This window comes from Dermacentor variabilis, chromosome 5, assembly GCF_050947875.1.
Source record: "Dermacentor variabilis isolate Ectoservices chromosome 5, ASM5094787v1, whole genome shotgun sequence".
NCBI classification, from domain to species: Eukaryota; Metazoa; Arthropoda; class Arachnida; order Ixodida; family Ixodidae; genus Dermacentor; species Dermacentor variabilis.
The window spans coordinates 151,755,155-152,316,750 of NC_134572.1; the positions used below are offsets into that span (position 1 = coordinate 151,755,155).

General features: G+C 46.0%; 3 protein-coding genes across 5 annotated transcripts; 1 reads left to right on the forward strand and 2 right to left on the reverse strand.

Annotated features, from left to right (window-relative positions):
• Positions 1–62,578: 62,578 nt before the first annotated feature.
• LOC142583251 (acetylcholine receptor subunit alpha-like) lies at positions 62,579–400,876 on the forward strand. The gene is made up of 7 exons (XM_075693642.1): positions 62,579–62,735; positions 285,400–285,539; positions 371,323–371,367; positions 372,055–372,164; positions 374,863–375,043; positions 397,292–398,203; positions 399,824–400,876. The coding sequence occupies exons 1-7, from the start codon at positions 62,675–62,677 to the stop codon at positions 400,010–400,012; spliced, it is 1,638 nt and encodes a 545-aa protein (XP_075549757.1). The 5' UTR covers positions 62,579–62,674; the 3' UTR covers positions 400,013–400,876.
• Positions 400,877–459,466: 58,590 nt separating this feature from the next.
• Positions 459,467–461,304, reverse strand: LOC142583670 (uncharacterized). The gene is made up of 3 exons (XM_075694160.1): positions 461,190–461,304; positions 460,919–461,081; positions 459,467–459,869 (listed from the first exon to the last, which is right to left on the reverse strand). Exons 2-3 carry the CDS (start codon positions 460,951–460,953, stop codon positions 459,467–459,469), a joined length of 438 nt encoding a protein of 145 aa, XP_075550275.1. The 5' UTR covers positions 460,954–461,081; positions 461,190–461,304.
• Positions 461,305–474,310: 13,006 nt separating this feature from the next.
• On the reverse strand, positions 474,311–544,441 carry BEAF-32 (Boundary element-associated factor of 32kD). 3 transcript variants are annotated; one of them, XM_075693644.1, is made up of 2 exons: positions 544,162–544,441; positions 474,311–481,359 (listed from the first exon to the last, which is right to left on the reverse strand). In XM_075693644.1, the coding sequence occupies exons 1-2, from the start codon at positions 544,439–544,441 to the stop codon at positions 480,692–480,694; spliced, it is 948 nt and encodes a 315-aa protein (XP_075549759.1). In that variant the 3' UTR covers positions 474,311–480,691. The 3 variants fall into 3 exon arrangements, with proteins under 3 accessions (XP_075549759.1, XP_075549758.1, XP_075549760.1); XM_075693643.1 differs by having other exon boundaries at positions 474,311–481,362; XM_075693645.1 differs by lacking the exon at positions 544,162–544,441 and adding an exon at positions 487,875–488,304.
• Positions 544,442–561,596: the final 17,155 nt, after the last annotated feature.

Consider the following 561,596-nt stretch of genomic DNA (forward strand, 5'->3'; position numbering starts at 1 on the left):
TAGCGACGACTTTAGCTACCATGCAACAAAATTTTAAAAATTAAGTGCCATTTCTGTCTCACTTTAGCGACGTGCTTCAAGAAATTATTAGCAACACTGCATGGAACACAACTTACTGTGGGTTGGTTGCACGTAGCCTGAAGGATTTCGTACGTTCTTATCATGCATAGTAGGCTTTGTGAAATTCTACTCTTAATCATAACTTCCAGGATGAAAACATAAAGTCCTGTCATTCCTCCGGCCTCTCAACACGTAACTACACCTTTCTAGTGCGCGTCCTGGAGTAAGCATTTAATTTCCAATGCCTAGAGATTTCGCGTCGTAATGGCCAACAGCAGCCTGCAGTTATTTTTGAAGGTGATACAAAAAAATCGCCCACCTTCTTTGTGAGCGCCCTCGTTTGAACAAGTAAGGAACAGAGCTGTCCTCCCTACAAGCTGAACAGCGTGACACTCTGAAAAAATCAGTAATCTCAGATACAGGCCTAAAGGGCCATTAAAGGAGCACTTCTAAAAGAGCTGCTGATACATAAAATAGATAGCATTGTCCAAAAGAGTGTTACTTTGTTACATGGTTCACTGACGCTGTATATTGCTGTATGCAAAACTAACACTGTTCGTGACTATGTGGTGCTTTGACAATGACAAAGAATAGACTAACAAGGAATGTCAATGTTTCGGCAACATAACGTTAGCTTTACCGACTTTCCTTGTTTGACCATCCTCTTAAGCTTGCATATTTCTGCGAACTTCTGTCCCGTGTTCGGCGACGCATATCTACTAAAACTGTGCGTGACGGCATTCACACAGTCTTCGTTCTTCGTTTCGTTATCGTCCCCTTTGCCCTTTTCTTTTTTAACACGAAAGCGCTCTCTGCAGAGCTCGAGAAAAAATATGTGCCATGTATGTACGCCACGCAATCATCATCCCCTAAATTTCCTGACATTCTCAATAGCAATGCTTTGCTGGTTTGTGCCTACATCATTTTCAGAAGAGTAGGCATATAAAGCTTTGAAAATATTGCTGTATTAGAGGAGTTGTGGCGCTTGATGATGTATATTTGTTTAATTGAGTATATTAACGTACAATTACGCATCCGTGCGTCATTTAATAAATAGGCAAGGCCAGCAGCCTGGACATCTAAGGGCGATAAAGATGATAGTGCTCTCCTGAGTACGAACCATTAGGGAAGATGGCTGCAGCCACCAAGTAGCCATGATCAGAAAAGTCCGGCAGCGTTCGTAAAGGCAGCTTCGCTTTAAAAGCAGGGACGAGAAGGGCAGTACTGGTTTTGTTACAGGAAGAGGTAACTTGGATGGGCAGGACACGTAATGAGGAGACAACCGATGGTCATTAAGAGTTACGAAATGGATTCCAAGGGAAGGGAAGCGTAGCAGAGGGCGGGAGAAAGTTAGATGGGCGGATGAGATTAAGAAGTTTGCAGAGACAACATGGCCACAATTAGTACATGACCGAGGTAGTTAGGGAAGTATGGGAGAGGCCTTTGCCCTGCAGTGGGCGTAACCAGGCTGATGATGATGAGGTAACTTCATAAGGTAGACACAGAGGCTTTTGAGGAACACAGCAACTATTAAAAATATATTGGTAAAATGGGAAACCGATACGCTTGTGTGGATTACCTGATTAGCTCAAGCAGGCTAGGGGGCAATTTTTTTTTACCGCCCCGATGTGAAGCTGAAGCAAATAAATCATCATCATAGGACGGTGCGAGCTTAAAGGGGGGACGGTCGAAGAAGGGTAGTAGGGCACGGAGGGGTGGGAGGGGTCTCCTGTAGAAGGATATTGGGGACGGGCGAGCGGTCGGCAAAGGGAGGGCTGAGTACAACGGCACGCCCGCCCTGCCAAGGCCGCTTGCTCATCACCGCATGCTCGCCTTCAGCTGAGGCGCGCCACTCGATATATGCATTCGCCGAAAGCACAGTCAGCTCACCATGGAACAGGGGTGTGGGCGTGTGCGTGCGATGCCACCGGGGCTCTAATGACACAGTTTCACCACATACGCACTCACCGTCGCGTCCGATGTACCTGTGACAACTGGCAGCCTCCGGAGAACTGTCTACGCTGCGGGCCAGCTCAGACCTCACGTGCTTGCCGCCACTATCATTCCTTCGTGCTTCGAGTGAAACTGCAATTAATAAAGATACTGTGCACATTTATCGACTTGCATTTGTGAATTTGTGACAAAGCTGTAACTGCTTCTTCCAATAGACGGTTCGCTTTCGTGCTACGATCAATTCCTCACCCAAAGGGTTCAACAATTTTTTTTCTTCAATATATTGTAGCGACTCTAATCTTATGGTTAGCTTGGCTTGTTCGTGTTGTCATTCTTCTGTTTAACCATAGCTGATCTTCTGGTTAATATCTTTGTTTTTCACTCGTTCGGTTTTTTTCTACTTGTTCGTATAGCTTGTCCTGGGCAAAGCAGCGTATTTAAATAAAAACCTGGAAGTCCCCCTTATGTTGAACTTCCAGTAGAGGCTGAAGGAACTCGTCGTCCATGAGCCAACATTTATAACTCCCTGTTCGATTCATTCGTAGTTGCCAGCTCTTGGAATCTTTTCTCTAGTAGCTCTCGTTTCTGAGCGGAGCCAGAACTTTCAAATTTAAGCTACCTTAACGTCGTTTTCTAACGAGTTTTCACGATGCACCTATTAGAGAAGAGGAGGCGTTGGTTGCGTGACTACTTCTTCAAGAGGCACGAGGTCGCGGGATCGAATCCCGGCCACGGCGGCCCCATTTCGATGGGGGCGAAATGCGAAAACACCCGTGTACTTAGGTTTAGGTGCACGTTAAAGAACCCCAGGTGGTCGAAATTTCCGGAGTCCTCCACTACGGCGTGCCTCATAATCAGAAAGTGGTTTTGGCACGTAAAACCCCATAATTTAATTTTTAATTTGCTTCTTCAAGAGAAAATTAGGTTTATGTCAGTTTAAGACTGATTACCTCATTCGTTTATCCGCACAGTAAGCTTTCAGGCCTCTACACTCGCACGAAAACCCGAAGTCACAAATTTGCTTTATGTCATAGTTAAGCATCGTCCATGATTGATATTCCTTCAGCTCCAAACGAAGGATAAATGTATTAAGAAGATGTACTTTGGTCCTCATGCTGAAACGCGTTTCTGTCTTTCATGAGCTTCAAAAGTGCCTACAATAATTCTTATTATTTTTCAATAAATTTACTTTGTACAACTTTCCTCTCTATTAGAACTTGTTCCAAGAAAAGCGTATAGTTTTCTTTTATGATTGTGGCCCAGCGGTAATTTTAATCATGCTTTGGAGACATGTTGTATTCACATTTCTTTAATATTTCGAAGGTTAACCCACGGAAATTTCGGTGGGTTAATAAACTGCAGAAATGACTGCTGCGCGATGACACGCCAGGAGCAGTTGTCTCCTGCGGCTAGCATTTCACGAAGTTCTCGTTGTGGTAGGCCTAACAATCGAAGTCGTCCCTTGCGGTGTTGCGCGGTTGTCGGCGAGGCTGTACACTGGACATTCGACTCTTCGGCTTCCACCTAACCATGTTTGCATTTGGGGGTGAAGGGCGCTTTATTTTTGCGTAGCCTACAACGGGCGTTCGAGCGCTGTTCATGTGACAGCAGCCCCGAGATTCCCAACGTCCCAATGGTGCCGTCTGCCACTTTACCACACATTCTCCTGGTTTGTCAGCGAAGAATTCTCCAGTTGTTAAACTTTTCAGCCCCTTGCAACATGTTTGGGGTGTTTTCTCGCGTGAAACGCAAAGTTTACTCCACTTTAGTTTCTGTAAGCGCTGTCAAGTATCTTAACTGTCGTCGTTCATTTGGCCGTCTGGTAAAGTTTTGCATGTCTCCGGCTGCATTCAGAGGAATCCTTGACGTCTTGTTTCGTTTCTTTTTTTATTCTTATTTTTTTTTGAGCTGGTTGGCAGAGGCGGAATATTCGCATGCACTCTGCCACGCAGCGACTTTAATCCGCTGTCCCGTGCTCCGCTGAGCACGTCGGAAGCGAGCTTCTTCTGCCGGCCGTGCCTTCTATCGCAAGCAGCCTCTTGTTCGGCGTCAGAGAGCGTACGCCATGGAGTTGCTGTTGTTGTTGCTACGTTTCTTGATACCGCTGCCGCTCTTAGACAATAACGCACAGTGAAGTCCGGTACAGGCAACGAATATCAGGTAATAAAAATAAAGAAAAGAATGAAGTGCTACCTGCAAAATAAAGCGAAAATTAGAAAGTAGGAGATTTCGTGCAAGAGTCTTTCTATGACTTATTTCTTCGCTTGAGTAGTGCAGCGGGTCTCGTGTCACTTACTCCTGTATACCCGCTTTTATTTGGCAGCTCCTCGCACATGGTGTTTTCATGTTAGTGGATGTAACTTGTGCGCAACCATTCAAACCCGCTATGGGGTCATGGCAGTACGAACAAAAACAAGCACGCGAAAAAGAGACGCACGGGGACAAGCGCTATGTCTATTTCCTTGTGTATATATGTTTTAGTTCGCGCTGCTATTACTTCGCGATGCAGAACCAACTGGCCCAATTTGTCACCTTACCGAGTTACACTTGCAACCATGGCAGGAACAGACGCTTATAAACTTTGCAGTTTCGCACTTAGTGAGGAGCAGGGACAGCGCTAGCTTGCGATACATTACGTGCATAGTGACTTGAACGGTACTGAACTCAAGTGTCACGTTTTCTCTTGACTTATCACAGCGTCGCATTTTGATGTCTTTATATGCTACTGAGGGTGCTGCTTCCAAATAGTCCTTGCGTGGTACGCCGTTGTGACGTTTTACATGAAACGTAATTAAAGGCCCAACCGTGGTTCACCTTGTCTTTTCCAGGACCATGGCTACGGGCCGGTGCCTTTGATAGCTTTTCTCTTGAGTTGAATTCTAGTGGTTTGCGTGCCGAAACCCCCATCTCATGGTGAGTCACGCCGTAGTGGGGGAATCCGGATTAGTTTTGATCACCACGTGGTCTTTAACGTGCCTCCCATGCACGAGACACAGTCATTTTTGCATTTCGCCCCCATCGACATGCGGCCACTGCGGTCGGGATTTGATCCCGCGACCTTGTGCTTAGCAGCGCAACACCATAGCCCCTAAGCTACCGCTGCGGGTCGTTTTGCTATTCAGCATGGTGTGAGCACATAGCGACCGTATCTCCGGCGGGCTTATGAGACCCTAATATTGCAATGAATGTCCTTATGTCTGCGCAGTAGTGCACCGTCCCGGAAAACCACAGCTCTTTTTCTTGGTATTGCGAGTTTCATTTTGCGTAGCCATGGTCGCCTAAATTTGTTCACCTCAGCGGTCGCTCCTGGCAGTATAGTGTGCTGTATCGCGCAAATAAATGTATCTCGTACTCTTGCGTTTCGCCACGAGAATGCCTCTACGAGATGCGGGCAAACATGTTTCTTCAAGTTTCTAATGGGGCACATTTACCGTAAAAGCCACGTTAGATGTGAATAGGATCTTTTTTACAGCGTGGAACTCATGCCTATGCCTGCAAGCCTACATTATTCACAAGCTCAGTCAAATGAAAACAAAAACGCGTACTTTTTTAGGGGCATGGAGGGGGGGGTGGAAGTGCGTACATCCCACATCACAAAGAATCCCATCATCAGCCATAAAAGCGAACTCAAAATATACTCTGCCGAGCTCTGCAGAATAATACATTTCCCCACCCAACAAAAAATCACGTCCTAGCGGGTGCTGTTCTGTGGACAACGTCATAGATCTTGTCTCGTCAGTTCAGCACGAAAAAACCTAAGGAGACTATCAGCGGCGATTTTCCTGGACGTTAAAGGCGCTTATCACAACGTAACACATCGAGCCGTCCTGGACTCCTTGGGCGACGTCGGCCTAGGTGGCCTTGTGTTTCGATGGACATTCAGCTACTTGAAGGACATGTCATTCTTTGTGCAAACAGAGGATGGTGCATTATCACAACACAAGACCTATCGTAGAGTGCTACAAGGCGGAGTCTTGAGCCTCACTCTATTTAACCTCGTGCTCATCGATCTGGTTCATATCCTTCCACAATCCGTCCATGTGTCGATATATGCAGACGATATATGCATTTGGTCATCAGGAGCGACCCGTCCACAGGTGCGCGCCAGACTCCAAAAAAACAGCCACACTAACATCAAGCTATCTTCGAGCACAAGGTTTGGAGGTGTCCCCCGAGAAGTGCTCTGTGGTCGCTTTCACGCACAAAGCAATGAGACCATACGTTGTTAGAATGAATGGATGCATGAATTATTGAATTATTGAATGAATTATTGCGTACGAGAAGACGCACCGTTTACTAGGAGTGATAATAGGTCGAGACCTCTTCTGGAGTCCTCACTTCTCTTACCTAAAAAGGAAACTAGTGATGATAACAGACGTGCTCAGATTTCTTGCAGGAAAGTCATGGGGTGCGTCTGTGAATGCGGTGCTCCAACGCATCGTTCCTGGGTCTCCTACGCTACAGCTTACCTGTAGAGGGTGGGACCGGTAAAACCAACATCCGATCCCTCCAGTCTGTACAAGCTCAAGGTCTGCGAATTTGTTTAGGCCTTCCCAGGTGTGCATCCACGGCAGCAACAATAGCCATCGCGCATGACCACCCTACCAATACGTATATTCATGTCGACTCTTCAAGGATGCACATGAGGCACTTCGCCCGACTTCCATCGCATCATCTCGCCTCCCTTCCTGCCGCTCGATCTCGTTCAGCATTTAGCAGAATTATTGCTGCCAACTATGGAAGTTTACCGTCAAACTTCACACCTGCAGTACGACCATCTCTACCACTGGGTTGCCTGCATCCACTCCAGGTGCTTCTTGTCATTCCCGGCATCAAAACGAAAACGGGGATGTGATCTTTCGCCCTCAAACAAACCGTGCTGTCATTCCTGCATGACAAACACAACGAACGCACCCACGTATACACGGACGGTTCTGTCTCCTGTAAAAGTTCAGCTGGAGCAGTGGTACTTACCACTCAATATGTCTCCATCAAATTCAAGATGTCTCATGTTACATCATCGATGGCTGCAGAACTCGCAGCTATCCGTGCTGCTCTGGAGTTTATTGGTCCCAAATCACCACATTTATCGTCCATCTTTTGTGATTCAAAGGCAGTTCTCCAGTGTCTGCTGTCTCCTTTCAACCACGGACCTAATGCGCAATTAGTCGGAGACATCCGACTACTCCACCATTACCCAATCGACAAGGGACACGTCATCATCTACCAGTGAATACCCGGTCACTGCAGAATTTCGAGAAACCACAGTGCGGATGACGCTGCCCGGTCGGCCCACGATGGTCCCCAGATTATACCCATACCGCTGTCATGAACAGATGCAGCCTCAAGTGTTCGATCTCTCGCACGCGAGCTTACGCAAACTCTTTAACACCAGTGAATTCACGAACGCACGTCTTCGCAGATTGGATCCAAGTTTGCAACTCCTTCTCCACCAGGGTTGCCACGAGCGGAAGCAACACTTCTGTGCCACCTATGCGTGGCATTCACGAACTCCTATTCCTTCCGCATTGGAATGGCCGACAGCCCTGCTTGCGGCACCTGCGGCTTCGAGGAGACGATCGCGCACCTTCTCTGTTACTGTCCACGTTACATTGTGCCAAGAAAAGTGCTCGAGACCGTGCTCGAAAAACTGGACAGTCGCCCCTTCACAGAAGAGAAAGTTCTACGACACTTGTCCAGGCAGGTTTCGGCACTCAAGGCCTTAAGGGCTTTGCTGCAGTTTTTAAGGACCTGTGAATTGTGCGACCGCCTTTGTTGTTGCGCGTAACATCGCGTTACTGCGTGAATTTTTCTCGTTTTTTTCGCTTCTTTCTCCTTTTATTCCCTTTACCCCTTTCCGCAGCACAGGGTAGCCAGCCGGTATTTACAGTGGCTAACCTCCCTATCTTTCCTTTTCTTTTGTCTCTCTCTCTCTCTCTCTCCGCAATGCCACTTCTGCGCAGAGCCCGGGTCCCTCAGGCACATAGTAGTGGGTTGCAGAGCGGCACCATTAAATCCTCCGAACCCTTACCACATCAAGGAGCTTTGGGAGAGAGCCTTGGCCAACCCCGACGTCAAGGATCAGCAACGGCTGATTGTGAGGGCCCAGGACGCTGCCCGAGCTCAAGGCATTCTGGAATGAGGACGCCTCTCCAAAGCTGCATTTACCCAATAAAAAGGTTTATTCTCTCTCTCTCCACTTGGCCGTCAGAATACACGTGGCGAAGACACAGAAACTGCTATTTAGAAGCGTGGTCCAGTCTTTGATATGATCAATCATAAAAATACGCAGTGATACTTTGGAGTGACAGAGTATACCCAAAGCTTTGCTGAGGTCACAGGAAATTGTCTCGACTTTCCCCCTCTGAAGTTCCGGCGCAGAGAGCTGCGCTCTGTAATTTGTGATATTTCCGATGGTGCAGCGGTCATGGAGAAATCCATGACCATTTGGAATCGATGAGTTCTTCACAGGTGTATACAATATGTTCTGAAGAGCAAGCACAAGAACCTTAGACGGGGCAGGGCGAAGGCAAATCGGGCGATAATTCGAGACGTCAGTTTTACAGGCAGTTCTAATACCGGAAGAACACGAGCAGTTTCCTCCGTATGAGGGACAGTAGAATTATTCAGAGTTAAGACGAAAGCCTTAAGTGCCTCATGGGTCGAAAAGTCTGTTGTCCGTGGCACCAAAATTCAATGGCACCGAAATTGATGGTGCCGCCCACAATCATTGGTGGGGCTCGAACCCACGACCTTTGGTGCTAACTGAGGCAGAGTTAATGAACACGCTCGGGCTCACGATCTTTGGTGAGAGTCCAACTCTGGACCTTTGGGGGACTAAAAGTCAAAGACACCAAAGTTGATGGTGTCACAATTTATTTACGAAACCACGACCTTTGGTGTTAATTAGGGTACCGTTCATTAATATAGCTCCAATTAAGGCAGCCAAACCCATACATTTTGGTAGGAGAAAAAAAGTAATGGGAAGTACCAACACATTCGAATGAGAATGTAAAGTAATCTAATTGATGCCTCGTGAGAGCGTAGGCTTTCATCTTGACCCCCTTTAGCGAGAGTTAAAGCAACTATCAATATTTTTAAAATATGAACGTCAACACGGAAGCAAATATACTGCCGCAAGCATTTAGAATTGCGTTAGGAAATCAGGGCTGCAGGACAGGGAAGGGTTCAAGCCCTTAAGGCATTCGCTGATCGACTTTTCTTCAAACAATGCAGCACTAGATGTAGGAACCGTTGTGTGCTGCTGACTGACACGGCGTCGAAACCAGAAGCTTTATATATTAATGAGAAATGGGCATGAAAACAGTCCTTGACTACTTGGATTTCTGCTCCGATAGAGTTGAGCAGGCGTAGACAGTAACCCAAATATGTAATAAATGTTTTTCCTGTCTGTCTCTCTGTCTCTTTCCACAATTAGTAGAGAGCTTGTGGATATACTTGAAAAATTCCGCTGGCCAGTAGGATCTTTTCGATAAATACAATATATGTGTCGTCACCACTTTTAGAAAGTTGTTTACAGAGAGCCTCCTAATGCGGAATTCATCTCTTCACTCGTTAGGCACACGAAATCTATATTTTCAGTGCGCGCGATATCTATGCTTTAGGGCAGATTTAAGTTCAGATGAAAACCAGTGGGGATATTTAGAGTTTTTAAGTCTGTACTGAGGATTGTACTCGTATTATTAGCGCATGCTGCTCAAAACAAACTCTGTAGATTAATCTACTTGGGGATGAAGACTGTCTTTGGGTTCTTTTTTTCAGTAACCAGTGAACAATCGGTGGCGGACAATGAATCATATAAACCAACATAATCACTACGCATAGAAACAAGGCAGGAGTATTCGTTCATGCCAATGGAGGTGCCATGCTTCGGGGCTGACAATAAGGTAGTTATTTTTAGTGAATGTTGGAACTTATCAGCACGCGCAAGAAAAATTGCAGAGCAACAGACATGTAATACTTTGAGCACTCGAGAGGCAGAGGTCTAAGACGTCACCAGAGCAATTGGCGATAAAGTCATGCGGCGGAAGGGAACAGAAGCCAAGAAAGTCCAACAACAGACTGCATTTCTTTTCTGCGTAATGATTGTAACGAGAATATCTTGTCGTGTTGCAATCAATTCCTGGTGTAATGAAGTCACCACGAATGACTACTGTGTGCTCGCTTTCGCGAGATATTAGACTTTCAATAAAAGAGATGACCTCATGAAAAATACAGGGTAAATATTCGGCATTACATGAAAAGATACAATTAACCATTGTTTCACAACGCGCTAGGCTGACTTGTAGCAAAATTTACTCTTAATAATAATAATAATAATAATAATAATAATAATAATAATAATAATAATAATAATAATAATAATAATAATACTTTAATACTTTATCACCACCTTGCAAAGCGGCACGCTACGTATCGGGACTGCCAAAGTCAGCAAATGGGCGTCCGTGACTAGGCCCGCTGACATCAGAGAGAGAAAAGAAAATGGCGGCAATATATTGGCTGTATTCGCAAACGATAATCACGTTGTATAAGAAATCACAGGAATTCAGCTCACAGCATCAGCAAGCACGCGAGGAGACATGGCAAAGAAAAAGACAACGAACATATTGTTACGAAATATATTCATTTCCAGAGTGAAACGAGGTCCAGGAGGAAGCCACAGGGAATTACGAGCCGGCGCGGAGTGCAGCCCGGGTTCCCGCACGCCCCAATCTACTTCCGTCTTTCTCTCGCTCATTCGCGCAGCGCTGCGTATTCTCTTTTTACCTACGGCTGCCCGATTCGTGGTCAATTCCCGGTAGTGAATATTGGCGCATCTATAGCCGCCAAGGCAAACGAAACCAAACCAAAATTTCTAGATTTTCCCCGGAGACAGGCGAAGCTCGCGCTTCAGTCTGGCTACGTGAACCACTTGAGTCGCGCGTGAACGCTGATTACTTGCCGTCACTTTGGCGACGCCGTAATTCCCATCACTCAAGCGAGTGATCATAACCAATGCTACAGTGTAAGTGGCGAGAAACTTACGGTACAATTCCTTATTTTGCGAACAGTCGTCCACAAGCAAACATAGTCACTGGGAGTAAAGCTGACGGGAATATGGCGGGCATAGTAGCGGCTCTTAATGCGACCTTGTGAGGACAACGTCCTAAGATGCGTCGGTCAACGTGCTTCTTCGGCAAGACACAGGGTTTGGGCGATTGAAGGATCCTCTTGACACGGTAAAAGTGGAATAATGTCCGGAAAGCTATGAGAAGCGCGAGCGTACAGAAAAAAGGAGGACGCATATCTTGTAACTTCATGCTTGGCATTATTGTATGCTTGCGTTGAAAAGGGTGAGACGGCGTCCCAGTCTGCCTTTATTTTCTATAGCGCGTCGGCGCATGCGCCCTGCCCTAGCGGATTAGTCGCGAAACGTCATGGAAGGGTGGCGCGCGTAGGCGCGCACTGGAAAGTCTCCCGAACAAGAAAAAGGGGGCCCCCGGGCTCGTGCTGCTGCAGAGACTCGTACTGTCTACCACGTTGAAACTCGACTGATAGCTCAACGTCGGTACAGTGCCAATAACATGCGTAGCCCTAAGACTGCAATTCCACTTTAAAACAGGAAGTGGCCAGGGCTTCGTCCGAGTGGTCCGTACTGCATGGTCAGTCAGGTATGCCGCTTTTCATTGATGGGTAGCGAATTTAACGGAAAATATGTGCGTTACACTTGAGTGACACTTAAAAACATCACGTTGCTATGAAGTCTTCTTGCAGCATCGGCCCTCACTTGCTTGTGGTAGCAGCGCGTGCCTGACTTCAAGTACAGTCGAGCGCCTCTAGAACGAACGCCGCTACAACGAAATTACCTTTATACCGAAGGTATAATTCTGTCCTGGTCATCTTGAGTGCTGTGCTGTGCGTGACCTGAACAACAATGCAACCTGTATAACGAATATTTTTGGAGGCCCAAAAGATTTCTTTGAAACTGCATGTAGCTGTACCCGTTTAAGGCGCGGTAGCCCTGAGTCGATACGAGACCGACAAGACGCTAACGCCAACAACGGACCGACTATTTTGCGTCACTAAAGCCATTTTGTCATATCAGGCCCACAACGACGCAACCAACGAGCGCCAGGTTTCGTACAGCGACCGGCTTTCTTCTCAGACCTACCGGCTTTCTTGTTTCGTACTGCGACCGGCTTTCTACTCGGTTCCAGTTCGATTACCAACTGGAACCCAGCAGACCTTGTGTGCTATAGCACACAAGGTCGCTGATGAGTGCCCTGGAGAACCAATGCGGCCGATACTCCACGGGAAGCTAGTGGAGAGGCCAGATCCCATTATCAGGACTTCACGGGTCTTTCTTTAAACTCGAGTCGTCTTGGTCGGAACTCTGGGCGCCGTATACCCTGCTTTCAAAAGTGGGGGGGAGGGTAGTGGATTAATTTTGCCCCTTCTCTGAGAGCGTGGGACCAATGTCCACCCTACCCCGCATGCCCCCCATTACCGGTAGGTACGCATATGTTCGATTTGTCCGCTCCGTTAAGCCATTGGTTTGCCGGTGGTAAGGAGTGGAATGGCAATATGCAGAACCACAGAAACGTAAAAGTTTTTCCACAACGTGGGCGGTGAATTGCCGTCCACGGTCACTGACGGCAACCCTTGGAGCACCGTGACGAAGTACGACGTGATGCCACAAAGAAGAGATATCTGCTGTATGGCAGATGGAAGCGCCACCGTTTCCCTGTTGCGAGTTAGATAATCGACGCATACTATAATGCAGCGGTAGCCAGTTGGCCCCTTTTGAGCGGGCCGAGCAAGTCGATGCTGACTTTTGCAAAAGGCAAGGTCGGTGGCCTAACTGTTTGCAAATAGCCTGCTGGAGCCGTTGTCGTTGGCTTGTGGCGCTTGCAAACGGTACAGCTGGCCACATGCTAATCCGGTGTTGTCCAGAGCTTCGGCCAGAAATTTCTCTGGCGAAGTCATTGTAGTGTGCCTGTGAAGTTGAGATGCCCGGGCATGATATCGTCGTGAATGGAACGAAGGAAAACAAGGCGCAGGTTTTCGGGCACAACTAGAAGCAATGGAGGGCCATCAGCTGAGTAACTTATTTGATACAGCAAACCGTTAGGAAAAATAAAGGTGTTTTCCCTGCTGACTCACGAGCCGCTTCCCGTAGGGTTTTCAAGGTAGGGTCGCAACGTTGCTCGCTCTCCAAGGTACTGAGGTATGGAAACTCGGAGGACATGGAAACTAGGTATTCATCGAAGACATCATGGTCAGCCTTAGTGTGTGGGGAAGGGATACGAGATAGGCAGTGAGTATCCGTTTCACATCGTCCGCTCCTTCGGGTGTCGAAAAAGCTGTACTCTTGAAGGGGCAACGCCCAGCGAATCAAACAGCCAGACGGGTCGCGCAGTCCTACGAGCCAACGTAGTGAAGGATGGTCACTCATTATCGTGAATGCGCGGCTCCGCAGGTACGGACGGAACTTCTGAATGGCGAAGATGACTGCTAGAAAATCGAGTTCAGTAACAGTGTAGTTTCTGTCTGCATTTTTAAGTGTCCGACTAGCATAAGCAGTGACATGCTGTTGACCGCCGCTGATTTCAACAAGCACAGCGCCAACATCCACACTGCTGGAGTCAGTATTCTGCTCAGTTGAAGCCTCGGGATGAAATTGCCTCAGAACCGGTCCAGAAGTGAACGAAATATCAGCTGTTGAAACGCAGACTCGCAGTCAGCAGCCCGGCAATATGGAGGTATCTTTGGGAAGGAAAGACGCGAGGGAAGAGGCCAGCTGTGCGAAATTCTTGATAAACTGCTGGAAATAAGAGCAAAGGCCCAAAAAGCTTCGCAGGCCTTTCACCGTGTGTGGCTGCCGGAAGTCGCGAAGCGCAGCTATCTTTTCGGCGTCTGGTCGTATGCCGTGTTTGTCGACCAGAAATCCTAGCACGAGGGCTTGACACTCACCGAAGTGAAATTTCTTGGACTTTAAAGCAAGGCCCACTATTTAGATGCAGTCAAGAACGACTGATAGGCGGTGATTTTGCTGAAGAAGTGTCCGGTCGTATATAATGACGTCATCTAAATAGCACATGAATATTTCTCATTTGAGTCCATGGATCACCGTATCCATAAATTGCTAGAATGTCGCTGGAACGTTGCAGAAGTTAAAGGCCATAACGTTGAACTCAGAGGACGTGAGGTGTCACAAAGGCTTTCTTCTCATTGTCTAAGGAGTGCATTAAAATTGGTCAATGCCCGGACCCTACATCAACAGAAGATAAATGCGACATGGAGTAGAACCAGTCGACAGCGTCGCCTATTCGTAGTAGGGAGTACACGTCTTCCTTTGTGATGGTGTTTAGGCGGCGATAGTCCACACAGAATCACTGCGAATTGTCTTTTTTCTTGACTAGGATCACAGAAGCAACGCATGGGGCTACATGGTTCCTGGATCACTCCCTTCCGTAACATTTCCTCGACCTGCTCGGCAATGACTGTTGTCTGTGAAGTAGAAACGCGACAAGGCTTCTCAAGAATTGGCGTCGCTTGCCGTGTATGGATGCGGTGTTGCATACGAGACGCCGGTGTTGCAGGGGACGCTCGTTGGTCTTGAGCAAAATCTAACACTGTGGCGTAGCGAGCGAGCAGTCATTGAAGCGGACACTACTTACTGGAAGATAGCGCTTTATTAATCATGCATTTAAAGTAAGCAGGATAACCATGGCTGGAATCAGGGTTCGATTTCTTTCCGGCAGCTGACATATCAACCATTCCGGTGCTGCCACTGGCTTGTTCGTCAAAACTAGCCAGTTGAAATACTGGTGGCGGAGTTTTGAATTGGGTTGAAACGCTCAGTGTCCACAAACGCGTGCAGCCATCGGTGGGGACAACGAGGGAGCGAGAGACTATCACATTTTTTAGCGCGTTGTTATAATCGGACTTGGCTAAATTACAGCAGGAACTCGTACGGGGGCGGGAAGAGTTCACAAGTACCAATATTGCAGTTTGAGGAGTCAAACACAGATATTGCGACACAAAGAGAATGTCCTCGGAGTCATTGGTGTTATCTGTCACTGTAGTTCGCGCGTTGCGGCAAAGAGAAATCGCGCCGGTGCCACAATCCAAAATTGCCCCCTCCCGCTTACGTAATAAATCAATTGCTAACATAATGTCATGCGTTGCGTGTGCAAGCAAATGCATTACGAAATGTCTGGTCCCCTACCTTAAGTGAAACAGAAGAAACCACAAGCGGGCATAACGTTTTCCCGCCAACTCCGCTAAAGGTAGCATTCCAATCCCATGAAAACATAACTTTTTTCCAAGACGTATTTTGAAAGACAGGCTCATAACAGAAACTGCAGCCCCAGTATCAATTAAAGCAAAAGCACTCGTATTGACCACTGAAACACGCAGTTTGCTTTTATACATTTTTGGACAAGGGTTAATGAAGATGAATATATTGCGGCCTCTCTCCCATCGGTCGTACCACCTAGTTTTCCACTGGTGGCGCTGACAAGGAGCGACGACGAGGAGACGGTGAGTGCGGCTGTTTTGTCGGTGGTGGTGTGAGGTAGCGCTCGGAGATAGGAGAGTCACTTCGGTTCGCGCGTCCCTGCAGCAGCCGCTGGAAGGAAGCGAAAAACGGCCAAGGGTCGTCAGCGGGCATACGGGGTGTACTGGCCATAAATTGTGGAGAACGCTGCTGGCAGCAGCGGCAATATCTAACAATCTGTCCAGGCACGCCATAATTGTAGCAAATGCGATGGTCGCGGATTAGCACGGCTGACGCGGGTGACACAGGTGTCAGGGGTAAAAACGAACTCGCAGGTTGGTTTTAGGAGGGAGGAACCCGGGGAACAAATCCTTGTCGTGCATCTTGCCGGCGTCCCAGACTTGTGGGTTGCGGTCGCAAGTTGCTGCTTTCCGGACGATCAGCATGGGCCCTGCTAGGCTCTCGGTAGCTTTCACGTGCCCAGGTGGCCGGTGCTACACGAGAGAGCGCATCAAATGCACACTGATGGCACACATGAGCGTCGTCAACAACAAAGATGTGTGTGCTCTTTTTTTGACCAAATACTGCACCGACGAAGAGATGTCGTCATGGGCTGCGAGGAACATACTTGCAATAGAGGTGACAGTGTCCAAGCGTCACAACTTTGGTACAATCGTTCTCATCTTTAGCGCTTCAAACACCCAACGGTGTTTCTTCAAATGAGATGAACTACTAAGACCTTCCTTCCTCATAAGAAAATAATGAATAATAATAATAATATTTGGGGTTTTACGTGCCAAAACCACTTTCTGATTATGAGGCACGCCGTAGTGGAGGACTCCGGAAATTTTGACCACCTGGGGTTCTTTAACGTGCACCTATATTTAAGCACACGGGTGTTTTCGCATTTCGCCCCCATCTAAATGCGGCCGCCGTGGCCGGAATTCGATCCCGCAACCTCGTGCTCAGCAGCCCAACACCATAACCACTGAGCAACCACGGCGGGTAAAATAATGAATATCTTCAGCGATTTCTTTAAAAAAATATTCTACTATGACTTCGTCGGCCATTGTGGCGCTAACAATTCTGCGTAGCTTCAAAAGTGACTCTATGTAGGTTGTACAAGTTCCACCAGGTAACTGAGCTCTTCGGGAAAGCGTCTGCACAGCGTTTTTTTTTTTCTTAGATATCGGTCCCCGAAGCACTTTGTGAATTCTTCTACAAGCTGTTTACAGCTTCCCAGCACGTTCTCATGATTTTCAAACCAGGGGAGCGCGGTTACATCGAGAAAAACAACCACGTTATCTAGCTGTTTCACAGTGCTCCAGTGCTTGTAGCGACTCATTCTTTTTCAATTGTTCACCCAGTCGTTGACGTCTTTGTTCGCCTTTCCCAAAAATGTGGGTGGCTCTCGCCACGGTGTCCACTAGCCAGCCTGTCCTGCGTGATTGCTGCCTGGTTCGACGCCGGTGAGGTCGCCATTGCCTTCCCCGGAATCGGTCATGTCCGCTGCACGTGGTTTTAAACTGGCCAAGCGTCTACTCCGTCGCGCAGTCGGTAGGCTTGGGTCGTCCAGGTTCGTCCAGGATTTACCCCGCACTTCCAAAAAAGATGCTACGAAAGATCTTTATTTACAGAGTGAAACGAGGAAATGAGGACAACGCAAGGAGCTATGGAAAGAAGAATGATAGGTGTAACGTTAAGGGATAAGAAAAGAGCAGATTGGGCGAGGGAACCAACGCGAGTTAGTGACATCTTAGTTGAAATCAAGAAAAATAAATGGGCATGGGCAGGACATGTAATGAGGAGGGAAGATAACCGATCGTCATTAAGGGTTACGGACTCGATTCCAAGGGAATGGAAGCGTAGCATGGGGCGGCAGAAAGTTAGGTGGACGGATGAGATTAAGAATTTTGCAGGGGCAACATGGCCACAATTAGCACATGACCGCGGTAGTTGAAGTATGCGAGAGGCCTTTGCCCTGCAGTGGGCGTAGCCAGAATGATGATGATGATGGTGATGATGATGATAATGATGACGACGACGACGAAGACGATGAAACGAGGTCCGGGAGGAAGCCACAGGGAAGTACAAGCAGGCGCCGAGTGCAGCCGAGCTCACGTGCGCCGACACTTGTGCTTGTTCCTCTCGCTCAGTCACGTGGTGATGCGACAATGTGATCGTCACAATAACTTCAGTATACTTCTTTAAGCTACGTTTTCTGTTTGCGCCACAAAATCATCAGATATATTGAAGATTTGTGCAACATAAGGACATATTGTGGCTCTCTTATCTCTTATTGTATCACGGGGCACCTTGTAGCACGGGGCTTGTCGTAATGCTCTAGAAGCAATATATTCAAGTTTGCACTCGGAGGTCTGGAGCTTTGTACGAGTAAATAAAAATTTAGGTAAGGGGGGACCAACAGATAGACATGTATTAGCATCGTCACCCACGGACAAATTGTACGCAACATATTTTAGCATACTACTCAAGATGTCATCACTCAGGCAATGCCAATGAAAAAATGGAAGTAATATAATTCTGCACCTAAGCATGCAATATACAAGTGCATATGAAAAATTGTTATCTTTACAGGTGTCAGTAGAAAACACTAATTTTAAACAGCAAGCAGGCGACGCTCCAGGGTTGAGTACGAATGTATACTAGGTGACTGTGTCACGTTAAATCATGGTCAAAGAGCTCTAAATTTGCGTGAACAATAGTTATGACAGTGTACCGAAGTTACCATAGCCTCGAGTGAACTTCTAAAACAGATTAATTGTTTTGCTCGTTTTCAGGCAGATAGTAATTAGCTAACCGAGTCAACGCATCGCATACATCCTGTAGTGTAGTAATGGCTTTCAAGTATCAGATATGGTTTGTTCATAACACAGTGTCATCGGCAAACTTAAAAACGAGGCAAGTAGGAACCGTTGATGTTCAATCGTTTATGAATATCTTAATAAGGAGCGGTGATGAACTGGAAGCTTGCGGTATGCCTGCTGTCAGTTTCTAGGCTATCGATAAATGACGATTGGTCTTCTAAGCGTACTATACTTGTGAGTTATTACTGAGACATCTGTTTGAAAAAAATCAAACAATGGTCCTCTGAAATCGAGCAAGTAGAAATTTTTGAGCAGAATCTCCTCGCTCACCGTGTCGAATACCTTGGGCAAATGGAAGACTAAGGCACATGCAAAATTGTTTTCCTCGAAAGATGAATGAAACTCGCCAGAAAATCCTTCGAGGGCAATCGTGCCTCGACCTCATGTGAACCAAACTGGCGATCTGAAATAACTGAAAAGTTATCTAAGAAGAAGGGTACGCTCTCTAATAGAATTTTTTTAGTATTTGAGGAAACACAGGCAGTGTATAATTTGGTCTATAACTTTCCACGTTGACTTTTACAGTGAAAGCTGTATATGACTAACGTTCCGTAGTTTTTTCCGCGTCCGGCAGCAAAAACGGACTAAGCGGTTTCTAACGAACCCATACACAATGGGTTTGATTGTTTGCTTTGTATGTGATTATATACGGGTGCAGTGTGGCGGCGCAGGTGTCAAAATGTGGAACAGATTAGAACGTTCGCCGTGAGAAATAGCGCGCCGTCAAGGTTATCGCAATATATGAGCAGGAGAGGCACCGGCACTGAAAACAGCTGCGTTATCGATGGGGTGGACACGTATAGTTCGTACACCCGAAGAACAGCATGCGTACGAGGAGCGCCGGAGGGAACAGCAACGAGAATGTAAATGGCGCCGGCGCGAAACGACCACCGACGAAGAACGTCCCCGCTATGCTGAAGGAACAAATGACAAGTACTCCACTCTGTGAAAGTGGAATGGTATCGAAAGCACTTCGCTTTTCGTTTGCAAACTTGACTGTCGTCAGCTTTCCCTGCCATTCCATCTTGACGGAGTGCAATAGTTGTCAATTTTTTTTTCTTTCAGCTTTAAATAGCGGCCATACAATTGTCTTCTGTCGCGTGCGAGGCACCGGGAGGAGGGGAAGGCCGCGGGGAGAGGTGGAGATTCAACTCCAGCGGCTGCTGCATGCGACGTGACGTAGTCGCGCGGGCGCCCTTATCTTGAAAGGGATGTGGACATAGCGCGCCGAGCGCTGACAGCTTCGTATGCACTGTGCCTTCAACGTTTAGTCCATGTTGAACCGAGACACAGCACGGATGTCACTTCGCTCGCTGCTGCTGCCGTGCTTTCTCACTCCAGCATTTTGATAGCGAGTTTCCGCAGTCACCGAGTGAGATGTGTACCTGTTGACCTGTGCGCGCGTGACCCCATGCTTGTTAATTTAATTAGTAAGCGAATGTTTACAAGTTCATACAGCCGGTAAAACTAATATCTTCGTATAACTTTCTGCTTATTTGCTATCGCAATCGATGCTCCGTCTTTCGGGTGAAACTGCTACATTTTTTTTCTACGCGCATCATTGATCAGCGAGCGACCATGTCCTTGCCAGGCTCGTAGCAGATAACTTGAACTGCTATTTGAAGTACCGCTTTCTTCCCTTAAAATAAGGGCAACTCACCGCCAGTTGCGCCCATATCACATAATTTTTTTCAATTTGCTGTCCCGTTTTTATGCGCGTTTGTACGTAGTTATGTACGTTTGATAGACACGAGAACGCACGAATTAAGCACCTTCAATCAAACAACAGCTTCACCGTAAAAAGGGGCGCATTTCTGCTGGTCCTCCCGGTCTGAACTTAGTTACTACGACAGCCACGAAATTTTCCTAAAATTGTCTAAAATAAGTGCGTTCAGCCACTGCGGCTGAAGGGCGAACAAGCACGTGTAAATTCCCGCGCAACGTTTATAAAATCAGATGCCCTAGCACAGATGACATACGCTATCTTGAATAATTTAACTGCTGGCTCAGGTTGCTTGGCAGATCTCGTGTGCCCATCCAATTAGCTGTATTAACAAACCTAACATGAATATCACACACACACACACACACACACACACACACACACACACACACACACACACACACACACACACACACACACACACACACACACACACACACACACACACACACACACACACACACACACACGCGCGCACACACACGCACGCACGCACGCACGCACGCACACACGCACACACGCACACGCACACACGCACGCACGCACGCACGCACGCACACACGCACGCACACACGCGCGCACACACGCACACACGCACGCATGCACGCACGCACGCACACACACACACACACACACACACTGAAAGCGCCGTCTCGTTTTTCTAGACCGAACTGCTTGCTCACTTTACCCTATCGAGTGCAAGTCATATCTGCGTAAAAGAAAGAAACAAAAACTACAATGGTGGGGATCGTTTTTTGAAATGTCGATGGACAGCTGATTTCAAGAGTTTATACGAGTACAGCGCTAAAACACACCAAAGCTTTTTTTGCTCTTCCCGTTCTTTTTTTTTTGGATGGGGCGAATCCCGTCGTATCGTAATCTGTGGATGGAATGAATAATTGTTTCATAAATCAGGTTAATTACTTACCTATCGACTGGTTGACCGAGAAATCGGAGAAACAACAGAATAACTACATTTTGCAAGGAACGGCGTCGCTAGAGGAATGTCCTGGAGATTTCATACGCCAGTGGGCCCCCATGCAAGGTTTCAGCCAGTACTCCCATTCATCTAAAATAAGACGCCCTCTCCCGGCTTGATCCTTCGTCGAACAACTTACCCAATTGCAGGCACCAGTACATCACGTTAGTCACTTGTGCGTCGGTCGATGTCGGCGTAGGCCGAGCCTTTGTCGCTATGTGTGTGCGATGGTTACGTTAGCAAAAGATAAAACGCCGGGAAAATCCTGGAGACTACGGGGCGCGGTGAATTGTACTGTGCAATTTTCATGAGCTCTCCCTCGAAATGACGCAAGGGTGGTTGGTAATCTAATCCTAAGGTTCGTGCGTGATGTGGACATAATGCGATGCTTTTTAAGGACAAATCCCTACGCTGAGCCTTTGGTAAGATACCAGTTATGGGCACGCTACGGTGAATGTGGTGTTCAAGTGAGCTTTGCCGTATCTTGCGCAAAGTGGATCGCGGTTTCCTGCTTTCCGCAGGCCGCTTACGCTGTGGCCGTTTGTTTGTGTGTTTTCCGAAAAACAGTGCGTACTTGGCAATTGATCTAGCAAGCGCGCTTCTTAGAAACCGTATCGCAGAACACCGGGAAATGAAGCGACGTTATTTTTGTTTGTTGTTTACATAATGCGGTTTGCGTCGAAGCTCAGTGGCGACTGAACTCGGGAGGTTGGGGGTCATAAAGATGTTGACTCCATAATGGGCCCATTTTACGAGATCGTCAACTAGAACTCCCTTTTATTACAAGCTGAGGGCTGAGAAACGTATTTCAGCACAAGTCTGTGAGCTTAAGCTTCATTTTTCGAAGATTACTGCGATGTTCTGTTTGACTGCGAATCGCGGGTTCATTGACTATAGCGGAGAATGCGCGGCGTGTCCTTTTGTAGTCTACTTTTTTCTAGTATAGGTACAGCTACACAGGCGCAGCAAGCACCTGAGACAACACACAGCTCTCTGTGTTGTCTCGGGTGACTGCTTCTGCACGTGTCGCAGTGCCTCCACTACAACAAATTCCACGACGGCCTGCCAATAAAGCAATCTAGCCACCGTCCGCCTCCTCTCATGCAGTCTCTGAGCATAGATTGTGTTCTCTGCTGGTGGCAGAGACCACAATCTTGTTGGGTTTAGTAATTACGGCTACTCTGAATCGGCGTGATGAGTGTAAGTGCTTATTCCTCTTGGCCTGATCAAATTCGCTACCTTTCGAATTGCAGCAATGAGCATTGAGGGAGGCTGTGAAACATTTCAACACCGAAGGCGGCCCTTGCTCTTTGCAGTTCGGCGCGGTTTCGCATCTAGCGTCCCTCTATTCGGTGCTCATCATCACCCGTCCCCTCTTCCCTTACTTTCTTCTTAGTGCATGTGCATTGTAGCAGGCTGGAGCCCACCTGGCACAGCCGATCTCTCTGCCCTTGATGACATCTCTCTGCCTATCTCCGTCCAGACTTGTTTTATGCACATCAATATGTATGTGCATGCATTGTATGGAACACTTTATTCTGTTCCGAATAGATTGACATCCATGAATGTCTTGTACCAAGCACCCCTAACAAAGCGTTACGGGGATAACAATTACGTCGAAAGGATATGCGTGTGTATTTTAAGTACACAAGGCTGTAAAAGCAGTATGGTCGACCGACAGCTCGCGCCAGCGTTCTCTTCTCTGCAAAATACTCCTGCGCTGCCAGGTAGCACTGCATTTCTGGCGCGTTCATGCACAAACACCACGTAAAATCACTGTAGCTGGAATACAGGACGTGTGTAAGCCATTTATTTACAGTCTATGTATGCCTCCTCCACCACACTCAACCCGCGCACACTTTAAGCGCCTTTTCATTCTTCCTGCGAATTATCTAGATGCATTTTCCTTGTTAGGCCTTACAAATGCAACTTTATGCGCCTTGCTTGCAAAACGTTCAATATCCGCTCCTTGCAGTCGGCATTTGTTAGGCATAAGGTACCCACCGTGGTTGCTCAGTGGCTATGGTGTTGGGCTGCTGAGCACGAGGTCGCGGGATCGAATCCCGGCCATGGCGGCCACATTTCGATGGGGGCGAAATGCGAAAACACCCGTGTACTTAGATTTAGGTGCACGTTAAAGATCCCCAGGTGGTCGAAATTTCCGGAGTCCTCCACTACGGCGTGCCTCATAATCAGAAAGTGGTTTTGGCACGTATAACCCCATAATTTCATTTTTTTAAGCATAAGGTGATAGTGATGTGTCATGATTTGTTTGGTTTAAGTTTGACGGCTACGGCACAGTCGTCAGAAATATGGGTGAGAACACCGAATTCAATTTCAAGCAACAATTACTTGCTCTGTACAGATTTGATGATGATGATGATGATGATGATGATGATGACGACGAAAGCAAACTTTATTTATCTATCTTTGAAGGGAAGGGGGCAACGGAATAGAGGGTGGGGGGAACTACTTGAGAGGATACTGGAGGCCTACAGATTTGAAAGCTCGTACAGACTCTGCTATGTATACTTCTTCGAAGGCATACGTCGTGGAGTTCATGCATCCTCAAGTTCCGGAGCTTTGTGACTGGTACTTCCAACATCGTCAAGACAAGATTGCAAGAATGTGGGGTACAATTACCATATGTGTTCGGAGGAACATTCTCGGTCACTTTGTAGAGCGTGAAAGGATGGGTATGTTATAGCCATCGGTAAACACCACAGTTTCTGGCAATAAATATTGTTCCTAAGTTTGTATGGTTGCAATCCTACGTTACTTTTTGAAATAACCCGATCTTACGCATCACGTCCTACGAAGTACACTCCGGATGCTAAGGGTAGGGCGCACAAGTCTCGCCACATCACCCGATATCATCTCAACAGGTCGCACGGATTCTGGAGTGTCCACTATTCACGGGTATCGAGACGTTCGCTTTTGCCCAGGCACCTTGGCTATCACGTGATTACCAAGTCACAGTATAAGTTTCTCCAAGAAACGGATGCCACAAAACGGGGCGCTACTAAGTCTTACGTCACATTGTAACATGGATTACCAGGGGCGGCATTCTTGAGTGATCACTTTCGAGATATTCTCCAGGAGTCGGGTCTCGACTTGTCCGTGTCACAGCCATCAACGTTTCTGGCACTGTGTCGAGCCTCTTACCTTTGCATTGAACCAAGAGAGCTTTAGGGCGTCTAAATCTGGCGGAAGCTAAACCATATCCGAAAATGACAGCTAGAAGATACCGCCCCAGATGGCATAGGCTGCCTCATGGTGCGTCCCAGAGTCACGATTGGCGTGTATCTAGAATGCGTTGCCCAACACAATTGTGACAGAAGCGAGCATCAGGTCTTTTTGTGATCCCATTGTCTTACTGTGATACATGATGAACTTATCAGTGAAGCTACAGCTTGTGGTGGCCTTCGAGGTCCGGCGGCTACCACGCTGTCTTGATTAAGGAGAGACGGTACGTCCGAAACGCATTCTCTTCCTTTAATGGAACAACAAAATAACAAAAAATGACTCATGCCCTCGAGCGAGCGGAGCTCGTCAGAAGCAAAACGATGATGATGAACGATCGTCGGCTACATGGATGAAAGATGAAGTCCTAACATATTCCACGCCCACCAGATGGCGTTATTCAACCATTAATGAGTAGAGTAGCTGGACAGGATGTTTGGCTTCGCGTCCGCCCTGCAAACCGAGTGAACAGGGCGGACCTTTCTGTCGCGTTTGTTATGTAGTTCTCTTATTCCCTGCAATCAACCAAACTTGTCGGGGACGTTGTCACCGACGAGAACTAAATTTCCTTTCTTCAGTAAGTCGGTGCACCTCGCTTTCTTAAAAGCAATGTTTCTCAATTCACCTAGGTATTATTTGTGCCAGCGATCCCAAAAGGTTTTCATGCTTTCTCATTTTTGCAATAGCCTGTTCAGCTGTACTTTGCTGTTATAATCCAACAATATTTCTTGTGGTGGCAGAGATGTAATTCTTCGAACTACTAGAAAACTTGCTGCGTAAAGCAGGTAGGGTTCATGGACGTCATTGTAGACGAAGGTTAAATGATGTAAATTCAGCGCTGCCTCTACTTCAGTTAGAAGCTTATTGAGCTCGGTATAACCCACGAGTCTTCCGAAAATTTTTCACAAGCAGTTCTTCACACAGCGCTCTAGTCTCTGGTACAACCCTCCCCACCAAGAAGCACTTGGGTACAGAAACTTCCACTGTATTTCTGATGCTGCCAAAACGTGATTGGGTTTCCAACTGTTTTCCACAACTCCCCCAGTACTTTGGACGTCTTCACAAAAGTGCAGGCATTGTTGCTGTACATGATTTTACATATTTGTCTTCGTCAAGTAAATATCATCAATGCACACAGGGAAGTTTCAGCAGTTATGTCTTCGACCAACTCCAAATGTATGGCCAAAGTGAGAGCGCATGTAAATAGTGCAGTATAAGCACATTGATGACCACACTTCTTGACGTATAATGGTCCAGCAAGGTCAACTCTTGTCCTCTCGTAAAGGAGGTGTGTCTTGTGGTACTAGCTTCGCGTGTATCCGCTGACATGCCAAGCATGAATATGTGGTTTTTTCTCTAGTTGTCTGGCCTGTGGAAATCAAAATCGTTCACAGATATGACTCAGGATGTCTCGGACGCCGCCATGGAGAACTTTTGCGTGGGCTTGTTGGATAGTTTAGGAACAGACTATCGATCACGCGCGAGATAAAGATAAAAGTGGAAAAAGCCGAAATCTCCGAGTTGTGAAAACGTCAGAAGATGTTTCCAGTATTTAGCCAGAACTGGTATGCATTGGGCCGTACCCTCTCGCAACGTCGTTTATTCAAGTGCCATTTAAATTAAGCGATACAGCTGTTGTCCGTAAGAAACCTGACAGTCTATGACATGAGCAAAATATGTGCTTGACAAAAGAACCACAGCAGATGCCTGCAGTGGCAATTGTAAGACCATCAACGTCAGCATATACTTCTCCCATTTCAATAGTGCCAAAGGAAATTGGATTATTCAGGCTTTGTGCCGATGATCGTATGATAAGACCTGTTTCCTATGCCCGCATTGATAACATTATTAATGAAACAGGAGGCTATCACTCGTTTTCAAGAATTGACCTTTGTAAAACATGTTGGCAGGCACCATTATTATTTGTTTTGAACACATATACACAGTTAACAGGAAAGGGAAAGCGAGGAGCAGGCTGGCAACTGCCACCGGAAGGGGCACAACGCCTGCCTACTCTTCTGAAGGGAGGTGACAGCAACACAGAAATGAAAGATAGGAAAGAGGGGAGGAAAGAGGAAAGGAAGAGCAACCGGACAAATCTAAAGACTCAAGTAGAACACAGTACAGATCACACACAGTAGGACCGGTCACTGAAGGTCACGCTACTACAGAATGTCGAATAGAATAATTTCGACGCTACAAACGTGAACCTAAGTTAGTTAACTCTAGAAAGGTAGGTAGGGCGCGATGGGCCTGATCATGTTTAGACGCACAACTACTGGGGTATAAAAATTCCTCGAGTGTCGCAAACCGCAGGCCAAGAAGATGATAGTTTCTCACTAGCGACATGCGCTACGCACTGAAAGCGGGACACTCAAATATAAGGTGCTGAAGTGTCTCGCAGCGGTCACAACACGTACACAAAGGACTTGCCACACGTCCTTGTCTGTATAAGCGTTCGTGCACGTTCACGCAACCAACCCTCAGCTTGAGTAGTTGTGCCCTAGCGCGACGAGGCAAGCCTCGGCCGCGAACACGGGGCGGGAACGTTCTATTTGTGACACGCTGGTCTGGATGCTGCTTGAATAGGTGGTGACGAATCAGCAGCCGAGCCTCATCAAGCTTGCACAACATTTCTGGCCAGTCACAGTTCTGAGAAGCGCAAGTTGAAGCGAGCCGATCAGGCTCTTCATTTGCGGCGATTCCTACGTGTGAAGGTATCCACTGAGGAACGAGAAATACCCCACGTGATCTAATTTTGCAGGCAGAGTCAGTAATGCTGCGCACAAGTGGACAATCACTTTCACTGCTTTGTAACCTGCCAAGAGCAGCACGGGAGTCCGTAAAGATGGCAACCTTCGATGTAGTTAATTCTTCTTGCACGTATTTCAGTGCAACATTAATCGCTGCTAGGTCCGCAGTTATTGAAGAAGTTGGATGAGGTATTTGAAAGATACGCCATACTTGAGTTGAAGGTCAGAAAAAAGCTGCAGAGGCGCCTGGACCGTCGTTGTGTACAGATGTATCTGTGAATACTTGAAGATATTGTGGAAACTTTTCGAACATGTGACACTGAGCCAATTGGAATATTGCCGAAACAGGCATATCAAACTTTTTGTGCATGTCAGAGATTGTGAGGTAAACGGGGAATACGTGTTTCGTGGTATCTTTTGGAGGCAGAGACGAATATGAAGCAGCGTGTTCAGAAATGGTAGTGAAATAATGCCGCCATTTTTCCCATTCGAGATAACGGGTGGTGAATGAGACGATGAACGAGCGATTGAAAATTAGATGCACGGTGTAGACGCTCAATATGGTACAGAGCTCTCTGATCTGCTTGCAGCCTCAGGGGTAACTGATGCGCTTCAGTTAGTAATGCAATAGATTGCGCCTCACGATGTAATCCAACCACTAGTCGAAGAGCAACGCGATGATCTCGCTCCAGTTGGGCCATCAAACTAGGTGGTATGTTCAAAATTGGTAATGCGTACATCATGCCTGAGAGTAGATACGACTGGTGCACCTGGAGAGCCGTTGTTTGGTCGCAGCCAGCACCTCTAGCAGTCAAGGTGGCCACACAATTGAGGAGGGAGTGCGATTTGGGTCGTATAGATTTAACAGCAGGACGCCAAGAGATGCGATCATTCACAATTAACCCAAAATAACGGTGTTGTCGCACCCTGTTTATAGGCGTTTCGTCAAGATACAGTCGGCTCATTGTTCGGCGAGCGCGTTGTTTCGGGTGATATGCTATTGCAGCCGACTTAGCAGGTGAAATGAACAGGCCAACTTCACCCAAATACTCCGAAGTAGCGTTTATAGCTCTTTGCAAGCTTGCACGAAGCCGCGGATCAAGGTTTGAAGGGCCGCTTATCCACAGAGCAATGACATCTGCGTAGGCAGCTAGGCTCACAGGGAAGTCAGTGTCCCGAGGCAAACGACTTGGAAGCGCAGCGAGTACGGTGTTAAACAAAAGCGGCGATAATACGCTGCCCTGTGGCACACCGCACTTCACATTTCGGTATTCACTGGTTACTTCTCCGACACGCACTTTCATTTGGTGCTCGGACAGAAAGTTATGCACAAAGTGGAGCAGACGACCCGAAATTCCCGCGGTTGCAAGGGCGAAAATAATCGCCTTATGCGGAACTGAATCGAAATCTTGCTGTATGTCTAGGAAGAGAATGTAGGCGGAATGCTTGTTTCCTTTAGCAAATTCGAGTGCTGAGACAAGGTCTGATATGCTGTCCAGAGCTGAACGGCGGCGAAGAAAGCCACTCAAAAGGTACCACCCCAGGAAGAGTACAAAAAATGCACCACCTTTGTGAACCCATTTGATCTATATGAATATAACAGTCTCTCATTTGGCTGCAAACTTGTGGAGCTTGGTTCCAGAAAATGATGAACAGCGTGTTGGAACCTCTGACTGGTAAATGCTGAAACTTGCACGTAGACGACATTATTGTCTACTATCGAACGAAAGACGAACATGAGCTGCATTTATCGAAAGTTTTGAATGCTTTGGCAAAAGCACAGTTGAAGATCAATTTTAGAAAGAGTTAGTTTTTCACGAGATCAGTGGTTTTTCTAGGAAGGACATTTGACGGTCACACAGAAAGTACGAAGGGCGAGTCAGGGCAGAGCATTAGAACTTTGACGAAACGTCGTGACGCACTCTTTGAGGGTTTTTCTCGGCCTAGCTGGACATTTCAGGGCGTTCATAAAAAACTTTGCCACAAAAATAAGGTGTTTCACAGAACTAAAACAAAATACGGCCCTTTCATTTGGTCCGAAGAGTGCGAACACATTTATCGTGAACTAGTGAAGACAATATCGTCGGATCCTGCCTTAGTACTCCGAGACATCAATAAACGTTTTGAGTTGTGTGCTGACGCATCCCTCTATGGAACCGGCGCAGTCCTCCATCAATAACTGGTCCTCTATTACTATCCTCTATAACTAACTGGACGCCAGCTGAATGCAATTGGATATTACTCATACACCTTCACCAAATCGCAAAGAAGCTACAATACCACGAAAAAAGAGGCATTGGCCTTCATCATGACATTGCGGTACTTTCACCCTCAAACCGAAAGTCAACACTTTAACTTGTTTACGAACAATCAAGCTTCAACTCATTTGCTGAACATTACTCAACCGAAGGGAAGAATCGCTCGTTGGGTCAGCGAAACCCAGCAGTTCGCCTTCGACGTTGTTCACCGTCCTGGAAGGAAGCTCCCCGACGCGGATGCATTATCACGATTGCACATTCCGGAGACTGAAATAACTGAAAATATGCATGTCGCAAATATTTCGGAAGCCACAGAAGAGATTGTATTGAAGGATGGAAAGTTCGAGGCACCAGAAAGAAGTCGCTAGAAGATTTTGAAGCTTTATCATGACAACCCTGACTCGGGAGGGCACGACGGCTTTTGGAGGACATATATAAAAGTTGTGCAGTGGCTCACGTGGGAAAATATGAAAATGATGTACACGATTATGCAAAGACTTGCAATAATTGCCAAGGGAGAAAAGCAAAATTTAGGTCTAAAGGGAAAAAAATGACCGTACCTGCAGTGTACCCCAATGTGCCATTTGAAGTGCACCTAGACTTTGCCGAGCCTAATAAGATAATGGAATGAGCACATCAGACGTAAGACTTTTTTGTTGCTATTGACCAACGTACAAGAATGGCGGCTGCGAAACCAGGAAACGAAGACTCCAACGCTGTCATTTCGCTTATGCAAAGGAAATGCTTGAGAACACTAAAGTCATTGTCACCGAGAATGGTCCAGCATTCAGAAGCGAAAGGCTAAGAGCTTGGGCACCGGAAAAAGAGATCACCGTGTGATGCAGTACACCGTACCATCCTGAGGATAGCACTCTGGCCGAGCGATTGAGCCGTGATTTCAAGGCATACGTAAGATTATATCCAAGCTTTCCTGGCGGATGAACAGGCGCTCTGGAAGCTGCTCTCCAGCACCCCAACCACACCTATATGGCTGGCCTTGGTTGCACACCTCACTTTGCTGCCTGTGTAACCTGCCTATGGCTACCGGCGGATCATCTCCTGGGAATAGTGGCCAAGGTAATTCTACAAGAACGTGCCAAGACAAAAGAACGACGGCATCAGTACAAACTATCAATGAACAGGTTACGACTCTAAACTTCGGTATAAAATTCTAGACTTCCAACATGGGCACTTAGTTCTTGTACGCACATGACTGAACGACTCGAAGTCTCCATTCACTGGCCCCTACATGGTGATCAAAACAGTGAAGCAACTAGGCACTCTGAAGGCCATTTATTACAAAGCAAAAGGGGAGGAGATTGAATCCAATGCCATCAGCTGCGCGATCCCATATTACCCAGGAGGGGAGAGAATCAAAGCCGTGGAGAGTGTTAAGTGCCTGAAGCGGAACCTCCGTCAAGATAATAAAAACGACGATCGACACTGGAGCTGCGGAAAGAGAAGAAAAAGTTCAATAAAATGGCAGACTGAAAAGGCCGTCTCACTGTTATTACCTTACAAAGAATATTTTTAATAAAATCATGTTTATTTAACGCGCCAAGCAATAACCTTAAGGTATGTATTCTGGCGCACACATACATTTAAAACCAAAAACAAGAAACTGCAGGGTAATATAATTTTAAAGCACGTACATACAATGAATAAGAACAATCGCCAAGAGTATACCTAAAACAAAACGCAATGTAAGTAATACAAACGGGAAAGGAAGAGAAAGGTAGTCGAAAATTTCGCGAAGCTATGAAAAAACAAGGCAATTCTTGGCCGAAAAGAACAATAACAGCGATTAAGGATAAATATAATAATATGTATTTTCAATATTATATTGAAAAAGAAATCAAACAAGCCAACTCGCCGGTTTCGTCTCGCACACTCAAATTTCAGGAGCAGGACACTGAGATCCAAGCTTTGAGAGCAGAAATGAACAAACAGGAGGATGAGTCGTCGCTCAAACCTTGAAACTCACGGCCCTGCTGCTACGCGGGATGAAAACTTGCGCGGAAGTGCGGCGAATCTTCTCAAAGAATTGAGCGTCAAAGACTTCGACACCTAAGGCATTCTTCCATCGATTACTGAATAAAAAAGACAAAATTGCAGTCAATCTCGTTAAGTTCGTCTCTGTACTCGTGAAGGAAACTTCTATGGCTTGTCGTCATGAACTGAATAACTTATGCAAATCAGATCAGCATTCCAGGCTTTTTTTCAACGCTAACCTAGCAGCAGGAAACACGGAACTGTTCTGGCTTGCCAGGAAGAACGGAAAAGAGAAGAATTATAGATATAGCCGGACCAAACATGGAAACGCGTTTGCATAGAAGGAGGAGGGTGCTTCTTTGATCCCCGCGAAACCACGTCCATGATCTTGTGCGCTTCACGTAACCGTTCATAGCGCCGTATCATTCATTGCCAACATCAAAAATTTTAAATGGTGTTCCACAGGCATCACTTTTGGGACCTTTAATATTTGATCTATATATTAATGATCTTCCTTCTATACCTTCCACACCCCAAATCACTATGTCTGCAGACGATACAAACAGATTTTTCTCAAATACGTCATTACCGGTCTTAGAAGAAAACATTAAAAATTACCTCTGATTGGTTGCACATAAATAGGCTGCGACTGAACGTCAATAAAATCAAGTATGCTACATTTAAACCAATAAACAAACCACTCATTGGTGATATCACAATAATGTTTCGCAGTAAAATATTACAAGACGTGAAAACGCAAAATATCTCGGGCGTTTGGTTTCAGAATGACATGGCATGGAATACACATGTTTATAAGTTAGCTGGACAATTAGGTAAAACTGTTGCATGCATGTAAAGAATTAGAGAACTTATTCCTGTATGGTCAAAGGAAACTTTGCACAACATACTTTTTTTCTAACAATCATACGGTGCACTTGTATGGGGAACAACTTCTGTTAAAAATTATAACCTGTTGTTAGTGTTACAAAAGAAGGTATTAAGAATATTTGAGAACTACCGAAGTAAACCACGCGATCTTCCTACAGGCAATTTATTTATTAAACATACAATGCTTCCAGCCACACAGATGTGCTATACTGCAACATATAAAATACAGTAAGCTACACCTCACTACTTCCAGTCACAATATATCAAAGTACTCCCTGCGTCAAGAGCAAAGAAGGATAGCCCTGACTAGAACAAGCTACGGGCCGACGGAGCTTAAATTTCCAAATACCACATTTGTTAAATAACATACCAGACAAAATTGATTTTCAACATTCCAGATTTAAACAATCCGTCAAGTCATCTTTGTCGCAAAATCCCATTTCTTTCCCTAACAGTGACTGACCAACATGGCTGGCTTTGTATCATAACGTGTATATATAATTTTTTTTTCTGTGCTACATGTGATGCTATGTTGTATATGTGTATATGTATATACGTCTGTAAGGCATGTACATATATGTTAAGAAATGGTGATATGTACATGAGAATGTGTGAAAATATTATAGATAGATGTGTTGTGTATTGTTCTTTCGTATATGCATAATTCGGTTATATGAAACTGCATGCTGAACATGTTTGCTGGCGCAGGAGCCTCTGTCAGGCCTTGAGCCTTGAGCTTCTGCTCCACTTTCGCTGTAGAAAGAAATTAAATGAAGAAAGAAAAAAAAGAAAATAAAGCTGCCTCATAGCTCTGTGTGAAAGTTTGGTTTAGGTTCAAATATTTGATCGTCATTTTTTTCTTTAAATAGGCAGTTACCACAGCTCATTTTATTTTCCACAGCTTACGAAAGACTTGGGACACCTCTTGCTCTTACATTCACAAAGTTTTCTTTTTTTCAAAAGTGTGACTTTTTGTTCCTACCGAAATAAATATATATTCAGCTGAGACTGATCTGTTCACTGCTTCGAGATTTTTTTCCCTTCGGTTCACTCAACGCACTCAAACAGGCGTGGGGATTGCAATTTTTGTACAAGTCATTTGGAGTATGGAACAGGTAGCGACTAATTTTTCTAGCGCAGAATCTGAGGCATGGAAGCTTTCAAACTAGTTTAGTCATATTTCACGCTTGGCAACATACGGACTACCTTCAAGTAAGCGCACCTCTTTCCTAACGAGCTGGAGACCCATTTACACAGGACGCCGTTACATCCTAACATGTCATGTTAAAATGTGCTAACATGTTACAATGTCAATAATGTTTTCAAGGCCGTATTTTGCAACTATATCCAAATAATCACATGCCGAGGGTACTGAGGTTACTTTGGAATTTTCCCTGTGTGATTTAGGATATCAATGTTAAGATCGCCTAACAAACATGTGATTATTTGGATATAGTTGCAAAATACGGCCTTGAAAACATTATTGACATTGTAACTAAGGAAGAATTACTTCTTTTAATTAGGCAAAATCTTTCGTTGATCACTTCAACATCCGCACGGAGATTCCATCAGTTTACGGTGCAGTGTTAACGCAAACCGTTACTCATCCTTACTTTAGAGTTTGTCAGTTGCGCTTTCATTTTTCGTAAATGTCATGTTCTAGACCCAACACTTGTCATTATGTTATTGATACTGCTAGTTTTGATGCACTAGTCGGCTTGTTGTACTGTTCATATTTGCTTTAAACCACGGATACGTCCGAATTATGCACTCAATTTTCGCGTTAGCTGAACATTATTTACAAATCCCCTGAAAGTTAAATTTACGTTCACCAACGCTGCTCGAATCAACCCTGGATGAACAGTAGGATATTATCCGCTATCAAAAGGAAAAAAAGAAGAAAAAAAGGCCTACTATGACAACGCTGCAGAGATACGCCCAGCCACAGCATTCTACGTTCGAAACTGAACCAAAAATTCTTGAGGTAATGTAAATGTCCTCATTCGCGCGGCCAAGCGTTCGTATTAGTGAAACCCCTTTTATCAATTTCGTAATCATGTTAAGAAAATGGGGTGTGATAAATGAATTGAGACGTTTGTCTTCAAATCGGGCTAACGATATTGAGATGTATTTTGATTCAGATTTATCAGCAATCATTAACAACTTTAACCAAACCTTTGCCCAGCGTCTAAGCGATCGTGCTACGCCGCCAGCATTATTACTCCGCTAATCGAGTCCGCTTTCCTTCTCACTATCACCGAAGAAGAGCTTTACTGTTTACTAGTCAGTTTCGGCTGACATCAATCACCAGGAGTCGACCAAATTTGTATGTTCGATCTTTACAGGAACTTCGGGCTGCTGATGAATATCTTGTGAGAAATCCTAAACGACATAATTACGAGTTGAAGCATTCGTACGCAGTTAAAAGCAGTCGCGGTTCGGCTGCTTCTTAAAGGTGGTGATAATGAACGTGTGAATAATTATCGCCTCATTTTCATCTTGGCTAGTTTAGCAGAAGTTCTAGAAAACATATATTCTTTGTGTTGAATAGCTTTATTTTACATCACCAGGGTATTCCTAATGCCAATATGGTTTTATTGAAAAACAAGGGGTCTCTTGCGTCGTTAGAAGAAATCAGTGACCATTTTTTCTCTTCATTTGAAAGCAATCTGGTACCTTGTGCACTTCTTTTATATGTCGCAACAGCGTTCGACATGGAGTGCTAGACTATAGTACTACATAATCTTTACAATTTAGGTTGTCGTGCTTCTTCTTTTTCGGCTGTTCCACATCCTTACGGACCGTTCCCAGGTTGTTTAAATTTCAAACATTTCCAGCTTCCACGTTTTTCTGAAGGTCGGCGTGCCACAAGGTTCCATATTTTCTCCCTGACTTTTTTTAATGTGTACTTTAATGCCATGTGCAACGCGCTGTCCACTTGCAAATTGTTTCAATATGCGGATGATACTGCACTTCTACCCACAAACGTGAATATTTCAAATGCATCCTCAGTGCTTCAGAGTGACATTGGAAGAGTAGCTGACTGGTTTGATATGAATGTAGCTGACATTACCCATTCTAAATCAAGGTTGGTTTGCTTTGATATCCAACTCTATAGTGTCTCACTTATTTACTTGAGAACGCTCAAGTATACTGTTGACTGCTTGAACTCCCGGCCCTTTTTGGAAGAAAAGCTTTTGGGCGCGTGGAGAAGGGTTGAGTGTGCCTAACGTGCCATAAAGCCATAAAGACTGGTTTAAACGATTGCCTCTAGAACTTGTGAGACGTGCAGTCATTGCGATATGTGTTTGCGCGATAACTTTTGTGTGGACAAGATTACTCTTGCGTGTACTGCGTCTACAGTGCGCATCCGCATATTGGACAACGTGTATATAGTAGCTCATTGTACCACAACATAATCATCCGCCACCTACCATTCCCCGTATTTCCCACTTCCCTTTCTTCAGTTAAGAGTAGCAGGCTGGAGACACGCTTTCCAGGCCGGCCTCTCCTCTTCTACTTTTCATTGAAATCTACTCCTCCTGCTACTGTATTTGCACACGTCTCGATGCGTGGATTGTTCCTGTCCTCCAATAAATTCTTCTGACACAGTAAAGTATTTGAGCATATAGTTTCGTTGCGGCCTTTTTTTTCGAATTGAGTATTTTACAAATGGGCCAAACTCCGTAAATTGTTTTTTGTATTGCATCGAAATATTTTTACCTCTGTCTATTAGAGAACCTTTGGCTCAATGTTTAGCCTGCGGTATACGTACACACGTATGGAATTACATTTGCTTACTTTTCTGGTATTTGGCATCAACATGTACAGAGGATATTAAAAAAGCTTAAAAGCGGTTATTTATAGCGTATGTGACCCATAATGTGTAAACCTTTCCAGATGCTAGGATTGCCGAATTTACAAGAACTTTTTATTCAAACAATCGTGCTGAAACATTTCTGGAGCAAAACAGTTAAAGTCTCTACTGTGCTTTGCCGTCTTTTAGGTCATACAACCGCTTTTTCAATTCCTCACACACGTGCCAGATTTGGTAGATATACTCATGCCTGTCATGTTCCCGACATATTCAATGGACTTTCCTCCGAAATTATTTCTTGGGATTCTATATGTGATATTCGCAAAAATTAAACGAATTATCAATGCAACGATTATGGCTCTCATATTTTCTTATCTACGTCATTATGAAACGTGTCTTTGGTTTCTACCCGTTTTTCGTGCCCTGTATTTTTATCGTCCGCAAATAGCATTCAGTGTCACCCTTATTTTGTTTTATTAAATAGTGAGTTTTTTGCAGTTGAGTCTTGCTGCTGGCTGTCGGGTTCCGTGTGACAAGCCACCCTGCAGGCTTAGGCGAATCTTATTTCTGTATTTGTGGTTTGCAAGAGTTGTTGATGAAATTATTATTATTATTATTATTATTATTATTATTATTATTTTAATGAAGAAAGGAAGATAATGACATCCCGATCATCATCAAGAGCGGAGGGCACGAGATCGGCGCTCGAACACCACCATCTTGTTCTCCCTGCGTACTGTTCCGAGCTACCGCCTGTTTGTTCGACTCGTCCAATAAACCTCCTTACATTTGGTGGAGCTGCTGGGTACGCACATCACCGGCACCCTGGAACTCCGATCTCGAACGTTGCACTCGACCATGCAAGCTGACGCTGGCCAACCGCCGCCATCTCTCCCGACCGCCGTTTGCCGCGGCCCGGTTCGCCAGCAAGCCCCCCGGTATTTTCGAGTACGGAAAATCAGGACGTCGAGGACTGGCTGTCGGCCTACGAAAAAGTTAGTAGACCCAACAAGTGGGATGACGCTGCTAAACTGAGTACCGCGAACTTTTACCTGGCTGGCGTGGCGAAGCATTGGTATACGAACCACGAATCGGAATTTGAGAACTGGTCCGCTTTTAAAGAGGCAATATCTAGCGTTTTCGGTCGCCCTGCCCTGCGGAAGTTACGCGTCGAGCAACGGCTGCGCACACGGGCACAAGAACCAAACGAAACTTTTACCGCCTATATTGAGGACATAATCGATCTCTGCAGGCGCGCCGATGCTTCAATGAGCGAAAGTGCCAAAATACAGCATAATATGAAGGGCGTCGACGACGATATCTTTCAAATGCTTCTTGCGAAGTCTCCTGGCACAGTGTCTGAAGTGGTAACTCTGTGCCACAGCTATGACGAATTCAGAAGGCAGCGGGCTCTCACCCGACGTTAACCTCACACGTACAGTCAACCACTCGCTGCACTGGACATCGTGTCTGACCAGTCACACCTTCTCGCACAAATGGAAGAATTTGTGCGTGAGGAGGTGGCCCGCCAGTTGTCTTTCCTGCCGTTTGCTCAGCGTCAGGAGCTCCCACAGCAGCAGCAACTGCAGCGACCAATCCCGTTGGCTCCTGTGCTTCGACACGTCATCCAAGAACAGATTTCCGAGGCCATGCCGGTGCCCATTCAGCAGCAACCTGTCCCCGTGCCTCTTAGTTACGCTGACGTAGTAAAGCGGCTGCAGCTTCAACAGCCCTCACCGTCCCATGGTGTGTCGTATGCTGCAGCCCCGATTCAGCCGTCTGTGACATGGGCTGCTCCCTTCACTGCGAATACCTGGCGAACGCGCGACAACCGGCCGATCTATTTTGCATGCGGTGCCCCTGATCATATCGCCCGATTCTGCCGCCGTCGCGCGCCAGGATACTCAGACGCCCGTTCGCAGAACTACATGGATCGTCCACCCTCTCGTCTTCACGTGATTATCCGCAACCCACGTCTCGTCGCTCACCTTCACCCCGTCACCAATCCTTGTCGCCCATGCGTCATCGACCAGCCCCTGAAAATGAGGGAAACTAGCCCCCGCAGTTCGTGAGGCAAGAACTGCGCTGTCGAAATGCTCAAGTCCTCGAACTTTGCCGTCGAATATCGTCGAAGTTTTTGTAGAAGGCACCCGTGCATATGCTCTTGTCGATACCGGTGCTGCCGTTTGTGTTATAGACGCCACATTTTGCCGCAAGCTTCGGAAGGTGACCACGCCTCTTGAGATCATGCCCTTACGTACAGCGAATGGAGACCCTGTTCGGCCTATAGCTGCCTGCACTGCTCGACTTATTATCGCTAACGAGCACTACATTGTTAATTTTATTGTCATTTCATCCCGCTCGCACGACATCATACTTGGCTGGGACTTTCTATCCCATAATCACGCCGTTATTTATTGTGCTAGATCTGAACTTGAGCTCTTCCCGTTGTGTGACCAGTCCTACAACCCCGTCCATCAAGCCGCACACAAACTAGTCGTAACAGAAGACAGAAATTCCGCCGACAGCAGCTGTTTTGCTCCTCGTTTTCTGCAACAGCATATGTGATGAAGCTGCATTCTTTGAACCATCACGCCTCCTTCTAAGTCGGAAGCCACTTCTTCTGCCTTATTCGACCCTCTCTATTTCGAATGGAACAAGCGCTCTGTGCCTCACAAATCCTCTTCCGTATCCCGTCAAACTGCTTAAAGGTGAATCCCTTGGATGCGTGCAACCCATTGATATCGGCCAAATTTTTTCCGTGCAGAAGATTCAGCTCGACGCGACCTCGACGTCGTCAGTGCTCTTAATCCTCTGATGTACCAGCTGCCGACCTATTCAATTCGTCGATCGCAGACGGACTGTCACCATTTGAACGCTCTGCTCTTCTCCAGCTGCTCTACCAGTTCCGCGACTCTTTCGATGTTGCCCAACGCGCCCTTGGCCGAACTTCTACCATTGTTCACTACATCGACACCGGCTCCAATTCGCCAGTGCGACAACGCCCTTACCATGTCTCCATCGCGGAACGTCAAGTTATTACCGACCAGGTTGACGACATGCTTAAACGCGACGTCATTCGCCCTTCACAAAGTCCGTGGGCATCACCTGTGGTTCTCGTTAAAAAAACGATGGATCAATTCGCTTCTGCGTGGATTACCGGCGCCTAAACAAGGTCACTCGAAAAGACGTGTACGTGTTACCCAGAATTGACGATTCCCTTGATTGCCTAATAGGTGCCGACTTTTTTTCATCGTTAGATTTGTGTTCCGGTTATTGGCAGGTGCCTTTAGCAGAGGCCGACCGTTCAAAGACAGCCTTCGTCACGCCTGACGGTATATATGAATTCAATGTCATGCCCTTCGGCCTCTGCAATGCGCCTGCCACCTTCGAGCGCATGATGTACTCGGTTCTGCGGGGTTTGAAGTGGCACATGTGTCTCTGCTATCTCGACGACATTGTTGTCTTTGCGCCAGATTTCGCAACCCATCTGGAACGCCTTAACCATGTCCTGACGTGTCTGAAGGCCGCTCAGCTGCAACTAAATCTCAAGAAGTGCCGCTTTGCTGCGCGAAAACTTACAATTCTCGGTCACGTCGTATCTCAAGACGGTGTGCTTCCAGACCCGGCTAAACTACGTGCCGTGACCGACTTCCCCAAACCGACCACTCTAAAGCAGTTACGAAGCTTCATAGGGTTGTGCTCCTACTTTCGTCGGTTTGTGCGCAACTTCGCCTCTATAATTGCGCCGTTGACCCAACTTTTAAGCAGCGCCTCCAATCTTTCGTCATGGTCTTCGGAGTGTGACCAAGCCTTCTCCACCCTTCGCCGTCTTCTGACGCCACCATCTATACTGCGCCACTACGATCCTACGGCCGCAACTGAGGTGCACACAGACGCCAGTGGTGTCGGCCTCGGGGCTGTTCTCGCGCAACGAAAGCCCGGGTTCGCAGAGTATGTCGTCGCATACGCCAGCAGAACGCTCACCAAGGCTGAGTCAAACTATAGCGTCACCGAGAAAGAATGCTTGGCAATAGTTTGGGCGCTTGCCAAGTTCCGCCCATACTTATATGGCCGGCTTATATGGATGGCATCCTGATCGTCATCAAGAGCGGAGGGCACGAGGTCGGCGCTCGAACACCACCATCTTGTTCTCCTGACCTACTGTTCTGAGCTACCGCCCGTTTGTTGGACTCGTCCAATAAACCTCCTTACATTATTATTATTATTATTATTATTATTATTATTATTATTATTATTATTATTATTATTATTATTATTATTATTATTATTTCTGTCCTCTCCTGCACAATATCACAAAATATCAGTCGTATTCCCTTCATGTAGCCATCAATGATGAAGCACCTAAGCGCCTAAATAGGACCACTGGGTCTGTTCAAGCCGTTCCCTCGGGTGCTACATTACGACTTGCTTCATCCTTCCGAAATAAACACCAAGAATCAAAGTTGTCTGTAATTTGGACATCTTATCCTACCTTATTTTTTTGATTCCGAAGCTTCACTTTGCAATGAAATCTCCCCTTCATACATTTTTCCACCGCACTACAACGTCATTCGCAGAGACCGGGGCTTTTGTGGATCTGCAAAAAAAAGCATGGTGGCGTACTAACTGCTGTTCAAACTCACTGATATGTGTTCAGCGCAACAGCATAAGCTTTCTACAGCAGTCAATTTGGCTAGAAATCAGCCTAACGTGCTGTTACAAATCGTTAATTGGATATCTCTATGTGCCACCGAATATTTACCCTGTTTGTTTCATGAGGACACATCTTGCACTGAAAGTGTGAAATGTTCTCTTAGTCAGCACAAAGTAATCCTTTTTGGTGCTTTTACTACACCTGAAATTGATTGACACAATCTTAGGTGACCTCATTACCATAATTAAATGGAGAAGAAATGAAGCCTTTTATTGGACTTTCTAGGCTTCAGCTGATCACTTGATCGCCAATTCTTTTCGTAACTTCTTTGACGTTTACCTTTTGAGTGCTCTAATTATAGATATCTCCCGTTCTGATATTTCCCTTGAGCGTCCCGATAAGTTTCGTGCATCACCAAAGATAACCACCGCTCTGTCAGCTCTGAGGGATTGTCTCCTCCGGTGGCATAAATGAATCCTCTCGCTCTGCTTACAAGAGTGTTGATTAGCTGGTTTCTAAGATTTCTTGTCCACCACTGACTGGTCACTGGTCACAGAATAAAAAGCTAAGTTGATGACCAGATAGATCAGTTGACGGAGCTTGCTTTGAGCAGTATGCGCTTATACATTCCTCAGTACAGACCTAAACGCTATAAATGTCCTCATTGGTTCCTTTCTGAACTTATGACTGCCGTTAAGCATAAAGGTTGCGAACATCGATAATCCAGAAGTCCTGTGCCTAGTAAGTGGAGAGAATTATGCTTTTTTTTAGGGCTCTAGGCAAACTCCTCCATAAGCGGAATCAGGACTCAGGTACTGCGTTCTTAGAAAAGAGAGGCACCGATCGGCAGGCGCAATTTTGGAAGTATATCCGCAAGGGCCCTAGTAAACAAGGGCAGTTTTTTCGCCTGCGCGACTCTAGCAGAGCAGAAGTCCAAACAGTCACGTAATGTTTAGCTGCCCATTGCTTTAACTCCTCAGTTGCATCATGTTTTGTATTCCACGCAACATCACCAGAGAACGTAGACCTTTCCCTCCTCCTCCCTATGATCATTAAGACTGTAGCGTCCACAGAATAGAGTGATTATGCCGCTTACTTCCGCGATCTTCATATTTTTCATAACACGCTTTCATTGATCCTTTTCGAGCTTTGCAATGGGGGTGAAATGCGAATACGCCCGTGTACATAGATTCGCCCACACGTCTAAGAACCCCAGGTAGTCCAAATTTCCGGAGATCCCCACGGCGGGCCATATAATCAGGTCGTGGTTTTAGCCCGTAAAACCCCATAATTTCATTTTTTCGAGCTTTGCGTTTTTTTCTCATAGTTTCACATATTGTTCAACTGCCCTGCCACTCGTTTTCCTTTTGTATTCACCCTGCGCCTTGTTTTCTGGACACCCTTCGTCCTCAGATTTTTCCTTTTATTCATTGTTTATTTTCACTTAAACTTTCCTGCCGTTTGTTTTCTTTTCATTGTATGGCTGCGCCAGCACCTCAATGTTATGGTTATTCCTGGGCACGGTAGTTAAATTCTTATTATTATTATTCTTGTTGTTGTTTTTCTTGTTGTTAACTATACTCAGCTACTCATATCAAAGCATCATTGCATTGTGTTATAAGATGGAAGAGAAATGCTACTTTCCCAGTTCTACTCGATATCTTAGAGAAGGAAAAAGGACGTCATTGACGCAGCCCTTGAAGACGACACGGGCGGACGAAAACTTCCATTTTCTTTTGACCCAGCGCCGCCAACGCTTTCGCGTTTTGGTAGTTTCTTATCGCGTAGTGCTGCGCTGATTTTGCTGGCTCTCGAAACTCACACAGACAGCGAGTAGCAGAGAATGCCACGCTCAAGTGATGTCACCGCACTCCCGAACAATCCGCGTTACTTCCCCTTGAGCAGCTGCAGTGGCGAACCAAGCGCTGTCTTGGCCGGGTTTCTCTAGCCTGCGCGTTTGCGCTTTGTGAAAATGAACGTACCGTGCCATGTCAGCACCAATTGCATACGTGCTCACCAGGGCGGTGATGACGTATGCAGAGACCCACTGTCTGCCCTTTGGCGGTAGACTTGAATTGCGTCTAAGGCACGAGGACCTTTAAGACTCTTGAACTACTATAAAGATAACAAAAATGTGAAGCATAACATAATGGTTGCGCGCGCCGAAAATCCAGAAGTCCTGTGCCTAATGAGTGGAGAGAAGTATTGTGCTTTTTTTAGGACTCTCTGCAAGCTCCTCTATAAGCGATGTCACCGCTCACATACTGCATTCTTGGAAAATAGCGCCTCCAACCCGCAGGTGCAATTTTTGAAGTATATCCGAATGTGCTCTACTAAACCTGGTGAGTGATTTCGCCTGCTCGACTCTCGTGGAGTAGAAGCTCAAGTAGACGCGGAATGTTTTGCTGCCCATTTCTCAACCTCATATAAAGCTTCAGGTTTGAACACTTGTGTCAGTCAGGAGCACACGGCGCTTGCTAGATCTGTTGCTGTGTTTGATGAAAAGCTCATCAGCGAATGACTTAAACACTTGAAGCCTTCCCGAATATCCTGCGACCCTGATGGCCTCCGCTCCGCAATTTTAAATACTTACGTACGTGCAATTGCGCTGGTGTTGGCATCTACATTTAAGAAGTATGAATATTTGCACCTTCCCTCACATGAGGAGCATTGATCGTGTTTTTCGTGCAAAACTGATGTCTGTAGCAACTGCCCTATTTCCCTTCTCTTTCCCGCGTCTAAGATTATGGATCTTGCTCCTCACAACATATTTTCTTTTACTATGAAGAACTCATTTGTTCAGAATGAGCGTGGGTTTCTAACCAAACGTTCCACTGTCATCTCGCAAGTTTCAGGACCTGCGGGCTTACTTCAAAGAGGGCAAGGTGATGCCATTTACTGTCTCTTGAGCAAAGCTTTTGATGTAGTCAGGCACTCACTGCTTCTGATTAAGCTTTCGCACTGTAGTTTTGGCGCGTGATTAAATCTCTTGCGCAGTTACCTTCTGGATAGCTCAAGCTATACTAAAGTTAATGGTTAAGCGCCTTACTTTGATATGAGAATTAGCAGTGTTCCTCAAGGATCAGTATTATGGTGACTCCTTCATTAATAGGTACTAATAAATAAATAAATTTATTTATTTATTCATATATATATTTATTTATTTATTTATTTGGTTGTTTGAAATACTTCAGCCCTATTAAACGCTATTGGAGGAGTGGAGCACACGAAATGCAAGAAACAGACAAAAAGTAGTTGAACATAACAGACAAAGAAAGGACAGCAATCTTATCACACCTGTGCTTCTACAGTCTCACAGTGCGAATTCACGAACAGAACCACGTAGCTCGCTCCAAGTTTCGACAACTGCCGGGAAATAACTGTGTTTGAACATTTTAGTGCACGCAAAGAAAGACTTTAGGTTGAGGCTGTGACAACATCTAGTTGGAAAAGCACTGGCATGCGTGATGTAATCATCTGCGGATAGTCGACAAGACGAGTGAACAATCAAATGTAATAGCTTCAAAGAATCGAGATGTAGCCGTGTGCATAGAGGAGATAAATTCAAAAGAATTGATTGTGGACAATGGTGCAAACTCATGATCGTAGCGATAACAAATGAAACGAACAGCCTTCCTTTGTACCGGTTCAGTTTTGTTAATGTAGCACACTTGATATGGGTTCCTGACGCATGAAGAGTAGTCGAATGCACTGCGAACGAATGGGCTATATATTGGTAATTTAGTGTATTTTGGCGACTTAGATAACGTTCTTAAGAAGCCTCATTTTCGTAGTGCCTTAAATGTAATGTGGTGCACATATGACCACTGCATGCTGTGTGCGAAGATAATTCCAAGGTATTTGTACACCTGTGCGTGGGGAACTATTGTGGCATTTAAAACGCATGCATGCTGGGATGAAAAATTACCGTTCGCAAATGACACTGCTACGGTTATTTCAAAGTTAATGCGCGTCTGCCAATCCGCACACCAGATGCAAGATCTGGTAAAGGAATTTTGAAATAAGGTGCGATCTCTAGTAGAAGAAATTGGCTGTTATGGGGCTCGGCCCACGGTATAAAGACGATGTTTTGACTTAATATTGTAGGCACATCATTTAAAAATATTTAAAATAATAAAGGTCCTAGAACACATCCCCGCGGAACACCTGATGTTACATTTACAGTTGAGGACGAAGTGTAAATAAATGAAACGAATATAGTGCGAGAGTTAAGAAAGCTAGCTATCCAGTTGATCAGTCGTGGATTATTTAAAATTACGTTTAGTTTATTTAGTAGCTTGTTGTGTATAACCGCGACGAAAGCTTTGGAAATGTATATATATAACGGACGAATTTCATTACCAGTATCAACATTGATAGTAAAGTCAGGGTGAACATTCCAGCAGTTGTGCTTTTATGCTGAAATAACGACGAAGTTGATGCTTTTGTCAGAGGGAAGGTTATTCGATTCAATGTATTCTTTTATATGCTTGTGTATGATATGTTCCAGGAGCTTACAGGAATCAGAGGTAAGCGATATATGTCTATAGCTCGAAAAAAAATTCTTGTCACCATATTTATGCAGAGGCAGGCCTTTAGCTTCCAGGACTAGGGGATGGTGCCTGAGGTCAAAAATGTGTAAAAAAAAATGCCGCCAAGTAAAGCGAACATCAGAGACAGCATCTTTCCAGAAGTCTGTTTGATATATTGTCAGAGCCAGTGCACTTCGTTGTGTCTAACTTGAGTATGAAGTTTAGGTTACCGTTTTCACTGATTACCACTTTGCCGATAGACAGCTCAGGATTAGTACTTGTGAATAGTGGGAAAGACTTGTTGCCATGCGTGAACACTGTTTGGAAGTAGAGAATAAACGCATTAGCTGTTTCAGTGGGGTCTAAAATAGCCGTGCCATCTAATGTTGTAACGGTGGAAAAAAAGGACAAGGTCGTCGACGGTGAAGAGGGCGAAGTGGCAAGAGCCTCTCCGCATTCTCGGCACCACCAAAATGTCACGAGTATAAAACTATTGGCACGTTGTATTTACAAAGCGTATATACACAGCTGCCGAGGATCCCGAGACGCTCTTGCCACTTCGTTCTCTTCACCGTCGACGACCTTGTACTCTTTTTCCACCGTAACACGTCAGAGGTCATGGGCATTATCTCGTAAGTGACATTGGTCACTTGACGCAGAACACGTTAAGGGCCTTTGTAGCACGGAAGAAGTTTCTCGGGGAGCCCCACTCGGCGGCAAGGGGACCCAACTAGCACGAGAGAGCCTGGTAAAAAATATGTGTCACGATGGCGGCGATTGTAAGCGTACCGTTGAGATTCCTGCGACGTCAACAGACGAGCACGGGCAAGCTGGCGCGCATGGTCAGCGTGGGCGATGGCTTCGCGGGCATACTCGGTCCTCGAATCCTGTATCAAGGGGAGTGAAGCGTCCAATGGTAAGACAGGGTAACGACCTAAGAGTAAGTAAAAGGAGGAATACCCAGCAGTATCGCGGCATGATGAATTAAAGGCGAACGTGACATAAGGGAGAGCCACATCCCAGTCCTTGTGGTCGGGTGAAACGTATTTCGAGAGCGTGTCTGTAATGGTCTGATTCAGTCACTCAGTAAGGCCGTTGGTCTGGGGGTGATAGGAGGTAGCCAGTTTGTGCTTGGTAGAGCATGAGCGTAGTATATCGGCGATGACTTGGGAGAGGAAAGTGTGGCCGCGGTCAGTAAGGACCTGTCGTGGGGCGCCATGTACTAAAATGATATCGTGGAGAAGGAAATCTGCGACGTCAGTTGCGCAGCTCGTGGGAAGTGCTCGAGTGATGAAATAGTGCGTCGCATATTCAGTAGCGACAGCGATCAACCTGTTGCCAGAGCTGGACTTGGGCAAAGGGCCAAGGAGACCTAAACCCAAACGAAAGAAAGGCTCAGGTGGAATGTCAATCGGCTGTAAGTACCGGCAGGAGGCGTTGCTGGCTTTTTGCGATGTTGATAGGGCTTGCAAGCAGATACATAGCGCAGTAAGGAGCGAGCGAGGCCGGGCCAGTTGAAGCGGTGGCGCACGTGGTCGTAAGCGCGAGCTAACCCAAGGTGTCCAGCAGTTTGGGCGTCATGAAGCTTCTAAAGCACGGTGGAGCGGAGGTATTGAGGAAAGACAATGAGAAGCGGAGGACCGTCAGGATAAAACTGCGTCGGTACAATATCCCGTCGTTGAGGACGAAGCGCCGTAATGATGGATAAGTAGGAGCAGATTCCATTCGGTCAATGAGGGCCCTCAAAGTAGCTTAATGGCGTTACTCGTTGACCATGCCCAAAAGCTGGAAAACGGAAAGAAGGTTTGCGGAAGCGTCTATGTCGGTGTTGGCAGGCGTGTGTACATGGTAGCGGGACAAGCAATCGGTGTCCTTGTGTAGGCGACGAGACCACCGAATAGGAATACTCCTGCAGCCGAAGAGCCCATCGTCCAAGCCTCCTTGTGGGATCTTTTAAGGACGAAAGCCAACAGAGGGCGTGGTGGTCCGTTACAATAGAAAAGGGCCTGCCGTATAAATAGGGGCGGAATTTCACCACTGCCCACACAATGGTCAAGCATTCGCCCTCGGTAATAGAGTAGCTCCGCTCCGCAGGTGACAAAAGACGGCTAGGGTACGCGATGACACGTTCACGGCCCTGTTGAACTTGTGCCAAGATGGCAGCGATTCCGTGGCCACTGGCATCGGTGCGCACCTCTGTAGGGGCTGAAGTAGCGAAGTGTCCTAAAATCGGTGGGATGGTGAACATGGTGGTAAGACGAGAAAAGGTGAGGGCCTGAGGGGGTCCCCATAAAAACAACACACTTTTCTTCAGGAGATCTATGAGAGCGCGTGCTATGGTGTCAAAATCTTTAACAAAGCGGCGGAAGTAAGAGAAAAGGCCCACGAATCTTCCGACATCTGTTGCGGACCGTGGACCAGGGAACTCTTTCACGGCGTGAATTTTCTCTGGGTCCGGTCGGATGCCAGTCTTATTGACGACATGTCCAAGAACAGTAATCTCATGGTGGTCGAAGTTACATTTCTTGGAGTTGAGCTGTAGACCGGCCTTGCGAAAAACGGCAAGTAAGCTGAAAGGCGCTCAATGTGTATGCTGAATGAGGGTGAGAACACAATACCATCATCTAGGTAGCACAGACAAGTCGACCACTTGAATCCTTGGTGTAATGAGTCCATATTATACGCTCAAAGGTGGCCAGAGCGTTGCATAGCCCAAAAGGCATAACTTTGAAGTGGTAAAGACCATCAGGCGTTATAAAGGCGGTCTTTTCGCGATAGAGATCCTCGACAGTGACTTGCCAATGTCCGGACCGCAGGTCGATAGACGAAAAATTCGGTGCCCCGTATAGGCAATCGAGGGCGTCATCGATACGAGGTAATGGGTAGACGTCAGTCTTTGTGATGCGGTTGAGGTGGCGGTAATCGACGCAAAATCGCCATGAGCAGTCCTTCTTTTTGACCAGCACGACAGGAGACGCCCAGGGACTTGACGATGGTTGAATGATTTCTTTCTCTAGCATCTTGTCTAATTCCGTTTTGATGACGTGACGCTCTGAAGCTGAGACTCGGTAGGGTCACCGGTAGATGGGTGGATTATCGCCTGTATGGATACGATGTTTGACAAGTGACGTCTGTCCTAAGGGTCGGTTGTTCAAGTCGAATATATCCTTGTAGGAAAGCAATAGACTGTAGAGCTGTTCAGTCTCCGTAGGAGTGAGATTCGGGGCAACCATTTTCCTAATGTCGTTGTCAGTACACTTGTTAGACCGGAAAGGCTCACAGGAAGTGTCGACGGCAGAAGTCTCAACGCAACTAACTACTAAAGCAGTGATTGTAGCCAGGCTGATATGTTTAGGAAGAATTTGCTTAGCGACCCCACAGGGAGATACGTGCGATTGTTTGTGACCCTCAGGATTGTATGCGGGACAGTAACGTTGTGGGTGAGAACGATGGCAGTTATGCGAGCGGAGATGTAATCATCATCGGGCACTGGCGTAGAAGGCGACATTACGATGTATGTCTACACTTGTGGTGGAACGTGAACAAAATCAGTCGGTCTTAGGCGAATTTCGTGTAATGTCGGAGGAACGTGCAGAAGAGGGAGGTCAAGACGCACAGTACTTGAGGAACAGTCGATGAGCGCTGAATGGGCAGAGAGAAAGTCTAGGCCTAGTATGAGGTCATGGGGGCATTGGTCAAGCACAGTGAAAAGGGCGACATTATCGCGGCTGGAAATGCTCACACGTGCAGTACACATTCCAACCACCGTCACCATGCTACCACCGGCTATTCGTACGAACCGAGTAATGGCAGGTGTAACAATTTTCTTTAAATAGCAGCGTAGGCGAGTGGTCATAATCGATATGTGTGCTCCTGTATCTATGAGTGCTGTGACGGGTGTGCCATCAACTTGGACGTCAAGAAGGTTATGTCCTGTAAACAGCGTCAAAGGAAGATTTTGCGGCGAATCCGTCATTGCGGCACCACCTCGAGGGGCCGCATTGCCTAGTCTCCCTGCTGGGACGGTCCTGGGTAAGTCGGCGAGGGCGAGCGGTGAAGCTGGGGCGGACGTGGCTGGTGACGTTGAGGTGAAGGCGAGCGAACATAGCGGCGAGTCGAGGTAGTGGCGTCGGAAGCGTCGTAGAAGCGACGGGGTGAGGAACTACGGGGCGAACTTGAATTCCGGAAGGTGTTGCGAGGAGGGGACGGCCGACGGCTCCGGCAGTGGTGGGAAACGTGACCGATTCGGCCGCAGTAGCAACAGATCGGCCAGTAGTCAGGTGTATGCCAGTCCGATGGATTCCTGGTAGGGTAGGGATAACGGACACTGTGAGGTGGACTGCGATAGGACCGACGCATAGGAGTAGGGCGGGTGTCAGTGCGACTCAAGGAGCAGGCGCTGGGAAGACCCATATTAGCGATTTCCTAGGGAACCACAGACTGGCTCAGCGATATCGTCCCAGCAATGCTGTTCCAAGACATCTGTTGAAACGAGGCAGCAAAAGCTGCTTCGAATTCGCGGCGTACAATTCGGGTCACGTGCTCGCTTGGAGGTGGCGAGCTAGATTGGTAGATAGACCTTGTTGACGCGCTCATACATCTTCAACCGTTCTTTCACGTCAACACCATCGAGGCCGGTGAACTTGCCGGAGTCTTGCGGCTGAGGTAGAGAAATGTACTGGGTACGCGAAGTCGGCATTGCAGCTTCAGAGGCACAGTGCCTTCCACGGGAAGCATCGTCCCAGGCTGGGTGAGACGTCCGCTGCGGAGCTCCGGGGCGAAGACGCGTACCCCGCACCTCCACGAAAATGCCACGAGTATAAAACTATTTACAAGTTGTACTTACAGAGCGTATATATACAGCTGCCGAGAATACCGAGAGGCTCTTGCACACTTGGTCCTCTTCACCGTCGACAACCTTGTCCTCTTTTTCCACCGTAACAATATAAAGGAAACTGTAGCAGTTATAGGTGGCATGATAGGAGCCCAGAATTTGCCAGAACTAGAACTGATAGGAGCCCAGAACTAGTTGAACTAGTTCAACTTGAAAACAAGACTTTTTAGCTGTTTGACTTTTCATACGCAGTTCTTCCTTAGCAGTGTTAAAGTGAAGGACACTGCCTGTATTACGTGCCTGTTTCAGTCGGCGCAGACGGCGAACACGACGTGACGTTTGCAATATGCTGCGATTCATCCATGAAATTTTAGGATTTCTCTTCTTAGTTTCGAGCAGAACAATATTACCAATGCATAGTTTTACGACGTGCTCAAGTGCTTCGACAAATGTATCAACGTTATCATGTAGACCAAATGTTTGGAAGGAATCAATGTTAGAAACTAAAGTATCTGTTATAGAAATGTCATCAGCATTAATGAAGTCAAATAACTGAATAATAATATACTGCAGTTTAATCAATGAATAGGGAATAGAAATGTGCGAATCGTTGTGGTCTTTGTGGCTTTGTAGCACTAAAAACCAATTTGGACGAGCTCAGAACTTAGAGAAATCAGGTCTTGGAGAGAATTATCACGGGCTGCAGCTTGTAAATTTTTAGTAAGACCAATTGGTAACTAAAAAGAAAAAAGTTCTTACAAATAGAAAAATCACAACTAGTACTACTCATGGCTCGCTAGTCAAAACCCGGTGCACTCAAATACCCAAATTAACACAAAGTCCGAGGTGCCGAAGTCTTGTTTGTGCATAAATATACTAAGCCTCGGCAAACTTCTAATGAGGAACTAGGCGCGCCATAGCATACACCAACAGTTACAGGCAGTTTGTTTAAGTAGAGCTTACAGTAAGCTACTTCAATGTTAGGTGTGTCAGGAAGCGCAGAAAATTTCAGGTCTTAGCAAATGAGCAGTGCGACGCTACCACTTTTGCCACTGGATCAGCCATTCCGTATTGCTACACAGCCGGGTGGGGGTAAGTTCGGAGCCAAACACGTCATTATGCAGCCAGATCTCTGTTATGGCCACTACATGGGGAGAGTAGGACGTAACAAGAACAAATAAATACGCGAACTTTGTTAACAATACTTTTTGCATTTAGATTGAAGATACTCAGATTAGTTCTTGGCGGTAGTTAACGAGAAGTTCCGCCGATTTTAGAAACAGAAGTTGTTTTACGAACATGAGCAGAATAGCGCTTTAGACTGTACTAGTGTCCCCATATGCAGCGCGTCATCAATGTAGGCATGATAGTAGCGTAGTTTCGTTCGGGATCCATTGTCACGAAAACTTGCCATTCCATCCCACGGTTTCTTTCGTGAGGCCCGCACATTCGGTGATCAGTCTTCAGCGATGTCGAAATGGGACCGTTTCAGCTTCGTTACATTTTTCATAATCCGGATTTTTTTCCCTAATGTAAAAAAAAAAATTCATTATCACAGGACGTGGTCGCCCTTCGCGCGATCTGCGTACACAATGACAGCGCTGAATATCTGGACGCTTTATCGGCAGATGCTTTCATAGCTCCTCTATTACAGCATGCAGTAAAAAGTCAGTATTTTCTTCGCGTGTCTCCGGTAAACCATGCAAAATGGTGTTGTTCCTGCGCGAACGGTTTTCTAAATCTATTGGATATTGAAGTGAGTTTAGTGATCGATTCCCTAATCGAGACAATTTCGGTTAAGCTTGGCATACGCTGCAATACAATCAAAAGCTGCTGTAGAAGATCCGAGCGAAGATACCCGTGTTCCAAAGGCTTCGAAACTCGAATTAAAATGTTCCGTGATATGTGCAATATCACTTGCAGTTTGTTTGTGAACAACCAACAAGTCAGCGAGAGGATTACAGTCTTTGAAAGGCAACTAGTTGAGCAGTGACTGCTATTGTAGTAGTGGTATTAGCATCGCTCGTGTTTAATGATGTACTTTCCACTATTCGTAATTCTTCATTCATTGTATATACCGATGGCTTCACAATTTTGCAGGACCTGCCGTGACTGCCTATTGGCTATGGTGTTGGGCTGCTAAGCACGAGGTCGCGGGACAGAATCCTGGCCATCGCGGCCGCATTTCCATGGGGGTGAAATGTGTAAAGACCCGTGTACTTAGATTGAGGAGCACATTAAAGAACCTTAGGTGGTCCAAATTTCTGTAGTGCCAAACTACGGCATGCCTCTTAATCAGATCGTGGTTTGGGCACGTAAACCCCAAAATTTCATTTTTATTGAGATTTCGCAGGAAATTCATACTGTTGATGACTGTCGCAACCTCTATTCTCGCCTATTTTGTTTTCTAAATGTTGCAAAAATAATAATGTCATTTTGAATGTTGCTAAGTTCAAAATCATGAATTTCACAAGCAAAATATCCAGCATTTGTTTCTCTTATTCTGTACACTCTGTTATACCCCTGTTACTACCCTCTGTTACTACCCTCATCTAGGGAGAAGTTGGAAGAATATTTTGCCTTCCTTCCAGAACGCAAACCTTCATTTATTGAGGGTCGACGATTCTACAATTTCTTAATTATGCTTACATTGAAAGAAACTAGGGCTAGATTCACAGTCCTTTTTCTTTTCTTAAGTGTTTTTTGCCAGCGGCGTGCTTTAATCGCTTATATTACGTCCAACATCGCCATTGGATAGTATATGCTCATAGGAACAAGTTTTGCGTAAGAACGTTTTTGTGCGTGCGTTGGGGCGGGCGTGTGTGTGTGGGTGAAGGGGGAAAGGGGAGCGGGCGGTCGGGCCCTAACCTGCATTCACGCAACTACATTCAATTAATTTCTCCGCAATCAGGCTGCAGGCGACTACCTGCCTTAGTGGGCATAACTCGTTTAATAATCTTTAATAGCTCTGCAGGAAAGTCATTACCAGCACGGTTAGGGTGTGCTGTCCGAAGTTGCGGGCACTATTAGAACAAAAAAAAAATGCCACCCGTCTTCGAGCTTGTGTTTCTCTTATATCTGACCACGAATCGGTTGCTCTTTCATCCTAGGCCCTTGCGCCAGAGATAGATATCGCGTCTGAGCGCCATGGATTTCTAGATAAAGAATCGAGGCAATCAATCAACTACGCCGAGCCTGGGTTCCTTTGCCTCGGGCGCTCGATGTGGCTGCAGGTAAAACGACTGACTCCCGGAGCGAAGCGCCTGCCTCGTTTTTCTTTTTCGCACACTGAGTTTCGCACAAAGATCAAAGTCACTCTGGCGCCTGCAATCGTTCTTCCACGCGCTAAACCACAGGCCATGGCTCTTCTGTTTTTTTCTATTCTTGACCGTGGAGTTGGGATGGCCTCGATTTTATATAACCTCGGTGCGGGGATAGTGTGCTCAGTTTGCTTTCTGTGGCGGTCGGAGTGTTACTTCGAAGCAATAGATGTTTCATACTGTTGCCACATGCGAACTTTCGAGCATACTTCAGTCAGACAGGATCGAGCCCCCGATCCAGACGGCCGAAATTTCCTACAAAGAACATTGTGCTTTTTTTTTCTGCAGAAATTGTGCAGGCACCATTGTGCAGGTCGCAGTATGAGCGTACAGTGTACAGACTTTATGTCGCCCTCCGTCATTCATTCTGCAGAAATAATGCAGAACCTAGAGTCAAAGACGAGCGAGAATGAAGAGAAATCGCTTATTCTATGCTCTTGAGAGTTACAAATAGATATTTTTGACGTCTTTCAGAGTGAGGATTTGAATTCTTTTATGTGGAACCTTTAGCCAGTTTTTTCGTTTCTTACTTCGATTGCTTAGCTGCTCCGGTCGCCCGAGTGCACGATATAATAGCCCACTTCATCGAACTTCGCATTGATTTTGTATAAGTAGCGGTAATTGGCTTGTGTTGAAAGCGCGTCTTTTGTGCAAGCATAAAAATAACTGCCAGATTTATGCATCACGGCAGCGGTGCGCCTGTCAGGGATGCCTTTAAAGCTTGTTCTAAAGTTCGCTGGAGCGCGTAATTTTAATCTGAGAAAGCTCTAATACTACTCTCCATGAAAGAAAGCTACAACTTGTTCACCAATATTATGACCATGGAGAGTGCGTTCCTGTAAAAAAGCTCTAAAACTGTATTTGAAAAACAAAAATCAGTATAGTAGTTATCTAATTAGTTATTGGCCTCCTGATATATCTACAGCTGGTAATTCTTGATAGAGCGTGCTAAAACTATGGTGCGGTCGCTGTGTAAGCTTTATCGCATTTGAATACGAATTTGGGATATCGAACTCGGCGTACGAGAAGTGATAGGTTGAGCTCTGAGGCGTTTGGTAGGATTCGCCTTCATTCTACTCTGTTCAATGACGATTAGTGCTTCAATAGCGCTAAATATGCACACTGTAGATAAGCTTCCCAATCGATCTAGGCTACCCGTGTGCCCTACCCATGTACTCGGAAGTTGTTCACACGATGACGAAATTATCAACTAAAGTAAGAAGTATGACTAGTTAGTCGGCTTTTGCTGCCAACTCTATGTACGGTTGGACGCTTTAACCAGATAACTATGTTTTTCGTTATATGAAAAGCATTGCCTTCTCAGAAACCTATAGCGCAGTAACTTAAATGGAAATAAAATCACCTTCAACGAGGCTAGTGTAGAAACCAGTAGAGCAGTTCTTCGTTGTGATTCTAGTTTTGCTTTATTTTGTTCGAATAACCGAAACTTCCATACAAGGTGCAGAGTATTTGTGTGCGCTCGTTGAAGATTCATAGTCACTGTCTACGTGTGTGGCTTAGTACAGCGAACACAAAATGAAGAGAAGATGTTGTTTATGTTCTTTTTTTCACGTCGTTCTGCACTGCTTCCTCGAAGACGTGCAAGTGTACAGAGACTGGCACAAGGGGTGCTAATATCTGTTGCTAATAGAAGTTGACCCCGTGCTTCAGGATACAGCACGCGTTCGTAAAGCCACACAAATTATGACATGCCCGCTGCTAATATATATAAAGTGGGTCGTAAACTTTCTTTTTGAAAAAAAAAAAAACTGTGAAGGCACGCTTTCAAAGTGTCGCTGTAAAGCACAATGTTGCGGGTGCGTTGCTGTCGCCCGAATTTGGTGGGAGCCGAGGCTGCCGAGGATATGCCAGTAAAAACAACCTTTTTTTTCGTTTATTTCAACATGTGAATGACCTAAAGGGTAAACAAGAAAGTTTTCGAGAAGAATGGCAGCAAAAACTTCTTTTTTTGTTTCATTTAACTTGTGGATGGCCCAAAGGGTAAAAAAAAAGAACAACTATACGAGTAAGCATGGTGTCACTCGATCAGCTGGCCTCGACAAGCCAACCATTTTTTTAAGCTATACCTCTTTCTACCGGCGCACCTCGTCACGTGGACTCTCGGAAGATCGGCGCTCCGTATACCTTCCGGGCTCCTCGAGGAAGTGTTCGGCTGTTAGTAGACTGCGAACACGATAGCACTTATAAGGGAGCACGTTTTCACATAATCAAGGTAACCGGGGCTCTCTGCTTTAAGTTGCCGTAATATCCGCTCCAGTTCTGAAAATTCGCTCGTTTCCAGGCCTCCAGGCCAGGTGGGTGAGGAGGTCTTGTCCATCCGGTACCCGCTCAAAACGCTCGATATAGCATACCGCTCAGTAGTCTGTGTGGATGCTCAGGAACATCTACTGAGCTTCGATGATGATTGGTGATGATTTCTTATCATCCCCTTTGAAACGGGGCGGTGAGAAAAAGTATTCTAGCATGCCTGATTTATTCAGATATATTGTAGATGTTTCTTTTTATTCTATCATTTTTGTGTACGTCTCCAAAACTTTCTTTTTGTCTTCATAAAAGCTTCTCTATATACCGTATATCGCTACCTATGCCTGTAACGGATCCGACCGTATCAATTCCTTTCTTGGCTTTCTTTGCACCAATACTTTAGGCGTCTCTTGCTTATCTAGACGACTGACATGTTGAGGCTTCCGTCCACTTTAAATCCAAGCGTTTCTGGAAGGTGTACGTTACCTCCAGGTCTCACTGGGTGAATGTCCTCGCATTCCATTGAATCCCTTCGCATTCCATTGGGATGAGTTGAGTTGTTTCCGGATTTTGGCTGCAGCATACACATACATCATCTTGTTGCGAATATTTATTCCGGCATGCTTTTGTCCTAAGGCAACTAGCTCGAGCCTCAAATAGCAAGTCACTGCCGTTTGTGTTATCGTACAGATTTTCCCGTCTAATTTCTTCCTATTCTTGTAAATCTCCATGGTTTTTCTTTGTTTCCATTCTTTGCATCCAATCCGCTGTCTCTGTTTCTCCCACTTTCTTTCTGATGACTCCTGGTTGCCAACTTACATTTTCAATTACCCTGTACTTGTTTGCCAACTTTCTCGACCTCTTCCTCCATCCCTGGTTCATGCTTTTAAGGTGCACTGCAGATACTTGTGCACTTTAGCCGCCTATTTATATTGATACATGCTCTTGAGTCTTTCCTCGAAACTAATTTTGTTTTGCGCTTCTTTGACTTCAAAAGAGGTCCAGCCCATGTCACCCGGCATTTGCTTATTTGTGGTTTTACTGTGGGCTCCCAAACCCAACCAGCCTACCGATATTTGGTTAACTTCCAACCCCAAAGAGATATCCCATTTGAAGCAGAGTATAGCATTTGCAAACGTTAGCGCTGGCACCATTACTCTTTTCTAGATTCGACGCACCACCTCAGAATTGTTGTGGCCCGAAAGCGAACTACGTTTGATTAATGCTGCATTCCGCTTCCCCTTCATATTCAGATGATCTTGAAGGGTACTTGAGTAAGCCTTTCCATCGTTTATTAATACACCGAGGAATTTTTATTGTTTCACTATTGGTACGACTTGCTGTTGAGTTGAGACCACGTAATTATTCGTCTCTTCGTTAAAGGTCATAATTCCCGATTTCTCTGTGCTAAACTTAATGTCTGGATTTGTCGTTGCGTTGCCACGGATATTCGCAAGGGCCTGCAAATCTCTTGCATTGTCCGTTAGGAGCACTATATCGTCTACATACATCAGTCCCGCCACCATTTCTCCATTACGCACGTAGGGTAAATGAAACCATAATTCTCTGTTTTCCAGCCGTCTTTCTACACATTGAAGAGAAAGCGCGAACAAAAGTGGAGACAGAGGGCATCCTTACTATAATCCTTGGTAAATTTCCGCCACTTCATTACATTTTCCGCCTTCCCATACAATCTGTACTCGGCTGTCTCTATACAAGGTGCCCCCTTTCGCCAGGCTAAACCCGCCTGTTGCTACACTTCACCACCACCACCACCACCACCAAGGTGTTATCCTGTGTGCTATCCTTATCATGTGCCAAGATTTAACAATATGCAAATGACACGTAGCTGGGCAGAACCAAGCTGATGTTCTTCGAAGTCGCTTGGAGATACTCAGACTATTTTTGAATTAGCTTTAATCACATAATAATTCTGAATTAATCGAAGAAATTCTCAAATATCATCATCATCATCATCATCAGCCTGGTTACGCCCACTGCGGGGCAAAGGCCTCTCCCATACTTCTCCAACAACCCCGGTCATGTACTAATTGTGGCCATGCCATGCCTGCAAACTTCTTAATCTCATCCGCCCACCTAACTTTCGGCCGCCCCCTGCTACGCTTCCCTTCCCTTGAGATCCAGTCCGTAACCCTTAATGACCATCGGTTATCTTCCCTCCTCATTACATGTCCTGCCCATGCCCATTTCTTTTTCTTGATTTCAACTGAGATGTCATTTACTCGCGTTTGTTCCCTCACCCAATATGCTCTTTTCTTATCCTATAACGTTACACCTATCATTCTTCTTTCCATAGCTCGTTGCGTCGTCCTCAATTTGAGTAGAACCCTTTTCGTAAGCCTCCAGGTTTCTGCCCCGTAGGTGAGTACTGGTAAGACACAGCTATTATATACTTTTCTCTTGAGGGATAATGGCAACCTGCTGTTCATGATCTGAGAATGCCTGCCAAACGCACCCCAGCCCATTCTTATTCTTCTGATTATTTCCGTCTCATGATCCGGATACGCCGTCACTACCTGCCCTAAGTAGATGTATTCCCTTACAACTTCCAGTGCCTCGCTGCCTATTGTAAATTGCTGTTCTCTTCCGAGACTGTTAAGCATTACTTTAGTTTTCTGCAGATTAATTTTTAGACCCACTCTTCTGCTTTGCCTCTCCAGGTCAGTGAGCATGTATTGCAATTGGTCCCCTGAGTTACTAAGCAAGGCAATATCATCAGCGAATCGCAAGTTACTAAGGTATTCTCCATTAACTTATATCCCCAATTCTTCCCAATCTAGGTCTCTGAATACCTCCTGTAAACACGCTGTGAATAGCATTGGAGATATCGTATCTGCCTGCCTGACGCCTTTCTTTATTTGGATTTTGTTGTTTGCTTTATGGAGGACTACGGTGGCTGTGGAGCCGCTATAGATATCTTTCAGTATTTTTACATACGGCTCGTCTACACCCTGATTCCGTAATGCCTCTATGACTGCTGAGGTTTCGACAGAATCAAACGTTTTCTCGTAATCATTGAAAGCTATATATAAGGGTTGGTTATATTCCGCACATTTCTCTATCACATGATTGATAGTGTTAATATGATCTATTGTTGAGTAGCCTTTACGGAATCCTGCCTGGTCCTTTGCTGGACAGACGTCTAAGGTGTTCCTGATTCTATTTGCGATTACCTTAGTAAATAGTTTGTAGGCAACGGACAGTAAGCTGATCGGTCTATAATTTTTCAAGTCTTTGGCGTCCCCTTTCTTATGGATTAGGATTATGTTAGCGTTCTTCCAAGATTCCGGTACGCTCGAGGTCATGAGGCATTGCGTATACAGGGTAGCCAGTTTCTCTAGAACAATCTGTCCACCACCCTAAAAGCTTCTCTATATACCGTACCTCAAATAATATAATTAGACGGAAAGGGTCAAGGAGAAAATTGTAGAGCAATATGGAAAACTTCTGATACAGCTTTCTCTTGCTGAGTGAGTGAGTGAAAAGTTTTTTATTGAGTCTTTCAAGAGTTTCTCTTGCTGAACAAGTGCTACGTACAAGTGTTCTTCCGAGCGTGAAAAAATCCAGGCAATAAACGCAACGCAGTCGCGCGGCAATCTTGCGTGTATTCGCTGGCTTTTTCACGCTCAGAAAAAACACTTTAATGTAGCACCTTTTGAACAACAGCAAGCTGTATCGGGAGTTTTCTTTTATTTTGCCCTACAATTTTCTCATTGACACTGTTCATCTAAATGTATTATTTGACAAGCTTATAAAATAATTAAGACTAATTATGTAATTAGGCATAATGCAAAAATAAAGAAATCTCCACGCGACGGCAAACAGCATTACCTTGGTTCTGTCCAGTTATGCGGCATTAGCGAATTTTTAAATCTTGGTGCACGATAGTTGGTACGCGCTGTACACTGCAATTGCTTGCAAGAAGGTGAAAGGACCCGCTCAGATCGCTTGGCGGCGGAGCGGGAATGCACTTGATAAGAAGAGACGGTGAGAGTAATTGTTCGTGGTTCACAGCCCGTCACAGGTCGGATGCTTGTGGTTACGCCACTAACCCTCCATGTCGTGAAGCGGCGATAGAAGAATTTCCGCAGACAAGTTGGCAGGAGACCTCCAATCCGGGCACTCAAGATGCCAGAAACAATCACTACATGAGGCAGAGGAATAAAATGTTATCAGACGACTAGTAACAGTAGGCAAGTAGCGTACTTGCTGGTTTGACCGAAATTGATCGACGATGCAAAAATCCGCGACCCTTTTGATGGCTAAACGGCGTCATCGAAAACTGCTCGTAACGACCGCGAATGAGTGCAAACAAAAGAAAAAAAGAAACAAAGTAAGTGTCGGTTTTCTTACGTGCCAGAACCACGATCTGATTAGGCGCCACGTCCCAGTGGGAGCTTCGGACTAATTTTTGACCACCTAGGGTACACTTAAGAGCACCCAATGCACGATAGAACGAGCGTGATTGCATGCCAGCACGATCGCAAAGTGGCCGTCTTGTGTCGGAATCGCACCCGCGACCTCCCGCTCAACAGCAGAACGCCATAGCACACGATGTAAGGAAGCTACAGGTGAAATCTATAGTGATTTGGCTTCGCACGCTGCATTCAAGAGGCGCGATATCGACTGAGTTGTCGCAAGTATGTTTTGCTAAGGAAAAACTGACTCTCACGCCGCCTCTATCTTGAGTCACTGTTCGTGCAGACTGCATCACACACGTGCAGTGGAAGTGTCGGCAGTACCTCATCTTAACGCTTACTGCCTACGCCAGGCGTTCATGCCTAGTTTAGGCAAATCGCACGAGCGTTTTATTGAACAAGCCGACGTTTCGCTTCCTTTCGTTAAAAATTATCTTAATGCACTCAGCGTTTTGTACGTTTCACACAAGTTTTGTCCCGACAAGACAAGCTGTTGTAAGTGGCACGGGGTTTTTCGGACTTCTCAATCCACAGTCGTAATTCAGTGAAGTATGGCGGCATATTATTTGAAGACAATTTTTTTTTGTTGGTGCCATCCAAGGCAGGTTGCTGATATGCGTTAGGAAACAGGCTCCGAAGATTTCAACGAATAGCTTTTAGACTATTGGTCCAAACAGCCTTTTGTACGTTTCTTTTGGTAAAGTCGATGTCCCTGTCTTTACTACCAATAAAATATATTTCCGTCTCCTTTGGTTCCTTCCATAAAGTATGTATTCCTGTAAAAAAAATAAAATGTCGCAGTTTCGCCCGAAAGCGAGGAACTCATTGCGACAGCAGGAGAGAGGGAGAGAGAGAGAGAGCAAATGATAAATGAAAGGTAAGGAGGTTAACCAGGACTGAGCCCGGTTGGCTACCCTACACTGTGCGCGTGACATTGTGCTTGTTGATATAGTTAAAATGCGTTGGCGGGCTAGCTGGTTTCAATCCACGATAGAATATGTAAGCGCAACTGAACGAGGACGCAGAAATTTTCACGCTTACAGTCACGCTTGCATATTATATCATTGTTAATTTAGTTAGTGAGCGAATGTTTACAACTTTATACGGTTGATAAAACTACTATGCTTACTTCGTATAGCTGCCTAATAATTGGCTGTCGCAATATTATTAGGCAGCTATACGAAGTAAGCATAGTAGTTTTATCAACCGTATAAAGTTGTAAACATTCCCTTACTAACTAAAGCGTGACTGAACGAGGGCCCAGAAAGAAACAGGCACACAGAGCTGTATCTGCGTGAAAATTTCTGCGTCCTCGTTCAGTCGCGCTTACACATTCTATCGTGGATTCAAACCAGCTAGCCCGCCAACGCATTTTAACTAAATCAACAAGCACAATGTCACGCGCACACAGCTAGACATGATGGCGTCTCGCTCGATAAACGCGGAAACTCGGTGTCAAAATGCAGGAGGGAGATATCGCGGCAGCAGCAGCGATCCAATTGACCTTCGTTCATCTCTCGCTTCAACGCGAGCGAAACGTCGAAAGCACAGCGCATACGAAGCTGTCGGCATTACACGCACTCTGCAAACATCGCAGATCTCTTTGAAGGCGAGGCCCGCACGTGTGTGCACTTTAGTCTACGTCGCAGATCCCTTTCAAGATAAGGCGCCGGCACGGCCGTGCCATAAGCAGCAGCCACCGGAGAAGAACGCCCCCCCCCATCCCCCCCATCCCCACATCTCCCCGCACTCACCTCACTCTCGTGCCTTGCGCGCGACAGGAGAGCGCGCTTCCGTTCCTCGCTCGCACATGCGAGATTGAGCTGCGCTCGCCGGCTCACCCTCTCACACTTTCGCTCGCACATACAGCATACGGCGCGCGGCGACAATTTTATCGCCCTTGGACTTTATAGGAACCTCACGGCGACGGCGACGGCAGAAGTGCGCCTGTAGTGTCCATACAATTACTATCGCAATGAAAGAAATGTGGCGAAGAGCTACACCTCCGCATGGTGCTGGGCATTTTCTAAGAATTAGTCAGAGCCGTATTTATCTGGTATACAACAAATTGACGCGTCAATTAATTAGCATTGCACGCGCTCACACATTCTCTTTCTTGTTTTTTTAGAATACCCTCGTTTAGTTGTCTCGAGGTCGCATATACCGTGCTAAACATTGATTCACACACCAATCGCGGGCCCAGAAAGGGTAAACGCTCACTTCAGGCACGCGCGCGGGCGCGCGCGCAGTTGGTTTGTGAGCAGCGCCGCCATGGACCGGCGGCGCGCGCCAGACCCGCATGTCGCGACGGAGGAGGAACGGCTCAGACCGGCGCCGGCTGCGATGGCGTGCGCTCCGATGCGCTCCACCTCTTCCGCCGGCGGCAGCGCCGACCGGGCACGCCGCGAGCGCCCGTCTTCAATCCGGACGCGTCTTCTTGCGGACGGCCAGTGGATGTGGCTGCGACGTTCCGCGCCGAACCCCACCGCTGCCCGCTCGATCGTCTCGGTTGTCACCTTGTGAAGTGCGAGACCTTCTTCGCACGCTCCATCCTGGTGTTCCTGGAGCCATGGATTTGCAACCTCCGGGCATTCGACTCGTCAGGCTACTCTTGCTCGCACTTGCTATCGGTGAGTAGCACAGTGAGGACAAGCTTCGTCATTTCCATGTTTAATGGGTTCGTAACTAGTAGAAGTACAATAATGTTCCCATAAAGCAACAATAAAAAAAAGCTGTCTAGCGTTGGAATGATCAGATGATTGTTTTTGGATGCTATCAGTTCCAGTTGACACTAGTGTGTATTTGCTGGTCAGTTTCGCCTCGCCCTTTGTTAAATTATTCAGTCGCTTTTTGTCACTGTTACCTTGACTCCTTAGCGCGCATGTTGTCTTGCTCAAAAAATAACAGTAATGATGACGCGTATCTTCACGCCTTCTTGAATTTTTTATGCATTAACAAATTTGGACTCATCTAAACTACTTCATTCACCCATGCAGGCTAGTCACATCGGGAATAAGGTTAACGTAATAGCTATCAGCAGTACTGCTCGGCCTAGGTTAGTGCTTCATACAATGATGACGACTAGTTCTTGACAGTTTTTGACCGGGATTTATTGACACGTGTACTTGTATATCTTTCCGCCGTGACTGCTTTTCACCGGCTAACAAGTGTTAAACGTAATTGCTCGGCGCAGGGCACACTTGCATGTACCAGAAATTTCTCGAATGTTATCAGCAGTTCTTTCCGGTGTCACCGAACCTTGTGTGATTTGATTTCATTCGCCACGCGATTTGTGAAGTACTTTTGGCAAACCACGCGGGCATTGGAATCTTCAACGAGCCATGTATAAAAGCCGACGCGCTTGACCCCCTGATGAGATTTTCGACGATCGCCGACTGGTGTTCGCCGCTATCGTTGTGCTTTGAGTGTAACCTGCTTTTCCGGGAACAGATTCGCCCAATAAAGAGTTAGGCCGAAACAATGAAACGTTTTGTTCCCTCGACCGTTTCCTAACCTTACGTGAGGCCTCCCAACAGCGAAGGACCAATGGACGAAACAACCGTACTCTGAAAGCTCGTTTCAGCCGTCGTTCGCCGCGTAATGAACAGTTGCCGCATGCCTGGGTTCGATAGCATCTCTTAAAAGCTTTACGCGAACAACATTATTCAAAAAAAAAAAGTGGTATCGTCGCATAATTTTTTATTTGAAGTGGTAATATAGAGACGTGGGGACGCTTTCTTCTAGTTTCACAAAAGCTCCAAATTCTAGCGCAAAACTTGATGTGTTCCAGCAACACTGGCACGCCAGCGTCGTGCAATGCATGGACGCATGGAGGAAGAAAAAGAAATATAGGAGGGAACATTACGTCATTCAGCCAGCCTTGGCAAGCAAACGCTCCGTGAAGCCACAGTGGTTGCCCAACACGTGACTTCTTGTGTCGAGATGACGGAGCAACAATCGAGGTTTGCTGAGACGTTTGTTCCCCAGTAGCTAAGCAAGTAGTTTTTATTCGGTGCGCGCTTGTACGGCTGCTCTGCCGTCGTTCTGCCTGCAGAGTGGGAACACTAAAGCCATCCACGCACTTTGACGTGCGGTCACCAGGTTGGGTCATCAGATTTGGCTCAAATCACGTTGCGGTATGCTCCCTATTATCTTTTTCCTTCCTCCATGGTGCAACGCCATTCATCATAGAGTTTTTCACTATAGTACCTAGTGAGAAATCTGGCCACACCGTCTATTGGAGTTTCCTAAGCGGCCCTGTGCCGTCATGAGAATGAGAGTATGTGTGTCTGCGAGGCTTTTGTTGGCTGGTGTTGTGAGAGGCTTCGTCTACAACGTAGATATGGCTACACAAATAACGCACTGTTAAAGTAAATATTCATTAAAGGTGTTTATTCACCCATATTTCATCTTCCTATGAAATTCACTCGCCTACAATGCGTAACCAAGTGAGAAAAAAAAAGCAGGCTGCAGACTGTTCCAAAGCGACCGAAACTCTTGAGGTCTGCCCTCCTAATTTAGTCGTCCCCTGACACTTTTTTACGTTTCACATAATTGTACACGCAATAACAAGTTCTCATCATTAAACAGAAATTTTCTTGTGTAATAATAAAGATAGAACAGCTTTTTAGTTGCTGTTTTAGTGGGCAACGATTCATTGCGATAGACGGAACGGTACTAGCCAGGCGCGTCTTCAAGTCGTCTTAGCGCTCCGAGAACGGTGCCGATCCGAGATCACAATATACCGGCCTTGCCATAAATGCCACAGAGCAGCAGCGCCAGATTTCCCTCTAGGCAATATAGCGAGAAACTCTAGGCCATTCACTATGCCTTAAATACTGCGTAGAATCTGCTGAAAATGACACCTGGCACCGTACTCGGGCTTCTCCGCAGGCAGCGCGCATGCGCGAGCAAACACCACGTGGCCAAGCAGTGACGTGAAGCGCTCGTTCAAGGGCCCCTCACCAGGTCTGGCCATTTTGAACTGACAAGCGAAGAGCATACAATGCGGGCTATTGATCGTATTTGCAAAGTATTACATCGCTACGCTCCACGGAAAGATATGAAATTTCAAACCGAACGCAGTTTTTCCTTTCCCTCACCGCGACCGCGCTCCAAGGCGAACGGTGACGTACTCGTGTCCCTGCGCCTACGTACTCGTGTCCGCCGTGCGACGTCAATCATCAAGACACGTGACTTCAAGAATTATTTAAGACAACGTCTGTTATTTGTGTAATCTAATGCTTAAATTGACGAATTGAAGTTTAGACAAATAATAAAACATGCAAACCGTATGTCTGCATGTTTTTTTTTTTTACTTCGCACCGAAGCAAGAGAGCTGTACTTCCACTTCGTCTGCTTGTTCCCACGGTCGTTCAGTCACGTGCGCAGGTGCCGAACCTATGTCATTTTTTACCGTGTTCGAGCGCGTGATCATGCTGTGCGATCCACTTGTGTCTCTCTCAGTACTCGTGTAGCACTGAATTATACCGCTTCTCATGTGTCCTTGTGCACAGTGTGCAAAATCTTGCGCGAGGCCATCAGCAAAAGTGCGCAGCGCCGAAAGAAAAAGCAAGAAAGAAAACGAAGGCTGGGCCCGCGACGTATGCGTCACCCAATTCTCGAACTGTGGTATGGGAGAACGCAGGGAAGGAATTTCGCTTGCGGAGGCTAGATGAGGCAAGTGGAGATAGCGTCTATATTTGAGGTGAAGCTTGCCGTCTGAGATCATGGATTCGCGACATTGAAATATTTCTATCTCGTTTATTAATGAGCCGATTTGAAAAAAATTTCGCTGCAAAACGCTCCCTAGAGAAAACGTATCAACTTCCAGCGTATAACAAAAATTTGCTAGGGGCGTGGTGAGGGGCCCTCTAAGGGCCAGAAGCTGCATAAGGACGCATGAAGCTTGCTTCGGAGCTACCTTACGCTGTGGAAGCATCAAGGAAGCCTTCACTGAGGTCCCTCAGTAAGTAAGCTTGCAGAGTCACATAAGGTGGCCTCAACGCCATGGACGGCTCCTTACCGAGCTAACTTCAGGATGTTTTCATTGTTTGGCGCTTAATTTTATGATAGACAGTTTTTGCTTCTGTTTTTCAGCGTCACAACAACGTGACATTGTTACAAATTTGACCAGTTCTGCAAGCGTGTGCAGATTGAAAGTACTAATGAGGGGCCCTCTTTTCAAATTCTTTTCATGAACGAGATATTCATCATTCTTCATTGACCTGGCTGAATAAGTAGACAGCACGAAAATGGCGCGGAACACCCTCCTTCACAAGAGAAGCACAGAAAAATTACGCCACAGAAACATCACGAAAGCCAAAAAATACATAACAAAATATTATTATCTATGCGGAGTTAAGACAACGAGGTTATATGCCGTAATAAGCGCATGAATCACGGTTTAATATGTCGAAATACTTTCATCATCACCAGCAGCAACCTATTTTATGTCCATTGAAGGACGAACGCTTCTCCCTGCGACCTCCAGTTACCCCTGTCCTGCGCTAGCCGATTCCAGTTAGCGCCTGCGAATTTCTTAATGTCGTCCCCACACCTAGTGTTCTGCCGTCCTTGACTTCGCTTTCCTTCGCATGGCACCCATTCTGTAACTCTAATGGCCCACCAGTTATCAGACCTATGTATTACATGAACTGTCCAGCTCCGTTTCTTCCTCTAAATGTAAATAAGAATATCGGGTATCCCTGTTTGCTCTCTGACCCACATCAATCTCTTCCTGGCTCTTAACGTTACGCCTAACATTATTCGTTCCATCACTCTTTGCAAGGTCCTTAAGTTGTTTTCGAGCTTATTTGTGAGTCTCCAAGTTTCTGCGCCATATCTCAGCACCGGTAGAATGCATTGATTGCACATCTTTCTTTTTAATGATAATGACAAGCTTCTAGTCAGGACCTGACAATGTCTGCCGAATGCTCTCCAAACCAATCTTATTCTGTGAATTTCCTCCTCATGAACAGGGCCCCCTGTTTAGTAACTGACCTAGGTAAACGTACTCCAGAGGTAAACCTACTCTAGACTCTAGAGGCTGACTGGCGATCCTGAACTCTTGTTGTCTTGCCAGGATATTGATCATTAACTTTGTCTTCTGCATATTAATCTTAAACCCCACCCCACTCTAATAGTCTCTCTGTTAAGTTTCTCAGTCATTTGTTGTAACTCCTCCCAGTGTTGCTGAACAGGACAATATCATCTGCAAGTCGAAGTTTCGTGAGATATTCGCTGTTGATCGCTACTCCTAAGCCTTCCTAGTTTAATAACTGGAATGCTTCTTCCAAGCACGCAGTGAATAGCATTGGAGAGATTGTGTTTCGTTGTCTGATCCCTTGCTTTATAGGTATCTTCCTACATGTGGAGAATCAAGGTAGCTGTGGAATCAATGCACATAGTTTCCAAGATATTTAGGTAAGCATCCAGTACTCCTTGATTACGTAATGCTTATGTGACTGCTGATATTCCTAGCGAATCAAATGCCTTTTCGTAATCTATGAAAGCAATATAAAGAGGCTGATTGTACTCTGCGGCTTTCTCGATTACCTGATTGACGACATGGACGTGATCCATTGCAGAGTATCCTTCCAGAAAACTGCCTGTTCCCTTGGTTGACTAAAGTCCACTGTCGCCCTTATTGTAATGGAGATTATCTTGGTGAATGTTTTATATAATACGGGAAGTAAGCTAATCGGCGTATAATTTTGCAATTCTTCAACGTCTCCCTTTTTGTGGATTGATATAATGCTGGCATTCTTCCACTTCTCTGGCACCCTTGAAGTAGGTAGACAGTTCGTACAGAGGGCCGCTAGTTTTCCAAGCATTATGCCTCCTCCATTTTTGATTAAATCGACTGTTATTCCTTCTTCTCCTGCCACTCTTCCCTGTTTCTTGTCTTGCAAGGCCCTTCTGACCTCATCGCTAGCTACAGAAGGAGCCACTGTAACGTGTTCACTACTACTTCGAATGGAGATATTCTGGCTGCTTTGGGTTCTGTACAGCTCATTACAGAATTCTTCCACTGCTTTTGCTAAATCTTCGAGATTGCTGATGATATTACCATGCTTATTGTTCAGCGCATATCGCTTAGTTCGTCCGATGCCAAGTTTTTTTCTCACTAATTTCAGGCCGCATCCATTTTTTACTGCGTCCTCAGATCTTCTTACGTTATAATTTCGGATGGCCCTTATTTTCTCCTTGTTGATTATTTTTGACAGTACCGCGCATTCTATCTGATCTCTTGAGTTGGGCACTTTTATTCTTTGTCATTCCTTTATAAATTCCTTTGTTACTTGGGAGACTTTACCTACTGGTTGCCGTGGTGCTTTACCTCCCGCTTTAATTGCTACTTCTGAAGCCAGCCTAGTTACGGTTTCATTCATTACCTCTGTGTCATCTGCATCTCTCTGTTCTAAGGCTGCATATATGTTTGCAAGTGCCAACGTGAATTGGTCTGCTTTTACCCTTACGGCTTCTAGGTTGGCCTGTTTCTTCCTAACCAATTTTAATCTTTCTTATTTGTATTTAAAACACGAAATTTCAGCAGAGAGAAATTCCGACAGATATCCATGCATCAAAACAAAAATTAGACGCAGCACGCAATGCCACTGTGACAAGGCTAGAACATCACGTTCACTTCCTATCAAAGCAATGGGAAACTACGCGTATGTGACTTGCCTTTCAGAACTACGTTAGAGCAATAAGTGCACGTTTCCAAAGAGTACCTGTTTAGCGCGAGCCCAGCAGCTCCTTTACTATCATTAGTCTTCAATTAAACACATTTAATCTGGAGGCCAGTCGGTGCTTGGTTCAGTGTTTTGTGTTATTTTCAAGCAAGAATTTATATTATTATTATTTTTTCTGTTTTTTGCATGGAATTCGCCCGATAGCCCGGCACAAAGTGATGCAACCCTTACTGTACATACAAGCGCTTGAACCATTCGTTACAAACGTTTTCTTTCTTAAATGCGTAAGGATTCCTATGCCTACCCAACGAAGAAAACCATCCGTCCGCCCCTTTGTCCACCCATCACGTAAGACGAATCGCTGTTAAGAAATTCATGTGTAAAACAAAATCAATTCGAAAGGGAAAACGTTGGCGGTGGGGATTTGTCAACCTACGACAACATGCTCAGAAGCGGACTGTCTTACCCACTCGGCGAAACACCCACGTTTGCAGAAGATACATATACCGAGTGTTTCAGCGAAAACTTTCAATTTTTTTACAGCGAAGCTACACTATGGCTAGGATCTGGCGGATCGCGTCCACGCGTAGGCAAACAATTTTTCATACGTGGGCAGATCCCGAAGATAGTGCAGTGCCGGGCCGGCCGCGGCTGAGGTGAAGTAGGCGTTAATCGCTCCCCATGCGTGGTCCGATCCCGAAGATAGTGAAATGCTTGGCCGACCTTCGATGCAGGTGAAGTAGGCGTTAAGCACTCCCCATACGTGGGACGATCCCGAAGATTGCGCAGTGCCGTGCCGACCCGCGGCGGAGGTGCAGTTCGTCATTAAGGGGCCCACATACGCAGCTTCGCCGATTATCCTTCTTCACTTGAGTGGAAGGACAGTGATTGTTTTTTCAGAGAAGCTGTTTATGCGGACCCTGTGTCGTCGCTGTCGGAGTTCGCTAAGGCTACCATCCACAGCGCTTCCACAGCGCTACCGGGCGAACGCGCTCGTGCGTTCCTCGCCGTGTCTTCTTCCACAGTTGGCTACGTTGCCGCTCGTCATTCTAGCGTAGAATTTTACTTCCGTCGTCGCAATGAGGAGACCGCGTTTACGAAGGCATGAGCCATTGCTTAAGGGGCTATAAGGAAGGAAGGAAATCAACTTTATTCAGGTCCTGCAGGCCACGAGAGCTTTGGGCTCTCATGTAGTGGGCGTCTCCCACGACGGAACCGGGATGTTGAGTTTCCTGGCGGCGTCGTGGACCTGCTGGATGGCCCAGAGTTGGGGAGCGAGTTCTTCGCTTCGGATTGCTTCTTAAAACTTGCGCTTGTCCTGTTCGTAGTATACGTGAGCTTGCGAGCACGGCCAGAGTATAAGCCATTCGTTGTCTTACGTCACGGATGGATTTAATTTTGAGTCAATCTATATTGAATAATCGCAAGCGGCAAACACGAGACGTCGAACGCAAGTGACAACAGCGTACTGCGGTCATACCGTCACTGACCTTGCAGCCTATATACGGAGCTTTGGATTAGTGGTTCCGCACGTTCCATCTCAGCTACAAATAGTGCAAGACCACGAGCAATGCATACTCCTGAGGAAGGAGCTGCCTACCGCGGGCGTCAGCGTGAGTTGGCTCGTGAATGGGCTCGTCATCGTAGGGCCGACCCCGAGCTGTGCGCCACGAAAACTGCATGCGCAAAAAAAAAGAAGAAAAAGGCACATCGGAAGAATAGCAAAAAAAGCACTCCTAAAGCGCTGTTTTGTTAAGAAAGTAAGTGGAATGGAAATGCATTTTTAACACAACCTTGACGAAGCATATCTCGTGAATGGTGTCATCCACACAAATATTTTAAAGTGAACATGCTTTGCAGTCTCACCCGCTAGAATTTGTAAATCGCAATATGGAGCCCTAAGGTCACAAGCTAAAATCTAATTAATGCACTTTTGTTAACTAGTAGATTCTGCACTTCAATTTTTTGTGCAAGTAATGTTCTCCTCTTCGAGCAGACCAGTTCATGGACTAGAATTGTGCTATCTGGCACAGGCAGTTTAACAAAAAATTTGAAAATGTTCGCTGAAAGAACCCGCATCTAAACCATATGAATGGGCTGTACCGGCTTTACAAAACAAATGTCAAAGGATAACATTTTCTATGAAGGTTTTCTTGAAAGATTTGATGATTGTGGAGTAAAAGCAATCTCTAGGACCACCATGTACATGCGCCTTCAAGAAATAAAGACAGGAAAATTCCGGTTTTTGCAAAATTTAATGCCAAACACGCCAAACTCCTTATGCATTTCGGATTGGCGCGGTTGGATAAGGTGGTGAAGAACGATTAGGGCTTATACTGGTGGGAGCAATTCTAATAAGTCTAATAAGCACCGATAAAGTTTGTTAATGGTGAAATTAAGTCCAATAAGGCTGATAAGAGACGATAAGGGTCGGATAATGTCCGATCAGGACAGATAAGGACTGCTAGGCATTGGATCGATTGCGATAAGGTTGATACGAACCTAAAAGGGTTGATAAGGCTCGGATATAGTCCGACAAAGTTGATAACGACCTATATGGTTTGATGCATAGTAAGGGTTTAAACTGGTCAGATCACTTTTCGTAACATTGATAAGGACACCAGGTTGCGTGGAGATGGGCAAGCGGCGCAATGCTTACGCTTACTTGGACATGCATATCATAAGGACCGCTGAAAAAGACGAGGACACGGGAAGAGAGTACAAAACGATGCGACGGGCGGTAACTATAAACTGATTTATTCACGGCAACACGTGGTAATATATACACAAATATAACATGCGCAGAACGCAGCAACACGACCCCTCATGAGCCTAGCGGGGCAACCACTTATAAAAAAAATCTATCTCCGATTCAAATAGCCTAATGAAAATATCACTACAACAGTCTTGGCCGTTCTTTCGTATATGACATGCCTCCACAAGTTCGCGTGCAGGCTGGTCCTGGCTTCCCTCCGGATTCTTCATCTGCTTGAAACATGGTTTACAGGAGCAGGCATTGCAGTATGCAGGCAAGTGCGCCAATTCGTCCTTAGTTAACTTTTGTTCATGTTCCCTGGCTCGATCATTCAGGCACCGTCCGTCTGCCTTAAGTAAGACTTGCCACACGCCAGGGGGATTTCGTACGTAACTCCTACATTGAATTTGGCATACGGCTTAGCATACTTCTTGCCACGGCCTTGCCACAACTTCGAGAGGAATTTCTGCGTGAACATTTTTTGTTGTTTTTTTTGTTTTTGACTGGGAGTTAGCGCTGAATGACCGTATTTAATAGTGAATAGTTAAATAGCTGAGCCGCTATGAAATTTTGAGTGCCAACGCCGCAGTAATACCGGTACTGTTGCTGAGTAAAGCGGGTTTGTTACTATTGGATACTATCAAAGAGAACGCTTCTATAAAAGTTCTGCTTTTGGGCCAGTGTCAACAGCGTACCAAAAAACTCAGAAGGGCAGGTATTTCTTCTTGGCACAACACTTTCAACTTTCAACTTTATTTCGCATTTTACTTTTTGCAGCAAAAGAAAATGCAAGGGCAGGAACAAAAAGCTGCACAATCGCAGCTTGACGAGATTCCTGTTCCCTGTCTTTGACGAACAGTTGCAGCATATTCAGAAAGAGAATCTGTTACATATGTACAAAATAATTTCATATTGTACAGACATTGATATTCACATCAGAACATTTATAACATCTATGTACATGTATTCACATGTGTATCTACACCAACCCAGCATCTACACATATTTGCATCTGTACATGCGTATCCAGAAAAAGGGGAGATCATGAACAAATGATAAGCAACACCTGAAAGAGTACACTTTACAAATAACAACAATTATACTCAGAATGTAATGGCAATATTCAGCGGAACAAAAAGAAGAAATGCGGAACGATGGAAAAGCGATATTTGGAACATGCTAAAAAAATAACATGAATAAAAAATAAATAAAAAGAAAAAAATTTTAAAACTTGCAATGTGATCATTTATAAAATTTGACCATTAATAATTAAATTTAATTTCAGCGCCTTTCTTGTAATAACATTTAGTTCGGTATGGGTAGCATGTATCACGTTTAATATTCCCGGCATCTGGTACTGCAATCGCTTGAAACCATAATTAGTTCTTGTGAAAGGTAACACCCACTGGCTCTGTTTTCTTATTTGATATACCGCTTCCCTTGATTTGACTAAGTTGCACAAGTTTATGAAAACGTTATTGTTACAGCGAAAATATTTTTTTTAATTTTTAAGACTAGGTTATAATCATAAAAATATTCAATAGGAAGCACATTAAGAGCACGAAATATCTCGAGTGTATGTGTATCAAACGATGCGTTAACAACATGTCGGACCGAGTTTTCTTTCGTAGTATTTTTAAGCTTCGTATGTTTGCTTGAGATGTCGTACCCCGCAATAGATTACAATAGCTAACATGTGAAAGGAAGAGACTGTTATATAGCATCAGTTTTACCTTAGGGGGCAGTATGTGTCGTAATCGACAGATTATTCCACATGCTCTCGCCAAAGTGGACATAATACGCTCAACGTGTGTATCCCAAATTAAATGTTTGTTAAAAATTACACCTAACGTTTTGACATCATCAACTAATTCTATCCTTTCTGTGCCGAGGTAACGAACAGTATTACAGTTTACTTGTTTTTGTGGTGGCGTAAACAACACAGCCTTAGTTTTATTCGCATTAATTGCTAATGAGTTCAGATTACTCCACTTTTGCAATAAGCTTAAAGTTTTATTTGCCACATTTGTAAGTTGTGCAATATCAAGTGATCTGAAAGAAAGGCTAGTATCATCCGCATAGACTATGAATTGTGCATGTTCACTAATATTCGTTATGTCATTATTATAAACGTTAAATAGCATCGGTCCGAGTACACTTCCTTGTGGAACGCCTTGTGTTAGTTCTCTTGCTGACGAAAGTTTTGATCCAATTGCGACGCACTGCCTTCTGTGATAAAGATACGATATGAAAAGTTTAAGGGGAATCCCGCGAAAGCCATATTGGTTTAATTTTGAAGATAGGGTTTTATAGTTAACCGAATCGAAAGCCTTGGAAAAGTCAACCAATACAGATAGAGTTAACGTTTTGTTCTCAAAATTATTTAAAATTAGTTCTTTTTGCGTCAGCAAGGCAAGCTCTGTAGACATTCCCTGCCCGACACCAAACTGCATATCTGTTAGGATGCTTATTTATCACAAGATGACTTAATTCTCGCGAAAATGATCTTTACGAGACCCTTCGAAATTACGGGAAGTATAGAAATTGGCCTATAATTTGTTAACTCGTTTTTGTTTCCGGACTTCAATATGACAATCACTTTCGCTTGTTGCATTTTCTCAGGGAAGACGCCGTTTAATAAGGAAATGTTAAAAATGTGAGTACGCACATGTAACAAAACATATGCTCAGAGTATGGTTGTGAGCTTCTTTTCCATGACCCTACAGTTATTGCTAGGCACGCACATGACCTGACCAGACTCATAATAGCAGCAGCGGCATTTCAAGAGAGCAATGCAGTAAGCAAGCCTTCAATAGCCCTATAGACCAAGGAGCTTTCAAATTTGGGATGCGCGAAAAAAAAAGATGCTCCCGTTCCTTGACAATGACTTGTGCCGGGCACTTCTGTTTTGTCATTTAACATGAGCCAGCGCCACTGTGCAATCATGCATGTGCATCTCATATATATATATATATATATATATATATATATATATATATATATATATATATATATATAAATGAGAAGAAAGGGGGTCAACCGAGGGGCCCGATTTTTATTAGTCGTATCATGAGAAACCAACAAGCACTGACACTAAGGACAACATAGGGGAAACTAATTACTTGTGCCTAATAAAGGAAGTGAAGAAACGATACATTAATGGAAATTAAGGTGGATGAAAAAACAACTCGCCGCAGGTGGGAGCCGAACCCACAACAGTGAGGCACCAACTAGATATGTTATTTAAATCAGATTGAAGGGTAGCTATATCAGAGGCATTAGTTATTTTCCGATATATAACACAGTCGTCAGCGAATAAACAAATTTGTGAGGAAATGTTAATATATAATAAATGGTAGAGCATCGCACGCGAAATGCGAAGGTTGTGGGTTCGGCTCCCACCTGCGGCAAGTTGTTTTTTCATCCACCTTAATTTTCATTATAGCATTGTTTCTTTACTTCATTCATTAGGCACAAGTTATTTCCCCTATGTTGTCCTTGGTGTCAGTGCTTGTTGGCTTCTCATGTTATATATATATATATATACATTATCTGCTTGCTTCTCCCAAATTAAAATCACTTGGAAGTATTACAGTTTATTTCCAGGAGGCGATTGGTCTCCGCTTGTCGCCTCTTTCGCCGTCCTTTGTCCCAATTTCGCGCTGTCAGGGATCATCGGTCCGTACCAACATGAAGCGAGTGTTTTCATTACATTTGGTTTGCGCACGTGTCCATACTTCGCTCTATGCCACAGAGCGTCGCCTGCTGAAGGTGCGACTTTGGCTTGTCCTTCCAGTGGGACACGCATTGCAGGAGATCGACTGTTTTTTTGGTGCTGCCTATATTGAGAAAAGGGTGTTCATATCCGACAAAAATACTAGTCAGTATTCCTCTATCATCTTAGAGAGCATTTTTTCACACTCGTACATCTCTTCAAATTTTCGTAATGATTGGAAAACAGCAAAGATTATTCGGATCCACAAACCTGGCGAAACTCAAGATCCTTTTAACTACAGGCCCATATCGATTACCTCAGTACCGTGCAAAATAATGGAGCACATGGTATTTTCTAACCTTGTCAACTTTCTTGAAAAAAAATAATTTTTTCTCTAACAGTCAACACGGCTTTCGCAAATTCTTTTCTGATGTGACTCAGCTGCTAACTTTCACTAATGACTTACATGTATATCTTGATAGCGGTTTTTTGACTGATTGCCTATTTTTTTTTTTCGAAAGCTTTTTACAAGGTCAAACATGTATTGCTACTGCAGAAACTAAGGGCACTCAACATTGACCCGGGAGTACTTAGCTGGATCCGATCGTTCCTTTCGTCTCGTTTCCAATTTGTTGTAACTAATGACTCCACATCTAACGCGGCTCCAGTTGAATACGGTGTTCCACAAGAGTCTGTTCTTGGTCCTGTTTTATTTTTATGTATAATAACATTTCCTTACACATTTCTTTATTCGCTGACGACTGTGTTATATATCGAAAAATAACTAATGCCTCTGATATAGCTACCCTTCAATTTGATTTAAATAACATATCTAATTGGTGCCTCTCGTGGTGCATGGAACTTAACATTATTAATGCAAATATATGCGGATTTCTTATTCTAACACAACTTGCCCCACCTACGCCCTCAATGACTGCCCCCTTCAATCCGTTACATGCTACCGTTATGTTGGCATTCATATAACTAGCGATCTTTTTTGCAAGCAGCATGGACAATATGTAATATCTAAAGCTAACCGCTCCTTAGGATACTTGAAGAGGAATCTTTCGCTTGCGCCTGTTTTATTAAAACGACTGTTGTGCACAACATACGTCCGCCCCCAATTAAAATATGCCTCATCCGTTTGAGATCCTCTTCAGATCACATTAATTAATGAAATCGAATCAGTGCAAAATCATTTCGTTCGTTTCATCTTAGCTAACTACCATCGCACTGCTAGTGTTACATTAATGAAGAGTACCCTTCCAACCCCATTATTATCTCCTCGCAGAAAGGAATCAGGCATTTCTCTATTTCATAAAATTTAGTACCACAACGCATCTCTTCGCCCTGTTTCGATCCAACCTGCGCCTTATTATTCGGCTTGTCGTGATCACGTACATAAAGTTAACGTACCACCCGCCGTGGTTGCTCAGTGGCTATGGTGTTGGGCTGCTGAGCACGAGGTCGCGGGATCGAATCCCGGCCATGGCGGCCGCATTTCGATGGGGGCGAAATGCGAAAACACCCGTGTGTTTAGATTTAGGTGCACGTTAAACAACTTCAGGTGGTCAAAATTTCCGGAGTCCTCCACTACGGCGTGCCTCATAATCAGAAAGTGGTTTTGGCACGTAAAACCCCAAAAGAAAAGTTAACGTACCCCGTCATAACACCGTCGCGTGCTCACAATCATTCCTTCCTAAAACTTCAATCGACTGCAATAATCTACCTACATCATTAGTAAGCATCAGGGACACCACTCTTTTTAAGAATGCACTAATCAAGATAAAATAATTTATGGTGGCAAATGGCATAACTGCGTACTTATTGGTGAACATTTTCTGCGTGCTAAAAAATGAACTCTTTCTGTATTTTCATATTATGTAAGTATGTGTTTTTGTCGTTATGAATGCATTAATAATTTTTTCATGTCGTTTTTGTTCCCTGCACTGTGAATTCCTCGAACTAATCGTGTATTTTTTTACTCTTGGAATGTATTCTCGCTCCTCCCCTCTGCAGTGTACAATTACGTACCTTGAGAGTATGACAAATAAATAAATAAACCTTGGTATGGTCGCCTTACGAGGTGACACATATGACACTATCCTGCTCCACGCCACCTTGACGGGTCGTATCCGGTTCGTATACATTTACTATTTCAGGTGATACTTCCCAATTCACGCTGAACAATGCACAAATCATGTGAGCAGGGTTCTTCCAATGAGTGAGCCTAGCCACACATCTGAGGATCAACTCACTGTTTGGTTCCCTTAACTCAAGTATTGCGAAGACTAGACTTGAACCTCTTACAATGAGGCGTTGCGGAGAGTACCATCGTTAACAATGCCTGGTATAGAGGCGCGATGTCCTCAGCGCCATTCATTGGCGGACACAGCAAGCAAGCGTGGTTTTCTTGCCGAGCAGTAAACACGGCTTCGTGGAAAGCCGTCCCTTTCAATGGCTTCGCAGTACAAAAATTTTGGCTAGGTATTGGTTGGAGAGGACGTACTATGAAGCGATGGACGTGACACGAGGCCAATGTAACAGACAGAAGAAGCGTGTTACCTTCGTCTGTGTGGACTCGCTAAAGGAGTGTAAGTAGACGAGACACTGGTTGGGCTCTGTCACGTCTATTGCACAACAGCACATCATGTCTTTCTTTGACCTTCACTGAGATTCCCTTCACTGCTGGTGCGTGTTTAAATTAAATTTATTGTTTTGTTTTGCGCAATTACTTCGTGAATCTAGCACTCTTCGGGCAGCTTAAGCTGCGCAATACGCGAACACCGGTAGTGCGAAGACCGCGTTGCGTGGACGCTTGCAACAAACGTTGGAGACACCTCGTCTGTATGAACGCTATTGTGCGGCGTGCTAATATGCTCGATGGAATACTGCTTGAATTTCTCGGGGCGAGTGTAAGTAATTACTTGTGGGCTTACGGAGAGTGGCTTTGACTCGGTAGTTGCCGGTAGTTGCCACCATTTTACACAGGCTGGAAATCGCATGATTACTCGCTGGACGGCACATACGTTCGTTCGCTTGCTGCTCGTTCGTTAAGTACTCAAGCTAATGGTGGTGCTTGTGGATTATGGCTACAGGCGAGTTTAGTCTGGCGATCGAGGCAGCCAATAAATTCGCCTCAGCGTCTCTTGCAGAGCGTCTCGGGTACATTGTGTGTTTTCCTGCTTGAATTGAACGATCAAATAAATATGCCATTTTACGTGCCAAAACCCCGATCTGATTATGAAGCGTGCCGTACTAGTGGTGGTGGTGGTGGGGGGGGGGGGGGGGGTAGTCGTCTGGAAATATGGATCACCTGGGGTTCTTTAACGTGCACCTAAATCTAAGTGCACGGGTGTTTTCGCATTTCGCCCCCAACCGAACGATAACGTGTGACGAACAAACGAACACGGTCGGAACTCGAACGCGTTGTCGCATACCGTACCACAAAGTTGTTGGAGACGCAGCTTGCCTCCAGCCCTTGCGCATGCGCATTGCGGTGCGCTATTTCTTCCCTGTACCGAGTTTGAAAGTTTAAAAGTTTATCGCTTCAAAGTGGTCGCATGTTTTGACAGATGAGAAACACAAAAGGAAATCCCGTAGTGAAAAGCTGTGTTGGGGTTCGGTCCCAATATAGTTGCATGTGAAAGGTGCGGTACTCATGCTTCCTTAGGGGATTCGCGTGGCTACAAGTTTTGTCACCCCGTCAGTTCAGTTTGCAACGGTGGTGGCACGAACAAAATGAAATAAATTCTCAGCGTCCTGTTTAACAGACGGCGTTTTAACTGTCCGGCTACCGTTGTCAGCCGGCCAACTGCCGGTAGCTTCTTAGCTTGTTGCCAACGGTGCTGCAAGGGTAAAGCAGCCACTGGATAGCGGTGCTACTTCTTTAGTCGAGAGCACGATATTGAGCGCGCTTCGTTAATTCGGGTGGTCTGTCCAGCATGGGGTATTCACGCTGGCGACGATCTCGTGGCCGTGAATGGTCGCGCACATCCCTAAAGCTTAAAGGCACGTGTGGTCCGCTTCAGGTAGTGAGAGCGGTTGGCTTTATAGACTACTTGGAGTGTACTGCCGTTTGCTGTGCGTCATGCGGACCCACGTGGGATGCTATGCTATTCTTTCTCTTCGTTCTCTTACATGTTATTGCCCTTTTGCACGTGGTAGCAAATTCTCGATAACCTACACCTCCTCGTCGTCGTCATCGTCGTCGTCGTCCTCCTCCTCCTCCTCCTCCTCCTCCTCCTCATTATCATTATCATAATTATCATCATCATCATCATCATCATCCTAATCTACACCATTATATGTCTCGCCTGCATATGTCTGCAAGTGTTATATTCTTTCTCGGCGCGCCTTCTTCAATTGCAGCTTGCGAGCGAAGCCATGTGGGTGGTATGCAAGCGAGAGGCAATTCCAGTGGGTGAAAAGTGTGTGGCCATTCTTTTTTTTTTTTCTTGTTGCTCTTCGTAGCAAGGGGTACAAGGTATTTTGGCCTGCACACTGTGAGCTGCCATATGCTATCGCTTTGAATGAAAAAATCGTAGCCATTAAGATGTCACATTTGACACGCACTGGCTTGACAGCCGCTATACAGAGAATGAAATTTCTCCCTAGTTGAAATACACAAACTGAACGCGCGACACTGCATATTTGATGAATAAAAGGTCGCGTTAGTACCATACTACTGAAGCGCATGTTAAGCTTCGAGCCACAACTTACTCGTTTCTTCTATCGCACTTTTCGAACCATTTACGTGCTCCATATCTGTGCTTCTGTCTACATTCCAATAATGTAGACACCGGTGAATGACGTGAAAACTTTTTTCGAGTTACTGCTCATTGACAACCATTAAGCGATACAGCTTGTCACTTTACTTCATTTATTCGCCACGCGCTATATATTCGTGCTTTGTTGTGTACGAGGTTCTCCTAATACGTAGAGTTTCTGGGGTTGAAGTGCACTTTTCGAAACGCGTACACTCATTTCTGTGGTGTTGGCGCACACTATGGTGCTGCTGGTGATTTACAATCCTCCCTCATCTTCAAGTTAAGCGATACTCAGAAATGTTTTATCCTGGAAGCTGTTATATAGCACAAACGCGCGATGACGCTGGTTAGATGATGCTGGGGATGATGATGATGACAATGCGTCTTCAGAACTTGGCTCTTTCCCACTATGGGGATGAGCCAATAATTGGTATATTTGGTAGTTAACCTCACAAAGATTCACTTGAAAAGGTAAAATTTTGAATTAGAGTAATTTGCAAGTGAAAAGTAACACTAAACTAAAGGACAATTATGTTTGACGAAAAATATAAGATTCATTAAACAATTTAGAACTAAATTAGGTTAAAAAGATGGCAAGACCACAAGGGAAAATAAGAATTAGCGCGGTACGTGTTATGTTCAGCTGGCACTACTTCGTCTTCGTTGCTACGATGTGCTTTACTTTTTATTTTATGACGTACATTTTTGAACAACTACGCGTCTCCCATTTCTACAATTGTCCTCGCATGGATAAAAATAATTTTATCCTCATGGTCACCCGCTTACAGAATTCAGGAAAAGCACAGTGCAACTACATCCCGATCTTCGTGCGCTTTTCCTTCCATATTATTATTATTATTATTATTATTATTATTATTATTATTATTATTATTATTATTATTATTATTATTATTATTATTATTATTATTATTATTGCAAAAAAGTCGTCGCCCCGCCGCAACTGGCATATCCGGTAAAACCGTTTAGGCTACGGAATCGGATGCATTTTGATCATAAATATGCAAATATTCTTACGGCGTCATTGCAGATGAGAGAGGAATTAGGAAGTAAATGAGAGGAAGAGAGAACAACGAAGCCCTAAATGTTCAACTGCTACAGAATTGCTCACGTTACTTTGAAGTGTGTGGGTAGCCAACCGGACGTGCGCGGTAATTTCGGCAAGACTTCCATTAGAAAAAGACTGCAATTTCAGCAAAACACCTTTTCACATGAGTGATTTACTTCTCAAAACAACCATTTTCTATGATTGTAAACGAATGAAATATAGACAAAGGAAAACACGGTGATGAGTGCGAATTTGCTCTATGTGTAGAGGCTCGCTGCTTTCTGCTCTCGCTCTCTCTGGACATAGTAGTCACGGGTTCACTAGTTTGCCCAATTGATTGTTTGTTGACAAGAATAGATCGAGTGATCGAATGATTAGTTTGGATAGATTGAATAAATAATTATTTGGTTCTTGCGTTTCAAAGCAATTTGGGTCTATGAAAGAGGCCGGCCGTATAGGGGGGGGCTCCGGAGTTATTTTGATCACACAGAAATGTGCTATAATGTAACATTATATCACTCTGATTTCAATCCCATCTCTTGACACGAAATTCAGGTAACCGATGACGCAAGCATCGGGTGATGAGTTGCAGAGCAGTTTGAACAGCCCTGTCATACGTTCTCCTGTTCTATAGGGGTAACTTTTGTTTGGTTTCAAAACAATTAGGATTGCCTACCTTTACATGCTTGCCCTGTGCATTTGGTTCACGAGAGACAAGGATCGCGTGGAAGGAGAAACAGATTCGGTGGTGCCGAGCTAGCGCACTGAAAATAGATAACAAAAAGAGGTGGGCGGTGCCGGCGTTAGTGATTGGTCCATTTCCCCTTGCTTAGCTTGCGGTGGCTGGCCAAATATGGAGGTATAGTGCGACAGGGAATAAAAGATGGCGCTAAAACGAATCCTCAGCGCAGAATTCGCAGAGCGATGTCGTATACGTGCATCAAGGGCTCGACAACGTTGTACCAGCACACATTTTTTTTTTATTATTATACACAAAACAATTTATTCTTGCAGACGACAGCACAAACTAACTAGTGGCAGAGCAATCAGCAGGCAGCCATCTTCCGTTCCTTTAAATAAGGAGCAGTCTCCAGCTATCTGAATAAATCAGACTGATTCAGTATAATAATATGCCTTCTGTACGTACACGTCACTGTGATGGGGTGAGCGTTCACGATTCTTTGACGTCGCGTGACAGGCAGGCGAAGTTGGCGATGCACGAAAAGCTTTGACCAGGAGCGAGTTGCTAATGGCAAAAAATGAAGAAGGCGGAGAATCGCTAATCACTTACTTTCTTTTGTACGGCCTGATCATGCATAATCAGTGTGTGCACTTCGTGTCAGATGGGGAGTCCTCGCAATTTCTGTGACCTCGCGTGACACACAGGCTAAATGGACGTGGCTCGAAAGTTTTTGACGAATCGTGTGGGGCTAATGAAAGAATTGGAACGGAAACACGTTGGATTAGCTTTAATTTATATAAGTTTACTTCTCTATCGTGTACCTAAGGTATGGAACGCGAGCGTGTTTACATTACGCCTCCACTGAGTTGCGCATGTCACGGCACGAGGGCGTTCAGAACCAGAATGGCGTCGGCACTGAGTCACGGCATCCTTTATTTTTTCAATCGGGATTCACACGTATTGACAGAAACAGCTAAGCGTGTAGGGTTAAAGAAGGATTACTTTATTACCAGTACCTTCCCTCTAGAGTAATGGTAATACTAGAGAAAGTCTGCACCCTCTACAATTAGCACAAGTGAGAAATGATCAGTTTGAAAGGCAGAAAATTGAAGAAAGGAAGCGACGGTAGAACCATGGCAGAAATACGATGAAATGCCGCTGCAGTGTTCCTTTCGCTAATACACGCAGTTAAGTTTTCTCCCGACTTGACAGTGAAAAGTGGTCGCCAACAAAGTTTTTTTTCTTTCACCAAGCAGCTACTATAGATGGTTAGAATCACTTCTTCTTTTCGCCACAAAAGATCTCTAGCTTTAGAAGCTTTATGGCGTAAATGTCTAAAGCTTCAAATAATTTAATTATATCGTCAACAACAAAATCCATGTAGATTTATTTGCTAAAATGTTATCACGCAGCAATATCCGAATAACAGACGAAGACGGCTCCCGGAAGTAAGAGAAGCGATTGCTGAAACAACGTTATCTTACATTATTAAAGAGACAGCAGAGAAACATTATTTGAGCTATGTTCGTAAATTATTCTTCAAAACTAGCAAAATACCACTCTTACCGCGAGGAGGAGCTCGGCACGGCAGAAATGACGAAAAATGTCGTAGGTTAGCCCGAAAGGCGAATGATTTATTACGATAGCAAATTATGGCACAGCTATACGCAGAAAGGTTAGCACTTTTATCAGCTGTAAAACTGCTGCAAACATTCGCTTAATGACTAAATTAAAGAAGCACGGTGTCACGCACGCACAGGCAAGCGTGAACACATCTCACTCGATGAGCACGCTCACCCGCTCCGAAACGTTGGAATGTTGAAGAACGGCAGCAGCGACGAGCGAATTCCCTTTCGTGCTGCCTGTTGCTTGAACGCGAACTAGGAGCTCGAGAACAGGGCGCACACGAAGCCATGAGAAAGCCTTGGTTCCTTCGAACACACCTCAGATTACCTCCAAGATAGACGGGCGTAAAATTGGGCTTGTTGATAAAACATGCTTAAGTAAAACAGTGCAAGGACATCAGAAGGGACAGAACAGAGAACAGAGCGCTGAACTTCCAACAATTTCTTTTGTGAAAGCATCGCGTCGTCACGCAGAAGCAAAGCAGCCATGCGGGGAACGACATTAAAATAAAACCACATGCCATCAATATCGGGATAGCTCGAGATATCTCAACTCTTTCAAAGAGTTGAATGTTGGGCTACTTTGTATTTTGACACGAGAACCAGCCTGATATAGCGCGCAACAGAACACAACGGGACGGCACAACAGAAAGGAAGACAAACACGTCTTTGTTCCGCCTTTGTCTTCTTTTCTGTTGTGCCGTCCGGTTGCGCGCTAAATCAATGTGGTACTCATATATCAACTCCTTGTCAGTGAGGGCGACCGAAGGGGTACTGCCGCAAACATCCTTTAAACGTAAACATTTTCCCACTTCGAATATTCGAAATTCCGTGTTTTGCGATGATACTCGTCTGTGAATCTTGGGTTGCTTCTACACGTGCTGCTGCGCGCAGAAAGCCAGCGCTGTTTTACACAGTTTACATTGCACATATATTCTTTCAGCCTTTCATTCACGCATTGGCCTGTCTGCCCGATGTAATATTTACCAAACGACAAGGAAATTAGATACAATGCGTTATTTGGGCAGTCTCTCAACTTATTTTGGTCTTTCACAAGGCACCTTCGCTTGGGCCTAGATACGGGGAAAGTAATTTTGCCGGTTCCTTTTGCATGAGAGGCCGATCATGCCCGATGCTTGGCCCACGTGGCAATAAGCCACTCCGTCCATTTAACTCCGCGCACTCTAAACCTATGAAACGTGGGATTATTAGCTCATGCTCAATAAATTCCCAGAGAGCATTCCTGCTAACAGGCGATTATCCACAGCTTCAATGAGTAGTTGGAAAGGTTAACTACGGCATGTTACCCAGTTTACTGTTTATGTCTTTGTTTCCGAAGGCCTGATACGCAGATTTTGTGTTTTGAGAATGTAAGTCCAAATGGACCTACTCGGAATGGACAAAAGAAATGCAGTAATTCCGTGTATGCGCAGAATCGCGCACAATTCAGAAAAAGCACCGCAACCTGTAAACGTCAAAAATTTTTCTCTGTCCCTTAAAAATATTAGGCAACGTGTGCAAAACAATTATCCATTTCAATTGAACTTACACAGCATTGCGTGTTTTCTATCATGCCTCTTGAGCGAGACTTGTCATTGCGCTCTTTTTTTCTTTTTTTTGTCCCTTTTCTCCTATATTCCATTTCTATGTTTCTGTCTCCTCTTTCTGAAGAGTCAGCAGGCGTTGTGCCCCTTCCGGTGGCCGCGGTTCTTAGCTTTCCCTTTCGTGTCAAGTGCATATACGTTTTCAAACCACGTAATAATAATAATAATAATAATAATAATAATAATAATAATAAAGTATTATTATTATTATTATTATTATTATTATTATTATTATTATTATTATTATTATTATTATTATTATTATTAAACTTCAGTGTTACAACCACCTGCGACTTCTGGACCTTCAGCCGCTGTCCTTGACGGTTCTGGCGGAACACCGTACCCATCGTTCGGCGGCGCACAAGGCGGTGAAGGTACTTTTGTGCTTCCTCAGGGCGACTGGCTTCTGCCAGCGTAAATCACTGGGTGATGCCGTTCTGGCGTACGCATGCGTTCCTCGCATCGTTCCTCCCTCTCTCTCAACTCTTCTATCTCATTTTTTTCCCTTCCCCCATGCTAGGGTGTCCAACCACACGCCTTTAAGATTACCAACCCTGTTTTCTACCATTATTTCACTTATTTTCTTTCTCTGTATTCATGCTCATCCACAAGTAGTTTTCCTGCGCGTGTCACTGCTCGCGTTGATTTTCGCACCTTCGAGGTCTGTGGTTAAGGGGTCGCGTGTGGCAGCGGCCGTGGCTGATCAGCTGCGAAAAGAAGTATAAGAATTAAAATTACCATTCCTACCCCTACCGGAAAATGGGGGTAAGCGAAGCTTGTCCTGCGTGCACCTCATCTTCGTCACGGTTAAGTAACCCGCAGGTAACGATGGCCGATTAATTCAGGCTTCCCCTCCTTCAGCTCGGGATAATCTCGTTGCTGTCGGATTGCCTAGCCTCGGGTGACTCTAACGGCTGGATCGGCGCGCCGACGGCGAGTCCTTTCACGGGCGAGTTGACGAATCCTTTCTCGAACCCTTTCCTGCCTTTTCCATCCCCGGTGGAAGCGAAACGACTCTGATTGGTGGCGCGCGTGGCTTGGGTGCGCGCCTATGCAGCTGGAATCCTGGCTAATGACTCACGCTCCGGCGCCGGCGCAGCTGTCAACTCCTGAAACTATCCTTTCCCACAGCTACTCTTTTCTGGGAGCGATTCTTCTTTTTTTTTTTGCGGGACTACATGGCCACTGAAAATTGTGAGCCAATACAAGCTTCGCTTGAAAAGCCCCGTTGAGTGCGCGGTTGTCAGCACGTTTATCAGCTTATTAGGATGGAATAAATGTGCCCTCTTTTGAAGACAAGCTCAGTTCACACGGGTTTGGTGTATCTGGGATCTGGAAATCTTGTAACCACTTCCAGAAAAACAAAGGCCCTTCCCCGTCTCCAGAGCGTGGTAGCGAGTCGCAAGAGGCATGGGAATGTACACCGCAACGACACAAGAAGCGAAAAATCAGTCGCACAGTAGGTAAAATACTGGTATGGGCCTAATCAACGCCAATATAATCGAAAGTTGCCCGGTAATGCAAAGTGTATCATCTAAGGTACATAGAGTTTTAAGCCTTAAAACTATGATTTAAGCATGGAAAATCAAGGCACACATTTAAAAGCATCATTGATATGCAGGAGAGAATTATGGGTTATGCAGAGTTCACCAAACGAATTGCTAATAATTTAATTTCAAAAATTATGAAGTTCCAACTCAAACATCGCTTGGGTACTTATATACTCTCCGTGGCCAGAAATAAAGGTGAACAAGTTGGTTTAATTTTCATTGACACGGGACTGTGTTCCGTCATACGGGGTTAAACACATTGCCGTATACTCCTGTAAAGAGTACACCGCCGTAGATATATACCTATTGAGGCAAAGCCATCGTAGAAAATACTTTGGGGAAATTGAGTGAGCGTGAATTAAGCAACACCGCATGAGGCGACGATGTCTCGAAGCCTGCTTTGACCTGACCTATACAAGAAAGGAGAATCAGTCGCAGAGTAGGTAACAAACGGTACGGGCATCATTAGCGTCAATATAGCAGAAAATTAACCATATTTCACCATAGACTGCACTAACTCCGGGATCGAACCACCTGGCATCTTGGTGAGAAAAAAAAAAAGAAAGAACGAAAGGATCAGTCAAGTGCCCACGCCACAGAAGACAAGGTCGACATAATTGCGAGTGAAATATGATCTGAATAAGAAACTAAATGAGTGAATGAAGAGCATTTAATAAAAAAAATATTTATTATTATTGAATCACGCTAGTTTAGCGTCAACACTTGGTTGACCCTTTCGTTTTTATTTCTTCCACACCGGTTTGTGAGTAGCTGGGTTCATTCATTAGTCGTTTTTGTTTCACACTATACGCGGGCATAGTTTTTTAATAGATTTCATAAATTCCGACCCAAAAGAAGAAAATGGCAATAACGACTAAATTGTCTCGCCAATAAGTATGCACAAAGTAAGAAGGGATCATAGGTATTTTTACTGTTTTCTAAATCTATTTTCGCGCTTACAAAATATTTGCTTAGGTTTGTTCTATCGTCCTTATTGTTCTGTATAAATAATAAGCGAAAATGTTTAAGACTAACAATTTATATACTTATCTAATGAGATTTTATCACACATATTGTTTGCATTGCATTGTGTATTTCGAGTTCTGGTGTCTCAACCGTTTGACGCTGATCTTCTTCATTCCTCTAGTTACAAATATAACCACCAGCATGAGTAACATTTAAATGACGCACACGTCTCGCCAAGTGCATGACTTTTGCGTGTTTCATTTTTAAAGATAGCCGACCAAGTCTATCTTACTGGTTATGAAACTCCCCCCCCCCCTCCTCGGTGTTTTTTTAAGGAAACATATTTCAGGTATTTTGGTTGTTTAGAACGCGATTCCACATGACATTGAATATTGCAATAATACATTACAGCCAACCTGCCGGCAAAATGCACCCTTGCGAAGGCATGCCGCGTATTTTTGACAATCCATTTCACCAGACTTAGCACAAGGAGTCACGTTGCAAAGCACAGGCTCCTGATTTTTCAACAATTCCATATTCCTCCTCATTATTGTTACGAAATCTAAATGTGAAAGAATATATTTCTAAGCTGAATAGCTTTTCTGGCATTGTCAGAGTAGTTTTCTTTCCTTTCGTTTAACCGTTTTCGTGAAGCACCCAGAACTGATGGGATTACCAGCGTTCTGTGAATCTACGCGATCAGATCGTCAGTTTTCAAAATAACCTTAAAAAGAGGACCCGTAGGCACTGATCGTTTGTTCGGTAGGTTGAAATAAGAGTCCTCATTTCAGCTTACATAATGAATGATTTGCGTCGAAAAAGAAAAGAGCTAAACTTGTGAAATGCCAGCATCCACTCGAGTTGAGTCTGCCTCTGCACGGGCTGCTTCTAGCACGCTCTGTAGTGAGCCACAACGTAAGAATTATAGGTTATTTGTATGCTGTTAAACTAAAGCTAAATAAATTTGCGTAGGTGCCGCCGGTGTACGAAATATGCGCATTCACCTAAAGTCAAGCGGGGATGCGTGCTTGAAAAAGAGCTTTCTTCTTCGTACAGATCGGTCGGTCGTTGTTTCGATGATTTCAGCATGAAACCTGAGCGTCTAGGCATACCTTAGAGGCCATCCTCATGTCACGTTCAGCCAGATGTAATATTTTAGCTTGAAACAGTTAGCTTTCATTTTATAATTCATCCTAGCATTTACATTAGGCGACCAAAGCCATTAAGCTGGGAGCGTACTCCAGATGGCTTCGCTCTCTTTCAAAGGTGAAGAGCACGTACGCTACGTTCTCATGGGCGGAGCTTCTTTGTAGTTCCTCGGTTGTCACCGACTAATTGACACACTTATTTCACACGCTCCGCCCTGGGTGTGTGGGGTTTACTGGCAACGTACATCGATGTGCGTGTGAATTGACAAGCTCGTCTGGCGTTAATTATACGCCGCTTTATGGTGTCAGTTGCCACCGAAAGCTTCATGCCCTCCTGTAATGCCGCAAGATGCAGACGCTTTGCAATAAGATGGCGAATCTCGGCCTGAGTCACTGCGTCTACCACTCGACGCAGCCGAAATGCTCGTACACAACAGCTAGAGAGGTTAGAATTGGCCACGTTATCTGTACGTTAGGCGGATCGGCGACTTCCCATCAATTCACTTACACTCTCGTACTTCTCCGTAGACCAATCCCTTCTCGCTGCCATCGCCAGCGGCTTCGAAGTCGTGGATGACGTTACCAGCGGCGAAGAACCACCCACCAGTGGAAGTGCAAGACATTTTACAATAATAGAAATGTGGTGAACGTCTGCCAATGCCTGCACCTGCTTAGATAAAGCCCTGTTTCAAGCGAGAACCTTCAGCAGGGAACAACTTTGGGCGTGTTGGTAGTTCAATCGTAAACTTCGCTTTGTACTAATTTGTTTTGTAACTGAACTGTACCTTCGCTTTATAACTAATCACGTAAGGGGGCTTACAGGCTGTTGCACTAAAGATTTAGCCTCCACGCATCTCCTCGTTCCCTCCACTCCAAGCGACAACTGTTTAAGAAATCCCTGTTTTGGATCTATCGTTCAGCGGTGATAAGGTCACCGAGTTACCATCCGCAAGCGCACTGTGTTAAAAGTCTAAATTTCTGTTTGGTTATGGTTGTTCATATTGGAATTGGGTATCCGAACAATAACGGTAATTTTATCGAATCGTGTCGATTCCATTTCTTTTGCCTAAACATTAAAAGCCCCCTCCCCCTTCCATTTTGGTCAGCTCAGAAGTGAGAACAAGCAATGCCTTGATTCAAGGAAACGATGCACAACGACGCGTTAAGGGAATGTTTATGGCTTAAAGGAGCCGAATAATGCGGAGCGATACTGAGAATCGTCGACGTTAAGCAAAGAATGAAATGCTATTAGAAATACTGGAGAGTATTTTGCTTTGTCAGGCTGATTAATCGGCCCAAAAAGTTTCAGTTTACATAAGCAACGGCCGATATTTCCATGTTTGAGTTAAAGCTTATTGCGTCTTTGCAGAGCGGGATGCGTCGCTTTAAAGCGAAACGCAAAGAACGACGCGTCGAATTCAAAGCCGTGAAACATTCAATGCGCATGAAAATTACGAAGGTGAAAGTTAAAAAAGAAAGAATCCGTCCCCAACAGCCGGAAGTGGAAAAACATTCTAAACTTTTAAGGTTGTGCACAGATCATACCTCCAAACGATTCAAACATATTATCGAAACAAACTTCGCGAATGCCGCTTGCTCGTCTCACAAGTAGACGCCAAGTTTCGTGCTATCTCAGTTTACCGCAGATAAGACAGCTAAGCTCTTCGCTAAAATTCGTCTAGACGATGCGCATGCTAAGACGTCGCGCGGTGAGCAGCGCACCGTAGGCTGGCTTACCCACTATGCGAGGAAGCATTGTGAGGCAATGCAAATTAGCCGGCAATTTTCCTTGCAGCCATAGTTATCGAAACTTCTTCCAACCTGCTGGCCCACCCCTGGAACGCGCCCTATTACCTAACGGATATTTTAGGCCTAAAACTTTGTCTGCACCTTTTTGTTTTTTTATGAAAGGCACGAAACTTCAGAACTGATCGCCAGTATTGGTCCTTTGCTGAAGTCGAGTAATATTTCACTCCATTCCTGTACGATAGTTCCGATAAGTGCTATTCCTATAGGGCTTCCAATTACACAATTGCAGAATGCCGGATGCTGAGTACTGTCTTTTCCTCGAAGCTATTTACCCTAAATGAGTCACGTTTTTCGTTCCCTGGCTAACGCGGCTGTTTGCCATCTATTAAGCGTATTCGCAAGTAGATCGATATCACTGTGAGATTAGAAGGTGCCCCGTGTTTTTTTCTTTTGACGAATGCACTTAACTAGATTTGCCGAGATTTTAGCATGGCAAATTGCAGGCTCTTATAGCGTGTAAAATTAGCATTGCAGATTAGCCGTCGGAAAGCGCAAGCCATCGGCGCGAAGATTTCCGGGAAGTAATATAATCATCGCAAATCCAAGATATGTTTGCTCACGAGCAATGGGTAAGGGTAGCGGAGCTCTGACTCCACCACTTCGCCGAGGTTCAAAGGGCCTTGCTGTCTCTCTGTAAAAGAATAACAAGGAAGAAACGCTTTCGGAAAGCCCGAGAGGTTCGGTCCGCTTCCTCCCTTAACCGTGTGGCACAGCTAATGCATACACAAGGTAGCGGGTGTCAAAGTAAAAGCAGCAGCCCACCTTTCAGCGCGAGGCAGGTAAACGTACGTCCTTGCTGAGGCAGCAGATGGCGTTCGTGTCGCGAGGACACCTTTTCGCTGGGCATAATAGAAGGATTTATGTATGCAGGGGTGAAAACGCCTTAAGCCATCCTCTCAAGAACAATTTCCCGTTGGCCCCTAATCGTGGGGAGGACACTCAGTGACACACCTCTTTCTTTTCGTTTTCTTTTTTGTCTCTTCTGCCACGCATTTAATGGGCCTTCGTAGGATGTTTATCTCTCTTTGGAAGAATGGGCTGCTTGCTTGTACGGGCTTGTTGGGATCTTGTTACTGGCCTGCACGTATCGATACTGCACCGCAAGCATGTTTAGAAAAATCATACGGAGGAGAAAAAACTTGTTTAGTCATGCAGAGGGTGTAATCGAAGGCTTATCTGTGCAACGTAATGAGCTATGGCTTTTCACATTCATGCCTCCTCTCAAACTGTCTCTATGTAATCATATAATTGCTTATGTTATTATAAAGTGACATTGCAGTGAGAAAGGAAACAAGTGTGGAAATGCCTGTGGTACTTCACTTCTCAGACGCACTTTCCCACAACCCCAAAAGGTTTGTTGGGGAACTGAAAAAAAAAAACATTTGCAAGTGTGAACTACAAAGACACGTGGTTGAATTGGGTCGTCGAATACGAAAGTACAGTCGGCCACATAGGTTTTCGGGACATCTATTCCAAGACAATCTGAATCATCTGTTCAGTTAGGGCACATCGGTTTTCATACAATGGACCACTATGAAGTTTATAGAAAATAAAGCAGGTTGAAGGAGCCAAACTGGCAATCGTTGGTGCTGCTGTTTGAACACTACTGATAAACTTATATCAGCGCAATGCAGATTGAAAGTTTTAATTCAAGGTTATCTGTCCAGATTTCTCGGCAATTCAGCTGTTTTCGCAGATACCCTATCTCGTAAACTTTTAAGGGCGGCTATTCAAATTGTGTCCTTAGCAGCGAACGTTATCGTTTACGAAGATTATGACGATGACCACTGCAATTGGCTTAGTCGTCATGATGAGTGTGTTTGGCAATAAAAAGTACAAGGAAGAAATATGAGGTTGTGCTCTTGCTTGCTGTACGTATTGCTTTGTTTGAACTTCACCAGAAGCATGCTGGCCGAAAAGAAATTCAAGATAGCCGAGTGTGCGCCATTGTTTTTTCGGCCTTAGGCGAACAACTTCCGTTCAAGATTCCTCGCTCGAACTCACAAAATAGAGCTAAGCCGCATACTCGAATTAGCGAAGTTCATTGCAATAAAGCGTGCGCCTAAAAGCTATGCATCATTATTTTACTCAAAGACAGCGCTTTAACTTAGGTGCTGAACCTGCATGCACTCAGTGATTTAAAATAGTTGTCTGAGGGCCTAAGTTGAGCATAGTCGGCATAGTATGGAAAAAAGTACGGGCAAAACCCCCTTAAGAGGAATTATTTTGGTGCGAATCATTATAGAGTCACTCCTTATTTGCGCTTTCCAAGGTAAACTTTCTTGCTCCTCTTCTTCCGGTATATTAAGGTTGCGTTTCCTATCCCTGGCTGTTCTGGCGCATGACGTAGAAGCAATGCTCAACTTTGGTCGAGGCATGTTAGTAGAACGAGAACAGCAGCTACTGTGGAAATAGGCTACTGAATGTCGACGTCCCGTCATTGCACCAACGAGCTCGCGCCTCCGCGTCAATTGAGTCGTAGCTGTGCCGCTAGCGCGTGCAGGGAGTGGAGCTTCGTATTTAGTAGCGGTTTCTTGCCCAGAGGATACAGGGCCCCCAATTATTGCATGGTCCCGTGACTCAGCCTGGATGAACCATTACTGCACAGATAATACACATAGGCTACCTTGAGTGCTAAGTTAGCTTATAACTTCACACTGTTGGCAATGCTAGTAAATTGAGTTTAATGTCAAATTTCATGATTTACGATTGCATAAATCCTCATAAGTATTGGATATTTTAGACATTACTTGATCTAGTTTAAGTTTGTAGGATTATTGTGCCGGATTTGTAAGCGAAAAATTTAACCTTAAAGGTGAACCAAAAAAATTAATAATGGCCTTGCGTAACCTTGCTCTGACAGCTCCCTATGAAATGCTTCGCTATAAAGTAGTTGCGAATAGCATCTGTACTAGGTACATTTCTTTTATTCTCGTGCGTGTGTGTGTGTGCGTGCGTGCGGCGTGTGTGTGTGTGTGTGTGTGTGTGTGTGTGTGTGTGTGTGTGTGTGTGTGTGTGTGTGTGTGTGTGTGTGTGTGTGTGTGTGTGTGTGTGTGTGTGTGTGTGTGTGTGTGTGTGTGTGTGTGTGTGTGTGCGTGCGTGCGTGTGTGCGTGCGTGCGCGCGCGCTCATGTGTGTGTGTGTGTGCGTGCGTGTGTGTGTGTGTGTGTGTGTGTGTCCGAAACAACGGGTACAAACCTCATGGCCTCATGGGTGACTTTCGTTTGTCAGTGGATTTGCCTATTCGCTGACACGTGTCGCATGAAAGAACGAACTCATCCACATCCGTCCAACAGCCGGACCAGTAGTACTCCTGAGCTAGCTTACCTTTGGTCTTCTTGATCCCGAGGTGGCCGGCCAATGAATTGCCGTAGGCGAGATCCAGGAGTTGCCGGCGATACCTTTCCGCTACCGGGAACTGTTGCATACCCTTGGCATCGGTATACCTTCGATACCTAATATCAGAATCCTCATGGAACGAAATGTTCTTTTTCGCTATCCCCTCTTTAACAGGCCCCTGCAGGCGAATTTAGGGATAAATGTGCCCTCTGTTCAGCGACCAATTTCGCATTATAAACTTCAGTAAGATGCCGCCAGGTGTTTGAAGTAGAAGCTAAAAGTGAGCCTTTCACATGTTCGGAGCACTCAGCGTGCCGGCTTGTGGTCCTACCTCTTCCGCCATGCGTGTCCAGATCAACAGATAGATGGACTAGTTGGTTGCTGGTTTGATGAAAAATGGTCATAACGGCGCGTTTTGAGGACAGGACACAGAAAGAATGCACATAGGAGAGTTGCCGACCTTGATCAGTCACTTGATCGGTGACTGTCCTGTGTGCGTTCTTTCTGTCTCCTGTCCTCAAAACGCGCCGTTACAACCACGTGTCCTGATCAGCATCAGTCTACATGAGCGACTTTTCACTGTCCTCTATGGATTTAACTCCTGTGTTTACAGCCAGTGGCAGGGGTGACTCCTTTGGTCGCGTGAACTCTAGTTTTTCTGAAAGTTCACGCCCCTTTGAGCGTTATGCGAACGGCTTCGTCTGAAAACGACTGGCATCGTTCGTGAAAAATTTCGGTAGACCTTTTTTTATAATAGGTAGCCGAAATACTCTGACAAGTTTTCCGACACCGCTAGCTCGGTGTGAAGTTGGCCGAAAAGATCTTCGAGAACTACTTTAGCTATTGGCAGGTGGACACTCTTCTCCTCAGCTACGTGTCGGGTCCAAGCTCACTCTCTGGTAAATTCCCGACGAGAAACGAAACTTGGGTACGCGACATCCATCGCTGCGGCTGAGTCGCGGAGCACTCTCTCCCTTCTGCCGTTTACAAGAATTTCCTGCGTGCACGGCTGCAAAAGTCGCGCACCCTCGTCCAATTCTCGTACGCTTGCAAAAGCCATTTTTCTTATTGCAACTCCGGGCCACGTGACCGTTCTCTTTGCAATTGTAACATACAACTTGTCTCTGCGCATCAAACTTGCAGTTCACGTTAGCAGACGGCTTTGAAATTCACGCTGTTTTATACTCCTCGCCGGACCCTTTCTTTCGGCTGCACGCGTTGTTCTTCTCAAGAGTTTACGCGGAGGGAATCATCTTTCTTCGGCCATTTTAGGCCGAGAATTCTTCTTTCTGGCATTTCGCAGGCTGCGCCACCCTTCCGCTAAAATTTCTACGCGTTTCGTCTTCCTTCGGAAGCTCAGCAGCTTTGCACAAGCTCACCTTTGTGAGCCTGTCTTGCAGCCACAACCTCGTCTCCTCTGAAATGCCCTTGAAATGTAGTTCGATCGCGCTACGTTCTATCACATTATCGTGTTCACCATAGACTTCGGCACTCTTAACCCATTCTTCGAGGTTAGGTTTATTCTGATCGGCGAAGTCTTGATGCGATTCACTAGCTTTTCGCGCATGCCTAAAACGCTGTAGGAATGCCTCTGTTGACAAGGGGTACTTGCACAGCAGTGCCCCTTTGACCTTGTCATATGCTTCAGCATCCTCTTTACTGAGTCAAGCTATTACATCGGCGGCCTCTCCGAGAATAAGTGCTATTTTTCCGGCCAGCTTTCGGGAGAGTATAGCCAGCCTTCTCGCACGTCCGCTTAAAAATTGCCAAGAAAGACCTCGATGTCCTCGCGAACTCTGAACGGCTGCAAAAGGTCTCTCATCTTTATGTTACAGACTCCCTCGAAGTGGGAGCGTCGCATTCGGCGGACATCCGAAGTTCCAGCTTTTTTAGCTTCCATCGTAACAAAAAAGTGCGCGAAAAAGACGTAGACGAGAAAGAGAGTAATGACAAACACGGGCGTTTCTCTCTTTCTTGTCTACGTCTTTCTCGCACACTTTTTCGTTAAGATGGAACCACACCAACTCGCCCAGCTCTCAGCTTTGATGAATTTCATTATTAAGGTTCAACTGATGTTGTCTCTTGGCAGCTCTCTTCCTTTCCTCACGTTCGGCCTTCTCCTTTCCAAGCTCCTGCTCAGCGGCTTTGTTATCTTGAATAGCCTCGTGAGCTTCCTGGGCCGATAAATTAGTTATTAATTAGGTCAGTAATTAAATTATTAAAACCATTCATAATTTTAAAAACACGATGCAAAATACAAATATGAGGCCTACGGTGTTTGGTCGTCAGAGATCTGACGACCAAATACCGTTACGCCGCTTCGTCGCGAGAGATGGCGCTGCGAGTTGCGTGAAACTCATCGGTGGGGCTGAACAGAAACTAGCCATTTTGCTCGTGCGTTACATTTAAACGTGTCTCCTGTGTGATTGTCATTGATCGTATAGTAGTCATTTTGGGGAGTCGAAAATTACGTTACAGTGAACGTAACATGTGAGTGAGAAGAGCCTTTAGGGTAATAGGGAACGGAAGTGGCTGAAATAGTTTGACAGGTTCGTAATGGAGCAAGGAACGCACCAGAAAAGCGTCGGTGCGAAGCCATTACCGATTAGGAGGGAAAGCTTCTGACACTTCATTGCTGACCATGTTTATGCGAGTAAAAACAAATGCTACATGAATTAAAGAATTTATGCAAGCTGCTCAGAATGCGGAAAAATTTGGAAGTGGCCTTCGACGTATTGCAAGTATAACCGGGAAACTTACAGATAATAAATTACTGTTCAAATAGAAAAAAAGAATAAGCAAGAATGTGTGCTGAAAATAACATAAATCACTCTGTACGAAGACTCATTGATCCAGTACGGAATGCCAGACACTCCATGAAGTTGTTTCACTTGGCTATTTTCATCGTGAAGACAGCGCCCTGTGGCGAAGAAAGCATCGATGGAAGCAAGAACACGAAACCTCGAACCGCAGTAGAATCGACAACGACCAGCAATTTGTTAGTCACACGTATTCGAATGATTGATAGATGCAGCAGCCGCATTTTTTTACCGAAACAATGGGGTAGAGAGCTATTGCGCGGCGCGAGAGTTTTAACGTTTGCAATTCCTGCATTCCGTTGAAGGACCCGTGAAACAAAGTCGCTTACGAAAAGAGCGCCCTCTCTGGGGAGCAGAAGCAACTCGATGGTTCCACAAGGCTGAGCAAAATAATATACAGACGCGGGAATCCTCGGATCTTCGCAGGAGCGTTGCGAGGCAGACCAACACCGGACAGCTCCGAGCTCATACTCCGAACAATCAGTTTCCCTTTTCCGACGAAGCGCACTTCCACGTCAAAACACGCTCTGCGAGTCCGGAAATAGATGCCGCGCAAGTGTATATTGGCGGCCGGAGGAACCAGCAAGGTAAAAATTTTCACACTTGGAAAAGTCGATCGAGAGATCCGCTTCGTCGGTGGAAGGAAAACAGAGCAGTCCCCGCAGCGAGCCCATAATAAAGTGGAGGTCCACGTGAGGGTCTTGAAGCGGCGAAAGCACTGCCGGAGTTTTCTCAGAAAAAAACAACAATTGCATCAACGCAAGCTTTGCTCAGCTCAGTGTAAAGATACGACGAAATCGTGAAAGCGGCCTTCTCTGTCGGTCATCCTAATTTCCGATGGTAGCAACGAACAAGACGGTGTAAGAGGCTGCGGCAGGCGCCGATGAGATCAAGATCAACAAATAGGCGATGGTTATGTTTACCTGCGCACCATCTAATAAAGTCCGCCTCGTAAAGGTTGTCTTGCAGATACAGAGAAAGGGTAACGTATCCAGTGGTTCCCTGTTATGCATTTTTAACATGGCGCGGTAAATTTATTTATATCAACCTATACCACATCAACTTCTGCTTTCCTGTTTCTCTTGTAACTATTTCACGGGAACTTTCCCTTTCGCTTCTCTATCTCTCTCTCTCTCAATTTCGAAGGCTACTTTTAAAGCGAATACCTCAGCAAACACTGAAAATACAGTACGCGCGTGATACATACTAAGCATTGTGCCTTCAGGAACACTGTTCAGAATGTATCCTTCGGCAAAAATATCAAGAATTATATTCGAGCTTAAACAGAGTGCAATAAAGAAAAAGAGGACATTTTCGAGCTATGCATTCTTCGCCCCAGCATGGGGAAATTGCTGACTCATTTACGTTCTTTAATTAATTACTCTATGGACCACATTGCCATTGCGGAAGGCTAGTCAGCGTTTCACTTAGTTTCGATCGACTAACAAGCACCACTTTTCTAATATCTGTCGTCAATTTCTCCACTGGAATGTTTTTGACGATCCACGTAATTGAGTATCGCAGTGTGCGAGGACGACTCTCCGCAAAAGTAGGTGTACCTTCGAGGAATTTCACTCGTTTAGCGGATGGAAGCCTGTAAACTGGAATGAGGTGGTACGATAAAATTATGAAATTCGTAGGCATCAACTGCAATAAGCAAACTGCAAAACAGGGGTAATATAAAGTCGCCGGGAGAGGCCTCCATCCTGGGATGGGCATAGATAGGTTGAATATGATGTCGATGATGATATGCGTTAAAGAATTTAAATCAATTGTAATTCGAGTTTCAGAGAAAAGTTTGCTTATTGAAGATAAAGTTCAATGTAATTTTTTCTGCTTTACTCATTCAAATGCTCACATTTTTACTATCCTTGTAAGGTTGCGCCGCGTAGCGGTTGCTTCCTGAAGTACACTTCCGCTATAGATTTTCTATAATTAAAAGATTCTGTCATTTTATTTCACTACAAAAAAAGTTAGCATAACTTTACCAGGCACATTACACGTATTCAGCATCTTGTTGGTGGCATAAAGATTATTGCGCGCTAATGCTATTCTCAGCCGATAAACGATTAATCTATTCAGCACAAGCTTCTTTTCTACGCAAAGTAGCATGCGCAGACGTATGTGTCATGTGAGGAAAGGCAGGAACATGCTGTACACTCATGTTTCGGTAAAGCCAAAGATACAAGGTACTGAGCGCCAACTTTGAGCACATCACCACTGCACCTCTCGTATCCAAGGTGCGATATTAGATGATGGACTTCTCGGTTAACATCGATATCCATACATTATTTTGTGGTTAGGCAACGTCTCGTTAGAGAGCATGTGGAACGCACAGTACATTTCACTGTGCTTAAAGGACCCCTCGCCAGGTATGGCCATTTCAAGCTAAGAAGCGCATTGCGCACAAAGCGCGCTAACGAGCGTGCGTGCAAAGTATTGCAACGCTACGTGCCGCGAAAAGAGATGAGGTTTCAAAGCAAACGCTCCACGCCCTTCTCCTCCAGGGAGCCGCGCTCCCAGCTCGAGAGTCGATGTCAATCGCGCAAGAGCGCCTACGTGACGCACTATGCCACGCCTACGTGGCAGGGCTGTGACGTTGCTCATAGTGACACGTGACTTCCAGAATTATTCATGGCTGCGTGGGTTATTTACTTATTCTGTTGCTTCTATACACGAATTAAAGTTTCGAGAAATACTACAACCTACAATTCGAATGTCTGCGTGCCTTTGTCTATTTCGTAACATAGCAAGAGAGATGTACGTCCGTTTCATCTGCTTGTTTCCATGTTGTGCGGTCACGCACAGAGAACGAAACTATGTCGTTTTCTACCTTGTTCCAGCGCACGATCATGCTCTGTGGTCCTCAGTGTTCGTCTAGCACTGACTAATACCACTATAAAAACCACTATACCACTGTAGTCAGGTGTTATCGTGTGCAGCGTGCAAAATCGTGGGTTGCGCGAAACGAGACAAACGCGACAGCTCGCGCGCGAGGCCATCAGCAGAAGAAAAAAAATTCGACGGAAAAAGGAAGGCGGGGCCCGTGACATATGCGTCGTGCAATCCCCCAGCTCCGGTACGCGAAAACGAGGGGCAGGAATTGCGCTTAGGGAGACTAGGCGGGGGTAAATGGAGATAGTGTCTATGTTGTAGGTGACGCTTGCCTCATGAAATCTTGGGTTCGCGGCACTGAATTATTGACCCGTAGCGCTAAGGACCCCGTGTCGCAAGAAATCCAATGTCGGCGTCGGACGTCATTCTGCGAAAAGTCATTGCGAGCCACCACTACGTAGGCCCCCTGCATGGCACAGAGGTGTTACTGAACTAACTGAATTCCTCAAAGTAAGATGCCTCAGAAAAATCATAAAGCACAACCAAAACACCACTACACATGGGATTGTAATTTTTATATATCAAATATCAATCGCTCTGTAACGCGCAAACTCAAACATAAACCCTTTTCCACCGTTTCTTCCATTGATAGACCGGCGCATTGCGCTGGGTTCCTTGCGACAACACCACACAGAAGGCGCTTGGCTCGGCGCTAGCGGCCGCTTTTCTACCAGAAAGCTCGCCTGCTCGCCTTCGTGCATACCATTCGCCGCCAGCGTTTCCCGGTAAACATCACAGTTACATAAGCTGCAGCTGCCGGGAAGTGTGAGAAGCAGTCAGGGATATTACAGCGAAGCTATATATGGTGCATGTGGTCTATATGGGCTATGTCTAGGGCCCCGCGCATTCTTGTTCTCTGTGAACAAAAACTATCATTATCAACGGCTCAAATTCCCGTAAGCATTCATGCTCCCTTAAGCAAGCAAAAATGGAATGGCTCATAGCTCTGTAAGGCAGAGGCTACAGTCACTGAGTAAAGTTAATCGAACAGTGCTTAAATTCTTTCTGAACACGCAAACAACATATAGAACAGCATGACGATACCATCAATGGCCCATAGGCCCGTGAGAAATGGCTCATACCCTCGTAAGCAAGCAAAAAATGCACTCACTCATAGTCCCATAAGGTCCATGGTTACTCACAATGCGTGAGGCATTTTCAAAGGTTCCCACCTTACAAAACCACCGGGCCACCAAATCTTTTGGCAAGATCGACGAAGATAAGCATCAAGACCACGAGGACACCGAATTCAGCCCGGTAGGCCCACTTTTTTAGCTTTTATAGGGTTTGGAAGTCACGACCTCGTGGCTGGGGAGCTAAGGATAACGCGAGGCTTAGCGGACCCCGCGCCGAGCGGGTGCCCTGTCAAGCCGAAGGCCTTCGGGGAAGACAGGAACGGCATCTCGGGCACCAAACAAACTTGCTGCAAATAATTTTGGAGCTGGTCCAGCCCAGGATCAGGCGGAAACTCAAGAGATGGAGGCCGCGCCGGCGACCACGAGTTGCGGCACGCAGGGAGCGGGGAACGGCCCCGAAGGAGCCATGGAAGACGCAAGCATGGAAGAGGACTCAGCGACGACGAGAGCCGGGTGCGAGACGAAGAAAGAAATTGGCAGATATACCATACCAGACGATACAAGAAAGGAATGAAGCACGTTGCCAAGGGCGACGCCATTTTGAAGCCAGAGGGGCCCCACGAGATGAAGAACAATGGCAAGATGGCGCCGGCAGACACAGCTGCCGGCGGGCTGACGCAATCCGGTGGAGGGCGTACGCCGGCTCAAGGACTTAAAGCAGGAGCGCAGCGGCCGCCGAGGAAGAAGCTACCGCCGCTCCCGATGGACTCAAAGTTCAGGCAATGAAGCCGTATCAAGCCACATGTGCCATCGCGGAAACATGTGGAGGAAGAATCAAGGAGGAGGATTTTCTGGTCAGGCTCCGACCGGGCTCGAACATAGTGATCGCGAGCACCTCCGAAGAAGAAGCATCAAACGAAATACGCAAGATCAACCACTTTCCCTTTGGAGGAACGATCTACCCAGTACAGGCATATGTGGCCATGCCAGGCGACGTCAAGCGCGCGGTAATTCACGGATTGCCAGTGGGCATGCCATCGGATGTACTGGAATTGAAGCTAAGACTACGTACGCAAGGGCTCGAGATCTTAGCAGCACGAATGCATAGGCAAGACCGAGACAGCACTGATCACCTTGGACGGTCCAAGCATTCCGAAGTGGGTCACCTTCAGCGCCGGCGCGTACAAGACCTACCCATACAGGCCAACGAGACAATGCTGTTATGTATGCGGCCTGCAAGGACACCGATCGGACGTATGCCCAACGCCCGAGGCGAGAACCTGCAGACGCTGCGGCATCAGCAATACCATCGACGGACACCAATGCCAACCGAAATGCATGGAATGCGGAGGCGAACACGTGACCGGCACCAGAGATTGCAGGATGCGGCACAAGACCGCTGAGGAGCTACGCGGGGGCCCGCCGCCGGGTAACCATAGTCATCAGCAGCAGCAGCGACGGAGCCGGAGCCGGAGTCACCGACCGAGATGCTTCAGCTCAGAGGGTGACGAGAGTCAGTCCCGGAGTCGGGTTGGCAGCCAGGCCGGGGGCTGGAACCAGTCACGGAACGGAAGCAGGAGCCGGAGCCGGGGACGGAGTCGCAGCCAAGGAGGAGGCAGACCCAGGGACGAGTCCTTTCCGCCCCTAGGAAAGCAAAACAACCAAGGGCCGCCGAAACAGCAACAGCAAAGAAAGGCGGAGTAAAGGTGAGCTGGGGAACGGGCTCTTCCAAATCACTGTTTCCGCACTTGGGACAATCGAGCAATGACACAAAACTAATAGAGGGAAATCAAGGCGCTCAAAAGGGAGCTAGAGCTAAGCCGAGAGGAAACCAGGCAACTAAAGAAAAGAATCGATGATTTAATAAGAGAGTTAGAGGCACAAAAAAGGACAGCCCACCCATATCGCCACTCAGTCGCATGCCCGAACAACAGATACAACAAACACAGTCAGGGGAAAAGGGCCTAGAAGAAAAGATGGAAAGCTTTATGCACACCATGCAGGAGCAGATTACACAGATGCAACAAAAAATGGCGCTGCGGGAACAGATTTTTCGCAGCTACATAAAAAGTCAAAACACACAGACAATCACGAGCGAAGCCAGGGACAGGCTATATCACGAAAGAAGATTTGCATCCGAAAACCAAAACAACAACAATAACAATACAACATGGCCGGACAAAACACACTAAGCGTATGGCAATGGAACATCACGGGATACCGGCGCAAGCAGGGACTCCTGCAGCAGTACATAAACACACAAACCGCACCCCCAGACATCATCATGTTGCAAGAGACAAATGTCACGCCAACACGCAGGGAATATACATGCCAGGAGAAGGGCCGCACGGCGACACTAATTAGCAACAAACTAGTAACCATAGCACACTGCGAAATATCGGATACCGGGATAGAACACCTGATAACTGAGGTGATACCTAAGAAAAAGCATAATGCAAAAAGAACATTCATAGTAAACTTACACAGCCCGCCCAGACAAAAAAATAATTAGTCAAGGAGTGAGGCCTCGCGTGCTCAACCGAGAAATCTGAAATTCTGAGGATTGGAAGGAACACAACCAAGGAAAAGATAGAAGTGTATCTGGAAGGTCAAGTAATACAAGAGAAGGACATAATACGCATCCTCAGCCCGTGGACCCAGAGCAGCAAACGGTGCGGACACACGCTAGGCCTGCTCAAGCAAGCGACGGAGCAAGTCAGCAGAATGATCACGAGAGTGTCGCAAAGACAGAGCGGCATGAAAGAAGGGGACACGATCAAGCTGGTCAGGAGCCTGATGGTCAGCAGGGTCACGTACTCACTCCCGTACCACAACATGACACAGCAAGAGAGAGAACAAGCCGAGACTCTCGTCAGGAAAGCATACAAGACGGCATTGCATCTACCAGAAACACGTCAAACGACAAGCTACTCAAGCTAGGTATTCACAACACATTTCAGGAGCTCAAGGAGGCACAACTGGGTGCGCAGCTGTACAGGCTCCAGCAGTAAACCACCGGCAGGGCGCTCCTTAAAAGATTAGGCCACACAAATATAGAAGCAACGAAGGATAGAATGGCTAAAATACCAGGCTCTTTTCGCCAGACACTCAAAGCTAGCCCCCTACCGAAGAATATGCACCCGAATCTGCATGCGGCCTGAAGACAGGCGCGAGCAGATTACGTAGAGAAACACCTGCCCACTAAAGACAATGTGGTATACACGAATGCAGCCCTATACACGTGGGACCACAATACCAAAGAACATAGAGTTGCGGCAGTGACCGTGGATCACATGGGAGAGCTGATAAGCAGCGCAACCCTAATGAGCTGCAGAGTAACAGAGGGGGAAGAAGCAGCTGTGGCTCTAGCAGCGGCGAGGGGTTACCGTAGAAACAGATCTTTGATAGCACTCACAGACTCCAAAGAAGCATGCAGAAGCTACATGGCAGGTAGAATCAACAAAGGGGCGCTGCGATTCCTCCTCGAGGCAGGGCTTCCGAACGAAAAGATACTGCATACGATTTTCTGGGTGCCGGGTCACACCGCAATAGAGGGTAACCAGATGGCCGACAGTCTAGCTCGCGAACTTACATACCAAGTGGGACAGTCAATGGGCCCGGATATCACTATGACGGTGGAACCAGCGTACGCGGAAATACTAAAGCATCACAGAGGCAAAATGATAATATATCCACCACCCCACCCATCTTTAACACAACACGAAGCAGTCGGCTGGCGAAGGCTGCAGACATGAACATTCTGCAATCTAGACAACCTACACAAAATGTTTCCCAGTCGATACAAGGACACATGCCCATGGTGTGGGGCCATCCCAACACTATATTACATCACATGGGAGTGCAGAAATAACTTCTCTTTCCACAGAGAAAAAAAACCCAGTGCGGAAGAGTGGCAGGGCCTGCTCACCAGCGGCGTGCTCACAGTCGAAAAAGGATTGGTGCAACACGCTGTCAAAGTGGCCAGGTTCAGCGGTGCTCTGGAATAGGGGTGCCGACCACTCAAGACGACGGAGACTTCAGTAAAACATGAAGACCTCTGTTAGCCGCTGAAAGCTGTAAAGAGAGCAACAAAATTTTTCCTTCCTTCCTTCCTTCACATTGCGTGAATTAGCTGCGATGACACTACCCCTGTTATCGCTGTCGGTGATTTCAATGTGGATGTGTCGGTTTACGGGAGCGGTTTGCGCGTTCCGTGTTGCAGACATGTCCCTCGAGATGCCACACCAATCCGGACCGACCAACCGCCCAGCGGTGCACGTGCATTGATTTCACATTATTAAAGAATGTGATTTCAGTTGCCAGTGAAATAATGGCCTTTGATTAAGACAATAAGTGAGTGTGCGTACCTTTCGTCGCAATGTAACCTTTGTTCAAAATTATGTGTCATCTCCGTGTCGTCTGCTAAGAAGCGTCGCTAGTCAACCACCTTGACAGAGTGTAATGGCTCATGATTTTTCTAAATGCTATCGCATTCAGCTCTTAGAGGCGAAACATAAGCGTCCTCCAAATTTTTGTTAATGCATCTTCCACCGTCTGTTTGCAATCTTTTTTTGTAGAAAAGCTTTGCTTATGTTAGCTAGGATACACAGTGTAGGTAGTATATATATATATATATATATATATATATATATATATATATATATATATATATATATATATATATATATATATATATATACCGTTAATCTACACCGAGCCCCCTCGGTTCCCTCTCTTCTAGTCTGTATATATTGTGGCAACGACGCAGTCCCTCAGTGTACGCCAGCAGGCCCCAGCCGTGGCCGGCCGCACCCAAGAGTGCTCAGCCGTGCCTCGAAATATATATGTAGCCACGAAGCCATCCTTGCGATCGCCTCCTTTACTTTCACTTTTCTGTCAGGTCTCCTCGCGCTCGCTTGCTAGCGCCTTAGGCCAAATGCACTTCATCACCAGAATATATTTATTGTGATGATGTTATTCCTCGTTATCAACCTTATCGGACATGATCCGACCTTTATCACTGCTTATCAACCTAATCAGAATTGTTCCGACCATTATAAGCCCTTATCGCTCTTTAGCACCTTATCCGTCCTCATGGAACCATTATTAACTGTGATGAGACCTATATAACTCCTCATCATTCTTTACGATCCTTATCCATGCAATAATTGCTTATTGGTATGTAGCGAGACGTAAAGCGAATGAGCCCCCTCAGATCGGGGGCATTTTCGTCGGTGAAGGAATGCCTCAATGGAAGGTGCATCCTATGGCCACCGAAACGTATCTGGGATGTGGCGTTATTCGCAAATCGAAATTTTTCTTATGTCTACAATCTTCCAAGTCCGCTCTACCTGTGTTAATAGAGTTGAAGACCACTAGCCCCTAAGCCTAGCGATGGCTTTTGTACCACCATCACCAAATCTTTCGACAAAGCCTTCATAAGACTGTTCTCCTTATAAATTTCTTTTGTACCGCCACTACAACACATTCATACGGTTCAGATATATTTACCTTCTGCAAGCGCAGCTGTTTAGCTCAATCGATAAGACCGCTTCTGAGCGCGTGGTCGTATGTTGGAAACTATCATCGCTCCAAGCGTATCATTTCGGAAACATCGGAAGCCATGGCTGAGGGGTTTAATCGTATGTGCCCATCGTGCCCGTCACCCTGGCAGCGGTTCAATACCGGGCTCCGCGATATTTCTTTTAGGCTCCATAGGACTTAGTTCCACCTTCTCCCTCTAGATGGCAGCAACAGAAACTCAAGATTTGGTTTTGGATTTTCAATGCTGCTTCTCAAATGTACTTTCTATTTTTCCTTCCTAAAAGGTAACAATGTGTTGCTCATTTGTTAAGTCACCACTTCTATAAATAGATCTTATTCCTTGGACAACATAACAACAAGCATGTGCATGTCTTTGTGTTACCTTAAAGAAAAAGAAAGAAGAACTATCGGGCCTCGTAGGATGGATATACTCAGGAATTCTGGAGATTGCACCTTCAACATTCTGCGGAACTTCACGGCAATGCAGATGAGTCACGGAATGGGCAAAATGCTAGATTTTTCTTTTCTCAGTATATCGGCCGAGCGCCAACAAGTTTCAACTGAATGCGCCCATAGGGTAGTCCCTTCTCACGACATATGCATTTATGGCACTTAATCGAGACATTGGTGGTGCGTTAAAACAATGTTGTGGTCAAAGATCGGTGGTTGTGTCACATGACAGGAACAAATGGTTTTCTACCCTCTCGGCAGCGAGCGCATTGACTTGAAGAAACGCCAAATTTAAACCGTAAAGTGATTTATTACAGATGGAGTTTGAACGGTAATTGCAGAACGAGTGCCATTCAGTGTGTGTGCACGCGCATGTTCTTGTGAGGCAGCAGGGAAGGAGAGGGGGTGTATGTGCGTGTGCACGCCTTGAGCGTGCGAGCGTGTGTACTTCCATTTGCGCATGCGCGCGCGTTTGTGTATCTCCGCATTTTAATCTTCTAGCGCATGAGTACGTGTATGCGCTTGCCAACATACGCGCGCTTGTGTGTGCGTGCATTTCCGTGCGTATGCGTGCGTGCATTTGTGGGAGTGCGTGCATGCGTGGGTGCGTGTAAATGTGTATGCGGGCGAACAAGTGTAGTATCTGTGTGTGTGTGTGTGTGTGTGTGTGTGTGTGTGTGTGTGTGTGTGTGTGTGTGTGTGTGTGTGTGTGTGTGTGTGTGTGTGTGTGTGTGTGTGTGTGTGTGTGTGTGTGTGTGTGTGTGTGTGTGTGTGTGTGTGTGTGTGTGTGTGTGTGTGTGTTTGAGCAAGCAAACGAGCGAGCATTTCCTTGCAAAGACCTACTCTCGGGGACCAATGGGATGTAGAGTTTACTTAAACCCATATTTAATTGGGTTTGTTAAGTCACCACATCTATAAATCGATCTTATTCCTTGGACAACATAACAACAAGCATGTGCATGTCTTTGTGTTACCTTAAAGAAAAAGAAAGAAGAACTATCGGGCCTCGTAGGATGGATATACTCAGGAATTCTGGAGATTGCACCTTCAACATTCTGTGGAACTTCGCGGCAACGCAGATGAGTCACGGAATGGGCAAAATGCTAGATTTTTTTTTTCTCAGTATATCGGCCGGGTGCCAACAAGTTTCAACTGACTGTCTTGTCTCGTATATTTAAATATACGAGACAAGCGCGAATGACATTGCATTCCCAGCATTATCTCTTTCTGAAAGCGAACTCAACGCACAAGAAAAGTGCCTGAGCCGTCAATATCACCGCCCCAGATTTTGTCACTACGGCACCGTCATCACTGACGCGGCTCCGTGAGCGACTACCTAGCTGTTCGTGTTCGTTATTTTTCTTGCCTCAGCGTAGCGCATTGTCTTCATGCCAGCGACGCACTGACTCTGACCCACCATTGCGTCAGCGCTTCAGCGACCAAGCAAACATTCGGCGGCCCGCGTTCACTGCTATATCGACATTAAAGTTTTAAGCTTATAATATAATATTTGGGGTTTTACGTGCCAAAACCACTTTCTGATTATGAGGCACGCCGTAGTGGAAGACCCCGGAAATTTTGACCACCTGGGGTTCTTTAACGTGCACCTAAATCTAAGCACACGGGTGTTTTCGCATTTCACCCCCATCGAAATGCGGCCGCCGTGACCGGGATTCGATCCCGCGATCTCGTGCTCAGCAGCCCAACACCATAGCCACTGAGCAACCACGGCGACTACAAGTTTTAAGCTTCTTACGTTCGAAAAAAAAATGTGAATAATAATGGAAAGCAGACTAGACGCGAGGAACATGCTCTCGGAGCCATAGAATTGATGGCAATATCACAAAAGGCTAAGCGAAGTCAGGTTGAGCATACAGATGTCCTTTTTATGCGTCAGTTGCGCTTTCAGAGAGCGTTTCATTGCAAAATATTTTGCTCTGATAGCTCTTACAGAAGCATGTTTAATTAAAATTTCATCACTCGGCTAGATAATCTCGAGGACGGGCTCCAAACTACCTATTTGCTTTAGCCAACCAAGAGGAATTATTAAAAAGTTAATTAACGTAGCTGCGTTAACTACGCATACAAATTCTTAACTTATACTCTGTATATAGAGGTTACCAGTTTGAAAGATGAAATTATTTAACCATTATTTGTATTGGCTTATTAGTTTTATTTGGTTCAGTTAAAAGGAGCCGGCATATTGACGGTGCAGTAGGCTTCTTATGAAGCAAGTATGCAAGCTTGGACAGGTATTCTTGGCGCAAATGAAGTTCATAAGCGTAAACACACGTGCCAAACCGTGCACTTCTACATTTGCGATCGATTCTCCTGCATTATACACGCACCTCAGCTCTTCGGTATATCACACAAGGTGTGCGAGAGCATTATGCATGCTCCCGATTAGATTTCTGAGCGTTGCTGACAGCAGGCTTTGTTTTTTGGTGTCATTAGAAATAAAAACTGCTGCCTGGGGGAAAGCTTAGGATATATTATGCGTTGCATATTGCAATCACTCAGTTCAGCCCTTGGGCGCGGCCGGGCAGCCGCCATTGACGTTTAGCGCAACCACGTGACCTGACGTCACGACAGCCGGAGGAAAAGCTGGGACCCAACTCGCGCGTTAGCGCGTGGCCGCAGCCACCCCCTGACTCCCGCTCCTCCCGCTAGGGGCGCTGCGCCGGCGCGTGACGTCACGGAGGAAAAGCTGGGCCCCAACTGGCGCGGTCGCGCGCAGCCGTAGCCACCACCTGACCGCGCAGTATGCAACGCATTCTTGGCTTAACCAAGCTAAGCCTGGCCATTTTTTTTCAGTGCTTTGTAACATATGGAGCAGTGCAGACGTACGTTAGAACAAAAAGTACTGAAGTATTAGGATAAGCGGTTTGTTGCATTTATTTTGGCTGTGTAATCTTAAGACTTACAGAAGAAATTACTGTGATTTTGTAAAAATTATTGCTGACGTACGTACAGTAACGCGAAATATGAGCTCCGACGCAGCGCCCGCGGTGTAACTGGCCCCGGAACTACAGGGCTACATCGACACACGAAATGCTGGTTTGATAAATACCAGTAATCGGGAAATCTTTAGCTCTTGAATAATTTGGTATGTCTGCACCGCTGCGCTTCATTAGGCGCCCTTTTTACGCCGAGCACTTTGTTGCAGCTAATATTTAAAGCAACTGTGCATTATTTTCTCTTTTGTGGGTGAGCTTTCTTTAGTGTCTAACCACTGTTCCAAAGTTATCGGTTAGCTCAAGAGGCGCTTGAATGTATTTCTAATATTCAGAATGCTGTCACAAATTCAATAGATAAAGAGCGTTATCTAATCAGATTGCACGCGTGAAGCGAATACTGGCGTGCAGTCTCGATCACATCTGAGCGCCCAAGATTGCGCTGCAATGTACGGGCATTCCAATCTGATGAATCGGTGCTTTGATCCCTAGATCAAATTCAGAGGAAGCGCTACTTTACGCGCACCCATCGTTGTGCTCAGAGTGTTTTTTTCAGTGCAAGTTCGCCTTATAATGAGTTAGCGTCGTGACTCATTCTTTTAGAACTACCGTATTCTTCACGTCAATTCAGCGTCACAGTATAGATAGTACTCCATTTTTATTGAGTGAAAAGTGGGAAATGGACTAGGACTTTTTTTTTCATGTGCATTTAACGCACTACATTTCACGCAATAATTTCTTATTCATAACTCGCTTTTTTTTTAATTTAGGAGGTTTTATAAGAGAGCAACCGTACATTAGCGAAAGGTATTAAGAATAATTAAATTTAAATGCTCATTATTCAGCTTTCACCCCATGGCAGGGAAAGAAATTTCGATAAAAACATCCTTATTATATATAAAAGCCTCTCAGCTTCAAGACGTTTCATCTTAGTTCCCAGTTTGTAAGCTGATACCGACTTGAAGGTTGTTCGTATCATGGGCCCTTGACATAATATGTTCAACCTTCGAACAAAGAGTTATTCCGAATGTTTCATTTGGGAAGGCGTGTTACCCTGCTGCCCTTCACTCCGGTTCACAGCCACGCATGAGACGTAAGTGTTGCCTAAAAAAGCGTAGTGAGCACGAGGTCGCGGGATCGAATCCCGGCCACGGCGGCCGCGTTTCGATGGGGGCGAAGTGCGAAAACACCAGTCTACTTAGATTTAACTGCATGTTAGAGATCCCCAGGTAGCCAAAATTTCCGGAGTCCGCTACTAAGACGTGCCTCATAATTCCATTGTGGTTTGGGCGCGTACAGCCCCATAATTCTGTCAACAGTTCTGCCGCAATGCGATGTGCCATGTGAGGCAATGAAAATGCTCAAGCTTCACATAGTTTATAAGCAATGGCGCACAACAAGACATCAAGCAAACAGGTCTCCCTGTATGTTCTGTGCACGGCACAGACAAACAGCAGTGGTACACGTAAGGTAACATTTACGTAAACTCACTACTCGGGTATTGTACCGAACGCTGAAGAAATTAAACATTTTCAGTCCCCATCACCGCTAAATATCGTCAATCAAAGCGGACAGCACAGACAGCTTCGCTTACATCGATTCGCACAGGGCGTATAATCCGCATAATTTTTCAGACTGTGAAGTTATATGATCAAGTATTGCGCTCATTAACATACTAGTTATATTCCAAGTGGGAAGAAGCGGTTGTCGTGTCCACGGTAAATTTGATTTAAACGGCTTCAATCGAATGACCATTGCGTGACTGACGACTTGGGTAGGAATTTACTCGTCAAGATGGGCTACTATTGATAGCGAATTCAGGAAGTTGATGAATGGCAAGACGGCCGAAGCTTGCAAGAAGTCTCAGCAAAATAAATTTACTTTTTGAGCAGCATGGTTAGGGGGCCTTGCTATGCCTTCAATGTCTATCAAAAATCCCCAAAATATCAACAAAGGTCGACAAAATGCCGACATCTCTCGAAAAGTGAAACCGATGGAAATGTCAGGACAGCACTAAGTTAAATATAAATATAACTTAAGGATAAAAAGCCATAGCGTACGTTGGAGGGTGGCCAAATTTCGGGACAAAAATATTGGCTGTTGAAAGAATTCAGCCGAAATCCGATGGTACGGAAGAAGGCGAGAATGTCGGCAAGGGTTGAAGAGAGGTCCAGTAGGTCCAACTATCGCATGACTACACATATAAGCTAGATGCTTAGTCGTCAGTCTTACAAGGTGCGTCCTTACAGGGTGAGGCATGGGTTTGAAATTTGGGACACGTGCCCCATCATTAAGTTCAGTGCACTATACGCTGTCATTTCTCGAAGGCTGATACCGATTTTCGCGCAATAACGATGTGAACAAATTGTCTCATGTGCTGACTGCCACCTTCCTCGAACTGCCAACATTGCTTAGTGATGTTTTCAACAGCCGCACAACTCTTGAATGCAAGTAAGTGTGAGAAGTTGTGCGCGAAGCCCTTGAGTACGTGGGCAGCAAAGAAGCTTCACGTCCCCTTATCGTATATTTAAGAAAGACTGGCCCAATGAACATGGGGTGAAACACCACAGTGATGCTATAGCATCACCACAGAAAAGGTGGAGCGATGGTCGGCCTTGACCGCCAGGCTAAGCCCGCCTGTTGCTACAACTCGCCACCACCGCCACCACATACGTGGACAGCCTTTAAGGTGTTCGATGCCTGCTAGTCTGCATTGCGACTATATTATAAAGGCAGAACTGCAACATGGTAGACAATATGGAGGATAGACAAATTCTACATGTATTACTGCACAATAATCTCAAATTCAATAGTGGTCATCTTTCACGCATGTGAATAACCGTGACAGGGCGATGCTTTGACAACTAAATCAAGTACTGTATATGTCAAAAGCGCATCTTTACTTAAGCAAATATTTTCTCGATCTGCAGCTGCTGCAGCTGCGATCTGTGTGGAAAGCGAAATTGCTAGGGAAATAATAGGGAGTACCGTGACGAAACCGAAAGGTGAAAATCAAGTGCCATCCACGATGGCGTCTCTGCTACGTGACGTTGAGAAAGCGTTAGCTACGGTCTTCTATCTAAATACATGAAAGTTGAGAAATCGTTTTTCTCGGCAAGCACAACTCCAAATTTGCTGAGGTTCGTTTCATTTAAAAGAAAAACAACTAAATATATTTACTGTTTGTGGCAAATTATTTATTTAGGTCATAAAATCGCATGTTTTGAGAAAGCTAAACCGCCTGTAACTCAGCAATTAAACCGGATATTACAATTGTCAACTGCACCTAAAAGTACATCTAAAGCGGCCAAAATAATATATTACATATGACTCTCAAAAATACCACTAATTTGTGAGTAGACCGTTTCCGAAACCGTTGTAAACCAGATAACCAATTCACGTAGCCGTAAATCCTCATATCAAATTTGTCCGCCTTGGATGCTCTCATGGATGCAGCTCACAGAACTGCGGTATCTATTCTAGATGCAGAGCTGCGAATTTGTAAGCTTCGTGCTTCTATTTTTTTCAAGCTTACCAATTTAGAAATTTCTTTTCAGAACACCCAGAACTAATTTTAAATTCTGCTTCCAGCATTCACGAGAAGTTAACATGCTCTTTCAAATGCAACAAACTTCATTAAAATCGGCCCAGACGTTATCTCAGAAAAGCGTTTCTGCGTTTTACATGTATTTGTATACGCGACATCGGAGTTAGGCCCGAGCTAAAGCTGCCGCGAAGTGATCCTAGCCCCTTCACACCGAAGCATTAAAAAAAAGAAAAAAAGACCGTGGTTGCCTTTCGAGAACCCTTTGAAAAAGCCCGGAATCAATTATAGCTGGGTTTGCTTCGTCGCGACTAAAGATTCTCAGGATGGCAATAATTTTCAGCCGGCGTGCGTCCACTCTTTATCAAGACAGAGAGAGAAAATGATAAATGAAAGGTAGGGAGGTTAACCAGGACTGACCCCGGTTGGCTACCCTACATTGGGGAAAGGGAAAGGGGGACGGCAAGAGTAAAAGAAGAGAAGGTCCACTGGGGATATCAGTCGGTCACTCAGTCCTGATCACAGACGCTGACTCAATCCGCTATCTTTCAAATATCGCAGCAGCGCATTTGTGGCCTTTTGTAGCTGCGATATGCGAGGCCATGTTCCCAAGGTTTTGTTGAAGGTGAACGGCTTTCCATCTAGCTGATTGAGAGCTGTGCAGAGGTCTCAATCGTTTTCAAAAAATGGGCAGTAGCACAGTAGGTGTTCTGTGGTTTCCTCGACACCGCAGGCATTGCACTCGGCGCTATCAGCCATTACAATCAAAAATGCATATGCATTGGTGAATGCGACGCCCAAACGTAAGCGGCACAGCACTGTTTCCTCATTTCGCGGAAGACCTGGTACCAGCCGCAGTTGCATAGAGGGATCGAGGGAATGCAATCGATGTTGAGTGGATTCAGTTGTGTGCCACTTCTCCAATGTCAAACAGTGCGCTAGCTTGCCTAAGTGTTGGGCTGCATCGGTCCTCGAAAAGGTATAGAAACAAGGGTTGCTCCTTGGTGTGCTTTCCTAGGAGCTTCGTCAGCGAGGTCGTTGCCGGAGATACCGCAATGACCAGGCAGCCACTGAAACACGACGTCCTGTCCTTTCGTGATCATGTGATGGTGCATTTCTCGTATCTCCGACACGAGTTGTTCACATGACCCGCGACGAAGAGATGACAGAAGAAATTGTAAGGCCGCCTTCGTATCGCAGAATATTGCCCACTGATTAGCCTGTTGGTTATTAATATAATCAACGGCCCCTCGGAGGGCAACAAGCTCCGAACCGGTCGATGTTGTCAAGTGAGAAATCTTGTATTGGATGCTTAGTGATCGTGATGGTATAACCACTGCACTGGTAGAGCTGGTCTGAGTGGAAGAGCCATCCGTATATATGTGGACTCGATCAAGGTATAAAGTGTGCAAGCAATCAAGAGCTGCTTGCTTCAAGGCCAAGGTAGGCAGGTCGGTCTTCTTTCTTATCCCTGGAACCGTAAGACGCACTTAAGGTTGTTTTAAACACCACAAAGCTGAGGTTGAACGTGCTGAGGTTGTGAAGCCGGATGGTAAGGAGGCACGATGGATGCTGACCTTGCTGGAGAAGGACGCCTGTGGTCGTCGTTCTGGCAGGCACGCAAGAGAGCTTGACTGCATCCGTGAAACATGAAGAACATGGGCTCTAAGCGTTTCGCTGCTAATGTAAGTCGCGATCGGATGGTCTTGAGCCATTATAATGGTTCCTGCAGTTGTGGCGCTCCACGGAAGGCCTAGACAAACACGTAGTGCCTGCGCCTGCACGCTCTAAAGTTCTCGAAGATTTGACTTCCATGTTTTAGCAAGCACGGGAGAGCTACAGCGTAGGAATCCGATGAAAAGTGCTCGATATAACTGTAGCATGGAGCCCACTGACGATCCCCATGTTTTGCCGGCGATGAACTCGAAGACGTGAACAATAGATGTGTGTTTCTTTAAATGGGCAACCTGAGGGCTCCAAGTGAGGTCGCGGTCTACAATGACGCCCAAAAAGAGGTAATTTCTCTGGTAGGAGATAGGCTGACCATTGATGCATACTGGATAACGAGTCATCGCTTTTCGCGTAAAAGCGACTAACGCACATTTTTGTGTTGAGACGGTAAGGCCTTGTGTGTGAAGGTAGTCAGATGCCTGTGTTGCTGCTTTCTGTAACCATGCGCGAACTTGCAGGCGAGTGACCGCTGATGTCCAGATGCAGATGTCGTCGGCGTAGATTGAGACACTCACTGTTTCCGGTAGGGATTCGGCCAGCCGAAGAAGCGCGATGTTGAAAAGAATAGGGCTCAGAGCACCGCCTTGAGGAACGCCTCGGCACGTGTAGTCGTCGGTAGTCGGACCATCTTCCGTACTTACGAACAAGGACCTTTGTGTCTAGTGGTTTCTGATCCATTGTATACTCGCCCTCCTAGTTCAATTGTCAAAAGTGCGTCTAGAATGGTCTGATGGGAAACGTTGTCGTAAGCGCCTTTCACGTCCAGAAAGAGTGCTACTGATAATCGCTTCCAAGATTTTTTCTGTTCTACAGATGATACTAGATCGATGACACTGTCAATCCATGAACGACCGCGTCGAAATCCCGCCATAGAGTCAGGGTAAATTTTGTGATGCTCAAGGTACCATTCGAGACGCGTGAGGATCTTACGTTCCATGAGCTTCCCGACGCAGCTGGCAAGAGCTATACGCCGACCCGATGCCAGTTCGAGCGGTGACTTTCCTGCTTCGTTCCGGCTGCGTTTCCGTTCTTGTGGGACGACACCATCTTGCCACGAACTATTAAATATGCTGAGGAGTTCTCGTCGTGCTTCTCGGACTAGCTGGCGCAAAGCAGTATATGTTATGCCATCGGGCCCTGGTGAAGACGAACACCTGCAGAGCGCCAAAGCAGCTTCTAACTCTTCCATAGAGAATGAAGCGTCCATACTTGTATCTCGTGGGCCGGATATGTTGCCTAAAGGCATGTCAGGGACTAAAACTGTGCCGCCGGCGACTTTCGCACAAAATTCTTCTGCGACGTCTATCTCACGGCGGTTTTGATAGAGAGCTAAAGCGTTGAAAGGGTGCCGTTGCTGGGGACTTGAGCAAACACCCCGTAGGGTCTTTGCTCAAGGTACGTAGGTACGGAACAAACGGGACAATGGTTTGCGGGGGTCCAGTGAGTCGCAAAAGCGTTTCCATCTTTGATCCGCTAGCTTGTCCATTCAGCGTTTGATCTTCTTTTGCATGCGCCGAGCCTCTTTGAGGTCAAGCATTGACTTCGTGTGCCTGTACCTCCTTTCAGCTCGGCGACGCAGTGCACGAAGCCTTTCCAATTCAAGGTCATTCTCTGTAAGCTTTGATGAATGTGTGAAGTATCGTGTACAATCTTGCATAGGGTCTTCAATTATGTCTTCTAATCTGCGTGCGATATGTGTCTTGCATGTGTCTTCTACACGATCTTGAAAGACCGACCAGTCGATATGGCGAGAGACAACTGGTAATGCGGCGTCTAGTCCATCGATTCTCACATAGGTTGGAATATGATCACTTCCATGGGTTTCAATATCAGTGAACTACTGCACGCTCAAAGTCAGGCGACGTGACACCAAAGTCAAGTCAAGGCAGCTGCTGTACGTAGTTCCTCGCAGAAATGTCGGGCTTCCGTCATTTAGAAAACACAAGTTGTGGCTTGATGCAAAGGATATTAGTGACCTGCCCCTCGAATTTATCCTGGAGCTTCCCCATATATGGTGGTGAGCGTTGAAGTCCCCTGTTATTATCCAAGGACTGGGAGTAGCAGCCATAATATCTTCCAGTCTTTTTCTATCAAACTTACTTGTTGGGGAAAGGTAGACGCCAATAAGAGTAAAAGACAGCTTCTTCTTTTTCACAGTAACACAGACGTATTGGTTACCATCGTGTGGCGCTACGTGTTGGGAAAAATACGTAAGGTCCTTGCGAATGTCAACCAGAACCTTACTACTACGGACACACGTCTTTGAAACAAAAGATTCATATCCTGATAGTCTTATGGAGGCTGATAAGTTCGGTTCACAGATGACCAGTATAGGCAAATGGTTTTCATATACGAACTGTCGAAAATCCGAAATACGTGACCTCAGGCCTCTCGCCTTCCATTGGAATATGGAGGCACTTCTGACATCCTCCCTGAACGATCGTTGTTGTTGTCGATGAACCATGGTTCTGCTGTAGAAGTTCTCAAGCACTGGACTTCTGAAGGCTCGCCAGCAACGGACTGATGGCATCCAGCACTTGCACTGCACTTCGAGCTGTCGGTGTCTGTAGCTTGCGCAGAAGAAAACGAATAGCACTCACCAGAGAGCTGATCATAACAACAATTTGTTGATCTTGTTCCGCCAATTTATCAGGAACAGACGAAGTGTCCCCTGCTGTAGAAGCATCATTTTGCTGAGTAGGGGCATGTAGCCTCGGGAGTGCAGGCCATGCGTCAGCAGCCGTGCTGTTCGGTGCACCTTTGTCCTTTGAGCTGACTCAAAGAGTGGGTGGTAATATACGTGTGTGGCGTACTGCAGAGGCTTTGGATGCTCTTGATCGACATCGGCGACGTGATCGTCGTCGCTTAATAGATGTTGCTGATTCTCGGTGGGTCGAGTCGTCTCTAACCATTTTCTTCAACATTTGCATTTCCTTTCGAATCAAAGGGCATTCCTTCGAAGATGCATCGTGAGGGCCGCTGCAGTTTGTGCACTTCAGCGCACTGGCCTCGCACGTGTTTGTGGTGTGGGGCCCAGTGCAGCGAGAATAGACGGTAGTGTTATTGCACACAATACTCACATGGCCAAGATTCACGCACTTCCAGCACTGCAGCGGTTTTGGTATAAAGGGGCGAACTGCGTGTCGGAAGTGGCCTACTTGTACATGCGATGGGAGGGATTCGCCCTTAAATATCATCTTCACACGCAGTGACGTGCCGAGACGAAATGCGTTTGTAATGATGGTGTTTTCCGTAGCTGGCTTGATTAAGATTGACAGATCGGAGTCGACAATGGTCTCGTCAACATCGTAAATTACCCCAGTACGGACTTGTTTGCCCAGCGGAATATGAGGGCGGACTTTCATCCCGCCAAGTTCCGTGACCTTGCGCAAAGAATCCGACGCAGCCGCGTGTTCTACGTGAATCGCTAGCACGTTCTTACGGGTGTTCACTCTGATGTCTTTGATCTCGTTTGGAACCAGCGCCTCTAGATGTGAAGATACGGCTTGCCTCTTGAGGCGCCTCAGGTTGTCAGTGGCGAGAACTGGCGAGAACAGGATGGTGAGCTCCTCGCTATCCCGCGAAGATCTCACGGTAGACTCACTCGATTTCGATGATGCGCTGAGAAATCTTCGCTTTGCTTTACGACTCCGCACCAGCTCGAAGGTGTCGTCACAAGAATCTTCACTGCTGACATAGTACTGCATGGTGTCGTCGCTGTCAGTGTCGCTCTCGGTGCCGTTGCGCTTCCTGGAGGCAGCCGCCGCGGGCACTGCCGAGTCCGGAGGACGCGCGTGAGACTCCATCTCCATCGCAGTTAAGAAGGAAATAGCAGTTCACTGGCAAAGTTTAAGAAATTCACAAAATGAGTAGAGCTGAAAGACCCGGCGTTCTGCATGAATGACACTTCGTCTTCCTCCTCCAAGAAAACCACTCTTTATCAAGGATATTAATGGAATACTAATGGAATGGAAGACACTTCGTCCTCTTGTTCCAATAAAACCACTCTTTATCAAGAATACTAATAACGCCTGCCGGACAAGCTTTGTGCTGAAGTTCAAAGCGCCGGGATAGCTTTCAATTATTTTATTTTTGTTTTGTTAGCGTTATCACTACGTCACCACGGGAAGTTTCACTGGACTAGACTGGTGTCCTGGTGTCCCTGGTGTCCTGAAATAATAAAAAAAAGTGTGCAATGTCGCCGGTGACGCGCATCTGTCGAGCCGCCACGATCATCTTAATCGAAGTACGCTACCTTAGGGAGCCAGCAGCGCTAAGTTCTGGCGTTTTTCTTTTGAACACAATTAGCACTCTCAGCTAACTTTTCCAACTTTGACGTCTCTATCGGTTTCTTAGCCTCTTGACTTCGGCGGTGTTTCGAATAAAAAAATATGTCTGGAGAACTTCTGTACTTGTCCTTACTGAACCTGAGTCACCGAGCATGTATTATTCCCTATGCTGTATCCGCTCGGCCGCAATCACAGGTTGGGCAACGAAGCATTAATGACGCATCGACTCGCCACTGGCATCAGCCCCCCCCCCCCCCTGTTCCACCACGTAAAAAGAGGGGCACTTCGTACGCGCAACGCTAGATGGCGCAGCGTGTACAGAGGGACGTGTGAGAGAGTAGCCTGGTTGCAGTGCTATCGACATTGAAGTTGGACCACGCTATAAGAAAATGATGGTTAGATGTGATCAATCCCAGCTACTAAATACTCGCCCGCGCCTGCAGTTTCCATTGAGTTCGACGTCGCAAGCTTCTAGATAAAGCACGTGCCTGAACTTAATGCACCACCACTGGCAGACTGATCGCATTACCGACTACAAACGTCCCGAAATGATGGCTTCTGCATGACTTCTTTTTATTCTGCTCGTATTTGAATATACCTACTGCTATGCGCTTTCATAGTAAGTGCCTGATCCTGCAACTTCACACCGTTATTTTCTACACAAACTTATAAACAAAAAAGCATTTTTGTATTGTTTATTTCATGGAACTGCAAGATACGCTCCAGGAAGGATATACTGTTGTGGTGTTTTAATTAGTGTGTAACAGAGAAGAAGCGCCGGTTAGCCCGGCGCATCTCCAGCATACGAAATGTCACAAAGAAGTGTTGGTCAATCAGGCACATCACCAGCGCTTTACGCATGGGGCTGGTTCTGACTGCTCGCAGGGTTCTGACTACCGCGCCGAGTTCAATCTCTCCCTCCTTGTGTACCCTGTCAAACACCTTGACAATTGGTATTCCTTGCACGTAACGAAGAATTATTTTGGCAGAAATTGCGCATGTAGCTTGAGAAACTTTTAATGTTCGGAAATAGGTCGCCCTTAGCAAACACGCTCCTGTTTTACCGCGTCGCATCTTTACGACAAAATAAGAGTAAAAGTCGCGCAGAAACTCCTCTAGGAGTTGTCTACTATAAATACGGGTAAACATTGTACCATTTGGTCATCTCCACGCAGCCCGTTGTCATTATCAATGTTATGATCATTTATCCGATCAGCATAAACACTTTTCAACACTTTTCGGTCGTTATCAACCTTATCAGACTAGATACAACCCTTATGTGTTGTTAACCTCATCAGACTTTATCCGTGCCTTGCCAACCATTATCGGTCGGCATCAACTTTATCGCAATCTATCAGAACCTTATCAATCATGATCTGTCGTTATCAAACTTAGCGGACATGATATGACCCTTGTCAGTGCTTATCAACCTTATCAGAATTGTTCTGACCATTAAAACCCTTATCGCTTTTTAGCACCTCATCCATCCGCTTCGAACCATCATCAACTGTGGTGAGACCTACATAACTCCTCATCCCTCCTTATCAACGTTATAAATTCATTGACTGCTTATTTGTATGTTGAGAGATATGAAGCGCATGAGTCCTCGCAGATCGGTGGCATTTCCTTTAGTGAAGGAATGCCCCAATAGAAGGTGCATCCTACGACCACCGAAACGCATCAGGGATGTGGCGTACTTAGCAATAAACTTTCTCCAAATCGGAATTTTTCTTACCTCCACAATGCTTCGGGTCACCTCTACACGTGGTCCTAGAGATGAAATCTACTAGCCCACAAGCCTAGCGTTGGCTTTTATTCCACCATCACTGAATCTTTCTGCAAAACCTTCATAAAGCTGTTCTCCTTTGACATTTGCTTTGTACCGCCGCTACGACACATTCATATGGTTCAGATATACTTATCTTATGCAAGCGCAGGTGTTTAGCAGAGTGGATAAGACACTCAGCTTCTGAGCGAGATACATCGATTTCTTTCTAGCAATTCGTCAAACTGATGGTTTTCCTGGTTGGGTCGGCAGAAATGCTTGCGCATTCAAAATGCCGCAGATCCGACGAGTTGCAATCTATATACAGCGAAGCTTAGTGTTAGTGCATAAAGATTCAAAGTAGGATTTTGCGTTTCTTTTTTTTATGTCTGCACAAAGTCGCACGGAAGGCTTTATTCAGGTATTGTAGCTAGAGTATTGCAAGACCGCCGCCACTGTCATGGACGCGCGAAAGCGGGCTTTCGGTTTTGTTTTGTTTTTCTCTTTCCACCGCACGGCCGGCGCCGCCGTGGATGGATGGATGCTATGAGCGCCCCCTCTGAAACGGGGCGGTGTGTAGTGCCACTAAGCTCTTGTTCTTATTTGGCCTTATGTCCTACTTATTGTGAAAAAAAAAGAATACACACATAGAATTTGCGGCAGCAAACTTTCTCACGTACAATGGGAGCTTTGTTCTTGTAGGCCTCCGCTGTCTGTGGTCTCCCTGCTTTTATGCCAACAAACCTCGAATTGCCTCTTACTAACCTCTGTTGCCGACATGTTTACTTTCTCCCAGCTATCCCTGAATCCAAGGGCTTCAAGGAGGCCAGAGGAGCGTAAGCCGACAGCTGAGCAGATATCTCGACTGCTTAATAAAGGATGTTCTATCGTACCCCAAGCTTTACCACAGCAAGCACATGTTTCTTTTTCGTCATTGGTTCTACGTGTAACTACGGGTAACTACGCGTTCTGAGGCATCCTGATCTGGCTTCTAAAAGAAAGGAGCTTCCAATTGAGTTATCATAAATTATTTCTGTCCTGATTTTTTTTAAATCTTACGTAGTTACTTATAGCAACATTCTCTTCCATTGCCACCACTCAGGAGATTGTCTGAGCCTCTTTGATTTTGCGTTTGACGTTCTTTTTTGCCATGTTGCTTACCATATGCCGATTGCATATTCGCTGGTAAAAGTAGCGCAAAAATAAAGGCAACAAAAAACATAAAAATGCACAGAACAGGCTCCTACTAACCTCTATTGCGGACATGTTTACTTTCCCTCTGCTATCCCTGAATCCAAGGGCTTCAAGGAGGCCAAAGGAGCCTAAAACCGACAGCTGAGTAGCTATCTTGACTGCTTAATAAACCATGTTCCATCGTATCCCTAGCTTTACCGCAGCAAGCACATGCTTCTTTTGTGACTGGTTTATTGCACACAGGAAGGAATAAATACAAAAAATCCGTTTGCTCGCGCACCATTTTTGCGTTGCTTTTACTGTGAATATCAACCACGTACCCAGTTCTACACTTCATTTGCTGGTAAGCTTGGTAGTTCTTTCTTCCACTCTAAGTAAATGTTCTTTTTTCTGTGCAAATACCTGAACGCTCTCGCAACCATTAAATTTGTTTCATATCTATCAGTCACTTTTCATTATCAAGTCTACTGTGAGCTTCTCTCACTTCAAAATTTGTCCAGCCCATATCACGCGACACAGCTTTATTTGTAGTCTTCACATGAGCACCCAATGCGAGGCCTCCCCCTGACCTTTGGTTGCCATCGACTCCTGTTTGCACCCCTGATTTCACGCAAGCTGCAATTTTCAAATGTAAGTCCTGGAACCATTACATCATTCCACAAACCCCAAAACACCTCATACCTATTGTGTCACCATAACGCTTTGTGTTTGATTATGGTCGCGTTACTCTACCCCTGTATTTTTTTTACTCATATACCAATGTATTTGTGTTCTTCGAGGTATTTCCTTGCCCTGTATTGACACTTCTGTGTACTGTTTCCGCGAATACTATCAAACTGATTTTGAATGCTAAAATTTACTTCTAAATTCTGACATGCCTGTCCACAGATATTAGCCAGACGGTGCTTGTCACTCTGCTTGGCAGATAGCAACACAACGTCGTCCGAGTAAAACAAACCTTGAAGCTTCTGTTCTACAGTAGTGGTGGCATGTTTGTATGAGAGATTAAACCTGATATTACGTCTCTCTAGCATCTTTACCATCCTTACCATGCACATCATAAACAGCAGCAGAGATGTAGGGCACCCCTGTCTCAGTCCCTTGGGGATGTCAACTTTCTCTTTGTTGCTCATCTCTTTGCATTCCAGGCAAATGGTATTCTCTAGGTAAATATACCTCAAAAGCTGTGTATAGTCGTTGCATAAGCCTTTCTCTTCCGCTATATCCCGCAAAATGTGGTGCTCTACGTTGTCATGCGCTCCGTATTGTCTAAAACAGCCGCACTTATTATCTGAATAAAGGTATACACTAAGTAAGAAAGAAAAGATATTATTCAGACGTCCACTGATTCTGAAGCTATTGTGAGGTTCTTCCAATATACAGTTGTGTGCTCCCCATGCCTGCAGTTCCAACTAAATTGCCTGCATAGCTAACCAGTACATGACAGATGTAAAGGTCAACGCATATATATATATATATATATATATATATATATAGTTGAATAAACGAAGGAGCACACTTACGAAAGTTACATTTTTAATTAATGTTGTAACGTTTTGGCCGTGGCAGGGCCGAAACGTTAAAACATTAAAAATGCAATATTCGTAAGTGTGGTCCTTCGTTTATTTAACTACCTATTCACCGGACCTACACAACTTCTCCTTGAAAAATGTGTGTATGTGGGGGGGGGGTGCGTGCGCGTGTGTTCGTGCGCGTGTGTTCGTGCGCGTGTGTGTGTGCGTGCGTGTGTGCGTGCGTGTGTGTGTGTGTGTGTGTGTGTGTGTGTGTGTGTGTGTGTGTGTGTGTGTGTGTGTGTGTGTGTGTGTGTGTGTGTGTGTGTGTGTGTGTGTGTGAGAGAGAGAGAGAGAGAGCGAATTCTAACTGTTGCCCCTTGCATTTATAAATTAAATTTACTCTACTTTCTCACCAAGTGTCGGGCATTCACCTATCTTGTAAGCTTTTTTGCTAGTCCTTTCAACTGAGCTTCCTTAACTATTGGCCCTAGTTAATTAATCAGCCAAACGGGAACCTTGTTTGAACCTGTGGTTGTGCCCTGAAGAATTTTCTCTTCAGTTTCCTTCGAGTTGGAATTTCTCAGCACGAGTTCATTTTCCATCTGGTTCTCGTTAATGCTCTATTTCGTTCTCAAAAACCACCTTTACATTGTCTTGAAATGATTCCGCTGTTATTTTTCGAATCTAATTTAAGCCCGCATCCCATTTCAGCTTCTTTCCATCTTCGTCTAAGATATAGTGTATTGTTAGCCTTCCTGTCTAATAAATTAATGCGGTTCTAACATATTCTAGGTGCAGTCTTCTTTTTCTGGCTTATTTATGAGAACCAACGATTCCTTTCACCCTTATTCTTTGATTTAACCAGTATTTTAACCATAGTTCTTTTTTGGGATATTTCCCATTTTCTCTCAGCTCTATCCGGCGCCAACTGCGCTCTTTTTGCATGCCTATGCTCTCGCGAGGCTTACTGTTGTTCATCGATCGCTTCTCGAATGTCCCTGTTCCATCAGCTTTTCGGTTCCCTTTCTCCTATCCAACAAACGTGTTGCTTGTCTTTCATTTCTCTCGTCATTGCACGTAGAAGCTCACCATAATTCCACTTTAATTGGCCATTCACCAAGTTCTTTCTCGACGCTTCTGAGTATATTTCTTATTTGTTCAGCGTTCATATTTGCACGGGTCATTCTTCTTTCCTTGCTCTATTTTCCAACTTCATATTCCATTTTCAAAACAATGCGTTTATGATCGCTCCCTTTGTTGTTATGCCCTTCCTCGTCAATGACCATTTCTCTCAACTTAACATAAATTCCTCTTGTCTTAAGACAGTAATCAATGGTCTATTGTCTGTGTCCGACTTCCCATGTGATCGGACGTCGCAATTAGGCCCTCTATTCACGTTAACGAGGTTACGTTGCTCACAGAGATCTAGTATTATCTTCCCGTTGCTGTCGGTATAACCGTACAGATCCTGTATGCGGGCATTGGTTTCACCTGAAAGGATAATATCGGCATCACTCCCGAAACCCCTAATGCCAGCACTTAGGCATTCCACTAACTATTGTTTCTTCTCATCGCAATTTCTCCCAGTCATAAATACCTTACCCCCGAACCAAATTTTCTTTCCTTTCACCGTGCCCGATAACCAAAATGCTCGTGACACTTTGAATATCCTCTTGCTGATTTGGCTCGATGATGCATGTGCATTCCAGCTCCTTCTCTCTTTCTTTTCCATTTAGTTCTGTTGCATCTTTTCCAAACGTAATTCTCATTTATTAGTGTCTCTTCTAATCCTCTAGAGTGCGTTTCTCTAATCGCATACACACGTATTTGTTCTCTGTTACAGTAAAGCTGTTAGAACCTAGATGGGTTTCTCTTGACGTCCGCAGCTTTGCCGAGCTGGGGAGAGAGATCTGAGAGAAAGTGAAAGCAGAGTATCAAAATGGCATCGCCTAGCATAGTGACGCGGCGAGGGTGGTTGGAGCCAGAGGAGGAGAAAAAGCGGCGCGGCCGCGACACAGGTTGTGTGATGTCATTGCTCTCCGATAAAAACCCGCGCGCTCGCTTCAGCGGTCCTCTTTCTCTCAGTGTCAAAAAGTGACATGGGGTTTGCTTAGCAATGGCGACGACTACCGTCAGGACTCCCATGCAAGAAGCCGCTCGACTGGAGCGCCATTGTGAAGCTGATCGTGAACGGCACCGTGGACAAAGATCCGATCCTGAAGCGAGAGCTAGGGAAGTTGAATCAAGGCTTCGCCAGAGTGAAGACGATTCTGAAGCTCGCGAACGTGGCCCAGCTCCCCTGGTCTCTGGTATTTGCAATATTAGAGCGAAGCATAGTTTCAAAGCGAAAGCTTTACTATGCCCTTCCGTCGCTTCTTCGCAGACCGAGTAATGTTGACTTTTTTTTAACTAATGCCCTTTTGTCTGTCTTCTACCGCCCCGCATGTTTATGAGCCTATTGCACGGCTACGCTGTGATGATGATGGTTATTTATTGCCGTCCCCATTACAACGGTGCCGCGACAAATCCTCACGTAACCTGCTTGAGTTACTCAGCTATGCTATCAATGCTTTTTCTTCTAGCGTTCCTGTATAGATTCCGTTAACCATCTCTACCTTGTTCAGCTGCCTATGCCTGGAATAGATTCGATCGCATCAGTCCCTGTCCTGCCTTTTTCCACCATTACTCATAACGCGTCTCGCTTATCTCGACTACTGACAGGTTGATACTTCCGTCTACTTTAAATCCAAGCGCTTCTGGAAATTGTACGTTACGTATTGGTCTCGCTGGGTGGATCCGTTCGCATTCTATCAGGATTTGCTGCGTGGTCTCCTGATTTTTGCTGCAGCATACACATGCCGGATCTAATTGCGAATGTTTGCTCCGGTATGCTTTTTCTCCTTAGGCAACCAGCTCGAGCCCCGAATAGCAAGGCACTTCTTTTCGTGTCCTCGTACAGATTTTCCCTTCTAATTTGCTTTTCTATAATTTTTGTAAATCTTCATGGCCTTTTTCGTTTCCATTCTTTGCATCCAATTAGCTGTCTCTGTTTCTTTCGCTTTGTTTTTTATTACCCCTGGCTGTCTTCTACGCATTCAATCACCACGTGTTTGGCTGCAAACTTTTTTTGGCCTCTTCTTCCATTGCGCGGACGCTCAATCGAAGAAGCGTGTAGGCGAGCGCCATCTCGTAGTGGCGCAAGGAACCCAGCGGCACACGCGGCGGGCGTCCTCCGCTGCGTTTGGGTGGCCTGTTCGTTTAGAAATTAGGCAGGCCGCAGCACCCGCGGTCACGAAGCTCGGCGTGGTTCGCAAAGCAAAGCTTCGCATAAAAAAAAAAGAAGTGGTGATTCAGCCGTAAATAACATTACTTCGTACGTCATTGAGGTCCTGGATTTTTGAGGTAAACTACGTTTACCACATTGCGAAGTGTGTTTCGGGAACTCACTCAACACGCCTCCTGCCTCTTCACGGTTCGAAGAGCAACTGACAGTGCTTCGGGGCAGACCAGCATCAGCTATACCGTAGACATATACGCAATATTATATCTCCCATTCCCTCTCTACCATTACCACGTGACTGGCTTCCCACACGTCACACATGCACACGCATATTTCCACTTTGACTCTCCTAATGCTAATCGCATTAAATACTGAGGCACACCCTCACGTCACTTTTATTGAAACCTCAATGAGACGGCGCCCCCCAAATTATGCGTCATAACCTGTAGACCCCGCATTGGGGCAGCTAACCATGCAGCCTGCTCCCTTTCTTTTTCTGCATTCGCTTCTCATTTCGGAACCAAGGCACTTGCTGTATTTCGCACACAGCAGCGGAAGCTACGCAAGTACTACGCTCATGCATGTGTCGGTCCGCGAGTTTCGCAATGCAGTCGTTCTTGATCTGCAGCGTTGTCTACGAAATAACTGCGTAATATATTCCAACGACCATTTGAGGATCGAATTTTGCGTCAAATCGCACAATGCCTCTGCACGTTGTTTCTAGTGGTAGGCGATGCGCCATGTTTTTGTCGCAGCACAAGCGATGCGCTGCTGCTGATGGACCCAGAAACGTGTTAGTCCGCCCCGTATGCTGAAAAATAGGTTTACACCTCCGACGCTTTTCCTGCGCTAAATACGTCATGCTATGCGACGTGGAAGGACGATAGTTAATTTTACTTCTAATAACAAGGCGTGTTCATAATATATTTTCTTTCATGCGTGAACTGCGCTGCATATAAAATGCTCGCCAGTGGTTGAGTTGATAACGTTTTGCAGAAAGGCGTTCTGTTCACTTATTCTTTGAGGAAAGGACGATTAACGATGTGGCGGTTCTTCAGGCCTGAGGCAATAACGTTGTTTTATAAAGTTTACCTCTTGTCGGTCGCGATATATTAAACTGCACGCGCGTGTGAAATTTAATTTTTGTTTCTTTGTTAACGGTGTTAAACGACATTTGTAAGGGGCGTAATTTGCTTCGAGATTCTTGTGTCTGGAGCCCAGATTGCAATCTGCGATCTGTTCCTGAGGCGCGCCTTTCCCATACATTATAAATAAACCTAAGTTCATCTCTTTCTTTTCACGCTGTACACATTCTCTTGTATTGATACTTGTATTCTACTTCGTCTGCTAGTTTTCTTGTTGTACGTATTTTGGCATTGTTGTTATTTTTTATTTCTTTTGTTTTCTCGCGTTTCTGCAGCTTGATCCTTACGCAGTGCTCGACTCATGAAAATACAAACAAAGAAGACGGCTCGACTCGCGGAGCCTGAAGGTAAACAGCCACCACTTCTTTGCCCTCAGTCGTCTCACATTGCCTGGCGGTAAAACATGCCGCTTAGGCAACAACGCCTCCTAGCATTGATTACGAAGCACGCGCGCAGGAAAACTGATCTCGCCACGCACGCAATACCTAAAGGCCTCAGCTTTCGCGGTAATGCGCTACGTCACGCTGATAGTATCGATTACCACTGGGCTCTCACGTTCACCGTTATGCTGGTCAGTGTATCCCGATCCCGACGCGCTAACCTGTGTAACCACAGCTGACGCCAGACGCCATAAGTGTGCTGACAGTCTCACGCGTACATCCTCCTCAACGGCGCGGCACCTGTGGGATAAGTCCGTGGCGCTACATCGTTTCTGACTGGTAGCGACACCTCACGTTGACTGGCAGCATTCTGTTCGCAGCCTCTCCCTCCCACTTTGTGCTCTTTCAGGTGAGTCTTATTCCGCAGGTTGCGAGGCAACATTGAAAGATTGAAAGGCGATAGTTCGACGGAGACGTTTCGCGGCTTTCCCCGGATTTCAATGGCGAGTAGTTTGCTGCTGTGCTGCGAGGGTTGTCCGCTTTCAGGCAACGTTGCGGGCGAACGCACCTGCCCTAGACGTGCTGCTCTACGCACAAAAGCGGTCGCTAATGCGCGGTCGCTTGGGACAGGAGTACGCGCCGTAAATTCGCAGTCCTGAAAATGAACCCCGCACGCCGCTGCGAGGGGACGCTCCCTTTGTATTCGCGCGCGTCCTACATCTACCTTTGATAAAGTTGTCCTTCTCCGTCTCCCTTTAGAACAGTGCGGCGGAGCTGCCGTGCTACTCCTACGCGTCCTCCCGCTGATTAGGCCACGCATAGAAGTCATTAGGCGCTCCATACCGTTTCAGTTTTATTGCGTTTTTTTTTCTCTTTTTTTCAGCAGCGAAAGTGGAAAGCGCGGCTGAAATGTAGCTGTCCGAACGTTACATCTGTGAAACGCGCAGTGGAATGGAAAAATTGTGACTATTCAGCTTGGGCAGAAAAGGTGCTTATCGTGTTTTCTTTTCTTATTGTCTTTTTTCCTTTTTCTTTCTTTCTTTCTTTTTCGTTCGTGCAAAAGTGCTAAGGCTCAGGACGACCTCAGTGAAGCGGTGGCGGAACGCACTAAGCGGCTTCAACGTTGGTTGATTGTTTGCTATTTGTTGTTTTGTGATTAAGCTTTTACATAGCTGTGTTAAATTTAGAGGACTCGCGATACGAGACCGCGTAGAACATACGGCCGCGGATTACGTTACATCACACTTACAAATTAAACTGTAATTTTCCGCGACATTCTGTTGGTTGATCGGTGTCCGACTGGTTCCTTGAGTCGTGCAGGGCAAGATATTCTAGAATTTAAGTTGGTGCTTAGTCGCGCATCGAAGATTTCAGTTTTCCGAGATGATTTAAACAGTGCACGACTCTATTTAACAAAACCTGCGTGAAAAAACAAGCCAGTCGGGTCCTTTTCTTTTTACTGACGAACCAGTTCAGTCGATATTAAATGTTATTATAGTCAGTGACAGCCTGGAAAATACAGCTCCGCCCACAAAAACGCAGAGCATCTGCCCTTCACTTCTGAAAGATAGCTGAGCCAGCTGGAGTCCACTCACAGCTTAATGACTAAGCACTGCTAACGTAAAGGTTATTCTAATCGAAAAATAAAAGATAGTTATTTCGAGTTGAAATGTTACGTTTAAGTGGAGCCTGGTATCGGGATTCCTGTAAAATTTGTTCTAGATGTTCATATTTAATTCTGAAACCAGTTACACAAAGGACGATCGGTACGGGGAGAAAAATGGTGGGGGGGGAAATAAAAACGCATAAAACCACTGATGTCTGGTACGTAAGGGAACCTAATTGGCTAATGGTGTGCAGTTACCTCGAAAAGCAGCTGGAAGAACACGGAACGAAGCATTGTAATGCGCATGCATTCTTCGACGACTCACCCACGAAATCTGTCCGTCGATCTGGCGGTCCGTCCTTAATGGGCAAAGCCCATTTCACATGATGCGATTTTCGTCACACCAAAAGTGTCATTTCCGCAGTAGCAGTGCAGAACTCCGCCCCCCCCCCCCCCTTCATGGCTGCTACCAACTGGTTCGTCAAAATGTCGCAGCAATCGCTGAGATTTTCCATCAAAATTGCACCTAGAGATATTTGACGGTTTGTTTTGGCAAAAGGGTTGTCGCTCAACAAGTGCGGTACGCGGAGACGAGGATTGCCGAATCTGGTTCGTACGCGAAGGGAGAATAAATATCTACTACCACTGATTCCAGCCGCCCGAAATTTCTATGGGTTTGCTTACACGCTACGTAGCAAATGAAGGGCATTTTCACGTTTGCTTCGCATGCTGTAGGTACACCTTGTAGAGTTGTCGTACGAAGAAGTGTTCGATTCCCACGAGACGACATGGCCTTTTAGGGTCGCCACAGTTTTCTTTTGTTGAATAGCATACAAAATTCGTGCGTACAGAGTAGTTTAACTAAGAGAAACCTCTGCAAAGGCAATTGACAGGACAGAAAAGAGCCCGAAGTTTGAAGGTTACGCTAACCGCGCGACCACTTAGTTGCATTCTTTTTCTGTCCCTTTATTTTTCACGCGTCAATTTCCCGATGCATGCAACGTTATGTAAACATTGTGCAACAATATGATAATCAGGCAAACATCCTGTTCTTAAGTACGGGAACCAAAACGAAGTCATAACTGTGCACTGGAGTCGGCCAGTTGCATTCCTTCCTGTGAATATTGCCTCCTTTGAGTATAAACAGATATTTCGCGTCCACAGCTAATCAGGTGGGCAGAAATACCCACGCCTAACAAGTTTCTGACAGTTTATAATAGATTTGTGATCACATTTCTTATGTGAACTCGTATAACTATATCCTCTGTCATTACTACCTTTATGAAATACGGTGCTACTTGCAAGGATATTTCACCGTGGGGACATAAAAATAATTTATGTTTTTCAGCTTTACATAATATGCAGTTTATCCAATGAAGAGCCACAAACGGCCTTTTTGCAATGACACACTCATTTATTGCAAGTTTTGCCTGCCAAAAGGTAAGAAAAAACACATCTTTTGACAACAAAATTGTTCTTCAATTAATTCACCTGCCTCGGCGGCTGTGGCATTCTGCTGCTAACATTAGGTAAGCCATCGAATTGCCAGCCGTGACAATCACATTTTGATGGGAGTCAAGTATTAAAAAAATCTTCTTCCCCTTAGATTTCGTTCATCTTTGATTGAACCTTTACACTTCCAAAGGCTATTTCATAAGGGGGACATGCATATGCAAGATCTAACAAGCAATACTAGCACCAACCAAAAGTAAACGGCAAAATTGTAAAACAGGCATCTTTCCAATACTGCGAATGGGGAAAACATTCATTGCGTCAATATGTACTCTTCAACAACGCTGCAGAAATAACCATGATCACGCATAATAAGTATTCTATCAGGTAGCTGGTTCTACAGGTGTATAACCGACAAAAGACATGAACGCTCATACTACATCATGCGCACCGTAGAAAGAAAACCTTGTTCAAGAGCTGTCCCTTGTTGCAGATATCAGTGGGGGTAAACAGCCGAAACTTTATAAGAGGGCATTGTGTAATACGGCTTATTAAAGACTGAAGGAAGTGAAGATTATTTCATTTGCAGTACCTTATGATACTCTAAAAGGAGGAATGATGAGCAAGAAATTTCGTGGTAGAGCACTTGAGTTCAGCCACAGCTTTTTTGAAAGACAAAATATTCTAGGTGGGAGTTGTAGGTACGTTAGACTCGCCCACACCAACAATACATGCGTGATGCTAGAAATACTACACTCTGTGGAGTATTGCAGTCTATAGGAAAGCTATCTTATCCAGAAATGGAGAATGATGCAAGAAGCTCTCGGCAACATTGCAGCCTTTCTTAGCCTGTTTGGCCTCCAGCTGTTGGCTTACATTGACGTCGTAACTAAAAGTAGAATCAAGAACTATGTTACACGTTGTGCTTCGCATAGCAGGACAAATACACCTGTGAGTCAACATCTCCGAATCCTCAGCCACTTTAAGACCAAGGCGGCAGAGCACCATGTGGGTGAAACAGTTGTGCCACGTTTGGACACCTATTTTAAACAGGATTAAAAGAATAATCTCAAAATCTCGGAGGGTGGAGGAGCAGATAATATAGAAAATCGCAGATGCTGTGCTTGTGTCCAAGGTATTGTACGACATAAATTACCAGTAGCGCACGAAAAAGGCAACTTCTCGAAAACAGGCGTCGGTAACTGACAGGTCTTTCCAATTTTACTTTTCTTGAAAACGAGAAAGAGCAAACGAAGAAGCACCTAGACAAAGTAGAGGTGCTGCCTGCGGCAGAAATTCTTTGCCTCAAGGGCTCGGAACCTGGTCACAAGGTTCTATGCCAGCTAGCATAGGAGCTACGGAGACAACTACCCCTTCCTTCAGTAACACAACCTCAGGATCACCTGAACTCGAACCACAACAGGCCAATACCGTGCAACATGGGGGTAAACAATTAGGCCGGAAGGCTATGCAACTGCCAAACACACAGACGAGTTTGCTGATCATGAAGATAGAAACAAACGTCAGGCATACTTAGCATGCTATTCTGGCAGTAAAAATGAAGCAGTAGTATTACACTACATAAAAATAAGTACTATACAAGTGGTGACCATTCCAGGACATCCTACGCCCAGGGATGTTGAACTGAAAGCAATCAAAGCAGCACTGGCAGTGCAAATTTGCAGACTACAACATCAAGCATGCCTGCATGGATTAACCAGAAATTGTCGGGGCCTACACATTGCTCAAGATATCCAGCAACGTCAGGAGACTCTCACGCGACTTGCAAGCACATGGCCAATAAATTAAATTGCAGCATACACAGCCACGCAGATATTCCAGAACACAAGGGGACCTATGATCCCGACATATGAACTGAAAACTGGACGAGTTGGTGTGGATTCATTATTAACCACAGCGCAACAGATAGACAACAGACAAGAACGAAGCACTCTGTGTGCTCACTTCGTTCTTGTCCATTGTCTTTTCGTTGCGCTGTAATAATGAATTCATGAGGCTGCACAGGAGAGAGAGAGAGACAGACGAACTTTATTTTGATGAGGCAAGCAGAAGGTTCCATCTTCGTTGTGAGTGGAACCTTCAGTCTAAGGCCCCATCCGCGGTGGCAGCACTTACGGCTCTGGCGATCAGCTTTCCCTGATCCTCCAATGTTAAACTGGTCAGCACCATCTCCCACTCCTCGTGCGTTCCGGTCCGGCAGGGAGAGTTATGAATTTTTTGGCAGACCCATGTGGTGTGGTATACTGTAGCTCGCCCTATACAGAAAGGACAAAGGGTCGATAAAAGCTGGGGTACATCGGATGGCGGAGCATGAGATGAGGAAAAGTGTTGCACAAGAGAAGTACGATGCGCCCGCACAAGGACTCGATTTCACATCCAAGTCTATGCACGCCCGCACACACATCAACGTTGCAACGGCGCATAGCATGAAACACTATAAACAGAATGACGCCCGACAGGGATAAAGGCTAGCGTCCGATTAAAGTTTATTGTGAAAACGAGGCGATTTATACAGTTTACCAGAAAAGACAGGCAGCAAGAAGGCCAAGTAAAAGTTGGTACTTGATGCCACCAAACATGAATAAAAACGTGACAGAAAGAAAATACGCATAAAAATCCGAGTGAAGGAAGGAAAAAAATCATTACAATAGCCAATCGTGAATACCAGCAATTTTCAAGAAGCAAAGTCCTTTTTCCAATAGACAGACGGACAGCTTGCTTGTCCAACCGCACTCTTCTACTTTCATGTCATTAGAAAAAAACTGAGTTTCTTGGAAGCAAGCCGCATGCGCAGCTAGTGATAAGATTTTTTTTCCTCTGTACTTGTTATATATTTATTTGTATGTTCTCTCTTTCCTGGTTTGGTTTCATCAAGCACTGGCATTTATCAGGCTTTCTTGCTGCCCTGCTTTTCTAATAACCTCTATAAATCACCGCACCGTCACAATAAGCCCTTTATTATTTAGAATTTAACGTAGCTTGTTGTTATTGATCCACACTATGCACCATTGCAACATCGCCCAATAAAAAATTTTACAAGGCACACAGAAGCCTCCTATGAGGGGGGGGGGATAAAATTTTATTGGAGAACCAGCACTTTATGATGGCCAGGTCTAAGCCTCTCATGCGGGGACGTCGAGGGCTTGCCTCGCCGCTGCCTCACGGGCGTGCTGGGTCGCCTGGGTTTGGTCGTCGAGGGCGGAGCTCCGCAGAGCCTCACGCAACCTCGACGAGAGGGTCGTGGTGTTAATGCGTTTGTACTGTGCTGGGCACTCCCACAGCATATGCGGAAGCGTAGTCGGGTGAATGCTACATCACCGGCAGTTGGGGGTAATGTAAACGTCTGGGAATATAAGGTGGAGGCGGGTGGGTTAAGAGTACGTGTTTGTTTGTAGCAGACGCAGGGTGTTAGCCTGCGCCCGGCTGAACTTCGAGTGAGGTGGAGGGAAGCTTCGGCGACTGAGGCAAAATGCTTTAACGAGCTCGTTATAAGTAGTCAGATTGTCCCTGGTGTCCAACCCGTCTCTGGTGTCCAACCCGGCTCCAGCTTGGTTGACTAGGCCTCGCGCAATGGAGTGGGTGATCTCGTTGAGATTGGGGAGGTGTGAGTGGACAGGGCCCGCATGGGCCGGGATTAATGTCAGGGAGATCATGCTGTCTTTAGAGTTTGGTGCCTGGCAGAGAATGCGAAGAGCTTGCAGAGGAATACGGCCTTTCCTGAACTTAATGACGGCTGAGCGAGAGCCAAGCTCGGGCCGGAGCTATGATAAAAGCCTTTGTTCACGTACCTGGCGTCACATTTGTTGATGCAGCCCAATATTCTCATGGCACCCAATTTGTGGTCATGGCCACACGCGATGAAGTCCTACACCACGCCTCCAGCGTCGCTACCGCAACTGCCGAGACGGCTGAAGAAGTGGCCATCCCCTTGCCACTCTAGATCCCACCAGCCTCCTAAGGGCCTTTATTTTTTTATTTGAATATACTACAGGCCCGTCATGACCCGTGCAGGAGTGGGCACATAAATGGGTTAGCAGTAGAAGGAACATGAAAGCGGTAAATATTCGTGGTGAAAATTCAAAACAATGTATTATGTTCATAAAAGCGTCAACGTTGTTGCAACACACAATATTGTTAGGCAAATTGTTCCAGTAGAAGATAGCCGACGGAAAAGGGAAATATTTGTGAGCGTTAGTGGTTGGTGGATTGTTATAGAATGATTTAGTTTTCATGAGTGTTTGTAATGGTCCCGCAGGTAATCCAAACATGTTATATAAAGATGGTCACGGTCTAATTAATAAACAAACTTTAGTCGTGAAATTTTTCTTGTCTGCGAAAGTGATTTGAGGTTTTCTCTTGCGAGCAAACCTGAAGCACTACAGTGCCTTGAGTAATCACAGTACATAAATCTTGAGTTCTAGTTTTTGTATTCGCTTTATTTTATTCATGAGCTGTTTTCGATGTGGATTCCAGAGAAATCGGCGTACTCTAAGCATGGCCTTATTAGGGTTTTGTAAGCGTTTAGTTTGACATGTGATGGCGTACTACGTATTTTCCTTTCAAGAGTGATAGCTTTCGCTCAGATTTCTGACGTATGGCTGAGATATGAGGCTCCCAATCGTGGTTAGGTGTGATTTCCATACACAGTAATTTTACCTTATTATTTTGTTGATTTTAGTGCTTTCAAGCGTATATTTAATTTTATGTATTTGTATTGTGTGTATTTATATGTATTTGTTAATGAGATGCAATCAGTTTTTAATGTGTTTAATTTTATGCTCCAGGTGTCACACCAAGAGTTCATTATCCGCAGTGCAATTTGATCAACTGATTTTGTACAGCTGTACACGCAACACAGTCATCAGTGAACAGTCGTATCTGGACGGGGTTCTTAACGGTAAACAAATTAAAATAGCTTGTCTCAGTATAAAAAACAACGAATATCGTGGCTGCAAACGGCACCAGAGAACAAATAGGACGAACACGAGAACCTTGATGATCTAACAACCGAAAGTTTAATGAACATCCGGAGTAAATGCTGGCTTTCAAGCAATAAACCGAACATACACAAAAAGGACAATCGAAAACCAATGTGTTTCCTGATAGGAAACTCATAATTTCGCTAGGTAGTTGATGAGCAGATTTGCACAGAATGCTACCTTCTTCCTCTACAATGCACGCTCGGATGTCGAGACATCTAAGGGTCGACATCGAGGAAGAAGCTAGAACTTTGTGCAGATCGGCTTCCTAGAGAACTTATGGAAGCTGTAGATCTAAATACGCTAGGCGACTCTAGAGTCAGCATGGCCTGTGTTACGCTTTCAGAGATGAATGCGTTCCCTATTGGGATCTGTACAGACTCACACCAGTTTTACGGCGAAGCTGTTTTTATTTTATTTTTATTTACAATACTGCTAGCCTCATATCGAGACCATAGCAGGTGGGCATATGATTATACATACAATTCATGTTTTATATACCGAATGGTAACAACATGAAAACTAGTAAATGGAAATACATCAAACAGGTTCAATGCACAATTTTAGAACACTAATGATGTGAATAACAAGAGAAACTCACAGAAATAGTACACTTCAGGGGACATGTACGTAAGGATTATTACAGTGTTATGAAAACAAAGAAAGAAACAAAGGGGATAAATGTTTAGCTATAGTTCATAAAATGGGAGTTCTGACGATTATATATGCATAAGAAGTATTCTTTCTTAACTAATTATTTCATCTTCTAATAACTTAATAAAATCAGATTGCGATACTGTGTTAGTTACAGATGCATCTAGGTTATTCCACTCGCAAACAACACGGGGAAAAAGGAAGACTGATAAGTATCGTTATTACTAAGGAACTCGTTTAGCGTATAGGCATGATTATGGCGAAGTACCCGGGATTTAGAAAAGGTAACGTATGCAGAGGCATTTATTTTTAGTCGGCTGTGTAATATTTGATGCAGAAATTTTGGACGAGCTCGTTTTGCTCGTACATGCAAAGTTTAAAGCCCCGACTGTGTTAGAAGAAGAGTAGAGGAATCACTGTGCCGGTATTTTCGGTGTATAAACCTAATTGCGTTTCTCTGGATCCTTTCCAGTTTAGATATGTTTGTTTTAGTGTACGGGAACCAAACGACATTAGCATACTGAAGGACAGGTCTCACAAATGTAATGTAAGTTAAAAGTTTGACGTTAGTTGGTGCCAACCGCAGGTACCTTTTGAGAAAGAAGAGCTTTCGTAATGCACAAGAAGTAATGTTGGGAATGCGTGCTGTCCAGTTAAGGTCAGACTTTATTGTTTAACCAGGATACTTATGCTTTTGAACTCTAGTTACTAGGCTGCCGTTAAGTGTGTAGTGGAAAAACGATGGGTGCTTTTTTCTCGTTACTGTCATGCAAACCGTTTTGTTCGTATTAATGGTCATTTGCCAGTTATCACACCATTCGGTTATTTTTGCTAGTGCATTATTGAGCAGAACTTGATCTTGGTGATTGCGTATTTCTCTGTATATTATGCAGTCGTCTGCAAACAGTTTGATTTTACAATCAATGTTATTTGTAATGTCATTCATAAAAATTAAAAATAACCGCGGACCTATTACTGAGCCCTGTGGGACCCCTGAAGTGACAGGCACCGGAGTAGATGGGGATGTTTTCGATGACGACAAATTGGAATCGGCGAGATAAAAAGTTTTTTTTTATCCATGCAGTAATGGGTCCATGGCCAATCGCAGCTGTAATTTTGGCAGTTAGTTTAGTATGGCGCACACAATCAAAAGCTTTACTGAAATCTAGTAAAAGTAGGTCAGTTTGATTATGATTATTAATACTTAAAGCAAGATTGTGTGCGACCTCTGTTAGCAGAGTGACTGTCGATAAGCCTCTTCTAAAACCGTGTTAAACATCTACTAGAATATGTTCTTCGAAATATGCGGTTAAGTGTTTGAAAATAATGTGTTCCAAAATTTTACATGATGTGCTGGTAAGCGAAATTGGTCTGTAGTTAGATGGCAGGTTATTATCGCCTGACTTATGAATCGGTACAATTTTGGCAATTTTCCAATCTTCAGGTAGCTCTGACGTCGAAAGTGACTTGCGGTAAATAAGGCCAAGATATTTACTGTTACATTCAGCATATCTTTTGAAGAACTCGTTGCGAATGTTATCGGGACAGTTTCATTTCTTCACGTCTAACTCAATTAACTGCTTAAATATTCTGGAGTCGTTCATTGTTAATGTGTCAATAGTGTGAAACGATGACGGTGGCAAATATGGAATGGTGTCGTTATCTTTAGTAAAGACTGATTGAAAGTTTTGGTTAAATTTATCAGCGAGTGCCAGTCTTTCCTCGCGTGGACGATCTGGTGTCGTTGCGGGGCGTGCGCGAAAAAAGTTCCAAAAGCGATTAGGGCTGTGATTGATAAGGTTAGGCAATGTTTCATTGAAATATATATGCTTCGCAAGCTTGGTCTTTAACTTGAGTTCGTCGGCAGCGCGGTAGAGTTGCGATTTTGTTTGTGTACTTGCACCGTTCGTTTTCATCTTACTCCGCGAACGTTTTATTCTGCGCTTGACGTGAATTATATCGCGTGTTATCCAATGATTCTTTTTGTTTGATTTTTTACTTTTTTTGGGATGTAATGACACATGCAGTGCAATACTATACGCTTGAAATGAAGCCACATATCATTAACGGGAACAGAACTTTCATTGGCAGTTTCGTAAAATTCTTGGCATTCATGAGCTAAATAGGTTAGTATAGCGGAATCATCTGCTTTTTCAAAATGAGGGACAATTATTTCAGTAGTTTCGGCTGCTGCAAAGCATCCGATGGGCAGCTGGCATTTCGGTATGTTGTGGTCTGAGATACCGTTTATGATCTCCGAGTTGAGTAGATCAAGGGGGAAGTTGTCACTAATTAATATTAAGTCTAGGATGTTAGCGCTTGTTCCTTGTGTTCGCGTAGGAGAGGTTACAACTTGATGAAGCCCGAAATTTAGCATCAAATCAATAAGCGAATTTGATGAGAGTGAAGTGTGGTGCATGGTATTCCAGTCAATATCAGGTAAATTGAGGTCTCCCATAAGAATAACTCGGTTGCTAAAATGCTTCTGCATAAACTCCTGTACAGCAATAACATTTTCGTGACCAGAAAGAGGACTTCTGTAAAACCAACCAGTAAGTATAGCAAAATTATCGCACATAATCCTGCAGAACACAGCCTCGACATATGGAACGTCGGGCATCAATACAAAGGGTAAGTGCTTCTTAATAAGCAGAGCTACGCCACCGTCTCGAGTTGGTCGATCTTTACGGATAGCTGAGTAATTTGGGGTGCCATTTCGTGGCTGTATGTTTCTGGTGAAAGCCATGTTTCAGTAATAGCAACACTGTCAGGGCTGTGCTTGAGTAACAGGTTTTCCAATGCTTCAGTTTTATTTACAATACTTCTCGCGTTCCCATTTAGCAGTGTTATTTCTGTGAATGTTTGTGGCTTCGAGTTACTCGTCAACTTATTTCGGCGTTTTTTTTGAACTGCGACTCTCACATTTCTTTCGTCATCCCAGACAAACATGCTGTCGTTTATGTACAGTTTATAGAAGAATAGGGATACTTTTTAGCCTTTCTCATGGTCTGACTTGGCGCTTTCCCAGAGTTTTCTTCTCATTTCCCGCACTCTACGACTGAAGTCTTTACCTATTGAGTACTTAGTGTTCTTGAATTTATAGCCTTTCTTCAGTATCGCTGCTTTGTTACTTGAGTCAAGTAGCTTTAAGATTACAGGTCTGTTTTTGTCTTTATTCGGCCTGCCTAAGCGATGTAATCGTTCGATGGCAACTGGCTCCAAGCCAAGGATATCCTTGATAATTGTTTGATTAACACTGTGTTCCAATGTAGAGCTGTTTTCGCCCTCATCCTCTGGAAGTCCATAAACAATAAGATTTGATCTTCTGCTGTGGTTTTCTAGATCATCAACCCTGCTTTCTAATCTTTTAAAAGCTTTTTCCAACTGCAATATGTTCTTTTGTATGAGATTACTTTTTCTTCAAGTTTGGAGAGGGCGTCTATTTTCCTTGCAATTTCGGTTAGCCGATGTTCTTTGACATCTTTTATATCGGTTGCGATATCCTTTAGTTGTTTGGCAATCTGGCTTAACTCGGGGCCTGGATTCTCTTCTACATCCCGAGCTACTAAAAGAAGTTTCCATAGAAACAATACAACATTGGCAACTGCAACAATAAGCCGCGGGCATGGCAGCACCTACAAGAAGGGGTTACTAGATCCAAAACACTTATCGTGACGCCTCCTCACCTGCATGAAGAAGGACAGTGGGTTAGATGTCTGCATTCTTGTGGTACTTCCAGGCCCAATGGCTCCCAGCAGCGAAGAAAGACCTTATATAGACGGTTGTATAGATGGCGCTCGATGCTGGTCATGTGTCCAGCAGGGCGCGTCGGTCGTCGAACCACGTGGCCAGTTGTTCCAGCACGGATGGTAGGAGCAATCTGGCACGTGGAAACCGGTGTTGTTGATATGCGTTCCGCTGATCACCTCCACCAGCAGCCCGGTGTGCGCATCCCCACCGATAAGGAGTATGCTGACCGCAAACTGCATGAAGAAGCACAGCGGGTTAGACGTCTGCATTCTTGTGGTACTGCCGTGTTCAATGGCCACGGCAGTACCACAAAGGTTCCGTGGTTAGTTAGTTAGTTCCGTGCTGGTTGGTTAGGGTTCCGTGAAATGATCATGCGTGCGAGAAAAACTATCGTCATCAACAATGGCTCATCCCCCCTAAGCAAGCAAAAAATGGAATGGCTCATATATATAGTCGTCCACGCGAATGTATATAAATAACTGTGTGCGCGCACCTTTCGTCGCGATGACCACCGATCAAAACAGTCAATGTGTTCGTACCTTCGTTCCAAATATGCGTCACCTCTGTATCGTGTGCTAAACAGCTTCAATGTCATCCACCTTCACAGAGTGGTATGGCTCATAAATTTTGCTTCTCCTTCTGTGTAACTTCGATTTATTGCTTGTCACCCAGCATTTAGTCGGCATATTCAATAAACTTTCATTTGTTAATGCGTCTTATGATGGTCTTTGTGTCTAGCAGAAAGGTGTTCATTTTTCTATCTGCTACTGCTTGTAAGCATTGTATGGGGTTAAGACCTTCTTTTTTTGTAACTACTTTTTTATTCCCCCCTGACCTAATACTCCAACCCTACAGTCTTAGAGGTATATAAAGGACTAACTAAATAAATACATAAGGACGTGTTCTTCAACTGTCTATATAGACCTATCTCCATGCCTCCCCCAACAAACATCACGGTGTTGATCTCTCGCAGTGCGCATCCACATCAAACTGCCGTTATTGGCATATTTTGTGAACAGTGACATTAAGTTACATTGCATAGCATTAAGGTTGTGACATATGCGGTGCATAAACAAACCTTGCAGCAGGTCACATGTTCGATTGTTTGAAGTGAGGACAATTGTATATGTTGCAATTACATTAACAGCATGTAATTGACCACCTAAAAGAGAAACTTCACTTAGCATAGATTCCAACATGTTCACTGTACCTGCAGTTTTTTCTTACTAAACGGGTCGTTATTGCGGGGCCACATCTCGTACATTTGAAAACAAAGTTAAATAAATTTCTTCGTTGCAACGTCTGTTTAAAAATCTGTACACCAATCTATTGCAACTGCACAACATGATACACACATGCACACTATAGGATGCGGATAAATGCTCAGAAGAAAGGCCACAATGTTTTGATCCTGAAACTTAGGAAAGTGAACAGTTTCATTCCATTGCTGTTCATGAGATGGAAAAAGAAAATTTTGTTCATGAAACAAAACTGCATTGATAAGCTTGAGTATTTATAACACAAAATCGAATCGATAAGCTTAGAGACATAGTCGTTGAGTAACACCTTCGAAATGAATAGTTATAGTTTGCTATCGACATTATCGACCGTCGAAGACGCCTACCAGGGCCTTCCGAAAGAGCAGAAAGATAACATCATCATATCGCCCGCCCCGCGCAATATGCACCCCCAGCGCAACGTAGAAAGAAGCAAAGCCAGAGCGGTGGCGCTCCTACACCGCACGACAGCTGCTTCGTTGATGCGGCACAGTATGGCAACAGCATCAATTTCGCGGTAGTGTCAATCAACCACAGGGGTTCGACCGTTAACGCCGCTTCGGTACGAAGCACGCCGTCGCGTGTGGCCGAGCAAGTGGCCATTGCCTTGGCCCTCCTGGACGACAAACATGCCAATATCTTCAGCGACTCCAGGGCAGCCATCCGGACCTTCAGTGTTGGCGCCGTGTGTAAGGAAGCCTGTCGCATCCTCGACGGCAAAAGCATCGCTGCCCACACTCTCAGGTGGTTCCCCGCTCACATGGGATCCATAATGGGACGCGCCACAAGCCTCAACGAGCTGGTACACTCCAAGGCGCGAGGTCTCGCTTCCCGCGAGCATGGAGAACTCCAACGCCGGCCTACAGTGGTGGAGAACAGAGATCGACCGACACCATACAATGAAATAGCGCAGCACTTTTATCTCGGCAGGAGAGACTTTCCCCTTCCACACAAGAAGTTAAATAGAGCGCAGGCATTCACCCTCTGATAATTGCAAACAGGCTCGTATCCCAGCCCGGCTTTATTCCAGAAGCTTTATCCCAACACCAATGCCACTAGTTCTTGCAGGCACTGTAATGACATGGCTAGCCTAGACCATATGCTCTGGCGTTGCCCCTCGTTACGAGGCACAAAACAAATAAATGAGGACAAGTGGCTCTCCGCTATCAAGAGCCCCGATGCCGGGGCGCAACTATGGGCTCTCCAGAGGGCCCACGATGCGGTGGTCGGGCATTGCCTGACTGTTCCAACGTGGGAATGGCCCGCAACGTGCTGAGTCGCGTACCTCAGGACATTCATTAAAGTTTTGCATCCATCCACCCATCCATCGACATTGAAGCAGCCTTTCCACAGCAAGAAAAGGAGTCCGTTTATCCAGCTTTCAGCACTGAATTGCAGGCAATTCAAGCGGACATAAAGTTCTGCAGATAGAATCTGTTTGGGAATACTTGCTTACTTTGGCAGAGCGATCAAGTTTGAAATTATACCACTCAGCATGACGTAACAATGCCGATCTAATAACGGTGAAATACGTGACTGGCTTCAGAAATCTAGATCATTGCTATAAATTATAGTGAAAGAACTATAACATCGAATAACAATAATAATAATGTAATAATGTGAACAAGGAGACGTGCCTCCATCCAGCAGCATCGCCAACGCTAGTCTCACTCTGCTCGCGCTGCTGGTCGCTGGTGTCTTTCGAGACGGTGCTTCACGCTGCCTCGCCGTTCCTTGAACTCATAGCATCCTCAAACGCCCAATAAACCTTTTATCGATTGGTGGAGGTGGCTGGAATTGCCTTGTCGCTTGCACCCTGGAGCTTCGAACCCGAACGCTTCTGCCCATCATGACCGGCGACACAGGCCCACCGGGGCCTTTGCCCCAGTCTGTTATCTCCACCCAGGTTCCTCGGCAACGTGATCCGAAGTTCTTCAGCGGTACAGATGACACCGACGCGGAGGACTGGTTTGCGTCTTACAAACGGTCGAGCGCACATAACAAGTGGGCCGACGCTGCGAATTTGACCAATGTCATATGTTATCTTACTGGTGTTTAGTGGTTGGTACAACAATCATGAAACCAACATCCCGACATAGTCAACTTTCAAGATGTCATTCAAGTATTTGGTCGGCCTGCTGTCTGCAAACTACGCACTGAACAGCGCTTGCGAGCTCGTGTGCACCAGACTGGTGAAATGTTGACGAGCTACATTGAAGAAGTCGTCGACCTTTGTGAACGTGTCAACGCCGCCATGCCCGAAACTGATGAAACTTATCACATTCTCAGAGGCACCGATAACGGCGCATTCCAGATGCTCCTGGCCAGGAATCCGTGCGCCGTTTCAGAAATCGTCGCTTGATGTCGGAGCTACCATGAGTTGAACAAGCAACGCACCTTTACTCGGCATCCTCAGTCGACCGCCCACTTGCTATCGAGTCTCGCTAACGTTTCCGAACACTCTGCTCTCATTCAGCAGATTACCGACTTCGTGCCCGAGTAAGTTGCTCGTCAACTTTCAGTAGTCCCCTTCAGTCAGGAGCCGTCCTGTCGCCTGCCTCCAGCGCTCCGTACTGTCATTGCCGATGAGATCGCTCAAGCTGTTCTCATCGCTCATCACCAGCCACCTGTGATCGCGCCTCTTACCTATGCGTAGGCAGTGCAGCTTGCAGCCGCGCGTCACCTCTTTGCGGAGTTAATGCGTAGGCCTCCTCAGCACCTATCTCGAACCTGCAACAGTCTGCTCCAACCACCGCTCCTGCTGCATCTTAGGCGAAGCCGAGAATCAGAAATCCTTGGCGGATGCCTCACAATTGTCTTATTTGTTACGCCTGCCGCACTTCAGGACACATCGCTCGCTATTGCCGCCATCACCTTCCAACTTCCAGCGACGCTGTCCGGCCGTTCCAGTATGGTATTCAGCCCATGCGCCAATCAACGCCGAGTCCCTCCCAGCCGTATGTTTATGCTGACGTCCTGAGTTTCTGTCGCACCGCTCACCATCTCCTCGTCATCGATCGCTGCCTCCAGTGCATCGCCGACCCGCACCCTCCGACCAGGACAACTAAGCACCGCAGTTCAAGAGGCAAGAACTGCACCATCTTTGAACTGCCCGAGTCCTCGCTCCTCTCCTGCTATATGGTCACAATATCTTTCGAAGGTGTTGCTACTTTCGTGCTCGTGGACAGCGGCGCCCCCATTTCTGCTATAGCCGCCAAACTATGCCGATCGCTGTGCAAGGTTCGGACGCCGATGCCTGGACTGCTGCTTCACACGGCAAACGCGCAGCTCGTTCATCATTTTACAGCTTACAATGCCCGTGTGCTAATGCAGGTCGTCACATACATAATCGAGGTTATTGTTCTTTCTGCCTGCGCACATGACGTCATCCTTGGGTAGGACTTCTTTCTATCCTGTCGTTGTGCCATCATCGACTGCGCACGAGCGGAAATTTTATTCTCGCCGCTGTGTAACCCACCATTCCATGACGCTGTTGATCAGCCGCCTAAAATGGTCGTACGCAAGTAAACTTACATTATAGCTGGCTCTTTTGCCCTTGTTCTAGTCTTCTGCGGTTCCCTCGTCGACGTTATGGCCTTCTTTACACCTTCTGACATCTTTGAGTCCCCGAACCTTTCCACTGCCTTTTGGAAATCTTGACATCGCCACCGGCCTCAGCAATACTTGTATCTGAAATCCCCTTTCTCCGCCTGTTAAGTTGCTTTCTGGCGCATGTCTCGGTCGCGTGGAACACCTTGACTCGTCGTTCTGTGTTGCCGTGCCAGACGAATATTGTCTGGCATGGTACTGTGGCGTCAATATTGAATCCACCGAACTAGATTCCCTTTCGAAGCTTGAAGAATTGTCGAGTGATAAGTTTTCGAGTTCCATCGCCACTATACTAACTTCTGCCTAACACTCCGAGCTTCTTCAGTTTCTGTGGTCCCTTAATAAGTTTTTCGATGTTTCTCAGCCCCATCTGAGACGAAGGTTGGTAGTGCAGCGCTGCATTGCCACCGTTTTACACCAGCCGTTGAGTCAAATACTGTATTGCGTCTCTGCCGGAAAGCACCGTGTCATTAACGACCAAGTCGAAGATATGCTACGCTGTGGTTTTATTCAACCATCTCACAACCCCGGGGCATCGTCTGTTGTTATCGTTTGCAATAAAGGCTGGTCTATTCGCTTTTGTGTTAACTACCATCGATTAAAGGAGGTAACGCGTGAAGACGTCTGTCATTTGCCGTGCATCGACGACCTCCTTGACAGCCTTCAAGGAGCAGATTTCTTTTCGTTCCTAGGTTTCCATTCTGGCTAATGACAGGTCCCGATGGCTGAAGCCGATCGCCAGAAAACTGGACTGGTTACACCTCACGGACTATATGAATTCAGCGTGACGCGCTTTGGACGCGCCTGCTACGTTTGAACAACTCATAGGGAATACGCTGCGTGATCTCAAGTAGTCTATGTATTTATTTTACCTCGACGATGCGGTGGTTTTCTCTTCTCATTTTCCGACCCACCTTGTTTCATTTTGAACAAGACTCCCGTGGCGGGGAGATGGGCAGAAGAAGAGGCAGCGCATGGTTGCACCGCATGTCGGTTCCGCCTTTACATCGCTAAACCTGGATAATTGACGTCAGCGCCGCCACAGCCAGCCTCAATCGACTCCGTACATCGAGCGGAACATGTGGACACCCAAATCTATACTTTGAGTCGCTTGCTCCACGAATTACCGGACTCTGAACTACGCAAGAGGTGCCCGCCCAGCTAAACCCAACGACGGGTACGGTCTAGCGGAAGACCTTGACCCAGTTCGGCACACCAATGGCCAATAATGATGGCACCTAGAGGAATCTCGAGCACGTACAAATCCCACTTCCTGATGAACCTGCGGGCGGAGACTGGCTCACTGTTAAGTACGGTCTGAAGAAAGCATCGACTCCCTCCGATCCACCCCTCCAACCCCGACACCCATCGTTTCCGCGACAACCCCCACTCCCACCGCTGCCCCGAAACAAAGTCAAGGTAATCATCCGTCCCCACGAGGGATTCTACCTTTCCACCTGGACCACGCCACAGGTTGCTGAAGGCATCAAGCTGGCATGTTAACACCCCACTGCTGAGCACGTACGGACCGTTACTGTAAGAATTGACTCAGTACAAAGCATTGCTATTGCTAGCACACCAAACGAAGAGCTAGCTATGAGCATCCGTCAAATCAATACAATTCACCTGGGTGGTCGAGAATTTACAGTCACGGCATACGTGGCGGCACCCGGCAGCTCCATCAAAGAGGTCATTCACGGCATTCCCGCAGGAACTCCCACAAAAGTCCTCCTTAACGGGCTCTATGCACCTGACCGAGAAATATTACATGCCCGTATGCTCGGACAAACCGCTGCGGCAGTGATCACATTCACTGGCGAGGCTGTACCCTTGTACGTGCGATAGTACAGCGCTGAAGTACGATGCAAACCATACCGACCAACCACGCATTTTTGCCGCATCTGCCACCAAGTCGGCCACCGGACCGATGTATGCCCAACTACAGAAGCAAGCGTATGCGGAACCCCACTCAAGACCACTCCTGTCACCCTCGGTGCGCCTTATGCTAGGGGCCTCATCCTACGGCTTCCAAGGAGTGCCCTGTTCGATTGAAGAAGGCATCCTCATCATCCCAAAGGGTCAGCCGCTGGGACTACTCCCGGTCGAAGTCTCGGCCGCGTACAGACCAGCAGCCGAAGCGTTCCCGCTCCAGGTCTCGCTCCTGCTCGCGGAACCAACTAGGACCCACCTGGAACCTCAGCTGACCTGTTGTGCCGGGATCACAAGCGCTGAGCTGGTCAGCACGGCTTTTCCCCTCTCACACAGTCCACCAAGACACCTCACGTCTACACACAGTACCCACCCCACACAATTCTTTACCCATACATAATACTGATGTTCAACTGCAAGTTCTAGCTGAACTAAAGGCTATCAGAGAAGAAAACAAACGCCTTCATGAAGAAAACAACAAACTTCGCACGCACATTGCAGAAATATACGCCACTCATTCTGCCACTGAGCCTTCCACACCAATAACCGCACCCTCAATGCCATCATCTTCGGAACGTTCTGAACCCTTGATTCTCGCGGAATCATCAAAACCGACAGGAATCGCACAAGTCGAGGAGAAACTTGATGTACTGCAACGGCAGTTTCTAGCAATGCAACAAAGCATCCAGCAACTGGCAAGTGTTATTGAAGAAACACGGCTCCCAAAAGATCAGCGACGCAAGAAAATGAGAACACTGGTACAACAGGAAGTAGAGCATGAATACCCTGCCGATCCAACCGTCAGCCAGGACGAATAGCAAAACCAACCACAGGAACCAAAACCCACTAATAATCTGGCAATGGAATTGTCGCAGCTACAAACGCAAGCAAGGATCACTGAGACAGTACATAAGTAACGCCTAAACGACACCAAGCGTAATCGCACTGCAGGAAACAGGCACAAACCCAGCTCAAACTGGCTACAACACACATACCACCACGTCTGAAAGCCGCGTGGCCACACTTACAGCTAAAATGCTCACAACAACACAACATACAATAGACGGCAGTGACGTCGATCATAACCTAATTGAGATCTGCCGCTCCAATGAGGCCGAAAGAGCCTTTTCATACCGAATATATACAGCCCGCCAGAGCAGAAGCAGGCCAATTTCGACTACTTGATCACTAAAGCGATTGGCATAGCTAAAAATAATAGTCCGCTGATTGTAGGCGATTTCAACGTGGCTCACCAGGCATGGGGCTACACGACAGCCACATCAAAATGTACTGCACTCCAGTACACGATACAGCAGCACCATCTCACCATCCTCACAGACCCCGCATACCCCACACGTCTAGGAAACAGCGTCTCCCGATATACATGCCCTGGCCTCACCCTCACTAACGGGACACAACAAGCTTCCTGGCACAACACGGAGGAAACTCTGGGCAGTGACCACTGCATACTTGCCAGCACATTGAACGTTACGCATGCACGCCACCCGATAAAAAAGGCAACACTCACAGATTGGGCAGCTTTTCGCAAAGAGCGAGCGGATGACTCCTCAACGGGTATTACGGATCTCGAGCAGTGGGTGCGCGAGCTCCAACAAGACGTAACCAGACATTAAAAACAGATTACACTCACCACAGACATACCGGTCATAGGCACTCACCTTCTTCATCTCTGGGAAGCACGTCGAGGCGTTGTTAGGAGATGGAAGCACCAAAAATGTAATCGTAAATTGAAACTACGTATAGCGAAGCTGACGGCAACCGCGCAATGTTATGCTGGGGAGCTCACCCGTCGAAACTGGCGACAACTATGCAACAAGTTGCAGGGCAATCTTAGCATGACCAAAACATGGTGGCTGCTACGCCATCTTCTGGACTCCACACAAAGCAAGGCAATTAGCCAGCAAACAATCCAACGTATCCTCCACAACCATCCGGGTTCTGATGACGAAATCCTGGAAGAGTTGCGGGCGCGGTACATAGGCGATTTGGAACCCGCACAAGGACACCTCCAACCTACAGCGGCAGCAACAATTACGACCTCGACAAGCCGATCACTATCACTGAGGTGCAACAAGCACTCTATGCACTCATACGAAACACGACCCCAGGCAAGGACAAAATAAATATCAAGCTGATGGCACCATTCAATCTTTTACTGACCTCTTTAATCATCACTGGGTAGCGGGTATGCTACCAGCAGACTCGAAGCACGCGGACATCATACTCATTCCGGAGTCAGGCAAACTCTCCAGCTTAGAAAATGTCCACGCCTTCCTTCTACTAGAAACTTCCACGCCTTCTATTAGCGATGAGAAAAAGCAACTGCCCCGTCGCCCCCTTCCTTGCAAGAGTAGCAACTGCCCCTTGGCCTTCGGCTGTCTTTGGAGCCGCTCTTCGAGCAGCTCTTTGAGCCGCTCTTTCAACGCGATAGCGTTGAGGAGCCCGTGTCGCAACAAACCCGGCGTACCGTGTCGGCGTCCAGCGCCCGGCGGCTCGAAGATTTTCGAACCACACATATAGCCAGGCCATTCATATAGCCAGGTCATTCACTGAAATAATTGAGTTTTTCAAGATAAATTCGAGAAAAAATCGTAAACTACGACGAGCACACAACCTACAGACATGATAGCTCCCGAATTGTAATTTGAATATACGAGTAAACATAATTCTGTTACGCGAAAACTCAAACAAACCACGTTTCCAGTGTTTCTACAATTCACAGACCGGAGACAGCATCCGCCATTTGCGCTCGGCGGCGCATAAATATCTAAATATCTCGGAGTCCACAGAGCGGCGCGCCCGCTTCCTTGAAACACTTCCAGATGGTGCTCACCACCACCACATCGCGGCCCATGCAAGAGGCCGCGTTACGACCAGAAAGCCCGCATTCGTGCATAGCGTTCTCCGCGAGCGTTTCCCGGTAAACATTACGCGTACATGCGCTGCAGTTACCGGTAAGCGTGAGAAGCAGTCAGGGGTCGTTGAATGCTATCGCGGTTCCGCTGTTAAGGGCGAAACTTAAGTGTCCTCCAAATTTTTAAAGAACGAGTGAGCCGTGGTTCTATACAAGTGAGCAGCGGTTCTTTTGGAGACAGAAAGCCGGCTGCCTCGTTCACTGAGCCGTGCCGAACCGTTTCGTCCGAGCCGCGTCTTCTGCTGGGTTTCGTGGTTTCGTTTTCTGGCCGGCGAGCGGTGGCCGGCGTGGGCAGACTCGCGCTACGCGTACTCGCTCGCTGTATGCGGTGTGGTCGGCAGTCCCTTTGGTTTTGTGTGCGTTATAGTGTGGCACCCGATGCATCCGCAATGAGAAGTGAAGAAGCCTTAATTGGCAAAAGATGGCGCCGTTCGTTGCCTCCTACTGCTCGAACGATGTCGCACGACTGTCACCGATCGCACATCTTGCGCTAGTGCAACAACACACCGAAGACGAAGTCTTCCATGTCTTTAAGGACATCAGGTGAACGTACAGTTTACGTCCTCGTCTTTATTTGTGCTGATTTTTTCTGTAGTCATGACCACGTCGCCGATGTCATCCACTTTTGTGCATTTTCTCAACGTGTATCATCAGCACTTCAATAAAACGAGACCAATGATATGTTGTGTTGCGCGTAATTCGGCTCTTTTTTGTGTCCTGGCACATGATGGCATGATCGCCAGTATCGCGCGCGAGCTCAAGAAGAAAAAAATGAAATCTACGCGTGGCAGGAAGGGTAGGTGGACAAGCCGGCATGAAAAGAAAGGAAAACAAGACTGTCTGGATGCGCCGCGCGGCCTGACAAAGGCTACAGATTTAAGTGAACTGGTGAGCTGCTCAAATGAACCGGCTCGTTTCAGTGAGCTGAGCCGTTCCGAGCCGCTCACTTAAGTAAACCGTTTTGGCCATCTCCAGGATGTGGATTTTGGCTCAAGGTCATCTGAAAGTCACTGACAAAGGGAGCTAAAAGTATTTCAGGCTTACAAGAACAAGAAAGCGCACCTTCGTGCATAGCGTTCGCCGTCAGCGTTTCCAGGAAGGCACTACGGTTGCATAAGCTGCAGTTGCCGCTAAGCGTAGCAAGTTATTAGATAGTAAATTAGTAGGTAGCCGTAGCAATGAACTTTAGTAGCTTTATAGGCCGGGTAAACATGTGAACATTCGCTTACTTACTAAATTAACAATGATAGGATATGTAAGCGTGACTCAACGAGGACGTAGAAAGAAACAGACACACACAGAGACAGCGCTGTCTTGGTGTGTCTGCTTCTTTCTACATCCTTGTTCAGTCCCGCTTGCACATTCTGTCATGAATTCAAACCAACTAGCCTGTCAACGTGTTTTATCTAAATTAACCAGCACGGTGCCACGCGCGCACAGGCAAACATTAACAGATCTCGCTCGATGAAAGCGGAAACTGTCTGAAAACACTGGCGTTAGGAACCGCAGCATAAGCCGCGAGCCAATTGACCTCCGTGCATCTGTGACCTCCATGCATCTGTCGCTTTAACGCGAACGAAACGTCGAAAGCACAGCGCATACGAAGATACCGGCACTACGCGTACTATGCAAACTCAAAGTTTGCTTTCAAGATGAAGTCCGCGCGGGCGCGCATTTTGTCCACGTCGCAGATCGCCCACCGGCAGCGTATCCAGGGAGGCACTACGGTTACATAAGCTAGTTGCCGGTAAGCGCCCCTACGGCGTCCACCAAAGGCATCTACTGCGGCGTCCGCTATTCGCGTTGCCAACGCTGTAGTAGACGCCGCGTTTGTCTCCCCTCATTACGGAGCGGCGGCGAGGAGGACTGTGATGTTATTGGGGCCGGATCACTCCAGTAAGAGGCAGACGCAGCGAGGAGAAGCACAAACACACATCACACATGTATTGACCTACAGATAACGGCACACACACGTGACAGTTCCCCAAATACCTCATAGATGACATGCACTATATCTATGTATCGGTGACTTATAATTGGCCTACAGTTCAGGCGGAAGCGCGTGTCGCCGTGTCGGAGACCGCGTGGAGCAGATGTCGGCCAGCAGGGTCGGATAGCAGTGTCGGCCGGCGGGTCGGACAGCCGTGTAGGACGGCCGGGTTGGACAGCCGGGTCGGACAGCCGAGTCGGACGGCCGGGTTGGACGGCCGGGTCGGACGGCCGGGTCGGACCGCCTCGCGGTGCTCCGGTGGCCGGCTGCAGTCACCGGGTCGCGTCCACAGCTGGCGGGGTAGCCCTGTGGCCGCTCACCCGAACGCTCGACCACCCTGGTTCAGGACCGCCAACCCTCCTGGACCAGTGCCCAGCGGAAGAGCGGGGCGAGGTAACCTCTCATCGGGCGACAGCGTTAACTCGGGTGTGGCGTAGTGACGCGGGAGGTGATAGCTCCTACGGGCCAGACGCCCAGCGAGGAAGCTCTTTGCCGTCGAACGCCGAACCTCGCGCACTGCTCACGCCACGGGCGACACTCTCTCGCGCCACGCTTTTCGAGGCACCACTGTCGATGCTCCCAAATCGGCGTCGATGATGATGATGGCTCTCTCGCGGGTATGTGCAAAGTGTCGGTGTCCTCTTGGCCCCCGTACGGCGCACTGCCTTCCTATGTTTATACTTTCCACTCCCGCGTACCATATATTATGACAAGGACATCAAGGCACCATAGCAGCCGCCGGAGTAGAACGCCCCTCCTCTCACTATTCAGCACCCTCTTAATATTCTTCAGGCCTCTCCTGACCCTCCTTTCCACACTCGCTACGTCACACCCATGTGTCCGGCTGCTAGACCGACATGACGATTCCCGCAAGAGACAGCACAAAGGCCAATGCCGACGCCGTCCCTGTTCCCGTGTTCGCCACGAACGCGTGTGGAGCGCGCGCAAGTGAACTTGAGCGCAGCCGGCGTCTCATCCGGCGTCTAATTCAGTTGACTCGCTAGCAGCGTCAGCGGCGTCAGTCAGTCGCTGCCACCTCTTCGCCTTGTACGGTCCTAATGCAATACACGTTCCTGTCTTTGTAGAACAGTGTTTTATTGGGTTTACTTGTCTTTACTTAGACAACCCCTGCAACGTCTACAGTATCTTTTCCGTGTGGCTGTTCCTTTTGTGGCGTGCATACGTGTACTATCGTAGGAATGAAAAGTTGACCCGGAGTTCATCGCTGAATGCCTGCCTTGTTGCGGCGAGTGTAACTTTGTGAAATATGCGCCGGTGCTGTGTTTCCGGGTGCCGTGCAAACTATGTCAATGGCCCAAGAGTGCGTGTTTATTGCTTTCCAAGAGAGGAAGCACTGAAGAAAGCATGGTTGCGAGCCATTCCACTCAAGGATTTCACACCTTCAGCGCATTCGAGTTTAAGGCACTGAAGCTTTGCTTCAGGGAAATTTTTTAGTCATGAGCTGTTGCTATTGTTATGGGCTGTGACTCCAACAATGGCAATTACCCTTCGTAGGCAGTGACAGCATATTAAATAAAGTACGGATTGGACAGCAGGCATTTATTTCCGCGGATGAGCACTAGACTGTGCGTACATCTGTACAGGAATAAGAACGTCATTACGGACGCTTGAACGAACTTCATTCTCACATTTTGGCTCGTATACCTAGATTATCGCCCTTAGTAGAAATTGCGCCACTTCTGCGTGCTACAATTTTTGTCTGTTTGCGTGGCAAATGTGGAAAACGCCCACACTCTTAAGATGCTTTTTACTTATCGTTTTATGCAATAGACAGCTCTGACGAATGGCCTTCCCTCATTTCATTTTCTCACGCAGGTATGTGAACTGCACTTCCGTGCAAATGATGACTTCATCATGACGTTGTTTCATCAAGATGAACCTACAGGAAGATTGATAGAGGTGAAGCGTGATAGACTGCAGTTGAAGAAGGATGTTGTGCCTCCTCTCTTCCCAAACTGTCCAATATACCTTTCCGCAACGCCAGCGCGCAGTGAATCGCCAGACACCAAAAAGCAAGAATGAAAAATGCTGCTCTGCAGGAGGCTATGAGAAGATCCCTTGAATCTAACGAACTTGAACACGAAAGAAACAAAATTTCATCATACGAGGAACTGAAATCTAAGCTTTCTGGAATTTCCAACACAACATTTTGGACTGTGTCTGTCGTTGAACAGTGCGTTAGGTTTCTTCCCATTGAGAACGATCCTTCACCTAATGTGAAATGCGCCTTGCTAGTTCTCCCAGATCTATCACTTTCCCTTTTCCTGAACGGAGTGAAGCTTCAGTCGCTTCCTTGGGGTAGCACTGTGCCAATTCAAGTATATGACACCTCCAGTCTGTACTTGTTGCTAGAGGAGATCGAGAAACACTTCCATGATATACCTGGAGTGATGAAAGGCTCTAAGTAAACTAAAGTATTGCACTTAGTCAGTTCACTTCTTGTAGACGTCACTGAGGACAGTGATGCGCCGAAAGAACAATCTGTTTAAATTTCTGGGTGAGCGGGTAGAACTTCTTATTGCGAAGCAGTGTGTGTATAGTCCAGAATTATTAGTATTCGCAAGTATTATGAATTCAAGTTCTCCTCACACCTATCACTTCACAAGAGCTGCATCAAGAATGAACTTGCCCTATCCTTCCACACTCCGGCGTGTTTGCTCAAATTACAAAGCTGACCCTCTTCTAGAGCAAAATAAAACGCACTACCTTTCCTACATCCTAAAACAAGTGAAGTCAATGCAAGACCATGAAAAGACCGTCACACTAATGATTGATGAGATCCACATGAAACCATACTTCGACTACAAAGGGGCCACAATAGTAGGATCATCGGTTCATTCCACAGAACCCTTCTCAACAGCTCATGTGTTCGTGGTACTGTCGCTTCTTTCTGCAAATAAGGACGTCATTCACATACTGCCTGTGAGCAAAATGAGCGCAGAAATGTTGCACGAGCATGCCAAGAACATAATCCTAAATGTTGAGAAAATGGGCCTTAAAGTTATCGGTGTAGTAACAGACAAAAATGCTCTGAACCGCAAGATGATGTCCTTATTTGCTGCAAGCCCTCAAGTGAGCATTGTCTATCCCCATCCAGCAGACAACGCTCGTCCTCTTTTCTACGTTGTAGATCCTGTGCATATGCTGAAGTGCGTCCGGAACAATTGGATCAACCAGAAAAACGACGGAACATGTCTCTAGTTCCCTGAAATGGACTTGAGTGGAACAATGCCTGAAGGGCCTCCTCGTATGAAAGCTACTTCATTTGCAGCTGTGCTTCATCGCTTGTGAAGGCTCGCTAAAGATTGAACGCAAAAGCCGTGAATCCAACCTCTTTTGAGCGGTAAAATGTGAAACTCGTCCTGGATGTCATGAATGAGTTCTTGTCAAATGCACTTAGACCACATGGTTCCGCGTTAAAGATTGCTCAAGCTGAGTCGACTGCTCTTTTGGTTGACATTATCCTCACATGGTGGCGAATAGTCAATGTTAAAGACCCTTGCAAAAGGCCAGAGGCTTAGGGACAGCATGCAGTATACTGTAAGGTCTGTTTACGACAAACAGTTAACTTTGCTGAGTGCAGTTGTCGACTGGCTGGACTCTTCGATACGAATTGGCGCCAGCAGTGGCTCGATGTCGAAAGAGACGCACACTGCTTTGCGACTGACGTGCTGTTGCCTGGTTAAACTCTCGCGGTACTGCGTGGAGGAACTTCACTTTAAGTACGTCTTGCTGAGAAAGTTTCAGGCAGACGCGCTAGAAGACCGGTTTGGCCGTTACCGCCAACTAGCGGGAGCACAGTACCACATTTCGGTGCGTCAACTCTACGAATGTGAGAAAAGCTTCGTCTTTAAAAACTTTTGACATTTCCACGCGACGAAACAGAGTGTGAAGGCATCAGTGAAGAACTTGTGTGATGCAATTTTTCCGTGGCTCTCAGTGACGACGATATTGCACGCGCCCACTCCGATATGGACGTCATTGTTTACATTGCAGGATAGGGTGCTCATGCTGCTTTAGAGAAGCTTTCATGCTCCATTTGCTTCAGCACAATGGTTATTGAAAACCGTGAGATTGAAGCGGAAAACACAGCCACGACAGTTAACCTATCAAGAGGAGGGCTGAAATTTTCACAGCCATGCACAGTGCATGTGGTACTGATGACTAAATCGGTTGCAGAGAAATTGTCTTTCGGAGCTAACGCGAGATTTTCTCTCCTGTGGTAGTCAGCGTGGGGTTGTGAGTTCGCAGACGATTTCTCTCCCGGAAGAACCAGACATTGAGACATGCGAGAATGGTCATACTGCACTAACTCTCTTGCGTTTGGTAGTTAGTGCTGCAACCAATGTAGTTTTAGGCAACTTTTGCAAAGTAAGAAATGACACTATACAAGACAATGCGCAGCAGAAGGCGGTAGCCCGCAAAGCAACAACGCTGAAGAAAAAGTGAACTCAACGAAAGTGGATGCAAGTTCCTTCTAACACAATGAAAATGCTTTTACGAACACTTCACTGCTGGCGTCTCATGGTTTCTTACTACAGTTGTTGGACTATAGTACACAATGCTTCACTTAAATTGTGCACGCAAAGATGACTTATATGGCGCGCCGTAATAGCATTTTGCCCGCATTAACACATATGGTTGAACTCTGACACCTCAACGTTCCTGTGAGTGCACGCCATTATATCTGACTGTAAAATGTGAACAGCGAAGCAGAAGACATTTTACAAACTTCCAGAATGTGCCGCAGAGTATCGTCGCAGAGTATGTGAAAATGTTTAAATTAATTAGGGAAAAAACTGCATTAGGAGCCCAAAGCGGGAATATTTTTGAGTATATAAGGTGCCCTGTCATAAAGAAACCAATTATAAACAAAGCAGATAAAAACAGTATTAGGTATGCACAAACTACTCCGCTGTATTTTTTTGCGGTAACCGCGGAAGAAAAATTGAACAAATCACTGTATCAGACAGTTTGGAACTTCTTGGCAGCTAAGTGCGGCAGTACCCTAACTGCAATGCAAACGGGCGCAACGCTTTTAAATAGCGAAGTGCAGCGCCGGCACGGTCTCTTGGCGTGACGTCATGCGACCAATGGAGAAGCCTTGAAGAATATTGAGAGGGTGTTGCCTGCACCCCCTGCCTCGCGCGCCACAGGGGACACGCATTTGGCCAGCGTTCCTTGCTTGTGCACGCGAGAACGAACCGCGTTCGCCGGCTCACCCTCACACGCTTTCACTCATACGGAACCTCACGGCGACGGCGCCGGCAGAAATTCGCCTGTAGTATCCATATAATTGCTGTCACAATAAAAAGCTTCTGGAGTGGAGATGATATCCTGAAGGTGAAGCCGGCCACCTCCATCTTACCAGGAGAATCAATGACAAAGAGAATTCCTTGCGTCTCCACTCCGTGAAAACGCACAGAACAGCTCCACTGTTCTAACAGTTTTCGCAGAGTGGAACTGGCTGTAATTTTTATAACATCCTTGATGAAGAGCCAGCCATCCTGCCTCAGTATGCGTCGGTGGCCAGAAGAATTAATTAGGTCACGGACGCTTGCGTCAACAAGTGTCATAGAACACCCTTTCCCGAGGGCAAGCCAGCGTGTTAATACGCTTGGCGCGTTTCCATCCACCAGTTGCACTATGCTCGCGGCCAACTATGCTCGCGGACAACACACGTGCAGCAGCCACGCGCCCGTAGCTTGCCACTGAAAGTTGTCCGCCAGTATAGAACAAATCGACACAACGGAAACGCCACGAGTGGAACACGACACTATGGACCCCACTTAAATTTAAACAGATAATCGATATTTGATGTAATGAATTTAAACATGTCTTTATAATATCCATCCTGTCTATAATTCACTGCAAATAAAATCGCTTCTTCGTATAACATGCTGCTCTTTCTTACTAATATATGTAGCTCAAAACAACACTTCATATACACGCAAACTGAGTCCATGAGCCAGTCACACCAAGCATGCTTCGCTTGAAGTAGATGCCAACTGGAGCTGAGTCTGCCAATTTTTTTTTCAGTTTCTGTGAAACACGTTCTGTTCATAGTAAACATCCCCTATTGACCCTATTGCTGGCACAGCTGTGGTAATTATGTTTAAGTTGGACAGCGCCCATAAATCTTTCAATTCTTAGGTCTTCACCGAATATGCACGCCTTGATAGCAATTTCCTCCTGAGGTTCCGCAGAACGAGCAATCGTATTTCAAATATACACTTTATAGTGAAACTCCCGCAGGTCTAACAATTCAGATGATCAGTTTTTTGTAGAACTGCAATCAAAGCTAGCAAGTAAAGAAATGTGCAGAACACATCCTTGATGTCTCTCTATACAAGCACATCTTTCTTAGCTTTGGAGAACGGCGCACTGAAACACAGCAAGCGTTATGTACAATGCGCAGGTCCCTTTATTTATGTATTTCGGTACTGTGGTGCTTTGACGTGAATGTACCCCTGCACATCAGACAGCAATTAAATAGATGATAGATACCTGCGAACCACAGGAAGAGGATAAAGAAAGCTTGGCGTTAAACGTGGTTGTAGGTAATTATATTATGGCACATTATTTGCTGTACCGTGACAGATAGTGCAATTATAGCCCTACCGGAGCTACGACGTGCTAACCGGGCAGCGCGCCATCGTGAAAAAAAAACAGTGCAAAATCTGGACGAGGAACAAGATGTGTACATAGTGTATCACGAATTTTTAAGAACTTTGACCTTACCACACACTTCCTGTGGCATGCATACACACTCTTAATAAAAACGAGTTAGCTTTAAACGCAACACAAAAGCAGTATAATATTTCGCATAGCAGAGGCTGACAACAAGCAACGTACTGTTTTACAGCGAAGCTGTTAGCCTTTAGTTGGTATGGATTTTTCGTGTCCTTCAGCAAAAAATAAATAAATAACTAAATAAACCGAAAGAAGTGCATATCTTGTTTGTAATGAGGCATATTTTTAATAGTTATTTATTGCCTAAGGTAAATACTAATTACCGTTGCTGTACACTGCAGTTTACAGGCACCTCAGTTTGGAATAAGCTTGATAGTGACCTAACCACTCTAAGAACATTGCATACAATTCTCAAAGAATTAAAACACTCACTTATTAACAATGCGTAACACTGCGCATGCTTGCACATGTCCTCACTTTTCTTTTTTTTTTCTTTTCTTTCCCTGTGCCGGTGTTTTCAATGACGTAACAAAGAAAATTGTTAGAAAAGGGTATCTCATTTGTGAAATTTTCTCCACTACTGTATTTTCTTGTTTTACTTATTCAGCTGTTTCAGTTTTATGTGATTTACAGTATAAAAGAAATAGCTGTCATAGAAGTCTTTTTTTCCTAATAACAATCGGTAGAGACCGTTTAACAAGTTCGTTGGGTCCCAGAAGTGTGTACTTTGCCATTGTATGCGTTCGTTACGTTAAATAAACTTTCAAACACACCAGTTCAGTATTCATTTGAATAAAACAAAACACCAAACAAGCGTCAAAAGCCCATGATGGGTTGTAAGGCGTCTGCGAACAATGCGAGGCATGTTCCTCCTTCCCGCGCGTGTTTCCCTGTAGAGATTACTGCTGCATAAACTTCTCCGGAGGGAAAAGGGAAACAGCAGCATAGGAATCAGTGAGTGGCGTCACCAAACTTCATATATAAAAGGGAGACCTGCCTAGCGACTCATTCAGTCCATTGCTAGACCGCTATGTGTAGACCACGCAAAGTTAAGACTCCCGAAGAGCAGCGTGAATACGACGAGTATCGAAGAGTGCAAAAACGTAATGCTCAAGAACGATGTCCTGCTAAGGCTAGACAGAAGAATAAAGCATTTCATATCCCTATCGACGACATTTGAATAGTTTTCTAGCAGCTTTCGTGGTCATCTACTTTCGCAGGGTCGGGATGGAGAGCCAATTTTTTTTTTTTAGATTAAAGTGCCTTTTTAAGCGACTCCGCTGACGCCGATTTTGCCTGTTTCATAAACTTCCTTAAATAAGTTTGCTCGAACCAATTAAACAGCTTTCTGTAGTATGGCGTATTGCGCTGTCACTAGAATGCAACGCAAGCGCCGTCACAATTTCTTTCTTGCACGGATCTCTTGCAATAAGGCACCGGCCTATCTTTCAACACCTTTAAAACTTTTTTTTTTTGCGAATTGAATCTGTTTTCCTAAAATACTACATAACATTCGCAAAATCGTAGAATGGTCCCAAATTTGTAATATTTACGAAAAATTTACGACAGCTGGCTGGTACGCACTTGGAACCATCTACCAGCGCCAACTAAGTTTCTTAATGAACTTGGAGTTTTACGTACGGCCCGATTTGCTAGCTTGTCATATGCAAGGTCTTTCTTTCGTATCTGTTAATACGGTGCTTTAGATGCAAAGAAAAACCATCTGATTGTCCCGCGTGTATACCTTTATGCGAGTCTGTTTCCAGTTGCCTTAGCCGACAAGGTGCACACGTATGGCCAGTTGGAACGTCATCCTATAGCGCTTTGACATTGCGCAGCTGACCCAAGACACAACAGCGACACCCAACACAGTCAAGAGTGAGTGAATGAGTGAGTGAATGAGTGAGTGAGTGAGTGAGTGAGTGAGTGAGTGAGTGAGTGAGTGAGTGAGTGAGTGAGTGAGTGAGTGAGTGAGTGAGTGAGTGAGTGAGTGAGTGAGTGAGTGAGTGAGCGAGCAGATTAATGGGAACTACCAATCAGCACCAAACATGTTTACTGATGATCGGTCGTTGTCCTTGAGTTCCAAAAGTAGCGCGTTCGAGTACATGCCGATTAGTGAGGACTGGATCCTTTTTTTCTCATGTGGTGAGGCCAGGAACTAATCTTCAATTGCAAATTGCAACTGACTATAAGAAGACGTTAAAAGCACAATTCCTCCAATGCTCACAAATGCATAATTCTACTACTTTTCCAGCTGTGCGGCAGTACTCGAGGGACATTACTGCCTGCATCAGATGACCGTCATCATTCTCGTGCATAACATGAAGCCACTTTAAGGTCTCTCGTGTTTGTCGTTACAGACACTTATTGTTTTTTGGGATACGGGTTTGAATAAATAACATCAATCAATATTGTGCTACATTTTCTTCTTACCAAACTGCATTTGCAGCGTGAAAATGAAGATAAAGGCTTTGGTTTCCGCTGTCTTCGTTGATGGTAGATATCGATCCAAATTATTTCATTGCGCAGGACGTTTCTTCTGTTATTTGGCTCTCTCAACCTTTGAAATGCTTCGTATGGCATTTGTCGTGTCGAGGAGTGGTACATTGCTTTTTCAGAAAATTTGATTGTCGGTGTTAGGCCGAAGAGGGTTAGGGTAGCTGCTACACTTGGAGGGTCGATTCTTATGTGTATTGTCGAAGGCTCGTTCTTCTAAGAATGGGATGTGGTCGATACATCGGTGCCTTGTCTTGGGTCGATACTTCTTTCTGTCGTCGGGGTTGCACTGCAAGTAGGCATAGCGCCGTATGCGCTGTACCTACTTGCAGCGCGAGGAATGGCAGAAGATTCTTGCTAAAAGAATTTCTTTCGTTCGTCTCGTAGTGTACTAGCTTCTCAGCTCGCTGCTATCTGTCTGTGTATTTTGCAGTAAATTGTCTAATTGTGAAGGAAGGAATGCCGCCACTTACGGACCGTTTATCCGGAGTGCCGGCACACGATCTCCTGTCGCTTTGAGTTGGCGTGGTCATATGTCATGTGCCATGTAAGAGTCAAGGGCACGTTAATTTCTCCACTCATAATAATTTTAGACATCATTAGTCATTTTGGAAGTCCCATTTGTGTGCTCGGGTGTGGTCACGGTTGCGCCAGATAAGCAGTTATGAGCCGATGCCTTATGACAGTTTTGTAGATATCTTCCCGCGTTTTTGTGAGGACGGGCAAATCCTCTGAGTAAGCGGAGCCTTTTCCTGCTCCCGACATGCGTTAATCCCAGGAGATATGTGAAAAGCTTCCAAAGTCGAAGCGGTCTACGTTGCGAAAGGCATCGTCTTAGTGCAGTCGCAATGAACAAGTTGCAAAAGTAGGATCAACGGCTATGTTCAAAAGGTCATGGCCATATTAAGAAACCGGGTATCCCAGGGCTAATAGCGTCTACACGGTTCCACTTCACGTACTTTAAGGCGTGGAATCTTGACGTCTTGATTGAAATGGAAGCTTTTAACGCACCAGTCCTGACAGAAGCAGCTCCATACTCCACTACCATATTTGCGTCCAACCAAAGACAATAGCTGTCAGTTCATTCACTGCATTTTTTATTTTCGTAGGCACCGAATGTCGACGACGACATCAGGTTCTTCTCACTTCTATATTAGGCAGAGCCTAATGCAGTATAGAGGTAAAGAGAGCATGTTGTTTTAAAATATAACTGCAACATGCTTTATTATATCGCAAGCGGTCTGAAGTTCGGTGCTACACAGCTAACTTCTGTGGGAACACTATGGCCCGTCTCCATATCTGTGTGCATGAAATATGGGCTTCGTAAGAAAGAAAATTTAAGAAAGTGCTCGAATGCGGTAAATGAAGGCAGGGCTTCACATGAGCGAGTGATATGCGGGCACGTCTTTAAAGAAGGTGGTATAACTTTAAGCAGCGCAAACCATTAATGCAATTTCTCGAAAGAAACAGCTTCCTCTAAAAATGGGGTTGTGATTGTGAAAGGTCGCTCAGGTCTGTTTTTCTTTTCATTTCAATTTTCACGTGAGCTTGTTAACATTACTACGGTGGCTATTTTTCGCTAATTTCTCACAGCAGTCTTGCGGTTATGCTTCTCCCTTTTTAGTGCGAGAAACATGAATGTATAATTAGTTAAGTAGCTAATTAATAACTGAATAATAAGTAATTATTAATCAATCAATCAATTTGGAGGGTGCTAACCCCACAATCAAGAAGAGGGTCCAGTTTCAACCAAAAAGCAGCGGCGTTTTTATTCGTTCAATTTTTTATAGCGATACTTACGCTCGCTATGGTAAGCCGGCGCCTAAGACAAATGGCCTGACTACCTTGACTTTGTAGCGCATGAAAAACGAAGACAACTAAGAGAGACGAAGACACATGTAGCGCTGGTATCGAAGCGCAGATCAGCGCTACGTTTAAACTCAAATTCAAAGTAATCGCTACGTTGAAACTCAAGCACAAAGTCAGCGCTACGCTGAAACTCCAATATAAAGCAATCTCGATGTTGAAACCCAAGTTCAGAATCAGCGCTTGTTAAAACTAAATCTCAAAATCAGCGTTTCGTTGAAACTCGAGTTGAAAGGCTGCGCTACGCTGAAACACAAGCTGAAAGTCAGCGCTACGTTTGTCTTGTTTTTTCTATACTGCCCTCGTTCTTTCTTTGTATGTTTTTTTTAACGCTCGGTATACACAATCAAAGTCTACCAGCTCTCTCAAACAGCTACACTTGTGTAGGACCAGTCGACTCATCTAAACATCCTGTATACAGGACGCTGGGGCCTGCAAAGGAATGTATGTAATCAAAGTCAACAAACCTTGTGCTCGTGTTTGGAGTGTCCAGCTGAGTTGCATAGGAGGGATCTTCCGACAGCCTGCCGTATAATGAAGCAGATTGACGTCATTGTCTTTAATTGGTCACATCTGTTAAAGCTATTTAACCACATCCCCGAAGGTACTTCCGGTGGTATTCAAATCCAGCGCTCTTGCAGAGAGCACTTCCCCGAATAATCAAAAACAGATCGCTAAGCCTGTGCTCTTGCGGGCTGTAAGGGCCGGAAGCAACTGTGGAACTTGGCATACGTAATAGCCACAACGTCTTGAGCACCACTTATTAGCCAATCAGTTTCATAAAGAAATTCACGGAAATGTCGAATAAAGGTGCTTGGAAACTTTATATTGTTGGTCCTAAAGCGGTACAATGCACTGTGGGGGAGACGCAGGAGTGGAAAGCTCCGCCTTAATCTCATTACAGGTTAACGACCATGGATTCTCTAGCGCAGCACTTTTGGAGGGGTTCTTTCACGATGTATGTAATCAAGCTTGCGTAAGTGAGAGCTTTCCAGACTGCAGTCGACAAAGTTTAACTGTGATCAGTCAAGGACCGAGGGCTCTTCTCAGAAGTGCCCACCATCACCAAGGCTATGAAAGCTGAGTGGGCTGGATCTCGGGCGTTTATGACGAGCCTAGACGACGCAAAGAGGTCGCTAGTTGTATTTGGACTCTTCGCTAGCTCAATTGTGAATGTCGGAATGAATATTTTAAAGAACTGCGCAGCAATACAGGCTCATACTGAGCATACTATTTGTACCCCCAATTTTCTTGGTCTTTCTTATTCCTGAAAAAAAAGAAAAGGTGTTCCAGCAGAAACGTCGCAAACGTCCACAGTGCTGATACTTGTAATAAGTTGCCGCAACTGCTAGCCCGTGAAAATTCCCACCTGTTGCCTTCGTTCACGCGTATAGTATCTACGATTCATACTGTAGAAAAAAAGGGGGGGTTGACATTTTCAAGAATAACTTGGTAATATTAACATATGGATCACAACTGATTCCTTGAGCCAAAAGAAAAAGTAGGCACTCATTATCTCAATTCCACGTTTTCTCTCAAGCATGGTTGGTTGGCCTAAGGAACTACTCTCGAAGGTCGTCGCCATTTGTTCCGACGTCTTCGAAGCCTTTAAACTTTGGGCAGACTTTCGCACATGTGAAACCGTACGCGCGCATTTTTATTAGTTTGCCTATATTATATGCACAACGAAATACCTGAACGACAACGTCACAGGAACAATATTTTCAAAAAAGCAAACGTCGTGCTTTATTTTTTTCTCGGACAGTGTCACTGTTAAGAACAGATACGAAGCTGAAAAGTTGTAATTGCCATCCCAGCTCCTAATAGCCATTAGACGACGAGGGAAAAGGAAACATTTCCGCGAGCCTCCCAGATTATTGCCTGGAAGCGCGAAAATTGCCCTTCGTACGACTCGCTGCATAAATGCAAGGTCTGGGCAGAAAGCTCTGGCACGAGCTGTGCTGTTCACTATAACGCACCTCACATATCGCAGAAAAAATTTCGAAATTTTCCTACCGCTTTATCAGCAGAATTCTTACGCAACAAAGACTATTTAGTGCCATTTTCCCGCGTGTTACGCGTGTTTGTGGTTTCCGCACTAGGCCTCCCATCGCTCCCCTCTCACCCACCACACACAAGGCAAACTGCCCCTGTACTTAACTCGCGACGAAGCTAACAAGCACAGAAAGCTCACCAAGTTGGCCATCTAAGATCGCCGGGAAAAAAAAAACAGCGCAATATATTCCTGACGGTACACAGAGACAAGTACGCTTACGGCAGGAGAAGGGGGGACAATTTAGGAACAGTATGCCCTTTCCATCGTGCATCACCTGACATCTCGCGCGGTGGTTTGTAACGCACTGTGTTACACTCGGAGACCGGGCAGCCTTCGCTGCTGCATCAGGCTCCGTTGGACGATGAAGCACAGAGTTTCCAGCCAGAGAGCTATGGCTGCAGGGTGGGCGGAACTGCGCAGGCGGGGGAATGTCCTCGCAAAACTAAAGGGTAGCGTCGCAGAAGGAAGCACAAACAGCAGAAGAAGCACAAGGAAGCAAGCGCAGCGAGTCGGAGGTTGCTCGGCTCTTCTATACGACCGCTTAGGGGCCTCGAGTGCTTCACAATAGCTCTTATATCGAGCTACGCGGCTGAAACAGTAATCGGCTCATCCTTCAGTGAACAGCACGCGCAGTTATTTGAAACGCTTTGCGGTGGTCACTTGCGCTAATATCTCACAGCGCGCATTTCTTTAGTTACTAAATATATTCATGCTGCCTCCCCTATTATGCAGTGCTCCAGCGGGATCATTAAGGAAAAATAAGTGGTGATGATGACGATGATTTATGTGAGCTGCTTTTACTTTTGCGTACGTTTTATATTTCGTCATTGCAGCTATAAGTTTTTCATTCTTGTGACCCTTCTTTTGTTCAATATCAACTGGCATGGTTCCTTCATTTTTAGTAGACATCAAGCCAACGTCAAAAGCGTCCAACAGCGCTTGAAAGCGACAACATATACAAATTATTAACGCGATAGCGTTAAGGAGCTCGTGTCGCAGAAAAGCCGGTGTCGTCGACGTCGGGTGTCGGCGTCCGCGGCGTTGGCCGTGAGCGATAAATCATGGCAGGTACTTCATAAATAAAAAGCAACTTCCAAGATGGTCTGGGTGGGAATCGAACCAGGGTCTCCGGAGTGTGAGACGGAGACGCTACCACTCAGCCACGAGTTCGATGCTTGAAATCGGTACAAACGCGCTTTTAGTGAACGCGGTGTTGCCTTAAAAACGTGCCGTAGAATGTTATACTGCAGTGTATATCGGTAATTATGAGCACGTAACTTACAGAAGTCGCATTTACACGAATAGCGAAGTACATTTCCGCTACATTTCTTCTGCGCTTACCACACACGCAGAGCCTTCTTGCGGCAAACACAGAAGACCCCTCCTCTCAATGTACGGCGCTGCCCCGAGAGGTGGCTCGCCATGCGCGCATTGGGGCTGTGCTGTGCGCGGACCGGTGCCAGGCGCGTTGCGGCCCCGACTCCCTCTCCCCTGGCGACGCTTCGCCGTGCTCCCACGCGGGTTGCAGAATCAAGCGCCGTTCCTTTCTTTAGATTACTATCTGTCTATCTCTCTGCCCGTGCCGATCACGACGTTTGGCTGGCGTAGATCGTTTCCCCCTCCGAGACACCGAGTTCTTTGGTTCGTTCCGTTTGCTCAGGCGCACGTTTCGTTGCTGCGCAGAACGCTGCGTTGCTCGACGCTCTCCGTGTGATAGGTGGGCGCAAAGTCCGATGCGGGGCGCCTCGTAAGTGATCCCTGCGCCGTAGCGCTTTGTCTTACACCCCTTGGCGGGTCGATGGGAACGCTGTCGCGTTCCACTCTTGAAGGCGAAGCTTAAGCGTCCTCCAATTTTTATTATTATTATTATTATTATTATTATTATTATTATTATTATTATTATTATTATTATTATTATTATTATTATTATTATTATTATTATTATTATTATTGTATGTTCTTGTATGTATCTTGTTGAGTGTTATTATGGACAATTGTATTGTTTGCAACAAACTGCTACCCGATGATGGTCATTTCATTACTTGTTCGGAGTGCGGCAGCCCTCATCATTTCGGTCAACAATGCTCAGGTCTAGCTCAAAATACTTTCGCAGCGAAGAGTCAAAGTAAACGAGAATCATGGGTGTGCAAAACGTGTCGCGCGGTAAAGCAACGAGGGTGGGGATGGGGGGGTGGGGGCGGGCTCGCAGTCTACGACTACGACTCCACCAGAAGGCATTTCAGAAGCCACGTTAATGTCAGGGTTGGCAGGTGTTAAGCAAACTTTGACCTCTTTGCTGACTTTACGTGGCAAAGTAGATTCTCTGCTCCTACTGAAAGCAGAATTCACAAACTTCAGCATAGCAATGAAAGACCTAGAAGAAACAGTCTCCTTTATGTCTAAACAATGCAACATGGTGTTAGCACAGCTTTCCGCCAGTAAAGAACGGGAAGCTGCGCGTGAAGCACAAATTGCTGACAGGAAAACGCAACTGGAAACACAGGCGGAACAGCTGCAGCAGCTGCAACAGGATCTAAATGAAAGCGAACAGTAGGGCAGAAAAGTGAATATGGAAATTGAAAGGCTACCTGTCAAACACGAGGAAAATCTAAAAGAAGTCTTATCGAACATAGCCAGTAAACTGGAGCTATCCGAATTCTGTAGCTATGATATCGAGGCGGCGCATCAGTTTCCAAACAAACATGAGACGAACCCAACAGTACTATTACGTTTTTCTTCCGTGACCGCAAGGGATTGTCATTGTCTGTTAACCGGTAATACTACAATCATTCTTCTGAAAGTTGAAAAAGAAAACGTGTTATTATGTAAATGTCTACCTTTTCACCTTTTATGTAAGTATGTAACCACATATTTCCACATAACCACATCGCTGTACCGACTCTGCCGGGCCTAGTCGCACAAGTACTCGTGAGACAGGCCCGTTTCTTTGTTTTGCTTTTGGATGTGTGTCAATAATAATAATAATAATAATAATAATAATAATAATAATAATAATAATAATAATAATAATAATAATAATAATAATAATAATAATAATAATAATAATAATTATTATTATTATTATTATTATTATTATTATTATTATTATTATTATTATTATTATTATTATTATTATTATTATAGAAACATACAGGCATAGAAAGGAAACAGGGAGAGAGCAAGCTGACAACTGCCAGCGAGAAGGGCAACACGCCTGCCTACTGTTTTGGGAGGAGGGAATGAAAAGAGGAGAAGAAAATAGGAAATAAACAAATTACAGAGACACGGACGAAATAAAGTAGCAACACGGAAGAAATGCCTAAAAACGAGAGTCCAAAACAGTTTTCTGCATGAAAGTTAGCAAGGCTGTATGGGCCAGGTCGCGTTGAATAGCATTCCCTCTGGCAGTGGTCAAGGGTCGTACATTTGACTCCAATCAGTCCATATTCCTTGATTAGCAGTACACGCTGTGTGACGAATGCCATCCAATATAAGGCGTTCAAGTGATTCACAGGAGCCACAAGACGTACACGACGGACTGTCATCACGTGCTTGACGATACAAGCGTTCGCGCAACAACACAGAGCCAACTCTTAATTTCACTGAGAGTGTTCTAGCACTACGAGGCAAGCCACGAACAAAGGGAGGGAACGAGCCGTTTGCAACACGGTGGTTCGGGATGCATTAAGAAAAAAAAATCAAAGCCGTAATGACGAGCTCCATGACCTGTACGAGGTGGCTTGTGACCTGAGCAGTAGCATAGCCAAAGCGCCTTTATTTTTTTTTTCAGGAAGAAGGGAGGGGGCGGGCCATATGTCCGCACACTAAACGAATTTTCTGGGAGTGGGGAGGGGGGAGGGTCGCATGTGCTCAGTGTCACTGGACTTACAGGCTGCGTCACTGGACTTGAGGTATGCTAAGCGTTTGATTTGAAGGTGCGTCTGTAGGTGGCGCCAAAACATGTGGCTACTAGAACGCGATACGTGACTATGAAATCTTGTATATGACAAACGCTTTTCTTGGTCTCGTCAAAAACACAAAAGAAAGGGGGCTGCAACAAAAGGCATTCGGGACACTACAGTACGATTTCATGTGAAGCACATTTGGATTAAGTCGGCCGTCGGTGGTCACAGTCGAGGCAACACAATAGATCGAAAGAACGAGGAATCAGAAATTCGATATCGCGTCAGGCAGTGAAATAAATTCATGTTTTTGTAGGAGACAACCCTCACAAAATTTTGATAGAAAGTCTATAAACAGTCGAAAGACATTTGTCTATGAAGTCTATAGAAAGTCTATAGACATATGGCCATACAGTTTTTATAAACTAGTTTAAAAAGTGTGAGTCTATAGACTGTCTATAAACTGTCTATAGATTAATGAAAATTCATGTTTGTAGACAATTGCCCGCATAATGTCTAAGACAAGTGATTAGGCTTATAGTTCTACTTTTGTAGACTGAAGTCTATAGACAAATGTATATAGACTATCTATAGACTTATGACCATACACCTTTTATGGACTAGTCTATAAAAAGTATGAGTCTATAGACTGTCTATAAATTAATGAAAATTCAACTTTGTAGACGAATATCCGCAGAATGTTTATAGACGAAAGTGTATCGGGTCATACAGTTGTATTTTTGTAGACTCAAGTATATAGAATGTCTATAGACTACCTATAGACATTTTTCTTTAGACATTCTATAGACTTCAGTCTACAAGAACAGAACTATATATTCCTATACACTTTTCTCTATGACATTCTGCGGAAATTTGTCATCAAACATGATTTTCATTAATCTATAGACAGTCTATAGACACAGATATTTTACAGACAAGTCTACAAAGAGTGTATAAGGCCATAAGTCCATAGCTATCTGCTATCTACGAGTTTACATCTTTGTTTACATATGGCAGCAAACAAAAAATGTATGTGTTTATGCATGTGCGCCTGTTGCTTTTCATCTGCCCTTATGCATTAACGTTAGTTGATTAATAAAGCTCCCGAAGCAGCTGTACTCTCATATATGTTGCATAAACAGAAAGAATTGAAGTGCTGAATTATGCAGTGCAAAAAAGAAAACAAATGCACCGGCAATGAATTAGCTGTTCTTATTGCACGATATAATGGATGAATTTCTTAAAATACATGTCTTATGCTGTTATGGAAAGAGACTAAATATTTACACTGCTTCCCCTTGGCAACCATGGTCGTCAGGCTGGCCTTGACCTTTGTGTCATTAGTCCCAAAGGTGCTGCAGGTGTATGCTGCAAATAAGTAGATGCAGCAATATGAGGCTAAAATAACAAGTGTCTGTTCTTTGTATGTTGATTAAGCAGCCTAATATATTGGCTCAAAGAAGCTAAGTCAAAACTTAATGCGGTTTAACTATGACTAATGGCTGCTTGTCAATACAAATCAGTACCATTATACAATGTTTTATTTTATGTTATGGTGAACAATTAAACAGTCACAAGTGCTGCTCGTGCCAGCAACAGTATGTTCCATTTTATTACAAGTTCATATATGATGCATTAATATACTTATCTCAAATGATCTCTATATTTATTGCTGAAACGTTACCCAGTTGGACTGTCTGTATATTTTTTTGACTGTTAGTTAATTATGCCCGTGCAGAGGGGTATGCTTAGAAGACGTGACGGGAATATTCAGAGTATCTTGCGAAAGATAGTAATTTATTTTGCTTAATACACATTAATGTTTTTCTCATACTCTTCAATGAATGGGTCATTGGCCATAACTTCAAAAGAAGGCAGATGGATTGATTTTATTGATGTGGTCACTTAGTTTCCTACAGGTAATGAGGCCTCTTGGGTATGCTAACAGGTTTCCAAGTTAGGTGTACCACATGAGCATCCGAAATACCACGCGAGCACTTTGTGTCATGGCACGACAGATATGCACATCCCAGGAAACTGGTACTATAGTTCGAATGAATGCTACCACAGTAAATTATTTAGGTGCTCTCAAAGATGAAAAAAAGAATTTCTAGGGTTTCGAGTTTCGGGACTTTCAGCTAACGCAAAAAAAACAAATTGAGTAATAAATGCAATGTCAGTATGCTTGAATTCCATTTTTCATTCAAGAAATTGGACCAATTTCCCTCAACCTTTTATGAGGTGAAACATTTTAAAAAGAAATTTAACAGAGAGGTTCTCTGGAAACTTGGTATGACATATAACAAGAGAGCATACCTATGTGGTTGTTTCAAGATTCCCCAATCTTCTTCCAAGCCTTCCCTGGCTGTTTTCATTAATATTTTCTGGAAATTTATGACGCCTGCAGCTTAAGTGCAATAAAAGAATATTGTGGTTTAATGCTTGCCAAGTACTGCCAGTCCATAATATTGCCACTACCTTGACAGAACTGACAGCTACTCGGTGCGATTCGGCGCGACACGCTAGGCATGTTTTGTGGCTCCCAGAAGACAACGACGAAGGTGCCAGGACAGCTTTATAAAAGATGTATAGTGTCAACCGAAGTCTTTTGTGGCTTTGTCTGTGACAAACTGATGGAGATGCTGGGTGCGCGTCTATGTTCCCTGACCCCCAGGAACTGGAAGCAGACAACTGTTTACTGCACTTCGCAAGGTGACGACACCGTGGTCAGGACCTAAGCTCCGTACAGCCGATGGTCATGTTCTCACGCCGATCGGCAAATGCACTGCGAGGGTGCAAATTCGTGAGGCCACATTTGTTGGTTCACTTATTATACTGGCAGAGTGCTTTAGGCAGGTCATACTCGGCATGGACTTTCTTCGGGAGTACGGCGCAATCATAAACCTTAGCGAGTTGCTTGTCACTTTTTCCAGCGAAGTACGCAACTCATTTGGACGACTATCACCCACAGTCCACGGTGTTACGCGTTTCGGGTGACTGCGCTACTTTACTACCCCAGAGTACTGCGTTGATCGCCGTAGAAACATACGATGATCCTCCCCATCTCGGTATCGCTGAAGGCAATCTCTCAGTTTTGCTGGCTCGAAAGGTTTGCGTAGCCCGCGGCATCTTGCAGCTGTCGTCACGGACTGCGCAGATTTTAGTGACCATTTTCAGTCGTGAATGATGGCAGTTCAGCCCCACGAACTGCCATCGCCTATTTGAAGCCAGTCAGTGACTCTCCTGCTTGTTTACCTGTAGGGAATAATGATGGACATTCTATCTGCGGCGTACCAGCGAACAGCAAAATTGATGTGAATTCTAAATTGTCAGGTGAACAACAAGCTAGCATTCGAAGGCTTTTACAGGCTTTTGCGTACTGTTTCGCTTCAACAACGAAGGTCAACCAAACGCCTATTGCGAAACACAGAATTATTAGAAATCCCAATGAAAGACCCGCGCGCCAACATGCCTACCATGTTTCTCGTAAAGAGCAAGACGCTCTCCGAAATCAAGTCCAACAAATGCTTACCGACGACATCCTACAGCCCTCCACCAGTTCATGGGCGTCACCTGTTGTTCTGGTGAAAAAGAAAGACGGTACACTGCGTTTTTGCGTTGACTATCGCAAGCTTAACAACGTTACGAAGACGGACGTTTATCCTCTAACTCCACATCGACAACTCTTTGGACCGCCTTCGACGTGCTCGATATTTCTTATCGATGGACCTTCGCAGCGGCTACTGGCAAATAGAGGTTGATGACCGTGACCGTGAGAAAACCGCATTTATCACGCCTGACGGACTGTACGAATTCGAGGTCCTTCCTTTCGGATTGTGCTCTTCGCCTGCTACTTTTCAGCGCATGATGGACATGGTTCTATCAGGTCTCAAGTGACAGTCATGCCTTGTCTATTTAGATGATATCGTTGTGTTTTGGGAAACTTTTAAGCAGCACCTCCAGCGCTTACAAGCACTTCCTGACGTAATTCGTACTGCTGACCTGTCTTTAAAGCCTGAAATATGTCATTTCGGGTATGACGAACTCAAATCTTTAGGCCATGTCGTCAGCTACGAAGGCATTCAACCAGACCCCGACAGAACCATTCCTGTTGCTTCGTTTCCAACACCTTCGAACAAATGCGAACTCCGCCGTTTTCTAGGGCTTTGCACATATTATCGACGCTTCGTGGCTACCGTTTCACGGATAGCCGAACCATTGCAAAGGTTAAGAAAGGATAATGTTTCGTTTGTTTGAGAGCAGGACTAACAAGAGGCCTTCTGTGAACTCCAGAAACTTCTGCACATACCTCCAGTTCTAGGACACTTTGACGAAGACAGTGACCCCGAGTTGCACACGGATGCCAGCAACGTTGGCCTTGGTGCCGTCCTCGTACAGTGGCAAGATGCAGCCGAGCGCGTCGTTGCGTACGCAAGCCGCACTTCATCTCCAGCTTGCTATTCCACTACGGAGAATGAATTATTGGCCGTTGTATGGGCAATCGCTTAGTTCCGACCATATTTGTACGGCCGATCGTTTCGACTTGTGACAGATCACCATTCATTGTGCTGGCTCGCCAATCTGAAGGATCCATCTGGCTGTCTTGCACGCTGGAGTCTTCGTTTGCAAGAATGCGATGCGACAATAGTCTTCAAGTCCGGGCGTGAACACACCGACGCCGGCTGTCTGTCACATGCTCCACGTCAACCGTCGCCATTCGGCGTTGATGAAGCGGACGCATTTTTTTTTCCATTATCACAGTATCACACATCAGCAAGCAACAGCGCGATGATTCAGAACTCCGGCCTCTTATCGACTACCTTGAGAACCGTTTACCAGAGCCGCCTCGTATGTTCGTCCGCAAGTTAGCATCGTTTTTTCTCCGCGATGGCGTCCTCTACAAATTGGTTTTTCACTCGACCGCAACTGCCTGCCTCCTTGTGGTGCCGTCTTCAGTACGTGACGACATCCTGCGGGTCTCTCACGACGAGCCATCTTCGAGCCAATTGGGACTCGCGCCGACGTTTTCAAGCATACGCCAAAAGTACTGCTGGCCTAACGTTCGCAATGACGTAAAGCAATGCGTGAATGCATGCCGCGACTGCCAAAGATGCAAGGCACCACCTGTGCGTCCCGCTGGAATTCTCCATCCCATGGATCCTCCGCGGATACCTTTTCAGCAGGTTGGCATATATTTTCTTGGACCATTCTCCATGTCCAGGGCTAGTTTGCTGTTCGATTGCTGTTGCCACAGAGTACCTTACACCTTACATTGAAACCCGAGCTCTCCCACGAGGCACTGCTAATGATATTGCGACCTTCTTTGTACATGGTATCGTACTCCGCCACGGTGCTCCAACAGTGGTTACAACCGACCGGGGCACAGCATTTACAGCACAGCCCACAGAAGATATCATGCTTCTCAGTGGTACAGTTCACCGCAAAGCCACTTCTTACCACGCCCAGACGAATGGGCTCACAGAAAGGCTAAACAAAACGATCGCAGATATGATTTCAATGTATGTTAACGTCGACCACAAGAACTGGGACGACGTCCTCCCATATGTTACGTATGCACATAATACGGCGTTCAAGAAACTACCGGCTTCACCCCTTTTCGCTTGGTGCATGGCCGGGAACCGGTCACAACGGTAGACGAAATGTTTTTACCCACCCACTGTACTAATGTTGTCACTGATTCTGCTGAATTCACTCGATGCGCCGAAGAGGCGCGCCAGCTCGCACGAATCCGCTACCAACAACACAACGACGCCGACTGATACAATCTTCGTCACCGCGACGTCACTTATCAACCCGGTGACAAAGTGTGGGTGTGGACACTGATCCGCCAGTGTGGTCGTTCGGAGAAACTTTTGCACGGCTACTTTGGGCCTTATAGGATCCCTCGAAAGCCCGAGTCTTTACCGGTCAGCATGGTCGCTCATCGTCACAAATGCTTAAACGCAAATTGCACCAGAAAATGCGTAAAGGACGACTTACAAACAAGCTGTACTTGTGATAGCTTCGCATTGTCATTTGAATACACTAGCAAACATAAATCTGTTACGCCGAAACTGAAAGACAAAGCCCTTTTGCTGCTGCCGTTTCAGGTATGTCTGAGTAGCCGCGGCCGCTAGGTGACTCTACTGTTGGTACAGCATAAATCCTCAGTCTTGTAGGCCCCCCACCGTAAGTGCCTTTTTGAAGTAATTGAATTTCCCAGAGTAAAATGTGCCAGAAAATCCGTAAAGTACGATTTAAACACAACCTACAGACATGATAGCATTGGATTGTAATTCGAATATACGCGAAAATATAATTCTGTTACGCGGAAACTCAAACGCAAGCCTGTTTGCCAGCTGCCGTTGTTTGGGTGAGCACGCCACGAAAATTTTCGACCAACTAGAGGCTAACAGCTTCATTGTAAAACTAGTGCGTCACGTATGAATGAAGGATACGTGAACACATGCTATAATCTGGCATAATCTTAGGTATCGCGTACTGTCGTGATCAAAAATGGGACGTAGTTATTGGGCGGAAGGCGCGTTGTAGATACGAGCCCACTTACCATCTAACGAGCAGAATAACCCGTTTTCTGCGTGCGCTGCTCGCGCTTTCGACGAAATCGTAGTACGTTGTTTGCTTGAAGCATCAATGTGCAGAAATAACACGTGATATAACGTAACCTTACGTCCACAACATTCACTTGTGACATGTAAAGTACAGAAATAGCGCAGAAAGCGTCGTACGATAAAAGCAATACTGCACTTCGAAGCCCGCGGAGTGACATTTCAGTGAACGCGCACTACTGGCGTAGTTGCCACAGCATCGCCTGCGATAACTCGCGGACGTCTTTTTGTGGCTATGGAGGGAAAACTACGCGCGCGTGGCTGCTGCACATGTGTTACCACGCCAAGTAGTCCAGCAGCGTTGAAAGCTATTTTTGTTGCTCGGAACAGACGCTCAATCGAAGTAGCTTCCACGTGCGACGGTTTCGCGTTTGCTCAGACGCGGAAGGGAAAAGGCACAAGATAAGTCAACTTTTGCGCACAGTGGTGTGTTCTGTCTTAATTAACTGTTCCTAGTAAGGCGCTTATGTTTTCTCTTCCCTAGCAAGATAAGTGAACTTTTACACACAGTGGTGTGTTCTGTCCTATTTAACTGTTCCTAGTAAGGTGCTTATGTTTTCTCTTCCCTAACCTAACCTAACGTGGATTAAAATGCGGGACGCTTTTCAGAAGCACTCTCACTTGTGCGCGTTTTATCTCCGTAGCTCCCCGTTCATAGGCACAGAAAGCTGTCCGCGAGTATAACTACGTACGAAATAACTTAAAAAGCTTCAGCCCAGAAATTGCCAAGAGATGTTATTCGAGTAATGAAACAACTTCAGTCGAACCGCGGCATTGTCGTACACCTGCCAGTATCTAGGAAGAGTTGGGAATGGAGCAGCGATTTGGGAATACGACGTTTAAGTTCCGTCCTCACCAAAACCAGAGACGAAGCAACCTATTTTAATTGAGCTCTGTTCTGCCCGGCATCATGATTAAAAGAATTAAAATAGCCGTCACCATCAGCTGCATTTTAGCAGCCGCGGATGTCCTCGCGGTCTGGTCCTGCAAAGTGGGCGCGAACACCGAAATTGTAAACGGTCGATCGCAGCACAGCGACGTTACACGTTTCAGATTTATACTCGCGGCATTCAGAAAGTGATTATCGTTAATGCTTAACAATCAATCACTGCGCGATTCGCCCACCTTCTCGCCTAATTGTCGGGTGCGTCGACTCAAAAACGCGTTTTTTTCCGGATAACGCACGCACCAGTACGCACCGCTTTCATGGATGCTTAAACCCGCCGGATGCGGCGTGAAGTACCGCTTGCCGCTCGTTTCTGTCCTGTACATTTAACGCGTCTAATCTATGCGTCCGCCCTCATTTTGCCGGACGAAGCCAGCGTTGTCACCCAACCTCATTAGCATCCGAATAAAGCGAGGGCCTGGTTATTGCGGAAGTCAATCGTTGTTCTCGATTCCTTGTCGTGGAGAAAGTAAGGAACTGAGCGTGAAACGTAAGCGGCGGAAGCGACTAAGCTTTAACGTTTAAACCGCCCGTCCCTGGAAAGAGAGTCTCGGACTTCGCAATTTATTCAAAGTGAAGGCAACACCGAAGAAGCTGCAAATTGCGCCTTCGAAAAGTGTCGGAAATAAAACTGTCTGCGGCTCAGTTCTAAAGACGCACATCAGATAAAAATGCAAGAAGGGAGCTTTGGGACACTTTTTTTCTAGACCCCCACGTGTGTGCTACGGTCGCAGTGATTGCCTTCGCATATTCAGGAACTTTGCGCCTGCAATGTTTTGTATCTCCCACGTCCTTATTTGTACCATCCCTCAAGTACGCTGTTCGAAAAAAAAAAAAGAAGAAAGACGTTGGAAAGTGACTTCTGTTTTTTCTTGCTCTCTTTATTTTTCGTTTTTTCTATATTCCCACGTCGCTAAACTGCGGGAACAGCCTGAAAACAATTATCTGGAGAACGAGAAACTACTTCAGCACTCTGCCATTTCCTGACAACTCTTATTCAATGATGAAGAACGTGCTGTATGTATCTAGGTTATATTTATGTAGCTTAGCCGTGTTTATATGCATCAGCGACCGTATGTTTAAAAGAGTAAGCAGCTCGCTTATCCCAACTTTGGGTTCGCATTAACGCTCTCACGGTTTCCAAGTTATGCCCGATGTCGATCGGCAGTCTTGGTAACGTGTGTGGCAGGTCCTTAAACCATATTTCTTTTATTGCTTTCGGAAAAAAAGAAAGCTATAAAAAGAAAACAAAACGTTTAAGCAGATTTGATGTATTTCATAATATTTGAAATTTTGTGAACTTTCGTCGCTTTTTCTTTTCCCCCAGCAGGTGATGGTCTGGTGACCTTACAAAATATTAAAACAAAGCATTGAGCAAATATAAATGCTGGTGCACATATACGGGGCATTGACGAGCACTTTGCGTCACTGTGTCTGAACATATTACCAATGTAGCGGGCCCGACAATACATTTTCTATGATATGCAAATAAGTGCGTATCATTTAAGGGCGATAGGCACCTAATGCCCCTGTCACACTGGATGTTTACATCTCGTTCTAATGGAATGGCATTAGCATCGAATCAAATTATTCAACTGATACACAGCGACATTCAATGCCATCAGAAGCGCATGACTTCCGCAATCGAATGCGTTCGAGAAACTCATTCGGTTTCGCACTCAAAGTGAATGTATACTTTGTGCCCCAGAGACAAGGCAAAATATGAGATTAAGCGTTCGTAATTTTAGAAGCATTCATATAAAGATGTAATAAATTTTTCCGGGTTTAAGGCACCTGTCATTTTAACTAGAGGAAAGCTGTACGGCAGGCTGCCACAAAATGTTTTTACTCTCCACATCAGTGACGTCTGATGGCCGTCGCTTTGCTAGTAGGCCATACTAAACAATAGGGCGCTTATATACAGATATTTTCGGTGTCTCAAATGGCATCTGCATCTATTTGATGATCGAGCCTCTTCCTCTTATTTTTACGCTTCACCAACCGCTTTTATTACTGCAAATGAGTGACATTGTTCAGCGCTGCCATGTCAGTCATACTGTTTGTCTTCAATTCGTCTATGGTTACAAGGCTGGCTAAGCCCTGTTTTGGCCCATAGTGGCCAGACATACTTGAATTATAAATTTTGTATATGTGTTATTTCAGCGAAACGACGCCCCATATTTATATTGAAATAAATTGACTTTTCCGGACATTCTACACACACCTTGTTCTACTTTTCTGACCAATTTTTTTGCAATGATTGCCATTGATATTATGGCCAAATGACATTACTTTTTTCTGTTTATCACCACCACGGCTCGAATGGCTTCTGTTGCACCGAATGTCATTTGAATCTAATGACATTAAAATGTCCAGTGTGACAAGGATATAAGGCTTTAAAGCAAGCAAATGGGATATACAATGTCAGAATGAATCACAAATGTAGGTACACTTGCTCAATGAATACAGAAATTGTGAGCAAATACAAATGATACATACTATAAGTTACGCATGAATAAATAAATAAAGCAAACTGACAAAACACCGAATATAACTATTCGGGAAGAAAACGAAAATAAATTTGACCTGCTCGATCTTTGAACAAAAGTAGGCTACTGCAGAAGCGGCGAGGTCCGTTGAATGCGGCCATTGCTCTTTGTGGAGGCATACAAGGTGTTAATAGACATAAGTGAAGCATAAAGTGAAGTTTAGCAACGGGAAGCTTACGCACGCCACATGCGTAAAGGAATCATGACATATTTATAAAGTAAACTTTCCCTCGTCGTGACGTCCATGCAGGATCGAAGGCAGCATGTTTTCTGGCGTATGCTGCCTGGTCCAATGCGAATCAAAGGCAATGGCAAATACTTTGTGCTCTGCAGTGAAGCGCCTCAAAAGGTGCCCATTTCTCTGCGAGATAATGGTGGCGCCATCTGTCACCACGCGGCATGATCTGTCTTTCTTTTCTTTTTGTTTTTGCTGTCGAGGTACAAGTGGTGCAATCGTTCTGTTGCGGCGACATCACGAGCTGTGCGTGGGCACCTTCGGCTGGATATTCTTGCCTCGATATTGAAATCCAATTTCAAGACCTCCGAGATAATGCGCGAGCTTAGCTGGCAAGGTGAAATAAAGCGTCGCAAATGTCCACAACGCCACTGACTGTCTGTGAACGGGGCGTACAGGTTAAAAATGACTACCTGTTCTCCCTGAATCAAGAAGGCCTATAACCAGGCCTATAGCAGGCCACGCATCACATTGTCAGGCGATGATGTATTTTTCGTTGCAACGGAAGTCGGGGGGGACACCTCGACAAAAAGTTCTGCGGTAAAAGTAAAATAGGTGACAATGGTCAGAAGCAATGCCACTGCCTGCCAAAGAGCAAGAAATTTATCGATGGTTTAACCTATTTGCTCAGGAAGTATGCAATAGGCGGACTTCTTTAGGCATACCACAAACACGCTAAAAACACATGCCCAAGATTACTTTCATGAGACGAATACACCCATCTATTTTCAATTTTCCTTTTGAACGTTTCTATCGGCGCACTAAAAACGAACAAGAAACTATTTAAAGCTAGGAACGTATTTTTTAGAACACTATCGTTATTCATCTGACCGACTTAATGCTTATCATCAGGGAGGAATATTAAAGACAGACATGCTTTTCCTGAATTTCACACCGGTAACTCAGTGCCGGTATGCAATGGAATGGCGTCATGAATTTCGAAGTATTTCTTTTTTTCTCTTTATTTGAGCCATTTGCAAGAGGGAAAAATTTCTCGAAATGAACGAGGTCAATGCTTCTGACCCTTGAGAACGCAGTGTATTCCTTCTTTATTGATAAACGATTAACTAGCTCTCCTGCTCCCCGAGTCAAGATTTACAAATGCACGGCGAGCTGGTCTGAGAAATCAAGTTAGGTCGCTAGCTCTCTGTAGTTTTTGCGTATTTTCTGCATTTTGAGGCTCCGGTGTTGGTACGAATGGGTGGTTTGCTTTCACAGGAGCGCGTTTTGCGAATAAAGCTTAACGTTTCTTTTTATTTGCCCACGCCCTGTCTTTTTTTCGATAAAAGAACAGAAAGAAAAAGGAGAGTGAAAGACAGGGGGGTTAGCCCACGTAAATACCATTTGGCTACTCTGTGCCGTGCAAAATACTAAAAGAAATGAAAGTTGATAGAAGTATAGATGACCTAAATAAACGCACAGAAAAAAAGGTGCGTGGTAGAAATCAGTTTGTCGAAAGTTGGGCTAGTTGGTGATTAATCATCAATTCATTCGCTCGCCAGAATCCACCGAATCGGTAGGACTGGAAAAAACCGACCTTTCATGCTGTTCTTTCAGGATTTTAATGAAAAACAAGAAGTTATGCGGAATGTTCAGAAGCTGAAAGGAACCGATTACTCTGTCCAAAATGATTATTCACGCGACACCCTTAGAATAAGAAAGCTGTTATGGGACAGCACTAAAGACGATAGAGATCCAGGCAAGAAACCCCTTCTGCTGCACGATAAACTGAAAATCGATGGGCATATCTTTGCGTGGGATGAGGCCAACGCTTACCTAGTCAAAATACGCGATGAACAGAATAAAGAGCGACTTCTAAACATAAATGTACGCAGCGTCGTAAATGTGAGTGACCGTCTTGAAGCCACAATTCTGGGATATCAGCCTCATATCGTTGTTGTCACTCAGTCTTGGTTGCGCGAAGAAATTGACGATGAGAATGTTTTCCCCCCTCTGTACCGGCTTTTCCGTCGCAGTAGAGCTTCTGGAGGAGGTAGAGCTGCCGTATTAATAAAGGAAGGCATCGACGCGTTTTCGCTTCCGGAAATGAAAAACCATGAAAGCCTCGCAATCAAACTTTGCTGCTGGGAACGGTCCTTCCGCAGTTTACAGAGCACCTCATCTGTCGCCTGAGCACCTAAGCTATCAGATTTCGTGAACTGCTTTCATTACGACAAAATTTTATTTATCGGAGATTTTAATCTACCTGCAAATAACTGAGACAGACCTTTTTCCAGTTCTGATCATGATATCCATGAAGAACGCGTCTTTAATATTATGCTGCGTATCACTTGCAGCAAATAGTGAAAGAGCCTACACGAGTACATAGTAATTCTTCTTCTGTACTTGACCTTGTTCTCGTAAGCAGATCAATCACAAACTTCCACGTTTCAGTCGATCAAGGAATATGTGATCATAATATGGTATGTTGTTCATTCCCTACTAATTCTGTTTGTCACTATTGTAAAGTATTGTATTGACTTCTCGCGTGCAAAAAATGAGAGCGTGCTCGACTATTTCGGGTTTTTGTCTCAGCAGCTTCCAAGGCAATAATGTTAATGAGTTATGGAATAGATTTAGATCTATGGGCATTCACTTCCGTGATAATTTTGTCCCCAACATGATTACAAAATCATGCAAAGCCTCTGCCTGGGTCACTCATGAATTCCTGCAGTTAACGGGAAAACTAAACCGCTAGGAAACGAGGAGGTGGCACTCATTCTCTATTATTCAGTCTCTCTAGCGATCTCTTAATGTAGCTGTTAGCTCCGCTAAACGCCATTATCTTGAGTACACGCTGCCTAATTTCATTTGAACATCACCGGAAAAATTTTGAAACCACTTATGTCAGAAGAAAAAGAATATTGAGAGAATAATTCACGACCAGCACGCCCCTCACAGATAAACACGATATGGCTACTCAATTCAAACACTATTTCCACAGCATCTTTGCTAATACAAGTGTTATACCTCGTCGCTTTCAAACTCTATGGTGTACGCGTCCTGTTATGATATCAAGATCTGGCGTTATCGAACTGGTCTTAAACTTGAAAACAAAACCATCGCCAGATCCTGATAAAGTTGGAAATGCTTTCTTGCGCCGGTATGCCGAAAAGCTTTCTGAGTTTCTAGTTGTTTGTCGCGCATCACATTCTTCGGCTGTTATTCCTTCAGGTTGGAGAATTACACGTGTCGTTCCTGTTTTTTAGGAAAGTAGATGCCTCACTGACATCAAATTATCGCCCCGTATCACTCACTTCAACCTGTTGCAACCTACAAGAACACATCATCACTAACTATATCATTTGTTTTATTAATGACAACTTAATACTTTCTGATGTGCAACATGGGTTTAGGAAGGGCTATTTTACAATCGCACAGCTAAGATCAGCTGCTCGTAGTTTCGCATCTGTTCTTGATAAATCTGGTCAGGTTGATATTATTTTTATGGATTTCAGTAAAGCATTTGATATCGTCTCTCATTCTCAGCTAATGTACAAGCTTTATCAAGTCGGTCTTCCTAACTGCATAGTTAAATGAGTTTCAGCTTACTTATCTAGCCGAATGCAATTTGTTAGTATTGATGACCATTATTCAAATAACCTTGCTGTCTCATCTGGTGTCCCCCAAAAAAGCGTTCTGGGCCCTCTCCTGTTTTTAATATATGTGAACGACATTGTTAACGTAATCACTCATCCCGTGCAAATCAGGCTACTTTCAGATTACTGTGTTTTGTTTATTATGATAAGTTGTCGTCAGTGGCGTAGCCAGAAGTTTCGTTCGGGGGGGGGGGGGGGGGAGGGGGCTCCTGTTGCAGCTCGGCCTCCTCCTTAAGAGGAAGCTTTAGCTCGGGTGTTGCTATTTAAATACATGTAGAAGGGTAATTCGTTTTTCCTCGCAACAACTGCACCAAATTTGACAATGTTTGTTGAATTTAAAAGAAAAACTTAAATTCTAGTGACTGTTGGTCTCGCATTTTTCATTTAGGCGGTCAATTCTTTTTTTTAAATATTCGCCAAAATCACAAATTTTCAGAAAACGGAACTATCAAGTTTAACACTCAGTAACTCAACAATGAAAAATGATAGCACAATTCTGCGAATTGCATCTAATAGTACATCTACAGCGGACAAAATAGCTATGTTAAACATGAATCTTAAAAAAATTGTATTATGGAAATACGACTTTTGCAGAACCCTTGTACACAACGTAACCAATTCACACAAGATACATATTGACACACCAAAGTTGTCCGCATTGACTTTCCTAATAGTTGCCGATTTCAGAACCGAGATATCTGTTCTTGGTACATAGCTATTATTTTGTAAACGTCGTGCTTCTATTTTTTCGAAATTTCAAATTTTGCAAGATATTTATACAAAATTCAGGTCGTCAATCGAAATTCCGTTTCCAACAGACACTATAATTTACATTCTTTCTCAAATGCAACAAATTTCATTAAAATCGATTAGCAGGTTTATCTCAGAAAAGCGTTTCTGCGTTTTACGTGTATTTGAATAGCCTGCGCCGGATTGGGCCCCAGCTAAAGCTTCCTCTTAAACAAAATGTCGAGGGATCGAATACGTGAATAATAACTGCATTACCATTGTAAAAAATGCTGTAAACGAATTCTTGAACGCTACGCACTGTCCAAACAAGTAAAATGTGTATTTTTTCATAAAAGAATATTCTCGTATGTGCCAAAAATTGGGCCCAAAGTAACTGATATCAATGCTTCCATGTTTTTGTCTATTTAATAAGTAAAGAAAATATCACATGAACTTTAGAACTATATCAGTTCGAAACCAGGAAAGCAGCGCATACCGCTGATATGAAAAATGAAAAGGCCATGAAATGAACAAGTTGAGGACAAATATGTTAATGAAACTTAGTCATTCAAGAACCGCGTTTACATTCTTGTATATATGCAATGACCAGTGAAAAATCTCCATGACGCTGTCAATTGTTCCAACGTATTACGCAGGAACAGCTGTCACCGGTCGTGAATCGTGAGTAATTGCACCGAAATTATAGTCGAAACCGAGAGCACGTATAAAAAGCAGGAGTTCTGCAAGCTATACGAGGGCGAGTCAAATGAATGTAAGCCAATGCGAATATATAACCATCGGGGTTCTTTATTAAATAGTAGTCTTCATGAGAATTTAGACATTTGCCCCATTTACTAACGAGTCGCGTGATTCCCATCTCATGAAACTCCTTAGGTTGCTGCTTCAAAAAGTCTGTAACTGACTCTTTCACGTCATCGTCCGGCACGAATCCAGTTTCGTTGAGCTGTTTTTCGGTTGCCCCAAAATGTGGAAGTCGCAAGGGGACAGGTCTGAGCTGTATGACGGATGTTGCAGGGATTCCCACTTGAACTTTGCCAGTTTTGTATTAACCACATCAGCGACGTGGGGACGGGCATTATCGTGGGACAAGATGACCCAATTCGTCAATTTTCCACGTAGTTTGTTCTTGAATGCGACACGCAGTGGTTCCGGCGTTTCACAATATATGAAACAATTGATAGTCTATCAAGATTGAGCAAATTCTATCAGTAATGGCCCCTGATGATCAAAAAAGAAAGCCAACAACACCTTTCCGACGAAAATGACGGCCTTTGCGTTCTATGGCCGTAGTAAATTCGAATGTTTCCACTGTGAGCTTTGCCATCGTATTTCAGACTCGTAGTAGTGGCACCATGCTTCGCTTCCGATCACAACAGCAAACAAGAAATCGTCATTCTCATTCTGATACCGGATCAGATTAGTCAAAGCAGCGCCAAACTTCTCCGTCTTCTGGCGGTGGATCAAAATCTTGGGCATCAATTGCGCACACAAGAGCCGTTAACCGAGGTGCTCATGAATTATGGCTTGAACCGAGCCGTGACTGATTTTCACACGCTCTGCCAGTTCATCGATGCTTGTCCTCCATTCTTGTCTCATCAGCTCATCAACCTTTGAAATTTTGCGGGATGTGATTGCACGATGGCTTTGGCCCAGTCTTGGAATGTCTTTGCAAATTTTCCATTCTTCTTTGAACCGTTTGCTCCCACGCTTTACAGTGGCCAATGAAATGCAATGTTCAACGTACACGGCAGCCATACGGCGATTAATTTCTTTTTGGGAAACACCTTTAGCTGTCAAAAACTTCGCGACACCACGCTGTTCAGCTTTTGGGGTGTCCAATATCTCAGGCAACCATGTTCAACCCAGTGTATGAGAGCATTAAAGTACATTTATCCTCACACATGCGTACTACTTTTGTAAATGAGAGATGCCACTCTGCTACGCGCATGCCTCGCAGATAATGAAACGAACCATTATTGCGACTCGCACTCGTGCATTAGAAATGCAAAGATACAATGGGATATACAAATGCGAAGATACAGCTTGATAAAGGGCAAAAAGTGCGGCTGGAAACAAAGTTCACTGCACGTACACACGAAACCTCGCAACAAGATATTTAAATATACGTATAAGTCTCCAACGAATCTACGTATCTAAGAAAACGTGGCTGTATATAATGCGTCAAACACGTGAAATAAACATGTTGCGCGATCACAGATTCACAGAATCCTAGATTCCGCCCCAATTCCATCTACTCCCCCCGATGTATCAAGCGCAACGGAAGGTGGCGCGCTTGCTCACCGCTTTTCTCTTTTGCGCACAGCCACCATCGTCGGCTCAGCCATTCCACCCCGACCCCTACGCTTTCACTCGCACATACAGCATGCGGCACGCGGTCACGATGTTATCACCCTTGGACTTTATACGAAACATGAGGGCGACGGCGACGGCAGGAATGCGCTTGGAGTGTCCATATAATTGCTATCGCAATAATATAATAAGAGTATCTGGCAACTGAAGCGTCCCGTGGCTCATCACTTTCCACAAAAGAAGAAGTAACAAAATCGAACTTTTACCATGCGACAATTCGCTGCGCCGCAACAATGCATTTTTTTTCCTTCTGTGGGGCAGGGGCACCGAAATGAAGAAACGCATAGGAAAGTATGTTGGCCACAATCGAATGCCTACTTTGGGCACCTAATGTGGCTACGGAAAGAATATTGAAGAAAACAGGAGACGCTTGGTCCACTGAGAACCAACCATACGCATACTGCCCGGTATCCTACACCGGCGAGACAAGACTTTATGGAGAAGTTCTGCAAAAGCGAACGCGGTGCAATCCGTCCAGTCCCCACAGTGATGGCGGCGAGCGACCATTGTTTCTTTTTCTCGTCTACTAGCCAGAAAGTGTACAAAACTCTGCCAGGCGAAAATCCACTCGGCCGGAGAAAACCGAACGCGCACCGAAGTGCGCCGCGCGGTGGTCGGGGCAACACGAGAAAAACGTATGCGCTCTGGCTGGCTCTGGCCGCCCGCGGGTATGGTAGCGACAAATAAAAGAGGCTCAATGTGTTCACGCGAATAAAAGTCAGAGTAGAAAAATAAATAAGAACGTAGTTTCCTTGACTGGCTTTAGTGTCTTGACATGGATGTCTTGGCGTATATTAAAAAAAGATGTTGATATATATTTTTTGTGACATGGCGTCACAAATGAACCACCACAACGCTTCGTCTCATTTAACCTCGCTGCGTGCTTTGTCAACTTGTCTGCCAGTGTGTTGATTTGACTTGGCTCGTTGTATGTTCCGATGTAAGACATTAGAAAAGTCAATGGACCTTTGGCGTCAAATGTTTATCACAACATTAAACCCACAAAGTGCCGCAATTGAAAAGCTAAAGCACAACTTTGGAAATGTCAATGCACCTTTCACATCAAGAGTTTATGAGACTTATACCCATAAATTTTCGGAATTGACATCCATGCGCTCCATAGATTCCGCGGCCTCAGCGAGATGCCGCGGCAAGCACACTCACCATCAAAACGCCCTTGAAACTCTGAGGTCGGATGGGGCTGCTTGGCGTTATGTGACTCTTGGTGCATGGGTGTTGCCGCGAAATCCAGCCCGAGTTCGCTATCTTCGCGGTTAAATGTCTTTTCGACCGTCAAAAAGACATTCTAGACAAAATCCATAGTGATTTCCGGCGCCGGGGGTTGCTTTCTTCGGCAGTGCATGGACAGCACGAAAAAATTTCGGGGGGGGGGGCTGAAGTCCCATAAGCCCCCCCCCCTGGCTACGCCCCTGGTTGTCGTGAAGACCAGGTCTCACTCCAACGCTTGCCTAAAGAACATTTCCGATTGGTGTAATCAATGAGACATGAAACTTAACGCACAAAGAACTGTATTTATGAGACTAACCAGCGAAAAATAGTCTATGTACCTTTACGCTTTGCCATAATTCCCGATTTCTGAGGTAACCGAATATCAATATCATGGCAAGACGTTAACTAACAATCTATGCTGGAATAACCGTATAACTAGCGTTTGCGTATCAAGCTTCCGTAAGCTCTGTGTCCTCCAATATAAACTCAGGGATGCTCCTACCTACCTAAAATATTTAGCCTTTTCATCAGTAATCAGACCCAAGTTAGAATACGCATGCGTTGTCTGGAACCTATTTACTAAAACTAAAATTCAAGGACTTGAAATGATCCAGCGCAAGGCCAGCCGATGAACCTTTTCGAAATACCGCTCAACAGGCTCACCTTCTGCAATAATGCGGGAACACGAGATTCCAACCTTACGGCTAAGACGAAAAATGCTGAGATTAAAATTTCTTTTTCTTCTCAAACATAAGACACTGTCACTGAGCCCAGATCCTTATATTAAACCATTTCCCGCAATGCAGTAAACGAGACGTCGTCACTGTGATTCAATAATCCCGTTTACCGCCAGAACAAATGTTTTTAAATATTCCTTGTTTACTCGCACGATTCCTGACGGGAATTCCTTACCCATTGCAGCACTAACAGATGTAAACACCATTGAAAAAATTGAACATTGACGTTCATAAACTTGTGCATTTTGTGCTTTTTGTATTGTTTTGCATTGTTTTACCCCTCCTGCAAGGGCCAAGAAGGACCTGCAGTGTCCTGTAAACACATAAAACAAATAAAATACCTTGGTGGTGAAGCCGCGAACTGAGTCGCTGCAGCGAGTGCCGAGTATTCGTGTGTCTTTGCCTTCTCCTTAGTGCACTGTTCCACCACCTGGGTGTGGTGATGGAAATCGTCACCACGCGAATCTATCACACATTCCGAATCTGTTTGAGGCCTTCTGTGTTCAACTCGGTCTAAACCAATATACCAGGATCCTCTGCTCCCACAAAGGGGCATTCTAAGAATCGCCTATGTCAGTTGTAGCTATAGCAACTTGGTAACACCGGGTCATGAGGGAAATTTTGCCTGCCGCGCTTTTTTTTGTCACTTTTGTTCTTTTTACGAGCGCAGATGGAAGCTCTTGTGAAGTACGCTCAAATTCAAGGGACCACATTTCTCATCTACTCAGTTCCATCCCACTTTAAGGGGAAAGAAGCAAAAGCCGAAGGGCATTCGACCTGGGTCGTACGCTCACGTGACCTCCGCCTTTACGTCTCCGCTATTGCACCCGCATCGGCCGGGAGGTCCAAATGTGTCCTTGGATCGACTTCCAAGGAGGACTCTGTGTCGAACGTTAATCTTACGTGTTGAAAAGAGCGCAAAGTAGCCCCCGTAAGACGTCGCTTAGCCTACTTTGGTGAGGGATAAGCGACGTTCCGTGGGTGGGGTAGTGGGTGCAGCGCAGAGGTGAGGCCGAGATCGATGACAGGGGAGACCAGCAAAATACGAAATCCAGTGTAATGTGTTCTGTTTCGGTTTTCTCGCGTCGCGTGCCTGAGCCGCTTTGCGTCAGCTGCGTATAGCAACCGACCCTATCGAGCACGATTACAGTCGGCCCAAACAAGTTACCGCCTGCTCACTGGCGGGCGACATAAATTGCACTGTTCCCGTTCGCAGACATCTTAATCGGCTAAGTTACGTAAATCCGGTATCACGGGACGCCTAAATGGTCGTAATGCATGACGCGGTCTTGCAACGCTCATCCCCGGTAGCGTTGCAGGTGTCGCTTGTTTCTCCGTGTTGACATTCGGATCAGCAGTCTCGAGTTTCCGAAGAATAATCCTGCATTCTCGCTTGGGCAACAGGTTAAAGGCGTGTATGAATTCGTTAATTGCGATGACGGAATGAGCGTACACCTCGACGCGATGAGGACTTGTGACGAATGAAATGGAGCTGATTAACAATGCTCCGCAATTCGCGATTACGCGTCGCTAGTCGACCTCAATTCGTGCCTACCGCTGCGCATAAACTTCGAAGCGCGAATGAGTTCTAGAACCGCTTGGAGTAATTTCGTAATCACGAGGCAGCTGTCGCTCTTGTAGAATTTCTCTGTCGAAAGCCACGTGTAGCTCTCCCATGGCCATTATGATGATTAACAGGCTTAGCCAGAGAAAAAAACCTGCAACCAACGTTTTGACAGGGGAACCTGTTGGACGGAGACGCAGAGCTATGTGACCATGAAGACAGCGTCGTGACCGAACTGAGGCTGGCATAGTTCGACCACAGTCGATCACTTGTCAAGCCAGTATCTTCCTGTTGACATCTGTCTTTGAGGGCTGTTATAATTTTAGATGTACGCTTTCCACGCAGCCATGCTAGCACTCGGTCAGTCGCTATTAGAAATGAAAAAAGGAAACGGTCATCCAGCTAACTGTAAGGTAGAGCCCCCCTAGCGAAAATAAAAGAAAGGAACAGTGCGTGTCCCTCGCAAACAAAGCTGCGCAGGTGGAGAGAACGTGGTACGTCTCCGGACGGACGCATTTTTCACTCACGCAGACATCCACGCACACATCCACGCACACACACGCATACACGCCCACACACACGCACATACATGTACACATGAACAACCCGCCGTGGTTGCTCAGTGGCTATGGTGTTGGGCTGCTGAGCACGAGGTCGCGGGATCGAATCCCGGCCACGGCGGCCGCATTTCGATGGGGGCGAAATGCGAAAACACCCGTGTGCTTAGATTTAGGCGCACGTTAAAGAACCCCAGGTGGTCAAAATTTCCGGAGTCCTCCACTACGGCGTGCCTCATAATCAGAAAGTGGTTTTGGCACGTAAAACCCCAAATATTATTATTATTACACATGAACACTCATGTACACATGAACACACAAGTGCACATGCACACATACGCATATGCATGTACACATGCACACACATAAATGCGCGCGCCTGCACAGTGCACACATGCACACACCTATCTAAATTCGTTTGTGCGAGCTCACCTCTATTTTGACGCCGCCCCCCTCCCTACATGCTGGCCGGCAATCGAACTTTGGCCGTGTTCCCTCTCGTGTCAAGTAGCAAAACAGAATGCCCAATTCACAGCGTAAAATATAAAAATAGCTGGCCACTACAAATCAGTTACTGTTCACGCATGCTGAAACGTCTCAAGCGCACCTTCATTACCATGTACCATGACTACTTTTGTTATATGTTCTTGTAATTACCGTTTAATCAGATTCGCTGGTACACTTTCGAAGCACTTTGTTTTACAGTCTCGAATTAGTTCCTGTTTTTAAGCTCTCAAGTACTTGCCCTGCTTTTCAGCTCTTCACACATGGCACTGATTAATTCCGAACTTCGAGTGGCATTTCCTTGTTCCGCCTTTTTATATCTCTCACGTCGTGTCTAAGAACGCTTTCTTTTTTACGCCTAGAAATGCCTCCAGTTGAATGTGCAGGTTTGAACACGTCCGATTACGTCACCGCTCGTCTATTTGTTCTTTTCAATTTAACGCTTACGTGGCTACGCCGTGGCGTGCGTGCAACTGCGTAAGCGTGGAGTTCGTTAAATTTTTGAGACGCCGGGGCGCCCTCCCCGCACCATGCAATATTTATCCCGCGACTTTAAATAGGCATTCTAGCAGCCGTTTAAGGCAGTGGCAAATTCAGCTGCAGATGGCTGCTTTTTTGCAGTCTAAACGCTTTAACAATTCAAATTATGACTCAACTCACGAGGCAACGGCTGATAGCACCCTCTGTCGCTGAAACTATCGTCGCTATGAACGCGCATAAGAACTTGGATGGTTGTGGACTAAGCAGTATAAATGACGAGAGGATTTCTTCGGTTCTTTTTTTTCTTCGAGACCAGTCCACAAGATATGATAAGTTGCTGTGTGATCTTTTCTTAATGGAGACGTGTTTCAGCCTCGGTAATTGGTTTACAAAGCCGAATATAAGGTTACATAAAATAGGGCCCTATGCACACAGCACACGACTGTCTGAAATGAGCGTTCCAGCTGCATTCGAATGTTTCTGTTCTATCGCCCAACTCCATTTCGTTTCATTCTGTTTCATTTCGTTTCATTTGACTATTTCTGAAAACGCCCAAGAACAAATATATACGCCTCTCAGTATTGCTCCAATTGCGTTACTCAAATAACGTAAAAGAGAAAACAAAACAGAAAACCTGAAAGAACAGTGGCCTAAGGTGCCACAAGAAGTTTTATTAAACCAAAGACAGAAGTCCGATAAACAGCAAATACAAGAGCTGGAAACATCAAGATCATTACGCAAGGTATTTTGTTGTATTACAAGACGTCTTAAGACGTTGGAGGTGCAAGGTAAATTCACGCAGAAAATGCTGGGATTATGCAAATTCGGGCAAGGCACGCCGAACGTTACAGCTGACAGTAACTGCGGACAGGAGAAGTGGTTGCGAATTCGCCCTATGCAAGAATAAGTACGAATCTCAATATTTTCGCCTCAATTCTACGGGGTCTAATATTAAAACATGCGCTGTACACGTTCACAAGCATAAAATACATGCGGTGTCCCAGAAATGTATAGTGCGGGATACGAATGGATTGTGGCTGACCACATGAAATGTTTACAAGATTGGCCTAATACGCGCACACACACACGCCGTATAAACGCACTGCCAGTATTGCCGTCGGAGCCAAAGAGTTTCATAACAATAATCGATGGAGCGAAGTCTGGCGTTGCGGTCGTTCAGCCACCATGAGAATGATGCGCAGTACATGGATTTGTCTGAGCTTTTCGATTCAGAGGTTTCTGTGGCTTTATTTATTACGCTTTATCTGTCTTCATTCTACTAAACTTCAAATCCATCTATACTTTTCTAAGCGCAGAATACTCTGCGAACACGCACAATCGCTCCTAATTGCAGTGGCTCAACCTGTCGAGGCGGCCGAATCAAAACGCGCCAAGCGTCTCAACATGCTGGCTTGCCCACATGAAATTCGTCAGGGCGTTGTTTGCCGCTTGTTGACGCATGCATCCGTGGTGTAATCGTTTCAGTACCGGGCCTCTGTGCTAGAGTTCCATGGGTCGAATATTCTAATTGGAGAAGCTTATTAGTGTTTATTTAATTATTTATTAATCAGTGCTTTCTTGAAAATGGCTAAAGTCGCGGAGCCGTTTGAATCCAGAAGGACGAAGCTTAGGCAAATCCGTGTAGTACGTCCTGCGATTCTCATGCTGGCCGAACTGCCCCAATTGCAGCTCCCGCAAACACAAGCGGCAGAGTTCCCTCTAGTAATTATTGCATGAAAGTGCATGGTTGGGTCAGCCAAGAAATCTACTCAGTTTCCGGTCACGTGACTTCGCCCTTTCCCATGGCTGCGCTGGCGAAGGGGGACTCTAGCTCTGTTAACCTTGACGACGAGTAGGCACCACCGGTGGCTGGGCAGGCCGTGTCGTCGGTATTTCCACACAGACGAGGAACTATAACGACGCCCTCCGCAAAATTTGTAAGCAAAAAGGTACGCTAAACCATATAATATGGGAGTGTGCTGATTCCCCAGGGGCCAAGGAAAACGTTGTCAGTAGAGAAGTATGAGAGGCCTTGCTCCAGAGAGAGGCTGAAGACGACCAGCGTCGAGCAATCCGCCTGGCCGTTGAGGCCGTGAAGACTCACCGTCCTCAAAGCGCGGGGACTGCTTCTTCCTTCCCCACTACCTACGTGTAGGTTGAGAGGCAGGCACCCCAGCTGGGTGGAATAATAACGTTTTCAATGAATCAATTAACCCCTCGGCTGTTGCCTGCTGCCCTCTCACTGCTTCGAAAAGCAGCCTGCTTTCAAAGCATAACTGCGAGTCGACCTAGTTGGAACAGATTCATCTTAAAACTTATTGTGCGCAAATGAACAGGGACGAAGAATAGGGGCAAGATGAATCTGTTCCAACTAGGCCTACTCGCAGTTATGCTTCAGTTCATTTCTAGTTCAAAGCGCTCGTTATTGTGTTGCCCCTATTCTTCGTCCCTCTTTGTTTGCGCACAAAAAGTTTTAAGATGAATCTACTTTCAAATCTACTTTCAATGGGTCAACTATACTAACGTAATAATAATAATAATGATGATGATGACGGTAGTAAACACGTCAGAACGACTCGCCGTGGTCGCTTAGTGGCTATGACGTTGCGCTGATAAGCACGAGCTCGGGCGAACGAATCCAGCCCGATTGAGGCGAACTCCAAAAACGCCTGTGTACCGAGCTTTGGTTGGCTGGTTGCTTCCTCCTCACCTGTGGCGCTTACCCACTACCTGGACTGGCCGAGACATCGGCGGCCAGAGGCTAAAGAGAAGGGGAGGGAGGAAAGCCTAAACGGAAAAGTAAATCAGGGTGAACTTAACGCTCATGTTAATTACCAATAGACTTAGGGGGCAGATGAAGAAATAAAAATATCTGCAACTATATATAAACAGGAATTTCTGTGTTCTGGTACGGGTGGTATTACAATAATTTCGGACATACAATCGGCGATTTAACAATCTATCCAATTATGATTTCGAGAATTATCATGGTAACCTTCTTGTGCCACAGGGATAGTCGCAAATTGCCACACATATGTCCCAGTGGCTAAACCCCAATGAAGAAGCCCCGAAGGAGAGGATATCTTAAAGAGTCAAAGAAATACCCAATTTCCGGAATCAAAATTCTACTTTTTGCTCAGATTTCTAGATCGACTTCTAGTAGAAAGTGATCAATGTTTTGGAGTTCCTGGCAGGTTGGACACAGAGAGGATGGTGCCAAACCAGACCTGCATAGGTAAAAATTTAATGGTGGGACGCGGCATTGTAATTTTGCTATCGAGATATCTAATTTTCGTGTCGGACACCATTTATTGTCCCATGAAAAGAACAAATAATTAAATTCCGATGTTTGGATTTTCCCTTTTTTAGAATCTTGGAAAAGAGAAAATTGCCTAAACCTAGCCGCAGTGATTAAGCCGAAGAAGGCATAATGGACATAGCTGGTCCATCAAGAGATATGCGCCCAAGTGTGCCTGCCATTTATTTAAGAATATACCACGATAGTCTGGAACCCATAACAACCGCGCCAGGCTTAAGTTTGGGGAGTTTAGTGTAGCCAATCGGAAGTTGAATGAAGTTTTCGAAGAGCTAAGATAACGACTCATAGTTCAGCCAGAAATATGGGTGTGAAATCCAGAAGGCGTAGTGCATATGACCAGGATAATGACTCGGAGAAAATACCCACACCCGCTTTCTCCGCACTCACTGACGCATCAGTCGCGATCACATAATCTATTCCCAATTCCGTTATATGACCTTGTAACATGCCATTTAAATATGTAGTGGGCAGGCGTTTGGCATTTGAGGGCAATATGCCATCAAATTCAATCTTTATATTAGGCTAGGGCTCGCCTGGGCAAATGATCTGGCGTACTTTAACATTTAGTGGATGTAGCTCAGCTTGTACAAACAAAACCTGAGGTTTATGTAACTGGGACCAAGGTTCATCGAAAAATGCCTTCATTTCACTAACAAATACAAATTGTGAACGTCTCAAAGAATATTCGTACATGTTCGAATACGATTTTACTTTTAGAATGCGGATCCTGCAGGGAAGAGTAGGAAGTCGTGCTTCTTGATATAAGTCATTGTTAGCTACAAATTTTCGTAAAACAAGACGATTCCGGAGGGCCTCCTGCTCTAGAAGAACTATGGGGTAAATCTTGTATGCTGGCTCAAAAGAGAATAAATAGCACGCACCTAAATTACAGTATCGGTCGAACGTACATGTGATAAATCATTGAGAGTTTCCACTGCGTAGTCGAGAGTATTATCGGCCATGTTTACTTATTATGCGAACAGCGCTTGCTGCCTAAGATTTAACACTATCAATGTGATCTCGCCAGTTAATTTTTGCGTCTTATATTGCACGTAGATATCGGATAAAGCCAACGTGCAGAATTATTTCCTGTTGGTATTCGGGAGAGCTATTAACCAGTACGTTTAATGGAAACAATCAATGAACTTTTCTTGACATTAAACGACATTCGAATATCTGCAAACCAGGCTTCGAGCATTCCTAAGTGTGACTGCAATGTTCTTTGTAATGAGTGAATATCACTCGCAGACGCAAAGAATGATATGTCGTGAGCATAGACACGTACTTGCAAGATATCGCACGATCGAATTGAGCCTAATAAAACGTTAAACAACATAGGAGTAAGGACAGATGCATAGGAGTAAGGACAGATTCCTGGAGAACTCCCCTTGATTGATTATATTTTAGCGTCAACAAGCCAAATTGGGAACAAGAAAATTTCCTATCGTTTAAAAATGCATATACGCCACTTGTAATATACCCAGGAAAACTCGTACCATTTAAAACGTTAAGCAGTACAGCCTACTCTAGGCTACCGTATGCCTTAGTTGAATCAAGGGTCACTGAAGGTGCATACTGTCGCCGGTGCAGAGCAAGCTTAATGCATCCCTCTAAACCGACATGTGCACACCATATCGAGCATTCATGTCAAAATCCAATCTGGCATGTATTATGATTTAAAATTTTCATTATGCGAATATGCAACATCCTTTCTATTTCAGATTTTTTAATCTGCCTTCCAATATTTAACAAAGGCTCATCGTTTTAATATCTCTTTCCATACCTGTCCTGGTAGACAAAGTTGACTAAATTATTTTTAAATTTTGAATAGTCCACAAATGTCTAAACATGCGCAGACATTTGTGGACTATTCAAAATTTTTAAAAATTTTAAGAAGAAATCAAGGGGATTGTTAATATCAGTGACAATCGGGCGGTGGTCAATACTAGTGGCGGCATCGACGATGGCGGCATCGACGACGACAAAGAGAGATGGAGACGCCTAAGGTAGCAAATGTCAAATCTAAGACAGATTACTTTAGCATTTAAGCATGCGACATTGTTAACATTAATGCAATCACATAAACGTTTTCCAGATGATTCAGTGCGAAATCTCCATGAAACATTATGTGAGTTTTAGTCTCCCGCAAGCAATACATTCTTTTTGCAATAAGCCAATGGATATGGCCGTTATACAACCCCCGGTGGTCAAAGTTACTCTGCAATCGCCCCACTTTGGCGTGCCCTGTTATCATATCGTGGTTTTGGCGCGCAAAACCCTAGAATGCAACTTTAGTTTTAAACTAGGAGTAAATTGATTCTGCGTGACAAAATATGAGCGCTTGAGGGCCACATTGTAATTGCATAAAAGTGTTGCTAATATACCTGCACCCCTGTCTCAGTATTTGGCGAAATTCAGTTATCGCCTTCGATAGCTGCCACATTTAGTAGAAGAGGACAGATGCGCGTTTGTTTGCAGCGTGCGTCATTCGTTAGCTTTCGTACGTGAGTCTGTTTTGATTTCTTCTGATTTTACTTTTAGCGCTATATTCCAATGTGCAAGTATTTCGCGAGTAAAGCCTTGGTCGGCCACGTGTCTAACCTACGTACGTTAAGGGGGTAGAAAAGACGCTTGACAGTATATTTACTATATATATACAACGGGCAGAAGACAAGCATACAAGATGGGGCCCATACGCACGACTATCGGCGATCGTCGTCTTCGTCGGTCCTCTCGGCATCGTTCGCTCCTGCAGCGCCTCGTAGCAATATTTACTTTCGTGGCTTCTTACTGCGAAGCTGTTTATGGCAAGGGCTCCGTGCTTTTTTGTTTTATGTGTGCAAAAAAAATCAGGTCCCGAATTTAATGTAAAATCGTTTGATTCTGTGTAAAAGCTTATGTAAAAGCTTGTGCATTTTGATTAGATTAGTTATCAATAGGCACCATTATCAAGTTGAGTAGACTATCAGGTAAATACTAAAGGTTCCTCAATGATTTGCCGCTCTGCTGCTGTGGTGTCTGGTCATGTATACGTTCGCACCGCCTTCTCTTTGCCGGCGTTCCAAGCGCTTGCGTATCTAGTTTTCTTCCACTTTCCTGTGCTGGCGGTGACGTAAAAAACGTGGTCCCGTTGTTCACACGAACGTATTAGAAAAAAAAAACACCTATGTGTCGTGTGCTACGCAGCTTCGCCGGTCATCCACCTTCACAGAATGGAATGGTTCATGATTTTTAAGCTACGTTTCGGCTTTTCTGGCAACAAACGATGCTTTGATGTCAACGGTGCATCCTCGCTCCAGTTTTTCTTGTGGTCTCGTCTTTTTTCGCGTGTCGTCGTACTTCATACATATTCTGTGCACGATACGCCTCGAGCATCGCGCGCTTCAAATCTACGGGCGCCGAATTTAGGTCTTGTTAAACGCTCAGGGTTCTCCGGGAACTCGCTTCCATATCCGCTCAGCCTCTGCGTAACGCGTCTACTGTAATACGTTTTTGGGCTCGCAGTTGAAGGCCTCCGGCTGTACATAATGTATAACCGTAGGCTTCTTTAGGCAAAGCAACGGACCTCAGCCTATTTAATAATAATAATAATAATAATAATAATAATAATAATAATAATAATAATAATAATAATAATAATAATAATAATAATTATTATTATTATTATTATTATTATTATTATTATTATTATTATTATTATTATTATTATTATTATTATTATTATTATTATTATTATTATTATTATTATTCGCACAATAAAATGCAAAACAACACGAACAGCCTGGTCTAAGCCTCAGTTGGCTTGTAGGACCATGTCTAGGAATATGATAGGCACGGCAAGGAAAAAATGCATAAATTGATGAGACATGTGGAATGAAGAAGTAAAACAAATGACAAAGAAATTGAATAGAACATGAAAACATTTGGTTTATGTACTTGAAACATAAGAGGTTGAACAAGCAAATATTGTGATGTAAAAATGTTCTGGAGGTTAAATTCAACATATCTGCTTTAATAATTCTTTCAGCGTGCTTATCGATGATGCGGTAAAAAATTTCATCAGGCAATTTGCTAAACATGTCCGGCACATATGCACAGCGCCTGACCGCACAATACCTTGTGGCGGAACGAGCAACTACGTAACGGACGTGTTTTCTAAGTTCTCTTGTCGCGGCACTTTTTTGTTTGAAATCGGAATTCCAAAAATGTTTAACGACAACTGTTTCTATAAGCAATGAGTTGAACTTCGGTAGAGGTAGACCAGGTTCACACAAGATGTTTGCAGCTGTTACAATTGAAGAATTGTAGGGAACATTTTTAAGAATATTTTTTTATAATCCTGTCTACCCAGCATCTCCAACGATCCGCACAGAAGCCGTAGACTGTAATGCTATATCTCAACGCACTGTAACGCAGTGCATGTACTATAACCTCTTTTATAGAGAAGGGTGCAATACTTTTATGAATAAACAACAGCCAAGCTACTGACCTCAGTTTAGAACAAGTAAGTGATAAGTGATGTTGCCGGGATAATTCACTATCGAAATAGATTCCGAGATATTTCACACAGTCCACGTATGGAATAGGCGCACATTTACGAGAAGCACAGTTCGACTCATGTAAGTATAGAGACATGTTAATTACAGTAGTCTTGAGTGAAGAGCGAATACAAACAAGTAGTGTTTTTGGGCATTAACAACAATTGCATCATTAGTGAACCAAAACATTGCCGTGTACACGTCATTTTGCAACATTTCAGTGGACATTTCGTAAGAAAGATGTTTCTCCAGTAACACAGTGTCGTCAGCATACTGGAATACGGAACATTTGGAAATGGCCAAAGGAACGTCGTTAACGAATATGTTAAACAACAATGGCGATAAAATGGATCCCTGTGGAGCTCCAGCTTTAAGTGGCAGCTTAGAACTAAAAACGCCCTTATAATTGGTAGCGACCACGGGAAATCTGTTGCTCAAGTAATTTTCGAGGATGTTGTAAAAAGGCCCACGAAATCCCCAAAAATACAGTTTACTTAACAATATTTGCTGATTCAGGGTATCAAACGCTTTCGCTACATCTAAGAACACCGTACACGTGAAAAGATTGAGATCACATACCGAGAACAGTTCATCCAAAAATTCTTCAAGCAGTGCCACAGTACCACGCCCTGAAACACAGCCAAACTGTCGATCAGTCAGGATGGAAAATTTGTTAAGAAAAGAAGACAGTGTGAAAAATAAATTTTTTAAGACCTGAGCAATAACAGGCAATATAAAAATTGGACGATAGTTTTCGATACTATCTTTCTTTCCTGATTTGTCGAGTGGTAAAACAACTGCGGTTTTTAGGCATTCTGGAATTTCGTCACATTCCAATAAACCATTCAGTATAGCATGTGTTGGTGGGCTAGTTGGTCAAGCATGATTACAAAGACGGAGTTGTTAGTGCGCCTACGTGCTGTCTCGTGTCCCCCTTCTTCGTGTGTTGTTTTATTCGGCGCCGTCTTTGTAAGCATTCAGTAGATGCAGGATAATATCTGACAGCACATTAAAATTCCTTCTGATGATGTGTAAAGATATTCCGTCATATCCAGTGGGCTTGTCGGGACGGAAACTGAAAATAATTTCTTCCAGATCACCCCTCAATTTTCTCGGAAAGAAAGCTGACGTAGATACGGATTTTCCTAACGACCGAGTGTTTGTGAATGGAGACAGAGCTCTTTGGGATGCTTTAACAACATGCCTGTTGAAAGCATGAGCCACTTCTGCGGGAGGTTGCTGAAAAGCACCGAAAACAGACCGTTTACTGGAACTCACTCTCCTGAGATGACTTACCAAAGACCAAGTTTCACTTACATTATTTGTAGATTGTTGGAAATTATAAAAAAAGTAACATCATTTGGCGCCACGCAGAAGAGCAACAACTATTTCTTGCCGACTTGTTTTCTAATCGCAGTGCTTGGTTTCTTGGATTTCTTCTGCAGCGTTTCGACAAGCTGTGTCGATACGAAATAGAAGCAAGAATTTCCGTGTTCATCCAGCAGTGACCCTTTGTTATCGGTTTAGCTATCAGCCATGTATAATGTAATTAAATTTTTTCAGTTGCGTAAAGAACATTTCATACACTTTGCCCGACGAATCTTCTGTGGTTAAGGATGCCCAATCAAACAAACCATTAAGCTTATCAGGCTTGGATTGATTAACAACAGGGACAAGGCATTTGCGCTGCCCAGATGCAGTTTCGACCGATGGCGTTCCAGACGCGTCCGGTAATACAGGACAGCATGCTACAAAGCAGTGGTCAGCCAACCCTTGTAGAATAGTACTTGACCTAAATGAACAGCTGGGAGCTCTGACCGCGATGTGATCTGAACGAGATTTCACAAGGTTATTATTAACTAATTCCGCTCTAGTAGGAGCTCCAATTGTACATTCCAGACCATAAGCGGGCAACCTAGATAAATAATCCCAAACGGTCAGTTTTTCAGAGCATAAATGTTGATATTTAAGTGTCCGATCAAGCAGAATTGGTTCACTGAGCTCCACTGACGCAGAGTTTCATCAAGCTCTACAAGAAACCGTGAAAGGCTGCGTGATGGGGGTCGATAAATTGATAAGGTATGCACAGAAAATGACCTCTCACAATCTTTCATCATCATAGCTTCAGCATGTACGAAAGATGCATCAGCAGAAGAAACTCCGCAGTTGTCGTTTACAAAGAGTGCATTCCCTCCGCCGCGACGCCCGCTTCGTGTAACAAAATGTGCGGAAAAGCCGTGCAAGGCAAACATATCAAGGCAATCCTGGGAAACATTGATTTCTGTTATTACAAAAATTTCTACAAAGCCAGTTGCCGAATCGGCTAGAAATTTAAATTCGTCCCAGTATTTACGCAGACTTCGAATATTAACGCTCACAAAGGTGAAATTATTATCAAAACTACGTCGAAATTCTCTTTTAAATGCACTGAAGTCCGCTAGTTTGCTGAAAGGAAAAGGCATGCTGGCTAAGCATTGTTTTCCAGGTCTGCTTGTTTGCTGATTCGAACAAGAGACGCTGTTTCATTCTTTTTCAAGACGATCTTGCCTTCTTTCGTCCGCAAAACCGGCAACTTTCCTCATTTGCCTTCATTCTGGCTTTCCAGAAAAGATCATGGTTACCTTTGGTCAAGTTATCATTGAAGTAAACCTTCGGAAATGATACACCTTCACGTAGTTTTGTGGAAACACTTCTCCTTCCAAATGACAGATTGAAAGCGCACCAGGACCAGAGGTGTACCACCGATTTTACTTTTGAGCACTGTACGGCCGCAATGGTCGTCAGAAGAAAACTCCGCCAGTTCCAGATTTGCTGCCATTTCCGTCATTGTTCGTGTTAAGCTTTCGTTACTTTTCTCTGGCAAACCATGAATCTCAAGATTCTTTAGTCTGCTGTACTGCTCACTTTCATTTTGGTTTTCTTCTAGCTCTTGTATTACTGCTGACTGAGTTAACACAGTTGTTTTCAGAGCTTCCAGTTGAGCACAATCGGACATTTTATGTTCATGAATATCCTGTTCTAGTTTCAAAACAGAATCGTACTTCTCCTACAATAACGACGCCGATCCTTCGAGCTCCTTAACTGATTTCGATATAGCCGTGAACTATTCTTGCAGCAATAGGAGAGAATGAATTTTCTTATATAGAATCGACAAATATTGCAAACTTTTCGTGATCTCCCTTGGCTCATCCAATAGTGAAAACTCAGAACCACTGTTTTCCTCAAGAGCAGTTTCTGTGCCGCTGTTCAATTTCTTATTACTTCGGCACGTTTTATAGACGCCTGCATCTTTCTCAGCATTCCCCATAGCAGCGAAAGTGTTAGCTGCTATTCCAGAGCATCACTGTCCTAGATGATACGAATATTCGCATTGTGCGCATCTCATTGTTTTTCCATCGGTGGGCAACAGGAAATGCAGGAGTCATCTCTTCCCATTGTACACAGCAAAATAATTCGATAATATATATATATATATATATATATATATATATATATATATATATATATTTATATATATATATATATACAACAGCCGAGAAACTAGCCTGCAAATCAGGCACAAGAAGGGGAAAACTGTTCATCGAAGGATTTCTTGTCGAAACAAACACAGCTAGTCTCGCTCACCAGGTGAAGCGCAGAAATCACTCCAGGCGCGCCGTTACTGTCACTGAAGCTGCCAGCATGTGTTGTCGCCTCGCAGAGAGCGGCCAACAGCAAGTACTATAGCGAGCAGGAGGGTGAGGCAGACGTGTTTGCGTTGAGCGGCAGCACGCAGCAAGTAGCAGCGCACGCGCACTAGCGTTGACCGGTGGTAGCAGAGTGATGTGGTAGTCTTGCCGAAATAATGCATTGCGAATGCTCACTGGTCGACACGCCCCGAACGTCGTCCAAGTCCCGCATCAATCGCCGTCGCAACTGCCAGCATGTGTTGTCGCCTCGCTGAGAGCAGCCAGCAGCAAGTACTATAGCCAGCAGGGTGGTGAGGCGGACAATCTTTCGATTATATTATTACGATATTATCGGTAGATACCCGAGAGACGAGCCGCTGCGAGAACGACGACAAAGTGTGTCTGTGCCCTTGGTGCGAGAAAATGTCGGCCTAATCCACCCATTTCTTGGCCAATCCCCCATCGTGGGTACGAGCCACACGTGCCACAGGCTACAACAACAACAAATGTCGGCCTGGCGCTCTGGTTCCAGTGCAGTGTAAATAGCTTGTAAATAACCTCTTCCCTCTGTATCTTTCTACACGTAACATTCTGGTGGAGGTGAGCGATCCCCGTCCTCGCCACGGAACTCCGGAGTGGTCGGTACATCTAGCTTGTCACCATGGCTCCCGGTGACGAGACCACCTCTGCAACGGCTTCGGCTTGTCGGACTGCTCCCGTCATCACGGTTGCCCAACATCGCGACCCTGGTGTGTTCTCTGGCCTGGGGGGACAGGGCGTTGACGAATGGATCAAGCGAAATGAACATGCCAGCGCTAATAACAGGTGGGACCCAACGATCATGCTCGCCGATGTCATCTTTTATCTCGGTGGCACCCCACGCGTGTGGCATCAGACGCATGACGACGAGATAACCAGTTGGGACAATTTCAAAGAAAAGCTCAGGGAACTGTTCGGCGACCCCATTGGCCACAAGGTTGCCGCGAGAAAGGCTCTTGCGTCTCGTGTTCAGACATCTACAGAAGCGTAGGTTTCATACATCCTCGACGTCTTGGCTCTATGCCGAAAAACTGACGACACTATGTCTGAAGCTGATAAATTGTCACATGTCCTAAAAGGCATCGCCGACGACGCTTTCAATTTGCTTGTTTTCGGCAACGTCTCGACAACCGGCGCCATCATTAAAGAATGCCGTCGCCTTGAACAGGCTAAGAGCCGCCGTATCACACACCACATCACGCGGCTACCCAACACTGCTGCTACGTCAACATGTGAGGGTCGACCACGTCAGGCTACCACCTGTGACGACGTCACCCGTATTGTTCGCCGCGAGCTCGAGGCCGCCTCTCCGCCAGCTTTCGCCGTGACGGCTCCCGATCCGCCAGCAACCACGATTGCGATGATTCAGGCCGTAGTCAGACAGGAATTTGAGAACATGGGTCTGAACTCCGTGTGTACAACGTCTCAACCCAACGTTCTCCAGTTCTCCACCGGCACTCCTCGTCCCCGACAGCCCTTTTCTGCCATATCTCGCCGCAACGCGTCCGAATGGCGTACCCCAGATGACAGGCCGATCTGCTTCCACTGCTGTCGCATCGGCCACGTCGCTCGTCACTGCCGCAACCGATGGCCACCACCTCCTCGGACATACGCCGCCACTTATACCCGCACTTTTGGACCTTCTGTACCTACGCCACCCGCCATGAACCCACTGTTGCTGATGCCCTTGCTCCGAACCTTCGCTACAGCCGCTCGCCCTCACCTCGACGCCATCAGTCTCGTTCGCCCCAACCCCGCCGCTTCTCTTCGCCGCCTATCGCCTCCCGGACACAGCCGGAAAAGTAGGCACTGCAGCTTCTGGAGGTGAAGCTGCGTTGTCGACCCTGCCCTCAAATCCTCTGCTCACGTTACCAACGAAACAAAACCTTCTTGACGTTGACGTTGACGGCTATCCTGCCACTGCACTCGTCGATACAGGCGCACATCTTTCTATTATGAGTGCTGCCTTACGACGACGACTCAGAAAGCTCCTCACCCCAGCGTCAGCACGCATCGTCCGCGTTGCGGATGGCGGTACTGTGCCTATCACCGGCATGTGTACGGCACGAGTCAGCATTGCCGGCCGCCACACCCCTGTTCTCTTCACCGTGATTGCTCATTGTCCCCATGACCGAATTCTCGGCCTCGACATTCTCTCCGAGCATTCTGCCCTTATTGACTGCTCTGCCAGTACCCTTCGCCTCGAGTTGCCGATTCTCGCAGAACCTTCTGACGCACCCCAGTGCCGCCTACGCCCCACTGGCTTTATTCGCTTGCCGCCAAAATCAATAGCCTATATTGAAATCTTGTCTTCCCCACCAGTCCCTGATGGCGAGTGCCTCGTCACTCCTCTGCCCGACATTCCACTACAGTACTACGTTACCGCGCCTCACAGTATACTGATTATCACTGCGAACCGCACTCTCATACCTATCTTTAACTTTGTATTGGCAAAGCAAATTCTACCACAAGGTATTTGCCTTGCCAACGTTAATTGTCTCGGCCACCGTCACGTGGCAGTGTTCTCAACCGATGCTTCTTGCGAGCTTAGCAGGCCCATCGTGCGAGCCTCGGCTGTTGATCCCAAGATACAGAAAATGGTTGCGACGGACCTGTCTTCTGCGCAGGCTGAAGACCTTTACCAAGTATTATCGTTCTACAGAGATATTTTCGACTTCGACGATCACCCTTTAGGCCAGACGCTCGCGGTCAAGCATCGGATTCTTACTGGCGATGCCACTCCTATTCACCGACGACCGTATCGAGTTTCTGCGTCGGAACGCCGAGTAATTCAAAGTGAAGTCAACAAAATGCTAGACAAAAACATCATTGAGCCTTCTTCGAGTCCCTGGGCGTCACCTGTAGTGTTGGTTAAGAAGAAGGATGGCACGCGGCGCTTCTGTGTAGACTACCGCCATCTGAACAACATTACTAAGAAGGACGTCTACCCGCTCCCACGTATAGACGATGCCCTTGACTGCCTCCACGGTTCCAGCTATTTCTCTTCTATCGATCTTCGTTCTGGATGCTGGCAGATTGCTGTTGACGATATGGACAGAGAAAAAACGGCGTTCATCACACCTGATGGCCTATACCAATTTAAAGTAATGCCGTTTGGATTATGCAACGCCCCTGCCACCTTTGAGCGTATGGTGGACTCTTTGCTCCGTGGTTTCAAATGGTCCACATGTCGCTGCTACCTCGACGTCATCGTCTTCTCGCCCACGTTCGACACTCACTTTGAGCGTCTAACAGCTATACTTGATGTATTTCGAAAGGCGAAGCTTCAACTTAACTCGTCGAAATGTCGTTTCGGCCACCGCCAAATTACTCTTCTGGGTTACCTCGTTGATGCTTCCGTAGTACAGCCTGATCCCGACAAAACTCGCGCTGTCCGAGACTTTCCCGTTCCGAAGACAGCCGCAGACGTTCGAAGTTTTGTCGGGCTATGCTCGTACTTTCGTCGCTTTGTTCAAGATTCTGCGACAATTGCTAGAGCCCTCACTAATCGTTTGAAGAAAGGAGTACAATTCTCGTGGGGTACTGCAGAAGCCGCCGTCTTCTCTCGTCTCGTCACTCTTCTCTCCTCACCACCCATTCTCACCCACTTCGACCCTGATGCCCCTACAGAATTGCGTACAGATGCCAGCGGTCATGGCGTAGGTGCCGTCTTAGGCCAGCGTCAGCGTGCCCAGGATCGCGTTATTGCTTATGCAAGCCGCCTCCTCACACCATCGGAGCGCAACTATTCCATTACGGAACGAGAATGCCTTGCTGTAGTCTGGGCGGTTGCGAAGTTCCGTCCTTACCTCTACGGTCGCCCTTTTTCCGTAGTCACTGACCATCATGCTCTCTGCTAGCTCTCATCCCTAAAAGATCCTACAGGCCGGCTTGGTCGATGGGCTTTGAGACTACAAGAATTTTCGTATTCTGTGGTCTACAAGTCTGGCCGCCTGCACAAAGACGCTGACAGCCTGTCGCGTTACCCTGTTGACGACCCTGACTCCTCCAATAGTACCAGTGCTGCTTGTGTATTCTCTGTGTCGCAGCTGCTTCATTCCGCCGACGAGCAACGTCGTGACGCTAACATCAGAGGACTCATCGACCGTTTTGAACACACTCCGGCCGACGCCACTCTACGCCTCTTCGTCCTCCGCGACGGTACTCTGTACCGTCGTAACCTTCATCCGGACGGCTCTGAGTTCCTACTTGTCATACCTAAACACCTCCGCTCAACCGTTCTAGAACAGCTACACGACGCACCAACGGCAGGGCACCTCGGCGCATCTCGAACCTATGACCATGTACGTCGCCGTTTTTTCTGGCCGGGCCTGGCCCGTTCCGTACGACGTTACGTAGCCGCTTGTGAACTTTGCCAACGACGCAAGAAGCCTTCCCAGCCCCCCGCTGGTTACCTGCAGCCGCTCGACATCCTTGCCGAGCCCTTCCATCGTGGCAGCTTAGACCTTCTCGGCCCATTTCGGGAATCTACATCAGGAAACAAGTGGGTTGCAGTCGCGGCTGACTACGCGACCCGCTACGCCGTAACCCGCGCTCTTCCGACCAGTCGCGCAACTGACGTTGCGGACTTCCTTCTACATGATATCATTTTGATTCATGGTGCTCCGGGTCAATTGCTAACAGACCGTGGCCGTACGTTTTTGGCGAAAGTCATTGACGACATCATGCGGTCCTGCTCCATTCAGCATAAATTTACTACCGCCTACCACCCTCAAACGAACGGCCTCACTGAGCGTTCGAACCGCACCCTTACAGACATGCTATCCAAATACGTTTCAGACGACCACCGTGACGGGGACCTGGCTCTACCCTACATTACCTTTGCATACAACTCTTTCCGTCTCGAAACTGCCGGCTTTTCTCCGTTTTACCTCTTGTATGGCCGCGAACAGACGCTACTACTAGACACCGTGCTTCCGTCCACCACAGCTTTAACTAACGCTTATGCACGTGATGCAATCGCCCGTGCTGACGATGCTCGTCAACTTGCGCGCATTCGTCTACAAGTCTCTCAAGACAAACAGAAGCGACGCTACGACCTCCGTCACCGTGATGTCCATTTTGCGCCCAGCACTCTCGTGTTGCTTTGGTCAACATCGCGCAAAGTTGGCCTTTGTGAGAAACTGCTTTCCTGTTATACCGGCCCCTATCGCGCGCTCCGCCAAGTGACCGATGTCACCTATGAAATCGTTCTAGCCACGCCCACTACGTCCCCCGGTGTGATAACCAGTGACATTGTCCACGTCACCCGACTCAAGCCCAACAACTCTCCACGTGCCTTGGATATTTAAAAACACCGTGACGGCGCTTTTGCCGCCGGGGGGTAGTATTACGATATTATCGGTAGATACCCGAGAGACGAGCCGCCGCGAGAACGACGACGAAGTGGGTCTGTGCCCTTTGCGCGAGAAAATGTCGGCCTGGTGCTATGGCTCCAGTCCAGTGTAAATAGCCTCTTCCGTCTGTATCTTTCTACACGTAACAATATTATTATTATTATTATTATTATTATTATTATTATTATTATTATTATTATTATTATTATTATTATTATTATTATTATTATTATTATTATTATTATTATTATTATTATTATTATTACCTTTCGCTATATTAAGCGAGGGTGGCCATATGGGCTTGTTCGTCGGTCATCCTGGAAAGGTATCGGGATAGCAGAGCAAAACACGGACACAAGAAGAAACCAAGAGGAAGACAAAAAGCACTAAGTATCAAAAAGTAAATTTATTTCCGTGATTGGTCGTACTTATACACCTAAACAACCACGTGAACATCAATATCGACCATGAAGATACACGTACTTACATGACGGCATGAAAACAATCTAAAACTGGTACATCGAGGAAACACAAGAAAACTTAAATGACATATCGCAAATGTGGTCAACTTTCATGTAATGTAATGTGATAATGTAACTCTCTCGCGGACAATGATGGTGACGGTTTGTTGGTGCATTGGTCAGGGGCCAAGAGCATTTGCTGATGCTGTTATTAATCAAACGCACTCGCGCCGTAGGGTGATATGCGGCTGTCATGCAATAAATGCCACGAAGGCCAAACCAGAGGTTGCATCATTGAGCGCCTAAGGGAGCAGAGAAATAAATGTCAGAGTGTATCAAGCGAAGGTGCTCTTGCTTTTTATTGCGAAACAATACAACCAACCCTTATATATAGCTTTCATTGATTACGAAAAAGCGTTTGATTCTTGCTTTTTATTGCGAAACAATACAACCAACCCTTATATATAGCTTTCATTGATTACGAAAAAGCGTTTGATTCAGTCGAAACCTCAGCACTCATGGAGGCATTACAGAATCAGGGTGTAAATGAACTGTATGTAAAAATACTGAAAGATATCTATAGCGGCTCCACATCCATCGTAGTCCTCCATAAAGAAATCAACAATATCCTAATAAAGAAAGGCGTCAGGCCGGGAGGTACGATCTCTCGAATGCTATTCACAGCATGTTTACAGGAGGTATTCAGAGACCTGGATTGGGAAGAATTGGGGATAATAGTTAATGCAGAATACCTTAGTAACTTGCGATTCGCTGATGATATTGCCTTGCTTAGTAACTAAGGGCCTCAATTGCAATGCAGGCTCACTTCTCTGGAGAGGCAAAGCAGAAGGGTAGGTCTAAAAATTAATCTGCAGAAAACTTAAGGAATGTTTAACAGTCTCTGGAAGAGAACAGCAGTTTACGACAGATAGCGAGGCACTGGAAGTGGTAAGGGAATACATCTACTTAGGGCAGGCAGTAACCGCGGATCTGGATCATGAGACTGAAATAATCAGAAGAATAAGAACGGGCTGGAGTGCGTTTGGCAGGCATTCTCAGATCCTGAACAGCTGGTTGCGATTACCCCTCAAGAGAAACGTTTATAATAGCTGTGTCTTACTAGTACTCACGTACGGGGCAGAAACCTGGAGGCTTACGAAAAGGGTTCTACTTAAATTGAGGACGACGCAACGAGCTATGGAAAGAAGAATGATGGGTGTAACGTTAAGGGATAAGAAAAGAGCAGATTGGGTGAGGGAACAAACGCGAGCTAATGACATCTTAGTTGAAATCAAGAGAAAGAAATGGGGGGGGGAGGGGCATGGGCAGGACATGTAATGAGGAGGGAAGATAACCGATGGTCATTAACAGTTACGGACTGGATTCCAAGGGAAGGGAAGCGTAGCAGGGGGCGGCAGAAAGTTATGTGGGCGGATGAGAGTAAGAAGTTGGCAGGGACAACATGGCCACAATTAGTACATGACCGGGGTAGTTGGAGAAGTATGGGAGAGGCCTTTGCCCTGCACTGGACGTAACCAGGCTGGTGATGATGATTGTGATGATGATGATTATTATTATTATGATGATTGCAAAACATGTCCCCCCCATGTCGCCCACGTCACCCACTTTTAGAAGACATCATTATAAATAGGGATAAACGCGAGTGTGTAAGATTAACAACAGACAGGCAGACAGGCAAGCAGACAAATAACTTTTATTTTGGTGCTGAGAAGACCATGCGTGCCGCCGTTAGGCAGCAGCAGAAACTGAGCAAATCCTCTCGGTCTCTGACCAATGCATCAGCAAACCGTCCGCGAGAGAGTTAGATTATTTACGCATGCCACGAAAGCTGACCGCGTTTGCGATATGTCATTTAGGTTTTCTTGTGTTTCCTTGAGTTGCCGCTTTTAGATTGTTTTCATGAGCCATGTACATGTATCTTCATGGTTGATATTGCTGTGAACGTGGTTGTTTAGGTGTATAAGTACGACCGATCACGGAAATAAATTTTCCTTGTTTATAGTTAGCGCTTGTCTTCCACTTGGTTTCGTCTTGCGTCCGTGTTTTGCTGCGCTATCCAGATGCCATTTTATGACGCCCACTTCAGGTCTGGCCCGTATCCTTCTCGGAGTGCGTTCTTATTGCGTTCGTGTGAACGACGGTGGCTCACAGAGGGTCCGCAGAAATATGCCTTATACGATGGAAAGCATCGAGAACGTGGAAATAAGTTCTTATAGATGTCACGCAGAGCTTTTCTTTACTTTGTAAGCCCAGGGCTCTATTTTAACTTGACGTGGACAAACGGCCAAGCGAGAAATGACTTCATATAACAATGCCATTAAACATTTCGTCACTGTAAGTATCTTTACATGTATTTTTACGTAAAACACGATGATTCTTCAGCGCAACGCATATTATGCCGATTTTTATCCTCAGGCATTTCTGAAACTCTCATGAACGTTTGATATCCTTATCGGGGTTATATCCTGTGACATGACTTTAAAATACAACTAGTAAACGTTCTGATTGGTAAGCACGTATAGCCGGAAGATAATTTCTTTCTACAAAACTTTTCTTAGTGTGCCACGGATAAATATTTCATTAAGTTATGTCTCTCAGGAAAAAAATGTGGAGTCATTCCACTCTGTGACGGTTGATGACCAGCGAAGCTGTAACACATCACGCAATGCTAGACAAGGGCCAATGTATTTATTTCCATCATTTGGTAACGACAGTGACGATGGCTTTGTGATTGCTGCGATATATACGAATTGGTTGGGTTACAACCTAAGACAGAACCTTGGTCAAAATTAAATCTATACACGACTGTTGTTGAGTAGTTCAGTGACCTGGATTGGTGTGCCACTGAAACCAAACGTTTCTAGCTGAAACTGACTGAACCATGTCCGGTTTTGAAATGTCCAAAATGAAGTCCCCAGCAATGATCAGAGGGGTGCTTTCATCAGAGCTAACCTATGAAAGGTTCCTGGTAATTAACTTCTCGATAACACATTAGTGTGTGCCTGCATATATATGCACAGTGGACATCACAATTCTGTCTTTCGTTTGTACGGCAAAGACGTCCATCGCCACAGTTGCTGGCATTGTCCTCCTACGAAGCAAGAGGACAATTTTACAAGCATTTTGTAGCCATCAGCCTTACGGAGCTATGAGCCATTATATTTTTGCTTGCTTTCGCGTGTATGAGGCATTGCTTCCGAGGTTATGAGCCATTGATAATGGTAGTTTTCGACATCTTGTTCTTTATGTTGTATGCGTGATTAGAAAACATGTAAACACTGTTCGCTTCACTTTGTTCAGTGCTTGTAGCGTCCGTCTTACGGGATATGAGCCACTCGATTTTTGCTTGCTTACGGGAATATGAGCCATTGATTATGATAGTTTTTGTTGACGCATACGAAAAATACACGGAACCTTAGTCACCTACAAGCTACTCTGCAAAAAAAAAATTGTAGCCCTTTACGGAAATACCATACTGAATGATTGGCTCAGTGATCAATTATTTCGCTGCTTTCTTGCTAATGTTAACAAGATTCTGGAATCAAGCAATCTCATCCTGATAATTTTTTTAGTCTCCGTTTCTTGCGCTTTCCTTGTTCTTAGAATCATGTACCAACTAGCCCCACAGCAAACTCTTCTGAAATTCTTTTATTTCTCGTTCTTTTTTTTTACCTCCTCAAGATTTAAAGTTAAATTATCGTCGATTTTTTAAAATGGTCCTGGTTTGTTGGCTGTGCATTCAGAGGTGTCTAGCAAATTTAGGCTATTCGCAGTGTTGATGTTGGTAAGCAGAGCCGCAAAACAGTTTCGTTCGACATAAAACCTCCATTCGCATGCCATGGCTAACTTTGTTTATTATGTAGTTGTTTTCGTGTAATAAAGAACATCAGTTGAATCCCCAGAAAATAATAGATCGATAAACAGACAAATAGATGAAGCGATTAATGGATAGATACGGATCGTTTGGTTGGGGTGGTCCGTCGATTGATTACTTCACTGGATGATCTCTATTAGTAACAACATCTTGCTTTTCATAAGTTTCTCTTCCAAACTTATTAATATATTTGGCAATTCCTTCGCTGTAAAAATGGAAATCAAAGCAGTGTTTTTTTTTGTGACGAGTACTAAACCGCTTGCGTGAGCTTCTCAATTGCAACTTGCGGGTGGGTTTGTTTGTTTTTTATAGGATCAGTAAAAGGTCTTATAGGTCTTCGTTACTTCCTTTTATTGTTTAGGCATAACTTTCTTTTCATACACATCTCTTAAAATGTTGTTTGGCAGTTGACGTCTTCGCATACACGAAAGCACTTAGTAATTTTCTGGTACAAGCCTAATTCCGAAAAATCCCTTCAGTGTGCTTTTCTTGTACATCTTTTCTTTTGTTCAATGTAACGCTGGAGCCCATTACGAGGTTCACTGTAAATGGTTTCTTGTGAAAGAAAACGAAAAAGAAGGCGATCTTAGTTAAGGCGGTGTATTACTTTTTTTACAGTTTCCCTAAATTTTTCTATTCATGGCTTATTCAGTCATTCAATTTTGTTACACAGTTCACTCTCTTATAGGAGTAACCTTTACTTCCCTCATCACTGTAGATTTCGGACAGTACGAAACAGTAAAATGTTGCAATCCAAATGTAACTGATCATTCAAGAACGGGTAACCGTGCTACGTACGGTAAACGCACGCTGTTACGCAACACATCCAACCATCAGCTCTTCCAATATAATACTGGCACGCGCTAGTTACGCTAGAAGCCGAGGAATAAGTGTGCGTGGTAGCTGATGTAGAAACGAACAGTAAACGGCCGTTTACTGTTCGTTTTACATTAGCTACCACGCACACTTCTTCCTCCACGGCTTCTAGCGTAACAAGCGCGGGCCATCACCCCTCCCTCCAAAAAAAGAAAAAAAAAGAAGAGAGACTATTTCTCCATGCGACTAGACGAAAGTTAGCCCCCCCCCAAAAAAAAAAAGAAAGAAATTTCGGAAGATGTTAAATGCCACAAGGAGACAAGAAAAGAAATGAGAAAGACAACGGATGTGGCGACAGGGGCAGCACCACAAAGTTTGTGGATGGGAGTCAGCGCAAGTGGTAGGACTTCATCCTTGTAACGTGAACAATGTCAGAGGAACGTGGTCTACGGGAGTGGTGCGACGTTACGGCTGGAATAACTTCGTAGTTGACAGGACTTGCACGATGCAAAACTATGTTGGGTCCAATGTATCGGCGCAATAATTTTTCTGAGTGGCCACCTTGACGTATAGGGGTCCGAACCCATACGAGATCTCCCGGGTGGTATGTGACGTTTCGATGGCATAGGTTGTATACCGACGAGCATCTTGACTTTGTCGGGATAAAATTCGTTGCCGTGCAAGGTAACGCGCTGCTTCGGCACGCTGAACAAAGGCGTCTGTATCTGGTGTGGTAGGTTGAGACGAAGTTGGTAGGAGCATCAAGTCGAGCATAGTGGTGACGTCGCGTCCGTATACCAGAAGAAAAGGAGGAAATCCGGTGGTTTCTTGAAGCGGCAGTGTTATACGCAAATGTGACATACGGGAGCAGTCCGTCCCAATTTTTATGATCCGTGGCGACATACATAGAAAGCATATCCGCAATGGTTTTGTTGAGACGCTCAGTTAACCCGATAGTCTGCGAGTGATACGCAGTTGCCATGCGGTGCGTTGTTCCACTCAGCTGCAGAATATCTCGGATCAACTGGGCGGTGAAGGCCGTTCCGCAGTCTGTGATGACGACAGTGGGAGCACCATGTCGAAGGACGATATTTTTGACAAATAAGTTGGCTACATCTCAAGCAGTAGCTCGCTGAACGGCTTGTGTTTCTCAGTATCGAGTCAGGTAATTAGTGGCGACAACAATCCAGCGTTTATTAGCCGAAGACTTGGGAAATGGGCTGAGTAAATCCATCCCGACTTGTTCAAAAGGTGAGCAAGGGGGTCGTACAGGCTGAAGCAGACCGGCTGGCTTCAGTGGTGAAACTTTACGACGCTGGCAATCTCGACAACTTCGGACGTACTGTTTCAGGGTTCTTGCGAGTTCTCGCCAGTAGTACTTCTGCTTGATCCTTGCCAGAGTACGCGCGAAACCGAGATGTCCGTACGTTGGTTCGTCGTGGCACGCACGTAGAACGTCTTGGCGGAGAGGAGCGGGAACAGCGAGCAGGGAAACGGTTGCTGTAGGGTGAAGTTCCGCTTGTATAGGATGTCGCCGCGTATGCAGGAAGAGGACAAGTGGCACGCGAACTGCCGCGGGGGTTGTGGGTGGCATCCTTCAAGGTATTGAATAAAGGGTTGGAGCTCGAAATCTTGGCGTTGCTGTTGAGCTAGGTTTAAAGACGGAAGAGTACAAAGAAAACCAGAGTCGTCGTCAGTGTCTAGTGGTGCGGGTTCGACGGGGGCTTGGGAGAGAGTCGGCGTCCGTGTGTTTCCGATCAGAGTTAGAGACGATTGTCGCATCAAATTCGTGCAACCGAAGGCTCCATATTGCCAAGAGGAGGAAGTGTGCGCGGTAGCTGCTACAGAAAGGAACAGTAAATGGCCGTTCGCTTGGAACTGACTGCTTGGCTTTTCGAGGATATAAGTTCTTCTGCGAAGAGTTTTAGCAATTTTTAGAGGTCATTTGTGACAGATAACGCATCTCTTGTCCTTGAGCTGGATTACTAGAAAATGAGGACATTTTTCACAAGAGATCGAAATGCATGATTTATATTTAGTGAAATTCTTTCATTCAGTTCTTAACTTATTGCTTTGCGACACATACTGCAATTTACGAATTGCAGCCGATGATACTGCAAAACATATCCACTTGAAAAGAATTCTATCGATGACACTTCAAGACGTGTGCGTAAAGTTGCAGTAAAACTTCATTGTCCTTCCACTTACTTTTTTAACAAAAGGCACTTTTATGCATTGAAGCACAAAAGTAACTAGACTGCTAACCGATTTCTTTGCAAAGTTCAAGAATTCTTATATCGAACGTGCATGTGTTATTCTAAGAATTCGTCCCGCCTTGCGAGCTATCTGATACAATTTGAAAATTGCAAAGTTTACCGCAAGGTAACTTGCTAAAAGCTTAAGTAGCGAACTTTAATCATTATTAAATTATGCATTTCGATTTCTTTTACAAATAATCTCCACCTCATTGAACGATCGAGTTCAAGGATTACAATTGTGCTATTTGCCACGAGTGGTTTTTTAAAACTTCGTAACAATCTTTTTTATACCCGCCATGGTTGCTCAGTGGCTATGGTGTTGGGCTGCTGAGCACGAGGTCGCGGGATTGAATTCCGGCCACGGCGGCCGCATTTCGATGGGGGCGAAATGCGAAAACACCCGTGTGCTTAGATTTACGTGCACGTTAAAGAACCCCAGGTGGTCAAAATTTCCGGAGGCCTCCACTACGGCGTGCCTCATAATCAGAAAGTGGTTTTGGCACGTAAAACCCCAAATATTATTATTATCGTAACAATCTTCGCAGTAACACCTGGTATGCTATAGCCATGCTCTCGGTAGCATGACTGGCCTTTTCATTAGTTATTTCCCAAACTTTAGGACTAATACGCCCGCACACACGAGATGTATTTGCCTACGCTTATGTCGGGGGTTAAGCTGCACACAAATGTTAAGTAGGGACATTAAAGAAATGAACAAAGTTAGTCTCGTTCGAAGTATTCATGACAACATTCTTACTTTACCCTATACTGTTCAGATCTGTTAAAATTAATTTTAAGAAAGCATACTTTGGGAGCAACCAGAAAAGAGAATTTTTTAGGATCACGGAATCACTGTATCCTCATTTTAAAAAAATGCCCTGCAGGAGAAATAGAAATAAGAGGGGAGCCGCCTTGTTTCTTTCTTATCTGCTGGAAGACCGATATATATATATATATATATATCGGTCTTCCAGCAGATAAGAAAGAAACAAGGCGGCTCCCCTCTTATTATATATATATATATATATATATATATATATATATATATAGTGGAGAGAGAGAGTGAACGACACCTTGATATATAAACTAAAATGGGTCAACGTAGCTAAGGCGCCCCAGATTTGTCGGTTATTACCATAATTATTAAAAATTATTAAAATTAGCATAGTAAAATTAACAAGCATCAGCCGGCTCAGCGCTATGCCATGCCGCCTAAAATCACCGCGTGTGTGAAGGGGTCTACTTCACATAGCGTCGCGCTCGTACATTTATAGGATCGAAAGGGAAGTCCCGTTAGCCGTCAGTATAGCGCTCCGCGTGAAAGGCAAACATGCGGGCATACCTCATTGAATGCGTCCCCTTTGAAGCTTATTGGCACAGTCCGTGCCAGAAAGCTGAGGAACGTTTTCGCGGGAAACATCGTCGCGAAATATACGGGCGCCACGCGAGCGTGCCGAAGAAACGGAGAGAGAGAGCGCGCCCCTAATTCGGTTAGTGCCTTCTAGCTTCAGGCCGCCGCAGTCGATTGGCAGTTCTTCTTCAAACACGCGTGGACGACTCCTCACTACGCGCCGGGTAAGCGCCTCTGAAACATTGTGCTACTGACGCGCAACAAACCTCATTTGGCCTTCGCCTACGCGCGTTTCTCAGGTCACTTCGTTTGACCCAGCGAAACAAAGCCCGAAGCCACTTCTATGGAACCAAACTGCGAAGGCATTGTCCCGAAAAAAAAAAGAAGGAAGGACTTCGCGGCCGAGTTCTCGAGATTGCGCATCTCGTTCCTTTCAAACGCAACCGGTGCCGGTCGTCCTGCTCCCGTAGTTGAGAGAGACGCCGGCGCTACTTGAGCAAGCGGGGTGCGATAAGCGTGTTTGCCAACGCAATTACCGAGTCTCGACCAACGTGTGGACATAGATGTACGCGAAATGTCGAAACCCGTTGAGAAGTTCGCATAAAGAGGACAGGAGTAGGCCACACCGGCCGTGTCTTTTGTCAACTGTTTCAACTGTTGTAGTTGAAACCAAGCATATACCATACTAGCGCGTACTGAACTATATGCGGTATTGTCACTGTACGCTAACTCGTCTCGGGTGCGATCCGAGCAGCAGCTCCCGCATTTCGACGGGGGCGTATTGCGAAAACAATGCAAAACAAAACAACGGTACCTACCAGCGCAGCATGCGCACAAGAGGGGGAGGGAGGGGAGGGCAGAAGAACGAGTAGAATATAGGTCGGCGGCTGTCTTTCGACTGATTCTATTTCCGCACGTGCACACATGTACATGGCGCATGCATTCATTGTCTTATCTATAGACCGCGTGCATCATGTTTACCCGATAAATATAGAAAGAAAACACCCGCCGTGGTTGCTCAGTGGCTATGGTGTTGGGCTGCTGAGCACGAGGTCGCGTGATCGAATCTTGGTCACGGCGGCCGCATTTCGATGGGGGCGAAATGCGAAAACACCCGTGCACTTAGATTTTGGTGCACGTTAAAGAACACCAGGTGGCCGAAATTTCCGGAGTCCCCCCTACGGTGTGCCTCATCATCAGAAGGTGGTTTTGGCACGTAAAATCCCATAATTTCATAGAAAGAAAACTCACAGAATGCGTGTGGCGTAGCACGTGACAAGTACCAAACTCGCAAGTCTTCTCCAGACCGACTGTGCCCCGTTTTAGGGAAGAGGGGATGTGCTGACAAAGCTACTCGGGAGACCTTGGAAGCAGCAGAGATTGGACGGTTAGGCGATAGTTGTGTATGCATGGCAGTGAAGGATATGCGAAATCCTATAAGGAGCCTTTTCCGCACGCCTATAGTTTGACCTAACCACGATGCAGGACCTCGGTTTAGAATCGTAGCGCGTCACCATGCGAGTTGCTGCCGCCATTCCCGATTCGTTCCTTCCCTCGCACCATCCAAGATTTGAAAACCCGTGTCTCGTGTTCATTTAACAGTGTCACCGGTTCGAACGCGGTCATCTTGGTCAAGGCCAGTTAGCTGTATGGGAAAGCCGGAGTGTGAAATTTTTAATATACGCTGTTGACAGAAAAACACAGTTAGAAGAAAGGTCTTTATTTATGTTCTAAGCGTTTTTAATCCCCGTGCGTATACGTTGCGCTAATAGCTGCCATGGGAACGTATTTCGAATACACGTTAAATAATACCAGGTGGTCTAAATTAATCTTGAGGTTAACTCCAAGAATTAAACGGCAGTTCAACAAAACGTCATTGTCTTTAGTTTTCATTTTCTACCTATTACTATAAAGTTTGCATATATATATATTTATAAGTTTGTGTGTGTGTGTGTGTGTGTGTGTGTGTGTGTGTGTGTGTGTGTGTGTGTGTGTGTGTGTGTGTGTGTGTGTGTGTGTGTGTGTGTGTGTGTGTGTGTGTGTGTGTGTGTGTGTGTACCATCATGAGAGGAAACTAACCGGGAAATCAAGGAATGCCATGACGGCCATTGAACAAAACCCCCAAGATTTAAAACTCACTCCAACAGCCTTCAAGACCTTTCTCTTTTAACGTGCGCGTCCTTAAATGGCCGGACTTTCCTCTCTTTTCCTCTCTCTCTCTCTCTCTCTTGTGAATGTAAATCAAAAACTTCGTCTACACCTGTCCCCACTGAAAGGCCATTACTTTCCACTGCGCACGACGTCAGGTAACCTGGATTTCGTATCACTCATGGTGACAAAATTATTTTGACTGTGTTCACATGGCTCGCAACTCCAAAGAGCGATATGCGTATAAGAGCACCGCACAGGCTCGGGCCTACACGAAAAAAGTCGTGGTTTCGCCCGAAAGGCGAAGCATCGATAGCGATAGCAAATTACTAGACACATATACGGAGTAAGTATAGTCGATTTATAGGCTGTATAAACTTGTAAACATTCGTTTACTAAATAAATCAACAAGCATTGAGTCAACGCGCGTAGGCAAACATTAAAACATCACACTCGAAGAGGGCGGACACTCTCTCTCAAAACGCTGACGTGAGGAAGCACGGTAGCAGCCGCGAGCGAAGTGACCTCCATGCTCTCTATAGCTTCAACGCAAACTGAGAGGCTAAAACACAGCGCGCAAAAAGGTATGAGCCGTCCGCAGACCGCTTGCAGCATAGGGTGCGCAAAGAACGTAGTTGCTGTAAAAGCTTTGGTTGCTGCCGGATTTGAACGCCGCCATCCACCTATCACCCGCGCTGCCTCCCCGCTTTCTCATCTTGCGCGCGCGAGATTGAGCCGCGATCATCGGTTACCCTTACGCGCGTTCGCGAAATGCGCACTTGCTGTCGGAGCAAAATGACGCCCCCCCACTTCCATCCCCCCCCCCACTTTCATCCCCCCCCGGCATTTCGCGCGGCGGAAGACAGCGCGTTTCCTCTCAGCTTTCGGCCCTTGTGCGCACTAGATTGAGCCGGGATCGTCGGCTCCCGTCGCTCGCTTTCACTCGTGAATACGGCGCGGCTACGGTGTTATCGCCCTTGGACATTATACGAAACATCATGCCGACGCTGACGCCGACGACAAAAATACGCCTGGAGCGTCCTTATAGTTGCCATCGGAGCTAAAGGCCAACACCGGCCCGCATTTTTACAATTGCTAGTAGGTGCATTGGGGCGTGGCCTTTCTCGCAGCGCTCGGCGTTTCTGTGCAGGCGCGAGTAAGAGCAGGTACGAGACAGAAAATTCGGGGGCCTTTGCTGTTTAAATATGTGACTCTCCCTAGGCACTACGGGGGAGAAGTTTCTTTGCGCCAATTGAGTGCGTTTGTCTTTACAGGCGTGCCGGCATAGCGGAGTGGGGTCGAGTTTCTTTACGCTCAGACGCTGGCTGTTGGCGCGGTGAAATAGGTAAAGCAGCGGGCACTCACACACTATTTGGGGATCGCTGTGTGGGAAGGCACGTCGAATAGACTTTCTCACGCGTGCGGTGCTGGTGCTGAGTCAGTCATGCCGGATTACATCTTTGTCGTGCCTTACGTCACCTACTTTCAAAAAAAAGAAAGCATCATTGATTTTCCCGGGGGAGCGATAGGGGCCGTGTATAGGCCGGGCCTGCTCTCCTGGACTTTTCCGGAGCATTTTTAGTAGTCCCGTTTGAGTGAAATAAAGGCACAGCGCCTTAGCAACCAGGGTTTAACGCGGTTGCCTGATGTCACGCTGTAAGGATTATTGGCTTTGCGTCTAGTCCACGTTAGGTTATGTTAGCTTAGGTTTGGCTTCGTTTTAGAGAGAGAGAGAGAGAGAGAGAGAGAGAAAGGAAATGCTATGGTGTTGGGCTGCTAAGAACGAGGTCGCGGGATCGAATCCCGGTGACGGCGGCCGCATTTCGATGGGGGCGAAATGCGAAAATTACCTATGTACTTATATTTAGGTGCACGTTAAAGAACACCAGGTGGTCAAAATTTCCGGAGTCCCCAATACGGAGTACCTCATAATCAGAAAGTTGTTTTGGCACATAAAACCTCAATATTTTTAAAAAGAAAGGCAATGGAAAGACAAGAAGGTCAACCAGAGGTCATCTCCGGCTGGCTACTACGTACCGGGGCAGGGGAAAAGGGATGCATTAGGTGGCAGAGAGAAAAATAATTAAAAAAAACCATACACGCACACACGCACATAGTTAGATACGGGACCTTTTCCTGAGCCTCCTTCGAATTCACCAGACCACATCGAAGCGCGCCACAGCTAATTAAGGAGCGGAGAAGCACATCTACCCCGTTCCCGAGGCGCGGCAAGTGCAAACGAGTTGGCGTCCCCCACATCGTGCGCCGCAGGGGGAGCTATTCACTGCTTGACTCTTCCCGAAAGTGTAGCGGGAGCCTGGCACGGGTCCAGGTAACACAGGTCCTGAGCAAAGCTGCTTTGCTGCACTGAAACGTCGCCCCCTTCCGCCTATTCTGACGGCGCTTGCAAGCCAGCAAGGCAATACCGCAGAGAGAAGTAAGCCATCGGACAATTGGTGCCCAAGGAGCGACCCTCTGCGCCGGGTGTGACACAATCGCACGGGCGCCTACCATTGGCCGAAAAGGAAGACACCTGAGCGGGCTCGCCGATTGGCCAAAAATCGGCGAGCCCGAGCGAGAGACCGGGAACAGCAAGAGAGCATTCCTTCATTCATCTCTTTCGAGCTTCATGCCACGGGCCGCAGCGGCCGAGTTGCTGCCGGCCCGTAATGACATTAAGACTGTTAATTTCTTTGTACTTTCACTGCAAATATTGTAAATAAACATCCAGTTTCTCATCCCCACGTCCTCCTCAACCTCGGCCAACTCCGGCACCCAACGGCAAGGTCCAAAAAATCTGGGGGACAGCAATTGGGATTGTCCTCCAGATCCAACAACATACACACGATACAAAACTGTTTAGGTTAGCGTAGGTGTTAGGGTGCAGCGGCGTACTCTCACAGCGGTTATGCCGTGCCGATAATTCTCTTTCCTTCTCGGCCACGTTATGTTACGTTAGGCTAGGTTAACGTTAGCTTAAGTTGGGTTACATTACGGTTATGTATAGGCTAGCGCGAAAGCCGTTAGGGTGGCGCGGCGTATTCTCACAACGTTTACGTCGTGAGCATTTTGTCTTTCCGTCTCGGCCTCGTTGGGTTAGGATAACGTTAGGTTACGTCACCGTAATGTTAGGTTATCGTAAAACGCGTTAGGGGGCGCGGTGTATTCGTGTCGCTGGCGCCCTTCAAGCCACTCGCGTTCAACAGTGATTGCTAAGCTGCTCCAGAGCGCCTTCTAGATGTTCAGTATATGCCGACCGGCCTCTTCCACAGTCCCTACTGCTCCAACGGAAACATCTGCGATGTCACCACCTTTATCACCGCGCTAGCAGCCAGCGTCCGAGCGCAAACAAATTCGAGCCCACCAGGGAATGCCGGCGCGCCTAGGGACAAACGCTTACAACACGCGTTAACTTCTCCGTATAGTGCCTAGGCAGAGTAACATATTCAAGGAGCAAAAGCAGCTACATTTTCTCCCTCGCACCCGCGCTTACTCGCGCATGCGCGCAAACTTCAGGCGCCTCCGAAAGTGTCAAGCCCCGCTGTACTTGTAAAATCACGACCGGCCGGGCCAGACCCGTGGGCCCGGTCAGGCAGGGTAATATGGAACCTTCACGACGGGCTTAGGCTCAGCCCGGGTCAGAAATACCGGGTTTCGAGTCGGGCACAGGTTTCAGGCTGCGAGCTAGGGTTTGGCCGGGCTTGTTCTTTTGTACACTCTGAATTTGATTCCGCATAGGTTACCTATACATATTATCATCATCCGCCTGGTTACGCCCACTGCAGGGCAAAGGCCTCTCTCATACTCCTCCAACTACCCCGGTCATGTGCTAATTGTGGCCATGTTGTCCCTGCAAACTTCCTAATCTCATCCGCCCTCCTAACTTTCTGCTGCCCCCTGCTACGCTTCCCTTCCCGTGGAATCCAGTCCGTAACCCTTAATGACCATCGGTTATATTCCCTCCTCATTACATGTCCTGCTCATGCCCATTTCTTTTTCTTAATTTCAACTAAGATGTCATTAACTCGCGTTTATTCCCTCACCCAATCTGCTATTTTCTTATCTCTTAATGTTACACCCATCATTCTCTTTCCATAGCTAGTTACGTCGCCCTGAATTTGAGTAGAACCCTTTTCGTAAGCCTCCAGGTTTCTGCCCCGCACGTGAGTATATTTAAGACACAGCTGTTATACACTTTTCTCTTGAGGGATAATGGCAACCTGCTGTTCATGATCTGAGAATGCCTGCCAAACGCACCCCAGCCCATTCTTATTCTCCTGAATATTTCACTCTCATGATCCTGATCTGTGTTCACTACCTGCCCTAAGTAGACGTAGTCCCTTACTACTTCCAGTGCCTCGCTACCTATCGTAAACTGTTGTTCGCTTCCCAGACTGTTAAACATTACTTTAGTTCCGTGTAGATTAATTTTTAGATCCACCCTTCTGCTTTGCCTCTCCAGGTCAGTGAGCATGCATTGCAATTGGTCCGCTGAGTTACTAAGCAAGGCAATATCATCAGCGAATCGCAAGTTACTAAGATATTGTCCATTAACTCTTATCCCCAATTCTTCCCAATCGAGGTCGCTGGATACCACCTGTAAACACGCTGTGAATAGCATTGGAGAGGTCGTATCTCCCTGCCTGACTCCTTTCTTTATTGGTATTTTGATGCTTTCTTTATGGAGGACTATGGTGGCTGTGGAACCGCTATAAATATCTTTCAGTATATTTACATACGGCTCGTCTATACCCTGATTCCGTAATGCCTCCATGACTGCTGAGGTTTCGAGTGAATCAAACGCTTTCTCGTAATAAATGAAAGCTATATATAAGGGTTGGTTATATTCCGCACATTTCTCTATCACCCGATTGTGATATCACCTATACATATATGTTCAATATAATTTATCCGTAACAAGCGTTATTTTCTATGTGGGACAAGGCACTTGAAGGAGCTTTATCAGGAACACCGGATCTGTTTCGCTTGTTACTGCTTCATTTATGTAGCTCGGGCGAGAAGTGGATCAGGCGCTGGTTCTCTTGAGCGTTTTTTTCTCTCACTCCGAAGATGTTTCAGTAAAGAATCTATCTGTTTCTTTCTGCATGTGCTTTTATTTGCACTCATTATTTCATATTCGAAACGTTACTTTCAAACGCAGTAATAAGTGCAATATAATAATTATATTTACTGTTGACTGTCTAAAGAGTGATAGCAGGCTCCCACAGCGGGGAACATTCGTGAAAGTAGCTGTCGTCCACAAGAACGAAAGCTCTGCGTGGAGTCTCACGACTTTTGATTACTAAAAAAACAATTTTTTTTCTAGGGCTCTATCACTGATACCAATTGTCATGCGACGCGGGATATAGCATAAGCATAGTTTGATTTCGTGTTTGCCCGCATTAAAGCCTGCGCTTGTTCCATTTGTTAGACTATAAGATGCGAGATCTACATGGGACTGCGGTAGCAGTGTTGCAATGTGCAGCAATATAGTGCCATTAAGTAAGCCACGGGTCACAATATATTTCCTCAGCCAGATTTTTGGCTCGAACTTGAAAGTTAGTTTCCGTGGGGGGAATGGGGTAACGGAGGGGAGGAATGCCTCCTTACCATGAACCATAAGCACCGAATGTGGAGGCATTGAGAAGCTTAGTGGCGCCATTGTCAACGAACTCCTTCGAAACAAACTCCAAGAATAGCTCGAAATCTCTTCGTTCACCTCCTACCGTTCCTACCCGCGTATTCTGAAGATTACCTCTTTGGCGGTACGACGACGTTTGAAAGGCCTACGCCATTATATAAGTGGGGAAAAAAATACAGCAGAAGCGTGGTAAGTGCCAAACACTTGCATAACATGTGGCTGCACTCACGTGGCAAAGTGTAATTGAGAGCTCTTTCAGTATGTTCATCATCCAATGTCACCTGACCAAGAAAACCAATACGTATGTCTGACAGTGAAGAAAGGCCAGCTCACTTTAACAGTAATTGGAGCCTACATATCGCCCTCAAGTCGGTTGCGCTGCGAGAGATTACGGCGCATCATGACAGCGACTCTGCAGTCTTTGGTGATTACTGGAGATTTTAATGCTCACCACCATCTCTGGGGTAGTTCTAAGATAAACTCGAAAGACAGAAGATTAATGTCATTTCCCTCCGAACAAGAACTGTGCTTGTTAAATGATGAAAGCCACACCTTTCTGCGTGGAACTGCCTACTGTAGCTGCCTGGACCTCACCTTTGTTTCAGGCTCCTTCACTAGAAAGGTCAGGTGGTTTCCGGAAATTGAAACGCGGGGCAGTGACCACCTACCCACTTATCTTAGGGTTGAAGGGTTGACGGACTCCAGGTTAGCCGGCGTCACACAATGTATCGACTGGGCAACGTTCAAGTCAATTGTCGAAGACGGCTGTCATGATGGCTTGTCCTGTAGCCTAGAGGACATCATAAAGGGTGCCGCAGAGGCTGCGAAACATTCGCTTTTGAGAACGTATACACGCACCGAATACGAGATTGAGCTAGAGAAGCTTCATGCAGAGCGAAGATACAGGCGCACGCAGTCTGTACATGACTTGAGGTTGGCCAGAAGAACTCAAAAGAAAATTGAGCGTCGCATGGACAAACTTGCATCGCAAAGATAGAAGTCATTCTGTGAATCTTTGAATCCATGAAAACCTTTGTCTCACATATGGAAAACTGTTCGTGGTCTCCGTGGAGCCCCTCAGCAGCTCCATCCGTTTAAGTCGTTGGCCCTTGGCCAACAATGCAGCGAGACTGACGTAGCGGAAGCTTTCTGCAGGAGGATTGCAGGCGAAACTAGTTCCGCTGGAACACTGACCCTCCACCACTCACTGATTTCACGCGACCCCCGCATGGATAGTCCTTTCTCCATGGACGAGCTCGAGGCTGCACTGGCCTTGGGCAAGGTTCATCTTCACCAGGACCCGATAGTATAACCTACCGTGCCCTATGTAATCTCGGCGAAGAGGCTCGGAAAGTGCTCCTGCTTTTGTTTAACAGCTCCTGGCAGACAGGTACGGTTCCCCAGGAATGGAAGACTAGTCGCCTAATTTTACAGCTCAAGCCTGGCAAGTCACCTGTAGACATTGCATCATACCGACCGATTGGGCTTGCCAGTTGCATCGGAAAACTAATGGAGAGGATGGTTCTAGCACGGCTAGAATGGTACCTCGAACATTACCAGGTATATCCAGATGGAGTGGCCGGTTTCAGGCGTGGCCGTTCTTCCATAGACAACGTTATCGACTTGGTGACGTACGTCGAGCACAAGAAGTCCTGCAAAAGATTATCTGCTGCCCTGTTTCTGGGTGTTAAAGGAGCGTACGATAACGTAACGCACGAAGCGATTTTCAAGCAACGCGTTAGAGGCAGTAGGACTTGGTGACAAAGTCTATTTCTGGATAAGTAGTTATCTACATAAGAAATTCTTTTTCGTACTTACCGAGGATGACCCGACCTCCCAGCATTACAGTAACCGTGGGGTGCCTCAGGGCGGAGTACTCAGTCCAACGCTATTCAGTCTAACGCTCATTGGACTCGCCGACATCCTGCCAGGCACCGTTAGACTTTCCATCTATGCCGACGACATTTGCATGTGGACGTCGGCTGTGACGCGACTGCAGCTTCGCGCGCGGTTTCAGAACTCAGCCACTTTAACATCATCCTACCTTCGAGAACAAGGACTTCATATATTATACGAGAAGTGTGCAGTGGTGGCATTTATCAGGAAATCAATGTCTTCATACGTGATATCCGTCGACAGACAACTTATCTCGTACAGCACGAGTTACATATTTTGGGGGGTGGTCATTGACAAAACTCTCTCCTGGACCTCTCATGTGAATTATGTGAGAAAAAAAAACGCCTGACAGGAATTTGCCATATGTTCAAGTTCCTTGCAGGAAAGACCTTGGGAGCGCCAATACACTCTATGCTGCAACTGTACAGGGTACTCTTTATTGGATTCCTGCAGTACAGCCTACCGGTCATGTCCAACACCTGCAGAATTAACCTGAATATAATCCAAAGCATCCAAGCCCAAGACCTGAAGATGTCTTGGTCTGCCGCGGAGTACGTCAACGGCTGAAGTTAATGCAGTCGCTCACGATTCCACTATTAGAACGGACATTAGCATTGAAACAATGTGCGTGCACATAAGACACTTCGCCCAGACCCCTACCCACCACCTAGCAAGTCTCCCACTAGATATGCCCCACACGACATTCAGTGCGACTGTCTTCGCGCACCGTGCCTCTTTCAGGTCAGGATACACACCTGCGGCACGGCCTTCCATTCTTTCATTGTGTATGCGCCGTATTCAAGTGAGCCTTACAATCCCAGGACTTCAAAAAAGGTCGGACTTGACATCATAAACGCTCAATCAACTAACTTTACTTCTCCTGTACGAGAAATACAGCAACTGCACACACGTCTACACTGATGGATCAACTACATCAACCAGTTCCGGTGGCGCTGTGGTTATACCAGCAATGAGAATAACCAGGCGGTTCAAGACTTCCCATGTCACTACATCTACAGCTGTAGAGCTCGTGGCTCTCGGCGACGCGCTTCAAGTGATAAATGCTGAAAGTCCTAGAAAATGGGCAGTCTTCTGCGATTCCAGGCCGGCCTTGCAATGTGTGCAGTCGTTTCTCCGATATGGAATTCACGATCAGCTCACGTGCGAAATCACGGAACTTGTCCATCACTTAAGAGAAAACGGCCATGATATCTCTTTTCAGTGGATACCAGGTCATTGCGGTATCATAGGAAATTATGACGCCGATAAGGCAGCTCGGACGTACGTCAAACCAAGAGGACCGCTGCGTCACCATTCCTCTCTCAAAGACCGACGCCGCGAGACAATTAGTAAGATCTTAGAACTGAGGTTAAACAGCGCAAAAAAGATGAGGACACAAAGAAACAAATACCACAGACAAGCGCTTGTCTGTGGTATTTGTTTCTTTGTGTCCTCGTCTTTTTCGCGCTGTTTAACCTCAGTTCTCCGCGAGACAACTTGGCATTCTAGCACGCACGATCTCCTTAGCAGAGTGGAATACCGTACGTACAAAGCACACAAGACTGCACAGACTAAACCCGTCACTTCCACTCAGACCTCCGGCCGGTCTGCACCGACGTGAAGCGTCTCTTCCGTGTCGATTATGGATTGGAGTTGCCTTCGCGAATGCCTACTCAGCACTAATTGGAATGGCTGATAGTCCTGCATGTGATGTTTGCGGATGCGAGGAGAACATTGACCACTGATAGTGCCATTGTCCTCAATTTCAAGCACAAAGACAATCTTCGTCCAACACATTGAGGAAATTAGATGATCTTCCTCTGAGTGAACAGACAATACTAGAGCACCGTCCCAACCGATCATCGGCTCAGAAGGCAGTGAAGGCACTTTTGTGTTTTCTCAGAACTTCTGGTTTGCGCGAGCGGCTTTTACTCAAGTGCTGTACGTACACGTATCTACACCTTCTCTCTCCCTTCTCTCTCTTCCCCTTCTCCCATCCCTCAGCGTAGGGTAGCCAACCAGACTATTGCCTGGTTAACATCCCTGCCTTCCTCTATTCCTCTCTCTCTCTCTGCACAATTTCCTTGCTTCGAATATAAAATTGAAAACTCGGTGCACGTAAAACTGCAGGAGAGAGATGCAAATGACAGAAAAGCAGGGAGGTTAAATAAAACTGCGAAATCATATTATCACTAAGAAGTACTTCTACGTGTGTCATGCGTCTGTGCGCGCCACCCTGTGTTTCTGCAGAACTAAGCAATTACATCTTTCTGAACTTCAGTGAACACCGTTCACGTAATGTGTGTCGTGAGCACCGAGTCTTGCATGAGGAGCTAGCCGAATTATGTGATAGCTAGTCCCCTTACAGACACAAAGTCTTCACACGCACTCACACACACACGTTTGAGCGTGTGTGTGTGTGTGTTTGCGTGCGCGTGTGCGAGAGAGAGAGAGAGAGAGAGAGGGCACGAGTGTGCGCATGCGTGCGTGCGTGGGCTCCCGCGAGCGTGTCGATATGCCTGCGAGCGTTTCTATGCTTACAATTTACATCGTGAACGAATAAAGGGCAAAAATAGCCCACTGTATTTGCTCAAAAATAAGCAGAGCATGTCGCAGATGAGCAAGACTTCCTCGTGCCCCTGTATCACCAGCGAGGACTTACCGAGTCGCCATCTGGCGAAAGCGCCTCGCTTGCGTAGTAAATCCCGGTGGCACAAGAGCACAAACGCGAGCCGAAGCTTTTCCTTCAAAGGATAACGCGGCGCACTCATCATAGGTTTGGCTGTTGGCGAAATGGAACATAACAGAATGAAGCCTCAATGCAGTGATCGCATGTGTTCGCAGCGACCGACTGTACGTCTGCATGCACGTCCGCGCAGAATGTTTCGCTTTCGGTGCGAGGACGTTCTCGCGCCGTGCCGTGAGCTTTAAACCGCAGCATATGAGCATTTAACAGTATACAAGCAGCTATTCTTGCGTGGACGCTATCAGAGCTGCTCAAAAATAATTTCGTTGTAGCTAGGGACTTCGACGCCTACGACGACTTTTGATGTGCTGTCAAGATAATTCAATCTTTCTTTTTCTTCTAAATTCTTGCGCGTTTCAACGTCATTGATTCTCAAGTTGCATCGCAATGTATGCTTGTCGATCTTCTCACCGAGGTATTTCCCGCTACATTTTTTTTCTTAAGCACATTCATTGTTTGGTTCTAACACAAACATGCGCATATCCCATGCCTTTTTTAATGTACTTCTTGCCGTTCCCTTTCCATTCCAGTGAACTTGCCAGTATCTAGCGTCAACAAGTTCATAGACCCGAGCTTCATGACATTAGCCGTGCAGCGCGCGCGGGCGAGCGTCTCAGTGCCTGCTTTCTGCTACTCACCGAACATCACAGCCCCGACGCCGTAGCAGAAATCTTCCTCGAAGAAGTGCTTGCTGTACACCCGACTGTAGCCGACGGCTGCTTGCCGGTTCTAAGTTTCGCGACCCAAACTTCACGCAGCTTCTTGTCCCTCGAGTACGTCTGAAGGCTGCACTGGGCTCCGTTGCGTATGTCCAACACTGCGGGACCGAGCAGTTGCCTACCCTTTTGGAGGCCTTCAAAGGCAGCCACTACCTATTATAGTTCCTTCAAGTGTTGCCAAGCAGGCACTCGAAGCGGGAAAACCTCCCCACTTAATCAGAACTGCAGCGCAGGTGGGACTTGAAACTTTCGTTTTCAGCTGGCTTCGGCGCTTCCGAAGCAGTCGACGTGGCCGCTGTTTCCACGTGGTCCCTCATACCATGTGACGCCGATGGCAGCGCCAGCTTTTTTAGTGGTGGCGCTCGCCTCCAATGTCTGGTCACCGATATCCACCCTGAGGCCCTCCTTTAAAAGAAATTAAGGAAGGCTAAAGTACGGGTTAGCGAAGCATGCCTCAATAAAACATGGATTATTGCTATTTGAAACACCTTGCATTTAACAACACGTTCGGGCCTCGGTCGGGCCGGGCCGGGCCGACTCCGGCCATTTCCCGCTTTCTCGCCGACTGCTCAATGCAGTGCTCGCAAACTTCTCCATCACCAACGAAGTCAGTGGGGGAGAAGCTCGCGACTCTTGGGGTGTAGCGAGCAGGCAATCGAACACCTCTCTCGTCGATGTAGCAAGCCCTTTGTTTGCGGTGGCATCCGCTGCTCGTCGTACTATGTAGGTTGATCAATCGGCCTTTGGTCTGAATGACATACGCTGGAGAGGGCACTCCTTCGCCGGAGTATAGCACGAGGGCTCAAATCAGAAGCTAAAAAACCATGTGCCCCATTGTCGGAGAAATGCCAGCTTGAGCAGTGGAGTGTGACAAGAACATCTGACTGTGAGCATGCAGGTTCATTCATTGTCGAGCTAATGAAGTGCACACATCGACAATCACAAGGGAGCGACTCAACACAGCTATAGTCCCTTTCGGGCATAACATGGAGTTGTGTGGCGTCCGGCCCGTAATATTGTGTAAAAGTGCGTTCCGATTGTTCTATGACGGTGCATAACAGCTATGGGATTTGGCCATATGTTGGGCGGGTTAAGAAACATAAATGTTAGAGCTTTAAAATATACACAACGAATACCTAAGAGAGAGGAAACAACGTAAGGGTTTAATGGTCAATGTATACGTGAGATAAAACGTGTTCTATTGAGTTAAATGGATAGGAGAAAATCAGAGTCATCACAGCAGCGAAATCGATAGTCGGAACAATAATGTTACAGTGAGCTATTATAGGCTACAGAGTTCTTATGGTGCTGCTGTTATTCTCTTTGTAGTCAACATTGTGTGTGATGGGTGCGGTTGAGTCCTTCCGTTATTTTCTTCGGCATTGATTCATTTATGTTTCCCTTTCTTACTTTTAAAGCGAGATGGTTAGCGAACGGATTTCGCTGTGTTCACAGATCCCTGTGAAGCGGTCGGGAATATTAAGCCCCCTGCGGGCTACAGCTCGCCGCAGCCGGCGAAAACAGCTTTTTACGCTTTGCGTCACGCGTGTTGTTGAAATGCGCGTTCTTTTTGCCGACCTTCTCGAGATATTGTTCCTCTTTCTTCACGTAGACTTTCTTCTCCCTACAATAATAACTAGGATCAATTTCCCACGATGCAATAACTTGATCAACACAAGACTCCCTTCCGCGCACGAGCAGTTTGTGACAGGCTAAAGGGGGGTTTAACGCTACTGCAAGCAATTACGATTTCACACTACCCCCTCCCTCCCGTAAGTCGAGTTTTTTCAGCCAGTGTCATTCTTCCGAATGAAAAATAGGGCTTTTATTAAACTACATCATATCTCGACGAACTGGATGTCCTGAACACTCCTCTGGACAGAATCTTTCGAAAACAACGCATCCTACTCTCCAGCGTGGCGTCTTTCCGCTATACGCTCGATGTAATGGTTCCTACAGATCGTCCTTCAGAGGTAAAAAAAAATAATGGAATAAACTTCATTAACGGCACGCGTATAATGACGTATCCTAAATGTATCTGCTGCCCGGGAAGGCGAACTGTGGAGCGATGTAGTTCCTGCATATTCGATTCGGAAAATTTGATGGATCTTTTTTTCGCTAGCACTTCAGCTTGAAATCAATATTGCATGCTCAAGTTTAGATTCATTTGCTTCGCTACGAGTGCTCCACAGACATTGGTCATTGCGGGTGTAGGGTGGAGCGGTGGCCGTGCTTGATGGAACTGGCTATTGTGTGCCGGATACACATTCCCAAGCACGCGACTACTTCAATACTTCCGTCGGCGCCCGATTTATCCTGCTCGGCAATTTTACTGAGCCGCCACGACTGTAATGCGAATAAGGTTTAAACAGCCTGCCAAAGTGCGTGTTTCTGTGCTGAGGGCGGATACGGCGAGATTGTTTGTGAATGATTACACCAGCTTAGCTGGCTTGGCTGGATGCCGAAAGAACAGAAGGAGATTTACTTAGAGACATAGAGACACTGCGGTTATTTATTTACGTCGTTGTGCTTTCTGAGAGCTTTTCGCGTCTCCTTTCAGTGTCGCTTGAAAGGGATCCAAAAGCCCGACAGTGTGCCTCGTATTTCGTGCGTCGCTGTGTTATGCTCTTATAATCCGCCGATCCTTATTTCACATGCACGCACACACAAACACACACAAAAAAAAGAAAATGACACGAGCGGTGAGGGCCACCATTTCAGTGGCGCCGTAATTGAATCAAAGTGATGAGCTCGAGCTTCCTGTACCAAGTCTCTAGCTGCCCCTACGTGAGGGCGAGGAGGGGATTGAGGGCGAAGGAGGAGCTGCCTTATATGCTGGTAAGGCATTTGTATACCCTTGTCTTGCAATAGAGCAAAAACAATGATAATTTTGTGAAAAGCGACGATATGAAAAGAAAAAGGTGATCCGACTGCTTGCAATAATAACAATTTAAGTTAAAAAGAAAATGTTCTCCCCTCGACGAGCTTCCGATGCGATGCCTCTTTATTATGATACGAACGCGAAATGCGACCAATGTTCACAAATAAGTTTTTAGCCTTGTGTTCGTAAAACCAGCTGCTAGGCAATCGTTATGTAGGACATATTAGGGCTTTTAATTAGCTCTCCGTGATAGGTGACATGTTAGACCCTCTGGGCATGCGCCGCATCACCGCGCTATGACGGTAGACATACCGAGAGATCAACGTATTATGTCGGCTACGATCATCGCGCAGCGTGCTAGAGCGTAGAGTGCCGAGTTAAATTAATGGTGCAGCGAAGAAGGCGAGCTTCTTGCGCGTTCGTCTGCGCCAACGTTAATGCGGTGGCACCGCTTGCCGGGCGTTAAGTAAACATGCTTTCGCGCCTCGCTGCCGATATTTTGGGCCTAGAATCGGCAAAATTAAGCTCTGATCACGATAAAAATATGACAGAACATGGCTAATACTTTTTTTCATCGTAAGATTAGACTATGCGATGGCTTATATTGCCTTTTTTTCTGGTTGTAAAGCTGGAGAGCAAGAAGTGAGGGGAAAGGAGATCAAAGCGGGCCTTGTGAGAAAACTTGCATGTACAAACATGGCATAACCGGCGGTAGCTATGGTAGTCCATGCTAAATTATTTTCATCTAATGTCACGTGAACATAAGTTCAACGAAGTGGAAATTTTTTTGCAAGCGTCTTTCAACGGGCGGAACTTTAAGGTGGAATTTGATTAGTATGTACCAAATATTTAGCAAAACTTACTTTGAACAACATTGACAGTGACATGCAGGAAAAGAGGCAAGAATGTCTACCTAAGAAAAATCCGACGCTCAGTAACGTTCGTTCCACACGGCAAATGTGTTCCAGTAGCTTAGTGAACATTTTGTGAAAAAGCATACACTGCTGCGCCCATGCGCAGTATGCTTAGCGTGTTAAGTGTTACGGTATGAGGCGCGTATCACGCATCACGCAAAGATCTAGAACTCTCCGTGATTACCGACTGCCCTGGACAATGGTTAAAAGCAGTTATGGACGAGAAGCTTTTGCGAATTATTCCCGAGATATACAAAAGCCCGGATAAAACACTACTCAAAGAACAAGGAAACTGAATTAGTACATTGACGAAACACTGCACGGACACACGGAAAGAAAGCAGTTCAGAGGGTTTACGTAAAACACATGAAGGAGTGCGAGTGCTTGATGAGGCTTGAGGCTTGATGAACCAACACTCGGTGCTTGGTGAAAAAAAAAAAAAAACACGCAGTTCGCGGATAGCATACGCTGCTGTGAACTTCCAAGCAAAGTTTTGCGGCCGTACGCAGTGCATGCGTGGAGCTCGCAACGAGAGCGCGAAAGCACCTTTCTCTCAAATGCAGTCTTTCCGAAAGGAGCCTGCTCCTGACTCTTTTTATGGATGCTTTATTTCGTAATATAGCATACTCCCATACGCAGCTGCTACTGGCCAATAGCTGACATCAGTCAAGCAGGGGGTTTGCATCGGTGCGCTTCTCTCTACTGTTACTGCGTATATTTATACACGAACTTTAATAAAGATGCCGAAGTAAGCGAAAATCTGCTTTCAAATTCCCATGATTACGTACCTCCGGAAGGAAAGAAAAGATCGCTACAAGGACGCCGACTAAATAGAAGAACATGTACGGCGGAGAGGCGCTATTGCGTCCAAGCCACGCTAGTTTGTTAAACCAACTCGCCCACATCAAGCTTCTGCTGCTTCAGATTTCTTCTACACTGGGCTCTTTCTTCTCTTCACAAGTTCATAGCGCCTGTCCGTCGTACATGTTCTTCTTTTTAGCCCGCGTCTTTGTAGCGCTCGTTTCTTTTCTTCAAGTATGTTAAACCAACTCGCCCCCATCCAGTTTCTGCTGCTTCAGATTTCTTCTATACTGGGCTCTTTCCTTTCTTCACAAGTTCATAGCGCCTGTCCGTCGTACATGTTCTTTTTAGTGAGTCTTTGTAGCGCTCGTTTCTTTTCTTCAAGTATGTTAAACCAACTCGCCTACATCCAGTTTCTGCTGCTTCAGATTTCTTCTACACTGGGCTCTTTCCTCTCTTCACAAGTTCATAGCGCCTGTCCGTCGTACATATCCTTCTTTTTAGTCCGTGTCTTTGCAGCAGCGCTCCTTTCTTTTCTTCAAGCATGTTAAACCAACTCGGTCACATCAAGCTTCTGCTGCTCCAGAAGGAGCCGACTAGCGTCTGCTCACGCTCAACCGCCGCTCGTCAGGTAGAAATTAATCTTCGACCACCCTGCTTGTCGAAGTCGTAGCCGTCGATAATTTCGACTAGCTTTGAACGCTCGACTAGCCTAGAATCACGCGAAACTTGAGCTCAGACCACACGCACGCTTGCCAGCGCGTGCTCACATCTTGCTGCTCCTGGTTAGAGGCCTTGGCAGACCCAGTGATATCGCTTCACATTTATGCGCACGTTCAATGTGGCTACTATCCGTCGGTCAGGCTTGTGAAGGACAAAGCCCAAAGCCAAAGAATTCAAAGCAAGTGGAAAGGCAACACTACATTAAGAGTAAAAACAGGTTATCTTTATTGCACTGATCACATCGAGGTGGCCAAACGCCATATAATTCTTCACACATCGCAGACTCTAATATGAGAACACATTTTTCTTGATCTCTTCAAACTACTCAGGTCAATTTCTATAACACGGCGCTTATTAAACACACAGACAGAATTTTGCATTCCTCAGGCTGACTAATGCCGATCGATCAACCAAGATATTGCGGGCGGTAAATGCGGAAGCTATCACAGTTGTCTCACAAACGGGAACGCGCGAAGATTCAGCTTACTAAAAAACAATGAACACTAGTACCTCAATCAACTTTACATGAAACATCAGAACTACGACAAAATATAAAATAAAAAAACAGGAGAGATACAGGAGAGAAACACCAAGGTGCAGCGGGCAAATTGTATCTGCGTGTATGTGCTCTGTTTTGAACACACTGTTGTCAGAACAGTGTCAAAACAATCGAATCAGAACAGTCAGAACCGTCGCAAAAGCAACACAGTTAAGTGGGCGAGTTGGTAGGATAGCATTCTTGGCGTGTGTGTGCAGCGCGACAAAGACGTGTCGTTCATTCTTTGTCCCGCGTCTGTTTCTCGATGCACATAAACGCCAAAAAGCGTACAAGTAAACCACCTCTCGTGCCAGGCGTGCGCATCTCAGCGTTAACAGAGGTGTTACTCGAGATAAGTGTTGATTCAGTGTAAGCAAGGCTAACGCACCTCGCATATCCTGGTCCCTATCGGAGCCGGCCGGTCTGGGCCCATGCGCATATGGTGCCATTCGCACGGCACCGCGTAAAAAGCTTTGCCACCTTCCGTGCCGTCTGTGCAGTTTGATGCGCTGCTCCCCTTCATACTGGAATGCAGGTGTCAATATAATGTCTTTCGTATCACTTCACCGAAGTCCTTGACTAAGTATCGTCGAACACCGTACCTGCAATCCAGAGCCGATGAATGTAACGGTCGCTGTACGGTCCGCTGATTGCAATGTCGATAGCGCTCACCGAAACGACGAGTCGGCGTCGCGCCCGTAAAGTTGGCTTCACAGCGGTGTATTTGAACATTTGACGTCATTTTGCACCATGTGATAGCGTTCGGCGAATAGCGGTGCGAGCGGTGCCGGAAAAGTTATGCACGACTCTGCTCCCTGCGGGAGCAAATGACGGAACACTAACTGGCCTAGTGCAGTGCGGTGCGTTGAGGACAACCGCGTACGGATACCTTTGGCGCGTCGTAGGCGCCAAAATAGGAAGTAGTGGCGCCCACGTCAACATCCAAAATCAAACTTTAACTGCGCGCCACGGTGACGTTCAGTAGACGGAGCGTTGTGGGCACGCCCCGCTCTTCCGCAGCCTTCGCAATGCAAGACATTGAGGAAGGAGCGGAAGTACCACGAAGGGTGTGTTTGATTGCCATTAACTCCGCTTCTGCTCAACGCATTGAAGTATTTTTTGCGAGAAAGTATTTCTGAAATAACTTATCTTAACTTCGAACGCATTTCTCCGCTCCGATGAAAAGCGGCTCAGGGTCCCTTTAAAACTCTCAGAGGGTGCAGCTTCGCGGACACCCAAGCGTCACGAAATTTATTTGCTGCAAGCGGAGGGCCAGTTAAACTTCACCACCCACCGTGGTTGCTCAGTGGCTATGGTGTTGGGTTGCTGAGCACGAGGTCGTGGGATCGAATCCCAGCCACGGCGGCCGCATTTCGATGGAGGCGAAATACGAAAACACCCATGTAGTTAGATTTAAGTGCACGTTAAAGAGCCCCAGAAGGTCAGAATTTCCGGAGTCCTCCACTACGGCGTGCCTCATAGTCGGGACCCCATAATTTAGTTATACTTCATCAGGACTTGTTCTTGGCCTATAGCTAGTAGTTGCAGCGAGACAAGTTTGTCGCTAAGACTAGGCGCACGAAAACGCAGACACGATGAGAAACAATAAACAAGCCGCACGTGTAGTAGTGATTATTTTCCCTGGACTCTGTGCTTTCTTGTGCGTCCTTTTAGCGACGGTTATGCATCGGAGTTATTTATACAGCCCTTTCTGCACTGAAAGCGAAGCTTTCCTTGCCTTTTCCCCTCACTTCGCGAATTCTGTCTTGGCGAGTGAGACAACTTGGCCCACTTGTTGTGTACCACTAGAAACGTGCCACCTAGTTTGCGCCGCAGGTTATTTGCCCCCAATGGACAACAACTTGGGCCGCTGGTTACGCGGAACTAGGTAAATGCCATGGGTATATATATAGGGTCATTCTTGACCAATCCTGCAAATTGGCTCTGCGCCACGGATTCGAAAGGGGTATAGAAACCGCAAAAGGTAATAATGCGATTAGCATTCTTAGGATACTACCCGCGCTTTCTTTGTCTACCTATCTGTCGTGCTGTCGATCTGTCTATGTCTCTAACCGTTTTTCCACCAATTTGGTCACTGGGCAGTTACTCCATGGTACAATCTGTAGAGCATTGGGCCGTTGTCCTGAGGGAACCGGGTTCTAAATGAACAGTCGGACTAACTTCGGTCACTGCGTATGCTCCACTGAGTGTGTGCCGCTCTCCGATGAACCTCTTTGATGCCCACTTGGGTTCATGGGTATGTATGTGCGAATGGATACGTGCTGCGCATCGATGACATAAGAAAAAAATTTAATCTATGCGATGCTGGGCGAAATCGAACTTGCGTCAGATGTATATTAAGACCATTCTTGTCTGAATATATATAAACGCAAGCACAACGAGCGTATTTCATGGCGGCGTCTCTAGATGGCGCACCGTGTCCAGAGGGAAGCGCAGGAGAGGAGCCCCGGTTGCATAAACGCCTCATTCATTACGTGTGATCGCGGTCGCCTTACAGTGTGTGTCACTAAATTGCGTTGACATTCGTCCGGAGATTGGGTCTGTCCGAATTTTTCGCGTTATATGTCAGTGCGAAAGAAGGGTGTGTAAACGAAACCGCTGTATGAGATTACACACTTCATAAGATGAAGCTAACTTCAATTGCACGCACGTGTCTAGCATTTACTTAATCGCTTCATGAAAGCTGCGCTTCACGTGTAGTCTCCTGCATGTGCGTTGGATGCACACATAGCTTGCTTTCTTTTTTTATGTTTTTTTATTGTTGGGGGCGGCAGGGTCAGTGACACTAGAATGACTTCAACTGAGCTTTTGAAGACTCGTGAAGCGTGCAGGACGACCATGCAAATGTGATAGACCGACACGCACATGGCCGTAAAACGGGTTGTCGCGACAATAGGCGAGGCAAAGTCTGTTGACCGGGTGCATTTAAACAAAGCCAAAGCATACAATGATCGTGATGTAGATAACAGCGTGAGACTAAACGCCTTCACTCAATACGTTGCTGTAAACATGAGAGTGACAAAATTATAGAACGCTACGGCTTGACCCCGTAATCTATTTGATACCATAGCTTAGATTTTTGACCTTGCACCTGTACTAGCTCAATTATAGCCAGTGTAAAGCTTTATTGACGTTTGAATATTTGTAGAAATATGAGTGGTGTGAAACTGCGCTTACCATTTGAAGATGAAGTATTGGACGGGACATTTAAACTTTTATGATGTGCGCATGTTAATATCCCGCCTGTGGACCACAGATTTGCATCACAGATTGCTAAAGAAATATTTTTAAATTGATTTGCTTCATTGCGATAGCTTTCCAAGCTCGAGAAAAATTTACACCGCTTATATATTCATGTGTTAGAATGTGAGAACCGCTATGTCCCTCACATTTCATCAATAGGTCGGCTCTCCAACACGTCCGACCACTTTATCCCGCGGTGCAGCTGTTTGAAAACCTACGCCCTACTTGTGGCGACAGATAGCGCGCTGGTCCGTCGTTTGAATATGAAAGCCATCACTGGTGGGCTTGTTTGAGGAGTAAGGCCGAACGCATTCTCGGGGGGATCACCTTTGAAATGGAAATGAGGCATACACGAGGGCGGCACATGAAAGGCCAAGTATGGCGGACGCCACACATGTTACACCAACCTCTCATAGTAAGTGTGTCCACGGACGCATTGAGATGCATCGAGGAGAGAACACCTATATATATATATATATATATATATATCTGTGTGTCTGTGTGCGTGCGTGCGTGCGCGTGTGTGTGTGCGCGTGCGTGTGTGTGTGCGCGTGCGTGCGTGTGTGGGTGTGTGTGTGTGTGTGTGTGTGTGTGTGTGTGTGTGTGTGTGTGTGTGTGTGTGTGTGTGTGTGTGTGTGTGTGTGTGTGTGTGTGTGTGTGTAATTGTATCATGTTGTTCTTAATGAAAAAAGAGAGCGCTACGAAGACAAGGACGAAAGAACAACGTGTACGACAGACAAGGCCTTGTCTGTCGTACACGTTGTTCTTTCGTCCTTGTCTTCGTAGCGCTCTCTTTTTTCATTAAGTATGCTCAACCAACTCGCCCACATCAAGCTTCTGCTATCATGTTGTTCGCACGTAAAACCCCATAAGTGCCTCTTTTTAAAGAATGCCAGTAAGTATTGCATAAAAGTCGCCCATGGCACCCAAGAGCTTTCCCAGAATCAAGCCAGATTTGTCCCTGGTGAAGTAGGCTGCATGGGATAATCGGAAACATAAATAACCCAACGTGGTAGACGCCTAGAAATTCGGCATGTCCACCTCGTGCTATCATCGCAACGTCATAGCCGGCAAGCCGCCGCGATGGTTAGTAAAACATTAAATATGTTTTACTAATGAGTTATTCGCATGCTATTAATATAAAAAGAACAAAAAATACCTTAAAGCTGCGCTGACAACCAATAAACACTTACAAATGTGAAAAAGCATCAGCTTGCTACCTAAGTGCAAAGCACTTGCGCCATACAGTGAAACAGACGCACCGGAATAAGTCTCGAAATAAACGCACATGAAATAAGTTTCTACTAGAAACTGGTATCACGCGTTATTTCTGGCGAAATAATAAAGTCAGAAAGCGTACATTAGCAAGGGTACATTGAAGAGATGTAAAGGCTACTAAGCACCCTAAAGAACACGTCAGCACGCATGCGAAATAAGCACGCCACTGCGTCGGTTTTCGTAGCTGTTTTCCCTGCCTCCACGTTATTGCGTCACATTTGAGACATTTTTACTTCAGCAGCTGGTCGTTTTCTCCGCAAAAACTTTAAATGCTAATGTATTCCTTGTCGTCCTTCTCTTTCGACTCGCCACATTTTCTTTCAACACCCTTGCCATCCCCCCCCCGCCCTGCTTTCTTTTACTTTCCTAGCTTCTCTAGGTAGAAGTGTACCCTGGAGAGTCCGTCGTCCAAACTACCTATGGGTTGCCCGTAGTCGTTACGCGCCGGGAGCAGTCATAATAGTTGCATCCTGTAACACCGTTTGCACCTTCAGACACGGTCGGCCTGAGCCCGCACAACAGGGATCCAAGAACGAGTGGCGAGTCGACTGACCCATCGCGAATTTGGGCAGCTCCACGGACTGTGAATGTGCGCGCGAGAGGCTTAATGCTCTTAACCGTATTATGGGTACGTTCCTCGCGGGTATGCGGTAAAGAAGTCTCATGATGCGAAGGTTGCCACTCTATGCACCACGGCAGTGAGGTCCGTGCCATTTGGAAACACAAACAAACAAAAGGAAGGGCGGGGAGGGGGAGGAGTGGAGGGGGAGGAGTCGGCTCCGCCTAATGATGATGCAGCGACGCCCTAATTGCGGTGCTTTCGCGGTCAATTACCCGAGGAGAAATACAAAGCGCGGACTTGGGCGCATTCAGCGCTGCTTGCCAACTGTGGCTGACAGGCCGAGATGATCGGCGGATTTGTGAGGTCTGCACTCGACAGGACTCGTCGTTTGCAGCGCACTCAGCCGAGGGCTCATTCTTGAAGCCGGTGAGGTGCGGCTAAAAAGGCGCACTCATCGGGCACCACTGAGAAATTGTTGCCGTCGAAATTTCACCCGCAGCGCGGCGTTTTGGTTTGTCCTTCAAAGCTCACGTAAGAAAAAAAGCATTAAGTGGTGAAAAGCATAAAAGTTATAGGCTGACAGAAAGGGTCCTCAAATCGTTAACGCGACGGGCGAGCACACGGCTGACGATGCCAATTTGCACCCACCACGTTCTACGTCAAGGAATTTTTTTTTTTAGAACGGCGCTTTGGAAGCTGGTTCGGCGTTTGCAATGATGCGCTAGTAAACGTCAACGCCGTTCCATGACTAAATATCCGTCTCTTACGTTCATTTCAGCGAAATATAAAGGTATAAAAGAAAAAGCAATATATATGTAAAAGTTTGGGGCGTAATTAAAAAAATTTTTTTTTTCGTGGATACTATTTCCGAATGGCCGGCCGCCTCAACTTATATGTCCAGCATTTAGTTGGACTACCATTTGCTGTCACGAAGAAGTGCATCATATGAGCCTTTTGTTGATGCAGACCTTGGTTCTCAGCACATGAAAGACACTGCATAACCACTGCAGCCATAAGAGAACTTTCGTGACGTTTGTGCTGCACTGTCGTTCATACAGAGAACGAGCCACAGATAAGAGATTCACCTGAAGGAACCGCATTTACGCTTTGGAGGAAATTATTACTATTCGTATTATTTGCTTTGAAAATCTATATCCCTATAGACAGTGAGGAAACCAAGAGACAGATAAAGATAAACACTCTTATCCGAAAGTAGCACAACGCCTGCTTTTATTTTTCAGAAACATCGGGTACAAAACGTACAACTGTAAGGTAAAGAGAAGGGAAGGAGAGGGTGAGATGATGTAGCTCGCATAGGCTAATGTAAATAATGACAGATACATGATAATAGGAACCGAAAAATCGAGCTTCCGGGTTCTAAGCGCTTTGGGTCGATTAACCAAACAAGTAAATAAATAACTAGATGTTTTCTTCACTCTCAAACTAAACACTAGCGCTAGCATTCTTATTGAACGAAGGTGGCCGGCCGGCCAGTGACAAAGTGAACTTAGGATCCAAAAGATCTTATGAACTCGGCCCCACGCTGTTTCGTGGACGAAGTATACAAACACTGCGCCTCCCTGTGTACGCTGCCTGAAAACATTTCACATGCACAAAAGAAAAAGAAAAGAATAAGAAGAAACGAACAAAAGGAAAGTGACATAAAAGGAGGCACCAGTCCCACCAACTCCCAGGAACAAAGCGACTTCCTCCGCGCGCGTCTTGTCTCCCATAGCGCTCCGCGGAGAGATTCTGGCTCGGGACTTTGTCCAGCACAATCGAAGGCTGCCGGTGCCGGCTGAGCTGGCGTGTCCCGGCCTCCATAGCTCCACCGTATTCGTTCGAGTGTGACGACTCGGAGACGGGCTCCGCACGTCGGCGTAGCTTTCAGGTTGGCGCTCTTCTTGAAGTTTGCAAGGCACGAAGTAGGGCACGGTGTGTATAGCATGCGCAGTTATTGTGCCGATAATCTAGTTTGCCGGGCTTCTCCTCATTGGCTGTCGGTGTGGCCTCCAGCAAATGCACTTGGCGTCGTCAGAGTCGCGTGCGGTAGCGTATGTTTTCGGCGTCCTCTCCGTTCACCCAGTTTTGTGTGGGTGCCATTTCGGGGTCAACTTGGGTTTTATCGGAACTTAGGATAGCTGGATGCGTCGAAGGATGCGATCGCGGTAAGTCTCGTTTGCCTTGGGTAATAAACTACGAAAAAAAAGTTTCGCTTCATCGTCTCTTCCGTCGCAGCTTTTTAAGAAACTTTGCTTTAGGCCATATGCTTTCAAAGAAACGAGGCGGCAAGTAAAGCTTATTTTATTACGAATCTCAATAGATGCCTCTGACTGCTAGTTGATTTGGCTTCTGGACACGTTAGGGAACTGCAACTAATCTCGCTCGTGTGCTGTCACAGAAGGAACATTTGAAAACTGTGCACACTGTTCCTTAAGTGTTTTAGTTCCGTAAGTATAAAGTACAGTTTCACTGAAATGAGGAGCTGAGTACGACTTTTCTGCAAGTGATGTCACTCCCAGTCCCTTAGAAGTGACGCTACTGGTGCCGTGCGCAAAAGTTGTGGCAAAAGACAGAAGAGTGAAGTAAAGCGATAAAGGACGAATTGGATCCCACTTCCGGTTGTGTTGATGAACCAACGACAACATCCACTGAATAAATCGGCTGGTGATCGCACAAAACGCTGAAGTGTAGCAGTGATTGTTGCGAAGATCTCCCAGCTGCAGCGGGCGGTGCATCAATACCAACGTAGCTCACTCGCATACCAACACTCGTTGCAGCGATGCGGCTGCTCAAATCAGTGGAACCACTAGAGATTGCCTAATGTAGTTACAAAGAAAAGCGGGCGATCGCAACGGACAATTTTTTTGTTTGAAAGGAAAACTGATGTAACGAAAAATAAAAAAGTGGCACGCGACGTGATTCACAAGCTAACCTATTTGTGTTACTTGTCGTTTTTTGTTTCGAAAGCTTTACAGCACTCTGTGCGTTTATAAAAGATTACAGAGTGGAAACAAAATTTTTTCTACCGCGATTTTCTTTCTGAAGCAATAGAAAGAAAGTGGGAGCTCTTTTACCAGGTTGTAACACAGTACTCGCGGCAAACTTTCCGTAGCAGTGAAACTAAAGCTACGTAGGCAAAGCACACAAAAATGAGAACGCTTCATTCTTATACGCCGTAGTTTAATCCAGGTTAGCGAGAAGATAAAGACATTCTTTACAGCAACAGAATAAAGCAAAATACACGAGTGAGCGCTAAATCTCGCTTACTTCTCGGCGTTACGCTTCCGTGTCTGGGCAAATACGAAACCATCGCACGTACAAGCTACACTGATTCAGTATCTATATTAATGAACAAAAGCGCTGTCGCACGGTGCCAGCGAACTTGGCAAAGTAAAACTCGTGCTAAAGCCGTGCCCCCCCCAAAAATTCCCCATTATTGTAACAGAAAATCAACACATAACGCATGCTGAATACACTCGAATGAAGAACGCACGCTGAGCAGGGCTCAGCACCAAATTTAGAAACGTCTTACCTTTGTCTGTGCAGTCGCAGTTATGCTTTTCGCTTATGCATTCGTACGTATAATTTGCTTGTTGGTTCGCGGAGCTGCTACCTAATCTAACGTTGCTACGTCACTAACTTTAGAAAAAAAATTATGTCCGAGTGATCAACAATTTATTGCCACGCTGCAATGCTCTGGATTTCTTTTCCCAGTTTTAACTGCTTACAAGGGAACAGTTGCACAAAAAAAAAAATAAAGTTGGCTATACGCATCCGAACTCTTCTTAAACGTAACACACTGAAATTTGAGACATACTGTGCTTTGACACATACATCTTGTCATTTCTCTCAATATCTTTATCAAGTTTAGATAGCGTATGCTCACTATTCCTTTCAATTTGCTTAGCAAATACGTAAATTTTTAAATTCGAACAATGAAATTCGACCAGCCGAACAAAACCGATCGAAGTGACTGTTTAAGTATAAACGTGCGCCATACGCATTCCTAACCCCGCGATTAAAGCCACTATTCATTCCTGTCTGCTAACGATTGCTTTCACTCTTGCAGATTTTGTCCATGTATTGTTCTTTAGCTCTATCCATCGATAAATGTTGCGTATATCTGTTTATTTTACTCTATATACTGTAACACTGTATTTACTCTGGTTACATTGTTTGTGCTTGGCGCATTCCACGGCTGCACGGCTGCTCCGCCATAAAAATGCCAAATCATCATCATCATCATAATCATCATCACCTTCTTATCTTTTTCCTCATGTATAACTGTAGGTATTTCTGTGTCTTGCTCCACGTTTCTCAACTATGCGTTTTATCCGCTATACATCTTATGTCTAACGCAGTTGTGTAACTCTACTAAGTGTCTCATCGCTGCCACTGTTTGCTTCTTACACTTTACCAGCGGACAAGCCTTAGCAAAGTGGGAATACCACCTTTCGTCTGCCCTTTCGCGATTGTCTTTCTTGTGAATTAAGCAAAACAATGAAGAAACCTTGCTAATGTAGCGTTATTCGCGAGTGTAGTTGCAAGAAAACGTACAGTGTAAACCTATTTACACCCTTAAGGTTGCTTTCTTTCTATACCTCACACGCTTAATCCTTAAAGGTGTGAGTTATAGACCGATGTAGCATCCTTGAGGACCATTAAGGGTGCAAATCATTTTACAGTGTAGCTTTGCAAAAGATGTCTAAATTTCTCCACCCGAACGCCACTTATATAGAGCGCCCACACTGCTTACCATTCGCACTGCGCTTTTTGACACGGAGAAAATTGTGGAAGAACCGGAACACTTACCTCCTCAACGTGCAATGTCGTGGCGGGAACGAAATGTCACTCGGGCTTGCACACCGCGCAGTTCTGCGCATTAGTAGATCTATTAACACTCAAAGTTCTTTATCAATATCTGTATGAGATAACCGGACGCTGATAGCCCTATGTACCGTGTTTGCTTCCACATTGGCAGCGAGTTGCTAAAATAGGCACGAACAAGTCCATTAATGAGTATGCCTCCCTTTTTTATTATATGTTATCCAAAAAAATATTTGCAACCGAGAATGCTGCCTGTTTTTTCATTTTAGCATCGGAATATAGAAAAATGCCACAGACATTCGCAAACAGGTATCACGCCAACAAGACATAACCTATACCAGACCTTGCGCAGATAATACAATATTACACTGAACTGACGTCAAGAAAATGTCATGAAGACAAGGTGTCGCAGCATAAGACAATGCAGCATGCAATATCACTGCTTTGAAGCGAAAAGAAAATGGCAGACAACATGCCTACCGCAGAAATCTTAACACTGACTTGTATTTGCCTTAATATTGGTCGAGAATACAAGAGGCTTTCATTCTATTTTTTGTGTCTTTACTGGTATTGTTGCTGTGAGCTCTTATTTGAGCCGAACACTCACTTCAGCACCAGTATTATTTTTGCTAGACAAAACATGAGTTCATTGCGTTATACCAGTAGTAATGCCTTTGCACTAATACTGGTTGCGATTACAACGGGCCCGCTTTTATGCTTTTCACTTCAATTTAAATAGATAGTCTCTCTGAGTTTGCAACTGATGAATACTGCTGAACCTAATCGCCGCAGCTGTAGGGAGAACAGAAAAAATCTAATCTCATTTATTATTCAATCTTCACCCGCTGCTTTCCGGCAGTACGCGCCCACCAGAAGAAAAAAAATTGCGTAGTTATTTTATTTTATTTTATTTCGCAGCATTTACAGCAGTGAACGAATTAAACTTGACGGAAGCAAACACAAAACTATAGAAATTTTCTTTTACTGGTCATGTTTTGTTTCAAAAAGGTTCTAAACTTTCATGGAACTGGAGATGACAAAGCTTGAAAGGTTTTTCTAACGATTAATAGTGCCCCACTGCTTGCTTTCTGTTTTTTGTCACAAGAAATTTGCGACAGCGAACAAATTACACTTAAACGAAGCAAGCCTGAAGCCACAGCCGACCTAAAAAAAATGTTCGCCGTCAGCAACGCAAAAAAAAACTACATTTCAACAACCTCCATACAGGCAGCGTCGCTTGGTGCTTGCTCTAACAATAGTTGCATTGAAGATGCACTGTCACTAATGACGCTATATTAAGCACGAGTTGCTCGATTACTTGTGGCCCGGATAACCTCGGTTGCAGGGTCTTTGAGATATCCGGTAGCAGGTGTAACTATATATTCAATATGGAAGAAGAAAGAAATGCTCTTCACTCCACATTACAACAAGTACCTGTCATTATAGCTTGGTTCTGCATAGATGATTAATAGAGGCAAAGACGTTTCTACGATAACAGAAACAAATCTTGTTTAGACCCTTATATTGATTCATACTGCAGGGCTATTCAATGTGTCGTATTTGACAGAGCAACAACTGTCTTAATGTTGTTACAGATGAGACGAGTTCTTTCACAGTATGTTAACATATTAGGCAGAAAAGTGGAGGTTAACAAGGAAGCCCAAGAAGGAAAGGACCACGCAAAGAGTGATATAAAGAAAAAAAGTTACAAGCCTGCGCGGCAGACGCAGCACATTCAGAGCGTAAGCTGGAAGGGCGGCTCCATAGGAGCTCCATTTTCGGCAGCACGCACTAGAGGAACTTGGACGCGATGTTACTTCTTGTCATTTTCACGAGAACAACCTGAACTGTCCGTCCGGCGCCGAAGGCGAGTAGCCGCTTGTGCTGCTGTCTGCACAGTGGTCTCCTGACCCGACGTTGCCTGGCTGCAGCCGCGCACGTAGCTCTACGATCCGTTTCTTCAGCAGCGGTTTGCAACTTGCGAGGAGGTGCCATGACGTGTGCCGAAGAACAAACACACGTATCCAGACAACGCTGTGTAACATGTCACATCCCTTGACCCGCGGCACGACACGATGCTGTTGTTTAATTATGATGATGATGATGATGATGATGATGATGATGATTTATTGACCTCATCTTTGAAACGGAGCGGTGGCCAGTAGTCCCTTAGCCAACCTAAGTCAACAAGGTCCAGGTACATGCAGCATGCAACTGTTACATGCATCTGCAACATGTCGGGACACCTGGTGAAATACAGTGCAACGGCAATGCAAAATTTGCATTTACGGACGCTTCGCGGCGCGTATCTTACGTCCTGGGACCAATGGCGCAATAGGATGCTAATGATGATGATGATGATGATTTAGTGACATTCCCTTTGAAACGGGACGGCAACAAATAGTCGGCTGGCCTGCTTGAATCAATCGGGTATGCCGCGCATATTTTTCATTATATCAATATTTATACATTTCCATAATCTTTTTCTTCCTCAAGACTTCTCTATCTACTTTGTGCCGCTACCTATGCAACTGCTAATGGGGGGCCACCCGATGTAATAATAGGTAACTGCAATGCAAATGGCGCACGTATAGGCGCTACGCGGCGCGCTTCTCCCATCACAAATCAAATTGTCAGGATACGATACTAATCATGATGGCGATGTTCATTTATTAGCATCTCCTTTGAAAATCGGTGGTGACATAGTCACCTAGCCAGCTTTATTTATTCGGGCACACAATATATATTTTTTCTAACATTCTTGTATACATCTTCCTAAAGTTCTTTTTCTTCCTCAGACTTTCTTTACTTCTTGATCAAACCACATTCGGATTAGCAACACTTGCGCAACGTCATATCTTCCTGCGATGTAGACGAAGTTGGGCGAGAAACTTAAAGGGAGACCTATGAAGAGGAACACAAAATGAATTTTGAATTATAAGGAGTTTTCATTTTTAAAGTTGATAATTAGAAGAAAAAGACGAAAGTCAATGTTTCGTAACTTTTTTTATTTATCGCCAAAACCCAGCACCCGCGCGTCTGTGCGACGTGACGGATTTCTATTAAGATTGTGTTTTGTATTTATATCATTTTCGCTCAGCAAAGAATATAGAAAGTGGCTTAGTTCCCCCTTTGGCTATATTAGAATACGGTATAGAGCAAACGATTAAATGGGCTCGAGCTGACAGTTTCAAAATCCCTGACGTCGCAGCGAGTTGTGTTGGGACTTCAAGGTGGCGTCATCTCCCATTTTTCGTTTTTGCGTCTTTTCTCGCTTACATCAGGCCTTTTCTTGCAGTAAGAGACAGTTTTTTGTCATTAGTTGTTGTCCTAGAAGGGTGATTTACTCAGGCTTCAACTTGGCTTTTCACATCCTCATTGCCGCTTTAAGGATGCCTGCAGTAGCAGTGGTTCAGTCGGCTCGCATGAACAACTTCGGACTTCTGTGAATCATGGTTATTTGGCGCCAGCTTCGTCCTTGCATAGCTCGCGTCGCTCACTCGGGTGAGACTCACGAATGAACCACATTAGGCCGAGATAAACTTGGTATACAGGCATTTTTTTTTTCTAAACTTGCTCCTACAGCAAAGCTTGGAGCGATAGTAAAGCACCGTACTATGTCGTGCGGCACAGCATGCCTCTGTAGAAACTTGTGAAGAGTGTGTTCTCGGATGAGCCAATTGGCGCGCTTCTTCGGTGCCACATAAAGAGGCGGTTGACACTTTTTCGGACACCATTTTGTCATTCTCCCTGCACAATGTTGGAGGGCAGCGAGTTTTGCACTAGAAAGAAAGACGCATACACAGTTACTTTATGCTCGGCTTTGTGGTAAGCGTATGTGAGGAAATGTAGTAAAGAATCGCAATTCGCGGGCGCCTTTGCAATCTACTAAATCAGTAAAACATGATTAGAACTGATCTTGCAGCAGGAATACATCTGCCGATTTTCAGTGTAATAGCAGAACAAATTATGCGCCAGTTCCACAAATTCCCTCGTAATTCCTTCATAATTTGCCCTAGTAAACCGATCGAAAATATATAATAGCGTAGGCGCCAATATTTATCCTAGCTGTTTACGTTGATTTCGCAACCTCCGAGAAACTCTGAACGAAACGTCAAGTAGCAGAAAAACATTGTTCACGACATTCTGAATCTGTCTTCACGAACAGCAGCGCCCAAAACACCCGGAGTTTAACCACGACAAATGTGTCTTCGCCAGTGAGTCCCGTTGCCATTATCGGCTGCCCGCTCTACTTACGCGGGTCCGTCGCGGTGTCCGCAAACCGTCGGATCTAGGCCATCTGCTACACGGTTTCTTTGTTGTGTTGTGGGATGAAGAACCGCGGGTTGCCGCACAAGACAGCCAAGAAGAGAAGACAAGAAGAGCTGTGCAGAAACCGGCCAGTTCGCATGAGTGGATCACGGCGCAGATAAGAGCAGCGGCACGGAATGTTAGTTACCTTCTCTTTGACGCTGTGCAGGTCTAGTTGTTAGCTGCGGGTCAGGCGTTGTGGCCTTTGTGCAGTCGGGTAATGCCCGCTCTCCACTATCTAAATAGGCGATGCGTGATGGGGCTTAAACGAACCCTACGCGTAGCCCGGATCTGGGGCTGCTATAGGGTGCTCTAACACCGAAGCACGGGCTGCCAACTTCCATCGGAAGAAAAGTCTGTCTCCTCTTAACATGCACACAGCAGGCTCCCTTTAGGGGTCGTGGCGGCCACGTTAATCAACTCTGCGTATGGAAGATCTAAGCACCCGCCCGAGGCTGCGTACGATCGTAGGAAGCCTTACCACGAGTTTCTAAATCGTCGCGAAGCACGACATTGGCTCAGTTCCAGAGGCACTCACGTTTGAGTTTTGTGAGGGAATTTACTACTATGCAGTTTATACTTTAGAAGAGTGAACTGCTGGGCTAGTTGGTTATCCGACATAATAAAGGCGTTTTGCGCCACGACCACACACACACAAGGAAGAAGACAACATGGGCGCCGTTGTCTCCTTTCTTGCGTGTGCGGTCCAGTGGCGTTGCCAGAAATTTCTTTCTGGCGGGGCTCACGTTGCAGGTCTGCCTTGTCCTTATTGAATTGGTTGAGGAATCAAATACATTAACAATAACTGCACTGCCGTTGCCAAATATGCGGCAAACGAATTATGGAACACTACGCGCTGTTAAGACAAGTAGAATATGTATTTATTCATAAAAGAATACTATGTCTCTAAAATTAGGCCCGAAATAACCGATATCAATGCTTACATGTTTCTGTACATTGAATAAGAAAGTATCACACGAACTTTAAAAGATATCAGTTTGAAACCAGGGGCGCTATAACATAAAGCTATTCCAAACTTTTCTATTCCAATTCTGCAATCAGCCTTCCGCTATAGGTCAAAATCTTTTTTGAACCACTCCCAGTTGAAAAACACAACAGGAAATTTCAGTCCGTCGTATTTTGGGACATTGTTTCTGTAGTTCTGTTTTTTGTCGTGCTGTTGTCTGACGTCCTGTAGTTCTTGATTAATATTCAATTAAAAATCGACAGAAACCTCTTTAAGGCTATGTAAATTTTAGTACAAAAAAGAAAAATATAAAAGTAAAAAAAATCGCCTCTTCCGGGGATACGAACTTGCGACTTGGCAATTCCGAGCCCAGCATCTTACCACTGCACCACCCCAGAATTTCTTTTTATTACCGGCTTGGCAAAAGAAAATGCAATGTGCGTATTACATGGCCATAACAAACAACTAGAAAATTCCGGGTCAGTGTAGTGTGATAAGAACGATGCAGGCTAGTCACTTTGTCCAAAGCACTTAGCTAATCAGGAGGATCACTCTGTGCACAGAAAAATTCGCGTATATATAACACACTTTCGATGAAGTATTCATGTGCTGGGGCCTAAACAATGCGCTCATGTCTAACATCCATACGCGTTCGCCACACACTGTGCATGCACAGAAGCATTAACAGATCGACAGGCACTCCCTCTGGTTCCGCGCATGGCAGGAAGCGAATCCCGAAAGCACTTAACGGCAATTCCTTTTTAAGGCTACGTTTTAATATATCCCCCAAAAACACTGCGTCATGGCAGTCCAAAAAGATATGCTCAATCGTCTCCGGTTTTTTGCATACAAAGCAATTCACAGACCAAGGTACAAAAATGCCTGCACCACCCCAGAATTTTTGTTTCTCTTTATTACATGGAAAACAAAACTGACAGTGTATTAAAACGTTGACACAACTACGCACTTAAAACTCAGGCAAACACACACATGCGTCCAACAAGTGCATCCAGTCTGGTGGAGGGTCCTGCACAGCGTACACACTTCTTACATAGGCAGCACTTTCACGAAAGAAGGATTTTGTAGATCGCGGGCTTTCGGCATGGCGATCACACAGTCTACTTCCCCACAGGCTATATAAACCAAATACGCGATGCAGTGCCTGAACATGTCATAAGGAGGATCACCCGTAACCGTAAACGGCAGAAACCTAATTGAATATGGAGTTATGTCAATGTCCTTTTTGAGCGTTCGTTGGAGAATGTCCCCAAAAAATACAGCGTCCCTACAGTCTATGAAGCAGTGATCTAAAGTTTCGGCACGTGGACAGAGCCGACAGTTTGTTGACCACGGCACAAAGCAACCCCTCGAATTTAACCAAGTTTTAACAGGAAGTGTTTCTGAATGTAATTTAAAGAAAAATGTTTTTACTCCAGGAGGTACACACAATTTTCGGACGCGCTTAAGTACATCCTGATAAGGTCGGCCTAAATAAGGTGCACGATACAAAGGATCTGGGAAAATAGAGTCCACCAGTGCCGCAGAAATTGCTTTTCGACTGGCAGTGAACACGTACTCCCCCCAGGCTGAATCTAACTTTCAAGAAAAGAAATGTGTCAACAACCTCCTTGAGAAAGCCCCAAGGAGCCTGTGGGACATCTTTGACATTTGATAACACTACTATATTAGGAACATAATGAACTAAACGGAGTTGCAACATTTCACGCAAGAACGGATGGTCACTGTCTCGAAAGAAAAACAGGCGAAAAACAATTTGCCTGACAAAGAGGTGTACTAATCCTAGACTACCACCTTCAAGGGGGAGGAACAGAGTGTCCCGACGCATCGATTCACAGCTCGAACTCCGCATAAATGTTGCAAATACGCGATGCAGTGCCTGAAGACGAAGTCGTGAGCAGTGCAGTACTTGCAGCACACTGCACCACCCCAGAACATGTCTATGGGTTTACATTTTGGCCCTATCAATAGAACAAATCTGTCTGCGCTGATGTTTACATTTGCATTTTAAGAGCCAAGATCCGCTGTCACTCCACCGGGTCAACTGCCGCATCTCTAGAAGAGCAAAAGTGTTATTACCATCGACAGGTATATCGTGGAGCTTTAGAACATCGATTTTGCTGTACGATATCCATATTAAATAAGAAATTCAGAAATAGACAACGGTGACTGTTACGGATGTTACTGCTAATTTCGACAGTTGTCTCTCGCTCTTTACACTTTTGATAGCGCATATAATTCGTGTGTTCAATGCAAACTAGCTGCATAAACATTCGTGGATGAGGGTCCTTTCTGACAGCATACTGGCTTCTCACGGCAGCGCTGTACCAGAATAATCAGACGCGAGCGAGACAGCTTTTCACGCAACTTCTCGGAACAACCCAAGACTTCCTTTTCGCTTCACCAAAGCTTATGCAATATTTCTGGGAAAATAACTGATGTGTAAGTGTAACGGCACATGTAAATCCACAGGCCTGTGTGCCACATCTTACCAAATAAAGCAAAACGAATACGCAACCATTCCCGCAGATGGTATGATTTTGATGAGGCCGGTATGGCGTTGCTGGTGCCTCGTCGTCACGGCATACTTATAACAATTGACCACGTCGACTTTAATACCGGTGTCGGTGCTATCAGCATTGATGGCTTCAGGGAAACACGACTGAATACCGCGCAAGAGAAAAGTACAGTGTACACCACCGATGCGAAACTGACATACAATTTTTAAGCGTCGCGACGGAAAGCGCTTCTGTCGCGGCGTCAGAAACTGGCACATTTCTGTGGAGTCCCGACAGAGAGTTCCTCTTGCGATGTCAGAATCGGTGTTGCGATAAAAAGTTGTTGTTGCTACTTCATGAACTCTTGTTGTCGCGACAGAACGTTTCTGTTGCGACTTCAGAACTCTTCGTGGTCGCGACAGAATCTTTCTTTTGCGACGACAGAATTTGTGTCGTAACGTCGGAATCGCTGTCACGATAGAAAGCTGCTGTTGTGACTACAGAACTATTGTTGTCGTGACCGAACGTCTCTGTTGCGACTTCAGAATTCTTCGTCGACGCGACAGAATGTTTCTGTTGCAACGACAGAATTTCTGTCGTAACGTCAGAATCGCTGTCACGATAGAAAGCTGTTGTCACGACTTCAGAACTCTTGTTGTGGCGACAGAACGTTTCTGTTGCGACTTCAGAACTCTTGGTCTTCGCGACAGAATGTTTCTGTTGCGACATCCGAATTTCTGTCGTAACGTCAGAAATGTCTGTCGCAACTACAGAAACAACAAGAACTTCTGTCGTACAACAGAAATTTCTGTAGTCGCGACGGCATTTCTGTAGCTGCGACAAGAATTCCTGTTTTTTTCAACTGGGCTCCCACTTCGTCTGTCTGTCAAGCGACGTCACGAAAACCGCGATAGCTCCCTATCCGATATGACGCCTACACACTGATTATGCATGATTGGACCGAACAAAAGAAAAACAGTTATTTCTTATTCGACGCCTTTTCGCCATTAGCCCTCAGCTATTGGTCAAAAGTTTTCGGTCTGCACCCACTTCACCTGCTTGTCACACGATGTCACAAATCCGCGAAAACTCACCGCGTCCAAGTGACGTGTACGCGTTAAAGATGTATTAATATGCCGAACAAAGCTGGATTTCTTTCTGAATAGCCGCAGGCTGCCCCGTTCCAAAAGGACTACAAGATGGCTGCCGCCGATCGCTTGGGCACTGGCTGCTCGCACCTGCCGGAGAGCACGGGTTTTCGTTTGCGTAAAATAAAGCTTTTTGCGTGGCCGTGTAACGTTTTCGAGTATTTTCGGCACGTTTACGACCTCGTTCTGCCAACTCTTCTTTGCTGAGGAACCGTTTTAGCGGCATTCCTAACATTTCGTTGCATGCCCCCGCGATTTTCTACCAGCCACCTCAAGCCAAGCAAGGGAAAGCGGACCAATCGCAGGCGTTGGCACCGCCCTCTTCATGCAGTTATCAATTTTCAGTGACTGGCTCGGCCCCATCGAATCTCTCTCCACTTGAGCGTGCTCCTTGCCTCTTGTCAGCCAATTAGAAAAGACAAGCTCCTGAGTGTTGTCATTGTTATTCGTTTTTAAAGCAAACCAAAGTGACCTCCTACAAAGGAGGAGAGCGTTTGATTGGTCTGTTCGGAAAACCCTGCGGGTCACCGCCCGATGCTTGCGCCGGTGGTCACGCTAATTTGACGTCGAGAGATTGGGATAAAAACACATTGGAATAGTTTTACGATATAGGGCCCCAGCAAAACAGTGCATGCTGCGGGTATGAAAAATGCAAAGGCCATGAAATGAGCAAGTTGAGGACAAATATTTTAATGCTACTTTGTTAACCTCCCTGCTTTCTCTCATTTGCATCTTTCTCTTTCTCTCTCTCTCTCACTCAATGTCATTCAAGAATCTCATTTACATTATTGTACACATGCAACGACCAGGGAAAATCTCAATGACGCTGTGCTTTGTTACAATGTATTACGCAGGAGCAGCTGTCGCCGGTCGTGTATTCTGAGTAATTGCACCGAAATTGTAATCGCAACAGAGAGCGCATAAAAAAAGCAGGAGTTCTGCAATATATACGAGAGTGAGTCAAATGAAAAGGAGCCAATGCGAATATATGACAAACGAGTTACTTTACTTAAACGTAGTCTCCATGAGCATTCAGACATTTGTCCCACTGACTAACGAGTCGCGCGTTTCCCGCCTGATAAAACTTCTTGTGTTGCTGCTTCAAAAAGTTTGACTGACCCTGTCACGTCATCGCCTGACACGAATCTGGTTTCTTTGAGCTGTTTTTTTTTTTCAAATGCTACAGTTTGTGGAAGTCGTAAGGCGACAAGTCTGGGCTGTATGGCAGATGTTGCAACGTTTCCCACTGGACCTTTGCAAGTTTTGTATTAACCGAATCAGCGACGTGGGGACGGGCATTGTCGTGGAGCAAGATGAACCCATTCCTCAATTTTTCACGTCGTTTATGCTTGATTGCGAGGCGCAGCTGATCTGATGTTTTGCAATATCGGAAACGATTGATAGTTTCTCCAGGTTTAGCAAATTCGATCAATAATGGCCCTTGACGATCGAAAAATACTCAACAACATCTTTCTGGGGAAATGACTGCCTTTGCTTTCTTTGGGGAATGTTTCCACTGTAAGCATTGCCGTCCTGTTTCAGGCTCGTAATAGTGGCACCATGATTCGTCCCCGCTGATAATTGCAGACAAGTCGTCACCCTCATTGTGATACCGGATCATGTCAGTCAAGGCAACGCCGACCCTCTGATTCTGCTGGCGGTGGTTCAATATCTTGGGCATCCATTGAGCACACGAGAGCCAATAGCCGAGATGTTCATTATTATGGTGTGACCTGAACTGTGACTGATGCTCACACGCCCTGCCAATTCATCGATGCTTAACCTCCTTTCTTGTCTAACCAGCCTTTGCAATTATGTTGGGGTGATCGCACTGTGGCTTTGGCCCTGTCTTGGATCGCCTTTGCAACTTTCACGTCTTTTGAACCGTTTCCTCCAACTCTTCACATTGGTCAATGAAGTGCAATGTTCAACGTACACGGCAGCCATACGGTGACAATTTTTTTTTTTTGGGGGGGGGAAACATCTTCAGCAGTCAAAACCCTCACGACACCACGCTGTTCAACTTTCGCAGCGTCCATTACGTCACGCAACCGTGTTCAACCCAGTATATGAGAGCAATAAAGGACATTTGTCCTTACACCTGCATGTCACTTTTGTAAAGGAGATGCCGATGTGCTACGCGCATGCATGCCTCGCAGATTATGAACCAAACCATTATTGCGCTAGGTTGGTTGGGTCACTTTCACTTGACTCGCCCTCGTACATTAGAAATGCGGAGATAGAATGGGATGCACTAATGCGAAGATACTGCTTGATAAAGGGCAAAAAAGTGTAACTGGAAACGAAGTTGACTGCACGCGTATACACAACACTACGCAACAAGATATTTAAATATACGTATAAGTCTCCAATAAGTCTACTTATCTAAGAAAAAGTCACTGTGTGTAATGCGTCAAACAAGGCAAATAAACATGTTGTGCAAACACAGATTCACAGATCACAGCCCCCCTCTCTCAACTCCCCCTGGTGTATCGCGCGCGTCAGGAGGCGGCACGTTTGCTCCTTGCTTTTCTCCCTTGCGCACGCAAGACTGAGCTATCATAGTCGGCTCATCCTTGCCACCCGCCCCCCTTTACGTTTTCACTGGCATATACAGCATGCGGCGCGCGGTCACGATGTTATCCCCCTTGGACTTTATACGGAACATGAGGGCGATGGCAGGAATGCGCCTGGAGGGTCCATATAATTGCTATCGCAACAATATAATAAGAGTATCCGGCAACTGAAGCGTCCTGTGGCCCATTACTTTCTGCAGAAGAAGTAACTTCCACCGTGCGACAATTCGCTCCGCCACAAGAATGTCTTTTTTTTTCGTTTGTGAGCGGGGACACCGAAATGAAATAAAAAACGCAAAGGAACGCACGTTGGCCACAATCGCATGCCTACATTTGGCACCTGATGTGGCTACCGAAGGGATGTCGAAAAACATGGGAGACGCTTGGTCCAAGGAGAACCATACGCATACTGCTAGGTTATCCTACACTGGCGAGGCAAAACTTTACGGAGAGGTTGTGCTCAAGCGAACACGTTGCAATCCGTTGAGTCCCCGCAATGATGGCAGCGAGCGACAATGCATTGTTTCTTTTTCTCGTCTGCTAGCCGGAAAGCGTCCACAACTCGGCCAGGCGAAAATCCACTCGGTCAGAGAAAAATGAACGCGCATCGAAGTGTGCCGCGCGGTGGTCGGGGTAACACTAGAAAAACGCATGCGCTCTGGCTGTTTCCGGCAGCCTGCGGGTAGTGAGAACAAAAAAAATATGAAGAGGCTCAATGTGTGCTTGCGAATAAATGTCAAAGCAGAAAAATAAATAACAACGTAGTTATCTTCGCTAACTTTTGTGTCTTGACATGTATGGTATAGCGCATGTGAAAAAAAACTTTGATATTTTTTTTTCTCTTACATGACGGCCCAAATGAACCACCACTACGCTTCGTCTGATCAGACCTCGCTGCGTGCTTTGACAACTTGTCTGATAGTGTGTTGATTTGGCTTGTCTATTTGTATGGTTCTATGCGCGACTTTACAAAATCAGTGCACCTTTGACTTCAAATGTTTATAACAACATTAAACCTACAAAGATACGGAATTGAAAATCTAAAACACGACTTTGGAAATGTCAATGCACCTTTCGCATCAAAAGTTTATGAGAACTTTATACCCATAAAGTTTCAGAATTGAAATTTGTGCGCTCCGTATATTCCACGGCTTCCACGAGATGTCGCGATGAGCCCGCTCGCCGTCAAAGCGTCCTTTAAACTGTGCTCGGATGGGGCTCCTTGCCTTACGATATATGGCTCCCGGTACATGGGCGTTGCCGCAAAATCCAGCCCGATTGCGCAACGTTCATGCTCAAATGTCTTTTCGGGCATGGAAAGGACCATTATAGACAAAATCCAGCATGATTTAAGTCGCCAGAGGTTGTTTTGGTAGGCGCCGCATGACAGCACGAACAAATTTGCGGAGAGCTGAAGCCCCATAAGCACCACCGGCCACCCCCTGGCAACGCCCCCGGCTGTAACTGAAAACATAGCCAAGCCCATGAGACACCAAAAGGAAATAACACTTCAGCGCCAAAACATCTACCAAAGCTTGCCGGCCTCTGCCACGCTGAGCTACGTTATTGTGAAAAAGTTAGCAAAAGGTGTTGCCATTTCGCCCGCAAATTGATTGTAGTTTGAGTGTACTTATTTTCATCACCTGGTGTTCCTTCTCTGCGAAAGTCGGTGTAGCGGACGGAGCGGACAGAAACAACAACACTAACAAGCACTAGTTTACAACCAATGCATACGGACGTCTACCTCACCCAGATCTGCGATCCTGCACGCATACCAAGTTTATGTCTCTAGCAAGCGCATTCGGCAGACGCTGACGCAGTCCTTCCATGCTTTTACCCATGACACTAGCTGGCCGTAAGCACACGCGACGACGTTTATGTCTAATCTCCGTGCCACTGGAAGTAGACTATAGTTGTATGTATGTATGTATGTATGTATGTATGTATGTATGTATGTATGTATGTATGTATGTATGTATGTATGTGTATATATATATATATATATATATATATATATATATATATATATATATATATATATATATATATATATATATATTTCGGACTCACTGCTACTAGCGCATTGGCCGGATATTGCACTTCTGATCAAGATGAACGTTTCATGTTGGTGACGGCACATATATTTCACGCCGACGACATCGACAGAACCGATCCACCGGTACTCGGCTGACGGCTCGGGTCATAATGTTTCATACGACGACTTTACGAAGAGGAAATACGACGTTGCAGTCATTCAAGCGTTATTGGAAGCAGTGGTAGTGCCTGATTTCTTTAGCGATTTGGGACGGATTACTCGAGAAAACACGTTGAAGCATATATATCGTTCTTGTACTTCAGTTGCGTTGCGCGCTTGCCTGGCATCATTTATCAGAGTAGTTAAAGTGATTTTACATTCACGACTTATTCGTTTCGCCGCTCTGTTTCCGGGGCATAAACACGGCAATATTGTTTATCCGTGTCACCCTATATGGAGGACATTTGGTCGTCCTTATACGAAGCATGGCCAAATAACGTGTAATTACATTTATATTATGGTGATTGGCGCTCGAATAGCGAACTCTTCGGATTGAACAGCATATGTATGTTCGAGAAAGAAAAAGAACCTTTAAAGTATACAATCGAATACCAAGTATTTCCGGTTTCCAAACAAAGTGAAATATAAAACTTTCTCGACCCCCCGTGGTTGCTTAGTGGCTTCGGTATTGGGCGACTAAGCACGAGGTCGCGGGATCAAATCCCGGCCACGGCGGCAGCATTTCGATGGGGGCGAAATGCGAAAACACCGGTGTACTTAGATTTAGGTGCAGGTTAAAGAACCCCATGTGGTTCAAGTTAATCCGGAGCACCCCGCGACGGCATGCCTCATAATCAGATTGTGGTTTTGGCACGTAAAACCCAATAATTTAATCTTAAAAAAGTTGTCCCGATTACCATTTGGCAACCAGAGGCTCATTAGTATCATTTGATACATCTAATTCCATTAAGAACTAGTTATCAGGTCAGCTGAGAAGCATGCAAATCGAAAACAGAGGAATCCTAATCGCATCTGATGCACCATGACAATATCAGTTATGAAGCAAGGTAAAAGTTTATTACCAGATGCATGTAGTAAAGTGTAGCGTTTGTTGTAAGAGTCAGCCGCAATACTGCACCACCACACGTAGATTTAAAGTTAGGCAAGCATTGTGAAATTGGTGAAGTAGCACTTGTTTTTGCCAAACTCGAGGCAGCGTATTCGTGGTTTCCTTGGCGAGAGGCATGCTGCACTTCACGACTGAAGAAAATGTTAGACGCAAGTGATTCCCTCCACACTTTCGCTCAACGGCTCTTCTGCGCAGTGTTCTCTTGTGGGCCAGGTTCCAACGAGATTGAACCAACTTTCAATGCCCATTCACTTCGACTGTTTCTGAACGTAAATTTAAAACAGTCGCGCGAACTGTTTTCTTAAACAGCGCAGTGATGTTTCAAATATAACTAGATTTGGCATTTATCCTTCTCTTTTTGAGCGAGTGGGTTTACGATCTGCATTTCAGTACTGCTTGTTCTTTTTCAGTTTTTCTTTTTTAGGTTTCGGTAACTAGTGTTTTATGCTGTTCTGTGAATATACTAGGCTGTATATGTATTCACTACGCCCAACGTAAGCGCCTTCGTTTATTTGATTTCCTCTGTTTGATCCACTGCTTGCATGACTTCATTTCTAGTGGATTTTCGCATATGTTTTTACATTTGCTCCTTGTAATTTCAGAAACTCAGAACTGCTGCTAACAGAGCGGGCGGCTGAGTACTCTCAAGCTGTATGCGACTTCTTGTCGCCTAGGAATGTCTGACTCGATGTTGGAAATGAACCTTAACTTGACTTCCCTCAAAAAAACAGAACTGCCTCTCTTGCAGTAGAATCATACAAAAGAGTGTCCATTTGCATCGCTATTCCTCCCTGCAGATACTCGCTCACAGCATTGAAGTAGAACGAATGTTCGGCAACTTACAATCGCGAATTCTTGAATACGAATCAAATAGCAAGGACTATACGGACACCAGGGGCCCACACTGCCTACAATATGCGCATACATAGGACCACACCCCCAGTGACCCTAGTAGCACATGCATTCTTAAAATCTCATTAGCCATTCTTTGATTACTTCAGCTATTTCGAGACTATCCATACAGGGTGTTTCAGCTAAGTCGAGCCAAACTGAAAAGAAATCTACGTGTGAGTTACCAGAATGCAACCGACTCATCGTTGTTGAGAATTGTCCTATTCAGCAACTCAAAGTATTTTTTACTATCAACTTGAGTATTTATTGACGATAATAAATTAGACAACTTATAAAATGCCAATTTCAACTAGTCCTCAATGCAGAAGTTGTATAGCCTATTCACATATGTCCAAACAAATTGGTTCCGGGATGTAGCTGCTGTGCTTTTAATTTTTTCGCGCTGTAAAAGAGTCGTGCGAGATTTGAAAAAAGTGCCACGTGAATATGCCCGCTTACGCGCACCGACATTAGTACCCTAAAACATACCAGGAACCAATGATGTATGCTGCACGCTGACACAAGGCATGAATAGGCATTAAAAACAGAGTCGAATTGAATGCAATTGTCCTGGCTTCCACTCTTGCTGAGATATCTTGTTGGTTAAAGCGATGGGTTGTGCTATGAACAACGCATGGCCATTCTCGAAACTCTACCAGTGTTTTTGTTGTGGACATCGTAAAGAGCGAGAAGGTTATGGCATCCGATGGCGAAGTATCGGAGATGATAGGTGTAACCCTCACCTATAACTTTTCGTAGCAGCCTATTCGTGTGTTCCATCTGCGTGCGGCATCGCTGCTGGTTGATAGAATATTTGAGCCCCCCATGTCACAGCGCGCAAACGCGTACTCACGTGGTCTTTTTCCCATACCGCGCGCCTTCTTCTTCTTCTTCTTTTATTTTGCAGCCCAGACAAACTAAATTACACCAGCTATCACCACGGCAAGGAAATATTTGTATATTTCTCATTAGGTTTTTGCAGCTTGTACTACGAAGATTTCGGCTTTAAATCAACGCTTTGAAAGCTGGCTAATTCTTGTGAATTTACTGATCGCACTCTCAGTAATAAAATACTTTTATTTCGCCAGAAGAACAGCGACAAATACTAGGTTCATTGATTTCTCTTAACTTAGACGTGGATTTTCTAACGCTTGGCCCCATTTATTTATTATCTTACGAAATGTACCAAGTTGTCTACTATATTGGGGGACTACATATGTGCTCGTGGTCGGGATGCCGTCGTGGCCGTTCTATTGTCGTCATTCTAGCTTCGTGATCTTAACTCTCGTCAGGTCGTAATTGTCACGCCATTGCCGTCATGCATTCGTTGTCACAGCGCCGTCGTGATGCCTCATGGTCATTCTATTGTCATCACTTCTGATTCGACTTCCGACTCTCGTCGTGCCGTCATCGTTACGGCACCGTCGCCATACAGGTTTTGTGATACAATCGTCGTCGCGTTATTGTCATCATGCACTAGTTGTCATCCCATTCTCCTTATACCGTTTCCGGTCATTGTCGCCATACAGTCGCCATGCATGCGTCGTCATACCATCGGCGTGTTACCATCTCGGTCGTTGCAACGTCGTCATTGCAACTTCGTCATCTGACTCTCTTCATGCCGTCGCCATCGTGCCATCGCCATAGGAGAGTCGTGGTTATACCATCGTCGCCATACATTCATCGTGACACTGTCGTTTTACCATTGTTACCACTTCAGTAATGTCATCCCATTGTTGCATATCGTTGTAATCACGTCATCGACTTCATGCTGTCATCGTCACCCTGTCATTTTATCGTAGTCATCACTTCAGTAATGTCATCCCATTGTCGTCATGCCGTCGTCGTCATACCGCCTTCGTCGATCTATCGACGCCATTCCTTCATCATTCTATCGTAATCATGCTGTCGTCATTCAACAGTGATTATGCCACCGTTATTATTACATCGTCATCAGACTGTCGATATTATGCCTTTGTTGTCATCCTTTCACCGTCACGCCGTCGTAGTCATGCCATCGTCATCACTCTAGCTTCGTCGTCTAGTTGCCATACCGTCATGGTCACGTCATCGTCGTCATACAGTCTTATTCATCCCGTTGTCTTTGGTCACGTCAAGTTAATTCTTCCATCGTTATAACAACGTCATTATTTAAGAATCGCGATCTCAATGTCGTCGTGCCACCGCCGTACCGCCTTCGCGGTTCTGTTAACACCAATCCGACTTCATTTTATCGTAATCATGCTGCCGTTATTCAGTCACAATTATGTCGCTGTTGTCATGCAGTGGTCGTCGTGGTCGTGCCATCATCATCATGTAAGCTTGGTCTTCCGGTTACCGTAACACCGCCATCATCCCGCGATCGTCGTTGTGCGCTCGTCTCCATCGCATTGTCCTTATATCATTGTCTTCACGCTGTCATTATTATACAATAGTTATCTTTTAGAAATCGTCATCTCATTGTCGCTATGCCGTCATCGTTAGAATGCGTTTGTCGTTTCACTGACGTCCTGCCTTATTCGTCATTTCATCTTCGTCACTGTGTCGGCGTCATACAGTGGTCCTCACGACGCCATGCTCTTCGGCGTTCTTTTCCTTCAGTTATTATAGCGAAGTGTGGTAAATACCGGAGTATGTCGCATATAGCTGAAACACAACAGATGTTAACCGTGACTTCAGAAATACGGTGTGTCGCTGCATTGCATGCGACAGCCAACGCAGGATGAGCCCTGCCGTAATTTATGACTCGACTGTTTTCGTGACTTTGCCCATGAAAACGTCTACCCTCCTTGATAAATATTTTTAGACTGCAATGTCTTCGGTATCGGCTCCCGAAAAACGGCTCGATATGCGTCAAAGGCAGGGTTCACTCAGACAAGAATGCTTCTCTGTAATATCATGGCCGTTTTTTGCCCTCGCATACTCACTTCTAAAAAATGAGCACATAATATTTATGCGTAATAATTTGAGAGCACCATATTCTATGCCTGCGCGCTTGGAGAGCCGGAGAAAAGGAAGGAAATTGCACCGTTCCGACCATGACCGTAAGAGGCGACAAGTCCGACATCACTTCCGGACGTCACCTGCATGCCTCTCTACAATGGAGTCACGATCCGCAGCGTGCGGCCTATAGAGAACTTGCGTAATGCCGACAACGTTATGCTACAGGCTGGTTTGCGGCCGACATTGTGGGGTATAGACACAAGCAGACACCCATACCCGGTCGCCTGCCCCATCATGTTCTTTTATGTTTTTTTGCTGTTCTTTAAGCTTACCTTCACAGAAAACCGGCCTGCCGACCTACTGCTGTGTGTTGCTTTGCGCGCAGTTTGTATACGTGTATAATTCCGGCCATAAGGTAAACAAGTGCGCAAATTAAATACGGCATTCAATGCACTGATTTAACCTATGAACTCTCCCACTGCCTAACCGACCCGACGGTTCATGTGTATTTTACACTAATTGTAACGGATAACTACAGCTGATTTGATTTACCATTCCCGGATTATTGTAAAGGAATGGGTACAACGCACACACGGATAGTTATCCAGTTCTCACACTCACGAAACATGATCTACAGCAGCGTCCTAATGAGCTGTGTGATGCTCATGAAGCTATGTAGTAAGGTTCAGCGAGTTTCGTCCGCAGTTTTATCTGGAGCCCACTGTATGTGGTTTAATTACAGGCAGCTGAAACTCTTGCAACTGCTCAAGATAAACAGCTCGCCGGGAAATTTAGATGTCATTCTGTAAGATCGCACAAGTTTTTCTATGGCACTATGTTACGCACTATCTGTTATGAATGGAGCTCCCCTCACCACGACGCCTTACCTGTACCCCAGAGCCAGCCTTCATTTCGAGCACCACTTCCTCGAGGTTCAATTCGGAACCTCGTGTGGCGTCTTCAACCACAGGCGCAGCGCCTCAACGGGAGCCTCTCATAATGCTAGCTGTCGCGAGGCGAGAACGCTCCCCTAACCACCGTGCGGTACCACCGGTATCGCAGGCAGGAACTTCACTTCTTCCGAATGGATCACAAAAGCGGCTAAACAAACACGAGTCGCGGTTAGTTCCCAACGAAAGCTAAACGCCTTTAAAAAATGTACATGCCTGAGGCACTTGGAACGCCCTTTGGGTATCAAAACTATGCGAAGCATTTTCTGCAGCACAGAAGGCTGGCCACGAGTGTAGCTCTGAAACAATTGACGCGTTCGTTATGTCACATAGCACCAGCGCAGAAGGGCCCCTGTGTCTCTCCATTGTCCATTATATAACAGACACAACACTGAATGCCGCCAACAAGAGCCAACGACCTACCACTGCCTTTCGCATGAGTCACGTCGCGCAGCAACGAATCGCCTCCAAAAGCGTGGGGGCGCCAGTTTCTCCCAGTCTTCCCTCGTGGCAGTTACCACTTTGAAACACCGCGTAACTGCACCGCCTTCGAGGTCCATCCTCATTTCCCGGTTCTGTTTGTGTATCAGACAGAGCTTCCTAAGCGCTGTGTAATAGTTTACGGCCTTTGCTGCTTCCGCTTGTTGTATCCCTGGTGGAAGACAGAGTTCCAGATGTAGATCCAAGCTGGGGAGACGTGCGTTGGTGACCTCACTCGTGTTCCACAGTATTTTACCTCTGTGCCGCCTGTGGCTCGACGTGGCATTCACGAAAGCCCATTGCTTCCGCACTGAAATGGCCGACAGCCCTGCTTGCGACCATTGTGGATGCGAGGAGACGATCAAGCACCTACTATGTGACTGTCCCCGTTACAATGTGCCAAGTGCTCTCGACCGCGCTAGAAAGACTGGACGATCGCCCATTGACAGAGGAAAAAGTTCCATGACACTGCTTCACACGTGTTTCGGCATTCGAGGCCTTAAGTGCTGTGCTCAAGTTCTTAAGAGCTTGTGAATTGTGCGACTGACCTTGAAAGTTGTAGCGCGTAGCATCGCGTAATTGTGTGTATTTTTCTAACTTTATTTTTTGTTTTTGCTCACCTTTTATTCCATTTAGCCCTTTTCCCAGCGTAAGGTGCCAGCCGGTGCTTACATTCCCTAACCATCCTGTATTCCTTTTATATCTCTACTTTACGGCCTTTTCGATTGGTATCGGTTGCAACAAGGATCTCACGTCCCTACCCCGGAGCACGCAGAATGAGTTGTCATGCCATTACCATCATACTATCGTCATCGCCGTTCTCTTAGTGTTGCTGTCATTGCACATTGCTGGCGTCAGAAAAACAATTCCCTGCGTACAAAAAACACGTTGTTTTGTGTATTACCGCTTTGCAGAGACACAAACAGTGCTTCATGAATAAGTTTTTCAGAAAACGTATTGCACAACATTGCTTCTCAACATATTCTATTGGCATTTCTTTAGTGAAACGCTTAGTCAGGGAATGGGGTAAAATAAATCCGTAGATGTATGCTAATCTAATCAGCTGGCGCATGAAAGACAGTGAAGCTGCAGAAGCATGTTCTGACACATTTGGTCAGAAGTGTGCTGCGGTTGTTTTCTGCCTGTTCCGAGTGATGAATCATCGCCACCATCCTGGTATTACGGCAGCTTCTGGGCTCACATGCAGGCTGCGTTGCTGGACCACGCCATCAGCTCTCACCGCCGATCTCGTACGAACTCATAGATCACCTGCGCCACGCAGCCGGTAAAACGCAACGCGAAAAACAAAACTTACGAATTGCCCGTTGAACAATTTCGCAGCCTAGCCCAAAGATCGAAACATCGAAAGAGATAGCAAGGTCTAGCGTTTTCTGGGGTAACGCAGCTCGCAAGGCAACACCTTCTGGGCTAGAAACAGCGCCTTGACAGCTGCCAGGCGCATCATGACGCTGGCGAGATGAGTAGCGTCGCCAATGACATTGCAGGCGTCGCAACTCGATGGTGCCCGAGGTGAGACCGACTGAAAACCGTCGGTTTTAAGCGGAGCCCAATAAAATATGAGATATTGTTAAACTGGATGTTTACTTCTCAGACTGGAGCACGTACACGCAGCAGCTAAACAGGAACGCTACTATGCTTACAGTGTCGTGTACACCACAGTAATACTGGCAGCGGAAGGCTTACAGCGCTGCCCTAGGTTGCAGTGTACTAGATTATCCCAATACTACACCATTCTAGTACAGTGTACTAGAATATCCTAGTACAGCGTACTAGAACATTCTGATACGCTGTACCTAGATCCACCGTTGACACGATTGAATGTAGCCTTGATGATGCGTTCACTTCGCTGCACCGTCTTTGTTTTTTTTTTTTTGGCAGCCAAACGCACACCGCCTCTCTGAAGGCCCTCTAACCCTCTGCGCGCGAAAGCCGCACATGTGCCGTCGAGTAGGACAGCACGACAGCGGCGGCACGGGCGGCAAAAATGCGGCTCGAAGTTCTGTGCAACTGCTATCGCAATAAGACTAGGCCTCAACTTGGCAATGCTAAACCTCTAAAAATTGGATAACATACCTAGATCGTGATGACTGTAGCGCCTCGACAGCTGCGTGGGCGTCCGTCACAGGTGGCCTTCATCGCTCTCGCCTATGAAAGTGAAGTTTCTTTGTCTTGTATCTCATTTTCGATTTCTTTCACGCAGCGACTCGATCGCTTACGCGTCACGAAGCTCTTTTCTCTTAGATGCCTCCAAAGTGAATGAAGCTCAACTATAACGCTCGAAGAATGCTAGACCAATGTTAGAATCAAACCTCAGTCTTCTAGCGCAGCACCTCGATTCTCTAGCCTACGCCATAAGATAGCTTTAGGATTGGGAGCTCAAGCAGCTTGAGGACCCAAGAAAATTGCGGGCTGCCAGTGCGAATGCGTGGAACCAAGCCAGTCCTGGGTTCACGCGTTCGCGTTGTCCCAAGACCCCAAAAAATCAAAAACTAGCGTGGGTACCTAATCTGTCTTGAGTCTTAAAACAGTACACTTATTCAAAGTACTAAAACAGTGATTACGTTTATCACATATTATTGTTGTTTGCCCCTTTTTTGCTCTAAAAGCCCGTTCTGTTCGTTTGCACAGGTAAGGAAAACTTTTCTATTTTCGTTCAAGCACCTTTTTACTTTGCCCACTTATTATGATGGCGGCTGTGTGTGATGCGGCTGATCGTGGCCGCGTGAGCTCTATCTTGAAAGCGATTGGCAATGGCTACAGAGTCTATGAGCCCCGAGGGCTGATAGCTGCATATGCGTTGTGTTCTCGCCGCTTAGTTGTCTTACAACTTCTTACGACGGATAAATCTACTATCCTTACTGGCTGTTGTTGATTAACTTCTCACAGATGGCAAATGGGAAGGTAGGCTATATTAGAGATGGCTGTACCAGTAGACAGTTCAGAAATTGTAACTAGTCATTTGTTTGTAAATACGCACACATATGATACAAGCATAGACATTCTAAGTCTACAAAACCTACGTGTAGACAAGGGGAAAAAGATTATGCAGAAACCATCGATTATTGTCAGTGTAGGCGAACAGACCGTACGAACGGATGAACGAACGAGCGATCTAGCGACGATCCACAATGGGTTGGCCACCGCTGGGCTACCAGCGAGACGTTACGGTGACCAGAAAGTCACTCTACAGTCGCGGCAATGGCGGCCGCATTTCGATGGCGGAGAAATGCGGCCGCCGTTAAAAACCACACGTGGTACCAATTTCCGGAGTCTTTCACTACGGCGTGCCTCACAATGAAATCGTGGCTCTTGGCTCGTAAAATCCCACAAAACCCCACAATTAAATTAAATTACACGTGAGACGAACGAGTGAGCGACAGCCTCCTCTCCACTTCCCTGCGGTTCGTCCTTGCCACTTGCCACTCGCTCGCTCGCTCCCCTCCCCCCGCACGCTCCCTTTCACTCACCTTGCTGCGATGGACGAACGAGCAAGCCTTTCCCTTTACCCCCCCCCCCTCCCCCAGCTAACTTTCGTAACTCGGTAGCCCGTGAGCACGGGCCCTATTTCTCAGTGCATTTCGTCACCTTCCTTCGCCCATGTCCGACCATCGTCTTACCACCGAGCCCGTAAACGGTCGAAAGACTCAAAGAAAACACCTATCCGCTTTAAGATACAAACCAAACCAGTATAAGACACCCATCCTCAACCATATATATACTGTACAGAAAAACATTACCACGAATGTACTGCCTGCTTCTTGACGAATCTCTCGTTGTTGGTGTGTGCCATACCTTGAAATCATCATTTTAATCAACGATCGCATGCACTTATTGGCAAATCACCCACTGTGGCAGTGCGCCATAGTATTGAAATCATAATCATAATCGACAAGCGGATATGTCTCTTGGAAAATCTCCCATTGTGGGTATGTGCCATATTATGGGAATCATAATCGTTATCAAGACCCGGCTACGCTTCTTGGCAGATCCCCCTTGTGCATGGGTATGTGCAACAGTATGGAAATTGTAATCATATTTAACACGCTGCAATTATCTCAAAAATCTACTTGGCATTGGCGCGATAGAAATATACGTGCGATTGTGACAGAACAATTTGTGTGTGTGCGTGCGTGCGTGCGTGCGTGTGTGTGTGTGTGTGTGTGTGTGTGTGTGTGTGTGTGTGTGGGTGTGTGTGTGTGTGTGTGTGTGTGTGTGTGTGTGTGTGTGTGTGTGTGGGTGTGGGTGTGTGTGTGTGTGTGTGTGTGTGTGTGTGTGTGTGTGTGTGTGTGTGTGTGTGTGTGTGGCCTAATTGTTAGAACATGAGGCTATTCTGCTGTAGACCGAGGTTTCGCATCCCTCTACCGGACGCGCTTCGATGTTTTCTTTCTTTCTTCTTCTCCTCCTTCTTCTTTCATTTATTTTAGTAAGAAGCAATTTCTGGAGCGAAAAACCGACCCGTGAGTGACCGACCGACCCAGGTGAATGCATGGAAGGGTGGGCAGAGAAAGCTTCGATAGCTTTAATATATACGGTTACGAGTGCTCCTTGCAAGCCATCATCGAAGGTCTTTCGCGTCAAACGTGCAAATGCAGAAAATGGACGTGAGGCGCGTCGGGAAATGCACAAATAGCGGCTTTACTCCATGCAGATGCGAACTAAGAATAAACACAGCCGCCATTTCGAGAACTTCGTGCAGCGCAAGTCTTTGCCTTTTAATCGAAGCAGGATAAATAGCCAGCTGAAATTATTTTAAGCGCGACAAGCCTGTTGTTTCGCGGGATGCGAAGGATGCTCGTGCCGCGCTTCTTATCCGTTCTGCCGTCACCCCGGCACCACGGCACGCAGCGTCTGCAGTGGCCAGCAACGCCGCACGAAGCGCCACCGGACAGCACCAGCTGAAAAAATGTGAATTGCGAGCATTTGCCATTCCGATATTTAAACCTACAGTAAAATTGCGTGACCTAGTGAAACGTACCAAAGCGATCGACGGGCAACATTAAGAACAAGGGCAATTTGGTGTCACGAAAGTCCCGTGGAGATTGGTAAGACTGATGCATTATTATTATTTGTTTCGAACACATATACACAATTAACAGCAAAGGGAAAGCGAGGAGCAGGCTGGCAAGTGCCACCGGAAGGGGCACAACGCCTGCCTACTCTTCAGAAGGGAGGTGACAACAACACAGATATGGAAGATAGGAAGGAGAGGCGGAAAGAGGAAAGGAAGAGCAACTGGAGAAATCTAAAGACTAAAGTAGAACACAGTACAGATCACACACAGTAGGGCGGCTCACTGAAGGTCACGCTACTACAAAATGTTGAATAGGATAGATTCGCGCTACATCACATACAATATACATGCATGCTACGAGTCGAAGACTTCTCCTAGTCATTGCGAAGCATTTCCCCATACCACGACCTTATTAGCTGCCCCCCAATACCCCACATACACGGACGATTGATCTATGACGCGCATTTCTTCGACACAAAATTGGCTGGCTGCGGCACCTCTCGGAGGGACGTGGTGGGACGGCACGTACATAGGTGGCCAGGACACGGGGAGTGTCGGCCACACGCTCACAGAATGACTTCTGCGTGCTATTAAATGAAATGCGCGGGTGCAAAGCGTATTTTCAGTCGTGCGGAAAAGGAATATTCCGTTGCGCAAGTTCCCGGTTATTGCACCCCTACACGACAGCATTTGCCAGTGTTTTGCAAGGACAAGCAGCGCGCTCCCATTATGCCCCTCATATTGGACTATCGCTGCCTTTTCAGTTTGCCTGTCCATTTGTGGTCACGTTGACCATATTACGGCGAAGCTTTCGTTGCCTCGTCCCTCGACTTTTCCATTGCTGCTGCTACTACTGCTGTTGCTGCTTGTCGCTGTCTTACACTCCGCGTTGGGGGTGGTTGAGAACGTGTATAATGGAGATGGTGGGGTCGCGGGACAGGCGTCTTTGAGCCCCTTCTAGCAAGAACATTGTGGGCGTCGCCACAATGCCCTGTGGACGGCTGTATTTGCGCGTTAAGTGCATTGCAGAAGCTGCAGCACTTACCTTTCTACACACGTGCAACATCGCAGAGGGGAGACAATGTGATAGAAAAAGGAGACAGAGAATGCGTAAAGCCGACGCACTGACGAAGCTGGTGAACAATAGCCCTTCTTAGCTTGCATACAAGAGATGATCGCGGGAGAAGGGAAAGCGCCGTCAGAAAGGACGCTTCGTTTCTGGTCTCTTCAATAAAATAAATGCTGCCTACTACTAGACATGCCAACAGTTGCGGACAGAGTGTAAAAAATTTAATTCGAGGTATAATACCAGACGTTTCTGCTATTGCTGGAAAATAAACACCGCGCCAGTTTCTACATGCGGACAACTGACGCAGGGCGTGCAGACGCAAAGCCGCATTAAAGCGCCGCAACGTCAAGATGACAACACGCAAGCGGCTGTCCAGAAAGTCGGAACATCAGCCACGATGCGATGTGCGCGCGTGAGGAAATGACAGTGCTAACTTTCTCGCAGGCTGGGAACAACGGCGCACAACGCCTCGAGCAAACGCGTCTCGCTCTGTGTGTTCCGTGTGGGGAACACACAGAACACACAAGTGGGGCACGCAAGGTAACCTTTACCATCACATCACGAACGTCGTAGGCAGTCAATGTCTCCGCCAAATATCGTCAATGAACGCGAACAGCACTCCGAGCTTCGCGCACATCGATTCCTACATGCAGTTCGTGGGATCTGCATAATTTCTTGCCGCGCTGCCAACTAAAAACTTGAGTTCTGAAACAAGTTATATATTGTCGGGGTACATAACAATTGTCACAAACCTTCCCCCTTAAAATAAAGTCAACGCCGCTCAGCTTCATGAGTGAAGCTGCAGTGGCCGGTGTGCCTTAAGCCTAAATTGCATGAAAGGCAGCGTACCGAAGCAAAAACAAAAACATTAAATGTCACCTTGCTTTTGCCAAATCAAGCTACTAATTACGGTTTTCAGAGGTTAGGATGGCAAATTCCTGACTTAATTAATCAATACCCTATTATTCTGGATACTGTACGCAACACTCCCTCTATACGTAAATACAAAATGTTAATTAAAGCAATGCTCATAAATGAACCTTAAAGGTGAAAACTGAACGTATACCTATCACTAGTGTGTTTTGTAAATACTGCTATGGTTGAATTGTGTTTTGAAGTATGCTGTTTGTTTTTCCGCCGAAAGCCTGTGTTTTGTAAGGATGTCTTATGTATTGTGTAAAAAATATTGAATGTGTGTTCTATTATGTAATGCTCTTTCTTGATTTTTGTAGCCTGTGGTGCCGCCTGTCATCCGGGTGGCGTGGCCTCGTCAGGCAAAGTATGCCTTTTGCCACGTCACCCTGGACAACCTTTTCGTTGTCTTAAATAAATTCTGAATGAATGAATGAATGAATGAATGAAAGCTAACACAGTAGTCGCGTCCAAAAGCATGAGAAACACAAGAAAGAAGCCGAGGTATTGTATTTTGTATGAGCTACAAGCAAAAAAAAAAAGCCCACATGTGCAAAACGACCTTGAGCCTTGAGGCGCCACTTTCTTTTTTTTTTCTTCCTGTGAAAGCGAGGGTCAGCTCCTTGGAAGCTGAAGCGGCACATATGGTGCAATGGTTGTAGCAGTATAGGGAGCATTGCAATCCAAGCCGACTGCGCTCATTGAGGCGCCTTCCACTTCGACACACAAGCCAGAAGGCTGAGGCTAGAAAAGTGCGCGCTAAGTCGCTCCGCGTGGTAGCACCCGACGTACCTTGACGTGACACATGTCGCAAGGACCTATGACATATAGGTACGTCATATGTACGTACCTTTAAGCTGCGGCTTTTTTTTTTTAATTTGATAGCATTGCAGGCGGACGGTACCCACTTTCTAGGTATCCAAGAGAAGCAGTGCAATGACCCTGAAGCCACTTAACTCTAACACAGCGTCTCAAAGCAACCTAGAAGAGTTCGGTAAACTTGTACGGGACACTAGCGCCAGGCGTTTCAAGGAGCCCATTGCAACGAGAGAAGCATGGCTCGCGATCATGGCCTGATGATTAGAGCATAGGGCGGATGGGCTGGAAGACAGAAGTTTCGTCACGCATTTCTTTGTGGCATTATAGATGGACTTCACTGACTTTGGCGGTATCGAACAGAAAACTCAAGGCGCGTTCAGCGAGCAGGTCACAGTGCCCGCGAAATCGCAAATTTATAAGAAGTGTAAAGAACGGCCGTTTGCTACGTGGCCAGTAAGCATCGCTAGGTTCAGCGTCGTTTTGCTTTCGTTTACTTTTCTTCTTTGTAAGCGATGCACTGGCCCTTGCATACGTTTTTATTAACCACATCTCCGTACGAGGTAATCACTGAATACTTGCGAAGTCTTCTTTCTTTTTCATATTTTCTGATTGCGAGTCTTTAACATAAAAATGAATGGCATAATGAGAATATCGCGGGCATTAGTCGCCATGTTTTTCTTAAACTTTATTACTTGAGTGGATGCATCCGGATTAGATCAGCGGTCGCTGAACGAAATCGCACGCCGCGGTGGCTTACCGCATATGACGTAGCGCTTCTAAGCTCGAGGTCACCGGTTCGATTTCCGGCTGCTGGTGCCGCATTTCCATGGCCCAAACTGCAAGAACACTCGTGCACAGGCGTCGACTATGGGGGGCTCCAGGGCCCAAAACCCCTCCGGAGTTTACCGGGGGGGGGGGGCTGCTCAGGGCTCCTCCTCCCCCCCGTTTGAGGTTTCTTTTGACTTTCTTCGACCTTTTCACTTCAAATTTTACTGGGGCTAGCAGCTTACTGCATTATTGTTGGCGCGGACGCGCGCAAATTTAATATCATACTTTCCCTTTGTTTCTGCAAATCCTCACAGTAGGAGGACACACTTTTTATAATCACTAGCGACGGCTGCCTTTACGTATTTTCTCACTTCAACATCGATTTAGATTTCCACTGTAAAAACCATGCACATATACATTATAGTTAAATATATGAACAGGATAAAGTTCACTATATTTTTGAAAGAGATGGAGGTACTGAATTAAAAATTATTTCTAAAGGTATGGATAGCCTATGCCTAGAGAACGAATATGTTGTTGCATGTTCACCGCGCTTAAAATTGCTTTGCGTGCTTTTTTGACCATGAAAGAAACATATGGACTTCAGTGACACCTTCGGCAGAGCCTTTTGTCAATGGCGTGAAATGCACGTAAATGTTGTGTGTCTCAGTATTGCTTCCCTTTCCAGTAAGCAATGCTAACGACTCATGAGAAAAAAGAACATGTATAATAATTTACAATATTTATTAGGGATGGAAACATAGTCACTTGTATGCAAAGGCCATAAATATATACAGGATGCCCCAATTAACTATCATGCACCAAGATTTTAAAAAAGCAATGCGAAGAAAACCTAGTGTATATTCTTTCCAGTACAGTGGAGTAGCTGACATTCATTTTATCGTTACTGAGATTTAATTAGGCAATTGTAATTAATTATCTAACTCGAAACGTACTATCATAATTATCAAAGTATCAATGATGCATTTGTAGGCACGTACACCCAAGGGACATCTAACTGCGGTATATTCAGCAACGTACCAATTGCGTACAAATTTTTTGCGACTGATAAATAAACCCTCAGAAATATGGCGAATACCACGTGACTGCATTCCCACCAGCATCATAAACAGTGCCCAGGAACAGGCTCCCTCTGAGTTATCCAGTACCAAATAAAGGAAATAAAGACAATCATCGTGATCGAGCTAGTGCCTTATGTACCGTGCCCCGGCCGATGTAACACGTCGTGTTTGGTGTTAGTTGGAAACAAGCTGTGATAGCTGTTGCCTTAGCGTAGATAAAATGCACAGATGATTTTGTGTTTTGCTACAACACCTACCGCCACAAAAGCGATTGGCAACGTCAGTGCAAAGGTTTAACCGCGCGTTTTGTTTCGTCCCTGTCGCCATGTTTTTCTCTAATCAGCACAAGGTAATAAACATGATCCCCTCCTTGGGTCTTCAAATGGCAAAAAGAGGAAGGCCGCAAATATACACATGCTAGTCATGGAAGTGTGGCGGTAGACCAAACGTATCGACTATCATCAGAAATTATGAAAACCTGAGGCAAACCGGCAGCTTCAAGAAGCAGCGGCGGAGAAAATCTTTGAGACCAAGGCTATGCACGGATGTTCTAGCATTTATGGTCTGAAACCCTCATGCTAGCGGGCGGGACCTGGCCGCCCAGGTACCGCTTTCCAAGTCATCAGCTTGGAGGATTCTAAATGACGGCCTTTCACCCGTAGTACCTTAACCAGCATCAATGCTTAGAACAGAGGGACCTGTAGACTCGTCTAGATTTCTCGAATTGGGTCCTCACAAAAGCCGATGAGTCGCCGGACTTTTTGTGCAACATCACGTGCACAGACGAAGCCAATTTGCACAGAAACGCCTAAGTAAATTTGCATAATGCGCACCATTGGAGGGACTCCAATCCACACTGGGTAAAGCGCAATCGGCACCAGTACCACTGCAGTGAAAAGCGTGGCAGTTTGGGCGAGTTGGTATGTCAAGATTTTTTTAGACTTGCAGCGCAGCTCAAAAAGAGCAAGAAGGAAGGTGGAACCGGTAATGAAAGGGAGCTCTGCTCTCCATTCCCTTTCATTACCCATTCCACCTTCCTTTTTGCTCTCTCTGAGCTGCGCTACAAGCCTAAAAAAACCAGTGCCAATGTTCGCTGAGTGTGTGGTTGGAATTTACGCCGATGCTGTAATCGGTCTCTTCTTCGATCACACACTGACTAGAAAGCCATACGTGGACGGAATCCTTGACGTAATGGTGGATGAGTGTCTCAGAGAAGTCCCGCTGTCGCGTCTTCCCCTTCTGTGGTATCAGCAATATGGGGCATCCGCACACAGCATCAGCCGAGCACGAAAGTGGCTGGATGCGACTTTTCACGCGCAATAGATTGGAAGGCACGGGCCCGTAAATTGGCTGGCTAGGTTACCTGACCTCTCTCCACTCGATCTCTTTCTTTGGAGTTATGTGAAAGATTGGGGCTTACGTGATCGAGACTGAAGTCGGATTAGTTCAATGCAACAATAACGGATGTCTGCCGTGGAATTTAGGCGTCGGTTATGAAGAAAGCCACTGAAGATGTGATATAACTACACACGACTGCGCAACTGCAAAAGGAGACCTATTCGAACACGTCCTCTAAGCTGGTGTTCAGCGGAGCTTACGAATTCATAGCTAATAAGGGAACACTGAAATCTGACGGTTCTTTTTTCTTTTGCAGGCATCTTTATTGCCAATTCGGCTCATTTAAAAGTGGTATATTTGCTTTCTTGAACGCATCGGTTTTGCCTTTTCTCTACACGTTGGTCGCTTCCCGGTCTGTTCATTTTGCTTTTATTTTTTGACACGAACCTGCTTTTGCAGCACGTATACGCCTTCACGAAAAATTAAATGTTCGCTTTAATTTGGCTTTGTTCCGAAGCAAGTTTCTCGCGCAAAGTATAGCTTCGCGCGCACTCTTTTGATGCGGTGCGAGCAAAACCGGTGTTTCGAAACATTCTATGCCTATTACATTGCTTTTCGCATTTGATGCTAGTCAGAGCGGCGCTTCGGCCGCGTTATCAAGGGGCTTTTGTTATCAACGTGACCAGTCGGCCTTGAGAGACGGATAATAAGTGTGCCGTAGAAATCAAAGGAAGGAATAGCTGCATAGCCGCGAAACCTGCTGTTATGCTCCTTCCGTACCATTATCAAGGTGATTCACTATCTCTTCGGGTATGCGACAGGCCGTGCAGTTACTTGCCAACAGCCTATTGGAGGGCGCTGCTTTATGATGCTGGTGGGAGGGCGCCCACCTTGTATTTTTCATACTTCGTGAGGTTTCTTTGCCATTCGGAAAAAATTGTACGCAATTAGTATGTCGCTGAAAAACCGCAGTTAGATGTCATTTTGGGTGTCTACAAGTGCCTCATTGACACTTTGAAAATTAGGACAGTACTTCTCGAGTAATTAGTAATTAAAATAATTAATTGCAATTACCGAACCAAAGCTCAGTAACGAAAGATTTACTGGCAGCTACTCCACTGTGCTGGAAGCAATATCCACTAGGTTTTCCTCGAGTGACGCAGCTGCTCTTTAATAAAGAGAGATAGAGAGAGAGAGAAAGGCGGCAGTTTAGCCTGAAAGGCTAAGAAGCATTAGAAATAGCCAAGTGTGCGACAATTACACGAAGGCCGATTACACCACCGAGAGGACTCGGGCTGGGAAATTGACCTGTCTCCTACTATGAGGTCTTGAATATACTCACAATGATTTCACTTCAGCACTCAATTCTTCGACGTCACGCAAAGTTTCTTCGAGAAACTTCACATATTTCTTCATATATAAAGGGATTTGGAAAGCTGGTCGGGCATCAGCCCCCCTGCCCCGGAAAAGTGAAAACTGTCCGCCTATGCACTCGCGCTCATAGGGTGCTCATAGGTTGCACGTTCAGAAGCCCAGGTGCTCGAAATTATTCCGGAGGGATCCACTACGACGTGCCTCATAGTCAGACCAGGGTTTAGGATCAGGGGTCTTATATAACGTAAAACTATTTCAATTACTTTTGACTCCAATCTCCTCACCTCAAATTTACATAACCATCGACGCAAGGATCGGGCGCCAAGCCTCAGGGTTGTCTGAAAAGCCCAATCAAACGCGCTCCTCGTTTATAGAAGGTCACTTTTTGTTCTTTCAAAACGAATAGCATTGCCTACATTGAGCAGAATTTCTTATAGAGTTGGCTGTAAAGAGGCGAGGAACAGGCTCAAGTGGCGTTACACCAAGTGGCGTACAACCAAGTAGCATTATAGTGCCCCAGGTTGTAATCTGAACGCCGCAATTTAATTTCATTAACAAAACGTTTACTTTTCAATCGATATGAGACATATGAGACCAGTGCAACAAACGGGAACACGCAAGTAATTTTAGCCTGCACTTATTTCTCAATACCGAGGTCTATGAGTTTGCAGAGTGTCGAAGTGGCGCAGCAAATGTTATACTGTTAAATATATTTTTTTTTATGATCTTAGTCGTTTCGGATTAATTTCCGGCAGGCCCTTCCAGTTATTTGGGTATAGTTTTATCCACTTTTTGTTTTCGTATAAGCTCACAGTATCAAACCTTTCGCTGTCAGCTCAACTTTCAAAACGCCGCTGACTATGAAGTTATTAGAAAAACACCCACAGTGGCTTATAGGCTTCAGGCTTTAGTATCGTGCTGCAAGTTTCAGGTTAGTTAGAGCGCAGCCTTAATTAACTTTCTTAGCTGACGTCCGCTTGCACGACAGCGCTTGTCATTAAGTTGAAAAAACTGAGCGAGGCCGGACATAGGCTTAGGCCGGACGCAGAATTTAGGCTTTCAAAACAACCAGCAGCGCGACAGGTGATATTGAAACCCGATGGCACTCAACAACAAGTCATTCACACTTGCCAATTGTAAAGATGAAAATTATGCAGCGCCAATGCACATCTTCGGAATCTATGGGAAGAGAAGCTATAGTGAAGCGGTTCACGAAGGTCTGTAAATTTCACCATTTCAACGCTGCACCTTTAGCGTTAAGGAAACTTGCGCATATGTGCTCCGCGCCGGATAGTTTGAATATCCGGTGACTCTGCATGGGTAGCGAGGTTCGATCCCACCGTTCAACGTGTGTTGCCGTCTACTTTTTTTAGATTTTTTTGAGAGTGAGCAATTTGTTAAGACAGCAACAATATCCAACAGCCATGATAACCTAGATAGTGTGACACAAAGCTCAACTGTGTGTTGATCCAAAGTCACTGTACGCGCCAAAACTGCACATCAAGGGATGCAAATTCATTCACTTACTGCATGTTAGTGACATTCAAGGAGAGCGGAGTTAGGCCCAGTACTTCCTTCCCTCGCAGGTGAAAGGTAATGGCCTTTATTTGTCCAATATTCATATTTAGAGCATTAGCTGCCCGCCCTTACGCCGGGAACTCCAGAACTCTATTTACGGTTCCAATCAATTACAGAATTTCCCGAGAAAAAAAAAGACATTTAGTGTCACCTACGTAGATATTACATTTTCTTAGCTCGCTCATGCTGATGCCAGCAATTGCGCATACATTGGATAGAAGTGGCCTCGAAACAATGTCTTGTGACACACTGTTTGTATTTTGATAGGCATTGGATGCACAGCGGTTCACTACTGCATATTGCGCTGTCTCAGGGTGTCACAGGAGTACCGACCACCGCGGGTTCGAGCTTAGCGAGCCACAGGGCCGCGTCAGCCGCCAGCCTCTAGCGCCGCTGCGCGCGAGCTCAGGCCAAAAGGGGCTACCGAGCGACGCACGCAAGAACACAGTATTGCCCTAAGTTGACGGAAACTGTTTATTGTGTCCGATGGCACCCGACACTGCACAAACGCCCTGTCCCGGGACGGCGGGGAACCAAAGGGGTCCCGCACCAAGGGGGAACAATACAGTCAGGGGCGCCTGTAGCACGTCGCTGCGAGAGCACAGACTCAAGCTGGGACACGCCGCTAGGAAAAGTCCCGGCGGCTCTTGCTCCTTGGGACGGCACCAGGTACGTACATGCTTTCTCTCGTTCGCCGACACCTTTGTGACTAGGACTGAGCTCACGCACGGTGCCTTTGCCCATGCGAGGAGCGCGTACCTCTTGTTGATCCTATCCCGACTCTAAGCCGGAGAATGGGTCCCCAGTGCTCGCGCGAGGTCGTACCACGCCGAGCCGCACTCATCGGAGGCCCAAGCCGAAGGAGGTTGCTCGAGCTCTCGCGAGTTGGCCCATTGGTTATCGTGAGAGCAAGCAGCATAGCCGCCGGGACTTTTCCTAGCGGCGTGTCCCAGCTTGAGCCTGTGCTCTCGCAGCGACGTGCTACAGGCGCGGGACCCGTGCGGGACCCCTTTGGTTCCCCGCCGTCCCGGGACAGGGCGTTTGTGCAGTGTCGGGTGCCATCGGATACAATAAACGGTTTCCGTCAACTTAGGACAATACTGTGTTTTCGCGTGCGTTGCTCGGTAGCCCCTTGTGGCCTGAGCTCGCGCGCAGCGGGGCTAGAGGCTGACGGCCGACGCTGCCTTGTGGCTCGCTAAGCTCGAACTCGCGGTGTTCGGTACTCCTGTGAGACCCTAAGACCCCACAATATTGTGTGCGACAACTGAGGTACAATCTCATCAACTTGATCACATGCCCACGTATGTCGTAGTGATCGAGTTTAGCGAAAAGAGTACCGTCGCTAAGAATGTCGAAGTCGTATGAAAATCTACAAAAATGACAAGAGTAAGGAGCTGTGGTTTAAATTTACTTATTTTGTGTTCTTTGTCATCGAGCAAAGCTTGTTAAGTGACTTGTTTTTAGCGCAGCCATACTGGCAATCAGTAATTACAGAGCCGTAATCAGCAATCAGTATATAAAGTGCGATCTCTTCGTCTGGTGACTTCGGCTTAAGCGAAGGCATGCTGTGGTATGTGCGCTCCAGGTATGCAAGAGGTCGGGGGATATAGCTGGAAAGCTGCTGCACAGGTACAAAGAAACATTAAATCTCCCTCTTTCCCATAGTGAGGATCATCTGCTAAAGCTTTAAACAAGCGACGTGACGCACGAATTGAGCTGCAGAACGTTCTTACGTTCTTCAACAGTGGTAATTTCAGGAGTTTCAACTGCACCCACTAAAGTGCATGGAGCATTCCTCTGGCATACAGGCCTCAATAAGACTGTGCAAGCGTTTGTGTTGGTGTACGCGTATTTGTGCTAGTGTATGTGTTTATGCGTCTGTGCGTGCTCTGCTTTTTTATATATTTTCCTTCCTTTCTTCTCTCACCACCTTACATGATGTATCATGCCAGACAAGTCACTAGGCTAACATCTGCCATTAAGCTTTTTTTCCTCTCAGTCCTGGGACAGATATCCTGTCGCGAACATCTTTATGCGTTCTCCGAAAATTCCAAGTAGCTCTATTTATTTATGCAACTGTATATTTTTGTCTCCTATGGCTTCCAGGATTCGTGGTTCTACATTTGTGTGTGTTCATGCTCTGTGATAGTATTCAGTGCTTATTGACGCATTTTGTTATTTTATTTGCTATTCAATTTCCTTTGCCATGTCGCGACTAGTAGCTGGTGCCACCTAATGGTTTGTACCTTCAGATGTCATTAAAAAATAAGAGAGAGGAAAGGGGAGCTGGAGATGCACAAATCTAGGGCCCTTCGATGTGTACGTGAAGATGGAAAGGGAGGGGGAAGGAGGTGGAGGTGCAAGTGCAGTTTTTCCCCACTACCAAGAAGAGAGAACCTATGGCGAAGACATCTGCTCGAAACGGATGAAAAATTCGTCGCAATCCAACTACTGCAGCTGGAAAATCAAACGCTAGCAGTGCACCAACGTCGCGCCAGTCAAAGTTTTCGATTGAACGCTCAAGGTCTATAAGCAGTAACTGGCAGTTACATTTAATATGCCGGCAATTAACAGAATGCATTCACCTGTGGTGCAAATGCAGCCGTGTCTTTCTGTCAGCAAATAAGTGAATGTACATCGATCAAGTGGCATCACGTTTGATGTCTCGTCACGCGAGAAGGAAAGTGTCAGTGTGAGTGATCAGCGGAGAATCGACATGAGAATAATGAGCTCTCGATACGTACGCTGCTTATTTGACGGTATTAAGCTACTCGTATATTTCATGTCTCTCTTCCACTGGACAGGGAGACAGCGTGCGCTATAACTGTAAACGTGAGCGTAGACTCGAATTAACATTGATGCATGTAGCGAAGCGAATGCATAGCTCAGGTCTGTAGACCTGTTGTCGCACGCGTCCATGAGTTATAGATCTGTGAGCTACGAGTTGTGATGTCCATGAGTCTAGATCATTACCTACTTAACAATTCTCAACTGAAAGGTTTGGTGCATGCCGCCTCACGACAAAAGCGGCGTTAAGAAAGGCAGAGCCAAGCTGGACTCATGAAAGATGCGCAGTAATAAAGAGTATGAAAGACTAGAATATCCAGAATAAAGATATTTAGAACCGTGCAAGCTGCATTTGGTATTCGTGTTTAGATGGCAGTTAATTGGTTTTGTCATATGGGGGGGGGGGGTCCAAGACCAACCAAATCTAGAGCCAGTGAACGAGGCATGAACTGTAAATCGGTAATATACGAGCAGTGCGCACGGTGGACTCGGCGCGTTAGATTGCAAACATCTTCCAGCCCTTCGTAGAGCAACTACCACCACACGGACGAGGTTTCAACTATTATTATCGCATTACAGCTCATATGTTCTTCACTTACTTTGGGTTCAATTTATTTTAGGCTACCCTACTGAATTACGTACTGAATTACTTGCCAGTTAAAGGTGGGAAACGCTACGCCTTCGTAACTGGTACCGCATTTTCACAACGACATGACAATTTTCTCTGACGATCTTGTAATTTTCTTCTTTACAGAAGCTCCGTGCTCTGCCAACGTGACGCTTAATATACCTGACGCAATAACTTGTCCCTCTCGCTTTTAATTTCTACCTCCCTACTTTCCAATGGCATCATGGGCCGAACTCAAATAGCCTTTCATCCGTAAGGGCTCTTTCCCATTGGCTGCCCACCTTCGCTAATATGTCCGGCGTCCTGATTGGCCCGCATCTGTTTTGATGAACAGCTCTAACATAAGAGCTTCTTCGTGATACGGACCCGAAATTTTAATCCACAATGCCGTGTTTTCACCTCTCAACGCAAAATACTTTCATTTCTTGGTCCATTACCCTATGGACTAATCTCAGCTTCATTCGAAGCTTTTGTTAAGCTCGAAGTCCTTGTTTCGCAGGTAGGCACGGAGGAATACGGTGGCGATAGCTTTGGTTTCAATGATGTTGGCTTCGTTTTTCGTGATTTTGGATGTTGCATTGTTTCAGTGTGCGCTGGCCCCATTTCAGGCCCCTGATGGCAAATCCAGGTGCCGAGAAATACGCAGTTAATTGTTTTTTTTGCAACTCCTTCCAATATTGTGAGTCCACTGCGAATAAAAAAAAGGAAAGCCAGAAAATTTTTCTGGTTTGTAGGTTACAGAAAAGGTTCTTTATTGAAAACTATGGTGCTCCGGCGTATGTAGAGTAGCGTAGCTGCTCTGGCAGTGAATGGGATGAGAGGAACTAAGCACAGTAAAATGAGGTGGGTAGAAGAATATAGTAGAAGTAAAAAGAAAAAGTAGCATTTCTGGAGATTTGATCAGAACAGATTGTGACCCAGGCGATGAAAGAAAATTATTTTGTAAACCTTATTTATGGTTCATGAGAAAAGAAATGGCATTCTTGATGGCGTGGAATGATTGGGTCGCTGTTTAGAAATCATGACTATCAAGCCTATATATGGGGTGTTCAAGCGAACACTTTCAAAAATCTTTAAAAGATTGCCTATGGCAGAGTTTCCAAGATGACACCAGTTTCGAGATATTAATTCCCGAACTTTGCGGTGAAATGCACTGGCGTTCCAGTTACTTCTGTGCGTCAGTCCATCAAACGACGTTTCTTTAAGAAAGTAACTGGAACGCCAATCCATTTCTCCGGAAAGTTCGGGAATTAATTTCTCGCAACCGCTGTCATCCTGAGAATTCTGCCACAGGTAACCTTTAAAGATGACGTAAAGTGTTCGCTGAAGCTCCCGGTATATAAGAAGGAACTTGACAAGCGTTAACTTTGTGCCTTGCTTGTAAGACTTACTTAGGAATGTTTAAGCGCAGTGACAGCTGCTAGACGAGGGCAAGTTAGTGTACGCACACACAAGCCTTCATACCCGTCTGTAACCACGCCTGGCCATACCTAAACAAACAAGTTCGGGGCTTTGCACTGTTCTGATGGGCATGACAAGGGACGCATCATGGGCTTCAAATTCGAGCGGATCAAAGACGCAGTGCCTTATTGTGTCTTTGTTTTTGTCTTTCGCACATTTACCCGGCAGGTGTTCGCGGGAGTCCGGACGCCAAGCGGCTGTACGATGACCTCATATCCCGGTACAACAAGCTGGTCCGCCCCGTTGTCAACGACACGGACGCGCTCACAGTGCGAATCAAGCTCAAGCTCTCTCAGCTCATCGAAGTGGTGGGTTTCAAGAATATACGCGCTTGCAAAGTTCCGTTTTAATGCCATCTGATAGCGCTTATCACTTTCTTTCAATGCTAAAGGGAAAGTTGGCTGTGCTATTATAAACGTCCGGTTGATCGTGTTCTTGTGTTGAAGTCGATTCAGCTTTGAGGTATACAGGCCACTGTCGGTGCATTTCTTGAACTACTTACAGTTCGAAATGTCGAATGCACGTAATCACAGCCACTGTGCTATAGAAGTAAGTGAAGTCGACGTGTACTTGCAAACAATGTTTTCGACGTAAACTCTTTGGTTTAAGCCTCTCTGGTTCCATGATTCATGGAGGAATCAATGTTCTTCAAGAAATATCAGAAGTAGACACCGACACCTAAAATTAATCTAAGAAATCGGAGTGCTAACGTTCTGGGTGGTATTCCCTGATACTTTGCAACGTATGCGAAATTTGGCCTCCGTGCAGTGTCATTGGAGCCCGCTAGCTAAGGCATAATACTTCGCCCTTTCGCCACAAAAATAGTTTTCAGGTGATCTGTTCACATGTATCACACCGCTTTAATGGTGAATTGTGCAATCCGAAATACCATGCTGTGCCTCAATAGACCTTACTTCTTTTTTAGAATTATTAGAAATGCCTTTGATATGTCATTGAAAATCCTACTACAGCAGGCTATTAAGCGTTAGCGTCAGGTAGAAGATCCAACCCTTCAAACAATGTGAGCTAGAAATGTGTTGAGTGCGGTTTAGAAGGAGATGTGGGGAGAGAGCTGTGAAGTAATGAAAAGGAAATATTAATAGTGGAGCGAGGGGGGAGGGGAGGGGGTGAAGGTGGAATCGCGCCCCTCTGTTGCGGGCGAAAGCGTATTGAAGGAATCGGCTTATACAGCCACCTGCGATACCCCTGAAAATGTGACAATGACTCACTATGTTCCCTGTCGAATTACGCAATGAAATAGCAAATGATAGTTGAATTACGAAGGAACAGCGCCAACGAAGACGATCACAAGTGGGAAGAACGACACAGGACAAGCGCCAGTCCTGTGTCGTTCTTCCCACTTGTGATCGTCTTCGTTGGCGCTGTTCCTTCGTAATTCAAGTATGCACCATCTAGCCCAAATGAATGTTGTCCTGAACTAGCAAATGATAACTAAATATTCCCAGAGCGAGAAATATGTGTCTTCAAGAAAATAATTGTTTGCCGAAAGCAAGTTTTCCTCGCTCTGCTCCCTGGAACCTGGCCGGTTTCTCGCGTTCTGAAGTGGTCTGATCACGGAGGCAATAAAAAGGAATCTGTGGGATGCAACGCAAAGACGATGTAAACTAGCCTATGCCACGCATGTCGATGATGTCTGCAAAATGGCGCGTAGAATAACGCGACTGCAAGCAGGTATCCAGATAGTAGCACCATCAATTAATGCGAATGAAGACGGGCAATTAACCGGCACGCGTACACTGCAAAGGCCCCAATCGCGTCCATGTGTGAAATTTTAATGCGAGAGCAGTTATTCGATCAAAACTGAGTTTGCTTTCATCCTCCTTGCGTCCGTCTATTCCGTCACGCTGACGACGAAGTTGTCGTCACCAAAGTGCGTCGCCATCGCCGTAGCGCGAAAAAAAGAAATTTTTTTTCTTCATCGTAACCACTATACATTTCGCGTGCTGCAGACAACCCAATTCTCGGCCAACTGCCTAATATATAATTCAATTTTCAGCCACACCTTGGTGCCAGTGAGGGCATCTCTGCTTGACTTAACTAAACAATAAAGCATGACATAGTAACGCACAGTATATAGTCGGCCCGTAGGCCCGCTTTAAGAACGCAGACCTGTTAATATACGTCAAAATAAACGGTTTCACGTCAGAGGTGGAATCCGTAAGTCGTTGCAACACACCAGCTTCGACACAGGTAGGTGCGCAACGCTCTCGTAGGGGGACCAGGTAAGCGCTTCAAACAAAACATGGCCCGCGCAAAGAGTTGCCCTGATTTCATTGCAGCGAAGTGCCTTTGCAAACCGGGCGCTGCTCATCACTAGAGTATGACACAACAATAGCCCTTGCTATTTTGCGGCAGCTATTTTGTGGAAAGATATTCCGCTCTGCACGAACTCTAAGAGTGGTAGCGGCTGTGCACGCATTTTGAAAACAAACAGGCACTACTGCAGCAAATGCTTCGTGACGTTGTACGCGCCGCGCAGCAGTTGCTGAGAAGATGTCGATATATCGGCGTCACACATACTGTCGTTATTTTATCGAAAATCGTTGAGGAAATCAAAGCCAAAATGCAACGCAGCTCGCTACAACGTGGACCTCGCCGCCTTCAAATTTTACTCCAGCGAAATCCACAGAGCAGCAAGAAATGCCGTCATCACGTATCGCCCGTTTCACTTCCCGTAAGCACAAAACATGCCCTGCCCTGTTAACTTCCCCGAGCTCCGAGCTTCCTGGCACTCAAGAAGCCGGCGAACACTGCCGCTAAATTTGAACGTGCTCAAGGAAGAAACAGTCATGTTGTTCCGTCTCTACGCTTTACGACTCATTGCACGTCCGAAGGCTTCGATGGGAAGCTCCCCGTTGCTCAACGAGAAGACATACATGTCTTCCCCGTGAAGGCCGGTTTGCTTTCCGGATGCGGTCACTGATTACGTGGCCGAGCCTGGTAGACACCGGGGCTTGTCCACTCTCATTACCAGCCAACGTTTTCGAAATGTGAACGCAACGTTCCCCAACAAAAAAGAAAGAAAAACTAGGTGTCAGTTGTAATCCAGTAAAAGAACGGCTCATACTAACCACGAGACATCCTTGTTGTTGTTGTTGTTGTTGTTGTTGCTTATGATGATTATGATAAGTATGCTGATTATGATAACCTTAAGGGGAGTGGCATATACCCGTTCAGAGTGACTGAGTCGTGCGGATTTCAGAAATGTATTTGGGACATGAAGGCACAAATATATGCTTATTATAACTAAATAAAGGACAATTAGAATAGAAAGATCTTTTCTGGCACAAGCTCGAGATAGCATCCAAACAACTTTTTGCCAAAGAGGCACTTTGCTGTTATCTCAAGAACAATATACGTAAATAAGAATTAGAACTTCAACGCTGCAGTATTGATGTGTAATAAACTCGAGATGTAAGTAGGTTATAGATACAAGGGCTCTTATCACACTATCCATCGTTCTTGCGAACTCCTCTTCTCGTCCTACCCGATGTAGCCATCCCCTAAAAGTAAACTCAGTAGAAATTTTCTCTTGAGACTGTCATAAATTAGCTTTGATTCAGCGCAGAGAGACATAGCGGCCTTTGCAAACTCATTGCGGTAACCATCTCCGGAAGAATTCGCAAATAAATTATTCATATATTTTTCTCACTTTAGGCTCTTTGAGTTGTAAAATTCATTGTTTTTATTCTCAGTAAACTAGAGAATTTGATCTTTGAAGATGTTTCTCTTGGGTTCCTGTTAATGATGTATTTTCCTGAATTTATTGTTTTCCAGTCATGGTCTTGATCTGATTTGAAATATTTTACCTATGTTCTCCGGCATTCTCTTGCTGCGAAACAATGCGGTATTGATAAATCATACTACATTTAATAATCATGTTATATGAAATGGAGAACGAAGGAAATTGCATTCTTAAACAACAATCACTTCGTTTTATTTGTTTAGCAAACTACGTACGCCTAATACGTACATGGGCTTCGATCGATCCTCTTTCTTCTTAAAAATTTATTCAAGCTAAATATATTGCCACTTCTGAAAACACGTATAGTGCCTATTCTTATTCCTTACTGCATATTTATTGGCATCGGATTCTTTTCTGTTTGCTTAGACCTTGTAATGAGGCTGAGCTAGAAGATGGCTATAAAATATGCTGCTGCGCGAAGAGCTTTGTCTGGGATTAAATATTCACCAATTATTTCAAACGTGTTTGCACTCTGATTTTTATTCTGGAGCGTGGCTTCGATAATGGGTATGCGTCGGTCACGCGAGCACTTTATTCCGAGAAAATGAGCTTCCATGTAATGAAGTTTTGTCTTTCTTTTTCCTTCTTTCTTTTTTTGTAAAGGTTATGCTTGGCTGGTGGTTTTCGTGTGTTGTTTTGGCAAGGCTAGGAAAACATAGAAGAAAAAAAGAACAAGTGTGCCGTCGTATTCTCGCGTGTCTGAAATCATTTCGTTGTTCCTGATGCGCTCCACATCATCGCGAACTTGGTGCGACACGAGGCTTGCGCTGGTAAATACCTTCGGTCCACGCCGTACACTGCACGAAACCCTCAATCTGCGTCATTGAAATTGCACGGCATCTTCCAATTCCTAGCGGCCACGAAGTTCTTTGCTTGAGAGGACAGAGCGCCTCCTTGTATTGACCCTTGACGCACTGAGGCGTTTCTCTATGCAATAATGTAATCCACGACTTTTGCATTTTGTTTCTGTGTCTTTACATATACGATGCTGGTACCTCCTGGATTTCTCAAGAGGTAAGTGAAACTAATGTGGGAGACATGTGGAGTTATTAGTATACGGTCGGAACTTTCATATACAAACGGCTGCCACACTTGAACTCCCCGGGTATATGCTAGTCACAGTAATTTGTGCAATGTGCACATTGCAATACGACCCTGTGTCACCCTTCGTCACATACTTATGACTCACCACGAGCTATTTACACTTACAGAGAGCACACTTTTCTAACTCCCATCTCTTTCCCTTGTACCATCGGTAAGTTAACGGAATAAGCACGGTCCGACCGCCTTTGATCGCACGGTGAACGCTGTTTAGCCTGCGCGCTCATCATTTCTTAGCTCTTTAGGTTATAAGTCGAAGTTTCCTTAGCCTACCCTCCCATGTTTGGCTTGGCTCGCTGGCTCTCTGCTGAGTCGTCGGGCATCTAGGTGGGTACATTTTTGGATATATGCGCCAAGTTGTACGACTGACCGGTAGCGCACATAGTGCAAACACCGGTACCGGAGGTAGTGCAGAGTTGAGTCGGGGTGGCAAGTCGTACGCGCAAGCGCAGATGCGAGCTCCAACACACTCACACCATCGGCCTGTCTTCGCATTCCCGTCATCGTCATTTCGTCGACTACATTCCGTTTTCATCATTCCTTCGTTTCACGCCACCTTCACTGTTCCACCACCTTCATTGTTCCGCCAGCTTCACTGTGTCATCCCTTCGCTGCCATTTGATCAGTGATCGCGCCTGCGCCGCGTGTCGTCATCATCACAAAGTGGTCGTCATTCCGAAACCGACATAAAGACGCCATTGCGCTGCCATAATCATGTCATCGTTATCGTGCCATGGTTCGTCGTATCTTCGTCGTCATACAGTCGTCGTCGTCGTGCACTCGTGGTGTTGCCGTCGGAGTCGTTTCGTCGTCATCATACTCGGCTTCGTCATCCCACTGTCACCACGCCGTCACCACGCCGTTGTTATAGAGTCGTCCTCATTACAGCGTGCTCATGCAGTTGCCGTCTTTCCATGGTCGTCACGGTGTCGTCGTCGTCATGCGTTCTTGGTCATTCCTTTGGCTTCATATAATCGTCGTCGTTACCCTGTCGTCATTGCATCGTCGTCATAGAATCATCGTCATGCCGTCATGGCCGTTCTGTCGTCTACATGCTGTTACAGTGTCGTTATGCCATTGTGCCGCCAACGTCTTCATTTCGTCGCCACCATGCCATTTTCGTTATAGCCTAGTCATCTTCCACTCGTGTTCGTTCCATCATCGCCATCCTGCCGTTGTCATTTCACTGTCGACATTAGATCGCCGTCACTGCGTATAGTCGTCACACAATCCTCGTCATGCATTCGTGTTCATATCGTTATCATGATGCCCGTCATGTTCATTACATAGTCGTCATGCCGCCTTATTCGTGCCTCCTTTCTCATGCCGTCGTCGTCGTTGAGTCTTGATAAAGTCGTAGTCGTGCCGTCATGTCTTCCAATCGTCCATGCCTTCGTCGTCATTACAGCATCGTCGTCATACCATCGTTGTCATCCAAGCATTGATCCGATTGTCGTCTTGTCAGCGTCGTCGCGTCGTACTCATCATACCGTCGGCGTCATTCTCGTGTCGTCTTCGTCCTGAATAAGACGGTCTTGACGCCATCATTGTCATTCCATGAAGTCGTCATGATGTCATCCTAATCATGCGGCAGTCGTTGTCGTGATGTCATGGTCTTTCCACCATCGTCACTTCGTCGTCTATCACTGTAGTCCAAAGCTCGACCAAAGCTCGTCAGGCAAGGGTGATACATTGTCAAATGAACTGCACTCGCCCAAGGTTCAAAAGGAAATAAAACATGACGTTTCGAGACCGCTACTTGTCCGTTGTTCACAATGAAGAAAATCTTTGGGAATTGTGAACAAGGGACCCGTAGCGGTCTCGAAACGTGATTCGATGTTTTATTTCCTTTTAAACATAAGGCGAGTGCCAGTTCACTTAACAATGTATCACACTATGCATCTGCCTGATTAAATGCTTTCGTTCTTGCGTAGGAAGAGAGCGGTGCGGTGTATAGACAACAGAAATTGCATTACATTAAAATTGTGAGCGTTGTCGTGGAAAAGAGCTCGACGAGATTACAAACTGTACAAGAAGAATGATACGCATGGCTTTTAGATGCCTCCAATTTCAGTAAACGCTTCACGAAAGCTTCGCTTCACATACACTCTGACTTGTGCCGCAGATAAGCATAATTTTCCCCCTTATTTCACCTGTTCTTTTTTTGCTTTGTTTTCACTTCCCAAAGCACAGCGTTGGAAATCAGGTGAAACGTGCTTTACATCCGTGCCTTTTGTTTCCCTCTCTCTCTCTCTCTCTCTCTCTCTATGCGAATCACTGCGTCAGAGCTAAAGAAAAAATTATAAATAAAATTTAAGGAAATTAACCAGGACTGAGTCCGTTTGGCTGCACTGCACCAGAGAAGGCGGAAATGGAAGAAAATTGTAAGAAAATCAAGAAAATCATTCAGTTGACGTGCGCTCGAGTCACCGATGCAGCTAAAATTCTCAGCTCTGTGTCGCAGACAACCGAAAGACTGTGTCGCAGACTTCCGGAATCACAGCAGCTTTGATATGCGAGACCGTGGTTCTGAGATGCCGTCCAACTATAAAGGTCCACCGCTTAGTTGGTTTAGAGCGGTAGTGAGGGCAAGCATTTTCATTTGGGAAGGATAGCACAGATGGCGTTTAGCACTTTCGCGTTCACCGCAGTCATTGCATTGCATTAAATGCTATCGGTTCTTCCATATCACTACCGAGTCTGCGCTGGTAAGCGACACAGTACTGTAAGAAATAGTTCTTTACAAAACTAGACTAAGGGATATGTGAATAGTGATATGTGAACGGGAAGTTGTTCATTCTCGTTATAAATTGGTTTCTGCGAATAGATTCAAGTCCAAAGTGCTTAGACTACTCCATTTATATCTGTTGTGTGTTCAGCCACGAACAAAGCAATAAATTTTTAATTATCTAGCAGGCGTTAGTGAGGGCGCCGATCGACGCATGGTCGGGGGAGTGTCCTTGAGGAAAGCGAAACCATGCATGCATGAGGTTATCCATGAGGTTGTATTTCTTACCTGCCTTTACATCAGACGAAACTTCTGCACTGCATCACTTATGTAACAGCTGCAAGTAAGGATGTTTAAGGAAAATATACGCATTATAACTAATCATGGCGCTAGGAAATGCGTACATTTTGCATTAGTGCTTCCCACTCTTAACCCCGTCGCAATATTATCGATGCTTGGCACTGCAGAATCTGAAGACCGCGGTTGCACTTCTCTCCCAGCAGAAAGCTGCGGAACCTCAATTTCGCAATTGATAGCGTTACAAATACTACTCGCGTATATCGTTGGCATTTTGTCTCTATTTCTATGTTGTTCTTGATCTCGAAATCTAAGTTGTTTGTTTAAATTGTAATTTTTTTTCATGTTATGCATTTTTCCCGCAAATTTATATTTCTCCTATGAGTGAAATGGAATAGACACAAGCGTATTGCTTGAAATCTCACCATTTGGAACCTTTTTTTACATTTCTCAACATGCAGCATATGACGGCAACTTAGGAAAAGATACACAGCACAGTGTACAGCCGTCTATCTTGTTCTTAATTGCTGCTGTAGATATTGGCAACGGTACTGCCTGCCACTCCGGTTTCCTCTATCTGCTAGGAATCTGACCACAACAATAAACATGTGACTTCTGACATTTCTCACACATATTTGTGTATTTTCAAAAACAAACAGCGCTGAAGCGAGATAAAACATGAAGCTACAACTGGTTCAGAGGTTTTGTGCCGTTTTTAACACTGTTTGCTTCAAAATACGTACGAACAAGCTCATTCAGTCACCTCGTTGGAGCTAAAATTCTTGTGAACATTTTCGCGAATTTCTGATTGAGTACATTTACACCTGCAACGACCAAAACCCTATAGCAAAGGCAATATTTAGACTACCAGGTAACGTGCGCTTTAAGAAGCCTCGAAGAACTCATTGATTTCAACCAGTAACAGCACTGAATTGTTTATTACTAAGCCATTATTTTTTTTGTATTTGGCTTTCTCTATAGTGTGTATTTGGTTATAGCTGATATTTCGGTATTGTACGTAATTGCATGTGATTCAATGCTGTTTTACATATTCATAATAGAGTACTGGCGACTGGAATTGAAAGTACGCGTAGTAATCACTGTCACTGTATTATTTCCCTTTGCGTCTCGTAAACCGCAAATAAATTGCGTTTATTTTCCTGCTTCGCTTCAACCACTCATGCGCCCACCGCCAATTTTTTTTCCGCCATTATATCTATTCTTAGCACGTTATTTCGAAGTTGGCCGTATGCCCATTCGTCCGTCCCATTTCCGCCTGCTGATGCTCACATGTTCGAAAAGTTTCCAGATTATCTTCAAGTTTTCACAGATGCATCTGTACACAACGACGGTCAAGGTGCCTCTGCAGCTTTTTTCTGCCCTTCAACTCAAGTACAACGTATCTTTCAAATACCTCATCCAACATCGTCAACAACTGTGGAACTAGCAGCGAGAAATGTTGCACTTAAATACGTGCAAGAAGAGTTCACTACATCGAAGGTTGTCATCTTTACGGACTCCCTTGCTGCCCTTGGCAGATTACAACGCAGTGAGCTTGATTGTCCACTTGTGCGCAGCATTACTGACTCTGCCAGCAAAATTACATCACGTGGGGTATCTCTCGTTGCTCAATGGATACCTTCACACGTAGGAATCGCAAGAAAGGAAGAGGTTGACCGGCTCACTTCAAGTTGCACTCATAACAACTGTGACTGCGCAGAAATTTCGTGAAAGCTTGATGACGCTCGTCTGCTGATTCGTCGCCACCTCCTCAAGCAGCATCCAGATCAGCGCGTCGCAAATGAAACGTTCCCGCACCATGTTCGTGGTCGAGGCTTTCCTCGTCGCGCTAGAGCACAACTTCTCAAGCTGAGGGTTGGTTGCGTGAACGTGCACGAATGTTTATACACACAAGGGCGTGTGGCGAGCCCATTGTGTACGTCTTGTGGCTGGAACAAGACACTTCAGCACCTTATATTTGAGTGCCCCGCTTTCAATGCGCAGCGCATGCTGCTAGTGAGAAAGTATCATCTCCTTGGCCTGCGGTGTGCGACACTCGAGGAATGTTTATACCCCAGTGGCTGTGCATCTAAACGTGATCAGGCCCATCGCGCACTACTAACCTTTCTAGAGTTAACTAACTTAGGTTCACGTTTGTAGCGTGAACATTCAACATTCTGTAGTAGCGTGACCTTCAGTGACCGTCCCTACTGTGTGTGATCAGTACTGTGCCATAACGCTTCTTCCTTGGAAGATGGGAGGTGGCGGGTTCAAACACCTTGTAGTGTATATTGTGAACCGACTGCCGGTTAAACGGTGATTGCGTGCAGCTGTACTTGGCGTCTCATCGTGGTGAGCACAATTAGCCGCATAGCGAACTAGCCATGGATGTGGCTGATAATTTTGGAGGCTGTTCGACGCGGCGTCACTTTAATTCCGGCTGCAGAGTCGAAACTCGGCATAACAACGTGCGTAGTGTACTGTGTTCTATTTTAGTCTTTAGATTTGTCCTGTGGCTCTTCTTTTCCTTTTTCCTCCCCTCCTTCCTATCTTCCATTTCTGTGTTGCTGTCACCTCCCTTCAGAAGAGTAGGCAGGCGTTGTGCCCCTTCCGGTGGCAGTTGCCAGCCTGCTCCTCGCTTTCCCTTTTCTGTTAACTGTGTATATGTGTATATGTGTTCAAAACAAATAATAATAATTCCGCCTGCTGAACCGCGTACGCGGGACAAGAGCTTCCAAAGACAAGAACCCCGAGCTTCCGCTTTTGGTTTACTTATTCAGACTTTGGTTAAGCGAAAAATGGTTAGTTAAACGTAAACCGCAAATGAGGAACTGCAGGAATCGGAACTCCAAAACTAAAGATCTGCCTGTCACTACAAAAAACCAACACCATTACCACCCCAGGTACCACATCCTTCAAGATGTGGGCGCGTTTTATTGTGGTTTTTATGTTTGTCTTACGCAGTTCCACTTACTACAGCTCGTCTATTCTTTTTTTTTTCAAGTTATTAAGCACACACAATGGCTAACTTTCTGTGCCGTTGCCAGCAAACGCATTCCTTTTTCTTTTTCTTCAGCAGTCATAATAACAAAAGTTACAAACTCGTTTCACACTGCGCCATGGCGTTCGAAGTATCGGGGAAGAAATAAATAAATAAATTATGAGTAAATATTGGCTGAGTGCGTTAAACTACTAAAACCATTGCGGCGCACGTATAATATTTTCTTTAGCTGTTCCGATCATCAGAACTGTTTGCCCTCGCATTTGGATCGGCTGATGCATCACGACTGCTTCCGAAGAAAAGAAAAAAAACGAAAACCCCGATGTGCACTATGTTTGTTTTACTTTTGTCACTAGTGAGAAGTTCTTACCACTTTTCAAAACCAAAACAAAAATAAGGAGAGGAACGTCGCGACGGCGCCTAACCAAGTTTGCGATGCCGCGAGAACGCACTTCCTAACTGCGACAGCCGCGCGGGTGCCATTAGATTATTTGCACCATTGTCCCTGTCGTTTTGATAAAGACGCGTTCTCTTATTCAACTTTTTTTTAAAGTAGCACGCCCAGCGTTAGGCACGCGGTGAGAACGTGCAGCAACCGGGGGAAAACGCATTTGCTTGGCTGAGAAGCTTGAGGCTCCTTAACTCTGCCGGCGTTCTCTCCGGGGAAGCCGTTGGCTCTCTCGCTTGTTTTACGAGCCGCGAATTTCACTGAAACTCGAGGTAGTCTTACGCAACGGCCGTAGTCGGCAATTTCAAATCGCTCACGGGTATCACGAAGCAAACGCGGCGTCACATATCTCCGGTGTAAGTGCCAATTTATACGGGCATGCTCTTGTTCGAACGCGTGTTGATTTTTTGATAACCCTTCGGTGTGCGGGACGACGATGTTTAACGCCGTCGATTTTCGCCTGCGAACTCTTGTCGCGCTTGTACGTTGGCACGGCGGGTGCGCGAGTATATTTCCAGAAGTATGCGAAATTGTTTTGCCGTTGAGGAGCACCGAATAGGTTGCGAACAACTCAAGCATAGACGATTGTCGGGGTCGACGATAGAAGCCCTCCATTAAACATGCGATCTCCGCCTGCGATGCATCAAGAACGCTGCTTTCCCTGGATGTTTTCAGCTCCGCCAGTCTACATCGACAGCGCTCTGGTGCGCCTGTACTTTCTTTCTAGGGATGAACAGAAATTCAGTTCAAACGTGATGAGGGTGAAAGGCGAGAGGGGGGGGGGGGGGGGGGTGCGACGAGGGCTCATACTTTTCTGCAGGACCGCATAGTACTTCCTTCTATAAACAGAGAGTTGGCGCTAGACTATCCTATCTGAACAAAGCCGTGAGTAATAAAACAGAACAGCACGTGCGCTGTGCGGACGCATTATTCGTTATTAGAGAGGCTCACTCGATTTGGTGCCTCTCAGGGGAAAAGCCAAAAAAGAAATAGGACTGGGAGATTGGACGAGGAAGGTAGGAGCTTGGAAATGCTAGAAAAAAAAGGAATGAAAATGAGCCTTTGGAAGTCAAGCTACCTCTTTAGTAGCGGAAAAACAAGAAACGCGATTATTGCGTTTTTATTCCTCATCATCTGGCAATGCAGAGATCTGGAATAGAAAACGAAATGCCTTCATACTTGAATGCATCACCGCAATATTGAGCACGTGTTCGTTTGCAGTTTTAGTAATCACGTGAGATTCTTTCTTTTTAATTGCTTCATAAAAGCCACCGGCGTTCCTTGGTTCACCAAAGAAAGAAACGTGAAAGTTAAGAAAGGCAAGAAGCAAATAGACAGGAAATAAAGCAATGAAAGCAAGAAAGAGGACATAATAGCAATTCTTACGCACGGTGAAAGTCATTTAGTTGCGTCGCGGGTGAGCGATGACGTTATCGTTGAGTCGCACATTCATTGGCTCGTTATTTCGCGTAAAGCGCTTTACACAACGTTGAAAATACAGAAAATATCTTCGGCAAAGGCTGTTTATCGCTAAAATTATCTGTAGGACGACGTGACGGCGACCGTATATGCTGGCGCGTGGCTGCGGCGTTCAGCCAGGCCGACAACAATGTCACGTTTTGCTGCTGTCGTCTTCAGCTCGTGTTGTCATCCTTGTCGGTGTCGGAGGCGCTCCAGTTGCGGGCGCGGCGTCGCTATGTCACCTTTCACGTGAGGCAGCTGCGGCACCACACTGCGCGCGGCGCACAAGAAATGTCACATAAAATTAAACACCCTGTAAACGAAAGAAAAAGAAAAGAAATTGCACGACAATTTGATAACAGCAAATCACGAATGAATTGCGCGCGGTTGTGTAATACAAGAAATACAGCAACGCTCGCGGTAATTAATTAAATATTGTCTTGCGTGACTGCAGGCCTAACTGCATTGAGAATATGTATTATCTACATTTAGAGCACGAAAGAATCCGCGTATGAAGCACTGCTATTGGGATAGGGGTGCGCTGGCGCTGTGAGCCTTTTTCGTGGTGTTGTGGCACAACCAATTATCGGGAATTACCGCGCATTACGGGATATTATCTGATTAGGCGCTGCGTTTCACATTGACTTTCAATATGTGTAAACATTAGCCATATTATATTAATCATGTTTTAATCACACTTAAACAAAGAATTGTTATTGAACGAAAATTATGGTGGCGGCTGTTAGAGAGGCAAAAGACACCGATTTTTTTTTTCTTCTAAGAGTGTTTTTTTCCCGAAAGGTAATACGTTTAACAAGAGCATTTCATGCAAGCTGCATAAGCAATTTATTTCGTTATACCGAGATTCCGCTGGTTCACAAACACACACACACAGACACACACACACACACGCACACGCACACACACACACACACGCACGCAACCACGCACGCACGTACACAGTGTAATTCTAGCACAAGTTGCACGTCAGAATTTCCGTGTAAAAGGCCACCTATATTTGGTATAACGGAAGGAGACAATCGGAGGATGGCGGACTTTGTAAAGTATGATACAAACGTCACAATCTGGGGAGAGATTGTCGTGCCTTAAGTCTTCCCTCACCGGTTTGTGCATGCACACAATGAGGGCCAGCTTCATTGCATAAGCCCGGCGCCTATTAGAAGCAGGGTATCCTAGCGTAACAGTGGCCACTATGGCTGAACGCCTAAATAAGTCGATTTTGAGGATGACGGACGTGATTACAGAAAGCAGTAATAGCAAGAAAAGTGTAATGGCTATTCCTTACATTCATTCAGTATCGCACAGGCTTTAAAAAGTTGCAAGTAGATATGGTGTTCATGTTGTTTTCACTGCTCCCAATAAACTAGCTAAGATATGCGCTGCCGTGCAGAGAAACAAGGAGCAGGTAAAAGGCAAAGAAAGGAACTGATACTTGTCCAGTGAAGAACATCAAGAACAACAATTTTACTGGCTGTCGTGTGCGTGTGCTTCCCTTTAGCTGTGGCCATTTCTACGTAGTGCAAACGGCAATCAGAGGCTAATGGAACATAAAAGGTCGTTAACCGGTGGATCACCTTCTAATCTTTCCTTACATTGCCAAGACTGCCAAGATTATAACTGCACGCCTGAGTTACATGAACGCGCAATATTGCACACGCATAGGAATGAAGATACGCGTCTTATGACCCAGGCATGGCATATCAATAAAGATGGAAGTGCGTGCGTGAGTCAGCCTTCCATTACCTTACATAAGGAAGAGATCAAAAGCCTTAACATTTACCTCTCACGTAGACAGGCGCGTGTAGCCCATTGACACGTGGTACTACCAATACAGAGCATTCGCAGATAAGCTTTGTGCCTTCTTTCTTTTTTCGCCTCAGTGCTTCCTTCAGTTGACAGTCGGCGTTCGTGTTGCCCATTTATCTTGTGTCCGTGTCTGCACGCCTTACCACTTCTTTGCAACATCTATCTGCGTGTGCGTGTGCGTGCGTAATTGTAGTACCTGTGTGTGTACATATGTGTACGTGTATGTGTGAGTGTGAGTACATGTGTTTGTTAGTTTGTTCGTACCTCTCTCTCTCCCTCTCTCTTTTTGCGTGTATGTGTAGGGGGTGGTGCGTGTGTGCGAATGTTAAGGGGTCATTAACGCGAAAATATTAGGTCAAGCAAGATTGACCGATTAGGCTTCTGTTATAGCAAATTCGTCACTTTTAGCGACAAGACAGTTTTTGCAGCGTGAGCGCTATAGACCAATAAGGTTGGCGGCCACGTGGAGATTACGCTAACTCGTCCGTTTAACGCGGGTGGTTCGAATTGAGGAGCAATAGCGGGACCTTCAGCAGGAAGTTTCTATTCCACAAAGTGCTGCGCATTGGACCACAAGATACATTGATAGAGTTCTAGATGAACAATCTCTGGATGCCACTCGGCTTAGTATTTTGCTTTAGTCCCCTTAGGCTTTAGTTCTCACCGTGTACCTTCCTTAGGCATTTCTACCGCTTTCCCAATGCGGAGTAGACAATCTGGTTAGCCTGTAGCTGCGTTTTCTGTATCGCTCATCTCTCACAGATTATGCACCACGAAATTCTCAAATGAGAATGGACAAATTGTGTTTGCAAGTAGCGCCACTGCATAAGATGCAATTTGGCTATGAGGAAAGTGGCAGTACTTCGTTCCCAATGAATTTGGGCGAAATGTTTGTAAACGAAGGTTTGGTTGCAGCACCCGTCGGATAACGACTGTCAAGAATCAAATCGTCCATATTGCGCTCTAAAGCTGACGCACATGCATTCCTCAGCTGTGACGGCATTTGAAATTCAATGTAAGGGAATATGAATGCAAATAACCTTGATATTGAAAAACTAATAGCCGTAATTATATAGAGATAAGGAAAAATATACTGTATACTATATTTCACGCGAAGTAAGTGAATTAAACTTCCGGGCGCGTGCGCACCGGAAAAAGTTTACGTGCACAACAAACTGAATGTTTGATGCGAATAACTGATTTATTTAAAATACAAGCTGTGACAAAGCAAAGCTGATGCCTATGCAGCCGCTGAGTACGGTAATTCGAAATTAAATATCCACTTCGTTTACCGATGCAAAGCATTGATTCAGCACATTATATATACGCACTTAGACATTTCGCAATTTGGCAGCCTTGAATTTCTTTTCCCTTGAACGCAAAAAAGTAACCAGATAAGTTCTCAGTTATGCGAGAGACCTGCGCATAGTGAACTGCATAGTTGTAGTTCTGCTCGACTTTTTAAAGAAAGGAGAAGTATTACTGGAATCTCGCGCCAGCAATATCGTGGGGCATACGGCCAGTTTGAAATGTGCTGTAAAAGAAGAAGTAAAGACAGGCTTTCACTGCGACCTGTTCAACCGCCGTTCATATTTCATCTCACTGTCACTTCTTTTTTAAGAGAGCTTCCGTTCAAGTTTTTTTTTTTTTACTTCATAAGAACTTTCCTCGGCATATGCGGAAGCGACTTTTTCATTTGAAAGCATGTCACCAAGCCACGATATTTCTGAAGAACTCTGACATATTAAAAAGAAAATTACGGAGGTGGGAGGGGGTGGGTCTTCTCGTAATGAGCAATACTTTTGCAAAACACAGCGCTGGGGTTTGCAGAAAGGTGGATGAAGGTGAAGTAAGCGTTATTATACGGGTCTTTGGAGAGATTTTATGTCCAAATTTACTGGATGTGTTGATGTGTTAAAGAACACACCGAGAATACGTTTAAATGCGCAATAAAAAGGTTCAGGGTTGCGCAACTCACCGTGCCTATACGCTAGCAACATTTAGTGCAGCGTGTGTGAGTTGGCTTGTTTGTATGCGTTTTAGTATGCTTGCATTTCTGTGTATACTTGCGAGGGAGAGAGGGCAGGCAGGCAAAGAAAGCAGCCATCTTTTTTGTGGTGCAGTCGGCGTCGATTTCATCCATTTTCTGTTTGTGCCTCAAAACGCCTGGTACCACTGATCCGATAGCGTTTACCGCATAGCCATAGCCTTTCTGTACTAAAGGTTAAGGAGAAAAAAAAAAACACAGCATTCGCCCTTTGCGTTGCAGGCCACGGTACAACAGGCTGTCGTAAACCGGTAACGAGGTATAATAAGCTAAAGCGGTTAATTGCACACGATGTGCGGCTCCTAAAACCTGATTCACGGAGCCATCATCTGCCCAGTTCCTTCCCCGTCACCGCACCGGCGTTCCGTTAGGATCGAGTGGTTTCCCCGATGGTTTCAAATAAAACGGGGACACTTGCGAGCGTGATTCCGAATCTATGGGTGCCCGACCACCGGAAGTTCCAGTGCAGTAATCTGGGGCGCACTTTTTGCTGGGGACTCCTGCTTCTAATGTGTTCGCATAGGTACACTAGGGAGGGTGACGCCCCGCCATTTATACTTCCGTCCAAACGTGATCATAGCGAGAGACAGACAGTCTGTAACAGCGAAGCGTAAGTTTTCTGTTGTCGGTTGTTGGCCCGAGTCACTGCGAAGCACGTAACATTACGTTCCGTGCGTCGCACATAACATTATGCCGCTTTGCGGGGCACCTTCTACGCTTTGTCAGTATCGGCTCGTCGGCGGCAGGAGTCGTACGCGACACATGTGCCGCCCAGCCATTGACATAAACTAAAGGATAACCTGCAAATAGCTTTTTTATATCACAAAGGAATTGAAGCAAGGTTTGGGTACGGGCTAGTTGGTATTCCTTGGTATCAATCGTCATTTACAGCGCATACATAGACGAGGCGCTTGTCGACAGCGTACATAGACATACATACATAGGCATACATAGACAGCGCTTGTCTTCGTCGTCCTTTTTTGTCCCTCGTCTATGTATGCGCTGTAAGTGACGATTGATACAAATGAATTCGCAGTAACAATTTGTCAGTACTTAGCGGTCTGCGCCCCCCCCCCTCCTAAAAAAACATCCCCACCTGCGTTTCGAGTCGGCTCGCTTCGCTTCCCTTGGCAGGAGCGCTCCAGGCCAGACTAGGCGGTGGAGCACAGGAAAAAAAAAAGGACATCTACTACAGAAGTGAAAGAAGGAAACAATTTAATAAGGCTGAAATATTGTTGAAAACAAAAAGTGTACTGTAGAAGCCCTCGGAGAGCCAGCTTATGACGGAGTATTTATGCGCTGTTGCGTAGTGCAGCTGGGAGCAAAGCGCATCCACCTCCACATAACCTCGGCAAATTCGTCCAAGAAAAGTTTTCAGATTACTGCACCAGAACTACCGGTGTTGCGCCGTCCTGCATTTGTAATCACGCCACCGGCGACGTTAAATGCATCGGCCAAGATCGCCGGCGCTTCCATTCTAAAGGACAAACTGGTGAGGAAGCGCTGTCTCTCCCTCTCTTGAGGGACCCCGGTGTCATTACGGTGGCGGCGCGGATGACGACTGTGTGGAGAATATCTTTCAGGTACCAACCTTTATGCCGTACCCAATCACGCTGTCGCTAACACCCTATGGAGAACAAACAGGACAAACCGGCGTCCAGGTATGTGACAAGAAACAAGCTGCATACTTACACCATAACCATTGTAAGTGTCATTGCAGTGTACAGCTTTAGTTATGTGGCGATGCGTGCCCCAACTAGCGGTAAGATTCGTGCAGCATTGTAAGCCACTTTTCATAAGTCATAATGTAGCATTATTGATGATTGTTAAACGTCGTTTGGGTGATATAGATTAACTCCTGGTGTCATGTTAAACAAACAGCAACATTGCTCTTCATGTCGCTCCTGCAGGTGATGCTCTGTTTGACGTAAGGTTATACCAGCCTATATTTGAGCCCTCGTACCAGCATAATTTGATGCACATTGCCGTTATTCAGAGCCAAATAACTATAGTTAGCGCAAGTAATGTGGCTTGCCCATATATATATATGTGAAAGTGTGCTCCATTATAGACGTTACCCTGTTTACAGTGCACTCGAAAGGCCCAAACTCATTATCTTATTCCCACATACTGGCCTCATTGAATATGCACCCTCCATGCAGCACGCATTGAAAAGCTTGACCGCCTCGCCGCAAGGGATGCAGCACCCAATAGTACAGCCGCTGCTGTGTCACGTAAAGCGCGCTAACGCTCAGTCAACAAGACCGAGCACTATACAATCGGAGACCCCAGCTGTGTACTCCGACAGCAACTACTCGGTCAAGGTGTCATTTATAGATAAACTCTCCATCTTTCGGTCCGCGCGCATTCCTTGGCTTTATTTGGCGGATTCTGGCTACATTGCGCAACAAGAAGACGGCTCGACTGCAGTAGGGTGCTTCCTCTGTTGCGCTAGGCTATATATTTCCCTCGTGTGACATGAGCGTGTACTATACCGGCATCAAAGCTAGGAACATACCTCCGTGCGTGATGCCTACTGTTGTCGGCCGTGTAGCACTCATTTCCCGTAGCAGCAATGACCTCGAAGCTCAAGGGTATAAAAAGAACGATCGTTTGTCTAAATATCTGCGAGCCCCAGAGCTCTGCAGCGCTACAAAATTCAGCACAGTGCTCCGCAAACAGCCATGGTTACGTGTGAAACGGTTCTCAAACATTTCACGGGGGTGGTGCGTCATGTCAGCCTCGCAGTGCAACCGTAAAAGTGAATTTATGATGACGACAAGTGATTCATCGCTGTTTACATCTCTCCTGGTGTTAAAGTGCGCTCTCACGTTGTACTTCGCTTGAATAATGAAAAGGGCCCAGAAGTGAAGGCCTTACAACTGGTGGAGTTTTTATGTTTTGTAAAAACGATCGAACGTGTCCATCTGAGAACACTGTACCATCTCTTTAAAAGAAAAAAAAACTAAATAATGCCAATGCGAGCAGGCAATTAGTTCAAAAATTAACCGAACTTCAAGATGCCATCACCAAATGGGCAAATATCAATTAATACAGAAGTGCTGCTTGGTAATGACACGTACGATTCGTGCGCACGCGCGCACTCGTAATAGGAATAAGTTGTTTTCCATGTGGAATCGATCTGTGAGCAAGCGCAAGGCTTTACTCAAAAGAGAAGTAAGCAGAGTTAACAAATAAGTGGAAACTGCTGCTCTGTTAGTTATTTTGTTTCTGTGTATTTAAGATAAGAGACAACATAGTCTTCCCCTGAAGTTTCATTGCTCGGTCACGATGTGTCAGCATTTCTGACAGCTTCGAGACCTGCTCACTTATTCCCATAAATCGTAGTCATTGTTCTTGCGGTGAGCGGACGCATTGCTTGCGCACACATCACGGTCCCTAATTTACTCTTAGGCGGCTAACACGTATCAGGACGTTATGGATGCCATAAGCTAACATGACTAGTATAGCTAGCGCAACGATTAAACTATAGCGATTCTATGTTGCGACGCTTGCAACAGGTTGCTACAGGATGCATAGTAACAGTCTGGCTTCCACAGTGCCCTTCACCATGGTATCTTCCTAGTCAAGTAGACGTGTACTGCTGAAGGTCCCTTTTGGCAACTTTTTAACCAATTTGAATCAAATAGGCAGCAGGTAGGAATAAAGAGGAACCTTCACTTCTAAATACATTTAGGACTATTATTTGATGTCGAACTTTAGTTCGGAGCTAAAACTTACCAATAGTTTATACAATTCGTCAAATTTAAGAAGTAACTTTGAAACCCTCTTTCTACGGAATCGAAGCACTTTTAACAATTACCCGCAATGGTTTGTCAGCGGCTGTGACTTTGCATTGCTGAGCACAAAGTCGCCATTTCGGCTCACATTCACGTCTTCTGGTTTCTGATTGCCACGGAACAAAAAGCGCTCGTATGACGGGATTTGGGAGCAGTTTAAGGTCTAAATACTCCGTAGTAATCCATGTGACATGGTGTCGATCATAACCCAATGTGCAGCTTGGGGATGTTAAACCCCGTCAATTTAATGAAGATGATGCTGATGATTATCATGATGACGATGACGATGATTTCCTCCTGCTTGAAGGATTCCGCGGAACTGGTCGGCCTTGTTCAGTATCCCGGTGCTTCGAGTTGTCCAATAATTCGCTCTCGCTCTACGATCTGCTAGCCTTCTGGCTAGATGGAATTGTGGAGCGGCGCCCCGGTAAGACGTTCGTCCAGGATTTGAATCGCCGGCTCAGGACCAATTTTAACGCGACAGTGCTAAGAGCCCCATGTCGCAGAAGATCCTGTGCCGGCATCAGCGGAGTTCTGCGCGAGCGAAAATTTTTGTATATATTTGAGTATACGTATATTCCAGGCCTTGCTATTTGACACGCGGTATACGCAGATTATATCGCCACACTATTCTGTCACTAAAGTTGCGCATGTCTTGTCTCACATGGTCGACAAAGTTATTCCTTGGAATTTGGAGAATGCCAGCCCAGAAACAAATGTCATGACACAAAAGACCGACTACGCATGCGTTTTACGTTAAATATTACCAGAATTCATTATTAAAAGTGTGAAACAATAACAAAAACCTGTAAAGTGATGCAACTTCTTTGCGCAGCTGTGCAATTCCTCTGGGATAGGCCCACGCATTCTAAGAGAAAACTCGCCTTCGTGCATAGCGTTCGCCGCCATCGTTTCCCAGTGAACATTACAGTCACATAAGCTACAGTTGAGAGGAAGCGTGATAAGCAGTCAGGCATCTTTGAACACTATCGTGTTCCACTCCTAAAGGGAAATTTAAGCGTCCTCCTAGCGTTTCCTTCCCCTGCGAAGCTTTCCTTCTGAGAAACACTCTGGGTTTCCTTTGAAGCTTCATATTACAGTAGGGTGGATTACATTTTCGTTCTTTCGTGACAATTATGGCGATGATGATAAAAAGCAATATTCGCGCACACCCTAGGCATAGTCTGCTTGAGGTTTCATGCGCATGTTTTCTTTTTCTAGCCGTGCACTTTTTTGGTCGTGTTTGGAAACCATAACGCGTATTTTACTAAGAACAAGTAACAGCAGGATAGATCTTATGCAAACTGTCTCTATTAGGTAGTCTAAAACAGCCAATATTATAGGTGAAAAGGCGTCGAATGGCCCATTGATGGAAAAAGCTGGCGTCTGTAGTCGGAAACAGCGAAACGGCGCCTACAGTCCCATTGAATGCGTCGCCACGTCGCGAAGACGCCTCGAAGTAGCAAAGCGGGCGAAAGAGAAACCTGCTTGGCGATAGTGCGCCAGGTGTTGCGCGAGGCGAGAGGGCATCGCCGCGACGCCAACGTCACCCTCGCGCTCACTCGCGGAAGTCGGCGCCTGAGGCTGCTGCTTCTTGCTGGCTCGGGTAGCACGTACCGCTATCGCTGGCCGGCCTTGGTGGCGGCTGCTGCTTCCTCGGTCTCTCATTGCGCAGAATGTCCGTGGTACGCAGCGTTGGCACACCAGGCTGCTGCTGCTGCTGCTGCTGCTGCTGCTGCTGCTTGCTGGCGTAGGCAGCACGTACTGCTATGGTACATAACTCGCAACTCAAAACTCGAAGGACCGCTCGGTGGCGTGCAGTTGGGCATTAATGCTTTCGCATTCACAATCCATAAGTGCTTATGCGTCCTCGCATTTTTTGGGCTATACGTTGCCTAGAGTGTGTCGATAAATTGTAGATGATACTGAATGAAACAAAAGTAAACGTTTGCAGGGCTATTTTTATGAAATCTGTCAGCTTCAGAAGTAAGGTTCACTTGTTATATGCGCTCCCATAAATGTATATAACAAGAACTTTGATAACCGACTTTGATTCGAAGCGGCAGAATTGGAACCCTGCTCTCTCATTCCTGCTTCAGGTGTATTTTGCAAAAAAACTTTGTCTATATCAAAAACTTATTTCTAAATGTGCAATATAATTTATTGGTTTCTTTTAAGTGGCGCGATTCGCAATCGCATCGACAAAGCTGCTGACTTATGAGACCATTGAAATGATTTTCCATGCGCTTTCATATTGTCATGCTGGAGTGCGTGTGAAGAACGACGCAGAGGCTAAACAGTGAGTTATAAATTTAACTCTTAATCGGCGAGCTTGTACCCAGCAAGAGAAGTAACGCTAAAGCAAAACGATAGCGGCGAGCAAAGTCGACGATCCTGAAAAATCTCATCTGCAGGCCAAGCACGTCTGTTTTCATGCATGACTCGTTGACAGTTCCAGCCTAATCGCTAGCGCGCGCATGCCTCCCAGAGGACACTACGCGATTGGCGTTGCGCAAACAATCAGATTGCACAAGGTTCGGTGACAATAAACACAACAGACAGAATCAACGATAACCTTCGAGTAAGTTCCAAATCGTGCAGGCGCGCCTTACGCTGAGCGACAACTTTAAGTTCTTAGCGGATGAAGTGCAGTCCGCGAGAAAAGGATAGATAAGTACGCGTGTCAATATATAATCTGCAAGTGCTTATAGCTGAAAGTGCTTCTGAGTGCGTGCCGCGTAACTGGCATGTTTTTTCGCGCCTTGTTCCGAACACAATGTATGAAATCCTATTGTTTAAATAGTGGATTACGTTCGCGCATTTGCACAGTCGATGGGAAGGCGGCTAGAATGTGCTACACGGTTCAGAAGACGGTACGGGTATTGGACACGTGAACAACGGGCATTTGTCCTTCGGCTTAGTCTCTGTGATCGCTCAAGCGATGTACGGGGGCAAGCTTGTCTTGTGCAACGAACCGCACGAACCATGCAGAGAAGACGATGGCAGCAGCTTAATATCATCTCTCTGCCGATGACAGGGCTCCGTGTGACAAGTGGGTTACAGACGTATGGCGCGCTAACTCCACTTACTCTGTCTTCGCAACCTCCCCCCCCTCCTTTCCCATTTCCTACACAACACGCTTGCATGCTAAGATAATATAGCTGTATGGAAGGTTCTGTCAGGCGGATATTCATCCCTTGGGAACAAAAAGAAATTACTAATATCCCTCGAAAGACAAAGCATTGAGAGCGATATCGAGATTTAGGGCAGCGCTTGAACTCCTCTGTCGGCGTTCTAACCATACGAAGGTGCGACATGTTAGCGTGACGGCGCACGTAAGGCAGATCCTACCACCTACAAAAAAAAGCGGCGCCCTGGCAGCTACCAGCGGGGACATGTCCATTTCGTCTGCTGCTGAAGTGCTGATTGTCTGGAAGCGCCTGTCTCCTTCTGACGCATACCGCAGCCCAGCCGATCATAACTTCAGCCGCAGACGAAATGGACATGTCCACTGGGTGGGTACTTACAGAATGCCCCTCCCCCAGCACCCCAGGCGTCTCCCAACTCTGGCGTAGGCACCCTACATAGTCTGGAGCCACGAGTGTGTCATTTCAGGAATCACCAGCCGTTTGTGCGCAGGCGCGAGTATAGCGGGTGCTAGAGAGAAAGTGCGGGCAATTTTGCTCCTTGAATATCTGGCTTTGCCTTGATACTACGGAGGAGAAATTTCCTTGTTCATTTTGAATGCGCTTATCCCTAGGCGCGCCGGCAATGCGGTTTGAGGTCGTGTGTGCGTGTGTGTTGATCGTCCACAGGCTTTCCTCGTGCTCCTTGGACGGCGCTGGTGAGTTTGTAGCGTTTTAGGGCGAAAGCTCTACGACGCCATGTCTCGAAAAATTATTCATCGTGTCGCAATGACCCTGAGCCACTGGAGCGCGTGTGGCAGGTGCGACATCACGCCACGTGATCCGCTGCGGAGAGGCGCTCGCTCGAAGCCTCGCCGCTGCGGTACCACCTGACTAGGCGAGGGTATAACGTTCTAGTGTTCCCGCTCTGCAGGCAGAGGCACGGCAGGGCAGCTGAACAAGGGCGCACCGAATAAAAACTGCTGGCACAGCTACTGGGAGCCAAACGCCTCAGCAAATCTCTATTCTTGCTCCTTGATCTCGACGCAAGAGGTCACGTGTTGGGCCACCACTGTGGATTCACGAAGCGTTTGCTTGCCAAGGCTGGCTGCGTTGCGGAATGCTCCCTCTTATGTTTCTCCTTCCTCTATGAAAATAGGAAAGGCCCTGACGTCACGGTTTTGAAGCCGGAAATGCAGCCACGTCGGTGTTCCTCCAATCAGCTCGCCGGAGCAGATAGATGCGAGCTTCGAACTTGCGTTGCTATGACCCGCCGAAAGTGTGTGCTCCCGACGGGCGTCAGAACAAAGCCTACGAAACTTCTGTAACAGCTTTAGTGAAGCAGACGCGCTCCCGTGTTTTTCCGTGGCACTTTGAAGAGTGCAACGAAGACCCGCGCCGTGATTACTTGAGTGTGTCTGTTGCTGACTGACAACCACACTCACAGACCCAAAACACAATTTTCAAGCTTACACACCAAGCTCCAAAATCAGCTAGCCTCTCGAACCGAATGTGCTGCGAGAAAGACACGGGCCGAAAAATCTTATCTTTCTTTTCAGAAGCCGAGAGCAGCGACTAGAGCTTCAGGAGGGCGGTTGCTATGGCAACGTTGATGTTTGGGGTACCAGTCCCAGTGCTCCTTTGCGGAAAACAGGACGTGACTTCCGCCACACTTTCTCCAACACGTCCACGCTCGCCGGGGCCTCTCCTACGTTTTACTTCCTCCATGAGCGGCAACAAACGTCACTTTTGCTCCTCGAGTGTTCGTGTTAACTAAACAAAAAAACGCATGCGCACAGCAGCCCAATACGTCTGCTGCAGCAGATTTCCGCATTGCAATCAAAGTAAAACACCACTGAACTCGGCGTCATGTTACGTACGTCTGTAAATATACTTTACAAGGCAGTGCGAGGGTTGATGGTGGCCCTAACTCCCGTACGAGGAAGAGTGGTTACGACGCTACACCACCTAGTTACTCAGTTACACAATACGTAGAAGGTGTACTGGCGAAATGACATAGCTGCTCTACAATATTTGCTATGTGAATCACCTTGGTAAGTCGAGAGAAGAAGACGAAGTGCTTCTCTTACGGAACACATATCGCCCGTCTCTCTGCTTTTCTGGACTTCTCACTGCACCTGTGGGGTCTACCGTCCCCTACATCGTGGTCATGGATGTACAACACCCCGAGGACCCTCCCGGTTCCCGTCCACCCGCGGACATAGGTTCGAGGAAGCGAGGAAATACGTCGAGTGATAGCGAGGGCACAGAGCACTACTCCACATCAGGTGACGAGCCCTCGGAAGACAGCTTTTGACTTGTCAAGTGCCGCTAGGCCAAACGAAGAATTCTCAGCGGGTCTACGGCGCCCAGCTCAAACACCGTGAAAACAGCGCCTCAACGATGGCTTCACTCCATCCTATTTGTGCCACAGAACGCTACTGACAACCTGCGCGTTCTCAACAGGCAAGCACTCTCCGTGTATCTTGAAAACACCGTGCTGAACGAGAGCAAGGATGTCAGGATAAACATTACGTGAAACATCTTGGCAATCGATGTAATGAACCCGAGCGCGCTGAACATACTGCAACATGTAACGCAGCTGGGAAACATCAAGGTCCGCTCCATCGTGCCATCGAATGGTTCCTAACTAACAGGAGTCACCTATGACATTGACAATGAAATAACTAATGCAGTTGTCATAAAACCAGCAAGTGAACACAACGTCATTGTGCATGTTGGTCGCCTCGGCAACACACGTTGTGTGACGATAACGTTCAAAGGCGACTGCCTTCCATCCTACGTGAAGGTCGGCCACTTTCACCACCAGGTTAGACCGTTTATTCCAAGACCAATGCAATGCTTCAATTGTCAGAAGATTGGCCATGTGAAAGGCGTTTCCAGAAATTTGGCCGTGTGCCCTCGATGCTCCGAACCCCACTCAGAAGACAACTGCAGCTCAACCACGTTGGAGTGTCCCAACTGTCAGGGTGATCACTGCGCCTCTGCCAAAGACTCTCCCCAGATCAAGAAAGAGATCCCCATTCTTAAACGAATGGGGAGAGACAACTCTACCCCACAAAAAGACGCCGCTGTAGAAGTGCGGCGTAGACGACGTCACCGTCGAAGGTCTTCACGACGGAATACATCAACTTCTCAGGAAAAGTCAACTCGTCAAGCAGCACCATCAGCCGAACTTTCCAGCACTCCAAACACCGATGTTGGAAGGAACAAAAGTGCCAGATGTCTCTCTACAAAGGAATGGTCTCCGCTTCCGCGTACACGACCGCCAGAAGAGCCGCAGAAGAAGCCGCCCCCAGTGCAGCAAGGTGCGGTATCCGAGGAGTCGCGGAAAACAGAAGAGCAAGTGACAGCTCTTATTAGGCCTTTAATGAATGCCATTCGCCTGTTGCTAAGCGCACACCGTCTGCCAGAAGTGTGCTTCAAGTACTGGACGCTCTGAGTCCGGTGCTGGCAACCCTTGAGTAGATCAATGCTCCACAGCAACTGTCTTTTATGGAGAAGGTCCGACAAGCAGCTATTTTTCAATTGAATGCCGCAGACTCAGAGCGCGCCTTTCGGATTTCCGTCGCATCGTGTATGCCAATATGTTTCCCATTATCATCAACTGTGAGCCGAACTTATCGAACACCATCAGGCTTTCAGGATATGAATCGTTTATGTCGTCAACTGTTGGTGAAAACAGTAACGTTTTGGTGTTTGTTCGCCGTGACCTCACCTACATTTACCAGCCTGTACCACCTAATGACGATAATCAATAGATATGCCTAAACGTAAGAAAAAATCATTTGGCCTTTACTTTTGTAGGCGCCTACGTATCTCCGTCAAGTCGATTTGATCACAAAAGACTACGAGACATCCTTTCCTCAACTCCCAATCCCTGGATCATTATTTGAGATTTCAACGCCCGTCATACACTCTGGGGAAGTCCGAAGATCAACGCAAGAGGCAGAGCTTTTGTATCTTTCGCCGCCAGTAATGAACTTTGGCTGCTGAGTGATGGAAGTCCTACGTTTTTACGTGGCTCCACGTACCACAGCTGTCTTGACTTGGCTTTCCTCTCAGGAAGCCTTGACAGACGTGCAGGGTGGTTTGCGGACATAGAGATGCACGGAAGCGACCATATGCCCACGCACATCAAGATCAGATGATTGTCCCCTTCCAAAATACGGAATACGATCGAAAGAGAGGACTGGTCTAAATTTCAGTCTATCATGGAAGAACACTGCGACGCCAATCCATCTTTCGAGTTGTAAGAGGCAATCGAGAGCGCGGTGCAAGACACTATGCGTACTCTCACATGCTCTTCGGAACTGGTGGAATTTGATGTGTAACTAGTACGACTTCTAGAAATCCGACGACGTGCTGAACGAAGATACCGACGTACGAAGACAATACGGACCGCCAGACGCACGCAAAAGATCCAGCGCCGGTTAGACAAGCTCGAAACGCAACGTTGCACTGCCTTCTGTGAGTCGCTAGATCCACGAAAGCCTTTATCGCAACTATGGAGAACGGTTCGCCGTCTCCGGAAACTCTCCGTACAGCGATTCCTATTCAAAGTGCTTGCCCTTTCTCAAAAGAGATCGGAGATTGACGTGGCAGAGGATTTCTGTGCCAGATTATCCGGCCAACTTACAGCTGCCAACATTCCATCGCCTTCGAGTAGTTGTCCGCCAGCACGTGATCACCGCATGGATATACCATTCTCAATCCACGAACTTAAGGCAGCATTAGCTTTGGGTAACCGCACATCAGCGCCAGGACCTGACGAAATTTCCTATCGAGCTCTCTGTCACCTGGGGGAGCGAGCGAGAGGTGTTATCCTTGAGTTGTACAATGAATCTTGGAGATATGGCACGCTACCAACAGCCTGGAAGACAAGTCGCCTTGTTCCACTGCTAAAGCCTCGAAAGTGGCCGTTGGAACTCTAATCAAAACGAATATTAGGACAAAACAAAATCTTCACGCGCAAGCGTTCCGGATCTGTCTAGGCCTGCCTCAGAGTGCTTCAACAGTGGCTACGATAGCAATCGCTAGAGACCACCTTGTCAAGACCTGCATTGAAATTGAAGTGCTGAGGACCCATATAAGGCATCTAGCCAGGACTTCTCGTCACCACTTAGCCTCTCTACCAGCAGACAGAACACACACAATTCTCAGCCAAATGATAACCGCATATGATGAATCATTGCCAGCTTGTTTCACTCCAGCTGCGAGACCTTCGATTCCTCCATGGTGCCCCGCTCAGCCAAAAATCAACCTCACAATACCTAGCATCTCGAAAAAAGCTGATCTATCACCACCAGCCCTGAAACAGCTAACGCTACTATATTTGTACGAGAACTACCGTGACTCTACGCATATTTACACGGATGGATCTTTCCTTCCAAACAGCTCCGCGGCGGCAACCGTCATAGCAGCGAAAGTTACAATGAAATTTAAGATGACTAACGCGACAACTTCGACGGCAGTAGAGCTCGCAGCGCTCTTTACTGCCCTTCATTACATTGGTGATGAACCGCCACACAAGTGGACGGTATTCTGCGATTCGAAGGCGGCACTGCAGTCTCTACTGACCCCTTTACTGCGGGGACCGCACGAACAACTAAAATTTCATATTACAGAGTGGTTACATTATATAAGTGATGCAGGCCATAAAATAACCTTCCAGTGACTTCCAAGTCACTGCGGGATTATCGGCAATGAACGGGCGGATCAAGCTGCCCGCTCAGCCCATACCGAGGGGCACTACGTCCCATTTCCACTTTCTAGAACGGACGCTACGCAGAAGCTCCGCTTACTTGCTCGGCAGTGCACCGCGTCGCAATGGAATGAGCCACATTTAAGAAATACGCGACTGTACTCACTTGATCCCACAGTAAGTCTTCGAGCGCCATCACAGCTTCGCCGTAGAGATGCCACGCGTTTATATCGACCTTGTGGTTGGGTGTTGCCTTTATCAAAGCCTATGCATTCCGCATACAGGTGACCGACACCGCAACCTGTGACCACTGCGGCCATGAAGAATCTATTGACCATATTTTGTGCGCCTGCCTGCAGTACAGTCCACAAATGAAATGCCTTCGCCACGAACTTGACCACCTGGACGACCAAGCGCTGTCGTAAAAAAATAATTTTACACCATCGAAAGGACCTACCGTCACATAAGAAGGCCGTGCAAACACTATTGCGCTTTCTGCGATCTTCCGGCCTTTGTGAACGACTTTAACTGGAACGCCTCTTGTGCGTGTGTACCTCCGTGTGTGCATGTTTTTTGACGTTTACCCCTCTGTCCTCTTACTTACCGCTACCTCTCATCCCCAGTGTAGGGTAACAAACTGGAGACTGATATCTGGTTAACCTCCCTGCCTTTCCTCGTTATCTCTCTCCGTCTCTCTCTCTCTGTCTTGGTAAGTCGACATTGACGCAAAAAGAACAGGCATTTGTTTATTTGTAACTTCGCCTAAGAGTGAGTCGTCCTTGAGACTACTTTTACTCAGGAAGCTCCTCTCTGACGTTCGCATGCGTTGCTTCAGAGTATAACAGATTCTTGCTATACTGAAGGCATCATCAGACACGGCTGGTTTATTACTGGACTGATGAAATGCCTTGCGGTCTCTTGACACACGTTCTGAGCTGTACAAGCGGTGTTCTTTCACTCGTCAGAAACTATTTCATTAAGAGCGCCCATGAAGTGGATTTGTGAGTTTAACTGGGCTTGTGTGTTGAACAAGCTTTACAAAGTCGCAGGCCTGCGTGGCACACGCAGCACAGTCACAGTGTAACCTGGAGGAGCGGCTCCATAGGAGTTCCATTTTCGGCACCACGCACTACAGGGTCTTCGCGGCGAAGTCTCTTCGCGTCGTTTTCACGAGAACGATGTGAACTGTTCGCCCGGCGTCGATGGCGAGCTGCGCCTTATCCTGCTGAGGTATTCTGTAAGAGTGGACTTAGTGGAAATGTAGATTTCATCTGCTGTTGAAGTTCCGATTGACTGGACTAGGCTGCGCGTTCGCAGCAGCGAGCCGCCACACCCAATGAGCACTTGAAGAGCAGACGAATTGGGCATGTCCACTAGATAGACTGTTACAAAATGCCTCCCCTGCTATCTGCACAGCAGCCTGCTGATCCCGACGCTACCTGGTTGCAGCAGCGTGCGTACCTCTACGATTCCCTTCTTCAGCAGCGGCTCGCACCTTGCGAGGGGGCACCACAATCTGTACTCTAGAGCAAACACAGGTAACCAGACTACGTAGCGCACATGTCACATCCCTTGACCGGTCGCACGGTACGTTGCTGCTGCTGATGATGATTATGACGGTTTGTTGGCAGCCCCTTCGAAACGGGATAGTGACAAATATTCACCTAGCCTGCTTGAGTTTACCAGGTCCAGCTACATGCTGCATGGAACTGCTATATGCAGCTGCTACAAGTCAGGACACCTGATGGCATATAGCGGCACTACAATGCAAATTTTGTACGTACGGACGCTACGCGGCGCGCATGTCCAATGGCACGATACGATGGTAATGATGATGATGATTTAATGGAATTCCCTTTGAAACGGGACGGTGAGAAACAGTCACATAGCCTGCTTGAATTATTCAGGTATACCATACTTGTTTTCCATTACATTAAGATTTATACATCTATGTAATCTTCTTTTTCTTCCTGAAACCTTCTTTAATTGAATTTTACCGCTACCCTTGCATGTGCTAAATGGTGTTCTACCTGGTCTGATAATATGCAACTGCAATGCAAAAGTGCACATGTCGACGCGGCGCTTATGTCACGTCGCGTGCCTCCACGCGCGCTGGCCGTCTTTCCGCGGCAAGCTAGCAAGCGCTGGCCTAGGTCCTCAGAAAGTAAGGCGCGATTATTACGGCGTGATAATTTTTCAAGTCGCATTGCACGTTTGCAATGTCGTTAAGGTACATTGCAGGAGCTTCACAGCTCATAAAGGCTGTAAGGACTTTCCGGCAATCTCTTCTCTTCGTATTAATTTTTGTAAAATCACAATAGAACCAAGTTCAATGGCAACTGATCTGATATGCTAAAACGCTCCCATGCAGAGAATAGAGGCAAATCACGAGAGAATCAATTTTTTTCAGAGCTAACCAGACCTGATCAGTAAATTAGTAAATGATGGGAAATTAGTACGGGTGTCTCCGCCCAGCCGCACAACTACCATGCAATGGTCGGAAAACGAAATAGGGTGAGTTTTGCATAGGAGACCTCTAAAAATCAACGATGACAAAACATATGTACGATCGAGTCAAGAATGTGAACGTCTTTTAATGTGCGTGTGTGAGTGAGACATTCAAGACCTGTCAAGCTTTGATTGACGAACACTGCGACGCTTTTGCGAAAGTTATTACCGAAATGGATATTCGAACGATGCGTTAGTAACAGAAAAGACTGATATTGTGTCTAAGTTCGAAGACTTCTGTTCGATGCTCTTCAGTGATGTTTCTGGAGACCAGGATCTCAAGCTTCTACAGTACTTCGCGTCTATAATAACTCCTTTAACTGACGAAGACTGTTCAGTCATCAGTGGTTCGATTAATAACTGGGAGATATAGGCTGCCATTTATTAGTTCCCCCTCTCGAAAATTCCCGGTCCTGATGGCATTTCAGGTGAATATTACGAAACCTTTAAGTCCATTGTTACGCCTGTTCTATTGAAGATAGTTTATTGAGTTTTGAGTTAGAGGACTTACGACAGTCTTTCACAAAAAGCCAGACAGTATTAATACCAGAAGGTGCTGACAGAGAAAAATTACATTCTGTTGAGGGTTATAGGCCGATTACATTGTGAAACGTTGATTACAAAATTCTCGCTGAAATTTTCTCAAATAGTTTGCAGCTAGCGATTTCAAGTCTTATTGGTCCTAATCAAACATGTGGTATCAAAGGCTGTTGGATACGAACTTACACGTCGCTCGTACAGTTCTTGAGTAGTGTTACACTTCTTATGAGCAACTTGCTATGCTTCAGATTTACTTCTCAAGAGCATTTATTTTTATTTTCCCTTTTAGAACGCGCCAATGTTGTAACCGCAGTGCTTAATGGCGTTCGACTTTATTATAGTCATTGTACAACTCGCTTTGTTGTCTGTGGCAGCCTCTCAAATCCCGTCGACACCCGTTCTTCCATGAAACAAGGATGTCCTATGTCCCCGCTCCTCTTCGCCCTTTACTATAGAACCACTCTGAGCATTTTGAGCTGCAGCAATGCTTGTAGCTTTAATATTCCTGGTAACGAGGTGAAGGCGTTAGCATACGTTGGTGATATCGCATTCTTCTGCGGAGACAAGCCCAGCTTCCATAAAGGTCTTTCTATCATAGGAGGGTTTGGTACTGTCTCCGGTTCCCAAATGAATAGCTCTAAGAGCTCAGGGCTATGGTTTAGATCTTGGGCCATTACACCATCACGTTATGCTGGCAGTGAATGGTCTTGTATGCCACCTAGATATATGGGAGTTCCACTACGTGCCTACAAGTTAAGTGCACGCTTCTGGAGAGAGCGCGTGTCAGCCCTCCAGTGCTACACAAATACCTTTGTTCCGCACTGTCTTTCAAATATTTCGAAGAGCAGAAGCCTGCAACATCTTTTCGACAACCAAAGTTTTCCGTCTTTCAGGTTCTTCACTGCGCAGTGCTTTACATTCAACGTTTGCACAGGATTTCTTCAACATTTATAAGGTCCTCCAGTTTTTAACCTACGAGACGCTACATCTTTGCACCAGTGAATGCTGGAGGGTTACGGTTGGGGAATTTGTATGTACGACAGTTAGCCTCGTGCTTTTTTTTTTCGGCGTAGCTCTCACCCGGTATGAAGAGCCAACGGTTCATGTCCGGCCAGAATTGGTGGTGTCTTCAAATTTTCTTTTTAGATCTTGTTTATGAATGTTCATGCGTAACGCTTATTTTTTCATTGCATTTCTGACTGTTTGTTTCTATAAAAAATGTTTATTGACTGTCATAAAAAGAATATTTACGAAGATTTAATATCAATGTTGTTCTCGCCGGCATTTTACCGATCAGTGTACTTCAGGTTATCAGGGCCTAATATACTTGCAAGAGTGCGCAATATGTCAGTTCCCCCTCCTACAAAAGCTTCGTTTGACAAATTACAGACTGAAACTTCGCCAATTAGAACATGGCTTTGGAAAAAGAAAATTCTCGTTTCATCAATGAAATATCGCCTCTTTGACGTTCCTGAAGGCATTGAACACTGCTTTATTGATTGTACGGATGCCATTTTATTCTAGGATGCCCTCCGTAGAAATCTTCAAACATATGTTTGATCCAAATTCTCACAGTATCCCATATCTTGCTGTTGCGTGCGACAATGTACCATACGATATGTGTTTACTGATGAGCTTGCCTATCCTATGAGAAACTATTATGCCAGACCGAAATGCAGAAAGAACAATTTCCTCAACGTCACACTCCCCTCAAACGATTACATACTTAAAGGACATTTTCGATCAAGAAGAATGTCCGCTGGATTGGTATCAACTTTTCATTAGGTGTTTAACTTCCCCTTTCAAGTTTTTGTTGTGATGGAAGATGTTGCTTCTTGTAACGTTTTCTTTGTATCTGCTACTCGTATACCTGTGATCGCTTATGACCTCGTGGTTTTCATAAGATAGTAAATAGTTCCTGTGCATACATAATTTTATTCATTGCAATAAACACCATCTTTACAAAAAACCACTGGCGTGGCTCGCTGGTAGAGTAGACGATTCCCACGCAACGGGCCCGGGTTCGGTCCTGACGGGAACTGCGCAGTTTTTTTTTTCATCCCCTGCGATAACTGCTAGAAACACACCAGGCACCTGAAACCATGCTGGTGGGCGGTGGCGGACAGCATCGTCACCCGAAATGGCCGTTGGAATGAGTCCATAACAGCTTACGCTGTACAGGTCAAATAGTGGTGGCTTTACGTTCACTGTAACTTTTCTTACCGAACACAAGCCACAGCGCGAAGACTAAACAGGACAACACCATGTACACAAAACCCGTTGCATCGCTGTAACATTGGATGCCATGTTCTTTCGCCTTATGTGGCATGTTCCCGAGGTCGTAAAATTACGATTCCTTACCAGATGCCGTTCTTTCATCGCTAAAATCACGACTGTTCTTGAACATCACAACGTGCGACCGCCGTGTTTTCATGAGTAACCACCAACTCAGAGTGTTAGTTCGAATTTATAATCAACACACAGCTTCTTTACAATTGCAGCGCTAGCTGCACGTTACATAGTTGGAACAAATTGTTTCTGTGCCATTTAACTTTTGTGCGGCAAGGTTTGACAGGAGGCAACCGTCTGCGAGGACGCAATTTGAACATTTGATAGGCCATGACGTTTTCGCTTCCTGAAAAACGGCATAGAAATGAGTTAGATGGTATAGTTAAGCCAAACAAGGTGTATACTTAACGCAAGTTCATCATACAATATTCGACGACGACAAAGGCAAGATAGGCACACACTCGGCAGCAGTGGCTTCACTCGGTCTTGCTGCTCCGATTCTGAGCACGCATCATCTTTCTTCAGAGGAACTGACGCGTCACATACCAGGAAAGAGCCCGGCGCATCCCGTGACCTAGAAGACTGCCATTGGCTCCAAGAAAGAACCAGCTGCTTACGTCAGCGCAAGCTTCTACAAAAGGACGCTGACATCCTGCAGGCACCCGCACACACTCGGCAGCAGTGGCTTCACTCGGTCTTGCTGCTCCGATTCTGAGCAAGCATCATCTTTCTTCACAGGAACTGACGCGTCACATACCAGGAAAGAGCCCGGCGCATCCCGTGACCTAGAAGACTGCCATTGGCTCCAAGAAAGAACCAGCTGCTTACGTCAGCGCAAGCTTCTACAAAAGGACGCTGACATCCTGCAGGCACCCGTACACACTCGGCAGCAGTGGCTTCACTCGGTCTTGCTGCTCCGATTCTGAGCAAGCATCATCTTTCTTCACAGGTTGGTTGTTTTTCAACTTGTACTCGTACGGTCTGGTGCTACCACTGCTGCCGAGTGATCGCGTTTTTCGACGTGACAACTAAATAATGTCGGACTGTCTTGTTTGCCACAAACCGCTTCACGACGATGAGCCATACTTATCATGCTGTGAATGTGATTTTGGTTATCATGCGGGCACTTGCTCGGGAGTAACATTAAGCACGTACCGAAAAAAATCCGAAACCGCCTTGAAATCTTGGAAGTGCGTTACATGCAAAACAGGCAGGACCAGAAGCAGTCCGAGCACAGCAAATGACGACGAAGGAGCAGAATTGAACCTAAAAAACGAAATATCAGAAATAAACCGCAAGCTTGCTGTGCTGCTTGAAATGAAAGTCAAGATAGACGCTCTGGAAGAAATAAAAGAAACGGTGACAAGCGTTGAACAGGCAATATAGGAAATGGCTACAAAATATGATGAGGTCATCCTTGAGATGAAGCAGCAAAGTTCAGACATTGCAGGCCTTCGAAAGCGTGTGGAAAAACTTGAGATCACGGTAAAAGAGCAAGAAATCGACAAACTTAGGAACGACTTGAATGACATCGATCAGTACGGCAGACGCCTGAATTTGGAAGTGCATGGTCTGCCGCATCATGTCAATGAAAACTTGCTAGAAAAGTTGAACTGCTTAGCGGTTGATCTCGAGCTTCCAAAACTTTCTAAACAGGACATTGAAGCCGTCCACCGCATTCCGTTGAAAGTCAGGGCTGACTCAATTGACGATGAAAAGGAAACAATCGGTACAGAAAAATCAGAAAAAGTCCCACCTATCCTGGTTCGCTTCACATCTCGCGTGACCAGAGATGCTTGGCTCGGGAAAAAGCGCAACTGAGAAAGTCAAAATCAAAAATTTACCTGAATGAAAATCTCACAGCACAGAACAAAAAGCTTTTCTGGCATATGAAGACGCGGGCGGCTGAAAAGGAGTACAAGTTCGCCTGGCACAAGAATGGAAAATTCTTCGTGCGTCGTGGTCCTCGTGATCGAGTCATTAGGGTTATCACAATGGATGACCTCGACAGAATAAGATAATCTAGAAGCATGGCTTTTTATGCGCATTCTTCAAGATGGCAATCCCTTTTCAGGAAAGCAAGTACTACGACAAGCTTTCCTTCAGACAGAGCAGAGAGTTACGCGATAGAAATCAGATGTCTTTGTTTCATTTGAACGCACGAAGTTTAAAAAGCAAGCACGAATCTGTCTGCATGCTTCTACATGAAATACAGCATGAATTTGATATTTTAGCGTTCTCTGAGACTTGGTTCCGCGACGAATACGACGCTGTACACTTCTCAGGTTATAAGTGTTCTTCACTGTCCCGAAAACATAAGAAAGGGGGTGGTGTCGCTATTTATGTAAAACACGATCTATGCTTTGATGTAATTTCTGAGTTTTCTGTAATACACGAGCACTATGAGTCCCTCATGATCAAGTGTGCGAATACTATATTTGTGGTTATATACAGGCCTCCATCCGGTGTTGTATCCGTGTTATTAGATTTCATTGAATGTATGTTGGATTTTTGTACACAGCTTGGCACTCCCCTCATTGTAACGGGTGATTTTAATATTAACCTGCTTTCAATGGACCGATCCAAACAAGCGTTTCTGGATGTTTTTTTTTCGTTTGGCTACGAAAATGTTATTAATGTTCCAACCAGGGTGACGAACAATTCCGAAAGCCTACTTGACTTGTGTTTTAGAACGCGATTAATTGGATTAGTGTCGGGTGTCCTCATCTCTGATGTAAGCGATCACATGCCTATTTTCCTGTTTTTTACACGTGAGACGAAAGCGTACCGACAGCGCAAAAATGACACACACTCACAGTACAGATTGATAACCAAGAATACGATTGCTGATTTTGAAGCGTCAGTCAGCAAAGCGGAATGGTCCGAATTATACGCATTGACGGATCCTGTCAAGGCATTCACTCACTTTCTCGGCGTAATCAAAGACCTTTATCACAAAGCTTTCCCTCTAAGAGAAGCTACAGGAAGTAAGAAATGCAGGAAACCGTGGGTTGACACCGCCCTTCTAAAACGCATAAAGGAACGTGATAGACTATTCGCTACTTTTATAAAGACAAGGCAACCAGAATACTTAATGAACTACAAGAAGATCAGGAATAAATTGGGCCGTGATATAAAGCTGGCAAGAGAGAGGTACTATGAGAATAAGTTCACTCATATTCTTAATGATCCAAAAAAAGTTTGGAAAACATTGAATGATCTGCTTCCGAACAGCGACCGTAATCCTGTTCTTGAAATTATGGATAAAGGAGTATCTTTCACAGGGTGTGCGCTGGCCGATAAGTTTAACCAGCATTTCTTACAATGTGGAGCGTCTGATGCGTTTGATGCTGATAGCCCAAGTTACAGGTCTTATATTCCATGTAGTATGAGCAGATCGCTATTTCTTGCACCGACAGACGAGGCTGAAATAAGTAGCTTATTTCTAAAGTTAAAGAATTCCACAGCATGTGGTATAGATGACATAAAGGCAGAACCAATAAAAGCTGTGGCGCTGCATATTTGTAACATATGCAATTTAATTTTGTGCACTGGCGCATTCCCCGATGAATTAAAGATTGCACGGGTATCGGTAGTTTTTAAAGGGGGAGACAGAAATGACGTGAACAACTACAGACCGATTTCAGTTCTCCCAATTTTCTCCAAAATAGTAGAGCAGGTCATTAACGAAAGAATTTTAAATTTCTGTACTCAAAATAATATTATAACAGAAAAGCAATACGGTTTCCGAAAACACCAATTTACTGAAATGGCGCTGCTAAAGATCAAAGAAAAAATAATAAGTAACTTTGAGGACAAGCTGTACACAATAGGAATATTTCTTGACTTTAAAAAGGCATTCGATTCCACTAAACACGATATCTTGTTCAAAAAGTTAAGTGAGTACGGCATTAGGGGAACTGCTCTTAACCTAATTAAAAATTATTTAACCAACCGACTACAGTACACATACATTTGTCATTCCAAATCGGCAATGGGTGAAATCAAATACGGTGTTCCGCAGGGGTCCATCCTAGGGCCACTCCTTTTTTTATTATACATTAATGACATCACAAACGTGCCTCTGACACCTGACATAATCATGTATGCTGATGACACTAATATCTTCTTTTCTGGTGGAAACTTGCTTACTCTCGAGGAAGAAGCAAATATTTGGCTCAGTAATCTTTCAGACTGGCTTAGAGGAAATAAATTGGAATTAAACACTAAAAAGACAAAATACATCATTTTTCGGCCTCGTAACAAAGGTATTGATGATAGCTTAGTGTTACAATTCCGTGATGAAGCCATTATACGCTCTACGTGCCAGAGGTTCCTTGGTGTTACGTTTGAAGAAAACTTAAACTGGTCCAGTCATGTCGGCAACGTTAAAACCAGCATTGCAAGATCCATCGGTGTTATTAATAAATTAAAACGTCTATTACCTTCTAGATTAAAAAAACAATTATACTATAGCCTAGTGCATTCGCGCCTCCAATATTGTTTATCTGTGTGGTGTACCACAACGAAAACTAACATCCATAGTTTACTAACCTTACAGAAACGCATGATTCGGGTAATTGAGAATGCGCCCTATAGAAGCCACTCCGCTCCGCTTCTCAAGAAGAATTGTATTTTAACATTAGAAAACCTTATTAACAAAAAAACAGCCATTGCAATATTTATAGAGGTAAGACTCAATGAAAGCGCCTTTTTTAAAACATACCTCCCGAATGAACATAAATATAACACAAGGCAATTAATTTACAACAAGGGCAAGATCCGTACCAATTACGGCATGCAAAAGCAGGCATTCATAGTTGCAGATTTTTTGAATCATCACCCTGGCTTACTCACTATAATAAATGAATCACCGTCCCTAAACATTTTCAAAAAAAAAGTGAACATGTATTTGCTGTCGCTTCAGGTATGACTTGTCATTCTTTTGTACACAAATCAAATTCAGTATTTCTGTTACATATTTCATGTACTTTTCATTTTTTTGTATATGTATCCACTTTGTGTACCATGCTTGCCCTGTGTGCTTGAGTGTTTTGTGCACTGGGAATGGGTCGGGGAAGGGGACTGACACTTAGTCAGGCATTCGTGCCTTTTTGTCAGCCTCTTTGACAGAGATTCTTTGTATTTTATTTCTGTCAAAATAAACATTCATTCATTCATTCATTCAGGTTAGAGTGTGCGAACGGAGTGTATATAGCAGCGTGCTTCTTAACCGTGTACGTTATCATTTGACCTTGCAGTTAGGAGCCCTGTTAGGAGACTTCTTTTGCTGAATCGTCAATGACGCTTTTCCTTCTGGCACAGGCTAAGCTTCACCGATTCGCTTCTATCATCCTTCCGAGCTCATCGACAATACTATAATGAGGGGTCATATCCTGCGTTTTATACCCGACTGAACTCAACCGCCGTGACATCCGATGCGGTCTTCCTTCCCGATGGGACCCTCCGTCCGAAGTGCTTAACATGTCCCAGCTAACGTCGCACAGACGACACAACGCCCATCGTCGATGCACACGCTCGAATAGGCGTGTGATCCAGGTTCGGCGAACCGGCACAGGAGAATGATGAATGCGCCCACGGCGACCTCTTTCGGGCGTCGTCGTCCTCGTCGAGCGGAGCATGGATCCTGGTTCCTCTGCAGCGAAGAAACCTGCGCTTGCGACGGCGTCCCCATAATAGATGGCGCAATTAAGGAACCCCACGCGCAGCTACGCACTCGCCGCCGACGGTGAACGCTGCTTAGTGATTGCGAAGAAAATAACGAGGGCACCGCAATATCCCCTTCATTCATCGAAAGGCTGAGAAGACGGCAGAATAGAGAAGAGCATTATCTTCCTCTCCCGTCTTCTCACTCTCTCTCTCTCTCTTTCTATCTATATATATTCATGTCTTCCTCAGCTTTTGTCAAACTTCTTTATGGGCGGAGCTCCACCAGCCAACCACACGCTCCGGCATCTGCGTACGTCAAGAGCCCTAGCCGGTTCAGTCGGGTATATTTACTTTTGCTAAATTCTTTTCTTTTTCCTACCTAAAGACGAAGACATGAGAAAGCGAGAAGGGAGCCACGGTTCAATTGCTCTTAGAGAGAGCATATAATCGGGGCTTTGACGGTGTGAATACACCCGTCGGCGGGCCCGAGGCGTATATCACTTCGCAGAATTTCCTGCCGCATTTCTTTTCTCTCCTCTCTGTCTTCATAAACTTCCCCGTGGTAAAGGCCACAACAAGCGGACGTATGAGCACGGTACGACTGCTGATGCAAAGTTTGAAGTGGTGGACGAGCTATATGAACTGAAGGAAAAGGTCACGATTTCATTCTCGAGTAGACACGTCCACTGCGATACGCAGATAACTATAGATGAAGGGTAAGCATTTCATTGGAGCTCAACGTATTGCAAGTCCAGTTTAAAAAGAAAAACTTAGATTTCCATCAAACCAGCCTCTACCTTCTGAGCGCTACGCGTCGTCCTTTATGGCAAGTTGCGCAACTGTTTGCGCAATGCTAACGCGAATTTAGCATTGGCACAGTTGCATCGAAAAAATGTCCGCATGTCTGTTGCACATATATACTTACGCGAAGTGAAATGAAGGTAGCGTACACTGCGCTGACGAGGGAGCAGTGATCGTCCTTTGCTCTGTCAACAAAGTGTACGCATGCGCAACGAGGAAGCAACTATAGCACTGGACCTTATAGCGGCAGCACCCACGCATGCGCGAGAAGACGAGGCGCGTACGCTTGACCTCCAGTGGTCGAGCTAGCAGGACGCTGGTACAGACAGCCCTACCTACTTATGCGCCGAAAAAGGCTCGACAGATCCAGGCAAGGAGTGATCCTCTGCTTTATCGTTTCGCGACACCTGCACTTATGGGTGCAAATAAAGGCTTGTTTCTGCAGCTTCACAGCGTGCGTCACCCACCACGTACAACTGAGAGCAAAACAGGTTGACGAAATCATCGCGATCGAAGCATTTGTGAACGAAGAACGTTCGAACATTTTTTTTTTCAAGACCTCTTAGTGTCGGTGTACGTTCAGAATGAGTTTGTGGTGACTGGTTTTCAGAAAGTGGTTTGCTTTGTTGCTGCTCGAACTGGGTCGCCGTTTTTGCTGATTTAATGAATGTTTGGTTTCTCGGATCGTCGCTTCTTCTGCTAGGTCACAATAGTCGCGTTTGATCTGAATGGCTGGTACTTGAAATGTTGGAAAATGTTATCGCCGGCTTTCCGTGTTTGGTTGTCATCATAGAGCTTCCTAAAATATACTACAGCGAACTCTGGAGCTGCAATCGTTCAGCCACCATGGGAATGATGGGGATCCCGTGGATTTTTCTGATCTTCGTGCTTCTGGATTCATGCGTTTTTGTGGTTTTTGCGAGACCGAGGGGTCCATTGTTTCATTTTTTTTCTTCTTACATTTCTCCTATGTGTCCAAGCACAACTTCTACTTGTCTCCGATGGTTCTTCTTTGCGGTCACCCACTGATGCCACTCATCTGGCGTCTACCTGCACGACCAGTTTAGGCTACGACCCGAATGGAGGCACAGTTTTCGTTATCCGGCCCCCACACATCCCTGGGCTACGTGAACGGCCCTCACTGGGCTGCCGGCATTACCCGCTGGTCTTCCTAAAGACGTTACATGTGCGCGCATCTTTTCTTTTTATATTCATTTTACTGACACTTTACCTATACCCCCACGAATAATGCAAATTATGCTAGATTGTGCAAAATATAAAGAAATTTCACAGAAATGCCTTCTAAACAACAAATACATACACCGCGGGAACAAACAATTTTACAGATGTCGCCAATATTACAGGGAAGAGAAAAAAAAATATCATCATTAGTTCTGGTAACAAGATCGTCTCGAAGCTTCTTGCATTCCCGTGTTGTTGTTCTTAAGAAAAACGAATCAATAAAAAGTGTAAGTTTTGTGTAACCTTGACAAAGCACCCGTCCTCCTCCTTCCTCCCTTACTATTTTCTTTTTCTAAGCAAATGTTTCAACTCTAGCCAAACGTTGGTGCACGCAGCGCTGGAATATATTAAAAAAAACTGAACCACGAAAACAGTTGAAGCTTCAGACACTTTCACAAAGAAAGCTGATGATGGGGTATTAGCGAGTAGTGATGGAAACCCTCGCTGCACGGTTGTCAGCTCTAGTCCGCTTTCAGGCCCAGTGCTTCAGCTTGATAGTCGTGTCGTGTTCTGAAGGTGCTCGTTATGACATGTTGGAAATCGATCCTTTCAATCATACAAAGAAATGTGAATAGGGGAAGGTAACTTGTTTGCTCGAAAGCGATTGAAAGGAGCCCATAGTGGCGACTCCGGAAAAGGATGGTGCGCTAACAACGAATTCAACGTCGGAGCTTTGTCATGCCTAGAGCGTATACATCCGTGAAGACCCCTGTGAACCGGTTACAGGGGTGTACAAAAAGAGTCGTGAGCTGAAAGCATTATAATTTGTTAATTATGAACACTTGGTATTTTGCGTATTTGGATGGGAATAGCTTCACGTTCAGACGTCAAGGGCTCCCGTTGGTGATGTACGTCAAGCTTTCCTCACGGCGCCTATGTGAAGGAAACAGTGTTACTGATGCTTCTTTATTCATAATATATCCGTTTCCGACATGGCGCTCCTCCCAAGCTTTTATTTCTTTTCTTTGTTTGAAAATACGTAAGCATTTCTATGCCTAACCACAGAGAAATTTATCCGTCCGTCAACTAAGAAGAACACAACGGCTCATACCATACCTAAACTGTGACTGACTTACAGGGGGTAAGCCCGCAATATGTGCTATGGCTCGTACCCACGTGAGGCAGAGGCTACGAGCGCTCAGCAAAGTGAAGCGAACAATGAATGTATTCATTCAAATCACCCATACAACACACAGAACAGCATACATTCCAATAAAGAACAAGCTCAAAGCAAGCGTCCGAACTATCAATAAAGCATTGCATAACGCTCTCAGTACTTGCAGTGGTGGTTTTGCAACGGCTTCGCTGGACAACCATGTTGATAGGAACTGATAAGAGTTGATAAAGGTCGCATCATGTTTCATAAGGTTGATAACGACCGATGGGGGTTGATAAGGGTTTATGCTTGTCAAATCAGGTTTCATAACATCGATAATGACAACGGGCTACGTAGAGATCAGCAAGTGGCACAATGTTTATGCATACTTGGACAACTCACAGAGGAGTTTCAGCGCCGATTTTTTTTTCTTGTTCCTTCTTTTTTTTGTTACATAAGCCTAAACGTTCTCTTTACCAGTAAGCAGAGACGACACAGTTGTCAGCTGTTGAAACAAAAAGACTTCTTTCAGATGACGATGACAGATGGAGGCGCCACACGCCGCTGCGACTGAACTGCATAATGCGGACACGTATAGGACCACTTGGCTACGACTGCGGATCTCACTGACACGACACTGCCTTGATACAGTTATCAAAGTGATTTCATGTCCCACGGCGATCATATACTGGTCCATTTTCCAAAATTTATTTCCACTTGGAATGTCTGCGTCCATTTCAGCTATACCAAAATCTCGTCCCCACTAAAGTACTCCTAAGAGAGCAGGTATTCCTAGATGTCTCGCTTGCTTTATGGCGCCGTTGTTGCGAGTTTACGCAATAGAACGAACTCCTTAAGACAGGCTTAGGCAAAGTCAACTTACAGAGAAGCCTCTCCTCCCCCTCCCTTCCAAGAAAAAAAAGAACTTGCGGCGGCATCCGTCAAACACTAAGCGTGACCCGCGGCTTTCCTGAAGTTGTCCTGACCGCTTAGATGGATAGATGTGCAGCTGCCACATTTGGCATGCTGAAAGAAAAGAAAAACTAATAGAGGTGTAAGCTCCCGACACCGAGGGCAACTTCGCGCAAGCCAGTCCTATAGCGTTCCCCGCGGACCAAACTCGGGCGAATGACAGCAGCCGTGTGGAGTGAAACATGACCAGCTCGCTGTCCATGTTTCGCCGGAAGTGAACCGCTTTTTTACTTTCCGGAGGATACCCAGCCGCGGAAGGAATGTCAGTGCAGTATACGCTCAGACCACTTATAATACAGCAAAAAATGCAAAACGAAATCACCGACGCGGACGCTTACAGATCAGTGACTCTTCTGCTGATTCCCAAGTGTATATTTAAGGACTAATACCGCCGCAAACGGTGACGTCACTCAGTGATTCGCCCCGCGGCAAGAAAGTTGCTACTATATAATGTAGATAAAAACGTCAAGTCGGACGGGAAGTAAATAGAGCAGCCATTAGCTTTTATGAAAAGCCGCTGTCCCAGGAAGCAGTGTCGCAATGCTTTGCTTTGGATTTGAAACTGACGCTCTGAAAAACTTGGCAATTGCGTACAGGATGTGTACTTGCGCATCTTGAATGAGCAGAGATGCTTTCAGTTTCATGTATTACGTAAAACGCATGGAAATTGTTGAGCCTGCTGGAGTTTGTGGAAGTTACTAGCTAAAGGAAGAAAAAAAAGCGCCTTGCCATTTCCTTACCTCTTCAAAACATATTCCTTAAAGCAGTGAAACAGCCTTTCATAATTCCGCTGTCTTCTCGCTCTCTCCGGATGTTTTTTTTTTTTTAAACTGCACTTCGCAACACTGCTGCGAACTTCTGGACATGTCCCTACATTGTCTGCGGCAAATTACTTCCACGATTTTTCTCCCTTAACCGGTCTGGTGCCTCGAGCGACCAGTCGCGCGGCAGTGTTGCGTGTACTCACGGGCCTCTTTCACGCTCGGCAGAACACTTTTATGTAGCACGTATCGAGCAACAGAAAGCTGTATCGGGAGCTTTTCATGTTGCTCTACAATTTTCCCATTGACACTTGTAATCTAATTATAATATATGAGAAGTTGATAATTAAATTAAGACTAATGAGATAACTAGGCGATATGAAAGAAAAATAATCTGAGTAGCTCCGCGGCAAACAACATTACCTTGGTTCTGTCTATTTACGTGCAATTTGCATATTCTTGAATCTTGGTGCAGGATAGTTGGGACACCCTGTATATGACGACCGTGGTTCAAATAAATCAGTTAAAAGTATGCGCTACCGGGGTCTTGTCCTTCCTTTGAGGCTTATCTCTTAAGAGCATTTACACGCTTGGAATGCGGAACCAACTCGCCCCAACTAGCTGTGTCAGTCAGCAGCGCAACGACATAGCCACTGGACTACCCATGTAGGTTATATTGCTGGGAGCGATTGCCGGCAGTTTCGTAAGGCTAGGTCCGCCAGCAGAAAGCAACCAAAATTCTTCCTCTTCCTACACTAAGCGAAATCGTTCCATAAACAGCAATTGCTAACTGGTGTAAAACTTGTTCGAAGTCAGCGCAGTGTGTGTCGTCTCTCGCAACCCTTTTCCTTCGCGCTGTACGTTGTTTCTATCATGAAATACCAACTAGCCCAAGCAACCACCCTAGTTAACTAGGGCTCGCCCATAGCAGTATCGGGATTGGGTCGGGCCCGGGCCTCAGTCGGGCCCGGATTAGGGCCGGACGTGCTACATGCAACTCCACAAAACTGAAGACTATAAACGCTGCAGCCACGTGCAAATTTTAGGTCAGTGGTGTCTGTCAGTCGAGGCAGGCAGGCCACGACGAAGCAGCTGCACGCTGCAAAGATTCGTGTATATTATCAGCGCTCTTCGACCACGGAGAAAACGTAACCAGTGATCAGCCGCGCCCACTGTACGTCACGCTTTTTAATGCGATCAGCATTTTTTGCCTAGCTCTACTCCTATCTATCTATCTATCTATCTATCTATCTATCTATCTATCTATCTATCTATCTATCTATCTATCTATCTATCTATCTATCTATCTATCTATCTATCTATCTATCTATCTATCTAACGCCTCGTGACCGACTTGTCTACTTACTGAAGCCGCTACGTATCTCCTCGGGTTCGTGGTAGTTCCATCGTCGTCATACAGTCATGAGCATTCCGTTCTTTTCATGTCGATCTCGTAACGCTTTGGTACCATCGTCATCATTCCAGAAACGTCATCAAATTGTCGTCATACCGCCTTCACAGTTCCAGCGACGTCATTCCATCTTAATCATGATGTCGTCATTCAATCTTGATTATGTCGCCGATGCCATGCCGTCGTTGTCATTGCGTTGTCGACATGCGGTCATCGTCAAGCATTTGCTCTCTTACCGTGGTCGTTCCATCGTCGCTCTTCCAGCTTCGTCATCTGATTATCGTCATACAGTCATTGTCCCACAATTTTTGCCATACAGTCGTCCTCACGCTGTCGTCGTCACGCCATCATCGTCGTGCACTTGTCGTCATTCCACCGTTGCCAGGCCACCGTCGGGACACTGTTGTCGCAACGTCGCCATCGTTTCACAAATGTCATCTAATTGTTGTCATGCCGTCGCTGTCATACCGCCTTCTTCGTCCCATCAACACAATTTATCTTTCATTCCGTTATGATTGTGCTATCGTCAATCGATCAGGATTATGCCACCATCGTCATAGCGTTGCAATCGCTTGGTGGTTGTTTATCGTGAATACTACTTCGTAATCATCCCATCGTCGTCATGCCGTGATCCTCATAATACATTCGTCATTATATCGACGTCATTCCTTCTTCGTGATTCGATAGTCGCCTCTGCATGCGCCATCAGAGTACGGTCTTCGTCCTACCGTCTTTAGATAACATTGGCGCGTGACGGTCATAACAAAACGGGCCAATAATGCCTCACACAGCCGAAGCACTTGAAATCTCAGAAGGATCATTACAGGTGCTAATTAAAGGTGTCTTGTTGAGTACTGTGTATCAGTACGTGATCGCTGCACTGCGTGAATGCTAATTGCAGTAACTCCTATAGTCATCTTCAGATAGGTTCTGGCGGGATTCTTTCGTGTTTGCGACACTAAAATATTCTGGTCAACCTTGCTCCCATGTTATTAATGCCTTGAGTCCCTTTAGGTGATTGTGCGCACTGCGCAAGCGTGAGACGGACTACCCGACTTCGATGGAGACAGCGCTGTGATTTTGACAGCGTGCCCGCCCGTCAACGACGGGAAGTCATTCGGGTGGCCGGAAGTGGGGCCGAAAGGCAAACTTCAAGAGTTGCTAGACATCGCTGAGTCGTATCAAAATGACGAATAGTTAGAAAAATATTTGCATTGCAATCGCGCTAAAGAGTGGAAACTATTTGATTGGTTCGCGACAAGACTCGCGGAAATAATAATTGTGGGGTTTTACCTGCCAAAACCACTTTCTGATTATGAGGCACGCCGTAGTGGAGGACTCCGGAAATTTCGACCACCTGGGGTTCTTTAACGTGCACATAAATCTAAGTACACGGGTGTTTTTGCATTTCGCCCCCATCGAAATGCGGCCGCACTAGCCGGGATTCAATCCCGCGACCTCGTGCTCAGTAGCCCAACACCATAGCCACTGATCAACCACGGCGGGTACTCGAGGAAAGAGAATTCACTACACTGTCAAATCAACCACAAGAGGAATCAATGAATGTAGTTTCGGTACAGGTGGTCAGATTTCTTCAAGAGCAGAAGACCTGCCTAGAGGCAGAGTCATCTGCAATGTTCTGTTGCTGTGCAAAAATATGTAGATTTTCGACAGTGATAACTCTGCACTGCTTGTGCGTGATCATATTTATGGAAAAAGTTTTTTTTTTTTCGGAAGTTCTCGGACTACTTAAAGTGGTAGCAAATAAATTCTGGAAAATTCAGTCCCGACATTTTTGCGTGTTAAAGCATAGTGCAACTCGCTACTGGTTTCCGTTATTTTTCTTCATTATTTTTTCTAGCCAATTAAATATTCTTCCGCAGTTTATCGCTTGAAGTGTCCAATGTTTTTGACAAATATTCTAAGCCTACGCGGATGCTGAAATATTTCTCAACGTTGGTGAGAGGGATGTGAAAAAGAAAATAGAACGCAGAAAAATTTGTTCTCTCACTGAATGTTTATTTTGGATACTATTTTCACACGTAAAGTGGCTGAACCCTCGTGTTCGCAGACTTTTATACGTTTTTTAGCACTAGGCGGGCTGCCTGCGACTATACGTTAGCAAACAAGCCGATCATATCACAACATGACGGAAAAAAACATACGTTGCCTATGTACGTGCACTATAAGGAAACAGAAGGAGACAGAGTCAAAATATGCATAATTACGAAATTATGGTGTCTAAATTGTCGACTGAAACACTGACACTATTATAATGAAGCCGAATAAAGCAATAGGAATGGCACGTTCCGGATGGAAAATACGATTGCACACGAGCATTATTAGCCTTGCGGATCACCATTTCCTCTTCATTGAAGAAAGAAAGCTTCTAGCAGCCGTTCATATGCTAATCATGAAAGCCAGTATACCAGCGCACCTCAATTTACATTCGCGCCAAAACTCATTCGATCGAGTTCCATCACTGTATGCCCCATAATTATATGAGATTCAAAAGTCAGATAAAGTTACTGGTGGTGTGCACAGGACCATTCACCTGTGCCTTCGCTATAGTCCTTTCTATCCTCCTTATAAGTAAGTCACACAACATTTACACATGTCGGGGTTTTAGGAACAAAGTTACGGTGATGTCGCGAAAACGCTACAACAGGCCATAACTGATCAGAAAATATTCATTTTGGAACACACTGCACAAACCATTTCTTGGGGGTCAGGAAACCTCTATCTCAGTTCTTATGAACGAAATGAAATAATTTGAATTTTTGTTACTACATAGATGAGCTTCGCACTTTGTACAAAAATAAACCGGGTGGCGTTTGCAGCCGGGCATTTTGCACCGCTGTCGTTGGTGTGCCACTTGAAGCCAGTGGCCAACGTTGTCGTGACGGACTTGAACATTAGGAGTATAGAGCTGCTGGCCCTATTCTTTTCTTTTCAAGCTCTTCTTCCACGGAAAAAGACGGCCGGCCCTTCTTCCTCATGATGTTCTTGGTTTTAGCACAGAGGCAGCTGGCTAGAGAAATATTGAACGCTAAGAGGTCTAGTTGCTCTTTCTTTGGGATCGCTAAAGCATCGCAATTCCTGCGGTAGCGCAGCCAGCTGCTCACGACAGCCATATGAACCGAATGAAAAAGAAAATCTGAGGTAGAATTGTTCAGATTTCAGGAAAATTTCTGTAGTATGGCGTCAGCCCGTCTAATAGGTCAACTCCACCAGTAAATGTGGTATACTTCTTGAAAATGGCAGGCTGCTAAACTTCCCATCTTTCTTTTTTTCTTGCGGTCGTAGATTCATAGAGGCTTGGCGCTCCCGAATGCGCTGGCTACATTTACTCCCCCGGCTGCCGTACCACTTCCCTACTCTAACTTTCACACCTTCAATTGTAGCCTACGTTTCCACGTGGCTCTCTCTTCCGTTCTTTATTTCAGCATCGCTGGCCAATCGGCAGCCAGACATCCTATTAGTGCGCGCAGTTCCCATGGCAGGAATCCCACGCTGGTGCCAACTTACGAGCAGTTTCACGGAAGTAAATCAATTGACAAAAAAGAGTAACTAGCTCTTATTCTCCGGAATATAGCGCGAAAGCTCAAACACAACATTAGAGCTTGCTCCAACGTCAGGTAATCCTGGAACAGGGCTGATGTCCCCCGTGTAAATGGATAAAAGAGAGAGAAAATTATAAATGAAAGGTAGGAAAGTTAACCAGGACTGAGCCCGGTTGGCTACCCTACACTGGGGAAAGGGAAAGGGGGACGGAAAGATTAAAAGAAGAGAAAGTTCACTGGGGATATTAGTCGGTCACTCAGTTCAAATGGATAAGTCATGAACAAACCCATGGGTGTCGCAAAGAACAAAAATTGCCTCTGCGCGGGCGGACGTATGGTACTTTCGTGCTCTGGCCGAGCTCTGGCCTGAAAAGCCGGCCCGCGCAGTACTTTAACCCAGAACACGGCTCGAACGTTTCAGCTATGACGTGTGATTTTACATGTGTACACTCTAAAAACAAAGAGAGTGCCGGGCACTCTCTTTGAGGGAGTAGCGCCTTGTCCCATATTTCACTCTCTTTTCGAGAGTAGATCGACCCTCTTTGAGAGGGAGTAGGTCAACTCCTGTTGACAGAGTTTTGTTACTCCACCGCAAGGGATTGCTAGTACTCTTCTGCAGAGTGATAATACTCTTCCCACAGGGAGTGCTAGTACTCTTCCGCACAGTGTTAATACTCTCACCGCAGGGGTAATGGCACTCCACCAGACCGAGTACTTCTACTCCCCCAAACAGAGTGCTAGTACTCTTCCCAATACCGTCTTAGCGAAGTCCTGGCCACGCATGCAGGCAGGAAATCAGATCAAATTAGGGTCGCTGATACACCGTTCCCTAGGCGGCTCCTCAGAGTCAGTGGCCCAATTCACAGCGGCCTTCAGAATACGCGTGAGCAATGTTATGCAGGATTTTAAAGTCATTTTTCCTGGCTATTTGCTGCCTACCATAAGGAGCGACTGCTCGGAATCGGCGTATGCGTCCCGAACGCCACAGCGGAGAAAAAAAAGCTAATTAACAATTAATCCGCAATTATCTTCGCACATTTCACAATCAGGAGACATATAATCTAATTAGAACACAATAGTCGAGGGAATCACATACTTATGGAGAACCACATTGCTCTATACATCACGTGGATTCGAACCCGTGTACACTCGCATATATACAATTCAAAGCACACATCCTAACCATTACACCACAGAGCCACCACGCTCAGTCGTGTTCTTTTAGAGGTTATATACATAACAAATGTATTTGAGGAATCGGCTGCGGTGGGTGGAGTTTCTCTGGAGTGTGCTGTGCTGTTGTGTACTAGAATACGTTTGCGTTTGCATCATTTCCATTCCTTGCTACGACTAACGAAGGAATACAACGTAGACGACGACGTGAGAACTATTCACGGCTTGTCGTCACCCCAGGAAACTAACAAATGTGCCGTTCAGCTCACGATCGAGTGCTTTTCCAGTCCATGCATTATATGTTCTCCGAAAATACGCGGATACAAAGTATCGTGCCAACCATCCACGTATGTGAATTTAAGTCGCGCGTATACTGGTAAGCATTTCTGTTTATTTTTTCCGCCAGTTCCATTCGTATGTGGTCAACTGCGACGCCAGTACCAGGCATTTCGACGTGCCTCACGCTGCCGTGTAGGCGTTCTTTTCAAGTGCATTAGTTTAGAGTTTGGTTCAGTCCGCTGTGAGCTGTTGTCCTGCATTAGCAGCGGATCGTTAGCTTTTTGAAGAGCATGCATTCCAGCATTTGGAGACTGCTTATGCCGATAGCCGCGTCACATGCATTGGCACGCATGTTTAAATGACTAATGTGTCCACTTGTTACGCGTGCACTGCTCGTATCCTGTGGCAGTGCTCGTTCTAAAAGCTTCGAAGACCATCTACATTCATACGTGTGTTCAATATATATGCACAGGATGGACTTGCCGGCTAGTTGGTTGAGCATTTTAGAAGAAACAGCGCAACACAAGGACGACGCAAAAACATGGACCACACCACGAAGCTCTGGTGTGGTTGATGCTTTTTTTCGTCCTGGTGTTTGCGCTGTTTCTTCTTCCACGATACACGCACACCGCAGGTACGCGAAGGTTTAGGAGCATAGGGCGTTAACTTTGTTTTCCCCGTTTCCTCTCAGTGTCAATAGCACAATGCGTCGCCCGGAATTGGGCACGCTTACCCCCATATTCAGAAATGCATCATAACTTGAAGCCCATGCTTGGCTTGATCTAAATGACGCAAGTCGTGAACGCACCAAAAGAAAGGCAGTGAGCGTCTGGGGGACGTTCGCACCAGGCGTCGTTTATATAAAGTCAAGCATGTGCTTTGCATTAATATACATTTCTGAATACGGGGGTTAGTCATCCACTTCACACAGAAAATGTCGAAGAAACGCCCACAAAAACCAGGCACATTCGTAAACTTAACTAAGCAATACGAAGCTCCATAGAAAAAGAGTTTTCAGAGTTAAAAGCTTTCAGTATGTTTGTTTACTCCAAAATGGTTGCGCTCTCGTGGCTTCAATGTACAGAGATAGTGCAGCGTTAGCTAAAAAGCATGAATTTTCTAACTCCATGCCAAAATAAGCTTGTAAAATTATTTAGGTGCTAGAATCCACGGTTTGTAGCGATCCTTGAAAACCCTTTATTTCTAAAATGCCATTTTCAAGTCATTGAAAATCCTGGAATTTTTAGAAGTAGTGGAAAGTCCTTAAATTTGTACACTTGGCTAAACTTAGCAGACATTGCCAAGGGTTTTTTTTTCCCTTCTGTGACACTCTTCGCATGTCACAGAGAATTGTCTGTGGAGGTAATAGAAGGAAAGCGACATCCTTAAAATTGGAATTACAAAGGAGCTGCAGATACCAGTTTTAGGCACATGGAACCGGCGACAAATGTACTTGGAGGAGCAGAAGCAGGAAGCTCAACAGTTGAGGTATTGAAAGAAAAGCCGTGAAGAGTAAATTGAGAGCTACAGACACAATAAAAGGAAATTACAAATGACTATTGCTTATTTGGTGGTGAAAAGCTGAGGCAACAGATGACACCCCATACACTGTCAAACCAAACAGTATTCAAAAACTGCAAATGTTGCAGGTCCAAGTAGTTAATTGTGCTATTGCAGAAAAACTTTGAGCGCTTTCTTGAAATGCTTCCTTGTGTGCGTTTAGTGATGGGCGGTGAAAGGCAAATTAGCAGTCTTTCAAATGTTTGAAATCAGTGCAATGCAATTTGTTTTGTATTCTTTTGGTTGCATTAAAGTTAACGATGTTGTTGAACAAGTAATTGCCTGTCCAAACGACTAAAAAAATCGCACGAGGTCCTTCAAGTTACTGTGTCGGGGCCTCGAAAGTTCTTGAAAACCATTGCATTTTTTTCTTCAATATTGCTACGAACCCAGTAGAACAACTGTCATGGAGTAAAAACCTTGGCTGAACAGGGGCTTATGCGAAGAGCACAGGAAAGATAGAAATGCAGTAGTAGGCATGGAGGGCCCTGAAAAAAATGTGCCACATCTGCTCGTCTGCCTTATGTTTCTGCACTCACTGTGTATTTTTAATAGAAGTGCACTTACTGTTCTACTCCAATAAACGCAACATTACCAACTCCAGTGTGGGGCAGTCCTTCAGCCAGTGCAAACTCTTTCTGTACATCCCTGTTAGCTGTCATTTTTCCAGCATTGTAGTACAAGATTTGTTAAACTGGTTTTGCAGAATATGAGCAGTATACCCTTAAATTCGCTGTTTATTTGTATGCACAAGTTCAGGTCCTCAGTTTGGTTGCAGGACAAATTGCCATACCTCAATAGATACAAGAAAAAATTTTGTTAGAGTTTAATATAATCCAAACAGTAATAATCACAACAATATAATGACATACATTTCTTTTGGTACGTATACAGCCCATGTCTTGGCACTGTATAAATTCAACTATGCATCGCAAGTACTGTGTCCTGACCACTATTATTCACATGTGTAAAACCATCACAGCAATTCTTCAACAAATATCACAGTGATTAGTGACATACACCTTGTAACTGCTTTACATGAGCATAATGCATACAAATGGTCCCTGTGTACCTACACATGACTAGTGCCACCCAAGTACTATTACTCACAGGTGTAAAACCAACAAAGCAGTTATTTAAAAATATCACAGCGCTTAGAGACGTACATGCTGTAACTCCCTTGTAAAAGCTTAATACAAACACGTGAGCACACAGAAAGCTAGCAGTAGGAGTACATGGAAATACCACCACCTCAATACTAATTCACAAGTGTAAAACCAACCAAGCAGTTCTTTAAAGAATATCACAATGCTTAGTGACATACATTTTGTAACTAGCTTATATAAGCTTTATACAAACATGAGAACATACACAAAGCTATCGGTGCACCTACATAGAAGTGCGGCCATCTGAACACTATTATTTGCAAGTGTAAGCTCAACAGAACAGTTCGTTATAGTGACGCCCATTTTGTAACTGCCTTATACAAGCTTAGTGCAAACACAAGAATGCGGAAAAAATAAATTAAGAACTTGCTCTATGAATACACAAACAGATCAACACAAATGGTAAACACTGCTTTGAAGACACGTGACCGTGACAAAGCGTAGTGCTGTGCCGGTTGAAACTGCCATCCACAAAAGTATTGAGCAACGCTTAAACCACACGCAATAAAGTGCTGAAACACTGCGTCTCTAATGTACCTATTTTAATTCAAATTTCTTGAATATAGGGCTCTCTTGCAGATAAAGCATCTGATCCAACTGACCTGATTTTACACCTGCTAAATGCATACAATGCACTCAGATATAACTGGTAATAATAATTACAAAAGGCATTTAAAAACTTGATAGTATGATGAAGATGCATGACTAGACAAGTTCTGTCCCCCTCGTACGTGTTAAAAAGTTGTAAGTACGACACATGTTCTTTTTTTCCGCAACTTTTGCATTAATGGACACCCGGGAACCTCGAACCCACAAAAAGAGAAGATACTGCTGTGTTAATAGTGTTATGAATAATTTTTTGTGAAAGCTTTTTACAGACAAGTTGCAGTCTCGTTTCTGGAGGTTGAGCTGTATCATGCAAAATAACATGGAAAGTGGTCACATGGGAGCATGACACTATGCCATAATGTTCCATTTCAGTTGACTCTCTTGCCCTACAAGTCACTGCTCACTGTGACCAGTGATGGAACAGCAGTGTCTGTGTGATTTTCATCACACTTCTGTCCTATGCCATCCTTACCAGAGTTGGCGGCACATAGATACCCAAATTTCGATAGTGTTGCTTTCTCAGGTGGTTGTATTTGATTTGCTCAATATCAGTTGGCACTTCAGCTGCATCAAACTTCTTTTTTACCTCTAACAACATAAACAGCAATCTTATGACACCTGTGTTGTCCTTCTAGTTGCCTACAAAGACCAGTTAATCTAACAACACTGACAGTCTCTACTATCTTCTAATGGAGAAGAGGTGTGTCCCACCATGTGTTCCACATTGTTGTCGCTATGTGGGCTGGCTGGGGAGGCAATAACTGTAATGTTTTCATATATTAAAGTGATGCTTGTACTGTGTTATAACACTTAACTTAGTCTTACACTTGCTGCACAAGAACACTGGCTCACAGTCGTGGTGCAAAGCTTTTGTATGTTGAGCAAATGAGTTGTATGCACTACAAAAAAAGTCACAGTGATAGCACACATGTTGCTCTACCAGGCCTGGTGCGGTTCCTTCTGACACTGCTGCTGATGCTGACACACTGCTGCTTGCCTCGTACACTGTTGCAGCTGCAGTAGACATGGCCGTCTCTGTATCTATTGCTGCCGTGCCACCTGTCATGGTAACTTCAGGTGGTATTGGGCTCTCTTCTGCAACAGAGATGTCGTTTGCCCCTTGAGGGCTCTCGTCATCAGGGCCAATAACTTCGTAGGCACTGTCTCCTGCATCGAAGAACCAATAAGAACAGCCTGAATTAATCAACATAGCTCTAAAAAGTACGGACATCAAAATTAAACCACAAGCTTTGCACATCAGTGACCAGGCTTAATGAATAATACTTGCAGGAGGAGTTACACAATTGTGTGTGTACATTGCAGTTAAGCCTCATTAGAAGAGATACTCAAGAGGCACGGGAAACATGTCTCGAAACCAAAAATTTTAAAACACTGAGGAGCCAGACTAGATCACTTTATTATGCATTATCACTAAAGTATGTTTAGATATATCTGAAGGAATAATTGCTCAGGGTGGCTTAAAGGGCCCCTAAACCACTTCTCGACATTTTTTGAACATTTCAAGTAAACACGCGTATCGAAATCAAAATGCCGTCACAATCGACGATGCGAAACGCCACAGTGCGTAGCACTGCGGGAGCACCACAATATGAAGAAAACGACCCCGTGCGCCTCTCTGGACCTATCCTGCACCCCCAGTTTGTCCTGACATCACCATTCTGTCTCTGATGATGTCACCAGTTTCCGGTGCTGTCGATTGGTCGAACGAAAGTGTACGACTGCCGGCAAGGCCTGCAAGCAAATACACACTCCTTCTTCCTCTTTGGGTTGCAAGCGATGCCATTGTGGGCAGCCATTGGGGGCAAAGAACAGAAACGCCCACAGAAGGGTCTCCCTATGAGGCTCTTCAACTAGAGTTACCATACAGTTCCATTGTATTGGCGAGGTCATTAGCGCCACTCCTCGCAGGATGACGGGCCTGCGCTGCAGCAACAGAGCTCGTTGGTGATGGCCTGTCCCGTAACATTTGGAGGTGTACTAGGCGAGGAAAAGACGATACTGTCCAGACGGCGTGTATCAGATGAAAGAGTAAAATGAGCGGGGACTACTTTTCGATAATCAAACACATAGCTCCACTATTACTGCACCGTTTCGAAAAATTCTCGTGGCTACGTGTTCATTGCCTTAACATGTACAACTGCAACACCGCAACTAAATTTCAACCTCGGTGGTTTAGGGGCCCTTCAAAGAAGATATTCACAGCTTTTTAGTAACTGTAGATTGTGTTAGCTTCCTTCCTAACTTCTGGAAGTTAAACACTTCACTTTGCAAGCCTTGTTGCTCGCAGTGCCTTTGAGGTGCTCTTAGACGCTCGTCAGCTTCAACTGTCGACACTTTCTGCCCTGCACTGTCCTCGTTGCCCTCCTTTTCTAGTTCATGCTAAAGAGACATGCGCAATTGACTTGTGTGAGGATTGCGTGATCTTTACGCCCTTCGGAGCACACAAGGTCCATGAAGTGATTGTGTCTGGGTTGTGTCCCTTCGAAGTAGTGAATACTTAAAAAGTCGTTAGTAACAAAGGTGTCTCTTGTGTACAGTGTTGTTAACCTGGCAAACATCGGAAAACCAACCAAGCCATTTTCATATGTCTCTTACAACCAAGTGTATCTTGTAATGAGAGTCTACTGTACTGAATATTTTTCATCTATGAATCATCTGCAAGTACATATAGCCACAAAGACATGTTGTGTGGAATGGCGAATCAGGAAAAAGCTCGTACTCTTACTTTTTGTCCCTAACATAAGCAGCTGATAACAATATGATAAAAAACAGGAAATGAGGCTAGCATGAAACATAATCTCTTCAGCTCTAAACAGTTTTTAGGGCCCATATCATTCCCTCATGACATAAGGAAACAACTTGATTGCAGTAATGGCTGCATGTGATCTGAGTCGATTGAAACAAACAATACGTAAGGTTTCCCTGTATGTAATTTTATCAGAGTGCTTTTTAGATGTCCTGCTGGCGATCCTGGCTGCACGATGTTTCTAATGCTTTTTGGCACAATTCCTTTCTTTTCCACTCCACTCTTTTTTCTGGTTTTCTCCCCTTTCCCTTCCCCCTTGCGTAAAATAGCACATCTGAAGCATCAAATTTAACAGGAGTAATCGGGCTGGTTGGTGGTCGTTATTGGAATGCATCATGTAACCGCACAAAAACAAGGGACAAAGTGTCCTGTGTGTTCCTTCTTTGTCCCTTGTTTTTGTGCGGTTACATGATGCATTCCAATGAAGTATCAAATCTGTTGATATATTGTGTGTATCAAACCTGTTAACATGCGGGCTTCTCTGTGGTCTGTGTTGTGTTTTTGCGCTGTACAAGTCAATTCAAAATGAAAGAGGGAATGTCCCTGCCTTTAGTTTAATTGTATGTGTAATATATATATATATATATATATATATATATATATATATATATATATATATATATATATATATATATATATATGTCTCTCTCATGTTTTGAAATATATGTACATTCAGGAGTGCCTGCATGCTCTTCTCCCCTGCTCCAGTGACGAAAAGGAGAGCCTTTTTATGTACCATAGTAAAACATTCACAGGTTTTCGCTGTGCCCATTACATCACTTATCATATGGATCTGTCACAATACAGAGTAGCAGTGGTCCATAATACTAACCCGTCCCAGCTTAACTATATATTAGCACATACCGACATGCTGTGAAACAGCTGTTGCAAAGCCGCTGGTTCTGGCAATTTCTGCAGCACTGCAGTGGTACAGCCGAGTGCCACCTGTATAGTGACAAATGCATATGCATGTTAGCAACTCACTAGTTGCTGATGGTTTCATAAGCTTTACACTACACAATAAAGTAATCTAGGCAACTTTGTTTGAACAAATACGCATAATTTGGGCGCCATTTAAAGACTAACACTATTAATTGCCCCCAATCTCACTCACTAAGGGATAATACTACTGAAACATCGGTGGAGAGCTCAGATTAACACAGCCCATAAAGGACAAGCTTTCTTTGAGGAAAACAGCTATAACAGCGGTAGTTTTCTTGATCATTTTATGTGCTAGCTTTGATTTAAATGTCATGCAGTACTATAAAATATGAAGTGCCGCATTTCTAGCAGCAGAAGGCGTCGTCAGCCTCATGGTACAACTGATTTTTGCACTGTTTGTGTCAGTGATCCGACACATACAAAGAAAACCGAATTCACACATACATATACAGTGCGAAGTGCACTCCTCCTTCTGAAAACGCAGCCGCCAGTTCCAATGCTGCTGAAAGGAAAGGTTATATAGAGTGCGAGACTGCATGGAACTACCACTTATGACTAAGTGTATGATCTGCTGATTGGAGAGGTAGTCACATGCTATTTCTAGTCTCCTTTAGAAGCATTACTAAAGGATGAATTAAAATCTATCCATAAGTCACGAATTTCACGCATCGACAGTTTGGTTAAATAACTTGTGAGAAAAAGACATGTTTACCTGGAATAGCAACCTTTTTTCCTGCTGCAAAATTTTCCTTCGATTTAATGAAATAATTTTACAGCATCATAATAAATGGTGTTTCTCGCAACTACTTGCCAGCAGTGGCGAGTTACAGTGTTTATATCTGACTCATTGGGCGACAATACTGCCAAACACAAATGCTTCACGAACACAAGAACACGTCCGTCGCAGAGAATAGCAACCATATATGCCTCTGTGAGACATGATCGCACCTTTGTGGTCAAAATGTACATTAGAACGACACCACCATCTCATTTAAAAAAAAGCCTCAGTACAAGGCAGCAGCCAACTGCTTAATGTGAAATTGCAACTGATGTCCACTTACTGGTGGCCTGTGTTCGAGTCACTTCTGGCAGTTGACAGGGTGCTGAGAAATGCACGTCCTGGGTTGTCCCTACAAAACATACAGGGTTATGTCAAATGTTGAAAATATATATACACCGGCATTTCATAAGTCGCAAAACAAATGAGTAAACTAATCAACTGTAATGTAAACAGAGTACACATGATAAGATAGGCTGTCAACTGGTAATGCATTATGCGAAAAACCTAATGCATTGGAAGGCTATATTTATACACACGAAGCTGACACACAATTTAATTCGCTCTAGGTTTTTCCGTGCAATATAATATATTCATATCATTATGTCTGATGGTTAGAGCGAAATTAGTGTAAATTACGCACTAAATTATGTACCCTGGAAAACTTTTCTTCAATATGCACCTGTGCGCGCTTCGAATGAGTAGCGTTGTAAAATTTACATACATGGCATTTAACATAGTTGCTGAACACGGATTTCCTTTGCCCTGTGTCGTGTACAGTGAGCTACATATACCTGCCCCCCCCCTTTTTTGTACTAACCATACTGCGTGCCACTGCACCTATATGCACGTCAGTAAACCTCACGACACAGAAATAAAAAAAAGAAGCGCCTATCACCTATGCCTGCATGTTGTACTGGGCCTAAGCTAACCAAGCATGGGCTGTTGCTTTTTATAGTAAACGCAGGCACCATGCTCATTGCAAGTATGTATCATGTCACTAAGCAAATATGCAATTTCATTGTACCACTATTTTTTTATCACATGGATGTATCTCTTGAGAGGTAAGACAAAAAGCCGTCACTTCTCAGAACTAATCAGCTTTTTTAAAACACATTTCTAACTTTTCAATGACACTTGCTGCTATGTGTTTGTCTCCAGAGAGGATACTTGATTTGACTTTCCAATCAGAGAGATTACATAAATATACCATGTTAAGATGACTGCCTAGAGCATGTGAAAATTTTCATCTTGGTCTAACATACTGTATCTTGATTTTGTTGACATTTGGTCAAATGGTACACCCAATATACCCACATACTAGTTTTCGTGTCCAAATTCCATGCCAATGTATTTTGATTTTTTGGCATTCGCTCCTCTGCCCTAGGTGAAGTCGCGCTGCACTGGCTCTTTCACATCCTCGTGTCCTTGCAGCTGCCTTCTTGCGTTATATAAAGCGGGTGCCTAAAAAATATCGTGTGCAAAAGTCAACACAAGGGCATGGTGTAAAACAACATCAAGACAGTCAAGGCCATGGCAATAAAAGAAAGTCTTAGCTCTTAGTCTTCCTAGTGAAATGCATGCAAAACATCCAAATGGATTCAACAGTCAACTGCTAAACTAACTTCAATTTTAAGATTTAAACAAAAAACAAATAACCAACAGTTCATCCTTGTTTGTCACCAATGTTAGAATACTCCTGCTAATAAATATAATATTGGTCATTTTCAGACCTCATAGGTCTGTCATAAGTCTGGTGTATCGCAAACACCACTTGTGACACATCCTAAGCACATGCCCAGTGTGTCCCCCGCACCATCCCTGGTTGTGCCACTGCTGAAGCCATAATTTGAGGATTATAGCTGCAAACATGATGCCCAGTAGGGATGAAAATATTGTCCTTAAGTTCAATGGATATATGGATGTGCCTATAAAAAAGGACAACAAGGCTTGTTATGGCAAGCTTACCCACATTTCAATACTAACAAGAAAGTTCACTGCGGCCTGCATCTAAGCTTACTAAAAGGCATGAACTAATTTTCATGTATGAGGTGCACAATGAAGTTCATTTTTTACAGACCCGACTTACTGCTGCAGTTTGAAATCTAGCATTTTAGATTCTTGAAGGCATGTAAAAGTTGCAGTTAAACCGCAGTTATTAGTTTATTACGCCAACCTATTGTTATGTGTACGACAGACTGGTCACACGGAATTAAAGCAACATCTTATTTTGATATTTTATTTCTCTACTAAAAATACTCAAGCGATAAACACATTTTGATCTGCCATGCAATAGCAAAATGCACACATTACGCTTGTAACCCCCACAGGAAGGCTGATTTAGCTATTCATATGACATAACTCTGACGCGCCAACTCATATTAGCAAATGCAAAGGCATGTCCAAAACAATAAGCGTATGCAAAGCGCCCTTGCAATTATAATTCCACACAGCAGCCGTTATATTCGATGCCGATGCATAACTAGCTCCTCGACAATTCACCGAGTTCGTAGACATAAGCATCCTTTCAGTTTCGCACCGTGCACGAAAACCGCAACAGGCTACAGAACCAGACCTACCTATAATCACACCATTTCAATACAAGAGCAAAAACAGTTCAGTCTTAGGGATAAACACTGTCAGAGCGATTTAGTGCGCGACGGCGACGAGCAACGGCTCCGAGCGACAAAACGGGCCGTCGCTTGAACAGATGGCTCGGTTCTGGAAATCTAGAAATCGTCGCTCGTCGCCCGTAAGTGCTATGAGCGACTAGCCAATAGCGCGAAGCCGGAACTGGATGTACATCGCTCAAATACTACCGATTGTCGCGCGGAACGAGCAAATGATTCAATTTTTATACGTGCAAGGATAAGAACCTACGGCAAGACCTCCGGAAATATTTTATGCTACTTTTTATAGTAAAATACATCAACGTAAATTACTAAAGCACGCGTCACGCGTGATTGCAGCCCTCATGCCGGCAACACCGGGGAGGCGTCGCTCAATATCGTCGCTCGCACGGATACGACTTGTAGGCGACGAGCGAACACGACAGCCATCTCCATCGCGTCGCTTGTAGCTGCCGCGCGCAAGATCGCTTATATGGGGTTTATACTTTTTTCAGCATAAAACATGGATTCCTCATGCGTTTTCAGTAAGTTCAAGATAACGCGTCCAACTGACTTCTTGCAGCATGCAGCTGAATGCCTGCGGCAAAGTTTCTAACTAGCACTGATGCTGCACGTAACTTCAGTGGTCGCAGATTCCCCCTGCGCGAGGCACCGTCAAGCGCGCGGTTTATTTATAAAAAAAGCATGCTGCCAGCAAAATGACGCCTTCTGTTATGTGATTCCTTAGTTCAACAGCGTTCCGTATACAGTAGACTGCCAAATTGAATAAATTCAAACACACAAAACGCACGCTAATCACGCTCCGCATAGGCTCGGAATCACAGGCTGGTGAGCGAACCATTTTAAGCGTCCTCTCGCCTGGCGTCTTATTGAACGTACCATAGTTCTGGCAGCGTTTGCGATCTTTAAACCTCTTACGGACAACGGCAAAGTGATAAAATCACATGCAGTTATCGCGACGACTGGCTTTTTCGATTGACATCGAGAGACACAGCGCGTATGCCTAGTCCTTTGTCAATCGCGTCGGCTAAGCGCAGCGACGACTTCCTGGCGATAGCATGACATATACGGACAATGTGCACCTAAGTTAGAATTCACTTACCGTGGAGGATTTGCTGTTATATCGAAGGCATAACGAACGACTGTCGTGTTTTCGTGGCGACGCGAGATGGCTGCCATACGATCTCCCTTGGCTGGCCTTTGCTGTTGCTGTGCTGCTGCTGTACGGATCACCTTTCTCCGGTGCTGTGTTGTTCCGCGATCTTGAGCGCGCGCGCGCGCGGTGGAGCAACTCCGAGCGAAAAAGTAGAGCGCTCGCTACGCGTTCCTTTGAATTGCGGCGGCCTGTTCTCTTAGAAGCAAAACGATGTGTTCTTTGCTCAGCGTGCATGAATGAAACATTGCCATGTTCGGGGCCAGCCACCTACAGTTGAAGCAGAAGATTACGCTACGTTTTGTTCTCTATTGCCGCAAGAGTAGAACGGGCATTCTACTCTCTCTCTGAAGGAGAGAGTGAAAAGCACATTTCACTCTCTCCTTGGTGAGAGAGTGAACAATGCATTTCACTCTCCTCGACATTCTGCGTGAGTAAAACGACCCTTTGAAGAGTGTACCGGCCGCTTCACTCCTGCGATACCCTTCCTAGTTTTTAGAGTGTAGTTGAAAATTTGCACTACTTGATCAAGAGAAGCTCATACTTTTTTTTTCAACGCGCAAAGCACCATAAGATGTTACACTCTAAAAACAAAGAGAGTTCCGGGCACTCTCTTTGAGGGAGTAGCTGCTTGTCCCATATTTCACTCTTATCGAGAGTAGATCGACCCTCTTTGAGCGAGAGTAGGTCAGCTCCTCCTGACAGAGTTTTGTTACTCCACCGCACGGGATTGCTAGTACTCTTCCGCAAAGTGATAGTATTCTTCTGACAGGGAGTGCTAGTACTCTTCCGCAGAGTGCTAATACTCCCCCCGCAGGGGTGATAGTACTCCGCCAGACCAAGTACTTCTACTCCCCCAAATAGAGTACTTCTACTCATTCAGAACAGAGTGCTAGTACTCTTCCCAATACCCTCTTAGCCAAGTCCTGGCCACGCATGCAGTCAGGAAATCAGATCAAATTAGGGCCGCTGATATACAGTTCCCTAGGCGGCTCCTCAGAGACAGTGGCCCAATTCCAAGCGGCCGTCAGAATAGGCGTGAGCAAAGTTATGCAGGATTTTAAAGTTATTTTTCCTGGCTATTTGCTGCCTACCATGAGGCGTGACTGCTCTGAAGCGGCCTATGCGTATGCGTCCCGAACGCCACTGCGGAGAAATAAAGTTCATTAACACTTAACCCACCAATATCTTGGCAAATTTCACAACCAGGAGTCACATAACCTAATTAGAACACAATTGTCGAGGGGATCACAATGCTCTATACATCACGTGGATTCGAACCCGCGTACACTCGCAGCTACACAATTCAAAGCACACATCATAACCGTTACACCACAGCGCCACTTTTTTTTCTTTATTACATGGAAAAGAAAACTGAAGGTGTATTACAAAGTAGACACAACTACACACTTAAAACTCAGGCAAACACACACATGCATCCAACAAGTGCATCCAGTCTGGTGGAGGTTCCTGTACAGCGTAGACACTTCTTACATAAGCAGCACTTTCGCGAAAGAAGGACTTTGTAGATCGCGGGCTTTCGGGATGGCGGTCACACAGTCTACTTCTCCATAGGCTATGTAAACCAAGTACTATGAACATGTCATAGGGAGGACCTTAAAGGTAACCTTAAACCGTAGAAACCTAATTGTATATGGAGTCATGTCAATGTCCTTTTTAAGCGTCCGTTGGAGAATGTCCCAAAAGAATACAGTGTCCCTACAGTCTTTGAAGCAGTGATCTATGGTTTCGGCACGTGGACAGAGCCGACAGTTTGTTGACCACGGCACAAAGCAACCTCTCGATTTCAACCAAGTTTTAACGGGGAGTGTTTCCGAATGTAACTTAAAGAAAAATGTTTTTACTCCAGGAGGTACACACATTTTTCGGACGCGTTTAAGTACATCCTGATAAGGTCGGCTTAAATAAGGTGCACGATACAAAGGATCTGGGAAAATAGAGTCCACCAGTGCCGCAGAAATTGTTTTTCGACTCGCAGTGAACACGTACTCCAGGCTGAATCTAACTTTCAAGAAAAGAAATGTGTCAACAGTCTCCTTAAGAAAGCCCCAAGGAGCCTGTGGGACATCTTTGGCATTTGATGACACTACTATATTAGGAATATAATGAACTAAACGAAGTTGCACCATTTCACGCAAGAATGGATGGTCATTCTCTCGAAAGAAAAACAGGCGCGAAACACCACAGCGGCACCACGCCCAGTCGTTTTCTTCTAGAGGTTATGTATATACCAAATGTATTTGAGGAATCGGCTGCGGTGGGTGGAGTTTCTCTGCAGTGTGCTGTGCTGTTGTGTACTGGAATTCATTTGCGTTTGCATCATTTCCATTCCTTGCAACGACTAACGAAGGAAGACAACGTAGACGAAACGTGAGACCTATTCACGGCTTGTCGTCACCGCAGGAAAATAACAAATGTGCCGTTCAGCTCACGATCGAGTGCTTCTCCAGTCCATGCGTTATATGTTCTCCGAAAGTACGCGGATACAATGTATCGCGCCAACCATCCACGTATGTTAATATAGTCCGCGCGTATACTGGTGAGCATTTCTGTTTATTTTTTCCGCCAGTTCTATTCGTGTATGGTCAACTGCGACGCCAGTACCAGGCATTTCGACGTGCTTCACGCTGACGTGTAGGCGTTCTTTTCAAGGGCATTAGTTGAGAGTTTGGTTCAGTCCGCTGTGAGCTGTTGTCCTGCATTATCAGCAGATCGTTAGCGTCTTGAAGCGCATGCATTCCAGCATTAGGAGACTGTTTATGCCTATAGCCGCGTCACATGCTTTGGCACGCATGTTTAAATGACTAATGTGTCCACTTGTTACGCGGGCACTGCTCGTATGCTGTGGCAGTGCTCGTTCTAAAAGCTTCGAAGACCGTCTACACTCGTGCGTGTGTTCAATATAAATGCACATGATGGACTTGCCGGCTAGTTGGTTGAGCATTTTAGAAGAAGAAACAGTGCAACACAAGGACGACGGAAAAACATGGGCCACACCACCAAGCGCTGGTGTGGTCGATGCTTGTCTTGTCTTGTGTCCCAGACAGTGGCGCGTACCCACTATGGGGGATTGGCCAAGAAGCAGGCGGTTTTCCGTAAGGTTAGAAGTATAGAGAAACTAGATTTGAATAGTGGAGCGTGGGAAGATAGAACTGTAATTTAGACTTGCAATGAAAATATTGGTAAGAATTTTGATAAAATAACTTAACGTAAAGAAATGACGTAATAGAAACTATGAATAATTGTAGAAAATCAGCAAGGTACTCTTTTTGTCTCTCTAATAAAATTGTAAACTGCAAGAAAAGCATCCCCGTGGCTGGTTCCCAGTGAAGTTGCCCCAAAAGAAAGAATGCTTGTGGAGGTTAGCGATAGGCCAAGTTGGGTAAATGAGTATTCTAATATTTTTCTTTGTCTTAGAAAGCGGCGGCATGAGAGAAAATAATGTTCGATAGTTTCAGGTGCACTGCACTAAGAACATAGAGGGGACATAGCTAGACCAGACCTGTGTAAATAAATATTTAGAGGAGGTATACGACATCTCACTTTTGTAAAAGATACTTCCAATTGCCTTGAAGGGCACCAATTAATATTCCATAGGAAGCCAAGATAGTGGAATTCAGAACACGGTGTTAGCATGAATATTGCAGAATTTTGAGATATAGCGAAATTTCTGTACCGTGCCGCGGTGACATAAGCTGATGTCGGCAAAACAGATATGATAGGGCCGTTCAGGGATGCTCATGCGAGTGAATCGGCCATTTCATTCAAGTGCAACCCACGATGTCCCGGTACCCAAAGCAAACATACTTTTCGTAAGTACGGAGGTATCATCGAACGAAATGTTCTTTGAATTGCTGAATTTAAAGATGCAGTTAGTGCTGTGCATACAGATAGCGAGTCAGTCAGGATAACAGCTAATTGGTCTTTTGGGGGGCGTTTTCGTAATGCTAATATAATCGCTAATGATTCTGCCTGAAATATAGGTGTGAAGTCAGGAAGGCGAAGGGAGTAGGACCATTGTAGAGATTCAAAGATCCCCACTCCTGCCTTCTCATTGCAGACAGAAGCGTCAGTAGCTATTACGTTGTCAGTGGTTAGCTGGTCCAGGTGGCCGTGTAAGATATTAATTAAATATCGCCTTGTTAATAGTTTAGCATTTTAGCATGGTTAGGAAATATGTCCTCGAACTCAATTTTGAGGTCTGTAAAGGCATCATTTGAATGGTACAGTTGGCGTATGGATACATCCAGTTTTTGTAACTGTGCTTGTACGAATACTATCTGATGGCTGTGGAATCTCGACCACGATACTTGAAAAAACTCAGCAGGTTCAGTGATAAAAGCATATTGCGTACGTCTTTTTGAAAACTCATAAATTTTTAAAAGTGTCTGAACCGTAAGCATGCGGAATCTGCAATCTAGGGTGGGTATATGAGCTTCCTGATATTGAACAGCGTTGGTAACAAATCTAGGAAGCCCGAGGCATGACCGTAGAGCTTTTCTGTCTAAAAGTATGAGCGGCTTAATTTTGTAGGCGGGGCCACCGGAAAATATCACGCAGCCGAATTCTAATATGGGCCGAATATACATATTATAGATCATCAGTAAGGTATCCCTGCGTAGTCCAAAGCGACGGTGGCTGAGCCAGCGGAACATAGCTACGGCTCGTTCTGCCTTTGTTTTAATATGTTCAATGTGACTGCGCCAGGTGAGTTTGCCATCGTAAATGACACCAAGGTACTTGACTTCGTCAGCTTGAGGAATGATTTCCTGTTGGTATTATAAAGTAATTTGCACCTGTGCAGTTAATGGGAATACCAATACCGCACTTTTGCTAATATTTAACGACATGCATAACCCCTCTAGCCATGTCTCCAGCATTCCTAAGTAATTCTGCAATGACTGTTGTAGTGAATGTACATTATTTTCGGACGTAAAAAATGCGATTTCGTCTGCGCAAACATAAACATGTACTTCCGGACACAGAGGAATTGTGCTTAGCAAAATATTAAATAATACAGGGGAAAGAACGGAACCCTGTGGTACACCTCTTGTCTGCTTGTGTTTGGACGTCGAAATACCGTGTTGGTAACAATAAAGCTCTCTATCTCTTATAAATTCATAGATCCAAGCGGTTATATATTTTGGGATATTCATAGACTGAAGTTTATCGAATAGAATACAATGTTCTACAGAGTCGTATGCTTTTGATACATCTAGCGTCACCAAAGCTGCTAACTCTCGTTTGCGGCGAGCAAGTTTAATGCTGCTCTCTAAATCTACATGGGTGCACCATATGGAGTGGCCCGGACGAAATCCAATTTGTCAAGGACTGAGAAGGGGGTCATCCTGCTTAAAATTTGTCATACAGCCGTGAACAACTCTTTCTATTAATTTGACGACATTGGAAGTAAGAGAAATTGGTCTTATGTTGTCTAAGTCAAGTCCAGCTCATTTTCTCTTTAATAGTGGAATAATTTTAGCTACTCTCCACTCTCTTGGAACCCATGCATTCTTGAGAGAGAAATTTATTATGTTTAAGAGGTCCTGAGGCGCATAATCAAATAAAGCTTTCAGCATTCTTGTTGTAGTTCCATCTGGACCGGGGAATGACACTGGCAGCGAACTAATAATGCGTTCAATCTCTGTCACTGTTATTATCTCAAAGTCGTCTGCCAAGGGATGTTTCTTTAGGCTAAAGGGCAATTTATCTTTGAAACGTTGCGCAAGTCCTTGACCAATTTTCTCAAGTGATTCCGACACTTCTTTTGTTGACAGAACGACAGAATCGACGTTCACGGGCGCCGGTATAACTTTACGAGATCTAAGAAATTTAAACAGGGCCTTTTTATTGAAAGACTTCGAAAGGTCTGTGTAGTGCTTGGAATCATAATCCTCCTTAGCTTTTGAGACTGTTCGTTTAAATGTAGAAGCTATATATGTATAATCAGCCCAAATAACAGTACTTTGGTTGAATAAAAGTTTCTTCCACGCGGCTTTTCTACGTCTTAAATCTCGCTCGCAGTCAGAATTCCACCAGGGACAATATAATCCACCCTTAGTAGATTGCACAACAAACTCAGCTTTTCTTGATGACTGTTTTAGAATGGAACATAGGCTCATTGCTTTAATATCCCTCTCCATGCCCTCCTGAGCGTGTAAAGCTGATTTCAATGCATTTTAAAATTTTTCGTAATTAACAAAAGTGCGCACATTACTATCTAAACTAGCTAACGGGGTAAGCAGTTCAAAAATTATAGGGAGGTGATCACTGTTAGTTCCGGAGTCTACAGTCTTCCAGGAGGTGACAGACATGCTCGAGGTAGCAAACGTAAGATCTAGGGCAGATCGCGACTGACCCCGTACGAAAGTATGTGCTCTCGAATTTAAGCAAGAGGACTGACTCGTTAAGACCCAATCCCACAAGTGTTTGCCACAAGTGTCCGTTCGGAAACCCCACGATACATGATGAGAATTAAAATCTCCCACCAGTAGGATGTTCTTCTGACTGCGTGCAATAGAGGTATCCAGATAGCGGGTATCTTGCACTCCAGCGGGGAAGTACGTGTTAATTATAGAAAAAGGTGTGCAACCAGGGAGTATTATATCCGGTGCTAAGATTTCACAGTCTGGGGACATTATCTGGTATGTTATAGTAGCTCTATGACAGATTTTTGATGAGACAAAGGAAACTAAACCACCGCCTCGGGATAGACGATCCAATCGAAAACATCGAAAATTTTTTGGATGAAGAACCTGACCTGCAACAAGCCAAGTTTCCTGTAAAATAATAATATCTGGAAAATATTTAGAAATAAGATATAACAAATCTGTTGCAGCGGAAAGTAGGGAACGACAGTTCCACTGAATTACTGTTAATATTCCTATGGTGAATAAATCCAAGCAGTAGAAACTGCTTGGTCTAAAGCGCTTTCTTTTAAGAAGTCCTTCTTAGTAGGAATCTCTCTATCGTACTTTTTTGCCTTGGACTTGGTGGGAGAGCTAGGTTTTTTCTCTGTCGGTGACCTTGCTCGTTTAAGAGATCGGGGGTCCATATCTACATCTTGATTTTCCATCCCGTCTGTGTCAGAAAGACAGATTTGGTCGATTTTTGAAGATTTCGATTTCGAAAGATTTTCGAAGAAAGACAGATTTGGTCGAAGTTGATGGCTTAGATGGCTCGTTATTTGTGGATGTCAGCGCGGTCGATATTCCTATTGGTGGACTCCGCGGTAGATCTGACACCGGATCCTCAATATTGGCTTTATTAGTTCAAGCCACGGAGCTAGTTGTGAGGACAACACGTGAACAAGGGAGTCGGTGAGATTTGTCATGATGCGCTCCATTGCTTTCTCCAGCGCCTTTTCTACAGAAGCTGCCACAGCCTCAGAGACAGAGTTTTGCATACACATCGTTTGACGGGCCGCTATACCCGCATACCGCTGGGTCCTACTCTGAATTTCTCCAATGGCCTCACGACGAGAGCATCGACGTCTATCAGTTATTTTAAGGATTTGAACTTCTTTTGACCTTGCAGGGCAATGAGACTCATCTGCGGGGTGGGGACCACTGCAAAGGCAGCAGGACTCATTTCGTGAAGAACAATCATTTGAGGGATGGCCTTCTCCACAAATTCGGCATCGTGTGTTCGATCTGCAGCCTTTTATCGAGTGCCCGAACCGCCAGCACTTTAGACACTGAAGGAGGCGAGATGACAGAGGCTCAACTCGGTATATCAGTGGCCATGCCTTGATTTCCGATGGGCGGTTCATTCCAGCGAAAGTAGCAATGACTGTTTCAGTGGGCACGCGCTTCTTGTCAACGACACGGCTGCAACGATACACAGAAATCACGCCTGCTGCTGAAAACATTTCCAAAATTTCTGCCGGACATAGACTTATGTCGACACTGCGGACTAGGTCTTTGGTACATGCAAGGTGATGAGGAATGAAACTGCTCGCCGGATGTGTCGCGAAAACATCGCACTTCAGTAAATCTTGAACACAAGCCTGGTCTGACGAGCACCAAAGAATCCCCCCTCGGCCGAACTGTCGAACCTCAGTGATTTGTTGAAAATTGGCCGAGGCGATCCGAAGTTCGCTTTGAATTGCTTTGGGATTCTTCATGCGAATCACACCGCCATCACTCGGAACCAAAGCCACAGGTACGCTGCTCGCCTCACTGCGTAAGAAAAGCTCCACCGGCAAATCAGAGTTAGGAACAGAAGCCGACCAGGAGGAAGCCTCCTGGCCTGGCGATGATAGTGACATTACAAAAAAAAAACTGGGAATTACTTTGGAAGGTTATCAAATATTGAAAGAAAAGTTCAAAACAAATACGTAAAATACACAGATTAAAAGAAAATCGCCAGCTACTTGACCAGAACCAGTGTTCGGGAGCTCAGGAACCTGGCCACGTCAGGGCGCTGTACGAGCTCCTCCTCAAGCTCCTTCTCAAGTCGATGCTGTTTTTCGTCCTTGTGTTTGCGCTGTTTCTTATTCCACGATACACACACACACCACAGGTACGCGAAAGTTTAGGAGCATAGGGGGTTAACTTTGTTTTCCCCATTTCCTCTCAGTGTCAATGGCACAGTGCGTTGCCCGGAATTGTGCACGCGTACCCCCATTATCAGAAATGCATCATAACTTGAAGCCCATGCTTCACTTGATCTAAATGACGCAAGTCGTGAACGCACCAAAAGAAAGGCAGTGAGCGTCTGGGGGACCTTCGCGCCAGGCGTCGTTTATATAAAGTCAAGCATGAGCTTTGTACTAAGATACATTCCTGAAAACGGGGGTTAGTCATCTTCTTCTCACAGAAAATGTCGAAGAAACGCCCATCAAAACCAGGCACATTCGTAGACTTAACTAGGCAATACGAAGCTCCATAGAAGAAAAGAAGAGTGGCATTAAAACCTTTCAGTGTTTTTCTTTACTCCAAAATGGTTGCGTTCTCGTGACTTCAATGTACAGAGATAGTGCAGCGTTAGCTAAGAAGCATGAATTTCTGATCTCCATGCCAAAATAAGCTTGTAAAATTATTTAGGTGCTAGAATCCAGGGTTTGTAGCGATCCTTGAAAACCCATTATTTTTAAAATGCCATTTTCAAGGCATTGAAAACCCTTGAATTTTTAGGAGTGCTGGAAAGTCCTTAAATTTGTACACTTGGCTAGACTTAGCAGACATTGCCAAGCGTTTTTTTCCTTCTGTGACACTCTCTCGCATGTCACAGAGAATTGTCTGTGGATGTAATAGAAGGAAAGCGACATCCTTAAAGTTAAAATTACAAAGGAGCAGCAGATACCAGTTTTAGGCACATGGAACTGGCGACAAATGTACTTGGAGGAGCAGAAGCAGGAAGCTCAACAGTTGAGGCATTCGAAGAGAAGCCGTGAAGAGTAAATGGAGAGCTACAGACACAATAAAAAGAAATTAGAAATGACTATTGTTTATTTGATGGTCAAAAGCTGAGGCAACAGATGACATCACATACACTGTCAAACCAAACAGTATTCAAAAACTACAAATGTTGCAGGTCCAAGTAGTTAATTGTGCTATTGCAGAAAAACTTCGAGCGCTTTCTTGAAGTGCTTCCTTGTGTGCGTTTAGTGATGGGCGGTGAAAGGCAAATTAGCAGTCTTTCAAATGTTTGAAATCAGTGAAATGCGATTTGTTTTGTTTTCTTTTGTTTGCATTAAAGGGAACGATGTTGTTCAACAAGTTATTGCCTGTCCAAACTACTAAACACATCGCACGAGGTCCTTGAACTTATTTTGTCGGGGCCTCGAAAGTCCTTGAAAACCATTGAATTTTTTTTCTTCAATATTGCTACGAACCTAGTAGAACAACTGTCATGGAGTAAAAACCTTGGTTGAACAGGGGCCTATACGCAGAGCACAGGAAGACTAGAAATGCAGTAGTAGGCATGGAGGGCCCTGAAAAAATGTGCCACATCTGCTCTTCTGCCTTATGTTTCTGCACAGACTGTCGCATTTTTTAATAGAAGTGCACTTTCTGTTCTACTCCAATAAATGCAACATTACCAACTCCGGTGTGGCGTAGTCCTTCAGCCAGTGCAGAACTCTTTCTGTACATCCCAGTCAGCTGTCATTTTTCCAGCATTGTAGTACAAGATCTGTTAAACTGGTTTCGCAGAATATTAGCAGTGTACTCTTAAATTAGCTGTTTATTTGTATGCACAAGTTCAGGTCCTCAGTTTGGTGCATGACAAATTGCCATACCTCAATAGACACAAGAAACAATTTTATTACAGTTTAATAAAATCCAAACAGTAATAATCACAACAATATAATGACATACATTTCTTTTGGTACGTATACAGCCCATGTCTTGGCACTGTATAAATTCAATTGTAATTCGCAAGTGCTGTGTCCTGAACACTATTATTCACATGTGTAAAACCATCACAGCAATTCTTCAACAAATATCACAGTGATTAGTGACGTACACTTTGTAACTGCTTTACATGATCATATTGTATACAAATGGTCGCTGTGTACCTATACATGACTAGTGCCACCTGAGTACTATTACTCACAGGTGTAAAACCAGCAAAGCCGTTCTTTAAAAAATATCACAGCGCTTAGTGACTTACATGCTGTAACTCCCTTGTATAAGCTTAATACAAACAGGTGAGCACACAGAAAGCTAGCAGGGGGCCTACATAGAAATACCACCGCCTCAATACTAATTCACGAGCGTAAAACCAACCAAGCAGTTTTTTAAAGAATATCACAATGCTTAGTGACATACATCTTGTAACTAGCTTATATAAGCTTTATGCAAACATGAGAACATACACAAAGCTAGCCGTGCACCTACACAGAAGTGCGGCCATCTGAACACTATTAATTGCAAGTGTAAGCTCAACAGAACAGTTCGTTATAGTGACGCACATTTTGTAACTGCCTTGTACAAGCTTAGTGCAAGCACAAGAATGCGGAAAAAAACAAATTAAAAACTTGCTCTATGCATACACAAACAGATCAACACAAATGGTAAACAACGCTTTGAAAACACATGTGACTGTGGCAAAGCGCAGTGCTGTGCCGGTTGAAACTGCCATCCACAAAAGTATTGAGCAATGCTTCAACCACACGCAATAAAGTGCTGAAAGACGGCGTCTCTAACGTACCTATTTTAATTCAAATTTCCTGAATATAGATCTCTCTTGCAGATAAGGCGTCTGATCCAACTGACCTGATTGTACACCTGCAACATGCATACAATGCACTCAGATATAACTGGTAATAATAATTATAAATGGCATTTAAAAACTTGATAGTATGATGAAGATGCACTAGAAAGGCTCTGTCCCCCTTGTACTTGTTGAAAAGGTGCAAGTACGACACATGTTCTTTTTTTCCTCAATTTTTGCATTAATGGACACCCGGGAACCTCGAACCCACACAAAAGAAGATACTGCTGTGTTAATAGTGTTATGAATAATTTTTTGTGAAAGCTTTTTTACAGACAAGTTGCAGTCTCGTTTCTGGAGGTTGAGCTGTATCATGCAAAATAACATGAAAAGCGGTCAAATGGGAGAATGACACTATGTCATAATGTTCGTTTCAGTTGACTCTCTTGCTCTACAAGTCGCTGCTCACTGTGGCCAGTGATGCAACAGCAATGTCTGTGTGATTTTCATCACACTTCTGTCCTATGCCATCCTTACCAGAGTTGGCGGCACATAGATACCCAAATTTCGATAGTGTTGCTTTCTCAGGTGGTTGCTTTTGATTTGCTCAATATCAGTCGGCACTTTAGCTGCATCAAACTTTTTTTACCTCTTCAACAATAACATCAACAACAATCTTACGACACCTGTGTTGTCCTTCTAGTTGCCAGTTAATCTGCAACCAAATGGCCAGTTAATCTAGCAACAACACTGACAGTCTCTACTGTCTTCTAACTGGGGAGAGGTGTGTCCCACCATGTGTTCCACATTGTTGTCGCTATGTGGGCTGGCTGGGGAGGCAACAACTGTAATATGTTTGCATATGTTAAAGTAACGCTGGTACTGTGTTATAACACCTAACTTAGTATTGCACTTACTGCACAAGAACACTGGCTCAGAGTCGTGGTGAAAAGCCTTTGTATGTTGAGCAAATGAGTTGTATGCATTACAAAAAAGTCACAGTGATAGCACACATGTTGCTCTACCAGGCCTGGTGCGGTTCCTTCTGACACTGCTGCTGATGCTGACGCGCTGCTGCTTGCCTCGTACACTGTTGCAGCTGCAGTAGACATGGCAGTCTCTGTATCTATTGCTGCCGTGTCGTCTGTCATGGTAACTTCAGGTGGTATCGGGCTCACTTCTGCAACAGAGATGTCGTTTGCCCCTTGAGGGCTCTCGTCATCAGGGCCAATAATTTCGTAGGCATTGTCTCCTGCATCGAAGAACCAATAAGAACAGCCTGAATGAATAAACATAGCTCTAAAAAGTACAAGTACGGACATCAAAACTTAACCACAAACTTTGCACATCGGTGACCAGGCTTAATGAATAGTACTTAAAGGAGGAGTTGCACAATTGTGCGTGTACATTACAGTAAAGCATCATTAGAAGAGATACTCAAGAGGCACGGGAAACATGTCTCTCGAAACCAAAAATTTTAAAACACTCAGGAGCCAGACTAGATCACTTTATTATGCATCATCACTAAAGTATGTTTAGATATATCTGAAGGAATAATTGCTCAGGGTGGCTTAAAGGGCCCCTAAACCCCTTCCCGACATTTTTTGAACATTTCAAGTAAGCACGCGTATCGAAATCAAAATGCCGTCACAATCGACGATGCCAAACGCCACAGTGCGTAGCACTGCGGGAGCACCACAATATGAAGAAAACGACCCCGTGCGCCTCTGGACCTATCCTACACCCCCCAGTTTGTCCTGACGTCACCAGGCTGTCTCTGATGATGTCACCAGTTTCCGGTGCTGTCGATTGGTCGAACGAAAGTGTACGACTGCCAGCTAGGCGTGCAAGCAAATACACACACTCCTTCTTCCTCGTCGCGTTGCTCGCGATGCCATTGTGTGCAGCCAATGAGGGCAAAGAACAGAAGCGCCGGCAGAATGGTCTCCCTATGATGCTCTTCAACACGAGTCACCATACGGTTCCATTGTATTGGCGAGGTCATTAGCGCCACCCCTCGCAGGACGACGGGCCAGCGCGGCAGCAACAGAGCTCGTCTGTGATGGCCTATCCCGTAATATTTGGGGGTGTACTAGGCGAGGAAAAGACGATACTGTCCAGATGGCGTGTACCAGATGAAAGAGTAAAATGAGCTGTTACTACTTTTCGATAATCAAACACACGTAACTCCACTATTACTGCACCGTTTCAAAAAATTCTCGTGGCTACGTGTTCATTGCCTTATCGTGTACAACTGCAACACCGCAACTAAATTTCAACCTTGGTGGTTTAGGGGCCCTTTAAAGAAGACATTCACAGCTTTTTAGTGACTGTAGATTGTGTTAGCTTCCTTCGCAACTTCTGGAAGTTCAACACTTCACTTTGCAAGCCTCCTTGTTGCTCGCAGTACCATTGAGGTGCTCTTAGACGCTCGTCAGCTTCAACTGCCGACACTTTCTGCCTTGCACTGTCCTCACTGCCCTCCTATTCTAGTTCACGCTTAAAGAGACATGCGCAATTGACTTGTGTGAGGATTGCGTGATCTTTACGCCCTTCGGATCACACAAGGTACAAGTGAATCTGTCTGGGTTCTGTGCCTTCGACGTAGTGAATACTTAAAAAGTCATCCTTAGTAACAAAGATGTCTCCTGTATACAGTGTTGTTAACATGGCAAACATCGGAAAACCAACCAAACCATTTTCGAATTTCTCTTACAACCAAGTGTATCTTGTGATGAGATTCTACTGTACTGAATATTTTTCATCTATGGATCATCTGCATGTACATATAGTCACAAAGACATGTTGTGTGGAATGGCGAATCAGGAAACAGCGCGTACTCTTACTTTTTGTCCCTAACTAAGCAGCCGATAACAATATGATAAAAAAGCAAGCAATGAGGCTAGCATGCAATATAATCCTTCAGCTCTAAACAGTTTTCTGGGCCCACATCATTCCCTCATAGGACATAAGGAAACAACTTGATTCCAGCAATGGCTGCATGTGATCTGAGTTGATTGAAACAAACAATACGTAAGGTTGTTCGGTATGAAATTTTATCAGAGTGCTTTTTAGATGTCCTGCTGGCGATCCTGGCTGCACGATGCTTCTCATGCTTTATGGCACGATTCCTTTCTTTTCCACTCCACTCTTCTTTCTGGTTTTCTCACCTTTCCCTTCCCCCTTGTGTAAAATAGCACACCTGAAGTATCCAATCCCTTAAATTAACGTGTGTATCAAACCTGTTAACATGTGTGCTTCTCTGTGGTCTGTGTTGTATTTTTGCGCTGTACAAGTCAATGCGAGATGAGAGATGGAACGTCCCTGCCTTTAGTTTAATTGTATATATATATATATATATATATATATATATATATATATATATATATATATATATATATATATATGTCTCTTTCATGTTTTGAAATATATGTACATTCAGGAGTGCCTGCATGCTCTTCTCCCCTGCTCCAGTGACGAATAGGAGAGCCTTTCTATGTACCGTAGTGAAGCACACAAAGGTTTTCGCTGTGCCCATTACATCACTTATCAAATGGACCTGTCACAATACATAGTAGCAGTGGTCCATAATACTAGCCCATCCCAACATAACTATAGATTAGCACATACCGACATGCTGTAAAACAGCTGTTGCAAAGCCGCTGGTGCTGGCAATTTCCGCAGCACTGCAATGGTACAGCCGAGTGCCACCTGTATAGTGACAAATGCATATGCATGTTAGCAACTCATTCGCTGACGGTTTCATAAGCTGTACACTACACAATAAAGTATTCTAGACAACTTCGTTGGAACAAATGCACATAATTAGGACATCATTTAAACACTAACACAATGTATTGCCCCCAATCTCTCACTCACTAAGGGATAATACTACTGAAACATCGGCGGAGAGCTCAGACTAACACAGTCCATAAAGGACAAGCTTTCTTTGAGGAAAACAGCTATAACAGCGGTTAGCTTTCTTGATCATTTTATGTGCTCGCTTTGCTTTAAATGTCATGCAGTACTATGAAATATGAAGTGCCGCATTTCTAGCAGCAGAAGGCGTCGTCAGCCTCATGGTACAACTGATTTTTGCACAGTTAGTGTCAGTGAGCCGACACATACAAAGAAAACCGAATTCACACACACATATACAGTTCCAAGTGCACTTCTCCTTCTGAAAACGCAGCCACCAGTTCCAATGCTGCTGAAAGGAAAGGTTATATAGAGTGCGAGACTGCATGGAACTACCACTTATGACTGTAAGTGTATGATCTGCTGATTGGAGAGGTAGTCACATGCTATTTCTAGTCTCTTTTAGAAGCATTACTAAAGGATGAATTAAAATCTATTCATAAGTCATGAATTTCACGCATCCACAGCTTGGCTAAATAACTTGTCGGAAAAAGACATGTTTGCCTGGAATAGCAACCTTTCTTCCTGCTGCAAAACTTTCCATCGAATTAATGAAATAACTTTACAGCGTCATAATATATTACGTTTCTCGAACTACTTGCCGGCAGTTACGAGTTACAGTGTTTATATCTGACTCATTGGGCGACAATACTGCCTAACACAAATGCTTCACGAACACGAGAACACGTCCCTCGCAGAGAATAGCAACCATATATGCCTCTGTGAGACATGATCACCCCTTTCTGGTCGAAATGTACGTTAGAACGACAGCACCATCTCATTAAAAAAAGCCTCATTACAAGGCAGCAGCCAACTGCATTATGTGAAATTGCCACTGATGTCCACTTACTGGTGGCCTGTGTTTGAGTCACTTCTGGCAGTTGACTGGGTGCTGAGAAATGCGCGTCCTGGGTTGTCCCTACAAAACATACAGGGTTATGTCAAATGTTGAAAATATGTATACGCCGGCATTTCATAACTAAGTTGCAAAACAAACGAGTAATCTAATAAGCAGCTGTAACGTAAACAGAGTACACATCAAAAGATAGGCTGTCAACTGGTAATGCATTTCGCGAGAAACCTAATGCATTGGAAAGACTATATGTATGCACATGAAGCTGACACACAATTTAATTCGCTCTAGGTTTTTCCGTGCAATATAATATATTCATATTATTATGTCTGATGGTTAGAGCGAAATTAGTGTAAATTACGCACTAAATATGTACCCAGGAAAACTTTTCAACACGCACCTGTGCCCGCTTCGAATGAGTAGCGTTGTAAAATTTACGTACATGGCATTTAACATAGTTGTTGAACACGGATTTCCTTTGCCGTGTGTAGTGTGCAGTGAGCTACATAAATCTGCCCCCCCCCCTCCTTTTTTTGTACTAGCCATACTGCGTGGCACTGCACCTATACGCACGTCAGTAACTCACGACACAGAAATAAAAAAAAGAAGCGCCAATCACCCATGCCTGCATGTTGTACTGGGACTAACCTAACCAAGCATGGGCTGTTGCTTTTTATAGTAAACACAGGCACCGTGCTCATTGCAGGTATGTATCATGTCACTAAGCAAATATGCAATTTCATTGTACCACTATTTTTTTATCATATGGATGTATCTGTTGAGAGGCAAGACAAAAAGCAGTCACTTCTCAGAACTAATCAGCTTTTTTTAAACACATTCCGAACTTTTCAATGACACTTGCTGCTATGTGTTTGTTTCCAGAGAGCATACTTGATTTGACTTTCCAATCAGAGATATTACATAAATATACCATGTTAAGATGACTGCCTAGAGCATGTGAAAATTTTCATCTTGGTCTAACATACTGTATCTTGATTTTGTTGACATTTGGTCAAATGGTACACCCAATATACCCACATACTAGTTTTCGTGTCCAAATTCCATGCCAATGTATTTTGATTTTTTGGCATTCGCTCCTCTGCCCTAGGTGAAGTCGCGCTGCACTGGCTCTTTCACATCCTCGTGTCCTTGCAGCTGCCTTCTTGCGTTATATAAAGCGGGTGCCTAAAAAATATCGTGTGCAAAAGTCAACACAAGGGCATGGTGTAAAACAACATCAAGACAGTCAAGGCCATGGCAATAAAAGAAAGTCTTAGCTCTTAGTCTTCCTAGTGAAATGCATGCAAAACATCCAAATGGATTCAACAGTCAACTGCTAAACTAACTTCAATTTTAAGATTTAAACAAAAAACAAATAACCAACAGTTCATCCTTGTTTGTCACCAATGTTAGAATACTCCTGCTAATAAATATAATATTGGTCATTTTCAGACCTCATAGGTCTGTCATAAGTCTGGTGTATCGCAAACACCACTTGTGACACATCCTAAGCATGTGCCCAGTGTTCCGCCCGCACCATCCTTGGTTGTGCCACTGCTGAAGCCATAATTTGAGGATCATAGCTGCAAACATGATGCTCAGTAGGTATGAAAATATTGTCCTTCAGTTCAATGGATATGACTGGATGTGCCTATAAAAATGGCAACAAGGCATGTTATGGCAAGCTTACTCACATTTCAATACTAACAAGGAAGTTCACTGCGGCCTGCATCTAAGCTTACTAAAAGGCATGAACTTATTTTCATTTATGAGGTGCGCAATGGAGTTTATTTTTGACAGACTCGACTACTGCTGCAGTTTGAAATCTAGAATTTTAGATTCTTGAAGGCATGTAAAAGTTGCAGTTGAACCGCAGTTATTAGTTTATTAGACCAACTTATTGTTCTGTGTACGACAGACGACTGGTAACAGGGAATTAAGGCAACATCTTATTTTGATATTTTATTTCTCTACTAAAAATATTCAAGCGATAAACACACTTTGATCTGCCATGCAGTAGCAAGATGCACACATTACGCTTGTAACCCCCAGAGGAAGGCTGATTTAGCGGTTCATATGACATAACTCTGACACGCCAACTCACATTAGCAAATGCACAGGCATGTCCAAAACAATAAGCGTATGCAAAGCGCCCCTGCAATTGTAACTCCACACAGCAGCCGTCATATTCCATGCCGATGCATAACTAGCTGCTCGACAATCCACCGAGTTCGTAGACATAAGCATCCTTTCAGTTTCTCACCATGCTCGAAAACCGCAACAGGAGACATTAAACCAGACCTATAATCACACCATTTCAATACATGAGCAAAAACAGTTCTGTCTTAGGGATAAACACCGTGAGAGCGATTTAGTGCGCGACGGCGACGAGCGACGTCTTCGAGCGACAAAACGGGCCGTCGCTTGAACAGATGGCTCGGTTCAGGAAATCTAGAAATCGTCGCTCTTCGCCCGGAAGTGCTATGAGCGAGTAGCCAATAGCGGGAAGCCGTAACTGAATGTACATCGCTGAAATACTACCGATTGTCGCGCGGAACTAGCAAATGATTCAATTTTTATACGTGCAAGGATAAGAACCTACTGCAAGATCTCCGAAAATATTTTGATACTTTTTATAGTAAAATACATCAACGTAAATTACTAAAGCACGCGTCACGCGTGATTGCAGCCCTCATATCGGCAACACTGGGGAGGCCTCGCTCAAAATCGTCGCTCACACGGAGTACGACTTGTAGGCGACGAGCGAATGCGACAGCCATCTCCATCGCGTCGCTTGTAGCTGTCGCGCGCAAGATCGCTTATATGGTGTTTATACTTTTTTCAGCATAAAACATGGATTCCCCATGCGTTTTCAGTAAGTTCAAGGTAACGCGCCCAATTGACCTCTTGCAGCATGCAGCTGAATGCCTGCGGCAAAGTTTCTAACTAGCACTGGTGCTGCACATAACTTCAGTGGTCGCAGATTCCCCCTGGGCGAGACACCGTCAAGCGCGCGGCTTATTTATAACAAAAGCATGCTGCCAGCAAAATGACGCCTTCTGGTATGTGATTCCATATTTCAACAGCGTTCCGTACACAGTAGACTGCCAAACTGAATAAATTCAAACACACAAAAGGAACGCTAATCACGCTCCGCATAGGCTCGGAATCACGGGCTGGCGAACAAACCATTTTAAGCGTCCTCTCGCCTGGCGTCTTATTGAACATTTCATAGTTCTGGCAGCGCTTGCGATTTTCAAAGCTCTTACGGATAACGGCAAAGTGACAAAATCCCATGGAGTTATCGCGACGACTGGCTTTTTCGATTGACATCGAGAGACACAACGCGTATGCCTAGTCCGTTAATTGTCAATGGACGTCAGACTCTGGAGTTTTGGAAGACGCGTAGCGCCACCTGCCGTTGCGAAGAGGCAGTAATTGAGTAGCGCGAAGTGCGACTCCCTTGCTAAGTTGCCTATGCAGCTAGCGACTGCGGAACAACGATTTAACTAGATTTTGGTCCATATTGCGAGTGTTTTGCGCATTTAACATCCAGACAGAGAGCTATGAATTTCAACGCTATTCGGGACGCGCCGCTGAACTGCCATAAAGCGCTTGCTGGCTCACTGTTCAGACTGATGGCGGAAACGACGGCAACCGCAATAGCTCCGCGTGCTACGAAGAAACGCCGCAGTCGACGCTACTGTTGTGTTGTGAATTGTCATGAACGTGAAGGACGGAATAACAACGTTCAGTTTTACCGATTTCCATCGCGATCGTATGAAGGGGAAAGGCGAGAGCGCTGGATACGGGCAGTTAAACCTGTTGGGTAATCGGATTACTTGCATGAGAAAGTGCGACAATTTTGTTCTTCTGTAATTGTGTTGAGTAGCCCTGACGGAGGACCGTGGTAACGAAGCGAAAACTCAAGAATCTTCAGCCGCCACTTCGTTGGTAACAGAAAAAACAACGTTGCGAAGCATCCTGCTTATGTGCCATCGATATGTCCACGTTTTAACAGACGTCCGCCTGCGCTTGACTCAACAAGTGGAACGGAGAGATTTGGCAGGTCAGCTTAACCAAAGATTTTGGTTCGTTTATGAATTCAAAATCCTGTTCTAGAACATCGTTGTATCGCGAGCTCATTTCTACTTTCGGTATTTTGCATGTCCTGCGCCGATACGACAAGCACGCTTCGCAGTGTGCTGAGCCTGCTCGACTGCGTTTTTCAAATGTGAGCAATAAAGTTGCTGTAGGAGCACTGGATGAGTAATTGCGAAGTAACGCACGTGTGTAAAGAAAAAAATGTCGCGTTTATTTACATTTATTTGTGCGCGCTTGTTGCTCGAAGCGTCTGCAAAAATTTCAAATTAAGGTACTGAGCGATGCTATAGCTCCTGCGAGAAAGAAAGATGCAGCGCGTAGGCACTGTAGGAAGCTTACTTTCGTTATGATCTCACGCTGTTTGCTGCCTTGGAAAACGTTTTCTGTTTGCTGCCCTGGAAAAGGCTATGAAAGGGTTTACTCTCTGTAAATAATTGCGAGACAAAACATTACGATAACATACATAAATATATAGGAGATACTTCAGTCTTGTGTTCAGGACATATTCAATATGAACCAATTTGAAGTACTTCGATTTTTATGTTGATATGCCTATAGACAAACCTGATGCTCTCTGTACTTGCGAGTTGCAGCACGCCGAAATGTCACTTGAGACTTTATTTTATATTGTACACGTACTTCGCCCTGCTGAGCTTCCTTTCCGAAGCCTGGATGGGCGGAAGAAGCTTTCCAGGTCTTTGTTTTTAGGAAACCGTGCCTCAACACAAACGAAAGAGAAGGGTCCATTGTGGCCTATGCACCTTCGCTGGCGGACAGCTCTCCTTGCACTACTCAGTTAGCGCCAAGGCTGCGATGGGGGCGCTGGTGACGGGTCTTTCCGCAGCGCAGCCTGGGCAGAGTCTGAGGTCTATCGCGTCGGCTAAGCTCCGCGAAGACTTCCTGGCGATAGCATGCCATATACGGAGAATGTGCACCTAAGTTAGAATTCACTTACCGTGGAGGATTTGTTGTTATATCCAAGGAATGACGAACGACTGTCTTGTTTTAGAGGTGACGCGAGATGGCTGACAGACGATCTCCCTTGGATGGCCTTCGTTGCTGCCAGCTGGACGGATCACCTTTCTCCGGCGCTTTGTTGTTCCGCGATCTTGAGCGCGCGCGCGCGGTGGAGCAACTCCGAGTGAAAAAGTAGAGCGCTCGCCATGCGTTTCTCTGAACGATGTGTTCTTTGCTCAGCGTGCATGAGTGATACATTGCCATGTTCGGGGCCAGCCACCTACAGTTGAAGCTGAAGATTACGCTACGTTTTGTTCTCTATTGCCGCAAGGGTAGAACAGGCATTCTACTCTCTCTGAAGGGGGGAGTGAAAAGCACATTTCACTCTCTCCTTCGTGACAGAGTGGACAATGCATTTCGCTCTACTCGACATTTTGCGAGAGTAAAACAACGCTTCGAAGAGTAAATCGGCCGCTTCGCTCCTGCGATACACTTCCTAGTTTTTACAGTGTAGCTTCAAAAGGTTTCGTGAAGGAATTGAAAGTGGGGGGAGGGGGGAGGTCTTTCATCGCTTGCGAACTATTGAACGTTAAACATTTCATTTGAGAACACCATTAAAAGAAAGCGAAATAAAATTTCACGCCAACCTAGGTTTATTTGTCACTCAAAATAAACAGCGTAAAGCTGTTTCACAGAGCCGTTGCTGCACCGTCCCACGCAATTATTTCATTAGCAATCTTGTCCAACAACTATCAACTCCGCAATCACGCCATGACCGTTAAGTCTTGCGATACGATCTGCTTGGCTATAATGCCAATCCGTGGCTGCATGCCTGCCTTCTTGTGAACATTAACCGATGATCTTTCAGCACGCATAAACATACTACAGTGCGAAAAGCTTTCAATAATTTTTCTCTATAGCGGCACACTGCTGTGACTTACATGTTCGACTGCTACGTACTCTCGCTGGCAGCACACTGGGACGATACGAAACGCTGCGTAGATAGCGATACTGGTTACGCCCACACGCACGAACGAGCGAAATGCGCACAAGGCACTCCTAACAGCAATCCGCTGTAAAACTGTGTGTTGCACTGCGTGATGGCTAGCCTTTAGAATCAGCCAGCGCCTGTATACATTCGCTGCGCTGTTTCGTTTCAGTTAAGCGTGATGCAATACACAGTAATGCGAGCTGCATGTCGACGCTAGACTCCGTGTGTTTGTCGCCCCCCCCCCCCTTCTTCCCCTGGGGCCTTCTGTTTTTCCAAAGAACTTAAGCCGTAGTTTCCAAACGCCAGCCATACATCGAGCTGCCTTTCTGGAACAAAAGATCTAATCAATCATTCGTCTTTATCGTTTCGTCGACAACGAAGCAGCGGAGATGTCGGAACCAGGCGTAATGACGAGATCAGTGCATCCGATCGCCTGAACTCTGTTCGCTTTGACAGATGAAAGCTAGAGTTTAAGCCTGGATGTGAGATTAAAAGATTTGTTTGCGAAAGGACTTATTCAAAACTTTCAACATAGCTTTATTTCTTTTTTTCCACTCAGCTTATCGTCCTTTCTGCCTCATGTTACAAGAAACATAACTCAAGCTACACTAAGAAGCAAAGATAGAAATTGGTAAAGTCCATATCAACGTTTTATACAATATGGCGAATATGTTGATACCATTACGTTGCTCCTTGATTTACGCGCAAGCGCATGGAGAAGTATGTACCTTTTCCTAGTTTGATGGACGAGCAACGGCAGTGAATTCTGTAATCTTTTTCTTTGTTTCCAGAACCTCAAGAACCAAATTATGACGACCAACCTCTGGGTGGAGCAAGTGAGTGTACTGATCTTCTCGTTTTGCGTCGTTTACGCTTGAAAGCTTTCGAGGATATAAGAATTATGGTATGGTGGCAAAGTTATGGTGCGAAAATGTGGCACCAGCGATTCTTTTACCTATGAAGAGATAATGTTTTGCACACATATTTTCCTATACACATTTATTGATAAATCGTACTCTTAAGCGTATGTAATTGCAGCACGAAAAGATGGACCACGAGCAAAAGGTAGACCACACTTGCTACAGAATTTTAATTGAGATAATTGTAATGTTTTGTTATTGTTATTGTGGAAATATTTCACTGTTCTTTCAAATATTGTATAACTGCAATGTTTTATGGCCACTAGATAAATGTAATTTATATGGCGCTTGATGTGTTACCCCATGCAGCCATACTGTACCTAAGGGGGGGAGGTTACCTCAAGCCGCGTCTGTGCGGCTTTTTTCCCTCATCCACCTCCATTTACCACTCCTCTGTACATGTGTGTGTGTAAATGGAAATCAATAAATCAAATCAAATCAAATCAAATGTTTCCCGGTTGTACAGCTTTTTAGACTTGGTTGATGCATAACTTACGTTTACGGTAACTTCCTATTTCTGGGAGGAATAAATTCGCGCTTTCATAAAGTGCTGGAATTTACGACTAAGGACGAGGATTACTGAACATCTGTTCATTGGCGCAGTACTGGGACGACTACAAGCTGAGCTGGGACCCTCGCGACTACGGCGGCGTGGACATGTTGCACGTGCCTTCGGACCACATCTGGAGGCCGGACATTGTTCTCTATAACAAGTATGCTGTCGTCATCATGTCTGTTATCCAACAGTCCTGATGAAGGGTACATGAGATAGTCCCTCTAGTCAAGCATTATGACATTCTGCAGGGAAAGTTTTAAAACTTGCAGGCATTGATGTTTCAGCAGTCGAGAGTGCGAACAAAGATAGCTCACCTCTCTAGGATAATTATGATGCAAAGTCGGTCGCGTCCACATATGGAGGCATCATGACTCAGTAGTAACTTCTTTTTCGCAAGTACTTTGGCAGTTTACAAAAAGAAAGGAAATTATTTACTCAAGGTTATGCAAATGGTGAGCTAACGGGTTCACAGGTTGTAATATTAGAAGATACAGTCCTTTTCATCTGCGATTCACCAGAAAACATCGCATTTCCGGCAGTGAACCCTGGATTTCGCCACACACATCTTGTACTTGCACCGCTGCTAAAACGGCGACTGGATTTGTTAAGGGTGGTTGCCCTCTGCATCGCACCTCGCACAAAAATGGTCAAAACAGGTTTCAGAGTATGGTCGGTGACTTAAAAGGAGCTATTGAAGAAGGATATTAGAAGAAACAATGCTAAATTGAAGCGCAGGCAAAAATCTCTAATACAAAAATGACATTCCTGGCTTGTTTGACGGGTCTGCTTCGCCCGAAAGAAATTCTATTAATCGGATATCAAACTAGCACTAACTGATAGCCGGACAATTACTTGAGGACGCGATACAATTGCTATGCCGCCGTCATTCGCTCGATGGTCCGCAAACGAGAGCGAATGGCGATCTTTGTTCCGCATTTAAAAATTGCCGCCACTCGAAAATAACAAGGATACTCAAAAGCAAAACAAAAATTAATTTTTCAACAGTAAACTACATGGCACAAACAGCCCACAACAGCGTCGGCAGTTTTAAAAGTCCCGTGGTACGTATGGGTCGCGGGCGTGGAAAAGAAAGAATGAGTTTGTCACGGACGCGGACCAAAACAGGGTCGAAACTATTCAGTAACAAAACCCCGCAAAACGTACCTCTTTCCTTACATAAAACACGGGACTTTAACTGTTCTGAATGATTGAGGCTGTGGTAAAAGAGAAAATTGAACAGCGACTCACCACAGCTCCCGTAAAACGTGGAGGCGTCCATCACGAAAAATTTTTTTGTTTCCTTCAGTAATGTTTTGCCGCTTCATATCAGATCGCGCTCATTACGTTTATTTGGGTCTATAATATTAGTCGCACCAGTGTGCAGCGTGGCTCCTGCGCCTTTTGATGCAAAAAGGCAGCGAAGAACGTCGCGTCTCCACATGCTGAAATATTATTCAACCTCTTTTAGAAAGAGGGACGCGGGGAGGAAAACATGAACCATAGGCTTATTTCCCTCAGACATTCCTGAACAGACCTTCAAACACTTGGTGGTAGTGTTCAAATCATCACTCGGTTGTTGTTACCCTTACTATACTTCGGAGACTGATCGTGTTTTTGTTAAATTTGGCCCCTTAAAAGTTTTTTGCTAAAACATCTACATGCTTTACGTATGCCTTGCATCAGCACGTAAGAAATCGCCGTGAAATATTGCCATGAAATCGAAAACTTAAGGCAACCAGCGATGAACAGTTCTGGTACAATTAATAAATATCTGCTTAATTTCAGCAATAAAGCTTTCCCTACTGAAAAGGTTACGCGCGGATTTTCATAATTCCCCGTGTTTCCTCCACGTTTGCGTGGAAATGATATGCATTGCACATCGAGTCAGCACCTGTGCTGTGCGATTGGAAGCGTGCGCCGTTTTTGGCTAAGTGGGCAACTGCGCTGTGTTCCCGAGCGCGAGGTCACGTGTTCCGGTGTCCCGAGCGAGGTCACGGACTGCAGCGTCTGAATTCCGAGGAGGGCAGGAGGGAGAAGTGCACGCGCACTGTGATTTGTGTGCCCGTTTCACAAATCCTCGCATTGTCAAAACTAAAATGAAACATTTCATTGCAATGTATCTCACAACCATCACGCTGTTTCACGCTTTCTTTCCCGTAATTCACCAATTGAATAGCCGATTAGATGATTGTAAATGGGATCTTCAAAGGCGCTAACTGGAACGAACTAAATAACTATGGGCCTACCGCCAAAGTAGCCTAATATGTAATTGATAATCGGGTTTTTTCCTACTTTTCTGATAACTTCAGTGTAGGGGAACAATGTTGGCTTCAAAGCACAAGACTTCGAAATCTGCCTACTATTTATGAAGAAAGACATGCCTAACAACATCGAGTGGAAGCTAGTAGCAGTATAGGCATCTGTCTGGACTTGACTCGAAGTTCTGCTTCGTTTAGCCCAGGACATAATATAAATGGTTTGATTATAATCTTGTAAGATGCAGTAGTACCGCTATCTTTGCTTAGTAGCTATCTGACTAATTCCCTGCACTTTTCAACTGTGAATAAGGTTAAGTCGAATGTACAAATAATTTCAACAGGCATACCACAAGAACATACGTATTACGCCCCGTTCAATGCCCTCAGGAGTGTTTAGTAAGGCTGATGCCATAAACGAAACTCACTTCCTATAAATCGGTTACTTCTCTCTGACCACGAACGCCTGAGTGTGCTGTTGCGACTTGCTTTTGTCTTCTGGCTTCTTTCGTAGCCAGGCCTTATTACCTCGAAACAAGTGCCTATAGCTTGACACCGACAGCGTCGTGTTTGGCCGTTGGTGGCGGCCCTCCCTTGCAGCGCTGACGGAAACTTCGAGGTGACGCTGTCCACAAAGGCTCAGCTAAACTACACCGGCCGCATCCAGTGGAAGCCGCCTGCCATCTACAAAAGCTCGTGCGAGATCGACGTAGAGTTCTTCCCATTCGACGAGCAGACGTGCCTGATGAAGTTCGGATCTTGGACTTACGACGGATTCAAGGTGAGCGCGCACGTTTTTCGTCACAGGCCAGATGCGCTCTGTATTTCTAAAAGCGGCCTTGCGTTAAGCACATAAATTTTCCCAGACGCAACGCGGCCAGTAATACAGACTAAAAGAAAAAATGCAATTCAGTGCAAAAATAGTAGAAGTGCGCTGAGAGGAAATCCCTAGGCTCATGTAAGAAATTACGAATGCAATGGTCAGCTCACAGGCAAGGCTTCGCGGAAATCGCTCGTCTGCCAAAGTTTAGATGAAGAACACTGTTCACATTTAAAAGGAATGTTTAGCTCGGGCCCAACTCTGCAGAAACGTTTTTCTGAGATAACCTCTGGACCGATTTTAATGAAATTTGTTGCATTTGAGAGAGAAAGTTAACTTCTAGTGACTGTTGGAAGCGGAAGTTCGGTTTAGTGCCTGAATTTTGTTAAAAGGATTTTCAAATATTCGACCGCATGAAAAAATATAGAAGCATGAAATTTACAGATTCATAGCTCTGCATCAATAACTGGTAGCGTGGTTCTGTAAACGGCATCCACAATACAATTTTTTTTATATTCATGTGTAACATATCAATTTTGTCCGCTTTAGATGTGCTATTAGATGCAATTCACAGAATTGTATTATCCTTTTTTGTTGTTGAGTAACAGAGTTGTAAACTTGATAGTTTCGTTTATCGAAAATTTTCAATTTTTGCTGATTTTTCATAAAAGATTGACGACCTAACTCGCAAATTCGAAACCAACAGTCACCAAATTTTAAGTTTTTTTTTTCTTTCAAATGCAACAAACCTCGTCAAATTTGGTACAGTGGTTGCCGAGAAAAACGAATTCTCCTTTTATATGCATTTACATAGGAGCATCCGAGCTAAAGTTTCCTTTTAAAGTTACTGGCTGCCACGGCGCTCGCCTGCTTTCGCACGATTGCAACCTCATAATTAGCCCTGCAATATTGCAAGCTGGTAAACGATGGGGCGTTGTAGCATTATGGCACGAAATGAGTGATGTGTTATAGATGAGGAGCGAGACCCACTAGGACATTATTTCATCTTCTTTCTGCTGCGTTGCTTTGCCGGCGTTTCACGACTGATTGCAATCTCGTAATTCATAATTTCATAAGCCGAATAATTTCAAAAGGCAACCATTTTGTTTTTTTGCTTTGGAAGCCGATCGCCTTTTCCAATACCACCGCCGACAGCTTGACACTTCCTAGAGGTTGCCAAGTCAGGCACTGAGCGTAGTTGGTCTCTTCGTATCTTCGTATCCCTTTTGTGACCGCTGGTGTCGCGGCGCATGGGTGCGTAGTCATTAGGCACGTTTCGTAATTCGCGAGCTACGCGTGAGCGGAGGAAAAAAAAATAATTGTGCATTGTATAGCGCGTGGAAAACGAACAAATAACTACGTTCCAGGATTCAGTAACGGCTTTCGCATCGGAATGAGGTCCCTACCCTAACCTAAACATTTTAAAGAATTGTTTAATTATTCTTCTCTTCTTAGCCCGGTCTACGAGAAGAATGCTGGTGGCGGAGACGCATCACAGGTTTCATAATGGCATATCAATTGTACCAGTATTCTTTTTAGCATATTCGCTAACGTTAACGCGAACGCCCTGTATAAGCGGATTCCTTATACCATGTGTCTCGGATAAGGCTAGACAAGCTGTTCAACAAAACAGAAAGCTTTGAAAACAAGGTGCAAGATACCATTATAAAGCCTAAGGTGCTCGGGTGTCTGAGGTCTGAAGACCGAATACCACAAGTTTGAAGAACGTATCTTGCACCCTGGTATTTTATCTTTTTGTTCTTCGAGCGGCTTGGACAAGGTTAGGTGGGACATCGTATATGGTATGTGCTGTTTTCTGCTGAACTATTCGGACAGGCGGTGCACGAGTAATGTCCTATAGCGTTCCGCATAAAACCTTCACCCGACATATCAGAGGGTTCAAATCAAGGCGCCTAGGAGTTGTCTGAGCGCGAGTGTCCTATTTGGGGACAGAAAACTCCATGCAATCCGAGCTATAGCAACGTGACAGCGACACCTCTAGGTACCCGCAGCGGCTAGAAGCACCGGGCCATTCAGAACACGACTAAGCGGCCACCGCCCACAACATGTCAGCATGCCGTCGTACGTGTTACCTCACGAACTTATCACGCCTAAAGACACCGCACATAATTCGCTTTGAACTATTCTTTCATTTATTCGCCCCTGCAAGAAACGATAAAAAAAATGTTCGGCAGAACCAATCTCCCGATGCTTGTCGATGTGAATGTAATTAGCACTGCAGTAATGTAGCGACACACCGTAGCACCACCGCCGATACGCGTCAGATGTAAGCAGCTTGGCCGTACTCTCGCGCTTCCTCTCGCGACACATTGCGCCATCTGCCGGCAACGCCACAAAGCCCACGTGTGGCGTGTCTGCGAATATTTATTCAGAGAAGATCGCCCGAATATATATCACGCGGACTTGTTTCCGCTGACACCAGATAAATTTCAAAAGCTTTTTTTTGGGCGGGGGGAGGGTGGGGAAGTCAGTGAAGAATGGCACAAACGCAGCGGCACCGTGTCTAGTGATCCAAATGGGTGTCAAAGAAGTTAATGGAAATGCCGCACATACCCTGTTGCACATACTAAGTGACCCAACTTGACGCCAAAAAGGTTCATTCAAGCTCTGCCCATAGCCAGTCACACGTTGTTGCCAGTTGCCAAGTTGACATCGAAAAGTTCATTGAACAGCGGCGCATACCTAGTGCCGCGTACCAGTTACCCAAGGTGTTCAGATGGTTGGTTTAGAACCCTGTTCGCTCAGGACAATAGCCCAACGTGCTACCTACATTGTAAGAAATCTTTATTGAAAAAAGAAATTTTCTGGCAGCTGGCCTGCCAGAAAATTTAGGTTATGGTATCTTTTCTGTTTTCACTTCTTTCTGACACACTATGTTTTATGTCTTAAAGTTTTTTCTGTTATTACGGAGGTTTTTCTGTCGGCAACTAGCAGAAAATTTCTGTATAGCTTTATTTTCCCTCACCAAATTTTCTGTCATTTCACAGCTTTTTTTTTTCTTTTCATTATTCACAGACATTTTCTGGGAAGTACATTTTCTGTCATTTCACATAATTTATTCCGTCCACACAACTTTTCAATGACTGACATAATATAGCGAACGTTACAACTGGTACCTCGTCTCAGCGCAATGAAATATTTCACTGCTTTTATGCGACTGCTAGAAATGGCAAGTAAGTATTGAACAATATTGGTAAATGCATGTGCAATATTAACCAATGTCATCATGACAGTATTTTACGATGTCTTTCAGCATCATGTAATTAAGGCAAATGGTAGATGGGTGATAGAAAAAAAAAGGCAATTGCCCTTCCTGCACTGCCTACGAAGGACAGCTGCTAAATAACGTATAGAGTAAAAGCACGCACAGTATGCAGCAATAGCAAATGTACAGCAACACATATGATTCATCATAAAACAGTAATACAACACAGTGAATGCAACACAAAAAGTAGTACTATATGTACAATGAAGACAACCTGTCACTAAAGTATGATGGCAAGTATACGCATATTGAGAGTGTCTTGGGCAAATTTTGCCTTCCTCGACACTAGTACATAATGAAGCAGCTAGTGAGATACAAGCAACAGGACATAAGGCATGCCACAGGTTGTTTGCTTCTGCAGTGTAACCAAAATATTGGACGTACTAAGTAGGGTGAATCAATCTTGCGGAATAAAAGAATCATAAAAATGTAAATAGTAGTCCAATACAGTGAACATACAGCTCATCACTAGACTGTAACGGCAAGTATATGCATTAGAAAAATTATGCAGATTGGCAAATTGTGCCTTGCCTGACACTAGTACTTCATGAACCAGTGAGATACTTGCCACAAGTCATAAGGTATGAGACAGGCTGTTTGCATTATCACAGTGTAACCATAAAATAATACGTTCAATATTGTTACTGCAATAAATATAAAAAACGATATAGTAATGCAACGAATACAACCGGTCAAGAAAGAGTAATGGCAAGTATATGCGTAAGGAAAATTGTGCATATCGGAAAAATGTGCCTTGCTTCACACTAATTGCCAAAACAGCGCGAAACAAGACTGGGCAACAAGGCAAATAATGACATGGGTGCCCACTTTCAAATGTTTGTCCCTTGATGTTGCCACGTATAAATACACACATGAACCACCAGCATGAAAGCCGAAAGAACAATCAAGGTGACTGACACACACCTGTACAACTCTTTTCTTGATAGTGCCCGCGATGACACCAACACACACCTGTTACCTGCACGTGCAATATTCACTGCCTCGATAATCTTGCTAACCCGCTTGTCTCTGTCACGGTTGATAACATGACTTCAAACAAAGGTAAAAAAGAATTAGAATGAGCCCGTCACCTAGATTGCGTCCCACATTGACTGCACTGCAGGCTGTGGTGGCCCTGATTGCTCTCATTAACGTTGTAGTCATTGTAGCCTGTACTGCAGTCAATGCAGGACTCAATCTAGATGACGCGGCCGTTCGAGGCCATGCGTGCCTTTGTTTGAACAGTCGGATTACCAACCGCCAAAAAGACAAGCAATTTAGATAGCATATCGAAGCAATAAATATTGCACGTGTAAGTAACAGGTGTGTGAACGTGGCATTACTGGAACATCATCAAAGAGATTACGTTTTTATATCGTTGGTTAGATCAACAATGGGCTGAGTTGTACCGATCATGCTTTTCAGTTTCATACTGATGGTTCGTGCGTGCATTTATAGATGACAACAGCAAGAAATAAACAGTTGAAAGTGAGTGTTCGTGTCATGTGCTTTTTTTTTGTCCCGTCTTGTTTTGCTCTATTTCAGCACTTACGAACCATCAAGTCGAACAACAAGCATCAATTCTGCCGGACTCTAATACTGCATGAAGCAGCGAGATACAAGCAACAAGACATAAGGCATGATACAGTGTTTGCAGTTTCACAGTGTAAGCATAAAAACTTGATTCACTCTACTTAGTACGTCCAACCTTGCAAATAATATACCACAAATATAAAAATTAATATATTTATACAAAAGAGAAATTAGTATTACAATGGATACAACCAGCCACTAAACTGTAATGGCAAGTTTATGCGTAAGGAAAGTGTCTTGGGTGAACTGTGCTTGATACTAGTACTGCATTAAGCAGCGAGGTACAAACGAGACATAAGGCATGCCACGAGCTGTTTCATCATCATAGTGTGAGCATAACACATTGATTCACTCTACTTAGTACGTTCAATTTTGAGAGTATGATAAATATAAATACTAAAATAGTATTACAATGCCATGAATACAGCACAGAAAGTAGCCATACAATGAATGCAACCGGTCATGAAACTAGCACGAAGTATACACATAACGAACATTGTGCAGTTAGCAAATTGTGCCTTGCTTGAACACTAGTACTGCGTGAAGCAGTAAGATACAAGCAACAAGACATAACGCATCAAACAGGTTATTAGCATTAGAACAGGGTAATCACAAAACATTTTTGATAATTTAGAACAGTTAAAGTTGAAGTCTTGCAACGATGTGATAAGGGAAGCAATTTTTGGAGACTAGCAATGCTGCTTTTTCTTTGTGCTTCTATATTTGTTCCGCTGCCAGGGTTCACACCTGCAATGGTTCTGATGCAAGGATAGAATATCGTTACACTTGGCACAGTGAAAATATCTGTATTTTCTTCAAAGAAAGAACAAGATTGCTGACCCCAACCACCCTAAGAATTTATTCCTATAAAGCCCACATTTCAGTAATTTTTAGTGTTCAATACAAAACCAGCAACTTCCAAGCCAAAATGAACCTTTCTTAAGTGGTCCTTTGGATCAGGTTTTACGGAGCCTAATGTTTGGTTGATCGGATGAAAACTATCTACCAAACACTATCACTGGATGCTAAAGGGATACTAAAGATACCTCCATGCAAATTGTTGTTCTAAGGAAAAATTTATATTGTGGCACTTTCCCAATTCATTGACATTTGTGTGGCCGCAAAAAATGCATTCATTGCTGAAAAAGCAAACATTCATTGCTGCAAAGCAAAAACCAACAGCATCATCCAAATTTCATTCCATACTTGATTAGTTGTTTGAGTCCAGCAAACATATTTCAAGATTGCTTTTGTACGTATCAGCAATATCATAAAAGGGTCCTATGATAAATTAATGTGTCTATAACATTGATCGTCACTCCGAATGTGAGAAGTGCAAAAACCAAAACAAGAAAGGCTGTCGCAGCTCAGTTAACAGGTGAACTCGGTGCATATCGCTGTGTGAACTCCAGGCAGAGGCCCGTCTCCTTGGGTCACGCAACATCGAAAGCAATGTGCACGAAAAATATGAGCTTGAAAGCCTGGCATGGGTTGGTTCCATGCATCACAGGCAGGGTGTTAAGGCATATGGTGAAGCTCTTTGCAGTAAGAAAACTGCCTCCTGCACAAAATAAGTTTTCAATCAGGAATGCTTTCCCGTGTGTGGTACCACAGAAAATTATACCTTTTGCATTAAAGAAAGAACATGGCATGTTCCCAACTTCCTCATCACTGGCAGATTCCTGGTGCAAGTGAAAGTTAAAGGCAGATATGAGTTAATGTCTACTAAAGTAGCAGCATGTGAAAACTAAAACTTTACGCTAGTTACAAATAAGCGTGTGGCACAGCATAAGTATGTATAAGGCATTTCAGTGCTTGCTCAGGCTCATGATAATGTTCCTCCTCGACACTCTGTAGTGAATCAAATGCTTTGGCTTATATGTAAATAGGTGTCAACCAGACGCTAAGGCCCTAAAAACAATCATGGACATTTAAACGTGTTGGCTTAATATTTTACAATACTGCGGCTAATATATAGCTATATACAAGGTATTCCATGTAACTTCAGCCGACCATTCAAAAATATTCAACTGCCACATAGCTAGACAAGACCAAGGTGATGTTTTCCGTCGCTTCGAGATACTCAGATTATTTTTTTCATCCGCCTAATTAGATAATTACTCTGGATTAATTAATAAACTACTCAAATATTATTATTACATTAAAAGTGTCAATAAGAAAATTGCAGAGCAACATAAATAACTCCCGATAGAACTTTCTGTTCCTCAATCCGTACTACCTAAGTGTTTTTCCGAATGTGAAAGAAGCCCGCAAATACACGCGAAACTCCCGCGCAACAGGCTGCTCGAAGCACCTCCCGTGAGCGAGTCTACTTGTTTCTGCATGAATAAAAATCAATAACAAACATAACGTATCCTTATGCGCTTAAATTTGGACGAGAAACGAGTTTGAAAACCCCGCGCTTTTTGACGTACTCCTCAGCGAACCAATCGCGTGCTACCCAAGCCTAAAAACTTCCCACCTTTATTCATCCGGATTTTGTGGTGCGGATACCGGCTAACAAAGCAAAATTTCTGCTCCTTTCATTTTTCCTCAGACTTTCCCGTGTCCCTCACTTGCATTCTCTCTCTTCTGCGCGCTGTGCATTCTTTATTAGACACAGTGAAGGGGAAGTGACGAATCAGTGTTAAAGCGGCAATCGCGCGCACGCTATTTCGAAAGAATAGCATTCGCTCCTAACGCAAACGCAGGAGTGCCTTTGGCTCTTTGCAAGCGCATTACGACGCTCCGAACTAGTTGGGGAGACTACTAGTCTTAAAGTCTCTAGCGGAAACTATAGCGATCCATCCACTCAAGATTTTGAAAGATCAAATAATAATAATAATATAATATTTGGGGTTTTACGTGCCAAAACCACTTTCTGATTATGAGGCACGCCGTAGTGGAGGACTCCGGAAATTTTGACCACCTGGGGTTCTTTAACGTGCACCTAAATCTAAGCACACGGGTGTTTTCGCATTTCGCCCCCATCGAAATGCGGCCGCCGTGGCCGGGATTCGATCCCGCGACCTCGTGCTCAGCAGCCCAACACCATAGCCACTGAGCAACCACGGCGGGTTTTTGAAAGATCCCTCAGCGATTCATTTTCGCTGCCCTTTCGATAGCAGTACAAGCCCGCAACAAGAACTCCGAGAGACAACATAAAGTTTATCATTTATGCCGATAAGAATGTGCACCACTCACTTTGTGTGTCAATAGCCTGACCGGTGAAAATCACAGACGCAGCACTCTAACCATTCTAGCAGCACGCCGGTATTGCCGCCGGTCACGTTCGTCCCACCATGTATGATTGCAGCACCGCAGAAAAAGTAAGGACGGCGGAATGTACATTGTTTCTCATTCTCTTGGCTAATATTACGCACAATAACGTTTTTGGCGCTTAATATATGCGAAGTGGCTGATAAAGAGTTGCAACTGTTTTTCAAATCACTTTTTGTTTTGTAACAGAGATGCCCACGTGACCAACCGTTTGGTTATTCGGGGATAGCGGCTCAAAAACAGAAAATTACTGGGGTTTTTTTCGTGAACGTGTTTCTTTTTAGAGCGGAAAACAGGTATTTCCTGTATCAGAACAGAAGATTTCCGTAAGGATACCTGCTATTTGGGACACATTTCTTACAGTGTATTCGACCATGGACCAGCCAGAGACCTAGGTTTGCGGCAAATTGGTTCATGACATAGATAGATAGATAGATAGATAGATAGATAGATAGATTGATAGATAGATAGATAGATAGATAGATAGATAGATAGATAGATAGATAGATAGATAGATAGATAGATAGATAGATAGATAGATAGATAGATAGATAGATAGACAGACAGACAGACAGACAGACAGACAGACAGACAGACAGACAGACAGACAGACAGACAGACAGACAGACAGACAGACAGACAGACAGACAGACAGATAGATAGATAGATAGATAGATAGATAGATAGATAGATAGATAGATAGATAGATAGATAGATAGATAGCCAGCCAGCCTCCGAAAGTCCGTGAAGTACGTAAGAATGTTAATCTCATTAACCTTTTGAGCAATCCATTCAAGATGATTGTCAACGTCGGCGAATAGCGCATGCGCACCGCTGAAGTGATATGGGCCCAATAGCACAACTTCCCAAGCTGCTGCACTGACGTCGATAACTCTACGTGATGATAATGAGAAATTATCGTCAACGTGTTTTGGCAGACGGCATGACAGTGCGACGACGACGTCAGCATGATCAAGGCAGCATCAGGCCAACTGAATGACGATAGCCTGACGCACACGATGCTGCCATGACGATGGCGCGACGACAACGTAGTTACAGCTGCGCTGAAGTTACTGTGGAGCGAATAAAAATTACCAAAAAAGAACAGAGGGCTGGGCACCACACGGACACCACACCGACTGGACCGAACGTAGGAGCATGAACTTTCAGTGAGAAACAAAGGCAGTACGCATCGGCCTGCGCATTGCTTGGTTTGCAAGTAAAGAAAGTAACCAAACCACAGCACGCGAGCTTTTGGAGGCTTTCCATCTTAGAAAGAGAGGCAGGAATTGCGTCATTGACAGATCGATCTGCCAGCTATTTTTTGTCTTCGCACTGCTGAACTTGTACGCATGCGCAATATTCTGTACGCTTCTTTCCTTATGCTCGGCTGGGGTACCGCAATAGATCACTTGTGAGTAGTAGCACCTATGGTGTCCAGTCTTCTCTGCATTTGCTTTTTATTTGCGATACAATGGCTTCAACAAGTAACAACTAACTTGTGAAAGAACAAATTATTTCGCATTTCCGCAAGCGTATGGACGATGGCATTACAACGGCGGTGCACCTGCTTCTTCTTCCCCGCTTGTTAGGGAGACCAGTTACCTTTCAGAGCATTCGCTTAAAAAATCCATGAGCCATTTCACTCTGTGCGCTTACCAGCGAAGCTGTTAAGCGCACGACACAGAGGTGACACAGTATTTTGAACAAAGGTACGAACATATTTAGTGTCCTGATCTGTGGTCATCGTGAAGATGTAGGTATGCCCACGCACATTTGCATATCACCTCTGTTATTAAATGTGTGCGTCACGCAAGACAATCGATGGCTCATACCCCGTAAACGCGGTCTCCCCATTGCGACGACAGAAGTGAAATTCTACGCTGGAATGATGAGGGGCAACGGAGATGGCTGTGGAAAAAGACGGCGACGCTCGAGCAATTGATGACGATGGTACTTTTGAAGCGAAAAGCTTCACTACGCTAGTCAACACCGCGCTTCGCACGAGCCGGCGTATGTCGGAATTGGCTCCGTAAGCGTGTTCGGAGTCGGCGCAGGTGGCCACTGCCGCGCGCTATGCGTCGTCGTTTGACGATCGCCGCACGCGCGTGTTTATGGCGGAGGCCGACTATATAACCGCTTGCCAGAGAATAGGCGTGCGCATTCAATAAGGAAAGAGAAAAGAGTGATACTACCGATACAGAGAGCTGTGTTTATGGCTGTGCAGAAATCGCAAGACAATAGAGAGTTTTAGCTCAGCGGGTTTACGTTTCGCTCCGCTCGCGGTCTCCACCGTTGCGCCAGCGGAGCGGCTAGCGAAAAAACAATTTTAGCCCGGCGGATCACTCACCCGCTCGAGCGGAGAGAGCGGGGCGCTCTGCTTCCCCACCTAGTGGTCCGAATAGGAGTTACTGAGAAGTGAATTTGAATTACGCTTGCTTTTATAATGCAAGAAATGTTGAATAAAGATATATTACATGTTCTCAGTACATTATTTGTTAATAATATACTGAGTACTAATGTACGGGTCAGCGCCGCAGTCGCCGTCGTCGATGCAGAACTGCCGGCGTTCATGTTCGCGGCTGGCATCTTGCATTTCCCATACACGCCCGCGCGCGCTTACGCACGCTCGCGCGCTGCGTATACCCTCCGCTGGGGAGTGCTTTCCAGCGGGCGTAAACGCTGCTCCGTAAAACCGCTGGCCGCCTCAGCGTTGTACGCATGCGCAGTCGTGTCTCCGCTCGCCCGCTCCGCTCCGCTGGCCGTAAACCCGCTGGGCTAAAACTCTCTAATGTGCCCAACAATTATGAATAAAGAAGTTTAATAATCCTGCATAACTTATGGTATATATTATTGATAAGCAATTTGCATAACTACACAAGGCACACGTATAGCATAGCCATAAGCTAACCAAAGCATATACGTAAGTTAAACCGTACGCATAACCGTAGGCTAAATCATAAAGCATAACCATAAGCTAAACCGTAAGCATATCCATAACTTAAACCATAAGCATATCCATAAGTTAAACCGTAAGCATATCCATAGGCTAAATCATAAAGCATAACCATAAGCTAAACCGCAATCATTGCCATAGGCTAAATCAGCATAACCATAAGCTAAACCATAATCATCACCGAACCTTTTCGCTTCGAGATATCCAGGCTTAACCTTAGCTAAGCCCAAGTCAATTTTTCTTTTTTTTTTTTTGCACAACGGAGCTAGCGATAGAAGAAGACGACGACGAACGCGCGAGCAGTGGCACGAGCCCGTTCGCGTGGGTGGCGCGGAGAATATTTTTACAGCCCTTTTTCAGAAAGTTGTAGGGAGCATTATTTTTCAAAAATCTCTGTTTTGCCTTTGTGTCTGGGACCCCTTTGGCTCGAAGTTGTCACAAGGGTAGTTCGAGGGCGCATTACAGGTCTCCGAGCCCATATGGTTATGTGCCATTGAGCTTGAACCTTTTCTTCGCTATCACTAGGATCGGGCCACATGGTGACAGATTCTGCACACAGACGCCACGAAACCCCAGATCGGAGCTATATACAGCTTCGCTCTAAAAATCATGCAGATCTCGTGCACTGCGGAAATCGGTGCAAGCGGTAGTGTGGTAAGCCGCCGAGACTAAAAGGCGCATATCGACAAGGCAGGCGTGGCGGACTCCGGCGACGAGCTGCGCCCAGCAACCGACAGCCCGGGCGGCACGAAAACGTGACGCAGTGCCACCATAGACCAGCCACAGCATCTAAACGATCAGACGCTAGAAAGTCCCAGAAGTTCGCGCGACAGCACATGCGTATGAAAAATGTAATTGACGCTCGGTGACGAGCGTGCCTCGCAACCCGGTCACCCGAGAACATGTGTTGCCCTAAAACATGCGTGACCAAGAACACGTGTTGGCCGAGAACATGGGTTGACCGAGAACATGTGTTACCCGAGAATATGTGTTGACCGAGAGCACGTGTTACCCGAGACCATCGGTTGCCCGAGAACATAAGTTGCCCGAGAACGTGTGTTGGCCAAGAACATGTGCTGCAACTCGGTTGCCCGAGCGCATCGGTTGCCCGAGAACATAAGTTGCCCGAGAACGTGTGTTGGCCAAGAACATGTGCTGCAACTCAGTTGTCCGAGCGCATCGGCGCTTTGGCCAAAAACATCCGACCACCGACCGCCACGAGAACAGATGAAGTCGCATGAAGCTATTCGCTTTCGCGCACTTTTAATTTTTTATGCCGTTGGATGTCCAAACAACTCGAAAACTTAAACGCACAGAGACATGTATTCTGATATCCCAACTTTTTCCTGACTTCTACAGCGTTGCAACCTGAAATGACACCAGTGGAAAGTATCAAATCAAGTAAGCTCGAGAGAGCATTTGTGCACAAGTAAATCATCGATTTCTGTTTGCCAATATACGACCTTCTTTTGTGTAGGAAATTGGCCCCGAAGAATCCACTGCTGCTCTTTAATTTGAATCACCCGTGGAAACACAGAGGACTATAGAAACAATCTCCACGGGACCTGTCACTCTGCCACTCAATGTGAATCAGCCAGTATTGTCGACACATATGAGAGACGCCATAGTCCAAAATACGTGGCACAACTAATGAATCCAATTTTCCTTATTGTGTAGCTCATAGCAAGACGCTCTGTTCTCGCTACGATTGACGAATACCTCATTATCGTATTCTCATGTTTCGATAACATATTTTAGAAGTAAAACTGCTTAGGAGTATTCAGACTATTAGACAGGGAACGATTACAATTGAGGATTAAAGCCAAATGTCACAGCAGCCTACCATTTGCAGGTGACATGGTCCTGTTCAGCAATACTGGGAATGAACTCGAAAAAAGTTATTGAGGACATTAGCCGAGGAAGTGTAAAAGAAAGGTTGAAAATTAATATGGCGGAAGGCAAAGGTTCCATCGCGTGGAGAGAGAACAAGAAATCATGACTACCAATCGCGCCTCTCCAACCTGTGCAAGATTATGTTTAACCAGGTCAGTTACTATCAGGGATGCGGATCAGAAAAGAAATTTGCAGAATAATAAAAAAGGGTTCGGCGCGCATACGACAGACAGTACGAAATCGTGGCAGACAGTTTCTCGTTAGCCTTAAAAAAAGAAAAGTGTAAAAGCGTTGCCTTCGATGTGTTATGCAACAAAAAAGTGTTAAGCGTAACTTTAGGAGACAGAAAGACAACAGTGCGACTTAGAGAGCATATTATGCAAATTATGGGGAAAAACGGAGCAGAACATGCCATGGCCGGTCGTCTGCATGTGGCAGATAAACGCTGGTCTATAAGAGCTACCGAACGTGTGCCTAATGAAAGGAAGCACAGTCGAGAATGGCAGAAAACAAAGTAGTGTGATGAAATGAAGTAATTTGCAGGCAAGACTTGCAACAAACCAGCGCAAGAGAGGGGTAACTGGAGATCGCTGAGAGAGGCATTTGCCCTGCAGATGAAACAAACTAATTCCCAGGTGGCCTTAGCTATCCCCTAAGAGACGTGAACGCCTCGTAAAGCCTACTGTAAATCCCCTTAATCCTCCTTAATTCACCGTAATGCACCTCAATATTCCTTAATGCACCTTAATTTGCCCTAATAGACCTGAATCCACCCTAATCCACGTTAATCCGCATTCGTCCCCTTAATCCACCCTAATACGCCTTATTCCTTCCTAATCCACGCTAATCCACCTTAATCGACCTTCATCCGCCCTAATCCACATTAATCCTTCTTAATACACCCTAACAAATCACTGATCAATCATGAGTAAACTTTGCTAATCATTGCTCTTATGCAATCAATGCAATCAATGCTCTCATGGACGGCTGGACATGCTTTAGTTCGCTTCTGGCCTTCCTTGGGTCACGCGATATTTTCTGTACCTCACAATGCGACCTTGAAACATAGCTTTAAGGATTTCGCCTTAATAGACTCACGATGATGATGAATATTCCACACTAACGCGACTTATTGCTTTCTTTTAGTTTCATTAGACAGTTTTGGTACTGAGCCATGACGATACGCACGCAGCACGCGAGCGCTTTGCGGAGCGTTGGGCCGCGTGTCACGTCAGGACTTTTAGTACTGAGAAATGCCTACGCACGTAAGTGGGCGAGCGTTGTTAGATGCCGGGTGCGTCGGAGCGTGTTGACCGCGTCCACCAGTGCGTCGAAGCATCGGTCGAACTATAGACGCTGTTGATCTCGCCAACGCGATGTAACGTGTTCGCGCGTTCAGGCTACGTCGAACTATATTTAAGCATTTAAAAAACTTTACATTTAATACGGATACAATGCACGAACCATATCGAGAAAAGTAAAAGCCGAGTACTCGCTTTCTGAGGCTGGCACGGTCATTTGCGACGAACTGCGCCAACAGGAGGCCACAAACAGCGCACACTGAACACTTTTTTCAAAAACAAAGTTCCTATTTTTCTGCTATGCATTGCTATGCATTGCAGTGCAGGATCCAGGAATTACTTCTGCGCGTCCACTTCACGCAGCAAAGCCACAACGTAGGCCATTGAAAAGTACAGCCTTCCTATGGTCGCTTTTGACTCCGCCGCCGTTTTGCGAAACTCCTTTGTCTGACGCTCTCCCGAACAAACGAGAACCCGAGAGCAGCGCGCAAGGCTCCCAACTAGGCTATAATTATTGTTACTTTCCTTCGAAAATGTTTTCATGCGAAACAAAACCGCTATGAACCGTTACGGAATAGATCTTTTTTTGTTCCAGAGCATAACCGGAACAGAACGTTTTTCAGTTGAACGAAACTAATACTTGAACAAAAAGCATTTTGTCCCTACACCCCGCAAAGAATACTTGCGGTCGCTGGCAGGAGAATTCGTCTTGTGTTGCAGATAAATTGGCTCATGATAATTATGATGACAAGCGATCTGCAAGGACTAATTTGCTAGTGATGAGTTGCTAAGGAATAAATCGTAGCAGACCAGAAAAAATAAAAGCTATGGGCACTAACGTTTACCTAACTATCCTCAATTTACCGACAGATTGAAACAGAGAACGATCGTAGCGCCTGCTTTCAGCAGTGTCCTTAGTCCGCATTCAAACTTTGGATGAATGTTTGTGATGTCCGCAAACACAATAAACAATGTACATTTTTCATGAGTCGAAATTTGGGAAAGCGCAAATTTCTTGCTACCACACGAGGCGTGTCAGCAACGTTCCCTTCCTTGACTTTATGAACGCATGTGGCCAGCACGATCGGCAGGTACGACCTAAGGTCCAGCGGAGAGTTTACCAGGCTTTAGCACGCAGAGGCACCAGGTGGTTGCAGCTTTGTTGCTCTGGACCTATACCATCGTGCCTCGGCTGGTAGAAAAGGCACAGAAGAGAACACTGTGCTCTCGAACCGAAGTTACGTAACGAGGCATAAGTTGTCTTTCCCTTCTCGTCCTTGTTCAATTGTGCACTGGAACGATGTTTCATAATGCTAATGATAGCCAACTAGCCCAGCTGTCCATACTTAGCGATAAGTTATCCCGTTGGGATCCGACTATGAAGAAAGCCTGCACGTAGCCAGGTCACCTTGCAGATATTCCCTAGAGAATGGTGCCTCCACACTGTGATCTCATGAGTGAGCAAACCATGTCGCCGGCGACCTTCGCGCAAAAATCACCAGCCAAGCTCTCAACTGCTCTTTGATGTAGAGCCAGCGCAGTGAAGAGGTTACGTTGTGAAAGTACGCGAATGTCGTGCAGAATTCTACACACAAGGGCTGAAGGGTGGAGAGGCCGCACCTTATACGCAGAATCATCTTTTCCATTACTGTTCTTGAAGCTTGCTTATCTAACACTGGGTTTTCTTCTGTATGCGCCTGGCTTTCTTGAGGCAATAAATGGATATTGTGCTTCTATGCCCTCTCTCGGCTCTCAAACGAATGGCCCCAAGTCTCTCAAATTTTACGTCAAACTCCGCGCGTCTTGCAGATGAAGACGAACGCGTAAAGCTTGCACTGCTTCCGCGATTATCCTCGAAATGACCTAGATGTCCGTCACCACATCTCCCCTTCGCTGAAAGTCTTTTTCGCACCCCCAAGTTTACGAGCAAAGACGTGAAATTATATTTCGGTGACTTTCAAGCCACTCTGGAATCGCCGGTGCCGAGTGCGCACGCCAAGATCAGTGCGAGGCTATAGTGCGGTCAAAAATCCATGCCACGCGGCCACTTTACTGGCTTGCTCATTGCATCAAACTTCGACAGTGGAATTCACCCAATCTTACGAACTCTCCATTGCATTCACTGGACGCTGGCCTGCGACTTTGCTGACCACCGGAATCCCCGTTGTGAAAGGATTCTTGTCTGTCGCATCAAACTGGGGGCGTCGCATTCACAAACGTTAATCCTTTCCTCATCAGTATGGCCTACAGCGCCGCATGCCATCTTTGCAGATGTAATGAGACTTCAGGGCATATTCTATGACGCTATCCATCTATCGACTCTTAACGATATGCTCTGCGGGCTAGTCTTAACCGCCTAAACGAGTGTTTCTTCTCACCTTAAGCGAAGTACTCTAGTATTCACAAGGTCATTAAAGCGCTAATGTGCTTTCTAAAGGCAACTTGAAATCCAAAATCAAGAAGGGGGCGACGCAAAAGGTATAGCCCGCTAAAGGCAACTTGGGAAAACACGGCGAAGGCGGGCGATGGAAAATGAAGACGATGAGCACGGCGAGAAAAAGGTAAAAGCAGGAGCTAACGTTTCGAGGAGTGGCCCTGTCTTTTTCAAGGCAATTTGGTCATGCGAGCACTTCGGACTATGCTTGACTTTACATTAATCGGCCGTTCCACACGAGTAGGGTAGTCAACCGGGCGAGAGCGTGGCTGACCTCGCTGCTTCCCCTGTTTTATCTATCTCCTGGCTTGTGTATTGATGCGGAAAATTTTTTTTATATTAATGTACCTTGCTCGGGCTTCGAGTTATAATGGAGAGGGGAGACCTTACATCACAATTAACGTCGTCGCAGCGGCTCGTACATTCACCCGCACGCGCCGTCCAAGTGTCGTTTTTCTTGCTGTCTCGCTCAATTTTCCTTGACAGTGAAATTGCGCGCGGATATAATGGGCCACTTTGTCACAATCAAACCTATTCGGGTCGCACCGGTGTTCTCGTATCTCGCTTTAAACCATGGATGCCGTGACGTCTACTCGCCGTCCTTTCTATTAAGTTTTTTTTCTTAGTTATGAAAGACTGTCAGCAAAGTATGAACGGGAGTTTGTGCGCTACGCGCTCGGTGCTAGGTTAATTTGACAGTCAAATCTCTTTGCTCCATGTGACGTTGCTTGAACCACAGATGTGAAACGCAGATGGCAGCAACAAGTCGGCTTCTTGCAGGCGCTTATATGCGGATCTCAGCTCGCGGCGGCACCACGGAGTCTTCATACGAACTGCATTTCATGAAGATATCGTTCAGACCATGCGATTATATACCTTCAACCGGTTTGTATAGTCTAGGGTATTGAGATGCCCGCTTCAGTGAGCGGATAACGAGTAAAGTAAGCCTGCCAGTCCTGCAAAAGCAACTTTTGTTACCGTTTGCATTGAGAAATGAACCAAGGTCACGCACTTACCGCATTTACCGAAGTTCGCTTCGGTATTTGCCACCCGGTATTAATCATCCAAATGGTAAACCTTTCAAATTAGCGCCGGCCATTGGAACGAACGTCAATTTCGCGAACGGCAGACCCTAATAATATAGCGTAAGGTTTCGTACAAAAAAAAAAAAGGAATCATGGAACTGTCACCATTCAGCTACACTGGAATCGATGGACGATACTTGGATTGATCTAATTTTCGGGCTTACGCCTTCAGACGTTCTTGCGGCATTATTTATCACGCTTTATCTTTGGAAATGCCTTTAGCACATAATTTTATTTTCTAAAAGCATGAAGACACTATGTTTCGGAGCATATGAAAAATCATTGCAAAGTTATGCGCTTATAGCCGAGTTGCTTGCGGGAAATGATAAGCTTGCAATGCCACAATGACATTGATGCCAAATAGGACGACGTTTATACAAATTAATCCTCTACTCGTAATTTCCATGCTGGCTAAATCGTCGTACATTCAGCCCTCGCAGTCATTAGCGCCGGAGCTCTTGCTGGTGTGTATTTCTATCATTATTAACTCCCTTCGCCAACTTAACTGAGAACAGGGGCAGTCAGCCTACTTAGACACTGGCTAACGTCCCCCTATTTCGCTTGCTTGCTCTCCTCTTCCTCCTGCTTCCCTCTTGCAGATTTTGTCTGTAATATTTGTAAATGTAAAACTTTGTTGAAAGTACAGACTGGCGGCTACCGGCACTGTCAGAGTCGTTCACTGTGCCCCTTCTCTGCAACTCAACTTTATCGAATCCCATAACATGTTTACAACCTACATGCTCCTAAGTGTTGGCGACCTTTATCAACGCTGTACAACCAACACAATAAAAGACAACGTTATACAGTCAGGTGCATTTGTAGCACATAGTACAAGTTTCTTTCTTTCTTTCTTTCTTTCTTTCTTTCTTTCTTTCGTTCTTTCTTTCTTTCTTTCTTTCTTTCTTTCTCTCTTTCTTTCTTTCTTTCTTTCTTTCCATTGCTAAAATAGAATGAAGGGGACTAAGATAAAAGCTGCAATTAGGCAGCTTGAGGTGCCCTTAGCCCCCGTGTTACATGGTGGCAGTGAGTAGCGCAATCAACCGTACGCAAAGAACATTACATATGAATATTAATTACAATCATCAATCAATTCAAGAGAATTTTCTATAACGGAACAAACAAAAAAGGAACAAAGAAATCGGATAAGGACAAATAAAAGCAATGCAGATAGTACGCACCACCACATTACATACACTTGGCAATGCGTAAATAAAAGTGAAAATCGCGTACACTTGACGATGCATAATTAAAGGTGAAAAGATAGATACGATGATCGATTAACATTGGAATAATTAAGAGAAAGAAAAGGACGAGCAAAAATTATGTCATTACAAACATTTAACGAGACACACATGCGAATACAAGTGAAAAAGAAATTACGCTTGATTCATTATTTAGGAGAAGGTTCTGATAAGTAAAGACAGATCTGAGCGTGTTGTGTTAATGATGTCAATGTCAGCGTGATGTAATGAATTAAGCAGTCTGGGTAATTTATTTTTCGTCATTTGCAAATCGCAGTTGGTTCTTGAAGAGGGTATAGACCAATATTCTCCGTGACGGGTAAAATAGGTAGCTGTATTTCTTTGCAGACAAGCAATTGCATTAAATACGCTGTTTTCAGAGTTTGAGTTTGAGTGCCATATACGAAGGAGAGAACGGTTGTATAGAGAGTAGATTGTAGGTATGTTGTATTGTTTAAAGAGGTGCTCACTGTGACTGTGATATTGCACGTTTGCAATGATACGTACGATCTTTTTCTGTAATAAGTGTATTTTCCTGAGGTTAGTTTCAGTTGTTGTGCCCCACACAAGGTGTGTATAGTTAATGTGTGATGCAAATAGTGAGTGCTAAATTAATGTTTTTACGGATGTTGGTAGACGATATCTGTTCTTGTTTAGCATTCCTGTGATACGACTAAGCTTTTGTACTACAGAGTCTACTTGTCGATCCCAGTTTAGCGTACTAGAGAAGTATGTACCTAATACTTTAATGTCATTTACTATTTCCATGCTCCCATTGTTCATATTTGAAGTGTGGCTTTGTGGAATCTTTGTGCCTTTCGCATAAAAGATTACGGTTTTCGTCTTATTTGAATTTAATTTTAGATAATTTTCTATAGACCATGAGGATATGTTCTGGAGAAACTCGTTTGCGCTGTTTATTAAATTAGTATAAGATGCCGATAAAATAAACACACTAATATCGTCTGCATATATGATAAATTTCGCCTTGCGATAGATCAGAACAATATCGTTTATATATGAGTCACCACTTCTTTTTGTCGCCAGATTCCTGTACAAAATAAATTGCGAGCATGAGGAATGCGAATACCCCTGCAGCCGCAGACGACTCCTTGCTTAAACGCAATGATTGATGTAGCTATGAGACATGTTTTTTTTTTTAATGTAGCTGTGAGACATGTGAGACAGACACGTTGTAGATTTTATTCCTTTTTGGCTTTAAATGAAACGACTGTCAATAAACCACTTTATCTGGAAAAAGTTTTCCTTTATAACTACGGCACGCGATAGTAAAGGAATCTTCCAAATCTAGACTGCTGCGTTCAAATAACGTTAGAAACGCAGCTGCAGTCCACGTAGGTCACCAATTTTCAGCTACTCGCATACAGCTGTAACTGCAAGAACACAAGTCTCTGCACGTGTGACAACTTTCGCAAACTTCGTCATAATTAGAAGTAGCTACGCGGCTGTCAAATGACCATATTGGCGAGTAAGCAAGAAATCAGCAAGCTATGTTTATAGTAGATGGCAACGTCACAGTGGACGCGTTATAAAATCCCAGGAAAATGAAAGGTTAATGGCTACGCAAGATAAGAACGGCTGCTAAAGCGAAGGAAGAAGCAGTGAAAAACCTGGTAAAATTCTGAGGTAAAGAAATGTGTAATTACGTTCATGACGAAGAGAAAGACGGCGAAGAAGGAAATAGTGTCAACGCAGCGCCAGTGGTATCTGAACCCACAACCTACTCAAGTAGTGTATTGTCTGTACCCTAGAGGTATAGCAGAGAGAAAGATAATTTGAGCTCTGCTGGTAAATTACCCTTGTGAAATGCCGAAACCGCTTTCTTGCTAATAGAAGAGGTTTTGCAAGCCAGCAAAGACGCAACAATGAAAGACGCGTGGCGATGCCGTCTTGAAGTTACCGCACAAGCTTCCCGTGATGTCCTTAATTTTGAACGTGACTGCTCGTGTCTAGTTAACGTATTATCAGTAAACATGGGCTACATTTTATGCTAACAAGGTCAAAGACAGAACTTATCGAGCTTAAAGAACATATATTGAGCCACAACGGCTAAAATAAGAAAAGACGCTTTGAAATCCTTGAAGACACACCAACGTGCAGGCTATAGGGTGTCGTCGCTAAACTTTAAAAAGAGATAAAAATTTCACCTTGATTTTGTTTTCTTATAATCAACCTCATAAATTAATGAAGATAAATATTTTAACAAATAATTTATCAGACTAAACAGTTCTCATGTTTCTCGTTTGTGCTTGTTTAGGTTGGGCTCGGAGGGTTCTACGACCTCTTGGCGAGCTCACATCCTTCGGTGATAACTTCTTTGGCAACATTATTGGCGCACTCAAAAATAGCTCCCTTCAATGGCGAGATGCGGTCGATTATGTCACCACCGTGTCTCTACAATACAGAACTCATGCCGATAATTCCAGTGATAGCAAGCAGTATGGCAAGTTGGTCTTGTTGGCTGTTCATCACAGTGAATACGGCGCGAAGTATACCCGTGTAGCGCGCTGTGTATGTCTATTCCTGTCTGTGCTGTCTAATTCGCGGTGTACCCACAGTCAGATAGCTATAATTTTCACCTACTCGTAAAATATTATAAGAAACACCACTTCTATTGGTCGAAAGCTTAATGTAATATGGAAGCAATAGCGCTGATCCGTTGCCTAAAGGAAAACTAAAAGTCCAATATCATCCGATTAGACGGTGCACAGATAACCAGAAACGTTCCTTGTCCCGTGCAGCAGAGCTCGAACAAACGGCACACCTAATACAAGTGTGTTTATACCAGCAGTGCTTGCCACTGTAGCGATGAAAGGGCAAAGCGCGCAGACTGTGGGAATTTTAGTAGAGTGAGCCGAAGAAGTGTGATTGGCTAATCGATTTTTAGACATGACTAATCAAGCATACTTGATTAATTGGTGATGACAGATCATTGATTGATTGATTGATTGATTGATTGATTGATTGATTGATTGGTTGATTGATTGATTGATTGATTGATTGATTGATTGATTGATTGATTGATTGATTGATTGATTGATTGATTGATTGATTGATTGATTGATTGATTGATTGATTGATTGTATAGACATCACCGATAGGTTAACTGACTCATTGCAGGTGGACCTCCGACACGTGGACGAGGTGCAAAATCAGAGCTTGGTGGAAATTGGTGTAGACCTGACGGAGTTCTACCTCAGCGTCGAGTGGGACATTCTCGAGGTGCCCGCGGTGCGACACGAGAAATACTACACATGCTGCGAGCACCCTTACATCGACATCACATTCAACATAAGCATGCGCCGCAAGACGCTCTTCTACACGGTCAACCTCATCGTGCCCTGCATGGGCATCTCGTTCCTCACCGTACTGGTCTTCTACCTACCTTCTGACTCCGGCGAGAAAGTTGCCCTCTCCATCTCCATCCTCCTCTCTCTCACCGTCTTCTTCCTGCTGCTGGCCGAGATCATCCCGCCTGCGTCACTAGTGGTACCGCTGCTGGGCAAGTACCTGCTGTTCACCATGGTCCTGGTCACCCTGTCCATATGCGTCACCGTCGTAGTGCTCAACGTGCACTTTCGCACGTCATCCACGCACAGAATGGCACCCTGGGTCAAGAGGGTGTTCCTCCAAGTACTGCCGCGCCTGCTCCGCATGCCCCGGCCCGAGCAGGAAGACCCCCTCTTCAAGCTCGTGGTGCCTAGTTGCAACGGCGCCGAAGCGACGCGAGACCCGTACGCCACCGCCTCGACGAGTGCGTCACCGGGCCCCGGCTTTGAAGACGGCGTATACCAGCGGGACGAGGACCCGATCGTCTGCAAGGTGCACGGTCTTCGCAGAACTGCCAGCGAGACGTTCGCGGAGTACGCGACGCAGCCGTCTTCCGTGGGGCACCGCCAGGCGTCGCCACCTTCCCCACTGGTTGGCGGTGCACCAGCCATGAGGCTTCACTTCTGCCCTGAGCTGCAGCGGGCGCTCGAGTCCGTGCACTTCATAGCCGACCATACGCGTCGATATGAGGATCACATCGAGGTAGGCCACCTTTTCGTATTTTTGCACATCCATTTTTCTTCTATCGCAATTTCGGCGAATACGCACGTAAGCTTGTAATACAAGCAGTTGTGAAACAACAGCACGCTGCTTCTGGTCTCTCTAATACTACACCGGCTCTCGACATTTTTCTGTTCGGTGACATAGTGACTGTTGTGTAGAGATTGTCCTGTTTAATATGGAGTTTAACTCTCCTTGTGGAATAAGAGGTAGGAAGTTTTCACATTCCACCGCCGGCACGAACATCACGTCATACTGGTCCTTCATTAAGTGTTGCTCGCCCCAAAACGCGCGCTGTTACTTTTTCGTCCTTGTTTCGTCTCGTGTAGTTGTAGACTGGAACGGCCTTCCTTACGACACCGCTGCCATAACAAGTTCATCTGCATTCGCGGAAGAAGTGTCATCGATTCTCTCACCTTAACTAATATTGTTTTAACTATTGTTACAATCCCACCCATTATGTAATATCCCCGTGTGGGGTCTTTAAGGAAAAAAAGAAAGAAAGGAAGAAGTGAAGGGAGAAAGCACATCGTTTTCTATTTTCAAGTTCTTGTAGCCTTGTGTGAGTCCAAATTCACTTGTGCATCATTCATATTACACGACTGCTGTCCCTTGCTAAAAGTTATGTGCGTTATCTATAATGCTACAGTAATTAAGTTAATGTCTCAAAGAGCTTGTCATCGCCTTCGGTTTGCCCCGTTCCGCCTTCTGGCAAGGCCTTGCGTGACGTCATCAGGGATGAACTGACTTCTTTGACCTACCCCGCACCTCGACCACGTATGACGTCTCTGTTGGAGCGACGTTTATTTGGCCCAAGTATCGCACCCGCAAAGGCACACACGCGATGCTGATGATCACACACGGAACTGACGATGAGGATCGATCAACCTAGGATAATGATGGTAATATACAGATGAAAAATACGAGCGTAATAAACGCCGAAACTATTGAGGGATTTCCCAAATACCGTCAAGTAGAAAGTTCGCAAGAACTGCACTTTTCACGTAAATCTACTCACATGAATAAATGCACCGTTGATACTCCTGGTGATACTTTCACCGTCACAACAGCATCATCTAATAGTAGCCCCTCTGTCTGCAAATGTTCCAGTATTTTATGTGGTATCAGGGCGTAGGTTCAACTAACTCTAAATACAGCGGCACCAGGGTGACAAGAGGATGAAATAAGAGTTCACCACATTCTCTTCTTCGTATTTGACTGAAACATTACTGTTCATTTTGGGAGGCTTACTTTGGTAGAAATGAAAGCCCGGAAAACACCTTTTTTTCCTCACAAAAGGTGACAAATACGACAATACGCTAATTTCTGACTCATGAAGAGATGTGCACATGGGAAGATAACTCCAAAGGAAGTGGCAGTGTTCTTGATCAGCATTCGAATTACCACGTGATTGGACTTCTTTTTCTATCGCGAACTCAATCTTCACAGAGCTATCAAACCATAATGCTCATCAAGGTTATTGTTTATCTTTAAAAAAGTGACCAGCAGCGCATTCCTTACATTAACTTTGTCTACAAGAGTGTTTGTATTTGTTAAACGAGCGCCACTTAAACAAATTATTATTGTCCTCTTCATATTCAGGTAAAGGAAGACTGGAAGTACGTCGCCATGGTGTTGGACCGGCTGTTCCTGTGGATCTTCACGGCAGCCGTCATTGTCGGCACATGCGCTATAATTTTGGACGCGCCCACGCTCTACGACACCCGCGAGCCCATCGATGTCCGACTGTCCGAGATCCTTAGTGTGGTCTATAAGGGACATCAGTCCTAGTTATTACCGCCCTTTCGAGCATAGCAGCAGCAGAACTCAACACGAACTGTGTGTTGCAAAACATGAGTGTTCGTACATCTTATTTTTTCTGTAAAGTGATGGTGTTATAGTTATGCATTCAGCCCGATACAGCATGTCTTCTGAAGTTTCCGCACATCCCACAACCATGCGGGGCGCCTGCGTCGGCGCCACTTTTTAAGCCACGTGAGAACAACTCAATGACTGCCTTGGTACAATGGACCAATGCGGGACGAGAGAATGGAGCATGCCACATTGCCAAGGCACTGACGTGTCGAAGGTACAAAGGTGTCGCGGCGTTCTTATTCCGATCCTCTACGCAGAAGTTTCAGTCTGAACTTCTTTAGTCCCACCTTTAACAAGCCAAAGGAAAGGTTATAAATATAGCAAGACCACACATACAGTGAGCTATAACATACGTGGTAACGCGCAAGGTAAGACTACCTCACATGAATCCAATTTTTAACGCGGAGCTTTCTTTGACATATTCCAGGCACATTGCAGTGGGTAGCTTCAGGTCTCGCATCGTTTAGGGCACTTCCAATGAAGGCAAATTGACACAGGTCTTAGATTCTGCGAAAATTAATATCGTTCAAAGTGTTCGGCAAGTAGTTCACCATACAGAATTGTTTGGGGTTCTGCAAAGCATTATCAGATGGGCTGAAGTTTTTTGCACATGGCTGCGTGATCCGATCGTGCATGCGATTACAGCGGCTAGACTACGACGGTAGTATGAGGCCACCGGCATGACAAATGATATTTTTTTATTTACTTTCGTACTACAGCTAATAAACACTACAGCCTGTTTTGTTGGTAAATGAACACATCCGGAAGGGTTGGGTACAGTGTCGCACAATGCCTGTGTAGCGTTGTCTGCTACGAGAGAAAGACTGGACAATGAGAGCTGCAGTCTAACGCAGCATCTGAAAGTGCTGGGTGCCACCAGGGAAGAACGGGAGGAAGCGGCACGCTGTGGCTTTTGTGAGCGATTCGCTAGTACGCGACATTCCAAGCCCGCGTAACGCAGGGGCAAATTTGTGGCCGAATGGAAACTGGCACGCAAGAGGCCGTGCTACCGCTCGTGCTGTACGGGGTGACCAGTTTTAACATTTCCGGATTTTTTTTTAAACCGTCTGTTACAGATAAGGTAATTCGAATCCCTGTGCTGAATTATACAAAGATGCGGACATTACTTGCACAAGAAATCGAAACACATGCTTGATTAATTAAGAAACTCACTAATTATCGTCTTGGTTACATCACAGCAACTGCGATTTGCGAATTGCAGCCGGTGAGACTGCAAGACCTTCAGCACAATGCATTGGCGGGCTAGTAGGTGCGAATCCATGAATACTTTGTTTAGCGCAAAACAACAGACACAAGAAAGACGACAGGACAAGGCGCTAGCGCCTTGCCCTGTCGTTTTTCCTTGTGTCTGTTGTTTTGCGCTAAACAAAGTATTCATGGACTGCAAGCCGTATCCGCTTGAAGTTATATTCCAGGATGACACCATTTTATAGATATTATTTCCTTAAGCGCGGTACGAAATACGTGGGCGTTCCAGTTACTTTTGTGCTTCAATGCATCAAAGGGTGTTTTACTTAAAGAAAAGTAAGTGGCATAGTGTATTTTAACGTCGAGTTTCATGGCGTATATATAGACTAGGGCCATTCTGGGAAGTCATTCCAAGAGGATGTGCTTTGTAAACTCACCGCCTACATTTCGTAGATTTCCATATATGTCGTAAAATAATGAATTAAGAAATTAATTAGTATTTTTTCCTAATTGCTTGAATATGTGTTTTGATTTCTTGTGCTAGTAATGCCCGCCTCTCTGTTTATTCCAGCTTATGGGCTAGGAATATGTTACCTGCAGCAGGAAATTTTTTTTTAATTCCTAGGAACTTAAAAAACCGTCACCCCGCATATTTGACGTGGCGCATGCGCCAGTCGTCTCCAAGAGTAATTTGTAATAGGCACGAGAGAAGAATGCGCATGGTTGTTAGAGCATCGCACTGTTGTGTTGCGGGCCGAGATTTGGTCCCACTATCGGACATGAAACGATGCGAGGCAGGAGCTTTCCTACCTAACGCAAAGTGCCTGAAATGAGCCAAAGAATACTTTGCATTAGGTACTCGTGGACTGTGGTGAGCTCGAACCTCCGTATCTCAGCACAGCATCTCGGTGCTGTAATCGCAACGCCACAGTCGAACGCCTAATCCTCTCATGTCAACGCCGAATTGCTCTTTACGGTGTCACGCACGCGTGTAGCATCGAATTTTCCGAGCGAGAGCACGTGCATGCGCGGGCGGAGCTTTGAATTCGACCGTAGGCTTTCGGCCTCTGTCATTCAAGCGCGTCACGTCGCGTGCCTCCAGAGAGTGCGGCGCTTTCAATTAGACTATAGCCTTTCGGGCACTGTCAATCGCGCGCGTCACGTAGCATACCCCGAGCGAGAGCGCGTGCGCGCGCGGCGCTTTCAATTCAACCGTAGACTTTCGGCCACTGCCATTCGCGTGCGTCACTCGCGTGGCCCGAGCGAGTGTGGTGCTTTCAATTAGACCATAATATTTCAGCAGCTGTCATTCGCGCGCGTCACGTGGCACACCCCAATGCGACAACGCGTGCGCGTGCGGCGCTTTCAATTCGACTATAGATTTTCGGCCGCTCTCATTCGCGTGCGTCACGTCACGTGCCACGAGCCAGTGCGGCGCTTTCAAATAGACCATAGACTTTCGGCCGCTGTCATTCGCGCGCGTCACGTAGCCTACCCTGAGCGAAAGCACGTGCGCGTGCGGCGCTTTGAATTCGACCATAGACTTTCGGCCGCTGCCATTCGCGTGCGTCACTCCGTACCACGAGGGAATGCGGCGTTTTCAATTACACCATAGATTTTCGGCCGCTGTCATTCGCCTACGTCACGTGGCGTGCCACGAGTGAGTGCGGCGCTTTCAATTAGACCTAGATTTTCGGCCACTGTCAATCGCGCGCGTCACGTAGCATACCCCGAGCGAGAGCGCGTGCGCGCGCGGCGCTTTCAATTCAACCGTAGACTTTCGGCCACTGCCATTCGCGTGCGTTACTCGCGTGCCCCGAGCGAGTGCTGTATTAGACCATAATATTTCAGCAGCTGTCGTCATTCGCGCGCGTCGCGTAGCATACCCCGAGCGAAAGCACGTGCGCGTGCGGCGCTTTGAATTCGACCATAGACTTTCGGCCGCTACCATTCGCGTGCGTCACTCGCGTACCACGAGCGAGTGCGGCGCTTTCAATTACACCATAGATTTTCGGCCGCTGCCATTCGCCTACGTCACGTGGCGTGCCACCAGTGAGTGCGGCGCTTTCAATTAGACCATAGATTTTCGGCCACTGTCATTCGCGAGCGTCACGTAGCATACCCCGAGCTAGTATGGCGCTTTCAATTAGACCGTATACTTTTGGCCGCTGTAATTCGCGTGCGTCACATCGTATATTATAAAGATGCCTATAAAACCTAGAGCATGCCAGTTTCTCTCATTCTTCCTTCTGAGCCGCTAGCGCTTTGAGACCATATTTGGTAGCCTTCGAAATCGGTTCAAATTTTCGAGTACTCTTCTTGTAGGCGCTGTGCGATATTGTACCACCTTCGAGATCAGCCCAGGTCGTAATGGAACAGACTCTAAACGTCTGTTCGTGTTGCCATGCCCTCCTCGTCGCCGTCGTCTTGGCGCTGTCGTCAGAAACACGTTGCTCCATCTGGTAAATATGCTGAATAACTAGCTCGTTGCAAAAATCTTTGCGAAAAATCCCTTCCCACAGTGCGTGCAACCTGAATATAAATTAATTTCAGATAACTATTATTGTTAGTGTGTTACTCGCTATTCGTTGTTTGAAAGGCAGGTGCGAAAATATCGACGGCGGTGGCCACAGGTCCAGAAGGTCGGAATGAAAGAAACACTCGTGAAAATTAATAGAAGGATCGCATTATTTACCTACAAGTTTATTGTTGGCAAAACCCAGCAATTACCACAACTGGCACAGAGTACTGTCATCGCAAGTGGGCCGTGACCTTATCCGAATTAGTACAAAGCCGACAGTTAATTTTGTACGTACTACAATGCTTAAAACTTGTTTTCATAAGGCACCTTGCAAATGCGCAACATGCGTTCTTCTTTCTTTTTTTTCGCGAGTAGTATGTCAGGCTAGACGCAAGCCTACATTTCAGAGTAGTTAGTGATTAGTGGTCCAAAAAAGCGTTATCTAGATTAAGTTGTCCGAATTGTTAGCACTGACATAAACACCTTCACGTCTTGCTCCTCCCATTAAAGCTGTTTGCTGGTGACGTCCAAGGCTCGCACACATTTGCGTTCAACGGTTGATAGTTGAATTTCATGAGAGTGATTTCACTCAGGTGTTAGCGGCACCAAGAGATAGATTCCTAATTTTATTCTTAGCCATGTGACGCACATGGACATTCGTGCAGAAGATTAATAGGCAGTAAGAATACAGAGCATCTTCTCCAACAAAAAACTTTAGCCATTTCAGACAACTTTCGCTAAAATACTTTGACCCAGACATGGGCGGTTCCTGTTTGAACCGCTCTAGCACGCCAAATCATTCTTTGGTGTGTGCCGACATGTGTGCCGGCTCTGTGCCGTCAGTCTCCGTAGGACCGGGGCCGTATAAGTTCAAGCTATTCCATTCTGATTTTATTTCAACCTGCTCCCGGAAAATCTACCCAACCACCGACGCGTAGACCAGGCGGTGAGCCGAAATGTTGTTTGAACCGCCCAATCAAACTCTCTCCTCCTGCATAGTAGGTCACGTCTGTTTTCTTTCAGAGCAAATAACATTGGGTGCCTTGACAGGTTTTAGGCTGGCCAAAGCCGAGGAGCGAGTAGAAGTTGAGATGCTTTCGGTGGGGTCGAACTATCACAGCGCAGGCAAATAACCGGGTGAGGGGAGTAGTGTCATCGTCTGCGATTGGTCCACTTCTTGCTTAGCATACCATGGGTGGCTGAAAATTTGCGGTGGCGTGCAACGGACAGTCGAAAACACCGCCAAAGCGGATCCTGAGCGAAGAAGGGTTGGCAGAGCAGTGTCGTATGTGTGCTTAGAAGGCTCGATAACACTGTGCTGCTACGGGAAAAAAAATGTGCGTAAAGAAATCCATTCTCGCCGGTATCTCCGAGTAGCCAGTGCATGAACGATCGGCCAGCAGCCATCTTTATTTCCTTTCGGCACGGTGAAGTTTCTGGCTATTCCAAAAAAATCATTTTTCTTCGGCATATCAGCGGCCCGTTAGTGTGTACACGTCACTTTGGCGTGGTGAGTTATCACGGTGCTCTCACATAAAGTGACACACAAGCGAGGTTGGTGCAACCAGAAAAAATTTGAGCGATAGCGAGGGGCTGATGGCCCAATAAAATCGTAAAATCGTAAAGGGCTCTTATCTTTCTTTTGTTCGACCAAATCATGTATAATCAGCCTGCACGCGTCATGTGAGATGGGGAGCTCTCCTAGTTTTCGTGGTGCCGCGTGACAGACAGGCGAAGTGGGCGCAGCACTACAATGTTTGACCAATCGTGGAGGGCTTATGGCAGAAATAGAATACAAACACATTGGAATAGCTTCATGTTATAGCGCCTCTGGATCCAAGCGTTATTGGAAGCGTGTAAAACGCTGCCAATATTATAGTTAAAGAATATTTATGCGTCACTTATTATTGGGACCGTTGTATATTTCAGCTACGGCTCGCGATGCCCTGCAGTCCGAGCAATGGCTTTGGTAGCGGTCACAGCTTAAGCTTACTAGCATTCTGAAATAATATTTTGACAATATTTTTACAATGTATCTATACACTGTTAATGCGTATCACAAGTTTATTGAGACGTTGAAGACATTCTTGAACTGTTGGAAAGGATAGTGGGGTAAAGATAACGCCATGTTAATGTATTTTTCAACCAGCCCCCTTGCACTTAACCAACGCCTGCAATAATTACGAACGTTTTTTGTAAGCTTCCTTTGTTTCTCTTTCCTTTTTGGTCGTGATGTTGGTAGTAGCTATGAGTTAAGTGAATTGTGAATATTCTGAGTGTCTATCACTCATGCGGAGAACCCTCGGCGCATTTTGCGAACATCGTCGAAGTAGTGCTGATAGAGTAGCCAGATACCTCCAGTCATACTTCAGTGCGTCATAGAATGTACGCGCCTCCTTTCTTTCCATTGTCGTATTCAGGAGAAACCCTATTTGCCCCTCTACTTCCAAGTGCGATAATCAACTATGTGTTTCTAAGATTACCTCTTTTCTTGCGTGTTACATTCGAGGACGCGTTTGGAGGGACTAAAATCTGACTTAGGGTTATTACCCTGAACCACGGGTTCATTCGTTAACACTAGCGACACAAATGATCTGAAAGGTTGGAGAGGTGAGTGGACTGTTCTCTTCTCTGTGACACTCCTGTCTCATTCGTTTATTTTGATCTGGCTCAATCAACTAATCCGAGCCACGTAACCACTGAATTATGAAGTATGTGAGTGGTTATTGAATCGCAAGGGAGCCAGGTAAGAGTATGTTTATTTGAACAAAATGAAGAAGTGTATGCGCCTCTTTTATGCTAGCGACTGTCATTCTTTCTGAACGTCCGAGCCATCCAAGTGTCGGGCTTGCCTTGTTTCCGCAGATGTCAGGCGGCAGGTGACAGTGCTAAAGGGTCTCTGGAACGGTTCAGACAAATTTTGTGGACGCGTAGGCTACAGCTACGGTAAATGATTCGCACCACAATTTGTGTGAAGCGTGTAATATTTAAAATGCTCCTTACGATTACAATTTACCCTCCTCCATAGCCATGCGTTTTGTCCTCAACTCATTCGCCATGTGATCGGGGCTAAGCTCCGCCTTCACTGGCTCTGCGTCATGATGGGACGTCGTGTCGTCTACTTCCGGTTGTCTTGGAGCCAGCGCGCGAAGCCTCTCCAACCTCTCCGCCAGTCTCCTGGAAGTTGATTCCAAGCGAGCGCTATCGAAGCAGCGTGCGTTGCGAGCATAGCGTGTCCGGTATCCCGGTAACCACAGGCGAGCTGGGCGTTTCGACGGATGGCTGGATGCGTAAACTAAAGCCCTCCATTCTACTATTGCTGTGATGAAAGAGTTTTAGCGTAAACTGTGAGCGGCCTGATCGGTTTGCATGGTCCAGCCACCTGGTGGCGCAGAGGTAAATCAACCAAACAAGTAGCTAATATTGCTCTGATCAAATGTTAAACATTTACAAAAAACAACGCGTCCACGATTACACTACTGCCGGAAATTTGCACCAGCAGCAAAGTAGAATACGTTTCGTTAGTGGTATATTAGTTCTGTGTTTGGTTGAGCTCTGTGCCACCAGATAGCTGCACCATGCAGACCGTTCACGTTTGCGGCTAGGTTTATCCCGAAAACGGCCAGGCCCAGTCCGCTTGCGCTTGCGTTTACCTGAACATAGGACGCGCGAAGTGGCAGTAATCCTCCGGCGTAAAGTGACGGCGGACGACAATTGCAGCGTGCCGGAAGTGTTGAACGTAGTGATAAACTGTCCTTGTGCATTCTCTTTCTTTTACTTTCTTTCCTATAAAAACCGATCAACTAACATTCCAACTATAACGAACAACATTTGTTCTCCATAAAGTTAGAAAATTATCGATGGCGTGCACTGGGCAGCCAATCGGATAGGTTGCTCTAGTAGCGTCATATGGTAACATCGCGTCACCTGGTCAGGGGCGGCTGAACTCAGTCGAGTGGCCTGCTGCGATCCGTAGCGATGTACATTTTTAAAACCCTATAATAAATTACACGCTTTACACGGAGCACTTAGATGCGTCAAGTAATGATCAGAAGGGCCTACCCTAATAACTTAGCGCGTTTGTACAACATTGTCGAAATCGTTTCAGGTTTTCTTTAAGTTGGGCACAAGAAATGTTATAGGGGCAGAAATAATGCCCTGCTTAGATTGATGTTTCTTGCTATGAACATGTCCATAGCGTATTAGGCCCACGTGCGGAAAAGCGGCCGCGTTCGAGTAATTTCGAGTAAAGCCCCGCAGTTTTCTTGGGACATGTACGCCAAGAGGAGTTCACTTTAAAAGCTATAATTGGTCAGTGACGCAATAAGGGCTGTAGCTGACAGTTTGGAGAGGGCGATCAGAAAAGCGAGTTCCTTTGACACCTGGAAATGAACACTGGCACAGCATGACTCCAACGGCGAGCGTTCGACAAATGGACCAGTTTTCTTCGTGTCGGCAATCAGATATTTCACTTTGCAGAAGCGCTGGTGCAGCTCTGAAGGTGAGCCATAGTTTACCTCTAGTCAGCAGAAGTTTCCATTTTCAACCTGCCCTGGTTGTCACAATCGCATAGCACTAAGGCTACACTCTAAAAACAGTTGCACCCTTTGGGGTGTATATTTGCCACACAACAATAATCGTCATCTGTCTTGCCTGCATTTTCTTTCTTTAACGCTGCGAACCCGGTACTTCGAAGTCACAAACGGCGTGCGCGTTATCAACATGACAGAGCATTCTCGACAGATAAGTAACGAGCGCAGCGTTTTCAAGAAAGGAAATGCGGGCAAGACAGATGACGATTATTGTTGCGTGGCAAATACGTACCCCAAGGGGTGTAAACTTTTTTTAGAGTGTAACCGCTGCCACCACGGGCACCATCTCGCTTTTTTGCGCGTTAACGCAAACTGCACGTGCAACTAGGAGGCACAGTGCACTTAGCTAATGCGCCGGAGGCTGGCATGTGCCCGAGATGGTAACAGCAAACACTAGCGCTATGCCGAGAGTTCATTTGTTATGGTACTTGCAAAACGCAGCGACATTAAATTGCTGAGCGCCTTCGTGCTGCTTTGTGTGTTTTGTATAACGGTTTTGAACTTGCGTTAACTTGATTGTACGGACTGTCTACAGTAGCTATTTTTCCGTAAGTCATACTCTTCGCCAGGCCCATGGATTTGTTCTTTCAAGACAAAGTATCGGGCTTCATCAGGCATGAAGGTTTCGAGAAAACACTCATGTATACGCGTGTACAGCCTTTGTGAAAAGTATGCGGGCAATGGTGTGCGGGACCGGAAGTTCTACTATAAAGCTTACGGTGTGGCTCCTCTGTGTGACCGTGCGTTGCAATTTGACGAGTATCTATTCACCGGCGATGCGTTGGTTTAGTTAAAATGTCATATAAAGCCTGCACGTTCATCGATGCTCTTGCGCCACACGCATCTTATCGACTACACAGGAGCGAGGGATCCATCCTCCCGACTTGAAGTCGTTCCCACATCCACTGCAGGGGGAGCTTCAAGTTCAGGTGCGTTTTTCTGCACGTGAATATGGATATTAGAGCAGAGACAAAGTCAGCTGCGGTGCGGCCAATATACTTTTCACATAGGTTGTGGCCCGCAGAGACGGGTTGATGCGGATTTTAGGTACTATGTCTACTTAGCGTTAAAAAGAAAAAGAAAGCTTTGAACCCGCTTTGTTATGTTCCCTTTTTATTTTTATTTGAAAAGGCCTATGTACACACATGTCCAAAGTGCACATGTCAACATGCCTTGTTTCCATGACCGTGTTACGAGTGAAGATTGCCAATGAGGGACCCATTTTGTTCTGGTGAAGTTCTAGTAAATATGATAGTTTGTTGGGTGTTAATTGTCAGTATCTGCATTACGACTTCAAGGTTTACTGCTTAATAAAATATGTTGGTAATCATTCATGCTTCTTGCTTCTTCTGCTGTGAATAGGGCTCTCCACTTGAGACACACAAACTGTGTCCGGCTTAAACGCTTTTCACTGAGCTCATGCTTTGTCACTTCATACTCATTTTTATAACATGAAATCGTTTCATGAAAGTTAGGTACCCATAGACCGCAAAGCGAAAAATGATTCGCCTTCTGGCGGCAAGCTTCCTCCTTTCACCATGTACGCATCCACAGTGGAGTAAAACTTCTGTCAGTGTCACTAATCTTTTTGAACAGCAAACCAGTTGCTTCAAGATTCTGTGAACCCCTCTTTTCATCCACACCACACTGTACTACTGCACCTGCCTCACCTGTAGCACTCTTCTGCACTCTTCTACACCACCCTGGAAATTACCATAACCTTCTCGATGCACCACAACTCCTCCACCCACAACTTCTTCCAGGGAGTTTGCCCTAACCAACTCAAGCCCCCAAGAGCAGCGACAGCTGATTCAATGAGCAAATCATGTGGTGCGAGGCAGTGGGGTCTGGACGAAGGGTTCGAGCCTACGACGAAGATAGCTTAACATAATAAAGATAAAGTTTATTCTTTCTAAACGCTGTATATAAAAAATGAAACGAAAATTAACACAAGAAATGAAGCGAAACCATACAAGCCGATCACTTGAGTCCTGAATTAGATCGTTTAATTAAGCGAGCATTTATAGGTCGCTGATTATTTATTTGCCTTTCAAAGCACTCTGCATCAATTTCGCAAGACGTCAAAGTCACAGGTAAGCGCCTTTATGTCTCCGTTATGTGTAAGCCTTCTAGTAGAAGTCTTCATTGAGGGGTTGGGCTATAAGCTCTTGTGTGGCGACGAGCCCACCTGTTCACTGCAGGGCATCTAAGTCAATTTCTCACATGTTAGAGAGGAGCATGTGATACGAGTTTCACTTCATCAATGTCTACAGGTGATCTCCAACTTGTATGTTGATTTCAGCTTGTGCGGCACGACGACGTCTAATACTTGCGTAGCCGGACAAGTCTATAAATTTCCGTGGAACATTAGGGCCTCCTCATTCCTACTTAGTGCATTTCGTGCCGATTGGCCGCGTTGCCCGTCGAAGTGTTTGCTGCAAGACACGGATCTCAAAACGCGTGATTCAAGTTCGCATACTCAGACACCCATGCTGACAGGAAGAAATTCAAGGATCCATCACTAGAGCAAAATAAAAGTTAGAGTGTATAGCAAAAAAAAACTGATGACATTACCCGAAATTAACATTGCAATAACCGTCATTCCTTACAAGAGGGGCCAGTGCATGGCCGGGAATCGCAGTTAAGCATGCGTACTTGCGATCAACGCTTCTGGCAAGTTATAATATCTGTGCATCAGTATAACGCGAGCATTTTCCCCATAAATTTCTGACCTCATACCGCGTCTCGCGATAAATTTGAATTTTTTTTTTGTATACGAACTATTTCATGCGAACATTTGCCCTGTTCATAGTATCTATCTATCTATCTATCTATCTATCTATCTATCTATCTATCTATCTATCTATCTATCTATCTATCTATCTATCTATCTATCTATCTATCTATCCATCTATCTATCTATCTATCTATCCGCCTACGTCTTGGTGCTCCCATAGTCGTTTCGTTAACTTGACATGTACCAAAACTGGCAGAGTATGACAAGAGCGTATGACGAATATAAATGATAGGTTATGACATGAATATCATGACACGTGTGATGTAGGTCATAAAACAGCAACCTACGTCTTGGTGCTCTCATGGTCGTTTCGTTAATTTGGTAGCCTCCCCGTACACTGCTTCGTATAGCATCGATTTCCACCGGGCGTGGGATCTCTCGGCTTTTTTTTTTATTTCTTCAAACCTTCGAAATTTACTCGTAATATCGCTGCTGGTAATGTTCTTATTGGCGATAAGGTTAAATGCGTCGTCTGCTATGCTTTTAAGTACGCGGTTCCCCTTTTCTTTTTCTGGCATCCATTCGTCCACCTTGTGACAAACAGCAAGAACGTCTTGAATATACGTCCCGTCCGATTCAAGTGGCGACTGGACGCGCGTCACAAGTTGCTTCTCCGCGGCTCCTTGTCGTCCAACAGACTCCCGAACAAGGTCGCGAAGCTTTTCCTTGCATCGGCTATAGTATGGGCCTGGGCCTCAAGCCAGACCCTCACCGTTTGATACAAGTGAACGATCACGTTGGTTAAGATAAGGGTCTCGTCCCTCCGTTGTTTGTGCTGACATGCTCATGCATATAGAGCCAATCTTCGACGTCAAGTCGGTATCCGTAAACGTCTTGGGGTCACGGTGAAACGGCGAAAACGGCGGTGACCGCCGTTGCTGCAGCCACTCCGTCAATCCGCATAGTGGTAGCGGCCAGGCTACGACCGATTCGGAGCTCCCTCAAGCCTCGGATCTACCCAGCACATACAGCTAAATATTGTAGTGCAAGTGGTAGGCAAACGGGGAAATGTATTTACAGATTATTTGCAAGCAAAAAGCAGAGCATCATGCAACTTCTTAAGGCCATCATGTTCAGCACCAAGCTCCTGCTCGCTTCCTAAATTTATTGTGAAGCATTGAATCGTTCGTTATTTTGATTTATTTATTTATTTTCAATACATCAAAAGCTCCATGCAATTAAAGGGTTTCAGATGAAGGGTCCGGGCGCAATTAGTTGTGGAGGATGGCTCCAATGACTTCTTTGAATTCGGCAGCGATGCAGTGGTGCCCGGCTTCGCTGACATAACCATTCAAAGCCATTGAAGTCCACACGAAGAATGATTAATGACGTGCAGAAGCGCGCGCTGAGGTAGATTACACCGGTTTTAACTCGTTGAGGCGGCTTGAAGGAGGACGGTCTGCTGTAAAGGCAAAGGTCCGAAATGATGCGCGATCAAAATTTCTGGGAAAAAAGAAAAGCACGAGCTACTTTTCGACGCGATAAAACATAAGGAAGGTTAGCGAGTGATTTCATGGCGGTAACACTTGAATGATAGGAATAGTCACAGAAGATGAATCGAACGGCGCGGTTTCAAAATGATTCTAGGGTATTCATGATGTTGTCTTTGTGCGGGTCTCAGATAACTTATACGCACTCCGCTTTATGTCATATTAAAGTTTGATAAGCTAGTATTGTCCTTGAGACATGGGCTAAATGAACGGTACGTCGTAGAAAACCTAGAGCATAGTTACCTTCATTATTTGCGAATGTTGCGTGAAGGTACCGCGTACGGTTTGAGGAAAAGTCGATGCTTAAATATATTTGTAAGATCATGCGTCGTGGATCTGAGAGTCATGGACGAAATACGCCTGGTTTCGTTGTAGAATCGTTCGTCCGTGTACCAAAATATAGAGGAAAATACGAGGGACAATCAAAATGTTTTGCAATTCGCATATCAGGAAAACTGCCAAACCTTCTAAAAAATTATTTTTCAACATAATCTCCCCTCACACTAATGTACTTCTCCCATTTTCCTGGAAGACCTTTGATACCTAGCAAAAAACAAGCTTTCTTTCTGGTTGCCAAGCCACTCCTCTGCGGCAGTTTGAAGCGAGTTCACTTCATCAAACCTCGCTCCCTTGAGGTGTTTCTTCAAATCCGGAAATAAATAACAGTCCCTCGGGGCCAGGTAGGTACTGTAAGGTGGGTGGTCCAGCTGTTCGAAACCACACTCTCGAATGGCAGGCAGCCTGGGCAACACCAGACCTGTGAACCGGGGCGTTTTCGTGCAGGAGGAGGACACCTCTTGTCACTAATCCGTGGCGTTTTTCCGCGATGGAATTAGGAACCTTTCGAAGAACGTTGGCGTAGTATTCGCCTGTAACTGCCCTACAGTTTTCAAGATGCTAAATGAGCAGGATCCCCTTTGCGTCCCAAAAAAGTGTTACCATAACTTTCCTCCCTGAGCTCTGGGTCTTGAATTTTTTCGGGGAAGGGGATCTCGAATGCCTCCACTGCATAGACTGCTGTTTTGTTGCTCGGTCCTACTGATGCAGCCACGTTTCATCCCCAGTCACAAGGCGGGTGAGAAAATCTTCTGGGTCGTTTGAATAGAGGTGCAAAATTCCCTTGACGAACGCACGCGGTGGTGTCGATCTTGCGCTGAAAGGTTCCGGGGCAGCCATGATTCCAAGAACTTCAACATACCCAAAACATCGTGGATGATAGTGAAAGGCCTGCCATAAGAAATGTTCAATCCTTCGGCAACTTCTGACACCCTCATTCGGCAATTATTTATAGTGAGGCTCTCTGCTGAGGCTTGAATGGTCCAAATCAGTAGAAATGGTCAACCGCCCTGACCTCGGATCGTCTTCCACATGCACACGGTCACGCCTAAAATCATTGAAAAACTGTGTCAATGTAGGACATGCATTGTCATACACATTCACCATCCTACTGTGTATTTCTTTGGCGGAACTTCCTTTGCACAAAAATTTGATAACGCTCCGGCAGTCGAGGTTGAAATCGTGGGAGGACGCCTCGTTTGACTGACTAATGCACACCAAGTAACGAACTGGAAGGCTTGCCAGGCTGCAGAGATGAACTAAACAAAAGGTAAAGGGAGATCACTGTCGGCTATTTGGTTATGAGGCTCTTGCATTGCCCACGGGGCGCTGCGAAAATGGTGCTAAAAAGCGTCTTCTGTCCTGAACTGGGTAGTAGCAAGCTCGGTCGTCTGCTTCGGAAAGCACGTTTACAATATGGACCCGCCACTTTCGGTTTTGTTGTACCACGGCTTGCAGCGAATATCGGGCGCCGAAGATTTTTTCAGGGATGGCACGCTGCATAAAGGCAATAAATTATGCAAAGCCGAATACGTGTACGCCGTTGAAGAAATAAGCGGCGAAGCTTTAGCGTGGTGTCAATTGCAAGTGAAACGAGTCGCGTACGAAGTTGAACTTCAGGTAAGGCTTGCACGCTGCTAGATTCAGGCGCACAAACGCGAGGAAATGCTTGCTTTAAATGAACTCACAGCCGCGATAAGCAGACATGTGTACAGAACTTCTCGAGCGCACGATCGTACGCGCCACGACAGCAGCGGTCTTTCGACATGCCGTGAAACGGCGGGCCTCCTGCCATCTTTGTGGACTGCATGCCGCTAGAAAAGTACTTATGCCTGCACTGTAGTCGCGGCCATCTGTCTCTTTAGCAACTGATAGATAACTGGTGCAATGCATATGAGCTCGCAGTAACGTACGTGCGAATGGCGCTGCAGCGCGAGCTCGTGCGCTGCTCGCTTGATGTAGCCTTTAATGGCAGCGCTCGAACATCGATGTGCTGCAATCAATACTACCTTGCTGCGCTGCCTCAACGTGTTGGCTTGAGGTCAAGGATGAGCACATTTAACTCTCTAACCTGTGCTGCTCGCAGTGGGTTAGTGAATTGTCACGGAATCAGCCCGACCATTTGTGGTCATTTGCACACACCTGGGGCGCTATAACGTAAAACTATTCCAAACTTTTCTATTCCAATTCTGCTATCAGCCCTCCACGATTGGTCAAAAACTTTTTTCGACCACCCCCACTTCACCTGTCTGTCACGCGACGTCACGAAAACCGCGATACCTCCCCATCTGATATGATGTGTACACACTGATTATGCCCGATTCGACAGAAAAAGGAAAAACAGTTATTTCTGATTCGACCCCTTTTCGCCATTAGCCCTCGGCTATTGGTAAAAAGTTTTCGGGCTGCGCCCACTTCACCTGCCTGTCACGCGACGTCACAAAACCGCAAGGACTCACCGCGTCAACGTGACGTGTACGCGATAAAGATGCATTATTATGCCGAACAAAACTGAATTTTCTTCGGAATAGCCGCAGGCTGCCCCGTTCCGAAAGGAATAAAATATGGCTGCCACCGATCGCTCAGACTATGGCTACGCGCACCTGCCGGAGAGCATGGGTGTATTTGCGTATAATAAAACTTCTTGCGTGGCCGTGTAACGTTTTCGAGCACTTTCGGCACGTTTACCCCCTGATTCTGCCAACCCTTCTTTGTTGAGGGTCCGTTTTAGCGTCATTCTTGAGCTTCCGTTGCATGCCGCCGAGATTTTCGACCAGCCACCGCAAGCTAAGTAAGGGAAAGCCGACCAATCGTAGACGCCGGCACCACCCTCTTCATCCGGTTATCGACATTCAGTGCAGTGGCTCGGCCCCATCGAATCCCTCTCCACTTGAGCTTTATCTTTGCTTCTTGTCAGCCAATTAGATACGACAAGCCGCTCAGTGTAGGCAATGTCATTCGTTTTTCAAGCAAACAAAAGTGACCTCCTATGAACGAGGAGAGCGTTTGATTGGTCTGTTCAAACAATCCTGCGGGTTACCGCCCCGTGCTTGCGTTGGTCGTTACGCAAATTTGACGTCAGAAGATTGGAATAGAAACATATTGGAATAGTTTTACGTTATAGGGCCCCTGGTCACCTCACCACTTCGCAACAGTCGTATTCTTAATTGTCGCTGTGGCCGAGTCTCGAATCGTGAATCGCCAGCCACGCCTGCTGCTATGTCGGTCTGCCGTCGGGACTGTAGATGCAAAAGACCGAATTTTAGAACGCAGATAATCAAGCAAGCTTCAAGACAGGCGAAGCATTCAGTATGGCGCTAAGTTTCTCTTACCCAGCGCGACAAACTGCGGCTATCCAGCGCGCCCGACGCTCCGCTTCGTGTGACCTTGAAGGAAAACGGTACAATTTGATGTTGGGATTCAGGGCTTCTTGTTCATGGCAGCCCACGACGCAGAAGTAAGTTCGGTGACGCTTCTTCGAGGCTGAGCTTAGTATCTCCGGATCGGCGTGCTTGTGCTTCCAGCATTACGTCTCACGGAGAGTCCGTTTTCGTTTAACTATAGGCTGCGGTTAGCTCGCAGCGTGGTCGGCGTGGTCTGTGAGAAGTGACGAGCCTTTTCGCAATCGCAACAGCGCAGAAAAAAGTGCGAATCGACGCAAAACTCGGGCTGGAAACGTGCTTCGCCACAGCCAGGGCTCAATACTACCCAAGCCGGTACTACCCAGATAATGTTTCGCGCGCCGACACTAGGCGCCGCTACTATACCTCAAACTCCAGCGCAAGACGCCCTTAGCCAAGTTGCAAAACTTTTTTGATCTCCCCTCGTAAACCGATGGTGTGATGCGCGCGAAGCTTGGGAGTTTTACTGATGCTTATTCTATGGCCTTTCAGTACGTTCGCTAATGCTAAGTACTGCAAGTATATTACAGAGCACAGAAAAATCGAAACAATCAGCTGGAACAGGCGAAGCATAACCTCAGAAACTGATATATTGAAGAACGTCAAAGAATGCTCTGTGCACATAATTCGTTGGTTTATTTAAGGCAAGTACAACGAAATTGCGGGACACTCGAAATAATTAAAAACAAGAAAAATCTCTTACACACCTAGTTCTTATCAGTTTAATTCTGCTCACCTAAGAGAAGAATGTAATAACTATTCTGTTTCTGGAATAGTAGCTCAATATTACCATCGTTTCATTTAAGCAGAGGGCCGGCCAAAAAATTCCTGATGCATTGTAGAACACTTCTGGGGCAGGGTATCACTGCCGAAAACACCAGGTGATTATGGGGATGTTCGAGAAAAAAAAGAAGGCTCTAAGGCTTCGATTACACTTCCCCCTTTTTTTTAAAATCTGCGTCACTTCTTTCCCACCATATAAAAAAAAGATAATTTTCTTGCGCTGAGCGCGCCTACAGCGCCACTTCACGTTCGCTGCGACAACCTGTGAGCTGTGTTCAGTACAGGTGATGGAGCTGCCGGCAGATGGCGGAAGTAGCGCTCGTGCTGGTAGTACGCCGTATTTCCCCATATTTACCAACCTTCCTCTCAGAATTAAAAGAAACATAACATATGCTAATATTTTCTACGGAGCAAATCTTAGCACCCGCTCAAAATTTGGCCATAATGGAGTATAAAGAAATTGTAGATGAGAACGAGTATGCCCGATCAACCGTAATCGTAATCAGAGAAACAGCCCCAAGCTGGCTCCACGATTTAACCTGAAGCACCTCTAGCCCAACCACTTCGAAAAAAAAAACGATGTCAGCACAACACCCGCCCTGTTCAATCCCAGTGTTGGTTTAACGTTGAAGTGGTTAGTAAAGCTAAAGATGGTGGATGAGGAACTGCTCACAACTGCATGGTTCATTTACAAGGTGTTGAAGTGGCTTTCTCCTTTAACTTATAGAAAAAAAATTCTGAGGTTTTAGGTGCCAGAACCACGATATGATTTTGAAGTACGCCGTAGTGGGGGACTCCGGGTTCGTTTTTGCCATCTGGCGATCGTTAACGGGCACCCGATGCACCGGTGTTACTGCATTTCGCACCCATCGAAATACGGCCGCCGCGACCGGGATTCGAGCCCGCCATCTCGTGCTTGGCAGCGCAACGCCATAGCCACAAAGCGACCACGGCGAGTAACTCCGAGAAAACCAACCAAGGCGCCTAACGATGTAAGCCTTCTGAAAGAACAGGCTGCCCAAGCATTCTCTGTATCGTTCGCTTAAGTATTCGGAAAATAAAAATAATGAATAACTGACCGCTGAATGTAACTTGAGGACATTTTCATTTTCATACATAATGGTACCATTATGTCACTACGAGCACTGCTCAGAGCCTTCGAAAGCTGTACATATAGAAAAGAAAGAAGTGAAGATTTTAGTTTTGAGCCGGCTTTCCCGAGACGCTATGGAAAAGCTTTTTGAGCATGGAATGAGTAACTTTCACTTTGACTTGAAGAAAATATTGCGAAGCTAGTGAAGGCACAGGCACGAAGCGCCAAAGAATTATGCTTGCTCAAGTATTGAAGCAATGTAAGTACGGGTCGCACTGCTTAGACGGATCTGTGCAGTTGGTACATTTCTTATCTGCAAGACAGGACTTATTGAATAAGATTGAATCTATTCACAAGCCGGAAGGAAAAAGTAATGTTGCTGCATAATCGCAAGAAACCGTAAAATGCGTTGCAGGCTACGCTGCAACAAACCCGATCAAGAACCATGGCCTCTGTGAACCTTGTGAGCTTCTTTTGCGAAGACGTGGCGTGGCGTTAGTGAATCAAGAACGCTTTCGAAATTTAAAGAAAATTGTCGGATTAAACCAATTCTTTGTGACATTCGAGCAAATTGTTTCATACCTTGTGATGGTGCAAGTACATTCCGGAAAAACGAACAAGAGCGCGTCATGGAAAAATTAAATTGGACAAGTTCAGGACCTGCAATAGAGTTGTTGAGCCGATGGTCTCGGAGGTTTCTCTCCAATTCTGTATCGCAGAGGATTGAAGAGAAGCTTCCTGCTATGACAAAAAGTAATTTTACAAGCGAAATAATAATGATGAGCTGGGAAAACTACAGCCACATCTCGCAAAATGTGTACGCCGTAGTGCAGAATCCAGGCTGTTATTGCAGCTCTGAAGTGATGTAAACTTCGTTTTGTGTCTCTGAGCTGTTAAGCCCTAGTCGAAGTCTTTTATTTTGAAAGCATCCTATACTATGAGATATACGTAGTTACTGTGCTCGGTTGCTGGTTTTCTTCTGGTGCTGCAGTTTTTCTCTTTTTACCTTATTTTCGTGCATCAGTAACAGGCAACGACGTTTGTGCTGAACCCTGAAGTCTTTTACTCTGCTGGGAGATCTTCCCCGCGGAGCTTGCCATGGAAGATATGGTCTTGGACACGTCCGGCGGTCAGCATAGACCGCCCGCGGCACGGAAGCGGCTCAGTTCGGCAGTAGGATCCGACGCTACTGATTCCGAGCTTTCTGACTCAAGATCTGAAGATTCGGATGCTTTCATACCTGTCAAGCACCGCCGCCCACGACGGACGTCACCGGCATCGTCCTCAAGTGAAGGGACTGTCATATACAACACCATCAAGACTACAACAGTAGCTTTCATTCCCGTCGACGCGATGGTAAGCCTGAATGCTATCTCTCGACAGAAACTTAATGATTTCTTCTTCAAACTTGCCCCTGGACTAATCCAAGAGGTTCGCGTGAACCCCTGGAAAAATGTCATTGCTGTTGACACTACCGATGACAAGATGGTGCAAACTCTACTTGGTTTGTCTGAAATCTGTGGGGTCCGCACGCGTCCCTACGTACCACCGGGTACAAATATAGCAGCTGGTGTCGTATCTGATGTGGACTTGGATCTCAAAGACGACGTTTTTAAGAACATGATCGTTTGCACGCCACCATGCAAAATAATTAGCGTTCGAAGGCTAGGCTCGTCAAAGTGTATGAAGATACTTTTCGCCTCTGGAAAGCTGCCTAGTCATATAAAGGCTGGACTTGTGCGCTATCCTGTTCGACCTTTCGTACCACGGCCTTTGCAATGCCATAAATGTTTTAAGATTGGTCATGTTCAGGGCTTTTGCACCAGAGATTTGGTCTGTGCCAAATGCGGTGGGAATCACCATGTAGATTCCTGTGAAAGTCAGGCATATCGGTGCCCTAACTGTAATGGTGAACATTTGGCAACAGATAAAGGATGTCCCTCATTGAAGAATGAACTAAAGGCACTAAAAGAGAAAGCCAAAAAGAAGGCAGCAGGAGATGAAAGCGCCCGTCACCGTAGTGCTGCCCCAGCGACTGGAAAGGCAGCGCGTTCAAAGAGTGACAAAGACACAACGCATCGGAAAGTAGGGGGGCGGAACTTCTGCCTCTCAGACACATCGTGGCCAGCGCTTCCATCGAAACCGTCGGAACAAGTATCTACAAAGACTTCGACCACGGTGGAAAGCACCGCAAACACATTACCTAAACCGGTATCAGCCAACGACGATGTGCAACTTGTCAATCTTCTAAAGATGCTTGTCAACGTCATCAGATCTCTAATCGCCGGTCGCCAGACACCAGCAGCGTCAGCAGCAGAGCAACTTTTGGAGGCACTCGTTCCTGTCCTCGACGGCCTTCGCTAGACGTTTTACCGGAAACAATTCCAACAGTTGTCAGCAGCCTCGCCCCTTTGTGCTGCAATGGAATGTCAGGTCGATGCGACCGCGGCACGCGGATTTAGTCCTTCGACTCATCGCTATGAAGACTCCACCAGACGTTATAGCGCTTCAGGAAACTAACGTAAGGAAAGACGAATATCGATTGCCAGGCTTCGTGGGTGTCCACAGTAACACTCGATGCGCGGAACCAGCTTGTGGCTCTTTCCAGTGCGTGGAGGAGGCGCATACGCGCAATGCTTCAAAAGCATCAGTGTACGTTCGTGCTGACTTGGACTTCGCGGTTATTGACACAGACGGCATCTGTGACGATGAGTTTGAGTGTGTAGCTGTTACTGTGAGCCTCAGAGGTGTGTGTACGACGGTGGCAAGCATATACAACAGGCCTACACGTTCTTCCGATACCTCGCTACTTGAGAGCTTATTGTCTCGGTGTGGGGCATCGTTTGTGTTATGCGGAGATTTTAATGCCCACCATCCACGATGGTGTAGCCGTCCCCAAGACAATCGTGGGACAGAGATTAACGAGATCATTATCAAGAATGATCTCCAATTACTGAATGACGGTTCACCTACATTTATAGGTAGAGGAAAGGAGCATTCCACTATAGACCTTGCGATATCAACGAGAGATGTGTGCTTAGCCTGGTCATGTGAACCCGACCCGTGGGGCTCAGATCACCTACCCATTTGGTTAACACCAACACATACTGTGGGTCGCCAGGATGTCGTTTATACAGTGACTAACTGGGACAAGTTCCGACAGCTGATCTCAGAGGCACCATCTCAAGACAGCCTATTTAAACTTATGAGTGAGTGCTTACGAAAAGCTACAGTACAACGACGACGGCGTATCGGCAAACCAAATCCCGATCTAAAGCTTTTGCGGCTGCGCGCATGTCGACGGCGCGCTTATAGACAGGCACAGCGCTCTAAACGACGCACCGACTGGACTATATACAATCGCATTGATGCAGCCATACGGCGGCATACAAAACAGCTTCGTCGAAAGAGCTGGGAAGCTTTGTGTAGTTCGTTGCACACTGGAAGTGGTTTTGGAAATGTATGGCGCATACTGAAGGCTCTCCGCACTCCTCAAATCTGCAAGAATCCTACGGCTGCATTAAGCATAGCGACTGACCAGTCACCAAAAGTAATAGCGGAGGCATTCGCAGACATTTTCGTCTCTTCTGCATCCAGTGACACCACAATTAGCGACCTTCGTTCTTCGACAAGTCACAGCACCATAACCGCTTCCTATGGTCCAGCCTGCCAGATGGATGAGGCAGATTTCACTCTTGAGGAGCTGCGACACGCGCTGAGCCTCTCCAAACGCCGCACTGCTCCAGGCGAAGATGGTGTGACGTACCAAGCATTGCGGAACGTTGATAAGAGTTTCCATGACCGTATATTGGACGAGTATAATGAAGTATGGAGAGCCGGTGTAATCCCTGCTGAATGGAAATCGTCCGTGGTAATACCAATTTTAAAGCCCGGGCGTCCTGCAAGGCACCTAAAGTCCTACCGACCAATATCCCTAACTTCAAATGTCATCAAGTTAATGGAGCGAATGGTCTTGTTTCGTTTAGATGTCAGGCTAGAGGAGCTGAATTTTTTCCCTGATGTCATGAGTGGCTTTCGGCGCCGCCGTTCGGCTCTGGACAGCATATCAGACCTTGTCTCAGCACTCGAATTTGCTAAAGAAAACAAGCACTCTGCCTACATGCTCTTCCTAGACATACAGCAAGCTTTCGATTCAGTTCCGCATAAGGCGATTATTTTCGCTCTTGCAACCGCGGGAATTTCGGGTCGTCTGCTACAATTTGTGCATAATTTTCTATCGGAGCGCCGTATGAAAGTGCGTGTCGGAGGAGTAACTAGTGAATACCGAAATGTGAAGTGCGGTGTGCCACAGGGCAGCGTATTATCGCCGCTTTTGTTTAACACCGTACTCGCCGCACTTCCAAGTCGTTTGCCTCGGGACGCTGCTTTCCCTGTGAACATAGCTGTCTACGCAGATGACGTTGCTCTGTGGATAAGCGGCCCTTCGCACCTTGGTCCGCGGCTTCGTGCAAGCTTGCAAAGAGCTCTCAACGCTACTTCGGAGTATTTGGGTGAAGTTGGACTGCTCATATCACCTGCTAAGTCGGCTGCAATAGCATATCACCCTAAACAACGCGCTCGTCGAACGATGAGCCGACTGTATCTTGACGAAACGCCTATAAACTGGGTGCGACAACACCGTTATTTGGGGTTAATTGTGGATGATCGCATCTCTTGGCGTCCTGCCGTTAAATCTGTACGACGCAAATCGCACTCCCTCCTTCAGTATGTGGCCGCCTTGACTGCTCGAGGTGCTGGCTGCGACCAAACAACGGCTCTGCAGGTGTACCAGTCATCTGTACTGTCAGGCATGCTGTACGCATTACCAATTTTGAACATACCACATAGTTTGATGTCCCAACTGGAGCGAGATCATCGCGTTGCCCTTCGACTAATGCTTGGATTACCTCGTGAGGCGCAATCTATTGCATTACTCACTGAAGCGCATCAGTTACCCCTGAGGCTGCAAGCAGATCAGAGAGCTCTGTATCATATTGAGCGTCTGCACCGCGCATCGAATGGTCAATCGCTCCTTGATCGTCTCATTAACCGCCCGTTATCTCGAATGGGAAAAATGGCGGCTTTATTTATGAATATCACTACCTTTTCTGAACATGCTGCTTCAGATACGTCTCCGCCTCCAAAAGGTATCACGAAACACGTACTTCCCATTTACCTCACAATCCCTGACATGCAGAAAAAGTCTGATATGGCTGTTTCGGCAATATTCCAATTGGCTCAGTCTCACATGTTCGAAAAGTTTCCAGATTATCTTCAAGTTTTCACAGATGCATCTGTACACAACGACGGTCAAGGCGCCTCTGCAGCTTTTTTCTGCCCTTCAACTCAAGTACGACGTATATTTCAAATACCTCATCCAGCTTCGTCAACAACTGCAGAACTAGCAGCGATTAATGTTGCATTGAAATACGTGCAAGAGGAGTTAACTACATCGAAAGTTGTCATCTTTACGGACTCCCGTGCTGCCCTTAGCAGGTTACAACGCAGTGAGCTTGATTGCCCACTTGTGCGCAGCATTACTGACTCTGCGAGCAAAATTACATCACGTGAGGTATCTGTCGTCGCTCAATGGATACCTTCACACGTAGGAATCGCCGGAAATGAAGAAGCTGATCGGCTCGCTTCAAGTTGCGCTCATAACAACTGTGACTGCCCAGAAATTCTGTGCAAGCTTGATGACGCTCGTCTCCTGATACGTCGCCACCTACTTAAGCAGCATCCAGATCAGCGTGTCGCAAATGGAACGTTCCCGCCCCGTGGTCGTGGACGAGGCTTGCCTCGTCGCGCTAGAGCACAACTGCTCAAGCTGAGGGTTGGTTGCGTGAACGTGCACGAACGTTTGTACAGACAAGGGCGTGTGGCAAGTCCATTCTGTGCGTCTTGTGGCTGCTACGAAACACTTCAGCACCTTATATTTGAGTGTCCCGCTTTCAGTGCGCAGCGCATGTCGCTAGTGAGAAACTATCACCTCCTTGGCCTGCGGTGTGCGACACTCGAGGAATGCTTATACCCCAGTGGTTGTGCATCTAAACGTGATCAGGCCCATCGCGCCCTACTAACCTTTCTAGAGCTAACTAACTTAAGCTCACGTTTGTAGCGTGAACGTTCAACATTCTGTAGTAGCGTGATCTTCAGTGACCGGCCCTACTGTGTGTGATCTGTACTGTGTCCTAACGCTTCTTCCTTCGAAGATGGGAAGTGGCGGGTTCAAACACCTTGTAGTGTATATTGTGAACCGACTACCAGTGAAACGGTGATTGCGTGCAGCTATACTTGGCGTCTCATCGTGGAGCGCACAATTAGCCGCGTAGCAAACTAGCCATGGATGTGATAGATAATTGTGGAGGCTGTTCGATGCGGCGTCACTTTAATTCCGGCTGCAGAGTCGAAACTCGGCGGAACAACGTGCTAGTGTACTGTGTTCTACTTTAGTCTTTAGATTTGTCCTGTTGCTCTTCCTTTTCTCTTTCCTCCCTTCCTTCCTATCTTCCATTTCTGTGTTGCTGTCACCTCCCTTCAGAAGAGTAGGCAGGCGTTGTGCCCCTTCCGGTGGCAGTTGCCAGCCTGCTCCTCGCCTTCCCTTTCCTGTTAACTGTATATATGTGTATATGTGTTCAAAACAAATAATAATAATAATAATACGTAGGCTTGGAAGGTAGTCATGTAACTCAGTTTTAAAGTGAAAACCTTGGTTCGGCCCTTCACCTGTTCTTGAGGTGAAACTTTTCTCCAAAGAACTCGCATGCCTTGCCGTTTGTAGTACTTTTCCAGCACGAACAAGGCTCATTTCTAATTTTATTTTTTCTGTGTGCACTCCTAATTTGCGCGACCTGCGAGTTTTGTTCTGTACTCGCGTGTTTTCTGTTTCTCGTGCGTTCGTACTAGCGCCCTGCATTCTTTGTCGTTGCGTCATTTCTTCCCTGTGACCTGTCATCTTGTTGTTTCTTTTTATCATTCCTTCCCTTTTATTGCTTTATCTTCGATTTGCGCTTCCGTGCCCTCCTTCTTCAACGGCTTTGTGCCCCTTCTGGCGGTATTTGTCGTCCCGCTTCCTCCCTACATCATCATCTGTTCGTTGTATGTGTGGTTCCATACTATGGTAATTATTCACGCATTCATGTTTTCATACCGTAATAATTACTGGCAGTAAATTATCATAATTCACTGCCGATACCAGTCTTGCGGTGGAGAGGGCGCGTGCTGTCCCGATACCGACACGCGGGTTGCGTTCGTCCTCGCCGCCAGAAACTGTGCTTGTAGTTCGTTGAGATAATCATGCCATCTAGCGTGGAGCGTAGTGCGTATGAAGGTTTAAGCGATGGGTTTGAGCTCTGCAGAACTACAGCCCTGTTTCTCTCCTAGCACCTTCTCCCTATGTGGCGTGTCTGCGGCAAAGGCCTCTGGTGGTGGGAGGAAAGGTTCGCTCCTCGCCTTCCGCGATGGCCCTCTCTCCGCTGGGCACAGCCCACATGTGACAGATCGGCTTATCTGTGAACTGCCGCCACAGATGTGATTAAGGTAAACTTGCGTGAATATTCGATATCTTCGTGCATTCGATTGCATATTCTGCTGCTAGATAGTCGCTAAGGCTCGAATTTCAGTACTGGACGTTTTCGAAGCATTCGAAACGAACGAATATACATTTTTTCTTTTTCCCGCATGAGCAGCGCCCCGTATCACAACACGCCGGTCAAAAAATGTGCGCGCAACTAAAAGCAATGCCCAAATCGTTGTAAAAACAGTCCTTATCAGCGGATGCACAAACCGTCCAGTTCGTTTCTTCGGGCCAGTGGCTATGTTCCCCACATCTGCGCAGACGCTGATCGCGGAGAACTTCACCCTAAAGGTGTTTTCACGGCAGCACTGGCTTGCTGTTGTGAAAGAACACCTCAATGCGAAATTTGTGCTGCCGCACAGCCAGCCCAACTCGGCGTTCACGTATAACCATCGCCCCGATACTGCACTTATGAGTACTGCTCGGGAGGGAGAGGCTTTGAGCCGTCGTCGCCAGGCGGCGTCCGAACACCCCGCGGATATCGCCCAGCGAACTACTTCACTGGAGAGGGTCCGGAATGCAACAGGTGTCGCACCGTCGAGATCAATGTAGCGACCGCGTTCGCGCCCTGTCCGTTTGTGCTTCGACGCTGCGCATGTACCCGAGTGCGGGGCAATGGGAGAGTCGGCTTACCAGCTGCGAGCTCACGGCCCAAAGGGCCTTAGTGCAGCATGCTAGTCAGGTTGCTAGGCTCAGTGGAGCCCTGGAATAGGGGCCCACCCTTGCCGGAAGAGGCTCCATGTGGGTGGCGCCTAAGAAGACGACCGAGACCTCGAGACGCTAAATCCTTGAAGGAACCAAATAAAGTTTTTTCTCTCTCTCTCCCGGCGTCTCTTTGCATGTCTAGCACTTGCGCTTTCCCTGTGGCACAACAGGCGTCGCATCGTCGAACGATGTGTGTCTACCCAAGACTAATCATAGTCATGTCCAGCCACCGACTTGGCCACAGCCGTCATACCTGGCTTAACAATCATTGTTTACCTCAGTATAACAATGACACCTAAATGAAAGGTTAACCCAGTTAAACCAAGACTTAACCAGGATAAACCAAGCTTTCGCTTTGCCTATCCAGGGTTAGCTGAGCTAAGCCACAGTCAATTTATTCACCCACTTTCATTTCCATTGATTTATCATTCCTTTAATTCAGTTTTAGTGAGTGCAAGTAATTTCCCCATGTTGTCCTGGTTGTCTTTGTTTGCTGACTTCTTATTATATGATTAATAAACTTGGGCCCCTCGGTTCCCTTTCTTCGCATGCATTATACGCATATATATATATATATATATATATATATATATATATATATATATATATATATATATATATATATATATATATATATATCAACGTCAGTATATACATACAATGTGACTGGATGTTCCACTCGGCCAAGCGTGTCTAGCAACATGAGAAGCACAAGTTCACGGCTACCTTCCGTTTATTTGCCCTAATAAACAATAGATAACCACGAACTTGTGCTTCTCATCCATGTATATTGAAGTATTCGGGTGTCACGGCCTCGGAGTCTGGCGTCAACTGATGGGGTCACTCTCTAGTGAACCCCGCCGGTGCCTCTCGTAACGGGTATCACATCACACGGAGGCTAAGCGGGCCCTCGACGTCGTCCGGGTCTTATTGACGAGGGTTGCTTTTTTCGTGGTGAGTGCAAGGTAGAGAGGATTGAGGAACGGAACAGGGAGTTTATATACATAGGCAATGCCTCCTTTACTAGATGCCAGCCGCGTTGCTCGCTTTCCCATTGCGGCGGCGGTTCCCTTAGTAGAAGTTAGTTCAGCATAAATTCCGTGAGGCGGCGCTCGTTGCCTTTTCAACTTCCGGCGGATGTGGCAGCGGCAGCTGAATGCTCCGCCGGCGCTTTATATGCGCGGGCGTCTGTTAGCGAGCGTTATCGCGGGCCTCCGAGATGGCAACAGACGCCATGGTAATCTCAGAGGACGAAGCACGTGATCTAGGTTGTAGACGTCGGCCACAAGTGACGCTCATTGCCTTTTCGCGGTAAAGCCCCTTAATATTTCGCGGAGGAGAGAAAAGAGAGAGGGCCAGGAACCGAGTTTACGGACAACGCGGCTGGCATCTAGTAAAGGAGGCATTGACATAGGAGAAGCAAACTTATTTGCAGAACAAGGGACCTTCGTATATACTGGCGCGAGCACGTAGCGCAGTACATCGTTCTTGTAGCATGAGCTACCCGTCAAAGAAGACTGCATCTTCTGGGAAGAGCACGTCAGGGAGCGTCAGGGCACGTAAGCATGCCAGAGGAACCGAAAAAGTCCGCTTATATCCCCTCTGTCCTCCCTAGATACCTAGGCAAGGGAAATGTGTGGTCATAGGTTCCTCCAACCGGAGCCTTCAACGTCGCCGAAGGCTCAGCCTTGAGGGCGCGGGTGCGCACAATCACTGCGCTGCCTTTGTTGACGGAACACAAGTGTAAAAATACCGCCAGGTGCACCTACACAAAGGAGGGGATGCTTGTAGACAGGGGTGTCACGCTTGATTCCATTGGTGCGTCTTGGCTCCTTGGATGGCCCAAGAATTAGCTGGTTCTTCTGTCGATCGGCTTTGGCGGCCAGCAGTGACGGTAAGGAAGCGGCGTAGATCAGACTTTCACTGGTGTTTCCAAGTCCCAGCGTCGATATCGGCGACCAAGTGGCATCCATCAACCCCGTAGCCGTCAAACGTGTCTCGCCTTGGTGCTGCCGCCGGTCTGTTTGTGGCGGCGTATCGTGAGTTTCACACAGCCGATTGGTCCCACGAAAGAAGCAGAGGTTCCAAGGTTGCTGCCCCAGCTGGCCCATCGTAACAACTCCTCCACGGTCACGGAAAATCTCGACTGGCCTGCACTGGCAACCGCTGTTCTAGTTGAGAATGGCAGGTGACCAAGAGGATCGCTTGGCTCTAGGCAATAAGTGCAAACTCGGAAAGCTTCCAAACATATCACAAAAACCGACACCGTAGAGTCGACCCCGGAAACACAGTACCACTCAGGGTGCAAACGACGAGAATCAGCAGTTAACTGACAAGGATTCCTACCAAAACTTCAATATACGCCGCTCTACTGGAGACTGCAAGTTTAGACCCAAAATTTTTGCCACCAAAACGCGCGCTCACGTTCCTTTGAGTTCAAGAAAAACTGACTGTCGCGTTGCACGAGAGCAAAGGTATCATCATCATCATCGTCATCATCAGCCTGGTTACGCCCACGGCAGGGCAAAGGCCTCTCCCATACGTCTCCAACTACCCCGGTCTTGTACAAATTGTGGCCATGTTGTCCCTGCAAACTTCTTAATCTCATCCGCCCACCTAACTTTCCGCCGCCCTCTGCTACGCTTCCCTTCCCTTGGAATCCATTACGTAACTCTTAATGACCATCGGTTATCTTCCCCCCTCATTACGTGTCCTGCCCATGCCCATTTTTTTTTCTGGATTTCAACTAAGATATCATTAACTCGCGTTTGTTCCCTCACCCAATCAGCTCTTTTCTTATCCCTTAACGTTACACCTATCATTCTTCTTTCCATAGCTCGTTGCGTCGTCCTCAATTTAAGTAGAACCCTTTTCGTAAGCCTCCAGGTTTCTGCCCCGTACATGAGTACTGGTAAGACACAGCTGGTTATAAACTTTTCTCTTGAGGGGTAATGGCAAGCTGCTGTTCATGATCTGAGAATGCCTGCCAAATGCACTCCAGCCCATTCTTATTCTTCTGATTATTTCAATCTCATGATTCGAATCCGCAGTTACTACCTGTCCTAAGTAGATGTATTCCCTTACCACTTCCAGTGCCTCACTACCTATCGTAAACTGCTGTTCTCTTCCGAGACTGTTAAACATTACTTTAGTTTTCTGCAGATTAATTTTTAGACCCACCCTTCGGCTTTGCCTCTCCAGGTCAGTGAGTATGCATTGCAGTTGGTCCCCTGACTTACTAAGCAAGGCAATACCATCAGCGAATCGCAAGTTACTAAGGTATTCTCCATTACCTTTTATCCCCAATTCTTCCCAATCCAGGTCTCTGAATACCTCCTGTAAACACGCTGCGAATAGCATTGGAGAGATCGCATCTCCCATCCTGACACCTTTCTTTATTAGGATTTTGTTGCTTTCTTTATGGAGAACTACGGTGGCTGTGGAGCCGCTGTAGATATCTCTCAGTATTTTTAAATACGGCTCGTCTACACCCTGATTCTGTAATGCCTCCATGACTGCCGAAGTTTCGACAGAGTCAAACGCTTTCTCGTAATCAATGAAAGCTATATATAAGGGTTGGTTATATTCCGCACATTTCTCTATCACCTGATTGATAGTGTGAATATGGTCTATTGTTGAGTAGCCTTTAGGGAATCCTGCCTGGTCTTTGCTTGACAGAAGTTTAAGGTGTTCCTGATTCTATTTGCAATTACCTTAGTAAATACTTTGTAGGCAACGGACATAAGCTGATCGGTCTATAATTTTTCAGGCCTTTGGCGTCCCCTTTCTTATGGATTAGGATTATGTTAGCGTTTTTCCAAGATTGCGGTACGCTCGAAATCATGAGGCATTGCGTATACAGGGTGGCCAGTTTCTCTAGAACAATCTGCCCACCATCCTTCTACAAATCTGCTGTTACCTGATCCTCCCCAGCTGCCTTCCCCCTTTGCATAGCTCGCAAGGCTTTCTTTACTTCTTCCGACGTTACCTGTGAGATTTAGAATTCCTCTAGACTATTCTCTCTTCCATTATCGTCGTGGATGCCACTGGTAGAATTAAACTAAAAAAACGATGTTTCAAAACACCTTATTAATCCTCAATTCACGAACAGCTTGTTGATACTTTATCACAGCAAACTACTCATCGCACATACTGGTAGCACTTGACAGCCGCGTCAACTCTATGAACACGTAATCAAAATCGCGCTAGCTTAAGGACCTCAAGTGAACGCACACTTGCGTCTCAAGCATAGGTCTCATTTTCTTTTTTGTCCTTGTAGGACACGCCCTCAAAGAAAAAAGAAACTACAGTTGTGTAACTTACGCACACAAAAGAACCTTCAAAAAACAAAACACGCTGGTATTAATTACTTCCACGCATGCTTAACACAAAACTCAAAATGCTACCGCCTTCAACACACACGAATGACCCAGTGACTAAATTTCTGTGGCCTTACGTCCACCTAGGGTGCGCGCTAACGGAACTGCACACTGTTCAGTGGAAATTATGCACTCACTGAAAACCAACACGGTTAACCTGACAAAAAGCATCAAAAACACCTCTGTTAAAAATATGGTTAGCTAATACTCCAGGCCTTTAACAAATAACCTTTACGATTCAGGTCCCTGAAGAGAAAGCCTAACTACTCATTAAAGAGCACTTCGTGAAACTGAAGTTTTACGCAAAACAATCTTTAAAAACTTGCAAGCTTCTCAAATGGGAACATCAGCGAAGCTCTTAACTTACTTGAACTCTAGTCCCACAACGCAAAATTCTCACATGCTTAAAAATAAACAAACAAAACAAAAGATTTGTTTCTACGGAACCCGTCTTTTTGGCGGTTGTTCCGAGATTCTCATGACGGGCTCGTACATTTTAGCCGTACTCGAGGTGGTCGCGGTTTGAAAGCTTTCCTAACTAACCATGACCAACAAAAGGCATGACATCCGATCAGGCATTTCCAGACTTTACAGCCTCCTGCCATTTTGCGCCATGGCGACGTGCTTTTGTCATCACCTCGTCGGGCAGCGCCGCGTCTCTACATCCCCTTGTCTCGTCCTGCCACCATGCACTCCTGCGCACTGCATGCTGCACTATGGAAAGAACGACGAAACGATGAAAATAACTGCCCTGCGGCCTTCGTACGCGTTCACTCCGAGCACGCTTCTTTAACTCTTTTCCTTCGGCGGCTTGGACGCGCTTGAAATGAACACAAAATTTACACAGCATGGAAACAACGCGCTGCATGAGCGGAGGTCTGTCTGCGTCGGCTGCTGTGAATCGCGCCCGCGCGTCAACCACGCGCTACCTCTAGCGATCTCCCGATTAGTGAGGCAGTCGCACCACACTTCGCTCCGTTTGCAATGTGCCGCACGAGACAGGTTGTGCGCGTCAGCCAATATATCGCGAAAAGAAAACACGTATAGAGCTGCGCTCAAGTTTTTTATGAGGGAGTATAATAATCGGCGGTGAATTTGTTACTAAGAGCTTATATAAATGATTACCAATAAATAAGTAGCTAACTATATTGTATTGATTTAAAAGCATAATCTTGGATGCATAAGTTGCAACACCTGTGGAGAAATACCGAAACACCTTTTTTTTTCGCGAAAGTTGCTGCTGTCGTAATTATTTTTCAGTATTGTAAAGAAAGCTTGCGAGGTTTCAAAAAGTGCCAAGTTTCTAGACATTTGCGTGTCGCAAAATTAGCCACCTCGAACATGCGGCCAACGAGTGATCCAGCCAAACTGTACACAGGTTGCAAAATACATTTAAAGAGCTCAACCGCAATTGCATAACTAATTTACTGCAAACTCCGTTAATGGCCCATAGATTGGCACGTTTGGCTGCACATCAGCCGTACATTGCCACCTATTAAACTTAATTAGGCCAGAAACAAAAACGTTCTCCCCACCTTTATACTTAACAAGCAGTTTGTCTCCCCTCCCCCCCGCAGGTCCCCCATTTTAGTAAATGTAAGCTTGATATTGTTTTGAGTATTCTCGGTTCGAAGGAAAACACAACGGATAACGGCCGCATAACGTTTTTGATCACTTGCTACACATTCGTTTTTTTTAGAAAACCTCCTGTTCACTCGCACATATTCATCTTGCAAATCGAATCTCCTATAATGGTCCTCTATTTTCACTAAACTTGATACCTTCATGAAACAGGCTTTTACGTCCTGGTGCGTTCGCACAAAAAATATAGCGTAAAGGCTGTAGGTAATCCACAAAATATGAACTTCTCAAACACATCACGGATATCCTAGGTCGTATTTCGGCGAACTGTTTATTTCCGCATTTGCTTCACCGAGGACATTGACGAAACACATGAATATCGACAGAAAACAAGTATTCAGTAATTATTTTCAAAGATCCTCAATCCGAAACACCAAAGCTTCTCAAAACATCATAACTAACGTGGCCCTAATTTCTAATTAATGTGAACTCGCTGTCATTTACAGTTATCTCCTGACCCGAACAATTATGGAAGATAACTGCCGCATAACACTTCGCAGACTACGTTGCCAAATTTGTTGCAAGGACACCAAATAACTGACACTGTTTTTTTTCGATATGTCTACCTCGTAGGTGGTCGCATTGTATTGAAAAATTTGGCCTCTGTAAAACGCGCTGCCCTCAAATGAAATGTAAACGTAAGTTTTCTATAAAAAACTAATTGTCCTCGACTACTTAAACATTTATGCTTAACAGGTCTACTTCTGGGGTCCTACGCGTCAAAACAGCGATGTGATTATAATCACGCCGTCCAGTGGGGGACACGGGATTAATTTTGGCCACTTGAGGTCCTTTAACGTGGACCCAGTGCACCGCACACGGGCGTTTTTTGCATTTGTCCTCCATCGAAATGCGGCCGCAGTCACCGGAATTACATCCCGCGCCCTCGGATATAAACATTTACATAGCACATCACCCGGAGATGTTTTTTTACTATTTCAACGAAGTATCATCAATTTTCTTCGTTTAATTCGTGGAGTGGCTGCAGAAAATCAAGAACATGCCTTTAATTACGCACGAAGACGGGCAATGAGAAATTTCATAGCATATGATTACCCTATACAGATGGCCCCCACTCACACAAAATATAATATTTCTGCCGCTTTTGGTTCTCCAATCGCAGCCGCGAAAATTTAAAAGCGTCTCTTTTAACACATCTAAACATGCAGAAAACGACAGTAAAGTAATTTTAATTCCTGCTCTAAAAACTCGATCCCTCCTAAATATTTGTCTTCATATCACCCCTAAAATACACCCTGCCCTTTGTATACTCTCAATATGAACTCGTTCCAGGGCACCGTGAAAACTCGCATATAATGTTTTCGAGCTCAAGAAGTCGCGCCAATGCATTATTTGAAAAAAAAATAGTCCTGGTATTTTGGCTAGCGCATGGAATAACTCGTCATTACAGCAATCGGCTCTAAAGGACGCCACATCTTTGTTTATTGAAAGTTAGATTCATTGATGTAGTAGGTCGTGGTCATTACAATTTCTTTTTTCATTGTGAAATGCATGCGAACAGTTTTTTGCGTATGTAGTTGTATGTTACATTTCTTGCACCATGTATATATTCTATCCAAATCAACTTGCCAATCTTTAGCATCATATGAACATGCTATTTCGCGGTACACAACAAAATCGTCAATGAATGATCTCATTGATGATAAATCTGATAAAAATTCATTGAGTTTGTGGGGATGCGTGACTCTCACGCGTCCCCTGAGATCTAGTTTTCCCGCATAGCTCGTGTCCTGCAGGGCGGCTTCGCCGCGTGGCCTGGCGCCCGCGGCGTTCGGAGTGGTTAAAGCGCAGTACGAGAGATGGCGCGAGTGTTGCGCTGCTGACGCCGCCTACAGGCGGGGCTCTTGGGCGGCAGGCCGGCGAACGCGGCGGACGTCCCGCGCGTGCGCCGATCCATGCTTCTGCGAGACCGTCTAGCGTGACTGTACGCGCGAACGACCAGGCGCTGGGATCCAGCATGGGGAGAACATATTCGATCGTTATCCGGTCGCGGTGAGTCGGACTTCTAGATTTGTCGCGCTCCCATCGGCATGTTTTGTGGGTAGCAACTCGGCTAACAGGCATTGATCTATGAAAAGTGCAATAAATGCGCTTGTGATTGTCTGCTCTACTGTGTTGTCGTTCCTTTGCCCCAAGAGCACGGGAGGAGAACCCCACATCTGGCTGCCCAACGTGGGACTCTTGGGGCATCGGACGATAGTTTTAACAGTATTGCTTCTTTCGAGACCTTTGTTTGAACCGAAGTGTAGGCCTAGCGTGGATTTTGATCGCTAGCGTCGGCGGCGGGCTTTCTTGAGAGGCGACGGTGGCTCTAGTGTGTTTGAACTTGTCAACATGCTAAGCCTTTTCGCAAGTGCTTTTTTAATGACATTCGTTGGTACGAGAGCCACGTGGTCTTCATCCTGGGAGAGCGAGGCTTAGCACCCGCGGAGCATTGCCAAGCCTGAAGCGAGTGAGTACGGAAGCCTCGTGGGTGGTCCGAATTTCTCATGTAAATAGCTTCTCCAATCTCTTTTACTCTGATGAAGTCGCGGCTCTGGGAGCCTGGTGGCCGCGGGCCACGGATGCCACTACGGTCTGTCTGGTATTGCGGCCTGGCACCGGGCGCTCCGACACCGCCTGGGACGGCGGGCGCCGTCAAATCGGATGCTGTGTGCACCGAGCGGAGTAGGACCGCCTCACAGAGCTGACGTCTCCTCGCGGCTGCCTGTTTTGCGCTCATTTTGGGTGTTGTTTTTGGATGCCGGTTGTCGTCAGGGTAGCGACGCTTTAGGCCTAAGGCTTTACGAAGCTGCCTGTCACAAGTGGAGGGACACAATCTGGTGGACCGTGTCGTTGAGGCGTTGCAATTTGCTTCCCTCATTCTATTTACCCTCGCACGAATTGAAATTACTCGTTCGACTCAAGGAAGCGAGCTTCGTGCACATGAACTTAGCATCTGAGTAGCTGCCCGATCTTTTGCTAGCCGAGTTGAACATCGTGCCACGTGGGCGATGAGCATGCAGAATTCCTCTCCCTTGCACTACTTTAGTGTTTGCCGAGTGTGTTGAGTGTACGCAGCGCGATTGGAGTCACCCCTGGCTTGCTGTCACCTGCACATCGTCTGCGCTGCTGCCCCGGACTACGATGGAGCCACCCCGGGCAATAGTGATGCTGTGGCCAGTTCGGCGCAGCGACTTCGGTGGCCTCCTGTATCCAGCTCAAAACCCTCGGCGGCGGACAAAAGAGCCGGCGGTCACCGACAGCTTCGGCGGCTCTTGCCAGCAGGGCGCGTCGGCGCGAGCGACTGTTGCTCGTGCCGAATACTGCGTCGCCGTTTCCGGAGTCCTGGCCTGGAATCGTGCCGTCGAGTCTGCAAAGCTGCTGCTGTGACCAGCGGACGCCGGTGGTGTACCCAGGGACAATGTCGGCTCCCATGCTATGGACAGCGTGTGGACATTTCCTCGGCGCGGCCACTGTTGAATGTTCTACCTTGTTATTGGAAGCACCCGTTGATGTTAGACCGTGGGACATGTTTCGGTGGAATATGTAGTGATTTAAGGTTAGGGGGATGTGGGGATGCGTGACTCACGCGTCCCCTGAGATCTAGTTTTCCCGCATAGCTCGTCTCCTGCAGGGCGGCTTCGCCGCGTGGCCTGGCGCCCGCGGTGCTCGGAGTGGTTAAAGCGCAGTACGAGAGATGGCGCGAGTGTTGCGCTGCTGACGCCGCCTACAGGCGGGGCTCTTGGGCGGCAGGCCGGCGAACGCGGCGGACGTCCCGCGCGTGCGCCGATCCATGCTTCTGCGAGACCGTCTCGCGTGACTGTACGCGCGAACGACCAGGCGTTGGGATCCAGCATGGGGAGAACATATTCGCTCGTTATCCGGTCGCGGTGAGTCGGACTTCTAGATTTGTCGCGCGCCCATCGGCATGTTTTGTGGGTAGCAACTCGGCTAGCAGGCATTGATCTATGAAAGTGCAACAAATACCCTTGTGATTGTTTGCTCTACGTTATTGTCGTTCCTTTGTCCCAAGAGCACGGGAGGAGAACTCCACAAGTTGCAGTCCTCAGTACGCTGCCTAGGGTGCATTATCGTAACTTACTGCAGAAGACATGGATGTTCACTCTCAGAGAGAAGCTTAACTTTCAAGAAAACCATGGAGAAGCAAACAAAGCGTAGGGAGGCGCTTAATATTCCTTTCAGACGCTATGTACAGAACTGTGTACATAGTAAATTTGGATTTTTTTCCCGTGAACGTGTTAGAGATATGGCCAATATCTCCAACATATGGCCAAGTGCTCAAGACGAATTCTGTGCTTGTCGTCTTGCAACTGTGGAAACAGCTTTCACAAATTCATTCGCTAATATAACGATCATGGGAGTGTCTCAATACGAAATTATAACACCAGCACGCACCGGTTGTTTTCTCAGTCTTGGAATATCTTCATAGTCACAAGCATGTACAGCAAGCAAGTTGAGCCTTTCGACACGGTCGGTACTGACCAAGCCCTTTTCATAATCTAGGGAAATGACAGATGGCGCAGATACACATTCATTGCGCAAATTTTCTATAAGGAAGGCTTCAACAAGTTCACGAGCCCTTCTGTCTTTGTGCTTGATGATATGTCAGTTTTCACCCACTCTTTGACTATCTCCACGTGATTTAGGTTTCCTGCGCACGCAGGCAATTGGTTTATTCACGTTTTCTTTTGCAAGCGTTTTGTTCTATAAACTTCAGTTGTTAGTCAGCGCTCGACCTGTGTCCGTCTAACTCGGTATCTGCCGTTGTTTTCGCTAATTAATAAGTAAGCATTTTTTCCAACTCGCCCATCTTTCTACCTTACTTGGAAGTCGTGCACCATTCTCGCAGCGTGCTTGCGAGCGTATACCGGTTTAGTGCCGACGTTGCACATTTTACCATGCTTATTTGAAGCTAACCACGCCTAATATACCTCCAGTGATGACCAAAGTAAGAGATGGGGCTGAGAATTGCCGCGAATAAGACGCTGGTGTAAATATTTCTTTCTGGTTCTTCCATACTGAGATCATTGGTATGCTTAGATTCGAGCACCAGTTAAAATTGAGAAAATACAGGATGACAAGAATGGCCTCACAAGCGGACGTGACGAGATCGTATCTTTTCGCGCTCGATACTAACGTTTGGGAGCAGTGCCGTTGCCATCTGTTGGTGGCGCTTTCAACAATCCAGAAGGCGCCGCTATGCTTGTCGTAGACAACGTGACACGGCGCTCTAAGCTCACTCACACTAAGCTTCCTGATTCTTTATTATTTTATTTACCCCGTACTACCCGAAGGCGCTATAGCAGGGGGGTTACAGCATTGACATAAACAAGTCATTTTTACAGAACACTTGCAGTTGAGACAACCTGTTCCATTCTTTAATAGTTCTAACAAACAAGGATTTTCCGTATAGGTCCGTTGTGGCACGCATTTCACTTATCTTGAAAACATGGTCAGTTCTATATGAACGGTAATGAGGTTTCTTAAAGTATTTTTCTTTGTTAAATCCTATTTTATTCTTATATATCTGAAAAGAGAACTTCAACGGCAATTGTTGCCGACGCGAGGAAAGCAGCTCCCACCCAAGTTAATTTTTCATCTGCGTGCAGCTCTCCCCTCTCTCGTCCCGTCCCAAGACGAACCGAGCTGCCCGATTTTGAATTTGCTCTAGTTCATCAATCAGTGTAACTTGCGAAGGATCCCATAGGGCACAGGCGTGGTCTGGTATAGGTCGAACACATGTTAAATAGGCTACATTTTTTAAGCATCGTTCCGAAGTCTTTAAGTTGCGTTGTCAAAGTTTTAAGTTCCCTGACAGTGATGCCTGCTCTAACGATTTATCCCTAGAGTTGGCATCATTCTTGGAGTTGGCACCAATTTTCGGAGCCAAGTCAAGGATTTGACTTCTAGTATTACCTGGAGATTTCTTAAATATTATGAAAGCTGTTCCAAACGGTGGATTCATACGCCTTTGTCCATATTTTTTATTATACATTTCAATACAGGCTAATTTCCACTTCTACATTGACTGGGACTTCGTGGTTATGGCCGTGATGAGTCACTTGACCGGGCGCATATGATAAGAAAAAGATGGAGGACGGTTAAGATTCGCCTTTAAGAGTGGAACGCGACAGCATTCGAAGATGCTTGACTGCTTCTCCCGCTTCCTGGCAACTGGAGCGTATGTAACCGTAATGTTTATCGGCAAACGTTGGCCATGAACGCTATGCACGAAGGCGGGCTTTCTCGTAGAAACGTGGCCTCTTGCGTGGGCCGCGTTGGATGGATGGATGGATATTATGGGCGTCCCCTTTGGAACGGGGTGGTGGGTTGCGCCACCAAGCTCTTGCTACTATACTGCCTAATATCCTACCTAGGTGAAACAATGCAAAAAAAAAAAACACTATGAACTACCACGCCCAAATTCTCTGATCCCCTATTGCGAACTGTGCTTTTGTACGTCTCCGTCTTTTGTCGTTTCCCTACTTTTCTTCCACCAATCCTTCAATCGCCTCTTACGGATTGTGGACATTGTGGACATGTCTATTGCGGACATGTTTGCTTTACCACTGCTCCCTCTGAACCCAAGGGCTTCAAGGAGGCCAGTGGTGCCTAAATCGACTGCTGGGTAGACGTCTCCACATTCTAATAAAACATGCTCCGTAGTTTCCCTAGCATTACCGCAGCAAGCACATGCTTCTTCTTCCTCGCTTTATAGGTGCGTGTTCTAAGGCATCCCGATCTCGCTTCGAAAAGTAATGAGCTTCCCTTTGAGTTATCATAAATCGTTTCTTTCCTGATTTCGTTTTTTCCTCTTAAGAAGTTACTCATGGCAGGTTTCTTTTCCATTGCCGCCACCCATGAGATTAATTCAGCCTCTCTTACTTTCCGCTTGACCTTCTTTGTTGCTGTGTTGTCCACCCTACAGGCCGCATACTTGCTGGTAAGCTTCCTAGTTCTTTTCCTCCACTGTGAATCAATGTTTTTCTTGTTCAGATACCTGAATGCTATCCCAGCCCATTTACTTTCTTCCATATTCCTCAGCCGTTCTTCATACTCAATTTTACTGCGAGCTTCCCTCACTTCAAAACTAGTCCAGCCCATATCACCCAGCACAGCTTCATTTGTAGTCTTCCCATGAACGCCCAATGCGAGGCGACCCACGCACCTTTGGTTCCCGTCGAGTCTTGATTGTACCCCTGATTTATAGCAAACAACCGCATTTCCAAAAGTAAGTCCTGGAACCATTACACTTTTCAACATACCTCGGAGGACCTCGAACCTATTGTATCCCCATAGCGCTCTGTGCTTTATTATGGCTGTTATGGCTTTACTGTTATGGTTTTTTTCCTGTGTTTCCATATATCCATTGCGATGCGGGGCAGGCGAGCGCCATCCGGAGGTTTTGCAATGAACCGAGCGCGCTGCTTTGTGGCCCCCGAGATACTCACGCGCCAGCCCGGGCAAATGGCGGATGCCGCGGCAAGTCTATGAATTGTAATAACGCTGGGAAAGGGCTTTCTTTGTGTTTTCACGAAACAGAATTACGTTTTCTCGTATAGTCAGATTACAATCCGACGCTATCATGTCTGTAGGTTCTGCGTAAGTTCTACTTTACTATTTTTCTACGTCTTTTAGCTTGAGAATTGAATTATTTGAGAATCTTCCTTGCGACACATGGAGGGTCTGTGTACGGGTGGCTCAATAATATTTTTGCCGAAACGACGTCGCTGACCCGGGACGCCTTTGCCTGATTTTCTGCGACACGGGTCCCTTAACGCTATCGTGTTAAAAACTGACCTTCCAACTCTCCCGATTTGTCCGAGAGACTCCCAAATTTAGACCAATCCTCCCGATTGTATGGACACGGCCTTAAATCTACTGAAAAACTTCCCAACTCCACCGCGAAAAAAATAAACATGTCATGCAGCACAACCACATTGCAACTGCGGTAGTACGCTGGGTAGCTAGCTGAAGTAAAATCTAAGTCCAAGCCATTTCTGAGTAGGCATTGTAGTCCTAACTCAGCTCACTTCAGATCGAAACATGCGTTAAGGAGTGCGTGTGAGGCAGAGGTCTAACATGCGTAGCATGATGAGCGGTTAGTTAACTTTACCATTATACAGCTTTTTTATGCGGTGAAGCATATAAAGAGTGGAACGGGGATATTGTCACGGGACATAGCACCCGTTCCTCGCATCCCGTACAGTACGCGTTCCTTAATTATGCACGCGCTCACGCGCCAGCTCCGGTCCCAGTCCGAGGATCGAGACGTCTAATAACTGTACCGCCCGCCATTCAGAGCTCCATTTGATGTTGCTGTGGCCCACATAAAAAAATTAACGTTCTTTTGTTTGCAAACGCGGCATTAGCCTACTTCTCGACCAATCCCCTGTATCAAAATCATCATCATAAGACACGCGGTGGTCATCTGGAAGCGCTAGTTGTCATTGGCCGGACAGAAGTATAAGCGTGCCAGTGTGGCCTCATCAGGTTTAGCTACGTATGTAGTTAACACTCAGGCAGGCCAACGCATATTCATCTGAAAACGACATTCAATCAGGCTGCGGCTCTTGATCCGCGAATACACTATGCAATAAACCACTGTTTCTCGAAAAAAAAAATCATTTCATTGGGCGGTTTCCGCATGCCTATCGCACATCTTGCGTTTCCTGAGACTATGTAGGCCAACTACTACGAACATGTCATATGGGGGATCTTCGTGATTATGAAAAGCAAAAGCCCAATTGATAATTGTGTTACATGAACATCCTTCTTTAGGATTCTTTGCAGGACGTCCCAGAACAAGACAGCATTCCAAAACTCAATGAAAGAACGTTCGACAGTCTCTTCACGTGTAGACAAGCGATGATTTTTTACCATTGGACATAGCAGCTTCTCAGACGGAACCATGCCGTAACTGGGAGTGTTGCTGTGTGGACAGGGAAAAAAAACATTTATTACCTGGTGACAAGTACATTTGGCGCACGTGTTTGAACACATCTTGGTATCCATGTCTCAAGTAGGGGCAGGGAAAAATGAACCTATTATGGCGACAGAAAGCGTTTTCTTTTTTCTATAAACATTAAAAAATGTACTCCTTGCCAAAAGTTACTTTAAAAAAGGGCATGTGTCAATAATCTTTTTAAGAAAACCAGAAGAAGCATCTGGTACGTGCGCAAAGGTCGATGCCACGGCCAGCTTGGGGGGATGTACCGGACAGGTCCAAGCTATAAAATCTCTATCAAGAATGGATGCTCAGCATTGTCTAGGGAAAAAAAGAAATACGCGGGAGACCAGCTGCCGGACAGAACAGTGAACCAGGCTTAAACCACAACGTTCAGTGGGCAGAGCGAGAGAGAGAGAGTAAAACATCTTTATTAACAATATTTGAATGGCGAGAGCAGTGTGGGAGGAACCCTCAGTCCAGGGTCCCTAAGATGATTCCGGCGATGTTTCGAGCCCGTTGTATCACAGCTCGGAGGACCTCGGGAGGTCCATCGCGGAGGGCATCGTCCCACAGCTCTTTGTTGCGTAGGGTGTAAAGGAGAGTTGGCAAGGGAGGAAAGAGGTTTGCAGTGCACTCAATCGTGACGTGGAAGATTGTGGGCAAGCTGCCACATCCAGGGCAACGATCTGCATAACCGTGTGGGTAGAATTTATTGAGAGAGACAAGATTTGGAAAAGCTGCGGTTTGTAACTGTCGCAATGCCACTGCTTCCTCCCGCGAGAAGGACGGCGGTGGTGTGGCGTGGGTGCGACGAATGCGTGTATAATGACGGAGTATGTCTTTGTAACGGAGCAAGGGATCCCCGCACTCTGAACTAGTCGCCTCACCACGCCGAGTCGCCCGGAGGGAAATTTCTCGGGCAACCGCATGTGCGCGTTCGTTACTCGGCAGCGAGGTATGACCAGGGGTCCAGAGTAAGTGGATGCGGGGAGGTGTGGTTGGTGTATATTGCGGGATCTGTTTGATAATTTGGTGCGCCGCTCTCAGGATGCCATGTCCTGATAGGAACCTCCGGCATGCCTGTTGCGAGTCCGTCAATATATACACTTCCTCAGGAACACGGATGGCGTATCGAATTGCAAGAACAACACCGAGAATTTCTCCGTCAGCGGCATTTGTTGTTCCGCGCATTGCAGCAGAGTCTCTCAAGGATTCGGTGCCATCCAAAACTACCGAGGTATAGCCCTCCTGAGTGCGTGATGTGTCCTTGTATAAAGTTTTTGTTTCCGGGATGTTTGCAAGCATGCGGCCAATGTATCGTACACGGGCTTTGTGCCGCCCTTTGTCATGCTCGGGGTGCATATTACGTGGCAATGGATGAATACTTAGTGCTTGGCGTATCGCTGACGACAAGATCGTTGGACGGGTTTCAGACTCAAGGGGTGGGACAGAGTATCCTAGCCGTGTGACAAGATGGCGGCCAGTAGGAGTGAGTAGGAGGCGCTGGCGATGGCTGACCCAATGTACCTCTAGCAGCTCGCCTAGTGTGTTATGTGTCCCTAAGTTAAGGAGACGGTGTGTGGAAGTATAGTTCGGGAGGCCATGGGCCAGCTTCGTCGCTTTGTGAATCATTGCGTATATGCGAAGTTGTTGCGCTTGGGTCAACCGCTGAAATGGGAGATGGTATGTAAGGCGACTGATCACGCATGCGTCCACCAAGCGCAGCAGGTCCTATTCTCGAAGGCCCGAGCGCCTGTTGGAGAGCCTCCGGATCATGGCCAGAATTTGCTCAATCTGTCTGGATAGAAGGGAAACAGTGTAGTTTGCCTGTCATCCGCTTGGACGTGTAGGCCGAGGATACGAGCACGATTAGCCTGTGGTATCGGTGTGCCATCCACGTGCACAGTGATAGGGGGAGTAGAGGAACGGCTCCGGGGCGAATGATTATGAGCTCCGACTTTTCCGGAGCACATCTTAAGCCGCATTTTCTCGCGTACTCGGAAACTGTATCGACTGCTTGCTGCAGTCGGTCCTGGATGGCTCCGTCGGAACCCCGTGTCGACGAGATAGTAATGTCGTCCGCATAAATAGCGTGGGCGACATCAGGTCGAGTAGCCGGGGGAGCCCTGCGAGCGCGATATTGAATAGAGCAGAGGAAAGAACTGAGCCCTGGGGTGTCCCACGTCCTACAAGGCGAATCATACCGGATCGATGCGGTCCCATTCCTACGGTGGCTGTGCGATTTCGAAGAAATGCGCGGATATAGTTGTACATATGAATTCCACAATGTGAATATGCAACATTGCGAAGGATGAGGTCATGTTCAACATTATCGAATGCCCCTTTTAGGTCTAAGGCGATGAGTGCTCTCGTTTGGGCGGACGACGGAGGTCCTATGACTTCCTCCCGCAATTGTAAAAGCACATCTTTGGCAGACAGATGAGCCCGATATCTGAATTGAGAGTTAGAAAAGAATGATTTTTCTTCGAGGAAGGGCTGCAGACGCCGTAAGAGTACATGCTCCATGAGCTTACCAATGCAGGATGTTAGGGAGATGGGTCGTAAGTTTTCAACCTTAACAGGCTTGCCCGGTTTGGGGATCAGTGTGATGTCGGCGTGTCGCCATGCTTGGGGAAGCATGCCCTTGCGCCAACAATCATTGAAGATATGGGTGAGGTGGTTAATATCCGCGGCACTGAGGTTACGAAGGGTGGCGAATCGGATGTGGTCGGCTCCCGGTGCCGTGTTGCGGCGTAGGTCTTGTAGGACCACCCGCACCTCGTCAGATGTGATGTCTGCATCGAGCAATTCGTACTCCTCGCTTACATAAGGATAGTCAGGATACTGCGGCAGCGGCCTGTCGGTACGAAATGCTTCTCTAGCTCTCTGAGGAGTGTCGAGACATTGTCCTTGTACTCGTGCATTAGGATGTGCAGCTGTTGAAGTGTTTTTCCCTTTGTTGTGGTGGGATCTGTGAGTGAACGAAGAATCGACCACGTTTTTGTTGTGCTCAATGTGCCTGAGAGGCGATCGCAAAATCCTCGCCAGTTATTCCTCGTAAGGATCTCTGCATACTCCTGAGATTCCCGTGTAATTTGATCTATACGTTTCCTAAGTTTGAAGTTGAGGCGTTGTCGTTTCCATCGTCGTGTCAACCCTTTGCGGGCGTTCCAAAGATGAAGTAAATGCGGGTCTATGTCTGGTGTCTCGGTTGTGGTGCGCAGTCTGCTCGTGGTGGCCTCTAGATCTTGTGCGAGAGAGTCAAGCCAGCGTTCGTACCCTTGGAGCTCAGGTGGGTCCTGGCGACGTTCCCTGAATTTCGCCCAATCCGTTATACGCACATTTCGCTCGGGCCTGCGCGCACCCCGTAATGACAAGGTGGACGCTACAATGTAGTGGTCACTACCAAGGTGCTCCTCTAAAGGCCCGTGCGCAACGACTGGGCCAGTATTGCGCACGAAGGTAAGGTCATGGCAGGTGTCACGAGATACGCTGTTGCCCATCCGAGTGGGGTGCTCTGGGTCGGTAGCAGTGTGTATCTCATGTTACAGATGGCATTCCACAAGCGGGTCCCTTTAGCCTGCGATTTAACGTAACCCCATGCAGTATGCGGACCGTTAAAGTCGCCGGCCACCACACAAACCCGTCCAAACCTATCAAATTGTGTTAGTAGGTGCTGAAAACAGTGCGTTCGCGAACGGGGGGAAATGTATGCATTGAGTATAAACAGACTATCGCTGCGTTTACCTTGCGTACTTATTTCCAATATTTGGTGAGGAATGTCAATGTTAGTGGTATGCATGCGACATGTAACATGTTTCGAAACTAAGGCTCCCACAAGAGGAGAGACACCCGAGAGCGCGCTGTAGCCAGATAAAGAAGGGGTGCAATTGACTTCCTGTAAGAGGATGAGATCGGGAGGGTTCGTGGATGTGGCGATATACTGCTGTAGGGAACCTCGTTTTCGGCGGAATCCCCTACAATTCCACTGCCACACCACTAGTTGCTCCGCGTTACGCGGCGCCATCATCATCGCGAGAGGAAGCAGGCGGTCGTGCATAGGGATGCGGGCGCCGGGTGCCCACATTTGAAGGTTGCGACCGAGAGCCTTGGTCGGAAAGCGCACTTTCGTTGTTACCGCTAAGCTCAGGAACTTGCATGCATGCGAAAGTGCACTCTATACATGATTTCACTTGCTCCGTAATTCCTATTTGAAGGGCCTCCATTTGGCGTTCTATCCTGTCCAGAGCCGCCTGCATACTAGTGCTCATGTCTGCCACCAGCGCGTCCATTTGTTTTTACAGGCGCTCACAGCACGCCTCCATATCACGACGCAGGCGGGCTACTTCTATTAGAGGATCGGGATTTGGTAACGAATTGGTAATAGGGGAAGGGGTAGGGAGAGATTTACGGGGTGGATCGAGCTGTGGGGGACCCTCCGCCCGACCTACCTCCCGAGGCGCCTCCATTGCTGTTTTCTTCTCCGGGGTCCGCTGCACCCCTGAAAGGACCAGTGTCACCTTGGCTGGGCCGTTGGTCTGCAGGGCCTTCTTGTAGGGTTGTTGGGAAGATCGGGAAGGAGGGCGCTTCTCTGGGAGGCGCACCGATGCCTCGCGGGATCGCGACCGAGACTTGAACTTGCAACGGAATCGCGAACGGGTCTCCGACCGGACTTTTCTTGTCTCCTACGTTGGGGCGCGCGACGTTCGGGTCTCCGCCGTATCTGTGGTAGTGGTCGGGTCGCTGGAGGGTTGGAGTTCACGCTGCTCTTTCTCGAGAGCTTTCCGCACCCAAGCTTTGTTCAGTGTCTGCCTAGCACGCCGCGGGCAGTGCGGATCCGCTGTAGGGTGGGTTCCTTCACAGGATCTGCAGTGTGGGGTGCACGGATGTGACGGGGTGGGGTTGTCAGTCCCGCACGTCGCGCAAATGACCACGTGCGGCATAGGACAGTAATCAGCCCAATGGCCGAGCTTGTGACATATCTTGCAAACCAGTTGGTGGAGTCGATGGGGGTAGCAGCGGAGTTCTGCACCATAGAAACGCACGTAGCGAGGCACTTTAAGTCCTTCAAATGTTACCAACGCAACGTTGGTTTGACCCATCATTCGTGCTTGAAGTACTTGAGTTCCAGGAGCCAAAAGCTCATCCACTAGCTTGGAAGATGGCGTACCGGGCAAAAGGCCAGGAACAATTCCCTTGCATGAGTTGTCTGGGGCCGCAAAACATGTCGTGATGGGATAGACCTGCTGACCAAGGTTCAGCTCCCTCACCTTGTACAATGCGTCGGCTACGTGTGACTGGGGTGTGCTGATGATCAGTCGGAATATGATGTCCTGACGATCCTCGGTGGTCAAGCCGGCTGCACTCCATAGAGCACTGGCGAGTTCTGGGCGCGTCCACTTATCTAGACAAAGTCCTCCGTGAGGCCGCAGAATTATCTTTTCATCGTGCAAAGGAAGTTGAGGGAGGTTCTGATTTCGAATGCGCTTCCGTACGTTAGGCTGGGAGGCGCCCGGAATGCCCAAGATGTTATCGGAGTGTTGCGTCTTAGCGCGCGTTTGACGGATACGTCGCTTATGTATTACTGTCTTCCAACAGCCACCTGTGCCGTCGTCAGTTTTGTCGTCGTAAATGTTCGGGGCAGCATCTTCCTCCATCCTTTCCGCGGTCGGAGTGTCCAGCTGTCGCTGTTGGGAGGGAAAATTGGCGACGATGGGATCGGCGGCCACTCCCGCGGTATCCACCTCGGGCGTCTTCGTTGTTGTTGAGGAACGCGCGGCGGCGTTCTCCGTCGCCGATTGCGTCTTCTGCTCGTTGGAAAATGACGTTGCGGTCGACAAATGCTCCATCGAAACAGAACGGTGAATTGGCCGAAGGCCCTTTGCACGCCCGTTTAGAACATGGGCCTCGGAAGAGCTGGTCGCTTGGCGCTCTTGGTTCATGGTGTAGAAAACACGCCAAGGCAGCTATGGCCCCGGCAGGGGCAGCCGCGTTGGAACTGCTTCAGAGCTGTAGAGGCGCGGGGAGCGGCAACAAAGTCCCGGGAAGAAAAGGCGGTCGGTGGGAAACGGCGAGAAAGCCGCTTCCCATAAGACTCCCGGCGAAAGCGGCACGGGCAAGGGCGGTCAAGGGCGGTCTGTGAAGGTCGCATAGTCTCGGTGGTTGCGGAGTGCGCCGATAACAAGTCCGTTGACGACACGTCCATTCACTTCGGCCGACTGATTGGAACTCCTCTGGGCAGAGCGAGATTATGCGTTTTCACTGCTTCCCAGCGATAGCTGCAATTGAACGTGGCGAAAACACACGGCTGCGCCTGTATTTGCAGCCTTGCGATATTCCGAGACTGCGAGAGAGAAATTCCTAGCTACCGCAGACGATCTTTTCAAGGAATTGCAGCATAATGGGAAGGTATAGTGCAAACAAAATTTTCGCGTAAAGGAAAGGACCATTTCAATGTTCTTATTATTGCTTCTTACGTATTATCAATTATGACGTCATCACAGTATGCTAGAACATGGACGCACATAAAGGTAAAGAAAACCTTTGAAATTTTGTGCTCTTTAAGGATGTGCATGCGTGTGCTTGTCTCTGTCTCTGTAGCTCTATCATGACCATGCTGTCGCCATTTATTCGGGATTATACCGCCGCTGTCTTGCAATCGTCGTCATTGCGTTGTCGTCAGAGAGTCGCTCTCATGCACACGTTGTGGTGCCATTGTTGTCATTCCGTCGTAGTTCTGCAATTGTCTTCATTCCAGCTTTGTCGCTAAATTGTCGTCACAGTATCGCCGTCCCGCCATTCTCGTCATACATTCATTGTGATTCCATTTTCTTCATGCCGGCGTTGTCACCATACTAAATAGTTATGACAACCGGTTCTTGGGTCTCGGACCGCGTGATGGCCTGTGTACCTCCACAGCTTTCCGAGTCGTTGCTACGTTGTCCTCTCTCGAGTACGCGATTGGAAACAGCGTGATAGTACTCACAGAGCTCATTAAATCTTAGTTTAAAGGCGACATGTGGGACCGATGCGAAATCTTCTGAAATCGCGTAGCTTGAGTCTTTCAATTTGAGGCCACAGAAGATATTGGATTCTTTGGGTTTAAAGCCCGGGAAGCTTTTGCTGTACAGCGCTTTATTACAGATACTTTACCCATTCGGTGCACGCGCGCGATTTGTTTTCGGCGTCGTCTAGAGCGAGAACATAGAAAAAAAAGGTTTTTTCTTCGCAACCGATTATTTGCATCTATGATACAAGGGATGCTGGCGCACTTTGCATGGTTAACTTTGACATCTTGTGCTAATTGCAGTGCTGCGATACGGATACACACTGCAGATATCAGGTGGTCGCGAGAGGCTTGTGCCGTCTTGAGCTGGCCGATTCCGCTGGCCGAGCTGGCCGAAGTACACGGGTGTTTTCGCATTTCGCCACCACCGAAATGCGGCCGCCGTGGCCGGGATTCGATCCCGCGACCTCGTGCTCAGCAGCCCAACACCATAGCCAATGAGTAACCACGGCGGGCAAAGAAAGCGGCAGAAATTTTATATTTGGTGTGATAATAATATTTGGGGTTTTACTTGCCAAAACCACTTTCTGATTATGAGGCACGCCGTAGTGGAGGACTCCGGAAATTTTGACCACCTGGGGTTCTTTAACGTGCACCTAAATCTAAGCACACGGGTGTTTTCGCATTTCGCCACCACCGAAATGCGGCCGCCGTGGCCGGGATTCGATCCCGCGACCTCGTGCTCAGCAGCCCAACACCATAGCCACTGAGTAACCACGGCGGGCAAAGAAAGCGGCAGAAATTTTATATTTGGTGTGATAATAATATTTGGGGTTTTACGTGCCAAAACCACTTTCTGATTATGAGGCACGCCGTAGTGGAGGACTCCGGAAATTTTGACCACCTGTGGTTCTTTAACGTGCACCTAAATCTAAGCACACGGGTGTTTTCGCATTTCGCCCCCATCGAAATGCGGCCGCCGTGGCCGGGATTCGATCCCGCGACCTCGTGCTCAGCAGCCCAACACCATAGCCACTGAGCAACCACGGCGGGTATTTGGTGTGAGTGGGGGCCATCTGTATAAGGTAATCATATGCTATGAAATTTCTCGTTGCCCATCTTCGTGCGTAATTAAAGGCGCGTTCTTGATTTTCTGCAGCCACTCCACGAATTAAACGAAGAAAACTGATGATATTTCGTTGAAATAGTAAAAACATCTCCGGGTGATGTGCTATATAAATGTTTATATCCGAGGGTGCGGGCTGTAATTCCGGTGACTGCGGCCGCATTTCGATGGAGGACAAATGCAAAAAACGCCCGTGTGCGGTGCACTGGGTCCTAAAGGACCTCAAGTGGCCAAAATTAATCCCGTGTCCCCCACTGTACGGCGTGATTATAATCATATCGCTGTTTTGACGCGTATGACCCCAGAAGATGACTTGTTAAGCATAAATGTTTAAGTAGTCGAGCATAATTAGTTTTTATAGGAAACTTACGTTTACATTTCATTTGAGGGTAGCGCGTTCTACAGAGGCCAAATTTTTCAATATAACCTGACTAGCTACAAGGCAGACATTAAAAAAAGATAACAGATTGTCTGTTATTTAGTGCTCTTGCAACAAATTTGGCAACGAAGTTCCGCGAAGTGTTATGCGGCAGTTACGTGCCATGATTGTTCGGGTCAGGAGATAACTGTAATGAAAGCGAGTTCACAATAATTAGAAATTATGGCAATGTTAGGTATGACGTTTTGAGAAGCTTTGGTGTTCCGTGTTTAGGATCTTTGAAAAATATTACCGAATGCTTGTTTTCTGCCGATATTCATGCGTTTTGTCACTGTCTTCCTTGAAGTAAGCGTGGAAATAAATAAGCAGTTCGTCGCAATAAGACAAAGGTTATACGTGATGTGTATGCGAAGTTGATATTTTGTGGATTACCGACAACCTTTACACTATCATTTTAATAATAATAATATTTGGGGTTTTACGTGCCAAAACCACTTCCTGATTATGAGGCACGTCGTAGTGGAGGACTCCGGAAATTTTGACCACCTGGGGTTCTTTAACGTGCACCTAAATTTAAGCACACGGGTGTTTTTCGCATTTCGCCCCCATCGAAAACACTATCATTTTATTTTTGGGCGAACGCATCAGGACGTAACGAGCCTGTTTCATGAACGTATCAAATTTAGTGAAAATAGAGCACCATTATAGCAGATTCGCATTGCAAGATGAATATGTGCGAGTGAACAGCAGGTTTTCTAAAAGAAAAATAAGTTTGTGTAGCAAGTGATGAAAAACGTTATGCGGCCGTTATCCGTTGTGTTTTCCTTGGAACCAAGAAAACTCAAAACAATATCAAGCTTACATTTACTAATATGGTAGAACTGCGGGGGGGAGGGGAGGCCAACTGCTTGTTAGGCGTCCTCCATCTTTTTCTTGTCATATGCGCTCCGCCAAGTGACTGATCCCGGCCCAAAACCACGACGTCGCAGCCAATGTCGAAGTGGAACTTAGCCGGTATTGAAATATATCATCCAAAAATATGGACAAAGGCGCATGAATCCACCGTTTGGAACTGCTTTCATAATATTTAAGGAATTTTTACACATTACCAGAAGGACGTCAAATCCTTGACTTGGCTCCAAAAAATTGATGCCAACTCCAAGAATGATGCCAAATCTAGGGATAACTCTCAAGAGCTGGCATCACTGTCAGGCAACTTGAAAACTTCGACAACGCAACTTAAAACTTCGGAACTACGCTTCGGGACATAAGAACTTCGGAACTAGACCACGCCTGTGCCCTATGGGATCCTTCGCAAGTTACACTGATTGATGAACTAGAGCAAATTCAAAATCGGGCAGCTCGGTTCGTCTTGGGACGGGACGAGAGAGGGGAGAGCTGCACGCAGATGAAAAATTAACTTGAGTGGGAACTGCTTTCCTCGCGTCGACAACAATTGCGGTTGAAGTTCTTTTTTCAGATGTATAATGATAAAATTGGATTGAAGAAAGAAAAATACTTTAAGAAACCTCATTACCGTTCATATATAACTGACCATACTTTCAAAATAAGAGAATTGCGTACCAGGACTGACCTATTTGCAAAATCCTTGTTTGTTAGAACTATTAAAGAATGGAACAAGTTGTCTCAACTGCAAGTGTTCTGTAAAAATGATTTGTTTATGTCAATGCTGTAACCCCCCTACTGTGTAGCGCCTTCAGGTAGTACGGGGTAAATAAAATAATAAAGAATGAGGAAGCTTACTGCGGGTGCGCTTAGAGCGCCGTGTCACGTTGTCTACAGCAAGCATTGCGGCGCCTTCTGGAGTGTTGAAAGCGCCACCGACAGATGGCAAAGGCACTGCTCCAAAACTGTAGTATCGAGCGCGAAAAGCTACGATCTCGTCACTTCCGCTTGAGAGGCCATTCTTGACATCCCGTATTTCCTCAATTTTAACCAGCGCTTGAACCTAAGCATACCAATGAACTCCGTATGGAGGAACCAGAAAGAAATATTTACCCGCCGCGGTTACTCAGTGGCTATGGTGTTAGGTTGCTGAGCACGAGGTCGCGGGAACGAACCCCGGCCACGGCGGCCGCATTTAGATGGTGGCGAAATGCGAAAACACCCGCGTACTTAGATTTAGGTGCACGTTAAAGAAACCCAGGTGGTCGAAATTTCCGGAGTCCTCCGCTACGGCGTCCCTCATAATCAGAAAGTGGTTTTCGCACGTAGAATCCCATTATTTAATTTAAAGAAATATTTACGCCAGCGTTTAATTCGCCGCAATTCTCAGCCCCGTCCCTTACTTTGGTCATCACTGGAGCTACAGTAAGCGTGGTTAGCTTCAAATAAGCATGGTAAAAAATGCCACGTCGGTTCTAAAACCGGAATATGCTCGCAAGCACGCTGCAAGAATAGTGCACGACTTCCAAGTAAGGTAGAAAGAGGGGCGAGTTGGAAAAGATGCATACTTATTAATTAGCGATAACAACGTAAGATACTGAGTTAGACGGACACAAATTGAGCCCTGACCATTGAGCCAGCTTGAGCCCTGAAATTGAGCCAATTGCCTGCGTGCGCAGAGGATCTAAGTCACATGGAAATAGTCAAAGTAGTGGTGCAAACTGACATATCATTAAGCGCAAAGACAGAAGTGCTCGTGAACTTGCTGAAGCCTTCCATACAGAGAGGTTGCACAATTAATGTGTACCTGAGCCGTCTGTTGTTTTGCTAGATTGTGAAGCGGACTTGCTCAGTTCCGACCGTGTTAAAACGCTCAACTCAATTTTGTACATGCGTGTGACCATGAAGATATTCCAAGTCTGAGAAAACAGCCGCTGCGTGCCGGTGTTACAATTTTGTCTTTAGACACTCCGATGATCGTTATTACAGCGAAAGAAGTTGTGAAAGCTGTTTCCACAGCTACAGGACAAGTCCATTAATTCGTCTAAAGCACTATATTGGCCATATCTCTAATATTTTCGGGGAAAGAAAATGAAAATTTACTATGTACACACGTCTATACATAGCGTCTGAAAGGGATATTAAGTGCCTCCCTATGCTTTGTTTGCTTCTCCATGGTTTTCTTGTGTTCCTTAAAGTGAGGCTTCTCTGTGAGAGTGAACATGCATGTCTTCTGCAGGCAGGTAATCTGCACCACCCTGGGCAGCGTACTGTGGGCGGCATCTCAGTGAATTTTTATCAAATTTATCATCAATGAGATTATTCGTTGATGATTGTGTTGTGTACCGCGAAATAGCGCGTTTGGATGATGCTAAAGATATGCAAAATGATTTAGATAGAATATATACATGGTGCAAGAAAGGGAACATGCAACTAAACACGCAAAAAACGGTTCGCATGCATTTTACAAGAAAAAAACGGTACTGAGCACGACCTACTACATAAATGAACCTTGCTTGGGCAGCGTTCTAGAGTTTAAGTGTTTAGGAATATATCTTAGACGATCCATGTCTTGGCACAACCAAGCTGGCTACATCACGGGAAAAGCACGCAAAATGTTGGGTTTCTTGAAACGGAACACCAAGCTCTTTCTGAAACAAGCTCGTGGTCTGCTGTATGAAACATATGTGAGGTCTATCCTCGAATAGGGTTGTACAGTCTCGGATGCTGCAACAAACATTGACAAGGATAAAATTGAGAAAGTGAAAAATCTTGGAGACTGATATCTTTTACATAATTACAGCAGACAGCTAGGATGAGTGCAGCAAAGCAGACATTGGGACGGGAGCTGCTGCAAGAAAGAAGGAAAAAAATTACGACTTGATTCCTTCCACAACAACTGTAATTCTAGAAGTGGCATAGACCGCGATAGGTACACTCTATGACCTCATTATGTATCTAGCCGTGTGGACCATGTGCAGAAGGTGCGCCAATGTAAGAGCCGTACTGAACTGCTCCGAAATTCATCTTTCCCCCAAAGAATCCGTGACTGGAATATTCTACCATCAACCGTTGTGCATATATTACCGATAATGCCAGCTTCGATGCGTCGCTTTTAATGTGTACACGCTTGTTTTGCATTGAAAACCAATACTTATTATTATATTATTATATCTATGTCACCCCCCGCCCACTGTAATGGCTAATATAAATAAATAAATAAATAAATAAATAAATAAATAAATAAATAAATAAATAAATAAATCTGTTCCGGTGTAACACGCTGCTTGCAGCCGAAGTTTCCAACCCCTTGATAATCCCGGGTACATGCTCATATAGTAGTTTACGTTTCGTATGACCCTTTCTGCCATCCCATTGACTGATCAGTGGTAGGGGCCTATACGCCTTAGCGTGATGTGCTTTGTGTCTGGCTCTTGAATGCAGACCCACTGTGAGATGCTGCGCGTCACTCTTTGAAACGTGTCTTAGATGAGTGCGTGAAATGTATCGTTGTGCTGTAATGGAGTCGCGAGTTGGAAAAGCGCGACGAACTTTAGCATAATGACGGCTGCAGACCCGAGGTTTGTGATTGTGGTGTGGGCAAAAGGGAACTCTTCTCTACTGCCTAAAAAAAGTTGGCACAGCTCGGCACATGCGGAGAATGGAGAGAAGTGAGTGGAAGAAAAGAGGAGAGGGTGTCGGAGGAAAGGTACAGCAGCATCCCGTGGATAGGCCTTGGGAAGGTGGCATCCTCTGAAGACTCTTTGGCAGCAAGCTTTCTTCGAGGTAAGTAATGACTGCCCACATCTGGCGTTGTCAACAGGTGCCGAAGAGGAGGCCTTCGATGGACGGCGCACGGAGGCCGTGGTGACCGACTGTAGCGGACCAATTCTGGGCAGTATCGAATATACAGGTATCTTAGATACTATCTTAGCTACTCTTTGGGTATCTTGTATCTGTATCACGATACGTCTGGCAAGACGTGTATGAGTACCTGTATTTCCTATACATGAAAGCATGCATCGTATATCTTGAGATACAAGATACAGGAAGGAGGGGGGGGGTAACGCAACATCACCCTGCGAAACCATAAACGTTGGCTGAACTCCGCATTTAAAGCTTATACTACTGCCACTAAGTCACCTGACTCAATGAATACTTCGCTAAAAAACGCTTTACGCCAGCAGATAGGTAGAACTTGAAAGCTCACTGCAGCTTTATGTGCTCCTCTGTACTCGGGGCGACACAAAAAGTGTCGCTACCAGCATTGCTGTTGCTGTACACCTGTCCGGTGATCTGGCATTACGCAAACGGTAGTACGCTTACGGACAAATTAAATCTTGTGGGGATGCGCGGCTCTCACGCATCCCCTGATATGTTGTTTTCTCGCATAGCACCCGACTCCTGTAATCCCGCTTCGCCGCGTGGATTTACTGCGGAGGTCGGTATGCTTGCATTGTAGTACGAGAGATGGCGCGAGGGTTGCTCTGCTAACGCCACCTAACGGCGGGGTTACTTGGGCGCAAAAAGGAAAAGGCTCTTCCTTTTTGGCTCGGGATTGGCAAGCGGCGCGGACGTTCTGCGCGTGCGCCGATCCATGCTTCTGCGAGACCGTCTCGCGAGGCTTACTCCGGAATGGAGGAATACGATCGTTCGAACGCACCACCGTTCGCGTGACCGGACGCGCGAACGACCAGGCGTTAAGGCGCGTTTATAGTCCGACGTGCTCGGCGCGCGCGCAAGCGTCCCTCGCGGTCTGTTACGTTACGCCGGTTACGCAACGCCGAACAAATGCGATCGCCTCTATACTTCGGCGATGCGCGCTGTACGCGGTTCTCTTCGGAGCATGCGCACAAGGATCGCAGACATGCGCGCCGCTCGCCGACCCGCGGGTCGTCTGCATTCCGTTCGCGCCTTTCTCTTTGCAGCCTCATCCGTTTCGCTCCATCACGGCATCGCGGCTACTACGAACCATGGCTAGGATTTTATCTGCGCGACAGAAACTTTCTCTCGCGTTATTAGTGCACCGTCTGCGGCGAAAGCGCAGGCGCTCGATGTATGTGCGAGAGATTTTCGCTGAGCGGAAAAGCACAGGCGAGTACCACCAGCTTGTGCAAGAACTACGACAAAAGAACCCAGAGTACCATCTCAAGTACTTCAGGTAAATAGACTTCGCATAAAGGGTGCGTTTTATTCTTGGGTAGATTTTATCTTGCTGTGAAGTGTGTGAGCAGATGTTTTTATTTCTATAAAAATGCACGAAGGAAAGTGAAACCTTGTATTATGCTTTGTAGGGCCGAATGCTTTCACACTCCGTGACGCTGCTTGGGCAACAATTTTTAAAATATGGCTTTACTGTATGTAACCTGTCGCAATGGGACTAGGTGTTGCTTTGAACATGCTTAGTGCATGCTTGAAAACCGTTATGTCCAATGACTGCCCGCACAGGATGACCAAGGCCTCTTTTGATAAACTCCTGAGCCTTGTCCACGACCGCATCATCCATCCGTCGAACCACAAGAACCCAATCAGCCCAGGAGAAAGGCTGGCAGTCACGCTGCGGTAAATATTGTCACTTTTAGTTATGTTCCGTAGCCTATTTACCGATATCCACTTGTTTTTATCTGTCACAGCGCTCTACCTAAGAGCTTACCGTCTGTTTCTCGCTGTGAATTGTATTTCCTATTTTTCCCCATGAAAGTGAGCGCATAACCTCCGGATAAGGTTTAGAAAATTTTCATTCTTTCGATCGATCTAGTCTTTATGCAGCGCAATAGCAGGGAAAACGATTGTGTGTCGTTTAACCACTTCTCGCGCTGGTCTTTCCAAACGCACATTTCTTTCCACATGCATGCCGCGCATTTCAGACAACGTCCCCGTGAAATAACAACACGTCACAAATGACTGAATGCTTGAACGTAGCTGAAGACAGCTGTGGTGACCCCCCCCCTCCCCTCTAGCTTGACTCTATATTAACAGTTCTTTTCAACTGAGTGGCACTTTACGTACGTGTTACCCGAGTCCCAAGAATTCCGTTTCTGGAAACGAACAGCAATGTTGCATTATAATTAAATATTTCTGTTTCTACCTTTCACAGGTTTCTGGCAACTGGCGGTTCTATGATCGACATTGCTATGAGCTACCGCATGCATGTAAGCACGGTCTCCGGCATTCTGAAAGAGACCCTGCCTGCCATTTGGGACTACCTTTCCCCACTTGTGCTGCGAGAGCCGACCTCAGAAGAATGGGAGCTCATCAGAGAGGGGTTCGACAAGAAATGGGACTTTCCCAATTCTGTCGGGTGCATAGATGGCAAACACTTCGCAATTACGTGCCCTGACGAGAGTGGTTCGGAGTATTATAATTACAAGGGGTTTTATTCATTACTGATGCTGCCAGTTGCCGACGCGAACTACCGCTTTATACTGGTAGATATTGGTGCCAAAGGCCGACTCTCTGACGGCTCTTTCTTTCATAAAAGCCCGATCAGAAAGAGCTTTGAAGACAACACACTTAACTTGCCTTCGGGTTACAACGGGTGGCCATTGTGCATCGTCGGAGACGCAGCATTTCCGCTGCGGCCTTACTTAATGCGCCCTTACCCCGGCAGACAACTGAATGACACGAAAAGAGTGTTTAACTATAGGCTCTCAAGGGCACGCCGTTGCGTTGAGCACGCGTTTGGAATTTTGGTTTCCCGGTGGCGCTGCTTCCTGGGAACTGTTAGTGGTCACGTGGAGTTGCTAACGAACATGGTTAGTGCGGCGGTGTGCCTACATAATTTTCTGCTGTTCGACAATGCCTATTGCCCTAATGATTATGCTGATAGGGTCAGTGGCGACAGAGTGCAAGAAGGCGGTTGGAGGCAGAGTATAGCGTACATAAACCAGCAGAGTACTGGCAATGGCAGCCGCTCAGCTTCAGATGCCATGAGAATTCGAGACGCCATTGCAGAGTACTTCATGTCCCCAAGGGGTTCTTTGCCATGGCAACTGAGGGTAGTCAGGCGATGCTAATGCACAGCATGAAGTTGTTGCCTATAAACTGTGTTCTTTTTCATGCAAAGCAAGCAAAAATCACACATCAGCTCAAAATGTGAAACTTCATTTATCAATCTCGTGATCGGCCAGTTCAGGAGTTATACATGGTTTGCACCAGTGACATATAACACGCGTGTTGCGACGGTTCTTGTAACATTTGTGTTCCTGCTTCTAGTACAGGCATACGACATAAAGTTGTGTGCTTGTTTCATATACCGTGTTATTGAACTGTTTTCGTATATAATGTTTAGTTTGAACACATCAAGGTGTGTAGGATTATATTGCGGAAGGCATTTCACATATAAATCAACATGTGCTCTGTGAGTAAACATATGGTGGAATTTCAGCAGGGGGTCTCTTTTCCTTTTTGTTTGCCATCAATAGAAGTCTCAAAGCACGAGATCACTTGCAAGAGTATAAAGATGTGCTATTTGGTCTCGGTGATTCGAAAGCATTTTCCAGCGTAAAATTAGACAGTGCGTAGGAAACAAACACAAGCAGGACAAACACAGGACTCGGCTTTCCGCTGCGTGTGTCCCTTTCCTATGTGCTGTCTAATTCTGCGCTGAAAAAAAAATGCTTTCAAGTTACCAGGATATCACACACACCTTGCATTGCGAAGAAATGAAGCGGTGAAAGAGGCTGGAGACTACTAACTACATTGAAACTTGCAATACTTGCAGTGAAACAAGTCAACAGTCAAACAACAAATATATCACAGTTATGCAGCTGACTAAAACAATAGAAACATGAACACAATGATATCAGGAAACTGCACTGCATGGCAGGAAATGAAAAAAAAAAGAAGGAACTGCAATGTCCTTCAGGTTACCAAAAGAAACAAAGCGCATTGCACCTTGCATTGCATTGCACCTTGCATTGCGAAGAAATGAAGCGGTGAAAGAGGCAGGAGACTACTAACTACATTGAAACTTGCAATACTCACAGTGAAACAGGTCAACAGTCAAACAACAAATATATCACAGTTATGCAGCTGACTAAAACAATAGAAACATGAACACAATGATATCAGGAAAGTGCACTGCATGGCAGGAAATGAAAAAAAAAGAAGGAACTGAAATTTCCTTCAGGTTACCAAAAGAAACAAAGCGCATTGCACCTTGCATTGCATTGCACCTTGCATTGCGAAGAAATGAAGCGGTGAAAGAGGCAGGAGACTACTAACTACATTGAAACTTGCAATACTCACAGTGAAACAGGTCAACAGTCAAACAACAAATATATCACAGTTATGCAGCTGACTAAAACAATAGAAACATGAACACAATGATATCAGGAAACTGCACTGCATGGCAGGAAATGCAAAAAAAAGGAACTGCAATGTTATTCAGGTTATCAAAAGAAACAAAGCGCAAATAATGTATTTGCTGTCACCTACGCTTCAAAAAGTATAACTTAATATTCTGCTTCATACTGGTCAAATTCTGCTAAGAGTTCGATTATTTTAACCTTAAAGCGAGAGGCAATTCTCGTTGGCATCCTGTCAAGGCTCATGGCAATAGCCTGCCCGAAAGCCTCGTTTTCTGTGGCGTGTTTGCCGAGCTGTGAAAGGAGCTGCTCCTCGAAGTAGTCGCAACTCCTTCCTTTCTTTGACCGTTTTGATGGTGGCTCGCTCACTGTGAAGTCTTCCTGACTGGCAGGTTGACCAGGACTAGCTGCTGCAGGCTCCGAGTCATCAGCATTGGCGATGGGCGATGGTGCTGACGAGTTGCCTTGTATTGCGTTAAAGATTTCTTCTGCTGTTGAGCCGCTGTCATCACCTCTTGGCACGGCACCTGAGCCCACGTTGCAGGTAGTCCTGAAAAAAACAGGTTCGACTCTAGTTAGTTCAGTTTTCTCGTTTCCTTTTTTTATTTTACTGCAAAAATAGTGCCAATGTCTGTCGAGTGGAACAGCGTTACACACAGAGATGAAGACGAAAGTAAGACAAACACATGAGATCTAACTACAACTGATGCATGCAATTCAGTTTGAATTCAGGGCCCACGCAATTGTCTTGCCTTCGTTTTCGTGCCTGTGGGTAGCGCTATTTCAATACGCAGAATGCTGAACGAACTGTCCCAATTGTCCACGTTAGTACCAGTTTCACAAAGCGAAAATGCTGGTGTTGTGAAACTTCGGTGAGTAAAGCCTTCCAGAAGCAGGAGCCACCACCCCAACCGATATCCTGACCCTTTGCAACCCTCGACCCACCCTCAGCGCTAACAGCAAAGCCGCAAGCCGAACAACCAAGCAACCAAAAGCCAATGCACATTTCATGTTAGCCCAAAACGAAGTACGCCAATTCCAAGAATGCAGCTGAGCCGAACTCATGAAACCAAACATGCAAAAATACACAACACCAAAGCACAATCGGAAGCATGAGGATTCACAGAATTTTCGCACCATATGTCGGACCGTCCGGCAAGTTTATTTGATGGCATGTTCGGCATTACTCTATCTTTTGAAAGCTGGCAAAACGTTCATCTGATTTTACTGCGGATTCGGTCCCCTCATCTGAGTGCCGCATGAAAGCTGTGAAACATTCCGAAATGACGAGCAATTGCTGACAGACTTCTCCAGGGTCTTCTCCCGAAGCCATGCTGTTAAACGCGATACAGCGCAGCAGTTCATCGGCAGTTACGTGAAACAAAACAAAAAGAAAAAAGAGCGGATTCTAAATCCTCCAGCACGGACGGCGAAAGTCACGGTACAAAAACATAAGTTAACGAAGGAGGCTCAGTGCACAACATGTGCGTGAACGTAGCACCCATTTCATGCCGTACAACGAAGACGCTTCATGCGCGTACCTCCACGTACCTCAAGCAGCGAAAGCAAACATTCCAAAACAAAGAGAAAACAACTCACTTTCTGGGACGACCACAGTTCTTGTAGAAGCTCATTGCATCGGCAAACTCCCTCGTCCGCCTCGCGACGTAGGCGCTGCCGCTCCTCGTTGCGAGCTCGATTGCTTCGAGTTCGCGGGTAAAGCGATCTCGGAGCTTCTTCCACAACTTGTGGCATTCTTCAACTACAAACGGAAATGAGGGACGAAAAATATCGATCAAACAGTACGGTGCATGCAGCAAGTGGTATGCTTCGGCCGAGAAACGTGCAAATGAAGCCGAGCACAACTCACCTGTAGAGAGACCGCTGCTCTGCCGTATCTGTTCCCACGCGTTCTCTTTGCGCTGTTGGTCCCTGAAATCGAGCCGCTTAGTGTCGTACACACAGGGGTGTTGTTTTATGGCTTCGATGAACGTTCAACGTCTGAGCCGCTGGCGCCACTCATGTTGCTCGCACAGGCATCCGCCATTTTCCTTCGCGCGATGCATTGTGGGTCGACGCGGTCGGCGGCGGCGGCGCGCGAATGGAGCAGGAGCCAAATCTGCGCCGGGCACGTCGGGGTGCGCTGGCAGCCCCCGGTTACGTCGGCGCTGCAGTGCGTCGGACTGTAGAAGGAGTTGTTTTCGCCAACGTAACGTAGCGAGTGCGAGCGCGCGCGCGCGCGCGCGTTACGCCGGACTATATTTACGCCTTTAGTGGCCAGCATGGGGCGAACGTATTCGCTCGTTATCCGGTCGTAGTGAGTCGGACTTCCACGATTTGTTACGCGCTCATCCGCATATTTTGTGGATAGCAACTCGACTAGCAGGCATTAGTCTATGAAAGGTGCAATAAATGCCCTTGTGCTTGTTTGCACTACAGTGTTGTAGTTCCTTTGACCCAAGAGCACGGGTGAGAACCCCAAATCTCGCTACCCAACGTAGACCACTTGGGGCATCGGACGATAGCTTTAAGTTTTGCTTCATTCGAGACCTTTGCATGAACCGAAGCGTAGGGCTAACATGGGTTTCGATCGCTAGCCTCGGTGGCGTGATTTCTTGAGCGAGACAACGGTGGCCATAGTGTGTCTAAACTTTTCAACATGCTAAGCCTTTTCGCAAACGATCTTTTAAATGACATTCGTCGGCACGAGAGCGACGTGGTCTGCATCCTGGAATAGCGAGGCTTAGCACCCGCGGAGCATTGGCAAGACTGAAGCGAGTGAGTATGGAAGCCTCGTGGGTGATCCGAACTTCCTTTGAATCATCATCATCAGCCTGGTTACGCCCACTGCAGTGCAAAGGCCTCTCCCATACTTCTCCGACCAACCCGGTCATGTACTAATTGTGGCCATGTTCTCCCTGCAAACTTCTTAATCTTATCCGCCCACCTAACTTTCTGCCGCCCCCTGCTCCGCTTCCCTTCCCTTGGAATCCAGTCCGTAACCCTTAATGACCATCGGTTATCTTCCCTCCTCATTACATGTCCGCCCATGCCCCCTCCATTTCTTTTTCTTGATTTCAACTAAGATGTCATTAACTCGCGTTTGTTCCCTCACCCAATCTGCGCTTATCCCTTAACGTTACACCCATAATTCTTCTTTCCATACCTCGTTGCGTCATCCTGAATTTGAGTAGAACCCTTTTCGTAAGCCTCCAGGTTTCTGCCCCTACGTGAGTACTGGTAAGACACAGCTGGTTATACACTTTTCTCTTGAGGGATAACGGCAACCTGCTGTTCATGATCTGAGAATGTCTGCCAAACGGCTCCCAGCCAGTTCTTATTCTTCTGGTTATTTCAGTCTCATGATCCGGATCCGCGGTTACTACCTGCCCTAAGTAGATGTATTCCCTTACCGCTTCCAGTGCCTCGCTACCTATCGTAAACTGCTGTTCTCTTCCGAGACTGTTAAACGTTACTTTAGTTTTCTGCAGATTGATTTTAGATCCGCCCTTCTGCTTTGCCTCTCCAGGCCGGTGAGCATGATTTGCAATTGCTCCCCTCAGTTACTAAGCAAGGCAATATCATGAGCGAATCGCAAGTTACTAAGGTATTCTCCACTAACTCTTATTCCCAATTCTTCCCAATCTCTCTGAATACCTCGTGTAAACGCACTGTGAATAGCATTGGAGAGATCGTATCTCCCTGCCTGACGCCTTTCTTTATTGGGATTGTGTTGCTTTCTTTACGGAGGACTACGGCGGCTGTGGAGCCGCTATAGATATATTTCAGTATTTTTACATACGGCTCGCCTACACCCTGATTCGATGGAATCGACGGAATCAAACACTTTCTCGTAATCACTGAAAGCTATATATAAGGGTTGGTTATATTCCGCACATTTCTCGATCACCTGATTGATAGTGTGAATATGGTCTATTGTTGAGTAGCCTTTATGAAATCCAGCCTGGTCCCTTGGTTGACAGAAGTCTAAGGTGTTCCTCATTCTATTTGCGATTACCTTAGTAAATACTTTGTAGGCAACGGACAGTAAGGTTATCGGTCTATAATTTTTCAAGTTGTTGGCGTCCCCTTTCTTATGGATTAGAATTATGTTAGCGTTCTTCCAAGATTCTGGTACGCTCAAGGTCAGGCGGCATTGCGTATACAGGGTGGCCAGTTTTTCTAGAACAACCTTCCCAACATCCTTCAACAAATCTGCTGTTACCTGAACCTCCCCAGCTGCCTTCGCCCTTTGTATAGCTCCCAAGGGTTTCTTAACTTCTTCCGGTGTTACTTGTGGAATTTCAAATTCTTCTAGACTATTCTCAGTTCCATTATTGTCGTGGGTGCCACTGGTACTGTATAAATCTCTATAGAACTCCTCAGCCACTTGAACTAACTCATCCATATTAGTAATTATATTGCCGGCCTTGTCTCTTAACGCATACATCTCATTCTTGCCTATTCCTAGTTCCTTCTTCACAGCTTTTAGGCTTCCTCCATTCCTGAGAGCATGTTCAATTCCATCCATATTACACTTCCTTATGTCAGCTGTCTTACGCTTGTTGATTAACTTGGAAAGTTCTGCCAGTTCTACTCTAGCTGTAGGGTTAGAGGCTTTCATACGTCGGCGTTTCTTGATCAGATCTTTCGTCTCCTGCGATAGCTTACTGGTATCTTGTCTAACGGAGTTACCACCGACTTCTACTGCAAACTCCTTAATGATGGCCATAAGATCCTCGTTCATTGCTTTAACACTAATGTCCTCTTCATGAGTTAAAGCCGAAAACCTCTTCTGTAGCTTGATCCGTAATTCCTCCATTTTCCCTCTTACCGCTAACTCATGATCGGCTTCTGATTAACCAGTTTCTTCCATTCCCTCCTCAAGTCTAGGCTAATTCGAGTTCTTACCATCCTATGGTCATGGCAGCGCACCTTGCCGAGTACGTCCGCATCTTGCATGATGCCAGGGTTACCGCCGAGTATGAAGTCTATTTCATTTCTAGTCTCGCCATTCGGGCTCCTCCACGTCCACTTTCGCCTATCCCGCTTGCCGAAGAGGGTATTCATTGTCTGCATGTTTTTCTGTTCTGCAGACTCTACTAATAACTCTCGCCTGCTATTCCTAGAGCCTATGCCATATTCCTCCACTGACTTGTCTCTAGCCTGCTTCTTGCCTACCCTGGCATTGAAGTCTCCCATCAGTATAGTGTTTTTTTTTTACTTTACCCATCGCCGATTCCACGGCTTCATAGAAGCTTTCGACTTCTTATTCATCATAACTGGATGTAGGGGCGTACCTGTACGACCTTCAATTTGTACCCCTTATTAAGTTTTACAACAAGACAGGCCGCCCTCTCGTTAATGCTATAGAATTCCTGTACGTTACCAGCTATATCCTTATTAAGCAGGAATCTGACTCCTAGCTCTTGTCTGTCCGCTAAGCTCCGGTAGCGTAGGACGTGCCCGCTTTTTAGCACTGCATAAGCTTTTTTTGTCCTCCTAACTTCACTGAGCCTTATTATATCCCATTTACTGCCCTCTAATTCCTACAATAGAACTGCTGGAGTCGCCTCTCTAGATAACGTTCTAGCGTTACCCAGGATCACATTCTAGGTTCAGAACCCAGGTTCAGATTCCAATGGCGCCTGTTCGGACCCAGGTATTCTTAGCAATTTCTCTTCGGTAGTTGGAATTTCTCTTGTAAATAGCTTCTTCTACATCTGACTCTGATGAAGTCGCGGCTCTGGGAGCCGGGTGGCCGCGGGCCACGGGTGCCGCTACGGGCTGACTGGCATTGCGACCTGGCACCGGGCGCTCCGACACAGTCAGGGAGGGTGGGCTCCGACAACTCGGATGCTGTGTGCACTGAGCGGGGTAGGGCCACCTAACACAGCTAACCTCTCCTCACGACTGCCTGTTTTGCTCCCATTTTGGGCGTTGTATTTTGGATGCCGGATATTTGTTGTCCCGGTAGCGACGCTTTAGGTCTAAGGCTTTACGAAGCTGCCTGTTGCACGCGGAGGGACACAACCTGATGGACCGTGGCATTGAAGTGTTGCACTTTGCTTCCCTCATTCTAGTTAGCCTCGCACGAATTGAAATTACGCATTCGACTCAAGGAAGCGCGCTTCGTTCACTTGAATGTAGCATCTGAGTAGCCACCCGATCTTTCGCTAGCCGAGTTGAGCATCGTACCACGTCGGCGACGAGCATGCAGAATTCCTTTCCCTTGCACTACTTCAGTGTTTGCCGAGTGCGTTGAGGGTACGCAGCGTGCGAGGAGTAACCCTTGGTCAGCTGTCACCTGCACATCGTCTGCGCTGCTGCTCCGCAGTACGATCGAGCCACCCCGGGCAATGGTGATGCTGTGGCCATTTGGGCGCGGCAACTTCGGTGGCCGCCTGTATCCGGCTCGCAACCCTCGGTGGCAGAGAAACGAGCCGGCGGTCACCAACAGCTACTGCGGCTCTCGCCAGCAGGGCGCGTCGGCGCGAGCGATGCTTGCTCGAACCGACTACTTCGTTGCCGTTTCCCGAGTCCTGGCCTGGAATCGAGCCGTCGAGCCTGCAGAGCTACTGCTGCGACCAGCGGACACTAACGGTGTACGCAAGGACAATGTCGGCTCGCATGTTATGGATAGCGTGTGGACATTTCCTCGGCGTGGCCACTGTTGCATGTACTACCTTGTTCGCGAAGCACGCGTTTATGTTAGACTGTGTGGCAGGTTCTGCAGGAATATGTGGCGATTCAAAGTTGGGGGGATGTGGAGGTGGGCGACCCTAACACGTCCCCTGATATGTTGTTTTCTCGCGTAGCTCCCGTCTCCTGTAATCCAGCTTCGCCGCGTGGCTATACTGCGACAGTCGGTATGCTTGCAGTGTAGTACGAGAGATGGCGCGAGTGTTGCTCTGCTAACGCCACCTAAAGGCGGGGTTACTTGGGCGCAAAAAGGAGAAGGCTTTTCCTCTTTTGTTCGGGTCGGCAAGCAGCGCGGAAGGTCTGCGCGTGCACTGATCCATGCTTCTGTGAGACCGTCTCGCAAGGTCTACCCCGGAATGGACGAACACGATCGTTCGAACGTGCCACCGTTCGCGTGACCATGCGCGTGAACGACCAGGTGTTCGTGTCCAGCATAGGGCGAACATATTCGCGCGTTATCCGGTCGCGGTGAGTCGGACTTCCACGATTTGTCACGCGCCCGTCGGCATATTATGTGGATAGCAACTCGGCTAGCAGGCGTTGGTCTATGAAAAATGCAATAAATGCCCTTGTGATTGTTTTCAATACGGTGTTGTCGTTGCCTTGTCCCAAGAGCACGGGTGAGAACCCCACAAGCTACATAGCGGTATTTGCGGCAACCTGCAGAGGATTCTTATTGACGTTCTTGCAAGGCGATCCGCTAGCTCGTCGGCAAGCAGAGCAGCGACTCCCATCAATTACAAAAGCGACAAGCCAAAACACTGAAAGCGCCGTGTATAAAGAGCTTTCATGTCAGGCGGCTAAATCCACCCAAATAAATCGTTTCGGCATGAAAATATACCTTGAGCAAGAAAGACAAAAATTTTCAAATAATAACAGACATTTCATTCAATTGAAACAAGACTGGTTGGAGTCAAGAAATTTCCAAGCAAAAGTTTTTGTGCATACGCGTTTGCTGCTACATTACATAGATCCATATTAAGAAATTTGCGATTGTATCGAAGTACCTTAAGATACAACTAGAAAGTATCGTATATCGGATACAATATTTGCTGTAGTACTTTGTATATGTATCTCAAATACTTGTTGCCGCAGTATCTTGTATCGCGTCAAGACACAAATGCAAAGTATCTTTGCCCAGCCCTGGGTGGACTGAGTGCTGCCTGTCTGGTGCGGGGCAGTGGCACAGGTGGTGCTTTAGAGTTCCGTCTCTAAACGGGAGATAAGTTCTTACCTGTGCAGTGCTTCCGGGCGGCGGTGCACCTGCAGTTCATCCTCACAAGAGGAGTTACGAGCTCTCTGTCTTAGTGAATCCTTGATCTGGCAGTAATAACAGAGGTCACGCACGCCCTCCGGATCTTGTTCAGTAGCAAATGCGCGCGTCGAGTAGTCGGAGGAGATAAGTGCATTGCTGAAGGCTGTTGTACAGGTGTGGGCCACCTTGGCCAGGGTGTCTGCCTGCTCATTGGCGGAAATCGCCACACGTGACAGGTGCCAGTGCAGAGAGACGATGATACCGCTCGGCCAGAGAACCTGGAATTTGGTTGTCAAGTGTTCAGCGCGGATTCTTCCCTGTCTGATTGCTTAAAAGCCGGCAGTGCAAAGCACGAGTCCTATATTACTACAGCCAGTTGCACGGAAGGGGCCTCGACCAGAAGGTCCATTGCGAGGTGCAGGCCAGCTATCTCTGCAGCAGTGGAGCTGGCAGCGAAGGGTAGTCGGCATGTGTATGCCTTCTTCAATGTGGGGGCCCCGCAGGCTAAACGTACGCAATCAACTCACACTCGATGACCTTGGCTGCTTCTCCTCTGTCGTCCCCCTCGCGGGCCTGCGCCATGGGTTCCCATACGCTACTCTGCCATACGACATTCCTGTAATCGTCAGTCGGACATCCACACCGGCTTCGCCAGTCATCATATGTGCCGATGCCCAGCGACGGCGATATCCTGACATCTTCAGCGGCAGCGATGAGAAACACGTTTAAGACTGGCTGGAAGCGTATGAAAGAGCGAGCACCGTCAACAAATGGGATGATCCCCTGAAGCTCAACAACGTGATCTCTTATTTAACGGACCCGCCGTGGTTGCTCAGTGGCTATGGTGTTAGGCTGCTGAGCACAAGGTCGCGGGATCGAATCCCGGCCACGGCGGCCGCATTTCGATGGGGGCGAAATGCGAAAACACCCGTGTACTTAGATTTAGGTGCACGTTAAAGAACCCCAGGTGGTCTAAATTTCCGGAGTCCTCCACTACGGCGTGCCTCATAATCAGAAAGTGGTTTCGGCACGTAAAACCCCATGTATTAATTAATTAATTAATTATTTAACGGGTGTCGCCAAGCTGTCGTTTAAAAACCACGAAGCCGATGTCGTGACATGGGCTAGCTTCAAAACCTGCATCACAGAAGTTTTTGGCCACCCTGGCATGCACAAGCGTCAGGCTGAACAACACCTACGAAGCCGACCCCAGCGAACTGGAGAAACGTTCACCACCTACATACAACACCTACGTGTCAACCCAACGATGGCGGAGGCCGACAAGATTCGTCATATAATGAAGGGAATTTCCGACGATGCCTTTCATATGCTGCTGCTAAAAAACACTGGCACTGTTCCTCAGGTCACTAAGCTTTGCCAGAGTTTCGACGAGCTCCGCTAACAGCGTCTTCTCACGCGGCGCCCACCTGTGTCCGACAAAACCCTCTCGAGCATCGCCACCGCTCCTGACATTGACTCACTTCTTTGCCAGGCAAAGGGCTTCGACCGTGCTGAGGTCGTTCGTCAGCTTTTGTTGCCGTCCACTGCAGGGCAACCACCTTCGCCTTTGCCTGCCAACCTTCGCCAGGTTATACAGGAGCGAGTTTGCGCAGCTGTGTCTTCTGCCCGCGAGACTTCCCTGGTACCGGCTCCCGTTGCCTACACCGAGGTGAACGCACCACTCAGCTATGTCGAGGCCCTCACATGGCCACCATCTGAGACCGTTGCACCATTTCCACCAGCATGTGCCACTGTATCCAGCTCCTCGCTTCGTTCAGCCGAGATAACCACACAGCCGCGGACCATGGCGTACTCCTGACAACCGGCCAATATGTTTTGCGTGTATAGTCCACCTGGCCACGTCGCACGATTTCGCTGGCGCCACGCGCCATACTACTGGTTCCATCCAGCGGCATGCCAGCTGGTTCCATCAGCACTCATGAGGTTGCCGGAGTGACCTGTAGCCCCACGCAAGAGCCGAGTTCGCTCGATGTTCTAAATAACTCATTGCGGACACGTTGACTGTTTGACAACGCGCCCCGCTTCTGGGCTTTCTCCAGAAGTTCCGTTCTTCTTTCGATGCCGGCATGTTCCCCTGGGCCGCACGTCAACTGTTTGTCATCGCATCGACACAGGTACCAGTGCGCCACTGGGACAGACCATATCGTGTATCTGCAACAGAGCGCCGTGTTGTCGACGACCAAGTAGCTGATATGCTCAAGGGTGGCTTCATCCAGCCTACGGTTTGACGCTGGGCGTCTCCAGTTGTTGTTCTTAAGAAGGAGAGATCGATTCAATTCTATGTCAGTTACCGTCGTCTTAACAAAATAACTTTAACGATGTTTACCATCTGCCGAGAATTGACGATGCTCTTGACTGCCTCTAAGGTGCGGAGTTCTATCGACTTGCGCAGCGGCTATTGACAGTCCCCATGGCACCAGAAGACCAACCTAAAATTGCCTCTGCAGCACTAGATGGCCTATATGAATTTCTTATCGTGCCTTTTGGGCTTTGCCACTCCGCGGCAACATTTGAGCAACATGGAGAACGTTTCGCGTGCGCGGTCTAATGTGGAAAACGTGCCCCTGCTGCTTAGATGATGTGGTTATCTTTTCGACCGATTTTTCCACCCATCTCTGTAGGCTAGAGGAAGTGTTACAGTGCCTAACTGACGCCGGCCTTCAGACCTGAAGAGACGTCACTTTAGCGCAAGTCAGTTGCCCATCCTTGGCCATGTACACGGGCATTTCAGAAAGTAATGCCTCCAAGTCCACTGCATTGCCAACAGTAACTCAAACATTTTGAACTCTTCATCATTAAGGCTTCAGCTGCGGAATGTCACTTGCCTCACCTTCCTATCTCTTCCCGTTCCGGAGTAATCGAGCAATCCGTGGCATCCAGTGGTGACCTCTGGTTGAAACAGCGGGCTGTATTGAATTCCTGTCTACGGAAGGTCGTACGCCCATCAACACAACATTAACACCCTCCCAACATTAATTCATGGCCGTCTGACTGCAGTTTACGGAAGGGCCTGTATTGACGTCAGCACTGTGCGTAGCTTGGCAAGAACTGTGAAAGACCAAAATCTAGCAGCATCAAATCTGCAGGATCAGCACCGAAGTGACACCTCTGATGAGAATCATCAAAACCAGGTGGACGAGTTGATTGAGGGCAATGAAGGATCAAGCAACATGAGATCGGAACATTTGTCATTTCAATTGTGCTCAGCCAACCACGTCATTAAGGACATTCTGCTTTACAGGAAGATTTACGACCTTGACTCTTTCATGTCAGTCGTCAGTTGCCGTGGTGTCCAAAGGTCCATAGATCTTGGTACCCAAACCTCCATAGAACAAGAGTACGGTGGAGGTCAACTGACCTCCATGGTACACTTGCGTGATGATAATTTGGACGGTGCAGATTATGTTGTGTAGAATAAATGCAGACGTTTCTGAAGTGCCCTAACGATCCCTAAACAGTTTTGAGAAATCTCATTTGCAGCTGTCTGTGAAGTTTCTCAGGCAAGCCACGAATAATAGGTGCCACGACTGCAGACTACGGAGATTCTGGGCTTGCCATCTGAAAAATCCGTCTATGGATCTCAAAAGCACTCCGTGGCCTGTCCTGACTGATATTGCCACGAAGCAGAATTAGTGAAGCGTAGGCATATTTACAAGGTATTTACTACTGCAGCAACGCAGCATATAAAAGATGGCTGCCCAAACCAGCCGTGCGCACTCCTTGCCAAATCTTCTTTGTTCGTAGACACACCATGCCTTACTGCTCCGTAACAATATTTATAGAAAATAGCGCGGTTTCACCTTGCAAGTGGGTTTCTATCGGAAGCTGCCAGAAAAGGTCCCTCGTCACATGTGTCCACTTTGTGCACAGTGACGTGCACAATGAATTGTGCACAGTGAATTAAGCAGTCCGATGCTGCTCCTGCTCCTCTCGCGAGGGGTGGCACAGTAGAGTACCATGCGCGGTGACTCCTCCCCATTCTCACCCAACTTGTTCAGGAAGACATTGTCTTTTATCGGTGTCAACTAGAGGTTGAATCGCCTTTCTCTCTTTCTTTTTGTAGGCTGCGCTAACGAAACGTACCACTTCTCGTACCACTTCTTGACCACTCCGTTCCCATACGCATGTTTCTAGTGCTCTCCCAGGGCTCTTGCCCCGAGTTGTGCTTGCGTGCTTGCTCATAAAACAGGTTCCAAATGCATGGGCTTCAGCTTTACCCATCAAATGGTTCAGGCTTCACCACGTCCTTGTTGGGTCTTTCCGGGATTTCGATGACGGCAAGAATATTTTCCATGGGTTGCCGCTGTCACTATACCTGCTGCTGCTGATGGCGGAACATTTCTAGCAGGCACGAATCAACGCAGAAGTTTCTCTTCCTCGGCGAAACGCTTGCCGATGTGTGCTCAAGCGACGTGTGACGCATTCTTGAAACTCGGAGTGTTTCGGCCTCAGCTTCACTGAGGGTTGAAAGCCAAGTTCCTCCAACATCTTTCCGGCTTTTTGAACGACGAATTCACGCAATTGAGAAGTCGTGATGCTTTCAGAGAAATCATACTTCATTACAAGTGCCGGTATAGCATTTTTTCAAGCCACTGGGCTAAACGCACGCCTTCAGAGATGCCACAACGTTGTGAGCTTGTATATACGCATATCTCCCTCATATCGTCTTCATCATTCATCAGCAGTTTTTGTTCCCGGCCATTTTTTTTTCTCTCCCAGTCTCGAGTAGCAGGCCACAGCAAGCCAGAGCTCAGGCCGACCTATCTGTCTTTCCGTCAATGTTTTTTGCTCCCTCACTAGCCAGTTTCTTCATCCACCTTAAAAGTTGAAAAAATAGGGTTTATCACGTGCACTTCGGGATATACCAAGCGTTATCCACATAGTTGCGGTCTCTGTCCTGTCATAGCCTGCGCCAATGTAACATTCCACGATCTACATCAACAGAACCTTGTTCATCAGTGTTCTTTGTTGTCTCCCCCCTCCCCCCAAATCTCACTAAATTAGTTCTTTGCCTTTTTATACTTCACTACAAAATGCACTATCATTAAGTTAGGATGACATAAGAATACCCATCGCTTCTAGCTTATCCCTCACAAAGGACAACGCCATACGTACCCGCACTCTGCAAACATGTGCAGCTTCCGCAAGAACACATGGTCCACGCGGGCACGAAAGCGGGACCTAATTGACAGAGCATAAGTCGGACATGCTGAGTCACACACATCACGCATGTGATGTTGTCGGCTCTTAAGACTTATTTCGCGCTCAGCCGTGCTATCACGTTCTCCTTGTGGAACGCAGCAAGTTTTCAAAACAACCGGCTGCTCAACCTAGACTCCTCTCTAAACCTTTGTATTCCAGCTGGACTCTGCCGTCGCGAAGCTACCCTGCTTTGACGAGTATGGCTAGGGGTGGCCTTCTCCATGTCTTTTGCTTTCCGAATCGAATGGGCCGACGACGCCTCGTGTGATGACTGTGGTAACGAGGAGACTCTTCAACACCTTCTCTGTGACTGCCCTCGCTACAATTTACGGAGAAGATCGCTCGCAATCGCGATAGCGCGCTTTGACCGAAGACTTCTAACAGAGCAACTTATTTTAATATGCCACCATCACAAGCCATCGCAGCGGAGGGCGACGAGGGCGTTGTTGCAGTTTTTAAAGGCAACAGAATTGGACAAGCGGTTGTAGCCTGAACAGATGTTTATAGTGCTGCAAGTGCTACTGTGCTGTACGGTGACAGTGTGCGGCGACAGTGACCTACTGTGATTGTATGTCTACGCTCCTTTCTTTCTTTATCTCTACTTTCTTATCACGGTACCTCCTCAGCGTAGGGTAGCAAACCGGATCTTCCCCTCTGGTTACCCTCCCTGCCCTTCGCCTTTCCTCTCTCTCTCTCTCTCTCAGGCGCGTTCGAACTGTAGGCGCCCCCCCCCCCCCCATATATAGAAATCACCATATTTCCAGTAGGCCTTGCTCAGAACACGACTTACAAAACAAACTGCATCAGTGAGAATTGGCAGTCGCAGCAACTCTTGTTTCTCTCCCCCTCACAGTAGACCACAATGAGTGAAAGACTCCGTTTTTGAAATAAAGTTGCAAGTTGTATACATATACATACAAACCTGTCTTTACCAACTTGTGCTCGTGAGAATTATGGCGCAGTCGCTTTAGCAACAGTACGTCGGAACATTCGATGAAGCGATCGTCACGTCACTGTTTCAGTTCTAGTGGTGGCGCATTTTACATTGCTGCTTTACTTCCATGCAGTTTAGTTCACTCAGTGATAGCGCAAGCGATGTGCGTTATGGTTCATTGTCACTGGGAAAACTCCGAAGGTAGTGTTATGATATTCTAAGATGGCGGCAAACCAGCCAAACTACCAGTCCCGTATTTTTCGTATGCTTACCTAACTCTCTTGTGTCCACGCCATTTTTCTTGTTCTTGCTGTTCGGAGTCATCATTTCCTGCCCGCTGGAGTTCGCTTACTTTCAGTCTAGCGCGTTGGCTTCAAAAGGTTTAGCGACGGCGTCGAGAATTTTCGGCGGCTTCTACATGTATTAACGAAGCCATGAAACATTGAAGAAACCGTGCGCAGAAATGCAGGTCTCCGTTGTTTCTTTCCAAGCCTCAAACGAGCTACCGAAACGTGGTACTCAGTTATGTAGCTGACATGCTTTTAATGTCATTCTTGTCAGTAACTGGCATGTCCGGTGATGTGCTAACGCTTCATAAAACGAAACTTGGGCGGAATGAGCTTTTTGTTCTCGCTGCTTTTGTGCATATACAGCGTATCTTTAGTTACATCTGACACTGTATTTCTCTGTGGTTACATCTTGTGCTTAGAGGATTTCTCTTAATATCGTTTTACAACGTGTTCATTTTGCTTTTGCAATGTAGTGCGTCTTACGATGTATTTCTCTGTTTTTTGCGTGAAAACGGGTAGCCGGCGCCACCTGCTTGTGGGAACATGCCTTTATTATGTTTTGTACTAAAAAAAAAACACTGTGCCACTCAAAGTTGCAAAAAGGCGCCTATATTTTTCCTTTTATGTACAGCAGTGTTCAAAAAGAAAAAAGAAAAGTGAGCATCATTTGGCACAACAACAATGTGAGATCACAGAGTAAGTCGCCGCAGGCTCGACGAGCACACGTGGCTCTTTTTTTTTTTTTTCGTACACTCATTTTCGTTCATCGCTTAGAATCACAAATACCAAATTAAAAACGACACTTTTGCATTAAGCTCACATATACACGCACAGACACTTTTGCCCTACAGTAATAAATTTCGACATCCCGGTTTGTAACGCCGGAAAAAAAAAAGAGACACGACAGAACGGTTCACATAGAGTTAGGAAAAGAGGCACTAGGGCGTCGAAGCTTCTTGCAGCAATAGCAATGCTACAGGATATAGAAACCGCATCACAAGATCAAGAAAGCCAAAAAATACATAGAAAAACAAGAATACATTGCTTTACTGCAAAAGCGAGAGCGAAGTGAGCCTATTCGACGACGACCTTGGCACGATATAGCGACGACCAGCTTGGGACATGCGCACCGGTCGGCACAGCAGGACCTTGGTGGCGTGACCAGCACGCTAAATCTCGCAGAAGCACGTGCGAACGCAGCTTCTCGGGAAGACGACATGCTCGCGTACGTATAAATCTTCGCGATGCGAGGTTTCAGTGTGAGAGAGAAAAAAAAAGGAAACATTTTCATGAACTCACTGAGCGAAGCCGGAGGCTTGTTTGCGCAAAGACAATTAGCGAAATTGAAAGTTAAATTGCAGCTGATATCGCGTTCCTCGAAGAGGAACTTTTTTTCAAGGGATGTTAAAGTCATCTAGCACTTTTCTCAGACGGCAACCAATTTAGCAAAGGAAGAAAAACGTTACTCCTCTGAACAGGAGGCACGAAAGGCGGGAACAGTCAGCAATATGACTTAGTTCGAACTGGGCTCTGTCGTTCGCCGCGCTATTCAGCTTGAAATTCAAGCCGAGCATTTGCTACGAACAACATTTGAGACCTGCACCCTTGGAAAGCGCACGGTGGCGACTTCTTTTGCGACAGCAACTCCTTGTCCTATGCGTAACTCTGGTTTAGAGGATTCTCGTAGTCCTCAATGGAATATGTTCGATGCGATGGTCACTATTACAGGAAATTGCCAAAGCGGAGTTAAACATAGGACAAATAGTTTACTATTGCAAACACCTACCAAGTACTCATTTTTTAAGGTCACAAGTACGTGTGTTCGATATATAAAAATTAAAAGGAAAACCATTTCTGAGCTTAATGTCTATTTTTGGCCCACAGTAGCTCAGAATGTTACCGCAAGTGAGGAAGCGATACTGAAAATTCCGTAATGATCATGAAAATTTACTGGAGCATTGCTGCCTGCCACTTTGCATGTGACGAGCATGTTATGCGGCGTTCGCGTTGCGTTCAAACGTTCTTGCCTATTGCGTCGAAGTGACATAGCACTGCTGCAGCGTCACATGACAGATTTGCCGAGTTTGTGCTGAGGCCTTAACCAGGTGCGAGTAGGAGAAATACAACGTTGTCACTATCCGACATGCTGCGACACCGCTGAATATATTATATACGTTATTCGTATCCGCCCAAAACGGATTGCGCCTTTCCTTCGGGTTATCCGGCACTACGCGAGGAATTCGCCATTTAAAAAATGATTGACAATGAACGGAGAATGTGGATTAACATAACGTAATGGCATCTTTGAATCGGCTGAACTTGCCCTTGGCGAATACTTGCGTGGGGTCATTTGAGCAAGAGTCAAGAAATTTCAGCCCAGTGAAAACGAGGATCCATTTTTTTATGCGAACAAATACTCGTCGACAAGCAACATGAAACAATAATCCTTTAGATTTTCTTTGCGTATGTACCAATCAGAATAATTTCACTGAATCATTCGTCCTTTGACGTAAACGCGCGAGAAATATGCAGGGAAACTCTTGAACTGGCTTTCGGGACGTTGCAGCGGCTTGACATGCAACGTCAAACATTAACAATATTGAACAACGCAAAGTCCTCAACAGGAAGCCTACTATAGTCATCAGGTTACTGACGCGAGTAATCGTTGATTGAAAACTCGGTGTGTGTCCTCTGATTTCGCTCGCAGGTGTACCAAGTTGAGCCACTGGAGATAACACGACTGGCAATTCTCCTTGAGCCAAAGCACCCGGTACGGCAAAAAAAAAAAAAGAATGGAAAAGAGGAGCATCGGCGAAAGACAACGTTCAAGGAACCCCTGCTTCTTTAACTCTAATGCATGATAAAAGTTTTGGGTACGAGCCTCCCGTCGGTAGCGGCTTTCGTTCAAGACTGCCCCGCCAACCATGCAGTCTTAAGCACTACTGTGGGACGCTATTCCGGGGACGCAAGTAGTATCATTCACGAATGCCGCTGTTTTGGCACCCCCCAAGCTGCGCACGTGCGCCCTTGCATTCCAAATTGCAGGACGGCATTTTTTCCTCGCCGTTAGCTTTCGCGCTGATTTTTCAGCCAACTGCGCATGTGCGTTTACTCGGACATCACGCACTCCGACGGCGAATTCCTTCTCCTCTGTTTTCGCTTTCGCCATTTTTTAACTTTGCCCAATGTTCAGGCAATCACGTCCTCACTCGCACATTTACACAACGCCGTTAAATGCCCGCTCACCTGACAAGGAGAGGCTCAAATGATACAGAGTGCACCGTCAGAGACAACTGAAATTCGAACTAGTTAGGACTAACTAAAAACTGATTCTTTTGTTTTCGCTTTTGCCAGTGCGCCTAATATCAGTGCGATTTCGGCTCATACGTTCAGTGTCAGGACCATACCATCTTCGGCAACCACATAAGTAGCGGCTCGAGATCGCTCTTTGGAGTTGTGATTTGCGAAATGGGTTCTACATTGTAAGTTATTGTTTGAGTTTCATTCGGCTGCAACTGCACACCTCAGAAAGACGTCGGCTATCCTTTATGACTAGTGTGACGGCGCGCTGTTCTTGCCCGTGCGCCTCCAGCCTTGCACACTTGGAAGATATCGGCACGCGAAGTAAATAAATAAACAATGACGGCTACCACGGCGAGACGCAAGGAATCATGAGCCACAAGCATCTTACGTAGACACTTGCACCAGAAACGAACAATTGGTTCCGCGTTCCACTAACGCTTATTTCGCTGTCCCCTTCCTTGATAGAAATAAACGGGACGCGAAAACGACGTCGAAGAGGAGTATGACGTTGCGATGAAATGGTACATTACAGATCTGGATTAGCAAAAAGCTTGCTCTTGCCGCCAGGTGAACCTTGGTGAGCCAGGAGCGGACGTAAAACCGACACACCAGTGATGACGTTACTTCGAGTTTCCCGCACCATCTCAACGTCACGTCATGTTTCTTCTCTTCTAATCGAGTAGCTTATTAAGGGCTTGTCGATAAAGAGCAATCATATTCGATTCCGAAAGAAGCAAGCCATGCTGCCTAGCGTGCTTTGAGAACTTTGCGCGCGCCAAAACTGCTCAACCAGGAGCAAATGCATTACAGTCCATCACGTGACAGACGAGTATCAGTTCTGCGGATTGAGCGCAAGATTCAAGAATGCTTGGTCACCTGGTTGCCTCCCAGTAACGAACGTCCGTGTACGAAACTAACGAAAATAGAGTTTTCAAATATTAATTTACCAGTCTAACTTGAGTCAGCAATTTTTGTTCAGCATTCCTTTAACGTGCTTTCTCCGGTACTTTGAATGTCGTTCAGTGGCCTTGGCACGTAGCATGAATCTACGGCCAGAAACCTCGTTTGCTACAACAAAACGCAAAATTAAAGTTACATTTGCGCGAACATCCTAAGGTTGTTTTTCATATCTGCATAGAAATACAGGTGTAAAGTCATGTTTTCGTTCCAGCTATATACAGACCGGAAATCCCAAAGTCAATGCGAAGTTGACAAAAAATAAGAAGTAAAACCATCATGTATAAACATTCAGGACATTCACAGCACTTCCGCGACACGGCTCTATAAGGTTGAAACTTTGCGGATGGAGTTCCACCATAACCCTTCGAGAAAGCCGAAATCGGCTTTTGTCCGTTTATCATACACAACTACACACAGCGACGGTTTCACTCATTGTTGACGATATCCGGCAATGAAAAAAAAAATCGGTATGGTTGCGTGGATCGTTCAAAGCATATATTAATGTAGCGCGCTTCGGTTAAACACCGAACAGCGTGAAAGTAATATTACGCGATCGCAGACTTCAATCACAAAATGGCGTACATGACGCGTGTGCGGCACGTTGACAGATCGTCGCCTGAACAACGCGCGTTAAAGAAGGAAATCCTCTTGCGGGGCTTGTCTATTTGCACTCATCCCGTATCCCGGCCGCTTAGGGATCGGCACAAAATCACTGTAGCGACGACAATCCCAAGAGACTGCAACTCAAGTTCGCAAGCAAGCACACTTCGACGTCACTTTTCGCCCGACTATGAGGCGCGGAGTGGCATCGGCAGCAGTATACACAGGTTCTCAAAAATTGGCACAGACTTTGACTGGAAGCTCAGCTCAGCTCTGACAGAGAGCGGGTGCTACTTTTCCAAGCGGCTTATTGTGACGGCTGTTGAGACGCACGTACTGGTTTTCTCTGACGCCAGCGTTACTGTACAAAGAAACCGCCATCGCATATAAACCATGAATCCTTACGGCAAAAAATGCGCAAGGTTTCGAGCTGGATTGCACAATGTCCAAAACTTTGCTGCTGGTAGAGCGCCTTAATATCATCACTGGGGCGCTTCTGCTCACAATTGTAGTTCGCTTTGGCCGCAAAAGAACTGACAAAAAAAAGCAAAAACGGAAAGACAGTAGAATTTCATACGAGGAGAAGCTAAAATGTAAGCATTATTTCCACTGTAGACGTACCAAAAGTCATTATACAGTTACCACACCCGATAGCGTGGCATATGTCGTCGCCCTGAACTACCTGTGCTGCCTCCTCACGGCACATTTACACTTTCTAAATCCTTTGCCTCCTGCGAAGGGATAAAGAAGAAAAAAAATGACTGTCAAAAGGCGCTCAGATCGTTCTGCCTATACTTTTTTTTTAAATGGGGCACAGGCGGCAACGAATGCACAATTTGATATCTCGCGTCGCGGGTTAGAGCACTGTGTCTTTGAACTGGACTCGTATCAGACCTCATTCTTTTTTGGCCCGACAGGGATAACGAAAGAACGAACCGCGCAGTAACGTGATGAGCGAACAATGCTAAAAACATCTCCGATTGCTGACAGCCGCAACATACTATTACGCTTAGCGTTTTTCAAGGGCCATGTGAGGTGCCCTTGTGACGCGGCGACGACCGTTCCGAAGGCATGCTCAAACTCCTAAAGCTCTCTTCGGTGACAACGATAGAATTGAAATGCTTCATAACGCGGCTCCAAAGACCGCAGCGTCAGAAATCGTCATCCAGAGCTAATCGTTAGTGGCCTTACACGTGGAACCCGAGACACAGACACACGCGCTGCTGACATGACAAACGTAAGATAAACTAGAAATCACAAACGATAATGACTTTGATCGCTGCGCTAAAGGCAAGTCGTTCTCTCACCAAGGATGCTTGACAGACCACTTTTCAAGGCGCCGTGACTCTTTTCGCACGTGGCGCCAGAGCTACGAACAGAGCACATGTGGCAAAAATACGATTGCTGGACAATACTTATCAGTTCCGCATGACCAGTAGGAAGGACCCTTAGTTCAAGTCTGTTGGAAGACTGGAAACATACCTAAACGCAGCGGGGCTCTCGTATCTTAACGCTACAAATCCTCAAACCTGCGTGCTTTGAGACTGGCGACTAGCAGACGGGCAGAGTACCATATAGCAAAGCTTATAATCTGCAACTGTTTCCTTCGCTTCGGCTGCAGTTTTCGTGTCATGCATTCACTCGCCCTCACAGCCCGGAAGTTCTTCCGTTGATCGCAGGGGGATAGAAGGAGCCCGGCTGCTTTCGTGAACGTGTCAGTCACACGAGAGCGGTTAATCAGGCGAACGCAGAACGCGTCCCCGTGCTCCTCGGATCGCACGACACTCATGATTGAACCGAACGAAGCACAGAACACGTGGTGCTTCTGCCAAAGAAAGCGCAAGCGCAAATGAATAAAAAAGAGACAGCAAGAAATAAAAGGCATGAGATAAACAGTGGCGCTTTCATAATTATGACCAGACGTGAGCATGAGCAAAACTATTATGTTCGCATGGCACTCCGTGGAAGAAAGAAATCGCAACGTATCGACTATGTACACACACACGCGCGCGCGCCAACACACACGCACCCACAAAAACGGGGGATGCCCGAGAGGGATGGAACAGCGGGGTAGGGGGGGGGGGAGCACTAGGCCAGCATTCCCGTCAGTCCGGCGAGTCGGACTCGTCTTCCTCGACGGACTTGTTCTCGCAGGCGTGGTACGAGGACGGCGCGGACGAGGCCTTCTGCGCGAGCGCCTTCACCTTCATGCGCCAGTACTTCCTCTGCAGGTCGGCGACCAGGTGCTGCTTCTTGAGCAGCTCGACCTTGAGCTTGTGCTCTTCCTCGGCGTGCAGCCGCTGCAGCTCCACCAGCTGCCGCTCGGCGACCGCGCGGGCTGCCGCAGCGTACGGCATCCTGGCGGCGCCCGCGCCAGTGGGCGTGCAGTTGTTGTTGCGGTCCTCGAGTACGTCCCCGCCCGTGCTGTCGTCGGCCAGCTCCACGCTGGCGACGATCTCCTCGACCTCGCCGTTGTCGACCATGGGCGCGCCGCCGACGGTGGCCGAGCCCCTGGCGCACCTCCCGCCGTTACTGGCGCTGCCGTTCGGCGAGCGCGGGTGGATCCGCACGTCCAGCGGGCTGTCGTCGCAGTTGTTGCTGAGGCTGCCGACGCCGCAGTCGGTGTTGAGCCTGCGCAGCGGCGACTCGGGCGGCTCCGGCAGCTCCACCTTGATGCGCGGCAGGAACTGCGACGACAGGCCGCCCAGCATGGGCAGCGGCTGCGGCGTCGTCCGCATGAACAGCTCCATCTCACGAAAGCGGTTGTGTTCCTCTGCTGCGAACGAAGCAGAAAAAAGAAAGACGACCATACATGCGAAACGAGGATTAGAAAAGAATCTCCGACTGTTCAACACAATATGTGAACACAATGCGAGATCACCCGTGTACAATCGCCCAATTTTTTAACCTGAACGCGCGAGCATCGACCGGCCAGTCGATAAGCGCCGTATAACGGAGTACAGCGGCGAAGTGTGCGAGAATACGCGCGTGCGCGCAATGCACAGTCCAATGCAGCTTCCCTCTGCCAGGCTGTTCCGGCAACCGGACCCCACCCCACCTGCTTTTTTGTCCTTTATCGACTGGCCGGTCGATGCTCGCGCGTTCAGGTTAAAAAATTGGGCGATTGTACATATATTTAGGTGCACGTTAAAGAATCCTTGTGGGTCGAAATTTTCGGAGTCCCCTACTACGGCGCGCCTCATAATCAGATCGTGGTTTTAGCACGTAAAACAAGCTCATAATTTTTCTTTTTTTATCTGGCGCCTGTATCCACCATGTGCGCCGTTCCTTGAACTGCAACAGGCAACAACAATGCTTCCTTGCTCAAGGATTACGATAACCGATATAGCTGCCGGGATTTCGACCCATTCAATTCGTTTTGTGTGATAACACCATTGCGTTCCCGAGTTTCCGGAAACCAAGCCTTCGTCTGCGCTACGGTATATCCTTGGTGCCAGCGAAAGCGAAAACAGTCCCACTTCCCTCTATTCGAGCCATATCGGCGTACACACGTACAAACACGAAAAAGAAAGAAAGAAGTTTGGCGATACTACAACCTTCGCAAGGACTCTGGTAAAGACAAGTCAACTCGGCGATAGGCCGCCGATAAGATAAAGTCCTTGTAACCTAAGAAAAGCTCGTAAAAATAGGCGCCCTTGTGTATCTAACACCGTCTAACAATCGAAATCTAGTAACAGTTTGGACCTAGATGCGTTCTGACAGACAGACAGACAGACAGACAGACAGACAGACATAAAATGACCGAGAGTATGGTTAGATCACCGGGCATAGTCGAACTCATCGTGCAGCTTTAAAAAGAAAAAGCCGGACGTCGCAAACATCAATCTGTCACACAAAGGCAGCACATGTCGATGAGACAAATGTCGCTGTGCTTCTTCGCGGCATACTTAACTGAGGAGTACGGTATAAGTGCAGCTCTACGAGGTGTCTGCAACTGCCGCGGGCAAGAATGAAGTGCACGTGGTCACGAAACCTAATCACGAAGTGAAGTTGACCACGTGCACTTCAGATGTCGACTACGAAACACCTTTAAGCTGTTGAAAAGCATACACTGGACCAACTGGGAAATGTTTCAGTGGTAGAGCAAGACAGCACAAAAACAATGTCAAATACAATTACGGTAGCCATCGAGGCGCTCGTTGTAACAAACACTTGCGCACTTCGCTGTTCAGTAGTACCAGGTTACTGAAATATTTCAAAATAAAAAAAAAGAAATTGTAGAGGCATACCGCATAGCAAAATAAGAAGAAAAAGTGTCATCGCGGCGGTAATTTAGGCTGCCAAATTTAGAGATCTTTTATTTTTTTCGAATAAGCATCTGTACTTGTAGTGCTCCCTGTACACATGTCTGTCAATCCGGATGGTTCGCGTCTTTCTTTTTCGACAAATTATAAGATTTGTGCTTTCTCGAATAACATTCTCTTTACAGACACCGGTAATGCTGTTGTGATTGTTTTGTTTCTGTTTTTCCTGTCCTTGTGCCATCGTGCTGCTGGAAGTTACATGTAGATTTCAACATAATGCTTCCCCAAGTTCGCTGGACGCACACTATACTAAATGTTTCCAGCAGAAAACCCTGGCATGCACAGCAAGGGAGTAGACTTTCGACATACCGCTGGAGCAGCAACTGAGCGATTAATATTCGTTTTGACGCTTCCTATAGCAGAAAACAACCAATCAGTGCCGTCTTCACGTTCCTTTTTTTCTGTTTCCACGCGGATAGTCCGTCTGGAATAGGCTAACCCCCGTATTCATAAATCCATTCATCCTAACTTGAAGCGTATGGACGACTTGGTCTAAATGACGCCGCTTGTGAACGCTCCCAGGAAAACGCAATAAGCGTCTCGGCACGTTCTCGCCACTTCTGGCCAGGCATCATTTATATCAAGTCAAGCATGGGTTTCACGTTCCGATGGATTTATGAATACGAGGGTTAAAAAAAATTGTCTCCACTAACAGAAGAAACAAAAAAATGTTACCTAAGCAAAGCCAGTCTATGAGCTTAGGAAACGGACTACCGGCATCACAAGAAAGAACGGCATTGAATTTCTTTGAAACGCGAAGCTTTTCTTTGCGGACGTCGCCGGGTGACGTGACCGCGCATGCGCCCTGGCCGTGCCCTTGCCGAATAGGCCAGCCACTCACAGCGGAGCAGGCAAGCCGCGCGCGTCGCTAGGTTTCTTGCAGCCCCACCAGATGGCGCTCGCCTCCGCACATCCGTCCTTTTTTTATTTTTTATTATTTATTGTTTAGCTTAGGTAGGACATTAGGCAGTAAAATAGCAATAGCTTGGTGGCGCAACCCACCACCCCGTTCTAATGGGGACGCTCATAACATCCATCCATCCATCCGTAGACGGAAGTATCAACCGGTCAGCTGTCGAGGTAATCAAGAGACGCTTAGAGTATTGGCGGGGGAAAAAGCAGGGAAGAGACTGGTACGACCGGATCCATTAAAGCCATCAGCCGATATTCAGGGCAGAACCCTTTAGTTATCTAAACTCCAAGCTTTCCAGCAGATTATAGCAATAAATACTCGAAAATTTCAAGGAACTATGGCTAATCTTGTAATTGAGTGCTTTCAAACAAAATGTCTTGCTCTTTTATTTTTCATTTCACACCAGCCGTGGATGCTTAGCGTCCATGACGTCGCGCTGCTAAGCGCTAGTACGCGGGATTGAATCCCGGCCCCGGCGACCGCATGTCGATAGGGGGCGAAGTGCAAAAGCACCTGCATAACCTGCATTGGGTGCATGTTAAGGAAGTACGGGTTGTCAATATTAATCTGGAGTTCCCTTCTACGGCGTGCCTCATAATTAGATCATGGTTTTGGCACGTACAACCATACATTTTAATATTAATTTTCTTCTCGTTTTTTTTTTCAAGCTTTTCAGGACAAGTAAACATGAAGGCAGCTGCGAGAGACAGCACAAAACTGCATGAATTAAAAGATCTATTGGTGTCATACCCTCGCTCAAAATATTTCGGTACAGTCCCAGCTGGTCAGATTTATTAGACAGTCTTCAACTATGGCTTTGATCGTCGCAGTTGTAGTTTGAGCTCCCTATCACGTGCAATAATATTTTTTCACCACTTTCAGGATATTGGTGTTACCCATAGAACAAACGAGAAGCCTTCACGGTGCAAGAATTTTTCACAGAATAGGCTATGACAGAGAAAAACAGACATGTGAGGTTGCCTACAGTTCTGCTTTATGCTCTGTACAGTCTTTGTCAAAAGCCCATGGGCCACGTTGCCTGCGACCGCCATGCTGAACACACGCTGATTACAGGAGTTGCTGCGGAATTCCAAAAGCTCAGACATCCTCACGAATGAATAAAAAAACTCTGCTTTTGATCCTCTAGATGTCTGTACTGTCAAGAGCATCTCGGGAACCGCAGCAGCTGCCGAAATAAGGTAGCCCCTGTTATCTATAGCCCCATAAAGACTGAAGCAGATGCATCTAGATCCTTTTTCTTTTTCTTTCTCTGGAGAACACCGCCACGACTTGGGGTAAAAAAATTATCTCAAGAAGGAAATAGCATCCAGTAACCGACCTTAGAAATTTTTAGACTTCTTTAACCACAATCATGTAGTTAAACGACTACGACTGTTCACAACTTGTCCAGTCAGACTTTCAAAAAGAATATCATCATGTATCTTGAGTCGCTGTCCATTTGAGCAAAATAATATAGCCTTTTCATGCTAATGTGAAGTTTTTAATTTTTCCTCATTAGCATATATTGCAATTTGCACATTTTATTGCATTAACAGTACTGCTTCCTCATTTTATTACGTTCTGTTTATTTAACAACGAGTTTTTATATGAATTACATGTCTATTGAATTCATTTGTATACTTGTATAGCTTGTACTCTGTTGCCGAATGCATGATGTATGTCTTTTTTTTCAGTTTTTTTTTTGTGTGTGTGTCGCGCTCAGTGGTGTTCAACCCGTAAAAAGGTTTTCCGACGCTTTGTGAGGCACTTCTCGTTTTTTTTTTTTCCTTCACGTGGATCTTTCTGACAACTCGCTATTTGTGTTCAAAATAAAACTGTAGTGTATTGTATTGCACTGAACGACATGCACAGTGAAAGTAACCCATAAACTTCTTACAAGGACTGCAATATGTAGATCCGCAATCGTGTGTGCGACATTTACATAACGCTCGTCACGGGAAAAGCGCCGCCATACCGCATGCATTTTTTCGCGTGCTCCCCGCAAACCTGCCATTCGTACATCGTCCCGACTGACCGATATACCTTTTTTTTTTTTTGTCGCGTGACAAACGGCAGCTCATAAATAACGTTCGTCTCACATTTAACAAAGGCTCAATGCATTGTGGTTTGTCTGGCAACCCAGCTTCCTAGCGCTGCGGTAGCTGGCCTTGCACAGACTTGAAAGCTTGTTTGTAGCCGGGAAGACGACTCTCAGGTTGGCGCTGTTCCCGGTCTCCTTCAAAGCCTATGTGAGGCGTCGTGCATGATTGGCATCAGCGCACGTCTTTTTGTTTTTTTTTCACGCTACTTCTGCGACGCATAGGATTGCACATTCCGCAGGGCGCGTTTGAAAGCTTTTACTAAACTTTCGGCCACTGAGGCGATCAGTGACCGCGCAAACCCGGCATTTTTTTTTAAGCGGTCGGCTTGTGCAATAAAACTGCCACGACACTTGTGACAACAGTAGCGACGAAGTGCATTAATTAAATTTAACTTGGCGATGTCCCCCCCCCCCTTTTTTTTTAGCAGCTCAGTGTGACGCGACGAAGACGGCAGTAGCGACTTACTGAATCTGGGCTGATACACCCAGCATACGTGGTTCCCGGCGAAACGCAATCGTACATCAAACAATGTTAAGCAATTTATTTCTAGCTTTGCATGGGTAATCATCAGCGGAGACATGCACTTAGTGAAAACATCAAGTAGTTACGAGACGAACACGGCAGGAGCAGTCCCTAGGAAAATAAGATAATCGGGAACATATCTGAACGCTTTCCGAACGTATCTTAATTATCGAGCTGGTTTATAAATTTTCTCTTAAAATTTGCAAGATAAAGGTCACTTAATACGGCCGCGACAGAAGCAACAATATCAATCGCTTCCCCCCCACCCCTCCTTTTTAACGAAAGACGTTGTCCACCCCATTTAGAAAACGTGGCCCCCAAATAAGAGGACAGCAGCTCAAGAAACCCTTCTACAGATATTTATGTGGTGTTCACAAACCTCAATTCACCGTAAGCATCGATACTTTCTCTAACGTAGATGCACGTTAGACAAACGACAAGCGAGATCGCAGAAGGGGCGAAGATCGATACTCTTGGGGGTCGAGTGCGCTAGTTCACCATCTACTGACCTTCCTTAAAGAAAAAGTAATTGAATTTCTTTAACCACACGTAAATAGCGACTCAGCAGATAAGGCAGTACAGGCTAATCTGTATATTCTTGCAACTTCGCATTTATTTTTCTTAATTCGGTTTTTCATTATTTGTCACTTGCGTATGTTTGAAGCTTCATGTCATGATTTGCGAAATTGTAGAAACGCGCCTGCGCAAGCCATTGTTTGTCTTGCGCGCACACACACACGTGTGTGTGTGTGTGTGATGCTGACAACGATTGTTGCAAGTGCGCGCTTCGTCTACGTCTATACAAACTGGGATACACAGCGCAAGAATGACACAGGGACAAGCAGCAACACAGGACGAGCGCTAACTTTCAACAATCGTCTACGTCTGCCTAAACTGCCTATGTCTATCGTGCGCTAAATGCCATGCAGAAATGCCTTTTTTTTAATAACTGCTTTTTCTCAGCCATATTGAGTAAAAATAACGAAGAAAGAAGGTTCTTGTTCTCTGCCCCTCATCAAAATTCACAATATCGTCACAAGTATAGGATAATTTCACAGACTCGCTAACTCCATTTCACAGCGCAGAAAACAACGTCCCAAAGTTCGCGCTTCCGCATTTCCAAGATGGCGGCGGCTGCCAACAGACGCTCGACTGGCGTCCATATGCAGCGCAGCGAAGGCCCAGCGAGAGGGCTCCACTGCGCGTTCTTAACTCGGCCATTTCGTCACCTCCACTCTAGATCCGTCGGAACCGGCTCCGTCGACGACCCCCTGTAGCGCGAGCGCTCACCAAGCGCGCACCTCTCCCCTTTCCCTCTATCTACACCCTCTCCCCTTGCGCCTTCTCCCCGTGTCTCTCTCTATCTCTCACTTCGTGCACGTGGTGTCGGCAGCGTACTGTAATGCGCTATTCGCAGTATACGTACGTGCACGGAAAGCGGCTCTCGGCAGCAGCGGAGGCGGACCCCCCGTGGCACTGCAGCGCTCCGGGGTCCAAGGCGACGACGCGGCCACCAGCGGCGGCGGCGGCCGACAATCCGCGGAGCGCGGGACGCAGCGGCGTTTGGGCGCCGGGTCGCGACCCCAGTGCGGCTGCGACGCCGACATCACGTGGGCGTGCTTGCGTCGTCGCAGGTCCTCGAGCATCCTGTCACGGCGGCGAAGCACGAGGCCGTCCCCTCCCTCGTATCGCCGATCGAAAAATGCACGGTGCGGCGGCCCCGATTCGGCCACGTTCGAGCAGCACGCCGGTGGGCGCGGTATACGGCCGCTCTGCGAGGCGCGCAATCGCAGAGCGGTTCCGCGTAACGGGAAGAAGCCGCGGGCCGCTATCGGGATGCCGCCGCTGACTGGGCCGCTCGTCGGCCGTAGTTATCAAACGAACGGCCTTCTCTTCGGTGTACGTTACCCCCTACCCCAACCGAGACCCTGCCGCCTCTTCCCCACCCCCTTTGCCAAGCTGTGCCAGCGTGGAACCAGGGCTATATCTCTACTTCATCTTCTGTTCTTTGTTTGTATTTCTTCCCTGTGCGACCGGGCGCCGAACTTAACGACACGTGGTCTTGCACTTCCCGGTTGGCACGGCGCCTCGTGCAGAAGAAAACACTGCAGACGGGGCGCGGCGAGCACAGAATGAGTTGCGGCAAACGTCACTGTACGAACCGACTCCGCAGCGAACAGTGCAGTTCTGAATTACCTCCCTGGAAGCACGCTTCGCACTGTCGCTTTAATTTCAAGGAATAGAAGCGATGAATAAATGTATATAGTGTGACTAAGACACCCACAATTAACTACCTTTTACTTAATTACTTTTTATTAACTTTCACGAGCAAAACATAACTCCCATCGGTGGCTCGAGCGTTCACAACGTCATGGGTTGGATTTCCACGTTCTTAGCATTGGCGATGCGCGACAAATACAGAACCGCCAGTGAATTTAGATCTACACAGGTAGACAAACCATGAGGAGTGAAAATTAACCCTGGAAACCCCTTCCATACTGCGTCCTCACCGATTTAACATCCCCAGGTGGCTAAAGCCATCTCCGTCCCCCAGTACGGCCTTTCGACCAGCGCAGCTGTCTATCTGGGACATGAACACTGCCTGCCTGTCCGTCTGTCGGCTTGTCAGTCTTTGTCCGCCTGTCTTGCTGTCCGTCTGTTTGCGTGAAGGCGCGCATGTGAGCGCATGTGTGTGCGTGTGTGTGTTTGTGAGTATAGAAATAATCTATTCATGTCTGTGTGTCAGCCGACCAAACGCGACTGGCGTGCATATTGTTGTCGCACGCGCTGGAGAGCATACAAGTCTCCATCACATATACCGTGTGTCAGAGCTTAAGTTAGCAAGCTCTCCAACGATTCAACGAAAATCTGATTAAAAAATTCAAGCGACATTTCTAAAAGGCTTACGTGGATGAATGCGAAAGCATTGCGACCACACGCGATGGCTATGCTCTCTCAGTCGTCTTAATTTACCTTCGACTTAATTACCAAAGTTCGTTGGTATCAGTGCCTTAATTAGCTCTGCCTTAATTAAGTGTGACTTAAGTATATCAGCCCTAATTAACACCAAATGTCATGCTTTAGACTCCCACCAAATGTCGTAGGTTCGAAGCTCCTAATTGACCCTATCCTAATTATCGGTGCCTTAATTAACTTCCTCTTAACACCAAAGATCAAGAGTCAGACTTCCGAAAAAGGTCGAGAGTTCGACTCCCACCAAAGGTTGTGGGTTCGACTCTCTTAATTACTGTGTTAATTAAATGTCCTTTAATTCGCGTTAACTAAGACAAAGGTCGTGGGTTAGACTTCCACCAAACGTCGAGGGTTCGTAGCCTTTTTGTACCATCGTGTGGTCATGCCAACGCCGACAACTACCCCGGGTTTTCGACGTCATGAGCCATCTAATGCTTTCGCATTAAAAGACAGCGTGTAAGATACAATATTGAGACTTACTGTGGTCGGTGGTCAGGCCTCTGGCGACCAAACATCTTGGGCCTTATAATTGTATCTTTCACCGTCATTTGTTTTATTTCTTTTTCGTTGAACAGCTTGGCTAACGCTGCACAGCTCTACAGCACGGCAGGGCACCAGAGTAAAAACGCAGGTTGACGTAGGGGGTCCAACGAGTGTGAAGACAAAGAAACGAAACTCAAACAGAAGCGCTTTCCAATTTGTCGCCAGGGTTTCCTCCTCCACCGTTTCTCGTTCCTCCGACGGTGGCACGTGGTTCAACGATGCCGCTCGCTATCGTGCATCCAGCGCGCGTGCGCGACCCACGTGACTTCCAAACCGCGCAGCGTGCGAGGTTTGGAATCTGTCGTGGAATCGCCGTCCTGGAATCGTGTCATAGTCACTGCGCCGACGCCGTGAATATGACAAGCCGATAAAAAAGGGGGGCATCTTCTTCACATATATAAAGGCATTCGCCGTCCGCTAGCTGCCTGTTTTCCTTAGAACTTCGGCTGAAGGCCTGCACTGCGTTTCGTAAAAAAACAGAGCAGTGCGGTGGAAGCTGCGCCGCTTTGCAGCGAAATATCCCTTTTCGTGATTGATCTGCTCCGCGAAGGGCTCCGAATTGATTTTGACCGCTTGAGCTTCATTAATGCGAACCTAACTCAATTCGCGCGAGCGGTTTTCTTTCTTTTTTTTTTTCTGCACTGATCGGAATGAGGCCGCCGCGTAAGGGAATCGAGCCTCCTACATCGTGCTTGACGACAGAACGCTGTGCCCACTCAGAGCCTCCGTGGCAGCTCGCGCGGAATATATTCAGGCGCAGAATCCAACTACCTCGAACAGCGGCTTAAATAGACAGTAAAGATGAATATGAGTTAACCTATGCGGCGTGACCTTTCTTTTTTCATGCTTTACAGAATTCTTACATATCGCCTCTGACAGATGGCATAATTCTAGTCCTTGAGCAGTAGCACACGAGTAGCCGGACATTACATGTACGAGAAATAGAAACACATGTTGAAATAATTAACAAAATGTGCTAATGAACTATTTATTTAGTTTGTTTACGGCAAGTATGTTAATTCACGAATTCTAGCCGCTGAGATTGCAAGGCGTACCCATTTGGAATTGTTTTTCAGGATGACCCCAGATACACCAACGCTATATGTCCCCACCCGGAGGGAGTCCCCGTGCACCAAGCAGGTGCATCGGAACGCCGTACGGGAAATGGCGGCCACGGGAGCGATCCAAAATGTCGTTTTTTACGACTTTGAATTTTCGTCATTTGAGGCTTCGTCACCTTTCCAACACTCTGGAGCAAATAAAAGGCCCCGCCGGACCGAACTGTCCGAAAACCACACTAAATCATTCAATCGATAGCGGAGACCGACGGGCGGGGACAGGGACGGTAGGTACAGAGGGCAGGGACGTACATACAATCAACCCGAGCATGCGACTCGCACTTGCTGGGAGTTCCTCGTTGGAGGAAAACAATTCACACGCGCGATGTGTCCGAAATTCGCTCGCAGTGACGAAAACAGGTCTGATTTAGTGAGCGCTCAAAAAAAAAAAAAAAGAACAGTTGGCTTCGCACGTACAAAAAAAAAAAAAAAGGTATTCAGATACAAAGCACGGCTCGGAATCTACGTGAAGCGAAGCTTTCGCGTAGCGGGTTAAACGAACGCTATATATATTTGTCCCGCTTCATTCTGCGGCCTAAACGACATTGGCGTGTGAGCAACTGCTCAACCGTACCCGTGCTATACGCGATGCGTGGCGTTGGCACGTGCGATTGTGGCACTATGCTCGCGGGCAACTTTCTGCGGCAATGAGGGGAAAGCTACGGGCGCGTGCCTGCGCCAAGTAGTCCGCCAGCGTATGACAGTGCTTTCGGTTGCTCGGAACAGACGCGGAATCGACGCAGCTTCCACGTGCGACGGTTTCGCGTTTACCCACACGCGGAAGGGAAAGGCCGCAAAATAAGTAAACTTTTAGGCTCAGTGGTGTGTGTGTTTTACGTTATCTAACTATTGCTAATAAGATGTTTTGTTTTCTCTCCCCCAAGTTAAACTAACGTGGACGAAAACGCGGGACTCTTTTTCAGAAGCGCTCTCTCTTGTGCACGCTTTGCCTCCGTAGCTTTCCCTTTAATGCCACAGAAAGTTGTCCGCGAGTATAATAATATAATGACGAAAATAGCAGCTAAGCTTATCGCACGCCCTGCAGGAATCGGTGCAAGCGCAGCATTCCGTACTGTTTTGCGTCAACTGATGTCGATTTGGCGGTGATGACAATCACTACGATGTGCAAGTTGTTGGGTGCTTGGTGCAATATACGAGAGGGATGCAGCGGCGATCTTCTCCTTGCGTGGCCCACTCTTGTTTGCCCACGCTGTACACACAGAACACACATCGAGACGTGCTCGCTCGAGGCGCGTTGTCGTGGGCCATTTGTTCGTGGCCTGCGAGTAAGTTAGCACTGTCACTGCCTCACACGGCGGCGTAGCGTCATGGCAGAAGTGCCAAATTAAATTAAGGCGCTTCACGTGCCAGAGCCGCAATCTGATTGTCAGGCACTTCGAATTAATTTTGTCTACCTGGTATTCAGTGACGTACTCCTGAATCTAAATGCACAAACGACTTTTTTTTTGCGTTTTGACTCCGTCGAAATGAGGCCACCACGGTAGCGACTAAACTCGCGACCTCGAGCAACGCCATATCAGCTAAGATATCGCGTCGGACACAGAAGTGTTGATTTGCTGGACGGCCGCTTGTACAGTGTCGTCTCGACGCTTCTGCACGCCGTGGTCAGTACTGCGCAGGACGAATTTACACGATGTTTATTGTTCAGAAACAGCAGAAACGTACAGTACTGTACCTTGAATTTCCATATACCCACTTAGTGCTCAAATGTTAGCAGTAGGCCTTCTTTTATATTAGAGCAGGGCGCATGCTTTTTGATTCATATTAATTAATTAATTGACAATTAGTTTTCGTAATCTTAGGGGCCGAAGATATTACAGAGAGGAGGGGAGGTAACTGGTGACAGCTTCTTTGAGTTCAGTGACGTCAGAGAGGGCGACCATGGCGGCGGGAAGGCGGTTGCAGTCGTCCGCAGTTCTTGGCGTCAAATAGTTGATGTTGACATTCGTGATGCTCGATAGGACAGCAACTTTGTTGATCGTTGATCAGTGCGGCATGATCCGTAGCATGGAGGGCGGGCGAAACAGATGATCTGAATCGGTGGGTGGGAATCAGTGGGAATCACGCGCCCGTGTAGGCGAGATGCCAAGAGAGAAATGGTGAAATAGTTGCTCACTAGTTTCGCAAGTGCATCGGAGGGCATCCGGTTCTGCCCATTATTATCTGCCTCCTCTCTCCACTCCCACTCCGGATTATTAGGCGCGAGCACAAAGGCAAGCGTTGGATCTCTTGCAATGCTATTGCGGGGAGAGGGCATTGTGGCGAGTCCCAGGCAGCTATCGAGGGCATTGTGGCCACGCTTCTCCCAAAGAAGGGACACCGCCTATCTTTTCTGCCGCAATCCTGCTGGGCGCTCACAACCACCTCCAAACGCGACGAGCGAAACAGTGGCAGCGGCGGCGGGTAAATGTCGCCGAAAGAGGCAAGGAAAGCGTCGCGTTGAAGAATGTTTTCGGCTAACGGTCAGAGCATCGAGCTGCTGTGCTGGGGGACAAACGTTCGATCCCACCGTCGGGTACGTGATTATTATATTCAAGCGAAGCTTGTACTGGGCTCACAAGTTTCGGTGACGATATGGTCACGAAAACAAAAAGCCCAGTTGCTCCCAGAGCAGATCAGCTGCGAGAGCTCCGAGACAGTGCGGTTTGATGAGTTGAACGCTGAGCCGGCGCCGGAGTGTGAGTCATCAGCAAGGATTCCAGCTGCATAGGAGCGCGCAACCAATCAGAGCCGTTTCGCTCCCTTCGGGGAGAGAAAGGGCAGGAAAGGGTTTCGTTTCCGTTCAGTTCATTCTCGGGAAACGGATGGGATGGCCACGCGTTGTGCGTCCCCCGAGGAACTGGTAGCCTTCGACGAGCGGCGGCGAGAACTCGCCCGTGAAAGTGCTCGCCGTCGGCGTGCCGATCCTGGCGTTAGAGCCGCCCGAGCCCAGGTAATCCGACAGCAGCGAGAAGATACGTAGCTGATAGACCGCGAGCTCAAAGCAATCCAAACACCTTTACCCGTGAATTACTTAGCGTGACGAAGGTCAAGTGCACGCAGAACAAGCTTCACATACCCCCCCCCCCCTTTTCCAGTAGGGGAAGGGTTGGTTATTTCTTTCTTAAGTATGGGCTGTTCGGCAAAATAGCAGCATCAGATGCAGCGACGGTCACGAAATTTCATACTTGGCTCGCCAACCAATAATGCGGGCACCGAGTTGGGAGGAGTCCCGCCTCATACGCTTCTGTGTATGGCGACATCTTAAATGCTGAGCACGAGGCACGTGCGGGACGCTCTCGGGGGGAGGGGGGGTGATCCTCTCGTCGCTGCGTAGCTGAGCTTGACTATTGCCTACTGGTGTCCTTGGTGCCTTGCCTCCCACTTCACTTGCTGCCTCTGAAGCCAGCCTAGTTAAGGTTTCATTCATTACCTCTATGTCATCTTCATCTCTCTGTCCTAAGGCTGCATATTTGTTTGCAAGTAACAGCGTGAAATGCTCTGCTTTTACCCTTACTGCCCCTAGGTTGACCTATTTCTTCTTGGGAAGACGAAGTTACTCAGTGCTAGAACGCATCTGTCCCAGCTAGCCAGTTTTCGTCAAATTTTCATCAGTCTCTGGGGCATTTTCCGCGACCTGGCTTGAGGCGATGGACGCGGAACGTTCCGCAGGCCCGTGCTGCCAGAAGTCTGCAACGGCAATCTTTTCTATGAGTCAAGGCACCTGGTCAACCACCAGTGACCACTCAAGAGAGACTCCTACTCCTGTGGCCATGGATGCAGAGCCTATTGCCGGCCCGTCTGACAAGATCACTACATTAACAAGTTCCTCAAGGAAACGAGGCACCTGGTCCAGCACCAGCGAAGACACAGAGGTCTACTCAATCACAGGTGAGGACTCATCTGATGACAGCTTCGTGTCGGTGAGGAGCCGAAGGGCTAAAAGGAGGCTTATCAAGGCGTCGTCACCAGCGAGTACGTCAACCATGCAGGCAGGTAGTGAACGCTGGCCGCACACCATCCTCTTCATGCCAGTGGATTCTTCTGTCAACCTTCGAGTATTGAACAGGCAAGCTCTCTCTGTTTTTCTTGAGGGAAAGGCGCCAAACGAAATCAAGGAAGTCCGGCTGAACACACGAAAGAATGTTCTAGCTGTCGACACAACCCGTGGAACCACGCTGGAGACGCTACGACAGATAACAGATTTGGGCAACATAAAAGTACGATCGGTCATACCTATGGATGGGGCGTGCACTGCAGGTGTGATCTACGATGTTGACTTGGCTATTTCGAACTCGGATCTGCCAATTCTGATCAAACCGGCATACGAAGGAATGGTCATCACGCACGTATGCCGACTTGGCAACAGCCGTTGTGTGAAGATTGTGTTCAAGGGGGATTCCATCCCTTCGCACGTAAAGGTCGGTCACTTCCGACATGTCGTACGACGGTTTATCCCAAAGCCGCTTCAATGCCACAAGTGCTTTAAGATCGGACATGTTAAGGGCGCCTGCACAAACTCCCCAATATGCCCCCGGTGCGCGGAGTCACACACGGTAGATGTCTGCCGTGCCACAAACTTAAGGTGTGGCACCTGTGAAGGCACCCATGAAGCGACGTCTAAAGAATGCCCAAGAATCAAAAAAGAGTTCGAAGTTCTGAAGCAAATGGTGAGGGATAACTCAACCCATAGAGAAGCCTCAGAAAAGATCCGGCGTCGACGTCGTCATCGACGGAAACGCTCAAGACAGGGTGGCGCTCGTGCGCCGCTTGCGCCAACGTCATCATCTTCATATGGAACGCCCGAGAGCACAAGGAGGCCTCAGAGGGGAACTGCTGCCCCCGTGGAGGAGTGGCCGGCGCTTGCAATCTCTCAGTCTTCTAAGGAGCCTCCACGCTTGATCCTCCCACCGAAGCCCGCTTCTGTCGGTGAGGCTTCAACAGTCGACTGCCAAATGATCCCGGTGCTGCGATCCATTGTGAATGTCATCAGGGCCATGTTGACAAGCATTGACACTCCATCTGCTCGTAGTGGACTACAAGTGCTCGACGCGCTGAGCCCCGTCCTAGCAAGCCTTGAGTGAAGCCATGACTGACAATCACAAGTCATTTCGTAAGGAGGTCAGAGAAGCGTCGATCCTTCAGTGGAACGCGAGAGGTCTAAGATCTCGCATCGCCGATTTTCGTCAATTTGTTCTCACTAACCGCTTTCCAATCATTGTCATCTGTGAACCAAGATTATCCCATCCAATGAGACTATCCGGCTACGAGACAATATTCTCATCGAGCGACATCAAAAGTAGCAAGGTGGTCGTGTTCATTCGCCGTGAACTCACTTACGTCGTCCAACCGGTGCAACATCATGACGACAATCAGTATGTGTGCATGACTGTTAAAAATAGGAAAGTCACCTTTGCCCTCTTGGGGGTGTATCTGTCTCCATCAAGTCGATTTGACACCAAAAGACTAGAAGACATCTTGAAAACACAACCTGGTCCATGGATTATCACTGTGGATTTCAACGCTCACCATACCATTTGGGGAAGCTCAAAGGTTAACGCGACGGGAAGACGACTAGCTTCATTAGCTTCCAACAATGGTCTCTACCTGCTGAATGACGCGAGTCCAACATTTCTGCGGGGAGTAACATACAGCAGCTGCCTCGATTTGACTTTCGTCTCCCACCGCCTCGCCACACATGTTAAGTGGTTTTTGGACATTGAAACGCACGGAAGTGACCACATCCCCACCTACCTCAAGATCAAGGGAATGTCTAACACGTATACGTTCACCACGATACGAAGAATAGATTGGTCTGTCTTTAAATCCCAGATTGAGGACGCTTGTCCCAAAGGCCTCTCTTGTGGACTTCAACAAGCTATTAAGAAAACGGCACAGACGGCCACGCGCACACTTACGTGTTCTCCAAGGTATTCTGAATTCGACCTGGAATTGGAGCGGCTTCGTGCGATTCGCCGTCGTGCCGAAAGGAGATATCGACGCACTAAGTCAATTCAGGATCTCAGAACAGCCAGGCGAATGCAAAAGAAGATACAACGGCGCATGGATAAACTTGAGGCTCAGCGTTGGTCGAAATTTTGTGCGTCGCTAGATCCCCGCAAACCGCTATCTCAAATATGGAGAACTGTGCGAGGTCTACGTTCTGTTCCGGAACAGCGTTTCCCGTTTAAGGCCCTAGCACTATTCCAGCGCCGACAAGACATTGATGTCGCGGAAGACTTCTGTGCTATGATTGCGGGCCAGCCAACTCGCACAGGTTCGCTTACATTGAACCGTATTCCAGATTCACGCGATTCACGCATGGATCTGCCTTTCACGACGCAAGAGCTTGACGCGGCGCTCGCCCTCTGTAATCGGTCGTCGTCGCCTGGTCCGGATGACATATCTTACCGCATGCTATGTCACCTTGGTGAACGGGCACGAAGTGCACTCCTTCATATCTATAACGAGTCCTGGCAAGAGGGCAAAGTTCCTCAAGATTGGAAGCTCAGCCGCCTGGTACCGCTTCTTAAGCCTGGCAAGTCTCCCTTAGAGATTACTTCATACCGACCGATTGCGCTGGCAAGTTGCGTTGGGAAGGTAATGGAGCGAATGATCCTCGCCAGACTTGAGTGGTATCTTGAACATTACGAAATCTACCCGGACGCCATGGCTGGTTTTCGACGTCACCGATGCTCTATCGACAACGTTATCGATCTGGTAACCTATGTTCAACACCAAAAGACGTGTAAGAGATTATCTGTCGCAATGTTCTTAGATATAAAGGGAGCCTACGACAACGTTCTTCATGACGCCATACTTGAAGCATTGGAATCGGTGGGCCTAGGCGGTCCATTATATCGTTGGACTCGCAGTTATTTACATAGGCGGTCTCTATTTCTTAACACTGAAGCTGGCCCAACCTCGGAATATTATACGCACCATGGAGTTCCACAAGGTGGTGTCTTGAGTCCAACGCTTTTCAACCTTGTACTCATTGGTCTCGTGGAACGACTTCCGAACACAGTTAAAATTTCAATGTATGCCGATGACATCTGCGTGTGGGCATCTGGTGTGACACGGCCGCAAGTACGCGCCAGGCTTCAAAAAGCTGCCACGTCAACATCGGCCTACTTAAATGAACAAGGCCTCAGGATCTCGCCAGAAAAATGCGCATTGGTCGCGTTTAGCCGGAAGCCAATGAGATCATACGATGTCTCTATCGACGGTCAAAACATTCCTTATGTCAGGACGCACCGATTCTTAGGAGTAATCATTGATCGCGACCTCTGCTGGAGTCCTCATGTGGCCTACCTAAAGAAGCGCCTGACGGATATCTCTAATGTGTTTAAGTTTCTCGGAGGAAATGTCTGGGGTACTTCAGTACATGCAATGATGCAACTGTACAGGACGCTCTTTCTTGGGTATTTGCGATACAGCTTGCCTGTGCTGACCAACACCTGCAGAAGTAATATCCGTACACTCGAAAGCGTCCAGGCCCAGGCGCTAAGAGTGTGTCTTGGCTTGCCGCGGTGTTCGTCAACGGCTGAAACCATTGCGATTGCACACGATTTCCCAGCCAAGACCCATAGAGTCATGGAAGCACTCAGAGCACACGTAAGACACCTTGCTCGAGCCCCTGCCCATCATCTAGGCTCACTGCCAGAGGATCGACCACGTGCTTCCTTTTGTGAAACTGTCCTGCCCTATCGTGCGTACCTTCCATCAGGTTATACAGCTCCAGCGAAAGTTCCATTTCCACCATGGTGCTTGGCTCAAGCAAAGGTTCGACTTGTCGTACCAGGCATACGAACAAAAGCCCAACTCTCGTCTCCAGCACTCAAGCAGCTTTCACTGCTCTTGCTGTACGAGACGTACAACGATCATCATCATCTGTATACTGACGCTTCAACCACGGTGAATGGGTCTGCAGGATCGGTGATCTTTCCTGCAAAACCTTCCACCATCAAGATTCGACTCTCTCACCAGACTACATCGACTGCCGCGGAGCTTGCTGCTATTCGTTGCGCACTTCGTGTAATTTCTGAAGAACTACCCAAGAAATGGAGCGTGTTCACTGACTCCAAGGCTGCACTTCATTGTTTGGTTTCTGCCTTACGCCGAGGACCCCACGAACAACTAGTTCTAGAAATCAGACTGCTGCTTCACCACCTCGTCGAGCAAGGACACGACATCACGTTGCAGTGGATTCCAAGCCACTGTGGCATAATGGGCAATGAACTTGCCGACGCAGCAGCACGATCTGCACATGAGGAGGGCTTGCAAGACTCCATTCCATTCTCAAGAACAGACGCTGCAACGAAAATTCGTGTGCTTGCACATGAATCCATCAAAACTTTATGGAACACACCAAGCTTACAGCATACACGTCTACACCGACTGGACCCATCCCTTCGACTTCGACCCCCATCTGGACTCTCTCGACTAGAAACAGCAGTACTTTGCCGACTGTGGCTTGGTGTCGCCTACACAAGATCCTTCGCCTTCCGAGTCGGTATGGACGACAGCGCGGCTTGCAGACACTGCGGCGGCGAGGAGACCATCGAACACGTGCTCTGCCACTGTCCTCAATACAGCGCGCACCGGTTGTCACTAGCGACCACGTTGGCACGCCTTGACGACAGGCCACTTTCAGAACAGTCAGTTTTGGAATGCCGACGTGAACTGTCGTCGCAGCAAAAGTCGGTCAAGGCTTTGTTGACTTTTCTACGTGACAGTGGCCCATTAGAAAGACTATAAGGACCCCATTTCATCCCTTTTCATATTTTTTTTCTCACGCTTTTATTTTTGTCACGCTCTTCTTTCCGTCTTTACTTCCCTTTTCCCTTCCCCTAGTGCAGGGTAGCAAACCGGAGGTTTTAAGTCTGGTTAACCTCCCTGCCTTTCTCTCATTTGCATCCCCCCTATTTCTTCTTGACCAATTTTGCTCTTTCTCTCTTCAAATCGAGGTGAATCCTAGTGCTCACCAAGCTATGGTCACTGCACTCTACCTAACACTTCAACATCTTTCACTATGCTGGGATCGGCATAAAGTATGAAATCTATTTCATTCCTTTCTTCAGCCAGGTCCACTTTTTTTTTGCTACGCTTTCTAAAGAAGGTCTTCATTATTCGTAGCTTATTTCCTTCCGCGATTTCTTCCAACACCTCTCCTGTAGTGTTTATAGAACCGACGCCGCAGTTGCCAATTGCTTGTTCACCAGCCTGCTTTTCCCTCACTTTTGCCTTGAAGTCGACCATTGCTACAGTATACTGAGTTTGCACTTTTCTCATCGCTAATTCAACACCATTATAAAACTGAACTACTTAATCATCATGATGACTGGATGTTGGAGCGTAGGCTTGTACCACCTTTAATCTATACCTCTTACTAAGTTTTATTACGACTACTGCTACCCTCTCATTAATGCAGTAGAATTCGTCAATGTTGCCCGTTATGTCCTTATAAGCAATCCTACCCCGTATAACTTTCTATCTGGGAGCCCTCTATAGCAGAGGGCGTTGCCGTTAGTCAGCATTATATAAGCCTCACGAGTTCTAACCTCACTAAGGCCAATGATATCTCAAACAATGCCTGATCTTCAAAGAGTCCTGCTAAGTTAGCATCACTCGAAACAGTTCGGGTTTTTGCCAGGGTCAGTTTCCATTGGCGGCCTCTCCGGGTCTTGAGATTCTTAGCACCCTCTGCTGCGTTACAGGTCTGACTGCGGCCTTGGTGAGGTGCTCCGTAACTGCTGGGGACTGAGGACCATGGGTTAATTGTAGGAATCATGCGGGAAGTAGTGACCGAATACTTATTTATTTATTTATTTATTTTATTTATTTATTTTACCCTCAGGGCAAAGCATTACAGAGGGGAGTGGGTAATACATAACACTGAACATACAAGCAACAGCAGAGAACAATTACCAAGACATAGATAAGTTAGAATAAGTGATCAACACAATATATCATTCAATAGAAGCGGTAACAGCAGTCCGAAACAATACAGGGTCAGGAATTGTGGCAATTGAGGAAGGAAGGTGGTTCCAGTCATATGACGTGCGAGGAATAAAAGAATCCGAGAATGTTTTAGTTTTGCATGTAGAAATGCCTACCTTATGTATGTGATCTGTGCGCTGTGAAACATATGAAGGGCGAAGAAGTAACTCGTAGTCAATAGACTCATGATGAAATATTTTGTGAAAAAGGCACAGGCGTGCAATTTTGCGTCGTGATGCAAGTGAAGTTAGGCCCAGGGTAGTCTTCATAGTGGTTACGCTTGATGTACGCCGAAAGTCAGAAAGAATAAACCGCGCTGATTTGTGTTGTACCATCTCCAGTAGGTCGATCAAACTCTTAACACCAGGGTCCCAGATTGATGAAGCATATTCCAGTTGTGAACGTACGAGTGTGGTATAGAGTAGAAGTTTGATGTTAGTTGAGGCTGCGTGAAAGTTGCGTTTCAGATATCCAAGCTTGCGATTAGCTTTGTTAGTGATGTGCTCAATGTGCGCATGCCAGCTAAGGTTAGACGTAATATGAATTCCGAGGTATTTGTATCTTGTAACAGGATCAAGTAACACACCATTAAGAGTATATACTGGCAATTCATTATTAACACGAGAGATGCGCATATAAGCTTGCACTTTTCAGCATTTAAAGTCATATTCCATGTTTTGCACCATGTTGAGATAGCGTTAAGGTCAGACTGAATGATGTGCTTATCACTATCATTTGTTATTTGCCGAAAAAGACGCAGTCATCGGCGAAAAGATGCACAGAAGAAGAAAGGTTACTGGGTAACTCTTTGATAAATATAAGAAAAAGCAGGGGCCCCAAGACGGTGCCTTCGGGCACACCGGAAAGAACAGGGTGAACGGTGGAATTAACATTGTTGACGGAAACAAATTGCTGACGATGGGTAAGGAACACTTCAAGCCATTTTAGAATGTTAGTGTCTAATCCTACCATGCGAAGCTTTAGTAACAGAAGATGATGGGAAACCTTATCAAATGCCTTCGCGAAATCTAGAAAGATGCAGTCGGCGATAGAGCGGCAGTCTAAAATTGCGTGAAGTTCGTGCGTGAATAAGAGTAGCTGTGTTTCGCATGAATAGGACTTCCTAAAACCGTGCTGAGAAGGATGAAAAAACGAGTTTGATTCAAGGAAAGTGACAATATGTGAAAAGAGTATGTGCTCTAAGATTTTGCATGGGATGCTGGTAATATATAGATATGGGCCGGTAGTTAAAAGGCGAGTGTTTATTACCAGATTTATGTACAGGAACCACCTTACCTATCTTTCAATCGGCCGGTAGTTCACCGTTTTCCAATGATTGCTGAAGTATTTTAGTTAAGGCAAGTGATGAATACATTTTAGTACTTTTCAGGAACTTTGTAGTAATGCAATCGATACTGGACCAGGGAGGTCAATTCCTGTTCTGCTGAGGCAGTGTCTGTTGAAGCTTAGTGGGTCTTCCTAATTGGATTAGCATAGCCACACTGGTTCTCGGCGTTTTAGCCGGTGTCAGACGCCACTCTCAAGCCTGGAGATGCCTTAGTAGTGAAGGAGGTGAATTTCAGATTAACACCTTTACATTAAAAAAAAAAATAGTAAGAAGAACGGCAGGACGCGACTTCTTCGTAATCATCGCGTGCGTTTCACTATGCGTGGTCTCCACGCCACCGTTAAACCCCCACAGGCACTGAAGTGGAGGGCTCGGCCGCCACAACAGCGCGGAGACCTTGCGCACGTGGTCGCGGCATTTGCGAAACCACACGTGCAGGGACGCGCACCCCCAACTTCGAGGAAACTTGTTTCCGGGAACGGTTTTATCAGCCGAGCTAGGCGTTGGGCCAAACTGCTTAAACAATAACCTATATACGGCGAGTGCCGAGGTTCCGCACGAGGGACACCTTTGAACGCACATCGTTCACCGCAACATGCGACCACTCGACGCTAACACGTGTGCTACGCAAGCCGGCGCGATAAGCGAGTTCCAAGGAGTAAGCGGCCTTCGCTTACATAACACAGTTACTATACGGTGAACGACGCTTAGTGTCACAACAGCCTTCGATAGGAGAAGGAAAGTGCACAAAACGGGGTGTTCGCACGAAGGGCGCCCCAGATAGTAGGCTCACAAGCGCGATGTGTCACACGTGGCAAACAATCGCCGTCTCTTTGCCTAATCTCAAGCAGAGGTGGCTGAAAAAAAAAAAAAGGCTTGCCAGGACTTCGAAACGACCTAAATTCATAAAAGCATCCCACCCTCACGCCAATATACTATCTATACCGCACCACATTGAAGCGTTACGTACAAAACAACTTTTTTTTTAATTTCGTTGTTTAAGCATTCAATCGACTACCCCCCCCCTCCCCGGAAAGAAAACCAAAAATCTGGAGACAGGCTTTTTGTTTTCTCGTTGCGATAAGTGGCGATTGTCGCGCTGTGTTGTGTCACCCACAAAACAAAGGTAAACATTTTTTTTTGTTTCATTATCACGAAGGGGAAGATGGACAAGCAGCACGTCACTTAGGCAGTTGTTGCGCACTGGCGTCACGGAAAAGGTGAGAGACAGGAAACGGAAGAGGAAAATTATATGTAATTATGCAATGACAGAGCGTGCTATTTACAAAGCGTGCAAGACACACAGTGTACGCTCACAACACGCGTACGGTATGCAGTAAGCTTATCCTTAGAGAGCGCGTTCTTAAAGGCACACGTGACCCGACCGTATACCGGCGTCGTGTATCTGTATGGTCACAAATATGTGTCACACGGGAACTAAAGTCGGCATCTGGCCACGGCGCCTTCTTCACGCCCACAAAAATCTGAAATGCCCCGTTTATGATTCGCATGAATCTACACTTCGACAACGACAATCCCTCCAAGTTTTTGACCTGGGCGTTATGTTGCGTGGGAGAACCCTGGCGTTACCCTGAAATGATGTGTCGTGAGGGCCACGTCCCCGCGTTTCGTCAAACCACTCGGCAAGGTTCCACGACCTTACCGCTCCACGAGGCCCTATGTATATGATCGGCTTCTCAAATGTATTTGGGCTGTCCGCTGAATGTAGTTTTTCAGGAATAGCACCTTGAGCTGCGGTAAGTGCTTGGCGTGGACCATGGTATTGCCGCGTCCACGATACGAAGACATGATCTCTAACATTTCTGTGAGACACTGGTCTCAACGATAGACTTTAATTATCAGATAAATTCTGTGACTTCGGGCCAGTGAAGTCGAAGGTACCTACGAGCAACTTCTTTTCCCAAAACTGCGCCACCAATTTTCTTGGATAAAGTAAGGTAATTTCCTGCAAATGTTCTGCGTTGTGCGCTTTGTGTGTCTGGGAACAAACCTCTTGTACGCCCCGTGCGTGTCATTTCAGAGCCATCGCATTCACCCAGAACGGCATATGCTAGGCGTGGCGCGAGGCGGACTTCTCCAGCTTTAATTGATGAGCCTCTCTCCCTCTTCTTTTTTTGTTTTTCGGCACGTCTCTCCCGCCAGCCAGTTCAAATATATATATATATATATGCGCGCCGCGCCGCGGGGCGCACTAGCAGCGACTTGTCGTGTCGATCTCGAGGCATTATCGACGGGCCATCGCAGAGCGCCGTCTGCCAGTATGGCTGAGGAAAGCGAGCCGGACAAGGGGGGCGCCTTTGGCGCAACAAAGTGCCGTTTCTCGCGCGCCATTTATCTCGCCCGCAGAGTGGTCCGTTTGTGTGTCCCGAACGTATCTCGTGAGTGCGATAGACCCGCGCGTCAGAGGAGCGATGACCTGCTCTGTAAACACGCCGACAACGCTGCTCCCACTTCTAGACGTACGGCCATTTTTATTTCCCGCGTCAGCCACACGACGCGGACAAGTTATAGAGCAGCGTAGGTAAAAGACACACAAGTGTAGCGTCAAAGGCAGACCCCTTATGCAGTATATACATACGATGGCTTAAACGTTGTCGGTTTCTTATTACTCGCTACCTCAGTAGATCCAAATCCAAGAAGGGGTCCTAGAGCTGGAGTATCACACCATGGCATAGAAGCTAAGTAAACGGGAGTAAAGTGCGTCAGGAAATATTCGTCAACGCTTCAATAGGTGGACCTACCTTTGACAAAGCTAGGTCCCCCTAGCGAAACGTTGGTCGGCCTTTTTGAAGCCCTTTATTCACGTTAATGCGACTTCTATACCATAGAAACCCTTGCAGCTGTTCTTACCCATAAGCATGGACCAACCTGTGGTTGTTTATCGTGTACCCGATACAGAGTACGTGAGCATGACTTCACTCCGCCCGATATAAATGCGACCGGAGCGGATCGAACCCGCGTCTTCGTGCTCGGCGCTATAGCAGCCAAGCCACCGCCGACACGACTGTTTCTCCCCTATCCCTCCTCCTTTAGTAATTGCAGCAGCGCAATACATGGCTGTAGTGATGAGCAATCGCGCTTCGTCTTAGCTGGTGTCTCTCGCCACGATCAACCAGTGGCTCTTCAAAATACTCCTCTCATAGCATCCGTTTGCGCGCAGTGGCGGATGCCAGCGGTTCATTCAAAGCAAAAATTGCACACTTTCGGGCTTATCATTGTCCCCCAAGCGTAATTGTTATCTAACTCGCGTGCATATCCTTTAAGCTTCTCTTTCCTTTTGAGCCCGTATCCACATAATGCACTTTGCGCTAGAATTGTTCACATAAATTCTAGTCAATCCTGTCGTTGGACCCACTATTAACGAAGGCAGCATGCCAGTGGAAACGAATACTTACGCACGACGAGCTTTGTGAATTCGGCCCTTGGTACACACTCAGGAAAAGTGCACCCTTAAGGGCCTCTTTTGGTGCCTATGACTCACCCCTTACACCCATCGAAAAGGGCGTTTGAGCGAAATAATACACCCACTAGAAACGATGTCTTTTTTAATTGTACTCTTTCTCCCAATGTGATTTTCCCCCTAAATGCACACTACGCTTCACTTTTACAGCGGTATGTTTTAATATATCACTATCTCAATATTCCCGACGTCCACCGAAGTAATCCCAAAGTCTTTTCCGAGACGTTTATAAGAAAATGAAGTAAACAAGCACCTCAGCCTGTATGTGAGTTGAGGACCTACAGTTTGCCAGCCCGTGTTACCTCTCGACAAACTCTGCCAACACAATCACCGGGCATACACCACTTTAAGAATGCAGTAGCCTCTTTAGTATATATAATCGGCTCACGCCACGCTCTTCAGGGTTTCAGTTTACCTATAAATCAGCTACAAAGTGAATCAATTTAAGCAAACCTATCAGTAAGATCTGGAAGGCAGGAAGGCGAGAAGGGCGTAAAGTTGGTGTCTTTCCAATTTACGATCCACAAACTATCCCCATAGTAAATTATGTGTTCTTATTGGCAGTATAAAGAGCCACAAGCACCTTCGAGTGTTTATTCCAGCCTATCCTGCATAAAAGAGTCCATCACTCCCTACGCATAACGCTGCGCCGGTCGCGATGCTACGTCAGAAAAGAACCATGCACCTTAGGAACTACGATTGGCTGACGTTCAGTTAATCCTTGACGAATGGCAGCTGATCTATAAAACAAAACCTACCTAAAGCAACTTAAACGAAGGCAGTGTTAAAAGGAAAAACCACGGTAGGAGATTTTTTAAAAAAAGAAGGTATTTCTTTCCACTTCACCAATTGGGACGCCATGTAGTACATGCGGTAGCAGGCTGGCTAACCTACTGTAACGATATGACGTGTTTGAACAGTGACTTGGTGCAAACAGCCTGGAAATGGGCACTTGTGTATTTCTGCTTGCTTTATACTTTGAAGTTACACAGCATGCCTAACTTCTGCAAGGTGTTTGGTTCGCACAAGACATTCTTTGAGCACCCTGAAATTAATGAAAGGGGGCACTAAGAGTGTTCTTCCAACGAAGGCGCCCATTTCCGAAATTTTGCAGAGAAAGTAAGGGTGCAAGAATGGTGTTTACACGTCCAATCGACCTTCGAGGGTGTAATTTTACTGAGCGTGTACATTCAGGTTCGTATCAGCGCGGCACGGCCTTCCAGATGGGAAACTAGCGAGCGCGGGGTGTGAAATATCAGAAGTGTACGCCCGATTGCAGGACTTATCGTTTCTCAACAACATAAATCTCAAAGAGCGTGTTTCTCTTTCTTTTTTTTTTTTTTGACAGCGTAGCGATGAAACGTTTTTATGCGACCAGCTCAGCAAGGGCCACAGCGAATGCAAAATGAGAAAGAATCGCTACGAGATACGGTCGTAGTAATACGATAGTACGAAACACTGCGATAAGAAGCGCGACGCATCACGCGGGGCTGGAACTCGGTAAAAGGGGGACGAACAGGGGTGTCGCAAGGCCCCTTTATAAAAGGCAGATTACACGCCCCACCTCCTTCGCCTCTTATCCCTGTGTCCGCCTCCTATCTCCGTGACCCCGTCCACCGTGTTGGGCGCAGCGCCACCCATCGACTGAAGAGAATGCTACGTTTCTCATGAAGCAATATTTAAAAAAGGGGATCGATTAAGATTACAAAATTATCGTGCCATTTCTCTGACATCACAATGCTGCAAGCTCTTCGAGCACATCGTGGCAAACTATATAAAAGAAGTCTTGGCTGAAAACAATGTGCTCACGGAGTTTCAGAATGGCTTCAGAAATGGTTATTCGACTGGAACGCAATTGGTATTTATTTATTTATTTATTTATTTATTTATTTATTTATTTATTTATTTACATTACCCCTAAGGGCCCTCACGCGAGGGTATCACATGGGGGGGGGGGGGGGCACAAACATGAAATATACACAAGAAATGAAACTACATGAAATAAACATACACACAAGGAACATAAAATAAATAGATTTGAACAAGGGGTGTATGAACTTAGTCATGAAAACACAAGAACATTTTACATATTATGTTAATATGTACATATAACAATAAGTAATAACTAATCTGCTACCACTAACTGTTTTCTCGCAACAAGGTTTGGAAAGATGGTAAGTTAACTTGAGTAGCTACGCGTGATGGTAGGTTATTCCATTCTATTATTGCGCGTGGAATAAATGATTTTGCGTAGAGCGATGAGCGGCACATTATGCGTTTTACTTTGCTAGCGTGGTCACGGCGCGGGAAAACTGCAGGGGGTGGTGAAAAGAAGTAATCGTGACGCGTGGAATGGTGATAAAGTTTATGAAATAAGGTTAGGCGAGCAAACTGGCGTCGACGTGATAGCGATTCCAACTCGGCAAGTTGTTTTAACGATGTGACGCTGGTGAAGCGTGAATAATCGGAAAAGATGAAGCGAACAGCACGGGTTTGCAGAGATTCAATGTTGTTGATTATGTATACTTGATCGGGATCCCATATGGCAGAAGCACATTCAATTTTTGGGCGGATCAGCGTGGTATAAGGAAGTTTTTTTTTTTTTACGTGTGAAAGTGCGTGCTTTAGGTTACGCTTAAGAAGACCGAGTGCTGGGTTAGCTAATGCTAAGACGGTGTTAATATGGTAATGCCAAGTTAAGTCAGGCTGAAGATGAAGGCCAAGATACTTGTAAGTTGGCGCAAGTTCTACTCTAGCATAATTGAGAAAGTAGGTGGTAGGAAGTCGAGTGGAATGGTTGGTGAATGACATTAGTTTGGTTTTAGACGCATTTAAAGACATTAACCACGAGGAGCAGCAATCGGTCACCGAATCAAGATCAGTTTGCAAGGAAAGTCGGTCAGCGTCATTACTAATATTACGATATATAACACAATCATCTGCGAATAATCGAATTCGAGACGAGACACATTTGGGTAGATCATTAATAAAAATTAAGAAAATAAAGGACCGAGTACGCTGCGTGGGAGACTCCAGATGTTAAAGGAACAGAAGAGTTTCGGGGATTCATTCGTTTGCTTTATCTTTAGACAGTAATGGCCAAATAGATGCAATATTTTTAGATTTCAGAAAAGCCTTCGATAAGGTTCCGCACGACAACTTAATCTTCACAGTTAGAATTATTGGCATACCTGACATTTTCATAAACTGGATTATTGCTTACGTGAGAAAACGCACTCAGTACGTTACAATTTGCGAACATAGCTCAGCCACTCTTCCAGTCACATCAGGGGTGCCCCAAGGTAGTGTCTTGGGGCCTTTACTGCTTCTAATGCATATAAATGACCTCGTTAAAACCATAACTCCTGTTGTGCAAATTAGACTGTTTGCCGATGATTGTATATTGTACAATGATATAACTTGTCAGAATAATCAGACTGATATCGAAAAGAATTTCAATAACATATTGAAGTGGTGTAATGAATGGGGTATGTTTATTAGTGTTGATAAATCCGTACTTCTTCGTATTACTCGCAAAAAAGAAAGAACACTAACCTTTTCTTATACGCTAGGTTCTTCAGCTCTGTGTGAGACTAACAATTACAAGTACTTCGGTGTTACCTTGACTTCCACATTGGAACATGCACATTAATGATATTTGTTCTCCTGCTTTCCGCAAACTCTGTATCCTAAGACACAAACTGAAAAAATACCCCTCCTAATGTGAAACTACTGGGTTATTTTACATTACTACACCAAAGTTTAGAGTATGCATATATATATCATGGGATTCTTACACTCACTCAAGCATCGCGCGTCTTGAAAAAAAATACAAAGAAAGGCAGTTAGGTTTATATTTCATAAATTCACAAGACTGGACTCTCCCTCTAAAATTATGACAGAAAATTCCATACCCACTCTTGAATCACGCCGAAAGCTGCTAAGGCTTGAATTCCTTTCCCTTCTTCTCAACAACAGGCTTGAAATGAAACCGTCGACTTACATAACGCCTGCAATAACACGGCACACGAGACAGCATCATCCGCACTCACTAACACCCTATTATGCTCGAATTGATACGCTTAAATTTTCTTTTCTTCCCAGAACAATATCAGAGTGGAACGGCAGTTTACAGACACAGTGTGACTAAAAATTGTATAAATCTGTATGTGCTTGTTCGTAATTTGTTTTCTTTTGCATGAATTCTATTGCCCCTCTGCTTGGACCGAAATGTCTGCAGTATGTACTAAATAAATAAACAAATAAATAAGTGACACGGAGTATCAGCGAAGCGCAGTCTCCACTTCTGCCGAATTCGACGACGCTGCCACCAGTTCGCTCTAGTCTAGGTGGAGTGTTAGTTAGGTGGAGGGACGTTCTAATCTAGAAGACGGAGGCGAGAACCTCGGCAGATGACGTCCTTTTTTCTGTCCAAGAGCCGCTGCGGTGCTTTGCAAAGCAGTGAAAATACAATGCGCGCATACATTTCCCGAGTTGCAAGAGGCGGCGCACACTCAGCGATAACGCGCTAGAGGGCACAAAGGGGACTCCGTTCACCGAAGCTCAGCGGCAAAGGCAAAAGGCGGAAGTACGCGAAGGCCGTCGCAGATTGGCTCGACCTGCGGCAAGCCTTCCTAAGACAATGAGAAGGGGCGGGAGGGAAAGGAGGGGGACGGCAAGAACAAACGGCGTAGTGGTGATACCCCATCCAGGCGCCGAATAATTCGTCAACAGGGAAAAAAAGACGAATTGCGCCGAATTCAGAAATATTTTCATTCGTAAGTGATTATTTCCATTGGCCGGTCGCCTTCACTAATCGCATATCCAAGAGCACGAATGCCCGTTATCTTCTTCTGCGAACATTCTTTGTCGTGAGAACCTTTCCGTGACTACGAACCACACTAGACCCGTGTTCACATTATTATTCTTAGGATAATATTACAACCAAGAAAGACAGCCGACCATTGACAAATACTTACAAAAGACAAGCGGCCGAATTCGCAACGCTTCTCATTCGTAGGTGTTCCTTGCCATTGGCCGGTCGCCTTCGCTCATAATATATCCAGGATCACGAGAGGTTGGTAGCTGCTTTTATGAAGAGTTGGAGAGAAAAGAAATCACCGACGATTACGATACTCCCTAATGCGAAATTTGATCGCAGCTGCATAGGGGTACTCATTTCGCGATATATTGGCTGGCGTGGACAATCTGTGTCGTGCGGCACGTTGCAAACAGAGCAATGTGTGGCGCAACTGCCTCGCTAATCGCGAGATCGCGAGAAGTGGCGCCTGGGTGACGCGTGGGCGACGCGCGCTACTCTGGCGCCATCTCATAGCGATCGGGCCCGCAAAGCGCATCTTGCGCGGCGCTACTCATTTCTTCTCACGCTTTCGCCACGTCTTCCCCTTCCGCTTTCCGCCTCGTGGTTCCGCTGCACCCTCCTCCTCTGCTTTCCTCCTCGCGTTCTCTTCGCTATCGCTGTCTTTCATCTCCCGCCACGCTCCGCGTTCGCTTTCATCCATCGCTGTGTTCGTTCGCTCGGTTACGAGGGACAACGCCAACGCTCGCCGTAGGAACGGGCGCCTAAGAGCTGCAGTCTAAAAAACGTTTTTGTTGTTGTGCACGCGTTTGTCGCTGCTTCAGCGTCGTTGAAGAAAGACAGTGCAGAACGCCGAAAAAAGAAAACACAAACACACCTTGCGTCAAAGCGTAGCACTTCTGAACACACTTAAGGCACGTTCACACCGAAGGCGGAGCGGACAAGCGGCCAAGCGGATTTTCAACGCGGTGAGGCGGTGAGCGCGTACGCCTGTTCAGACCGGACAAGCTTGCCTGGCGTCCCGCGTCCTACGGAAGGCGGGGCATCTCGCAATTTCTTTAGCAATGTCAGGGACGTGCCGCCATCTCGCGGCACTTTGGGTTTGTACGCGCACTTTCGATATTTTTTTCGTCGTGGGTTGGCGCGCTCCCGTCCGCTATCTACTTCTGCAAAATGATGAGCTCAGACGAAGACGAGATCGTTGGCATTTTACTCGCCCCTTGTGTAGCGCTGTTACAAATATTGAAAAGCGACAACACAAGACAAGGGCCAAAAAAAAAAAAGAAGTATAAAGCGACGACACGGCGCCGTGTCGTCGTTTTATACCTTCTTTTGTCCTTGTCTTGTGTTGCGCTGTCACAAACCTTACTATGAATCCCAACCAACTGGCCCAACTTGCCGTGTTTACGCCTTTCAAGAACATAAGCGAAAAGCCCAGAGAAAGACATTCGTTTACATTCGTTCACCAGCGCTTCCTCAGTGCCGGGCTCTGATTGGCTGCGGCCAAAGCGGCCAACTTGTCCGCGCGGAAAAAATCGGTCCAGGCGCGATCCGGCCAAGCGGCCGCGTATTTTCCGCAAAGCGGAAAATCCGCGGCCGCTTGGCCGCATCCGCTTGGCCGCTTGCCTGCTCCGCCTTCGGTGTGAACGTGCCTTTAAACTGGACTGATGACTTCCGACCACACGAATTTCCACTTGAGAAAACATTTAAACTTCAAAGTGAAAGTGAGAATCGAAATCGGATGCTGTTTTACATATGAGTCACCAAAGTGTCACCGCCACTATTCTCGTTACGCCGTCGGCATTTTCATGCAGCCATGTCGTCATCATGGTGCGACATTCCCAGTTTTCCGCATTGTTGTTATTCTCTTGTTGTCATCATGGCGTTGAGTACTTTGATAATGTCGGACTCGTATTTACATGCCATGGCTGAAGGAGACACGCAAGTTAAGATAGATTTGTGTATACCACCGAATGAGTAGAATGTCAATGATACGATTTTTAGGGGTAGAGAACGTACAATCCGGGATAACATAATATCCAATGACGCCTGTGGCAGCACTGCTGATCAGACGAAAAGCTGCTCTCAGCTAAAACTTATTTTGAAGTGTAATTGGAAGCCAACAATTTAGTAAAAACAGCTTGAAAAACAAACGAACACAATCGGCCCGCTTCCCAGCTCCAGTTGTTGGCACTTTACAAGAGAGATTATTTTCAAGTCGTGCTTGTAGCGTTCACAAGTGTAGGAAGCGCCACCGCCAGCCACGAAAAACATAACAAGGGCCCAGCGCCCCTCATAAGACCGTTTCTATATAGTGGTGTTTTCGTTATGTACGGACCGTTTCGTCATCGACGAGCTTTTGGACGCTCGAGGTTCGTGATCTAGGTCGGTATGATAAAGACCATCGTCACTCCGTGGCTCTCTGAGGTCGGAGCATACTCAAGGCGCTTCATAGTAGATTCAGCGCTAAGGCACAAGGGACACGAAACGCGGATACAAAAAACGCCTGTTGCAGCCTCCCTTGCTGTAGATTGATTCCATTAGCCGCCATAACTGTCAGTGGCGCTGGTGAACATCCCTAGGGCTAATCTTGGCCAGAAACACCCAAGACAGTTTACGTGAGGACAGCCGCCGCGGCAGCTAGATGGTATAAACTGCCGCGTGCGTAATAAGCAAGATGATGGTTCGACTCAAACATTCGGGAAGTCATCCTTCCTTCCACTTTCATCTTCTTTTACCTTATTTCTCCCTTTCAATAAAGTCTAACACTTAATAACCCCAACGTTTTCTTCTGCTTTGTTGACCATTTTCGTCACGTGGTTGTAACAAACGAGAACTCGAGCCCTTCGGATTCCCGTTTTCTTCTCCCTTCCTGCTCACTGTGCCTCAGCGCTGAATGCACTATGCATTTTGAATCAGTGCACTAAATAAAAGCCAGTTCGTCTCTGTTTACATAAGATAAGTTTTCTACACAAAGTGATTCCCGAAGCTTTTCTTTTTCTTTGGCATTGAAGAGGCACGCGCCAGCCCTAGCTACAGCCAGGCCGATGCACAGGTTTCCATTAGAGCGCGTAGACAATTTCAGCTTGCACTAAGTGTGACAGGCTGTGCTAGTTAATTGGGTTTCAAGCTTAAACAACGCTCAAGAACAAGAAGGGACGAAGAGACGGCGACAGAACTCACCGTGGACTTCAGCCCGCGGTTTATTTTTGCACGTGGCAAATGAATACCAGGGGTGAAACAGCCAACACGTATGCAAAGCGCACGGGAAGAGTTGAGAGGCAAGAAGAAAAAAAGTTCAGTACAATGCAACATTTAGCGATCCACCGCACAGGGCCGGCGGATCCTGGTGATAATTTAGGCTGGGCGCAGTTCGAATCACAGAACAGGCTCGAAAACAAAAATGATTCTAATAGAGTCATTACATAATCGCGAGCCAGGAATGCGCCGTCCGTAGGCTGATTAATTTACGCGGAAGAAATCGGAAGTTGTTACATATTGTGCAGGGATGTGCGAATGTTCGAAACTTTCCAATAACGGTCTTCGAATCGAGTAGTCACTGTTTGTAAACGCCAATATTTTCGAATACTCTTCGAATATTTAAGAACGTCAACCCTGCCCCATTAAACATAAAGTTTGAGCAAAAGTACGGCCAGTTTTCATCACCGCAGGCATAGCATACACGTAAAACATAAGAACTTGCGTGCTGAAGCAGGCTGTGTCTCCTAGGTAGCCATAATTTACACGCTATGCAGCAGTCATTCGCACTCTCTGAAGGGTCACGTGCATCGAAGAAGGTACTTGCTTGCTCCTAATGCTCAATTATGCTTTTAATAAACAACGCTTCATAAAGTACTACGTAGTGACAGAAACTTGCAAACATTAAGAATACTGGGATGTGAACATCGTTATACATTAGTTGGGATAACAGCAGCTCAATATTCGAAAATTATTCGAAAGCTATTCGATATTCGGCGCGATAAGCTTCTTGCACTATTCGTTTCGTACGCGATTCTATCTCAAAAATGACTATTCGCACACGTCGGGTATTATGTCGTTTTGTATGGCCGTGATGTCAAGACGAGGGCAATGACCAAACGGCAGTACTTTCTCGTGAAGAGACTTAATGGGAAAAGGGGAAGGGGACTGCCAATGTCCGCTACGACACAGCGGGCACGAGTAACTGGGTACTACAGGGAACAAGTTTATCTAGATGAGTGCGCACTATCGATAGGGGATATGCAAAATACTGGGAGTAGGCTTTCCCGCACTATCCAGTTGCCCTACACAATATGGCCGACCTCCCGCTCACGGCACCATTGAGCCGAGGATAAGCTCGCAAACAGCGAAGGCGCAGCAAGGAAGAGACGGTCGGGAGGATAGACGCACCAGCTCATGCGCTCCCGCTTTGGATCCATACCTGCGGCGACGTCCGGCATCTTACGTGGGTCAAACGAGATGTGTGGCGAAGCGCACTTGCAGAATTTCGCATAACAATGCAACAACGAGAACAAGAGGTGGCGAAACAGCCTTGAAGTCCACCCACCAGCTCCTATTCAGGTATTATTGTTTTTCACCAAATGTAATATTTTCTTCGCGTTTTGTTTGCCCGCCTTACTCAATGCGCCATACAGAGGTACTATGTAATGCACTATTAATAAATAAACTTTGACGGCCTTCTCACCGGGGCTGAATTCACAAAGCTTCTCGTTCGTAAATGCTTTCTGTCATTGGCTGGCTGCCTTTGATAGTGAAATGTCCAGCATCAGGATCGGTTGTAATTTGCTCTTGCGAGCAGTTCAAGCGTGACAGCGTTTTACGAAATGCGGTTCCGGACGATTTAAACGCTTACCATTATGTAAAACATATACTTCATTAGAAAGTAAATAGAGGCTCAGCTGGGAACTCTTGCGAATCTTTCGTGCGTAAGGGAGGCGCCCAAGTGCGCGAAAATACCTTGAAATCCATGACGCAACCTTGCCGTCGTCGAGACTTTTGTTAGTGTGCGATACCCCGAAAGGCAAGAATAGCTTTATCAGTACGGTGTATCAGACTCTCACCTTGACACGAGGTCATTACCCACTGAATATGCAGTGGCTATAGTGCGCGTAGATAACAAAAAAAAAAAAAAACGCGTTGCCACTTGTGCTTCTTCAGCTTTCAGCGCATCGCAATAGTGTCGATGTTGACGCGGCACATCTCCCATGCCATGCTGGATGTCTGGCTACCTTCACACTTAATTTACTTTACTTTCGTGCTAGCTCGTTATACGATAACAGAAACCATTCGACAGTAGGTACCGTTGACTACCGTTGACCAGCATCATCATTATCGTCATGCCACCCTTCTTCTTCTTCACAGCATTTCTCCATTATTCTCCCGAACCGCTTCGTCCAGTTTACATAAGCAGACTAGAACATAGGTCGGCAGAACAAGTGGATACCTATTCACACGCCAATATTTTTACAGCAGAGCTGTATATGGCTAGGGCACCATAACATTTTCGTGTCCGCACACAAAAATTATCATCATCAATGGCTTATGCCCTCGTAAGCACTCATATCCCCGCAAGCAAGCAAAAAATGCAATGGGTCCTAGTCCCGTGAGACAGAAGCTACAGGCACTCAGCAAAGTGAAGCGAACAGTGCTTACATTCATTCATTGGAATCGCGCATGCAACATACAGAACAGCATGTCGAAAACTGTCATCATTAATGGCTCCTGCCCCGGTAAGCAAGCAAAAAATGCAATAGCTCATACCCCCGTAAGGCAGAGGCTACAAGCACTCATCACAGTGCAGCGAACAGTTCATACATTCTTTAGAATCACGCATACAACACGCCTTATTGGTGATTTCAATCTGGATTTGTCGGGGCCAAACAGGCAGTGGTTCACGCGTTTCGTGTTGGAGACATTTCGCTCGTGATGCCACACCGATACGGCCCAACCGACCACCCGGCGGCCTACGTGGATCGACTTCGCATTATAAAAGAATGTGTCTGCAGTTTCCAGCGTGCCAATCAATGTATATCACAGCGAGCACAAAGCCACTGTGACCGTCGTTACTAAGTGACAACGAGTGATGCAATAAAGTATTTACCAAAATTTTTCTTACTACGATCTTAACAGCTCCACTGGTCTCCCACTTTTGCACGGCGGAATGGCATTGATTTTTTTTTTCGGACTATGTGCTTACCATCACGTCCACTAACACCCATGCCCACTAACGCTCACACGAGCCAAAACTCGTGCTCACGTTCGAGCTCGCCTCCACTCCCGCTTTCTTGCCCGCTTCCATTCACAGGCACTCGATCGCGTTCGTACTCCCACACACACACACACTCGCCGACGTTCACTCACCTTCATGTTCGCGTCCGCTCAGAGTCACTGGCTTTCGTTCACACTCACGTTGAACGGCACAAATACTCCCGTTCGTTTGTTCGCTAACTCACTCGCTCACAATGAATTCCACGTCTGCGAAATGAGTGCGCAAACAGTATGACTGCACTGATGATTGCACTGCAACTGACGAGTGCACTAATGAATGCACTGACGGGCGCCCTGATGAGTAAGTATTACGCCGACCTATGGTGTAGAGGCACATCACTGGCGTCGACATTTCCACCCGCATCCCATTAGAGCTCCTCTCTCTCACGTCGGACCCAAGCTCTCTTATTCGCACCTCCACATGACACCCCGTCGGAACTCCGTTGTTCACAGCATTCATGTTTACAAGTGCGCTCATGGTTCACAGAGTAAATGTTGTAAACTGAAAGATAGAATGCCCACCGCGTGCGTTGTCAGTCCGAGTGTGATCACTGTCGAGGAACCTCGCCAAACTCAAATGTTCTACCACAAGTGAAGTACTCCAACAGCGCTTTTTGCTGACTAGCCAATGCACCCGATGTTGTACTTTCTTTTTGCGAATACCTTGATCCCAACTTCGTTGTTCAGATAATAAAAAGCTGATAAGAACTTTTTATTTGACCGATTTAAGAAATAATTGGTCACTGACAAGCGGGAAAATGAATAAATTATGACGCTTCATCCCCGATATTTCTTTCACGAAATACAAAACTACGGGCCAAAAAACGTAACTGATTAGACGCATCAAATGTAACTCGTTACATACAAGTACAAACGTTGTTTTGCGTCCAGTAACGACTTCGCGGGAAAAATGCAGCCCAATGCAGTGTTCGAGGGTGATGGAAATGATTATTTAGATATAAACCAGTACCACCCTAATTCCATTCATAGTTACCGTCTAGGAACGATAATAAAGGTAAGAACACGGTGGACGAGACATAAAAGTCCACAGAGACGTCTCTGAAGTTTACTCCAGCAAATCCTTCCTTTTTTTTTGGTGGTGTGGATGCTCATTTGGCCACGCCCATTCCTGGAAACATGCGGGACGCCGGGCTATGGATGGCCAGTCTGTCATCTCACATCAGAGCTACGAAGGCTGTGCTGTGCCACACGATGTGGAAGGCGTCGACCCGTTTTCAGTTGTTGCAACTCCAACAGCATTATGTGGCTGTTTCTGCTCCTCAACGAACAGTGCATTTTGGAGAAAAGTGACGTGCTCCCAGTTTTAAGAGCCGTACTTGTCCTTACCCTTAAGCACACATTGGCTACTGGCCCCTAGTGATAGTATCCGGATCTTCTGTTGGAAATATTTTCTGCCTAGCCTTGTGTTGTGCGTTTGACCTTCTACTACTTTCCTAATGATTATATTTGTATGATTAGCAGACGTTACCATAGCTGCTGCTTTTGGCGTCGGTATGCTGGTGTGAACGTGCCAATGTAGGGCCTGGTGCCTGAATACGTTTCTTCTCTGCGCAGCCTTCTTGGCAGACATCTGGCAGCCTCTGGCAGACATCTACCTACCAGTAGAGCGCATATCTGTCCCGTGGGACGAGCCGACACGCGAGTACAAGGGGACACCTCAACTTTCGCTGGATCGTCTTTTCGAATTTTCGGAGATTGTGCACGCCCTTCATAACCTAAACGGACGCTCGGCCCCTGGCCCAGACGGACTAACAAACAAACTACTCAGAAATCTAGATGACAAAGCCATACAAATCATTACGAGCAAAATTAACGAGGTATGGGCTGAAGGCCGGGTGCCGGACGAAACCCGGAAAACTGCTTCATGCAGAGAATCTGAGACCCACCTCCCTTACGTCGTGCATCGGGAAGGTCGCAGAACATGCCATCCACAGCACAATTGGAGAGCACATTGAAGAAAACGGCCTATTAATCTCATAGGCTTCAGAAAATCCCTATCCACACAAGACGCCATGCTACTCATCAGGAACGCCGTCATAGACAACAAATCCAGGGATATAAAAGGCATCCTGGCGCTCGACCTAACCAAGGCCTTCGACACGGTCAGGCACGAGCACATCCTCAACGAAATCTTCACTTTAGATCTCGGAGTAAATTTCCACAATTTCGTAAGATCGTTTTTGGATAACCGAACGGCCACCATAAACGTCGGACAAATCAGAAGCAGAAAGCACATGCTAGGTAACGTCGGTACCGCGCAAGGGTCAGTGCTTTCGCCGCTTCTTTTCAACATCGCAATGCATGATCTCGCAAACAAACTCTCGAAAGTCCCCGGGGTAGGGCACGCGATTTACGCCGACGACATCACCATTTGGTCCACGAGCGGCCCGCTAGGCACTCTGGAGCAGAACCTACAGCAAACGCTGGACACCACGGAAGCTTTTCTTGCAAACACGGGACTGAAGCTCTCCCCCAGCAAATCAGAGCTCCTTCTGTGCAAACAAGTCCCCAAGCTAAGACAGCCCCTTAGCTCCCTCCCCGTTCACCTACACACCAGGGACGGAAGAAACATCGCCAGGTGTAACACAATCAAGGTCCTGGGCATGGTCATTGGAGCTTACAGCAATGAAAACGCGGAGGCACTGCGACGTATCACAAAGAGCACCCTCAAGTTCACCAGGATCATATCACGGGTCGCCAGCAAAAGGGACGGACTGAAAGAGGACAACCTCATGAAAGCATTTCACGCCTTCCTCAGCCACGTAACCTACGCCGCCCCCTTCCTCAACTGGAAGAAGACGGAGCTGAATAAAATTGATACACTAATCAGAACGGGATTGAAAAAGGTCCTAAGCCTCCCTAGAAACTCTAGCACGGAACGACTCCTCCAGTTGGGGCTACACAGCACGGCAACCGAACTCTTTGAGGCACAGCGAAACTCCCAAATTAGTCGGCTCTCACTCACAAGGGCGGGCATCGACATCTTACTAGAAGCAGGCATACAGCGCCCCTTCATGCCACCAGAGAAGTCGCAGGTATGCACAACCGCCAAGTGATCAATAACATAACCGTTGATCCCATCCCACGAAACATACACCCCACCCACAGCGAAGGGCGGAAAAAAGCGAGAGCGAAGGCAATCCTTGAGAACGTCAAACGTAACGAAACGCAAGTCCTCTTCGTTGACGCGGCCAGATATAGGAATGGAGGCGCCTACGCGGTCTCTGTAGTGGACGACCATGGCTCACTCGTCAACGCAGCCACGGTAGTTTACCAACTTCACTCACAAAGCAGAATAAATGGCCATCGCGGTGGCCCTTCTAAGCTGCAAAGGAGCGCCAGTCATTTACTCGGACTCAAGAACAGCTATTAGAACCATCTCGTCGGCCTTCGTCTCTAGGAAAGCAGCTACGGTTATCAACATCATCTTCTTCCAAGAAACGGGAGGAGACAACCTCACGTCCCCACACATCTCATGGTTCCCGGCCCACATGGGCAACATTTCCGGACCTCCTGACTGTGATCCGAATGAGCGGGCACACCAACTGGCGCGAGAGCTCACATTCCGCTTCTACGGTCCGCCCTCTCGCTTCAACCCAGCCTGGAGGGACCTAGACAGGAAAGACCCGCTCGTATCATACCACGAAATCACTTCAAATCATAGGTTACCACGAAGAATTTTTCCTCCTCCTCACCCAAAGCTCAAAAAAGCACAGGCCGTCACTTACAGACAGTTGCAGACTAGGACATACATCACACCAACAACACTAAGCAGGATCAATCCTGACCTTCCGACTGAATCTCCACACTGCGGCCACGAATACAACAACTTCGAACACATGCTCTGGCTGTGCCCTGCCAACGCGAGCACGGACTTTCCCGATCAGTCTTCCTGGGACTCAGCGCTCAGAAGCACAGAGCTCATCGCTCAGCTCAAGGCTGTCCAGAGGGCCCGGGCCGTCGCCGAAGGACTCTGCCTACCGGCCCCGACCTGGGTGGAGCCGCCGGATTGATTTCCCCTCAGGACCTAAATAAAGTTCTAACTCACTCACTGCGCAGCCTTCATCTCCCTTAATGACCCCGGTAGCCTCCGCGCATGAACTCCGCATCCTATGACATCGACTATGGTCTGTAGGACAATGGACTAGCTTATATGCACAGCAACGCAATACTTTAATCTTAGATTTTTGCACCACCCACGCAGCCTCGTGAGCCCACTTGTCTCCAGAAATATCAATGGAGTCGCGGGTCCCGCAGGCGCAGGTCGCGAATCAGTCGCCTGATTTTCCTGACAGTCAGGCATTGTGCGATATGGGTCCTCACGGCCTCAGTGAGTGCGTGCAAATGTAAGACGAGTGCTGTGTGTTCTCTGGGCACAGGAGGTCCTAGAATGGCCACCGCTAGTGCGGCATTTTCGATTAAGCTGAAAGCTATGGAAACCCGTCTGTCTGTTACCGCCACATTAGTATATCTGTGCTGAATGCAATAGTTTACGTTTGTGTGTGTGTGTGCGTGTGCGTGTGTGTGTGTGTGTGTGTGTGTGTGTGTGTGTGTGTGTGTGTGTGTGTGTGTGTGTGTGTGTGTGTGTGTGTGTGTGTGTGTGTGTGTGTGTGTGTGTGTGCGCGTGCGTGTGTGTGTGTGAACCGCAACACCTTCCGAATTTCAGGCAGTGTCACCTCCTATCCTGATTTTTTACTACTATTAGCGAACTATTACATGCTGAAAGCTCTACAAGCAGCGCGCATACATCATCAGTGCGTCTAGTGAGCCCGTAATGAACTCGACGAAGGCAGCTATATGGACTTGTTTGTAGGTCATTTTCGAATATATTGTAGCGCAGACACAAAGACGCGGACATAGAAGGCGTGTGAAAGGCACAGAATTTATCGCTGTGTGTTGTCTCATCGGCGTTCTGTATACCTGTGGTAATGCCTGTGCTACTACAAACCAGTAGTGAACTCCACGGCCTTGCTCAATCGGCTTTCTCAGCTTTTGCTATCCCATCCGCTACATATGGTGCTGAAATGAGCGCCTACTTGCAACATCAGACAGCTTATTGACGTCCATTAGAATGTACAAAGGGTCTCACGAGTACCTAAAGGCTTGAGTGCGCGACTGTAGACATGCTGCAGCGAGCTTAGTGCATGGGAAAGTACGATATCAGCTCATATCTTCTCTCTTTCACTCCCCTTCCCCACGTGTAGGGCAACAAACTGGACTCAGTCTGGTTAACCTCCTTGATTTTTCCTTCGTCCCTTCACCATCTCTCTCTCACACAGGAGGATATACCACCGTATTTGCGCATCTCTGGCCAACAGATACTCGTACATGTTAGCAGCAAATGCGTCTTGGCAGTAGCCCAATTTCGCTTTTTTTCTTATTCAAACGGTAAAGGATGCTGCTATATAAGTGGATACAGCCATGATCAACCCAGCCCTATCTATCCCTTGCCTTCTGTCAATAGCAACAACTGAAAATGTGGCTGCACGAAAAGAGTATTTATGCTGGAGCGTCGAGCGGTGACCATACAACTAAGCTGAAGCCATTAAATGTGTTTAATGCATCGTACGCCTCTGCGCATAAACCTTTGCAAGCCGCCTGCCTTGTCACGTCTTTCCTTCGCACTGTACCGCCTTTGCTGCAGGCAACGCAACGTACGTCAACAATGAAACATTTCAGGAACTACCCCGTAAATTGAGAGTACCGCTGGACTCCTGACGGCTGATGGGGAGATTGCAGATGAGGGCATGCTAAAGAAGTAGCGAGCACTTATTCACCCAGCGGCCTTAAATTCCTATCGCTTTGAAGTCCCTTAAGAGGTCAGAGTCCTTGTTGTTGTTTTAGCATTCTATTACGGAGCCACGCCATCGCATTTTATTTCTTTACTGCACCGAATAACTTGCATAGACAAATATGTTCCGTCTTGCAAATAGATGGCCTTCGCATGCCACGCAACGCAAGTTAGCGGCAAATGACTTCGCGAATTGCAGTGCTGGCTACTGCTCTGTGCTTAGACAAAAATATTAACAAACTGCAGGCAGAACGGCTACAATGACAAGGCTCTTCCAAACAACAAAAAGAGAGGGGAGAGCAAGCCGGTGAAAAGATTAGGAGGAAGTACACTAAACCGTGGATGGACAGCCAGGTAGTCCCAAACACGGTGGTCGTTGCAATGCCTTTGTAATCACAGGCCAAATATGATAGCTAACCCAAACCTTGCGTCAGATATTGGGACAGAAAAGCAGATGAAAATTACACCCTCACCGATTTTTGTACTACAGAGTTGCGTAACTTTATCCAATATAGCGGCAAATCGAAGCACAGAAGACTTTCCATCATCAGAGCGCTTGTGCTTCCTAGCGTTGCCTTGTTGCCGTTCATACAAAAGTAGGAGCTCTATCTTGTTCGCAATGTATTTTGTGCCATCATTCCCTCTCTTTCCGCGCCCTTTGTCCCATATGTTTGCTAGGTCGCAAAAGTTCTCAGGCAAAACTGTATGCTTGTTGCAACTTAAAGACTTAGCAGCATCTATCATATCATTTAATTAGGGTGACATTGCTATGAACCATGACTGTACAGACACGAAATTTTCAGATTATCAGCATTGTCATACTCAGTCACAACATGGTCACGCGAGCGTTGGCCTGCAAACTCCTTGTGAAAGACCGCAAACATCTATCCAAAGTATTCCCGGGTCTCATGACTGGACTTGAAAGCCTGTGGGGCGCTATGATCGCAATCGGGCATTGAATTTTTGGGCGACGTTGCTAGAAGCATTCACGCATTTTCGCTATCAGAACATACCACTGCTGAAGACCCCAGCACCACCACACGGGTTCATGTTCAGCTAAACCGCGGTCACTTTGGCCTAAAAAGGAAAATGCAGCGCGTACTGTGACACTTTGTGTGAGCAAAGAAGACTTGTAGCTTATATTACCTATTGCAACGTATTTCCTTTCTGACACTTACTGCCAGTGACGAATGAAAAAAAACTATTCAGAAATCATCGGATTCCGCACGTTAAAGAATTGCATCATGTATGATCTGTGCATACATTTTGGGACTCCAATCCCTACGGAGCTACTAAATCGTCCACGTACGCGATGAGCCACAACTGTCAACGACGTATCGTCTCAAAGAGGAATTCGCTCAAGTGCACAGTGCAGTTCCAGTTCTATTGTTTCCTTCGAGTGTACCTCCCCTTACAGGAAGAGCGCTCTTGCTGACGGCGGTTCTAAAGTACCTCCTTGTGTGTACAAGCCCAAGCGTTAACAAGAGTCCTTCGCCCAACCTTCGTGGTGTAGTTGAAATGCCGTAAAAAAATAATGAAAGAAAGGGCACGAGAGAGAGAGAGAGATAATTTGCATGATGACTGGCTGATCGGCATGTCCGGTTTGAGCCCTAGCGCTGTCAGCCAGGGGGCGTATTTTGTCGGGATCTTTTTTTTTTTCTATTCCATTAGTTGCTTATCATTCGCGGATGCCGACGAAAACGACGTCATAGCTTCGTGTGAGCCAATGAAAACGGCTGAACCGGGTGGACATACAGAGATGGAATACTACAAAATGCGGTATTGGGCGAGCTATCTGAATCTTGCTGGCAGATAGTTGTCTACAACATTTACAGCGGCAGCTTTTATATAGGTTCGTGCTCTCCTTTACCCCTCGCCTCCCCGCTCGAATAGACGTTGTTGGCGTTAAATCCTCTCCTCGAAAAACACCTGCCCTGCGCTTAAATTAGAGCAGTTCGCCTCCTAGGTCAGTGCACAGATGCCGCGTTCAAAAACGTCCCCACAAATCAATCAGAAGGCCATCGAAAGGTCAACATGGCTTTCCTTTAACGTGCACAACGCGCTTTCCGAAAACGCCACGCAAATCCATCAGAAGGCCATCAAGGGTCAACATGGGTTTCCTTTAATGTGCACAACGGTACGATAAGGATTCGCAGCTATCGCTGAAAGCTACATCGTAAAGTTGCAACGAAGGAACTGTTTTATTTCCGTTTGGTTTTTTAAAGCATCCAAAGAATTCTCAAAGATTCCCAACAAAATTTCCGAGTTTCGTACTGAGCGAGAAGTCGCGGGTTCGATGCCCGACTGCGGCGCTCGCAATTCCGTGTGGGTTAAATGCAAAATACTCTCGTATTTGGCTTCATGTGCAAGTTAAAGAACTTCACGTGGTCAACATGAATCCGGAGCCTTCGTCTATCGCGTCCCTCACAGCCCACTGCCAAATTTCGGGACCTTAAAACCCGTGCTAATAAAGAAAACATTCGAGTGACGCACGTGAGTTGTCGCAGGGACGCTGTGAAAGGCATGGCGCACCGAAGCAAAGGGCCAGTTGCAAGCGCTGTACCTCGCAATACCTCCATAGATTATTACCGGCAATGAACGCATTCCAGAGGCCCGAATGCATGACCCGAAAGCAGGTTTCCGCCAATCGCGCACTGACTTCTAGACTTGCGACAGAAGTTCAAGCTGCTTTGGAGCCACACCGAGGCTCGCGTATACAAGTTATCGCATGTAAACGTGCCTCATATATTTAGAGCCGAGATAGGGAAGATTAGGCGGCTTTGTACTAGATAGGAACCGGAGGACTTGCCGAAAGTGCGGGGCACGAGCTTCGAGAACTCTCATGTGCTTTCGCCGATATATATGTCGACAAACGAACGCTGCTTAGAGTATCCCCGAGTTGTGGCGTGTGTGTCAAACAATTCTGCTTATCGATGATAACCGGCAATACGCCAACGTTGCCACGCATACTTGCATTTGAGCAACTGGTGCAAAAGCAACAGCTACGTGCGACAAGTTCAAAAGAAAGCGAGTCGGTCTATATGAATAGCCCCAGTTGGATCAACCCTCCACGCGCGCTTGCCAAACATCGTGGTCTCTCCTGAAATTACCCTTGCATCTTCTTTTGTGAAAATAAGTTCCACTGAAATTCAGGAGTGAGGACGGTAAGTTAGGAATGGAAACACGGGTGCTAGACTCGACATTGTAATCATCGCGCTCGTTCTCCGTAAAGCATCAATGGATCTCAGCGACCCCACATAAAGGTTTAGTGCACTGAGCGAGGTATAGACTGACGCGCCGATTCGAGTATGCGACGAATTAATTTTCTTTCGTTTCTAAAAGCCATGCGACGTAACACTCGTTGTCATCGCTTTGCTTCGGCTCTCCTCCACATCTTCTCGCGTGATCGCAGCTTCTCTTTCCTTCGCCCTCCTCCAAACAGTGCTCTGACATGTCGGCAGGAGGCGCGGACCAAGATTTATGACGAAGCCTATAACTGCTGATTCGATGCGCTACCTTAGAAAAAATGTGCTTGGAGTTTCAAGTGAGTGTATACCAAGTTCATTTTCAATAAATAGAAAATCAATTGAACATCAATTTATGATAAGTATGGTCGGTACAGATTTAATTGACTAACATTAGGAAAGCATCAATTGACTCACACTCGATATGCATTTAATTGACTAAAGTTAAGAAAGCGTCAATTGTCTCACACTCGATACACATTTAGTTGACTATAGTTAAGAAAGCATCAACTGACTCACAGATGATATACATTTAATTCACTACATTTATGGCAACGTCAACTGAGTAACACTGAATACACATTTAATTAACCAGTTATGGAACACTCTCAAAATATGAAAATCGAAACGTATTTCACTAGGCTAATCGCTAACCCAAAGGCACTCCTTATAATCAGGTTTTATATTAACCGGACTGTGTGCTGTTGAGTTGCGTATTAGGTCACTATAGACATAGAACCATGTTGCCGAGATTATTTATTTTATTGCGTAGAACAGAAACACCCCTTTTGGAACTACATTGTCGGTCGTAACAGCATGACCAAGTCGCTTGAAAGGCGTTGGACGTAGGTCGCAACGTTTTCCTCGGTGAGAAAATGACTGTATTGCACACGTAAGCACACCAGAAAATTTTACCGCACCTTTGCCACGTTTGTCTAGTGCACTATGCGAGAGCGAACACAAAGGCCAAATTCGTCTCGTCGAGTAAAGAAAGGTGGTTTGCCGTTGTGTCCCTTGTGTCTTCAGCAAGTTGTATCGCGGTTCATATTGATAAAAGACGAAAAGAGCCCTTTTCTGTGTTTTTTGCTACCATTCTAGCAGATCCTATGCCTGATTATTTTCCCTTCAGCTATTGGCACACGTCGCACAATGTCACGGTTCTTGCGCAAAGTTGTGCCGTCCTCGAGCATTTACGGGGAAAGAAGAAGGGAAGGGTGGGGGACGGGATGGTCACACGCGTAGGTAACTCTACAGCATAAAATTTCAGTGTAAGTTTCGGATATGGCAGGAAGTGAAAGCTTACAAAGGCTAGGTGACTATCACCTCACGCCTCCCGCCCGCGCGACGAGATCTATAGGAGGTGCCATTGGATATCGTGAACATCAGTGAGCGATAGATATATATCAAACAGCGATCAAACACCGAATAATGAAATCAACACAGAAAAACTTTACGACTTTTCAAATGCCACTGCACTATTGTTCCAAGCGAAATCAAAACATCTGAGAACACGGCGTTATGAAAGAAAATGTCCGGATGGAAATTACACCTGCGTACGAAGTGAAAATTGCGACAAAACCATAGGGCATATTTCGCTATATCGCAGTGTTAATGTGGACGCCGTCTCCTGACCAGATGTTAAACAGGGCGTTGTTACCTTGCCCGAAGCCTCGAACTTTAAAGACAACAGAGTAAAAGTATAATAAATAGCAACACACGGCTGGAGTACTGGTGGCGCAGAAGCGGAGACCAAAATTACCTAGGCGACCAATTTCTGTCAAGCTTGATGGTTTGTCAACAATAACCGTGGGTCATAATGGCGATAATAAGCGCGGACATCTCTGACAGACGCTTAAGAAAAGATACGGGCGCCAAAGACATGCATTCACGAGAGGGTATCGACACGGACAAGTGCCATGTCCTTGTTGCGTTAGTCCGTGTCTATACCAGATTGTCTGTCTTTGCCGGAGTATTTCATTTTTTTTTTCTTAAGCATTATGAACCATCTCTACCAACAACAAGCTTTATTGATCCAACAGCCTAGTGTGGAGGACGAACACAGGCGGCAAGCACTCGGCCCTTTTCTCGCGTCTCGCTTCGCATAGCCATGATCACGTGAGCCAGCGCCGAGCAACGAAGATTGCAGAGGACAACAGGAGCCAACATTGCATCTCTAATGAGAGAGAGAGAGAGAAGCTGAATTCGTCCCGTCTAAGCAATTTAAATACCATCACCCACTCGTGTCAGTTCGATAAGGAGGCACCCTGAGTGTCGCGAGTCAAGTGACGAATTCTCTGCGCTGCCACGTCTCGATAACGCCACGAAGGCGGAACATGACGAGATAGTTTCAGACGCTCTTCGCACCCCAGACGTACAGGGATGCTGACCCACGTATACCGTTCAAAAGCTTCCGGGTGACTTGAGTGCACTCAAAACACTTCACGAGGCCCTGTGGCGCCTTTTGATAATACTCATTCCAATTGTTCCGCAAAAGTTTACTGCAATGTTAGGTGATTTCACTGCGAGGAAAGCAACAGCTGTTATGTTGCTGTATTTCAGAAAATGTGGGATCGCAAGAAAGGCCTTTGGTTTGCAGGCATAAATTATCACGACGACGACAACGACGACGACGATGATGATTATGGTGATGATGAAGCGGGACGTCTTGCAGTGGGCATAAACTATCATGATGATTACGATGATGATGAAGCGGCAGACCAAAAGTGCTAGCCCTAACCTCGCTTTTCTTTTGAACCGATGTAGGATCGAATCATTAGCGGCGTTGGCGTAGCACTGCTGAGTTCGAGGTTGCGGGTGCGATCCTGGCCTCGGCGGTCGCATTTCGTTAGCGGAGAAATGCAAGTGTCGCTAGGTGCCCGCTGAAGATGGTCAAAATTCATTCGCTGTCCCCCACCACAGCGTGCCCCATAATGCGATCGCGGTTTTGGCGCGTAAAACCCCGGAATCTATTTAAATTCTTAATACAGGTCCGAATGATTGAACTATGCGCTCGCCACTCGGTCGACTATATGGCACCCCGCTAAAGAGCAATAGGTCGTGGGTTCGACTCCCGCCTGCGGTGACTGCATTTTCTGCTCTACAAAAAGCAAATGTACAAATGCGTCAGCGTTCAGATTTAGGTCCAAGGTTACCGAATGCCCGGTGGCCAAAAAATGAATCAGAAACACTCCCGCCATACGGAGAGACCGATAGCCCTCTGTAGCGCTGCTATGGGGCATTAGACCCAATCAATCATTCAAGCCCGGAATGTCGCTCGGCGCTGCGCACGTGTTGTGACGCGGCGAACGACCCGCGAACAAAGCGCTGCGGCAGCTGCGTTGTCCGGCCGCAACAAATCCCCCCCCCCCCCCCCCGCAATACGGTGACGGGCTTGATCAGCGTTGCCGCAAATGTATCATCGGATACCTCACTGTCTGTTGATAAGCTTTGCAAAAGCGCGAAGTAGTTACCACTGCGGCAAAAAACTTGCGGAGTAAGCATTTGAGACCAAACAATTGCCTTCTAAACGGACATGATGCCTTTTTGACTTTAAGCTATGCGCTATGTTTCAACAGTTTCTTTAGGCACAAAAAAGAACCGCTGCGTTTGAGCGCGTGTACGTGCGTGCGTGCGTGCGTGCGTGCGTGCGTGCGTGCGTGTGCGTGTGCGTGCGTGTGTGTGTGTGTGTGTGTGTGTGTGTGTGTGTGTGTGTGTGTGTGTGTGTGTGTGTGTGTGTGTGTGTGTGTGTGTGTGTGTGTGTGTGTGTGTGTGTGTGTGGACGCCTGTCCAGGACTTTCGCCCTCAAAATTTCAGCTTATTTCAGATGCTGTTACGGTAATCTGTTGTCATCAAATCTCGTCCTCCGGTTTGCTGCGGTTGCCGCAGCAGAGGAAAGACGAAACGGGGTAAGAAAACAATATTATCAGACCCTGTAGTAGTCTCTTTAACAGCTCTTTTTGAATACGGTGAACTCGAGTGCGGTCAATCCAGTATTTATGAGGGCAAAGGAGCAGCTTTTCCTGCTTTCTCTCGTTATTTAATTGACAGCATTCCGGAGCCGCCAATAAAGAATTAATAAAAATCAGAAAAGAAACTGCGCTTCAAACGTGGCCACGCGAACCGTGGCTCAACTTCGCGATCGCCTCTTTGTCGTATAGCCGTCGCTCTGACATGCGCCGATCCTGCGTAACAGGCACTTAGCCTTTTTTTTCTTTTTGTTTGGTTTTGTTTTTTGTGCCTTACATACATTCGCGTTTTTTCTTTCCTCGCACCTGCTGGCTCCACGCATACCCGTTCGTGCAGCGAGGGATAATAAACGCACCGGAGGTCAGCTGCATTCCTGTCTGTTCACGAGCCGTACTTCGCATAACTCGGGTCTCGGTCGCTGCCGATCTTTCTTTTTTTTTCATTTTATCCCGTTCGTGCTGGCTTCGAGGTAGTGAGGTTTAGACTAGCCCGAAAATTTATAGAAAGGACACAGAAAATGGAGAGAGAGAGAGACGGATATAGACAAACAAGAAAAACAAATAATAATGGGGTGTAGGAGGATTAATCATCACGCCGCTGCATTGTTGGCGCCTCCCATGTGATGCGCGCACTTCATATTCCACGCTTGCGCTTGCGCCAGTGTGCTTTCATTATTATAACGCCTCCTACAAAATAATACGACAGAGAACTGTGGCGCTGGTGTATACGGGAGCTGCGGCGAGTATACTCGACCCGTAATTCTCGACCCGTAATGCTCGACCCATAATTCCGGTACTCTTCAACTGCCGTATGCGGCAGTTGAAGAGCACCGGAATTACGGGTTGCACACATACAGCACAGGGATTTGTCTATACGGCTCTTCGTGCTTGCCGCTCCCGCGGCGGCTTTGCGACTTTGCAAGCCGATCATTTGTAACGGCGTTTCTTGCGTTACGAATCCCACAATTCACACAAAAAGAAAAATAGCGCACTTGCGCAGATTCGTTGTGTTTCAGAAGACTGCGAGTGCTTGGGGAAAATTAGAAAGCTAAAGCGTAATAATTGAGTAACTTCACAAGAATGCACAGAGCCACAAACACGGCGGTCTGGCAAATTCGTGTGTGTGTCGTTCTACCTTTGTTCTAGAATATGATTTCGGCCGGATGGTTAACATACGGGTTTTTCTAATCTTCGCCATTGCGGCACCGCACATTCATTTATCGCCCCATTATTTCTCGCGCACGGTGGATATAGTCTTATATCTATATATATTCCGTACGCGAACTTCCGAAATGCTATTTCTGTGTTTATGTCCGTCTTTCTTTTTTTCAATCATTGTTCACGTCATGAGCATTACGAGACCAGTTATCACGCCACACAAGAAAAGTAGGCAGCGGCACACGCAAGTACGTCCAATCAAGCTATCCCTAACTACAGCTAGGAACAGCAAAAAAGAAGAAAAAGAAGAGAGGAAAAAAAAACACGTTATTCTGATAGTAGTTGTAGCAGCCCCACAGCAGGATATCCCTATAATATATATATATATATATTTTCACAGAGACCTGTGTGACTTTCATAACCGGTGTGTTCGGTGCGCTGCAGCATGCATGTCCCAGCATTCTAGACGCGCGCATGCCTCCACGACTCGCGAACACAGCGGCGCGCGGAATCGTTAATTACTGTAAAAAAAAAAAAAAAAAGCAGGCGAGCAGTGAAGCGAAGCAGGTCGGACCCTTATTCTCTTCTTGTTTGCTTCGTTATATTTGGCGAGGCCTCTTCACCTCGACGTGCTGCTCCATTTGATTCGATTTTCATTTGAGATGTCACGCAGCCGGCGGAGCTGTTGCGTGGCCTGAAAATCAAATAATTATTGCTTTTTATGCACCTCGTTCAAACCATGGTCGTTTTTCTGCGTTCGTTCGCTGCGTGCGGCAGTTGCGCTTAAATCGCCGCGCACTTGTCGAACAAAAAAAAAAAATATCAGCAAAGCAAAGAGAGCGAAGGTGATATCGGAGTCGGTCAACTCGACAAAGTCCAAGGCTGTTCCACAGGAAGGAAAAAAAAACTTCATCTAAAAACGAGAAAACGTCCTCTCCAGTTCTTTTATTCGAGAGCATATCGGAGCATCAAAAAAAGTGCTATGGAATAATGACTGAGTAACAATAATTAGTGAAGTCATTTACTAATTTGCCATTCGTTTGCTGAACTATTCAGAGCACTTTTCATCGTACAGCATGGGTTTAGGCGCGCTTTTAGTACGACAACGCTGTTGAGTTTACGCACATTTTCCTTAACCTTGATGTTGGCAATCGGGTTGGTACTATCTTTGTAGACTTCTCTACAGCATTTCACAAACTATTACATTCTAAACTCCTCGCTAAACTTAACACTGCACTACATAAACCTCAACTAGTTAAAAAGGATTTCAAGCTTTCTTTCACTTCGTTCCCAGTTCGTCGCTTATAGCTCGACCGACTCTACTGCTATTGATGTGACATCTGCAGTGCCCCAGGGCTCCGTTCTTGAGCCACTGCTTTCTGTTCAATTTACATCGAAGCGGACGATCCACTAGAAAGCGCTGGAGAGGACAATCCACTAAATCGTTCCAATCCTTCTCTACACTGTAAACATCTCTTCTAAGATTCGTGTCGGGAACAATACGGACGTCCTCCACTCTCCGACGCATCAGCTAGGATGCGTTTGACGAAGCAGGCTTTGTGCTGAAACGGCCACCGTTACGCTCTAGCCTCGTCGCCGTTGCTACTGAAGGAGTTCGACGAAGCAGGCTTTGTGCGCAACACGACAACGCGGACCTGATCTGCTACGGGTGGAGGAGTTGACGCGGGAACGTCGTTGTGGGCTCATTCCCACGCGCCGACCAAGACGTAAGACAATGTGCTACCCGGGCGCGCTACCCGGGAAGGCTCCGAGCTCTACGAAATCCGTGTGGTGTCGGTTTTGGACCGTGAACACCTGTGTGTGTGCATGTGTGTGTGTAAACCGTCCCGCGGAGAGGCGGCCAGTTCACGAGGACTAAACGAACGTTCGCGTCACCTTGTATCGCGGCAGGACCGAGTGTTTAAAAACTGCTGTTGTGCGGATGCTCGACACACTTCCTTAAGCAGTCATGTTAGACTGAGACACTCTCTCAAGCAGTCGTGTTAGACTGACGTACTTTCTCTCGCAGTCATGCTAGACTGACGAAGTGCATGTAAATACTGTAAATAAACCCATATTCCTCGTTCTCGATGAGATGCAGTCCTTTCCTTCATCAACGTCCTCAGCGTGGATAAGTTGGACGACGGCATGGGCCAGTTACCTTCGAATTCATGCCGGACTCCAATCTTGACAACGGATCACGAGCGATGGGATTGAGCCCCCAATCCTGAGAGCGCTTATTGCGCTGAAGTACCGTATTTACCCGCGTATAACCCGCCCCTGCGTATAACCCGCACCCCTAACTTTGAACTCGGCGGGAAAAAAAAAAAAAAAACTCGCGTATAACCCGCACGTTTACCTGAAAAAAAAAAAAAATTAGCGCTAGAAAGATGCAACTCACACTCAGTGATCATTTCGTTTTCAGAACATTTATTCAAACGACCGCCACCACGTCACTGGTTATCCGATTCTTAATCGTCGCCGCTCTCACTACTGCCATCCGAGGCTTCATCGCCACTCTCAAAGACGTAGTCGTCCTCGGAACCATCCAGACTATTACTGATCGCACATTTTTTAAAGCTTTTGCGCACCAAATCGGCCGGTATCGCTTTCCACGCATCCACGATCCACTGGCACAGCAATGGAATATCAGGCCTTCGCACGCGTCCCGTCGGTGTGAGGGCGTACATGCCGTCGGCCATCCACTGGGCATACAGCCGCTTCACGTGTGCCTTGAACGGCTTGTTCAGGCACACGTCGAGTGGCTGTAGCATGGACGTCATGCCGCCAGGTATTATGACGAGGTCGGTGCTGGTCTCGGCAAGGCGAGCCTTCACCGCATCAGTGCAGTGGCCTCTGAAGGAATCTAGTACGAGCATCGACCGGCGTGCCAGCAAGGCACCTGGTCTTCGCTCCCAGATTACTCGAAGCCAGTCACCGACTAGGCCACTGTTCATCCACGAATTTTCTTCCGCACGCACAACGATTCCTGGGGGCAGTGGAATGCTAGGTAGCGTCTTGCGTTTGAAAATCACATACGGGCGCAGTTTCGTACCGTCAGCCAAAGCGCATAGCATGACTGTGCAGCGCAGCTTGGCATTTCCGCCGGTCAGCACGCTGACTGATTTGGAGCCCTTTTTTTCCATGGTCGTGTCCATCGGCATCTCAAAGTACACAGGTGTTTGATCAGCATTTCCCACCTGAGACAGCAAATAGCTGTGCTCCTTCCGAAGTGCGATCACATATCGTTGAAAGTTCAACAACTTTTCCTCGTAGGCTTCAGGAAGCCGCTGGCACATGGTTGTTCGCCGCCGCATAGAAAATCCATGTCTTCGCATGAAGCGCTGAAGCCATCCACGGCTTGCACGAAACTCACGTGGAATGTTCAATTCCCGGGCCAACTTCAGGGCTTCCATTTGCGTCATCTCAGTCGAAACAGCGTGGCCACGACTTCTCTGCTCCTCAATGAACTTCGCAAGCTGCGTCTCGAGGTGGGGGTACGCGCCAGTATTCGGACCCCGAAACGCTCGCCTGTTCCGGTTCGTTGCTTCGAGACTCTCTTTTTTCTTCCTCCAGTCGCGAATGCACGACTCGTCGACGTCATGCTGTCTTGCAGCAGCTCTGTTGCCGATTTCTTCGGCAGCGGCTATAATCTTTAGCTTCTCTTTCGCTGTGAAACACTGCCGTCGAGTCGCACTCATGATGCCAAAACAAAGCAGGCAAACAGTGCAAACTGGGGTAAGTACACTAAACAGCGCCTAACGCGAGGCTCAACAATGCTGGCCTTTCGTTGGCCCTTCATCGGCTTGACAAGCGTCGATGACGATGGGGATGGCGGACTACACGGGGAGGCTGCCGCACATTGCGGTGAAGCCGACCCCCCCCCCCTCCCAAGGAAAAAATTCGCAGATAACCCGCACCCCCACTTTTTAAACGCGTTTTCTCACATTTTGGTGCGGGTTATACGCGAATAAATACGGTATGTAGAAATAAATAGATAAATCCTATCCATCCGCAGTAGCGTGCTCTCTCTCAGAGTGTAACACTAGCTAGAGCGTTTCAAAAAACGCTACTATGGGCTTCGCGTTAGGCATCCCGTGCTAAAGATTTGGTGCTGTATTCGCAAATATTTTTCATTCGTAAGCGTTCTTTGCCATTGGCTGGCCGGCTTGGCCCATAATATTCCAAGTATCGCGATTGGCTGAAATTTTTTTATTACGAACATTGCTATCGCGAGGGGGCTTTGCGAATAAGGACTCTGACTTTTAAGGTATCAAACTCACTGCAGCAAGAAAGATAGGCTCGTGTAAGGGGCAGCGCTTGAGGGATGATAAAGGGGTAAGGGGCAGGTAAGAGGAGAGTGCCCCAATTTTTTTCCTCTAGTACCAAGAAGTCCAAGCAGCCGAAGCCAATCTTGCCTGTCAGGCGTATTATGCATAAAAACTGATGCATTTATAACCGTTTTCGCACTTTCCATACGCATACCCCGGAGCAAGTTGAGCGGTAGTTCCCTACGAACTGAACCCGGATCCCCGAACACTTGAGAAGTGCGTGTGTATGTGTGTGCAGGTGCACCTAGTGCTCGCACCCGACGAGCGCATTTCATCGCTATGGAGTATCACTGTCGCCGCCTAATTACGTGCACACACACAAAAAAAAAGAACGCAGGAGAACAGATTCATTGCTACTGTAAGCGGGCAGGTTGCGTTCCGGCAACCTGCCCTGGCCGGCTCGTAACGCCGCACCACCAGATTGCGTTTATCTGTTTTTTTTTCTTTTCTATCAGACACTGCATCGCAGTGCACGGGCTCTTCCACACCCAAGTGCGACAAGTAGTTAGGGCTCTGCAGGGAGGGAAAAGGAGACACCCGGTACATCATTACACCGCAGGCCCGTCACATGAATGAATTCTGGGGTGTTACGTGCCAAAAACCACGATTTGGTTATGAGGAATGCCGTAGTGCGGGTACTCCGGATTATTTTTGACAACGTGGGGATCTTTAACGTGCCCCCAATGCACAGGAACACGGGCGTTTCTGCATTTCGCCCCCATCGAAATGTGGCCGGGATTCGATCCCGCGACATCGTGCTTAGCAGCGCAACACTATAGCAGCTAAGCCACCGCAGCAGGTCACGCGCCCGTACAGGTGTGCGCAAAACAACCCGCATGTACTCCTGCTATTGCAAAAAAAAAGAAGTAAAAAAGGAAAAACACAGAAAGAGAAAAAACGAAAACAAAAGAAAATTGGCAGGCACTCTAGCATGCGCTAAAGAGGATGGAGGCGAAAGCTTGCCCGCTCACGAAACGTTCATTACATTACTTGACATTTTCATTTGAATGCGTTGTTACTTCCTGTTACTATATAGGGGCCCTATAACGTAAAACTATTCCTATATGTTTATATACCAATCTCCTGACGTCAAATTTGCGCAACCACCGACCCAAGCATCGGGCGGTGACCCGCAGGGTTGCCTGAACTGACCAATCAAACGCTCTCCTCGCTCATAGGAGGTCATTTAAAAACGAATAACATTGCCTACACTGAGCGGCTTGTCTTATCTAATTGGCTGACAAGAGGCGAGGAGCACGCTCAAGTAGAGAGAGATTAGATGGCGCCTGCCAGTGCACTGAAAATCCATAATCGCATGATGAGGGCGGTGCCGGCGTCTGCGATTGGTCTGCTTTCTCTTACTTAGCTTGCGGTGGCTTGTCTAAAATCGCGGCGGCATGCAACGGAAGGTTAATAATGCCGCTAAAACAGATCCTCAGCAAAGAGGAGTTGGCAGAGCGAGGTCATAAACGTGCCGAAAGTGGTGGATAACGTTACACGGCCACGCAATAAATTTTATTATACGCAAATAAACCCATGCCGACTGCCATGCCGGCAGTGCGACTAGACAGTGCCTGAGCGATCGGCGGCAGCCATCTTTTATTCCTTTCGGAACGGGGCAGCCTGCTGCTATTCAGAAAAAAAAAATGTCAGCTTTGTTTGGCACATTAATGCATCTTTAACGCGTACACGTCACTCTGACGCGGTGAGTTTTTGCGGTTTTGTGACGTCGCGTGACCGGCAGGTGAAGTGGGTGCAGCCCGATCGAAAACGTTTGACCAATAGCCGAGGGTCAATGACGAAAACTCGTCGAATAAGAAATAACCATTTTTGTTTTGTTCGGTCCAATCATGCATAATCAGTGTGTACGCATCATATCAGATGAGGAGCTATCGCGGTTTTCGTGCCGTCGCTTGACAGACGGGCGAAGTGGGGGTGGTTCAAAAAAGTTTTTGACTAATCGCGGACGGCCGATTGCAAAATTCGAATATAAAAGTTTGGAACAGCTTTATATTATAGCGCCTTTGTTTTCTCCCACCAAATGTGGTGGGTTCGAGTCTCTTAAATAATTACGCCTTAATTGGATGTGCCTTAAATAACTTCGCCTTAATTATCTCTAAATGTCGCTGACTCGCCTCCACCAAGGGTCGTCGCTTACAGTGCCTTAATTACCTTCGCCGTAATTAACATCAAAGGTAGTGGGTTCGACTCTCGACCTTCACGATGTCAATTGGAATCCAACTTGGAGATATGGCCGGTTCGCCCATATCCCCAGGTTGGGTCGAGGGCTTCGAGTGCCTTAATTAACATCGCATTAATTAACACGAAAAGTCCTGGGCTCGACTCCCACCAAAGTTCGAGGGTTCGACTCCTTATAAATTTTGGTGTCATGAATTTTGGCACCCTAACGCCGGACATCGGATTTTACGACCCATGAGCAACCTAAGGCGTTCCCCTTAATAAGAAATGGATACCTTGTCGGACATATTTCCTTACCCATGAATGAAGCCAATATAACCCTTTATTGACGAGTATTGGCTACATGCAAAATACCAGATTTTTTTTTGCCGAGTTTCAGTACTGAGCACGAAGTTTCTGGCTAAATGTCTTCGGCCAACAATGAATGATAGGCAGCGAGCGTCATTTGTTGGCTTAGAACAGGAAGGCAGGACGAGGAAGAAGTTTGGCACGAGACTCACCGTCTTTTGAAAGCAAGGTCAGAGGAGATATCCAGCTGCATTGGTTCCACACGTGTGATACAAAGCAAATGAAATGTACACCTATAGTTCACATATGATGAGAGCTGTCTATACAAATTGAAAACGAAGCCTTGGGTGGCTTGGGATGAAGCGCGCTTGCAGTTTCCTGTTTATAGGGTTTTTTCCTAATTGCAGAAAACATTTCCACTAAAATATATTTTTTTTCTTTTTGTTGATCCCGCTTACTCTTGATGTGTTTTGCACATTTAGATAGAAAATTAAAAAAATTTTCAGATATTCGTATGCCTCGTCCTTCAAGGGTTAATTAAATTGTGGGGTTAACGTACCGAAACTGCACGGTGAGTTGTGAAGCACCCCGTAGTGCAGGACTCGGGATTGATATTTGACCACATGCACCCAATTCGCGGTTAGACGAGCGTTTTCTTCTTATCCTGTTTTCTTTTCTTTTCTTTTTTTTTAATTCCGCCCCCATCCCAATCCGAATGCAGCCTCCACAAGCCGGAATAGAATACGCCACCTCGTGCTTGTAAGGGAAGCGCCTTAGCCACATGCCTGTACCGCATACACAGTGCTCCCTCTATGCTGTTCCCTCTTTCCCTTCCCCTCGTGTAGGGTAGCAAACCAGACGCTCCTCTCGTTGACCTCCCTGCCTTTCCTCTCTTGATATATATATATATATCTCTCCGAACCGCGCGGTTGGCTCCAAGCACACAATATTACATTCAACAAAAGCATAGGGGAAATGTACCTTATCCTGATTAAAATGTAAAATTAACAAAGAAAGGGGACATCAAAAGTCGAAGAAAATGAACTAGCCACCACCGCGGTGACGCGTAACGCGTGGGCTACTCTAGCAGCATGTGCTACGGCGGCGGCTGTTCGCCTCGTTGGACTAAGTTAACTGATTATGACCAAAGGGCTACTGCGCAGCTCCGCTGCGACTGTTCTGGTTTCGCTTGCACAAACACTAGCGTGCAGAATTAATTAATTAATATTTAATAACACAGGAAGGCCCGTGGCCTTTGCGGTGAGAAAGAAAGAAGGGAAGAAGACAGATCGAGACTAACGTTGGCCCCGCGGGCCAGCTTTGACGACGAAGTTCCAGGGCTAGATTAGAGCATCGCGTGAGACGCCTGCGGGAGGTTACAGCCAGTGGTCAAGTGCTCGCGCTGCCTTGGGCTTGCATAGCGAAGGCTAGCGATGACCGCTGGCGGCAGCCCAACGAAGTATCATACTAAGTGCACATAGCGTCTTTCACTCCAGTTGTGTAGCATGTCAGGCCGTGGTCAGGCCGTCATGCAGGCAAACGTATCCGGCTTTCATTATAAAGACAACTACTCGGCTAACCGCCAGCTTTTCCAGAGGACATTAGGTGCACGGCAGTTGTATATGCGCCGCTACAAACCGATTACTCTGTCAAAGCACCACCAAATATCGCTATTAAAACCCACATGTTGGAAATTCATGCGAAAACAAACTTTTGTAAAGTGGTTTAACGAGATGATAGAAGGCTGTTAATCTTTGTCATCGCGTTTTGCAGCGGATGGACCCTTTTCACCGGTTAGTTCGCTCACTATTAACAGATGGCGTTTGCATCGCGCCTAGCCATTTGCTGCCTCAAGAACCGCCGCGCATAGCCTCCGCGGCGATTAGATTCTCGGTCGCGCTCCGAGAGCGATGGAATACAACCCTCTTGCGCATAGCTTTAGGTACGCGTTAATAAACGCAAATGCTCGCAATGAGCCCAGAGCTCCAGCGCTACCACGTCTATTAATACCTACTGCGCTACTTGAGTACGGTGAATCCCGCACTTCTTCTTAATCTGCTAGATATGCTGTACGCGTACATTAATGACTAAGGCTGATTCCTAGTCAGTGGACTGACAGCTGTGGCATTCTCGCGTGGATTTCTGTACTTTTAAATTGCACAGCTCGCAGTGTTTTGTGTTCACCATGGAGGATTATACAAAAAATAAAACACATCTACCACTGTTAACTCTGCTTTACCGTAGCTGCTGTCTTACTAAGCTTATCTTCGTCCTTGTTTATTTACGCCACAAGCCCGGAGTAAAATGTCGAACCGTCATCTGACTCAAACCAAGGTTATGCTGTGAAAAAACAATCTTGCTGTTATATCTGTCAAACTCTAAGTTCTCGTAAACATATGATGACCAGATAGCACGGGAACTTTAGTAGACCCACTAGCTCGCGCTCTTCTAGACATTTACTTTCTGGTCTTCACTAACTTCCGGCCCCATTTACGGAAACTCGCCGTCACGTCTTAGATATAAGTGCATTCGTTAGAGATAATGTCGTCCAATGAGTGATCTACATACTTTACATAAGAATGTTCGAAGCTGAACATTTTGTCACGAACCACAACGTGAACAAGTGGCAAAAATATTGTACGTATTTTCTATAAGCTACTACAAAACATGAAAAATGGGGGTACATTTTAAGCTCTGAGCGAGGCATAACGAAATCCAACGCAACTGAAACATTAGCGTGTGATCGCGCAAGAAAATAAACAATGAAATGACATCGCGCCAAAAACCCGATAGTAAACGAGAAACATGACAACCTGTGACTTTCAAGCCATTGGCTTAAAACAAAGAATAAAGAACGACGAGCGAATGACGGTAATCGCGATTTAATGCAGCTGCCGAAAGTGGAATTACAGTCAACCACGAAAGTTTATGGACCACGAGCTCTCGGAAAACATTGAATTTCCGAGTAGCCAGTAAAACTCTACATCTCGCTGTTTTTTCGTATATGCATCTAGCAGGGGCTGGAATTGCGAATGTGTATTCCGTTTCTTTTCTTCTCAGATCCCCGCGGTTCTTAAAATGTTCTGGTTGACTTTACTATGTACCACTGCGTCTTGGAAAATATTTTCTGCCACACCCGTACGGCAACGCTTTTAACATTCGGACAGGGCATACTGCACTGCGGAGGATGGAGGTGCGATATCTGGAAGTCTTGCGAAAAGCTTTGGCCAACGTTTCGTGCCGTTCACGCTGACATTATATGCGAGAAACGCCGAAACAGCGGCTTCGCTGCACCGAATCGGCGTCAGATTGCACTGCCGTTGTAAACAAAGGCCGCGGGGACCAGCTGAGGCAAACAATGGACGCTGCACCGAGTGATCAAATATGGCGCCGGCCACGGGAGGACGCTGAAAAAGGGTCTTAAGCGATTACACGCTTGCCCGGCAAGACGCGGAGCAGCGCCCTACCCTCTCTTCCCCCTATCACGAGAAGCACGTGACCGACGGGACTGCGGATTACACTGTTCAAGGATCGGCCACTTTTCATTGCACCATCTCGGAGATAAGTAAATTCGCTACTGCATTGCATCCAGAGGCAGGCTACTTTTACTCGAGCAGAAGGCGACCGAGCGCGACACGCCGAACACTGGGTAAGAAAGCACGGAAAGCTTCCGTTTAGTACAGGAATTACGCGCTCGAAATCGTGCATTTGTTGCAGTGTCTGTTTGTTGTGCTGGGTAACGCAGTAGCCAACACAGCCGGTTACCGTCAAACCTGGGAGGGTAGTGCTGATGGCCTACAATGTAGCCGAACCATTCTAGTGCTCTTTCGCGTGTGAAATATTCAAAAAGACAGCATCAGCGCACCATCCAGCACACACGGTCGGAAAAGTGCGCTAAGAAAGCTACGTCAGGCCACCGCAGCGTGTCCTACGATCTGCGTCGTGGTTGGTTCCCCGTCTCGAAAGCGGTTATTTTTAAGCGACTCCCGCGGAGCTGGCAGCCGGTTGTCCAGCGCCAACGCTGCCTCACCTCTTTTTACGTGAGGCACTCAAGGTGGCCCGTCGAATCCGAGGGAAGAACAGCGACGTTTCAGTGGGTGTACCACCGCACATTGCCACCTCGGGAGACGACCCAGCTAATGCTCTGGTGGCGTCGGCACGCCCAACCTCGACTTCACTAACCATAATTTATGCAAATTCGACGACGCTAAACTGCTTATAACTCGCCACCGCCTACGGCGGTCGCATCCGGATGAACGCGTCGCCGAGGGATCGTGCCCTACACCAATCTCCACGGCCGTGCCTTAACTCGTCGCAGTGGATCTCCACTGCTCGAGTCACGCACTGGGGTGCGTTAAATGTCGCACTTCGCCTTAACGCACTGGGGTGCGTTAAATGTCGCACTTCGCCTTCGCCGACAAAGACGGGCGCCGAGCCCTTCGTGGCTCGCTCGTGGCTCGCTCGTGGACACTGCAGCGAAATGCCTGAGCGCTCGCTGTTACAATGTCGGGACCTCCCTCCAATATGCGACAACATTCCACAGTTGTCGCTGTGCGCTGCCGAGCAAGCGGCAAAGCCTTCCATCTTGCTCGATCTGCGTTTAATGGCACGGATCCGTCTCGTTCCCAAAGATTGTGCTTGAACTCCGATACGGGATTCACAGAACTGTGCTGGAATTACTGTCAACCATGGGACTAAGGCTGTGGACTGTAACGCTCGTACTATGTCCGTGACTGTGTGATGTGTCTTCCTCTAATTTGTTTCCTTCTTTTATCTGCTTCCTCTTCTCTTGCTCTTTTTTTTTACTTCTTCCCTCTATAAGCAGGTGGGCGTGGTGTCCCTTTCAGCTGAGAATTGCTAGCCCGGTTTTGTTTCTTTTTGTGGTGCTTGTATATGTTTTCATAATGTAATAATAATAATAATAACGCAATAATAATAATAATAATAATAATAATAATAATAATAATAATAATAATAATAATAATACGGCGCATGCACGAATGCCTTCGCAAGGTAAGTTCAGCACTGAGAACACCGAGAAATCCAAGGGGTCATCCGTTGGTCCGTCGCACCTGTGACGTCGCACGTACGAAAAACGCAAGCAAAATCGTACCATTGTGAAGCAGGCGTAGGGCAGTTAAACGTACAACCTAAACAAGATGAATGCATTACTGTGCTGGCGCGGTCAAGTTCCGCCGGTACTGATAAATTCCAGGCCATGCGCCTAAATTGCCTTTTTTTTATTTTCAAGCAAACCGTCAACTACACACTTTAAGCTTCTTATTTATTTATTTACTTATTTATTTGTGGTGCTCAACGGTGTGCACAGTACATATAAAAGGGTGCAAGTAGTTTACTCTTAAGCAGCGATTACCTCGCAATGTGTAATCTACATTTTATCCGGATCTGTAGCATGCAGCTTTTGAGATGACTATTTCGTCACGTGAAAATGTATTCATTTTCGGCACAGATGTATAGCTGCTATGGCGGCATACCTGCCTCGCTGCTCACGGGAATGCTCGGTGACGAGAGATATTTTTTTTTTTTCGCGTGTTCATCCCTCCAGAGCTTGCATTCGCGATAAACATGCCGACGCGCTGAACGTCACGCAAAATTCGCGCACTTGTTTTGCTCGGGACACACTTGTCGACGCAGAGTGGGCGGGGGCGTGACAACGCAGGCAACGTGTAAAACGTGCGACATACACCGCGGTAGTGGTTGCAAGGCGCCCTAGCAACGATAACTTGTAGCGTAAGTTATATGAGGGGAGAGATGTGTGCGAAATATGTCGCTCGAGTACTCCAGTAAAAAAAAAAAGAAGAAGAGTCCCGCGTGGAAGAGGAAACCCCAAGCGCACTTTCACAATGCGGCACCCACTTTGCACGTGCAGGTGCATCATTCATCGGGGCATGCCACATATGCATGTGTACGAGCAAACGTGCTCGTCGAAGAGACTTGTGCGTATGGCACTGGCGTCACACTTTCGTGATGAAGGCGACACCGTGCGTGTGTGACTTCACGTTTTGCACCAACTCACACAAGTGCACACATATGACGAGAGAGAGAAGGAGAGCGAAGACGGGAGAGGGCATTGTCATGTGCCGAGCGTGTAACGGTGTGTTGCGCGCGCGCGTGTTTTTGTTTCGTCGCTTGGCACCGCTCACCTGTGAAGTACGACTCCTTGGCGTGGCAGCGGTGCCTGAGCATGCTGCCGGTGCCCTTCTTGCTCGAGTAGGAGACGAAGTTCTTGCAGTGGACGCATCGCGCGAAGTCTCGCAGCTCGCCGTCGAGCACCACCAGCTCGAAGTCCTTCCACGAGGCGCTCTTGGCGTTGAACTTGGTCATGAAGTGGAATCGGTGCGGTTGGCGTCTGTGCAGCTCGTAGAGAATGTCCTTCGTGAAGGTGCCGTGAAATGGCGCCACCGCTTCCTCGCCGGAGGACATGTTGTCGCCGCCGCGCCTCCTCCGCCACCGCTGCGCCGGGGAAGGAAGCCGCCGGCCCGATGCGCGTGAGTCAACATTCTCCACTCACGGGCCATGACGCATGCACGCACTCTCGACGCAGCACGCACACGCGATCGATTCCGCACGCGGCTCACGCCGCCGGCGGCGGCGGCCGTGCAGCGCCGGCGACCGCCTCCTCTCTCAAAACCGCCCTCGCTTAACTTTGCGCCCCGCCTCGCCAGCTTGCGAGGGGAGCGGCAAGCTTGGATACCCGACTACCGGACACCACTTCTACCTTGCTTCTTGAACGTGGAGGAGTTTGTCGACGCGAGAGGACGCAGCGATCGCTTGCGCGCGATCGCGATAACGCGGGCAGCCTGCCGCCTGCTCATTTCTGGTCGGAGGAGGCGGTGTCGGGGTTTGGGGAGGGCGGACTTTGTCATCAAAGGCGAGATAGCCGCGCGCGTGCAGCCTTTCACGCTTGCCTTGTTCACATGCGAGGCAAGATTGTGGGGCGAACGCTTTTGTTTGCAGATAGAGAGAGAGAGAGAGGAAAGGCAGGAATATGCAGATCCTATAGCAGTAAAACAATACTTAATTATAGGCTTTGGTGTCAAATGCACAGATACCTAATACATTTGAATGCCGTCCGCTCTCCCATACGGGTTATCCTACCGGCATGTAAGTGCGTGCGTGCGTGCGTGCGTGTGTGTGTGTGTGTTTACGTGCGTGTGTGCGTGCGTGCGTGCCTGGCTGCGTTTTCGCAGCTAATTTAAACCTTACTACAACTCCACCGCGACTACGCGCAATCTGCACGGCAAAAAGCTCGCAAGGACTTCTAGAGTAAAAACACGACTTGTTGAAAATTCACACCAACATTACGACACTGAATATGCATGCATCCGGCAATTTTTTTTCCTTTTCTGCGTGTTCAGCGGCCGATTCCGATTCATTGGATACTGCTGCCGTATGCTGAAGGACTCAACGCTGGGAATAATGCCTTCGAAAATTCTCATCTGATATCAAAGCCCCATAATTGAAGCACGAAAAGTTTTGCGCAAGCGCTGCTGAAAATCCAGTCTTCCCTTCATTTACTCGCCTTTCAGCGTACTCGAACGTTTCAGGGTGGAATAACGACGCAGCATGACCGCTACGCACGCCCGTACGCGCGCTGCAGGCTTCGACATCGCCCACGCTTTCCACGCCGCCTAATGGACGTCTGGCGCAACGCAGCCGCTCGGCAGGCGCCCGCACGACGCCCGGCATGGTTGCACTAAATAGTCGATCTAATCGAGCATCCTCTTCCTCCTCCGGGCGTTCTTTTTTTGTTTTTTTTCCCTTCTGTTGCTCCTGACCGCTCGGGTTTGGGCTTGGTTGAGCGAGAAGCAGGCGAGCGCGAGAGAGAGCAGGCGCAGGGCGCGCCGCCTGGTTACAGAAGCAGCCCTGCTCGGTGAGAAAGGGGCAAAGATGCGCGCCGGATGTCCCCGCGCCCAGCACCGGCGCGGCGGCGACAAGGCAGGGGGGTCAAAGCACTTGACTGGCCAGCTCAGCGACCCTGGACGAAAAGCGCGTGCCGTGGTCGCTCGTGCAAGCACGGGCGAGGACGCGCGGCCGTCTGCTCTGGGAAGGCGACCCGTGAAGGCATCTAAGCAAACGGCTGTCTTGCATCTGCTCAGTGGGCAAGCGTGCCTTGTAGGGGCGAAAGTAGGAATGCGGAGGAGGCCTCTCAGACGGTGGTCGGGCTGGTGGTGACTTTTTTGAAGCGACCGGGCACAGGTGTAAATCCTTTCGAGGTTTCGAGATAGCGGCAACCGGCTCCGGGAAAGATTTAAACACGTTCCCGCACACCGGTTTTCGTTCCTCCCAGGCCAGACGGGAAGTGGATTAAAAAAGAAATCGGTTGCAAACGATATAGCTGAGAGTTTTTCTAAATTTTGCCACTGTGTGGAAGTAAGTATAGAGCGTAATTGGACGAGTTTCTTTCTCTCATTTCTATCTGGTAGAGTTTATATTGTTTTAAATAATCGATGTGAGGCAATACAGTTGTTCACCTTCTTCACGGTTTTAGTAACCTTTCTTGATCGTGTTCTGCCTCTATAACCCTGTACTGACCCTCGTAGTTGCAAAACGTTCGATGCGGAGTCCACTTTTTGAACTGTGCGGGTTAAAATTCACGCTTAAATCGTTCGTTCTTGAAATATTGCGTTAACTGTTCTCAAACAAGGTTTCTTTCGACTCTGCAGGCATAATTGGCAAGTATTGTTTACGCAAGCGCGAGCACAGGACAAAGACGGCCGCATCCATCCAAATGAAACCTGTAACACGCAAACTGTTTCATTATTTTTGTTCCTAAGAGCCCATGGCAATGCTTCAGCTTGCCATGAGTTCGCATAGAAGTTCTAGCTCCTTCCGCATCATTTCATTACTATTCTTGATTTATTATTCATTCAGAAACACATGGAAACATTCATTCTAATATTTGTTCTAGTTCTAATAAAAAAAAAACTCACCTTGTCTGTGAGTATTTCTTTTTGCTTAATGTATGCGCTAACCCTACAAAGATGTCGTTCTATAGCGTCAATCCAGTGGAATCGCTAAGATCTAAAATGATGAAGCGGCGTCATTTTGCGTGCTTCTGATTTTGCTTGATCCTGTGTTTGTGGTGTGATAGAAATAAAACCACGACATGAACAGGTAAGTTTGTTTGTTTTTTTTTTCGTTTCGCACCTTCTCTTGAAGCACACGGTTCGTTCGAAACGCCGATTCCTCTGCTTCTGAGACTGGGCCAGGCGACCGCCCGAATGCATCAGTTAATTTAACGCACCGCGATAGTGAGCACAGATTTGTTGTCGCGAATACATCGTCTGACGTACACTGTAACGATTAACTGTAAAATTGAAGAAACTTGCAATTGAAGGAAATCTTCTGTACCGTGAAAGACATTTTCCGTGAATGCTTTATCCCACAAAGCTGCTAAAATAAGAAAACAGGCATTTTCTGTTCTTGATCTCAAGCCTATAAATCGAGTCAAAACCAAAATATAACCGTGCAATAATTTACAATTTGTGCGTTTGCAATATTTCTAAACTTTGTAAATGCTTAAAAACTATAAAACAACATTTCACATTTTTTTTCCTTTTGTACACTGTGTTTTTTGCATACATCATGCACAACGCGCTGTCTGCGGTACTGCTTTGATGCACTGTGCCATATTCAAGATGGCTGTCCTTCGAGTCAACCAAGGACGTCATTAAAAAAAACGTTTCTGGAGTGACCGCGCTCGCTACTGGTTACCAGCAGAGGTGATGCTAGTGTTTACCTTGACTTCACCTCTGAAAGGGTGCCACGCAGGCTGCAGTCCGCTCATAACTTACGTGTTTCTGTTTTACGACAGTAAACGCTAGTGTAATTGGAAAATAAAACTCGTTCTTTTATTTTTATGGGGGGGGGGGGGGTAGTTCGATAAGTAAAAAAAGAAGCTCATGGAGTATATTGCCCAATTCAGACTGTTAAGGTGCATTACCTTAAGCGGACTTTATCTGAGCGACAAATCACAATGTCCAGGCGCCTACAATTAAAACGATTCACCGAATAGCTTCCAAACTATTCTCTTTACGGCGTCTGTTCCAATTCCCAAATTGAGGCCAAGAATGAAGTCACTGCTTTGTAGCAGAAATTTGAAAACTGGTGCCACTTTGGAGACATCCGTCTCCAACATCTGCTTAGAAAAATCGTGTCGGCGTTGCAGTTAGACTCTTCCTGAAACGTTTAATGCACACATTCGGGAAGCTATAAGCTGTAACGCCCATGGGCTTTATTGCAGACTTTAAGACTGGGTATCTAGAAAGTCTTGAAAGGCATGCAATGGGGTCACCTGGAGCAGGACAGGGGCAATGTGAGATCGCTGGGAAAGGCCTTCGTCCTGCTGCAGACATAAGTAGGTTGCTCATCACGACGCTATTGATGATTGATGATCATCATCATCTCGAAAGTGGCGCTAGATTTACTATTTCCACTAAACAAGCATCGCTTCTCCACTGATCTGCTTCAATGCCGCAGTTTCAACATGTGCCCTAAGGTGAACAGCAATACAGTTAGAAAAGTTGTAAGAAAGGAAGTCATGAGAGGACGTGGACGTTCGTTCTTAATATTGCATTCTAAGTGGCTGCGTGCTTTTAAAAAATGATTAAACCATAGCTCTACACACACGTTTTGTTAATATTCTCACAAATAAGGTAGAATTCATCAAAATAAAAGCAGCAAAACAACCAAGGCAGTAGTAGGATGGTAGTTATACACCTGCAGCTGAATGTGTGGAGCCCCATACAGGTTTTTTTTTTTTTTTTGCTTTCTTTGCAATCATGGACTGTTGGCTCCGTTAAAACGAAGCAATAGTCATTTTTAATGTGTTCTTTTTGTGTACTTAACGTTACTTGAAATGGAAAACCACAGACGACTCCATCAACCAGAGGTTCGCACATCACCTAGCTTAGTGCACATTGTCAATAATCAAAGGAAGCTTGTCAATGCAATGTTTTGTACAGGCTTCTACATTTTGGAAACAAACAGCGACTGCCAACACGGAGTAGTGCCTGCTTTGTGCGAGTTTGTTTGTTTGTTTGTTTGTTGTGTGTATGTGTGCGTACACTTTCTCCCACGTCGAGCCTTGTTTGTTTCGAAGAGTAAACGGTGACACTGACTGGCTACTTGCTAATATTGTGCAGTTATGTCAAAATAAATAGTCGTCCGGTTGGTAAAATAAAAATTATTTGTAAGTAACTTCACACACGGTACTCAGATACGCAAACACTGCATGGTTTTGTTGACTACTCCTAACAAAAATAATATTGTGCTAGAGTGCCCCACATAGCTCTGTATAATCACGCTGCTGTTCTATGTATAATAAAGCAGCAGTGTTGTTTTTAAGGTCAGTCGCAGCATAACAATCTGCGAGAGCAACCAAGATCCAACTCTCAAGCACGCAGCAGGGCCTTGCACCAGAAGTTGTCTCCATAATCAGATGCCTTCAAGATTGAGTTTTAAAGCAATAGTCTTCAACAACGTCATACCAAGACCACATTGAGAAATTTTTCAGCACCATTAAGGTTTGATATGTAAGTTTGTAAGAAGCTTGATATGTAGGAAGTTCGCTGTTTCTGTTTTGTTTTCATGTCTCTTATTTAGCCATGAACGAGAAGAAAGGGGGTTAACCGAGGGGCCCGATTTTTATTAGTCATATCATGAGAAGCCAACAAACACTGACACCAAGGACAACATAGGGGAAATTACTTGTGCTGAATAAATGAAATAAAGAAACGAAAAATTAGTGGAAATTAAAGTGGATGAAAAAAACAACTTGCCGCAGGTGGGAGCCGAACCCACAACCTTCGCATTTCGCATGCGATGCTCTACCAATTGAGCTACCGCGGCGGCGTTTCCCCATCCACTTTCTTGGGTATTTATGTGTACTAGTAGAACCCTGGGAGTGTTAGCCAGCGCCATCACTCACAGACCTTGGCGGCGGACGTGGAACGTCCTTATTGCCGCAGGCGTCACGAGAACGTGATCTTTTTGGGTGAAGGCAACTGGTCAATAAACCCACATATGCTACCTGACGGCATCAATGTTGCCGGATTCGAGATCTTCCTTGAAATAAAATACTTTTTTATATTTTCGTAGAAAACCAACTGTACTCTGGGTCTTTTTGTGGCACCATTTACCAGTGTGAGAGCTGCCACCTGCTGTTTGCCACAGGTGGCTCCATAAGATATCTGGCTCTTTGGTGCATACAAAAAAAGAAAGACAAGCGTTAAAACAAAATCAGAATAAACAATTTTCATGTGAGAACAGTTTTGCTATTTTGCCCATCTGCGACGACACACTAAGACCAGTATCTGACTTTCTACAACAGATGTCTTATACATTAAAAAAGCATTCCATTGTGTTTGCATTTTGAAAATACGCACATCTCTTCCATGTGCACTTCACGATATCCTGAAGATGTGACATGTACATTGCGCTCCTACCATTTTTCTATTGGGTGTCGCAAAATTGTGCATGGATACACACGGTCACTAATTCAAAAAGAAAAGGAAACATTTTATAGACAGTGTCGAGAGAGTTCAGTAAATTGCCTATCAGGGCCTATTCAATAGAAAGCTGTGCGTATTCGCTTCATTCGCTTATATTGCTTTGAAGTGGCAAGTAATTCTTTTCTCTCGTTCTTTCTTTACGTACAGGTGCGATCCATGGCAAGCGGAAGCTTACCTGTAACCTAGGAGGAGGAAATAACTTTATTGAGCCCTGAGGGACCCCTCCCCACCCACCCTTGGTTTAGTGGTCGGCAGGGGTCGCGGGCCGCACCCACCTGTAACCTAGAAAATTTATTTTTAAGCTGTTATAACAACTTGTTTCGTGAACCAAGTGCCCTTAAGCAGTTCTAACAATATTTTTGTTTTCATATTTATCTGCCAAAGAACCTGTTAATGCAAACTGCAGACTAAATTTGTTTGCTTCTACAATGTCCGAAATTACAAATTCTTTCATGCAGCCACTGAGGGAAAAAATGCTTACCATAATTAACTGTAGCGCAAAAACTGAGTAACGTCAAAAGAACGCAGACACACGGGAGAGCTTCGCGCGATGTTTGTCTTTTTGCGCTACAGTTAAATATTTTCAGCTTATACCACATGGCGTAATTTTCAGTTTGAAACAATCTGCATATTTAAAGGATATTCGTTATATTGCAATGTTTCTGCAACGCGCGATAGGAACTTCAACCAGGACAGAGCTTCAGAATAAGGTGGAGGCTAGAAATGATAAACAGTGGTCGAACAAGGAATGTGGGCTGCAACCAACGTTCCGACAAAGGAAGTTCTCTTCGTCAGGGCGGCAACTGCCCTCACGAAGGAAATGTGCTTGCCAAATTTCTGGCTTCAGCGACATTCCCGGTTCGCCCAATATTCATCACGCTAGAAAATTGTCTTCACACATCAAATTTCTGTAGATTGTAACAGAAACAAGAGTGAAATGACATAACAATATAAAGAGTAAGCAGAACATTTCCTGTGATTCAAAAATGGATCCTTCTTTCTACATATGCATTTTAAGTAAAATAAAGCAGAAAATAGCACTAAAGTAACATAAAAACTTAGAACAGAAAACAACACATTTTTCTGTACAACACAAGTAACTATCCTTAAACAAAAAATTTCTGTTAAAGTAAAACAGAAAGAAAACCTATTAAATGGCAGAAAATTAACAAATAAACAACAGAGCTTTGCAGAAATTTTGTGGCACGGCAGCAGCCAGAAAATTTCTTCTTTATTTTAAGCAAATATTTTTATAGCGTAACGTCTAGACGTTTGAGTGAGGAAGGAGGTACTAATTCAATGCTTTTCCTACTGGGAGAGCCAGAAAACTTATTTTCGGAAGAGCAAGTGAGGTCGGCGTAATGCGCTTGACTGACGGCATCGATAATGCAGCTTATTGCGTCCACTTGCTAGCAGCGCCAACGCCTGAGAACAACGCCTGAACGCCCTTCTACTCTTTGCCGCAAATTGTCGCCCTTGCAGCTACACGAAAGTACAGGTTATCAGCTCAGCGCACGTTCCTTCAACGGGGCCTTGTCATCGGACGCACCAACACAAGAGGCGCACCCGGACCCTTTAACATCTGGCGGCGTGGGCATCAACCCCTGCGGTCCCTGTAGTTGGCGGTTCCATCGCACACATCGCACGTCTCTAAGAGGCCACCATCAGCCTGTCGAATGCACTTGGTGGCAGCGACAACGCCTGAGCACAACGCCTTAACGTCCTTCTACTCTTTGTCGCAGGTCAGTGCCCTGTGTGCTCCTTACCCTTTGTTGTAGTATTGTCGCTACTACGACGTTCGGGAGTCATTTTCGAGTGTCGTTTTATTTTTTTTTTTTGAGTTTCACCAAATTGTTAAGATCCTCGCTAAATTTAAAGAAGACATAAAGGCAGATTTCCGGAAGCTGAAAGATGAACTCCGTCAAGAACTTAAACTGGCACGCGAGGCATCGGAGCGTGACCTTCGCACGGAACTGCACGAAATTCGAACTGAACAGAGAAGCACAGCCCAAAGCATGGTATTCGTGGACACTACAATTGAGGAACTAAAAAGAAGTTAGATGCTGAAATCGCAAAGAACATAGCATTACAAACTGAGAACCAGGCACTTCGTGCAAAATGTGAGCATCTTGAGCGTAACGCCGAAGAGCACGAGATGAGACCCGTAAGCTTAGAACAGTACTCAAGAAACGCCAACACCAAAATCGACGGCATCAAAAGACAGGAAAACGAGGATGTCATAGACATTGCATCCAAAATAGGAAATGCGATCAAAATCTCGATTACTGCCGATGATCTTGAAGCTTTCCACCAGGTGCCAACTCGCAATCAAGGTAAATTTAACATAGTAGTGCAGGCCGAATCACGTGCAAAACGCGATGTGACACTCAGGAAGGCAAACATAAGCTTCACTGGCTCGGAACCAGTATACGTCAACGAGCATCTCTGTCCGGCATTCAAAAAACTGCTCGGTGCAGCCAGCAAAAAGAAAAACTATCACAAATGGAAGTAGGTCTTGTCATTCAATGGCAAAATCTTTGCGAAGAGAACAGAAAAGTCTAAAATTGTGCACATATCAGGAGAGCACGACCTTTCAGCGATCACAAGCTTGGAAGAAACAAGCTCGGAGGTACCTCAGCAGACGCAGATTATGGAATATGAAGTCTTTGCTTTACCGGAACCCCTCAAACCTCTTTCTATACCAAACGCCTCAGTCTTTCACTTGAACACCCGTTCAGCAATTAATAAGTATGATGCCATGAGTAATCTCATAGGTCAATTTTCCTTCGAAATAAACAGTATAATGCTAACTGAAACCTAGTAATATGAAGGTTTTCGCACTTTTAAACTTGATGGCTACAAAGGTTTCGTTCTTAACTACCCAGACCGAAAGGGAGAGGGCAATACCATATACAGCGAGGTTGTAAAAATTATGAGCTTGTACCTGAATACAGCAGAGTTACTGCGGACAATAAAATGTTAGTGCTATGATCCAACAATGAAATAATATCAGTCGTATATCGCCCACCACAACGTAACATATTATGTTTTCTCAGTTTTTTAAGAGTTTCTTGACTACGTTTCTGATAGTGAACTGCAACTCCTATTTTCCAGGAACATTAACATAGATATTTCAGAACAGAACAGTACAGCTTTCAATATTACTACTAGTTTGTCCTCAACTCGTGTTACAAACATAATTTCTACACCCACCAGTGTCACCGTGTCAAGTTCGTCTACATTGGATTTAATCATTACGAATATTGAAACCACTGTTCACCGTGCTCGTACAATTGCATGTGATGTTATTGATTATTGCCCTGTGTTCCTGTTTTATTCCAGAGTCAAACATGAGAAAAGCACTGCTTTCCGTGAATTGTTTTCCTTTCAGTACATGGCAACTGATGCTAAGGAATCCTTAAAAGATGAAATAAGTACATTTGGCTGGTCTTTTATTATCGGAAAGACAAATGCGACTGAGGCGTATAGTGCTTCCATCAAAATTTTTGCAAGTGTATACATGAAGCACTTTCCGTTCAAACAGGCAAACCATCAAAAAAATTATCAGAAAGCCATGGATAACGCGATACCATGTTAAAGTGATACAGCATAAAAACCACCTGTGTGATTCTTTTTTGCGCACGCGTACACCTACGTCGCGTGCGCAAAAAAGAATGACACAGGTGGTTTTTATGCGTATGGTGGTATGGGTATTATGCGTATTATGGTGGTTTGCGTATTATGCGTATTATATGGTTATTATGCGTATTATGGCGGTTTTATGCGTTTTATGGTTTTATGCGTTTTTATGCGTACGCGTACACCTACGTCCCTGTGGGACCCGCCGTGGTTGCTCAGTGGTCATGGTGTTAGACTGCTGAGCACGAGGTCGCGGGATCGGACCCCGGCCACGGCGGCCGCATTTCGATGGGGGCGAAATGCGAAAACACCCGTGTACTTAGAATTAGGTGCACGTTAAAGAACCCCAGGTGGTCGAAATTTTCGGAGTCCTCCACTACGGCGTGCATAATCAGAAAGTGGTTTTGTCACGCAAAACACCATAATTCAATTTTTAATTTAACTCCTGCGGGGACGGTAGAGTATCCGTCTCCAGTGCAAGAGGACCGTGATTCAAATCCCGGTGCCGCGCAATTCTCCACCGGGAAATACAAAAAAAAAAACCGTGTGTTGAGAAAATTGCACAAACAGGCCTGGAGTGCGGCCTGATCCCGGTGACCAGAACCGGTAACGCACTCTCTCACCAGAGCAGAATTGGCCACCCTGGTGCAGTACTTGGCCACAACCTCCTATATGAATACAACAATCAAACCCCGGCCCTCAGTCCCCAGCAGCCGCGAAGCAACTGACCACGGCGGCGGTCAGATCTGTAACGCTGCAGAGGGTGCTAAGAATACCTGGCTCCGGACAGGCCGCCATTGGAATCTGAACCTGGCAACGTTTAACGTTAGAACGCTATCTAGTGAGGCGAGTCTAGCAGTGTTATTGGAGGAATTAGAGGGTAGTAAATGGGATATAATAGGGCTCAGTGAGGTTAGGAGGACAAAAGAAGCATATACAGTGCTAAAAAGCGGGCATGTACTGTGTTACCGGGGCTTAGCGGAGAGACGAGAACTAGGAGTCGGATTCCTGATTAATAAGGAAATAGCTGGTAACATACAGGAATTCTATAGCATTAACGAGAGGGTGGCAGGTCTTGTTGTGAAACTTAATAAGAGGTACAAATTGAAGGTGGTACAAGTCTATGACCCTACATGCAGTCATGATGACCAGGAAGTCGAAAGCTTTTATGAAGACGTGGAATCGGCGATGGGTAAAGTCAAAACAAAATACACTATACTGATGGGCGACTTCAATGCCAGGGTAGGCAAGAAGCAGGCTGGAGACAAGTCAGTGGGGGAATATGGCATAGGCTCTAGGAATAGCAGAGGAGAATTATTAGTAGAGTTTGCAGAACAGAATAATATGCGAATAATGAACACCTTTTTCCGCAAGCGGGTTAGTCGAAAGTGGACGTGGAGGAGCCCGAATGGTGAGACTAGAAATGAAATCGACTTCATACTCTGCGCGAACCCTGGCATCATACAAGATGTAGACGTACTCGGCAAGGTACGCTGAGGTGACCATAGGATGGTAAGAACTCGAATTAGCCTAGACTTGAGGAGGGAACGGAAGAAACTGGTACACAAGAAGCCAATCAATGAGTTAGCGGTAAGAGGGAAACTAGAGGAATTCCGGATCAAGCTACAGAACAGGTATTCGGCTTTAGCTCAGGAAGAGGACCTTAGTGTTGAAGCAATGAACGACTATCTCATGGGAACCATTAAGGAGTGCGCAATAGAAGTCGGTGGTAACTCCGTTAGACAGGAAACCAGTAAGCTATCGCAGGAGACGAAAGATCTGATCAAGAAACGCCAATGTATGAAAGCCTCTAACCCTACAGCTAGAATAGAACTGGCAGAAATTTCTAAGTTAATCAACAAGCGTAAGACAGCGGACATCAGGAACTATAATATGGATAGAATTGAACAGGCTCTCAGGAACGGAGGAAGCCTAAAAACAGTGAAGAAGAAACTAGGAATAGGCAAGAATCAGATGTGTGCGTTAAGAGACAAAGCCGGCAATATCGTTACTAATATGGATGAGATAGTTCAAGTGGCTGAGGAGTTCTATAGAGATTTATACAGTACCAGTGGCACCCACGACGATAGTGGAAGAGAGAATAGCCTAGAGGAATTCGAAATCCCACAGGTAACGCCAGAAGAAGTAAAGAAAGCCTTAGGAGCTATGCAAAGGGGGAAGGCAGCTGGGGAGGATCAGGTAACAGCAGATTTGTTGAAGGATGGTGGTCAGATTGTTCTAGAGAAACTGGCCACCCTGTATACGCAATGCCTCATAACCTCGAGCGTACCGAATCTTGGAAGAACGCTAACATATTCCTAATCCATAAGAAAGGGGACGCCAAAGACTTGAAAAATTATAGACCGATCAGCTTACTGTCCGTTGCCTACAAAGTATTTACTAAGGTAATCGCAAATAGAATCAGGAACACCTTAGACTTCTGTCAACCAAAGGACCAGGCAGGATTCCGTAAAGGCTACTCAACAATAGACCATATTCACACTATCAATCAAGTGATAGAGAAATGTGCAGAATATAACCAACCGTTATATATAGCTTTCATTGATTACGAGAAAGCGTTTGATTCAGTCGAAACCTCAGCAGTCATGGAGGCATTACGGAATCAGGGTGTAGATGAGCCATATGTAAAGATACTGGAAGATATCTATAGCAGCTCCACAGCCACCGTAGTCCTCCACAAAGAAAGCAACAAAATCCCTATAAAGAAAGGCGTCAGACAGGGAGATACGATATCTCCAATGCTATTCACAGCATGTTTACAGGAGGTATTCAGAGGCCTGGAGTGGGAAGAATTGGGGATAAAAGTTGATGGAGAATACCTTAGCAACTTGCGATTCGCTGATGATATTGCCTTGCTTAGTAACTCAGGAGACCAATTGCAATGCATGCTCACTGACCTGGAGAGGCAAAGCAGAAGGATGGGTCTGAAAATTAATCTGCAGAAAACTAAAGTAATGTTTAACAGGCTCGGAAGAGAACAGCAGTTTACGATAGGTAGCGAAGCACTGGAAGGGGTAAGGGACTACATCTACTTAGGGCAGGTAGTGACCACGGATCCGGATCATGAGACTGAAATAACCAGAAGAATAAGAATGGGCTGGGGTGCGTTTGGCAGGCATTCTCAAATCATGAACAGCAGGATGCCACTATCCCTCAAAAGGAAAGTGTATAACAGCTGTGTGTTACCAGTACTCACATATGGGGCAGAAACCTGGAGACTTACGAAAAGGGTTCTGCTGAAATTGAGGACGACGCAACGAGCTATGGAATGAAGAATGATGGGTGTGACATTAAGGGATAAGAAAAGAGCAGATTGGGTGAGGCAACAAACGCGGGTAAACGACATCTTAGTTGAAATCAAGAAAAAGAAATGGGCATGGGCCGGACATGTAATGAGGAGGGAAGATAACCGATGGTCACTAAGGGTTACGGACTGGATTCCAAGGGAAGGGATGCGTAACAGGGGGCGGCAGAAAGTTAGGTGGGCGGATGACATTAAGACGTTTGCAGGGACAACATGGCCACAATTAGTACATGACCGGGGTAGTTGGAGAAGTATGGGAGAGGCCTTTGCCCTGCAGTGGGCGTAACTAGGCTGATGATGATGATGATGACACCTACGTCCCTTCAAGAATTTAAAAAGACCCGGAATAAACTCAACGCTGAAATGAAAGGAGCTAATCTTGCATATTATCATCAATTATTTGCGCATGTAGTAAGCAAATAACCTAAAGTAGCCGGAAAGTACCAAATAAACTCCGGGGTCGCAACAGCCCAAACTTTCACCCTGTTAAGATTATTGTCGACGGTCGCGAACTCACCAACGAATCGCTTGCTGATTACTTCAACGTATGTTTTGTCAACATAGGCGCAACAACACACCCCGTTCTGCAATAACAAGATATAGTCTTCAGCCCCACTAACAGCTTTTTTTATGGAACCAACCGACGAAACAGAAGTGCACCGAACATTCAGTGACCAAGATAGCAGTGCTGCGTTACACTGCGACAACCTACGAATCAAACCGATAAAACGTGTGTTGGACTTCCTGCCTGTGCTAGTGAACATTTTAAGCTGATATTCGAAACGGGCAGCTTTCCAGAGGTAATGAAGCGCTCCAGAGTTTCTGACGTTTACAAAGGGGGTGATAAGAACACGGCAACTAATTACAAGCCAATAAGCATCAGCCCAATCTTCTCAAAAAGAACTAGAAAACTTATGTTTTCTCGTATTACGAAATATTCTTAAAGAAAGCATCTGTTCAGTGACGACTTACATGGCTTTAGATCCCGAAGAGCAAATGAAACGGCTCTCCTAACGATGAAAGAATCCGTATGCAATATTGATTTCAATTACTTTACCCTTGATCTTTTCGTGGATTTCACGAAAGCATTCGATTGTTTAAGTCATACCATTCTTATAAGTTAACTGTCCCAGTGCGGAATCCGTGGAAAACCCCTAGTGTTGATTAAGTCGTACTAAACCAACCGAACTCAGATGGTATGCTTGGGAAGTCACCAATTCAGCTTTCTACCTGTCAAGAATGGAGTACCATAAGGAAGCCTCTTAGGCCGTCTTTTGTTTAATGTTTTTATAAATGATACCGTACTCATCGACAGATCAATGAAATTTATGAATTTATGATCAATGAATTTATACGCTGAAGATTGTTCTATACTTTTGCCAGGTCCAGATGCAGATGCATTAGGAAGCAATGTGAAGATTTTCTTGCGAAGTTATCCTCGTGGACACGCTCGAACGGCCTAAAGCTTAGTACATATAAAACTAAAATAATTGTTTTCAGAGCAAGAAGTAAAACATTTCAGTTAAGTCATGCCATAACCTATGAAGACCATAATATTGAAATTGTAGAATCACATAATATACTTGGAGTTACATTTAATAGTAACCTCAACGGGGGACTTGCGTGTTGCAAACATATGCAAAAAAATTTCTACAGTCGTTGGGGCGGTCTCTTGCTGTCGTACGTTTCTTCCAAGGGAAATCAAGTTAAACCCATATCACACATTGTTTGCGTCCTACGTAAACTAATGCCATTTTGTCTGGGGCCCCACAACAAAAACTAACAAGGATAAGATCCGTACAGTGCAAAAAAAGGATCATCCGGTCATTGGAAATCACCCGCACCTCTCTCACACCAGTCCCTTGTCTGCGACCTATGTCATTCCCGTGACAATTTTGTACAGCTTTCGAATTTTACGTGCGCTTTATTCTTCAAATAGCCTTTTCCATGACTTCTTAACCGCAACCGCATCCCTAGAACACCATGAACATATTTTTTCCACAAGAAGTACTGATAACTGGTATGTTCCTCGCTTTGGAAGTAATTATAAACATCAGTCTCTAAGATATAAGCTCCCTTTAGTTTTAAATTGCTACACGTACTACATTTCATACTAGGCCTACGTTAAACCAGTTGAGGTAGCAATTTCTTAACCCATAATGACACAAACACTTAACACTGCCGTGAATATCTATGCATTAAAAAGTTTGTTGATCTTGATGTGCTTTTTGTATGCCCTGTGCACTGTTCCATTGTTGTAATCTCTTTCATTGTTTTAACTTTTTGTTGAACAACTTTTCTTTCTTAGTTTTACTTATGTATGAAATTGTTTCATACGTCATCTACATTAGAGTGCGTGTAACTTTGCTGAAATTTCAAACAGTGTCTGTTTCAAGGAGTCAAATATTTCAAACAGCGTGAATGCTGAACACCTAATGACATGTTGGCTACTGATACCGTATTTAAATGTGCGTTCTGTATTACATATTATATATAATATATACTATTATATTCTATATATAAGTCTACATATATATATATATATATATATATATATATATATATATATATATATATATATATATATATATATATATATATATATATATATATATATATATAATGTATTATATATATCTGTCCTTATATTTTTGAACACGTCAATCTTGTTGTTTAATTTAGTCTTTTGCTGATTTTTACGTCGTCACACTGCTGTACCTTGCTGTGGTCTCTTGGGCCCAGTCAAGCTGTCTCGCACAGCTTTTTGCCCAAGAGGTCCAACCATGTGTATGGCGAAATAAACGAATGATTTGAATTGAAGTATTATCTCTCGCTCCCTCTTCTGTCTCTGCCTTCACAGAGAACTTTTACAGTGAAGCTGCATATGAGCCCCATGCGCATGCGCGAAAAAAGAAAGATAAAGAGAGCCGCGCGATTGGCTGCGCCAGTTGTGACGTGGTTGCTCTCCATCGCAGCTGAGTGCGCGCGCAGCAGTTTCTATCCGGCTCCAAGATGGGCAGGTCACGCGTTATACGCACTCCTTAGGAGCAGGCACCTTTCGATCACCAATGCCATGAGCAGAACCGAGAACGAGCTCCTCTACGCCGTGCCCATGCTGCAGCCCGGGCGCAAGAACAGGCTCGTGCAGCCGAGCGCAAGCAGCAACTGCGCACCGAGGATACAGTAGCGTACCAAGCTGTCGGTTAACGAACCGTCGGAATTAACCCAGTGTTAAAAAACGGGGCCGGAAGTTTCAGCTTCCCTGGTTAACCATATCAGTACGGAGTGCTTGAGCAGTGATTTATCTTATTTATTTATTTATTTATTTATTATTTATTTATCTATTTATTTATTAGGCAAAGGCTATGCTGCCTACGCTGCTTTCCCACATTTTCCTTTTGGCGTTATATACTTCGTCTTCCTCTACTTCAGCTCGTGACAACGCGCCCTTATTCAAGTAGATTTTTGTCAAACTTGCGCCAGTATAGATAGTTCACATTGCGCTCTTGTGACCACGCGTGAATTGTCTGCACACTTTTTCACTGCTTTCTCCATTTTATTACGGGAATATAGCATACGGGACCCATCGCACGAAATCTGCTCCGCGCGGGCATAAAAAAAAAGTCTTCGAAGTGCCCATCAAAAAAGAGCCCCACTTGCAGCACTGATCTATCGAGGAATGCTATGCGTCGCAGTGTGCATAGCGTCAAATGCACAAGCAAACAAGCAAGCATGCTTGTTTGCTTGCTTGCTACCTATAACATGGCGCGTACCCACTAGGGGGGATTGGCCAGGAAGCCGGCGGTTAAACTAACGAATGGAAATAACGCTCTAGAGAAAAAACTATATAACAGGGTAAAGTCGAAGTTGTACATGAAAGAAAGAGGTCTATGAAATAATCTTGGAGAAACTTTTTGTTTTGGAGGAAAACGTGTGCTTCGTAAGAAGATAGCAAATTGTAAGTTAAGGAATTGTATTCAATTTCAACTTGAAGTTTTGTGAAATATCAAATGATTATTCATTAAGTTAGACAAGGTGTTCTCCTTCTCTCACAAAGGAATTGGCAGGTGGTCATGCACACTTTCCGCCGGTTGAAACC

Bases quoted from the DNA above. Each gene is read 5' to 3' on its own strand.
- BEAF-32 (XM_075693643.1), bottom strand. From the start codon at position 544,441: ATGTCCTCCGGCGAGGAAGCGGTGGCGCCATTTCACGGCACCTTCACG. The intron at 481,363-544,161 runs GTGAGCGGTGCC...CTTCGTTCGCAG, and splicing joins CAAGGAGTCGTACTTCACAG to CAGAGGAACACAACCGCTTT.
- LOC142583251 (XM_075693642.1), top strand. From the start codon at position 62,675: ATGGATTTGCAACCTCCGGGCATTCGACTCGTCAGGCTACTCTTGCTC. The intron at 285,540-371,322 runs GTGGGTTTCAAG...CTTTGTTTCCAG, and splicing joins TCTCTCAGCTCATCGAAGTG to AACCTCAAGAACCAAATTAT. The intron at 375,044-397,291 runs GTGAGCGCGCAC...GACTCATTGCAG, and splicing joins GGACTTACGACGGATTCAAG to GTGGACCTCCGACACGTGGA.
- LOC142583670 (XM_075694160.1), bottom strand. From the start codon at position 460,953: ATGAGCTTCTACAAGAACTGTGGTCGTCCCAGAAA. The intron at 459,870-460,918 runs GTGAGTTGTTTT...TGTTTTTTTCAG, and splicing joins AACTGTGGTCGTCCCAGAAA to GACTACCTGCAACGTGGGCT.